The sequence below is a fragment of the Hyla sarda genome, chromosome 11 (genome assembly GCF_029499605.1).
Source record: "Hyla sarda isolate aHylSar1 chromosome 11, aHylSar1.hap1, whole genome shotgun sequence".
NCBI classification, from domain to species: Eukaryota; Metazoa; Chordata; class Amphibia; order Anura; family Hylidae; genus Hyla; species Hyla sarda.
Genome location: NC_079199.1, coordinates 86,264,449 through 86,841,164, shown reverse-complemented (window position 1 = coordinate 86,841,164; position 576,716 = coordinate 86,264,449). Strand labels below are relative to the sequence as shown.

The 576,716-nt window shown below is 44.3% G+C and overlaps 4 protein-coding genes and 2 pseudogenes across 20 annotated transcripts; 3 read left to right on the top strand and 3 right to left on the bottom strand.

Annotated features, from left to right (window-relative positions):
• Positions 1-130,905: 130,905 nt before the first annotated feature.
• Positions 130,906-206,224, top strand: SETDB1 (SET domain bifurcated histone lysine methyltransferase 1). 5 transcript variants are annotated; one of them, XM_056545572.1, is made up of 23 exons: positions 131,069-131,117; positions 140,715-140,846; positions 149,959-150,172; positions 151,650-151,804; positions 152,746-152,783; positions 156,096-156,174; positions 160,091-160,282; positions 160,819-161,020; positions 161,852-161,925; positions 170,780-170,970; positions 172,313-172,442; positions 172,536-172,662; positions 181,795-182,394; positions 182,687-183,265; positions 186,369-186,485; positions 190,296-190,465; positions 192,547-193,085; positions 196,471-196,496; positions 196,598-196,724; positions 197,040-197,190; positions 198,742-198,953; positions 202,868-202,956; positions 205,855-206,224. In XM_056545572.1, the coding sequence occupies exons 1-23, from the start codon at positions 131,084-131,086 to the stop codon at positions 205,970-205,972; spliced, it is 4,296 nt and encodes a 1,431-aa protein (XP_056401547.1). In that variant the 5' UTR covers positions 131,069-131,083; the 3' UTR covers positions 205,973-206,224. The 5 variants fall into 5 exon arrangements, with proteins under 5 accessions (XP_056401550.1, XP_056401549.1, XP_056401548.1 ...); XM_056545575.1 differs by lacking the exons at positions 131,069-131,117; positions 140,715-140,846 and adding an exon at positions 130,906-131,060; XM_056545574.1 differs by lacking the exons at positions 131,069-131,117; positions 140,715-140,846 and adding an exon at positions 130,909-131,066.
• Positions 206,225-223,775: 17,551 nt separating this feature from the next.
• On the bottom strand, positions 223,776-287,569 carry CERS2 (ceramide synthase 2). Of its 2 annotated transcripts, none has more exons than XM_056545698.1 (11): positions 287,349-287,569; positions 237,813-237,986; positions 236,076-236,193; positions 233,721-233,839; positions 233,331-233,388; positions 232,357-232,407; positions 231,411-231,503; positions 229,227-229,355; positions 228,725-228,831; positions 227,831-227,984; positions 223,776-224,810 (listed from the first exon to the last, which is right to left on the bottom strand). In XM_056545698.1, exons 2-11 carry the CDS (start codon positions 237,983-237,985, stop codon positions 224,679-224,681), a joined length of 1,134 nt encoding a protein of 377 aa, XP_056401673.1. In that variant the 5' UTR covers position 237,986; positions 287,349-287,569; the 3' UTR covers positions 223,776-224,678. The 2 variants fall into 2 exon arrangements, with proteins under 2 accessions (XP_056401673.1, XP_056401674.1); XM_056545699.1 differs by lacking the exon at positions 287,349-287,569 and adding an exon at positions 243,456-243,516.
• Positions 246,486-246,577, top strand: LOC130296067 (U2 spliceosomal RNA; annotated as a pseudogene).
• On the top strand, positions 287,178-400,216 carry ANXA9 (annexin A9). Of its 12 annotated transcripts, XM_056545701.1 has the most exons (15): positions 287,213-287,309; positions 307,890-307,989; positions 328,461-328,596; positions 347,282-347,386; positions 377,950-378,046; positions 378,377-378,468; positions 380,557-380,670; positions 390,470-390,560; positions 392,907-392,986; positions 393,065-393,124; positions 393,260-393,350; positions 395,043-395,138; positions 396,280-396,338; positions 398,188-398,310; positions 399,984-400,216. In XM_056545701.1, exons 4-15 carry the CDS (start codon positions 347,300-347,302, stop codon positions 400,044-400,046), a joined length of 1,053 nt encoding a protein of 350 aa, XP_056401676.1. In that variant the 5' UTR covers positions 287,213-287,309; positions 307,890-307,989; positions 328,461-328,596; positions 347,282-347,299; the 3' UTR covers positions 400,047-400,216. The 12 variants fall into 12 exon arrangements, with proteins under 12 accessions (XP_056401675.1, XP_056401676.1, XP_056401681.1 ...); XM_056545700.1 differs by lacking the exon at positions 307,890-307,989 and having other exon boundaries at positions 287,178-287,309; XM_056545706.1 differs by lacking the exons at positions 328,461-328,596; positions 347,282-347,386 and adding an exon at positions 368,822-368,887.
• On the bottom strand, positions 325,179-325,289 carry LOC130296059 (U2 spliceosomal RNA; annotated as a pseudogene).
• Positions 400,217-401,849: 1,633 nt separating the features above from the next.
• On the bottom strand, positions 401,850-430,294 carry LOC130294903 (phospholipase A2 inhibitor and Ly6/PLAUR domain-containing protein-like). Its single transcript, XM_056545051.1, has 5 exons — positions 430,243-430,294; positions 419,655-419,762; positions 408,615-408,755; positions 407,191-407,316; positions 401,850-402,181 (listed from the first exon to the last, which is right to left on the bottom strand). Exons 1-5 carry the CDS (start codon positions 430,292-430,294, stop codon positions 401,982-401,984), a joined length of 627 nt encoding a protein of 208 aa, XP_056401026.1. The 3' UTR covers positions 401,850-401,981.
• Between the last annotated feature and the right edge of the window lie 146,422 nt (positions 430,295-576,716).

Genomic DNA, 576,716 nt, shown 5'->3' with positions numbered 1-576,716 from the left:
TTGGGTATCCTTGTGACCGTATGGACCTACAGAAGATAAGGTGTCCTTTTTACCAAAAAGTAACTGCGAAGAAACGGAAGCCTCCAGAATTTACAAAATGGTGTTATACTTTTAATTTCACCCCACAAATAAGATTTTTTTTTGTTTCGCCACAGATTATGTTATAAAATAAGTGATGTCATTACAAAGTACAATTGGTGACGCAAAACACAAGCCCATGTGGGTCTGTAGGTGCGTTATGATTTTTAGATGGGGAGGAGGAAAAAACAAATGTGCAAAAACTAAAATTGGCCTGGTCCTTAACCCCTTAAGGACATAGGGCGTATCCATACGCCCCCGTTTCCAAGTCCTTAAGGACCGAGGGCGTATGGATACGCCCTGAGCATTTCCGGCCCCCACCGCTAGCCGGAGGGGAGTCAGAGCCGGATGCCTGCTGAAATCGTAAGTATCGTAGGATTAAAGTAAGTATCCGGCTGCAAGTTTGAGCTGCGGCAAATTTTCTGCTGCAGCTCAAGCTGCCAGCGAGAAACTACTGTGAACCCCCGCCCGTGTGACTGTACCCTAAAAACACTACACTACACTACCACAAAATAAAATAAAAAGTAAAAAACACTACATATACACATACCCCTACACAGCCCCCCTCTGTGCTTCAAATTTTGTGGGGTATTTTCTGCTATTACCCTTTTTAAAAATGTAAAATTTTTGGGAAAACAAGCATTTTAGGTAAAAAAAAAAATTTTTTTTTTTACATATACAAAAGTCATGAAACACCTGTGGGGTATAAAGGTTCACTTAACCCCTTGTTACGTTCCCCGAGGGGTCTAGTTTCCAAAATGGTATGCCTTGTGTTTTTTTTTTTGCTGTCCTGGCACCATAGGGGCTTCCTAAATGCGGCATGCCCCCAGAGCAAAATTTGCTTTCAAAAGCCAAATGTGACTCCTTCTCTTCTGAGACCTGTAGTGCGACAGCAGAGCACTTTTCACCCCCATATGGGTTTTTTTCTGAATCGGGAGAAATTGGGCTTCAAATTTTGGGGGGTGTTTTCTGCTATTACCCTTTTTAAAAATGGAAATATTTTGGGAAACCAAGCATTTTAGGTAAAAAAAAATAAAAAATGTTCACATATGCAAAAGTCGTGAAACACCTGTAGGGTATTAAGGTTCACATTACCCCTTGTTACGTTCCCCGAGGGGTCTAGTTTCCAAAATGGTATGCCATGTGTTTTTTTTTTGCTGTTCTGGCACCATAGGGGCTTCCTAAATGCGGCATGCCCAAAGAGCAAAATTTGCTTTCAAAAAGCCAAATGTGACTCCTTCTCTTCTGAGACCTGTAGTGCGCCAGCAGAGCACTTTTCACTCCCATATGGGGTGTTTTCTGAATCGGGAGAAATTGGGCTTCAAATTTTGGGGGGTATTTTCTGCTATTACCCTTTTTAAAAATGTAAAAATTTTGGGAAACCAAGCATATTAGGTAGAAAAAAATAATTTTTTTTTACATATGCAAAAGTCGTGAAACACCTGTGGGGTATTAAGGTTCACATTACCCCTTGTTACGTTCCCCGAGGGGTCTAGTTTCCAAAATGGTATGCCATGTGTTTTTTTTTTGCTGTTCTGGCACCATAGGGGCTTCCTAAATGCGGCATGCCCCCAGAGCAAAATTTGCTTTCAAAAAGCCAAATGTGACTCCTTCTCTTCTGAGACCTGTAGTGCGCCAGCAGAGCAATTTTCACCCCCATATGGGGTGTTTTCTGAATCGGGAGAAATTGGGTTTCAAATTTTGGGGGGTATTTTCTGCTATTACACTTTTTAAAAATGTAAAATTTATGGGAAACCAAGCATTTTAGGTAAAAAAAAATTATTATTTTTTTACATATGCAAAAGTCGTGAAACACCTGTGGGGTATTAAGGTTCACTTTACCCCTTGTTACGTTCCCTGAGGGGTCTAGTTTCCAAAATGGTATGCCATGTGTGTTTTTTTGCTGTTCTGGCACCATAGGGGCTTCCTAAAGGTGACATGCCCCCCAAAAACCATTTGACGCTCCTTCCCTTCTGAGCCCTCTACTGCGCCCGCTGAACAATTAACATAGATATATGAGGTATGTGCTTACTCGAGAGAAATTGGGTTTCAAATACAAGTAAAAATTTTCTCCTTTTTACCCCTTGCAAAAATTCAAAAATTGGGTCTACAAGAACATGCGAGTGTAAAAAATGAAGATTTTGAATTTTCTCCTTCACTTTGCTGCTATTCCTGTGAAACACCTAAAGGGTTAATACACTTACTGAATGTCATTTTGAATACTTTGGGGGGTGTAGTTTTTATAATGTGGTCTTTTATGGGGCATTTCTAATATGAAGGCCCTTCAAATCCACTTCAAACCTGAACTGGTCCAAGAAAAATAGCGAGTCTGAAAATTTTGTGAAAAATTTCAAAATTGCTGCTGAACTTTGAAGCCCTCTGGTGTCTTCCAAAAGTAAAAACTCATAAATTTTATGATGCAAACATAAAGTAGACATATTGTATATGTGAACCCAAAAAAAAAAATATTTTGAATATCCATTTTCCTTACAAGCAGAGAGCTTCAAAGTTAGAAAAATGCAAAATTTTCATTTTTTTCATCAAATTTGGTGATTTTTCACCAAGAAAGGATGCAAGTTACCATAAAATTTTACCACTAAGTTAAAGTAGAATATGTCACGAAAAAACAATCTCGGAATCAGAATGATAACTAAAAGCATTCCAGAGTTATTAATGTTTAAAGTGACAGTGGTCAGAATTGCAAAAAACGCTCCGGTCCTTAAGGTGAAAAAGGGCTCGGTCCTTAAGGGGTTAAGGTCAAAATGGGCCTTAATGGGTTAAAATTAGATGTAAAAATAAATAAATAAAATAAACAGCCTTGGCCTGACAGGCCACAGAGGTAAGGCTAAGTTTCCACTTGTTATTATTTTTTTTTTTTTACACCTGAAACATCAGAAAAACTGCCAGTGTGTTACGGGCGGCTCTGGTACTTGCTGTGCGGGACGCGCCCGCATGCGAGTCCCGGGCATTTCGTTACCCCATACTTCCCCTGGCTCCTCTCTGTATGCGCATCACCGGAACGCGCCTCCCCGTCCCTTAGGGTGTGCGTGCGTCAGCACTATGCTATTTACAGGGCCAGTGTGCTCTTAATTGGTCTGCTGTTGGGCGGACCTTATATAAGTCCTGTACTTCCCTATTCTTGTGCCAGATATTTGTGCCTTGAGCCTCTGAGAAAGCGTTAATTGTGTTTTGCCAACCATTTTCCTGATCTCCTTGCTAGTGACCTGACTAGGCTTCGTGACTCAAGCTTGAACTTCATGCAGATCAGTTTCCTACAGTGCAAGTGCAAGTGGCTTTTACTTCATTGTACCTCTGAACTTCTTCTTGGTCTGCCTTGGCTTCAGCGTCACTGTCCGCAACTTAACTGGAACACTGGAGAGGTTTCTCCTTGGGGAACTTTCTGTCAAGGTCACTGTCTGGAGTCCACTCAGCCTAAGACTGTCCCTTCACCTCCTATCAAGTCGGGCCTGCCTCCCCCTTATCAATATTTTTCTGATGTTTTCTGCAAGAAACAGGCAGAGACTCTTCCACCACATTGTCCTTATGATTGCCTCATTGATCTCCAACCTGGTACTACACCTCCCCGGGGAAGAATTTACACGCTTTCTGTACCTGAGATCCAAGCTATGGCTAAATATATCCAGGAAAATTTACAAAAGGGTTTCATCCAGAAGTCCACCTATCCAGCCGGGGCTCGATTCTTCTTTGTAGGAAAGAAGGATGGATTTCTCCATCCCTGTATTGACTACTGGGGTCTAAACAAGATTACGATCAAAAACCGCTACCCACTGCCTTTGATTTCTGAACTTTTTGATCGTTTACGGGGAGCCAGAATCTTCACTAAATTGGATCTGTTGGGGGCATACAATCTTGTTCAAATTCTTGTTTGATAGCCCAGGCTAAAGCTGTTGTATACCTGTGTGGTAGTCTATTTGGATGGCCATGTCCTTCTGGTCTTTGGGCTATTCAACAATTTTTGGGGTTTGCCAATTACTACTGTGAATTCATTCCACATTTTTCTTCCTTGGTTGCTCCAATTGTAGCCCTTACCAAGAAGAACTGTAACCCCAAGAAGTGGTCACCTGAGGCTGAAGAGGCTTTTTCTCAGTTTAATTTGGCTTTCGCTTCTGCACCTCTTCTCTCTAGACCTGACCCAGAAAAGCCATTCTATTTGGAGGTAGATGCATCATCAATATGATCTGGCGCAGTTTTAACTCAGAAAACCCCCAAGGGCAAGAATATTACTTTAGGCTTTTTCTCCAAAACCTTTTCATCTGCGGAGAGGAATTACTCTATTGGCGACCGGGAACTCCTCGCTATAAAACTTGCCTTTGAAGAGTGGCGTCATCTTTTGGAGGGTTCCACTCATCCTGTCAGCATCTTTACGGATCACAAGAACCTTCTGTATCTTCAGTCCACGCAACATCTGAATCTCCGCCAGGCTAGATGGACGCTCTTCTTCTCCCGGTTCAATTTCTTAATTCATTTCCGTCCTGCCGATAAGAACATCAGAGCTGATGCACTTTCCAGGTCTTCAAATGCGGTTGGGCAAGATGCTGATCCCCGTCATATTATTCCTCCTGAGTGTTTGGTTCTAGTAGCACCTGCAGTCCTCCAGCAAGCTCCTTCTGGGAGATCTTTCGTACCACCCCAATTGAGACACAGAGTGCTGAGCTGGGGACATTCCTCTCTGGTGGTAGGCCATTCTGGTGTACAGAAATCTTTTCAATTAATTACTCGGCTTTACTGGTGGCCATCGCTCAAAGGGGATGTCCTTGACTTGGTCCTCCTTGTTTACAAATTGCTTTAGATTTTATCACCGATCTGGCCCCATCCAATAACAATACGGTCATCTGGGTGGTTGTTGATCGGTTTTCCAAAATGGCTCATTTAATTCCTTTGCCCGGTTTACCATCTGCTCCGCAACTGGCCAAACACTTTCTTCAGCATATCTTCCGCTTACATGGCCTTCCATCTAACATTGTCTCGTGGGGTGCAATTTGTTTCTAGGTTCTGGCGAGCTTTATGCACTTGTTTAAAGATCAAGTTGGATTTCTCATCCTCTTATCACCAGCAATCTAATGGGCAAGTGGAGAGAGTAAATCAAGTTTTGGGAGAATATCTTCGTCATTTCGTCTCGGCCCGAAAGGACGACTGGGTCGATCTTTTACCTTGGGCGGAGTTCTCCTACAACCAGAGAGACTCTGAGGCCACAAAGTCTTCTCCATTATTTGTTGTATAGAGTCTCCATCCTCGTCCCCTCTTCCTCTTCCAGTCTCCTGGGGCGTGCCAGCCATTGACGAAAAAGTTCGGGACTTCACCTCCATCTGGCAACAGACTAAACATTCTCTGCTTCAAGCCTCCTCTCGTATGAAATCTCAGGCGGATAAGAAGAGAAGACCTCCTCCGTCCTTCTCTCCCGGTGATAAGGTATGGTTATCCTCCAAATATATCCGTTTCAAGATTCCCAGTTACAATCGGAGCCCTCATTTCCTGGGACTATTTGAAGTGTTGCAAAGGATTAATCTGGTCTCCTATAAACTTCATCTGCGTTCTTCGCTTCGCATTTCTAATTCTTTCCATGTCTCACTTCTCAAGCCTGTTGCGATCAATCGGTTTTCGCAAAAGAATGTTGTTTCCACTCCTGTTTCTGGTTCTGCTGACATCTTCGAGGTCAAAGAGATCTGAGCTATGCAAACCATGAGAGGGAGACGCTATTTTTTGGTAGTCTTTAGAGGATTCGGTCCAGAGGAGAGATCTTGGGAGCCGGAGGAGAATATCCTGGACCGAGACTTGCTTTGGAACTTTTTTACACCCCAAAAGAGGGGGAGACCCAAGGGTGGGGGGGGTACTGTTACAGGCAGCTCCGGGACTCGCTGTGTGGGACGCGCCTGCATGTGAGTTCTTGGCGTTGCTATGGGCTACACTCCGGCCGTGAGCGCTCCTCTCCTCTTGTCTCTGGCGGCTTCGGGAATCACTCTGTGGGACACGCCCGCATGCGAGTCCCGGGCATCTTGTTACCCCACGCTGCCCCTGGCTCCTCTCTGTATGTACATTGCTGACACACGCAACCCCATCCCTTAGGGTGCATGTGTGATGGTGCTATGTTATTTAAAGGGCCAATGCGCTCTTAATTAGTCTGCTGCTGGGCGGACCTTATATTAGTCCTGTACCTCCCTATTCTTGTGCCGGATCTTTGTGCCTTGAGCCTCTGAGAAAGCGTTACTTGTGTTTTGCCTACCGTGTTCCTGACCTCTTTGCTAGTGACCTGACCTTGCTCCTTTGCCACCCGCCTTCTGACCTTTGCTATGTCCTGACTACGTCTATTACCTTCGGTGCCAAATTACATGTGCCGAATTACATATGGGCAACCTGTGTGGACGGATCGTGCCATGGGTAGCGACCTGGGTGCCGCCTGCTGCAGCAAGACCATCCTGTTTTGCGGCGGGCTCTGGTGAAAACCAGCCACACCTTAGACTCTGCTCCCTGGTAGGGTTAAGTCATTGTCTACATAGGCCAGCGGATCTACTACCATCTGCCACTTACAGCCACATTACACAGTGATTTTCTCTGAGGTTTTTACCTTTGTGTGAATATTGCATTTTTTGCCCCTTTGGCAGTTTCGCTGTGGGCGTTTAAAAAAAAAAAAAATGATGCAGTAGGGATAGAAAAAATTGTAGGGAACGAAATTTATATTTTTAGAAGGAAATTTTTGTTAATTTTCAGTCAGGGGCAATTTATGTAAGCAGACATGGACATAAAAATGTAGCTGACAATATAAAAAATGGATAAAGGAGCCATGTAATTGTAAAAATAATATATTATTTAAAAAAAATTTGTGAAACGTTTTATTAATTATGTATTTTAATAATGTGTGTTTATTTTTACTACTTTTTTCTTTTTTACTTCTCTCTATTTTCGACATTATGTAGGTACTACTACTACTACTTCAAGCATGGAACAGACTTTTCCATGCTAGGAGCTGTAGTACCTGCAGTAAGGGGCAGATTGCAGCAAATGTCACTCCTGACACCCTTTGCGATACTCCTTTATATTCCTGAGATGCGGAGCGGCTCTCAGCAGCGCTCCACATCTCAGCTATGAACTCCGGCATGTGATGTGAATACAAATTCACTGATTCATATTTGCCACTCAGATCGGTGATTGGCCAGATGGTGCCGGCCAATCACCGCTCTGAGCAGCATATAGGAATCAGTGATGTAAATTTCTATTCACATCACTGGCGGGAGTACAGAACAGAGATGCGGAGCGCAGAAGAGAGGTGTTTCGCATCTCAGCAATATAAAAGATGATCACAACGGGTGTCACTTCTGACACCTGTTGCGATTGTCCTTTTTAATCTGGAGAACTGGGCGGCCAGCCGCACTTCTCTGCTCCCCTGCCCGGCACTGTACTGCGCTGTGATGTAAAGTTCTTTTCACATCACAGATTTATATATGCCACTGAGAGTTGTAATTGGCCGGCACCTGGTTAAGCAGTTGCATGGTACTACAACTTCCAAAATGCATTGTTTTCCCTCAGCTCTTCATCACAGTCCTTCCACCCTGCCTACTCCCCTCCCACAGCAATCCTGCAAGTTCCCCACCAAGAGCGCTTGCAGAAAGTATCATTTCACTGCAGATTATTGCAAAATCAGTGCTAAAGCACCTGCTGGTTTTATTCTCTGTCTGCTCCTCTGCCTGTGGCATTGCTCATCACAAGGCACCATACTGTAACCACACCTCATTCTTCCCTGAATGTCACAATAAAGATATATATATGTATACGTGTATGTGACAGTGAAATACAGGCTGTAGAAAGGATGGGGTTAGATCTCCTAGACAAGATCAAGCCAAGTCTTCTAAAACAATAGAGGATGATGTGTCATCTCAGGAGATAGGGATAGGGCTTTTATTAAGGCAATAAGGGCCCAGTCATTTCTGGGGGGGCCAAGCAGCTCCAACTTGATCTTCTGATAAAACTTCTGTTGCTGTGTAGAGCAGACAGATAGAGTTGGAACACACTGCTGGAGAGTGCCATGTTCTCCGGGATGCTTCACTCCCTTTCCATGCAGGGTCCTCCCCACTCTCCCCAGGCCCTTCCTCTCTGGCTGCTTCCTCTCTTCTGCTGTGGAACACAGGAGTAGGGGGGAGGGTGGAGAGAGGCTGCAGAGGGGTGGCTGTGAGGAGGACCTGCCATGTGCTTAACGCTTTATGTGACCTTTGAAGGTTTTGTTCATTAAAAGTAAATATAAATATATATATATATATATATATATACATATAAATATGTGATGTGCCAATATAGTGAGTAGTGACAGGGTCATGGGTGTTGCAGTGAGTGGTGGGATCAGATGTTATTAACCCCGGGGGTCAGATGGTATTAACCCCTATGTGTGCGTGACGCCAGTGTGGTTTTCGGGTTCCAGAACACCACACGCCCGGATTCTCCGCTATCCCACGGGCTAGTAGTGAATAAAGAGTTCACAACCAGTTGCAGGTAAACGGTGGCTTTACTGAATAGAAGACAGGTGTAATTATCTTCACAGCTATGGCCAGATTGTCCCAGAGAGGTGACCAGTTCCCAGAGGACCTTGCAGCTTGCTGGACCAATACTTGGAATAAACTTGACTTGGGCTTGAAATTTAGACTTGACTGTTATTAGACTGGACTTGACTAGATGCAGTGACCGCAGACATAGACTTGAGACTTACTGGAGAGTTGTAGCTTTGTGGTACTCCAGACGCTGAACACTTGTCCTGAGATTCTCTGGTGGCTGCTTCAGCAAAGACTTTGATGTTGTAGCTATGAGCACATAACTCAAAGAGACTGAATTAAAGATGGCTGTCCCTTATATAATGAGGGGGCTGGACTAAAGCCCATTGGTCAAGCTGTGGGTCATAGGTTAAAGCTGGTGCTCTCTGGGAGCACATGTTGCAACAAATCATATAACTGTATGACATAACATGTGACAGGATTACTCACACAGGTCCTTGAGTCCCCCAAAGGTCCTGTATACTATCTATACTTTAGAATCCTATCTATGGTCTTAAGGTAACATACACCACATTTAATAAACCAGCAAGATAACACAAGGAGTCCCAGCAGGGGAGCCCCCAGGTCACCGAGGGACTCAACCTGACAGGGCCTACAGGTAATGCAGGACGATGTACCTGTAGTGGGACATCACATATATATATATACATATATATATATATATATATATATATATATATATTTTTATATATATATATATATATATATATATATATATATATATATATACAGTGGTCCCTCAACATACGAAGGTAATCCGTTCCAAATGAACCATCGTTTGTTGAAACCATCGTATGTTGAGGGATCCGTGCAATGGAAAGAATGGGAAGTTATACTCACCTTTCCCCGCTGCTCCGGACCTGTCACCGCTTGTCACCGCTGCCCTGGATGTCGCCCTTCATCGCTGTCGCCGCGTCCCGGGGTGTCCCCAACGCTCCGGACGTCTCTGCTTCCCCGGGATCCTCGCTCTCCGTGATGATGACGAAGGAGAGCGCCGGCGATGCAGGGGATCCCGAAGAGGACGCTCCGGAGCCCCGGGGACATGTAAGTGGTCGTCACTGCAGCACACTGGGTACCGTAAACGGCTATCCGGCTACCCGACATACAAAAGCACCATATGATGATGCTGCCTTCAACATGCGATGGTCTCTGAGAGGCCATCGCATGTTGAAATTATCGTAGGTCGGGGGTCACTGTGTATATATATATATATATATATATATATATATATATGTGTATATATATATAGTTGTGGCTGTAAATGTTGGCACTCCTGAAATTTTTATAGAGAATTAAGTATTTCTCACAGAAAAGGATTGCAGTAACACATGTTTTGCTATACACATGTTTATTCCCTTTGTGTGTATTGGAACTAAACCAAAAAAGGGAGGAAACAAAGCAAATTGGACATAATGTCACACCAAACTCCAAAAATGGGCTAGACAAAATTATTGGCACCCTTAAAGGGGTTATCCACCATAAGGTGATTTTAGTATGTACCTGGCAGGCAGTAATGGACATGCTTTGGAAGGATCTGCGCTGGTCTTGGGGCTAAATGGCTATGTTGGGAGATTACCATAGCACAGTGGCTAGCTTTTTGTGAACTAGTATTTCCTGTTTGACTTTTCTTTTTTGACTACAAATCCCACAATTCCATTTCCCTCCCTCCCACACATCAGCCACCTCACCCATTGAAACATAAATGAGCTGCATCCATCAAAAGACCTGTGGTTTTCAATCAGGGTGCCTACAGTTGTTGCATTAGTTGCAGATTGATCTCTCTCCCACCAAGCGATCGCTCCACCCATTGAAGCAGACAGGCTCCCTGTCATCAGCTGACTAGTGAATCAGGTCTCGGCCGCATTTCAAGCTGGGAACAATCTGAGACAACAGTCATTTTGTATGCTGATAAATATGAAAATTGAAGTGAAAATCACAGAAGAATTGTGAGAAAACCATCAAACACAGGTACAGACACTATATTATGAACTACACTAACTTTACAGCCCCTGTAGCATAGTCAAATAAAAAAAAATTCCTGGAATACCCCTTTAACTCAATATTTGGTTGCACACCCTTTAGAAAAAAAAACTAAAATCAGTTGCTTCCTATAACTATCAATAAGCTTCTTACACCTCTCAGCCGGAATGTTGGACCACTCTTCCTTTGCAAACTGCTCCAGGTCTCTTATTGGAAGGCGCCTTTTCCCAACAGCAATTTTAAGATATCTCCACCGGTGTTCAATGAGATTTAGATCTGGACTCATTGCTGGTCACTTCAGAACTCTCCAGCACTTTGTTGCCATCCATTTCTGGGGGCTTTTTGATGTATGATATGTATATACTCTTTATATACTGTGTGTATACCCTGTGTGTGTGTGTGTGTGTGTGTATATATATATATATATATATATATATATATATATATATATATACAAAAAAAAAGAGGATTGCAGCAGCACACATTGGTCAAAAAAATTGAGGCTCTTAGCGCACTTTTTGATCAAAACGTGTCCCCCATCCACCACGGGGAGGTGGCCTCATTTAGGATGGGAACCTAGCACAAATTCTGAGCCTAACACTCAACTATCCACTCACCTCTGCTGGGCATATAGCCTCTGACTGGGTGACATGCTGGATCCATTTAAAACTCCACCTGTGAGAAAGGGGGAGGGGTGCACAGCTAAACAGGGTGCCATTACCCCCTGAATTGTACATACAAGAAAAAAGAAAGATAGCCGGCACAACAGGGGGACACGTTTTGGATGGGGGACACGTTTTGATCAAAAAGTGCGCTAAGAGCCTCAATTTTTTTGACCAATGTGTGCTGCTGCAATCCTCTTTTTTTGTATACTCTGATGCCATGGCAGTGTGCACCCGTGTATTAGGCTGTTGTGCCGGCTATCTTTCTTTTTTCTTGTGTGTATATATATATATATATGTGTGTATATATATTCTCCCTGTGTATACTGTGTGTGTGGCTATGTAGATATTAAACTGTCTGGTACATTGCACACACATAGGTCCAGATATATACACTGCACAGCTAGAGTATAGTGCACGCAGGGCGGTGAGATGTGCAGGTAGTGATTGGTCCCTTAAGCAGCCACTTCAGAACTATAGAACCATATTTGTTATTTTACTATTAATATTTTTTTATATTTTTTAAATATGCCTATAGAACTTGCTAACCTATTTCTATTTAAAACTAGAGGGATTAAAACTCAGATTTATTAATACAAATCCAATTTATATTTGTTAATTTGTCTGATTTTTAATCCCTCTTATTTAGATATAAATTAGGAAGTTCTAAAGGAATATTTTAAAAATATTTATAGTCAAAGAACAAACGTTATCCTGGCACTATAGTCCTGAAGTGTCTGCTTAGGTGACCAAACACAGATTCACTGTAAAAAGATCATTTTACTGAGACAAAACCACACCGAAGATGAAAGAATTACACAACTTCCTGTCAGGGGAAAAACTTGAAAAAGCACACTGAATACAGTACAATTCGTGATCATTGGGAGTGATACAATTTCTGATACAATTTTCTGATATTGGAATGCCCCTTTTACTCCTACTTGTTGATGGATTCCATGTATCAACACTTTAATATTTTTTTTTTTTTTACACACTTAAGCTAGGTTTACACTGTGGAATTTCTGGGCAGAATTTCTGCCGGAGATCGAGCTGATGGCAGTAGGACCAAGCAGACTACATTGCCGTCTCCATAGATGGCAATGCATTTCTGAGCAGATCTCCCAAAAGATCCACGCAGAAATGCATTGCAGTCTATGGGGGCAGCAATGAAGTCTGCTCGGTCCTAGCGCCGCCAGCTTGATCTACGGCAGAAATTCTGCCCAGAAATTCCGTAGTGTGAACCCAGCCTTAGGGTCAATTCACACAGCAGAATTTCCACCTAAAATTAAAGCCCATAGACTTCTATGGGATTCTGCATTTCCATTCACACTTGTGAATGGGAGTGCGGAATCCCATAGAAGTCTATGAGCTTTAAAAGGGTACTCCGGTGGAAAACTATTTTTTTTAAATCATCTGGTGCCAGAAAATTAAACAGATTTGTAAATTACTTTCATTACTTTGAAACTGAAAATAAATCGGCTTTGGAGGCAGAAATTACTCTACAAAACTTTTGCAAGCAGACAGGTGGAATTTCAGTAGAGTGAACCTAGCCTAAGGTTCTATTCACATAGGCGGAATTTCCGTTTGTGGAATTCCGCCTCAAATGGAAGCACAACACAAAATCCACACAAGCCAGAAACCACCCAAGGAAAGAATTGCGGAATTTCAGAAGTGCGAATGGGAGTGCGGAATCCCATAGAAGTCTATGGGCTTTAATTTGAGGCGGAATTCCACAAGCGGAAATTCCGCTGTGTGAATAGACCCTAAGGCTAGGTTCACACTGTGGAATCTCCATGCAGAAAAATCCACCCAGAGATTCCGAGTGCAGCCAGCGCCGACTGAATCAGTAGGTGCTAGGACCGCGCGGACACTGCAGTCTCCAATAGACTGCAATGTGTTCCGTGAGTATTTTCGCCTGAAGAATGAGCAATGCCTTTCTTCATGCGTAAATTTTCAAGCGGATTTTACGTTCACAAATTCCGCTTCACAAATTCCGAATTGTGAATATGTGAATGGAAACCCATTCACTACACTATACATTTTAGTGAGTGGAATTTCTGTCTGCAATTTCAGAGTGGAATTCCAGGCAGAAATTCCGTAGTGGGAACCTAGCCTAACACTGTGTTAGGCTGCATTCACACCATGTTTTTGCAATACAGTTCCCGCATCAGGTTTTTGATGAAAAACGGATTCCTCAAAACCGGACCAAACCGTATCAAAACGTGTGTACAAATTTTAACCCGTATACGATTAAAAACCGTAGATGGTTTGAAAATTGATGTCCGGTTGCATCCGTCTCTTAAAGAAAAAAACGTATACGTTTTTAACTTTTCACTCCATTATGAATAAAGTTTCACTAGTTTGATTGAAATTCCAAGAAAAAAAACTGTGCAAAGTCAAAAACCATATGGTGCAAACCGGATGGAACCGCACACACATACGGTTCTGTACGGTTCCTATTGACTCCATTAAACGTATGCGGTTTAATAAGTTTTTTGGTAGGTTATGGTTTTGGGTACAGGAAAAAAAATTTACAAAACCGTATAAGACGCAAAACAGATGCAACCGGATGCATCGTTAAAAACCACAATCCACCTCCAAAAATGGAGGCGCTGAGGGACTAGATAGAGGTAAAGGCAAATAGCTTTATTCCCAGCATGCAACGCATTTCGCGCATCTGCGTTTCATCAGGCATAAGGGCAAGAGAACAGGAAACACATATATATACTCCAGGGGATTAACCCCTTGCTGTTAATCCCCTGGAGTATATATATATATATATATATATATATATATATATGTGTGTGTTTCCTGTTCCCTTGCCCTTATGCCTGATGAAACGCAGATGCGCGAAACGCGTTGCATGCTGGGAATAAAGCTATTTGCCTTTACCTCTATCTAGTCCCTCAGCGCCTGAAGTTACATTTTTGGAGGTGGATTGTGGTTTTTCTGGTTACTTGTGGAATGGCAGCAGTGGGCTATTGACATATACCCTTCTCCATGTTACACAACACTTTATGGTAAGCGCTCATTCACCTTTGGCGTTTGTCATTATTGGCGATATTACACTATGGAGCGCTCCTTCTCTCCCTTTTTCTGGATGCATCGTTAGGCATACGGTTTTCAATGGAGAGTCAATGCATACGGTTTTCAATACGGTTCCGTACGGTTTTCACATTGAAAACGTATACGGGAATTGTACTGCAAAAACGTGGTGTGAATGCACGCTTAACATCGAACTGAAAACCACTACATAAAGGCGCAGATCCACTTGAATACACAGCATAAAAAGACGACCTTCGGGCCCCGGACCATCCCATTAGGATAACTGCTGATTATTTGATGAAAAGCCACCCTGTGTCATGTGCTGTTGTGACTGATTTACTACCGCTACATACAGTGTGTCTCTCCTTGTCCTGTGCAGCCTGCAGGGAGAGAGCGCTCTTTTTGTTCCCCCCTGTAACCTTACTCTGGTGCATTCCCAGCTTAAAGATTCATGAAACGGTCCGGAGAAGACAGTCTGCAACACAGACAGCTCCGGGGAGCACTGCAGAACAAGCACAGTCAGGATTTCCCTCCGTTCATGGAAATTAGTTACCAGGACTGCAGGCACAAATGACAGGATTGGCAGGTAAATTCCTCTCCTCCTTATTTTCTAGCATCACAGTACCATGGCACTGCCACACACATTGTACCGTATGCCCTGCCCCCTCCATCTACATGTACTACACACTACATTTAACACCTTGCACACCACACTGTGACGAGAAACATTTGACTTCCATCGAACGTAAATCAATGTACGGAAAAATATTGGATTTCTATCGCTATATATGTATATTTTTTCATGTCGCATGTGGTTACACTGTAATTTCATAATTACCCAGCAGATTAAGGGGAATCCGGTAAATTATAGCGTCGGATCAGGTAATTACAGGCGATTAGGAGCCCAACACAATAAAACCTATCATTACACAATGGCAATTCTTCTTCTTGCTAGAATTTAACCGTATGCTTGCCTGAAGGGATTTTGGGACGGTTTAAGGTGTTTATGTTCCAAGCTGAGGTGTAAAGACGTCCAACTTCAAGTTGCAAGGAGTTTTCGGAGATTATCAGAGTAAGGCTAAGTTTACACTTGTTTTTTTTCTGGCAGTTTTTGGAATACAGCCACTGCAGTTTTTGAGCCAAAGCCAGAAGTGCATTAAAGGGGTACTCCACCCCTAGACATCTTATCCCCTATCCAAAGGATAGGGGATATGATGTCTGATCGCGGGGGTCCCGCCGTCGAGGACCCCCACAATATAGCATGCGGCACCCACCTGTTACTGCTCCGGAAGCAATGGAGGGTCTGGCTCCCGACCACGTGGACGGAAGATCGTGACATCACGACTCCGCCCCTGTGTGATATAATTCCCCGCCCCCTCAATGCAAGTCTATGGGAGGGGGCGTGTCACGCCCCCTCCCATAGACTTGCATTGAGGGGGCGGGGAGTGACATCCCACGGGGGCGGAGTCGTGATGTCACAATCTTCCGTCCCCGTGGTCAGGAGCCAGACCCTCCATTGCTTCCGGAGCAGAAACAGGTGGGTGCCGCATGCTATATTGCGGGGGTCCCCAGTGGCGGGACCCCCGCAATCAGACATCTTATCCCCTATCCTTTGGATAGGGGATAAGATGTCTAGGGGTGGAGTACCCCTTTAAAAAGGAATAGAACATATAAAGGAAGGATTTACACTTCTCCTCCCTTATGGATCCACTTCTGACTTTGGCTCAAAAACTGCAGTGGTCGTATTCCAAAAACTGCCAGAACAAAAATCAAGTGGAATCCTAGCCTAAGGCTGCTTGTTTTACCACGAATCCATGCAATTTAGCAATGCTCGGTTATGCTGTGTGTTTATTTATTTATTTTACCCTTGAAACACCTGAAAAAACCTCAAGGGCAAAGGAACAGTGCAAAACTAAGGTTGTGGTTGTGCAGCCACTCATGCTTTTTTTTCCCCCTTAGGCCATATTCATACACTGGTTTTAGGCAGTTTTTTTTTTTGTAGTCATTACAATTTTTTTTATACAAATTAGTTTAAAAAAATCGACCAGGTTTTTTAAGGTTTTACAGGCTTTTTTTCTCTTTAAGACGCTTTTTTTTTTTTTCACCACAAATTGGCGCAAAATAAAAGACTTGCGAATTCATTTAACAGCCCTTGAAATAACCGAAGATTTTCCTCCTCGTGTGCACTAATAGGTGATTTTTCATTGACATCAATAAAACATATTTTTGTTAGAAAATCTGTGTATATATTTATAAATATATATATATATATATATATATATATATATATATATACACTCTAGCTTTAGACCTTGTTCACACAGCAGAATTTCTGAGCGGAATCTGGCAAACAACATCTGCCACAGAATTCAATTCTTTTTGCTGAATCTGCTGGGAAATACATTGTCGTCTATGAAATAGCGCATTTCCAAGCGGTCCCAGTGCCGGCACGTTTTGGCCGCTGTCTGCAAAATTTCCGGTGGGCCTTTTGCCATGTGAACATACCCTTAGTGCAAACTTTGTGATAGAAATCTATAAGCAGCTTTGAAGCCGAATAGATGCATTTGATTTCACATGTGACTGAATTTCTCCCCTGCAGTTCCCTCAGCAATTTTGTAATTCTACAGAAAATGAAAAACCTACATGTGATTGCAAAACAAAACACTAAACAAAATAGTCAAATCCCCATAAGGCTAAGTTTCTACTTGGTTTTCTGGTTTGAAAAAAAAAACGCAAGAAAAAAAGCCTGAAAAATGGCAGTGCAATTTCCTGCGTCTGGCGTTTTATCATTTGTGTGGAAATTGCACCTTGGCAGTTTTTTTTGGTACCCAAAAAAAAAAAAAGGATGCAATAGTGATGGAAAAATTTTTATTTAACGAAATTTATATATTTTATAACAACATTTAAATACATTTTTAATAAAGTGTGTGTGTTTCACTATTTTTCTCAATGTTTTTAATTTTTTTTAGGTAGTACTACTACTCCCAGCATGGAAAAGACTGTTCCATGATGGGAGTAGTAGTACCTGTACTAATAGACATATCGCCCCGGGTGTCAGTCGTGACACCCGATGCGATCGTCCATAATATAGCAGAGATGTGGAGTGGCTCTATACAGCGCTCGCATCTCTGCTCTGTACTCCGGCCAGTGATGTGAATAGAACATCACTCATTCATATTTTTCGCCCAGAGTGGGGATTGGCCGGATTGTTGCAGCCAATCACCGCTCTCAGAGGGAAATATGAATGAGTAAGTGGCTGGCCGGAGTATAGTGCAGAGAAAGCTGCTCTGCATCTCTGCAATAGACAGGACGATCGCAGCGGATGTCAGTAGTAATACCCGCTGTGATCTGTTCTTACCTGCAGGTACTACTACATTAATAGACAGATTGCAGCGAGTGTAACTTCTGACACCCGCTGCGATCTGTCTATTAATGCAGGTACTACAGCTCCCAGCATGGAGCAGAGTGTGCTCCATGTTGGGAGTAGTACCTGCAAGTAAGAGCAGATCACAGTGGATGTCACTCGTGACACCCGCTGTGATCCTCCTGTATATTGTATAGATGCTGGTGGCCGCTCTTCTATGGTCCCCTGCACTGACATATATATACACATATTCATATATCCCACAGAGAGTTGTAATTGGCTGGAACCTAAAAAAATTTAAATAATAAAGAAAAAAAGTGAAAAACACACACACCACATTTTTATTATTGTCGGCTACATTTTTAGGTCCCCGCCTGCACACATAAATTGATCCCTGTTTTAAAATTTAATAAAAATTTTGTTATAAAAAAGATATATTTCGTTAGATACAATTTTTTCCTTCACTACTGTAACTTTTTTATTTAAATTTTTTAATGGTACCATATGAAATTTTATTAAAAAAGGTATCTCCATCACTTTTTTGAATCGCTAAAAAAAGTCCAAAAAAAGAATGAAAACCACCAACAAAAACGCCACATATCGCCAAGTTAAAACCCACATATCGTTTTTCTTGGCGTTTTTTCACTCTCATAGACTTCTATATGATTTTGACAAAAAAAATCACCAGTGTTTTAACATACTGCGATTTTGGAAAACCACCAAGGAGCTGAAAAACGCCAAAAAAGAGTGAAAAAAGCCAAAAGGATTTAAAAAACGTCAAAGTGAAAATAAGAATGGAATAAGAATTTTGTGATTTCTCATTGATTTACAGCTAACATCTGGCCGCAGCGTTTTTTGGCCGAAAAAACGCCATGCGGCAGAATTGGTGTTTTTCTTGGCGTTTTTCCCAAAAACAAGTAGAAACTTAGCCTTACACACTGAACCTTAAAGGGGTACTCCACAACTGAACATCTTATCCCCTATCCAAAGATGTCTGATTGTGGGGGTCCCGCTGCTGGGCCTCGCAGCCCCCCCCCCCCGCGGTCTCTCGTACCACCTGGCTTTCTAAAAAAACACTGGGTTCCTGCGGCAGTGGTCATGATGTCACGCCCACGCCCCTTGTGATGTTATGCCACACCCCCTCAATTCATGTCTCCCATAGACATTATTGGAAGGGGTGTGGTGTGACATCACGAGGGGCGTGGCCATGATGTCATGATCATATCCTCTGGCTCCAAGCGTTCTGGACGAAATATTCAGAACGCTGGAGCAGCAGAGTACCACTTTAAACCTACCAGCATTCTGAAAATGTACAGGTTGTTGGATTTTTTTTTTTAAGGGACATACATTGCAGATCCTAACCGAATGTTTATTGCAGCTCATGCATTTTCTTTAGGCTAGGTTCACACTTCGGAATTTGTGAAGCGGAATTTGTGAACGGAAAATCCACTTGAAAATTTCCGCCTGAAGAATGGCGTTGCTCATTCTTCAGGCGGAAATACTCGCGGTACACATTGCAGTCTATTGGAGACTGCAAAGTCTGCACGGTCCTAGAGCGGACTGATTCAGTCAGCGCTGGTCGCACTTGGAATCTCCGAATCTCCTTAATTACACTGTCACAGTTGTAGGAGCTGCCTCTCAGGACAGAATGGTATCCTGATGAGAAGTTGATCACCTGGTGCCCTGCTGCCTTGTTCTTACTGATGAACTGTATAACCTGTGGGAAAACATGCAGAAGCAGGAAATATAAAGGAAATCTGTCATCAGTTTCACCTACATTATTGTCAGTAGAGACAGGTATTGCAGGTGACACTGATGACACTGATACTTACCTGATCCCGCTCCGTGCTCTGGTTCTCTTCTTCCTCCATGTATTCCTTTCTGGAGCTGACTTGGAGCATGGTGGGACCTTCCTGATGTCACCGCTGCTGTTTGCTAGAAGCAGAGAAGCAGCAGTGGTGACGTCAGGAAGCTCCACCCATGCTTCATGTCGGCCCCGGAACAGAGTGTTTTTTTCTGTCGGACTATGCTAGGAGATGAAACTGGATGAACTCAATGTACACATGTCAAATTTGCTTTGGATAAGGTGTGAATTTTGCAGCACAAATTCAAAGCAAATTCATAGACATGTGTGGTGAGGGTGTGATGAGTGCATATGTTATGACCCTAGGGGCAGATGGCATTAACCCCTTGTATTCGTGAAGCTAGGGCGTGCTTCACCAGGGCGAAGGTATACATCTGGCTCCTGGGCTAGGCAGCTTTACTGAGGTAGACAGGTGTAATAGTCTTGACAGCTCAGTTAGTTCCAAGAAGGTGACCAGTAACTTCAGAGACCTTAGGGCTCGCTGGGACTTGTAGTGGGTTTGGACAATTTGAAGGGGCGTAGTACCCCTTTAAGGGGTCCAGGACAAATCTGCAAATGCTCTACTACTATTGCTGATTTGCTGTGGACCCATTAAAGTCAATTGGGAGCAATATATGCAGATGATTATGTAAACGTGAATGTACCCTAGAGGCAAATAAAATAAAAAAAATATATACCTCCAAATTACATCAAATGATACTGAAACCCAACACTAGAACTACTGTATAATAAAATGTATTGTCCAAAATAAACGTGTTGTCAGAGATCACAGGTCTCCTACGTCAGATACTGTAAATGGACTTACATAATGATTAATGAACCCCAATAAATATATACACATACATTACCAAACAACCTTGGTACCCTTCCTCTCCGCATAGTGGGACTGATACTCCCATATTGGTGTTGTGGCTTCTCCACAACCCTTCCAGGTGAGCACCCTGTTACTATCAAGATTTGTGGCTGCTTTTACAGTATTGGTTGGGATGCTCCATATTTACTTAAAGGGATATTCTAGCCAGCAGCAATTGTCACCTATCCACTGTATTGGTAAGGGCTGTGCTTGTCTATGTTTGCCAGTGCTTATTGGCATAGACTGGCAGCTCACATGCACAACTGTTAATGTTTGAACTCATCTTAGCCATGATCTGGCAGCTCGGGGGCAGGAGATAGGGTCCCCTGTTTTGGTGATCGATAGGGGTCCCAATGGATAATCTTTTTTTTAGAAAATATCCCAGTCTATTAAAACCTTCAACCTGGCCAAAGACATGTTTATTTTGCCAGAGCACCCAGTCACTATAATGTCTGTGACAATGGCGCGACTTTTCCCTGACATCCAAGAAATGCATAAGATAAACAAAGCGACTTCAGGAGTTATCAAAAAATCAGCGGCACTATACAGGACTCAGTTCACGGGAACCAATGATGAGTGTTAAAATTCTTTAATGAACTAGCATGCAAAGCGTTTAGCTGTGCATGCGCAGCTTCCTCAGGCATGAGGAAGCCACGCATGTGCAGTGGAAACGCGTTGCATGCCAATTTATTAAAGAATTCTAACACTCTTCATTGCGTCCCCTGAACTGAGTCCTGTATAGCCCCGCTGAATTCCTAACAACTCCTGAAGTCGCTCCGTTTATCTTTTACCAAAACCCAGGAAGGCTGCAGACAGGCTGGATTCCCTTTATTCACGCTCACCATTGTTGTGTATGTGTGTATACAACTTGCTTTGGTAAGTTGCTGACCACCTTTCCCCACCCGTGTTACTTGAGAAGCCTACACTTTGGAGCGCCTTTGTTCTATATCCAAGAAATGCAGGCATTGATAGGATAGGTTGCAGTGGTATTTTTCCAGAAAACTAAAAAGAAGAAAAAAAACTGTGTTAGGCTGGGTTCACACTACATTTTCTCCCATACAGGAGCGCATACGGCAGGGGGGAGCTAAAAGCTCGCGCTCCCGTATGCCACCGTATGCGCTCCCGTATGTCATTCATTTCAATGAGCCGACCGGAGTGAAACGTTCGGTCCGGTCGGCTCATTTTTGCGCCGTATGCGCTTTTACAACCGGACCTCAAACCGTGGTTGACCACAGTTTTAGGTCCGGTTGTAAAAGCGCATACGGCGCAAAAATGAGCCGACCGGACCGAACGTTTCACTCCGGTCGGCTCATTGAAATGAATGACATACGGGAGCGCATACGGTGACATACGGGAGCGCGAGCTTTTAGCGCCCCCCTGCCGTATGCGCTCCCGTATGGGAGAAAACGTAGTGTGAACCCAGCCTTAACCTAGCCTTACTCCTTCCCCACATTAACATGGCATTTCAGTGGAGCCTCTTCATAATGGAACCAAGGGAGATATCTCTGTGTCCAGCAAGGATGTAACTATAGGAAAGAAGACTTTAAATGGGTTCTGCCATTAAAAAAAATTTTGCTATTACACTCATGGTAACTAAAAAAAAATCCTTCTAATGTACTTTGTTAAAAAAAAAAGTTTTAACAAAAGTTTTCTGTTTTATTTGTGTCTAAAAAAGTTGCCACTAGGTGTCTCCCTACTTGTCCAGAGCACATGTCCCCCCATCTTCTGGCCTGGCAGAAGTCCAAAATCAGGAAATGCAGTCAGGAGTGCTGTACGGGGGTGGGGGGTGGGGGAGGGGTGCAGCCTTAGCCAATCATAGCTCATCTCACACACTGAACTGCTCTGGGCTGTGTGTAGCAGAGTGAGGGAGGAAGTTCTCCCCTGTATGGCTTCAGATGATGTCACGCCTGCTGGGGAACACCCCTTCCCAGTCTGTGAATCTGACTGAGAAGTCTGGCAGAAGTCCAAAATCAGGAAATGCAATCAGGAGTTCTGTGGGGGTGGGGGGTGGGGGGGGTGCAGCCTCAGCCAATCATAGCTCATCTCACACACTGAACTGCTCTGGGCTGTGTGTAGCAGAGTGAGGGAGGAAGTTCTCCCCTGTATGGCTTCAGATGATGTCACGCCTGCTGGGGAACGACCCTTCCCAGTCTGCGAATCTGACGGAGACTGAGCAGGAAATACAGATCGATATCAAGGTAGAAAACTAAAAAAGTAATAAAAATAAAGGCAGAGGGTGGTTTATCATGATGGGGGCAGTGAACTGGGAGGATTATAACATTTTACAAGATCATGAGAGGTACTCTTTAAGCCAAAGAAATACCGTAAATGATGTATCATGATCATGGTCCATGTTACAGATATTGCATTGTTGCCGAAGAGCTTTAGGTTACCTTTCTGATGTTCAGGAAAGACCTATGTTACATTTTTAGCCTGCCTTACACACTGGAAGTGTCTTAAAAGGGGTACACTGCCCCTAAACATGTTATTTTGGATAGGGGATAAGATCTCTGATCACGGGGGTCCTGCTGCAGCATCCGGCGTTAATTTAGAGTGTCGGGTGCAGCGCCAGAGGCTCGTGACGTCATGGTAACGCCCCACTCGTGACATCATGGCCACGCCCCCTCAATGCAAGTCTATGGGAGGGGGCGTGACTGCCGTCACGCCCCCACCCATAGACTTGCATTGAGGGTGTGTGGCCGCGATGTCAAAAGTGGGGGCGTGACGGGACCCCTGCGATTAGACATCTTATCCCCTATTCCCCCCCTGAGTACCCCTTTAAGGGATTTTGTTAAAAAACTAATGTGTACTAGGGTCACCCAACTGTTCCCCGTTACCATAACCTGTCACGTTCTATTTCCCCCCTGTAAGAAGTGGCGCCTAGTGAATGGCAGCTGCTCATTTCTCTTTCCTTTTTTGGAATAAACATGCACGCTCATCCAAATATACCTGTTTATGAGCGAGTCAGGCGACATAGCTGTCAGCTGTTGACTGTGTGTGGTCGGCATACGGCCAGCTTTATACAAGGCTTCAGTCAACCTGCTGCGGAAAACAATGGCGCACTGCATTGTAAGGTGACACTTTAATTTGCTAAGTAAAGTTAATTACTACAGATAGAAGAGATAGGATGTCACGGTCTGTCCCCATAAGTGCAAAGCTGATTTTACCCGCACTCACCTAAAGATGTAGCCATGGTTATCTTAAATACGTTACCCAACACAGCGATATCTAATGCACCAGAGATCAAGATAAGACCAGTAATTGAGGAGTAATGTAAAACTCTGCTTTTGTATAATGAGTTCCGGTAACTTACCTCAGTATTAAGAGTGCAGTCCAATATCTTAATGTGCTGGTGATCAAGATGTCACTGGCTACATGCTTACATTATGTGCAATTTGTAGATGGGAATAATGGAAATTGTTATAGTTCCGGTCATGTCCTCCTATAACAACCGTGTGCAAATGGAAATAAACTGCGATAACAGAATGGGACGTGATAAAGTTGTCAGATTTGAGAATTCTTCCAGCTATATAGGCCTATCTTCTTGCCCATAGGGGGCAGTATCAGCCTCGGTGTTATAAATTCAGACCAATAAAAATGGACTCTTCGGTTAGCTAATGTCCTGTAAAGTTGTCATATTGTCGCGCGTATAAAGAACAGTGCCCAGTTATAAACTCCTTACAGTATGGTGACCAAATAGTAGTGCCATACCGCTGGCCAAATAACACTTCCATACAGTTGCCTAAATATTTTTGTTTTTACTCAATGGGGGAGATTTACCAAAACCTGTGCAGAGGAAGAGTGGTGCAGTTGCCCATAGCAACCAATCAGATTGCTTCTTTCATTTTCCACAGGCCTCTAAATTATACAGATTATAGGGGTACAATGTAGACGAGCCCTGGGGACGTGCAGGGACTCAAGCTGATAGGACTGTGAGATGCATATCCGGTACTGGGACATCACATATATGCTATTATGCTATAGCTATATAGCTATTCCTTCTCTATGACATGATGCTGGTGAACTGGACTATATTTACATGATGACAGGATTTATATTGGGTTAAAAATGGCTGTCCACACTGGAGTGAAAGCAGCTAAGGCTACGTTCACAGGAGCAGCAGAGATCATGCCCGCTGTCTGGAGCCCTGGACGTCTTATATGCCTTCATTCAGGAGTAATGGCACTTTGAAAATATTTGGCGTACTTCCTAGAGCAACCCGCCAGGTCTCTATAATGAGATCTACAGTTTAAGTTTATATGCAAAGATAGCTTTAGTGTAGCAGCCAATTACTCCTAATGTCAATGGACAGATCCAAGTTTACACAGCTTTTGTCATTGGAAATTACTGTCCCTCTTATTTTGCATATGTTTTTTTTCTAGATATGATGGGAGTTGTAGTTATTTGTTGTCCTCAGAGACAATGCAACCCATAAAGAAATGGAAGCACCTGACCAATAACAAAATGTCTTTAGAAACAGTACCTAATGCAGCATCTAAGTGTAAGGGTACTACAGAGGGGAAAAAGACGTTTTTAAATCAACCCGGTACCAGAAATTTGGTACTCCGCCCATAGACATCTTATCCCCTATCCAAAGTACAGGGGATAAGATGTCTGGGGACCCCCGCAATCTTGGCTGCGGCACCCCAGATGCGTGACGTCATGGTCACGCCCCACTTGTGATGTCACGGCCATGCACCCTCAATGCAAGTCTATGGGAGGGGGCGTCACGCCCCCTCCCATAGACTTGCATTGAGGGGGCATGGCCATGATGTCCTGAGCAGCGCGTGACCATGACGTCACAAGCTTCCAGCGCTGCATCCGGCACTCTAAATGAATGCCGGGTGCAGCAGGGCGATCGCGGGGGTCCCCAGCAGCAAGACCCCTGCGATCAGACATCTTATCCCCTATCCTTTGGGGATAAGATGTCTAGGGGGGGGTACCCCTTTAAGCTTTAGGTAGTTCCTGACAAAGGTGGCAGCAGAGAGCACTGTGGTCAGACTTGAAAGAGCTAAACAACTTCCTCTGGAGCATACAGCAGCTGATAAATACTAGAGGGCGTACAAATATTTTAATAGAATTTACAAATCTCTATAACTTGCTGGCACCAGTTAGTTTGATAACAACACTTTTTTCCCTGCGGAGTACCCGTTTAATTTCAATGTAAGCGACTCTCCTATGTAATTTCATTCTCTTATTTAATTTAATAAAAAAGGAATCAGTTCTGCGTCTCTATTGTGCCTGTTGAAAGACAACTTGATTTTAGCAGTAGCACTACATAAGACAATGGCTCAATGTGCAATTCCTCGAAATATGATTTCAAGTAACTCCAAATATTTATAAAATCTATAGAAATAATAATCATGTCATTTTTCTGAGCACTGAGTTCAGGATATAGTACATTCATGCATTTTTCATTTCTTTTCACGTGTCCGCTTCTATTGTGTTTTGTACCTTTTGAAGCCCCCGTCTCTACTGCCATTGGATGTATATGTCCCTGGAAGTCTTTTTCCTTCATTCTTGATGCACGATCTCCAGCTGTTTCAGCCACGCTGTAAATATACATACACTGATCTCTCCCATCAACACTATACTGTCCTAAATTTTCAGATCGTCTATAGCATAGCATTGTGCGAGATGTAGCGAAAAATTTCACAGAAATCACCAATGTCCAATTACTACGTGTTAAAGGAAAACGGTCATCTGTTCACCCACACTAAACCTAATACACTGGTTAATGGGTTAAATACGTACCTGCACTCCGGAGATCTGTCCCTCCGAGGATCTTCTTCCATCTTCGGTGAATTGCGCGCTGGAGGTGGGCCCGCCGGCTCAATTTGAATATTCACTGTCGCGGGTCACGTGAGCACTCAGTCGCCACAGCGCTCACATGACTCGCGGCAATGAATATTCATATTGAGCCGGCGGGCCCACCTGTAGCGCGCAATTCACCGATGATGGAAGAAGATCCTCGGAGGGACAGATCTCCGGAGTGCAGGTACATATTTAAAGGACATCTGCAGCCTAAATACACTTATCCCCTATCCTGTGGATAGGGGATAAGTGTTTGATCACGGGGGGTCCGACCGCTGGGACACCCATGATCTCCTGCACAGGGCCATGGCTCTGCAGTGGCTCTCCCATGCAGGAGGCATGAGGTCGACGCTACGCGCATTAGCCGCAGCACAGCGCGGCAATGCCGTGGCCCCTTTTCGGGAGATTGCGGGGGTCCCAGCGTTATGCTGACAATAGGGGATAACTGTATTTAAGTTCCAGATGTCCTTTAACCCATTAAAGGAGTAGTCCGGCGTGCACTTTTCTCATTTTATCCCGTCCGGGCTGCAAAATAAAAGAAAACACACTTTCTCTTACCTGCCAACGAGCCCCCGGAGCTCCGGTACACTCCGGTACAGGTGGTCCGTCCTCGGGCTGTATTCTTCTTACTTCCTGTTAGCCCGGCACGTCACACGGAGCTTCAGCCTATCACTGGTCGAGGCGGGACATCGCTGCGGCCGGTGATAGGCTGAAGCTCTGTGTGACGTGCCGGGCTAACAGGAAGTAAGAAGAATACAGCCCGAGGACGGACCACCTGTACCGGAGTGTACCGGAGCTCCGGGGGCTCATAGGCAGGTAAGAGAAAGTTTTTCTTTTATTTTGCAGCCTGGATGGGATAAAATGAGAAAAGTGCGCGCCGGACATGTCCTTTAAAGGGGTATTCCAGGCCAAAACTTTTTTTATATATATATCAACTGGCCCCGGAAAGTTAAACAGATTTGTAAATTACTTCTATTAAAAAATCTTAATCCTTCCAATAGTTATTAGCTTCTGAAGTTGAGTTGTTGTTTTCTGTCTAACTGCTCTCTGATGACTCACGTCCCGGGAGCTGTGCAGGTCCTATGGGGATATTCTCCCATCATGCACAGCTCCTGGGACGTGAGTCATCAGAGAGCAGTTAGACAGAAAACTTCAGAAGCTAATAACTATTGGAAGGATTAAGATTTTTTTATAGAAGTAATTTACAAATCTGTTTAGCTTTCCAGAGCCAGTTGATATATATAAAAAAAGGTTTTGCCTGGAATACCCCTTTAACTTCTCATTGGTCTCCTGTTCACCACACACTATAACCCAGTGTATTGGATGAACAGATGACCGTTTTCCTTTCATGCAAATAGAACAATATCACAGAAGCATAAAACACTTAAAACCTAATAATATATTAATTAAAATAATCTATAAATATATAAGGAATAGTACCAAATTATGGTAGAAAATGATAGTAAATTTGGACAAATATATTAGTCCACCAACATAACACACAAACCCCAGAAATATAACATAGTTGTGGACCTCAGATAAAGAAAAGGAACCAACAGTCCAGTACCCTCGTCCCTAAAACACAGTGAAGCCACTGACCGCGCAGGAATATAATAGTCATGCCCAACGTTATTTTCAGCAGACTCCACTGTAAACTTGCTATGCAGAGATAAGCGGCATCCAGATGCTTTGCTTATCTCTGGGGAAAATGGGATTGGTCATATTAATATCCAACTTGTCTGAACCCTGTTTCCTCCAACAACAGAAATTGAGGGATTACGGCCTTCTGGGTCATCCACATGTAATATACTAGGAAGGTAGCAACAGGAACACATACAAAATATATCGGTCTTAGAGACCAGTGCTTCATATGGGCCGGTCCTGGGCCACATGGTACCCTGTGCAAAGTTGCCCTTTAGTGCCCCCACTCTATTTTTGATTGTGACACCTCTCTCCGAAAGCTGTGATGCAGGGGCGCTGTGATGCTGGGCCCCATAGTAAACTATTGAATTGAGCCGCTGAATCAGCCAATAATGTAACAAAGCCATAAGCCCTGTTATGTTACAGGCCGAAAATTGTCAGAACCTAGACCAGATCTCTAAGGGCTCTTTTAGTTGGGCTGACAGGAAATATGTATCTGTAATGTCCCAGTATGTCCCTTTCAGGTTGAGTCCCTCATTGTCCTAGGGGCTCTCCTGCAGCATCTCCCCCATAGTAGTAAGTCTAATGTTATGTATAGTGTTGTAAATATAGTGCATAATGTCATGTATAGGTATATAAAGTATAAAGGACCTTTGGATGTATCACCTGTTATGTTCACATGATGTGTTATGTTACCCAGAGAGCACCAGTTGACCACCTGACCTGCAGCTTGACCTATGGGCTTCTTGCTCAGCCCCCCTTATAGGAGGGGGAGCCATTACAATCTCTCTCTTACACCATCACTCCTGCTGAGGACAGCAAAGCACAGACATCCCAGATTCTGTGTCCAGTACACCTGGAGGCCATAAAGCCTCCACACCAGCCACATTGTCAGTAATTCGACTCATCTATGTCTGCTGTCTCTACCAAAGTCGAGTCACTAGTCAAGTCAATTATAGTCAGAGTGGCTGTATTGAAGTCTGACCCAAAAGTACTGCAAGTCCCAGCAAGCTGCAAAGCCCTTTCCGTGTTACTGGTCGACGCTCTGGGATTCTAGCCTAGCTGTAAAGACTTTAACAACTGTCTAACCTCAGTAAAGCTACCATTTACCCTTACCTGGTCTTGGACTATTATTGCCCTGCCGAACCTTGGGATAGCGGTGCTACCTTTGGGTGGTTCCCGGAAAAAAAACACTCTGGCGTCACGGACATTAGGGGTTAATAACACCTTGCCCCTGGGCTATACCATCTGCCCCATCCACCTACACCCTTCACACCCCGTGGTCACAACACAACTTTAGCATCACCACACATCGAACGCTGATAGACACCCGCTTGCTGAGCCTTCTCAAGGATCAATCGTGTGGCCGGGTGTACACAGGGTATTGTGTTAATAACAATAACTTAATCAGCCACTTAAGATCCAGTCAGCTGCTCTTTTATTGGCTGATTGTTGGCCCATTTACATGCGCCAATTAACGGGAAGAAGCATTCCTAGGAATACTTATTTGCCCGATAATAGGCCCATATAAAAGGGCCTTAAATTTATTCAGATCCCAGATCAGACCCCTAGATGATCAGATCCCTGACCCTAATTAACTAGCAGCAGGGCCCCACATCATCCAGGCAGACATTATTAAAGGGGTACTCCGGTGAAAACCTTTTTTTCTTTCAAATCAACTGGTGGCAGAAAGTTAAACATATTTGTAAACTACTTCTATTAAAAAATCTTAATCCTTCCTGTACTTATTAGCTGCTGAATACTACAGAGGAAATTCTTTTCTTTTTGGAATACTCTCTGATGACATCACGAGCACAGTTCTCTCTGCTGACGTTATTATTATAATAATAACGCTTTATTTATTTATTTATTGTTGTCCTTAGTGGGATTTGAACCCAAGTCCCCAGCACTGCAAGGCAGCAGTGCTAACCACTGAGCCACCATGCTGCCCTTAGCATACATCTGCTATGCACGGTTGCTAAAATGGACAGAGATGTCAGCAGAGAGCACTGTGCTCGTGATGTCATCAGTGTTCCAAAAAGAAAGGAATTTCCTCTGTAGCATTCAGCAGCTATTAAGTACTGGAAGGATTAAGATTTTTTTAATAGAAGTAATTTACAAATATGTTTAACTTTCTGCCACCAGTTGATTTAAAAGAAAAAAGGTTTTCACCGGAGTACAACATAAAGCTGTAGTGCAGTAAAGGTTAATGCCAGCATCCCTAGTGGTCTGGAATAGATAAGAGGTAACGCCAACATCTCTAGTAATTTAGGACAATGTTAGATAATGTTAATGGCTGTTCTATGGTTGTCTAGGGCAGTAAAAGTGTTTCGGTGCATATCCCTTTTGGTCTAGGCAGTAGAAGGTTAATGTCTGAATCCCTGGTGGTCTAGGACAGTAAGATGTTAATGCCTGGTTTACTGGTGGTCTGGTACAGTAAAGGGTTTAATGCCAGTGTCCTTGGGGTCTATGAAGTAAAGCGGTTGACTTCTAGTGGGATCCATCAGATTCAGTGTCCATTGTTTTGACAGGAAGAAAAACACTGCATGTTAAGCTATGTTTCTTGTCAAGTAGAACAATCCATGAGAGAGGCCCATGACGGTAGTGTGAACAGACCCTTAATATGACACTAAAAAAGCAAGATATAGTAGACCCGGCACTGGCATAGAGGAGAGGGAGCGTGGCCGTTTGGCTAACAGGTATAGTCTCTCAAGTGGTGCTGCCACGTTTAGCACAAATAACAAAAGTGCAATGAATTGCAAAGGAGAAATGAAGTGTACAGTGGTCCCTCAAGTTACAATATTAATTGGTTCCAGGACGACCATTGTATGTTGAAATTATTGTATGTTGAGACCATAACTCTATGGAAACCTGGTAATTGGTTCTAAACCCCAAAATGTCATCCAAAAATAGGAAAAAGTGAGAACTAAAGAAAAATAAGTGGATAATTAATATATATAAAGCAAGTTCTTACATATAAAAGTAAGAAAGGTCTGCTGGGAGCTGTAATCACTGTCTATGTCAGTGTTTTCCAAGCAGGGAGCATCCAGCTGTTGCGAAACTTCAACTCCCAGCATGCCCGGACAGCCAAAGGCTGTCCGGGCATGCTAGGAGTTGTAGTTTCGCAACAGCTGGGGGCACCCTGCTTGGGAAACACTGGTCTATGTAGAGGACAGGAGCTTCTTCAGGGTTCTGTACAGTACACAGTGTCCTAAAAAAAGTAACATGGAGCCGCCCTCACCTGGTGTCCAAAGGAGCAGGTAATCCTGGTACAGGTAAAGAGTAGTACAGAACATGTAATACCTCCCTGTACTGTAGGGGGCGCTAGCAGACACCAGTCAGTGCATACGCTTCAGTAATACAGGTAAAGTGTACAGAACATGTAATACCTCCCTGTACTGTAGGGGGCGCTACCAGACACCAGTCAGTGCATACGCTTCAGTAATACAGGTGTTTTACCAGTGAATGCCCATTCTGATTGGTCAGTTTTTCCGGCCATTGACACGTTTCGCAAATCTGGACTGTCTGTACATTGTATGTTGAGTCTGGTTTACACTTACAATGGTCCAGAAAAGACCATTGTATGTTGAAACTATTGTAAGTTGAGGCCATTGTAAGTTGAGGGATCACTGTACGGAGCACTCACCAGGGACCAAGGTAGTAGTAAAGCTGAAAGATAACTTTATTCAGGCTTCATGTGAGGCACACGGGGAGGGAGAAGATGGATCCAAGTGGGGGAGTAGACGCTAATGGGCCATGGACCGTAGCACTCTTCATAAGAGCTTCGTCAGCATTTGCTGTTTATTGCCCCTTTAGCACCCTTATGGCATTAGCAATAGACAGCAATTGTGCAAAAGGAGGCACCGAACAAAAGAATACTAATGCTAATACTGAATTCTGGGCCCATTTGCCATTTAATGCCCTCTTTAGGTTTTTTCAGTGCATATGCGCCTATGTTTAAAAGCGCATTCCCTTCTCCAAAAGTTGTCTCCTAGTCACAGGATAGGGGATAACAAACCGGTCCGACCACTGAGACCCTACTGATCCAATGAACAGAGAAAAATTGCATCCTGAATAAATGTAATGCAGTACGTGTGAGCTCTCAGTTCTCCATTCATTCTCTATGGGGCTTTCCTAGATGTCTCCTGACTCCTAAATGCTGATGCTGGAAGGGTGATGATGTTATCGTGGTGGTCATTATCCATATTAAAGCAGTGGATCTGAAGTCAACAGCAGCTGCAGGGCAGAAAGGGCAGTGCAAATAGTAAGCTGCACCCAAATTGTGGTTGCCCCATGATTGACTGCACAGGTCACACATAGGGAAGGCTGGCCATGTGTTTTAGAGCTTCATTTGCTCAATGTGGATATAATGTACAAACCACGCGTTTTATGACATCCTGTATTCTGATAACAGATCTTAAAATTTCTTGCAGTTAAAAAAAATTATCAGAGCCAAAACTTCCCAAAGTTTAAGTTATTTTTGTTTAGTTTTTGTTTGTTTTTCCCCCCATAATTGACATATATCACATATCCACCGAATAGGTGATTTGTTTTTGACTGGCAGGACCCCCGCTATCATGGGCTCCACATGCCCCGATTAACCCCACCGCTCAGCTGCAGTGAGGAGGAGACTGAATGCTGCTCGTGTCAAAGTTTATGGGACTGAAGAAGATACCTCAGCACTCCACTCGACTGCCCCCGTCAGCCACTAGGACTTTGAATGCCAGACATGTTTGCCATTCAAACTCCTCCTTACCATGGTTGTGATCAGTAGGGGCTGATAGGTAATACATGTCCATTCTGGGAGGACCCATATATAGTGTTAGTCTTAAAAAATCCCCTTAGCTGTTATCTTAGGCAACTACTATTTAGAAATTATCTTAACACAGTTTTTAATCCAATAAGCTGATGTATGTGTTGTATCTTTAAGAGTTATGTCATGTGATTGTTACCCAGGAGGTACCAGTGACCAGGTGATCCCAAGAGTGACCTATGGGCTCCCTGCTAGTCTCCCCCATATAAGCCCTGGGTGGAGCTAGCTTCTTTCTTCTTTTCTCTTTCCTTACAAGTCTTTGCTGAGGTCAGTCGTGTCGAGTGTTGGAGACCTCAAAGTCCAGTCCTGCAGCCGCCATCAATTCAAGTAAGATAAGTCAGAGCTTTATGAGTCAAGTCAAGTCAGTCCCTGTCATCTGTCAAGTCAACGTGGTCTGCATTCAATTGTCCAGTCCTACTGCAGGTCCCAGCAAGCCCTTAAAGGGGTACTCCAGTGGTCAACGTGTTTTTCCGTTTTTGACTTACCCTATTTGTTTTGTTTCATTTCTATTCTTGTTGTTTAGGCTACTCTATTTCACGTTCTTTGTTGTCTTTTTATCCCCCACTTTGTTTTCCTATCTTTGCTTCTATTTCCTGTTTCTTGCTGTGCTGAAAACTACAAATCCCAGCATGCCACATGCCTTGCTGGTTTGGGGCGGCTCCTTTTTTTTTTTTGTTCCGCCCTTTACCCACCCTACTATTTTCCCGGGGCGGCTCCCTTATACACAGCACATTAATATAATCAGCCCTGGTTGGGATACACTGGCATACACACATAAAAGGGACTACAACTCCCAGCATGTGTCATTCAGGAGTCTTCAGTCTGTGGTATAACACCAGCATGCTGCCTCTGTAGTCTCCTCGGGGTTGTAGTTCACCACACCTCTATAGGGTGCCTCCAGGTGTTGCAAAACTACTACTACCAGCATTCCTGGACAGCCAAAAGCTCTCCTGGCATGCTGGGAGTTGTAGTTTTGATACAGCTCTAGACACCCTGGTTGGCAAACAACGGTGTAATATACTGAATAGGCTAGGCCAGTGTTTCCCATTCAATGTGCCTCCAGCTGTTGCAAAACTACAACTCCCAGCATGCCCAAAGGCTGTCAGGTCATGCTGGGAGTTGTAGTTTTACAACAGCTGGAGGCACACTGGTTTGGAAACACTGGTGTAACATGATGTGTATGCTGAATAGGCTAGGACAGTGTTTTCCAACCAGTGTGCCTCCAGCTGTTTCAAAACTTTAACTTCCAGCATGCCCAAAGTCTGTCCAGGCATGCTGGGAGTTGTAGTTTTGCAACAGCTGGAAGCACACTGGTTTGTAAACACTAGCATACACACACATAACAGGGACTACAACTCCCAGCATGTGTCATTCAGAAGTCCCCCCCCACCCCCATCACACATAACACTCTTCTCTTCTCTGTGTTCTTTCAGTGCAGACCTATGTCCTCAGAAGACAGAGCAGGGGGAGGGGAGATGAAGAGCTGTGTACGTCCTCTCTCCCCCTGCTCTGGCTTCTTTCTCTCATGCACACCTGTGTCCTCCAGGAGGGGGAGATGAGGGGGCGTGACTTATTTCTATCATGCATTTCTGAAATAACAGAGAAAAAAAAGCCATGACACGTTGTCCACAGCCTAATCCTTACATGGCTGACGTTGTGGACAACAGTAATAGATCCAACACAGAACTACAGAACTTCCTGGCCCACAAACAGGTAAGAAAAAAGACACATGCTGCACAAACATATAATACATGTAAATTGCAAAAAACATGAACATTAAAAGAAGATGCAATATAGCCAAAAATCTTAACACCACTGGAGTACCCCTTTAAGGTCTCTGTGTCACTGGTCACCTTCTTGGGCCCTGGCTGAACTGTATAGAATTTACCAACTGTCTACCCTCAATAAAGCTACCGTTGTCCGTAAGTTGGCGTCGGAGTCTTTATTGCCCCCGTGCCTAGCCCAGGATCCAGCGGTATACCTTCGGGTGGTTTTAGGCTAAACCACACCCTGGCATCACAAATACAAGGGGTTAATGCCATCTGCCCCTAGGGGAACAACATCTGCCCTCATCACACCCCGCTACCTCATATGTCACACCATAGAGTTACAGTACTTAAAGGGGTACTCTGCCCCTAAACATCTTATCCTCAATCCAAAGGATAGGGGATAAGATGTCTGATCCTGGGGTTCCTGTCGATGGGGACCTCCGCAATCTCCCAGCTGCACCCGGCATTTGTTTAGAGTGTGGGGTGCAGTGTCAGAGGCTTGTTACATCACAGCCGCACCCTGCTAATGACATCCTGGCCACGCCCCCTCAATGCAAGTCTATGGAAGGGGGCATGACGGCCGTCATGCCCCCTCCCATAGCCTTGCATTGAGGGAGCATGGCAGTGACATCACGAGCGGGGCATGACCGTTACGTCATGAGCCTCCGCCCTGCATCGCCAGTCATCCAGCAAGGAGTGAAGTTCTGCAGCCGAGATCGCGGGGTCTCCTGTTTCGGGGCGGAGTACCCTGTTAACTGGTTAACGACCAAGGACGTGTATACACATCCTTGTGCCATTAACTGGGTATGGCGCGCAATACTGGATGGCCCACAGCTGATTCTTGTGGCTGAGGGCCAGCATTAATAGCCGGACTGTTGAGACCCAATTAGCTCCTAGCAGGCTATAACTACCCCTCCCCCTTACTACAATAATTAACTAAATAATAACTGACACAACAACAATTCAACTTTTCCGTGGGTGGGGATCGGCCACAGCTTTATTTATAAAATGACTTATATAAATAACAATTTAACTGTAACAAAGACACCGATTGGCTTCTTGCCAATCGGGTTGGCTTCTTGCCTCCCCGGGTTGACCCCGCTTTCACCGTCTTCTTACCGCCAAGCTGTGACTTACAATAAACAGAGATACAAAAAGGGAGGGAGGGAGGGCAAAACTCCGGGTCCTGGGCAGATTGAGGGGGGAAGGGAGGCACCACAGCTATAAATACCCAGGGGAGGGCCCCTGAAAGCCCGGGAAACTATTAGACCCCTGATTGGTGCACTCCTTTCCCCCCACCCATGGGACATACCACTATAGTTACCAACAAGTTTTTACAGGCGGGGGAGGGGGCTAAAGAACATTGCCTGTATATTTCTTAACCCCTTAACTGCTCACCAGTCAGGGGGCAAGCTAGTTATGCACAGCTTGCCTCTCCAAAATGCGGCAATCGCTGCAGCCGGCTATTAACCCTTTAGAGCTTTGACAGCGGCTTCTACAGAACCCTGTAAACACTCCCTGGTGGTCCAGTGGAGTGTATCCCCCCCCCCCCCCACATTCAGCGCGATCACGGGGGCCGATCCACTGTGGAGGTAGCCGGAGGGCTTACCTCTGCTTCCTTGCTGCTCTCGGCTGTCGCATTGATAAAGCCTGGCAGGGCTTTATCAATGGAGCGCAGATCACACAGATCAATGGAACCTCATTGATCTTTATGAGGAATCTAATGATTCCTCCTAAAATTCCCTTAAGGGGACTAATAAAGTGTAAAAACAAAAAGGTTAATACAAGTTTATAAAAACACACATTACCCCCTTCCTTATTAAAAGTTTAATTTTTTTTTTTAAAGTAGTAAAATAAAGAAAAACCTATATAAATTGGTAATCATTGTAACCGTATAGACCTGCAGAATAAATATATGGTGTCATTTTTACCGAAAAGTGCACTTTGTAGAATCGGAAGCCCCCAAAAGTTACAAAATTTTATTTTTTTTCCAATTTTGCCCCACAAATATTTTTTTTCTCGGTTCGCCATAATTTTTATGGTGAAATGATTGATGTCATTACAAAGTACAATTGGTGGCGCAAAAAAGAAGCCCTCATGCGGTTCTGTAGGTGGAAAATTTTAAGCGTTATGATTTTTAGAAGGTTATGAGGAAAAAACGAAAGGGCATAAATGGAAAAACTCGTGGTCCTTAAGGGGTTAAGCTGTCCTTATAAAATACTCCTCAAATCTGATTTCCTTTTATTTTCCAAATATTTTTGGAAGTACCCACATCCACACAAGCTGTGCCCAAGGAGCCTTGTAGATATTTGGGCAAAATGGTACAAAAATTTAGCAATGCTCTTTTCACTATCTCTCAAGGACATAAGAAAACAAAAAAGCAAAAACAGCTGAGGCTGCAGATTTTTAGCTGAATTCTGCATATTGACATTTCGGTCCTGTATGTTTGTAGCAAGGGCACCACTTAATAGGACTGTGTAATCGTGAACCATGAAGGTCATTAGAAAGTCACTTCTCCATTCTGTGCCAGTAAAGGTTATTAATCTGATGGCTGCCTCTTTTATCTAAGCCATAGTTGCCTAGTGATATTTATACACACGAGACCTTAATAGTACTGCTGGGAGATGCCTTAATACACGGAAGATAATGTACCTTACAACATTCAGCCTTCCGCTGCAATATTTATATAATAATCTATACGTATTCCAGACTTAAATCATGAAATTCTATAACACTCTGACTTCTAAGACCCCCAAAATGTAGAAGCAGAAGCCTCTTTGCCTTTTTCCTTTCACTGCAGCACTTGTCACCCCGTTAATAGAATCCCATCACCAAGAGATGGCATAGCCATAATAGTTAAAGAGTACCCCTCATGATCTTACATTTTATAATCCTCCCAGTTCACTGCCCCCATCATGATAAACCACCCCCTGCCTTTATTTTTATAATTTTTTAGTTTTCTACCTTGATATTGCTAAGTATTTTCTGCTCAGTATCATCTGAAGCCATAGAGGGGAGAACCTTCTCCCTCACTCTGCCACACACAGCCACAGCAGTTCAGTGTGAGATGAGCTATGATTGGCTAAGGATGCATACACAAAGCCCTCAGCACTCCTGACTGTATTTCCTGATTTTGGACTTAGTCTGTGCAAAAGATGGGGGAAATGTGCTCTGGACAAGTAGGGAGACACCTAGCGGCAGCTTTTTTTAAACACAAATAAATCATAGAAAACTTTATTCTTTTTAAACAAAAGTAAATTAGAAAGATTTTTTTCTTTACCATAAGGAGTGCAAAAGCAAAAATTCGTTTTAATGAAAGTGCCCATTTAAAAAAAATAAATAAAAAAAATAAAAGGAGGTTTTCCATAGATTAAAGCATATTAATACTTTTGCAATCATTTGTATAATGCACCTATGTATTTGAAAAAAACTACAAAAAACATCTGTTTTGTCTATACAACTCCGCTGCAGACCTGTGTGTTCCTAGGTTACCAAGTACAAACAAATATGTAGTCTTGGGCTTGTGCATATAAGTAATATTGAACCATAAAGCTTTGTTAATGGAGACAAAATGGCATGTTTATCAGCTTTTAAAGGGAGAGTAGGACGTCATCTGATGATATTTTGCACCCACAAATGGATTATTATTGTTATTATGATTTGCCATCAGTACCAAGTTATGAACCATCTTCAAAAAAATGCTGCCGAGATAACATATCAATGTATATTTTTCAATTAAACGTTCAATAAAGGAAAATTCCAATGGTAAAAAAAACTTGTGAAAATCCTGTGATCCCCTACAACCAATTTACAGTAAGGAAAGTATAAAGGGGCTTCCCCAAAGTATAAGCCTAAAGGAGAACTCCGTAATAGAAAAATTGTCCTCCATACTGCTGGCAGTAAAAAAATAAATAGATACATACCTTCCTTCGCTCCCCCGGTGCCTCTGGTAACCCCCTCCGGTCTCCGCCGTGATCCTCTTCCTCGTTGTGGGTGGTCGGCGAGTCATACTGCACTCAGCCAATCACCGGCAACAGTGAAGTCCCGACTCGGCCGGCGATAGGCTTAGCAGCAGTTTGACATTTTCGAAAACTTCACACTGCCGCTCAGACTATCGCCAGCCGAGAGTCGGGACTTCACTGCAGCTGGTGATTGGTTGAGTGCAGTATAACTCACCGACCACCGACAACCAGGAAGAGGATCGCGGCGGAGACCAGAGTCGGTTACCGGAGGCACTGGGGGAGCGAAGGAAGGTATGTATCTATTTATTTTTTTACTGCCGGCAGTATGGAGGACAATTTTTCTATTCTGGAGTTCTCCTTTAAAGGGGTACTCCGGTGCACCAGCGTTCTGAACATTTTTTTAGAACGCTCGGAGCCGGAGGCCGTGATCGTGACGTCACGGTCACACCCCCTCCATTCATGTCTATGGGAGGGGGCGTGTCGGTAGACACGCCCCCTCCCATTGACATGAATAGAGGGGGCGTGCTGTGATGTCACAAGGGCATGGTGGTGACATCACGACCACTGCCACAGGAACCCAGCGTTTGTTAAGAACGCCGGGTGCTGCAGGAGTTTGCAGGGAGCCCCAGCAGTGGGACCCCGCGATCAGACATCTTATCCCCCGTCCTTTGACTAGGGAATAAGATGACTAGTATGAATGATTATGCAACCAGATCTTCTAGCTGGACAGACGTTCCACTCAGTCTAGGAATATTTTTTTTTTTGTCCCGTTGATAAATTCCATTATAGATGTAGATTGCAGACTCATCTGAGACAATGACGGTAGCTCCCTATTGTTCTTTATATACATGGATGCTATCCACCAGCTGAGTGTCTGTAGTAATGTATTGTGCGGAAATTCTAGCTCTTCTTTGAGATCAATGGCAGGCTGACAGAGGTCAACCATCGCATAGCTTACATGATTGAGTCAATGCCATATGAAAGGATTGTACACATAGCACAGGCATGATAGATTCTATGGCCTGAGCCAAGCGTCCTGGCAGGACATCAATCAAACGTATAGGCCCTGTTTACATTCTAAATATTGTCCTCTACAGAATAGATGAACTTTCCACATTCACTCAGCATCAAGGAGCAGCTGTGGCTCAGGGCAATAGTAACACTGGACATAATTGTCTTTAAAGGGATCTTCACGTATGTTTTTGCTTTTTGTATATATTGTAGGATGGCTAAGTATAAATTTACATAACTTTGATCTTGTTTCATAGACGTATAGCCTGGTATAATTTAGACCTTCTGATTACCAATGCAAAATGTATTATAGAGACCCCTAACTATTATGCATCTTTAGCAGTACTTGTCTTATTATATGGGGCAGAGGTATCTTTTTGGGCCCCCACAAGCTCCAGGGCTTGTACTCAACTGCAACTCCTATAGACTGCCCCACCTATACATGTACAGGGCACCGTTAACCTACATGGTCCGAGGATACAACAGCTTCTCCTGGGCCAGGCACGGAATAAATAACACACCGATGCCAGATTACTGATAACTGTCTCTTTACTTTGCTGGAGGTAACAGAACTTAAACAATACAGACTTTGTTTGCAGACGGACGGGCACAGTGGAACCCGGGGAGCCTAACGCATTGCTGGGAGTTGTAGTTGCTGTTGAATGCAGCTTTAAGCTTAGTAGGTTATGCTGTCTTAAAAGACTTAACTTGACTGACTGGCTGAAGTAGAGATTTTCCCCAAGAGCTTTGCTTACCGCCAGGCTTCAATTCACCTGAGCACCTGACTAGAACTGAACTCTCCTCCCCCTATACTACATTAAGGGCTATGTTTTGGGGTCTCCCATTGGGTGTCAGGATCACCTGGTCCCTCTGCCACAATCCCTTAATTCCTTAAGGACGCAGGGTTTTTCCGTTTTTGCATTTTCATTTTTTCCTCATCACCTTCTACAAATCATAATGCTTTAAATTTTGATTAAAAAAATAACCATACGATGGCTTATTTTTTGCGCCACCAATTCTAATTTGCAGTGACATTAGTCATTTTTACCGAAAAAAATCCACGGCTAAACGGAAAAAAAATTCATTGTGCGACAAAATTGAAGAAAAAATGCCATTTTGTAACTTTTGGGGGCTTCCGTTTCTACGTAGTGCATTTTTTTTGGTAAAAATTACACATTATCTTTATTCTGTAGGTCCATACGATTAAAATGATACCCTACTTATATAGGTTTGATTTTGTCTTACTTCTGAAAAAATCATAACTACATGCTTTTTTGTGCCGTGATCTGAAGTTTTTAGCGGTACCATTTTTGTATTGATTGGACTTTTTGATCGCTTTTTATTCATTTTTTCATGATATAAAAAAGTGAATTTTTTGCGCGTACGCCATTGACCGTGCGGTTTAATTTACGATATATTTTTAGAATTCGGACATTTCCGCAAGCAGCGATACCATATATGTTTATTTTTATTTACACAGTTTTTTTTTTATGGGAAAAGGGGGGTGATTTAAACTTTTATTAGGGAAGGGGTTAAATGACCTTTATAAAAAAAATGTTCCCACTTTTTTTTTGCAGTGTTATAGCTCCCATAGGGGGCTATAACACAGCACACACTGATCTTTTACACTGATCCCTGCAAAGCCATAGGTTTGCATTCATCAGTGTTATAGGCGGTCGATTGCTCAAGCCTGTATCCCAGCCGACAGGTGAGGGGACCTCCGCTCGTGTGCCAGCTGATCGGGACATCGCGATTTTAATCACGATGGTCCCTATCAGCCTGACTGAGCTGCTGGGAAGCTTTCACTTTCATTTTAGACGCGGCGATCAACTTTGATCACCGCGTCTAAAGGGTTAATAGCGTGCGGCACAACGATCGGTGCCGCACCCTATTAGCCCAGGGTCCCGGCCATCATTAGCCGCTGGGACTGACTCGGTATGCTGTGGGGTCCCATTTTATTTACCAGGACTGGGTGCAGGGCGTACAGGTACGCCCTGCATCCTTAAGAGGTTAAAGGTACAGGGCATAAATTAACACATGACACAGCAATAAATCACATTATTACAGGTTAGCCCCTTAGGGACTCAGTCCATTTTCACCTTAAACTGTTGGGGACAGAGGGCATACCTTTACGCCCTCTGCCCACTCCCCATCCTAGCGGGTCGGGCCTGGCACCTAGCAACGGCTGGGACCCGTGGCTAATAGCGCGCTGCACTGATCGCGGTGCCTCGCGCTATTAACCCTTTAGACGTGGCATTCAAAGTTGAATGCAGTGTCTAAAGTGAAAATAAACCATTGCCGGATAGCTCAGGGGGCTGTTCGGGATCGCTGTGATGAAATCGCGGCATCCCGAACAGCTTACAGGACAGCAGGAGGGTCCCTACCTTCCTCCTTGCTGTCTGATCGCCGAATGACTGAGATCTAGGCGTGAGTAGTCAAGCGTCAGAATCAATGATTAATGGTTTCCTATGAGAAACCATTAATCAATGTAAAAGATCAGTGTGTGCAGTGTTATAGGTCCCTATGGGCGCTATAACACTGCAAAAAAAAAGGGAATGAAGATCATTTAACCCCTTCCCTAATAAAAGTTGGAATCACCCCCTTTTCCCATTTAAAGAAAAACTGTGTAAATAAAAATAAACATATGTGGTATTGCTGAGTGCGGAAATGTCTCAATTATAAAAATATATCGTAAATTAAACCGCACGGTCAATGGCGTACGCGCAAAAAAATTCCAAAGTCCAAAATAGTATATTTTTTGGTCACTTTTTATATTATGAAAAAATTATTAAAAAGCGATCAAAAAGTCCAATCAATACATAAATGTTCCAGCTTAAAACATCAGATCATGGTGCCAAAAAAGAGCCCTCATACCGCCCTGTATGCTGAAAAATTAAAAAGTTATAGGGGTCAGAAGATGACAATTTTAAATGTATACATTTTCCTGCATGGAGCTATGATTTTTTCCAGAAGTGCGACAATATCCAACCTATATAAGTAGGGTATCATTTTCATCGTATGGACCTACAGAATAAAGATAAGGTGTCATTTTTACCGAAAAATGTACTGCGTAGAAACGGAAGCCCCCAAAATTTACAAAATGGCATTTTTTCTTCAATTTTGTCGCACAATGATTTTGTTTTCCGTTTCGCCGTCGATTTTTGGGTAAAATGACTGATGTCATTACATAGAAGAATTGGTGGAACAAAAAATAAGCCATCATATGGATTTTTAGGTGCAAAATTGAAAGGGTTATGATTTTTAAATGGTAAGGCGGAAAAAACGAAAGTGCAAAAACGGAAAAACCCTCCATCCCCAAGGGGTTAAAGGAGTACACCAGAATAAAAAAAATTGTCCTCCATACTGCCGTCAGTAAAAAAATGAAGAGGTACATACCTTCCTTCGCTTCCCCTCAATCCTCTTCCTAGTTGCCGGTGATCGGCGTGTCATACTGCACTCAGCCAATCACCGGCCCCAGCAAAGGCGATAGGCTGAGCGGCAGTGTGACGTTTTTGGCCCCGGCAGCAGGTTCCCCGGCAGAATTTTTTTTCTATTCTGGAGGTTTCCTTTAAGGACGCAGCCCTTTTTTGCACATCTGACCACTGTCACTTTATGCATTAATAACTCTGAGATGCTTTTACCTTTTATTCTGATTCCGAGATAGTTTTTTTTTTTTTTGTGACATAATTTACTTTAACATAGTGGTAATTTTTTTTTTTTGTTACTTGCATCCTTTCTTGGTGAAAAATCCCAAAATTTTATGAAAATTTTGAAAATGTTGCATTTTTCTAACTTTGAAAATGGACATTGCAAATGAATTATATATTGATTCACAAATACAATATGTCTACTTTATGTTGGCATCATAAAGTTGACATGTTTTTTCTTTTTTAAGACATTGGAGGGCTTCAAAATATAGCAGCAATGTTAAAAAAATGTCACAAAAAATTCAAAATCGGAATTCTTTTAGGGACCAGTTAAGTTTGAAGTGGATTTGAGGGGCCTTTCTGTGAGAAATACCCCATAAATGACCCCATTATATAAACTGCACCCCTCAAAGTATTCAAAATGACATTCAGAAAGTTTGTTAACCCTTTAGGTGTTTCACAGGAATAGCAGCAAAGTGAAGAACATTTTTTACATGCGCATGTTCTTGTTGAGCCATTTTTTTTTATTTTTACAAGGAGTAAAAGGAGAGAAATCCCCCCCCCCCCCCCCCAGAAAAAAAAAATTTGTAACCCGATTTCTCTCGAGTAAGGAAATACCTCATATGTGGATGTAAAGTGCTCTGCGGGCGCAGTAGAGGGCTCAGAAGGGAAGGAGCGACAATGGGATTTTGGAGAGTGAATTTTGCTGAAATGGTTTTTGGGGGGCATGTCACATTTAGAAAGCCCGAACAGTAAAAAAAAAAAATGGTGCCAGAACAGTAAAAGACTAACAAACAAACACATGGCATACTATTTTGGAAACTACACCCCTCAAAGAACATAACAAGGGGTACAGTGAGCCTTAACACCCCACAGGTGTTTAGTGACTTTTCGTTAAAGTCGGATGTGTAAATGAATTAAAATTTTCCCCAAAAGGCAGTATTTTCACCCAATTTATACATTTTTACAAGGGGTAATAGGAGAAAATGCCCCCCAAAATTTGTAACCCCATTTCCTCTGAGTATGGAAATACCCCATGTGTGGATGTCAAGTGCTCTGCTGGCAAACTACAATGCTCAGAAGAGAAGGAGTCACAATTGGCTTTTGGAATGCAAATTTTGCCGAAATGGTTTTTGGGGGCATGTCAAATTTAGAAAGCCCCTAGAACAGCAAAAAAAAACAAAAAAAAAAACACATGGCATACTATTTTTGAAACTACACCACTCAAGGAACGTAACAAGGGGTACAGTGAGCATTTACACCCCACAGGAGTTTGACAACTTTTCATTAAATTCAGATGTGTAAATGAAAATGTTATAAATTTTTTCACTAAAATGCAGTTTTTTCCTCAAATTTTACATTTTTACAAAGGGTAATAGGAGGAAATGGCCCCCCAAATTTGTAACCCAATTTCTCCTGAGTATGGAAATACCCCAAATGTGGATGTTAAGTGCTCTGCAGGCGAACTACAATGCTCAGGAGCGCCATTGAGCTTTTGGAGAGAGAATTTGTTTGGAATGGAAGTCAGGGGCCATGTGCATTCACAAAGCCCCCATGGTGCCAGAACAGTGAAAACTACAAAACTACACCCCTCACAGAATTTAATAAGGTGTGCAGTGAGCATTTTCACCCCACTGGCATTTGACAGATCTTTGGAACAGTGGGCTATGCAAATGAAAAGTTGCATTACAGGACACCCCCACAAATTACAGGACATCCCCACAGCAGGAGTCCTGATTCCTTTGCCGGTAGTGGCCGACGAATCAGGACGATCGTCTCGGACGGCACCTATCATCCTTTTTTCTGGGTCACCAGGGACCTGATTGACCTGGAATTGCTGCAAATCACTGATCTGAACTGGATCCCCCCCAGGCGTTGTCACGGGATGCCTGCTGAATGATTTCTGGTCCCTGCCTGGCGAGCGGCGGAGACCGGAATTCTCACGGGCATACAGGTATGCCCTGTGTCCTTAAGGATCGGAGATGCAGGGCATACCTGTACGCTCTGCGTCCCCAAGTGGTTAGGCAACGGAGCAATGGGCCCAACAGATAGACAGCAGGGATGCCTGAGGCAATCTTTAGCCCACAGGACGGCATTTGCTCCTGGGACACCACAAGTGTGCGGTCACTTTTCTCCCTCCCACATATCAGCCACCCCACCCATTTAAACACACCTATGATCCTTCCCATGCAATAGACCAGTGTTTTCTGACAAGGGTGCTTCCAGCTGTTACAAAACTACAATTCTTGCAGAATAATCTCCCTCCCACCCAGCGGTCGCTACACCCATTGAAGCAAAGACAGGCTCTCTCTGAACACCTGACTAGTGATGTAATGTCTCGGGAAAAACCTGAGCCGACAGTAATTCAAGCAAAGTCAAATAAAAAAAATCCTCGAATATTCCCTTTAAAACATACAAATCTCTGGGTCCAGATGGCTTCTATCCAAGAGTTATGCAGGAATTATGTACCCTGCTAGACAGACACTTATATTTAACCCCTTCCCTCTTGGCGAGTTTTTCATTTTTGCACTTTTGTTTTTTCTCTTCACCTTCTAAAAATCATAACACTTTCAATTTTCCACCTAAAAATCCATATGAGGGCTAGTTCTTTGAACCAATTTTGCTTTGTAATATTAATACTTTGTAATACTTTTAATAATTTCACCACAAAATGTACGGCGAAATAAGAAAAAAAATTATTTGGGAGACAAAATAAAGTTAAAAAAAGCCATTTTGCAATTTTTAGCGGCTTCCGTTTCTACGCAGTGCAGTTTTCGGTTAAAAGTTATATTTATTCTGTAGGTCCATACGATCGCAAGGATACCCAATTTATATAGGTTTCATTTTATTTTACTACTAAATAAAATCATAACTACATGCACCAAAATGAATACGTTGAAAAATATCCTCTTCTGAGGAGTGAGGTGGCACTGGTGCCACCTATAACTTTAACATTTTTTCCGTATAAGGGGCGGTATGAGGGCTCATGTTTTGCACTGTGATCTGAAGTTTTTATTGGTACCATTTTTGTTTTGATCACTTTTTATAAATTTTTTATGGTATAAAAAGTGATCAAAAACCCTGATCAAAACAAAAATGGTACCAATAAATACGCTATTTTGGAATTGATTTACGTGTATGCCATTGACTGTGTGGTTTAATTAATTATATATATTTTTATTTCGGACATTTACGCACGTGGAGATACCACATGTGTTTATTTTTATTTACACAGTTTTTTTTAATGGGAAAAGGGGGGTGATTTGAACTTTTATTAGGGAAGGGGTTAAATCACATTTATTAACTTTTTTTTTTTACACTTTTATTTTGCAATGTTATAGCCCCCATGCAATAGCATGGCATTGATCAGTGTTATCGCCGCTCGCTGTCGATCGGATGCTGAGGAGGCAGGTAGGGATCCTCCTCGTGTCCTGCAAGCTGTTGGGGATGCTGCAATTTCACAGCGGCAGTCCCGAACAGCACCACTGAGTTAATCGGCAATTTTTACTTTCGTTTTAGAAGCATTGATCAAGTTTGATCACCACATCTAAAGGGTTAATGCCAGACATCAGCACGATCGGTGATGCCCAGCATTAGCCGTGGGTCCTGGTTGCTTATAGCTCACCTGCTGAGCGCGCGTCATACCTCAGGAGCCGCAAATGGACATGAATGTATGTCCCTTTGCAGCAAGGGGTTAAAAAAATTCTATAATTACAGGACTGGCGCTTAGCAAATGTGGTACCAATATTAACCCCTTAAGGACTGAGCCCTTTTTCGCAATTCTGACCACCGTCACTTTAAGCGTTAATAACTCTAAAACGCTTTTACCGAATATTCTGATTCTGAGATTTTTTCATGACATATTCTACTTTATTTTGGTGGTAAATTTTCTGCGTTACTTGAATCCTTTCTTGGTGAAAAATCCCAAAATTTCATGAAAATTTAGAAAATTTAGCATTTTTCTAAATTTGAAGCTCTCTACTTGTAAGGAAAATGGATATTTGAAGCTCTCTACTTGTAAGGAAAATGGATATTCCAAATAAATTTTATTTTTATTCACAAATACAATATGTCTACTTTATGTTGGCATCATAAAATGGACATATTTTTGCTTTTTGAAAAAATTAGGGGGCTTCAAAGTAGAGCAGCAATTTTCAAAAATGTCATGAAAATTGCTAAATCTGAAGGGACAGATGTTACAGAACTACAACTCCTAGCATGCCTGGGCGGTCTAGGCATGCTGAGAGTTGTAGTTTGGCAACATCTGGAGGGCTACCGTTTGGGCACCACTGTAACAATGGTCACCAAACTGTGACCCTCCAGATGTTGCAAATCTACAACTCCCAGCATGCCCAGTCTGGGCATGCTGGGAGTTGCAGTCCGGCCTTCCTAGTGGTTGCCACAGTAAAGATCACTTTACTTTCACTTTCATTTCTCCCCCCCCCCCCCCCACCGCCGATTCCCTACCTGAGCCGTGATCTCCGGTGGATCGCCTGGCCCCACGCATCTGGTCCTCAGGTAAAGGCCTTCATCTTCTCCCCCCCGTTCTGCCCGACATCCAGGGGTGGGCAGAAGGGGGGGTTTCCATGGCAACCCCCTGTCCTGCGCTGCCATTGGTCAGAACTCAGTTCTGACTAATGGCAGGGGATGGGAGGAGATCGCAGCACCTCACTTCTATCCCTTAGGATGATTGGGGTTGTCATTGACAACTCCGATTATCCCTATTTTCCGGGCGATCGGGTCACCAGAGACCCGATCAGCCCGAAATTGGAGAAAATTGCATGTCTGAATTGACGACATGGGGGGGTCTCAGGACCCCCCTCGGCGATGTGCCAGGATGCCTGCTGAATGATTTCAGCAGGCATCCTGATCTGGTCCCCAACCGGCTAGCGGCGGGGACCGGAATACCCACAGGCGTATCCATACGCCCTCAGTCCTTAAGGACTTTAAAACGGGGGCGTATGGATACGCCCGCCGTCCTTAACAGGTTAAAAAACGGATCAAAAATGGATCCTGGAAAATATAGGCCTGTAAGTTTAACATCTGTTGTGGATAAGATTTTTGAGGGTTTTCTGAAAGATGCTGTTCTGGAGTATCCTAATGAAAATAACCTTCTACACAGCACCAACACGGGTTTATGCAGGATCAGTCCTGTCAGACTAATCTGATCAGCTTCTATGAGGAGGTCAGTTATAGATTACATCAGGGTGAAGCTGTGGAAATTGTATATCTGGACTTTTCTAAGGCGTTTGATATCGTCCCACATAAAAGATTATTACATATAATGAGGATGCTGGGACGGGGGAGGATATATATAAATGGGTTAGAACTGGCTCAGTGATAGGAAGCAGAGGGTGGGGAACTTACTCCGGTTGGGTGGCAGTTACAAATGCGGTAATGAAGGGGTTATTACTGGCCAGTAGAGTCTTTTCAGTATGTTTATTAATGACCTTGTAGAGGGAATACAGAGTATAATTTCTATATTTGCAGATGACACAAAACTAAGGAAGGTGAACATCACAGAGGAGGATAATATAATATTACAGAGGGATCTGGGGAAGCTGGAGGCTTAGGCATAGACATGGCAAATTAAGTTTAATGTGAATAAATGTAAGGTTATGAACTTGAGACATAAAAACAAATAGTACAATTGTGTGCTAAATAATAAGACATTAGGTAATACTTCTACCAAAAAGGGCTTAGAGGAACTGGTGGACAGTAAACTCTACTTTGGTGATCAGTGCCAGGCAGCTGCTGCCAAGGCTAAAAAAGTCATGGGATGTATCAGGAGAGGGATAGAGGCTCATGACAAGGACATAGTTTTGCCTCTGTATAAATCATTAGTCAGACCACATATGGAGTATTGTGTACAATTTTGGGCCCCTGTATATAAGAAGGACATGGCCGAACTCGAGAGGGTGCAGAGGAGGGCGACAGAGATAATTAATGGTATGGGAGGATTACAGGGCCAAGACAGGTTATCAAGCATGGGGGTATTTAGTTTGGAGAAAAGACGTTTTAGGGGACAGTACAGAGATTTTTCTAGTGATCTTTGTATACTCAAGCCGGTAACCATGACATGGAGGCATACTCTACATCTAGAGGAAAGAAGGTTTCACCATCATCACAGTCGGGGATTCTTTACTGTAAGAGCAGTGAGACTATGGAACTCAATGCCGTGCCACACCTGGTGGAGGAGCAGCAGGGGAGGAGAGAAGAGGAAGCACCCGGGACAGCAACTCCGGGTCAGCCAGCACCCGCTCCCGGAACGCCAACCAAGCCGCCTCGTCGCAAACCTGAGCAACGGTACAGACGTTCCTCTCGCTGGTGAGGTAAGAGGAGGAACAGGAAGAGGGGGGTGACATATATCCCCTATGGGCGTACCTACACCTCCCCCAAACTCCACCCCGACCTGTGGGAGGGCCTGTTCCCGTTTTCCATATTAACCCCTCGTGTCCCTGCAGTCAGGGGTACCTAATCCTATACGGCCAGGTACCCTGCAAACTTTGAATACAGGAAGTTTTGGTGAAGTTTATATTAGAAAGGTCGGACACTTGGCTACTGACTAGAGAGGACGGAAATGAAAGCACCTATAGAGAACATGACAATAGTGAGGTCAAATCTGTCATTTCTATGTGCACCAGAATGGACACAGAGCGGATGCCCTGAAGACAAGACAAGCCTGACTGCTGGAAGATGATAGTAGAGCCTCAAAGATGGATAAGACACATCACAGATCAGTAACTTATCAGACGGCTATGATACCAGTCACCCAGCGATGATGGCTGCCACCAAATACTGAATGGACATGGATCTGACCTCGGGATACAGTCACCATGACTCCACATAAAGAGTGGAAGAGATGATTGATGTCCCAGGTCCTACAGACTTGATGCATCGTATAGCGAAGGAATTCAGAATCTGGGATGAAGAATAAAAACCAGAAGAACCTGGAGCTGAACCTATTTTTCCCGAACTTACAATAAAGAAAATATTTCTGTTTACTGACTACAAGCAGCTGTGTCCTCTGTATATATAATCCAGTACACATATAGTAACCATCACATACAACACCATATAGAAGGAGGTGCCAGAACAATACACAGGCTAGTATTAAATTGGGTGTTGTCACGATGCCGGCTGGCAGGAGGTGGATCCTCTGTGCCAGAGAGAGATTGGCGTGGACCGTGCTAATGGATCGGTTCTAAGTCACTACTGGTATTCACCAGAGCCCGCCGCAAAGCGGGATGGTCTTGCTGCGGCGGTAGTGACCAGGTCGTATCCACTAGCAACGGCTCAACCTCTCTGACTGCTGAAGATAGGCGCGGTACAAGGGAGTAGACAGAAGCAAGGTCGGACGTAGCAGAAGGTCGGGGCAGGCAGCAAGGATCGTAGTCAGGGGCAACGGCAGGAGGTCTGGAACACAGGCTAAGAACACACAAGGGAACGCTTTCACTAGGCACAAGGGCAACAAGATCCGGCGAGGGAGTGCAGGGGAAGTGAGGTATATATATGGAGTGCACAGGTGAACACACTAATTAGAACCACTGCGCCAATCAGCGGCGCAGTGGCCCTTTAAATCGCAGAGACCCGGCGCGCGCGCGCCCTAGGGAGCGGGGCCGCGCGCGCCGGGACAGGACCGACGGAGAGCGAGTCAGGTACGGGAGCCGGGGTGCGCATCGCGAGCGGGCGCCACCCGCATCGCGAATCGCATCCCGGCTGGAGGCGGTATCGCAGCGCACCCGGTCAGTAGATCTGACCGGGGCGCTGCGGGAGCGAGAGTGTAGCGAGCGCTCCGGGGAGGAGCGGGAACCCGGAGCGCTCGGCGTAACAGTACCCCCCCCCTTGGGTCTCCCCCTCTTCTTGGAGCCTGAGAACCTGAGGACCAGATTTTTATCTAGGATATTGTCCTCAGGTTCCCAGGATCTCTCTTCAGGACCACAGCCCTCCCAGTCAACCAAAAAGAAGGTTTTTCCTCTGACCTTTTTGGAGGCCAGTATCTCCTTTACGGGAAAGATGTCTGAAGAACCGGAGACAGGAGTGGGAGAGATAAGTTTAGGAGAGAAACGGTTGATGATGAGTGGTTTAAGAAGAGAAACGTGAAAGGCATTAGGAATACGAAGAGAAGGAGGGAGAAGAAGTTTATAAGAGACAGGATTAATCTGGCACAAAATTTTGAAAGGACCAAGATAGCGTGGTCCCAATTTGTAGCTGGGAACACGGAAGCGGACATATTTAGCGGAGAGCCATACCTTGTCTCCGGGAGAAAAAATGGGGGGAGCTCTTCTTTTCTTATCAGCAAACTTCTTCATGCGTGATGAAGCCTGTAAGAGAGAATTTTGGGTCTCTTTCCATATGGTGGAAAGATCACGAGATATTTCATCCACAGCGGGTACACCAGAGGGCAAGGGAGTAGGGAGGGGGGGAAGAGGGTGACGGCCGTACACCACGAAAAATGGGGATTTGGAAGAAGATTCAGAAACTCTGAAGTTATACGAGAATTCGGCCCATGGTAGAAGATCTGCCCAGTCATCCTGGCGGGAGGAAACAAAATGCCGTAAATAATCACCCAGGACCTGGTTAATTCTTTCTACTTGCCCATTGGATTGAGGATGATAAGCAGAAGAAAAGTTTAATTTAATCTTGAGTTGTTTACAGAGAGCCCTCCAGAATTTAGACACGAATTGGACGCCTCTATCCGAGACGATCTGCGTGGGCAACCCGTGAAGACGAAAAATGTGTACAAAAAATTGTTTTGCCAACTGAGGCGCAGAAGGAAGACCAGGAAGAGGGATGAAATGTGCCATCTTGGAGAATCGATCAACGACCACCCAAACAACAGTGTTGCCACGGGATGAGGGTAAGTCTGTAATAAAGTCCATACCAATCAGAGACCAAGGCCGTTCGGGAACAGGCAGAGGATGAAGAAGACCAGCGGGCTTCTGGCGAGGAGTCTTATCCCGGGCACAGACAGTGCAGGCTCGCACAAAATCCACAACATCCGTCTCCAGAGTCGGCCACCAATAGAAACGAGAGATGAGTTGCACGGATTTCTTGATGCCCGCATGACCTGCGAGATGGGAGGAGTGACCCCATTTGAGGATTCCGAGGCGTTGGCGTGGAGAGACGAAGGTCTTCCCTGGAGGAGTTTGCCTGATGGAGGCTGGAGAAGTGGAGATCAGGCAGTCAGGAGGAATGATGTGTTGCGGAGAGAGCTCTACTTCCGAGGCATCCGAGGAACGAGAGAGAGCATCGGCCCTAATGTTCTTATCGGCAGGCCGAAAGTGAATTTCAAAATTAAATCGGGCAAAGAACAGAGACCACCTGGCCTGGCGAGGATTCAGCCGTTGGGCAGACTGGAGATAGGAGAGGTTCTTGTGATCGGTGTAAATAATAACTGGAAATCTTGATCCCTCCAGCAGATGCCTCCATTCCTCAAGTGCTAATTTAATGGCTAGTAGCTCTCGATCCCCGATGGAGTAGTTCCTCTCCGCCGGAGAGAAGGTCTTAGAAAAAAACCCACAAGTAACAGCATGCCCGGAAGAATTTTTTTGTAGAAGGACCGCTCCAGCTCCTACTGAGGAGGCATCAACCTCCAATAGGAAGGGTTTAGATGGGTCAGGTCTGGAGAGCACGGGAGCTGAAGAAAAGGCAGACTTGAGCTGTTTAAAGGCGTCTTCCGCTTGAGGAGGCCATGACTTAGGATTGGCATTCTTTTTGGTTAAAGCCACGATAGGAGCCACAATGGTGGAAAAATGTGGAATAAATTGTCTGTAATAATTGGCGAACCCCAAAAAACGTTGGATAGCACGGAGTCCGGAGGGGCGTGGCCAATCTAAGATGGCAGAGAGTTTGTCTGGATCCATTTGTAGTCCCTGGCCAGAGACCAAGTATCCTAGGAAAGGAAGAGATTGACATTCAAACAGACATTTCTCCATTTTGGCATAAAGTTGATTATCACGAAGTCTCTGAAGAACCATGCGGACATGCTGGCGGTGTTCTTCTAGGTTGGCAGAAAAAATCAGGATATCGTCCAGATACACAACAACACAGGAATATAAGAGATCACGAAAAATTTCATTAACAAAGTCTTGGAAGACGGCAGGGGCGTTGCACAGGCCAAAGGGCATGACCAGATACTCAAAGTGTCCATCTCTAGTGTTAAATGCCGTTTTCCATTCATCCCCCTCTCTGATGCGGATGAGATTATAAGCACCTCTTAAGTCCAGTTTGGTAAAGATGTGGGCACCTTGGAGGCGATCAAAGAGTTCAGAGATGAGAGGTAGAGGGTAGCGGTTCTTTACCGTGATTTTATTAAGACCGCGGTAGTCAATGCAAGGACGTAGGGAGCCATCTTTTTTGGACACAAAGAAAAATCCGGCTCCGGCAGGAGAGGAGGATTTGCGGATAAAGCCCTTTTTTAAATTTTCCTGGATGTACTCAGACATAGCAAGAGTCTCTGGGGCAGAGAGAGGATAAATTCTGCCCCGGGGTGGAGTAGTGCCCGGAAGGAGGTCAATAGGACAGTCATAAGGCCTGTGAGGAGGTAGAGTCTCAGCTTGTTTTTTGCAAAAAACATCCGCAAAGTCCATTTAGGCCTTAGGGAGACCGGTTACAGGGGGAACCACAGGGTCACGGCAAGGAGTACTGGTAACCGGTTTAAGGCAGTCCTTGAAACAAGAGGGACCCCAACTCTTGATCTCCCCTGTGGACCAATCCAGGGTTGGGGAATGGTGTTGAAGCCAGGGTAGTCCAAGGAGAATTTCGGAAGTGCAATTGGAGAGGACCAAAAACTAAATTTTTTCGTGGTGAGGTCCGATGCACATTAGGAGGGGTTCCGTGCGGTAACGCACGGCACAGTCCAATCTTTCATTGTTAACGCAATTGATGTAGAGAGGTCTGGCGAGACTGGTCACTGGGATGTTGAACCTGTTGATGAGAGAGGCCAAAATAAAGTTTCCTGCAGATCCGGAGTCCAAGAAGGCCTTAGTGGAGAAGGAGAAGGTAGAGGCAGACATCCGCACAGGCACAGTAAGACGTGGAGAAGCAGAGTTGACATCAAGGACTGTTTCACCTTTGTGCGGAGTCAGCGTACGTCTTTCCAGGCGGGGAGGACGGATAGGACAATCCTTCAGGAAGTGTTCGGTACCGGCACAGTACAGGCAGAGATTCTCCATGCGGCGTCGTGTCCTCTCTTGAGGTGTCAGGCGAGACCGGTCAACTTGCATAGCCTCCACGGCGGAAGGCACAGGAACGGATTGCAGAGGACCAGAGGAGAGAGGAGCCGGGGAGAAAAAACGCCTCGTGCGAACAAAGTCCATATCCTGGCGGAGCTCCTGACGCCTTTCGGAAAAACGCATGTCAATGCGAGTGGCTAGATGAATGAGTTCATGTAGGTTAGTAGGGATTTCTCGTGCGGCCAGAACATCTTTAATGTTGCTGGATAGGCCTTTTTTAAAGGTCGCGCAGAGGGCCTCATTATTCCAGGAAAGTTCTGAAGCAAGAGTACGGAATTGCACGGCGTACTCGCCAACGGAAGAATTACCCTGGACCAGGTTCAGCAGGGCAGTCTCAGCAGAAGAGGCTCGGGCAGGTTCCTCAAAGACACTTCGAATTTCCGAGAAGAAGGAGTGTACAGAGGCAGTGACGGGGTCATTGCGGTCCCAGAGCGGTGTGGCCCATGACAGAGCTTTTCCAGACAGAAGGCTGACTACGAAAGCCACCTTAGACCTTTCAGTAGGAAACTGGTCCGACATCATCTCCAAGTGCAGGGAACATTGTGAAAGAAAGCCACGGCAAAACTTAGAGTCCCCATCAAATTTATCCGGCAAGGATAGTCGTAGGCCTGAGGCGGCCACTCGCTGCGGAGGAGGTGCAGGAGCTGGCGGAGGAGATGATTGCTGAAGCTGTGGTAGTAGCTGCTGTAGCATCACGGTCAGTTGAGACAGCTTGTGGCCTTGTTGCGCTATCTGTTGTGACTGCTGGGCGACCACCGTGGTGAGGTCGGCGACAACTGGCAGAGGAACTTCAGCGGGATCCATGGCCGGATCTACTGTCACGATGCCGGCTGGCAGGAGGTGGATCCTCTGTGCCAGAGAGGGATTGGCGTGGACCGTGCTAGTGGACCGGTTCTAAGTCACTACTGGTATTCACCAGAGCCCGCCGCAAAGCGGGATGGTCTTGCTGCGGCGGTAGTGACCAGGTCGTATCCACTAGCAACGGCTCAACCTCTCTGACTGCTGAAGATAGGCGCGGTACAAGGGAGTAGACAGAAGCAAGGTCGGACGTAGCAGAAGGTCGGGGCAGGCAGCAAGGATCGTAGTCAGGGGCAACGGCAGGAGGTCTGGAACACAGGCTAGGAACACACAAGGGAACGCTTTCACTGGCACAATGGCAACAAGATCCGGCGAGGGAGTGCAGGGGAAGTGAGGTATACATAGGGAGTGCACAGGTGAACACACTGATTAGCAATTTTAGCAATAATTGTCTTAATCAACCCTTATGGGGGGGGGGGGGGACTTCTCATAATTATTTATTTAAATGCCCACATAATGGTGCCAGAATCCTCAGCGCTGCCCAGTAGACCCCAGTAAGCTATCAGACATATAGTTGAGCAACTGGCACTATCGTTTCTACTACTAAATAAAGGCATGTATTAGAAGGATATTTAGCTATAGCCCTCCGAAAGTGACTACCCCTTTAAGTAAGTGTTGATCCATACAGTGTATACGCAGCCGGTCACCAGGGGAGCACACTGAATTTAATCATAGGTTGGGGTTTAGAAACATAAAATAATACCTCCACACCAGTACTACCTAATACTACCGCAGTGACTACATAATACGATCATACTGTTAGGAAATAAAAACCATTATACAGAGATCAATATCACCAATAACCTGAATAAGAAAAACTATACACAGACTGAAATCACTAATAACATCACTTAATAAAAGCCACTGTACACAGACTAATATCCTCCATATAATGGTGACTCCGGCCCTATACAGACACTGCAGACCGTACAAAAGGGTTAAATAAAGGGTATTAAAGGGGTACTCCCATGGAAAACTTTTTTTTTTAAAATCAACTGGTGCCAGAAAGTTAAGCAGATTTGTAAATCACTTCTATTAATAAATCTTAATCCTTCCGGTACTTTTTAGGAGCTGTATACTAAAGAGAAATCCAAAAAGAAATGCATTTCCTGTGATGTCCTGACCACAGTGATCTCTGCTGACCTCTGCTGTCCATTTTAGGAACTGTCAAGAGAAGCATATGCTTTCAATGGGGGAAGATTTTCTTCTTCTCTGGACAGTACCTAAAATGGGCAGCAGAGGTCAGCAGAGAGCACTGTGGTCAGGACATCACAGGAAATGCATTGCTTTTTGGATTTTTCTTTAGTATACAGCCCCTAAAAAGTACTGGAAGGATTAAGATTTATTTATTTATTTATTATTATTAATAGAAGTGATTTAAAAATCTGTTTAACTTTCTGGCACCAGTTGATTTAAAAAAAAAATTTCCACGGGAGTACCCCTTTAACCCCTTAAGGACTCAGCCCATTTTGGCCTTAAGGACTCAGACAATTTAATTTTTACGTTTTCATTTTTTCCTCCTCGCCTTCTAAAAATCATAACTCTTTTATATTTTCATCCACAGACTAGTATGAGGGCTTGTTTTTTGCGCGACCAGTTGTCCTTTGTAATGACATCACTCATTATATCATAAAATGTATGGCGCAACCAAAAAACACTATTTTTGTGGGGAAATTAAAACGAAAAACGCAATTTTGCTAATTTTGGAAGGTTTTGTTTTCACGCCGTACAATTTATGGAAAAAATGACATGTGTTCTTTATTCTGAGGGTCAATACGATTAAAATGAAACCCATTATTATATACTTTTATATTATTGTTGCGCTTAAAAAAAATCACAAACTTTTTAACCAAATGAGTACATTTATAATCCCTTTATTTTGAGGACCTCTAACTTTTTTATTTTTCCGTATAAGTTGCGGTATGGGGGCTCATTTTTTGCGCCATGATCTGTACTTTTTTTTGATACCACATTTGCATATAAAAAACTTTTAATACATTTTTTATAATTTTTTTTTAAATAAAATGTATTAAAAAAGTAGGAATTTTGGACTTTTTTATTTTTTTTTCGTTCACGCTGTTCACCGTACGGATCATTAACATTTTATTTTAATAGTTCGGACATTTACGCACGCGGCGATACCAAATATGTCTATAAAAAATGTTTTTTACGCTTTTTGGGGGTAAAATAGGAAAAAACGGACGTTTTACTTTTTTATTGGGGGAGGGGATTTTTCACTTTTTTTTTACTTTAACATTTTTTTACATTTTTTTTTACACTTGAATAGTCCCCATAGGGGACTATTCATAGCAATACCATGATTGCTAATACTGATCTGTTCTATGTATAGGACATAGAACAGATCAGTATTATCGGTCATCTCCTGCTCTGGTCTGCTCGATCACAGACCAGAGCAGGAGACGCCGGGAGCCGCACGGAGGAAGGAGAGGGGACCTCCGTGCGGCGTTATGAATGATCGGATCCCCGCAGCAGCGCTGCGGGCGATCCGATCGTTCATTTAAATCGCGAACTGCCGCAGATGCCGGGATCTGTATTGATCCCGGCACCTGAGGGGTTAATGGCGGACGCCCGCGAGATCGCGGGCGTCGGCCATTGCCGGCGGGTCCCTGGCTGCGATCAGCAGCCGGGATCAGCCGCGCATGACACGGGCATTGCTCCGATGCCCGCGGTTATGCTTAGGACGTAAATGTACGTCCTGGTGCGTTAAGTACCACCTCACCAGGACGTACATTTACGTCCTGCGTCCTTAAGGGGTTAAATAACACTTCCAAAAAATAATAAAAAATCCACTTAATCTCCCACCGATCTGCCCTGAGGTTGGCAATCTGCATCCTCAGTTCTGTCACCTGGAGGAGCTCACCATCTCCTGCAGACTGTACCTGATGACATAATGTCAGTGCACATGGCCTGAAGTGTAAGCCTGCACCACTGTGCTACAGCATAGGAGCAGGAAGTCCTGTTACAGCTGGAGCCCCTGCTCCTGTACAATACTGATTGGTAATGTGTATTCTGTATGCATCAATATTGGTTTTGAATTGTTGGGGGGGCAAGTTAAAATCTCTGTGCGTGCACTCACACCTGCACTTAAGGCTAGTGCCTCACTTGCCACACCCTAGCTACAGCCCTTCCATGCACTTATACCCAAGTAGACCACACCGTGACCCCTTCCATAGACACACATATGCATGTTTAAATGGGCACTGTCAGATACAAAAAATTTAGATATGTTGTTAAGCGTGTATAAGCAATAGGTTTTGCAATTGCTTTTATTAGAATATTTTCAGTATTTCACATGAAAAAGCCAGTCAAACAACTGCCCCCCCCCCCTGCCTGCTTAGACACATACTAGTCCTGCTGTGTCCATGCGTCATCACCTATGTCATGGACACACTTCCTTGATTGACAGCTGTGAGTTCAGGGCTCACAGCTGGAGGAAAATTCCTCCCACTGTCAGCTTGTGTCCCGCTACTGTCAGTGAGGACAAGCTGGGAGTTGTAGTTTTGCTAACGCTAGGGGAGATGGGATCAGACAGCATACTGAGGGAGGGGGCGGAGACCTGCACATTTAGGCCACGCCTCCTCCCTTTGAGAGGAATTCAGACTAGTGAGCTAAATTAAAAGTGTAATAAAAAAATTAAAGATGCTAGGCACATAAAAATTAGATGCACATGGTCAGGATTATGTACTGAGTGATATATTTAACAAAAATGTTTAGTTTTTTATGTTGGATCTGACGGGTACGCTTTAAGACACATGGACACACAATCACCAATTAGTCACACATACAACCCACAATTACCACATAATCACACATAAAACACACCATAACCACAGTCACACATACAACACACAATCACCACATAGTCACACATACAACACACAATCACCACAGTCACATATACACCACACAATCACTGCATAGTCAAATATACAACACACAATCCTCTGCATCTCCTGAGGGTAATCACAGTTGTTTCCACTGCACATGTAAGCAAGGGGGGTTGTGGGAAAGTGTGTGCTCTGTTGCCTGACAACTGCAGGGTCACAGTTCAGAGAGGAAACCAGGAAGTGATCAGATCCATAGGGGAGAAGTACAGTACAGGGCTGGAGGCCATTTTACTTAATAACAGCACATGTGTCTTCTTTCCTATATATGTATAGGGTAATGTGATATTACCAACTTTACTTTGTTGGACAACTCCTTTAATCATAGTTTTCTTTTATCTCCAGGTCTTTTCTCCTTGAAGCAAATGAAAAGAAGACAAAGGCCCTTAAGATGGATAATCCCACCTTATTACCCCTTGTGGATGTGGATAAAGGATTTGCCATTGCCCTGTTCCTGCTCCTGTGTGTCTTCCTCGCCATGATGATTGTCCGTTGTGCCAGACTTATAATGGATCCCTACAAGGACATCCCAAACTCTATGTGGGAGGATCAGTAGGATGTGATGGTCAAGCACATTGGTGTGACATTCTTCTTTTAGAAACTTGGCCTACAGCCTTTCAGGTCCAGAATGCTGAAGGCTACAAAAGTAATACCTGTCAATGGTCCTCAGGAGGAACAACAGATTACTAACCTCCTAAATCACTGCCCTTACCTGCCTAACGTATTGGACTATGAGAAGCAAAACTACCAGTTCAGCATTGACTTGACACGTCAATATTCCCATTTATTTTCATTAGCTAAATGGGATGGAATCCAGGGTTCTTGTGTTGGCATCAATCTTCTATAGGATTGCAGTTTCTGTCAGACAGTTAATGAAATGCTCAAGGCCAGAGTAGTGGTTGGCTTCATTCATCTCAAAACCCAATACAATTCAGTTCTCAGTAATAGTCAATCTAGATTATCATCAGAATTAGAAATCTTACAGACTTTTAAAGGGGTACTCCGGCCCTAAGACATCTTATCCCCTATCCACACGTGGGCGGAGCCGTGAGGTCACGATATCCCGCGATCGTGATTCATCAGACCCGGAGCGATGATGGGACCCCCGCGATCAGGCTTCTTATCCCCTATCTTTTGGATAGGGGATAAGATGTCTCAGGGCCGGAGTACCCCTTTTAAAGATCCATTTTTCTTCACAATAGCTTGCAATGAAGATATTTTGAACATTGCTTCCCCAAACCTTGATGACCATTACATGTCAATGGAAATCAAGTTAGAGTCAATCTCTCACCCTCCACAGTCTTGCAATTTCCCTGCAATAATGAGATCTTGAGTCCTCCTAGCCTTCTTAGATCAAGTCATTACACCATTGAGGATTTGTTAAATTTGAGGGGGAACAGGCCTAGCAAACCTTTGTGATTCCTGCAGCATAGAACTCCAGTAAATAAACCTGACCAAAGACATGAGATGTATGAGAAAAATCTTAAGTCTGTATGAGAAAAACCACTCCCCGTCTGTCTCCAGGTTGGATGTGGTTCGGCAGCCCAGTTCCATTAAAGTAAATGGAGCCAAGTTGTAATACCACACCCAACTTGTTTTTTAAAAGAAATTAGCTCTGTTTTTATATTCCTGGATAACCCCTTTAAAGGGGTTATCCAGGCCAAAACTTTTTTTTATATATCAACTGGCTCCGGAAAGTTAAACAGATTTGTAAATTACTTCTATTAAAAAATCTTAATCCTTCCAATAGTTATTAGCTTCTGAAGTTTTCTGTCTAACTGCTCAATGATGATGTCACGTCCCGGGAGCTATGCATGATGGGAAAATATCCCCATAGGAACTGCACAGCTCCCGGGACGTGAGTCATCAGAGAGCAGTTAGACAGAAAACAACAACTCAACTTCAGAAGCTAATAACTATTGGAAGGATTAAGATTTTTTAATAGTAGTAATTTACAAATCTGTTTAACTTTCCGGAGCCAGTTGATATATAAAAAAAAGTTTTGGCCTGGAATACCCCTTTAAGGTGGCCATACTCTGGGATGGCTATCCCTTGTGATCCCCCAAATACATGCACATGCATTTGTTTTCATTCAAGAGAGGGAACTAAGCCACTACTGGACCCCTCTGCTATTGAGGGGGCGTTATAAGCGACTATATACCTAAGATTGTTGGCCGATCGCTAGGTTTGGCCAACGGAATTCTAGCATGTAGGGGAACCTTTAGTTTGTCCCTAAATGTCTTCTATCAAGAGAGTTGTACAGGTTAGATTTTACCTATCCACCATATAGGTCTAGCAGACACCCAACAGACCCATTTAATTTTTTATGTGGATGGACAAGATAGCTGTCAATCAAAAATATTATTCAGTGGCAGAATCTTTTCCCATCACTCTTGATGACTGCCATGGGTTCGGCCATGTGGGTTTTATACAGTAGGGGTTTTGCTGTGTCAGGGCCGAAATGGGTAGGGCATAACACAGGCATTCTCTTTGTAGTTTTGCATCTTTTGTCAAGTACCACATTGTCAGGTCCTGTACTAGGACTAACACAGTTATGTCCACAGTGTTAGCAGAAGGTCTTAAAGTGTTCCTGTCATTTGCAAAAACTTTTGACAGGCCACAGAGACATGTCAAACATTTTGATCGGTCAGGGTATGAGTGTTCAGACCCCCACCGATCATTAGAATAAATGTGGAGCAGTGCACAACTGTGCACTTCACTCCCTGGCTCACTGTGATCTCTGTCTCACTGCAAGAGATGGTCTTCATGGTAAGTCTATGTCTCTGTTTTTGCAAATGACAGGCAAGCTGGCCAGATACATAAGACAGCTGGTGGGTAAACACTAATTCAGTCAACAGTTACATCTCCCAGTCCACCATATACATCCATATAACCATCCAAAAATTCGTACTCTGGTCAGTTGACCGTTTACAAGTTGTGAATGAAAAGTGGAGGTAAGCTGCTGCCAGACTCCTCTGGAGATAAGCTATCTTCATAAGAATCAAAGGATTGAGCAGTTTAAACCAAACAAATCGAAAAGCAACTATACATGTCAGATGGTCGGCTGGGGTGGGGGTGGGGGTGTCTCTGAAACCAGCAGGTTTGGTCACTGCATGTGTTATGTGTACACATGTCTGGCGTATATGGCCAGCTTAAAGGGGTACTCCGCCCCTAGACTTCTTATCCCCTATCTAAAGAATAGGGGTTTAAAGGGGTACTCCGGTGGAAAACTTTTTTTTTTTTAATCAACTGGTGCCAGAAAGTTAAACAGATTTGTAAATTACTTCCATTAAAAATTCTTAATCCTTCCAGTACTTATTAGCGGCTGTATACTACAGAGGAAATTTTTTTCTTTTGGGATTTCATTTCTGTCACGGCCACAGTGCTCTCTGCTGACACCTCTGTCCATTTTAGGAACTGTCCAGAGCAGCATATGTTTGCTATGGGGATTTTCTCCTACTCTGAACAGTTCTTGATATGGACAGAGGTGTCAGCAGAGAGCACTGTGGTCGTGACAGAAAATAAATCCAAAAGAAAATAATTTCCTCTGTAGTATACAGCCGCTAATTAGTACTGGATGGATTACGTTTTTAGTTTTTTTTTATAGAATTATTTTACAAATCTGTTTAACTTTCTGGCATCAGTTGATTTAAATAAAAAAAAGTTTTCCACCGGAGTATCCCTTTAAGTGTCTGATCACGGGGGGTCCCACCACTGGGGATCCCCGCGATCTCCGTTGTGCCACCCCAGACATCCGGTGCACGGAGTGAACTTCGCTCCATGCCGGATGACTGGCGATGCGGGGCAGAGGCTCGTGACGTCACGGCCACGCCCCCTCAATGCAAGTCTTTGGGAGGGGCGTGACAGCAGTCACGCCCCTCCCAAAGACTTGCATTGAAGGGGCGTGGCCGTGACATCACAAGCGGGGCACGGCCGTGAGGTCACAAGTCTCCAACACTGCACCCGACGCTCTAAATAAATGCTGGGTGCAGCAGGGAGATCGAGGGGGTCCTCAGCGGCGGGACCCCCGCGATCAAACATCAGGCGGAGTACCCCTTTAAGAACTTGGTTGGTGAAACATCTCCTGATCCTGAAATGCCCTACTGATGCCACAGTGGAGACCAATAGGAATAGGTTATTTTCAAACATATAGGAAAAACTCATTGTGGTTTATAGCTTTTATGTGTTTAAAGGGATTATCCAGGAAAAAAACTGAAAGTTAAATAGATTTGTAAATTACTTCTATTAAAACATCTTAATCCTTTCAGTACTTATGAGCTTCTGAAGTTAAGGTTGTTCTTTTCTGTCTAAGTGCTCTCTGATGACACGTGTCTCGGGAACCGCCCAGTTTAGAAGAGGTTTGCTATGGGGATTTGCTTCTAAACTGGGCGTTTCCCGAGACAGGTGTCATCAGAGAGCACTTAGACAGAAAAGAACAACCTTAACTTCAGAAGCTCATAAGTACTGAAAGGATTAAGATGTTTTAATAGAAGTAATTTACAAATCTATTTAACTTTTTGGAGCCAGTTGATATATAAAAAAAAGTTTTTTTTCCTGGATAACCCCTTTAATATTGCCCCCATATAAGATGACTGTTCATATATGAACCTGCATAGCAAGATTGGTCATGTCCAGCTTTAGATGACCTTTGACTATTTAGCTATAAATATCAATGACTAACTGGAAGTTCTCTTCTATCATCTGATCTTTTATATCAATGTCTTTTAGAATGTAATCTACATATAGCACACATTTTGTCAACCAATGAGCCTCCAGGCAATGTTGGACCAATGAAGGCAAATAATGGAGGTGCAGTGACACAGCCTCACATCATCTGCACCATTGTTGTAAATGACAGAACACCATGGCACAGCATTGTCAAAAGCACAAAATGCAAAAGCAACACCAATGTGCATTCAACTACTATGCTGAAAAAGGTATCTGAAAGGAATCCTAATTTTAATGCAGCTTTAAATCTTTGGATATTTTTTTCTTAGAACGTTTTTAATGCATGAGATAATAAGGGGATAGAACCATTTAATTTAAAGTACTTTAAAGAATGTAACTGCTGAGTGCTGCACCTTGTCACCCTGCAGGTCAAGATATTTACTTTAAATGCAAATGGAACTGGTAGGAACTGCACAAACTTACATTTTCTAACAGATCTATCTATATATATATATATATATATATATATATATATATATATATATATATATAGTTGGCAAAAAATTTGGTGGAATGGACCAATATTCATTAAATATTCAATAAAACTTGTACTTTATTAAATATGTACATGAAGAGTAGCACTATTTCTGGTCATTATAGAATCTTGTACTGTATATGGCATTTTTCACCAGTTTTATCCCCTCTACAGGCTTCATTTCTATTTGTTTTTTGCCCCTGACATAGTGGAGTGGAACCTAGCTTCTTTGATGTCTCTTTTAGCCTGCACACACCCAGAAAATGGGATCCTGCTCCCCTATATTTATATAGCAAAGGTGCATAAGCAGCAGCATGAAGGACATCATAAAGCAGTACTATGCAGTGAATGCTGTAAACTCATCACTGGGGTTAGATATAACACTCACTATAAGCTGCTCAAGCTTCTTCTACTTAGTTTACTTTTTTTTTTACTGTGGACAAAACCATTTTTACTGTGAATAATACCATTTTTGGACCACCCTCTGTACCATCTGTCACCCCATTGATCAGATAATTGGAGCTCCAGGACCAGGTCCTTTAAATGTCTATGTGTAGCATTGAGTACATATTTTATTTTGCACCTTTTCTGCCCAAAAGATGAATCTGTCCACTATGTCCAGTTAGCCTTTTGTAGGCCCATAGTGAACAGTTTACCTTAATATCAGTATAAGGTAACTTCTAAAGTCAATATCGACCAAGAATCTAAAATCTGTTATAGCTATCCACTTTCGTTTGCCTACCCAAAGTCTTACTGAAAGTCCAGTTAAGACGGTCTGTGGTTCAAGCAGGACTTTTTTTTTAGTTGGGTGCCACAGTCACACCTCCTCAAGAAGCTTTGATTGATCATTTAGGACAAATCTATATATTCGCTTTTCTCTGATGATAGATGTAGGAGTTAGAATAAGAAGTACCGATTCCCAATACAATAAACACTAACAAGAGAAAACAAGTCCAACCAGCTCACCCTGTCCGTACAGATGGAGCACGGACTCCGGCACTGGACAACGCCACGGAGAACAGAGAATGTAGGAGATGGAGTCCAGCTCAATGTGCAAATAAAATCCAATTTATTAGCAGACAAGTGCAGGAACACAAGGGTTACGCGTTTCAGGTGCCAAAGCGCTCTTAGTCATAAGAGCACTTTGGCGCTTGAAACGCGTAACCCTTGTGTTCCTGCACTTGTCTGCTAATGAATTGGATTTTATTTGCACATTGAGCTGGACTCCATCTCCTACATTCTCGATAAACACTAACATACTTGGCTGGGCCCCTATTATCTTCAATATGAGATGTCCTACTTTTTCTGCTAGAAAGGTGCAATGGTACATTTTGTAGACAGGGAAAAAACTGCAATATATATTAGTAATGTTTGATTTTGGGCTAAGCTACACTGCATGCAGAAATGAAATGAACGGATATGATCATCACTGAGCACCGTGTCATGGTGTAAAGTATATAAAGAATAATGCTACATAAAAAGTTCAGTTACTTTGTAGGTAAGTTACAATACTTATAGTGGACTGATCCTGTTTCAGTTGCTGGAATGAAATTTTGTTTTCTACAGCCATCTGCTTTTACAATTCTGAAAACCTCAGAGCTGAAATCTCCCAGGATTCCATAGTAGTTTGATCTGAGAAGTGTCATTTTTTTTTTAGGTACTGTACAATGATCTGATAGTAAATACTAACTGCCCCGTGCGTTATCGGAACTAGTCTAAGCTGCTGTGGATGCAGGTCCGACCCAAGACATTGTGCTGCCTGGGTCCAGGAGTAAAATGCTGCCCCTAACCCCCCCCCCCCAAAAAAAAAAAATTGCATATCAGGAGGACATGGTAAAAAATAAAAAATAAATCTGAGTTTTTTTTTTTTTACTTTTATGCCATCATATGGGCTTAATATTGTTACTGTATATTTTAATAGTTTGGACAATTACGCTCACGGCGATACTAAATATGTTTAGTTTTATTATGTTTACATGTTTTTTTTATGCAAAATGGGAGAAGAGGGTCATTTCAACTTTTAATATGAAATGGGTTAATATATATATATATATTTTTACACTTAATTTATCCCTTAGGGGACAACAAGGCTCTATCAAATGAAAAGCAAACAGACAGTAGAGGAAGAGAGGTAAACCCTCCAGCTACCTGTGCAGTGGATCACTCCCCCGCAATCCTGGGCTTGGGCGATCCACCCCACTGGACCACCAGTGAGCATTTAAAGGTCCCTTTAGACACTCCTGTCAGCTTTGACTGTGGTGATCTAAAGGGTTAATAGCCATCTGTGGAGATCGCTGCCATTCGCAGTGGCCTCTGGCAACAGGAATCAGGGGCCCGCTCCATACACCCTGAGTGGCACCATGACGAACTAGGTCTGTCATGGTTTGCAAAGGGGTCAAAAATCATTGTAGGGCCGACCCTGTCTGGATGGATCTGATCACATGCTTCTAAACTATTCCTAGAAACTAGCAGACTTGTGATTGCAGCTCTGGAGTATAATACAGGCTGTAACTCAGGATCAGTACAGGATAAGTAATGTCATGTGTTTAAAGGAGTATTCCAGGAATTAAAAATAGGCCTCTTTTCTTTCAAAGACAGCGCCCTCCTTGTCTCCACTTTGGGTGTGGTATCACAACTTGGCTTCATTCGCTTCAATGGAACTGAGCTGTAGAACCACACCCAACCTAGAGACAAGGAGGATATTTCTTTGAAAGAAAAATGGCCTGTTTTTTGATTCCTGGAATACCCCTTTAAAGAGTGACTCAACGGCTAATGCACAGTATATTGCAACTATATCTATAAACTGCAATATGGTTTTTAAAGGTAACATACACTTTAAGGGTTGGGTCACATGTTCTGTATTTCGCTGTATATCTTCTGCAGCTGATTTTGCTACCCATTGACTTCAATTGGTAGGAAAATCCACTGCAAAATATGGCACGTGTGACTCTACCCTAAGGTACATTCACATCTGTGTCCATCAGGAGCCTCTGTAAGTCAGGGAAATCTGTCATCATGCAACAGATCCGAAACCACATTCTGATTTCCATTATAATCCATGACACAGATGTGGACAGTGCCTATTTTCTGTAGGAGGACTTTCATGTTTTTTCCTATGGAAATGATCCATAAGATTTGCTGTGTAGCGTAGAACATCTTATACCAATAGAAACGACTGTTACATGATCAATAACTATGCATTATATGATGTCGATGATAATAAATATATATAATGTAAATGGAATAAAAGCACAACTAGATTTCTATGGAAATAATTTGTTACTTTACTCATTTTTTTCTGTTCTTAAGCTCTAACTAATCTGCAGCTTAAAAGGCTGTCACTTGGTCCTATAGCTTCTTAGCTTCCCGGGTGCCACTCACAAGGGAGGTGCCAGGGATGTCCCGATACCATTTTTTTAAGACCGAGTACAGGTAACGATACTTTAATTCTAGTACTCGCCGATACCAAGTACGAGTATTTTAACGGGAATCTGACACCAGGGTGACCCGGTTTCTGGCCCTGCTTACTGTGGGTTCCTTGTTGTGCGCAATGGAGGCGGCTGCTGTAGTATAAGCCAAGATTTCTCTCTTCTCCATTGGACAGAACAGGGAATTTGCATTGGCGGTGAGACCGATGACCACATGGTGAGCAGCGGTAGAAACCGGGTCACCTGCACTGTCTACCTATAAATTCAAGTTAGTGCAGGTGACTCTGCTGTAAGATTGCCTTTAATATTAGGTAGTATCCCCTTGCAGACACTAGCAGCAGCCCCCTGTAGACATTAGTAGCAGCCCCCCTGTAGACCACAGCTCCCCTTGTAGACAGTAAGCCCCTTTAGACAGCAGCCCCCCTGCAGATGTTAGTAACAGCCCCCCTGTAGACCGTAGCCCCCCTTGTAGACAGCAGCCCCCTGCAGATGTTAGTAGCAGCCTTCCTGTAGACCGCAGCCCCCTTGTAAACAGCAGGGCCCCCCCTTTAGACATTAGTAGCAGGCCCCCTCTAGACCGCAGCCCCCACCCTTGTAAACAGCTCACCTGCGGCTGTCCTCTGATGGGTACTGCTGCCCCATTCTACCATCCTCCCATCCGCATAATGGCATTTCCTCCGTGGCATTATGCTGGGTGCAGTGGAGGAGGTGGAGTGACGTGTGTGTCCCATGCTCCTCCATGGAACGCCATGATGCGGACGGGAGGATGGGAGAACGGGGCAGCGGAGCGTCAGCAGGTATCGGATTTGGTATCGGGGACATTGAACGAGTCCCCGATACCAGGGAGATGGCTAGCATTGGCCCCGATACCGATACTAGTATCGGTGTTGGGACATCCCTAATATTTTATTTTAAAAAAATGTATATTTATATGTGTGATTTCATTTTGTAAAACCCACCACAAAGTGGTCTCTCTACATAAACCGGCCACTAGTTTTCAGACTCATGCTGGCCTGGCACGAGTCCGAAATCTCAGACTTCAACTGGTGTAGTGAAGAAAATGGTCAGCACACTCAGCGGGATTGGCAGAGCCGCGCAGACCCTCTCACTGCTGCACCTCAGCTGTGAAGCCTGAAGTGAGGGCGGAAGTGGTCCCCCAGCAGGCTTCAGTGACGAAACGCCTGCTGGGGCATGCCCACATCCTCCTGCTGGTAGCTCCTGCCACATCCTCCTGCAATGCAAGTCTATGGGAGGGGGCATGGTGTGACATCATGAGGGGCGTGGTAGTGACATCACGACCCCCCCGCCGCCAACTCCAAGCTTTCGGTACAAAATGTTCCAAACGATGGGGCAGCAGAGTACCCCAAAAGATGAATCAGCCCTATTAGGGTACATGTTAAGCAAAGATCCCATCTCTTGAATGCTCAACAGCATCCTTTGCACCACCATATCGAGATTGTAAGGCTGTTCTCCAGTAAGATAGGTGCACAAAATTGTAGCAGAGAAACCTCCACAAGGAAACACTCGTGCTTGTATTTACATAGACCCAAAAATTTGCAGCTGTTTTCACAAAATAGTCAGCATGCACCAGGTCTCCTGACAGCCACAGTAATTTGGGTGTGAAGCTACCCAGAGGCAGTGGCCGAGATAAGAAAGGGCTGGTTCTTTTCTGCCACCATAAGACACTAGTGATGAGCGGCATATGGCATATTCGAATTCGCAATATTTCGCGAATATGAGGACGAATATTCGTCCCATATTTGTGAAATTCGAATATTCGTTATATTCGTGAAGTTTTTTGAATTGCGAAATTTCGCTATTGCGAATGCAAAATTAATAGCGAAATTTCGCTCATCTGCGCATGCGCGCTATAACATCATGCGAGGGACGTTGCTAGGGACGTTGCTAAGCTCTGACAACTGTGCTTGCAGAACTCTCATTGGCTCACAGGCATAAGTAGGGCGGAATTTCCACGAATGCATAAACCTTTCGCCTCACAGTCTCATCCCTGGGTCTTTAATGAAATGATACAAGCATTGCATTTATCAGTCAAAGAAGATCCCTACAATGTGCTCAGTTTTAAAAACAGTTTGAAAAAAATACAAATATTCGTAATAGCGAATTTTAATCGCGAAATTCGTAATATTCGCGAATTCGCGAATATGCGATATTTGCAACGAATATTCGAATTGCGAATATTTGTGAGCAACACTATAAGACACAACCCAACATCAGCAGCTTTTACCCCCCAACCAATCTCTGGGGCCAACAAAATGTGTCTGCAAAATTCTTTATCAAAATACCACCAAGCAGAAGCACCATGAGGTTTATAGCTGTTATACACAGTGTCCATGTATATAAAAAGCTTGATGCACCTGTCTAGGTGCTGCGGCCCCATAACACACCGCAGAGAACTGCAAAGGCTTGTAACCAATTGTTAGCCACTGAGTGTTGGCCCAGAGTTATGAGAGACCAGATATCAATGTATTTGATCCCCCTATTCTACAGGAGCACCCAGTGGGCTAACCCCAGAAAAATATGACTTCTCATGGATACCGGAGTAACCAGAGGCAAAAGAGGTACATGATATAAGAGGTAAATGAAAGAAGGCGCAACTGAGGCTATGCCTTCGAAATTGTCATGGATGCTGACATGATCAGAATGAAGCAAAGAGGGACATGAGTCCCCATTTTGAACCTGGAAGCCATGTTTAAGCGGATGCATTCAAAAATTAACCCTAAATACCAAAATGATAAATGTTATTTAATTGAATATGAAATGGTGTATTACACAAACATATATTTTTTATTCACACTCTGTATATAATTAGCTGTACACCGTATCAGCCATAACACATTTTATTCTAACAATTAATAGAGTTGCATATGTGGTGACCCACGGTGATGGTGGGACCACGGGGTGTAGCCATGTAGGTGGATGGGGCAAGATGGTATTAACCCCTGGGGCAAGGTGTTGTTAACCCCTAATGCTCGTGACATCACAGTGGTTTTTGGGTACCATAACCACACGAACGGTATCTCCGCTATTCCAATGGCTAGGCAGTGAAAGGAGAGTCCCCAACCAAGTTATGGTTTAACAGAGGTTTTACTGAGTTAAGAAAGGTGTTACTATCTTCACAGCTAGGCCAGAATCCCAGAGATGTGGCCAGGAACACAGAAGGACCTCGCAGCTTGCTGGGACCAATTAGACTTGTAATAGACTTTAGAGTCTTGACTTTAGGCTGGACTTGACTATAGGTAGTAGTGACAGCAGACATAGACTTGGACTTTCTGGAATGACTGCAGATTTGAGACCTTCCAGGTGCTGACAAAGCCCACTGGTCAAGCTGCGGGTCATGTGTTAAACTGGTGCCCTCAGATAACATAAACATAACATGTGACATCACACAGGTCCTTTATACTAACTATACATTAATACACTGACTACAATTCTATGACAATAAATGACATTATAGTAACAGCAGGGGAGACACTGCAGAAGAGCCCCAGGTCACTGAGGGACTCCACCTGACAGGGCTTAAGTGTAGTGCAGGACCATGTCCTGTACTGGGACATCACACATAATTGCACATAGTTTTGGTTATTCTATTGTTCCTCATAAGTATTCCACTTTGTCAGGCCTAACATGGCATATTCTTAAAGGGGTACTCCACTGCTCTGCGTTTGGAACAAACTGTTCCAAACGTTGGAGCCGGCGCCGGGAGCTCGTGACTTAATAGTACAAAATACAACAAATGCAATAAACTCTGGAGAACCCAGAGACCAGATCCAGCATGGGATATACAGGGAATTGCTCAGGAAAACATAACCGCATACCTGAGACCCAACCGGAGAAAGCCCAACACATACTAACACACTCACATACACACAAACACACATTCCGGTAACCCTAATACCCCCACCCCCCTACTTAGCCCCCCCCCATATGAACCACAGTCCACCGACATATCAAGCAGAAGCCAGGGGGTCCATACCTTTGTCGAATTTCTTTGGACACCTACAACTCACATAAAGAGTCATGTATAACAGGACATACTTGTTGACCAGAGCCAGCCAACGAGACAACGGGGGAGGTATCCTTCCAGGTCATCACAACCACTTTACGGGCACAGAACAGCAGAAAGCGAATCAATAGGTGTCTATGAGAACTAGAAACCACCTCATTTATGACTCCCAGCAGGCATACCATAGGATTGAGTAAAAAAGGAAAGTCCAGATTATTATCTAGAAAGACCATCACCTCCCTCCAGGAGAGAGCAATGACTGGACACTCCCACACAGCATGCAAAAAAAGTACCTACTGCACCCAAACAGCAGAAACACAAATCAGACTGCGAAACACCAATACGCTTCAGATGAGCAGGGGTATAATACAACCGTAAAACATACCTAGATTGGATCAGCATATCTCTACCACTGACCACTGTAGAATAATAAGAGCCTTCAACCTCCTTCCACTGATCCTCAGACAGATCCAGTATATCAGACATCCATTTAGAAAATGCTTGTGAGAAAAGGCTAGGCCCCAGTGTCTGCAGTAGAGCATAGGCCGGAGTCAAGGGTTTAGAGAGATCCGTGGTGCCCAGGAGAAGCTCCACTTCTGAAAAAACAGGGGTAAACGTCAAGGAGAAAAACTGCACCAGAACCGCATGCCTGAGCTGAAGATACCTAAAGAAGGCATTTCCATGAAGGCTATAACGTTCCTTCATGTCTGAAAAGGACCTTAAAACTTGATCCTCTCCAAGCAAGTGGCTCACATATTTGACACAATGAGAACCCCAGAACCTGGCATCCTGTAACCCATGCAGGTGAGGTAAATGAGCGTTCCCCCAAAAGGGTGCTCTAGGAGATACCAAAGGCTGTAGAAAGTTATTAGACACCATGGACCACACTTTAGCAACAGACTGAAGGGGAATAGTAAAGGAAGATCTGGAATGATACCTGTAGAGAGTGTTAGTAAGGGCTTCATAGGAACCCATAATCGCTCCAGCCAAGGCCATCGCTGAGTTGGACAAATCCAGATCGATCCACCACGCTGCATTTACCAACTGGGAGGCAAGAAAGTAGTTATAAACATCAGGCAGTTAAGCCGCTGTGCATCTTGGGAGCCGGGAGAAGGGCCCAATCAAGTCTGGGAGACCTTCCCTGCCAGTAGAAGCATCCCAGAACACCACACAGTGTGTTTAAAAACTTTTTAGGGGAAATCATGGTAGCTAAATGAAACAGGTAGAGCAATTTAAGGAGGTAAATCATTAAAAAAATATTGATCCTGCCGGCTAGGGAGAGGGGGAGTGAGTACCTGGCCGTAAGCCATTCCACAGTGGAGCGTAGAAGTGGCTCCAAGTTTAGGGGCACATAATCTATCAGGGACTCAGTTACTTCCACCCCCAAGTACCCAAAGCGAGAAACCACCTGCACCCCAGTCGGGAGGGAGGTTGGGAGGGGGACTCCAGAGGAAAGTGCCATTAGGGATGATTTAGCCCAGTTGACCCGTAAGTCTGAAATCGAACTAAACCAGTCAAGCAGATCAATAAGGGACAAGAGCGAACCCTCTACAATGGATCCCCTGGGTATACCACAGATAGCAGGGTCCCTTCGTATGGCTGCCGCTAAAGGCTCCATCGCCAGGGAGATAGCGGGCACCCCTTCCTCATCGCACAGCCAAGGAGAAAGGGAGCAGAAACATCTAAGTTAGTGCGAATACGGGCCCTAGGACCATCATATAGCAAGCGTACCCAAGTACAAAATCGGGGACCAAACCCAAACGTACCTAGAACTTCCCACAGATAAGGCCACAACACAGAGTCAAAGGCTTTGTAAATATCCAGACTAACCACCACTCCAGTAGGAAAGCCCCCCCCCACCGCAACTATGTTAAGTTGCAGGTGCTTTACATTAACATCAGTAGCCCTACCTGGCATAAACCCAGTTTGGTCGGGATGAATGATAGCGTTAATGACCCCATATAGGCGAGTAGCCAACACTCTAGCCAAGATCTTAATATCAACATTCAACAGGGAAATGGGTCTATAAGAATCAGGCAGCAACGAGTCCTTCCCAGGCTTAGGGAGCACCACAATCAACGCCTCCCGCATAGAGTCCAGAAGAGCATCGGCCGCAGCTATCGAGTGAAACAAGTTAAGTAGAATAGTGGCCAGTCACTCCTCATTCATCCTATACCAATCCCCTATCATCGCACCTAAACCAGGGGTCCCATGGGGAAGATCACGTATAGCCTGTTCCACCTCAGCACGACTAAGTGTGGGAAGGGATAAGTCACTTAAGAAAAACAACATTTCCCCTTGGCAGGGCAAAGAAGGGGCAGCATACAAAAAGGAGTAAAAGTCCCTAAAAACAGAGTTGATCAGCTGAGGGTCTACCACCATTGCACCGTCACTGCCCTTAATACAGAGGATAGAGGCAGCAGGATCACTAGCCCTCCCCATTTTTACCATTTTTATACCAGAATTCAAAGAGGGCAGCCTCCCTATCTGCTAACCGCAACTGGACCCTATCCTTCTGAACAACTAACAGGGATCTTTGAGCTTTGGCCCACGCCCTCTTAGTCGTAGGAGAGGGGTTCCTAACATACTCTGTCTCCAGAACACCAACCTCCTGCACCAGCCTACCCTCCATATCAGACTGAAGTTTCCGCTGGCCCACAACTCCCGCTATAAAGGCCCCTCTAATCGTGGTTTTGTATGCATCCCATTGAACTAAGGGGCCAGGATAAGCGGCATTATACTCCCAGTAATCAGCATGAGCAACCCCCAGAGCCTCTACAACTGCCCCGGCCTGTAGCCACCTAGTGCATGCGCCTGATACGGGAAGGGGAAGTAGGGCCTAAGTATAGGCTTACCAACACAGCAGAGTGGTCTGAGATCCCCCTAGTGATGTAAGAAACATCTCTTAGCGCAGGAAGGAGATCCTCGGATGCCAGTGCGAGACCTATTCGAGAGAACGACCTATTGGCCGCAGAATAAAAGCAAAAGGAAGAAGCTATCGGATATTTCCACCTCCAGAAGTCGGTCAGGCCCAACGCCGAACGCCAAGTGTTAAAGTAGGAGGAGCCAGGGTCAGCAGCAGTGTTGCGGTTGAGCTTAGGATAAGGAGCCACATTGAAATCACCTATGAAAAGGAAAGGATCAGAGGGAAGACAGGAGTTTGTTAGTAATTAGCTCCAGGACAGAGACCTCAAAAGGAGGAGGTGCATATACAGAGACAAGAACAAAGGAGAAAGGGAACAAAGCAAAAGCACAACTCTCCCAAAGTGGTCACAGGCACCCTGTGAAACGGTCAGTAGTAGGGACTTAGTGATTAACACCCAGACACCCCCAGAATAGGTGGAATAGGATGTATGGTAGCCCCTCGCAATCCAAGCCCTTTTCAGAGAAATAACTTTCTGATCCATAATATGAGTCTCCTGTAGACAAATAATGTGAGGAGACTGATGTTTCACAAAATCAAGGCATAAGGCCCTTTTAAATTTGGAATTAAGCCCCGGATATTACAGCTAACCACCTTCAGGGTCCCCAACATAAAAGATAACACTAAAGATGCCCAGGAGAGACTGCGGGAGGACCAAGACAAAGAAGAGCAGAGCACAGGGACTATATAAACCACATTAAACCAACAAAAAGACAAACAGGGCACAGACACATAAAACAAAAGCAATCAGGCATAACAAAAACATCCCCAAGAACTCCCTGTCTAACACTTAACGGGACGTAAAACAGCTAGTCCCTAACACAGTGCAGACGTAGACCCTAGATACAACTGCTACAGAGTGTTAAAAGAACGCAGAGAAATTCTAAATGCACAACTACCAAAGTTCCCTCCCGCCACCCCACAATAAACTAAAACGGACGGTAACTGAAGAAACAACCCAGAGAGACAGTAACCTGTGGAGGCCCTAAACAGGAACTAACTCCCTAACCACTACCTAAAAGCAAACAAGTACGAAGAGCAGTCCTTGGCGAGATAGTCCAGCGTAGCCCAATCCGGAGGCCTGTCCAGGGTGGGGTGCATCCACCCAGTGAAGAGCTTCAGTCAAGGAAGAAAATAAATTAGAAGAGACCCCATCCACCACTCAGAGATGAGCAGGATACAACATTGAGTAGCAGTAGCCCTTGGCGCGCAGCTTTGTCCGGACCTCCGTGAACTGCACCCGCTGCTTGCGAAGTTCCACAGAAAAATCAGGATAAAAGGACACTCTGCTTCTCTCACAGATGACCTTGCCCTTGATCCGCACCGCCCAGAGAATAGCATCTCTGCCCCTGAAGTGAAGAAGTTTGGCCAGGAAAAGACGTGTAGGGCCACCAGGAGGAGAGGGGCGAGCCGGAACACGATGAGCCTGCTCAACAGAGAAATAAGGAGAGAAGGTGTCCACAGGAAGAATCTCCTTCAGCCAGTTTTCCAAGAACAGCACAGGATCATTCCCCTCCACCTTCTCAGAGAGGCCCACCAGGCGTATGTTGTTGCGCCTCAAGCGGTTCTCCATTTCCTCTATCTGACTCAGGACTCTGGTAACCTGACACTGTAGAGAATCAACCCACTCCGGCAAGGGATGTAAGGTGTCTTCCACCGTAGAGATTCTGCGCGCCACTTCTTCAGTGGGCTCTTTTGAGTCTCATGACGCAGAATAACAAACTCCTGCCACAACTCATCCACTTTAGTCACCATAATAGATTGGCAGGAGGTAAAGGACACCAAGAGCTCAGAGAACCGATGGTCCATAGCTGTAACGTCATAGACTGGCCATTCAGAGTGCAGCTACTGAGGAGTCGGAGATCCCTTGAACAGTGACAGAGGCGGCTCAGGAGAATCACCTCTAGGACGGTTCTGAACTCTGGAGAACTGGCTGAACGCTTTCACTGCCTGCACAGAAGCAAACTGGGTCTGAGCATTAGGATCTCGCCTAGAAGGGCCACCAGAGCGGGATGACCCATCATCAGAGGAAGCCTTCTCATCAGAAGTCGGCCAAGAGGCCTCAGCATACACTTTGAATTTCTTATTCTTGACCCATGACCAACAGGGCCATACAGAGAGCGGGCAGAAAGTCACCAGACATGTAGTCCCAGGATTGCAGGTGAAGAAGCAATCAGGACAGGAGCAGGGCCCACAGCTTATAGAAAAGGTCGCAGGCTGACCACCAAGCACCACATGTCCCAGCAAGACTGCAGCCACCCTCCAATGTACTCACAGTCCCAGAGAAGCGTGCAGGATCAAGCAGTGGAGAGCCCCCTGAAGCCTGGCAGGGTAGAGACATGCAGGAGGTGGCTCAGCATCAGCAGGCACACCAGTAGGAGAAGGCAGTCCAGCTGTATAGGAGGCAATAAGGCACCCTCCTTTATGGTAGGGCAGAAGACAGCAGGAGCACAGATGTAAGACTGCAGGGAGTCCAACCAGAACTGCAGCTGCGTATTTAGGCAGGAGCTGCAGGGAACTAGTTCTTATTTGATTGTGATCCTTTTACAATGTGGATGAAAATTATACCAATTAGTACCTCTCCCTTCTTCTGTAGAGAACGAGACGTGTTCTATGCGTATTAATGCATATAATGCACATTGCATAGCCTTATCTTTCACCATCTAATTGACATAATACAAATATATCCACAAGGAAACTTAAGTAGTCCTCCAAATTTATTAAAAGTAGTAAGAAAATTAACATGTTAATGTACCTAAAGATGTACACCAGTAATTGCTCCAAATTTAGTAATACAGATTTTATATCTGTACTTAAATATGTCCTACCAGATATGTATGGTTTGTTAGGAGCTGAAGGGTTCATGCAAGTCACTTCAATTTAATAGATCCAGAGATTCGATATTGAACTAACCATTGTTGTAAAATGAAAATATTTTCTGTAATGTAATTGCACCTACTAAGGGTGCATGCACACCACGTTTTCACTCTACGGCTGGGGGAGAAAACCGTGGGGGAGAAAACCGTGCGCTCCCGTACCCCAGCCGGACCGATGCCCTAATCCATTGACTTTAATGAGCCGACCGGAGTCACTGTTTTACTCTGGTCGGCTCATTTTTCACCTATATATATATGTATACTACGTTTTGAGGTTCGGTCAGAAAACCGGATACGGGTGAAAAATGGTCTGTTAAGTCTTCATATGACATATGGTACTTCATGACTTTTCTCTTACTGAAAATGGTTTGGAGAAAAATATCCTGGTATGCAAGATGACACCAAAGACATAACAGTCTATGAGAGTCCATGTATTTCAGGAGCACCATTCCCAGAGGTGTCTAGGCTTTGGATGTCATAATGAGCTATTCCAAAATCGTGATACCAAAAGCAGAAAGTTATCAAGTTTTATGTCCTGGTGAACAAGTCCATTGGTATTCAGGAATTGATTTCTGCTCTAATAAATTATATGGTGTACGTGCTGAGCTGGTTATCACTTTCTCGTTGTAGTTAATCCCCTCCAATAGCTAGTTCTATGGAGAGGAGCAAATAGATACCGGAGCCAGAAAGTGATAGGGAAGTCCGGAGATAAAAGCCAAAATCAAAAACCAGAGAGCTGAATATTAATAGGAACGCTAGTTACTGGAGCTGAGTATATCACTGGCAGATCCTAGAGGCCACAGAAAGTCTTATATAGCTAGCAACACAGGTGAGGACTCAGCAGGTAAAACAAATTAACCCTATGCACTATTAACCCTTTAGACGCCGTGTCTAAAGTGAAAGCAAACATATGTCGGCTAGCTCAGTCAGCTGTTCGGGACCGCTGTGGTGAAATCACGGCGTCCCGATCAGCTGGAACACACAAGGAGGGCCCCAACCTTCCTCCTGTGTGTCCGATTGCCAAATGACTGCTCAGTGCCTGAGATCTAGTGTTGCTCGCGAATATTCGCAATTCGAATTTTATTCGCGAATATCGCATATTCGCGAATTCGCGAATATTCGCGAATATAGCACTATATATTCGTAATAACGAATATTCATTTTATTTATTTTTTTATTTTTTTATTTTTTCACAGTACACATCACAGTGATCATCCCTCTCTGCTTCCAGCTTGTGTGGTGTAAAGAAGGCTCTAATACTACTGTGTGATACTGGTGTGTGAATTTTCGCATATGCGAAAATATGCATATGCAAATTTTCGCATTTGCGAATTTTCGCTTACACCAATTTTTGTATATGCAAATTTCAGCATATGTAGATTTTCGCATACGCGAAGTTTCGCATGTGCGAAAATAAAACGAGAATATTGCGAATATTCGCCAATATATTACGAATATTCGTCCATATATTCGCGAATATTCGCGAATTCGAATATGGCCTATGCCGCTCAACACTACTGAGATCCAGGCATGAGCAGTCAAGCAGCAGAATCATTGTTCAATGTTATCCTATGGGATAACAATGATCAAAGTAAAAGATCAGTGTGTGCAGTGTTATAGCCCCCGATAAAGGGTTATAACATTGCAAAAAAATATATAAAGATCATTTAAAGGGGTACTCTGGTGGAAAACTTTTTTTTTTTTTTTTTTTATCAACTGGTGCCAGACAGTTAAACAGATTTGTAAATTACTTCTATTAGAAAATCTTAATCCTTCCAGTACTTATTAGCTGCTGAATACTACAGAGGAAATTATTTTCTTTTTGGAACACAGTGCTCAATGCTGACATATCTGTCCATTTTAGCAACTGTCCAGAGCAGCATATGTTTTCTATGGGGATTTTCTCCTACTCTGGCCAGTTCTTAAAATGGACAGAGATGTCAGCAGAGATTACTGTGGTCATGATGTCAGCAGAGAGCTCTGTGTTCCAAAAAGAAAAGAATCTCCTCTGTAGTATTCAGCAGCTAATAAGTACTGGAAGGATTAAGATTTTTTGATAGAAGTAATTTACAAATCTCTTTCTGGCACCAGTTGATTAAAAAAAAAAAGTGTTCCACCGGAGTACCCCTTTAACCCCTTCCCTAATAAAAGTTTGAAACACACACCTTTTCCCATTTAAAAAAACCTGTGTAAATAAAAATAAAAATAAACATATGTGGCATCACACGTGCGGAATTGTCTGAATTATAAAAAATATATCATTAATGAAATCACACAACGAAAGAAAAAAAAAAGAATAAAAAGCGATCAAAAAGTTCAAACAATACAAAAATTGTACCGCTAAAAACTTCAGATCATGGTGCAAAAAATGAGTCCTCATACCACCCTGTACGCGGAACAATAAAAAAGTTATAGGGATCAGAAGATGAGAACTTTAAATGTATTAATTTCCATGCATAATAATCGTATGGACCTACAGAATATAGAGAAGGTGTCATTTTTACCGAAAAATTTACTGCGTAGAAACGGAAGCCCCCAAAAATTACAAAATGGCATTTTTTCTTCAATTTTGTCACACAATGATTTTTTCTCTGTTTTGCCGTAGATTTTTGGGTAAAATGATTGACGTCATTACAAAGTAGAATTGATGGTGTAAAAAAAAAGCCATCATATGGATTTTAAGATGCAAAATTTAAAGAATTATGATTAAATTATGAGGAAAAACATGATGAGGAAAAAACGAAAGTGCAAAAATGGAAAAACCCTTAAGGGGTTAAAAAGCTGAGACTAGGTGTCTCCCTACTTGTCCAGAGCACATTTCCCCCTATCTTTTGTACAGACTTTCGATTCCTGATGTCCTGGCAGAAGTCCAAAATAAGGAAGGGGGGGGGGGGGGGGGTTGAGTGAGAGTAGAGTGAGGGAGGAAGTTCTCCCCTGTATGGCTTCAGATGATGTCACTCCTGCTGGGGAACGCCCCTTCCCAGTCTGTGACTCTGACTGAGACTGAGCATAAAATACAGAGCAATATCAAGGTAGAAAACTAACAAACAATAAAAATAAAGGCAGGGGGGTGGTTTATCATGATGGGGGCAGTGAATGGAGGATTATAAAATTAACAAGATCATGACAGGTACACTTTAGGGAAACCAAGGCTGATGGCTTATTGCCACTGACAGTCCTGTCTATTTCTTTACTAGTTGCCCAACTGTTTTATTGTTACAGGTATATCTATAAAAATCTATTGTGTTGTCACAGATTTATCTTGTATTTCCATGTCTTATCATTTTGGGTTCTACTGATTGAAATCCATCTATGATCTTCATAGAACACAATGAAGGACTGAACATTGTACTGTAGTATAATTGTGTAACATGCCCTCTAGCGGTAAAAATAGTGCAGTGAACATTCTTCGAATGTAAATGTAATGCTAAAATATGTCAAAGTCTAGAACCGTGTTTTCCAACCAGGGTGCCTCCAGCTCTTGCAAACCTACAATTCCCAGCATGCCTGGACAGACTGGTAGCTTTGCAACACTGGTCTAAAATGTGACTGATGCGGTCTAGAGTTAAACCTATGAAATCTAAGACTAAACATAGGCTATGTTCACACACCATTTGTTACCTCATTTTGAGCCATAAATGGCTGGAAAAACCCTCCGGCCAAAAGCAGAAAATGGCCAAAAGTTGTGTGTCAAAAAATGGATGATGGTGGACAGAGAGGAGGCGGACGATCTGGAGATCTGGAAAGGACACATAGGACTTAGGCTACATTCAACTCCTCAATAGTAAAGAACTTACTAAGGCTACATTCACACTACGATTGTGTGATACAGTTGCCGTAAAAAATGTCTGCTGCCGTATCATTACCGGACCCGCGCCGCATACCATTTATTTGAATGAGCCGGCCGGAGTCAGAAAGTGACTCTGGTTTACTCATTTTTGCACCGTATTCGGTTTCGTTGCCGGATTGAAAACCATGGTCTGCTGCAATTTTTAGTCTGGCAATAAAACTGTGCAAAATGAGTTGACCACTATCTGACTCCATGTGGTTATTAAATGAATGGGATGTGGCGCAGGTCCATCGACTACAAATCCCACAATTCCATCTTCCTCCCTCCCACACATCAGCCACCCAACCCATTGAAACAGAAATGAGCTGCATCCATTCAAATCTGTGTGGTTTTCAATCAGAGTGCCTACAGCTGTTGCAGATTGATCTCTCTCCCACCAAGTGATTCCTCCACCCATTGAAGCAGACAGGCTCCCTGTCATCAGCTGACTAGTGAGTCAGGTCTCGGCCGCATTACAACCTGGGAAAAATCTGAGACAACAGTCATTCAGCAAAAATCACAGGAGAATTGTGAGAAAACCGTCACACACTGGTACATACATTATATTATGAACTACACTAACTTTACAGCCCCTGCAGCACAGTCAAATAAAAAATAAAAAATCCTGGAATACCCCTTTAACTTTAAGCGACAATACCCCAACCACTCAGGCCTGTTATTTACGGGACTGTCCCAACCCCTCCCAATGCAATCTCATCTATGGCTTGTATGTTTACTATACGTCCTGTCTATTTTTGACTATATATTGGTTTTTAATTTTATTATTTTTTTAACCTATTAAGGACATCGGGCATACAAGTAAACCTTTGGGGGGACATTTATTAATGTTGGCTGTAGGATGCGGTTTTCCCTGGCAGAATTTTTGGGTCTTTTATTGGCCATCTTCTGCCCAATTTACTATAAAGATGCATATCCTAAATAAATATTGCGCCTGCCAGGAACAGGATAGGTTTGCTATGGAGATTTGCTCCTCCTCTGGACAGTTCCTGAGACAGAAGTGTCAGCAGAGAGCACTGTGGTCAGACAGAAAAGAACTCCAGGAAGAAATACCTGTACAACTTCCTCTGGAGCATTCAGCAGCTAATAAGTACTGGAAGGATTAAGATTTTTAAATAGCAGTAATTTGTTTAGTGTTCTGGCACCAATTGATTTAAATAAAAAAACATTTCACCAGAGAACCCCTGTAACGCACCAAGGAGTACATATACGCCCTGGAGTGTTAAGTGACTTTGAAGCGAGCAAAGGAGCTGCGCTTGCTTCATGGTGGTGAGTGTTGGCTACTATCAGTAGCTGGACACTCCCTGCTAATGACGGGGAGCGCTGATCCATGTCATTAACCCTTTAGATCAGGGATCTTAAACTCCTAGCCCGTGAAATGAAATTTTGTGACCCGCACCAGGGATCTGGAATTTGTATCACACGACGCCCGGGACATGCAGTTCCAGGCGCCGGGAAGGTGATTTCTTCAGGCATCAAGTCCTGCTTCGGGCAAGGAAGGCTAAATGCCAGAAGACTTCACACACTTCCGCAAACACTGCTACATGGGACCCGATGCACATATGACAGGCCAACCAGTCTTGCCCCGTCACTAAACTGCTACTTACATCTGCCTGCGGGGACTTCCTGGCGAAGGTGCGCGCGGTGAGTGATGTCATCACAAGCGCCGCTCAGAGATGCCGACGTCCTTTGCAGAAATTGCGATGATGTCACTTATAGCATGCACCTCAACCAGGAAGTCCCCGCAGGCAGATGTAAGTAGCGCTGTCCAGGTGGTGAAACTGTGCTGCGCTATCTAATGTGGGGAAACTGTACTGCACTACCTAATGTGAGGAATCTGTATTAAGGCTACCTAATGTGGGGAATCTGTGCTAAGGCTACCTAATGTGTGGAATCTGTGCTGCGCTACCTAAAGTGGGAAATCTGTGCTAAGGCTACCTAATGTGGGGAATCTGTGCTGCGCTACCTAATGTGGGGAATCTATTCTAAGGCTACCTAATGTGGGAAATCTGTGCTGTGCTATCTAATGTCGGGAAACTGTGCTGCGCTACCTAATGTGGGGAATCTGTGCTATGGCTACCTAATGTGGGGAATCTGTGCTGCCCTACCTAATGTGGGAAATCTGTGCTGAGGCTACCTAATGTGAGGAATCTATTCTAAGGCTACCTAATGTGGGGAATCTGTGCTGTGCTATCTAATCTGGGGAAACTGTGCTGCGCTACCTAATGTGGGGAAACTGTGCTGCGCTAACTAATGTGGGGAATCTGTGCTATGGCTACCTAATGTGGGGAATCTGTGCTGCGCTACCTAATGTGGGAAATCTGTGCTGAGGCTACCTAATGTGAGGAATCTATTCTAAGGCTACCTAATGTGGAGAATCTGTGCTGCTCTACATAATGTGGGGAAATGGTGCTGCGCTACCTAATGTGGGGAAACTGTGCTGCGCTACTTAATGTGGGGAATCTATGCTACGGCTACCTAATGTGGGGAATCTGTGCTGCGCTACCTAATGTGGGGAATCTGTGTTAAGGTTACTTAATGTAGGGAAACTGTGCTGCACTACCTAATGTGGGAAATCTGTGCTAAAGCTACCTAATGGGGGGAGTCTGTGCTGCGCTACCTAATGTGGGGAAACTGTGCTGCACTACCTAATGTGGGGAATCTGTGCTAAGGGTACCTATTATGGGAAATCTGTGCTATGGGTACCTAATGTGGGGAATCTGTGCTAAGGGTACCTAATGTGGAGAATCTGTGCTGCGCTACCTAATGTGGGAAATCTGTGCTGAGGCTACCTAATGTGGGGAATCTGTGCTAAGGGTACCTAATGTGGGAAATCTGTACTATGGGTACCTAATGTGGGGTATCTGTGCTAAGGGTACCTAATGTGGGGAAACTGTGCTGTGCTAGCTAATGTGGGGAAACTGTGTTGCGCTAGCTAATGTGGGGAAACTGTGTTGCGCTAGCTAATGTGGGGAAACTGTGTTGCGCTAGCTAATGTGGGGAAACTGTGTTGCGCTACCTAATGTGGGGAAACGGTGTTGCGCTACCTAATGTGGGGAAACCGTGTGGCGAAACCTAATGTGGGGAAACTGTGCTGCGGCTACCTAATGTGGGGAATCTATTCTAAGGCTACCTTATATGGGGAAACTGTGCTGCGCTACCTAATGTGGGGAATCTGTGCTGCGGCTACCTAATGTGGGGATTTTATGCTAAGGCTACCTAATGTGGGGATTTTATGCTAAGGCTACCTAACGTGGGGAAATTATGCTACCTAATGTGGGGAAGCTGCAACCTTCCTAATACTCCCCCCTAGCAGTAGCACCCCCATCATCCGTCAGCTCATGCTATTACCACAGGGGGTAGGGGGAATGGGGAGGGGGTGTTGCTGGTGGATGATGGGGGTGCTACTGCTGGTGGGGGTGTTGCTGGTGGATGATGCGGGTGCTACTGCTGGTGGGAGATGTTGCAGGTGGATGATGGGGGTGTTGCTGGTGGATGATGAGGGGCGCATGATGGGGTCATTATATGTGGGGGGCACATGCGGCCCAGCCTCACGCAGCCGCTACCTCCAGTGGCCCCCAGATAATTTGAGTTTGAGACCACTGCTTTAGATGCTGTGATCAATGCCATTCTAAAGTATTAAATCATAAATTCTAGCTAGCTCGGGGCTCTTCAGACCCCCGTGACAAGGGGGTCCGATGAGCTGAAATGGTGGCGAAGGACCCCCTTACCTGCCTCCAGCCTGCAGATTGCCGATTCACTGATGCATCCTGGAGTGCCAATCAAACTGTATAATGTTATGCAATTGCATACAGTGAGTGCCATCTAATGATTTCATGTAAAAGTCACCTTAAAGGGGTACTCTGGTGGAAATTTTTTTCTTTTAAACCAACTGGTGCCAGAAAGTAAAACAGATTTGTAAATTACTTCTATTAAAAAATCTTAATCCTTCCAGTACTTAGCGGAGGAAATTCTTTTTTTTTTTCTTTTTTTTTTCCCTTTCTGTCACGACCACAGTGCTCTCTGCTGACACCTCTGTCCGTGTCAGGAACTGTCCAGAGAAGCATATGTTTGCTATGGGGATTTTCTCCTGCTCTGGACAGTTCCTGACATGGACAGAGGTGTCAGCAGAGAGCACTGTGGTCGTGACAGAAAAGAAATCCAAAAAGAAAATAATTTACTCTGTAGTATACAGCCGCTAATAAGTATTGGAAGGATTAAAGTTTTTTTAATAGAAGTAATTTACAAATCTGTTTCACTTTCTGGCATCAGTTGATTTGAAAAAAAAGTTTTCCACCGGAGTACCCCTTTCACCCCTTAACGACCACGGACTCAAATGTTTATCCTGGTGGTGCGGTACTTAGCACACCAGGACGTACATATACATCCTGTGTATGACCGTGAGCATCGGAGCGGTGCTCGCGTCATACTCGGCAGGTTCCGGCTCCTAGCAGTAGACCCGCCAGTAATGGCCGACATCCTCGATTGCGCGGATGTCCGCCATTAACCCCTTAGATGCCGTGATCAGTACAGATCACGGCATCTGCGGCAGTGCGCATGTTAAAATAGATGATCGGTTTGCCCTCAGCACTGCCGCAGGGATCCGATCATCTGTAATGGCGGACGGAGGTCCCCTCACCTGCCTCCGTCTGTCTCCTGCTCTGGTCTGAGATCGAGCAGACCAGAGCAGGAGATAGCCGATAATACCGATCAGTGCTATGCCCTATGCATAGCACTGAACAGTTTAGCAATAAAATGATTGCTATAGATAGTCCCCTATGAGGACATAAAAAGTGCAAAAAGAAAAAAGTTTAAAAATGTAAAAATAAAAAGTAAAAAAAATGTGAAAATTCCCCTCCCCCAATAAAAATGAAAATTGTCAGTTTTTCCCATTTTACCCCCAAAAAGTGTAAAAAAAAATGTATAAACATATTTGGTATCGCCACGTGGGTAAATGTCCAAACTATCAAAATATAATGTTAATGACCCTGTAAGGTGAACGGCATAAACATAAAAAAGTCCAAATATGCTGCTTATTAGTCCAATTTTAATCTCCAGCCCTGCCATAGAAATGAATGGAGGGGGCGTGTTGGCTGCATCTTCGGCTGTGGTCAAAAACGCTTGGCTCCTGCATTGAGCAGGAGCGAGCCGGGTCCCCGTACAGGAGATTGTGGGGGGCCCCAGTTGTCGGACCCCCCGCGATCTAACACTTATCCCCTATACTTAGGATAGGGGATAAGTTATTTTTTCCCACCCATACCGGAGTTCTCCTTTAAGGGGTTCAAAATTTAAAATAAAAAAATAAACAAAAATAAATAAAATCACCCTACTTTTCCCATTTTACTCCCAACCCCCAAATAAAATACATAAAAGTTATATCAATTATTATCAAAAATTCCCACCAATACAAAAATGGTACCGATAAAAACTACAGACCACAGCTTAAAAAAAATGAGCCCTCATAAACAGAAAAATTACAAAAAAAGTTATATGGGTCATAAAAGGCCAATTTTCGGTATACCGATTTTGTTAAATAAAAACAAGGTTCCCTTTTAGTGTAGTACAATAATAGAAACACTTTATAAATTAAGTATTGTTTTAATCACATTGACCTATAGAATAAACAGAAAAGTTCAGTTCTTATCAATTTTTCTCCAGAAATAATACATTTTGGTTTCCCCATACATTTTATGGTAAAAAGAAAGGTGTCATTAAAAAGTACAATTTGGTTGTGCAAAAAACAAGCCCTCATATGGGTATGTGGATGCAAAAATAAGAAAGTTATTTCTCTTAAACGACGAGTGTAACACTCACGTTTCTGAAGACAGGAACCCCGGTGGATGTGGATCCGCTGGACCTGTGTGGCAGATAACTCGGACTGTACCAGAGCCTGCCGCAAAGCAGGATAGACTTGCTGCGGCAGGCGGCACCAAGGTCGCTACCCCTGGCATGGCTCGACCACACAGGCGGCTGAGGAGATGCGAGGCACAGGATGGATAAGGCATCTCGTAGTCTGGATAGCAGAAGGTCAGGGCAGGTGGCACAGTAGCGTAGTCAATGCGAAGCAGGAGGTCAGTAGGCAGGCGGCAGAGGAGCAAGGTCAAAGTCACAAAGCAAGGGATCAGATACACGGCAAGGCAATACTGAGGAACGCTTTCTCAAAGGCACAAGGCAACAAAGATCCGTCAGGGAACTGAGAAGGGTGGAGGAATTTATGAGCCACAGGTGGATTACACAAATGAGCATACTGGCCTTTAAATCTTAAAGCTCTGGCGCGCGCGCCGTAGGGGACGGGGACGCACATGCCTGAGCAGAGAGGCAGAGGCAGGAGAAACACCCGGAGAGTGACGGACTGGGGCTCGCATGCGGGCGCGTCCCGCGATGCGAGTCTCAGCCCCTTCGGCAGCAGAAGGTAAGGGGACCATGCGCTCACAGCCAGCGTGTGTGGCCAGAGCACATAACATAACAACAAGGAGGAAAAAAAGAAAATTAAAAAATGTAAATTAGCTGGTCTGTGTCCTTTAAAAGTACTCCCAACTACTACTCCCAACACTCCTTCCACCCTTCCAAAAAATGTCAGAGCTTTCCAAAGCTCTGTATCTAACCTTTCTTCTTGCTCACATTGCAATCTCCCAGCGGGAGAAATTGGCCGTTTCCCAGCAAGCATGACATCACTGAAGCCTGCTGGGGGACCACTTCTGCCCTCATTTGGTTGCAGTGCTGTGATGAAAAGAAGACCTCAGGCTCTGTGCATCTTTCAATGATGCACTTTGCAGCTTTCAATGAAGCTCTTTGCAGCTTTCAGCTAGGCTCTGTGCAGCTGTCAATCAAGCTTAGTGCAGAGAAGCAGGAGGAGACTAAACTAACTGTATTAATTGTGGCAGGGAACAGAACAGAGCCACTTAGTGGACGTTTTTTCTATTACATTATAAACATATTGTCACATGCTGTGCTCCGGCCGCTAGCTCCGGCCGTGAGCGCAGTGTTCTGGGGTCCCTGTCTGTCGGCGGGGCTGGGATTCGCATCGCGGGACGCATCAGCATGCGAATCCCAGCCCGTCACTTACCGCGCTCTGCTGCTTCTGGAACTCAGCTCCGCCGCGCTCGTCCCGTCTCCTAGGGCGCACGCGTGGCGGAGCTCTGTAATTTAAAGGGCCAGTGCGCACTTAATTAGTATGTGCACCTGACAACACATTATAAGTTCCTGCACCTCCCACATCCCCCTGCCGGATCTTCAGTGCCAATTGCCTGAGAGAAAGCGTTTCCTTTTGCCTGTTTGCCATACCTGTGTTCCCAGACCTTCCTGCTAATTTCTTGACTACGAACCTTTGCTGCCTGCCTTGATCTTCTGCTACATTGACTACTCCTCTGCCTCATTGTCACGATGCCGGCTGGCAGGTAGTGGATCCTCTGTGCCAGAGAGGGATTGGCGTGGACCGTGCTAGTGGACCGGTTCTAAGCCACTACTGGTTTTCACCAGAGCCCGCCGCAAAGCGGGATGGTCTTGCTGCGGCGGTAGTGACCAGGTCGTATCCACTAGCAACGGCTCACCTCTCTGGCAGCTGAAGATAGGCGCGGTACAAGGGAGTAGGCAGAAGCAAGGTCGGACGTAGCAGAAGGTCGGGGCAGGCAGCAAGGATCGTAGTCAGGGGCAACGGCAGAAGGTCTGGAAACACAGGCAAGGAACACACAAGGAACGCTTTCACTGGCACTAAGGCAACAAGATCCGGCAAGGGAGTGCAGGGGAAGTGAGGTGATATAGGGAAGTGCACAGGTGAACACACTAATTGGAACCACTGCGCCAATCAGCGGCGCAGTGGCCCTTTAAATCGCAGAGACCCGGCGCGCGCGCGCCCTAGGGAGCGGGGCCGCGCGCGCCGGGACAGAACAGACGGAGAGCGAGTCAGGTAGGGGAGCCGGGGTGCGCATCGCGAGCGGGCGCTACCCGCATCGCGAATCGCATCCCGGCTGGCAGCGGAATCGCAGCGCCCCGGGTCAGAGGACGAGACCGGAGCGCTGCAGCGGAGAGAGTGAAGCGAGCGCTCCGGGGAGGAGCGGGGACCCGGAGCGCTCGGCGTAACAGTACCCCCCCCCTTGGGTCTCCCCCTCTTCTTGGAGCCTGAGAACCTGAGGAGCAGACTTTTGTCAAGGATGTTGTCCTCAGGTTCCCAGGATCTCTCTTCAGGACCACAACCCTCCCAGTCTACTAAAAAAAAATTTTTCCCTCTGACCTTTTTGGCAGCCAAAATTTCCTTGACCGAGAAGACGTCCGAGGAGCCGGAAACAGGAGTGGGAGGAACAGATTTGGGAGAAAAACGGTTGAGGATGAGTGGTTTGAGAAGAGAGACGTGAAAGGCATTAGGGATACGAAGAGAAGGAGGAAGAAGAAGTTTATAAGAGACAGGATTAATTTGACACAAAATTTTGAAAGGACCAAGATAGCGTGGTCCCAACTTGTAGCTAGGGACACGGAAGCGGACATATTTAGCGGAGAGCCATACCTTGTCTCCAGGGGAAAAAACGGGGGGAGCTCTTCTTTTCTTATCCGCGAACCTCTTCATGCGTGAAGAAGCCTGTAAGAGAGAATTTTGGGTCTCTCTCCATATAATGGAAAGGTCACGAGAAATTTCATCCACAGCGGGCAGACCAGAGGGCAAGGGGGTAGGGAGGGGGGGAAGAGGGTGACGGCCGTACACCACGAAAAATGGGGATTTGGAGGAAGATTCAGAGACCCTGAAGTTATACGAGAATTCGGCCCATGGAAGGAGATCTGCCCAGTCATCCTGGCGGGAGGAAACAAAATGTCGCAAATAATCACCCAAGATCTGGTTAATTCTTTCTACTTGTCCATTGGACTGGGGATGATATGCAGAGGAAAAATTTAATTTAATCTTGAGTTGTTTACAGAGAGCCCTCCAGAATTTAGACACGAATTGGACACCTCTATCCGAGACAATCTGCGTAGGCAACCCGTGAAGACGAAAAATGTGTACAAAAAATTGTTTAGCCAACTGAGGCGCAGAAGGAAGACCAGGAAGAGGGATGAAATGTGCCATTTTGGAGAATCGATCAACGACCACCCAAATAACAGTGTTGCCACGGGAAGGGGGTAAATCAGTAATAAAATCCATACCAATCAGAGACCAAGGCTGTTCGGGGACAGGCAGAGGATGAAGAAAACCAGCGGGCTTCTGGCGAGGAGTCTTATCCCGGGCACAGATAGTGCAGGCTCGCACAAAGTCCCCAACATCCGTCTCCAGAGTCGGCCACCAATAGAAGCGGGAGATGAGTTGCACAGATTTCTTGATGCCCGCATGACCTGCGAGATGGGAGGAGTGACCCCATTTGAGGATTCCGAGGCGTTGGCGTGGAGAAACAAAGGTCTTTCCTGGAGGAGTCTGCCTGATGGAGGCAGGAGAAGTGGAGATCAGGCAGTCAGGTGGAATGATGTGTTGCGGAGGGAGATCAACTTCTGAGGCATCCGAGGAACGAGAGAGAGCATCGGCCCTAATGTTCTTATCGGCAGGACGAAAGTGAATCTCAAAATTAAATCGGGCAAAGAACAGAGACCACCGGGCCTGGCGAGGATTCAGCCGTTGGGCAGACTGGAGGTAGGAGAGGTTCTTGTGGTCGGTGTAGATAATAACAGGAAATCTTGATCCCTCCAGCAGATGCCTCCATTCCTCAAGTGCTAATTTAATGGCTAGAAGCTCTCGATCCCCGATGGAGTAGTTCCTCTCCGCTGGAGAGAAGGTCCTAGAGAAAAAACCACAAGTGACAGCATGCCCGGAAGAATTTTTTTGTAGAAGAACAGCTCCAGCTCCCACTGAGGAGGCATCAACCTCCAATAGGAAGGGTTTGGAAGGGTCAGGTCTGGAGAGCACGGGAGCCGAAGAAAAGGCAGACTTGAGTCGTTTAAAGGCGTCTTCTGCTTGAGGAGGCCAGGACTTGGGATCAGTATTTTTTTTGGTTAAAGCCACGATAGGAGCCACAATGGTAGAAAAATGTGGAATAAATTGCCTGTAATAATTGGCGAACCCCAAAAAGCGTTGGATAGCACGGAGTCCGGAGGGGCGAGGCCAATCTAAGACGGCAGAGAGTTTGTCTGGATCCATCTGTAGTCCCTGGCCAGAGACCAAATATCCTAGAAAAGGAAGAGATTGGCATTCAAACAGACATTTCTCAATTTTGGCATAGAGTTGGTTGTCACGAAGTCTCTGAAGAACCATACGGACATGCTGGCGGTGTTCTTCTAGATTGGCAGAAAAAATTAGGATATCGTCCAGATATACAACAACACAGGAGTATAACAGATCACGAAAAATTTCATTGACAAAGTCTTGGAAGACGGCAGGGGCATTGCACAGTCCAAAGGGCATGACCAGATACTCAAAGTGTCCATCTCTGGTGTTAAATGCCGTTTTCCACTCGTCCCCCTCTCTGATGCGGATGAGGTTATAGGCGCCTCTTAAGTCCAATTTAGTGAAGATGTGGGCACCTTGGAGGCGATCAAAGAGTTCAGAGATGAGGGGTAAGGGGTAGCGGTTCTTAACCGTGATTTTATTAAGACCGCGGTAGTCAATGCAAGGACGTAGGGAGCCATCTTTTTTGGACACAAAGAAAAATCCGGCTCCGGCAGGAGAGGAGGATTTACGGATAAAGCCCTTTTTTAGATTCTCCTGGACGTATTCGGACATGGCAAGAGTCTCTGGGGCAGAGAGAGGATAAATTCTGCCCCGGGGTGGAGTAGTGCCCGGGAGGAGGTCGATAGGGCAATCATAAGGCCTGTGAGGAGGTAGAGTCTCAGCTTGTTTTTTGCAGAAAACATCCGCGAAGTCCATATAGGCCTTAGGGAGACCGGTTACTGGAGGAACCACAGAGTTACGGCAAGGGTTACTGGGAACCGGTTTTAGACAGTTCTTGGAACAAGAGGACCCCCAACTCTTGATCTCCCCAGTGGACCAATCCAGGGTTGGGGAATGAAGTTGAAGCCAGGGAAGTCCAAGGAGAATTTCCGAGGTGCAATTGGGGAGGACCAAAAGTTCAATCCTCTCATGATGAGATCCGATGCTCACAAGAAGGGGCTCCGTGCGGAAACGTATGGTACAGTCCAATCTTTCATTATTTACACAATTGATGTAGAGGGGTCTGGCGAGACTGGTCACCGGGATGTTGAACCTGTTGACGAGAGAGGCCAAAATAAAATTTCCTGCAGATCCAGAGTCCAAGAAGGCCACAGCAGGGAAGGAGAAGGCAGAGGCAGACATCCGCACAGGCACTGTAAGACGTGGAGAAGCAGAGTAGACATCAAGGACTGTCTCACCTTTGTGCGGAGTCAGCGTACGTCTTTCCAGGCGGGGAGGACGGATAGGACAATCCCTCAGGAAGTGTTCGGTACTAGCACAGTACAGGCAGAGGTTCTCCATACGGCGTCGTGTCCTCTCTTGAGGTGTCAGGCGAGACCGGTCGACCTGCATAGCCTCCACGGCGGAAGGCACAAGAACAGATTGCAGGGGACCAGAGGAGAGAGGAGCCGAGGAGGAGAAACGCCTCGTGCGAACAGAGTCCATATCTTGGCGGAGTTCCTGACGCCTTTCGGAAAAACGCATGTCAATGCGAGTGGCTAGGTGAATAAGTTCATGTAGATTAGCAGGAATTTCTCGTGCGGCCAGAACATCTTTAATGTTGCTGGATAGGCCTTTTTTGAAGGTCGCGCAGAGGGCCTCATTATTCCAGGACAATTCTGAAGCAAGAGTACGGAATTGTACGGCATACTCGCCAACGGAAGAATTGTTACGCCTAGCGCTCCGGGTCCCCGCTCCTCCCCGGAGCGCTCGCGGCGTCTCTTTCCCTGCAGCTCCCCGGTCAGTCCCGCTGACCGGGAGCGCTGCTCTGTTATGGCCGTTGGGGATGCGATTCGCACAGCGGGACGCGCCCGCTCGCGAGTCGCATCCCAGGTCACTTACCCGTTCCCGTCCCCTGCTGTCATGTGCTGGCGCGCGCGGCTCCGCTCTCTAGGGCGCGCGCGCGCCAGCTCCCTGAGACTTAAAGGGCCAGTGCACCAATGATTGGTGCCTGGCCCAATTAGCTTAATTGGTTCCCACCTGTTCCCTGGCTATATCTAGTCTCCTCCCTTGCACTCCCTTGCCGGATCTTGTTGCCTTAGTGCCAGTGAAAGCGTTCCTTGTGTGTTTAATAGCCTGTGTACCAGTACCTTGCTATCTCCCCTGACTACGAACCTTGCCGCCTGCCCCCGACCTTCTGCTACGTCCGACCTTGCTACTGCCTACTCCCTTGTACCTCGCCTTTCTTCAGTATCTTCAGCAGCCAGAGAGGTGAGCCGTTGCTAGTGGATACGACCTGGTCACTACCGCCGCAGCAAGACCATCCCGCTTTGCGGCGGGCTCTGGTGAAAACCAGTAGTGGCTTAGAACCGGTCCACTAGCACGGTCCACGCCAATCCCTCTCTGGCACAGAGGATCCACTACCTGCCAGCCGGCATCGTGACAGTAGATCCGGCCATGGATCCCGCTGAAGTTCCTCTGCCAGCTGCCGCCGACCTCCCTACATTGGTCGCCCGACAAGAGCACCAGCTGTCGTACTTGACCACCATGACACAGCAACTCCAGTCGCAGCTACAGCAGCTCCAGTCACAGCAACAGCAGCAACAGTCACAGCTACAGCAAGTTCAGTCTCAGCTACAGCAGCAACAACCATCTCCTCCGCCAGCTCCTGCACCCCTTCCGCAGCGACTGGCCACTCCTAGCCTCCGCCTGTCTTTGCCGGACAAATTTAATGGGGACTCTAAGTTTTGCCGTGGCTTCCTTTCGCAATGTTCTCTGCACTTGGAGATGATGTCGGACCTGTTTCCTACTGAAAGGTCTAAGGTGGCTTTCGTAGTCAGCCTTCTGTCTGGAAAAGCCCTGTCATGGGCCACACCGCTCTGGGACCGCAATGACCCCGTCACTGCCTCTGTTCACTCCTTCTTCTCAGAAATTCGAAGTGTCTTTGAGGAACCTGCCCGAGCCTCTTCTGCTGAGACTGCCCTGCTGAACCTGGTCCAGGGTAATTCCTCCGTTGGCGAGTACGCCATACAATTCCGTACTCTTGCTTCTGAACTATCCTGGAATAATGAGGCTCTCTGCGCGACCTTTAAAAAAGGCCTATCCAGCAACATTAAAGATGTTCTGGCCGCACGAGAGACTCCTGCTAGCCTGCATGAACTCATTCATCTAGCCACTCGCATTGACATGCGTTTTTCTGAGAGGCATCAAGAGCTCCGCCAGGAAAAAGACTTAGATCTCTGGCCACCTCTCCCACAGTCTCCACTGCAATCTGCGCCTAGGCCTCCCGCCGAGGAGGCCATGCAAGTGGACCGGTCTCGCCTGACCCTGGAAGAGAGGAATCGCCGTAAGGAAGAGAATCTTTGTCTGTACTGTGCCAGTACTGAACATTTTCTGGTGGATTGCCCAATCCGTCCTCCACGTCTGGGAAACGCACGCTCGCACTCAGCTCTCGTGGGTGTGGCGTCTCTTGATGCCAAGTCGGCTTCTCCACGTCTCACGGTACCTGTTCGGATTTCCACTTCAGCCAGCTCTCCCCTCTCAGCCGTGGCCTGCCTGGACTCTGGAGCTTCTGGGAATTTTATTCGGGACTCCTTTGTGAATAAATTCCGTATTCCGGTGACCCGTCTTGTCAAGCCTCTCCACATTTCCGCGGTCAACGGAGCCAGGTTGGACTGTACCATACGTTTCCGCACGGAGCCCCTTCTTATGAGCATCGGATCTCATCACGAGAGGATTGAACTTTTGGTCCTCCCCAATTGCACCTCGGAAATTCTCCTTGGACTTCCCTGGCTTCAACTTCATTCCCCAACCCTGGATTGGTCCACTGGGGAGATCAAGAGTTGGGGGTCCTCTTGTTCCAAGAACTGTCTAAAACCGGTTCCCAGTAACCCTTGCCGTAACTCTGTGGTTCCTCCTGTGTCCGGTCCCCCTAAGGTCATTAAGGACTCTGCCTGCCACAGGAAATGCCCCTCCCCCCCTCCCAGTTCCATCAGGCAAGCTTCTGTGTCCCCTCATGGCCCTCGTCCTGGTGTCACACTGCCCCGTGCCAGGTCCCGCCCTCTGCCCTCTCTCCCCATTCCTACTCCTGCGGTTCTGCCTGCCGTTGAGGAATCCCTCCATCCTTTCCCGGTGTCCTCATCCCAGGGGAGGCAGTTACCCGATAAAGAGAAGGGGAGACCTAAGGGGGGGGGTACTGTTACGCCTAGCGCTCCGGGTCCCCGCTCCTCCCCGGAGCGCTCGCGGCGTCTCTTTCCCTGCAGCTCCCCGGTCAGTCCCGCTGACCGGGAGCGCTGCTCTGTTATGGCCGTTGGGGATGCGATTCGCACAGCGGGACGCGCCCGCTCGCGAGTCGCATCCCAGGTCACTTACCCGTTCCCGTCCCCTGCTGTCATGTGCTGGCGCGCGCGGCTCCGCTCTCTAGGGCGCGCGCGCGCCAGCTCCCTGAGACTTAAAGGGCCAGTGCACCAATGATTGGTGCCTGGCCCAATTAGCTTAATTGGTTCCCACCTGTTCCCTGGCTATATCTAGTCTCCTCCCTTGCACTCCCTTGCCGGATCTTGTTGCCTTAGTGCCAGTGAAAGCGTTCCTTGTGTGTTTAATAGCCTGTGTACCAGTACCTTGCTATCTCCCCTGACTACGAACCTTGCCGCCTGCCCCCGACCTTCTGCTACGTCCGACCTTGCTACTGCCTACTCCCTTGTACCTCGCCTTTCTTCAGTATCTTCAGCAGCCAGAGAGGTGAGCCGTTGCTAGTGGATACGACCTGGTCACTACCGCCGCAGCAAGACCATCCCGCTTTGCGGCGGGCTCTGGTGAAAACCAGTAGTGGCTTAGAACCGGTCCACTAGCACGGTCCACGCCAATCCCTCTCTGGCACAGAGGATCCACTACCTGCCAGCCGGCATCGTGACAAGAATTACCCTGGACCAGGTTCAACAGGGCAGTCTCAGCAGAAGAGGCTCGGGCAGGTTCCTCAAAGACACTTCGGATTTCCGAGAAGAAGGAGTGTACAGAGGCAGTGACGGGGTCATTGCGGTCCCAGAGCGGTGTGGCCCATGACAGGGCTTTTCCGGACAGAAGGCTGACTACGAAAGCCACCTTAGACCTTTCCGTGGGAAACAGGTCCGACATCATCTCCAGATGCAGGGAACATTGGGAAAGAAAGCCACGGCAAAACTTAGAGTCCCCATCAAATTTATCCGGCAAGGATAGGCGTAGCCCAGGAGCGGCCACTCGCTGCGGAGGAGGTGCAGGAGCTGGCGGCGGAGATGACTGCTGAAGCTGTGGTAGTAACTGTTGTAGCATAACGGTCAGTTGAGACAGCTGTTGGCCTTGTTGCGCTATCTGTTGTGACTGCTGGGCGACCACCGTGGTGAGGTCAGCGACAACTGGCAGAGGAACTTCAGCGGGATCCATGGCCGGATCTACTGTCACGATGCCGGCTGGCAGGTAGTGGATCCTCTGTGCCAGAGAGGGATTGGCGTGGACCGTGCTAGTGGACCGGTTCTAAGCCACTACTGGTTTTCACCAGAGCCCGCCGCAAAGCGGGATGGTCTTGCTGCGGCGGTAGTGACCAGGTCGTATCCACTAGCAACGGCTCACCTCTCTGGCAGCTGAAGATAGGCGCGGTACAAGGGAGTAGGCAGAAGCAAGGTCGGACATAGCAGAAGGTCGGGGCAGGCAGCAAGGATCGTAGTCAGGGGCAACGGCAGAAGGTCTGGAAACACAGGCAAGGAACACACAAGGAACGCTTTCACTGGCACTAAGGCAACAAGATCCGGCAAGGGAGTGCAGGGGAAGTGAGGTGATGTAGGGAAGTGCACAGGTGAACACACTAATTGGAACCACTGCGCCAATCAGCGGCGCAGTGGCCCTTTAAATCGCAGAGACCCGGCGCGCGCGCGCCCTAGGGAGCGGGGCCGCGCGCGCCGGGACAGAACAGACGGAGAGCGAGTCAGGTAGGGGAGCCGGGGTGCGCATCGCGAGCGGGCGCTACCCGCATCGCGAATCGCATCCCGGCTGGCAGCGGAATCGCAGCGCCCCGGGTCAGAGGACGAGACCGGAGCGCTGCAGCGGAGAGAGTGAAGCGAGCGCTCCGGGGAGGAGCGGGGACCCGGAGCGCTCGGCGTAACACTCATCCTCTGGTACCTCGCCTTGCCCAGTTACCTGTGTGGTCGAGCCGTATTGGGGTAGCGACCGGGGTGTCGCCTGCCGCAGCAAATCCATCCTGCTTTGCGTCTGGCTCTGGTGAAGACCAGCGGCACCTTACACTCCGCTCCCCGATATGGTCCGAGTCATCAGCCACACAGGTAGAGGATCCACATCCTCTTCGTGACTGCCTTCATCCAGGTTCATGACAACTGTACCGAGCTATACCGCACTGAACTCGTTAATGCAGGTTGGAGTCTCACACAGAGAGAACTTGTCCTTCTATGTGCTTCCACACTGTACTTCTCCCCTCTTACTGGGTCTACATTGGTTGCAGCTCCATGCCCCACTGCTGGATTGGAAGACCGGAGGAGTCCTTCGCTGGGGTCCGCACTGCAACAATCATTGCATTCACGTACGGGTGACCAAGTTGGAACCATCTTCTCATCCACTGCCCGGTTTGCCTTCCTTTCTACTGAATTTTGCTGGTGTCTTCAGTGAAAAGCAAGCCAAAGTGTTACCTCCACATCGCCCCTACGATTGTCCCATTGACCTTCTGCCGGCACCACACCTCCCAGGGGCAGAATCTATCCCCTATCTGTTCCCGAAACTCAGGCCATGTCTAATTATATACAAGAAAACCTACAAAAGGGATTCATCTGCCGTAGCCGGTTTCTTCTTCGTAGAAAAGAAGGACGGATCTTTACCACCTTGCATTGACTACCGTGGCCTGAATAAAATCACTGTTAAGAACCGCTACCCGTTTCCTTTGATCACTGAGTTATTTGATCATCTGCGAGGGGCCAAAATCTTTTCCAAGTTGGACCTTCGTGGGGCCTACAATTTAATTTGTATATGAAAAGGGGACGAATGGAAGACTGCATTTAATACTCGTGACGGTCATTTTGAATATCTGGTTATGCCATTTGGACTCTGTAATGCTCCAGTGGTCTTCCAGGAGTTTGTCAATGACAATTTTCGTGATCTCCTATACTCCTGTGTTGTTGTCTACTTAGATAACATTCTCATCTACTCGCCTGATCTCCAAACTCATCTTTCTCACCTCCGCCAAGTTTTACAGCCCCTCCGAGACAATAATCTCTATGCTAAACTTGAAAAATGTACTTTTGAGGAGACCAGTCTTCCATTCCTGGGGTATATTGTCACCAGTCAAGGCCTGCAAATGGATCCTAACAAGTTGTCCGCAGTACTGGATTGGCCTCGACCTTCTGGCTTGAAAGCGATTCAGCGCTTCCTCGGCTTTGCCAATTACTATAAGCAATTTATTCCGCATTATTCCACCTTGGTAGCCCCCATCGTCTCTCTTACAAAGAAAGCGGCTAATCCGAAGGTCTGGACACCTGAGGCCAAAGAATTCTTTAAACAGTTAAAATCTGCCTTCACTTCTGCTCCTGTGTTGTCGAGACCAGATTCAGCCAAGCCATTTATATTGGAAGTGGACGCTTCTTCGGTCGGTGCAGGCGCTGTTTTGACACAAAAATCTTCCAAAAGGAAAAACTGTAACCTGCGGTTTCTTCTCTAAAATCTTCTCACCTACAGAGAGAAACTATACAATAGGAGATCATGAGCATTTGGCTATTAAAGGGGTTATCCAGGAAAAAACTTTTTTATATATATATCAACTGGCTCCAGAAAGTTAAACAGATTTGTAAATTACTTCTATTAAAATTTTTTATTCCTTTCAGTACTTATGAGCATCTGAAGTTAAGGTTGTTCTTTTCTGTCTAAGTGCTCTCTGATGACACATGTCTCGGAAACCGCCCAGTTTAGAAGCAAATCCCCATAGCAAACCTCTTCTAAACTGGGCAATTCCCGAGACACGTGTCATCATAGAGCACTTAGACAGAAAAGAACAACCTTAAAGGGGTAGTCCATTGATGAAAAACTTATCCCCTATCCTAAGGATAGGGGATATGTTTGAGATTGCGGGGGGTCCGACCGCTGGGGCCCCCTGCGATCTCTCTGTATGGGAGCCAGGCTCTCCGGCCAGATAGCGGGTGTCGACCACCACACGAAGCGGCGGCCGACCTGCCCCATCAATGCATCGCTATGGCAGAGCCGGAGATTGCCGAAGGCAGCGCTCCGGCTCTGCCATAGAGTTGTATTGAGGGGCGTGTCGGCCGCCGCTTCATGCGGAGGTCGACACGCCCCCTTCCCGCGGGCTGCCAGGGCCCCGTACAGGAGATCGCGGGGGGCCCCAGCATTCTGACCCCCCGCGATCTGCAACTCATCCCCTATGCTTAGGATAGGGGATAAGTTGTCCACCACTGGACTACTCCTTTAACTTCAGAAGTTCATAAGTACTGAAAGGATTAAGATTTTTTAATAGAAGTAATTTACAAATCTAAAAATATCAAAGAAGGGTGAACTTGCACTCACCAACCATGTAGAAGACTTTAATCCACGGGACCTCCGTGCGGCAGGGAGACTTTGGGATGAGAGCGCTCAGAGGCTAACAGCCGCTTTCGCACACATCTGTGTGCTTCTTCCGGCCTTACTGTCACGTCACTGCACTTCACCTGATATATCCGGTCTCGGAGCGATCATCATCCAGGTGAGTGAAGGAAAAATTTGAAAAAACTTTATTAAACGTACAAAAACTCATCTATTGTAAAATCTATATAAAAAATGTGATTTTATATATACATATATATATATATATATATATATATATATATATGTCTATTCAAAAACTGGAATTGGGAGGATTATAAAAAGGGCATAAGATCTATTCTGTCATTCAGTCCCGCTGGTCCTTGTGCGTCTGTTTGTAAAATCCAGCGTGCTTCTCTTTCTAATAGGAGACTATGTCTATCACCCCTCAGAGGTATTTTAACCTTAAGGACCATGGACGTACGCGTATGTCTAAGCATCCTGGTAGTAAAGGACGTACGCGTACGTCCGTGGGAATTTCGGTCGCCGCCGCACGCCGGGCGGGGACCGAATGGGGGTGACTGCTGATATCGATCAGCAGTGACCCCACGCAAATGCCCAGGGGGGTCATCAGACCCCCCCATGTCGGCGATCGCAGAAAATTGCAAGTGAATTCACGATTTACTGCGATTCCGGTGACGCGGGTCACGGGTGACCCGCTGACCCGGAGATGCAAGGCGATCACCTCGTGTATCTATGGGGAGGTGGCGATTTCGTCACCCCCCCCCCCCCCCCCCAGGATCGCTGCTATTGGCTGGACGATCGTCCAGCCAATAGCAGCCGGCACGGGAGGGGTTAACAGCATCCTCCTGCAGCTCCCGCGGCTGGCTGAGTTCAGTCAGCGGTCAGAGCTGCAGGAGGAAGCCAGGGACCCCCCTTCGGCTGAGATCGGAGCCCCCTCAGGAGATCAGAAGCCCCCATAGAACAGGGAAAGAATCCAGCCCAGGGAAAGGTAGGAAAAGTAAAGGGAAAGTAAAAAAAAAGTTAAAAATAAAAAATCCCCCCCCCTCTGACCCCCTAATAGGTCCCCAAGGGTCCTCTGCAGTTTTTTCAGTGTGACCCGGGCCCTATTAGGGGTTCAGGGCGCTGCGATTTGCCCCCCTTTTTTTTGGCCGCAGCAGCTTTCTTTTTTTACCCCATATAACGGTGTGTGATTTTTAATCACACACCGTTATATAATACAGTCACACCAAACGCACACTACATACTCCCCTGCCCCCCCCCCCCACACACACACCCTACCCCCGCCACCTCCCCCCCCACCACCGTAGAAAAAAGGCAATTACTCGCCAGGCATTTTCGGCAGCGGAGGCATACGCTTTTCTTGCCTCCGACTCCGAATCTGCCAGTGAGGACGATGAAGATCCTACATTCCTGTGTTCTTCATCGTCCTCCTCATCATCTAGTACTGATGATGAGTCACCTGTACGGCGGCGGAGACGCCGCCAGGCGAGGTCACGCACCCCCCATAAAAGTGGCTCAGTGGCCGGCACTAGTGCGAGTGGTGATGCCGCTCGTACTAAGAGTCCGACCACCCAGACAAGTTTACCGGAGCCCCCTTCCGGTGAACCTGTCTGGAGACCCCAGAGGGTTATCAGCCACGGGTTCCGGAGTTTGTTGGCGACTCCGGAATCCGGATTGACAATTCTGGATTCACTGAAATTGACTATTTCAGTTATTTTTTCAGTGACAGTTTTGTCAATCACATGGTGGAGCAGACGAATCTGTACACCAGGCAGTTCATCGCCCACCACCCTGATTCTGTTTTGGCCAGGTCCAGTGAATGGTACACCATTGATGCAGCAGAAATGAGGACATTTTGGGGCCTCTTGCTGCATATGGGCCTGGTCAAAAATCCAAGTGTCAGACAGTACTGGAGCGGGGACATCTTCTACCAGACCCCGCTTTACAGTATGATCATGGCATGGAGGCGGTTCGAGGCCATTCGGAAATGCCTCCATTATGAAGATAATGAGGCAAGTCCACCCCGAGGTGATCCCACCTATGACCGGCTTTAGTAAGTGAGGCCGGTCATCGATCACTTTGAGGGCAAATTTTTGGAGGCCTACGTACCCCTCAGGGAGCTCTCGGTTGATGAGTCTCTTATCAGTTTTAAGGGGAGACTCATCTTCCGCCAGTATATTCCCTCGAAGCGGGCGCGGTATGGCGTGAAGCTTTATAAACTTTGTGAGAGTACCTCCGGGTACACTTACAAGTTTAGAGTGTATGAGGGACGAGATTCCTGTATTGAACCCCCAGATTGTTCCCCCACTCTGAGTGTTGGCGGGAAAATAGTTTGGGAGCTTGTGCACCCATTGCTGGATAAGGGTTACCACGTGTACGTGGACAACTTTTATACCAGCATCCCTCTCTTCCCATCCCTTGCCGCCAGATCCACGTCCGCTTGTGGGACCGTGGGGAAGAATCAGAGAGGCCTCCCTCTAAATGTTCTGCAGACACCTATGCCCAAGGGTGAGTCCCGTGTCCTTACCAATGAAAACCTGTTGCTGGTCAGGTGTAAGGATAAGAGGGATGTCCTTATGCTGACCACTATTCATGGTAACGGCAGCTCACCTGTCCCTGTGCGAGGTACCACAACAACGGTACTCAAGCCCGATTGTATTCTGGACTACAATTGGTATATGGGGGGAGTTGATCTTTCTGATCAAGTCCTTAAGCCATACATGGCCATGCGTAAAACTCGTGTATGGTACAAAAAAGTTGCGGTCTACTTGGTACAGGTTGCCATGTACAACTCTTTTGTACTGTACCAGAACGCTGGCAACACAGGGACATACCTTCAGTTCCAAGAAGAAGTCCTAAAGGTCCTGATCTTTGGCGACCGGGAAAGAGCAGGCTGGACTTCCCAAGGAACTGAAGTTATAGGTGCCAGGATCGTCCCAGGCCAAGACTTTCCAGGTGAAGTCCCCCACACTGGAAAGAAGGAACGAACCCAGAAAAGATGCAGAGTGTGTTACAAGAGGGGGATTCGGAAGGACACCACCACTCTGTGACACTTGCCCTGATCATCCAGGCCTCTGCATTAAAAACTGCTTCAAGGAGTATCACACTTCCATGCAGTACTAAATTTTCCCTTTTCATGTAATTTTCCATAATTTGACCCCAATGTACCTGTTACGCCTAGCGCTCCGGGTCCCCGCTCCTCCCCGGAGCGCTCACGGCGTCTCTCTCCCCGCAGCGCCCCGGTCGGTCCCGCTGACCGGGAGCGCTGCACTGTCATGGCCGTCGGGGATGCGATTCGCACAGCGGGACGCGCCCGCTCGCGAATCGCATCCCAGGTCACTTACCCGTCCCGGTCCCCTGCTGTCATGTGCTGGCGCGCGCGGCTCCGCTCTCTAGGGCGCGCGCGCCAGCTCTCTGAGACTTAAAGGGCCAGTGCACCAATGATTGGTGCCTGGCCCAATTAGCTTAATTGGCTCCCACCTGCTCCCAGACTATATCTGATCACTGCCCCTGCACTCCCCTGCCGGATCTTGTTGCCTTGTGCCAGTGAAAGCGTTTAGTGTGTCCAAAGCCTGTGTTACCTGAACCCTTGCTATCCATCTTGACTACGAACCTTGCCGCCTGCCCCCGACCTTCTGCTACGTCTGACCTTGCCTCTGCCTAGTCCTTCTGTCCCACGCCTTCTCAGCAGTCAGCGAGGTAGAGCCGTTGCTAGTGGATACGACCTGGTTGCTACTGCCGCAGCAAGACCATCCCGCTTTGCGGCGGGCTCTGGTGAACACCAGTAGCCTCTTAGAACCGGTCCACTAGCACGGTCCACGCCAATCCCTCGCTGACACAGAGGATCCACTACCTGGAAGCCGAATCGTGACAGTAGATCCGGCCATGGATCCCGCTGAGGTGCCGCTGCCAAGTCTCGCTGACCTTACCACGGTGGTCGCTCAGCAATCGCAGCAAATTGCCCAACAAGGACAGCAGCTGTCGCAGTTGACCGCCACGTTACAGCAACTTCTGCCTCTGCTACAGCAGCAACCATCTCCTCCGCCAGCTCCTGCACCTCCTCCGCAGCGAGTGGCCGCTCCTAGCCTCCGCTTGTCCCTGCCGGACAAATTTGATGGGGACTCTAAACTCTGCCGTGGATTTTTGTCTCAGTGTTCCCTGCATATGGAGATGTTGTCGGACTTGTTTCCTACAGAACGGTCTAAGGTGGCGTTCGTAGTAAGCCTTCTTTCAGGAAAGGCCTTGTCTTGGGCCACACCGCTCTGGGACCGCAATGATCCTGCCACAGCCACAGTCCAGTCCTTCTTCGCTGAAGTCCGGAGTGTCTTCGAGGAGCCAGCCCGAGCTTCTTCTGCCGAGACTGCCCTGTTGAACCTGGTCCTGGGTAATTCTTCATTGGGCGAGTACGCCATCCAATTTCGTACTCTTGCTTCCGAGTTATCATGGAATAACGAGGCTCTCTGCGCGACCTTTAAAAAAGGCCTATCCAGTCGCATCAAGGATGTGCTGGCCGCACGAGAGATTCCTGCCAACCTGCAAGAACTCATCCATTTGGCTACCCGCATTGACATGCGTTTTTCTGAGCGACACCAAGAGCTCCGCCAGGAAAAAGACTTAGATCTCTGGGCACCTCTCCCACAGTATCCGTTGCAATCTACGCCTGGGCCTCCCGCCGAGGAGGCCATGCAAGTGGATCGGTCTCGCCTGACCCAGGAAGAGAGGAATCGCCGTAGGGAAGAAAATCTCTGTCTTTACTGTGCCAGTACCGAGCATTTCTTGGTGGATTGCCCTATCCGTCCTCCACGTCTGGGAAACGCACGCACGCACCCAGCTCACGTGGGTGGCGTCTCTTGGTTCTAAGTCTGCTTCTCCACGTCTCACGGTGCCCGTGCGGATTTCTCCTTCAGCCAACTCCTCCCTCTCAGCCGTGGCCTGCTTGGACTCTGGTGCCTCTGGGAATTTTATTTTGGAGTCGTTTGTGAATAAATTCAGCATCCCGGTGACCCGTATCGTCAAGCCGCTCTACATTTCCGCGGTCAACGGAGTCAGATTGGATTGCACCGTGCGTTACCGCACAGAACCCCTCCTGATGTCTATTGGACCCCACCACGAAAGGATTGAGTTATTCGTCCTTCCCAACTGTACCTCTGAGGTCCTCCTCGGTCTGCCATGCCATTGGACCACCGCGGAGATCAAGAACTGGTACTCTGCCTGCCATAGGAAGTGCCTCTCCCCCCTTCCAGTCCCGTCAGGCAAGCCTCAGTGCCTTCTCATGGCCCCCGTCCTGGTGTCACACTGCCCCGTGCCAGGCTTCGCCCTCTGCCCTCCCTCCCCATTCCCACTCCTGCTGTGCTGCCTGCCGTTGAGGAAACCCTCCATTCTTTCCCGGTGTCCTCATCCCAGGGGAGGCAGTTACCGGACAAAGAAAAGGGGAGACCTAAGGGGGGGGGGGGTACTGTTACGCCTAGCGCTCCGGGTCCCCGCTCCTCCCCGGAGCGCTCACGGCGTCTCTCTCCCCGCAGCGCCCCGGTCGGTCCCGCTGACCGGGAGCGCTGCACTGTCATGGCCGTCGGGGATGCGATTCGCACAGCGGGACGCGCCCGCTCGCGAATCGCATCCCAGGTCACTTACCCGTCCCGGTCCCCTGCTGTCATGTGCTGGCGCGCGCGGCTCCGCTCTCTAGGGCGCGCGCGCCAGCTCTCTGAGACTTAAAGGGCCAGTGCACCAATGATTGGTGCCTGGCCCAATTAGCTTAATTGGCTCCCACCTGCTCCCAGACTATATCTGATCACTGCCCCTGCACTCCCCTGCCGGATCTTGTTGCCTTGTGCCAGTGAAAGCGTTTAGTGTGTCCAAAGCCTGTGTTACCTGAACCCTTGCTATCCATCTTGACTACGAACCTTGCCGCCTGCCCCCGACCTTCTGCTACGTCTGACCTTGCCTCTGCCTAGTCCTTCTGTCCCACGCCTTCTCAGCAGTCAGCGAGGTAGAGCCGTTGCTAGTGGATACGACCTGGTTGCTACTGCCGCAGCAAGACCATCCCGCTTTGCGGCGGGCTCTGGTGAACACCAGTAGCCTCTTAGAACCGGTCCACTAGCACGGTCCACGCCAATCCCTCGCTGACACAGAGGATCCACTACCTGGAAGCCGAATCGTGACAGTACCAAGTCCAGAGTACATTGCAAATTTCAACCCCATAAAGCCACTAAATTGTCCAAAGACCTCTGGGGGTATTTTTTCCAAAAATGGGTCATGGTTCACTGAGTCCCTATCATCGGGGACTTTTTATGTTGCCTCAAATGCACAGCGCTCTCTCTCCACCTGAGCGGGGTGCGCATTTGAGGCAACAGGTTAGGGACGGCCACACACATCACATTCCCAGAATGATGATTCAGAGCATAGGGTTTGGGGTGGGCATATTTTTTTGTTTTGGCTATGCTCTGGGTCATCATTCTGGGAACATAATCTGTTTTATAATTTTATGTCCCACTGTAACCCATTTTAGTTATTTAGTGTACCCCAGTTATTTACCCCATGTAATGCCCCTTGAGGGGGGGTCCCACTGTTCTGGCTCCATAGGCAGCAATACAAAAGCTCAAGGACCCTGACTGCCCTCTTGCTCCTCCAAAACCTGGTGTGCCCCCCTAGAGCTGCTTACATCAAGATATGAGGTATGTCCTTACTCCAAATAAATGTATCTACAAATTTACGATGACATTTTCTCCTTTTACCACTTTAGTGTAAAAAAATCTAATTTTTCCTTTTCACATCCCACTTAATGAACATTTATCAAACACCTGTGGGGTGTTAAGATTCACTGTACCCCTTGTTATGTTCCTTGAGGGGTGTTGTTTCCAAAATAGTATGCCATGTGGGGGGTTTTGCTGTTCTGGCACCATAGGGGCTTCCTAAATGCAACATGCCCCCCCCCCCCCCCCCCATTTCAGCAAAATTTGCAAATCTGACTCCTTCTCTTCTGGGCCCTGTAGTGCGCCCGCAGTGCACGTGACGTCCACACATGGGGTATTTCCATACTCAGAAGAGATGGGGTTACAAATTTTGGGGGGCATTTTCTCCTATTACCCCTTGTAAAAAAAGTAAAATTTGGGGGGGAAACCAGCATTTTAGTTAAAAAAAAATTTCATTACACATCCAACTTTAACGAAAAGTCGTCAAACATCTGTGGGGCGTTAAAGCTCACTGTACGCCTTGTTACGTTCCTTAAGGGGTGTAGTTTCCAAAATAGTATGCCATGTGGGGGGGGGGGGGGGTTTCCTGTCCTGGCACCATAGAGGCTTCCTAAATGTGACATGCCCCCAAAAACTATTTCAGAAAAATTTGCTTTCATAAATCCAAATGTGACTCCTTCTCTTCTGGGCCCTGTAGTGCACCCGCAGAGCACTTGACGTCCACACATGGAGTATTTCCATACTCAGAAGAGATGGGGTTACAAATTTTGGGGGGCATTTTCTCCTATTACCCCTTGTAAAAAAGTAAAATTTTGGGGGAAACCAGCATTTTAGTGAAAAAAAAAAATGTAATTTACACATCCAACTTTAACGAAAAGTCGTCAAACACCTGTGGGACGTTTAAGCTCACTGTATGCCTTGTTACGTTCCTTGAGAGGTGTAGTTTCCAAAATAGTATGCCATGTGGGGAGTTTTTTGCTGTCTTGGCACCATAGGGGCTTCCTAAATGTGACATGCCCCCCAAAAACCATTTCAGAAAAACTCACTCTCCAAAATCCCATTGTTGCTCCTTCCCTTCTGAGCCCTCTACTGCGCCCGCCGAACACTTGACATACACATATGAGGTATTTCCTTACTCGAGAGAAATTGGGTTAAAAATTTTGAGACAATTTTTTTTCTTTTAACCCTTGTAAAAATTCAAAAACTGAGTCTACAAGAAAATGCGAGTGTAAAAAATGAAGATTTTGAATTTTCTCCTTCACTTTGCTGCTATTCCTGTGAAACACCTAAAGGGTTAACACACTTACTGAATGTCATTTTGAATACTTTGAGGGGTGCAGTTTTTATAATGGGGTCATTTGTGGGGTATTTCTAATATGAAGGCCCCTCGAATCCACTTCAAACCTGAACTGGTCCCTGAAAAATTCTGATTTTGAAAATTTTGTGAAAAATTGGAAAATTGCTGCTGAACTTTGAAGCCCTCTGATGTCTTCCAAAAGTAAAAACATGTCAACTTTATGATGCAAACATAAAGTACACATATTGTGTTTGTTAATCAAAATATAATTTATTTGGAATATCTATTTTCCTTACAAGCAGAGAGCTTCAAAGTTAGAAAAATGCAAAAATGTAAATTTTTTAATAAAATTTTGGAATTTTTCACCAAGAAATGATGCAAGTATCGACACAATTTTACCACTAACATAAAGCAGAATATGTCACAAAAAAAAATCTCGGAATCAGAATGAAAGATAAAAGCATCCCAGAGTTATTAATGCTTAAAGTGAAAGTGGTCAGATGTGCAAAAAATGCTCTGGTCCTACAGTGGAAATTGGCCTGGTCCTTAAGGGGTTAACTCTTTCCAATCCGCCAAATTTCAGAACTTCTGCATTGTTACCATGTTCATTAAGTATATGGTCAATAAGTCTTATTGCCCCGATGCCTGTCTTGATAGAATATATATGTTCTCTGAATCTTGTTGCTAACTGTCTTCGTCTTCCCTATATAATACTTTTGGCAAGAACAAATTATGTAAAATTATGTAATATACGACATAAGTCGATTTACATGTAATTAATTCACGGATCTCGTGCTGATAGCCACCTAAGGTACATTTATTATCATTGACGTTATAGCCACAGTATTTGCAATGGCCACACTTTTTATTTCCTTTGGGGGAACTTTGTGTTAACCAGTTTTCTTTCAGATTTTTCTTGCTGTAGAACTTCTTTTTTTTATTTAAATAATCTTTTATAGTTTTGTTTTTCCTATAAGTGATTATTGGTTTCCTATCCGCAACTTCCTTCAGATCTAAATCTTGTTTCAGCATGTACCAATATTTATTTATAGTTGCATTTACATAGGTATTTTTGAAAGAGAAAATAAATCTTTTTTCGGACTTCTTCTTCTTGGGGCCTTTTAGTAATTGTGTCCTGGAAATTTTTTCCACTTTATTATCAGCAATTTCTATTACGTTTTGTGGGTAGCCTTTTCACTCATTGCTGCGCTGATCCTACGGATGGGAAAATCTGCTCTCTGCACAAGAGGAATGGGGTGGGGAGAGCAGACACTCAGCACTAGAGGCACTAGAGCAGGGTTCGGGAGAGCGCTGCCCCTGCTGCTCAGCACTAGAGGCTGGGGGGGGGGAGTGGGAGCGGAATAGCACTGCTGCGCTAACAAAGTTATTGTTTTCACCACAGGGTGCCTCCAGCTGTTTCACCACTACAACTCCCAGAATGCCCTGACAGCCAATAGATGTCAGGGCAAGCTGGGAGTTGTAGTGGTGAAACAGCTGGAGGCACCCTGTATAGTGAACTAAGGGCGGAAGTGTCGGCCCCAGCAGGCATCAGTGACGTCACGCCTGCTGGGGAAGTCTGCCTGGTAGTGAGCACACTACCAGGCAGACAAAAAGCCATTTTAATATAGTAAAAAAAAATTAAAAGGCAGGGAGGGGGTTAGGGATAGATGGGAAATAGGCAGGAACAGAAAGAAAAAAAAATGGATGGTGGGAGCTACCCTTTAAGACGAATGAATTTTCTGAGGGGTATTCCATTACGGACATGAGCTGGATGTGAGCTAGAGTAGTGAAGCAATGAATGTTTGTTACGCCGAGCGCTCCGGGTCCCCGCTCCTCCCCGTAGCGCTCGCAACATCCTCGCATTTGCAGCGCCCCGGTCAGACCTGCTGACCGGGTGCGCTGCAATATCTCTCTCAGCCGGGATGCGATTCGCGATGCGGGAGGCGCCCGCTCCCGATGCGCATCCCGGCTCCCGTACCTGACTCGCTCCCCGTCGGTCTTGTCCCGGCGCGCGCGGCCCCGCTCCTTAGGGCGCGCGCGCGCCGGGTCTCTGCAATTTAAAGGGCCACTGCGCCACTGATTGGCGCAGCAGGCTTAATTAGTGTGTTCACCTGTGCACTCCCTATTTATACCTCACTTCCCCTGCACTCCCTCGCCGGATCTTGTTGCCATTGTGCCAGTGAAAGTGTTTCCTTGTGTGTTCCTAGCCTGTGTTCCAGACCTCCTGCCGTTGCCCCTGACTACGATCCTTGCTGCCTGCCCTGACCTTCTGCTACGTCCAACCTTGCTCTTGTCTACTCCCTTGTACCGCGCCTATCTTCAGCAGTCAGAGAGGTTGAGCCGTTGCTGGTGGATACGACCTGGTTGCTACCGCCGCTGCAAGACCATCCCGCTTTGCGGCGGGCTCTGGTGAATACCAGTAGCAACTTAGAACCGGTCCACCAACACGGTCCACGCCAATCCCTCTCTGGCACAGAGGATCCACCTCCAGCCAGCCGAATCGTGACAGTAGATCCGGCCATGGATCCCGCTGAAGTCCAACTGCCAGTTGTCGCCGACCTCACCACGGTGGTCGCCCAGCAGTCGCAACAGATAGCGCAACAAGGCCACCAGCTGTCTCAACTGACCGTGATGCTACAGCAGCTATTACCACAACTCCAGCAACAATCTCCTCCGCCAGCTCCTGCACCTCCTCCGCAGCGAGTGGCCGCTTCCAGCCTACGATTATCCTTGCCGGATAAATTTGATGGGGACTCTAAGTTTTGCCGTGGCTTTCTTTCACAATGTTCCTGCACTTGGAGATGATGTTGGACCAGTTTCCTACTGAAAGGTCTAAGGTGGCTTTTGTAGTCAGCCTTCTGTCTGGGAAAGCTCTGTCATGGGCCACACCGCTCTGGGACCGCAATGACCCTGTCACTGTCTCTGTACACTCCTTCTTCACGGAGATTCGAAGTGTCTTTGAGGAACCTGCTCGAGCCTCTTCTGCTGAGACTGCCCTGCTGAACCTGGTCCAGGGTAATTCTTCTGTTGGCGAGTACGCCATCCAATTCCGTACTCTTGCCTCCGAATTATCCTGGAATAATGAGGCCCTCTGCGCAACCTTTAAAAAAGGCCTATCCAGCAACATTAAAGATGTGCTGGCCGCACGAGAAATTCCTGCTAACCTGCATGAACTTATTCATCTGGCCACCCGCATTGACATGCGTTTTTCCGAAAGGCGTCAGGAGCTCCGCCAGGATATGGACTTTGTTCGCACGAGGCGGTTTCTCTCCCCGGCTCCTCTCTCCTCTGGTCCTCTGCAATCCGTTCCTGTGCCTCCCGCCGTGGAGGCTATGCAAGTTGACCGGTCTCGCTTGACACCTCAAGAGAGGACACGACGCCGCATGGAGAATCTGTGCCTGTACTGTGCTGGTACCGAACACTTCTTGAAGGATTGTCCTATCCGTCCTCCCCGCCTGGAAAGACGTACGCTGACTCCGCACAAAGGTGAGACAGTTCTGGATGTCAACTCTGCTTCTCCACGCCTTACTGTGCCTGTGCCGATATCTTCCTCTACCTCCTCCTTCTCTGCTAAGGCCTTCTTGGATTCCGGATCTGCAGGAGATTTTATTTTGGCCTCTCTCGTCAACAGGTTCAACATCCCGGTGACCAGTCTCGCCAGACCCTTCTACATCAATTCTGTTAACAATGAAAGATTGGACTGTACCGTGCGTTATCGCACGGAACCTCTCCTAATGTGCATCGGACCTCATCACAAAAAAATTGAATTTTTGGTCCTCTCCAACTGCACTTCTGAAATTCTTCTTGGATTACCGTGGCTTCAACGCCATTCCCCAACCCTTGATTGGTCCACAGGAGAAATCAAGAACTGGGGTACTTCTTGTCTCAAGGACTGTCTTAAACCGGTTCCCAGTACTCCCTGCCGTGACCCTGTGGTTCCCCCTGTATCCGGTCTTCCTAAGGCTTATATGGACTATGCTGACGTCTTTTGCAAAAAGCAAGCTGAGACTTTACCCCCTCACAGGCCTTATGACTGTCCTATTGACCTCCTCCCGGGTACTACTCCACCCCGGGGCAGAATCTATCCTCTGTCCGCTCCAGAGACTCTTGCCATGTCAGAGTACATCCAGGAAAATTTAAAAAAGGGGTTTATCCGCAAATCCTCCTCTCCTGCCGGAGCTGGATTTTTTTTTGTGTCCAAAAAAGATGGCTCCCTACGTCCTTGCATTGATTACCGCGGACTTAATAAAATCACGGTAAAAACCCGCTACCCCTTACCTCTTATCTCGGAACTCTTTGATCGCCTACAAGGTGCCCACATCTTTACGAAACTGGACTTAAGAGGGGCTTATAATCTCATCCGCATCAGGGAGAGGGACGAATGGAAGACTGCATTTAACACCAGAGATGGACACTTTGAGTATCTGGTCATGCCCTTTGGCCTGTGCAACGCCCCTGCCGTCTTCCAAGACTTTGTTAATGAAATTTTTCGTGATCTCTTATATTCCTGTGTTGTGGTTTATCTGGACGATATTCTGATTTTTTCTGCCAACTTAGAAGAACACCGCCAGCATGTCCGCATGGTTCTTCAGAGACTTCGGGACAATCAACTTTATGCCAAAATGGAGAAATGTCTCTTTGAATGTCAATCTCTTCCTTTCCTAGGATACTTGGTCTCTGGCCACGGACTACAAATGGACCCAGATAAACTCTCTGGCGTCTTAGATTGGCCACGCCCCTCCGGACTGTGTGCTATCCAACGTTTTTTTGGGGTTCGCCAATTATTACAGACAATTTATTCCACACTTTTCCACTATTGTGGCTCCTATCGTGGCTTTAACCAAGAAAAATGCCAATCCCAAGTCCTGGTCTCTAGTGTTGCTCGCGAATATTCGCAATTCGAATTTTATTCGCGAATATCGCATATTCGCGAATTTGCGAATATTCGCGAATATAGCGCTATATATTCGTAATTACGAATATTCATTTTGGTTTTGTTTTTTTTTCACAATACACATCACAGTGATCACCCCTCTCTGCTTCCAGTTTATGTGGTGTAAGAAGGCTCTAATACTACTGTGTGAGACTGGCGTGCGAATTTCCGCTTATGTTAATTTATTGTATATGCAAATTTTCGCATATGTTAATTTTCGCACCCGCGAATATTCGCATATGCGAAAATAAAATGAGAATATTACGAATATGCGAATATTCGCGAATATGACGAATATTCGTCCATATATTCGCGAATATTCACGAATTCGAATATGGCCTATGCCGCTCAACACTACTGGTCTCCCCAAGCGGAAGACGCATTTAAACATCTCAAGTCTGCCTTTTCTTCTGCTCCCGTGCTCTCCAGACCTGACCCATCTAAACCCTTCCTATTGGAGGTAGATGCCTCCTCAGTGGGAGCTGGAGCTGTCCTTCTGCAAAAAAAATTCTTCCGGGCATGCTGTTACTTGTGGTTTTTTTTCTAGGACCTTCTCTCCGGCGGAGAGAAACTACTCCATCGGCGATCGAGAACTACTGGCCATTAAATTGGCGCTTGAGGAATGGAGACATCTGCTGGAGGGATCAAAATTTCCAGTTATCATATACACTGATCACAAGAATCTCTCCTATCTCCAGTCTGCCCAACGACTGAACCCTCGCCAGGCCAGGTGGTCGTTGTTCTTTGCCCGTTTTAACTTTGAAATTCATTTTCGCCCTGCCGACAAGAACATTAGGGCCGATGCCCTCTCTCGTTCTTCGGACGCCTCTGAAGTAGAGGTCTCTCCGCAACACATTATTCCTCCTGACTGTCTGATCTCCACTTCTCCAGCCTCCATCAGGCAAACTCCTCCAGGGAAGACCTTCGTTTCTCCACGCCAGCGTCTCGGGATTCTCAAATGGGGACACTCCTCCCACCTCGCAGGCCATGCGGGCATCAAAAAATCCTTGCAACTCATCTCTCGTTTTTATTGGTGGCCGACTCTGGAGACGGATGTTGTTGATTTTGTGCGGGCCTGTACTGTCTGTGCCCGGGATAAGACTCCTCGCCAGAAGCCTGCTGGCCTCCTTCATCCTCTGCCTGTCCCCGAACAGCCTTGGTCACAGATTGGTATGGACTTTATTACAGACTTGCCCTCATCCCGTGGCAACACAGTTGTTTGGGTGGTCGTTGATCGATTTTCCAAGATGGCACATTTTATTCCTCTTCCTGGTCTTCCTTCAGCGCCTCAGTTGGCAAAGCAATTTTTTGTACACATTTTTTGCCTTCACGGTTTGCCCACGCATATCGTCTCGGATAGAGGCGTCCAATTCGTGTCTAAATTCTGGAGGGCCCTCTGTAAACAGCTCAAGATTAAATTAAACTTCTCTTCTTCTTATCATCCCCAATCCAATGGGCAAGTAGAAAGAATTAATCAGGTCCTGGGTGACTATTTACGGCATTTTGTTTCCTCCCGCCAGGATGACTGGGCAGATCTTCTACCATGGGCCGAATTCTCATACAACTTCAGAGTCTCCGAATCTTCTGCTAAGTCCCCATTTTTCGTGGTGTACGGCCGTCACCCTCTTCGCCCCCCTCCCTACTCCCTTGCCCTCTGGTTTGCCCGCTGTGGATGAAGTGACTCGTGATCTTTCCACCATATGGAAAGAGACCCAAAATTCTCTTTTACAGGCTTCATCCCGGATGAAAAGATTTGCCGATAAGAAAAGAAGAACTCCCCCCATTTTTGCTCCCGGAGACAAGGTATGGCTCTCCGCTAAATATGTCCGCTTTCGTGTCCCCAGTTACAAACTGGGACCACGCTATCTTGGTCCTTTCAAAGTATTGTGCCAGATTAACCCTGTCTCTTACAAACTCCTTCTTCCTCCTTCTCTTCGTATTCCCAATGCCTTCCATGTCTCTCTCCTTAAACCACTCATCATTAACCGCTTCTCTCCCAAACTTGTTTCCCCCACTCCTGTTTCCGGTTCTTCTGACGTCTTCTCCGTGAAAGAGATTCTGGCCTCCAAGACGGTCAGGGGAAAAAAAAATTTTTGGGTGGATTGGGAAGGCTGTGGTCCAGAAGAAAGATCCTGGGAACCTGAGGACAACATCCTAGACAAAAGTCTTATCCTCAGGTTCTCAGGCTCTAAGAAGAGGGGGAGACCCAAGGGGGGGGGTACTGTTACGCCGAACGCTCCGGGTCCCCGCTCCTCCCCGGAGCGCTCGCAACATCCTCGCATTTGCAGCGCCCCGGTCAGACCTGCTGACCGGGTGCGCTGCAATATCTCTCTCAGCCGGGATGCGATTCGCGATGCGGGAGGCGCCCGCTCGCGATGCGCATCCCGGCTCCCGTACCTGACTCGCTCCCCGTCGGTCTTGTCCCGGCGCGCGCGGCCCCGCTCCTTAGGGCGCGCGCGCGCCGGGTCTCTGCAATTTAAAGGGCCACTGCGCCACTGATTGGCGCAGCAGGCTTAATTAGTGTGTTCACCTGTGCACTCCCTATTTATACCTCACTTCCCCTGCACTCCCTCGCCGGATCTTGTTGCCATTGTGCCAGTGAAAGCGTTTCCTTGTGTGTTCCTAGTCTGTGTTCCAGACCAACTGCCGTTGCCCCTGACTACGATCCTTGCTGCCTGCCCTGACCTTCTGCTACGTCCGACCTTGCTCTTGTCTACTCCCTTGTACCGCGCCTATCTTCAGCAGTCAGAGAGGTTGAGCCGTTGCTGGTGGATACGACCTGGTTGCTACCGCCGCTGCAAGACCATCCCGCTTTGCGGCGGGCTCTGGTGAATACCAGTAGCAACTTAGAACCGGTCCACCAACACGGTCCACGCCAATCCCTCTCTGGCACAGAGGATCCACCTCCAGCCAGCCGAATCGTGACAATGTTTAACTATTGATTTTCTAGAACCTTGTATTTCTAGGCTGTCATTTCTGCTCTCAATTTCAGATCCAGAAATTCTAATTCTTTGTCACCGTAAGCATATGTAAAGCCCATGTTCACTTTATTCTCAGCATTGAGGTAATCCAGGAAAAGGAGAAAATCTTCCTGTATTCCTTCCCATATAATCAATATGTCATCAATATAGCGATTATAAGTATTTATTTTTCATATTTTTTAATATAGTTTTTACAATAGATGAGTTTTTGTACGTTTAATAAAGTTTTTCACATTTTTCCTCCACTCACCTGGATGATAATCGTTCCGAGACCAGATATATCAGGTGAAGCACAGTGACGTGACAGCGAGGTCGGAAGAGCCTCTGAGCGCTCTCATCCCAAAGTCTCCCTGCCGCACGGAGGTCCCGTGGATTAAAGTCTACTACATGGTTGGTGAGTGCAAGTTCAACCTTCTTTGATATTTTTGGATTGCTTGCTATTTTTTCTAAAAACCTAGCACCACACCAGTATATTCACTACCAGCTACGGCCACTGGACACTTATCAGACTGTGTGAATATACTATTACTACAGACAGAATATAGTAAGACTGTGCCGTCTGTCACCTTCTCAGATGTTATAATTTAGAAATCTGTTTAACTTTCTGGAGCCAGTTGATATAAAAAAAAAAAAAAATCCTGGATAACCCCTTTAAGTTGGCCTTGGAACAATGGCGCCATCTCTTGCAAGGCTCTGTATATCCACTTACCATTTTTAGTGACCACAAGAACTTGCTATATCTACAGACTGCTCATCGCCTCAATCCTCGTCAGGCCTGTTGGTCTCTGTTTTTCTCCAGATTTGACTTTTTTATTCATTTTCAGCCAGCAGAGAAGAATCGTCAGGCTGACGCGCTATCCAGATCCTCTGAGGTACAAGACCAAGAATCACTTCCTCAGCATATTATACCTCCTGATTGTCTCATTTCTGCTGCACCAGCAACTCTTCAGCACTTGCTTCCAGGGAAAACCTACATTACTCCCCGCCTAAGACTCCGAGTCTTGAAATGGGGTCAATCCTCTCTTTTGGCCGGCCATGCCGAAATATGTAAGTCCTTGCAACTCATCTCCCGACAGTATTGGTGGCCAACTCTGAGAAAAGATGTCTTTGGCTTTGTCCGCTCTTGTTCGGTCTGTGCCTGGGACAAGACCCCTCGTGCCAAGCCTGCTGGTTTTCTACAACCTTTGCCAGTTCCTGAGCTGCCCTGGACCAACATAGCAATGGACTTTATCACCGACCTTCAATCTTCCAGTGGCAACACGGCCATTTGTGTTATGGCAGACCGGTTTTCTAAAATGGTTCATTTTGTGCTCTTGCCAGGGTTGCCATCAGCACCGCATCTAGCCAAGCTATTCTTCGTTCACATATTTCGTCTCCATGGACTACCTACCTATATTGTCTCCGATCGGGGGGTCCAGTTCGTCTCCAAGTTCTGGAGAGCCCTCTGTTCCAGCCTCCAAGTTAAATTGGACTTCTCCTCGGCTTATCACCCTCAATCCAATGGTCAAGTCGAAAGGGTGAATCAAGTCCTAGGGGACTATCTTCGTCATTTTGTCTCCGCTCGTCAAGATGACTGGACCGATTTACTACCCTGGGCCAAATTTTCTTATAACCATAGGAATTCTAAGTCCACGGGAACTTCCCCCTCTTGTCCACCTCTTGTCTTCCTCTTCTTCTGGAGTACCTATGGCTGACGAACTGGTTCGGAATTTCGCCTCCACCTGGCAGAAGCCTCGCCATTCTCTTCTTCTTACTACGGACCGTATGAAGTCACAAGCGGACAGGAAAAGATGTCCTCCTCCCAAGTTCTCTCCTGGGAACAAGGTGAGGTTGTCCTCCAAGTACATCCGCTTTAAGGTACCCTCTTATAAACTAGGTCCACGTTTTTTGGGTCCCTGTAAAGTCAAAAAACAACTTAATCACGTGGCCTATTCTTTCCGGATCCCGAATTCCTTCCATGTCTCCCTCTTGAAGCCAGGGGAGTTTTCATCTATAACCGTTTTTCTCGAGAAGACATCACGCCCTCCTTCATCTCTGGTACTTCTGATGTTTTTGCTGTAAAAGAATTCTTGCTTCCAAGTTGGTCAGAGGAAAACGCTACTTCCTTGTGGATTGGGAAGGATTCGGTCCTGAGGAGAGGTCTTGGGAGCCTCAGGACAATATTCTGGACCAAGATCTTCTTAAAAGGTTTCTGAGCCGTAAGAAGAGGGGAGCTCCGCTAGCTCAGGCCGTGAGTGCAGTGTCTCGGGGGCCCAGTCTGTCGACGTAGCTGGGATTCACATCGCGGGACGCGCCCGCATGCGAATCCCAGCCCGTCACTTACCCTGCTCTGCTGCTTCTAGAACTCAGCTCCGCCGCACTCCTCCTCATCTCCTAGGGTGCGCATGCGGCGGAGCTCTGTTATTTAAAGGGCCAGTGCGCTCTTAATTAGTATATGCACCTGACAACACATTATAAGTTCCTGCACCTCCCACATTCCCCTGCTGGATCTTCAGTGCCTATTGCCTGAGAGAAAGCGTTTCCTTTTGCCTGTTTGCCATACCTTTGTTTCCAGACCTTCCTGCTACGTTTCTTGACTACGAACCTTTGCCGCCTGCCTTGACCTTCTGCTACGTTGACTACGCCTCTGCCTCATCCTCTGGTACCTCGCCTTGCCCAGTTACCTGTGTAGTCGAGCCGTATTGGGGGTAGCGACCTGGGTGTCGCCTGCCGCAGCAAATCTATCCTGCTTTGCGGTGGGCTCTGGTGAAGACCAGCGGCACCTTAGACTCCGCTCCCCGATACGGTCCGAGTCATCAGCCACACAGGTAGAGATCCACATCCTCTTTGTGACTGCCTTCATCCAGGTGCGTGACCCATATTTATGTTGATAATTTTAAAAGCAAGTGAATGGGAAAGTGTCTGCTAATTACACAAGGAACACTATATTAAAAGTTTTATTTGGTGACAGGTACTCTTTAATGAAGATATCCAGTGCTAAGAAATATATCAAATATCTGCAGGATAGAGATAAATGTCTTATTGCGGGGGGGGGGGGGGGGGGGGGGTCTGACCACTGGGAACCATGCAATCTCCTGTACGGGGCCCTGGCTCGGCCTTGACTCTGCGCTGCTAGAGTGCGTTGTAACCCCCTCCTCTCTGATTTCATGCTGCAGTCTTACAAAACAGGAGTGAGCACAGGGCAGTGCTAGTCCCACCGTCACTTTCTGGACCTTGTTTCAGTCTGTGCTTCAGCTGGGACAAATATGATGCTGTAGCCGGGCAGGATTATGTTCTGGATGGTATGGGGACCCCTAGTGGCCTTTTTTATGATTGTACAAAATAGAAAACATTTTTGAATATGACAGTGCCCATTTAAGGGTAGGATCACACAAAGCACATCCACAGCAGGCTTCCCACATGTGACATTTCGCTTGCAGGTTCAAAGGCTAAATATGTTGCTACCTATTAAAGTCAATGAGTTCCATTTGTGGATTTTTTGCAAGCAGAATTTCAGTTACGGGAAATGTGCTAGGTGTGACCCTACCCTTAATCCATTTTTTTCCTGTAACACAGCAGGTATTAAAGGGGTACTCCGGTGGAAAACAAATGTTTTAAATCACCTGGTCCCAGAAAGTTATACAGATTTGGAAATGACTTCTATTAAAAAATCTTAATCCTTTCAGTTCGTATCAGAAGCTGTTTTCTCTAGAGGAAGTTGTGTAGTTCTTTCCAGTCTGACCACAGTGCTCTCTGCTGCAAACCTGTGTCCTTGTCAAGAACTATCCAGAGCAGGAGCAAATTTTCATAGCAAACCTCTCCTGCTCCAGACAGTTCCTGACATGGACAGAGCTGGCAGCAGAGAGCACTGTGTTCAGACTGGAAAGAACTACACAACTTCCTTTAGAGCATACAGCTTTTGAAGAGTTTTAAATAAGTAATTTACTGATCTGTTTAACTTTCTGGCACCAGTTAATTTAAAAACACTTGTTTTCCATAGGAGTACTACTTTAACAGAAGATTCAACCCAATGCTTATCGCCCAAATTCTCCAGTTTTCAAAAATATCCCATGTGTGGTCCTAGTGCGCTGCTTGACTAGCACACAGGCCTCAGAAAAAAATGGGCACCTTGTGGATTTTGTCAGTACAACACCAATTGGCCCATAGGGCCACAAACACCCCAGTAAGTAAATAACCCCCCTGTTAAAACGTAGCATTTATTATGGGCAACTAAAAATAGACAGACAAAGTAAAGATGTGTTATGCACACGTTTGTACATTTACAACTTTACTTTCTACCTCTATTTTTTGTTAAGAAGGAAAACTATAGTGTAGCTCATCACAGCAAAAAAAATAAAGGATAAAAGCGTGCCCGAGGTTACTGTTGTTGCCTACGCCCGCATAATAGGCCAAAAATATTTAACAGTCCTCTAGGGTGCTTTTATGAGAGAAGAATGGGTAAAGATAGAAAAAGACTATATAACAAATATGGTCTCCAGTAAATGATTATTCACATTTATTTTGTAATTAAAACACAAAGGTCTGCCACAGGGCCCTTGCGGTAGCCTAAAGTAAAATATAATAAAACTATGTAGATAAAAGTTATAATATAGTTATGACCACCTCTAGAAATGTGTTATTTCTCAATAGTAATGGAACAGTATTCACACTTATGTAAAGTTTGTTTCTGTCCGACACATATGAAAATGTTCCTTTCAAGAAAATCACGTTTCACAAGTTTGTGCAATAAATGCTCGAAGTGCTTGGCAGTGTTCCTTACAAGGATGTCAAAATGTGCAACACAGTTTAAACAGGGGTCAAGTCGTGGGAAAAAAAAAGTGTGGGAACTCACCCAAGATTTCCACTTAACCCCTTAAGGACCCAAAAATGCACGGCAAAACGGAAAAAAAATCATTGTGCGACAAAATCGAAGAAAAAACGCCATTTTGTAACTTTTGGGGGCTTCCGTTTCTACGCAGTGCATATTTCGGTAAAAATTACACCTTATCATTATTCTGTAGGTCCATACGGTTAAAATGATACCCTACTTATATAGGTTTGATTTTGTCGCACTTCTGGAAAAAATCATAACTACATGCAGGAAAATGTATACGTTTAAAAATGTCATCTTCTGACCCCTATAACTTTTTTATTTTTCCACATACAGGGCGGTATGAGGACTCATTTTTTGCGCCGTGATCTGAAGTTTTTATCGGTATGATTTTTGTTTTGATCGGACTTTTTGATCACTTTTTATTCATTTTTAATGGTATAAAAAGCGTACGCCATTGACCGTGCAGTTTAATTAATGATATATTTTTATAGTTCGGACATTTACGCACGCGGCGATACCACATATGTTTATTTTTATTTTCACAGTTTTATTTTTTTTATAGGAAAAGGGGGGTGATTCAAACTTTTATTAGGGAAGGGGTTAAATGACCTTTATTAACACTTTTTTTTTACTTTTTTTTTTGCAGTGTTATAGGTCCCATAGGGACCTATAACACTGCACACACTGATCTTTTACACAGATCACAGGCGTGTATTAACACGCCTGTGATCAGTGTTATCGGCGCTTGACTGCTCCTGCCTGGATCTCAGGCACGGAGCAGTCATTCGCCGATCGGACACCGAGGAGGCAGGTAAGGGCCCTCCCGGTGTCCTGTAAGCTTTTTGGGATGCCGCGATTTCACCGCGGTGGTCCCGAACAGCCCGACTGAGCAGCCGGGTCACTTTCACTTTCACTTTAGAAGCGGCGGTCAGCTTTGACCGCCGCTTCTAAAGGGTTAATACCGCACATCGCCGCGATCGGCGATGTGTGCTATTAGCCGCGGGTCCCGGCCGTTGATGAGCGCCAGGACCGACGCGATATGATGCGGGATCGCGGCGCGATTCAGCTTCATATCGCGGGAGCCGGCGCAGGACGTAAATATACGTCCTGCGTCATTAAGGGGTTAAAGGGCACTAGACATCTTATCCGAAGGATAGGGGATAAGATGTCTGATCCCGGGGTCCCGCCGCTGGGGACCCCCACGTTCTCCCTGTTGCACCCGGCGTTCGGTTAGAGCGTTGGGTTCAACGCCGGAGGCTTGTGACGTCACGGCCCCTCAATGCAAGTCTATTGGAGGGGGCGTGACGGCCGTCATGCCCCCTTCCATAGACTTGTATTGAGGGGGCATTACTGTGACATCACGAGCCTTTGCCCCGCATCACCAGTCATCCGGCACGGAGCAAAGCTCGCTCCATGCACCGGATGTCTGGGGTGCCGCAGCCTAGATCGCGGGGGTCCCCAGCAGCAGGACATCTTATCCCCTATACTTTGGATAGGGGATAAGGTGTCTAGGGGCGGAGTACCCCTTTAAGGGCTGGTCCTGCAGGACTCCTGCTAATGGGAATTGCGTTCCTGCTGTGGAAAAAGTGCAGGAACTCCGATCCCATGAGTTCCTGCAGGACTTGAGCCCTGAGTTTAAAGTAAGATGTTCAAAGATCCATCTAATACAAAATAGCAAATGTAAGGTGCAAAGCACGGCTCACCACTCCTTGCGCCTGTATTCATGTCCACTATGATACCTCTGACTGTAAGTCAGTTGTGCAGCTCCCGGTGTGTGGCTGGCTGGCTATGCAGGCTTGCTGCTTGAGATGTGCTGGAGATGTCAGCGGGGTCTGCACTTCTGTGGCATGGTCGTGCCCTTCTCAGAAGTTGAGCGTGCTTGATCTCAGCATGCGATCAGACATCTTATCCACTATCCTTAAGATAGAGGATAAGATGTCTAGGGGCAGAGTACCTTTTTAAATCCACTTCAAGTATGAAAAATTTAATTTTGGAAATTTCCATGAAAATTTACTTAAATTGTAACCCGTGTGCTACTTTGCTGCATATTTCCTGCAACTGATTTTGCCACCCAGTGACTTCAATGGGTAGGAAAATATGCAGCAGCAAAATTTGTAGCAAAATAAAGCACTTCTAGCCTCAAAAGTAACATGAAATTAAACAAATGATCAAAGAAATGATAACATAGCACTCCACTTGCGGTGAAAATAAGGGTAAATTTTATTCTTGCAATCCAAAATTATGTGACGTTTCGGTCAACAATGACCTTCCTCAAACCTATGTAAGACAGCGTAACATCAGTATACAGCATGATATATACAAATAAATTGTCCATGACAATAGTTGATCTACAGCAAAATACACAAAACTCAGAACAAGGGGTAGATCTGATCATTTCAAACAAAAACTGGTTCAAATCAATATAAGAGATGAGGTATAATAATAAAGTAAATCATATCAATCATATCACAGCGAATACATGGTGATAAATAGGGAGCAAAATGCTCACCAACAGGACTCTAGCGTTAATAAGAAAAAATTAATTATTCTATGGACACTGCGCCAAACAGAGATGCACTATGGTGATACTGTGCATGACAATCAATATACAATGTAAAGGAAAAAACATAATAATAAATCCGGAGGAACTGTTATATGAAGATGGCTGGGTGACTGACCGGATTGCTGCGGGGAAAGAAGTAATTAAGGAAGAAACGGTATCCAAAAACCGGGTAACAGGTAGGTAGGTGAGGCGACAGTAGTCGCATGTGGCTGAAGAGGAGTGAAGTGTGTGGAGTTATGAAGTGGTGTTGGCGTACACCTCCGGTCCTGTATGCCGGAAGTGATATCACTAATGTGTGGCATCCCGGAATATGGGCAGTATACTCTAACTGTGGACGAAGTATGCATGACTAGGGTGTGGAGAAAGAGGTATGACATGGGGAGCGACTGAAAGGAGTATACAAGGGTTATGACTGACCTGGAGAGGTGAAGTGTCGCTCCCTGCGCTCTGGCTGGCGCTTGCGGTCACATGACCGGAAGTTCGGCATTTGGAACGCATCTATGCGTTCCACAGAGCGGAAATGGCTGTGTGTGCAGCGTTAGTAATGAAGGGAAGCCTGTGAACTGTGACAGAGAGTGAGAAATGAATAGAGAGTGAATAAATGAAACATAGATAGGTAGAAAATTTATGGATAATGGAGGGAATGAGGAAAAAGAAAAAATTGTGAATTTCAACTTACATACATCATAACAATTTTTCAACATATCTCTCTCCCCTCTCTAACCTATATACTTCATACCCTCTATCCCATATTTTTCCCCCTTTTTATTCCTCTCCACACTCAGATATCTAACATTCACAATTTTTTCTTTTTCCTCATTCCCTCCATTATCCATACATTTTCTACCTATCTATGTTTCATTTATTCACTCTCTATTCATTTCTCACTCTCTGTCACAGTTCACAGGCTTCCCTTCATTACTAACGCTGCACACACAGCCATTTCCGCTCTGTGGAACGCATAGATGCGTTCCAAATGCCGAACTTCCGGTCATGTGACCGCAAGCGCCAGCCAGAGTGCAGGGAGCGACACTTCACCTCTCCAGGTCAGTCATAACCCTTGTATACTCCTTTCAGTCGCTCCCCATGTCATACCTCTTTCTCCACACCCTAGTCATGCATACTTCGTCCACAGTTAGAGTATACTGCCCATATTCCGGGATGCCACACATTAGTGATATCACTTCCGGCATACAGGACCGGAGGTGTACGCCAACACCACTTCATAACTCCACACACTTCACTCCTCTTCAGCCACATGCGACTACTGTCGCCTCACCTACCTACCTGTTACCCGGTTTTTGGATACCGTTTCTTCCTTAATTACTTCTTTCCCCGCAGCAATCTGTTGAGTCACCCAGCCATTTTCATATAACAGTTCGTCCGGATTTATTATTATGCTTTTTCCTTTACATTGTATATTGATTGTCATGCACAGTTCCTGTTGGTGAGCATTTTGCTCCCTATTTATCACCATGTATTCGCTGTGATATGATTTACTTTATTATTATACCTCATCTCTTATATTGATTTGAACCAGTTTTTGTTTGATATGATCAGATCTACCCCTTGTACTGAGTTTTGTGTATTTTGCTGTAGATCAACTATTGTCATGGACAATTTATTTGTATATATCATGCTGTATACTGATGTTACGCTGTCTTACATAGGTTTGTGGAAGGTCATTGTTGACCGAAACGTCACATAATTTTGGATTGCAAGAATAAAATTTACCCTTATTTTCACCGCAAGTGGAGTGCTATGTTATCATTTCTTTGATTACTACATGGGTTGGGACCCTAACTGTGCACCCGCGTCTTGACAGAGAGTGCTGTATCATTAAACAAATGATGTCATCATAAAATAGACATATTGTACATTTAAATTATTAACTAAGTTATGTGGCATGACTATTTTTCTTAAAAGCAAAGAATTAGAAATTTCGATAAAAGCGATTAGCCAAATATATTGATCATTATTTACCAGTATCCAGATATCACAGACATATCTTATTTTATTATGATTTTTGCCTTTTTGGACGGTCTTATGGGTTTTCGTACAAAGGGGTATTTTGAAGATGAAAAATAATGTATAAAATAATAGGTGACTTTAACTAAGTGTCAGAACCTATAGGGTTAGAAGGTTCTGACAGGTTCCTTGTTGTTTTTTTTTTGTTGTTGCTGGGTTATGTCCGGCTGTCTGGACTGGTCATCTGACCTTGATTGGAGCACCTGTTCTGGCTCCATATAAGCTGCCAGTCTACTCCCAGTCTGTGCCTGCTAAAGAGCTCAGTTTGTACTCCTAGCTAGCTTTATACTGTTTCTGTTATATCTGGCATTCTGACCCTTGGCTCTGCTCTCAGACTCTTCTCTGGTATTAGCGGTATTAGGTATTAGTACTTTGACAACTCCTGGTTTTGACACGGATAGTGGACTTTGAGTTTTTGTGTGTGTTTGTTAGTTTTGCTTCTGTTAGTCTGTCTGCTCCCTACTGTACTTTGACCTGTGTGTCTATTTTTGTATTTTATTATTTTGACAGTTGACTCCCCTCACTTGTCTAGGGAGGGACTGTCACCTTGGTTACAGACCCGTTGCCTAGGGCGGGTACGTAAGTAGGCAGGGATTGGGGAGAGAATAGTGTGCCCTCCTTCCCTGCCCAGACGTGACATAAGGGTACATTTACACCACATTTTGGGGATACTGCAGCCAGATCTGGCAGGAGAATTTAAAAACCAGCCACTGCTGTATCCCGTCTGGACACGCCCTGCACCCCATTTATATGAAAGAGCTGGACGGAGTCAAATAGTGACCCTGGTTGGCTCATTTTTGAACAGTATCAGTTTTATTGCCGGACTAAAACCTGTGGCTGACCACGGTTTTCAGTCCAACAACCAAACCAGATACAGTCCAAAAATTAGCCGACCGGAAGTTTTGTTCAATGTAATTTTACTTTTGTTATCTGAATGCTGGTAAATTATAGAAATAAATGTACTTCATGAGTTATTTTGTTGATATATGATGTACACGTATTGTCCAAAACATAATGCACAAAGAAGGAGTTGTTGTAATTGAAATAGGAAAAATAAACTTTATGTGTGAATATAATAATGATATATAGAAGTGATTACAATATTCGAGTGAAAGGATAAGTTAATTGGGGAAAAATGTACGAAAAAAAGTAACATCTAGTACCCTGTTGAGATATAGTGTGACATGAGGGATACAGGTTCCATATGGCATTATGCAGCACATTTGCCCAGCGATGTTACAGCTGGGCCTGTAGACCATTCACCCAGGTAGGCTGGCATCCCAGCTTGTCCCAGGAAGTGTTGCAATCTGGTGGAGACATTCCTGGGAAACCCTTGTGTGCAGGGACGTTTTGGGGGGCAGGGGCTGAACTGAAAAAAAGGGCACTTTCTATATTTATATAAATGTCCACATAATGATGCCAAACTACCCAGCACTGCCCAGGGCACTTTTAGGAGTATTGTCAAAAGGGCAGGGCTCAAGCCCCCTTTTTAGTCAACCTGTGCACGTCCCTGCTTGTGTGTGTATGTGTGTGTGTGTGGCAGGGCCGGACTGGCCATCAGGCACGCCGGGCAATTGCCCAGTGGGCCGGGCAGTCCATTGGCCAGCTTGTTCTCGGCGCTTTAACCCCTTAACGACGCAGGACGTAAATGTACGTCCTGGTAAGCTGGTACTTAACGCACCAGGACGTACATTTACGTCCTAAGCATAACCACGAGCATCGGAGCGATGCCCGGATCATGCACGGCAGGTCCAGGCTGCTGATCGCAGCCAGGGACCCGCCGGTAATGGCGGACATACACGATCCCGCGGATGTCCGCCATTAACCCCTCAGATGCCGTGATCAATACAGATCATGGCATCTGCAGCATCGCGGTTACTGAAATGGATAAACGGATCGCCCGCAGCGCTACCGTGACGATCCGATCATCCAGCATGGCAGCCGGAGGTCCCCTCACCTGGCTCCGCTGCCTTCCCGGCGTCTTCTGCTCTGATCTGCTTTCCCACAGACCAGAGCAGAAGATGACCAATAACACTGATCAGTGCTATGTCCTATACATAGCACTGAACAGTATTAGCAATCGAATGATTGCTATCAATAGTCCCCTATGGGGACTATTAAAGTGTAAAAATAAAAGTAAAAAAATAAAGTAAAAAAATTTGAAAAACCTCCTCCCCCAATAAAAACGTAAATTGTCCCATTTTCCCTATTTCACCACCAAAAAGTGCTAAAAAAATATTTTATATACATATTTGGTATCGCTGTGTGCGTAAATATCTGAACTATTAAAATAAAATGTGAATGATACCGTACGGTGAACGGCGTGAACGTTAAAAAAAAAAGTCCAAAATAACTGCTTTTTTTATAACATTTTATTCCCCCAAAAATTTATAAAAAATGGATTAAAACTTTTATATAAGCAAATATCAATAAATGGTAATGGTATCAATAAAAAGTACAGATCACAGCGCAAAAAATTTGCCCTCATACTGCCACTTATACGGAAAAATGAAAAAAGTTATAGGTCTTCAAAATAGGGGGATTTTAAACATACTCATTTGGTTAAAAGAAAATTTTAAGCGCAACAGTAATAGAAAAGTACGTTATCATGGGTATCATTTTAATCGTATTGACCCAAAGAATAAAGAACACATGGCATTTTTACCGTAAATTGTACGGCGTGAAAACGAAACCTTCCAAAATTAGAAAAATTTAGATTTTCTTTTTAATTTCCCCACACAAATAGTATTTTTTTTTTGGTTGCGTCATACAATTTATGGTAAAGTGAGTGATGGCATTACAACGGACAACTGGCCGCGCAAAAAACAAGCCCTCCTACTAGTCTGTGGAAAAAATATAAAAGAGTTATGATTTTTTGAAGGCGAGGAGGAAAAAACGAAAACGTTAAAATAAAATTGTCCGCGTCCTTAAGGCCCAAATGGGCTGAGTACTTAAGGGGTTAAGAACAGCGGTCCCCATTTTAAAATCTCTCTTAAAGCAGGGACCGCCGGCTGCCGCACTTAAAGCGTACCCGTCAGATCCAAGAAAAAAAACATTTTTAAAAATATCACTCAGTACCTAATCCTGACCATGTACATCTAATTTTTATGTGTCTAGCACCTTTATATTTTTTTTTATTACACTTTTAATTTAGCTCACTAGTCTGAATTGCTCTCAAAGGGAGGGGGCGTGGCCTCACTGTACAGGTCTCCGCCCCCTCCCTCAGTATGCAGTCTGTTCACATCTCCCCTAGCATTAGCAAAACTACAACTCCCAGCTTGTCCTCACTGACAGTAGCCGGACACAAGCTGAGAGTGGGAGGATTTTTCCTCCAGCTATGAGTCCTGCGCTCACAGCTGTCAATCAAGGAAGTGTGTCCATGACGTAGGTGATGACGCATGGACAAAACAGGACTAGTATGTGTCCAAGCAGGCAGGGGGGGTAGTTGTTTGACTGGATTTTTCAGTATGAAATACAGAAAATGTTCTTATGAAAGCAATTGCAAAACCTATTGGTTATACATGCTTAACAACATTTCAAAAGTGTTTGTATCTGACAGCGCCCATTTAAAGCAACCACAGGTGGCTGCAACTCTTAAAGCTGCGACTGCTGCTTTAAGATCTGCAGCCGCCTGTCGCCGCTTTTAGTGCCGTGGCCGGCGCTCCCTGCTTTAAAAGCTGCGTTTGGCGTTCCCTGCTTTAAGCAAGGCGGCCGGCGGTCCCTGCTTTAAGTACGGCAACCGGCGGTCCCTGCTTTAAGAGCTACAGCTGCCTGTCGCCGCTACAAGTGCTGCGGCCGGCGCTCCCTGCTTTAAAAGCTGCAGCTGGCCGTCCCTGCTTTAAAAGCTGTGCCGCGCAGGCACGTCTCATTACTCACGCCCCTGACATCGGCCATTGAGGAGCTGAGCAGAAGCGCCACTACTGGTAATTTAGGGCATTGGGATCAAGAGGGTGCACAAGGCTTTGGAATCCTAAGGGATCTGAAGAATGATAGAGTGGAGGGGGGGGGGGGTTGTAAAGGGATCCTGTGGGGTCTAAAAGAATCACAGAGTGGTCTAAGGGGGATAGGGATCCTGAGGGGTCTGGAGGAGGATGGCAGAGGGGTCTAGGGGGATAGGGATCCTGAGAGGTCTGGAGGATGGATGAGGGGTGTGGGGGGAATAGGAATCCTGAGGGGTGTGGGGATAATAGGGATCCTGAGGGGTCTGGAGGAGGATGGCAGAGGGGTCTAGGGGGATAGGGATCCTGAGAGGACTGGAGGATGGATGAGGGGTGCGGGGGGGAATAGGAATCCTGAGGGGTGTGGGGATAATAGGGATCCTGAGGGGTCTGGAGGAGGATGGCAGAGGGGTCTAGGGGGATAGGGATCCTGAGAGGACTGGAGGATGGATGAGGGGTGCGGGGGGGAATAGGAATCCTGAGGGGTGTGGGGATAATAGGGATCCTGAGGGGTCTGGAGGAGGATGGCAGAGGGGTCTAGGGGGATAGGGATCCTGAGGGGTCTGGAGGATGGATGAGGGGTGCGGGGGGGATAGGGATCCTGAGAGGTCTGGAGGATGGATGAGGGGTGAGGGGGAATAGGAATCCTGAGGGGTGTGGGGATAATAGGGATCCTGAGGGGTCTGGAGGATGGATGAGGGGTGCGGGGGGGATAGGAATCCTGAGGGGTGTGGGGATAATAGGGATCCTGAGGGGTCTGAAGGAGGATGGCAGAGGGGTCCTGGGGGGAGCGATAGTGATCAGGGGGGGGGGGGGATCCTTCGTGGTCTGCAGGTGGATGGCAGAGAGGTCGGGGGGAGGGGATAGGGATCCTGAGGGATCTGAAGGAGGATGGCAGAGGGGTCTGGGGGGATAGGGATCCTGAGGGGTCTGGAGGAGGATGAAAGAGGGGTGCGGGGGGGGGGGGGGATGTCATAGGTATCTGAGGAGAATAGGGATCCTGAGGGGTCTGGAGGAGGATGAAAGAGGGGTACAGGGGGGGGAAAGGAATCCTGAGGGGTCTGGGGGTGGATGGCAGATGGTTCTGGGTGGGGGAGGGATATCGATCCGGGGGGGGGGGGATGATGGGTAGGGATCCTGAGGGGCCTGGAGGGTGGAAAAGGGGTGCAGGTGGTTATAGGAATCCTGAGGAGTCTGGGAGAGGATGCCAGGGGGAGAATAGACATCCTGAGGGTTCAAGAGGATGGCAGGGGGGCCAGGGGGGGGGGGTGTAATGTGAACCAGAGGGGTCCAGAAAAGGAGGCATACATGATAACACTGCTTGAGAGTGACGTAATGAGAAGTGCACCTAAAAAGTATAATAAAACTAGCCAGCACCGGTAACACCGCCCATAGACAATAAAGCGTGTATCACTTTCATTTTTTTTTTTTTTATGAATAAGCTTTATTTATAAAAACAAAAGAAACATTCAAAACATTGGCCGTACTGACAAGCACGCCTCTTCTCCATTCACAGGTTGTATGAGGGCGTGACTGGCTTGTCAATCAATAGTGACCCCGCCCCTCTTTAGTCACAGCACGTTCTACCTGCCTGATTAGCTCCTCCCTCCCATGAAAAGCGCGGACTTTTCTCCTTCCTCGCCCCGCCCACACTCGTAGACCCCCGCCTTCTCGCTGTGTTCGCGCTGCACACTGACGTCACTTCCTTCGTTAGCCTGTGAGAAGGTTCGGTTCCGGAGAGAGACTTCCGGCCCGTCACCCCGGCAACCGGCGATAGGAGAAGAAGAAAACGGAACCCAGAGGCGGACTACAGAGCGGAACTGTGCAGGTGCCGGTACGGTGACCGCTCGTATGACCGAATGCAGACACACGTGCCCGTCATTCAGTCAGTATTGTTAGGGGGGCTGCTGTACCTCATGGGCCGTGTGTCCTGCACTTATACAGTCACTCCTCATAGGAATACATTATACCGCATTAAGGAAAATGGGATGAGTTTAAAGCTATAATTAATCATTCAGGTTATTATTTATTGGCTGGATGAAGGGAAAATAATTTTGTGGGAACCTGTAATGAACAAGAAGCCTTTGTTATATATTCTCTATTATATTCCTCGCCATAAGTGTTTTGTATAGGGCTGGGATCATGCACAGGTACATATATATATAAAATGTGTGTGTGTATATATATATATATATATATATTATAATGTGTGTGTGTGTGTATATATATAAATATATATTATAATGTGTGTGTGTGTGTATATATATAAATATATATTATAATGTGTGTGTGTGTGTGTGTATATATATATATATATATATATATATATATATATTTATTGTGTGTTTATAGCTCATTATATTTTTGACAGTGTATTTATGATACGGCACAGTATGGTTTTGGTGTCCTGGCTGTTTGCATGCTGCACCTATTCCTACATATAAGAAATAAATGCCAAAAAAATTAGTTTTAAAAGTGTTTTCCCAAACAGTGTGCCTCCAGCTGTTGCAAATCTACATCTCCCAGCATGCCTGGACAGCCTTCGGCTGTCCAGGCATGCTGGGAGATGTAGATTTGCAACAGCTGGAGGCACACTGTTTGGGAAAACACTGGCTTAAAGTACATACAAAAAATCCCTTTTGGATTTACTGTGTCTGGTTTTGCACCATAGTATGAGTATCCAGCTTGTGGTGACCACTACATCCAATGGCTTCTGCTGGATGTTATGTCATTTTATAGCCTGTGGCTCTAAAGTCATTGTGAAACTTAAAGTGGTACTCCGGCAAAAAAAAAAATCTGAAGGGTAGGGGATAAGATGTCTGATCGTGGGGGGTCCTGCCGCTGGGGATCCCCGCGTTCCCTCACGGCACCCCAATCATCCGTGCACGGAGTGAACTCTGCTCCGTGCCAGATGACTGGCGACTATAGCTAACTCGCCCCCTCCATTCATGTCTATGGGAGGAGGTCTGACGGCTACGTACAAGCCGTCATAACCCCCTCCCCAGAGCTGGGCGGTATGACCAAAAATGTGTATCATGGTATTTTTGTAAGTTGTGGTGGTTCCACAGTATTTAACGGTTCCCCCCTCCCCCCCATATGTCACCCGCGAACGCTGCTTCTCTCCCCCCAAATAATTATTAGCTGCTGGGCTGTACTGTACTATCCTGTACCCGGGCTGCAAAAATAAACCTTATCTCACCTTCCTACGTTCCCGGCCTCATGGTCCCTCCGCTGCGGTCCTGGGGATGGAAACATCACAGAGCCGTCAGCCTATCACCAGCCGGCTCCATACATGTCAGTGGTACATGACAAGGTGAGTTAAAGTTTTATTTTGTAGCCCGGGCACAGGATAGTATAGTACAGCACAGCGGCTGATAATTATTTGGGGGTGGGGGTGGGGTAGAGAAGCAGCACTCACGGGTGACATATGTTTAGTTCCCCGATGTGGGGGACAGCGCAGCACTGGGCTGATAATTCATTGGGGGGGGGGGGGGGGTGGAGAGAAGCAGAACAGCGCCTGCGGGTCACATATGATTAGTTCCCTGATGTGGGGACAGCCGCTGCGGCAGATTGGCTGATAATCCATTCATTTGAGGAGGGGGGGGGGGGGGGGTCACCAATGTTATTGTGGTATGGGAAAAATTCATATCGTGCAGGGGAAAAAAATTCCGTATTCGGTATGAACCAGTATACCGCCCAGCACAACCCCCCCAATAGACCTGAATGGAGGGGTGTGACTTCACAAACACTGAAACCTCCAAGCTTCCGTGTTCCAGATGCTGCCGGTCCGGAGATCGCAGATGACCTCTTATCCCCTATCCTTTGGATTTGCTGGAGTACCCCTTTAATGCAGTCGACTTTGCTGGCATGCTGGGAGTTGTAGTTTTGCAACAGCTGGAGAGCCACACTTTGAGAACTCCATGCTAGAGAAACCATTGCACAACGTTGTCATGTGACATTATGCCATGAATACAAAAACTAACTGTATAGGGGCACAAAACTCGCTAGCCCGGATTTGCTCATAACTATGACAAAAAAAAGAGACAAACACCAAAAATGGCGCACATCTAGGTATGATATTTAATAAAGATTTATCAAAACCTTTGTAAAAGAAGAGTGGTGCAGTTGCCCATTGCTTATTCAAAAAGGCCTGTGAAACATGAAAGAAGCAATCTGGTTGCTATGGGCAACCATCACTCTTCCTCTACCCAGGTTTTGATAAATCTCCACCCTACTGGTATAAACGGAAATGAATACCACCCCTGCCTTGCCTTAGAAAAATGATATCCTACAGAAAGTTCTAAGGTGCTTTTTCTTTATTTGTGCAAAATTTCGCAGTCTGTGCCCCATTTTGATAAATTTAGCGCATATAAGCCAAAAACACCACACATAAAGGCGGTGAAGTGGCTGCACAGACACCTATTGAAAAATCTCCCCCAATGTTAATACTGTATAAGCCTTTTGCTTCATGTGGACTTGCCAGGTCACGCGTGTCATATTATGGCATGGATGAAGCCGTACTGACGGCTCATTGCTGTTGTACTACATGGTGAGTAGGGCTGGGCGGTATGACCAAATATGTGTATCACAGTATTTTTGTAACTTATGCCGGTTCCACCGTACATAACGGTATTTCTTTCACCCCCCTAAATCATGTTACCCGCCAGCACTGTTCTGCTCCCCCCCCAAATCATGTTACCTGCCAGCACTGTTCTGCTCCCCCCAAATCATGTTACCCGCCAGCGCTGTTCTGCTCCCCCCAAATCATGTTACCCGCCAGCACTGTTCTGCTCCCTCAAATCATGTTACCTGCCAGCGCTGTTCTGCTCCCCCCAAATCATGTTACCCGCCAGCGCTGTTCTGCTCCCCCCAAATCATGTTACCCGCCAGCACTGTTCTGCTCCCTCAAATCATGTTACCTGCCAGCGCTGTTCTGCTCCCTCAAATCATGTTACCTGCCAGCGCTGTTCTGCTCCCCCCAAATCATGTTACCCGCCAGCACTGTTCTGCTCCCCCAAATCATGTTGACTGCCAGCGCTGTTCTGCTCCCCCCAAATCATATTACCTGCCAGCACTGTTCTGCTCCTCCTAAATCATGTTACCTGCCAGCGCTGTTCCGCTCCCCCCCAAATCATGTTACCCGCCAGCACTGTTCTGCTCCCCCTAAATCATGTGACCCGCCAGCGCTGTTCTGCTCCCCCCCCAATTAATTATCAGCCCAGCGGGGTACTATTCACATATGTCACCCGCAAGCACTTCCCTCCTCCTCCTCCTCGTTGTTGTGGGCCGCCGGTGCTGGAACTCTATACTGTATGCCAGTGGTCTCCAACCTGCGGACCTCCAGCTGTTGCAAAACTACAACTCCCAGCCGTTGGCTGTCCGGGCATGCTGGGAGTTGTAGTTTTGCAACAGCTGGAGGTCTGCAGGTTGGAGACCACTGGTGTACCACCCGCAACAAAGAGGAAGAGGGCAGTGCTTGCGGGTGACATATGTGAGTAGTACCCTGCTGGGCTGATAATTAATTGGGGGGGAGCAGAACAGCCCTGGCGGGTAACATATGATTAGTTCTCCGATGTGGGGACAGCGCTGCGCTGGGCTGATAATTCATTCATTCCCAATGGGGAGGGGCCCAACCGGTATTGCGGTATGGGAAAAAATTCATATCGTGCCGCACAAAAATTTCGGTATTCGGTATGAACCGGTATACCGCCCAGCCCTAATGGTGAGCACCAGGGAAAGTCTTGCAGGGGGCCAAACATCTTCCAAAATCAAATGTGTGTGTAATACATGTTCACACTGAGCGAACTGGAGGGAAAGGTTCTCTCTACAAAATGTTTCCTGAGCGGACAGACATGTTCGTTGTCTACAAGGAACAACTCCTCTAAACACACCTTTACCCCCTACTGCTATATATTGTTCTAGTCTGTACTTAGGAAGGCCTTGGACATGGCTGTGCTCTTGTACTGTCTAGTGCAGCATTTTCCAAACAGTGTGTCTTCAGCTGTTGCTAAACTACAACTCCAAGCATGCCCATACAAAGGCTGTCTGGGCATGCTGGGAGTTGTAGTTTTGCCACAGCTTGAGGCACCCTGGTTGAAAAACACTGTTCTATAATGTCAGATCATGTAACGATAGTGACAGCAAGCTCTTGTAATATAAGCCATACCTGGGGATCTGCTAACAATGTAATGGATATTTGGCGGCTGTAGAGATGCTTATGTCCTCCCATATGGGCAATCTATATCTACAATGATGACCTAGCAACACTCATCACTGTTAGGACTAGAGATGAGCGAACTTACAGTGAATTCGATTCCTCACGAACTTCTCGGCTCGGCAGTTGATGACTTTTCCTGCATAAATTAGTTCAGCTTTCAGGTGCTCCCGTGGGCTGGAAAAGGTGGATACAGTCCTAGGAAAGAGTCTCCTAGGACTGTATCCACCTTTTCCAGCCCACGGGAGCACCTGAAAGCTGAACTAATTTATGCAGGAAAAGTAATCAACTGCTGAACCGAGAAGTTTGTGACTAATCGAATTTACTGTAAGTTTACTGTTCGGACTAGAGCACTGTCAGATATAAAAAATAAAATCATATGTTGTGCATCTTGGCAAAGCAATAGTTTTTCTAAAATACTTCTTTAAAAAAAAATTCACATTTTATTAAAGAAAACTGCCTTCGAAAATCCCGCCACTTGGGGTCCCCACCCTCCTGGGACACTGAGTCCCACAGCAGCATGAGTGTGTCCAAGGGTCATGGACATGAGATGGCTGCAGGAGGAACACAGCCTGCAGCACCACTGCTGTAGCAGAGTTTTACCAATCATGTGCCTCCAGCTGTTGCAAAACTGGACAGCCAAAGGATGTCTGGGCATGCTGGGAGTTGAAGTTTTGCAAAAGCTCTTGGCACACAGCTGAAGGGAACACTGGTGTAAAAAAAAAAGTTATCCAAAGTTATTACTGTACCTCCAACTATTCCAAAACTACAGGATTGCCAAAGGTTAACACCCATTAATGACATATGAACATATAAACCAGATAAGGTCTAGGACAGGGGTCTCAAATTCAAATTATCTGGGGGCCACTGGAGGTAGAGGCTGGATGAGACTGGGCCGCATGCGCCCCTCACACACACACAATGCCCCCATCAGGCGCCCCTCACACACACAATGCCCCCATCAGGCGCCCCTCACACACACAATGCCCCCATCAGGCGCCCCTCACACACACAATGCCCCCATCAGGCGCCCCTCACACACACAATGCCCCCATCAGGCGCCCCTCACACACACAATGCCCCCATCAGGCGCCCCTCACACACACAATGCCCCCATCAGGCGCCCCTCACACACACAATGCCCCCATCAGGCGCCCCTCACACACACAATGCCCCCATCAGGCGCCCCTCACACACACAATGCCCCCATCAGGCGCCCCTCACACACACAATGCCCCCATCAGGCGCCCCTCACACACACAATGCCCCCATCAGGCGCCCCTCACACACACAATGCCCCCATCAGGCGCCCCTCACACACACAATGCCCCCATCAGGCGCCCCTCACACACACAATGCCCCCATCAGGCGCCCCTCACACACACAATGCCCCCATCAGGCGCCCCTCACACACACAATGCCCCCATCAGGCGCCCCTCACACACACAATGCCCCCATCAGGCGCCCCTCACACACACACAATGCCCCCATCAGGCGCCCCTCACACACACACAATGCCCCCATCAGGCGCCCCTCACACACACACAATGCCCCCATCAGGCGCCCCTCACACACACAATGCCCCCATCAGGCGCCCCTCACACACACAATGCCCCCATCAGGCGCCCCTCACACACACAATGCCCCCATCAGGCGCCCCTCACACACACAATGCCCCCATCAGGCGCCCCTCACACACACAATGCCCCCATCAGGCGCCCCTCACACACACAATGCCCCCATCAGGCGCCCCTCACACACACAATGCCCCCATCAGGCGCCCCTCACACACACAATGCCCCCATCAGGCGCCCCTCACACACACAATGCCCCCATCAGGCGCCCCTCACACACACAATGCCCCCATCAGGCGCCCCTCACACACACAATGCCCCCATCAGGCGCCCCTCACACACACAATGCCCCCATCAGGCGCCCCTCACACACACAATGCCCCCATCAGGCGCCCCTAAAACACACACAATGACCCCATCATGCCTCCAGATAGATATGACTCACATCAGGTAGGGTATAGAGGCCCCAGATATGATCCCCATTACTGATGTGGGTAATATCTATCTGGGGGGCCTGTCTACCTACTGGGGAGCCCTACCTGATGATCAGGTAGGGGTTCCCAATAGGTGTACAGGCCCCCAAATAGATATTACCCCCGGCAGGTCAGGCTCCTAGTTAAACAATTATGCCCCCTGGTGATAAGCAGGTCCTCCCTTATTTGGCAAGTTAAGTTTCATAGCCACAGTACTTACATCTCCCTTCTGCAGCCTAAAACGAGCCTTCTTTGCGGGGATGCATGTTTTAGGTGACATCATCACATGCGCCTCACAGGACGTCAACATCTCATCGTCCTGCGCTGTGGATGGGATGACGTTGCCAATCGCGCGCATCCCTCAAGTAGGCTCATTATAGCAGCAGTAGGGAGATATAGGTACAGTAGCAGTGTGTTCGTTCTGCTGGCCACGAGTTTGAGACCCCTGGTCTAGGAAGATGTAAGTTACACACTCACCATATTGTCTTTGGTGGTAGAGAACAGGCAATCTTCAATAATAATTCCTCCTTTGTGTAACATGTACAGCACAAAATCTGAGAGGAAAGGGTTACAGAGGAGAGCAGTGAGTCAGCAGAGTGAGGTTGGGGGGGATGAGTCATGCACAGTGCAGGCAAGGGTCACACCCCCTCCCTCTGAGAGGATTGAAAAGACAGTGAGGAGTTTTAATATGCTATATTTTTAATGAGATATCGGTGATAGAGACATAAAAAATATATGTACATGATCAGGATTAGTTACATTTACCAGTTTATTTTATTTTTTTCTGGAATCTGAGAGGTATACTTTAAAAATAAAGCATACTTACCCTGCCCCAACCACCCCCCGTTACAGTTTTTACACTTTATTTCATATGCTGACCCTTCAGAAAATGTCCGTGACACTCAGCCAACCCGCCTCAGATAGTGATCGAGTTGGCATTTCCTGCAGTGTTGACGTGAACAATAAGCAGTAGGGACCAGGAGCCGTCAAAACAGAAGCTGTGGGTGTTTTTATTTTGATCAATTTGCTGTTACTGGACTATCCCTTTTAATGTTTAAATGTCTCCCGAATCCCCCACCACAGATGATATTGGTTTAAAGAAGAATAAAGCATGTTGACTTCATGTATACTCTTCTCTTACCATTGAAAACACATTAGTGCTTGGCCAAGTGCCTATGGGAGGAATTAGACAATGGTTGACAATCGGCCATTATCACTGTGAGATACAGTATTATACGGTGCCCATTAAAATAAATAGGTAACCATGTAATATATAGTTGGGTCAGGAGCTCTGTAGCTCAGAAGGGTCTCGCTCCGGTCTGATGTTCTTATGCCCTAGAGCTTGTGGATAGGGTCTGCACGGGCTGCAATACCAGATTCTTATCATAAAGCATTTAACAGTACTGTGATCTAATGCTAAATAAATGTAACAGTCTGATCCCCCCCCCCCAATGTTCTTACAACATTTTGTCACTGTTTCCTGTTCTTTTAAAGTAGAACTCCTGTGATTTTTTTTTTTTATTAATTAATTCTTGTGCTGCTGAAAAAAATAAATAAAACCTTCTTACCTTTAGCTCCTCCCCCGGGGCCACCGTTCTCGCTGCTCCGTCCTCTGGCTCCAGGGCTTCTTCTGGATTTTGGTGCCTGACACATAAACCGCGGCTCCAGCTGATCGTCAGCCACTTGGTCGGTGATAGGCTAAGCGTCAGTGTCATGTAATGGCCCAGCCTTCTTCCCCCTACCCAGGACTGTTCTGACACGGCCCTGACCACTGCCATCACCAGCCAAGGTGGGACATAGTGGCTGATGACTAGCTGAGCCGCAGTGTGACGTGTCGGACGCTAAAAGCCAGTAGAGAACAGAGCCGGAGGACAGGATGGCGAAATCGGGGGAGCAGGGGAAGGGAAGTTAATGTTTATTTTTATTGCGGGGAATCAGATCAGCCAAGATAGCGGACGGAGGTCCTCTCACATGTCTCTATCCGTCCTCCCAGCGTCGTCTTCTCTGGTCTGCTTTCCAGCAGAGAATAAAGTGTGTAAACATAGGTATCATTTTAATGGTATTCACCCACACAATAAATAGAACATGTTATTTTACCTGCACTGCGTAAAAATGAAACCCTCCAAAAGTTGCAAAATTGTGTTTTCACTTTCCCCACAAAATAATATTTTTTTGGATATGCTGTACATTTTATGGTAAAATAAGGTGTTACAAGTACAATTGGTCACACAAAAAACAAGCCCTCATATGGGTCTGTGGATGGAAAAATAAAAGTTATGAATTTTAGAAGGCGAGGAGGAAAAAACGAAAACGCAAAAATGAAACTGGCTTTGTCGTTAAAGGGGTACTCCTCTGCTCAGTGTTTGGAACGCTGGACCCGACGCCGGGAGCTTGTGACGTCATAGCCTCGCCCCATCATTAAGTCACGGAACTTGCATTGAGGGGCAGGGTGTGACGTCATGAGGGGGCGGGGCTATGATATCATATGCTCCAGCGTTCAGAATAGTTTTGTTCCAAACGCTGAGCAGCGGAGTACCTCTTTAAAGGGGTACTCCGCTGCCCTGTGTCGGAAGCTCCGCTCCCCAGCGTCCGGAAGTTTATTGTTCCGGGAGCTGTGTGCGGGCTTCCGTGTTCAGGGCTGCCCCTCGTGACGCCACGCCCGCCCCCTTCGCGACATCACGCCCGCCCCCTCAGCGAAGGGGGCGTGATGGGGGCGGGCGTGGCGTCACGAGGGGCAGCCCTGAACACGGAAGCCCGCACACAGTGTCCGGAACAATAAACTTCCGGACGCTGGGGAGTGGAGCTTCTGACACAGGGCAGCGGAGTACCCCTTTAAGGCCAAAATGGGCTTGGTCCTTAAGGGGTTAAATGGAAAGAAAAACATGTGAAGCTGGCCTCCGTGGTGATTTTCTCCATAGCACTTTTGCCTGAGAACAGTCAGCATTTGTATGTAAAATACATAGAAAAAGATGCCCCTGAATGCAGTTTTCATAGGTCTGTAATCCAGCGCCATGATACTTTGCAGCAGATGACACTTTCCAGCATCTTTCAGATGGGGTGTGTCTCTTTACTAGATTAGAAAAGCTCCATTGTGCCTTCCTTCTATGTAGGGGAAAAGGAACAATTCCCCTCCCCCATTTGTCAAAATTGTATCATAAGATATTTGGAGAAGAGAGATTTTTTGTGATAAGTCTTTTTAGCTGCTTTGTATTTGCCCACAGGATTTCAGTTGACGGGAAACCGAATGCAGGCAAGAGAGCGAACAGGATGGGGGATGGGGAGGATTGAAGAGGAGGAGCTGGGGAAGCAAAGCAGCCAAGAGCAGCTTCATATTACTGCAGCTGCTACAAGAGGTGGGGCTGGAGCAGGCCGGCAGTTCTATAGCCAGCAGACCAGTAATCTGCTTACCCTGTACACACCCTGCACTAGCCCAGAATGCTGGAAATTGTGGTGCATATCCTAAGTATCTCTATGGATGGTTTCACACTAGCGCGTTACATGCATGTTTTTACATGTGTATTATGGGCACAAGCCTCAGGCTGATGACCTGAACTGACAGACTTCAGAAAGGCAGCTAGGTCAGGACCTGTGTTTAACCCCTTAAGGACTCAGCCCATTTTGACCTTAAGGACTAAAACTATTTTATTTTTACGTTTGTTTTTTCCTCCTCCCCTCTAAAAAATCATAACTCTTTTATATTTTCATCCACAGACTAGTAGGAGGGATTGTTTTTTGCGCGACCAGTTGTCCGTTGTAATGCCATGACTCACTTTACCATAAAATGTATGGCGCAACCAAAAAAAATACTATTGTGTGGGGAAATTAAAAAGAAAACCGCAATTTTGCAAATTTTGGAAGGTTTTGTTTTCACGCCGTACAATTTATGGTAAAAATGACGTGTTTTTTATTCTCTGGGTCAATACGATTAAAATGATACCCATGATTATACACTTTTCTATTACTGTTGCGCTTAAAAAAATCGCAAACTTTTTAACCAAATTAGTACGTTTAAAATCCCCCTATTTTGAAGACCTATAACTTTTTCATTTTTCCGTATAAGCGGTGGTATGAGGGCTCATTTTTTGCTCCGTGATCTGTACTTTTTTATTAATACCATATTTGCTTATACAAAACTTTTATTACATTTTTTATTAATTTTTTTTGGGAATAAAATGTTATAAAAAAGCAGCTATTTTGGACTTTTTATTTTTTACGTTCACGCCGTTCACCGTACGGGATTATTTACATTTTATTTTAATAGTTTGGATATTTACACACGCGGCGATACCAAATTTGTATATAAAATTTTTTTTACACTTTTTGGGGGTAAAATAGGGAAAATGGGCCAATTTACGTTTTTATTGGGGTAGGGGGTTTTTCACATTTTTTTTACTTTTACTTTTTATTTTCACACTCTTATAGTCCCCATAGGGAACTATTTATAGCAATCATTTGATTGCAAATCCTGTACAGTGCTATGTATAGGACATAGCACTGATCAGTATTATCTTCTGCGGGAAGGCAGATCAGAGCAGAAGACTCCCGGGAGGCAGTGGAGCCAGGTGAGGGGACCTCCGTCTGCCGTGCAGGATGATCGGATCGCCGCGGCAGCGCTGCAGGCGATCCGATCATCCTGTTAAGTGACCGCGATGCTGCAGATGCCGTGATCTGTATTGATCACGGCATCTGAGGGGTTAATGGCGGACATCCGCGGGATCACGGGTGTCCGCTATTACCGGCAGGTCCCTGGCTGCGATCCACAGCCGGGACCTGCCGCGCATGATGCCGGCATCGCTCCGATGCCCGCGGTTATGCTCCGGACGTAAATGTACCACATCACCAGGACGTACAGTTACGTCCTGCGTCGTTAAGGGGTTAAAGTACAAACATGACAATATACATGTAACCCGCTTGTTTGAAGGGGTACTCCAGTGGAAAACATTTTTTTAAATCAACAGGTGCCAGAAATTTTAACATCTTTATAAATTATTTCTATTTAAAAATCTTAATCTTTCCAATACTTAGCTGCTGTATGCTCCAGAGGAAGTTCTTTACTTTTTGAATTTCCTTTCTGTCTGACCACAGTGCTCTCTGCTGACACCTCTGTTTATTTTAGGAACGGTCCAGAGTACAAGCAAATCCCCATAGAAAACCTCTCCTGCTCTGGACAGTTCCTGACATGGACAGAGGTGTCAGCAGAGAGCACTGTGGTTAGACAGAAAGGAAATCCAAAAGAAAAGAACTTCCTCTCGAGCATACAGCAGCTCATAAGTACTGGAAGGATTAAGATTTTTTAATAGAAGTGATTTACAAATCTTATAAACAAAATGGAGAGGCTCCTGTCTATCTGGCAATCACCAAGGACCCGAGCAACCCAACACACACCTATACCCACGGTGTATAAAAATAGGAACAATATGGAAGAAATAAATGGGGCTCAAGGGTCAAAGATATCTGGTTTAAGTTGATTGGTATTTATTAATATAGAGTACAAAAAGAACTAAATAGGGATGTACAGGGCCCTTGTACCTCCCTACTAGATTGAATAATACAAAATAAAATAAGATAATCCCAATATAAAAACTATAAAATTAATAACAACTATAAAATGCAATTTGAGCCTGTATAACAATATCAATATGTGGATCTTCTGATCTTGAGGAACAGCACAGTATAAAAGTTCATTCCACAACTCTTGTTTCCAAAGATCTTCAATAAAAAAGATAAAATGTATCCGCTACAAATAATCAATTGATGCGGTAGTGCTGTATCCATCCAAACCTTGGCAACTAGATCTCACCAACAGAGTGATACAATGTGGCACTTTGTGAGCAGTGAACAGTCACTCAAAATCACTCTTTAAGCATTTCTGCGTATGTCATACATCATAGAAGCCAGTTAGCAATATTTTTCATATAATGCTCACCACTCCGAGATATCACGGATCTCCCTTCAGTATAATTGTGGGGGCCGGCTGTATGACGTCTTGTGGCCGGTGCCTTGCCTCTGTCCGGGATCGTGCTGCTGGAGTCTCGGCCAACTCCTATAATCGCGGCACTTGGTGGTGGGCACCGTTTGGGGGACTGCAGCGCTGTCAAGCGGAGACCCTTAGTCTGACCAACTTGGAATGATGGTGGTCCGAAGACCTCAAGTCTTTGTTGCAGATGGCCCGATTGGCTTCTCGCTAGTGGTTGTTGCAAGCGATAGGCAGAGTGAGTAAATCGGCGGCGTTCCTCGTGCAAAGGTCGCGCGCTCAGAAGATGGTTCACTGTGATGGATGCCTTAGGTCTGGCAAATGATTATTATTCTCTCAGAAGAATATTCTTTGATGACAGGCTCAATATCGCAATGTCTAAATCGCTGGACGCGTTTCAAAACCTTCCTCGGTTTTTTCTTCAGCAGCGGAACGTGATCGTTCCGCTGCTGAAGAAAAAACCGAGGAAGGTTTTGAAACGCGTCCAGCGATTTAGACATTGCGATATTGAGCCTGTCATCAAAGAATATTCTTCTGAGAGAATAATAATCATTTGCCAGACCTAAGGCATCCATCACAGTGAACCATCTTCTGAGCGCGCGACCTTTGCACGAGGAACGCCGCCGATTTACTCACTCTGCCTATCGCTTGCAACAACCACTAGCGAGAAGCCAATCGGGCCATCTGCAACAAAGACTTGAGGTCTTCGGACCACCATCATTCCAAGTTGGTCAGACTAAGGGTCTCCGCTTGACAGCGCTGCAGTCCCCCAAACGGTGCCCACCACCAAGTGCCGCGATTATAGGAGTTGGCCGAGACTCCAGCAGCACGATCCCGGACAGAGGCAAGGCACCGGCCACAAGACGTCATACAGCCGGCCCCCACAATTATACTGAAGGGAGATCCGTGATATCTCGGAGTGGTGAGCATTATATGAAAAATATTGCTAACTGGCTTCTATGATGTATGACATACGCAGAAATGCTTAAAGAGTGATTTTGAGTGACTGTTCACTGCTCACAAAGTGCCACATTGTATCACTGTGTTGGTGAGATCTAGTTGCCAAGGTTTGGATGGATACAGCACTACCGCATCAATTGATTATTTGTAGCGGATACATTTTATCTTTTTTATTGAAGATCTTTGGAAACAAGAGTTGTGGAATGAACTTTTATACTGTGCTGTTCCTCAAGATCAGAAGATCCACATATTGATATTGTTATACAGGCTCAAATTGCATTTTATAGTTGTTATTAATTTTATAGTTTTTATATTGGGATTATCTTATTTTATTTTGTATTATTCAATCTAGTAGGGAGGTACAAGGGCCCTGTACATCCCTATTTAGTTCTTTTTGTACTCTATATTAATAAATACCAATCAACTTAAACCAGATATCTTTGACCCTTGAGCCCCATTTATTTCTTCCATATTGATTTACAAATCTGTTCAACTTTCTGAACCAGTTGATTTAAAAAAAAAAAAAAAAAAAAAAATTCCAGAGAAGTACTCCTTTAAACTGGCCTTATTCTGTACTATAGTCTTTGGTTTAAAACTCTTTCGCTGTTGTCCCAAACCAAATATCAGTTTTTATTTACATACCAGTAAACTTCATTAAAGCTGTGTCTGCGCATTGCGGATGTATCAGGCATTTTTCAAAATCTGTGTAAAATCACAGCATTTTTGCTGCAATTTTAGATAATTGCAATGTGTCTGCTGTGTGTGAACCTAGCCTTAGGCTGTGTAATGTGTATGAGAGAGGGGCCCTCGGGACACTTCACACAGATGAAGTTGGAGGAGAGAAGGATCAGGCATGTTGAGTTTGCCCAATCCTTTCTCTTCATTGGAGTCTGGTAGCCGCTTACCCCCCATCTCTCTATTTAAAACACATAAAAACTCAGCTGCGCATTCATGTCTATGGAGAGACTGGAAGATAGAACTGTCGGCTGAAAAAATGTTTAGCCAACGGCGATGAAAGGTGTATAGCCAGCTGTGTACCTTCTGGTTAAAGATGTTTTTTAAAAGCCTAAACCAAGAGTGTACTGGAAAAAAATAAAAAAAAGTACAGATTGCCTTATCACGTGCCTGGTAATTTGTCTCCCAATATGATGAACACCTGATTTTTTTACTTTGTCAGTTGTGTCGCAAAGCCGAAAGTGTGAGGGGACCTTTGAGACTGGGTACAATAACATCAGCCGCTGTACAACTTTTTTTTTTTTTTGGTCAGTGTTTATAGCAAAATAATCCCAGGTGTATACACACACACACACACACACATATATTTATATATTAGGGATCGACCGATTATCGGTTTGGCCGATATTCACGATTTTCTAAGTTATCGGTATCGGCAATTACCTTGCCGATAATGCCGGCGCTTTAAATCAATGAACTGCAGTGGCTTTTGCGGGACTAGAGACCGCCGCCTGCTTCTCTCCCCCTGCCTGTCCTGAGTCCAACCACCGTCGCTGCCAGAGACCGCCGCTGCCCCATTGCCTCCCCCATCCCCAGTTTTATAATTACCTGTTCCCGGGGTCCGCGCTACTTCTGGCTCCTGCGGCGTCCTGAGCTGTCACTGTGTGCCGGGCCACTAACGGTGACGTCGCGTTGAGGACGTCACTCGTCATTGCGCAACGCACATCAACAGTGCACGACTCCGCAGGAGCCAGAAGTAGCGCAGACCCCGGGAACAGGTAATTATAAAACTGGGGATGGGGGAGGCAATGGGGCAGCGGCGGTGGTTGGACTCAGGACCCCAGGACAGGCAGGGGGAGAGAAGCGGGTGGTGGCGGTGGTCTCTGGCCCCGCAAAAGCCGCTGCAGTTCATTGATTTAAAGCGCCTGCAGAAACAGTTTATCAGGATATACCTGCACACACACACGCACCCTCATTTTACCAAGGATATTTGGGGGGGATTAAAATGCACGGAATATCGGTATAAGTTATCGGCTATCGGTCTGAAAGTTCACAGGTTATCGGTATTGGCTCTAAATAAATCAATATCGGTCGATCCCTAAAAAAATTGTGTGTGTATGTAATATATATATATATATATATATATATATATATATATATATATATTACTCATTATAGGTGTAACAAATGGACATGCGCCATAAGTGTACGGCACTGCATAGCGTAATTTCGCGCACAACGCCGTACATTTTTGGCGCGGCTGTGACACACCTCTCCATTACCGTCAGCTGTCAGCAGTAATGGCGGTCATCGTGCTGATGTCTGCCATTAACCCCCCAGATGCCGTGATAAATACAGATTGCGGCAGTGTGTCACTTAAAATGCTGTGCTGATCACCCGCGGTACTGCCTTGGGGATCAGATCAGTCAAGATGGCGGGCGGAGGTCCTCACCTGCCTCTGTCCGTCTCCCGCGGTCTTCTGCACTGATCTGCCTTCCAACAGACCAGAGCAGTAGATCACCTATACATAGCACTGAACAGTATTAGCAATCAAATGATTGCTATAAATAGTTCCCTATGGGGACTAAAAAAAAGTTTAAAAAAATTTGAAAAAGCCCCTCCCCCAATAAAGTTTTTTCCCTGTATTAATACAAAAAAGCTTTAAAAAAGATAGGTATACGATAAATATATTTGGTATCGTTGCGTGTGTTGTTGTCCGAACTATAAAAATATAAGGTTAATGATCCCCTACGGCGACAAGCATAAACGTAAAAAAAGGGTCCAAAATGTCAGCTTTTTTGTCACATCAAACTGCATATAGGCAAACGTGGTGGAAAAATGAGCCCTCGCACATCCCTGAATACGGAAAAAAAAAGAAAGTTAGAGGTGGTAAAAATAGGGCAATTTTAAATGTACTGATTTTGTAAAATAAAAAAAGATTGGGATTTTTTAAAAGCAGTTACCGTATATACTCGAGTATAAGCCGAGACCCCTAATTTCAACCCAAAATCCCAGGAAAAGTTATTGACTCGAGTATAAGCCTAGGGTGGGAAATACCTCATCCCCCCCCTGTCATCATCCAGACCCGTCATTAACATCCTCATCATCCCCTTGTCATCATCCCACACATCCCCCCTTCATCATCCCCTTGTCATCATCCCACACATCCCCTTATCATCCCACACATCCCCCCTTCATCATCCCCTTGTCATCATCCCACACATCCCCCCTTCATCATCCCCTTGTCATCATCCCACACATCCCCCCTTCATCATCCCCTTGTCATCATCCCACACATCCCCTTATCCCACACATCCCCCCTTCATCATCCCCTTGTCATCATCCCACACATCCCCTTATCATCCCACACATCCCCCCTTCATCATCCCCTTGTCATCATCCCACACATCCCCCCTTCATCATCCCCTTGTCATCATCCCACACATCCCCTTATCATCCCACACATCCCCCCTTCATCATCCCCTTGTAATCATCCCACACCCCCCCCCTTCATCATCCCCACACCCCCCCCCCCCCTTCATCATCCTCTTCTCATCATTCGCCCTCAGTGGTCTTCAACCTGCGGACCTCCAGAGGTTTCAAAACTACAACTCCCAGCAAGCCCGGGCAGCCATCGGCTGTCCGGGCTTGCTGGGAGTTGTAGTTTTGAAACCTCCGGAGGTCCGCAGGTTGAAGACCACTGCGGCCTTCAACCTGCGGACCTCCAGAGGTTTCAAAACTACAACTCCCAGCAAGCCCGGGCAGCCATCGGCTGTCCGGGCTTGCTGGGAGTTGTAGTTTTGAAACCTCCGGAGGTCCGCAGGTTGAAGACCACTGCGGCCTTCAACCTGCGGACCTCCAGAGGTTTCAAAACTACAACTCCCAGCAAGCCCGGGCAGCCATCGGCTGTCCGGGCTTGCTGGGAGTTGTAGTTTTGAAACCTCCGGAGGTCCGCAGGTTGAAGACCACTGCGGCCTTCAACATCATCCAGCCCCCTCTCACCCCCTTTAGTTCTGAGTACTCACCTCCGCTCGGCGCTGGTCCGGTCCTGCAGGGCTGTCCGGTAAGGAGGTGGTCCGGTGAGGAGGTGGTCCGGGCTGCTATCTTCACCGGGGGCGCCTCTTCTCCGCGCTTCCGGCCCGGAATAGAGCCGTTGCCTTGACAGCGACGTATCTGCGTCGTTGTCAAGGCAACGTGACTATTCTGAGGCCGGGCCCGAAGCGCTTAGAAGAGGCCTCCCCGGTGAAGATAGCAGCCCGGACCACCTCCTCACCGGACCACCTCCTTACCGGACAGCCCTGCAGGACCGGACCAGCGCCGAGCGGAGGTGAGTACTCAGAACTAAAGGGGGTGAGAGGGGGCTGGATGATGTTGAAGGCCGCAGTTGTCTTCAACCTGCGGACCTCCGGAGGTTTCAAAACTACAACTCCCAGCAAGCCCGGACAGCCGATGGCTGCCCGGGCTTGCTGGGAGTTGTAGTTTTGAAACCTCTGGAGGTCCGCAGGTTGAAGACCACTGCGGGTGGGGGAGTTCACTCGAGTATAAGCCGAGGGGGGTGTTTTCAGCACGAAAAATCGTGCTGAAAAACTCGGCCTATACTCGAGTATATACGGTAATAATAGAAATGTGTGTAACCATGGGTATCATTTTAATCGTTTTGACCCACAGAATAAAGAAAACATGTAATTGTTACTGTAAAGTGTACAACACGAAAATGATCCAAAATTATGAGCAAAATTATGATTTTAGTTTAAATTTCCTTACACAAAAAATATTTTTGGGGGTTTACCTTACATTTTAGGCTAAAATGAGTGGTGACATTACAAAGTACAACTGGTCTCGCAAAAAACAAGTCCTCATATGGGTTTGGGGATGGAACGTTGCAACTAGAGATGAGCGAACTTCCAGTAATTCGATTAGTCACAAACTTCTCGGCTCGGCAGTTGCTGACTTTATCCTGCATAAATTAGTTCAGCTTTCAGGTTCTCCGGTGGACAGAAAACTTTCCTAGGACTGTATCCACCTTTTCCAGCCCACAGAAGCACCTGAAAGCTGAACTCATTTATGCAGGAAAAGTCATCAACTGCCGAGCCGAGAAGTTTGTGACGAATCGAATCACTGGAAGTTCGCTCCTCTCTAGTTGCAACGTTTAAGTTATGGCAGCCTTCTATCTCTTGCAATGTTTGTTATGGCAGCTGAAATGAAGCAAGGGGATGCACATTTAGGTTTTGCTGCCTTTGGACCAGGCCTGAAGACATGTACATCTGCCATATTTTTTTATGCTGTGATCAACAGCACAGCATAAAAAATTAAATATGGTGGATGCACGCGTCATCAGGCCTGTTCCAAAGCTCCGCTGCAGGGCCTCCACGTAAAAAGGCAGCACAACCTAAATGTGCGTCCCCTTCTTTAACTTCCTCTAACTTTTGCTCCGACACGGAGTATTAAATGGGCAACACATACTATACTTTGGTATTGTGATCCAACACATTCATATTGTGTATTGCCTTCAGTTATATTGTGCATTTTCTGTATTGTGTGTGGAGATAATTCTGTTTTTCCCCTCTACATTGTAGCCATGGATGACCCAGAGATGGCAGAACTGGAGAGTATGGTGGTGGATGAACTTGGTATATCTATGAAGGAGTTACGTGAATTCATAGACCGAGAGGTGGAAAAGAATGAGTTAGTGAAACAGAAGAAAGCCCAGCTACTAGAACTAGAGGAGCTGGTGAAACAGAAAGAGGAGGAGGTGGCCAGTGTGGACAACCTGTATGACAATGCTTCCAGGTGAACAAACCAGTAGGCTACCTGCATTATTAAGTGATTTTGCTTCTGTACATCCTTTGGCTGTTATGTTTGCCATATATACCACTAGTCTTCCACTCTGTGGCCCAGATTTATCAAACTGTGTGAGAGAAAAAGTGGAGAGATTTTTTTCACGGAAACCAATCACAGCTCAGCTATCGAGCTCTTGTAAAGTGAAAGCTGAGCTGTGATTGGTCGCTGTAGGATAATCTCTCCACTTTTACTCTCACACAGTTTGATAAATCTGGGCCTGTGTCCCTGATTTGGAGCCTCTCAGTAGCCTTATGACTGCTAGGCATGCTCTGCTGCAACTGTCCGAAGTACCACTAGTGTCTGTAGGAGACAGACCTCTTATGCTGCATTCATTATTTTATTTTTTATTTTTGTATCTTCCCTTTCCGTTGGTGATTGAGGTCTATATTCTCACCTTAATTAGAAAGACAGGGGGGTCTTGAGCATGGACTGACAACTGACACACTAGATCAGTGTTTCCAGACCAGGGCGCCTCCAGCTGTTGCAAAACTGCAACTCCCAGCCGTTGGCTGTCCGGGCATGCTGGTGGTATTAACCAGTTAACCATGCTGGTGGTATTAACCAGTTAACCATGCTGGTGGTATTAACCAGTTAACCATGCTGGTGGTATTAACCAGTTAACCATGCTGGTGGTATTAACCATTTAACCATGCTGGTGGTATTAACCAGTTAACCATGCTGGTGGTATACACCAGTTCTGAAACAAAGCAGCTAGAGGAGAAAAGCCTGGAGAGGTAGGGATGAACTGCAGGGAACCTGGAAAAAGATAGATCTGAAAAAGTACAGATCAGCTGTGGGAAGGAAGGATCGCAGTTGTTAGGCAGTCTTGGACACTGTTGAGAATTTAAAACTGTTTAACTTAAAGGGATACTCCGGAGGAAAAAGTTTATTTTTTATTTTTTCAACTGGTGCCAGAAAGTTAAACAGATTTGTAAATGACTACTTTAAAACATCTTTACCCTTCCAGTACTTTTTAGCAGTTGTATGCTACAGAGGAAATTCTTTTCTTTTTGAATTTCTTTTTTTCTGTTGTCCACAGCGCTCACTGCTGACACCTGATGCCCGTATCAGGAACTGTCCGGAGCAGCATAGGTTTTCAATGGGGATTTTCTCCTGCTCTGGACAGTTCCTGATATGGACATTAGGTGTCAGCAGAGAACACTGTGGATAAGACAAAAAAATAAATTCAAAAAGAAAATAATTTCCTCTGTATCATACAGCTGCTAAAAAGAAGTAATTTACAAATCTGTTTAGCTTTCTGGCACCAGTTGATTTAAAAAATTGTTTTCCACCAGAGTACCCCTTTTAAAGAACCATGCAAGAACAAAACCCATCTTTGACATAACAGGGTCTTGTAGTCCTGCAGTTTGCTGGAGCTCAGTATCTCATACTTGGTGTAACATTTGACAAGTATTTCTATTTTCAGGTCTCTTGATGACTGTGAGACGTTGGTGAAGACTCTATATAAAGAGATGGGCATTACATACAAAGAGAGCAGCTCAGATGATGAATTGTCTAAGCCGGTGGAAGTCATTGAAATTCCAGATGAGGATGACGACGATGTTATGAGTGTGGGATCAAGTTAGTAGCCTTTTCTTACAAACAAAGAGGATGCTTTAAATAAATTTGCACTCCACTAGGATATACCATCAGGGTTTTATTAGCATAAATCAGACTGCTGTGACCCCCGTAAATCACTAGAATGGGGTGGCAATATGAAGCCACTGAGGTTGGCATGAAACTCTTCTAGTACTTTTTTTTTTCTATGTATAGTGGCTGGGCTGTGACTGTGGAGCAGGTTGTAACAATAGCATGGAGGCAAAACCAAGTTCACATGTGGTGGCTATGTGTACACGTGATGTTGCTGCACTGTTGTGTAGTCATATGGGGAGATTTATCAAAACCTGTGCAGGTGGAAAGTTTACCATAGTAACCAATCAGATCGCTTCTTTTATTATTCAGAGGCCTATTTAAAAATTAAACAAGCCATCTGATTGGTTACTATTGACCAACTTTTCCTCTGTGCAGGTGTTGATAAATCTCCCCAATAGGCCACCACAGGTGAAGTTTTCTGCATGTGGTTGTCACAACATAGTATCTGCCCCACAGTTTTTATTTTATTTATTTTTTGGGGGCCCTGATAGGATTAAAGAAGGATGTCCCATTTCTGGCTGTCAACTATTATTCACCATAGAATCTAAGCGGCTAAAGGGGTTATTCCTATCTTGGCATATATGTCAGGACATTCCACAGTTAGAGGGTCTCACCACTAATTTGAATCCATATATAGCTTTATACCACCCTATAGTGGTTAGTTTGTTACCGACACAGCCGGCTGGGAAAAAGAGTGATAGCGGAGTTAGCTGCTGATAAGCTCCTCCCAGTGTGACAGTGAATATGGTGTCAACTTTTAAATGGTCTATGTTACATGTTGTAACATCTTTTTGGCAGAACTAGAAGTGTATGCGTTTTTTCTCGACATTTTAGAGATCATTGAAAGTAATTTTTGTTTTTCCTTACAGCTGAAGGTGTTCGCAAGACACCAAAAGAGAAACACCTTGTAAGTACAAAGTAACTTGCTTCTGAGAGACAATTTTTTAAAAGTGAAAAGTCTGTAAAGAAAAATAAAGCTCACACATAGCTATGGGAATTGATTCTGCTTTGTTTTATTTATTATTTTTTTTTGTTTTTATAGTTTTTTTATACGCATAGAGGCTAAAATTTTTGCATAGCACTAAACAGTACTAGAAATCTAATATTTGCTATAAATAGTCCCCTATGAGGACATAAAAATAAAAAAATTAAGGAAGTTATTGGTGGTCAAAATAGGGCAATTTTGAACATACCCGTATTTATCGGGGTATACCACGCACCGGCCTATAACACGCACCCTCATTTTACCAAGGTTGTTTGGGTTAAAAAAAGTTTTTTACCCAAATATCCATGATAAAATGAGGGTGCGTGTGTGCGCGTGTATACCCCGATACACCCCCAGGAAAGGCAGGGAGAGAGAGGCCGTCGCTGCCCGCTTCTCTCCCCCTGCCTTTCCTGGGGTCTAGAGCGCTGCTGTCGGCCCTTTTCACCCCCTGGTTATCGGCGCCGCTGCCCGTTCTGTCCCCCTGACTATCGGTGCCGGCGCCGATAGCCAGGGGGAGAGAAGCGGCGCCGACAGCCAGGGGGAGAGAAGGGGCAGCGGCACCCATTGCCGGCGCCGCTGCCCCGTTGCCTCCCCCCATCCCCGGTGGCATAATTACCTGAGTCGGGTCCGCGCTGCTCCAGGCCTCCGTCGTGCGTCCCCAGCGTCGTTGCTATGCACGGCGCGGCGCTCTGACGTCATGCGCCGCGCCGTTCAGCGCATAGCAATGACGCCGGGGACGCACGACGGAGGCCTGGAGCAGCGCGGACCCGACTCGGGTAATTGTGCCACCGGGGATGGGGGGAGGCAACGGGGCAGCGGCGCCGGCAATGGGTGCCGCTGCCCCTTCTCTCCCCCTGGCTGTCGGCGCCGCTTCTCTCTCCCTGGCTATCGGCGCCGGCACGGATAGTCAGGGGGACAGAACGGGCAGCGGCGCCGATAGCCAGGGGGTGAGAAGGGCCGGCAGCAGGGCTCTAGACCCCAGGAAAGGCAGGGGGAGAGAAGCGGGCGGCGACGGCCTCTCTCCCCCTGCCTTTCCTGGGGGTGTATCGGCGTATAACACGCACACAGACTTTAGGCTAAAAATTTTAGCCTAAAAAGTGCGTGTTATACGCCGATAAATACGGTACGTTTTTGAAAGCAGTGCAATAGAAAAGCATATAAACAGGGGTATCGTTTTAAAATTTTTACCGTAAAGTGTACAGCGTGAAAACAAAACCTCTTAAATTGCAGGCAGAAATTCCGCTTGCTAAAATGTACTGTATAGTGAATGGGTTTCCGTTCACAAATTCACATTTTGGAATTTGTGAACAGAAAATCCCTTTGGAAATTTCCACCTGAAAAATGGCGTTGGAAATACTCGCGGAATACATTGCAGTCTATCGGAGACTGCAGTGTCCACACGGTCCTAGCGCCGACTGATTCAGTCGGCGCTGGCCACACTCTGAATCTCCAGGTGGCAACTTTCTGCCTGGAGATTCCGCAGTGTGAACCGAGCCTAACTCTTAGAATGCGAGGGGGGAAAAAAAAACCTGTGTCCTTAAGGCCAAAAGGGGCTGTATAGGGCTGGGCGGTATACCGGTTCATACCGAATACCGAAATTTTTGTGCTGCACGATATGAATTTTTTCCCATACTGCAATACCGGTTTGGCCCCTCCCCCTTGGGAATGAATTATCAGCCCAGCGCTGTGCTGTCCCCACAACGGGGAACTAATCATACGTGACCCGCCAGCGCTGTTCTACTCCCAGCCCTCCCACCAAATCATGTTACCCGCCAGCGCTGTTCTGCTCCCCCTCCAAGTAATTATCAGCCCAGCGGGGTACTACTCACATATGTCACCCGTAAGCACTGCCCTCCTCCTCTTTGTTGGGGGCCGCCTGCGCTGGAACTCGCTGTACGCCAGTGGTCTCCAACCTGCGGACCCCCAGAAGTTGCAAAACTACAACTCCCAGCATGCCCGGACAGCCAACGGCTGTCTGAGCATGCTGGGAGTTGTAGTTTTGCAACAGCTGGAGGTCCGCAGGTTTGAGACCACTGCTGTAAGATAAAGAAAATAAACTTTAACTCACCTACGTCGGCCTTATGCTGGGGACTGGAACGCCGGACAGCCGTCAGCCTATCATCGGCCGGAGCGATGTCCCACCCCGGCCAGTGATAGGCTGAGCCCACTGTTGCCTTCTTACATGACAGTGGGCTCAGCCTGTCACTGGCCGGGGTTGGAAATCGCTCCGGCCGGTGATAGGCTGACAGCTGTCCGACGTTCCAGTCCCCAGCATAAGGCAGATGTAGGTAAGTTAAAGTTTATTTTCTTTATCTTTTGCAGCCCAGGCATAGGGATACAGCGTACAGCAGTGGTCTCAAACCTGCTGACCTCCAGCTGTTGCAAAACTACAACTCCCAGCATGCCCGACAAGCCAACGGCTGTCCAGGAATGCTGGGAGTTGTAGTTTTGCAACATCTGGGGGTCTGCAGGTTGGAGACCACTGGCGTACAGTGAGTTCCATCGCTGGCGGCCCCCCAACAAAGAGAAGGGCAGTGCTTGCGGGTGACACATGTGAGTAGTACCCTGCTGGGCTGATAATTAATTGGGGGGGGAGCAGAACAGCGCTGGCGGGTAACATGATTTGGTGGGGGGAGCAGAACAGCGCTGGCGGGTAACATGATTTGGGGGGGGAGCAGAAGAACGCTCGCGGGTCACATGATTTGGGGTGTGGGTGCAAGAAATACCGTTCTATAACCGCCATAAGTTACAAAAATACCGTGATACACATATTTGGTTCTACTGCCCAGCTCTAGGGCTGTGTCTTTAAGGGGTTAAAAAAATGGCAGAAATAAAATACTTTCGTTTCATGTTTTGTTTTTTTTCGAGGTGCTGTGGTCAGCTGCAAAGAAATGGTCATTCATTTATTTCATAGGGAGTTTACATCCTTAGGGCCAGTTTTATATGGATGCGTTTTTGCATGGTGGCAAGTCCCTGATGACAGGTGTGATGACCTGACAGTATCATAAATCCTTATAATGCTCTCTGTCCCGGTCATCAGACTCTTGGTTGGGTCGGGATTGTGGCCGGCAAACAGATGCAAATTTGTTAAGTTTGCTCTCATGTGATACTGACACAGCTGACTGTAGCGTTTGCTGCATTTAAAAAGGGTGTGGATGAGTAGGGATAACCCGTTTATGTGAAAGATAAGTAACTATTCCTTCAATTATGTCATGCTTTTTTTCTAAACTTTAGTTAAAAAATGCAATGGCTGCCATGAAGAAGTGCAAGGCGGATGTGCAAAACCTAGTGGATGCAATTCATAAGAAGTCAGGTATGTATCACTCTTAGTTTTAGTTCATTAACCACATAACACACCATGATGTAACTGTATGTCATGGTTCGCCATGGAAGGCACCATGATGTACTTATCCGTTATATGTGGGCACAGAAGCTGTGTCTGTCTAATCAACAGCAGGAGCCTTGATCAATTCTGGTCACTTAAGGACTATTCACACATACAGTATTCTGCGCAGATTTCATGTGCAGGATTTTAATCTGTGTTCAGTTTACATTGAAATCTGAAGCAGAAAATCCTGCACATCAAATATGTGCAGAATACTGTACATGTGAATAGGCCCTTAAACGGAATCTGTCAGCTGCAATTCACATTCCAAACTGCTAGACAGCAGTTAGGGCAAGAAGACACATGGTACCTTTCATACAGCTCTTTGACACTTGCCATTATGAAAGCACAGACATGTATGCAGCTGGATTTCGTGTTTTTTTTTTTAGACATGTATGAAAGGTACCATGGGGGAGATTTATCAAAACCCGTCCAGAGGAAAAGTTGTTGAGTTGCCCATAGCAACCAATCAGATGGCTTCTTTCATTTTGCAGAGGCCTTTTCAGAAATGAAAGAAGCAATCTGATTGGTTGCTATGGGCAACTCAGCAAGTTTTCCTCTAGACAGGTTTGGATAAATCTCCTTGCCTTTAATAGCTTTTTTACATTGTCACTTGTTTAGAATGTGAATTTGTACAGTTTACAAATGCCATTTAATGTCCTGTAAATGCCACAATCTGACAGCAGCATTTAAAGGGAACATGTCACATTTGAAATTATTGTCCAATCTTCAGGTATAATTTTATAGAGCAGGGAGAGCTAAGCAAAATTATATATAGCATTGTGTGTGAAATTCCAGAAAAACTTCTTGCTTTTGTTAGTGTAAGGCTGGGTTCCCATTTTGTTTTCCCCCATACGGGAGCGCATACGGCAGGGGAGAGCTAAAAACCTGCGCTCCCGTATGCTTTTCTATGCGCTCCCTTGTGTAATTAATTTCAATGAGCCGACCGCAGTGAAAGGTTCGGTCCGGTCGGCTCATTGCGCTTTTTCCCCGCACCTAAAACCGTGGTCAACCACGGTTTTAGGTCCGGTTGTAAAAGCACATACGTGGCAAAAATTTGCTGATCGAACATTTCACTGCGGCCGGCTCATTGAAATGAATTACATACGGGAGCGCATAGAAAGGCATACGGGAGTGCAAGTTTTTAGCTCTCCCCTGCCGTATGCGCTCCCGCATGGGGGAAAACGTAACGGGAACCCAGCCTAAGGCTGGATTCACATCACGTTTTTGCCATATCTGTTTTTCTAAAGAAAGCCGTATGGCAAAAAAACGGATGGAACAGTATGGGAAAAACTAAACCGTATGCGTTTTTAAACTGTATACTGTTTTTAAAAGTGCATACGGTTCCGTCCGTTTTTATTGAAAAAAAAAAAAACATACGTTTTTGATAATTTTGTCCATTTTTTATGGGAGGGGTGTTGGGTGGGCACTTAAGGGTGCAAATGCGCATGTGCACAGTAAAAAACGTATACGGTTTCCCGTATGGAACTGTATACATGTGTGTTTCCCATTGACGTCCATGTTAAAAAGAAAGACAAAAACCGTACAGCAACCGCATACGTTGTTTTTTTTTTTTTTAACATGGACATCAATGGGAAACGCACATGTATACAGTTCCATACGGGAAACCGTATACGGTTTTTACTTTGCACATGTGCATTTGCATCCTAAAGTCCCCACCCAACACCCCTCCCATTAAAGATGGACAAAATTATCAAAAACTTATGTTTTTATTTTTTTTCATAAAAACGGACAGAACTGTATGCACTTTTAAAAACAGTATACAGTTTAAATACTCATACGGTTTACTTTTTCCCCATACTGTTCCATCCGTTTTTTTGCCATATGGCTTTCTTTAGGAAAACGGATTGAAAAAAGTATGGCAAAAACGTGATGTGAACCCAGCCTAAATCGGTAAATAGATTTACATGGAAGATTGAAAGCTATTCTGAAATCCTCCCACAAAAGTCAATCTGCTCGGGTCTTCCTGATCTGTTATGTAATGCCTGCGTAACTGACTGCATTTCCATTTTTAGATGTTCCCTAAAGAGTGAGACTAGTTCTTCTTTCTGTGCTTTGTAGCCCTTTGTTGAGATTGCAGAGTACCCAAGGGATACTATGGTAAACAGGGGCCAAGTCCCCAGGTCTGCCACGTGCTACTGCTTCATTTAGAAAAACTTTTGACATGTTGCCCTGACAAGTCAAAGTTTTGATCAAACCATATTTAGTTATAAGCCTGTAAAGTGCATGGCATCACGCTCCACTCACTGGCTGACTGGCAGATTCGACCTTTTCGCTGCTTAGACTTGTATAGCACATAGGTCTGATTTGATTGACTGCTGGGGAAGTGCGTGGTGTGCTGCCTTTTTAATGACAACACTTTTAGATTGTCAGTGAAATGCTGACAAATAATAACGCTAGCTTTTGGTGTATGAAGTATTCCAAAGCATTATATCTGTAAGAAAATTCAGTGGACAAGTTTTGAGTCTTGGAATGTAACAATACAAAAATATTTTTATTGTTGAAAAGTACTATAAAAAAAAAAGTTGAGAAAGTAGAAGGTAGCAGCACACCGTCATAGTCACAAGGGGTGGGTGCAATTCAGTGGAAGTCCCAGGTCATAAGGCTCCAAACGATACAAAAATGCAAAAAACACTGCAGCACTCCGGTTGTTAGGTGAAAAAACTTGTAAAAAGTGTTTTATTCCGTCAAGGTGCAATAGGCAACGTTTCAGCTGCAAGGCTTGAGAAAGGCTGCATGCTTTCTGCTGAAACGCTGCCTATTGCACCTTGATGGAATAAAACACTTTTTACAAGTTTTTTCACCTAACAACCGGAGTGCTGCAGTGTTTTTTTTTTTCTTCATTTAAAAAAAAACAAAAAAAAAAAAACGGATCTATTTGATGTCGCAGCATGTGTACGGGCTAAGGGTGGGTTCACACCACGTTTTTGCAATAGAGTTCCCATGTACGGTTTGAGCGTCAAAACCGTATGGAACCGTATTGCAAACCGTACTCATTGACTTTGTATTGCAAACCTTATGTTAACCGTATCATGCGGTTGCATACGTTTTGTATCCGTTACGGTTAAAAGCGTGTAATTTCCCGTACTTCAAACCGTAGTCTACTACGGTTTGAAGTCCGTTTGAAAAACTGTATCAGTTTTTTATATAATGGTGGTCTGTGAGAACCGTATTCAACCGGATACACTTACGGTTACATCCGGTTTTCACAATACGGTTTACGAATCTGCTCGTGCGCAGTTGGTTCCGAAAGTTCCACCAGCTTCTAGAATCTTCTATCTGGGAGTGTTTTTAGTGTAAAACCGTATGCAACCGTATATACGTTTTTTATTACCATGCGGTTTTTAACCGGAATCCGGCATATACGGTTGCATACGTTTTTTAGCGATACGTTTCCTTAAAAAAAAACGTGACACGGGAGCTGGATTGCAAAAACGTGGTGTGAACCCACCCTAATAGAGTAATGTCAACTTGAAATGTTTGCCACACAGCAAAGGAAGAAATGCAGAAAAACAATGGTGAAGTTACTTTTTTTCACTATTATCTTTCTGAAACACTACAAATTTTTTAAAGCTAACCATAATTTGTTTTGTTGAGAAAGCTTGCTGCTGTTTCATATGCTGCTTGTGGTTTGGACAGCACAAAAGTTTTAACAGGTTCCTTTAATAATACTGCTTTTTATGTAGAAGGACCTTGTTTTCAACAAGCTGGTTACCTTGTTTTATTACTTTTTTTTAATCTTTTTTTTTTTAATGGTTTGACTGCACATATTGATGTCTGAGTTACAGCACAAATTCCAATCTATTTTTCTTTTTACTTGCAGAGGTAATGGGACCACAGACGCGATTCTCCTCTCACCCATCATCGCCCAATAGTTCAATGGGTGGATCCAACCTAGCCAACACAACCAATGATGTAAACAAAGATGGAGACCTTGTTGTGGGTATGCGTATACTGGGAAAGAAGAGGACCAAGACCTGGCATAAAGGAACTCTGATCTCCATCCAGATGGTTGGTGAGTTACAGAGACAGAAAGCAATTTTACAGCTGGTAAACTTGGTTAAGGTTAGGTTCTTTACTAATGCGGAGCTCAGAGCTGAAGCAGGGAATAGGGGAAGGGAAATGTTACATGGGAGCCCCTGCAGTTATACACAGGAAGGCTCTAGGATTATGTCATCTATAGGATATGCTGTGTCGTATGTTCAATTGCCTGATTTACTACAAAGAGAGCATTTAAGGAATGCTTTACTGCACAAGGGCATACAGTCTGCTGTATCTTCATGATCTTATTGTTCAAATTATTTCATACTCAACTATTATGTATTGTAAATTGGCGTGTTCATACATTTGACAGCAAGGAAAGTTGGTACTGAGGTGATAATGGTCATGTTCTACATTGGGATTTTTTAGTGTTATGATGTTGCTGCAGTAAACTTCCTTAGCATTGACACCTTTTAGGTGTTAATATTTAAAGCTGACCGTTTTTTCACATCATGGAACATTATTCTTTTTAAAAGCATTTATCATGTCATTATTTGTTCATCTTTTCAGGACCTGGAAAAAAATACAAAGTCAAATTCGATAACAAGGGAAAGAGCCTTCTGTCTGGGAACCACATAGCCTATGATCACCACCCTTCACCAGACAAACTGTTTGTAGGGAGTAGGGTGGTGGCCAAGTACAAGGATGGAAACCAAGTGTGGCTTTATGCTGGCATTGTAGCTGAGCCCCCCAGCAACAAGAATAAGATGAGGTAACCAGCCCATGTAGTATTTTATACAGCAAAAGCACCTTGTTATTTTCAAGTCATTGACACTTGGACCCAAATGGAAGATTTGTACCAACCACTAACAATTAAATACTTTGAGTTTTGTCAAATAATTTGTCCTGGAGACCAATTATATTTGTTGAAGGACACTCCACAACTTTCTTGAATCCTTCTTGGCTACTTAGCCCAGAGACCCCTGTTCGCACACACCAGGAGTTTTTGGGTGACTGCTTAAATATTTTTGCGAACTTTTTAGTGCATGCAGCAATTAGCTTTGTTGGTTTAGGCCTTACAAATATGTCCCAGTATTACAGGGTTTATCTTCAGGGATTTGGTCATCTTTCTAAGGTTGCCATAAAAATTTGATTAATATTGACCATACTTTCTAATTTTCATGGATCCCACTAACAATCGTATGTGTGTGTTTGTGAGTACCCCATATCTCCGCCTTTATTAGATACTGGCTGAATGAAGGATCAGGAATGTTGCCAACTTTTCCAAAACATTATCCTCATGGGAATTTGGGCATCTCCTTTGGTGTCCTGCAATACCTTATTTCTTCTCCCAATTAAGAAAATATACATGCTCGGCTAAGCATTTACTAGTTGTTGCCCAACAGCTTTCTAAGGTTTATGGTCACCATGAACTGATTTATTCAGATATTCATGCTCCAAGTGGGTTCTCCATCCTATGGCTCTCCAGCTGTTGCCGCTGCCCGGGCATGTTGGGATTATTAGTTTTACAACATTGGGAGGGCCACAAATGTGGGACCACTGCTATTGTTTATGATGCTAACATGATGCTTCTGTTTCTTAGGTTTCTGATATTCTTTGATGATGGCTATGCTTCCTATGTCACACAGTCAGAACTCTACCCTGTCTGCAGACCACGTGAGTCCTAATATTATAAGTCCTGGGTATCAAGCATTAGACATGTCCCAATAAGTCTAAAGACACTTTAAGATAGTGTTAGGGGATTTTTAAAACACAATGGCCCTGATTTACGAAGAGTGAAGTGTAGGTTTTGTTGTGTTTTTTGCTTTTCCAACCTTTTTTTTCCATGGTATTTACTAATTTACTCAGAATTTACACAGAATTTAGGCGCACAACCCGACAAAGAGTCGGACTGCTGTTAGTAAATGAGGGACAATGAGTATAGAATAAATGATATTTATGATCATGGCTTTGATGCAGTTGGAGCTCTATTTGTATTTAAGGCCTTTATAGTTTACACGTAAGTAACTTTGGAAACTGCAGCTCTCGATTAGAAAAACGTATCCCCTATCCTAAGGGATAGCTGTGGTTGACACTCCCTTCTGCAGGGACCCCCGCGATCTTCCAAATGGCACCCCGGCTGTATTCCTGAATGGGGTGTGTCAACCACTACACAGCCTCATCCAACACTCCCCCCTACATGCATCTCTATGGGAGAGTTGGCGCGCTGCACACGGCAATCCCCAGTCTATCGGCCGCAGCTTTGTGCTTTGGTCGACACCACGCTTTTCATGCAGAGAGTGGAGGACGTAGTGTGGGAGATCACCGGGGTTCCCAGCTGTTGGACCCCCTGCGATTTGACACATATCCCCTATATTTAGGAAAGGGGGTAAGTTTTACTACATGGGAATTCTTATTTAATATTTCATAGATGGGTAATGGACATTCAAGACTATGGACACCTTGTTTTTTTTTTCCAACAACAAATTTCTAAGTAGAATTTTTTTTTAAATGAGAACCTGCTCTATATGTGTGCGAAGTTGCTTGAATTAGCAAATGCTGTGTCCATTCACAAAAAAAAGTAGTAGGGAGCAATTGGGCAAATTTAGACCAGTAAGTCTGACATCAATAGTGGAAAAGTTAATGGAAACCATACTAAAAGATGGAATTGTGGAACATCTTAACTCCTTGGGGATGCAGGGCGTACGTGTATGCCCCTGTTCCCGAGTCCTCAAGGACTAAGGTCGTACCTGTATGCCCTGATCCCGTTAACAGGGTTTAAAGCTTTCTCACGAGTGGAGAATTCTTCAAATCCCGTGGGCCCCAACTCCTATCAGCAGCCAGGACCCAGGGTTAATGCCGGGCACGGCCAGCCGGGCCGATGCCCGGCATTAACCCTTTGGAGACCGCGATCAAAGTTGATTGCGGCGTCTAAAACAAAACCAAAAGTATCCCAGCAGCTCAGCAGAGCTGATCGGAACTATCGCGTCATAGCATTGATCAGAATATGCAATCAGAAGATTGCATGTTGTAGCCCCCTATAGGGGCTAAAAAAAAAAAAAAAAGTTAATAAAATAGATTAAAGGGGTAGTCCAGTGGTGAAAAACGTATCCCCTATCCTAAGGATAGGGGATAAGTTTCAGATCGCGGGGGTCCAACCGCTGGGGCCCCACCGCGATCTCCTGTATGGGGCCCCGGCTTGCTGGCCAGAGCGCGTATTGACCACCACAGGAAGCGACACGCCCCCTCAATACAACTATATGCCAGAGCCGTGTGGTGGTCTCTCGCCCTCTTCCCACGGGCTGTCGGGGCCCCGTACATGAGATCGGCTAGGGGATACGTTTTTCACCACTGCATATCTCCTTTAACCCCTACATAAATTGGGTATCCTTGTAACCATATGGACCTACAGAATAAAGATAAGGTGTCATTTTTACTGAAAATTGCAGTTGGTAGAAACGGAAGCCCTAAAAAGTTACAAAATTGTGTTGTTTTTTTTTTCACCCCACAAATATTTTTTTTATATTTCGCCGCAGATTATGCTATAAAATAGGTAATTTTTCATTACAACGTACAATTGGTGATGCAAAAGCAAGCCCTCATATGGGTCTGTAGGTGCAAAATTGAACGTGTTATAATTTTTTGAAGGTGAGGAGGAAAAAACGGAAGTGCAAAAACGAAAATTTGCTGAGTCCTTAAGGGGTTAAATCCCATGGATTGCAAGATTAGAAACAAGATGGGTTTACGTCAGAGAGATCATGTCACTTATCTTATTATTTTGATTGAGTGACTAAAATAATAGATGGTGGAAGTGTAATAGGCATTGCTTATTTAGATTTAATGAAAGCTTCTGATGCTGTCCTATATAGAAGATTTAGTAATGGGTATAAAAATGGTATTAAAAAAAATGAAAACCATATGAATTTTATGCTCAATGTGTTTTGTGTTGACTGCAATGTGATAAAGACCATATACAGGTGATATGATGTTATTACAGAATAATATAGAGTTTCTTCTGTATGCCTTGGGCTTACCTGTTTAAGCTTATGTGGCAGGCATGGGTTTTCAGCCATATTGATCTGTATTTATTCACTGAAATGATTTCCTAATCCTTCCTACATTTCCTCTTGCTGTGCAGAGAGATGGGATAGTATCTCGTCACTGCAGTTTATCTAATTAGGCTGCTGGGGCTGGGAGTTCATCCAGGTGAACTGATAACTCACAAGTGAGTTTGGGTCCATTCACATTATGCACAATTTTGATGCATTTTCTTTTGTGTGTTTTTAAGGGATTTGACCTGTAATACTTTTTTTTCTTTTTTTTATGAAGATTTGAAGTCTTTAGGCTTCGCACGTTTTTACTGCATTATGCAAAGTTTTTTGAAAAATTTGTTTCATTGTGGTAAAACGTATTTTCACAATGATTTAGATAATTGTGGTAAAATTGCACAGATTTTGCAGCAATTCTGAAAGTCACTACAAACGCAGCCAAAAAATGCAGTGTACAAACACAACTTCAGGGAGGTTTATATCTGCTAAATTTTCTGATCCCATAGAGGTAGCAGCATACAGCTAGAGCTAGGAAGGTGGGTCTGAAAATTGCCAAGAGGGACGATGATGTTGTCCTGTAGTTCACAGGAATTCAGCTGAACCCAGTACAGATAACTTCCTCTGACAAATTAACCACTGAATTCTTGTTTGGCTCCATTGGGGGACACGGGAACCGTGGGTATATATTGCTACCACTAGGAGGCTTACATTAGGCTTTAATAAAAAAAAAGTTGGCCCCTCCTGGTAGGATAAACCCCGCCCACTGACTCTGGGCTAATCAGTTTTAGCTTAGTGTCAGTAGGAGGCAGGTGCTCTCCAGACCTGGTCTTCTTTTTATTATTTTCTGGTTTTATTAGTTAGTTTTTTCTCTCCTTTGTTATTTTTTCTAGGTTGGGGAGACAGGAGCATGGCGCTGCCTGAACCCCCAATTGCGAGCAAAGGGCACGGTCCTTAAGATATGCACCGTTAACCCTTTCTCACCACGACCAGCGCTATGGGATGTGCCCTGGGTCAGGGTCCCCTCTTGCCCCTGCTCGCCCCGATTTTGCAGCCTGGTATGATGCAGGTGGCACCAATCTGGTTGAAAACTTCAAAGGTGAGTATAAGGGGATATATTCTAGGTAAGTATCCCTACCCCCTCTCCCTTTCCCCTTGGGTTGCTGGGGATTCCTTATCTTTCTTTATTGTTACTTCTGGAGGAGGGAGGCTGATTGGGAGCCCAGTCTCCCCTCTTATACTTCTTTTTCAGACTTGCCGGCATTCCTCTCCGGAGACTGACCAGTGGCGCTCACTTTCTGGTGTGACAATCTTCTGACTGTCGCACGAGCCGGTTCTCCATTCATCTGCGGCGTTCTATGCGCATGCGGCCCTGTTCCGGTCCCTACTGCTGCGCATTTTACTTCAGAGACCGCAGCTGGTCTCTGTATTATTACCGGCTGCGCCTATGTCCGGGAGCGGTGGCCGCTGCCAGCAGGCATATGTAAATTTAGCCCTTGGCTTCGACCCTGCTTCTCTGTGGGTAGCTCCGCCCTCTATTTTCGTGCATCATTTGCCTATCCAATCCCCTGCTAGCGCGCTCATGGGAGGTCAGTGTCGGCCTCTCCTGATCTAGCACACTGTAGGGGTCACAGGTCTCCTCCCTCTGGTCCCTCTACCTATGGGAGGCCATGAACATCTGGGGGCGGGGGCTTTCGTTCCCCATCTCCTTCTAGGCAGCGTCCTTGCTACTGCGGTCGCTCCTCTAGGGGCCTTTCCCGATCCCCGGCCCACCAGGCCAGATCTATGTCAACTAGATCTAGAGCCGCCACTGCTCGTTCCTGGGGAACTGGTGGACACAGAATCTGATCCGCACTCAGTCTGAAGAGCTGTCATCCATGTCAGACATAGTGGACAGTTTGGTGTTTGCTGTCAGGGACACCTTTCACCTTCAGGACCCTGGATATTTGGAGTTTGATGACCAGCTGGAGACTGCCTTGGCAGCACCTGGAGAAGCGCTTCCAAGGGTCTAAATGGCTGAAGGCTATGTTTCTATTTACCAAGACCTGGTCTCCAAATAGAACGCCCAGCCTACTGTGGGCCCTCCCAGTCTCTCGCTTATCCAAATCCACCACTCTTTCCCTGGCTGATGCGGCTTCCTTCAAGGACCCCGTGGACAAGCGAATTGAGAATTTGGCGAAATTCGCCTTTGAGGCGGCTGGTTCGTCCTTACTTCCGGCTGGGTATCCAAAGCTCTATCGGCCTGGGCCTCTCAACTTTGCCAAGGCGTTTTATCCGGGCCTCCTCCAGATGATCTGGCTGAGGGTGGGTTCACATTACGTTTTCCCCCATATGGGAGCACATGCGGCAGGGGGGAGCTAAAAACTTGCGCTCCCGTATGCCTGCGTATGCGCTCCCGTAAGTAATTCATTTAAATGAGCCGACCGGAGTGAAACGTTCAGTCGGCTCATTTTTGCCCCGTATGCGCTTTTACAACCGGACCCAAAACCGTGGTCGACCACGGCTTTAGGTCCAGGGAAAAAGCGCATACAGAGCAAAAGTGAGCCGACCGAACCTTTCACTCCGTTCGGCTCATTGAAATGAATTACATAGGGGAGCGTATACGGGAGCGCAAGTTTTTAGCTCCCCCTGCCGTATGCGCTCCCATATGGGGGAAAACGTAATGTGAACCCACCCTGACTTAGCTCTCCAGATATCCAACGCTGGTGGCTATTTATGCTCAGCGTCCTTGGAATCCCCACACTGTGCGGCCTTTGCTTCTGGCAACATGGTGGTTATCCGGCGCTCCATGTGGTTGAAGGCCTGGAATGCCGACGCGGATTCCTAAAAATCCCTTAGCGAGATGCCCTTTACTGGCAGCCGTCTTTTTGGCAAACTCCTGGATGACATGCTCTCCGAGGCTACAGGCGGTAAGAGCTCTCTGCTCCCTCAGTCCTCAATTCCTCTTCGTTTCGGTCCTTTGACTCAGGCCGCCAGGACAAACCAGTGTCTTAGCAGTCTCGGAAGGCTCCTACCTTCAAAGCACTCCCCTCCTTGAAGCAGGACAGCCGTTCTGGACGTTTCCCCACCACATCAGGTACTCGCAAGCCTACCTCTGCCTGAAGGGGTCTTCCCCTCGTGTGGGCGGTCGCCTGTCCCTCTTTAGGGACGTTTGGTTGGCGCAGGTCCAGGATTCCTGAGTTCGGGACATCGTTTCAGACTGCTACCGAATCGAGTTTGGTTCTTTTATATCGGGGTCGTTTTTTCCGGTACCGGCCTCCCTGCTCTCCGGCCCTTGCTGCAGCCTTTCAGTTTGCGCTCCACAACCTCCTTGCGCAAGGGATCGTTGTGCCTGTTCCACCCCAGGAACATTTTTTGGGCTTCTATTCGAATCTGTTCGTCGTTCCCAAAAAAGGGGGACCGGTTCGTCCGATTCCTGATCTGAAGCTCCTCAATCAGCATTTGTGTCTGCAGCAATTCCGAAAGGAATCTCTCCGTTCTGTTGCGTCCATGGACAAGGGCGAATTCCTTTTTTCGGTGGATATCCGGGATGCACATCCCTATTTTTCTGGCACACCAATGTTTTCTGCAGTTTACAGTTACGGCAGGTCAATTTCAGTTTCTGGCCCTGCCTTTCTGGCCCTTACTAATGTTCTGGAGGCGGTGATCGCCATCCTCCGCTCTCGGGGGGTGTCGGTGCTTCCTATCTGGACAACCTGTTGATCAAAGCTCTGTCCTTGGCCCAAAATCAGGAGAGTCTCCACATCACTCTTCAAACCCTGACCAGTTTTGGGTGGTTGATCAACCGGGAGAAATCCAACCTTTCTCCCTCCCAGTCCCTGGTTTTCCTGGGGCTTCGATTTGACACAAAGAAGGCTCGGGTGCTTCTTCCATCAGACAAGTGGAGTGCTCTTCTGTCCAGCATCCGCCTATTGTACCGCCCAAATCTGGTGTCCATCCGTTCGTGCATGGATGTGTTGGGCAGGATGGTGTGGTGGCCATGGAAGCCCTTCCTTTTGCTCAGTTCCGTTACTGCCCTCTTCAGTGTGCCATCCAGTCTCTGTGGGACAAGTCTCCTCTGTCCCTGCACCGCCAGATCAGTCTGCCCCTCACGGCTCGCCGGTCGCACCTTTGGTGGCTCCGCTCTCCACTTCTTCGGGCGGGACGCTCGTTTCTCCCACTGCGTTGTCAGGTCTTAACGACCGATGCGAGTCTCCTCTGCGCGCGCGCGGGGGAGGGGGGGGGGGTGGAGGGGGTTCTGGACCGGACAATTCAGGGCTGCTGGTCTCCACAAGAAGCTTGTCTTCCCCATCAACGTCTTGGAGCTTCAGGAAATCTTTCTATTGTCTACTTCACTGGGAATCGTTTCTCCGGGGCCGTCCGGTTTGGGTCCAAATGGACAGTGCCCTCAAAGCCTCCCTGCAATGGCAGAGGTGTCAAAGATTCTTGTCTGGGTGGAACACCAGGCTCCCTCCATATCGGCGATCCACATTCCGGGGGTGGACAATTGGGAGGCGTACTTTCTAAGTCGCTCCTCTCCTGACCCCGGGGATTGCGAACTTGTGCACGTAGGGGGACCCCGGACGTGGACCTTTTTGCGTCCCGCCTAAACCGGCAGGGTCCTTCCTTCGTGGCAGGGAACCGCGATCCTCTGGCTCTGGGCTCTTTTGGTAGTTCCTTGGTCTGTTTTCCCTTCCTTACCTCTTCCCTCCGCTTCCCCTCCTGCCCAGGGTGATGAGAAAGCTCAAGGCGGAGGTCATCTCGGCAATTCTGGTGGCGCCGGATAGGCCCCAACGCTCGTGGTTTGCCGACGGGGTTCGTCTTGTGGCGAATGTTCCCATGCGGCTCCCAGATCAGCCCAACCTCCTCTTTCAAGGTCCTCTATGCCATCCCAATTCAATGGCGCTGCTTTTGACGGCGTGGCGGTTGAAACCACACGTGCTGAGGGCTTGCAGTTTTTCTCTCTGGGCCATTCGCATCATTCTTCGGGCATGTAAACTGTCCTCTGCCAGGATTTATCATAGGACCTGGCATGCCTATTTTCGGTGGTGCGAGGCCCGCTACTTGTCTCCCGTTGTTTTTTTTCCTCGCTGAACCTGCTTTCCTTTGTGCAGTCGGGGCTGGGAACACGTTTGGCACTTAGTTCCCTCTAGGGGCAGGTGTCGGCACTTTCCATTCTTTTTCAGCACCCCCTTGCGCACATAAGACTCCTCCTTACAGGTCTCCCACTCCTCCCTGGGATCTGAATTTGGTTCTCAGCGCTTTGCAAGTCACCCCATTTTAACCCCTTCGGGAGATCTTCTCTCCGCTTCCTTTCTTAGAAGGTGTCATTTCTCATTGACGTGACTTCGGTTTAACCCTAAGGAGCGCTCTCTCCACAACTTGGAAGTGGTCAGAGCTCTGCATGTTTATCTCTCCGCCACCTCTTCCTTTTAGGCGCTCTGATTCGCTGTTAGTAATTCCAGAAGGCCAGCGCAAGGGGCTTCCAGCTTTTAAGGCGACCATATCCCGGTGGATCCGGTCTGCCATATCGGAGGCCTATCGTTCTAAGAGCAAGGCTCCATTCCGGGTTACGGCTCACTCTACCCACTCTGTTGGGGCCCTTGGGCGGTATTCAACAGGGCTGCAGCCCTGCAGGTGTGTAAGGCGGCCACGTGGTCATTCGTGCACATGTTCACCAAGTTCTACAAGGTGCACACTTCTGCATCTGCTGACGCCGGTTTTGGGCGTAAAGTGTTGCAGGTGGCGGCGTTGCCATCCGCCTGATTCTCTGGCTGGGTTCTGTTTTCCTACCCCAGGGACTGCTTTGGTACGTCCCATGGTTCCTGTGTCCCCAATAGAGCCGAACGAGAAAAGGAGATATTTTTTTTTTATACTTTCACTTTCTTGGAGGATCCATTGGGGCACACAGCACCCACCCGTTGATTATTAGTTTGTTGCCCTAAGAGCCAATTTCCTGTCTGTGGGCTGGTTCGGTTGACTTTTTTTTTTGTCTTGGCCTTCTTCGGCCTCTCTGTAATTATTTGTCGGTTTCCCCCTACTGCTTTGGGACTAAACTGATTAGCTCAGAGTCAGTGGGCGGGGTACATCCTACCAGGAGGGGCAGACTTGTTTTTTTTTTTTTTTTTTTTTTATTAAAACCTAGTGTCAGCCTCCTAGTGTCAGCAAGATATACCCATTGTTCCTGTATCCCCCAGTGGATCCTCCGAGAAATAAATTTTACAGTAAGTATTAAAAAAAATCTCCTTTTTCTGTGATACAGACTGGTAATCCAGTTACATTTATAAAACTCATAGGTGCAGCTGTGCTGGTATAAATTGAATTGCGCTGTAGGAATAGTGATGGTGAGTGTTAATGATATGGGCGAAAAATGCAGCACTTTTTTAAACTAGACAGACCAGTAGATATCATTAATTGGGTTGTCCCACATGCTTTTGTGAATATTAGTGTTGCAAAGACCACATCATTTATGTAAAATAAAACTGTTCTTCTGTACACCTTTTAAGTTACCAAATCCTGGGAGGACATTGAAGATGTGTCATGTCGAGACTTCATTGAAGAATATGTCACTGCCTATCCCAATCGCCCTATGGTTCTTCTCAAAAGTGGTCAGGCGATCAAGACAGAGTGGGAGGGGACCTGGTGGAAATCCAGGGTGGAGGAAGTGGATGGCAGTCTGGTGAAAATTTTGTTTCTGGTGAGAAAATGCGTTGTTTCAAACTAGTCACACTACTATATCTTTGTACTCTTATCTAGTCACAGTACTTGTATGATATATGATCCTTCTTTTTTACATTACTTTTTCTCTGTTGAAGAGGTACTCCAGCATTTAAAAATGTGTTCCCTAAGGCTAAATTCTCACAGAAGAATTTCCGCACATTTGCACCAATTCCGTGTCCGCATTCATTTGGGTGGTTTCTGGGTTGTGCGGAATCGGTGTGGATTTTGTGCAGAATCTGCATGTGGAAATCCTGAGGTGTGAATGGGAGTGTGTAATTCCATTGAAGTCTGTTGGTCTTTAATTTGATGTGGAATCCGTGCGGAATTCTGCATGCAGAAATTCTGCCGTCTAAATATTGCCTAAGGCCATGTTCACACGTCAGGAATCTCAGTGCGATATTCCGCATTGGAATTCTGGCGGAGATTCTAGCACAGCAGAGTCCCATCGATTTCAACCGGATTCTGCTGTACTGTGCACACGGCCGAAATTTTGGTGCTAAATGTTTCTGGCACGGAAATTCCATTTTCCGTGTCCACACAAAGAATGAACACCGCAAAGAATGCATAGCCGTATATGAGACTGCGCATTCCCGTGCAGTCTTGGAGATTTTCCGTGCCCACATTCTGGAAGGGTGAACATAGCCTAAGTGTCTGATCAGGATGGGGTGGTCTAATCTCTGGCACTCCCATTTACAGAAGTTAACAGTGCCAACTTTTTATTTGGTCCTCTCTACTGGTAATTTACATGTGTCGACATTATATACACACACAGAAGCAAACCCCTTTTCCTTAAAATACATCAATCTTTATTGAAAAATCTACAATACATAAAACAGTTACTGTATATCTTTTAGACAAGGATGACTCTTGGGGAGAGTCCGAGCACAGTGGAGGAACTAAAATCATGTATGCATGGTAGCCAAAGCACAATTAATGTTGTTATCCCATACAGTGCTGAAAACAACCGATGTGCAACCTGCTATACAACTCTGGCTATATATACTATTCTGCCAACTTTGGGTCCACTAGTCCTGTGTTGAAATGAATGTTTTTTTTTTTTTGTTTTTTTTTTTTTACATGGCTCAGTATAGTCCTCGGTACTTTACAAGCAGGAACATGACCCACAAATTAAGTGACAAGTGATAGGAGCAAATAAACATACAATTATAAAATATAAATATCTGTTTTGTATGCACTTACAATCTATAGGAGAACTATATCTGTCATAAGAGTTTGCACTTTTCTGGAGAGCGATCCCTGCTTATAGGAGCCTATAAACTTTATATTATAAATTTTCCCCATTTTATTTATTATGTCAGGATGATAAGCGATGTGAGTGGATCTATAGAGGATCCACTCGTCTGGAGCCCATGTTTAGCATGAAGACTTCCACGGCTACTACTCAAGAGAAAAAACAAGCAGGACAACAAAGAACGCGCCCCAATGTGGGTGGGTATCTCCCTGATTTTTTTTAATTTTATTTATTTATTTTTGACAACTTATTATGTCTCTCCATTCCATTTTTGTTGTTTATGTATCCAGGTGCTGTAAGAAGTAGAGGGCCTGTAGTACAGTACACACATGACCTAACTGGTAGCGAGTCTCCATTTAAGCCTGTGGAGCCCTCCTCTCCTCAGTCTATACCATCACCGCAACTTATCGACACAGAGTAAGTCTGGCTACTTCTGAATCTTTCTTATAAGACTAATAAATTCTTACACTTACAGATTTGATCTACATGTTTGTGCTGTATTAGAACTTTCCATTTCTCGATCGGCTCCATTGGGGCACACAGAAACCGTGGGGTATATGCTTCTGCCACTAGGAGCCTTGACACTAGGCAACAAGAAATGTCTGCCCCTCCCAGCAGGATATACCCACCCACAGGCACCTGAGCTAATCCGTTTTAGCTTAGTGTCAGTAGGAGGTAGACACAGGTCTGGAGCTCTCCAGACCTGGTCTTCTCTTTTATTTTATAGTTAGGGCCTGTTTTAGGTTCTCTTCTCCTTTTTTATTTTCTTGTTTTTTAGGTGGGGGTTCAGGAGCATGGCACTACCTGTTCCCCATATGCGGCTAAGGGGCATGGGGCATAAAGTATGTACCGTTAACCTCCCTCCCGCCAACAGCCAGCACCTGGGGTTGCAGGATCCCCTATCTTCCCGGCTCATCCCACTGTCTCAGCCTGACGTGATGCAGGGGACTAGCTGGCTGAAGACATCTTAGGTGAGTATGGCTGTTTACATGGTGAGTTTATCCCTCCTCCCCCCTCTTCACTTTCCCACCACCGCTTTCTATCTATTATGCCTAGGTCCTTGCTTGGGGAGACCCTTATCTTTGGGGCCTCATGTGTAGGAATTTTCGTCTCTATCTGGATTCTCAACCTCTGTAGTTAACCCCCCCCCCCCCCCACACAGTTTTGGGCCCACTCCTCTTTATTCATTCTGGGGACAGGTCCTGCTCTACCATCCTGATGGAGGGGACATAATCAGTGGTGAAGGCTTTGTGTCACATTATTCAGGGGCATTTTTACAGCCCTACAGTTTTGGTGCTGCGCTATGTGCATGCCACCGGCATTTTACTTTCGCTTTGGCTGCCTCCACGCGTGAGGTGACCGGAGCGCCGGGGATGCTGTCAGCTGTGGCAGCTTTTTACTCTCACCCAGCCGCACTTCATTTGAAGTTGCCGAAGCACAGGGTGCTTTCATAATCGGTGCGGTCCTCTCACTGCACTTAGTTCCACCCACTCCCATCGGCTGGTGGGAGGTGTAATTTTGCGACCCATGCAAACGTGCGACCCTCAGCTCTCCAAAGTTTTGCCAAGCTAGAGCTGGGAGGAGCCAAGTCAGAGCCCGGAGGTCGCACGTCTGCATGAGAGAAATAATCCCCCTCCCGGAGGATGAAGAACACTGGTCTGCACGGGATAAGAAGCCAGAGCAGCGGGAGAGAGAGGACGTAGACAGCTCCCTCAGCTCCCCTCCCCTGCTCTGTCTTCGGAGGACGCAAGTTTCCACGGGGAAAATAAGACAGAGCAGGGGAAATAGAACGTACAGACTGGGGATGATTTCTATGTGTGAAGAGGACATACTGCACGGGCTGGGGATAAGTGGGGGGGGGGGCATCACAGATTGGGGATGATTTCTATGTGTGAAGGGGGACATACTGCACAGGCTGGGGATAAGGGGGGGGGTCATCACAGACGGGATGATTTCTATGTGCGAAGGGGGACATACTGCTGGGGATGGGGGGTGGGGGGGGGACATCACAGACTGGGGATGATTTCTGTGTGTGAAGGGGACAATACTGCACGGGCTGGGGATAAGGGACTGGGGATGATTTCTGTTTGTGAAGGGGACATACTGCACGGGCTGGGGATAAGGGGGGGGGGATGTCATCACAGACATGAGGTGATTTCGATGTGTGAAAGGGGAGGGGGGGGCAGGACTCCTGAATGACACATGCTGGGAGTTGTAGTCCCTTTTGTGTGTGTATGCTAGTGTTTCCCAACCAGATAATGCTGGGAGTTATAGTTCTGGAACACCTGGAGGCACCCTGGTTGGGAAACACTGGTGTATGCCCTGTAGAGGTGTTGTGAACTAAAACCACCAGGAGACTACTGAGAGACAATAGAGGTGTTGTGAACTACAATCACCAGGAGACTGAGAGACAATAGAGGTGTTGGTGAACTACAACCCCCAGGAGACTATAGAGGCAGCATGCTGGTGTTATACCACAGACTGAAGACTCATGACACATGCTGGGATTTGTAGTCCCTGTTGTGTATGCCTTGTAGAGTTGTGGTGAACTACAACCCCCAGGAGACTACAGAGGCAGCATGCTTGTGTTATACCACAGACTGAAGACTCCTGAATGACACATGCTGTAAGTTGTAGTCCCTTTTGTGTGTGTATGCCAGTGTATCCCAACCAGGGCTGAGTTATATTGGTGTGCTGTGTATAACACAGGTTTCCTCGGGCTGCAAAGGTGAGGACGAACTGCATGGGCTGGTTTCAGTTTTTTCATGGGGTGTTCATTAGCCCCATAAAGAGGACATAGAAATGCATGGGATTTATACAGGACACGAACATCACTGTGTGAACCCTGTGCATTTCTATGTCCGCGTTCATACAGGGACGTAAAAATGCACGGGGTCCATACAGGGAAGCAGAAATGCACGGGGTCCATACAGGGAAGCAGAAATCCACGGGGTCCATACAGGGAAGCAGAAATGCACGGGGTCCATACAGGGAAGCAGAAATGCACGGGGTCCATACAGGGAAGCAGAAATGCACGGGGTCCATACAGGGAAGCAGAAATGCGCGGGGTCCATACAGGGAAGCAGAAATGCACGGGGTCCATACAGGGAAGCAGAAATGCACGGGGTCCATACAGGGAAGCAGAAATGCACGGGGTCCATACAGGGAAGTAGAGATGCACCGGGGTCTATACAGGAAAGCAGAGATGCACCGGGTTCATACAGTGAAGCAGAAATGCACCGGGGTCTATACAGGGAAGCAGAAATGCACGGGGGTTTTACAGAGTCGTTCATGTCAGCGTTCATTGCACAACCGCTTTGAGAGAAAATCATGTCAGGAGGGACGTACAGGAGAAATAACACTGTAGCATGTACAGCTTCATCCCGGGGAAATTGAGAAGGAGGGGAAAACAGATTTTGGCGCCGGCCGCCAATTGAAATCTACACTTGCAGATTTCAAGTGGAGTTTTAGATTAAATCGTTAAGCTCTCTAGGACCAAGGGAGTACGCCCTCAGCGCTTCCGTTCACCACCTGTAACCGAGGGGGGGGGGGGGGGGAGTGTAACGGGATGTTAGCGGCCGTGGAGGTCCCTTACCGATTGTGGGCGGCGATCCTCCTCTAGGTGTGGCATGTGGCTATCGTGTTGTTGACGGGAACAAGGAGGTCCTGGAGGCCCACAGTTTGGTGATCACTGTACATTGGGCTATAAATTGTGGCCATCCACATCTTGCATAACTACAACTCCCAGCATGCACAAACAGCAAATGGCTGTCTGGGCATGCTGAGAGATGTATTTGTGTGCCTCCAGCTGTTGCATATCTGCAACTTCCAGCATGCCCTTTGGCAGTTGTAGTTTTGCCACAGCTGGAGGCACGCTGGTGAGGAAACACCCAGTTAGGTAACAGAACCTAACTCATTGCTTCCCCACCAGTGTGCCTCCAGCTGTTGAAAAACTACAACTCCTAGCATGTACTGTTTGTCAGTGCATGCTGGGAGTTGTAGTTATGCCAGATCTGGATGGCCACAATTTAGAGACCACTGCACAGTGATCTCCAAACTGTGGCCCTCCAGATGTTGCTAGGCAACTACTCATCTCCTGACTCCCGTCAACAGCACGATTTCCACCCGCCCGCAATCGGTAAGGGACCTCCACCGCTGTTCACATCACAGTTCTCCGTTCGGCCCGGACTACCGTGGGTGGGCAGAGCGGGGAAACTGAGCTTTAACCCTCGCGCCACCTCCCCGATCTGCTATTGATATCCCATTCCGTTCACCGCCCGGTGAATGGAAACTCTGAGGGCGTACAGGTATGCCCTTGGTCCTAGACAGGTTATTGATTTAATCTAAAACGCCACTTGCAGAATTCTGCAAGTGTAGATTTCAATTGGCCACCGCCACCAAAATCAGTTTTCCCCTCCTTCTCAATTTCCCCTGGATGAAGCTGTACATGCTACAGTGTTATTTCTCCCTTACGTCCCTCCTGACGTGATTTTCTCTCAAAGCTGGTGTGTAATGAGCGCTGACATGAAGGCCTCTGTGAAAACCTTGTGCATCTCCTCTTCCCTGTATGAACCCCGTGCATCTCTGCTTCCCTGTATGAACTCCGTGCATCTCTGCTTCCCTGTATGAACTCCGTGCATCTCTGCTTCCCTGTATGAACTCTGTGCATCTCTGCTTCCCTGTATGAACCCCGTTCATTTGTTGCTTCCCTGTATGAACCCCGTGCATTTCTACGTCCCTATATGAACCCGGTGCATTTCTGCTTGCCTGTATGAAAGCTGACATAGAAATGCACAGGGTTCATACAGTGATGTTCGTGTCCTGTACAAATCCCATGCATTTCTATGTCCTCTTTATGGGGCTAATGAACACCCCAAGAAAAAACAGAATCCAACCCATGCAGTTCGTCCTCACCTTTGCAGCCCGAGGAAACCTGTGTTATACACAGCACACCAATATAACTCAGCCCTGGTTGGGATACACTGGCATACACACACAAAAGGGACTACAACTTACAGCATGTGTCATTCAGGAGTCTTCAGTCTGTGGTATAACACCAGCATGCTGCCTCTGTAGTCTCCTGGGGGTTGTAGTTCGCCAACACCTCTATTGTCTCTCAGTAGTCTCCTGGTGGTTGTAGTTCTCATCACCTCTATTGTCTCTCAGTAGTCTCCTGGGGGTTGTAGTTCACAACACCTCTACAGGACATACACCAGTGTTTCTCAACCAGGGTCCCTCCAGGTGTTGTAGAACTAAAACTCCCAGAATTCCCTGGTTGGGAAACCATAGCATACACGCACATAACAGGGACTACAACTCCCAGCATGTGTCACTCAGGAGTCCTTTCCCCCCTTCACACATAGAAATCATCCCCAGTCTCCGACTTCGCTCCTCCCAGCTCTAGCTTCGGAAAACTTCTGAGAGCTGACTGTTGCACGTTTGCATGGGTCGCAAAATTCCACCTCACACCAGCATTTCGGCAGGGATCCTTGCACTATGGCTTTTCAGCACGTGCACTGCGGGGGGGGGGGGGGGGGTGTCGCTGTCTTTCTATCAGTGTGGTGCGCTGCAGGGGAGGTCAACTTTCGCCAATGAGGTTCAGTTTGGTGCTGGCCTAGCCTCTCTTCTCCTTGGGTTAGCCGTCCCCCCCTCTCTCTCTCTTTGTCTCTCTCTCTATCTCTTTGTCTCTTTGTCTCTCTCTCTCTCTTTGTCTCTCTCTCTCTCTTTGTCTCTCTCTCTCTTTGTCTCTCTCTCTCTGTCTCTCTCTCTCTCTGTCTCTCTCTCTCTTTGTGTCTCTCTCTCTCTTTGTCTCTCTCTCTCTCCCTCTGTCTGTCTGTCTGCCTGTCTCTGTCTGTCTGTCTCTGTCTGTCTCTTTGTCTCTGTCTGTCTCTTTCTCTCTGCGTCTCTTTCTCTCTGCGTCTCTTTCTCTCTGCGTCTCTTTCTCTCTGCGTCTCTTTCTCTCTGCGTCTTTCTCTCTGCGTCTCTTTCTCTCTGCGTCTCTTTCTCTCTGCGTCTCTTTCTCTCTGCGTCTCTTTCTCTCTGCGTCTCTTTCTCTCTGCGTCTCTTTCTCTCTGGGTCTCTTTCTCTCTGGGTCTCTCTTTCTCTCTGGGTCTCTCTTTCTCTCTGCTCTGATGGACACAGGCACCGGGTGAGACTTCTCCATTTTCTCTTGGTCTTACAATGTCCGAACAAAGACCCGAAACCCCCCGCCCCACCCTGCCAGACAGGTCACTGCAGCCCTGGTCACTTATTATGCTTATGTGGGTTGCAAAAATGCCTGGTGGTTCGGAACCCACCCATTCTGCCTACGGCACTGCATCGTCATCCCCCTGCCTCGGTCCTTCTTGCCAGGATGTTCCGCCAGAACATGCGGGCTCTGCTCTCCCCCCAGAATGGGTTTCCTCCCTCTCTGTCATTTTCTGTGGTGAATGCATTGGAGAGGTGGTCTTTACTGCAGACCTTCAGAGAGGCTCGCTCCCACTACCCTTATCATACGTTTTGTCGATCTCTAAAGCGCCCTAGGGTGGCCTCCTCGGGTTCCTCCACGGTATCCGGAACGTGGGACAGGCACTCCCTTCATAGGTCTCGCTCCTCTTTTCTGGTTTTCCGGAAGCGCACCTTATCTCAGGCTCTCTCTCCTGGGTCTCCAGATCTGGGTACCAGATCTGTTTCGTCTTCATCCAAGGCTGCCTCCACCCGCTCCCACTCTCCTGGGGGAACTGGAAGAAGATGAGTTGTCAGGTTCTGCCTCTGACTGAGGACCGAACCGGCATGTCCTACATGGTAGACAACTTAGTCTTGGCCATCAGAGACACCTTTCACCTAGAGGAGCCAGGAACTACAGACCCAGCTCCAGAAGTTTCCTTTCACCGCTCCTGTCCCTCTCCTAAGGTTTTCAGCTCTCCTGCTGAATTTGACACCTTACTGGAAACCGCATGGAAGCATCCTGACAAGCGCTTCCTTTTACTGGGTCTCAACTTTTTGGGAAACGCCTGGATGAGATTATCTCAGAGGCGTACTGGAGGTAAGAGCTCCTTATTACCACAGAATATGTCTCGCCGTACAGACTCCCGTAGGAAGTAGACCTGCTTCCGATCCTTTCAGTCCTATGGCTCGAGTAGGGCGAACGGACCGTCACCCTCATAGGAAAAGAAGGCTCCTTCCTTCAAGACCCGTTCTTCCGGGAAATCTGATAACCATTCCAGTTGTTTCGCGGCCAAGTCGGGCATCCGTAAGCTTCCCTCTGCCTGAAGATTCTTCTCACGTGGGAGGGCGTTTGTCCCTTATCCGGGATGTTTGGTCCGCCCACATGCAGGACTCTTGGGTCCGAGATGTTGTTTTCAACGGCTATCGGATAGAGTTTACTTCTTTTCCATGGGATCGCTTTTTTCGTTCCCACCCAATAACCCCACCCCCCACCACGTTCCAGTTCCTTTGCAGCGGCCTTTCGAGTCGCGCTTCGGACCCTTCTCGCTCAGGGAGTGATCGTCCCAGTTCCTCCCAAGGAGCGGTTCCCAAGAAAGGGGGTTCCGTCCGCTCGATCCTGTATCTGAAGCTCCTCAACAGTCACCTTCTCCTCATTCATTTCCGTATGCAGTCTCTCAGTTCGGTAGTGGTATCCATGGATCAAGGGGAGTTTCTGCCCTCGGTGGATATCAGAGACCCCTACCTCCACATCCCCATTTTTCTTTGCTTCGCCGTTCCAGTATGCCATATTCAGTTTGTGTCCCTTCCCTTTGGTCTGGCCACGGCTCCAAGGGTCTTCACCAAGGTCCTGGCGGCAGTGATCACCATCCTGCGGCTTGGGGTCTGTCCGTAATCCTCTTTCAGCGTCCCCTGGCGTCCGATCCTCACATCCGGACTTTTCTGCAGAGTGTTGCTAATGCGGCTCCGCCTTACAGATCCCCTACTCCACTTTGGGATCTAAATTTGCTTGTCAGTGTCCTACAGGGTACTTCCTTCGAACCTCTCCGGGAGGTTCCTCTTCGTATCCTTTCCTGGAAGGTGGCCTTCCTCATTGCGGTCACTTCCATTAGGAGAGTTTCGGAGCTGATCAATACCAATAACACAAGCAAAGGTGCCCAATCTGTAAAGGGGGGGGGGGATTCTATTTTCTATATTCTGCCACAGTTTTTTCTATTTTTGATATTTGAGTTTTGGAGCTGGCAGCTCTCTCCTGCCGTTCTCCCTACCTAGTCTTACACTAGGACAAGGTTTTTTTTGGTCCGGTCCCGTACTTTTTGCCTAAGGTGGTCTCCGCCTCTCCATTAATGAGGACATCGTCCTTCCGTCCTTTCGTCCTCCTCAATCTCATTCCAGGGAACGTTTGCTTCGTGGTCTTGATGCGGTATGGGCTGTTCAGATTTACACTTCAGTCACTGCTTCCTTTTGCCAGAGTGACTCCTTCTTTGTGCTTACGGAGGGTCGTCATAAGGGGCTTCCTGCTTCGAAGGCGACCTTTTCACAGCGGATCCGTTCTGCCATTTCGGAAGCTTACCGCTGCAAGGGGAAGACTCCTCCTTTCAGGGTCTCATCTCATTCCACTTGTTCTGCCGGGGCCTCCTGGGCTCTCCAACAGGGCTTTGGCCTTGCAAATTTGTAAGCAGGCCACCTGGTCATCCTTACACACGTTTACGAAGTTTTACCAGGTACATACCTTTGCATCTGCTGATGCTGGGTTTGGGCTGAAATGCCTAGGCTGTTGTCCAGCGTTCCACCTAAGTTGCTTACATTTTTTTCCCCACCTCAGGGACTGCTTTGGTACGTCCCACGGTTTCTGTGTCCCCCAATGGAGCTGATCGAGAAAAGTAGATTTTTATGCTTACCGTAAAATCTCTTTCTCTGAGAATCCATTGGGGGACACAGCACCCACCCATTTGTTCTGGTGTATCTGGTTTGGTTACCTATCCGAGAGTGGTTTCAGTTAATTTTTATTCTGTGTTTTCCGCAGACAGTTACTGTTTTTCCTTCACCTGTCGGTCCTCTCCTACTGCTCTGGGACTTAATTGATTAGCTCAGGTGCCTGTGGGCGGGTAATTCCTGCTGGGAGGGGTCGACTTTCTTTTGTTGCCTAGTGTCAAGCCTCCTAGTGGCAGCAGCATATACCCCACGGTTTCTGTGTCCCACAATGGATCCTCCGAGAAAGAGATTTTACGGTAAGCATAGAAATCTACTTTTCTCTTACGTGATCTGCTTAAAGGGGGTACTCCTAAGACATCCTATACAAATGATAAGGGATAAGATGCCTGATCGCGGGGGTCCTGCTGCTCAGGACCCACCTGTCTTAGCTGCATGAAGCGATGATCGCTCCGTGTCTGAAGACTCACGACCACATGGCCGGAGTATCGTGATGTCACAACTTTGCCCCTTTGTGATGTTACACACTGCAGGACTATGGGTGGGGGCAGGTCTATATGCAGGTCTATGGGAGGGGGCGTCACGCCCCGCCCCCTCAATGCAAGTCTATGGGAGGGGGCAAGTCTATACTGTGTGCTACCTGTTTATGTAGTTTTAGCCAATTGTTTAAATTGTGTTTGTGTCTTCCTTCAGCTCTGACAGCCAACAAGCACAGTCTAAGAAGCAAGTGGCCAAGAAGAGTACATCGTTCCGTCCTGGATCTACAGGCTCTGGGCCGTCCTCTCCAATAACTGTTGAGCCCACCACTGGATTAAGCCCTATTGTTCCAAACCAACCCAAACAAACGTCTCAACCCAATCAAACGTCTCAACCCAATCAAACGTCTCAGCCCAGCCAAACGTTTCAGCCCAGCCAAACGTTTCAGCCCAGCCAAACGTTTCAACCCAACCAAACGTTTCAGCCCAGCCAAACGTTTCAGCCCAGCCAAACGTTTCAGCCCAGCCAAACGTTTCAGCCCAGCCAAACGTTTCAGCCCAGCCAAACGTTTCAGCCCAGCCAAACGTTTCAGCCCAACCAAACGTTTCAGCCCAACCAAACGTTTCAGTCCAACCAAACGTTTCAATCCAACCAAACGTTTCAATCCAACCAAACGTTTCAGTCCAACCAAACGTTCCAGCCCATCCAAACAATTCAGACGATCCAAGCAATTCAGACTTTTCCGACAATACAGACTATTCAAGCTATTCAACCTAATCAAACCATCCAGACCATACAAGTAGCACAGCCTAATAGGTGAGTCTCTCTTTACTACCAGACCACAAATATTGTTCCTTAGCATAACTTGAAATGTGCTGCATGGTAACAAAACATGAGCCCTTACCTAGGGGTTGTGTCTAGTCTGAAGTTTGTGAGGGGCATAGGTCTGCATTATAAGTCTGCTGTTTACATGAAGCTGTTGGATCTTTTAAATCAAGACTATGTGTATACCTGCACGTACCATTTTCAGATCTGATATAGGAGGCTAACATTGTTTTTAGAAAAACATTAGTTTTCTTTCATATGTATTTCTCCCCTCTCTGTACAGGTTTGTTACCACGAATATCCCATTCCAGATTATCCACACCAATCAAATGCCGACAGAGATAAACTACAGGGCCCCTGCGGACAAACTCTTCTACCTACCTCATACATGTAACCACAATTGCTTGTCACGTGTTCGTGCCATCTCCCATAGGGGCAAAAATCCCCTACTAGTCCCACTGCTCTATGATTTCCGGCGTATGACTGCTCGGAGGCGCGTCAACCGCAAGATGGGATTCCACGTCATATACAAAACACCATGTGGGCTGAGTCTCCGTACCATGCCAGAAATAGAGCGATACCTCTTTGAGTCAAACTGTGACAAACTGTTTTTAGAAATGTTCTGCCTTGACCCTTATGTGTTGGTTGACCGCAAGTTTCAGCCTCAGAAACCTTTTTATTACATACCAGACATCACCAATGGCAGGGAGGATGTGCCACTTTCCTGCGTTAATGAGATTGACAGGACACCCCCTCCACAGGTAGATTACAGCAAGGAGCGTATTCCCGGCAGAGGAGTCTTTATTAACACTGGCTTGGACTACCTGGTGGGATGTGATTGCACGGATGGATGTCGAGACAGGTAGGAAGTGCTGGTTGTTTATAGACCTTTGTTGCTGCATTTACAATTTCCTTACCACCTGTTTCCGGTAACAAGAGTAGGTGGTGTCCTGCGTGTTTATATAGATTTATATATTTGGGTTCTTGATTTACTGCATGCTGTCGACTATGTGTATTACTTAAAGCTCATTTCCACCTTAAAGAGTACCTCTCATGATCTTATTATATTTTATAATCCTACCAGTTCACTGCCCCATCATGATAAACCACCCCCTGCCTTTATTTTTATTATTTGTTAGTTTTCTACCTTGATATTGCTCTGTGTTTTCTGCTCAGTCTTAGTCAGATTCAGACTGGGAATGGACGTTCCCCAGCAGGCGTGACATCATCTGAAGCCATACAGGGGAGAACGTCCTCCCCCCCCCCCCCCCTCCTCTGCTACACACAGCCCAGAGCAGTTTAGTGTGTCAGATGAGCTATGATTGGCTAAGGCTGCAAGTATGTGTAAACTTGGGTGTTCTGTAGAGAATACTGGCTATATAGATGATTACCCTAGGAGGAGAGTAGTGTTTTGTAGGATCTGTCTGGATTATATTGGGGGGAGCAATCTGGATGTTTTTAGTCAATTGATAATGGCAGATGAGGGCACTAAATGTGATCATAGGGGGGTGCATTATAACAGCAATTTTCAAGCAAGTTGTTGTTTTTTGTACTTTTGTAGTTTTTCTGCAGAGTTTGCTGCCCATTGAAGTCAAAATTGTAACAAAATTAGATGCAGAAAATAAGCTGCAAAATATGCACATGCGTCGTAAATTCTGCAGATTCTCTGTAGAGGGAAAATCTGCATTATTTCTGCATGTAAATAACAAAGAAGAAATCATTCCTTGTTACTTTGAAATCTGTATAGTTTGTGCAGCAAATACTACAACGATAACATTATGACATCCCCATTAAAGTCTACAGGGACATAAGCAGCTCATTTCATTGCAGACTTACAAATGTAGTGTTCTACAGTTCGAGCTCATGTATGCCACAAACATCAGGGGAATCAATCCTTAGACTGTTTTTAAAGACCGACCCCACTTCGATTTTTTGTGCTGAAAATGCCCCCCCTCGGCTTATACTCGAGTGAACTCTCCGCCTGTCAATCCCTTCTCAGTGGTCTTCAACATGCAGACCTCCAGACGTTGCAAAACTACAACTCCCAGCATGCCCGGACAGCCATCGGCTGTCCGGGCATGCTGGGAGTTGTAGTTTTGAAACCACTGGAGGGTCCGCATGTTGAAGACCACTGCGGCCTTCGTCATCATCCAGACCCCCCCCCCCTTTTGTTTTCTATTCCCCTCGGTGGGAAGGAAGGGTGCACTGGTCCGGGCCATCTATGCTGCTGGGACCGTCCGGTGGGGAGGGTTAGTAGTTCCGCGCTGTCCATTTTCACCGGACTAGTGATGTTGCCTTGACGACGACGCACAGGGACCTGCATAAACGTCCCTGTGCGTCGTCTTCAAAGCAACGTCACTAGTCCGGAGCGCGGAGAAGAGGGGCACCCCCTGGTGAAAATGGACAGCCCGGAACGTCCAACCCTCCCCACCGGACTGTCCCTGCAGCATAGATGGTCCGGACCAGCTCACCCTTCCTTCTGACCGAGGGGAGGTGAGTAGAAAACAAAAGAGGGGGGGGGGGTCTGGATGATGACGAAGGCCGCAGTGGCATGCTGGGAGTAGTAGTTTTGCAACATCTGGAAGTCCACAGGTTGAAGACCACTGATGGAGGGATTGACAGGCGGTGAGGATGAAGGGGGGGGGGGGGGAGGATGACGGGGGGGTCTGGATGATGACATGGGGGGGATGATGTATTTCCCACCCTAGGCTTATATTCGAGTCAATAACTTTTCCTGGGGTTTTGGGGTGAAATGAGTGATTGGTGGGGGTTTAAACACCCTGACCCCAACTGATCAAAACTTTTAACTTAACTTGTCAAAAACATTTTTTATGGCAATGACACTTTGAAAAAAACTTACATGGCGTTCCAAGGGACCTAACAGACTAGCAATATATTTAATACATTGTTACCAAAATTAACATTGCTTGTTTTTATTTGTCGGTTGATTACTTATAGGATAGTAGCCATTGTTACATAGTTACATAGTTAGTATGGTTGAAAAATGACATACGTCCATCAAGTCCAACCAGGGAATTGAAGGGAAGGGTGTAAGGGGATAAGGGAAAGGGATGTTACTATTAGAGATGAGCGAATTTACAGTAAATTCGATTCGTCACAAACTTCTCGGCTCGGCAGTTGATGGCTTATCCTGCATAAATTAGTTCAGCTTTCAGGTGCTCCTGTGGGCTGGAAAAGGTGGATACAGTCCTAGGAGACTCTTTCCTAGGACTGTATCCATCTTTTCCAGCCCACCGGAGCACTTGAAGGCTGAACTAATTTATGCAGGAAAAGTCATCAACTGCCGAGCCGAGAAGTTCGTGACGAATCGAATTTACTGTAAGTTCGCTCATCTCTAGTTACTATACAAGACCATATATTTCCCAGAATACGGTCTGATTATCATTTTGTATGGAGTGAACTGTGTGTTTTTGTGTACACCCCTTTTAAACTCCTGTTCATATGCCCTATCAGAGCTGCAGCATAGAGCAGCTTAACTACTGTAGCTCTCTCTGGGGGTCTTGAGTTGAGGACAGCTATTGATCTAAATGTCCACCTTGTGATCCAGAGTTTCCCAACCAGGGTGCCTTCAACTGTTGCGAAACTACAACTCCCAGCATGCCCGGACAGCCGAAGGCTGTCCGGTCATGCTGGAGTTGTAGTTTAGAAACAGCTGGAGGCACCCTAGTTGGGAAACACTGTTGTGATTGTAGGTTTCCCCAGTAGTGACTACTGTAGGGAAAATGAGCGGCAGACTGCTCTCATATTTGTTACGGTCTGTGACATCTCAATCCCTTTAGTCCTTTTTTTACACTTACATAATTGTGTGTTAATTTTTTCAATTCATATAGTTTTAAAGAGCAGGATTTAGTGTTTATTTTGAATAAATGGAAGTTGACAGATTATATGGTGCTTCGCTCGCCCTGAACAATTTACATTAAAATATACATTTTTGTTTGTTTCAGGTCCAAATGTGCTTGTCATCAGTTGACGATTGAGGCCACTGGCTGCACACCCGGGGCACAGATTAACCCAGCAGCAGGTTATACTCACAAGAGACTGGAAGAATGTCTGCCGACTGGGTAAGAAGTGTGTTCAGTGCATTAAGGGGTTATCCAGGAATAGGAAAAAAAAAAAAATAGAACTAATTTCTTTTAAAAACGCTCCCCATCTGTCTCCATGTTGGGTGTGGTTCTGCAGCTCAGTTCCATTGACGTGAATGAAGCCAAGTTGAAACGTGGAGCTGTTCAAAAAAATTAGCTCTGTTTTTCTAATCCTGGATAACTCCTTTTAAAGGGGTACTCCACTGAAAACTTTAAAGGAGTAGTCCAGAGGTGAACAACTTATCCCCTATCCTAAGGATAGGGATAAGTATCGCGGGGGGTCCGACCACTGGGGCCCCCCGTGATCTCCTGTACGAGGCCCCGACAGCCCGCGGGAAGGGGGCATGTCGACCTCCGCACGAAGCGGCGGCTGACACGCCCCCTCAATACAACTGTATGGCAGAGCCGGAGTGCTGCCTTTGGCAATCTCCGGCACTTCCATAGAGATGTATTGAGGGGGCGTGTTGTCCGCCGCTTCGTGCGGTGGTCAACACCCGCTATCTGGCCGGAGAGTCGGGGCCCCGTACAGAGAGATCGATGGGGGCCCCAGCGGTCGGACCCCCCGCGATCTCAAACTTATCCCCTATCCTTAAACCATAAGATTCTACCAGACTGATGGTCCCCACAGTCAAGTCAATGGGGGACATTTATCAAACTGTTTAGATGGTCTATAATGCTGTCTTTTTAGCTGAGACTTTTGCTTTAGAGCCAGTCTCCGCAGAAATAGTATAATGCTCTACAATAGAGCTTTAAGGAAAACTCTACTAACTAGAGGTACTGGCTGGTAGTGCAGGGGGATACTGATTAATATGCTGCCTACCATGGCTGGATCCGCCCTGCCGTTTGCCCGTTATCGTCATTCTTCTGGATATGCAAATGAGCTCCTAACTGGCACGGGCGGGGTTACAAGGCTCCTTCTGGCACTCTGATGTAAGCGCTGCTCGTCCGCAGCGCCGCCTGGCTTATGAATATTCATCCCCTCCCTCTGACTGTTCCTCCCCTCCCCACTCTGTACTGGACTCCACTAAGGAGGGAGGGGATGAATAGCCATAAGCCGGATGTCAGAGTGCCTGAAGTGCGGGGGAATTTACTGACAGTTTTCCTTTAAAATGCAGTGGTCAGGAATTTATCAACTGAGACTTTTATTATAAAGTCTCAAAAAATGTCAACAGAAAATACACAAATGTCAGACCGTGTCAGACCTGGCAGAAATCCAATCTAAATAGATAGTAGGAAGCCTTTTATCAGTTTTTTAGGATGTACAATGCCACACAGTGCTGTTTACATTTAAAATGTCATTTTAGAATTGAATTTCGGGACCATTGGGGGGCATTTATCAATTTTGCCTGTTGACAGTTTCTTGTTTTTTGCGGATGTGCGCCAGATTTATCATTTGGTGCACGTCGTTAGTAATTTTGGCACACACGCCGAAATCAGCTGTTCACAGCGCCTTTTACACAGAACTTACTGTCACAGAGGACAGCGTATTTTGTCCTGTAGAGCAGCCATTTTGGAGTCCCTCCTGCAGTATATCAGCAAGCGACGTGAGTTTTTTTTTTTTCTTTCGTGGAGTTTATAGACATTTTTTTTTTTTGGTTACCTTTTAGTGTTTACCTTTCCTGAACCAGTGTGGCCATGTCCAATGCTGGCTCAACGGAGGGTGAAGGTCCCTCAGAGACATCAGTCATGCAGGATAGTAGTGCGCAGCCCTGGAGGTGTCGATGCTTTCAAAAAAATGTTTTTTATGTACAGGGTGGGCAATTTATATGGATATACCTTAATAGAATGGGAATGGTTGGTGATATTAACTTCCTGTTTGTGGCACATTAGTATATGTGAGGGGGGAAATTTTTCAATATGGGTGGTGACCATGGTGGCCATTTTGAAGTCGGCCATTTTGAATCCAACTTTTGTTTTTTCAATAGGAAGAGGGTCATGTGACACATCAAACGTATTGAGAATTTCACAAGAAAAACAATGATGTGCTTGGTTTTAACGTAACTTTATTCTTTCATGAGTTATTTACAAGTTTCTGACCACTTATAAAATGTGTTCAATGTGCTGCCCATTGTGTTGGATTGTCAATGCAACCCTCTTCTCCCACTCTTCACACACTGATAGCAACACCGCAGGAGAAATGCTAGCACAGGCTTCCAGTATCCGTATACACTGCTATATACTACTATATACACTGCAGGAGAAATGCTAGCACAGGCTTCCAGTATCCGTATATACTACTATATACACCGCAGGAGAAATGCTAGCACAGGCTTCCAGTATCCGTATACACTGCTATATACTGCTATATACACCGGAGGAGAAATGCTAACACAGGCTTCCAGTATCCGTATACACTGCTATATACTACTATATACACCGCAGGAGAAATGCTAGTACAGGCTTCCAGTATCCGTATACACTGCTATATACTGCTATATACACCGGAGGAGAAATGCTAGTACAGGCTTCCAGTATCCGTATATACTGCTATATACTACTATATACACCGCAGGAGAAATGCTAGCACAGGCTTCCAGTATCCATATACACTGCTATATAGTACTATATACACTGCAGGAGAAATGCTAGCACAGGATTCCAGTATCCGTATACACTGCTATATACTACTATATACACCGCAGGAGAAATGCTAGCACAGGCTTCCAGTATCCGTATACACTGCTATATAGTACTATATACACTGCAGGAGAAATGCTAGCACAGGATTCCAGTATCCGTATACACTGCTATATACTACTATATACACCGCAGGAGAAATGCTAGCACAGGCTTCCAGTATCCGTATACACTGCTATATACCTCTATATACACCGCAGGAGAAATGCTAGCACAGGCTTCCAGTATCCGTAGTTTCAGGTGCTGCACATCTCGTATCTTCATAGCATAGACAATTGCCTTCAGATGACCCCAAAGATAAAAGTCTAAGGGGGTCAGATCGGGAGACCCCTGGGGCCATTCAACTGGCCCACGACGACCAATCCACTTTCCAGGAAACTGTTCATCTAGGAATGCTCGGACCTGACACCCATAATGTGGTGGTCACCATCTTGCTGGAAAAACCTCAGGGAACGTGCAGCTTCAGTGCATAAAGAGGGAAACACATCATCATGTAGCAATTTCACATATCCAGTGGCCAACATGATGATGTGTTTCCCTCTTTATGCACTGAAGCTGGCCTGTTCCCTAAATAGCTCATGAAAGAATAAAGTTACTTTAAAACCAAGCACATCATTGTTTTTCTTGTGAAATTCCCAATAAGTTTGATGTCACATGACCCTCTTCCTATTGAAAAAACAAAAGTTGGATTCAAAATGGCCGCCATCACATATACTAATGTGCCACAAACAGTAAGTTAATATCACCAACCATTCCCATTTTATTAAGGTGTATCCATATAAATGGCCCACCATGTATTTTGACTCCTGTACATTTTTTGACATTGCTATGTGTGTTTTCCATGTACAAAATTTCTTGGTGGTGAATTGCACCCAAAAAAAACCCCTGAAGGTGCAAAATTGCGCCAAATTGGTTGGCGCAAATGATGAATTACTGACCAAAGCAAAAATCACACTCAGGACTGTGTGATTTTGAGCAAGTTTAAAAAATTACATTTGAGAGAATGCACCAAACTTTGGCACAATTCTTTGGTGCAATGTCTTTTTGCACCAAAGTTACGGAAAAAAAAAAACATGAATCCATTGATAAATACTTCCCATTGAGTGTGTATCTGGTGAAGTTACCAGTCTAAATGTTTGTTCTCCCTTACAGGGTGTACGAATGCAACAGGAGATGTAAATGCAATCTCAATATGTGCAATAATCGTCTAGTACAGCATGGCCTCCAAGTGCGTCTCCAGCTCTTTAAAACCCAGAACAAGGGCTGGGGGATTCGCTGTCTGGATGATATAGCGAAGGGTTCCTTCGTATGTATATATGCAGGTATGTATATTAAGTTCTAAATCAGACTGATAACTAGGTAGGATCAATAAATCCAGCAGCAAAATAAAGTCCTAGGGGGAGATTTATCAAAACCTGTCCAGAGGAAAAGTTGCTGAGTTGCCCATAGCAACCAATCAGATCGCTTCTTTCATTTTTCAGAGACCTTTGCAAAAATGAAAGAAGTGATCTGATTGGTTGCTATGGGCAACTCAGCAATTTTTCCTCTGGACAGGATTTGATAAATCAACCCCATAGTTGTTAAAAGGCGGATATGAAGAAGTCCCAAATAAATTGTTGTATCCTTAAGTCCATAATAGGCCATAACCTCTGCTGATGTCTTGTCGCTCTAAGGCTGCATTCACACGTTTATGCAGTACAATTCCCGTATACGTTTTCAATGTGAAAACCGTATTGAAAACCGTATGCATTGACTCTCCATTGAAAACAGTATGCCAGAAGATGCATCAGGTTGTGTCCGTTTTGCATCCTGTACGGTTTTCAGTTTTTTTTTACCCGTACCCAAAACTGTAGTCTACCACATTTTTTGGTTTGGGTGAAAAACTGTATTAAACAGTATACTTTTTTATAAACATGGGAGTCAATGGGAACCGTATGTGCATACGTTTCCATACGGTTTTCACTATACGGTTTTTGACTTTGCACGTTTTTTTTTTCTTGGAATTTCAATCAAACAAGTGAAACTTTATTCAAAATGAAAACAACCACAGAATATGTTCAGCTTTCACCCCTAGCCCGCAGCGCCCGGACTGGCATGGGCAGCACCTAGTATGCAGGAATCAAGAACAAAGGGATGTCCAGCGCAGGTAAATGGCAACAGGATGCTTTATTACGGAACTTCCGCACATAGGTGACAGTGATACAGGTGACGCGTTTCGGCCCTGGAGTTGGGCCTTAGTCAGTCAGTTTTTTTCAAAATGGAGTGAAAAGTTAAGAACGTATATGTTTTTTTCCGTACAAAACGGATGCAACCGTATAGGGGTTTAATTGGTACACACGTTTTGATATAGTTTAGTCAGGTTTTGAGGAATCCGTTTTTAATCAAAAACCTGATACGGGAACTGAATTGCAAAAACGGGGTGTGAATGCAGCCTTAACCAGTTGCATCAGTGTAGCGTCATCACCATACATCAATCGTACAGAAACAGACTTTTGCAATAAACATTGCTAGACCTGATTGATCTATAAGCCAGTGGTGGCTTGAAGAATCTCAAGAAAAGTGCCAAATAGGCAAAGGTGGTGGTTTGATCACTGACTTTACCAGCTGAAGTTTCTAGGCCAGTGTTTCCCAACAAGGGAGCCTCCAGCTTTTGCAAAAACTACAACTCCCCGCATGCCCGGACAGCCAACGGCTGTCCGGGCATGCTGGGAATTGTAGTTTTGCAACAGCCGGAGGAACCCTGGTTGAGAAACACTGTTCAAGGTTGTACCTATGACCTATCAGAACATCATTTTCCCAGTTCCCATTAATTTTTTTACATTAAGGGCTTTCTCTTTTGTTGGGGTTATTAAAGGAGAACTCCGGTATGGGTGGGAAAAAACAACTTATCCCCTATCCTAAGCATAGGGGATAAGTGTTAGATCGCCGGGGGTCCAACAACTGGGGCCCCCCGCGATCTCCTGTACGGGGACCCGGCTCGCTTCTGCTCAATGCAGGAGCCGAGCGTTTTCGACCACAGCCGAAGCTGCGGCCGACACGCCCCCTCCATACACTTCTATGGCAGGGCCGGAGATTGCCGAAGGCAGCACTCCAGCCCTGCCATAGAAGTGTATGGAGGGGGCGTGTCAGCCGCAGCTTCGGCTGTGGTCGAAAACGCTCGTCTCCTGAATTGAGCAGGAGCGAGCCGGGTCACCGTACAGGAGATCGCGGGGGCACCAGCTGTCGGACCCCCCGCGATCTAACACTTATCCCCTATGCTTAGGATAGGGGATAAGTTGTTTTTTCCCACCCATACCGGAATTCTCCTTTAATGCTGAGATGTCTTACTGTATATGTACTGGTTTTATGTATTGGAGGGTGTCATTGGAGTCCATTGTCACTCACCCAATGTGTTTCCATGCAGGTAAAATCCTGACAGATGACTTTGCGGACAAGGAAGGTCTAGAGATGGGTGATGAATACTTTGCTAACTTGGACCACATTGAAAGTGTGGAAAACTATAAAGACGGATATGAAAGTGACGTCAAGTCGTCCTCTGACAGTAGTGGTGTAGACCTCAAGGGGGATGGAGAAGAAAACAGTGTTAGTGATGACCAGGAGGAGTCCAACGATGATAGCTCCGATGACAACTTTGGTAAGAATGAGGAGATTAACACCAGCTCTGTGTGGCGGAGCTATGCTACACGCCGACAAACCAGAGGACAGAAGGAAAATGGCACTTCAGAGACTGCCTCGAAGGACTCTGCTTTAGTAAGACAAACCAGCCAAGAGGAGAACACGGACTGCAAACTACCGGAGGAGACCTCCAAAAATAAGGTGGCTTCTTGGCTGAGCTCGAACACTATGACAGACACATGCATGGACTCTGATAGCAGGTCGTCACTCAAAATGGGAGATGCTTCTGATGCAGACAAACTGCCAAAGAAGGAGGAACATGGGAAGGTGAGGAGGATCTCTTCTTATATGGACCTTTTATCAAAATGGACCTTGTTTCCCATAGCCAAGCAAAGTTTCGTTTGTTGCTTTATCATTTAGAGCAGGCATAGACAACCTTCAGCACTGCAGATGTTTTGGACTACATCTCCCATGATGCTCTTACAGCCAAAATGCTGGCAAAGCATCATGGGAGATGTAGTCCGAAACATCTGCAGTGCTGAAAGTCGCCTATGCCTGATTTAGAGAATGGAAGTTGAACACTGGTTTGGGTGGGTGGCATATAACTTCTTGTTAAAGATTCATTGATGTGTTTTATACTTCAACTTTAAAGGGGTACTCTGCTGGAAAACATTTTTTTTTTTTTTAAATCAACTGGTGACAGAAAGTTAAACAGATTTGTAAATTACTTCCAGCAACCCTTCCAGTACTTATCAGCTGCTGTATAATCCACAGGAAGTGCTTTACTTTTTGAATTTCCCTTTTTTCTGACCACAGTGCTCTCTATTTACTCCTCTGTCCATATCAGGAACTGTCCAGAGCAGGAGAGGTTTTCTATGGGCATTTGCTTGTATTCTGGACAGTTCCTAAAATGGACAGACGTGTCAGCAGAGAGCACTGTGTTCAGATTGAAAAGCAATTCAAAAAGAAAAGAACTTCCTGTGAAGCATACAGCAGCTGATAAGTACTGGAAGGATTAAGTTTTTTTTTTTAAATAGAAGTTATTTACAGATCTGTTTAACTTTCTGGCACCAGTTGATTTAAAAAAAAAAATATATAAATTCCAGCGGAGTACCCCTCCTGCAGTTGCACATTTATGATCAGTGAAAGCATTCAATGAGACCGAATTTTTCCTGCAGGGACTATTGAAATGAATAGGCCACCATTGTAATCCACAGAGATGCCACATCCTACTGAGCAAAGGCTATAAAGTACATGGAGCAAACTCCATATAAATACAGGTGCTGCTGCCTTGGGCAGACTTGAACTATGACCTATTCCTTTAAAGGGGTACTCCGCCCCTAGACATCTTATCCCCTAGCCAAAGGATAGGGGATAAGATGTCAGATCGCCGCTGTCCCGCTGCTGGCGACCCCCGAGTTCGCTCTGCACGTAATGACGGGTAATACAGGGGCCGGAGCATCGTTAAGTTATGGCTCCGCCCTTCGTAACATCACAGCCCGCCCCTTTCAATACAAGTCTATGGGAGGGGGCGTGGCGGTTGTCACGCCCCCTGCCATAGACTTGCATTAAGGGGACGGGCCGTGATGTCATGAGGGGCGGAGCCATGACATCACGCTGCTCCGTCCCCTGTATCACCCGTCATTACGCACAGAGCGAACAGAGCGCAGTGCCGCAGCGGCGATCCCCGGGGTCCCCAGCAGCGGGACCGCGGCGATCTGACATCTTATCCCCTATCCTTTGGATAGGGGATAAGATGTCTAGGGGCGGAGTACCCCTTTAAGGCACCTGAAATCAAAATGGTCCTCCCCAGTACCAGAGAATTCTCCATTGTGCGCCTACATAAGTTTTAATACTACCTCTGCAGGAGTTATTGTCTCAATCAGTTCAATCTATCTTGTACATATTTTTCTCTCATGTATAAATTGCCTCATTTAGTCAGCCAAAGTTTAACCCCTTAAGGACCGGGGGGTTTTCCGTTTTTGCATTTTCGTTTTTTGCTCCTTTCCTTTAAAAAATCATAACTCTTTCAATTTTGCACCTAAAAATCCATATGATGGCTTATTTTTTGCGCCACCAATTCTACTTTGTAATGACGTCAGTCATTTTGCCCAAAAATCTATGGTGAAACGGAAAAAAAAATCATTGTGCGACAAAATTGAAAAAAAACAAAACGCTGTTTTGTAAGTTTTGGGGGCTTCCGTTTCTATGTAGTACATTTTTCGGTTAAAATGACACCTTCTCTTTATTCTGTAGGTCCAAAATGCTACCCTACTTATATAGGTTTGATTTTGTCGGACTTCTGGAAAAAATCATAACTACATGCAGGAAAATTAATAAGTTTAAAATTGTCATCTTCTGACCCCTATAACTTTTTTTCATTTTCCATGTATGGGGCGGTATGAGGGCTCATTTTTTGCGCCGTCATCTAAACTTTTTAACGGTATCATTTTTGCATTGATAGGACTTATTGATCGCTTTTTATTCATTTTTAAATGCACCAAAAATGCACTATTTTGGACTTTGAATTTTTTTTGCGCGTACGCCATTGACCGTGCGGTTTAATTAAAGATATATTTTTATAATTCGAACATTTCGAATTTGAACGCGGCCATACCATATGTTTATTTTTATTTTTATTTACACAGTTTTTTTTTTTTTTTTATTGGAAAAGGGGGGTGATTCAAACTTTTAATAGGGGAGGAGTTAAATGATCTTTATTCACTTTTTTTTTCCACTTTTTTTTTGCAGTGTTATAGGTCCCATAGGGACCTATAACATGGCACACACTGATCATTGTTATCCCATAGGGACCTATAACACTGCACACACTGATCTTTATCATTGATCACTGGTTTCTCATAGGAAACCAGTGATCGATGATTCTTCCGCTTGACTGCTCATGCCTGGATCTCAGGCACTGAGCAGTCATTCGGCGATCGGACAGTGAGGAGGCAGGTAGGGACCCTCCGGCTGTCCTGCAAGCTGTTCGGGATGCCGCGATTTCGGCGCAGCTATCACGAACAGCCCACTGAGCTAATCGGCAGTTTTTACTTTCACTTTTAGCCGCGTGGCTCAGCTCTGAGCGCGCAGCTAAAGGGTTAATAGCGCGCAGCGCTGCGCGCTATTAGCGGCGGGTCCCGGTGTAACCCCGCGTTATATCATGGGAGCAGGACCAAGGATGTACCGGTACGTCCTTGGTCCTTAAGGGGATAACATCCTTATGATGACCACGGATCCTTTGTTCAACCCGTGAATCTAATCCCATTGTAGTCCATGTAGTTCACCTGTTAGCTCAGGTCAGTGTTTCCCTACCAGGGTGCCCTAAGCTGCTGCAAAACTACAACTCCCAGCATGCCTGGACAGCCTTTGGCTGTCCGGGCATGCTGGGAGTTATAGTTTTGCAACAGCTGAAGGCACCCTGGCGGAAACACTGGCTCAGGTCATTAGACCACTAGAATAGGTGTTTTATGGCCATCCGGATAAGGGCTCCCTCCCTCTCGTGTGTTTTTATACAGAAGAAAACCATGTGCTGTAAACAATGCAGCATTTCCAATGCAACTTATTAAAGGGGTATTCCAGAATCTTTTTTTTATTTGACTATGCTACAGGGGCTGTACAGTTAGTGTTAAACTTATTTATACATTATACTTCTGTTTTTCTTGTGTACGTCCCTAGTTTTAACATTTACTTTTTTTCTATTTTCACACAGGACACTGATGAAGCTGCCAAGCCTGGGTATGTACAGATAGCAGCACTGAACGGTCAAAAATTAGTGAAGAGCAATGTTTCTCATACTTGATACCATATTCCTATTATACAATTTCTTTGGTTGACAGGCATGGAGAAAGTAACAGATTATATGGTTACAACCCAACCCCAGCAAAGCCTCAGGGTATCAAGAGACCGGTCAGCAAAACCTCTATGCACCAGAGCAGGCGACAGTCCAACAAACAGACCACTGAGGTAAGTTACATACAAGAACCAACATTTAGCACAATGATACCCTACGCCAGTGTTTCCCAACCAAGCTGCCTCTAGCTGTTGAAAAACTACAACTCCCAGCATGCCTGGACAGCCATCAGCTGTCCAGGCATGCTGGGAGTTGTAGTTTTGCAACAGCTGGAGGCACCCTGGTTGGGAAACATTGCTCTACGCTACCATTGCTTTTCATGCCAGAAATGGTAGCGGGTTTTCCTGGTTAACATCATCCAGTATCAAGCCTCCAACCTTTCTTATAGAAATCTTCTGTCTTTGGCTGATTTTATTTCTGCTTTTTAGGAGGTCTTGACATTATCCAGCAGCTCAGAAAGTTTAGATGGAACCAAGAAGCCTGCTGCCCAGACAAATGCTAATGATAGCGATGACATTCAGACCATCTCCTCCGGCTCTGATGTAGATGAGGACAAGAAGAATGTCGCCTTCAACAAAGGTAGACCTACCGGTCTGGTGCAGCCATTGAAGTTGATAGGTGGGGAGGGGGCATTACTGTTTGTCTTCAAATATAAAAGCGGACATCAGACATCCTGGGACATGAATGCTCCCATTCTGGGTTTTGCTGATCGGCAGCTTTTGAAGATCAGGTTTTGTGGGGATACAAGCAGTCGTGACCCAATCAGATAGTTATCCTCTATCCATGGAGATATAGGGGATAACCTCTTTTTAAAAGTACTTTGTTGCCCTGAAAATAAGACACTGTCTTATATTTATTTTCAGGGGATGTCTTTTTAATTTTTTTTTTTTTTACGGTAAGTATGGTACAACAGGGATGTCTTGTTTTTATTACAGTAAGTACGGTATGGTACAACAATCTACATTTCTCCTCCATTTCATGAACCATACCCACCTGGCCTGCTATACAGTACTTGCCTTCTCATGTGGCTGCACCATAGAGTACTGGGAGGAAGTGACTTTAAAGGGGAATTCCAGGCAAAAACATTTTTTTTATATATCAACTGGCTCCAGAAAATTAAACAGATTTGTAAATTACTTCTATTAAAAAATCATAATCCTTCCAATAGTTATTAGCTTCTGAAGTTGAGTTGCTGTTTTCTGTCTAACTGCTTTCTGATGACTCACGTCCCGGGAGCTGTCCACCTCCTATGGGGATATTCTCCCATCATGCACAGCTCCCGTGATGTGACATCATCATTGAGCAGTTAGACAGAAAACTTCAGATGCTAATAACTATTGGAAGGATTAAGATTTTTTAATAGAAGTAATTTACAAATCTGTTTAACTTTCCGGAGCCAGTTGATATATAAAAAAAAAGTTTTTGCCTGGAATACCCCTTTAACCTCCTCCCAGTGCTAGGCAACCGCAGGGACTTGGGAGCCACCGCAGCACAGAAGTCTGGATCAGCTGGGACACAGGACCCGCTGCTCGGTATCGTACCTGTCAAGATTGGGCAGATGAGAAGGGCTGACAGTCTTCATTACCTTCAATAAGCCACGCCTACCACTATGGCTTATTTTCGGGGGGGCATGGCTTATTTTGAGCAAATACATAGAACTCCTGGTATGGCTTATTTTATGGGTATGTCTTATTTTCGGGGAAACACTGTATCTTTCTAGCTTTGAAACCGTTGAGCTCCTCCATCTATGGAAAGCTGTCAAAGGGTGGTAGACCTCTTTTTTTTAGCCATTTAATCAGCTTTTATCGGTAAGTAAAGCAGCCAGTGAACCTCTTTCTTTAGCCTCATTATATTACACAGCCGCCAATGAAACCAATGATATTTCCGTTAATACACAATGCGTCAAGCTCTTCAGGGTTCCTGTCTGTGGCAGCTCTCCCTAATAATACAGTATTTAAATCCTCACAAGCCTATTCTAGGTGACTATTTTGTCCAATGAAGGGGTTTTCTATCAAGATAGCCAATACAGTTTCATAAACCTTTTTTTTTTTTTTTTTTTTTTTTTTTTTTTAAATGTGTTTTGTTTTTTTATTTTTTTTATTAAAAGACCTGTAACTTATGTTTATCCAGGTGGACCGGCGGTAAAGAGACAAGTAGCTGTAAAGTCCACCCGAGGATTTGCCTTAAAGTCCACCTATGGCATCACAGTTAAACCAAACATGGCAGCTGACAGGGGAGAAGGAGGACCCGGGCGTAGGACGACCCGTCAGTTTTATGATGGAGAGGAATCCTGTTACATCATTGATGCCAAGTTGGAAGGAAACTTGGGACGATACTTGAACGTAAGTTGCTAATTTGTTGTGGTCATGTGACGGACAAAGCAGTAGGAAGATATATATACAAAAGAGTAGGTAGATGTCAATTGTCCTAGTCCTAAATGTATTCCGTACTGTTCTCCATTATCAGAGTAGCCCAATGTTTCCCAACCAGGGTGCCTCCGGCTGTTGCGAAACTACAACTCCCAGCATGCCCGGACAGCCTTTGGCTGTCCGGGCATGCTGGGAGTTATAGTTTCGTAACAGCCGGAGGCACCCTGGTTGGGAAACCCTGCAATAGCCCACTTGTGAAAGAGATTCCAAAATTAGAAGTAGATTAGGGAGTTTTAGAGCAGGATTCCAAAAGGAAGCTAATGGAGACCAGACTCGTGGACTTCTAAATGCTCAATGCAGATAGGTGATAGAGATTTGGGGCACCATTTGCTCCCTACTGCCAATATTTAAAAGGCAACTAATATTCTGTAAAACCTTATTTCTCAAACCTGACCCCTAGGAACCCCAGCAGGCCATGTCTTTAGGATTTTCAATACAGAACATGTGCTGTTTTAAATCGTAAGGGAATTTTTTCTACATGACTTGCTGGAGTTCCTTTAAGACTGGATTGAGAAACACTTTTGTGGAGCTGTGGTGAGAGTTGTTGTTTTACAGTACCTGGAGAGCCACAAGTATTAAGACCCTTGATACTAAAGGGGTTATAGAAAAAACAGCGCTAATTTCTTCTTATAACAGCATCCCACCTGTCCTTAAGTTCTGTGGGATATTACAACTTGGCTCCAGTCACTTCAATGGAACTAAGCTGCATTACCACATACAACCCAAAGACAGGTGTCGTGCTGTGATTGAAGAAATCGGCTCTGTTTTCTAAATTCTGAGTAACCCCTTTAATATGTAGCCTATTGTAGACTTGTGTTTAACTAACCCCTAGAGAACTCAGGGTGTACATGTATGCCTTGGATCCGCTCCTGGTCCGTCCTGGACCTATGGCTGATCCTGGTGTCTAAAAGTATTAAAATCAGTTGCTGTTTAGCTCTGAGAAGCTGATCGGGATTAGCGTAGCAAAAGTGAGGACTGGCAAAGGTCCCTTACCATGTTCCCATCCATCCGATTGCTCATGGGCTCCTCCATATCTCTGTATGTTGCAGTGGCTCTCCCCATTTCTGTGTTTCTTTTTTCTTTGCCTGCTGCTCATGCAGCCAGGACGCTCTCCTCTGTTGGTGGAGTTAAAGGGGTACTCCGGTGGAAAACTTTTTTTTTTAGTTTTAAATGAAATGGTGCCTGAAAGTTAAACAGATTTATAAATTACTTATATTTAAAAATCTTAATCCTTCCAGCACTTATTAGCAGCTGTATGCTACAGAGGAAATTCTTTTTGAATTTCTTTGTCTTATCCACAGTGCTCTCTGCTGACCACCTCTGTCCGTGTCAGGAACTGTCCAGAACAGCATAGGTTTGCTATGGAGATTTTCTCCTGCTCTGGACAGTTCATGATACAGGCATCAGGTGTCAGCAGAGAGCACTGTGGACAAGACAAAAAAGAAATTCAAAAAGAAAAGAATTTCCTCTGTAGCATACAGCTGCTAATCACTACTGGAAGGACAAATGTTTTTTAATAGAAGTAATTTACAAATCTGTTTAACTTTCTGGCACCAGTTGATTTAAAAAAATAAATAAATAAAAATAAATGTTTTCCACCGGAATACCCCTTTAAAGAAATCATGTATGGCTCAGCGAAAGCCAGTCTGGCCAACGTCTTTTGTTTAGGCCCTGCCATTGCTCTCCTTCCTTGGCACAATCTCCTGGGAGGGGTGTGTTCATCCTTCCATTTGACAGTGTCAGTTGCTCTACTGTGACACAACAGCCCAGATCTTGAGAGTCCTGACTGGGTTCCCTCTCCATCCCCCCCCCCCCCCCCCCCTCTGTTCCCGTCCTGACGGGATGTTGCTTCGGAATACTCTGGTCCGCTCTGACCAAGTGGGTTCAAGGCTGGTTTTCCGTGCCCATTCCCTCTTTTCTGGCTTATGCGAGTACTGGGGAGTGTCCTTGTATTGGGCGACCTCCTAGGCTGCTGTGGCTGGCCTTATTATCTAGCTTGGCCATTCTAGTTCTTTGGGCCTTAGTGATGGTTGCTGACTCGGGCATGGTAGCATTCCTGCCCAGACTTCTCCGCAATCCATTTGTGGGGCGGTCTTTCTGTACTGCACCTTTTTCTTGTCCCGACATAGAAGTATGTCTCCCAGAGCGTTTTGCGGTGCTGGGTTTGCAAGTCTTCTAGAACACTCTGGAACCTCCGTTCCCATGACGGCCGCTCTGGTATTCCGGGATGCTCCTTCTCAGAGCGTTCTGTTCCTTTCTTTTTTTTGGGGGGGGGGGGGGCGTTTGTTACCTTCCGTCTCCTCCTTCGGGGTCCATGTATTCCTGGGACAGAAGTTGTTACAATCAGCGGGATTACGCCAGTTGGGCCAATTCGGCATCTATGTGGACGTGCTTTTCTCTTGTTTTTTTACCACTGTTCTGGCACTGTCAGACTCTGTCCGTTTCCGCCTGGGTGCTCGTGGCGTTCCCCTGGGACTTTGGTTTTGGAGCCTGCAGCTTTTCAAGTTCAGATAATTGATCTTATGCCATGTGCCTTTCTAGAGCTGATTTCTGTTTCTCTTCCTTTTTTTTCCTGAGACTCTGGTCTCCACCTTGACTGTGCTTGAATCTGGTGATTCTCTGGCTGGGGTTCTCTTGTCGGACGCTTTCTATTTTTGTGTTCCACTGGGCTGGCCCTCTGTCCAGTTCTGGGTGTCTGTTTTCTACCTCTTTCCAAGATTGTTACGGCCGTAGTGCTTCCTAGGCAGCCCTTTTTTGTCTCTATGTTGACAATAGGTTTGAGTCTCTTCAACGGACGATCCCTTCCTTGGCATCCTAGTCAATCTCTTTGGACAGTGGGACCTTCCGGACACTCAGTTTCTGGGTCTCGGTTGCCTATTGGCCCGGGTTTCGTCTGCGAGCCTTAATAATGAATAGGGTTCAGTTTCCGGACTGTGTCCCTTTCTCTGGTGGTTGTTATTCCCACCCTAGGGGACTGCTTTGGTACGTCCCATCAGTATAGGTGTCCCCCAATGAAGAGTGACCGAGATAAGATTTTTTTTTTTTTTTTGTACTCACCGTAAAATTGTTCTCATAGCCTTCATTGGGGGACACCACACCCACCCGTTTCTTAATTTTTGGTCCGGATTTTGTTTTTTTTTCTCTGGGATTCTTTTCTGGAGTCCTTCGGACATATTTCTTTGTTGGCTTGTACTGCTTTGTGACAAAACTGACAACCTCAATTCGAGTGGGCGATTATATCCTGCCAGGGAGGAGCTGGCTTTTTTTTTCCTAGTGTCAGCGCCTCCTAGTGGCAAGAGCATATACCCATCAGTATAGGTGTCCCCCAATGAAGGCTACGAGAGAGAGATTTTATGGTGAGTATAAAAATATCTACTTTTTTTTCAGTTACTTTTTTTTTTTTTCCCTTTTTAGCTGTAGATTTTGTGGTAAAATAAGTCATAATAATGTCATTAAAAAGTTCAATCGGTGGAGTAAAAAACAAGCCCTCATTGGGTCTGTAGGTGAAAAAAAAACGCTATAGCTATTAGAAGGCGAGGAGGAAAAATTAAAATCCAAAAATGAAAAATTGCTGTGTCCTTAAGGGGTTAACAGACTTAAATATTACTGTCAAAGGTAATAGAAATTTCTGGTAATGTCTATTAAAAGTGCATCCAGCAGGGCACTAGATACATTAGGTACTGTTTTGGTTGTGTTGGGTCGAAGGCCAAAGGTATCGGTCATGTGTGACTATGGAGTCAAATTTGCATTGAGTGAAAAGTGAAATGTTGTCTGTCCTATATCTGTATCAGAATCTCTCTTACCCAGCACTTTATGTCCCATTTCAGCACAGCTGCAGTCCTAACCTGTTTGTCCAGAACGTGTTTGTGGATACTCATGACCTGCGCTTCCCCTGGGTAGCTTTCTTTGCCAGCAAGTAAGTAATCTGCTTAACATTCCACCACTTTCCCACTGTAATCGTGGTCATATTCTTTTGTGTATACGCTGACAACCTTATGGTACAGTATGTTGAAATAACTATATACTGTATGTACATATGTGTTTATGTAATATATGCAAGCATTGCACATGTGGTCATGTTCATGGTTAGATGTCACTATAGGTTTCTTGCCCTCGTGTATTATGCTTCTCTCCATTTTATTTGTCGGCATGTGTTTTAATCTGGCACCAAGCTGCTTAACTGCTCTGTTGGGAACATCCTGTGCCCCATTTTTTTACACTGATGGAGATTGTGACTTTCCAGTTAATTCACACATGGGATGTTGAAATGTTGCAGAATGGCTTTGGTTCACTGGTGTTTTAGGGCTATTAATTTACTTAGGCTTTTTTTCAGCCGTTTCCTGCCTGTTAGCAGCAGCCAGTGGTCATCGGGAAAGTCAAAAGCAGTCCAAGTGGGGGAAGTAAGGCAATTGCATTACTACCATTGACTTTAATGGCAGTTACGCAAATGTCATGGCACCATTGCTTATATAACTACTGACGTTACTTCAACAGTGTAGCCTGCAATGCTACGCTATTTGCACAGCTCCCATTAAAGTCAACGAGAGTTAAGCAAATTGCATAACTTCTCTGCTTCGACTGCCTTTGGCTTTCCCGACAACCCCTGGCCCATGGAAACAGGCAGGAGATGGAACAACCCCTGCATGAAACCGGCCCAAGGGGCAGTTTGGGAATGAATGCTTAGTTGCCATAATTCTCTAAGTTAGTTTTTTATGCCCAAATAATGCAAACTCGCCATCACTAGTCCTATACGCCATCTGTTTTATTCCAGCACAGCTGCCTCGTGCGTTTCATTGCTGTTGTCCGATCCACAGAAATTTAGTGTTAAATGTATCAGAGGAAGCGGTCAATCCTGGTCTTCCTGTAAACTACAATATGACATCACCTATCAGATTGCTCCTTCTATCTCTGACTCCTCCTCACCCATCTCTAGCTGTATGTTGCTGCTTTTTTGTAGACTCAAGATATGTAGTAGTTATATACCTTTCCTGAGGCTGTGTTGACATTGAATTATTTGTTGCAATTTTGACTTGATTTTCCCAAAATCCCTGCAAAAATTGTGCTATTATATTACAATTGTGCAAATCATGGTAAAACAGGCATTTTTACAGCAATTTTGAAAAATGACAAAAACAAAATTTTTTTTTTTTTTTCAGAGCTTCACTTTCCTTAGCTGTGTACTGCAGATTGTAAAGCTCCTTAAGTTTTGCTTATTGTGCAGGCAATAATTTTGTTTTCACTGTGTACACCAGTGTGCCTCCAGCTGTTGCAAAACTACAACTCCCAGCATGCCCGGACAGCCTTTGGAGGCACACTGGTTGGGAAACACTGGTGGTACAGTAAGACTTATGAGCTCTGCTACATCTAAAGATAAGGCATCTGTCGTGTAACCGGTCATTGTATTGTGTCCACTCAGGAATCAACACTGATTGACAATCAATGTCACATTCTATTGTGCAAATGGAACAGACAACAGGTGGAAATTATAGGCAATTAGCAAGACACCCCCAATAAAGGAGTGGTTCTGTAGGTGGTGACCAGACCACTTCTCAGTTCCTATGCTTTCTGGCTGATGTTTTGGTCACTTTTGAATGCTGGCGGTGCTTTCACTCTAATGGTAACATGAGACGGAGTCTACAACCCACACAAGTGGCTCAGGTTGTGCAGCTCATCCAGGATGGCACATTAATGCGAGCTGTGGCAAGAAGGTTTGCTGTGTCTGTCAGCGTAGTGTCCAGAGCATTGAGGCGCTACCAGGAGACAGGCCAGTACATCAGGAGATGTGGAGAAGGCCGTAGGAGGGCAGCAACCCAGCAGCAGGACCGCTACCTCCGCCTTTGTGCAAGGAGGAGCATGAGGCGCAATGCCAGAGCCCTGCAAAATGACCTCCAGCAGGCCACAAATGTGCATGTGTCCACTTAAACGGTCAGAAACAGACTCCATGATAGTGGTATGAGGGCTCGATGTAGCCAAACACCGTGCAGGACGTTTGGCATTTGCCAGAGAACACAAAGATTGGCAAATTCACTACTGGCGCCCTGTGCGCTTCACAGATGAAAGCAGGGTCACACATGACAGAGTCTGGAGACACCGTGGAGAATGTTCTGTTGCCTGCAACATCCTCCGGCATGACCGGTTTGGCGGTGTCAGTAATGGTGTGGGGTGGCATTTCTTTGGGGGGGCCGCACAGTCCTTCATGTGCTTGCCAGAGGTAGCCTGACTGCCATTAGGAACCAAGATGAGATCCTCAGACCCCTTGTGAGACCATATGCGGTTGGCCTTGGATTCCTCCTAGTGCAAGACAATGTTAGACCTCATGTCGCTGGAGTGTGTCAGCAGTTCCTGCAAGAGGAAGGAATTGATGCTATGGACTGGCCCGCCTGTCCCCTAGACCTCAATCCGATTGAGCAAATCTGAGACACCATGTCTTTAGTCCAGGTCTGGGAGGACATCCCTCTGGAGACCATCCGCCTTCTCATCAGGAGCATGCCCATGCATTGTAGGGAGGTCATACGGGCACGTGGAGGCCAGACACACGCTAATGAGCCTTGTTTTAAGGACATTACATCAAAGTTGGATCAGCCTGTAGTGTGGTTTTACTTTGATTTTGAGTGTGACTCCATATCCAGACCTCCATGGGTTGATAAATTTGATTTCCATTGATAGTTTGTGTGATTTTGTTGTCAGCACATTCAACTATGTAAAGACAAAAGTATTTTATACGATTAGTTCATTCAGATCTAGGATGTGTTATCTTAGTGTTCGCTTTATTTTTTTTGAGCAGTGTATATAACTCTTATTTTTCTTCTGTCAGGAGGATACGAGCTGGCACCGAGCTGACCTGGGATTATAACTACGAGGTGGGGAGCGTGGAGGGCAAGAAGCTTTTGTGTTGCTGTGGATCCACAGAATGCAGAGGGCGTCTGCTGTAATTCCATTTTGCCAAATATCAAATCCTGGTGCTGAAATCAGATTTCCACGTCATGGCAGTTTTTCACATAAGTGTTTCCCCCTGTTCCATTTTCACCCCTAAAGGCATGTCCCCATTACTGCTTTCCCATCCCAGCAATGGTGGTTTCTGGGGATGAGGAGAGATCAGTTTCTTTATTTGTAGAGTTATGTATGGTATATTTTTTTTCATGTCCAAATAATAAAAGCTGGAGTTTAATAAAAGTATCATCTTAAGTCTATAGAGGAAAATCCTACATGCTTGACCCAGTCTCACTCAGAAAGACCTAGCACGTCTCTTCACAAGGAGATTTTTTTTTTTTTTTGTACTCACTGTAAAATCTTTCTCGTAGGCTTCATTGGGGAACACAGAGACCATGAGTATTATGCTGCTGTCCACTAGGAGGCTGACACTAGGAAAAAAAAAAAAAAAGTGAGCTCCTCCCAATAGGATATACCCACCCACAGGCACAGAGCTAATCAGTTGTGTCACAAAGCAGTAGTAGCCAAACAACAAAAGAGGCATGTCCGAAGGACACCAGAAAGTAACAACAGGTAACAAACAACCTGACCAGGAAATCTAAATGGGTGGGTGCTGTGTTCCTCAATGAAGGCTATGGAAAAGAGATTTTACAAGGATTACAAAAAAAATCAAATTTTCTCGGTCGCCTCATTGGGGAACACAGAGATGTGGGATGGGATGTACCAAAGCAGTCCCTGGGGTGGAAAAAAATCCACCAGAAAAAGGAAGGTCAGGCCAGAGACCGAAGAATATCCATGTGCCCAGGATCATGGACGAGGCCCAGGAGGGAACCGGAAGCTAGAAACTAGCCACCGCAGAACCCACAAAACCTGAGGGGCTAGGACCCGAATGGAATGAACCTTGTAGAGACAGGGGTCCGACCGCCAACAAAAATGGACAAGACATGGCGCCCCGGAGGCTCCCCGGGCCGAACACCAGTCTGGCTGGAGAGCAGAAACGACCACCGAAGACAAGACAGAAGATGCAGGCCCAACGTGGCCTGGAAAACATGTGGAAGAGAAAGATACGAGAACCCCAGCAGAGACGCGTCCAAGCAAAGCAAGCATGGCAAGAAATGTGCCAAGTTCCAGAACAGAAACGGACCGAAGAGGCTCGAGGAGAGAGAGGGAGGACTCAGAGGGCGGAACCAAGAATAGAACGCACGACCCCTGGTTTACAAGACCAGTGCTGTAACCACTGAGCTATGTAGCCACCTAGAGGCCACTGGAAAAGGATGGAGAGATACAAAACAAGCCCCGCTTAAGGGCTTGAGTGCAAGGGTGGACCGAACAGAACAGGTTCCCAGACACGGAAATAAGGCTCACACCATCAGATGTCAGCAACCCAAGCGGAGCAACACACCTCAGGTGACGTGTTTCCAGGCCGAGACAGGAGGTGGGGAGAGGTCACACACCCCCATAGAAAACAATGGAGAGAACTGGGACAGGAACGCCGCCAAGGCCATTCGTGAAAGAACGAGACATGTAACGGGCACCCGGAAGGTAGCCCAAGCAAGAAGGCACACCAACAGATTTCTCCTGAAAAGGTAAAATCAAGAGGGAGAGGGTCCAGAACAAGACTGGCACCACAAGGGAAGGGTCATATACCCTAGGGGAGAACAGCTGACATAGTAACAAGCCCTGCCCAGCGCTCGCTGACTCCATAGATGAGAGGACAGACAAGGCTGAACAGGTACTGGATCCCAATGGTCATAACTGACCAGATTACTCCGGGAGGGAACAGCCCAGAGAAAAGTAATAGAAAGTGAGACAAAGTGACCCAGCTGAGGTGTTAGTCTAGCCCAAGCTTAAAGGTGCAGGAACAGAAAGCATGTGCTGGGAGCGGGAGGTCGCCCTCCAAGCACGCAACACCCGACAGTCACTAAGAAGGATTGACGCGCTGCAATCGTAACTTGCGGAACTTCTTGGAGCCAAAGGCAGCTCGAAACATAAGAGACACAGGAGGAAGCCCTGGAGACACTCATAGAGCCTGCTGGGGAGAAGAGCAGAGGTAAAACAGAGCACCCTTCAAATGGAAAGGAAGAGATGAGATCGATAGAAGCCAAGACAGAAACTGCAGGAGAACTGTCAGGATGACTCCTATGCAAGCGCTACCCCGAGAGAGAGCACAACTGAGAGCTGGGGTGGCCAGACTAGGAACTGCACAAGGATTGTTGGTACCCCACCCAAAAAGAGGGAAGGGCAAGGCAGGAACCGCCCCAGCAGCGCCAACCGGTGTTGGCTGTCCGGGCAGCTGGAGGTTTGCAGGTTTGAGACCACTGCTGTATGCTGTATCCCTTATCCCTATGCCTGGGCTGCAAAAGATAAATAAAAAAACTTTAACTTACCTACGTTGGCCTCACGCTGTTCCTGGGGATGGGAACGTCGGACAGCCATCAGCCTATCACCGGCCGCAACGATGTTCTGCCCCGGCCAGTGATAGGTTAAACGCACTGTCATGTAAGAAGCCGGCCAGAGCTCCTTACATGACAGTGGGCTCAGCCTATCACTGGCTGGGGCGGAACACTGTTGCGGCCGGTGATAGCCTGACGGTTGTCTGACGTTCCCATCCCCAGGAACAGCGTGAGGCCAACGTAGGTAAGTTAAAGTTTATTTTGTTTTGCAGCCTGGGAGTGCATGCTGGGAGTTGTAGTTTTGCAACAGCTAAAGGTCCGCAGGTTGGAGATCACTGGCGTACAGTATAGAGTTCCAGCGCCGGCGGCCCCCAACAAAGAGGAGGGGGGCAGTCCTTGCGGGTGACATATGCATGTAGTACCCCGCTGGGGGGAGCAGAACCTCACTGGCTGGCGGGTAACATGATTAGTTCCTCGATGTGGGGACAGTGCTGCGCTGGGCTGATAATTCATTCCCAAGGGGGAGGGGCCAAACTGGTTCTGCGTTATGGGAAAAATTCATATCATGCAGCACAAAATTTCGGTATGAACCGGTATACCGCCCAGCACTAGGTATATCCTGCTTTTTTTTTTTTTTTTTGCCTAGTGTCAGCCTCCTAGTGGACAGCAGCATGGTCTCTGTGTTCCCCAATGAGGGGACCGAGAAATTGTAATTCCTCAATCCTCACAGTGATGGCGCTGCAGGGAAGATGAAGACTTGCTGCTGAATTCCCTCATCGGTTACAGCTTAATTCTAATCCGCACAGGAAACAGAAGCCAAATATTATGTATATTAAGAAGTAGCATCCTTTATGTGTAATTTATGGAACTGCAGGATCTCTTTTAATCAGTGTTCTTAAACTGTGGCCCTCCAGATGTTTTAAAACATCTGGAGGGCCACAGTTTAAGAACACTGATTTAAATTATGTCTTAACACTAGTCCAGTCAATATGTGCTTGGCATTACAAACTAAAACAGCATAGAATCCAGACATTTCCCCTGCAAGAGCTTTTATATGAACTGTGTTCTGAAATTAAGGTGGCACTTTTAAGGTGTCTCTACACATTGGTCAAAACCTGTCAGATGATGTCAGGGAGAGAATGATCACATGTTGGATTTCAGCTGCCCGACCCCCTGCACCCAGAGGAGTGTTTGTGACTTCAGCCTCCCCTCTTGGCCAAGCTGAATGGTCGTGTGTGGCGGGATCGGTGGTGATATTGGTTGTTTCGCTACCTTTACTCTGACAACGTGAACAGGATGTGCTTGAGACTAAGTTATAAGCATGCAGCCAACTCTATTAGCAAGTTTATTTTATTTTTTATTTACACTTACTAGTATGGGGAAGGTATAAACACACACATTGTAGTGCCAGGCCCTGGGATCTCCACTTAGGAATTCTAATTAAAATGCAATCCCCAACATAGTAACTGCACATTTAGCACTGAGGCTAGGCTCAGATGTAGCATATCTTTTCTGCAAAGAAAATCAAATTCAATTAACATGTGTGTGAAAATAGGGCTGGAGTACCCCTTTAATTAATCCATAATACATACTATCCCCTATCCAAAGGATAGGGGATAAGATGTCTGATCGTGGGGATCCCACCCTCTGTCATTGCGCACCCACTTTTTTGAGCTCTCTGCAGTGCTGGGGGCTCCAAGTGTGAAGACCACGGGGCCAGAGTATCATGCTGTCATGCCCCACCCCCCTCAATGCAAGTCTAATAGGGGGCAGGACTGCCATCACGCCCCCTCCCATAGACTTGCATTGAGGGGGGCGGGGTGTGACATCACGATTCTCCGCACCCGTGGTAGTTACGCTGCACACTCAGAGCCTCCAGCACTGTGGAGAGCTCACTAAATGAGATTGTGGGGGTCTCCAGCGGCAAGACCCCCCTGCAATCAGACATCTTATCCCCTATCCTTTGGAATGGGCATAAGATGTATTAGGGCTGGAGTATCCCTTTAACCCCTTAAGGACTCAGCCCATTTTGGCCTTAAGGACTCAGACAATTTAATTTTTACGTTTTAATTTTTTCCTCCTCGCCTTCTAAAAATCATAACTCTTTTATATTTTCATCCACAGACTATTATGAGGGCTTGTTTTTTGCGCGACCAGTTGTCCTTTGTAATGACATAACTCATTATACCATAAAATGTATGGCGCAACCAAAAAACACTTTTTGTGGGGAAATTAAAACGAAAAACGCAATTTTGCTAATTTTGGAAGGTTTCGTTTTCACGCCGTACAATTTATGGTAAAAATGACGTGTGTTCTTTATTCTGAGGGTCAATACGATTAAAATGATACCCATTATTATATACTTTTATATTATTGTTGCGCTTAAAAAAAATCACAAACTTTTTAACCAAATTAGTACATTTATAATCCCTTTATTTTGATGACCCCTAACTTTTTTTTTTTCCCCTATAAGCGGCGGTATGGGGGCTAATTTTTTGCGCCATGATCTGTACTTTTTTTTGATACCACATTTGCATATAAAAAACTTTTAATACATTTTTTATAATTTTTTTTTAAATAAAATGTATTAAAAAAAAGTAGGAATTTTGGACTTTTTTTTTTTTTTTCGTTCACGCCGTTAACCGTACGGGATCATTAACATTCTATTTTAATAGTTCAGACATTTACGCACGCGGCGATACCAAATATGTCTATAAAAAAATTTTTTTACGCTTTTTGGGGGTAAAATAGGAAAAAACGGACGTTTAACTTTTTTATTGGGGGAGGGGATTTTTCACTTTTTTTTTAACTTTTACATTTTTTTACATTTTTTTTTTTTACACTTGAATAGTCCCCATAGGGGACTATTCATAGCAATACCATGATTGCTAATACTGATCTCTTCTATGTATAGGACATAGAACAGATCAGTATTATCGGCGATCTTCTGCTCTGGTCTGCTCGATCACAGACCAGAGCAGGAGACGCCGGGAGCCGCACGGAGGAAGGAGAGGGGACCTCCGTGCGGCGTTATGAATGATCGGATCCCCGCAGCAGCGCTGCGGGCGATCCGATCATTCATTCAAATCGCGCACTGCCGCAGATGCCGGGATCTGTATTGATCCCGGCACCTGAGGGGTTAATGGCGGACGCCCGCGAGATCGCGGGCGTCGGCCATTGCCAGCGGGTCCCTGGCTGCGATCAGCAGCCAGGATCAGCCGCGCATGACACGGGCATCGCTCCGATGCCCGCGGTTATGCTTAGGACGTAAATGTACGTCCTGGTGCGTCAAGTACCACCGCACCAGGACGTACATTTACGTCCTGCGTCCTTAAGGGGTTAAAGGGGTTATCAGAGAAGTGGAAAATGTATTACCTTTCCATTTTAGCCAGGTAGCATACTTCAGTCTTGACCCTTTTCTAGAACTTCGTCACCGCATGATGCAGGTACTATATGGTAATGATCGCACACAGGCAAAACAACACCCAGAATTTTAATTGTTGGAATATTCTCATTCATTCCACAAACAAATATTTGCTAGAACCAAGTGCACCTGTTTGTTTTCTCTCAAAAAGATTATGGGGGTGGGACCAGAGCTGGGCAGTTGGCTAGTAGTGTTCACAGATACTTCCTTACATCTCTGGCCAATCAACTGCGAAGCTAAAGGGAAAAGGTAAATGTACTACAGTGGTCCCTCAACATACGATGGTAATTCGTTCCAAATGAGCCATCGTTTCGTGCAATGTAAAGTATAGGAAGCTGTACTCGCCTGTCCCCGCCGCTCGAGATGGTGTCCCCGGGCCTCCGCTGGGCTCTCCGCTGTCTTCTCCGGTCCTCCGCTGTCTTCTCCGGTCCTCTGCTTTCTTCCGCAAGGCCTTACTGGGCCTGCGTAGCGACGTCATTACGCTGCTGCGTACGCCATTCCTATTGGATGACGTGCGCAGCAGCGTATTGACGTCATCGGAGAGGGCCGAGAAGACACTGGAAGACCAGCGCTGGACCCAGAGGACACCACACGGGGAACATTAAGCTGCTATCCGGCAGCAGCTTAAGCATTTTGCGCTGCCGGATAGCACTTAATGCGATGGCCCCGACATAAAAAAGCACCGTATGTCGATGCTGACATCAACATGCGATGGTCTCTGAGAGGCCATCGTATGTCGATTTCATCATATGTCGGGGCCATCGTAGGTCGGGGGGGTCACTGTATTTACACAGACTGCTGCCCTGAGCTTTATGGATAAGAGGAAAGCCTTTATATACTTTTTTAGAAACTGAATAGCTCACCTTGAGCGTACAGGTACACAGCCCATGCTTTTCTTTCTCCACCGAGCGAGCGCTCACACACAGTCCCACCCCACTTACTGTAATTTTTCCTCATGTAGCTTTTACTAGAGACCTATTCCCCTGGTAACAGCAGGCCTGTGTGCTTGTTGTGAAAACTTAAAGGGGAACGCCAGTGGATTTTTTTTTTTTAATGAACTGATGCCAGAAAGTTAAACAGATGTGTAAATTACTTCTATTAAAAAATAATCTTTACCCTTCCAGTACTTTTTAGCAGTTGTATGCTACAGAGGAAATTATTTTCTTTTTGAATTTTTTTTTTTTTTTTGTCTTGTCCACAGTGCTCTCTGCTGACACCTCTGTCCGTGTCAGGAACTGTCAATAGCAGCATAGGTTTGCTATGGGGATTTTCTCCTGCTCTGGACAGTTCCTGATACGGGCATCAGGTGTCAGTAGAGAGCACTGTGGACAAGACAAAAAAGAAATTAAAAAAGAAAATAATTTCCTCTGTAGCATACAGCTGCTAAAAAGTACTGGAAGGGTAAAGATTTTTTAATAGAAATCCTTTACAAATCTGTTTAACTTTCTGGCACCAGTTGATAAAAAAAAAAAAAAAGTTTTCCACCAGCGTATCAGAAATGTTTCTGGTGTAAAGGAGTCATTTTTAATTTAAGTAAAACTGATCACATTCTGGCTACACGATCTGTTTCGATCTCCCAGCAGCTTCTTCATCAGAGACTATAGGATATGGATTTGCCTGAAGTCTCATGCTGTAGTCTTAGGCTACAAAGTTGCCAAGAGATTTAAACTTTTTAGCTGTCAGAGCAGAGTCAAAGTTATTTACAAGTATATTAGGCATCACATAGGTTATCAAATGGAGAGAAGTTGTTTCAAATGACCAAATAAAAACCACACGGACACACATCTAGCATAAAATGGTGCTGTACTGAGCTGCTGTATGCTCCACAGGAAGAAATGTTATATTTTATTTCTTTTTTTCTGTCTGACCATAGTGCTCTCTGCTGACACCTCTGTCCATGTCAGGAACTGTCCAGAGCAGGATAGGTTTGCTATGGGGATTTGTTCCTGAAATGGACAGAGGTGTCAGCAGAGAGCACTGTGCTCAGACAGAAAATAAATTCTAAAGAACTTCTGTAGTATACAGCAGCAGAAGATTTTGAAATAGAAGTAATTTACAAATATGGACATGCTTAGTAAGGATCTGCGCTTGTCTTGGGGCTAAATGGCTATGGTGTGAGTCCACCATAACATTGTGGCTAGCTATTTGCGAACTAGTGTTTCCTGTTTGAGTTTTTTTTTCCTCTGCCTACAAATCCCAGAATTCTCCTCCCTCCCACACATCAGCCACCCCACCCATTGAAACATAAATGAGCTGCATCCATTCAAAAGACTTGTGGTTTTCAAGTCAGTGTGCCTACAGCTGTTGCAGATTTATTTCTCTCCCACCAATCGATTACTGCTCTAGAAGATGCACCTTTAACCCGTCTGGGACAAATGTCGTATAGGTACTCTGGAGGAAAACCTTTTTTTTAAATGAACTGGTGCCAGAAAGTTAAACCGATTTGTAAGTGACTTCTATTTAAAAATCTTAATCCTTCCAGTACTTATTAGCAGCTGTATACTTGTCCACAGTGCTCTCTGCTGACACCTCTGTCTGTGTCAGGAACTGTCCAGAGCAGCATAGTTTTGCTATGGGGATTTTCTCCTGCTCTCGACAGTTCCTGATACGGCCATCAGGTGTCAGCAGAGAACACCTTGGACAAGACAAAAAGGAATTTCCTTTGTAGCATACAACTGCTAATATGTCTTGGAATTACTTTTTTTTTTTAATAGAAGTAATTTACATATCTGTTTAACTTTCTGGCACTAGTTGATTTAAAAAAAAAAAGTTTTCCACCAGAGTACCTCTTTAACCTGTTAAAGGACCAAGGGCGTATCTGTATCGATCAGCAGGCACCCCGCGCAAATGTCCAAGTGAATTCACACTTGCGATTTGCGCGATTACGGGTCTATGTTGACCTGGAAAATAGGGGGGGATCGCGGTTGTCTAAGACACCCACGATCCCCCTGAAGGGATAAGTGTGAGGTGGGGCAGAACGGGGAAACCGAATGGGACCGGGTGCTGAAGTCCACTTACCAGTTTGTTGTCTGGGCATACTGGGATTTGTAACATCTGGAGGGTCACAGTTTGGAGATCACTGTGCAGGGGTTTCTAAACTGTAGCCCTCCAGATGTTGCAAAACTGCAAATTCCAGCATGCCCAAACAGCAAAGACTGCTCACCCAGATCAGGATTAACACCTGTGCAGGGACCCACCTGACCCGCCTACGGCTTCACAAGCAACAGATTCCAAGAAGCGTCCAGCATCCAGGTGAATCCAATCAGGGTATATCTTTACTCTATGACTAAGCGAGAAAGCGTGAAACGGGTCAGAGTGTTTATTGAGTATCTTGCATATACACATTAAAAGATATACCCTGATTGGATTCACCTGGATGCTGGATGCTTTTTTCTTCTTGGAATCACCCAAACAGGAAACAGCTGTCTCAGCATGCTGGGAGTTGTAGTTATGCAACAGCTGGAGGTACGCAACTACATCTCCCAGCATGCACTTCACCGATCAGTACATGCTGGGAGTGGTAGTTCTGAAACAGCTGGAGGCACACTGGTAGGAAAATACTGAGTTAGGTAACTGAATTTGATTTTCCAACCAGTGTGCCTCCAGCTGTTGCAAAAGTACAACTCCCAGCATGCACGGTCTGTCAGTACATGCTGGGAGTTGTAGTTTTGAAACAGCTGGAGGTTTGCCCCCCCCCCCCCCCATGTGAATGTACAGGGTACATTCACACGGGCAGGTTTACAGTAAGTTTCCTAGCGATAAGCTCACTGTAAACTGCCGCCAGTGTGAATGTACCCTAAAAACACTACACTAGCACATAATAAAGGGTAAAACACAACATATACACCCCCTTACACTGTCTCCCCCCAAATTAAAACGAAACACGTATTGTACAGCAGTGTTTCCAAAACGGAGCCTCCAGCTGTTGCAAAACAACTCCTCCCAGCATTTCCTGACAGCCACTGACTGTCCAGGCTGGGAGTTTAGCAACAGCTGGAGGCACCCTGTTTGGGAATCACTGGTGTAGAATACCCCTATGTCCACCCCTGTGCAATCCCAAATTTAGTCCTCAAATGCGCATGGTGCTCTCTCACTTCGGAGCTCTGTCGTATTTCAAGGAAACAGTTTAGTGCCACATATGGGTATTTCCATATTCGGAAGAAATTGCACTACAAATTTTGGGGGGCTTTTTCTCCTTTTACCCCTTATGAAAAGGAAAAGTTGGGGTCTACACGAGCCTGTTAGTTTAAAAAAAAAAAGTTTTACTCCAACATGCTTGTGTTGCCCTTTTTATTTTCACAAGAGGTAAAAGGAAAAAAAGACCCCCAAAATTTGTAACACAATTTCTCCTGAATACAGAAATACCCCATATGTGGGCGCAAAATGCTCTGCGGGCGCACAACAAGGCTCAGAAGTGAGAGCGCACATGTTCATTTGAGGCCTAAATTGGTGATTTGCACAGGGGTGGCTGATTATACAGCGGTTCTGACATAAACGCCAAAAAATAAATACCCACATGTGACCCCATTTTGGAAACTACACCCCTCATGGAACGTAAGAAGGGTTATAGTGAACTTTAACACCCCACAGGTGTTTTACAAATTTTCATTAACCCCTTAAGGACCAAGGGCGTACAGGTACGCCCTTGGACCTGCTCTCCTGATATAACGCGGGGTTACACAGTAACCCCGCGTCATATCACGGCGGGCCCGGCGTCATAGTGAAGCCGGGACCCGCCTCTAATAGCGCGCAGTGCCGATCGCGGCACCGCGCGCTATTAACCCTTTAGCCGCGCGCTCAGAGCTGAGCCGCGCGGCTAAAAGTGAAACCGAAAGTGGCCGGCTAGCTCAGTCGGGCTGTTCGGGATAGCCGCGGCTAATCGCGGCATCCCGAACAGCTGACAGGACAGCAGGAGGGCCCCTACCTGCCTCCTCGCTGTCCGATCGCCGAATGACTGCTCAGTGCCTGAGATCCAGGTATGAGCAATCATGCGGCAGAATCGTTGATCACTGGTTTCTTATGAGAAACCAGTGATCAATAATGAAGATCAGTGTGTGCAGTGTTATAGGTCCCTATGGGACCTATAACACTGCAAAAAAAAAGTGAATAAAGATCATTTAACTCCTCCCCTATTAAAAGTTTGAATCACCCCCCTTTTCCAATAAAAAAAAAAAAAATGTAAAGTGTAAATAAAAAGAAAAATGAACATATATGGTATCACCGCGTGCGGAAATGTCTGAATTATAAAAATATATCATTAATTAAACCGCTCGGTCAATGGCGTCCGCGCAAAAAAATTCCAAAGTTCAAAATAGTGCATTTTTGGTCACTTTTTATATCATTTAAAAATGAATAAAAAGCGATCAATAAGTCCTATCAATGCAAAAATGGTACCGTTAAAAACTTCAGATCACGGCGCAAAAAATGAGCCCTCATACCGCCCCATACACGGAAAAATAAAAAGTTATAGGGGTCAGAAGATGACAATTTTAAACGTATTAATTTTCCTGCATGTAGTTAGGATTTTTTCCAGAAGTCCGAAAAAATCAAATCTATATAAGTAGGGGATCATTTTAATCGTATGGACCTACAGAATAAAGATAAGGTGTCATTTTTACCGAAAAATGTACTACGTAGAAACGGAAGCCCCCAAAAGTTACAAAACTGTGTTTTTTTTCCAATTTTGTCGCACAGTGATTTTTTTTTCCGTTTCACGTAGATTTTTGGGCAAAAGGACTGACGTCATTACAAATTAGAATTGGTGGCACAAAAAATAAGCCATCATATGGATTTTTAGGTGCAAAATTGAAAGAGTTATGATTTTTTAAAGGCAAGGAGCAAAAAACGAAAATACAAAAAACAGAAAAAACCCCGGTCCTTAAGGGGTTAAAGTTGGATGGGAAAAAAATATATAAAAATTCACTAAAATGCTGGCGGTACCCTAAATTTTTTCATTTTCACAAGGGAAAATAGGAAAAAAAAAGCCCCCCAAAATTCGTAACCCCATTTCTCGAGTATATAAATACCCCATATGTGGATGTAAAGTTCTCTGCGGGCGCACTACAATGCTCAGAAGAGAAAGAGCGCCATTGGGATTTGAAGAGTAAATTTGTCCGGAATTGAAGGCCACGTGTGTTTACAAAGCCCCTATAGTGCCAGAACAATGGACCCCCGACACATGTGACCCCATTTTGGAAATTAAACCCCTCATGTAATGAAATAAGGGGTACAGTGAGCATTTATGCCCCACAGGTGTCTGACAGATTTTTGGAACAGTGGTCCGTGAAAATGAAAAATTAAATTTTTTATTTGCTCAGCCCACTGTTCCAAAGATCTGTCAAACGCCAGTGGAGTGTAAATACTCACTGCACTCCTTAATAAATTCTGTGAGGGGTCTAGTTTCCAAAATGGGGTCACATGTGGGGGGGGGGGGGGCACTGTTCTGGCATCACGGGGGGGGGGGCTTTGTAAACGCACTTGGCCCCTGACTTCCATTCCAAACAAATTCCCTTTCCAAAAGCTCAATGGTACTCTTTCTCTTCTGAGCATTGTAGTTCGCCAGCAGAGCACTTGACGTCCACACATGGGATATTTCCATACTCAGAAGAAATGGGGTTACAAATTTTGGGGGTAATTTTCTCCTATTACCCCGTGTAAAAATGTAAAATTTGGGGAAAAAACAGCATTTTAGTGAGAAGTAATTTTTTTTTTCCATTTACACATCCAACTTTAACAAAAAGTCGCGAAATACCTGTGAGGTGTTAAGGCTCAGTGTACCCCTTATTACGTTCCTTGAGGGGGTGTAGTTTCCAAAATAGTATGCGATGTGTTTTTTTTTTTTTTTTTTTTTTTTGCTGTTCTGGCACCATAGGGGCTTCCTAAATGCGACATGCCCCCCAAAAACCATTTCAGCAAAATTTGCTTTCAAAAATCCAAATGTGACTCCTCTTTTGAGCATTGTAGTTCGCCTGCAGAGCATTTTACATCAACATGGGGTATTTCCAGACATGGGGTTGCAAATTTTGGGGGGCATTTTCTCCCATTACCCTTTATAAAAATGGTAAATTTGGGGGGGCGGGGGGGGGAAACCACTATTTATTTTTTCATTTACACATCCAACTAACGAAAAGTCATCAAACACCTCTGTGGGGTGTTAAGGCTCACTGGACCCCTTGTTACATGCCTTGAGGGGTGTAGTTTCCAAAATAGTATGCCATGTGTTTTTTTTTTTTTTGCTGTTCTGGCACCATAGGGGCTTCCTAAATGTGACATGCTCCCCAAAAACCATTTCAGAAAAACTCACTCTCCAAAATCCCATTGTCGCTCCTTCCCTTCTGAGCCCTCTACAGCGCCTGCCGAACACTTGCCATAAACATATGAGGTATTTCCTTACTCGAGAGGAATTGGGTTACAAATTTTGAGAGGATTTGTCTCCTTTTACCTCTTGTAAAAATTGGGTCTACAAGAACATGCGAGTGTAAAAAATGAAGATGTTGAAATTTCCCCTTTTTTTTCTGTTATTCCTGTAAAACACCTAAAGGGTTAACAAACACTTACTGAATATCATTTTGAATACTTTGAGGGGTGCAGTTTTTATAATTGGGTCATTTGTGGGGTAATTCTAATAGGAAGGCCCTTCAAATCCACTTCAAACCTGAACTGGTCCATGAAAAATTCAGATTTTGAAAATTTTGGGGAAAATTGCTGCTGAACTTTGAAGCCCTCTGATGTCTTCCAAAAGTAAAAACATGTCAACTTTATGATGCAAACAAAGTAGACATATTGGCCCAGATTTATCAAACTGTGTGAGAAAAAGTGGAGTGATTTCCCCACAGCAACCAATCAGTTCAGGTTTCACTTTATTTCAGATCATTAGTTGAGCTGTGATTTGTTGCTGTGGGAAAATCACTCCACTTTTTCTCTCACACAGTTTGATAAATCTGGGCCATTGTATTTGTGAATCAAAATATAATTTGGAAGGTCTATTTTCCTTACAAGCAGAGAGCTTCAAAGTTAGAAAAATTTTCAAATTTTTTTCATCATATTTTGGAATTTTTCACCAAGAAATTATACAAGTATCGACAAAATTTTACCACTAACAAAGTAGAATATGTCACAAAAAAAAAATCTCGGAATCAGAATGAAAGGTAAAAGCATCCCAGAGTTATTAATGCTTAAAGTGAAAGTGGTCAGATGTGCAAAAAACGCTCTGGTCCTACAGTAAAAATTGGCCTGGTCCTTAAGGGGTTAAGGACCGAGGGCGCACCTGTACACCCTGGTTCTGTTTACCAGGGTTTAAACCGTTCTCACGAGCAGAGAATGCTTCAAACCCAGTCAGTCCCAGTTGCTATGAGCAGCCAGAACCCATGGTTAGGGCCAAGCACCACCGTTCAGGCCAATGCACGGCCATAACCCTTTAGACACCACGATCAAAGTTGTTCGTGGCGTCTAAAATTTTGGGTTAAGGGTGCCAATTAGCTCAGTGGAGCCAATCGGGACATCCGCAGCGTGTCCCTATCAGCTGAGTGGACGGAGGGAGAGCCCTTACCTGCCTCTTTGCCATCCCATGCAGGCTGGAGCAGTAGAGCTGGCATAGCATTAAACAGTGTATGCAATCAAAAGATTACACGGTATAGTCCCCCTATGGGGACAAAAAAAATAAAAAAGTGAATTAACCCCTTCCTAATAAATTTGAATCACCCCTCATCCCATTTTTTAAATAAAATAATGTAATAAAAAACAATCATGTGGTAACGCCGCGTGCGTAAATGTTCGAACTATTAAAATAAAAGGTTATCAATGGCGTACACAAAAAAATTCAAAATAATAAACAAAGTTCAAAACTGCATTTTTGATCACTTCATATAACAAAAAAAAAAAAAACTAATTAAAAACGATCAAAAAGTCCTATCAAAATAAAAATGGTACTAATAAAAACTACAGATCACGGTGCAAAAAATTTTTTAAAAAAATTTGCCATAACAGCCCAATATACAGAAAAATAAAAAAAGTTTTTCAATTTCCCCCCAACAAATTTTTTGGGTTTTGCGATAGATTTTCTTATTAAATGATTGATTGTCATTACAAAGTACAATTGGTGACGCAAAAACAACCCTCATATAGGGGTGTTAGTAAGCAGTAAGAAGGTGGCGTCTGAGGCAGCGGTGGCAACTTTAGCGGAAACTTGTCAAACACCTGTGGGGTGTAAAGGCTCACTGTACATCTTGTTACGTGCCTTGAGGGGTGTGGTTTCCCAAATAGTAGGCCATTTGGTTTTTTCTTTTGCTGTCCTGGCACCATAGGGCCTTCCTAAATGCGACATGCCCCCCAAAAACCATTTCAGCAAAATGTGCTTTCCAAAATGCAAAATGTGGCTCCTTCTGAGCATTGTAGTTCGCCAGCAGAGCACTTGACGTCCACACATGGGGTATTTCCATACTCAGAAGAAATGGGGTTACAAATTTTGGGGGGCATTTTCTCCTATTACCTCTTAAATTGTAAGTTTGGGTAAAAAAAAAACCAGCATTTTAGTGAAAAAATTTTTCATTTACACATCCGACTACCGAAAAGTCATCAAAGACCTGTGCGGTGTTAAAGGGGTACTCCGGTGAAAAACTTTTTTCTTTTAAATCAACTGGTGCCAGAAAGTTAAACATATTTGTAAATTACTTCTATAAAAAAAAAATCTTAATCCTTCCAGTACTTATTAGCTGATGAATGCTACAGATGAAATTCCTTTCTTTTTGGAACACTGATGGCATCACGACCACAGTGCTCTCTGCTGACATCTCTGTCCATTTTAGCAACCATGTATAGCAGATGTATGCTAAGGGCAGCATGGTGGCTCAGTGGTTAGCACTACTGCCTTGCAGTGCTGGGCACTTGGGTTCAAATCCCACTAAGGACAACAAATATAGAGTTTATTATTATTATTATAATGACGTCAGCAAAGAGCACTGTGCTCGTGATGTAATCAGAGAGAATTTCAAAAAGAAAAGAATTTCCTCTGTAGTATTCAGCAGCTAATAAGTACAGGAAGGATTAAGATTTTTTAATAAAAGTAATTTACAAATCTGTTTAACTTTCTGGCACCAGTTGATTTAAAAGAAAAAAGGTTTTCACCGGAGTACCCCTTTAAGGCTCACTGGACCCCTTGTTATGTGCCATGAGGGGTGTAGTTTCCAAATAGTTATGGCACCATAGGGGCTTCCTAAATACGACATCCCCGCAAAAAAAACATTTCAACAAAATTCACTTTCCAAAATCCCATTGTCGGTCCTTCCCTTCTGAGCCCTCTAGTGCACCCACAGAACACTTTACATCCCCATATGAGGTATTTCCTTACACCAAAGAAATTGGGTTACACATTTTGGGGAGCCTTTTTACCTTTTACCCCTTGTAAAAATTTTAAAAAACAAGAACATGCTAGTGTAAAAATTGAGATTTTGAATTTTCTCCACTTTGCTGCTATTCCTGTTAAACATCTAAAAGGGTTAAACTTTCTGAATGTCATTTTGAATACTTTGAGGGGTGCAGTTTTTAGAATGGGGTATTTCTAATATGAAGGCCCTTCAGTTTTGAAAAGGGATTTGAACTGGTCCATGAAAAATTCAGATTGAAAATTGTGAAAAATTTGAAAATTTCTGCTGAGGTTTGAAGCCCTCTGATGTCTTCCAAAAGTAAAAACATGGCAACTTTATGATGCAATTATAAAGTAGACCTATTGCATATGTGAATCAATATATCATTTATTTTGAATGTCTATTTCCCTTACAAGCAGAGAGCTTCAAAGTTAGAAACATGCAACATTTTCAAATTTTTCATGAAATTTTTGAATCATTCAAGAAATGATGCAAGTATCGACCAAAATTTACCATTATGATAAAGTGGAATTTGTCAAGAAAAAACAGTCTCAGAATCAAATGTCTCAGAATCAAGTAAAAGGATCCCAGAGTTATTAATGCTTGAAGTGAAAGTGGTCAGATGTGCAAAAAATCGGGTCTCTGTTCCTTAAAGGAGTAGTCCAGTGATGACCCAGTGGTGAACAACTTATCCCCTATCCTAAGGATAGGGGATAAGTTGCAGATCGCGGCGGGGTCCGACCGCTGGGGCCCCCTGCGATCTACTGTACGGAGCCCCGACAGACCGTGGGAAGGGGGCGTGTCGACCTCCGCACGAAGCTGCGGCCGACACGCTCCCTCAATACAACTCTATGGCAGAGCCGAAGCGCTGCCTTCTGCAATCTCCGGCTCTGCCATAGAGATATATTGAGGGGGCGTGTCAGCCGCCGCTTTGTGCGGGGGTCGACACCCGCTATCTGGCCGGAGAGCCTGGCTCCCGTACAGAGCGATCGCAGGGGGCCCCAGCGGTCGGACCCCCCGCGATCTCAAACTTATCCCCTATCCTTAGGATAGGGGATAAGTTTTTCACCGCTGGACTACCCCTTTAAGGTGAAAATGGGCTTGGTCCCCAAGTGGTTGAAGGGGTACTTTACTGGAATTTTTTTTTTTAATCAACTGGTGCCAGAAAGTTAAACAGATTTGTATTCACTTCTATTAAAAAAAAAAAAAAAAAATATTAATCCTCCCAGTACTTATCAGCTGTTATATGATCCACAGGAAGTTCTTTTCCTTTTGAATTTCTTTCCAGTCTGAGCACAGTGCTCTGTTGACACCTCTGTCCATATCAGGAACGGTCCAGAGCAGGAGAGGTTTTCTATGGGGATTTGCTTCTACACTGGACAATTCCTAAAATGGACAAATGTGCCAGCAGAGAGCACTGTGGTCAGACAGAAAAGACATTCAAAAAGAAAAGAAATTCCTGGAAGGATTAAGATTTTTTAATAGAAGTTAATTACAAATTTGTTTAATGTTCTGGCACCAGTTGATTTAGAAATAAATAGAAATTTTACACCCAAGCCTGTAAATCATGTCACACATTATATTTGCACTATGGTATTGCAGCCTCGTCATAGATCACAATGGGGAGACAATCACCAAGATATTTTCTATACAAATATTTATTACGTTACAGTTTATTAGTTCACAAGAAAGATGGCCGCCCTCACTGTAACAAGGCCGGCCAATAGTAAAACGTAATGGAAGCATGATCTACCTCAAGGTTTAAAAAGAACATCTGTATCATGAGTGTGGAATTGGACTGAATCCAGTTATCCGCATGGGAAAATACATAATCAAAATTACTATAATAAATACATCTATTAAATCATCTATTGAGAAATTACAGAGTCAATGACAAGGAATTACAGACAATGGTTGGCGATCACCCAACAAGTAGGACGTGCAGTATTCACATTGATTGTCGTCAGTCTAACAGTTGTGTCCAACATGGCAAATCACGAGTCTGAGGTGCTTAAGGTTACGAAGCGCATTGTTCTTACAAAACTAAAATCAGGGAACATCCAATGGACAGTGGTTCAACCCATGGAACTGGGTATCAAAACTCAGCATGACCAATGCAATCAGGTGGGCGCCTTCATCGCCCCTATCCAGGTCATACAACTCTCGTTCTCCAGTTCAAATGCAAAGAAACAAAAGTCATCTCTGGAACGTACATAAGCGTCTGCAACACCGGAAGATGAGCAGAAACCTCCTCTCCTGTCCAATAAGCAGCAGGCACTTTTGGCTAATAGGTCAATCGATATGAAGGCTTCATATTCTTGTAGGGAGGGAGATGTAGAGAGATTAAGTTTATTGTTTTATTAAGGTAAAAAAAAAAACAAAAAAAAAAAAACAGCCTGTGGAGAAGCTTCAGTCATCACCCTCCACAGCTTTTTGAGAAGGTCTTTGAGATGTTGCCAAGGTTTCAGTAGTGTGAAGTAAGGAGCCAGTACTATTTGGAGGATGAAGCAGCTACAGGTCTATTCCAGGGTCAGTCTGCCTTGTGGTGGTTATTATTCTGCACTGTATGACCATTGGACACTGACCCATTCTTGGTGGGTTCCTCGTCGTCTTCATCCGGAATGTCAGTTTCATCTTTGTCACTTCGGTCATCTTGCTCCAGCTGGAAGAGTTTAAGCCATTAGAAACCAACTAGAGAACAGCCAATGTGTCTTCATATAAAACAAAAAGCCAAGCCAAGTGTCAGCCCCTACATGCTACAAGGTCCTTAAAGGGGTACTCCACTGGAAAACTTTTTTATTTCAGGTGCCAGAATGTTAAACAGATTTGTAAATTACTTCTATTAAAAAAAAATCTTAATCCTTCCAGTACTTATCAGCAGCTGTTTACTATAGAGGAAGTTCTTTTCACAGTGTTCTCTGCCGACACCTCTGTCCATGGCAGGAACTGTCCAGAGTAGGAGCAAATCCCCATAGAAAACCTATCCTGCTCTGACCTGGACAGAGGTGTCAGAGAGCACTGGTCAGGCAGAAAGGAAATTCAAAAAGAAAATAAATTCCTGTGGATCATACAGAAGCTGATAAGTACTGGAAGGATTTAGTTTTTTTTTTTTTATAGAAGAAATTTACAAATCTGTTTAACGTTCTGGCACCAGTTGATTTAAAAAAATATGTTTTCTAGTGGAGAACCCCTTTAACCTCTTAAGGACTCAGGGCACACCTGCACACCCTGGATAGCGGGTCGGTCCCAGCGGCTAATGAAAGCCGGGACCCTGGGCTAATCGCGTATGGCACTAGTTGTTGTGCCGCGTGCTATTAACCCTTTAGACGCGGCAATCAAAGTTGACGGCAGTGTCTAAAGTTGAAAAAAAAAAAAAAAAAATGCATCCCGGCAGCTCAGTTGGGCTGATCGGGAACACCGCGGTGTCCCGATCAGCTAGGATGCTGAAGGAAGGTCCCCTACATGCTTCTTCAGCGTTCGATCAGCGATTGACTTCACCGTGCCTGAGATTCAGGCAGGAGAAGTCAAGCCCCGATAACACTGATCATCCGCATGTAGTTCTGATGCCGATGATCAGTGTTAGGAATCAATGTAATGCATGTCATTGCCCCTAGAGGGGGCTATAACATAGCAAAAAAAAAAAAAAAAAAAAAAATTTTTTAAAGTTACTAATGATGAAAAAATGTAAACTGTAAATAAAAATAAACATATGGCATATCGCTGCATTTGGAAATGTCAGAACTATAAAAATATATTGTTAATTAAACTGCACAGTCAATGGCGTACACGCAAAAAAATTCCAAAGTCCAAAATTGCTTATTTTTGGTCACTTTTTATAGCACAAAAATAAAAAAAATTATCAAAAGTCCAATCAAAACAAAAATGGTGCCAATAAAAACTTCATATCACGGCGCAAAAAAATGAGCTCTCATACCAGCCCGTACACGGAAAAATTATAGGGGTCAAAAGAGGACAATTTTAAGCATTAATTTTCGTGCATGTAGTTATGATTTTTTTTCTAGAGGTACGACAAAATTAAACCTATATAAGTTGGGTATCATTTTAACTGTATGGACCTACAGAATAAAGATAGGGTGTCATTTTTACTGAAAAAATGTACTGCGTAGAAACGGAAGAAATTATTTTTCTCAGTTTCGCTGTGGATTTTTTGGTAAAATGACTGATGTCATTACAAAGTAGAATTGGTGGCGCAAAAAATAAGCCCTCATATGGAATTTTAGGTGCAAAATTTAAAGGGTTATGATTTTTAAAGGGTAAGGAGGAAAAAACGAAAGGGCAAAAACAGAAAAACCCTGCGTCCTTAAGGGGTTAAAGGTTGTACATGGTATTATATTAATATATGACCGCTTTCTTCAGACACATCACCACTCTCGTCTATTGGCTGTGGTGTTACAGCTGAACACTTCAAGTGAATACTAGACACAGCTAGTCACATTTTTCCAACTCTCCTAAAAACACTTTTAAGGGTGCGTTCACACATGCATATTTTTGGACTTCAATGGGCAGCAAAATCTGCTGAAGAAAATCTGCAGCAGAAAATATGCATGTGTGAACGAGCCCTAAAAGATCATCAGACATGTGGAACCATGACTGCATACTGAGCCAAGGAAGTAAACCGTGCTGCCGTATGCTTTATCTGGCTCTATCTAGAGATCAGAGGGTGTATCAGCATCGAGACCCTAACCGATCTAAATTTGTGACATGTCACAAGTTTTTATAAGAGTAATGTTTTAAAGGGGTTATCCAGGATTAAAAAATCTATTATTTCTTCAAAAACTAGCGCCACACCTGTCCTCAGGTTGTGTGTGGTACTGCAGCTTAGTTCCACTGAAGTGAATGGACCAAAGTTGGAATATCCCACACAACCTGAGGAACGGTTTGGTGCTGTTTTTGGAAGAAATTAGCTTTTTTTTTATTATTATTGCCGAATATCCCCTTTGAGATTGCTTAGTGACTGTCAAGAACTCGATCCATTTAAGGGTCTATTCACCCGGCACAATTTCCGCTTGCGGAATTACGCCTCAAATTAAAGCCCATAGACTTCTATGGGATTCCAAACTCCCATTCACACTTCTGAGTTTCCGCTTGCGGAATTTGACAAGCGGAAACTCAGAAGTGTGAATGGGAGTGCGGAATCCCATAGAAGTCTATGGGCTTTAATTTGAGGCGTAATTCCGTAAGCGGAAATTGTGCCGTGTGAATAGACCCCAACACTGCTGCTGGATGTTCACATGGCGGATTTTCCACCTTGAGATTCTCGGACTGCACAGATCTGCGTCATCACCATTAATGGCAGTGGTGCCCGTGAGTAATTCCGGCAAAAGGATAAACATGTAAATTTTTTTGGGGGAGTGCATTTCCACAGCAGAGTTTCCCGCCGCTGAAATTCTGCGTGAATGGGTCAGTGGAAGACCCATTCTCACCAATTCTAGATTAGTGCAGCGAAAGTAGTTTGTCTCAGAAGGTGGGGGCTGGAGCACTCCAAGATAACCGATGGTCCATGGAGACTGCAATCAGACACTTCTCCCCTATCAACAGCATAGGGGGTAAAGGTTTTATTGGCTGAATAACCCCTTTAAATTGGGGTCAGAACAGAGGAGTATCAGCTCCATGCTGAAACATTTAATCTCAAGTTAAAGGGTTCTCTCATCAATGACTTACCTTGCCTGTAAGAAATTTATGGGCCATGCCAAGGATAAGGTAAGCCCAGAATATGTGTAGACATTGTAGTACCCACAGCATGACATTAAAAAAGTAATAACCAAAGAAAGGTGGGTAAATCTCCAGAGGGTACACCCAGGTACAATGAAGAATCCTGCAAAAGATGAAAAAATAAATAAATAAAAAAAATCATATAAGCATCTAGCAATAACCCTAATAGAAATTAAAGAGGACCTGTCACCAAATAAAACTTTTAATATAGTGTTCCTCATATAATTAGCAGACACTTACTTGCTTTTAAAATTATCAACATAAATATGTTTAAAATGTAATAGAAAAAAATGGCCACTAGGTGGCTCTGTTCTGTTCCCTGCCACAATTAATACAGTGAATTCGGTCTCCTCCTGGCCTGCCAGGAGTCCAAACTCAGGAAGCGTTTCTCTGCACTGAGCTTGATTGACAGCTGCATAGAGCCTCACTGAAAGATACACAGAACCTGAGGTCTTCTATTCATCACAGCACTGCATCCATGTGAGGGCGGAAATGGTCCCCCAGCAGGCTTCAGTGATGTCATGCCTGCTGGCAAACGCCCACTTGCACTATGTGAGCAAGAAGAATGGTAAGATACACAGCTTTTTAAAGCTCTGAAATTGTTTTTAAAGGGTTGGAGAAGTGTTAGGGAACATAGCCTGAGTTTGTTTAGAAAAGTTTATTTGGTGACAGGTACTTTTTAAAGGTGGAGCCACAATGCCTGTGACCAGCTTTAGGAGCATTCTGGTTAAGAAAAATATAAAAATAGCTAATTTTGCTTCTTGGCTACTACGGTGGAAACAAGGAACGTTCCTTTCAACCCTAGAGAGCCCAGCCGCATCCATAACTTCCGCCACTACTCACCAGAACGGAAAGATAATAATCCTTGTGATGATGAAGACTAAAGCAAATACTACAAACAAGTTGTTGCAGGTCTCCTTCCAGCCGGCGTAGTTAAACATCTTTGCAGACTGTAAAGGGGATAGAAGAAATTCTCATTGAGTCTCACATCAGCAGGAAGCCAACAACGGCGCTACTCCAGGTCAAGGCTGGGATTACCGCTAGTGTTTAATGGACCATGCCATACACTGTATGGCTGGAGGCTATATGCCTGTGGGGGAACATACTGCCAGCCTAATGTGGGGGGGGGGGGGGGGGGGGGGTAGTCCACTAAAGATATATAAGTGTGAATAGGAATTTGTTCATGTTTTTTAAATTTTGTTTTTTATTTAACTATAGTCTGGCCCTCCAACGGTCTGAGGGACAGTGAACTGGCACCCTGTTTAAAAAGTTTGAGGACCCCTGGACTAGACTCTAGTGGATTTACCCTTCAGACAAGGCCATAGAAAGATTATAAAGAGCTCACCTCTAGCAAGAAGTCAGAGGCATCGTGAATGATCAGTACCAAGGTACCCACACGTATGTAATTGGCACACCACGAGAAGCTGATCAGTACAATAGTGGCCACATGGTGTATGATCTGCTCTTGAAAGTCCTGGATGTGCCAAAAGGGGAAAAAAAAATATATTAAAAAGTAACTCAAAACCTACATAAAGGACTGAGTAACTTAAACAGTGATCTTCAGTGCAGAGATTATAATTATTTTGCATCCAGAGCTGTACTCAAAATTCTGCTAGCTACCTGTTGACTGTCAAGCTTTAGGACACATATGTCACCGCTGTGCCAGCAGAATTTTTAAGTGTACCTGTCGGCAACAAAACTTTTTATATAATGTAGATAATACCATTATATGTATATTTGCAATATGCATTGGTTAACCCCTTAAGGACCAAGGGCGTACAGGTACGCCCTTGGACCCGCTCTCCTGATATAACGCGGGGTTACACAGTAACCCCGCGTCATATGACGGCGGGCCCGGCGTCATAGTGAAGCCGGGACCCGCCTCTAATAGCGCGCAGTGCCGATCGCGGCACCGCGCGCTATTAACCCTTTAGCCGCGCGCTCAGAGCTGAGCCGCGCGGCTAAAAGTGAAACCGAAAGTGGCCGGCTAGCTCAGTCGGGCTGTTCGGTATAGCCGCGGCTAATCGCGGCATCCCGAACAGCTGACAGGACAGCGGGAGGGCCCCTACCTGCCTCCTCGCTGTCCGATCGCCGAATGACTGCTCAGTGCCTGAGATCCAGGCATGAGCAGTCATGCGGCAGAATCGTTGATCACTGGTTTCTTATGAGAAACCAGTGATCAATAATGAAGATCAGTGTGTGCAGTGTTATAGGTCCCTATGGGATAACAATGATCAGTGTGTGCAGTGTTATAGGTCCCTATGGGACCTATAACACTGCAAAAAAAAAGTGAAAAAAAATAAGTGAATAAAGATCATTTAACTCCTCCCCTATTAAAAGTTTGAATCACCCCCCTTTTCCAATAAAAAAAAAAAAAAACAGTGTAAATAAAAAGAAAAATGAACATATATGGTATCACCGCGTGCGGAAATGTCCGAATTATAAAAATATATAATTAATTAAACCGCTCGGTCAATGGCGTGCGCGCACGCAAAAAAATTCCAAAGTCCAAAATAGTGCATTTTTGGTCACTTTTTATATCATTTAAAAATGAATCAATAATCAATAAGTCCTATCAATGCAAAAATTGTACTGTTAAAAACTTCAGATCACGGCGCAAAAAAGGAGCCCTCATACCGCCCCATACACGGAAAAATAAAAAAGTTATAGGGGTCAGAAGATGACAATTTTAAACGTATAAATTTTCCTGCATGTAGTTATGATTTTTTCCAGAAGTCCGAAAAAATCAAACCTGTATAAGTAGGGTATCATTTTAATCGTATGGACCTACAGAATAAAGATAAGGTGTCATTTTTACCGAAAAATGTACTACGTAGAAACGGAAGCCCCCAAAATTTACAAAACTGCGTTTTTTCTTCAATTTTGTCGCACAATGATTTTTTTTTCCGTTTCACCGTAGATTTTTGGGCAAAATGACTGACGTCATTACAAATTAGAATTGGTGGCGCAAAAAATAAGCCATCATATGGATTTTTAGGTGCAAAATTGAAAGAGTTATGATTTTTTAAAGGCAAGGAGCAAAAAACGAAAATGCAAAAACGGAAAAACCCCCGGTCCTTAAGGGGTTAAAATATGTGTATATTTTTGGGTGAAAAAGTGCTATCCCTGCAGCTATTGTCTGTGTGTCTCTATGAGGAGTCCAAATACAGGAAGTGAGGGTGGGACAAGGAGGGCTCTGTGCAGGCTCCTGGCTTGTCAATCATCCTGATGTTTGAGCCGGGAGCCCCGCTTGCCCTCCGTGCGCAGAGCCCCTCTTGCCCTCAGTGCGCAGAGCCCCGCTTGCCCTCAGCGCGCAGAGCCCTGTTTGTCCACCCACACTTCCTGTATTTGGACTCCTCATGGAGACACACAGGCAATAGCTGCAGGAACAACAATATATATATTTTTTTAACCAATCTATATTACAAATATACATATAATTGTATTATCTACAGTATATAAAAAGTTTTTGTTGATGACAGGTACACTTTAAATGCAGCCTCCAAAAAGGAGAAGTATCAGTACCCACCTTCCGCTTGACGTCAAATGCCACTCTGAAGAGTAGAGACCAGTAGAATCCCAGTGAAATCATATAATACCAATACTGGGACGGCAGCATAGTCTGAAGGAGAAGCGAGGAAGAGATGTAATCAGTACATGATAGCCCCTATATTCTCTCTTTTGGTACAATTTTCACTGGGAATCCACACCACATATCAACAGGGTATACACATTGATCTTGTGCACTGATGTTGTGTTTTTAAAGAAACCTGTTGCATACCCCCCCCCCCCCCCCCAAAAGGTTGGCCTTTTTATTAATTATCTTTGGGGTGCCCTGGTCACACACCATTACAGTTTCTTGATCTGTTTTTCCTTTCCCGAGATATGTGGGATTATAGTTTGACAATTCGGGGAATCAGATTAATTTTCATTTTCAAATCGTAGGGGAGTTGGCCACAGGTCCTCTTTTATAGGAGAAGCATGGTCGCAGCCTTAGAGGTGCTTTATAAGGGGTATTCCGGCTTTAGACATCTTATCTCCTATCCAAAGGATAGGGGGATAAGATGTCTGACTGCAGGGGTCCCGCAATCTCCATCCAGCACCCGGCATTCTGTGCCGGGCGCTGCTGCTCCAGAGAAGTCACACCACGCCCCCTCCATTCACATCACGACCCTCCCATAGACATAAATGGAGGGGGTGTGATGTGACGTCGTGAGGGGCCGTGGTGTGACTTCTCTGGAGCAGCGCCCGGCGCAGAATGGCGGGTGCTGCACAGAGATCCCGGGGGTCTCAGCGGCAGGACCCCTGCGATTAGACATCTTATCCCCTATCCCTTTAAAGTAATTTGTTTGACTATAGTTTTAGAATGATATCTATTTGTGTTATATAAAAGGCACCTGGCTGATTCTTGTCACATCCCTTGGGCTGCTGTATGATTGTGTATATACTGAACCCATTCACTATTTGGGAATTACCTGTTTAGGAAATTCTTTCCAAACCTCTCGGAGATCATGAAACCAGGGTTTCTGCATAAAAAAATAAAATACAAAAAATAAAAACAATTATACATGTCACACATAACATCATGAGCAGATTATACCTAATTCTATCTCCACGTAGAAACAGAATGTGTCGGCAGAGAAGAACAATTCAGCCCATCTAGTCTGCCCATACATGTTTAAACTCCTTCACTGTATTTGCAGCGACCATCTCTGCAGGAAGGCTATTTCATGCATCCACTACTCTCTCAATAAAGTAATACTTCCTGATATTACTGCAGAAACATTTGCCCCTCTAATATAAAACTGTCCTCTTGTGGTAGTTTTTCCATCTTTTGAATATAGTCTTTTCCTTTACTGTGTTGATTCCCTTTATGTATTTAAAAGTCTCTATCATATCCCTTCTGTCTCTTCTTTCTTCTTTACATGTTAAGGTCCTTTAACCTTTCCTGATAAGTTTTGTCCTGCAACCAATGTACTAGTTTAGTATCTTCTCTGTACCTTCTCCATAATATCTATATCCTTCTGGAGATACGGCCTCCAGTACTGCGCACAATACTCTGAGGTGTCACCTGTGCTTTGTACAACGGCATGGGCACTTCCCTCTTTACTGCTAATACCTCTCCCTATACACCCATGAGCACTTCCCTCATTCTACTGCTTATACCTCTCTCCCTATACACCCATGAGCACTTCCCTCTTTACTGATAATACCTCTCCCTATACACCCATGAGCACTTCCCTCATTCTACTGCTTATACCTCTCTCCCTATACACCCATGAACACTTCCCTCTCTACTTCTAATACCTCTCCCTATACACCCAAGCATTCTGATAGCATTTCCTGCTGCTCTATTACATTACATGGCATTAAAGCAAACATGTTGTACTCTAAAACTGCTACAATCTGGAAATGCTTTATTATCAAAGCTCATAAAAGGACTACTTACGTCCATAAGGACTGCCAGCCCACCAATGAATGCAAGAAGATAGTAGGCGAACCTCCAACTGAAAGAAAAGCAGACGTCTGATTGGCTAACACCATAACTAACGCAGTAAATCACTTAAAAAGGGGAAACCTACTTTTTTCTATGGTCTGACAAAAATCGGCAATATATTCCCCACAATACATCTGGGGATTGCCATACTTGGGTACCACCCAAGACTTTTTTTTTTTTAAGTGACCAGCAAAGTGGAACCGGACCTTTTGCTATAGGAGTTACAGCGTATTTCAACATATCTTGTCTGCTAGAGGCAATTTATGTAATAACCCTGTATAAAGTTATAGGGTGAGCTATAGAATAGTAATTATCATTATTTAGTGCAATCACTTCTCGTACCTGGCTTCCCGGAACTTCTTTTGTAAACTTGGCCTGTCCTGGTTTCTCCTCCGCCGAAACCATCTTTCCACCTGGCGAACTGTAAACTTACTTGCCCTAGACATGCTCTCTAGGTCACCCTGTCGGGAGATTTACAACAATGGCGTTATAGAATTATTGTACTGTACAAATGCAACAAAACCCTATACATTTTCGGAGATATCATTCACAACTTCCTATGACAACAATTCCTGTCTGGGCTTCACTGAGGTCACAGGGAATCTTGTGGCGCCACCTCACACTGACATTCATACATTATTTGTCACTGCTAAAGCCACAATGGATGCGCTGATTTAACGCCACATAAAGGCCCTATGATTAACAGAGCACAACACTCGAGGTGTCTTTATGGGGAAAAGTAAAACTGGGTCTAGAAATTTCAGCCAACATCTTTACACAGTAAGAAAAAAAGAAATTATTCCTACCGCTAATTCATTTTCATTTGTATTAATCCTTTATAATGACCCCATGTAAGGACGATGCTCCCACATCAATGTAACGACAGGAAACAGAGGTTGAGAAGAACCCCCTCCGCATCACCCTCAGTGCTTACCGTCACAGGGAGTTAAATATAAATCTATCACCAATTTATAGTCAGGGAATATATGGTGGTGCCGTCATGAAGGACTGGTGGAAACCTACCCCAGCATCCCCGGTCATGATGGCACCATGTAAGGATCCATACTAGAAAAGTAGCTCAGGGTGGGATTACTGCTTATGTCTTTATGTTCTAAAGGAGCGGAGACATCCAATCTGTGGTGACCGGCAAACTTATGTAGAGAAGACCAAATGGTCAGACCATAAGGAGGATACTGCCTTAGTAAAATGAGCTTTATTCTTCAGAGGACAACCCTTTCCTTTATCCAGCCAGCTACAGAATCTTTTGAGGCTTTTTTGCCTCAGTTTTTTGCCTTCAAACTGTAAAGATTTGGGATATTAAGGTACTAAAAGGATTTCACGTCTAGAGTGTGGAGTTTTACTTGTTTCTCGTTTTAAGGCTTTTGGGAGAAAGGAGGAGGCTTGGTTACTGTGAACTTAATTCTGGACTGTCTCAGAATAATTTTTTTCCATTTGAAATCTTGAAAAATTGGAGTCCTAACAGAGAGAGCCTGGATTTCTCCTATCCTATGTGCAGTGGCTATGACCTACTCACTTCCCTAAGGACTTGAGACTGCCGCCAATTGACAATATTTTGTTGACAGATATCGATATATCCTTGACAGGATCATGGACTGTAGGGTTCTGTTAGGGGCTTGACTCTAAGCTACTGCTTAGATCATTAGGTCAAACTTCATGCACAAATGGATGGCGGGGTGTTTTTTTTTTTTTTTTTTAACTATCAACTATTTTTACTAGTTATTTTTTTTATTTGGCTCTAGAAGCCTTAAAAAGGGGTACTCCGCTGCTCAGCGTTTGGAACAAATGGTTCCAAACGCTGGAGCCGGGAGCTCATAGCCCCGCCCCCTCATACTGTCTCGCCCCACCACCTCAACCCAAGTCTATGGGAGGGGCTATGACGTCACGAGCTCCCGTCACCGGCTCAAGCGCTTGGAACAGTTTGTTCCAAACGCTGAGCAGCGAAGTACCCCTTTGATGTCTGTGACTAGACCTGGAACACTGAGTATCTGGACTAGGTCAGGTTTCTCCATATTTATACACCAGTCCAACTGTTAGAGGAGACAGAGTTTGGAATAAGAAATGGCCTTGAATTCCTAGTTTCCCGGGGTGGTCAATCATTTCAATCACAATCGCGAGGGGCATAGAAAATTCAGAAGGGAAGACCCTAGAAGTGGTAGTGGAAGATTTTCCCCTTTATTTTTATGTCAAATTTACTCATCTTACACACACATAAGAAAAGGGTCAACAATATGACAGCAGAATGGGACGGAGGCAGGAATATACCGGTTTATGTATGCCGACTTCTGCCTCCATTGAGCAGGTGCATTAAGCAATGGTAATTATGTACAGTCTGGAACTAAACCACCGATCCGGGGGAGTTATACCCATTTATAATCAGGTTCACCCGCACTATAACCCTGTGTATTGGATTTGGTGCAGGTAATCAAGGTGTCAGATTCGCTTTACCCCATTTCCAGTCCCTTCAGTGATGTGGGGGCATCCTTATTACTTGGTGCCGTTATGAAGGTGGATGCTGTGGAAAGTGTGGACATAAACCCAACTATACTGAACAGTCCTGAATTAGGGAAAAACTTAAATAGTATTTCCAAAAAAAGATGGATTTAGGTTAGGTTGTCCAGCCCAGTAACATGAAGACTTCTGGTGATGCCATGACCTCTGATGGGGACACAATCGTACCTGTTTGGGATGTTTAGAGCGGCTTTTATAAAATGTCTCCAACACTGGATTATGCACCGCTCGCAGCTTCACCTTGTCTTTAACACCCAGTACCTTGGCAAGCGGGGTGGCCACATGACTGCAAGACACATGACAGAAGAAAGGTCACATATAAACAACAGACAGGGTTATCTAAGACAATATCTGCATAGCGGATTGAGTGGGCCATGACAAGCCACCAGATGGTATTGCATTTATATACAGTCATGGCTGTAAATGTTGGCACCCCTGAAATTCTTCTAGAAAATGAAGCATTTTTCACAGAAAAGGATTGCAGTAACACATGTTTTGCTATACACCTGTATATTCCCTTTGTGTGTATTAGAACTAAACCAAAAAACGGAGGAAAAAAAAGCTAATTGTACAGAATGTTACACTAAACTCCAAAAATGGTCTGGACAAAATTATTGGCACCCTTAACTTAAAATTTGGTTGGGCACCCTTTGGAAGAAATAACTGAAATCAGTTGCTTCCTATAACAATCAATAAGCTTCTTACACCTTTTCCCAACAGCAATTTTAAGATCTCTCCACAGGTGTTCAATGGGATTTAGATCTGGACTCATTGCTGCCACTTCAGAACTCTCCAGCACTTTGTTGCCATCCATTTCTGGGAGCTTTTTGACATATGTTTTGGGTCATTGTCCTGCTGGAAGACCCAAGATCTCGCAAACCCAGCTTTCTAACACTGGGCTTCACAGTGCGACCCAAAATCTGATGGTAATCCTTCATGATGCCTTGCACACATTCAAGGCACCCAGGGCCAGAGGCAGCCAATCCACCCCAAAATATCATTAAACCTCCACCATATTTCACTGTAGGTACTGTGTTCTTTTCTTTTTAGGCCTCATTCAATTTGTGGTAAAAAGTAGAATGATGCGTTTTACCAAAAAGCTCTATCTTGGTCTCATCTGTCCACAAGATGTTTTCCCAGAAGGATTTTGGCTTACTCAAGTTCATTTTGGCAAAATGTAGTCTTGCTTTTTGTCAGCAGTGGGGTCCTCCTGGGTCTCCTGCCATAGTATTTCATTGCATTTAAATGTTGACAGATCATGCTGATGCTCCCTAAGCCTGCAGGATGAATATCTTGAATATCTTTGGAACTTGTGTGGGGCTGCTTATCCACCATCCGAACTTTCATCAATTTTTCTCTTCCGTCCACGCCCAGGGAGATTAGCTACAGTGCCATGGGTTGCAAATTTCTTGACAATGTTGCACATTGTGAACAAAGGCAAATCTAGATCTCTCGAGATGGACTTGTAACCTTGAGATGGTTGATATTTTTCAAAACATTTTGTCCTCAAGTCCTCAGACAGTTCTCTTCTCCTCTTTCTGTTGTCCATGCTTAGTGTGGCACACACAGACACACAATGCAAAGGCTAAGTGAACTTCTTTCCATTTCAGGTGTGATTTTTAATATTGCCCACACCTGCTACTTGCCCCAGGTGACTTTAAAGGAGCATCAATCTTATTTTTCCACAATTTTGAAAGGGTGCCAATAATTTTGTCCAGACCATTTTTTCCTCCCTTTTTTTTTTGTTAAGTTCCAATACACACAACGGGAATAAACGTGTATAGAAAGACATGTGTTCCTGCAATCCTTTTCTGTGAGAAATACTTCTTTTTCTTGAAAAATTTCAGGGCCATGACTGTAGAACAGGGCCATCTGAAGATTTATAATAGGTACCAATTTACTTACATTTCATAGATGTACCGTACTATAAGGAAGAGAAAAGCAAGTGGGAGGGAGATGTACAGGTCAGAAGCTTTGGCGTATACACGACCATCCTGGTCTTCAAGGTCGGCCCAGGTCAGGTTCACAGGAAGCCAGAGCCTGTGCCACCAGAAGTAGTCGTAAGCAGTCTGCAGCATCCTGCGGGGAAGAGACACAGACATTAATAAAAGCCATAAGAACCACAAATTGTTATTTGCATCTTCAAATGATCTTTCGATTTGCATTATTAAAAACAGATAACTCCATTCTGGTGTAAAATGATGGTGTCCAAGGAGATTCTTAGTCAGCCATATGAAGGCTCTAGAATGGGGTAAAATAAGGTCAATAAGAATGAAACAGCACCACTCTTGCTCATCTGTTTGGAGAAAGAAGACCGATACTGGCGCCTAGTGCATTACCCTTGGTAGGAGGAGCAGTAGGTCAGGGGATTGGCCCAGGGACCATATAGATGGCTGCTCACCTTAGGTACGATATAAACAAGCCTATCACCCCAGTGAAAATGGGGGTACTAGTAGAGATGTAGCCGCTGCTTGCCTCTAGGGTTGCAGGGTCCGGCAGTGATGCTGGCCTGGATGCAGAGAAGGAGAAACCGGAGAAAAAAAAAAAACCTTTGGTGATGGCGCTGCGGCTCCCTCAAATGAAGAGGATGACAAGGAAATATATTTAAAAGGAAGGAGGGCACCTCCCGAAACGCGTCATCACCTGTTTTTTAATTTTCTATTCAATAAAGGTGGCTCCACTGTGAACCTTTTAAATATATTAACTTGTCCATCCTCTTCATTTGAGGGAGCCGCAGCACCATCACCAAAGGTTTTTTTTCTCTGGTTTCTCCTTCACTCTTGCTCATGGGCTATGTCAGGTACTGCAGCTTGGCCAAAATTACTCAAATGTGTATTGATATTTTATTAAGTGGTGGCATATCCTGCCACCAACCTTTGGCTCCCACCAGGGTGACCATGTAGGTTTTCAGCAGGATTGGCTAGTCAGATCGGCAAACTAAGGGGGCCTTGTACAGTTAAAGGGGTACTTCCCTGGCCGGCATTCAGAACTATATGTTCTGAACGCTGTTTTCGCGCTGCAAGGGTCGACCACGCCCGTGACTTCATGGTCACGCCCCCTCAATGCAAGTCTATGGGAGGGGGCGTGACTGAAAAAAATACTGTGTAGAAACGGAAGCCCCACAAAATGATTTTTCTTTGCGTTCCGCTGTAGATTTTGTGGGTAAAATAACTGATGTCATTACAAAGTAGAATTGGTGGCGCCAAAAATACGCCATAATATGGATCTTTCGAAAATTCGTGCAAAATTGAAAGTATTATGATTTTTTTAAAAAGGAGGAAAGAACGAAAGTGCAAAAATGGAAAAAAAAAAAACCGGGTCCTTAAGGGGTTAATGGAACAGAGCTGCAATACAACACAACCTGAGGAGAGGTGTGGTGCTTTTTTGTTGTTGTAACTTATCAGGTGTTTTTTGAATCCTATATAACCCCTTTAATACATTAACCCAGCAAACTAATGCAATCATTGTCGTAAGTATAAGACAATCCACACTCAACATGGGATCTTATAAAAACGTTTATGTTCTGCATTTGCCTTGTGTGACCGAAGCCTAAGAATCCATTGTGCCCCGGTATAGAGCACGGCCGGTGTCTTTTTGTGTTTATGGTTGACACCCTTAGAAAGCGTTGGCTGGCAGCCACTGGAGAGATGTCTGCACATGTACTAGTGACCCGACAGGTTGGATATTGGAAGACGGAAGAATCAATTTTTGGAGAGGTCTTCATCGGTAAATCTATGCAAATTCTCCGGCAATTGTATAAGTAGGATCAGAGAGGCCTCAACAAGAATGGATCACTGCAAAAACAAATCTGCTTTCTAGGGATGTGACTCCTGTGTAAAGACTGGAATTAAAGTGGTATTCCCATTTATAACACATACATTTATGACAGGGCCCATGTCTCAAACAGCCACTAGAGGCCGCCACCACCATCCTTATTATTACTAAGAGATAGATAGATGATAGATAGATAGATAGATATTATATATACACACACACAAATTTAGAAATGGAGCAGCACAACCAATACAGAGGAGATAGATGTGGGTGCCAGCGGTCCGTTGTCCCAGATGACGGGCCAAAAATAGACAGCAACTAAAGAAGTAACTAAAGAACCACAGCACTCCAAAGAAAGGTGCAAAAAAGTGATTGATTTATTAGCCTGGCGGCATAGCGACGTTTCGGCTGCCCACTTGCAGCCTTTCTCAAGCTCAGCAACAGTGAAACTGACAAAGTATTTATACATAGTTGTACAGTAGTGTAAATAGTTAAATAGAATTAATTAACAATATTAACAAAATTCATTACATTACAAAGTGCATAAGGGTCATAAACATATATAAAAAAAAAAAAACATGTTTATATAAAGTGCATAGATTAGTGAAATGCCCCGATTTAAGGTGCCATATATATTACATAAAAAAAATGATTAGTGAATAAGCAGTTATAATGAGGTAGGCGGAACATACGTGTAATCTTTGCGGGAAGGACAGGTTACTGTAATGGCGTGTGATGCCGCTGTTTGTTCCCCGGCGTGCACGCCGTTCTGTGCGTCAGTGCGCAGGGGTGTGGAAATTTAAAAAAAAAATACTTGTCCGAGGGACTAAAGCGGAACACAATCTACTTGTCCCTCAAGAAAATCCACTTGTCCTGGTAGATAAAATAATTTTCACCAAAATAGTCTGATCTCCCCCCCCCCCACTAGACCACCAGGGATGGATATAAGATCCTTTAGACACTGCTGACAGCGGTGATCTAATGGTTTAATAGGTGATCGCAGTATGTCAGGCTATTAGCGGCCGGAGAGCTGTAGATCCTCTTACATCCGAGCCCAGAAAAGTCTAGATATAACTTTTTGATCACCTTATAAAAAATTTCTCATATGAAGTGACCAAAAATGAACAATTCTGGACTATTATTTACATTTACACCGTTCACCATACGGTTTAATTAACATTATATTTTAATAGTCTGGACATTTCCACATGCAGCGATACCACTTATGTTTATTTTTGTACATTATTTTTATTTAAAGAAAATTGGAAACTTTTATTAGGAAAGGGGCTTATTCACATGTATACGCACTTTTTAAAATATTTTAATCACTTTTTTTCAGTCTCAATAGGGACTTGTGTTACTGGGGGGGGGGGGGGGGGGGGTTCTGCTTCTCCAGTTTATATGGTGCATTTTGTGTCAGAAAATGCTGGAAGTTGCATTTAGTTACTAGATAACTACAACACCCAGCATGCCCTGATACAGCCTATAGCTCTGCAGCTGACCCGAACCAAAACTACAACTCCCAGCATGTTACACTTTATAGTTCTACAGTTTAGGTTATGGTCCAACATTGCTGGGAGTTGTAGTTTTGGTTCGGGGGTGTTTGTGTGCATCCGTGGGGCTCTTGGTTGCCGGGTGAGTATGAAGGGGGCGGGATTCTGGGGGTGCAATTTAGTGCGGGGGCCACTAAAAATAAATAAAATTAGATGGCACAACTGCCCTAATTCCTGACGTGACAGTCCGCTCCTATACAAAACATTCATGCATACACATATACATACACCAGCCACTGCCCCCATATCATACATATACACCCCCCCCGCCACTGCCCCCCCCCCCACATCATACATTACATACACACATACACTCACACCATACATACACACCATACATATACACCATACATATGCACACATCATACATACACCTGCCGCTGCCCACCCCACATCATATATTACATACACAGACATTACACTTAGACATTATACACACATTATACATTATAACACATCATATAATGTATTGAACTGGCTTAATGTAGAGATGGTACAAGGTAAGTTAAGTAAAGTAAATGTAAGCAAATCTCCAGGGCCGGATGGATTGCACCCAAGAGTTCTTAGAGAGGTAGGTTCAGTAATATCTGTACCCCTGTTCATGATATTTAGAGATTCTCTGGTGTCTGGTATTGTGCCAAGGGACTGGCACAAGGCAAATGTGGTGCCAATCTTCAAGAAGGGCTCTAGGTCTTCGCCAGGCAATTATAGACCGGTAAGTCTAACGTGCATTGTGGGTAAATTGTTTGAAGGACTTATAAGGGATTACATACAGGAATACATAGGGGATAATAGTATTATAAGTGATAGCCAGCATGGGTTTACTAAGGATAGAAGTTGTCAAACCAATCTAATTTGCTTTTATGAAGAGGTGAGTAGAAGCCTTGACAGAGGAATGGCTGTGGATATAGCGTTTCTGGATTTTGCCAAAGCGTTTGATACTGTCCCTCACAGACGTCTGACAGGTAAGTTAAGGTCTTTGGGTTTGGAAACTTTAGTTTGTAACTGGATTGAACACTGGCTCATGGATCGTACCCAGAGAGTGGTGGTCAATGATTCGTACTCTGATTGGTCCCCGGTAATTAGTGGTGCACCCCAAGGTTCAGTACTGGGCCCGCTGTTTAATTTATTTATCAATGATATAGAGGATGGTATTAACAGCTCTGTTTCTATCTTTGCAGATGACACCAAGCTTTGTAGCACGGTACAGTCTATAGAGGATGTGCATAGGTTACAAGATGACTTGGATAGACTAAGTGTCTGGGCATCCACTTGGCAAATGAGGTTCAATGTGGATAAATGTAAAGTTATGCATCTGGGTACTAATAACCTGCATGTGTCGTATGTCTTAGGGGGGATTAAACTGGCAGAGTCACTGGTAGAGAAGGATCTGGGTGTACTTGTAGATCACAGACTACAAAATAACATGCAATGTCAGGCTGCTGCTTCCAAAGCCGGCAGGATATTGTCATGTATCAAAAGAGGCATGGACTCAAGGGACAGGGACATAATACTCCCCCTTTATAAAGCATTGGTACGGCCTCACCTGGAATATGGTGTTCAGTTTTGGTCACCTGTCCATAAAAGGGACACGGAACATTTAGCTATGAGGAGCGATTAAAGGAGTTACAATTGTTTAGTCTTGAGAAGAGACGTTTAAGGGGGGATATGATAAACGTATATAAGTATATTAATGGCCCATACAAAAAATATGGAGAAAAACTGTTCCAGGTTAAACCCCCCCAAAGGACGAGGGGGCACTCCCTCCATCTGGAGAAGAAAAGGTTTAGTCTAAAGGGGCGGCACGCCTTCTTTACCGTGAGGACTGTGAATTTATGGAACGGTCTACCTCAGGAACTGGTCACAGCAGGAACAATTAACAGCTTTAAAACAGGGTTAGATACATTCCTGGAACAAAATAACATTAAAGCTTATGCAGAATTATAAAACTACATCCCTTTCCCTTATCCCCTTACACCCTTCCCTTCAATCCCCTGGTTGGACTTGATGGACGTATGTCCATGGCATGCTGGGAGTTGTAGTTTTGCAACAGCTGGAGGCACCCTGGTTGGGAAACACTGATATACACCATACATATGCACACATCATACATACACCTGCCGCTGCCCCCCATCATACATTACATACACACATCACACATACACTCACACCATACATATACAACCACCCTTCCTGTCGCCTGTATTCTCTGCCTCCTCACCTGATCCGCCATGAGTGGACATCAGAGCTGTAGTCCCGGCCGGTGTGAGGTGAGATTTCCGTCCTCTCCTCTCTCCCCTCCCCCCTGATCTGTGTTTTCCCCGTGCAAACTAGCAACCTCCCCGTGGTGGATTAGGTCCTGTCTAGACAGATCAGGGGAGGGGTAGAGCTATGTGCGGGGGATGGAGCTGTGCACGGAGCTGTCTACATCCTCTCTCTCACCCTGCTGTGTCTTCTGAGCTCCGTCCATCCTCCGGGAGGGGAGATAAGGGGTCTCTGCAGTCAGCTGGAGGCCGCCCCCCCCCTCCATACACTGAGCGCCAGTGTGAGGTGGAGACTTCCATCGGCTCCTGCGCCTCACACCGACATTAAAGAAAAATAAGGGGGAAGTCTGTCTGTCCCTGCCCGATACAGGGCTAAATCTATAAACAATTCACCTGCCCGGCGCCCAAAACTACTTGTCCCGGGCGTCGGGCTATAGGATTTCCACATCCCTGGTGCGTCTGACTGTGTCAGTAATGCTGACATGAGATATTAAGTCACACTGTTTTTTGGAGTGCTGCGCCTGTCTCTGGTTTCTATCTATGAATGGACTTTGATCAAGTCTTTTTTTAGACGCTGGCACCATCACTGTGGGAATGGTTGGTGAGATTAACTTCCTGTTTGTGGCACATTAGTATAAGTGAGTGGGAAACTTTACAAGATGGGTGGTGACCATGGCGGCCATTTTGAAGTCGGCCATTTTGAATCCAATTTTTTTTTTTTTTTTTTTTTTTTTTTTTTAGGTGACAAACTTATTGGGAATTCACAAGAAAAACAATGATGTGCTTGGTTTTAACGTAACTTTATTCTTTCATGAGTTATTTACAAGTTTACTGACCACTTATAAAATGTGTTCAATGTGCTGCCCATTGTGTTGGATTGTCAATGCAACCCTCTTCTCTATATACTGCTATATACTACTATATACACCGCAGGAGAAATGCTAGCACAGGCTTCCAGTATCCGTATACACTGCTATATACTACTATATACACCGCAGGAGAAATGCTAGCACAGGCTTCCAGTATCCGTATACACTGCTATATACTACTATATACACCGCAGGAGAAATGCTAGCACAGGCTTCCAGTATCCGTATACACTGCTATATACTACTATATACACCGCAGGAGAAATGCTAGCACAGGCTTCCAGTATCCGTAGTTTCAGGTGCTGCACATCTCGTATCTTCACAGCATAGACAATTGCCTTCAGATGACCCCAAAGATAAAAGTCTAAGGGGGTCAGATCGGGAGACCCCTGGGGCCATTCAACTGGCCCACGACGACCAATCCACTTTCCAGGAAACTGTTCATCTAGGAATGCTCGGACCTGAAACCCATAATGTGGTGGTCACCATCTTGCTGGAAAAACTTAGGGAACGTGCCACCTTCAGTGCATAAAGAGGGAAACACATCATCATGTAGCAATTTTGCATATCCAGTGGCCTTGCGGTTTCCATTGATGAAGAATGGCCCCACTATCTTTGTACCCCATATACCACACCATACCATCAATTTTTGTGTTCCAACAGTCTTGGAGGGATCTATCCAATGTGGGTTAGTGTCAGACCAATAGCGGTGATTTTGTTTGTTAACTTCACCATTCACATAAAAGTTTCCTCATCACTGAACAAAATCTTCTGCGTAAACTGAGGGTCCTGTTCCAATGTTTGTTTTTCCCATTCGGCAGCACCTGAAACTACGGATACTGGAAGCCTGTGCTAGCATTTCTCCTGCAGTGTATATAGTAGTATATAGCAGGGTATACGGATACTGGAAGCCTGTGCTAGCATTTCTCCTGCGGTGTATATAGTAGTATATAGCAGTGTATACGGATACTGGAAGCCTGTGCTAGCATTTCTCCTGCGGTGTATATAGTAGTATATAGCAGTGTATACGGATACTGGAAGCCTGTGCTAGCATTTCTCCTGCGGTGTATATAGTAGTATATAGCAGTGTATACGGATACTGGAAGCCTGTGCTAGCATTTCTCCTGCGGTGTATATAGTAGTATATAGTAGTGTATACGGATACTGGAAGCCTGTGCTAGCATTTCTCCTGCGGTGTATATAGTAGTATATAGCAGTATATACGGATACTGGAAGCCTGTGCTAGCATTTCTCCTGCAGTGTATATAGTAGTATATAGCAGTGTATACGGATACTGGAAGCCTGTGCTAGCATTTCTCCTGCGGTGTATATAGTAGTATATAGCAGTATATACGGATACTGGAAGCCTGTGCTAGCATTTCTCCTGCAGTGTATATAGTAGTATATAGCAGTGTATACGGATACTGGAAGCCTGTGCTAGCATTTCTCCTCCGGTGTATATAGTAGTATATATCAGTGTATACGGATACTGGAAGCCTGTGCTAGCATTTCTCCTGCGGTGTATATAGTAGTATATATCAGTGTATACGGATACTGGAAGCCTGTGCTAGCATTTCTCCTGCGGTGTTGCTATCAGTGTGTGAAGAGTGGGAGAAGAGGGTTGCATTGACAATCCAACACATTGAACACATTTTATAAGTGGTCAGAAACTTGTAAATATCACATGAAAGAATAAAGTTACATTAAAACCAAGCACATCATTGTTTTTCTTGTGAAATTTCCAATAGGTTTGATGTGTCACATGACCCTCTTCCTATTGAAAAAACAAAAGTTGGATTCAAAATGTCTGACTTCAAAATGGCCACCATGGTCACCACCCATCTTGAAAAGCCCCCCCCCCCCCCCCAAAGGCTGTCCGGGCATGCTGGGAGTTGTAGTTTTGCAACAGCTGGAGGCACACTGGTTGGGAAACAATGCTCTTACAGGGTCTTTATGGAATTATTATTTTTTAGTTTTTTTGCACTTAATGTAACTTAGCAATTCTGCTGTCTCTTTAATGCAAATAACATAACAGGCGCAGGGTGTTACCTAGACCTAGCCCCACCAAAGCTAAGAAAATAGATTGGAATGGGTTAAACACCGAGCAGGAAAGTAAGAATCCCTTCTCGGCCTTTTGGCTAAGATCAAGTGTAGAATCTGTTCTTAGCAGTGGTTTAGTCTTTGCCATTGATGTAGGATGGGTGCTGCATGGAGGGGGCAGGTGTACCGGGGCGTATCGGGACTGGTGCCGCATAACCAGCTACCCTGATGTGACCTGTTTCCTCCGGGTCTCGCCATGAGGTTGGGGGGTGTAGAGCTGAGGTACTCTTGTGCCTCGGGGAGTGGTGACCCTGAGGTGCCGAAACTCACCTGGTGTTATAGCTCACTGAGTGAACGCACTGCACCATATACTCTTCACCTTTGGCACTCACCCTTGGTATCCCGGTCTTCTGGCTAGGATCAGGGAAATTTTTATAGATCCGGCCGGACGACCGGGCAGTATATCTGCACTCACTTATTTTTGTATGTCACTGTGCCACGTTGCGTGTTTTGTTTGTAAACAGGATTTGTCAGGGTTCGGTAGCCCTTCTGGGTGTCCCTCCTGGCGGTCTAGGGGAGGTGTGTGTGGCCATTTGGTTCCTCACCTCCCTGCAACCCCTGGGAATCTTGGCTTCGGTCAAGATGCCATCAGTATACGGCTCCTCGGCTGATACCTTGGTTAACGCCTAGGTTGAAGCCAGGTGCATTTGTGGCCCCTTAGTAGCTTCGGCAAAAAGGGGCTTCGAACCTGGATCCTTGCAGGTGCCTTTTAGCCCCTAGATGAAAGGTAGGTTAGTTGGGGGGCCTCTCTCCTGTAGGAAAAGGGCTTAGCGATAGACCGCATCCTTTGTGAGTGTTTTTTTAGTGGGACACGTTTGCACTTTTTCTTGCACTTTGGGTGATATAGAGCACTTGCCTCGCCTCTTAAAGAAAAAAAAAAGGTAAGGAAGAATCCCTGTAGCTCAGGACACTGGATTAGCTTATCGGGGTTATCCAGGATAGCTCAGTGGTCTGCATAATGTGGACCTCGCAGTTCCAAAATGTCAAGCCAAAGGCAGGCTGGGAGTTGTAGTTTGGCAACATCTGGGGGTCCCCTGACAGCTCAATTTGTGTGATATTGCAGCTCAGTCCAATTTAAATAAATATGGCAGAGTTGTAATACCACACACCACCTGAGGACAGGTGTGGCACAGTTTTGGGGGTTTCTTTTGGACTGAAGCAGCTATGTTTTTTCTAACCTTGGATATCCCCTTTAACAGCAAGGCCTTAAAGGGGTATTTCAGTGGAAATATTATTATTTATTTATTTTTTTTTATCAACTGGTGCCAGAAAGTTAAACAGATTTGTAAATTACTTGTATTTAAAAATCTTAATCCTTCCAGTACTTATCAGCTGCTGTATGCTCCAGAGGAATCAATTTTCTTTTTAAAATTTCTTTTCTGTCTGACCACAGTGCTCTCTGCTGACACCTGTCTGTCTCGGGAACTGTCCAGAGCAGGAGCAAATCCCCATAGCAAACCTCTCATGCTCTGGACACTTCATGACATGGACAGAGGTGTCAGCAGAGAGCCATGTGGTCAGACAGAAAGGAAATCCAAACAGAAAAACTTCCTGTGGTGCATTCAGCAACTAATAAGTACTGGAAGGATTAAGATTTTTAAAATAGAAGTAATTTACAAATCTGTTTAACGTTCTGGCACCAGCTGATTCAACCCCTTAACAATGCATGACGTATATTTACGTCCCCGCATCACATCGCGTCGGTCCCAGCGCTCATCAACGGCCGGGACCCGCGGCTAATACCACACATCGCCGATCGCGGCAATGTGCAGTATTAACCCTTTAGAAGCAGCGGTCAAAGCTGACCGCCGCTTCTAAAGAGAAAGTGAAACTATACCGGCTAGTCAGTCGGGCTGTTCGGGACCGCCGCGGTGAAATCGCAGCATCCCGAACAGCTTACAGGACACTGGGAGGGCCCTTACCTGCCTCATCAGTGTCCGATCGACGAATGACTGCTCCGTGCCTGAGATCCAGGCAGGAGCAGTCAAGCACCGATAACACTGATCACAGGCGTGTTAATACACGCCAATGATCAGCATAGGAGGAGATCAGTGTGTGCAGTGTTATAGGTGTTAATAAAGGTCATTTAACCCCTTCCCTAATATAAGTTTGAATCACCCCCCTTTTCCTATAAAAAAAATTAAATAAAACAGTGTAAATAAAAAAATAAAACAAACATATGTGGTATCGCTGCGTACGTAAATGTCCGAACTATAAAAATATATCATTAATTAAACCGCATGGTCAATGGCGTATGCGTAAAAAAATTCAAAAGTCCAGAAAAAGCGTATTTTTGGTCACTTTTTATACCATGAAAAAATGAATAAAAAGTGATCAAAAAGTCCGAGCAAAACAAAAATCGTACCGAAAAAATTCAGATCACGGCGCAAAAAGCGAGTCCTCAAACCGCCCTGTACATGGAAAAATAAAGTTATAGGGGTCAGAAGATGACAATTTTAAACGTATACATTTTCCTGCATGTAGTTATGATTTTTTCCAGAAGTACGACAAAATCAAACCTATATAAGTAGGGTATCATTTTAACCGTATGGACCTACAGAATAATGATAAGGTGTCATTTTTACAGAAATATGCACTGCGTAGAAACGGAAGCCCCCAAAAGTTACAAAATTGCGTTTTTTCTTCGATTTTGTCGCACAATGATTTTTTTTTTCCTTTTAGTCGTGAATTTTTGGGTAAATTACTAATATCACTGCAAAGTAGAATTGGTGATGCAAAACATAAGCCATAATATGGATTTTTAGGTGGGAAATTGAAAGGGTTATGATTTTTAAAAGGTAAGGAGGAAAAAACCAAAGTGCAAAAACTGAAAAACCCGGAGTCCTTAAGGGGTTAAAGAAAGAAAAAAATATATATATATTGTTTCACCAGAGTACCCTTTTAATGGGAAAGCTGAGAAGATGGAGCTGAGCCTCATGAGAAGACGTGTTAGGAGCGCAGAGAAGTTCGTTGCTGGCTATAGATGTTACCTGGAGATTTTCAGCACAACAACGCCACCAAATCACATGCTCAACGCTTAAGACTCCGCTGTGTAACCTTATATGTGTCTCACGCATTAGCAAACATATACGTTGCGAGAAGATTTGCTGGGCCTGAGTGTTGCCATACAGCTGGCTCTGTGTTCTGAAGAGGGAGTGTATTGTGGGATAAACGGTTACCTGGTGACAATGGCTCCGGGGCCCCAACCCGTAATTGTGCGAGTGACCTATTCATCTCTACTAAATGTATCCAGTTCTAAGTGACAACCACTTAAGGCCCCCATGACAATGCATATAGGGTTGTCACCATGGACCCTATAGTTCTAGTTACCACCTCCCGCCCTTTAGCTTAGACTGAAATTAACCCCTTCAGGATGCAGCCATTTTCTGCACATCTGACCACTGTCCCTTTAAGCATCAATAACTGGGATGCTTTAACCTTTCATTCTGATTCAGAGATTGTTTTTTCGTGACATATTCTACTTTAACATGGTGGTAAATTTTCATCGTTACTTGCATCCTTCCTTGTGAAAAATCCCAAAATTTCATGTAAATTTAGAAAATTTAGCATTTTTCTAACTTTGAAGCTCTCTGCTTGTAAGGAAAATGGATATTCCAAATAAATTCTATATTGATTTACAAATACAATATGTCTACTTTATGATGACATCATAAAGTTGATAGGTTTTTACTTTTTGAAGACATTATAGGGCTTCGAAAGTATAGAAGCAATTTTCAAAATTTTCACAAAAATTTCAATATCTTAATCTTCAGGGACCAGTTATGTTTGAAGTGGATTTGAGGGGCCTTTCTGTGAGAAATACCCCATAAATGACCCCATTATAGAAACTGCACCGCTCAAAGTATTCAATATGACATTCAGAAAGTTTGTTAACTCTTTAGGTGTTTCACAAGAATAAAAGCAAAGTGGAGGAGAAAAAGCAAAATCTGCATTTTTTACACTAACATGTTCTTGTAGCCCCATGTTTAAAAGTGGTATAAGGAGAAAAGGCCCCCCAAAATTTGTAGCCCAATTTCTCTCGAGTATGGAAATACCTCATATGTTGACTGACAGTGCTCTGCGGGCTCACAACATGGCTCAAGAGGGAAAGAGCAACTGTGGGATTTTTGAAAGAATTTTGCTGTCATGGTTTTTGGAGGCCACGTTGCATTTAAGAAGTCCCCAGGGAGCCAGAACAGCAATAAAAACCCCACAGGGCATACTATTTTGGAAACTACACCCCTCAAGGAACGTAACAAGGGGTATAGTGAGCCATAACACCTCACAGGTGTTTGACGACTTTGCGTTGAAGTTGGACATGAAAAAGGAAAATTCGATTTTTAACACTAAAATTATGGAGTTACCCCACATTTTTTATTTTCTCAAGGGGTAATAGGAGAAAATGGACCCTAAAATTTGAAGCCCAATTTCTCCCAATTAAGAAAACGTCCCATATTTGGACGTTAAGTGCTCTGCTTGCGCACTACAGGTCTCAGAACAGAAGGAGCGCCATTGGACTTTTGGAGAGAGAATTTTGCAGAAATTGAAGTCGGGGGCCATGTGCATTTACAAACCTCCCATGGAGCCAGAACAGCAGAACCCCCCCCCCCCCCCCCCAATGTGACAACATTTTGGAAACAGTGTTACAGTGAGTACTTACAACTCACAGGTTTTTTTTGAACAGTGGGCCGTAAAAGTGAAAAATTTTATTTTCACACTATATTGATTATGTTACCCCAAAGGTTTCATTTTCACATGGGGTAATAGGGCAAAAGGCCCCCAAAATAAGTAGTGCAATTTCGCAGGAGAAAATACCCCATATGTGGATGTAAAGTGCTCTGCAGGTGCACTGCAATGCTCAGAATAGAAGGAGTGTCATTTGGCTTTTGGAGTGAAAAGTTTGTTGGAATTGAAGTCGGGGGCCTTATGCATTTACAAAGCCCCCATTGTGCAAGAACAGCAGTAACCCCTGTGACACCATATAAGAAACTACACCCCTCAAGGAACGTAACAAGGGTTATAGTGAGTACTTACACCTCACATGTTTTTTCAACAGTGGGCCGTAAAAGTGAAAGCATTTTTAACACTGAATTGCTGGTATTAACCCAAAATTTTTTTAGTTTCACAAGTAGTAAGAGAGAAAAAAAGCTCCACAAAATTTGTAGCCCAATTTCTCCAGAATAAGGAAATGTGCAAAACAGGGCTTAGGAGTGAGACCGGACCGATGAGATTTGAGGCCTGCAATGGTTGAGGTTCTGACATTAAAAGGAGAACTCCGGAATATAAAAATTGTCCCCCATACTGACGGCAGTAAAAAAAATAAAGATGTACATACCTTCCTCTGCTCCCCCGGAGCCTTCGGTAACCGGCTCCGGCCTCCGCCGTGATCCACTTCCTGGTTGTCGTTGGTCGGAGAGTCTTACTGCGCTCAGCCAATCACCAGCCGCAGCGAAGTCCGACTCGGCCGGCGATAGGCTGAGTGGCAGGGTGATGTTTTCGGCCCCGGCCGCAGGTGTCGGTGTAGTGAAGAATTTTGTGCCCTGAAGCGTTCTCACACTGCCGCTCAGCCTATCGCCAGCCGAGTCGGACTTCGCTGCGGCTGGTGATTGGCTGAGCGCAGTATGATTCATCCGACCACCGGCAACCAGGAAGTGGATCGCGGAGGAGACCGGAGCCGATTACCGGAGGCCCCAGGGGAGCGGAGGAAGGTATGTACATCTTTATTTTTTTTTTTACTGTCAGCACTATGGGCGACAATTTTTATATTCCTTTAAATAAAAAAATTTAAAAAACGACAGCAAGTGACCTCAATTTTTAAACTACACCCCTCAAAGAAGGTAACAAGAGGTACAGTGAGTACTTACACCTGACAGTTTTTTTTTTTAAAAGTGGGCCATAAATAGAAAAAATTTTTTTTTTTTTTTTTTTTTTTTTTTAACACTACAATGCTGGGGTTACCCAATTTTTTTTACATTTGCACAAGGGGTAATGGGAGAAATTGGGTTACAAATTTTGGAGGGCTTTTTCCCCTGACTATGGAAATACAACCATATATGGGGTAACGTGCTGGGCGGGCGCACAACAAGGCTCAGAAGTCAGAGGTCTGTTTGCATTTGAGGCCTATGGCAGAGCAGTAGCTGACGGTTACATACATTCAGAAGAAGATACAAAAATGAAACACCCACATGTGACACCATTACAGAAAGTACCCCCCCTGAGGAATGGATATAGGGGTAAAGAGGACATTTTGAATGCATGGGTGTTTCCTAAATTTATTTTCCAGGAATGGATGAAGAGTAGCTTTTGAAAATTGCAATTTTCATCCTGTACTCTGCTTCATCATTCTGTGAACAACTAACATGTGACTCCGAATTGTCGCCTGGAAATACGACAGAGCTCATGAGCGAGAACGCTTCGCATTTGAGGCCGATGTTTCTTATGGACCTAACAATTACATACATTCAGAGGAAAATACAAGAAAGGAACACCCACATGTGAGCCTATTGCAAACCCTAGGGAAGGTGTATAGGGGTGAAGTGGAGAATTGGAACAGACGAGTGTTCCCTAAATTTATTTTCCAGGAATGGATGAAGTGTACTATTTTTAATACTGATATGCCAATTCCCAGAATGATGACCCAGAGTATAGCCGAAAGTAAGAATTAAGCCCGCCTCAAACCTTATGCTCTGAATCATCTTTCTGGGAATGTGATGTGTCTGGCCGTCCCTAACCGGTTACAGTACCAAAAAAAAAAAAAAAAGTTATACATTGCAACCTGTACCATGTAGACCATTACAACTTTTTTGTACCATACCCGTGTTTTCCACATTGCATTATATGGCTTGAGGACTTGATCAGAAAGATCAACTCCCCCCCCATATACCGATTGTAGTCCAGAATACAAATCAGGCTTAAGGACCAGTCCCACGGTACATCGCACATGGACAGGAGTACTGCCGTTCCCATGAACTGTGGACAGCATAAGGACATCCCTCTTGTCCTTATATCTGACCAGCAACAGGTTTTCATGGGAAAGGGCACGGGACTCACCCCGGGGGATAGGAATTTGGAGGGGATAGGAAAGAGGGCCTCTTTGATTCTTCCGGACTGTCCCAAAAGCAAGCATGGATCTGGCAGCGAGGGATGTGAAGAGAGGGATACTAGTATAAATGTTATCCACGCAATGGGTCAAAAGGCCCCAAACGATTTTCCCGCTAAAACCCAGAGTGGGGGGACATTCTGGGGGGTTCAATACAGGAATCTCGTGCCTCAAACACCATAAAATTGCAAGCATATACATCTTCACGCCATACCGCGCTCGCTTGGTTGGGATGTATTGCCGGAAGTGGAGTCTCCCCTTAGAGCTGAAGAGAGACTCATCAATAGCGACCTCCCTTCCAGGGACATAGGCCTCCCAAAATTTGGCCCCGAATAGATTGATGACCGGCCTGATTTTATACAGCGGTAAAACGTGGGATAAGTTCAGGTGGGACATGCCACATTATCAGCATAATGCAAACATTACTCAATGGCCTTGAACCGGGGACATGCCATGGCCATATTGTAGAGTAGTGCCTGGTAAAGGACGTCCCCACTCCAATACTGCCTGACACTGGGTTTTTTGACCAGGCCCATATGCAGAAAGAGGCCCCAAAATGTCCTCATTTTGGCTGCATCGACTGGGAACCAGCCACCGGGCCTAGCCAAAAGTGAGCCTGGGTTTGGCTCAACCATCAGATTGACAAAGAAGTCACTGAAAAGAAAAAAAGAAAAAAATAAATAAAACTGAAATAGTCCATTTCAGTGAACCAGACGATGTCAATCTTGATTCCTGATTCGCCAACAAACTCAGGAATCACAGGCTTGTGGTCCGCTGGCTCAGTCCAGACAAGTTGTCCGGTACTGGGCACCAGTGAACTTGGCTGGGGTGCTTGACTAGTATGAGCACCAGGGGGACTCATACTAGCATGGGCCACAGGGTCAGGAGCAGAGGAGGTTTGCGGTCCCGCAGGGCGGCGCCTACGCCGCCTTGGTGGCTCATCATCAGAACTCTGTGGTGCTTTCAGTGTCGGAGGCAAGCATGGCCTATGCCTCCTCCACTGAAAACACCCTGCGGGCCATTTCCCTACTCTAATGGGGATGGGGGGGGGGGGGGTGTATTGTGTGGGGAAAACTTTGTGTATGTGCTGTGTGTGGTGAGAGACTACCTCCCTAACCTAACTAACTAAACCCACCCTAACAGAAAAAAATCTAAGCTAAAAAAAAAGGGAAAAAATAAAATACATAAAATAAATGGACATTTAGTGTAAGAAAATCCCTGCGTCCAAAAAAAGCGTGTACCTAATCAGTGGTGTTTAGCGCTTGGTGGCAGCAGGGGGTTTCCACCGGCATACCCCTTTAATGGGAAAACTGAGAAGATGGAGCTGAGCCTTAAGAGAAGTCATGAAACAGGGTACACAATGTATGAGGCCCATGGGGTTGGTAGGAGATTCAGAATATAATGTGAGCCCCCCCCCCCCCCCCCCCCGCACCCCCGCCATCCTTGTCAGCTTTCACATCACATAGCACATGTGTGGCAAGGACAGGAAACATTCCCTGCTCCATGTGGGAGGAAATATGTTAGACATTTGCCATATATGCCATTTCAGCATTAGTAGCCGCTTTGATGCTTGATCCGCAGTTTATTTTGGTAGGTTCCCCAGGCAATGGTAGGGGGTGATGTGTACGCCTCTTTTCTATCTGTAGTGGTAGACGGCGAATCTGGGCTCTGTGCTGAAGGTTCAACAGAGTTTAATGGGTTAATCATTAAATCCTAAAATGACGGCAATAAGCTACAGTGCACACAGGAGCGCAGACAGACAACACTGTTTACGGAAGGAGGAGAGGTCTTTATATAAAAATTTATTATAAATATATATATATATATATATATATATATATATATATATATATATATATATATATATATATATATATATATATATATATATATATATATATATATATATATATATATATATATATATATATATATAGTGGGAAGCCTAATTAGGCTGAATTTGTGGGAGTGGTGAGGGCTTTAAATACCTCCCTCTTTCAGTCCAAGGGGCGTATGGTGCGTTTGGCGGCGTTTTGTTTGAACGCTGCTCTGAGCTCATACGTCGTCAGGAGTGGTGGTGATTATCGGTCGGTTCCAGGTTACAGGCAGTGTCGCGGAGAAGCAGGTAAGCCCGGGTTATCCCGGTTCATGGCACTCACCCACGTCCTCATGCCCCCCTCACCCGAGCGTCTCCTTGCGCCATGCTCCCGGTGTACTGCCGGGGAACTTGCCCATCTTTCATCACTCCCTCAAGCGGCTCCACTCCCTTGCCACAGCGGCGTTCGCAGCCGCCCGTGCGGTGCTTGGTGCCCCGGCCGGCTTCCAGCGGTCCACGGCCTGGCCGGTTTCTCTGCGACGCTGCACTTTTCTCTGCCGGAACTTCCCATCACTCCCACGGCATGTTCCCGCGTCTGGTTGCCGGGGCGACGCGCGGGGTCACGTGGAGAACGCCAGTGTACTCGGAACAGCGCAGCCTGCTGGCGTACTTCGATACTTGCCAGGCCGGCTGTCGCTGGTCATGCAAGCAGGACATGGACAGTGTTCTCACTAGTGAGGCCTGTCGGTGCCCTGCTTAAGGCATGTATCGAGGGAAGGGCTGCCTGGCATGCGAGGGTAGAACCCATGAACCCATCCAGAGGCAGAACCCATGAAAAAAAAATAAAAAAAAATGTGTAAGAAATGTGTAAGTTCTATATCTGTACGCATGTGGGTATGTGCTTAATAAATTATAGTGGTAGGGGGTTGTTGTGTAGGGGGGGGGTTCTACAGTCACGCAGTAGAGGGTTCACCGCCGGCGAGGCGCTCATAGCACCCGGCGCCATAGTGATGCTTATACAGGCTGTAACTATTTACGCTGGCTGTTTCTACAATCCTATTTATTCCTTGCAGGTGTGGTTCGGTTGTGTCTGTTTTCTTCCAAGTCAATTCAGAAGTTGTTAGTTCCTTAGGTAATTGTGGTTGGTTATGTCTTACGGTATCAACAGTATTTGTTTCACTTGGTTGGTTAAACTCTTGTTCGGGAGTACCTTGCTACTGACTCCTCTTCAGAGCGAGAGAAAAAAACACACGGTGACTACTGACTCGTCTTCAGAGCACTTCATAGTCATAATATGTTCGTGTGTGTGTGGGCATGTGTGGCAGTCTGCGGGCGGGCGTGGGCGCGCCATGGTCGGGCGGTGGCGCTCACGTGCGCCCGCAGGCGTCCTCCTGTCACAATGCGGGTACACGCGAACATGTTCCAGTGAGGTTAACCAGTTATCTGACTCTTCTTCAGATGGGGCCTACTGCACTTCTTACTGACTCATCTTCAGGACAATACCACGATTCGTGAATTGCATAAGGCCACCGCCGTGTCTGACTCATCTTCAGATGGTGCCTGTTTGCATGTGTTGTTCTCACTCGTCTTCAGCGCAACACCACAATTTGGCTGACCCTTGTCTCAGCTTGCATTGATAACCCAGAATTCGTGTCTAGATGTGGGTTAAGCAATTTGGTAATTCACTGTTAAAAGAGGGTGGCTGGTTTGTGTGTTCAGGGGGTTTTCGGTTTCAGCAGCAGCGTACGCCCAGTTCAATTTCCCACTGTTTTACAGGTTTCAGGCTTCGTTTGCTACACCAGACGTTAAGTGGTTCAACTCCGAGTCTAGGTCATGTCTGTCACAGGTCAGTAGCTTCATCCTAGGCTAGGTCCCGTAGGCTTTCCTGGTATTTATATTTATCTCATCTTCCCAACGGCACCCTTTTTTGGCCCGGACAGGTCCAGCTAACGTGTCCAATCCTCCTGATATCGAGGAGGCGCCTTCGGTCCCGGATACCCCGGCGAGGGCTTTCGACCAGGGAAGTCTACCATCATATCGGTGTTGGACCATCGCCAAGCTAATGGAGGAGCTGAGGAGGAAAGGAATTGCCTTCCCGGCATCTGCCAGAAAAGGGGAGCTGTATAATCTCCTGAATTCCGATGCTGTCCCAGGCGGCAGTCAGGAGTCTTGCAGACCATGAACACTTCCCTGACCCAACTTAATTCTATGATGAACACTATGATGACCTCTATGACAGCATTCAGCTCCAGGTTGGAGGAGGTGGAACGTGACAGGGACCCAACGCGCCCCCCCCCTGCTCCTCCTATGCCACCAACTGTACAGGCTGTCAACTCAGGTACGCCTCTACGTCCCCCCAACGTCACACCAGCACACTTCATCCCGGCTGTCATCAAAAAGGACATCTTGGAGGGGAAAGATGTGAACTTGGCCTCATTGTTGATCGTGACTAACGATCTCACTGAGACTGTGGCTTGTGGCGAGCTCTCGGTGGTGTTTAAAAGTAAAGATGCGCGACTCAACAGGAAGTTGAGCATCGTAGAGTTCATCATAGCTTTCGGATTGTACAGGGATGTGGTGTGTTCAGCAAAACCTGAGCGCAGGGAGGAGCTCGATTTATACCTGCACAAGATTTCTGAGCTGGCGTATAAATATGGGGGTACAGCTTTCTATGAGTATCACAAGTCTTTCGCTGCTAAGGCAGCAGCAGTGTACGCCCAGTTCAATTTTATCACGAATTGGGGGGCAGTGGACACAGCTGTTTTGTGACCATTCTGCCAGGATAAAAAGCCAGTCCTGCAGCCTTTGCAATGCAAATACGCACACGGCTGCGTGGTGCTCCCAGGTAAACGAGCAGAGCGAGGCTAGCACAAGTAAAGCCCCTACTGTTGCCAATGCACCAACGCAGAAGTCCTCTTCTGCGGTAGACAGATTGGGCCGTCCAGTAAGATACCTGGGTAAGGGTTATTTAGGATTAGTAAAACTGAGCAGATTTCTTCACACGTACTCCGGCTGTGTGTGGCATTGCAGTTTAGTTCCACTGCAGTGAATAGAGCTACATTGTAATACCCCACACCACCTGAGGGCAGATGTGGTGCCGTTTTGTAAGAAAGCAGATCTGTTTCTTATCCTTGATAACACCTATAAGATGATGAAGGGTTTTAGTCTCCTATCTCCGCTATCAAGGTAACTGTTTATACAAAAACACTAAACTAGATACTAGGTATATGGGGGCTCATGGAAATGTAGCTCTTTCACATACCAGAGATATATATTCATAAAAACGATGTGTGTGGAAGGAACAGGATATATGCACCAGAACCAGCAAAAGGCAGAACACACTGGCAGGTATCAGCTGGTCGGGCATGACAGGGGTACAAACACCAAAGAGATCAACCCTGTGTCTTACCTGGCACTAGACTTTTTTTTTTTTTTTTTTTTTTTAAATCAACTGGTGCCAGAAAGTTAAACAGATTTGTAAATTAATTCTATATAAAAATCTTAATCCTTCCAGTACTTATCAGCAGCTGTGTGCTCCACAGGAAGTTCTTTTCTTTTTTAAATTTCCTTTCTCTCTGACCACAGTGCTCTCTACTGACACCTCTGTCCATTTTAGGAACTATCCAGAGTAGGAGCAAATCCCCATAGAAAACCTATCCTGCTCTGGACAGTTCCTAAAATGGACAGAGGTGTCAGCTGAGAGCACTATGGTCAAACAGAAAGGAAATTCAAAAAGAAAAAGAACTTAATGTGGTTCATAACAGCAGCTGATAAGTACTGGAAGGATTACGATTTTTACATAGAAGTCATTTACAAATCTGTAACTTTCTGGCACCAGTTTAAAAAAAAAAAAAAAAAAATTAGGAGTACCTAAGGATAGGGGATAAGATGTCTGACCGCGGGGGGTCCCGCCGCTGGGGACCCCTGCAATCTTGCTTTCAGCACCCAACTCAGGGAGATGCACGCCGCACTGCCAGCTCAGAATCTTCCATGTGACGACCACGGGGCCGTCACGCCCCCTCCCATAGACTTGCATAGCAGGGGTGGGGTATGATGTCACACAGGGGCGGAGTCGTCACATCACGATACTCCAGCCCCGTGGTCGTCACACGGCAGATTCTGAGCTGGCAGCGCGGCGTGCAACTCCCCGAGGTGGGTGCTGAATGCAAGATTGCGGGGGTCCCCAGCGGCGGGACCCCCGCGGTCAGACATCCTATCTGATGTCTTAAGATGTCTTAGGCCCGGAATACCATTAAAAAAAAAGGTATCACTTACCAGCATCCACAGTTTGATTCCAGAGATACAGGGTGTATTAATCTGAAAATGGCCAGCTTTACAGAATGGAGGAAGGACCTGTCATACCCAGCACCCCCATCTCTATTGCACAAAGCCGGCAATTTACATATTAACAATGAAGGCTAATACAACGGGTAACTCTGGAACCAGAACGCGGGTAAGGGATACCTCATTGTAACCTGCTTCACCCACACTATAACCTTGTGTATTGGGTTTAGTGTGCGTAAACTTGCTGTCAGTTCCCTTTAAAAGAGGACTAGCCACAAAGTAACTAGCTGATCAGCAGGAGTCTGACCACTAGGACTCCCAAGGGTCATGAGACCAGAGCGGAGTGAAAGGAGCGGCATTATGTACGCTCAGACACTACTTCATTCACCAGCGATGGGTTAAAAGGAATAACAACTACTTTTAAAATGGCCGCCTTCAGCCTAGTAAGCAGTATTCTATTACTAACCTGCTGACAGGAAGTCCCTGGACGATAGGGGGTAAATTAATTGATGATGGGAGGATTAAGACAGGTCCCTATAGACCTACCTAATGGTTCTGTAGGATGCAGCAGGTGCGGTGAGTTAATTATCACAGGGGGGGGGCGCCACACAAAATTCTGACGCCCGGGGACACAATTAATTACATCAGTGCTGAATACTGTAATACACTAGCACTCTGATGCTTAGGAATACCCAGAGGCCTTTGCGCCATTTACACCCCAACGGTGCAGCTCACACAACATTCACTGGCGATGCTGTGACTAAGCAACATGGCTGCCATCACTGCTCCCGGAGGAGCTTTTACATAATAAACACATGAATGTATAGTCAGATGACAGAAAGGGTTAGGCTGGGTTCACACCACGTTTTTGCAATACAGTTCCTGTATCAGGTTTTTGATTAAAAAAAACAAAAAAAAAAAAAACTGATTCCTCAAAACCTGGTAGGAAGGACACGGTTTTCTGTCCGAAAAAAAAAGTTAACAAAAAATGTATGGTTTGAAAAACGGAGACAACCGTATACATTATGGCGCATACGGTTTTGAATGGGAAGTCTATGGGCATGGTTTTCTGTATGGTTGCATGGCTGTCCTGGCATGCTGTGAGTTGTAGTTTTTCAACAGCTGGAGGCACCCCAGTTGGGAAACACTAATAAACACATGCACTTATATTCAGATGACAAAGGGTTAATAAGACAAACCCATACTGTGACACGCGTGTAGCATAGAGTTATATCAATGTATGACAAGCAGCTCCCTAGGATTCATTGGCATTTCCTCAATAGTGAGGCAGCTCTGACGTCATGGCAGCCGGGTGACCTGTCTTTCAGTCAGAGAGTGTCACAGTCAGAGAGTGTCAGAGAGAGTGTCAAAGAGAGTGTCAGAGAGAGTGTCAGAGAGAGTGTCAGAGAGAGTGTCAGAGAGAGCGTCAGAGTGTCAGAGAGAGCGTCAGAGTGTCAGAGAGAGCGTCAGAGTGTCAGAGAGAGCGTCAGAGTGTCAGAGAGAGCGTCAGAGTGTCAGAGAGAGCGTCAGAGTGTCAGAGAGAGCGTCAGAGTCAGAGAGAGCGGCAGAGTCAGAGAGAGCGTCAGAGTCAGAGAGAGCGTCAGAGTCAGAGAGAGCGTCAGAGTCAGAGAGAGCGTCAGAGTCAGAGAGAGCGTCAGAGTCAGAGAGCGCGTCAGAGTCAGAGAGCGCGTCAGAGTCAGAGAGCGCGTCAGAGTCAGAGAGCGCGTCAGAGTCAGAGAGCGCGTCAGAGTCAGAGAGCGCGTCAGAGTCAGAGAGAGCGTCAGAGTCAGAGAGAGCGTCAGAGTCAGAGAGAGCGTCAGAGTCAGAGAGAGCGTCAGAGTCAGAGAGAGCGTCAGAGTCAGAGAGAGCGTCAGAGTCAGAGAGAGCGTCAGAGTCAGAGAGAGCGTCAGAGTCAGAGAGAGCGTCAGAGTCAGAGAGAGCGTCAGAGTCAGAGAGAGCGTCAGAGTCAGAGAGAGCGTCAGAGTCAGAGAGAGCGTCAGAGTCAGAGAGAGCGTCAGAGTCAGAGAGAGCGTCAGTCAGAGAGAGCGTCAGAGTCAGAGAGAGCGTCAGAGTCAGAGAGAGCGTCAGCCACAGCGTCAGCCACAGCGTCAGCCACAGCGTCAGCCACAGCGTCAGCCACAGCGTCAGCCACAGCGTCAGCCACAGCGTCAGCCACAGCGTCAGCCACAGCGTCAGCCACAGCGTCAGCCAGCCAGCCAGTGTCAGTGTCAGCCAGCCAGTGTCAGTGTCAGCCAGCCAGTGTCAGTGTCAGCCAGCCAGTGTCAGTGTCAGCCAGCCAGCGTCAGTGTCAGCCAGCCAGCGTCAGTGTCAGCCAGCCAGCGTCAGTGTCAGCCAGCCAGCGTCAGTGTCAGCCAGCCAGCGTCAGTGTCAGCCAGCCTCTGCCAGCCAGCCAGCCTCTGCCAGCCAGCCAGCCTCTGCCAGCCAGCCAGCCTCTGCCAGCCAGCCAGCCTCTGCCAGCCAGCCAGCCTCTGCCAGCCAGCCAGCCTCTGCCAGCCAGCCAGCCTCTGCCAGCCAGCCAGCCTCTGCCAGCCAGCCAGCCTCTGCCAGCCAGCCAGTCTCTGCCAGCCAGCCAGTCTCTGCCAGCCAGCCAGTCTCTGCCAGCCAGCCAGTCTCTGCCAGCCAGCCAGTCTCTGCCTTTCTATATATATACACGTACGGTTCCATACGGTTTGCACCATACGGTTTTTGACTGCACAGTTCTTTTTCTTGGAATTTCAATCAAACAAGTAAAACTTTATTCATAGTGCAATGAAAAAAAAGTTAAAAACGTATACTTTTTTTCTCTTTAAAAAAAAAAAATTAGTAAAAAAATAAAAAAGATGCAACCGGACATCAGGTTAAAGTTTGTACACACGTTTTGATACATCCGTTTTTTTGTTTTTTTTATTAAAAACCTGATACGGGTACTGTAAAAACGTGGTGTGAACCCAGCCTAAAGGGGGAGATTTATCAAAACCTGTCCAGAGGAAAAGTATCTGTCATTTTTAACAAGGCCTCTGCAAAATTAAAGAAACTATTTGGTTGCTATGGGCAACCCTGCAATTTTTTCCTCTGGACGGGTTTTAATAAATCTTCCCCTAAGTTTGTATTCTACCCCTAATACCAGAGACCTGGCACATAGTGAAAAGTGCCACCCTTTATGGGCATCTTTACGCAACGCTGAACCAAAGCATTACATTTCAAAAGAAACGTGAAATCCATGCCTGTGGCCAACTCAAGCAGACCCTGAGGTGTACAAAACCAACTTAACCTGTTATTGGCCAGACCTATATCACCTGTTCATGACCATGCACATTTTTCTTCTTGTTTAAGCCGGTTTGAAAGCTGCCAATTTTTTTTTGCCTTATTCAGTACCCCAAATAATTTTTGAATCTTTATCTTATGCACCAAGCTTTATTTATAGGTATTTTTTAAGTGGAAAAATGTATAAAAATAAAAAAAATTTAATCTATTTTTACATTTCTCTTATTTAAATAGCAAAAAAGTACCATTAAGTTATTTTTGCTAGTGTATTTTTGTCCCTCTCCATAAAGGGGTACTCCACTGCCCCAGCATTCGGAACATTTTGTTCAGAAAGCTGGGTGCAGGGGACGAGATGTCGCAGCCACGCGCCACATTACCAAACTGGAGAAAGACTAAACGGAATGTTTACACAACGGAATTACCACGCGTGGCATTGCGACCTGTAATTCCGCTGTGTATTGGCCTTTTGCGGACCTATTCCCATTGCGGTATGTCAGTGGCGGAGAATTCAGCAGCCACCGGCAGACGGACTCGCGCGCGCCCAAAGATTCCTTAGTATGAATGTACCCTAAAAAGAGGAGACATGCAAAGGGCATTAAAAGGGGTATTCCGGGTTTATACATCTTATTCCCTATCCAAAGGATAGGGGATAAGATGTATGATCGCAGGGGTCCCGCCGCTGGGGACCCCACGATCTTGGTGCAGCCCCCGGCATTCTGTGCTGGGCGCTGCCTCCGAGAAGGGGTTAGTGACATCACCGCCACGCCCCCTAGTGACATCACGCCACACCCCCTCCATTCGTGTCTATGGGAGGGGATGTGACGGCTGTCACACCCCCTCCCATAGACATGAATGGAGGAGGCGTGGCCTGACGTCACTAGGGGCCATGGTCATGACATCATAACTGAGATCGCGGGGGTCCCCAGCGATCATACATCTTTTCCCTTGGATAGGGGATAAGACGTATTAACCCGGAATACCCCTTTAATAAGAGCTGGCAGCATTGTGCCGCATCACTTTGGCTAATGCCATGTTCCTCTCCTCCATGCAAAAACTATTGCACACGTTTAATTTGAAGCAGATTTCAAGCAAGATTTCCATGCGGAAATTCTGCTTGGAATTTGCTTTATATTACTTGTGTGCCATAGTTTTTGCTTGGATAAGGAGAGGATATTCAGTGTGGAAATTCTGCTGTGTGAACATTGTCCAACCAGGAGGAGGAGCGTTACTAGCGCCTGCGAGAGTCATTGTGCCATCACTATGGCAGGCAAAGCCCTTTTACTGAATGGGTACAGGTGACATTTGGAGCTCCAGCTCATCTCAATGTTGTCTTACAGCTTTTAGCTAGAAGTGTGAGCGCTCATTGTCCAAGGTATAAGAACAGCCCCATTGTTCTGACAATCCCCAGAGAAGCCCTTTCCAGTGCAACCCACAACGGATCTTAAAAGGGGTACTCCGATGGAAATTTTTTTTTTCCAATCAACTGGTGCCAGAAGGTTAAACATTTGTAATTTACTTCTATTAAAAATTCTTAATCCTTCCAGTACTTATTAGCGGCTGTATACTACAGAGGAAATTCTTTTATTTTTATTTATTTTCTGTCACAGCCACAGTGCTCTCTGCTGACACCTCTGTCCATTTAAGGAACTGTCTAGAGCAGCATATGTTTGCTATGGGGATTTTCTCCTACTCTGGACAGTTCCTGACCTGGACAGAGGTGTCAGCAGAGAGCACTGTGGTCGTGACAGAAAATAAATTCTAAATTAAAAAGAATTTCCTCTGTAGTATACAGCTGCTAATAAGTACTGGAAGGATTAAGATTTTTTTTTTTTTTTTTTTTTTTTAAATAGAAGTAATTTACAAATCTGTTTTACTTTTTTGAATCAGTTGATTTAAAAAAAAAATAAATAAAAAAAAGTTTTCCACCGGAGTACCCCTTTAAATGGGACACTAATCTAAAAGTAGCTGTGCAGAGATATTCAGCTCACCTCTGTGTCCCGCAGCGTGCAGACTAGTACGGACCGTACCAAGGTAAATGCAAAGAAGAAAATTACGTCCAGCGCTGCTACCGTATAAAATTCCTTTTATTGATTCATTGGTGAACAGGGTGGGCTTCTAGTTCAGGAATTTATCGGCGCTGACCGGGAGAAGGACATCAGACAGGTAGGATACCTTGACAGAGGATTTTATTGTGGATAATGTAACGCGTTTCACCACGCATGCGTGGCTTCATCAGGATGCCTGATGAAGCCACGCATGCGTGGTGAAACGCGTTGCATTATCCACAATAAAATCCTCTGTCAAGGTGTTCTACCTGTCTGATGTCCTTCTCCCGGTCAGTGCCGATTAATTCCTGAACTAGAAGCCCGCCCTGTTCACCATTGTCTCATATCAGGAAGGCTGCAGACCCAGATCAATTTCTACGCGATCACCATTGTTGTGTATGGGCTACACAACTATGTCGGGTGAGCGGTGATTTTTCCCCCTACCCTCCCCCTACATTGTAGTGATTTTACTCCACAAGGAGCGCCTCCGTCTTTATTTTTTTATTGATTCATATACACCATAGGTACAAAAGACAGGGTAGTCACAGGTGACGCGTTTCAGCCCGTCAAAAGGCCTTAATCATGATTAAGGCCTTTTGACAGGCTGAAACGCGTCACCTGTGACTACCCTGTCTTTTGCACCTATGGTGTATATGAATCAATAAAAAGGAATTGTATACGGGAGCAGCGCTGGACGTCATTTTCGTCTTTGCACTAATCTAAAGTCTATCGTATCCCCATATGCTGCGCAGTTGAATGTATCCTATTATGGCTTCTTATCAGCCATGTCAGGCTGGGGTGAGGCCGACTATACTCACAAAAAGTCCCTGCTCACGATAAGCACCTTATCTCGTGTGCTTCCAGTGCACAGAACCTCCAGAATTATCTACAAATATAAGAGCCCTATTACGAAGGACAATGCGTCATGTAAAGGAGCGCCAATCCTGTAAATCACCACTAATTTAAACAGCATATCACAAGGCTAGACTTTTGCGGGGGAAAAGCTGCACAAGAAGCCCCCTGCTTCTTTAATTTTGTCACCCGCACTTCACCTGTTACACAGGGAGATGTATGACAGACATTCGTTTTTAAGCAGGGTTAAAGTAGTCCCCCACTTGTTGCAAAAAGTGCCTATTCTATCATATCTTTTTAGCCTACAGGGGCCACCTAAGGCTATGTTTTTGCCTAATTCCGCCTTGAATTAAAGTTCCATTGACTTTAATGGTCTTTCCGCAGCCCTGTCACACTGAGGAATTTCCAACATATTAAAAATGGTGGAAGCCACTGGTAACAGCCTATAGAAGACATCTTTATTTTTTCCTGACGAAATGAGTTTCAAGCGTAAGTGACACGAGGATGAAACCCCAAGATGGCTGACCTTCCTTCACTGCATTTCCTGATCCACCTATTGAATTCCACTTTAACCCTTTAAGGACATAGGGTTTTTTCAGTTTTTTGCACTTTCATTTTTCCTCTAAAAATCATAACACATTCAGTTTCCACCTACAGACCTATATGAGGGCTCGTTTATGTGCTAACAATTTTACTTCGTAATGACGGCTAAAAAAAACTGTTTTGTCGTTTTCATACGTTTCTATGCATTTTACTTAAAAAAAAATTATAACTACATGCACCAAAATTAGTATGTTTAACCCCTTAAGGATGCAGGGTTTTTCCCTTTTTTTGCACTCATTTTTTCATCATCACCTTCTAAAAATCATAATGCTTTAAATTTTGCACCTAAAGACCCATACGAGGGCTTATTTTTTGCGCCACCAATTGTACTTTGTAATGACATCAATCATTTCACCACAAAAGTTACGGTAAAACCAGAAAAAAAATATTTGTGGGGCAAAAAATAAAAAAAAAATGCCATTTTGTAACTTTGGAGGCTTCAGACTCTATGCAGTGCACTTTTCGGCAGGGAGAAGTGCTGAGCTTGTCTGTGTCTCAGCTGCAGTCTAAGATTTAGGACTCCAGCATGAGTCTGAACTCCATTTAAAAAAAAAAAATAAATAAAAAATAAAAAAGCTTGCTGCCCCTAGTGGTCATTTTTACAAAGTGGAAAATTAAATAGAAAGAAGCATATATTTTTTTTAACAACATGCTACTGGAAAGTTATTGTGCATACATTAATCTTTAATATATCAAAAGTTTTTTTTGATGAAAGGTACCCTTTAACTTTCTGTCACCAGTTGATTTGAAATTTTTTTTTTCCCCCACCTGAGTTTCCCTCTAACACCATTTTTTTAGTTCCCACAGGGGACTATTACATGCCATCTTCTGATTGCACACACTGTTCAATGCTATGCTATAGCACTGATCAGTGTTATCTGCGCTCAATTCCTCCAGGCTGCCTGGAGCATTGCAGAAGAGATCAAACGGCGAGGAGGCAGGTAAGGGCCCTCCTGCCGTTCTCTAAGCAGATCGGGACACCATGGTTTCATCGCAGTGACCGTGATCATCCTGACTGAGCTGCCAAGAATACTTCTTTCTTCTTTTCATTTTAGACACGGCAAGATCGGTCCAGAATTAGACACGGCTCCCGGCTGTTGATAGCTGCCGGTGCCACCCCGCTATGACGCGGGTCAGCTCGTGAGCCCGCGTCATAGCAGGGAAGTGGGCACAGGGCGTACAGGTCATAGGTTAAATTTCATACCGGCAGAGGATGGCAGATTTGCAGAATATCCTAACCAAAATGATTCCTTGTCAATTCCTCAGTGTGAACATAATGTAACACAGTGCTTTCAAACTGGGTGTCGTGACTCAGCGGTGTGTTGGTGTCGCAGGACCGTCCTGCCCTGCAGCAGGAGTCGTCACTGTTCTTAAGTGGCTATGGCCAATGCTGCCTGATCTTGAACTGACAGTCAACACCAGGGCCACTATAAAATCGGTGGTGTTCCAACAGAGGAGTGGAGCAGGAAGACATCACTCATCAGATGCCAGTGGGAGCCGCCGAGCCTGCACCTGGGCCTGTGGTGGAGCCAGAAGTCTGCAGATTGAAGACCACTGCATAGGAGGTAATACATGTCCCCGCCGCTCCAGACCCGTCACCACTGCCCTGGATGTCGCTCCATCGCTGTCGCCGTGTCCCCGTCGCTCCGGAACATCTCTGCTGCCGGCCAGGTATCCTCGCTCTCAGTCGCCGCCATCACGTTGTTACGCACGCAGACGCACGTACGCGACGACGTGATGACGAGGAAGGAGAGCGCCAGCCATACAGGAGATCCCTGAACGGAGAAGACACCGAGGAGGCAGGTAAGGTCCCTCCCGGTGTCCTGCAAGCACTAACCCGGCTATTCAGTCGGGCTGTTCGGGACCACCGCGGTGAAATCGCGGCGGTCCCGAACAGCCCGACTGAACAGCCGGGTTAGTGTCACTTTCCCTTCAGACGCGGTAGTCAGCTTTGATCGCCACGTCTGAAGGGTTAATACAGGGCATCACCGCGATCGGTGATGTCTTGTATTAGCCACGGGTCCTGGCCGTTGATGGCCGCAGGGACCGCCGCGATAGGGGTGTATTCGCCGTATAAGACGCACCGACTTTCCCCCCCCAGTTTTGGGGAAGAAAAAGTGCGTCTTATACGGCGAAAAATACGGGTATGTAGTCAACTTCTGTGTTAATCCCTCCCCAGGACAACATAAGAAGCACCACGAGATACGTGCAATTGGCGGTACGGCAAGGAGCGTGTCACAGAACTATGCTGGTGTAAAAAGGGTGTCACCAAAATGAAAAGCTTGCAAAGCGCAGCCCTAACAGAATGATCTGAAGAGTACAAAGATCTTCATAATGGACTGCTTCAAATCCGAATCAAGTGGTGTTCCCCTTTAAGCAGACAAGTGTTTACTGATACACAGACCTGCGAACCAGTGTAGTCCGGTGGAAATTTCCAGCTGCTGCATTGTCACACACAGGTTGGGCGCAGCGGGAGGCACTTTAGAAAAAGATACAGTGGCATTTGTATTTGCCTATGAATACGGGACCGCATGTAAATGCCGGGCCGTGTACAGAACATACTTCCCTACATCCCCTTATGCCTATTTACCTAACCGGCACCATCAATCCAAGCAATGCAAATGTTTGCCATGTCTCGTAACTTTCACCTGCAGCATTAACTCCTCGATGACTGAACAGCATGTGAAAGCAGAATCTGAATCTGGACATCCAGAGGCAACATGGTGCAGACGGGTACTATTTCTATACAATGAAACCCACACTAACGTGACAAAAAGTATATGAAGATTGGGAAACTCTATGCTGAAGACAGGAGTTGCAATACATACTATTTTACCATTTCTGGAATAAATGGTGTTTGAAACTTAAATGGGCACAGTCAGAAGCAAAAACTTTTTATATGTTATTACTGATGAAAACTATTTAAAAAGGGGTGCTCCGCCCCTAGACATCTTATCCCATATCCAAAGAATAGGGTATAAGATGTCTGATAACGGGGGATCCCCGCAATCTCCGGCATTTGTTTTGAGCGTCAGATGCAGCGACGGAGGCTGGTGACGTAACGGCCATGCCCCCCTCAATGCAAGTCTATGGGAGGGTGGCATGACGGACGCCACACCCCCTCCCAGAGACTTGCATTAAGGGGGTGTGGCGACGTCACAAGCCTCCACCCTGCATCGCCATTCATCTGGCACGGAGCAAAGTTCACTCTGTGCACCGGATGTCTGGGGTGCCACAGCCAAGATTGCGGGGGGTACACAGCGGCAGGACCCCCGCGATCAGACATCTTATCCCCTATGCTTTGGATAGAGGCTAAGATGTCTAGGGGCAGAGTACCCCTTTAAATTCGACTGCTGGGACTCGTGATATCCTGCCCGGTACCCCAGCTCTGTGGATACGGGATAAGTACTTATGTACCAGAGTTCCCTTTTACACATAGGCTGTAGCTGTGGTTACCTTACAGGGATTTACAGGTTTGCCCTTTTTTAAAACATGCAGGGGGACAGGAGAACGGCAAGTGAGAAAATCCTCAGAGCCGACCTCTTTGTAATGACTAACACTGTGAGAGAGACATTAGATGTTTATTACTAGGGCTTAAAAGGGTACTCCAGTGGAAATAAAAAACAAAAAAAAAAAAAAATTTATATCAACTGGTGCCAGAAAGTTAAACAGATTTGTAAATTATTTCTATTTAAAAATCTTAAATCCTCATAGTACTTATCAGCTGCTGTATGCTCCAGAGGAAGTGCTTTTCATTCTGGAGTTTTTTTCTGTCTGACCACAGTGCTCTCTGCCAATACCTTTGTCCATGTCAGGAACTGTCCAGAGCGGAAGCAAATCCCCATACCTGCTCTGGACAGTTCCTGACATAGACAGAGGTGTCAGCAGAGAGCACTGTGGTCAGACAGAAAAGAACTCCATAAAGAAATACAACTTCCTGTGGCACATACAGCAGCTGATAAGTACTGGAAGGGTTAAGATTTTTAAATAGAAGCAATTTACGAATCTGTTTAACTTTCTGGCTCCAGTTGATTTAAAAAAATAAAATAAAAAATGTTTGCCACCGGGCGTACCCTTTAATGGGGTCCTCCGACGCTAAGACATCTTATCCCTTATCCAAAGGATAGGGAATAAGATGCCTGATCGCGGGGGTCCCGCCACTGGGGACCCCCATGATCTTGCACGCCGCATCCCAGTTAAAATCAGTCCCCGGAGCATGTTCGCTACGGGTCTGATTACCGGCAGCCACAGGGCCGACGGCGTGTGACGTCACACTCCGCCCCTCAATGACAGCCTATGGGAGGGGGTGTGATAGCGCCGGAGAACCCCTTTAAGGCACCAGGACCACCACTTTCCATAATAGTCTATGGCAGTGGTCTTCAACCTGGGGCCTCCAAATGTTGGCTGTCCGGGCATGCCGGGAGTTGTAGTTTTGCAACATCTGGAGGTCCGCAGGTTGGAGACCACTGGTCTATGGGCTGCCACAGTGTCCGGAGTAAAGCTGCTTGAGTATCAGAATTGGTGACAAGTTCCTTTAAAGACAGACCTAAATGTAACAGAGGTGTTCTCCATATCACCAGAATGCAGACACCGTTCCAAATCAGCACCTCTTGTTTTCTAAAGGAAGACGTGGGGGACATCACAATCCACCAGAGAAAACAATGGATAGAGAGGAAGCAATGTGTTAAACAGGCATGAAAAGCCAGCTCTGCTCTACATCCTGCCATTGACACATACGCCTGCAATCTACAGTTATCACCGCCCTGTCATTACCTGGAACAGTAGTCAGACCATCCCTAGAGGCCAAAGTGCAAATGCTGCACCTGACATGCAGGAATCTGGTTACTGACATTCCACAGGTAACAGACAGGTGTAACCGGGGCCTGGGAAACAAGCACGTCTCCTCCAGCTTCATGATATGCCGAGGTGAACCTGCACGAACAGTGTACGATGCCCTGCCATGGTAGAAGGACTCCTTGTAAATCATCGTAACATAACTTCTTCCCTCATTGTCCTGCAGATCAGTCAGAGGGAACATGATTGGAATCAGAATTCCTGGAACTGCCTCGTTTTCTTATCAGATCGCTCCCGCTCGCACGGGAAGCATTTCAAATACTAAGACTACAGTGCCTTGCACAAGTATTCACCTCCCTTGACTTTTTTCGTATTTTGGTACATTACAGCCTTAACCCCTTAAGGACCCGGGCTTTTTCCGTTTTTTCATTTTCAATTTTTCCTCCTTAACTTTAAAAAATCATAACTCTTAAAAATTTTCACCTAAAATTCTATATGATGGCTTATTTTTTGCGTCACTAATTCTACTTTGTAATGACAGTCATTTTACCCAAAAATCTACGGTGAAACGGGGAAAAAAAAATCAATGTGCGACAAAATTGATGAAAAAACACTATTTTGTAAGTTTTGGGGGCTTCCGTTTTTACGCAGTGCATTTTTCAGCAAAAATGATACCTTTTCTTTATTCTGTAAGTCCATACCGTTAAAATGATACCCTACTTGTATAGGTTTGATTTGTATCACTTCAGAAAAAAATCATGAATACATGCAGGAAAATGTATACGTTTAAAATGGTAATCTTTTGACCCCTATAACTTTTTTATTTTTCTGTGTTCAGGGCGCTATGAGGGCTCATTTTTTGCGCCGTCATCTGAAGTTTTTAGCAGTACCATTTTTGTTCTGATCAGACTTTTTGATCACTTTTTAGTGGTATAAAAAGTGATAAAAAATGCGCTATTTTGGACTTTGGAAATTTTTTGGCGCGTACGCCATTGAACGAGCGGTTTAAAAAGCAGTATATTTTTATAATTCGGACATTTCCGCACGCGGCGATACCACATATGTTTATTTTTATTATTATTTACATAATGTTTTTTTTATTCTTGGAAATGCCGGGTGATTCAAACTTTTATTAGGGGAAGGGATAATTGAAAGGGTTAATGATTTTTTTTTTACACTTTTCTTATGCAATATTATAGCTCCTATAGGGGGGGGCTATAACATTGCATTAACTGATCGTTTACACTGATTGATCCATTCCTATGGAGATGGATTAATCAGTGTTTTCGGCGATTGAATGCTCAAGCCTGGATCTCAGGCTTGAAGCATTCATTCGGCGATCGGACTGCAGGAAGGAAGGTAAGAAGACCTCCTCCTGTGCTACAGCTGTTCGGGATGCCGCGATTATACCGCAGCGATCTCGAACAGCTCCCTGAGCTAGCCGGGCACTTTTACTTTCGTTTTTAGCCGCGCGGCTCAGCTTTGAGCACGCGGCTAAAGGGTTAATAGCGCGCGGTACAGCGATCAGTGCCGCGCGCTATTAGAGGCGGGTCCCGGCTTCACTATGACGCCGGGCCCGCCGCGATATGATGCGGGGTATGTGCTGACATACGATCATTTCAACATACGATGGTCTCTCAGAGGCAGCATCAACACACGATGCTTTTGTATGTCGGGGCCATCGCATAAACGGCTATCCTACAGCGCAGACTGCTTCAGCTGCCACCGGATAGCCGTTTACGGTGCCCCGTGTGGTCCGCTGACGATCACTTACCTGTCCTCGGGGCTCCGGCGCGTCCTCTTCGGCATCCTCTGCATCGTCGGCATCACGTCGCTGCGCACGCCGTCCCGTCATCCAATAGGAGTGAAGTGCGTAGCGACGTGATGGCGGCGACGGAGAGCGAGGATGCCGGGGAAGCAGAGGCCTTGCCGGAGCGTCGGCAACATCCAGAGAAGCGGTGACGGTCCGGAGCGGCGGGGACAGGAGAGTACAACTTCCTCTACCAGTGGTCTATAACCCTCGGACCTCCAGATGTTGCAAAACTACAACTCCCAGCATGCCCGGACAGCCAACGGCTGTCCGGGCATGCTGGGTGTTGTAGTTTTGCAACATCTGGAGGTCCGAGGGTTGAAGACCACTGTCCTATACTTTACATTGCACGGATCCCTCAACATACGATGGTTTCAACAAACGATGGTCCATTTGGAACGGATTACCATCGTATGTTGAGGAACCACTAGACACACAGGGGGAGATTTATCAAAACCTGTCCAGAGGAAAACTTGCCCAGTTGCCCATAGCAACCAATCAGATCGTTTCTTTCATTTTTAACAAGGCCTCTGAAAAATGAAAGAAGCGATCTGATTGGTTGCTATGGGCAACTGGACAACGTTTGCTCTGCGCAGGTTTTGATAAATCTCCCCAACAGTGTGGAAAGTCTTCAGACCCCTTTTATTTAGCAGCCTTGCGCCAAAATAAACCAAAAAAAAAATAAAAATAAATGATATACCTCCAGCAATCTGCACTCAATACCTCAATAATGAGAACGATTAAAAGTGAAAAAACTAAACTTTGGCAAGGACAGCCCCTTGGCTATGACTTTTAGCTCTGGCTCCTCCCATTTCTCTTGATCATCTCTAAAGATGTTCCTACACCTTGACTGGAGTCACCTGTGGCGAATTCAGGTGATTGGACAAGATTTGGAAAGACACCGCTCTGTCTATATAAAGGTCTTACAGCTGACAATGTATATCAGGGAACCAACCAAGTCATGAGGTGGAAAGAACTACCTGTAGAGTTCAGAGACAGGATTGTGAGGAGGCAGAGATCTGAAACTTCCAGAAGGTCAACCATCAATGCAGCATTCCACCAATCTGACCTTTATGGCAGTATTGTCATGAATAAGCCTCTCTTCATAGGAGACATATGAAAGTCTGGAGTTTAAAAAAAAAAAAAGTGTGAGTAAGGCTGGGTTCACACCACGTTTTTGCCTGCGGTCGGGAAACCGCATACGGCCGAAAACGAAGCCGACCGGAGACTGCGGTTCACTCCGTTCGGCTCATAGACACACATTAAATACAGTTCCCGAATACGGCTGAGTGCGGGCGCCGCGAGTAAGCCCCGCCCCCCCTCCTCCCAGCCGTATATGGGAGCCGTATTTAACAAAACGTGGTGTGAACCCAGCCTAAGAAGGTTCTCTAAAAATTTACTTTTTAGCCTCATTTCTAAGTGTCATGTCTGGAGGAAACCAGACACTACTCATCTACTGCTCAATACCACGGCCAGAAGCATGGCGGCAGCAGCATCATGCTTGTTTTTTCAGTGGCTGGGACAGGGTTAAAGGAAAGATAAATGGAGCAAAGTACAGATATTCTTGATGAAAACCTGATCCAGAGCGCTCTGGACTTCAGACTGGGCAAACAGGTTCACCTTCCAACAATAAAAAACTAAATAAAGTAAAGACCTTAAAAGGGGTACTCCGGTGGCAAACTTTTTTTTTTAAATCAACTGGTGCCAGAAAGTTAAAACAGATTTGTAAATAACTTCTAAATAAAAAAATTAAAAAAACTTAACCCTTCCAGTACTTATAAGCTGCTTAATACTACGGAGTAAATTCTTTTCTTTTTGGAAAACTGAGCTCTCTGCTGACATCACAAGCACAGTGCTCTCTGCTAACCTCTGCTGTCCATTTTAAGAACAGTCCAGAGTAGGCGAAAATCCCCATAGCAAACATATGCTGCTCTGGTCAGTTCCTAAAATGGACAGAGATGTCAGCAGAGAGCACTGGGCTGGTGATGTCAGCAGAGAGCACTGGGCTGGTGATGTCAGCAGAGAGCACTGGGCTGGTGATGTCAGCAGAGAGCACTGGGCTGGTGATGTCAGCAGAGAGCACTGGGCTGGTGATGTCAGCAGAGAGCACTGGGCTGGTGATGTCAGCAGAGAGCACTGGGCTGGTGATGTCAGCAGAGAGCACTGGGCTGGTGATGTCAGCAGAGAGCACTGGGCTGGTGATGTCAGCAGAGAGCACTGGGCTGGTGATGTCAGCAGAGAGCACTGGGCTGGTGATGTCAGCAGACAGCACTGGGCTGGTGATGTCAGCAGACAGCACTGGGCTGGTGATGTCAGCAGACAGCACTGGGCTGGTGATGTCAGCAGACAGCACTGGGCTGGTGATGTCAGCAGACAGCACTGTGCTGGTGATGTCAGCAGACAGCACTGTGCTGGTGATGTCAGCAGACAGCACTGTGCTGGTGATGTCAGCAGACAGCACTGTGCTGGTGATGTCAGCAGACAGTTCTGTGTTCCAATCCGCCGGAATACCCCTTTAACCCCCATTTTTTCCTCATCACCTTCTAAACATCATAACGCTTTCAATTTTGCACATAAAATTCCATATGATGGCTTATTTTTTGCGCCACCAATTCTACTTTGCAGTGACATCAGTAATTTTACCAAAAAATGCACGGCGAAAAGGAAAAAAAATTAAATGTGCGACAAAATTGAAGAAAAAATGTCATTTTGTAACACTTGGGGGCTTCCGTTTCTACGCAGTACATTTTTCGGTAAAAATAACACCTTATCTTTATTCTGTAGGTCCATACGGTTAAAATGATCCCCTACTTATATAGGTTTGAGTTTGTCGTACTTCTGGAAAAAAATCATAACTACATGCAGGAAAATTTATTTGTTAAAAATTCTCATCTTCTAACCCCTATAACTTTTTTATTTTTCCGCGTCTGGGCTGGTATGAGGGATCATTTTTTTGCGCCGTGTTCTGAAGTTTTTATCGGTACCATTTTTGTATTGATCGGACTTTTTTTATCGCTTTTTATTCATTTTTTCATGATCTAAAAAGTGACCAAAAATACGCAATTTTGGACTTTGGAATTTTTTTTGGGCATACGCCATTGACCGTGCGGTTTAATTAACAATATATTTTTATAGTTCCGAAATTTCCGCACGCGTTGATACCACGTTTATTTTTATTTACACAGTTTTTTTTTTATGGTAAAACGGGGGATGATTCAAACTTTTATTAGGGAAGGGGTTAAATGACCTTTGTTAACTTTTTTTTTTTTTTTTTTGCAGTGTTCTAGCTCCCATAGGGACCTATAACACTGCACACACTGATCTCTTATACTGATCCCTGCAAAGCCATAGCTTTGCATGGATCAGCGAGATAGGGCTCGATTGCTCAAGCCTGTAGCTCAGACTTGGAGCAATCAAATGCCGATTTGACGCGACGGAGCAAGGTAAGGGGGTCTCCGCTCGCGTCCTAGCTAATCGGGACATCGCGATTTTATCGCGATGTCCCGATCACCCCGACTGAGCTGCCGGGAAGCACTTACGTTCATTTTTACACGCGTCTAAAGGGTTAATAGCGTGCAGCACAGCAATTAGCCCAGGGTCCCGGCTATAGTTAGCAGCCGGGACCGACCCGGTGTGATGCGGGGTCACAGTCACCATGCGAGGGGCGCACAGGTATGCCCTTCGTCCTGAAGGAGTTAATCACACAGCCAAGACAACATAGGAGCGGCTTAGGGGGAAAACCTCTTTGAACGTCCTTGAGTGGCCCAGAGAAACCCCTAACTTGAAGCAAATGGAACATCTCTGGAGCGTCCACCAACAGTCAGAACTTGAGTGGCAGAAAATACCCAAAGGCTATGTTCACACAATGGAATTTCCGTGCGGAATTACGCATTGGAATTCTGAACGGAGATTTAGCAGCAGCAACATTTCAATGGGCTTCTGCTGCAATGTTTACACAGTAACAACTGGCACGGATATTCGAATTCCGATGTCCGCAGAAAGACAGAATGCATTGCCGTCTATGAGACGGCACTTTCCAGTGTGGGGGAGATCAAAATTTGTGTTTCGCAACCAATCAGATTGTTTCTTTCATTTTTAAAGAGCCCTCTGAACAATAAAAGAAGCAGTGTGATTGGTTGCTATGGGCAACTGCACAACTCTTCCTTTACACAGGTTTTGATAAATCTCCCCCAATGTCCTTTTTTTTTTTTAATACATTCAGGGGTGAAAATATTGTGGCCTCTACCCAAGAAGACTGGAGGCTGTAACTAGAGATGAGCGAACTTACAGTAAATTTGATTCGTCACGAACTTCTCGGCTCGGCAGTTGACTTTTCCTGCATAAATTAGTTCAGCTTTCCGGTGCTCCCGTGGGCTGGAAAAGGTGGATACACAGTCCTAGGAGACTCTTCCCTAGGAATGTAACCACCTATTCCAGCCCACGGGAGCACCTGAAGGCTGAACTAATTTACGAAGGAAAAGTCATCAACTGCCGAGCCGAGAAGTTTGTGACGAATCGAATTTACTGTAAGTTCGCTCATCTCTAGCTGTAATCACTGCCAAACGGGCTTCAACTAAGTTCTGAGAAAAGGGTCTGAATACTTCAATGTAATATTTTACTTTTTCTTATATTTAAACTTTTTTTCCTCATCTTTCACAAAGCATTACAAATAAAGAAAGACACAAATCATTATTCCTTCCCTGTATCCAAGTAAATAGCTATCCCTGTTTTACACAAAGCACAAGATCCAAGCGCAACGTCAGAGGTAGCAGTATAAACTTCTCTGGGTTTCCATTGATTTCAATTAGAGATGAGCGAACTTACAGTAAATTTGATTCGTCATGAACTTCTCGGCTCGGCAGTTGATGACTTTTCCTGCATAAATTAGTTCAGCTTTCCAGTGCTCCGGTGGGCTGGAAAAGGTGGATACAGTCCTAGGAAAGAGTCTCCTAGGACTGTATCCACCTTTTCCAGCCCACGGGAGCACCTGAAAGCTGAACTAATTTATGCAGGAAAAGTCATCAACTGCCGAGCCGAGAAGTTCGTGACAAATCGAATTTACTGTAAGTTCGCTCATCTCTAATTTCAATGAAGAGAATTAATAACCTGAACATTAGATTAGAGAAGAAAGGCTCCTCTGTATCATGGTACCATTACAACACTTCCACTATAGACACATATGCACCATGGTTCCCCCCCCCCCCCCCCCCCCCCATAAGAGAACAATGAATCCACAGAGTGATTCGGATTTTATATAACCTGTGGGCGATGTATTGTGTGTATACGGAACAATAGTGGAAAGCTGGGGCTGAGATCATACGGCGTGGCCACGTGTATTTGAAAAAAATAAAATAAATTATACCTGCAATATGACTCTCATACAAGATGTGAGGGCGAGCTATAACTAAACAAGTCAGTTGGAGTTTCGTCACGGACCGATCACGATTGCCGCAGCAGGCAAGTGTGAACAGGCCATCTATGGGACTCTTCTGCTGACGAATCTCCGTGCGGAATTCCGCACGGAGATTCTGCAGCAGAAGAGTCCCATAGATGGCCTGTTCACATCTGCCTGCTGCCGTAAATTCCAATGTGTGAACGTACAGGCGGATTACCTGTTGCGGAAAATCCACAGCAGATTTTGCTACCATTAACTTCAATGGGTGAGCAAAAAAAAATCTGCAGTAGAGGCAGATTAGCAGATTCTGCTTCGGACCCATTGAAGTCAATGGTAGTAAAATACGCTGCGTATTTTACGCAGCAGAAAATCCGCAGGTAATCCGCCTGTGTGAATGTACCCTAAAAAGGGGTTTTCCAGCCTGTAGAAACTGATCGCCTATTCTTCTGACTCCTGCCGATCAGCTCTTTGAATGGTCTGGCAGTGCAAGGAACTACAGCGTTGCCCATTCACTTGAAACAACATTTAGTAAAAAAAAAGTTTGGCGACTGCAAGGACTAGTGCAAATAAACATTGAAGAGGCCCCTTCAGACGGCAGATCAGCGGGGGTGCAAGGAGTTCAATCCCTCCAAACCAATTTAATATTGATGGTCTATCCTCCCGATAAAGCCATCAGTTTCTACAGGGGTATTGGTAGATGAATAGAGGGCAGATTTTTAGGGCTTAAAGGGGTACTACCGTGCTGACAACTTATCCCCTATCTAAAGGATAGGGGATAAGTTGCCTGATCGCGCGGGGTCCTGCCGCTGGGGACCTCCGCGATCTTGCACGCAGCACTCCGCTCTCATCAGGCCCCAGAGGGAACATCCGCTCCGGGTCTGATGACGGGGCCGGTGATCGTGACGTCACAGCTCCACCCCCGTGTGATGTCACGCTCCGCCCCTCAATGCAAGTCTATGGCAGGGGGCGAGACAGCTGTCTCGCTTCCTGCCATAGACTTACATTGAGGGGGTGGAGCGATGTTCGCTCTGGGGCCTGATGAGAGCGGGGTGCTGCGTGCGAGATCGCAGGGGTCCCCAGCGGCGGGACCCCGCGCGATCAGGCAACTTATACCCTAGCCTTTAGATAGGGGATAAGTTGTCAGCACGGTAGTACCCCTTTAAGCCCTAAAAATCTGCCCTCTATTCATCTATCCTTGATGCCGCTTTAAAGGGGTACTCCGGTTAAATCAACTGGTGCCAGAAATTTTTACAGATTTGTAAATTACTTCTGTTTAAAAATCTTAATCCTTCCAGTACATATTAACAGCTGTATACTACAGAGGAAAGGCTTTTCTTTTTGGACTTCTCTTCTGTCACAACCACAGTGCTCTCTGCTGACCTCTGTTGTCCATTTTAGGAACTGTTCAGAGCAGAATAGGTTTGCTATGGGGGACTTTCTCCTGCTCTGGACAGTTCCTAAAATGGACAGCAGAGGTCGGCAAAGTGCACTGTGGTCGTGACAGAAGAGAAATCCAAAAAGAAAAAAGAAATTCCTCCGTTGTATACAGCTGCTAATAAGTACTGGAAGGATTAAGATTTATTAATTGAGGTAATTTACAAATCTGTTTAACTTTCTGGCAAAAAAAATAAAAATAAAAAAATGACCATGATGGAAGACCCAGTGAGAACATATGGATCAGTGGATCCATTATATATCTATACAAATGAAACATTAGTAATAACAGGACAAACATGATGAGAACAGGAATACAATAGTGGAACTTTAATTTAAGGAGAAATTCACAGGTGGCTTCTACAGAAAACTATGCTGAACCCGTTTGCAGTCTTGCAGTATAATCGCACACGGAAGATTTGTTGAAGAAATTTCCAAGGGAAACAAATATTCTTTACTCGCAGCTTCTGTATGAGGGTGTAAGGAAAGGTTGTTTAAAGAAGATAAAATATATAAGGCATCTATTTCAGCAAATGCACTCCAGATCTGAAAGACATTCTTCTAGTAACTATCGGCTGCAGGGATCTTCATTAGATCAATACTGCCCTATGGGATTACTACAACGCATTAAAGAAGCACAGTTTTGTTTTTTTTGCACATTCACCACCACTAGTACTAAAAAAAAAACCACCTGATTTATTCCAGCAGAGCTGAATCTATGCATTTTATCACTGTAACTGGGCCATGTGATCACTAGTCTGGCCCACAGAAAATTATTGTTTAAAAGGATACTCCGGCCTAAGACATCTTATCCCCTATCCAAAGGATAGGGGATAAGATGTATGACCGCGGGGGTCCTGACGCAGGGGACCCCCGCAATCCTGCATTCGCGCTGCCAGCTCACAAACTGCCGGGTGCCGACCACGCCCCGCCCCCGCTATGCAGGTCTTTGGGAGGGGCCCCTCCCATAGACTTGCATAGCGGGGGCGGGGCGTGACGTCACGATACTCCGGCCCCGTGGTCGGCACCCGGCAGTTTGTGAGCTGGCAAGAGCTCAAAGAGGTGGGTGCCGAATGCAAGATTGCGGGGGTCCCCAGCGGCGGGACCCCTGCGGTCAGACATCTTATCCCCTATGCTTTGGATAGGGGATAAGATGTCTTAGGGCCGGAGTACCCCTTTATAATGTGTCAGAGAAGTGGTCAGTCCCGGACACCGCCCCTGATGCCATGTTCACACATTTTTTTTTTGTAAAAATTTTTGTTTTGTTGCAATCGCTGCAAAAAAATTGGATATTTTACTATGCGAATCACAGAGAAAAACGTAGTTTTACTGCAATTTACTGAAAATTGCAACAGTAAATCTGCAGCATAATCCACAGCACCTGCGGATGTATAACATACTGGCCCTGATTTACTATGAGTGTTGTGGAGGTTTCTTTGTGGGTTTCAATTCCATACAATTTTTTTCCCCCGTATTAACAAAATAAAATAAAAAAAAATTATATATATATATATATATATATATATATATATATATATATATTATATTTATTACACACACCTTCTCTGATCTATGGGGTTTTTGCCCCTTTTCTGTGATCACGCCCTTTTTCGGGTTCTCTCAGTAAAATGGAGAGTTGGTCGGGTTTTTCTCATTTCTGGTGCAATGAGACAGAATTTCTGGCGCAGACAAAACATGTCGGGTTTTCAATAGTAAGTCAGGGACACGGTGACGTTCCTATTACAGTGAATGGGGGAAAATCCCCCAAAAAAATATTTCAGGAGGTCCGACATAACTGACAAGCTGCAGATTTAGAAGTCACTCCGCAGGTCAGTTAATGTACAGATCTTTTTTTGCAGTTTGGGGACATTGCTTCCACTTTGCTTCAAATGTAAACACTGGAATTTTAACTGGAATCCACTGCAAATACATCTTGTAAATTTCGGATTTCCTGACGCTGAAGGTGGTCGTGAAGCCAAAGGCAGTCAAAACAGAGAAGTTATGCAAAACTGGGCAAAGGTTGTTAAAAGGGGTATTCCAGGAAAATGTTAGATATACATCTCTCTATCTATATCTATCTCAACTGGCTCCAGAAAGTTAAACAGATTTGTCATTTACTTCAATTAAAAAATCTTCATCCTTTCAATAATTATCAGCTGCTGAAGTTGAGTTGTTGTTTTCTGTCTGGCAACAGTGCTCTCTGCTGACATCTCTGCTTGTCTCGGGAACTGCACAGACTAGAAGAGGTAGAAAAAGTTTTCCCCTGGATAACCTCTTTAACCTGATCACAGCTCAAGCATATAGAAATATAATAAACTGATGAGATGAAATCAACCTCCCATCTAGTACAGACCCCGGCCACGTTTAACTGAAAAGAAACCCAACCAAAACCCAAACATTCCTAAAGGATCTCCCCCTCAGTAGTGACATACCTTACCAGCCCCCACAGATTCCTCACCTCTCCAAAACATCCATTTCAAGATAGCTATAGAAGGAATTTTTTTTTTTTTACCTAAAAGTCCTAATTCTTTATTATTTTGTTGCCTGACAACCAGGACTGGCCCCTCATTCAGCAGCTTTCCAATGCTGAATAAGGCTGGGTTCACACCACGTTTTTCAAATACGGTTACCATATACTGTTTTCCGCTAAAAAACATATGGCAAAAACCGTATGCAACCTTATACAACCGTCTGACTCCAAATTAAAACGTATACGTTTTTTTCCCCGTACGGTTCTATCCGTTTGCATCAGTTTTTGCCAACGGTTTTGCTATTTTGTTGGAATTAGTTTTCCAGCAATTTAATAAAATGACTATTGTTCTATTGAAATTCCATTCTGCGCATGTGTCAACTCCAAAAACGGATTAGAAAAACCGTGTGCAACCGTATTCTGAAATTCTGTGTACGGTTCTCATAGACAACAATGTTAAAAGAACTGCATACGGTTCGCATATGGTTTTCCAACCGGAGGCAAAAACGTGGTCGACAGCATTTTTGCCTACGGTTGAAAAATCGGCAAAGCCGTATCCGAGGCAAAACGGATGCAACCGTACACAACATTTGGAATATGGTTTACAATGCATTCTCTATGCATACGGTCGTATACTTTTTTTTGCGGAAAACCGTATACGGTTACCGTATTTGAAAAACATGGTGTGAACCCAGCCTAACAGGGGTCTGACTCCTTGGACCCTAGTAATAAGGCTAGGGCTACACTATACCGTGACTTCAGGCAACATGAAGATCACTAGGGATGTCAATACCTAATAATTAAGATATACTCCCAGTAGTTAGGGATTCCCCCTACCCCCCCCCCCCAATTAGATAGAAGCCCCCAGTAGGTGAGTAGGGAACCTTCTGTTAGGTCAGTGTTTCCCAAACAGGGTGTCTACAGCTGTTGCAAGACTACAACTCCCAGCATGCCCGTACAGCCTTTGGCTGTCCGAGCATGCTGGGAGTTGTAGTTTTGCAACAGCTGGAGGCATACTGGTTGGGAAACACTGTGTTAGGTAGATTACCCTACCAATAAGGCCCCTCCAAAAGAAAATAATAAAAATCCCACTAAGGCTGGGTTCACACCACGTTTTGTTAACTACGGTTCCCGTATACGGCTGGGAGGAGGGGGGGCGGGGCTTAATCGCGGCGCCCGCACTCAACCGTATTCGGGAACCGTATTTAATGCATGTCTATGAGCCGACCGGAGTGAACCGCAGCCTCCGGTCGGCTGCATTTTCGGCCGTATGCGGTTTCCCGACCGCAGGCAAAAACGTGGTCGACCGCATTTTTGCCTGCAGTCGGGTAACCGCATACGGCCGAAAACGCAGCCGACCGGAGGCTGCGGTTCACTCTGGTCGGCTCATAGGCATGCATTAAATACGGTTCCCGAATACGGCTGAGTCCGGGCGCTCATGAGCTGAGGCATCTACATCCTTCACCCTTTTAGTGGTGCAGGACCTTCTCTTGCAAGCCAGAGCAGTGCAGGACCTGCCACTTGTATAATCATGCAGAAGGTCCTGCACTACTCCAGATAATGGATCGTACGGTGAAGAGGCCTCAGCACAGGAGCATAAGAAAGGTGAGAGGGATTTTTCTTTAGAGGAAACTACATATCTCTGGCTACTGATTGTGCGTCTGTCTAATCTGCAGGTGCCAAAGTGTACAAGTGCTCGTGTAACTGTCCACCAGTACTTGTACACTCTTTTAGCTTGCTGTTGCAGTTTCCAGTGGTCTCCAAACTGTGGCCTCCAGCTGTTGCAAAACTACAACTCCCAGCATGGTGCGGGTTGTAGTTTTACAACACTTGGGTGAATGGTGTATGGTTCCCAAGACCAGCTTGATAAAGTGTCCCTTGGTAAATAAATATAAAATATAATTGAAAATCCACTTGATATAGTAAAAGTTAAAATGGTACTACGGTGGAATTTTTTTTTTCTTTTTAAATCAACTGGTGCCAGAAAGTTTAACAGATTTGTAAATTACTTATATTAAGAAATCTTAATCCTTCCAGTACTTATTAGCTGCTGAATACTACAGAGGAAATTATTTCTTTTTGGATTGGAACACAGAGCTCTCTGCTGAATCACAAGCACAGTGCTCTACACTGACATCTCTGTCCATTTTAGGAACTGTCCAGAGCAGCATATGTTCGCTATGGGGATTTTCTCCTACTCTGAACAGTTCTTAAAATGGACAGCAGAGAGCTCTGTGGTCATGATGTCAGCAGAGAGCTCTGTGTTCCAAAAATAAAAGAATTTTCTATGTAGTATTCAGCAACTAATAAGTACTAGAAGGATTAAGATTTTTTAATAAAAGTAATTTACAAATCTGTCTAACTTTCTAGCACCAGTTGATTAAAAAATAAAAAATAAAGTTTTCCACCAGAGTACCCCTTTAACTTTTACTTGAAAAATATAAGATGATACAAAATTAATAGTGTACCATAATGAAGTGCTGGGATAGGGAGAAGGATACAGGTGAGTATCTATGCTATATGCCCTGCCTAAAATAAGAGAAGAACCTCTAAAACTAAGTGTGGAATGGGGATAGGGAATTCAGTACAATAAACTTAGGCTGGGTTCACACTGCAGAATTTCTGCCAAAGATTGAGCCGGCGTCGCTAGGACTGAGCAGACTGCATTGCTGCCCCCATAGAATGCAATACATTTCTGGGTGGATCTTTTAGGAGATCTGCTCAGAAATACATTGCCATCTATGGGGACGGCAATGTAGTCCACGCGGTCCTAGTGCCGCAGGCTTGATCTCCGGCAGAAACCCAGCCTTAAAGGGGTACTCCGCCCCTAGACATCTTATCCCCTATCCAAAGGATAGGGGATAAGATGTCAGATCGACGTGGTCCCGCTGCTGGGGAGCCCTGGGATCCCCGCTGCGGCACTGCGCTATCATTACAGCACAGAGCGAGTCTATGGCAGGGGGAGTGACGACCGCCGCGCCCCCTCCCATAAGCTTGTATTGAAAGGGGCGGGCCGTGACATAACGAGGGGCGGAGCCGTGACGTAACGATGCTCCGGCCCCTGTATTGCGAGTCATTACGTGCAGAGCGAACTCGCTCTGTGCTGTAATGATAGCGGGGTGCTGCAGCAGCGATCCCCGGGGTCCCCAGCAGTGGCACCGCGGCGATCTGACATCTTATCCCCTATCCTTTGGATAGGGGATAAGATGTCTAGGGGCGGAGTACCCCTTTAATGATACACATACACAGTGAAGTGAGGAACCCCTCTTGCGGTTCACCACTTCACTGTGTATATGTGCCAATAAGTTTATTGTATTGAATTTCCTATCCCCGTTCCTCCCTAATTTTAGGCAGGGCATATAGCATAGCTACTCACCTGTATCATTCTCCCTATCCCAGTACTTTATTATGGTACACTATTAATTTTGTATCATCTTATATTTTTCAAATAAAAAAAGTAAAGTTTTACTATATCAAGAGCCTAATTGGTGATTTTCTACGTGGATTTGGAGAGCCACACATTGGAGACCATCAAATTAAAGGAACAGGTGTTTATTGGGCACTTTGCTGTGTAAGAATAGTGGAATTTTAGGGATGCAGCAAGAATCTGTTACTATCCAGGAGACCTGCACTATGAAAGGGGTCCTAACATGGGTCCACCACCAGTACACCGCAGGCGAACTATCATTTCCAACCAGTTGACTTACTTTTCTGCTCCATAGGCACAACAATGATGTACTGGGGGGCATCATCAGCCATATAGGACCATGTCACTGTGTTAAATCATTGTGAGGAGCCAGGCAGTGAAAGCGACCAAACCCTAGTGACAGCGCAGTAACCAAGTGACCACAGGCACCAACACACTGCTGCGCGGGCACCAACACGCTGCTGCGCGGGCACCAATTTCCCAACCAGGGTGCCTTTAGCTGTTGCAAAACTACAACTCCCAGCATGCCCGGACAGCCAACGGCTGTCCGGGCATGCTGGGAGTTGTAGTTTTGCAACAGCTAAAGGCACCCTGGTTGGGAAACACTAAGCTAAACAATAGAGTTGGGAACGAATATTCACATTTCTAATTTTTATCACAAATATCGCGAATTCGTTAATATTGCGAATATATTCGCTATATATTCGAAATTGTGAATATTCGCTTATTCCTTCTTTTCACTTGTGGGCCAATTAAAATGATGCAAATACACTTGTCAGAGGTTATCAACAACATCCCTAGCAACCAATAGTAAAGTTGTCCACCCCCTCACTGTCTTCGTCCTCGAATACGCGAAATTCGCAAATATAGGACGAATATTCGTCTATATATTCGCAAAATATCGCAAATTCGAATATGGGCAATGCCGCTCATCACTACTAAATACCGCATTTGCCCATGTAGCTTCCAAAGCCCTTTCAGAAACCTAAGAGCTGGAATCTGATTGGTCACTGTGCAAACAGCAACCAATTAACTCACTGCTTATAAGTGGGGGGGGGGAATTTATCAAACTTGTCAAGAGGAAAAGTTGCTGAGTTGCCCATAGCAACCAATCAGATCGCTTCTTTCCTTTTAAATAAGGCCTTTGCAAAATGAAAGAAGCAATCTGATTGGTTGCTATGGGCAACTCAGCAACTTTTCATAAATCTCCCCCATATAGTCTCCAAATCATAAAAATGAGAACTTTGGTTGCTATGAGCAACAACACTTTCTAAGGTCTTGGGAAAAAAATTAATAAATAATAATAATAATGATATAAATAAATAAATGCCCACAGCAACCAATCAGGTCACAGCTCGTATCCTCCAGGCAGCCAATCACAGATCAGCTCTTTATTCCCTCGCGCAGGTTGGGAAGTAAAAGGAGCGCGCTCATTGGTTGTTAGCGGTAACTATAAAAGAGTAGTTATAGTAGAATGTAACAGACCGCGGCGGCACTACAAGTACCAGCATGTCCGGGGGTCGTAGTGTGAACAACTAAAGAGACACAGGTTGGAGTCCTGAGTGAAGTTATAAGCGGAGACACTTACTTGTGCGGGGACTGTGTGCCGGGTCACGGTGTGGGGGAGATGGGAGCGCTACCACCGCTCTCCCCGGGAGTTCACTTCTTCTGACGTCGCCTCTCACCCCCTCCTCTGGCTGAAACTATGAGAGGAAGGGCCGGCGACTCCTCTTCCTCTGAGCGAGTCCACTCCCTCCTTCCCGGGCCCACTCCTCCTCCTCCTCCCGCGTTCACTCACCCTCAGCAAAGGTGAGATAGAGGGACCCTCACACTCCAACCTCCCTCCCCTCATACAAGGGACCCCGGGTCATTATTCTTTACCTATTAACCCCTGCAGCACTAACCGCCCATATACAGGACCCAATATACATGTCCGAAAAAAAGACCACGTGGGTTTCAGTGACTATAACTTTATTTTATTTTTATCATTTTTTTTAGGCTTCTCAAAAACCTGAACACACAAAAAATGAGCCCTCATACAGCCCCGTATAAGGAAAAATGAGAACATTAGAGATGGTCAAAATAGGGCAGTTTTTAACATACTTATTTTTTAAACGCAGTACAATAATAGAAAAGTATCTAAACATGGGGATCATTTTAATCGAATTGACCCACAGAACAAAGAAAACGTGTCCTTTTTATTGTAAAGTGTACAGCGCGAAAACACAACTTTCCATTCATTTCTATGAAAGCGCTAGAGACTCTCTGTAAAAGCCGTAGCCCAATACTTGAGCTCTGGAGTGGTCCCAACGGTCGCACTCCACGTGATCAGTGGTCTGGAGTGGTCCCAGCGGTCGCACTCCACGTGATTAGTGGTCTGGAGTGGTCCCAGCGGTCGCACTCCACGTGATCAGTGGTCAGGAGTGGTCCCAGCGGTCGCACTCCACGTGATCAGTGGTCTGGCGTGGTCCCAGCGGTCGCACTCCACGTGATCAGTGGTCTGGCGTGGTCCCAGCGGTCGCACTCCACATGATCAGTGGTCTGGCGTGGTCCCAGCGGTCGCACTCCACATGATCAGTGGTCCCAGCGGTCGCACTCCACGTGATCAGTGGTCTGGAGTGGTCCCAGCGGTCGCCCTCCACGTGATCAGACACTTATTCCCTCTCCTGTGGATAGAGAATAAGTTGTTTTTCATGGGACTACCCCTTTAAATGATACCTGTCATAAAAAAAAAAAACTTTTGATATGTCATAGATGACTGATGATTAAAACTTTTGATATGTCTCTAAGTGTTTAGACTTTGACAGACTTGGGGTCTATTCACACAGGCGGAATTTATGTTTCCTTGGGTGGTTTCTGGCTTGTGCAGATTTTGTGTGGAATTGGTGCGGGATTCGAGTGGAAATTCGGAAGTGTGGAATCCCATAGAAGTCTATAAGGCTAGGTTTACACTGTGGAATTTCTGGGCAGAACTTCTGCTGGAGATCGAGCCGGCGGCACTAGGACCGCGTGGACTACATTGCCTTCCCCATAGATGGCAATGCATTTCTGAGCAGATCTCCCATAAGATCCACCAAGAAATGCATTGCAGTCTATGGGGGCAGCAATGTAGGCTGCTCGGTCCTAGCACTGCCGGCTCGATCTCCTGCAGAAATTCTGCAGTGTGAACCTGGCCTAAGGGTACGTTCAGATGAGCGGATCCACAGCGTATTTTATGCTGCAGATCCGCCGCTGAAGGACCCCTACAGGCTGCCTTTAGATATGCCGTCTCGGAGCGGCAATACGCCGATGTGCAAGTTGCCATGCGTGCGTGGTGATTCGCACATCATAGTGTGGCTGCTCGTAGCCTTGTATTGCGTATTTGAGGCGGAATTCCGCAAGCGGAAATTCTGCCCTGGTAAATAGACCCTTAGGCGCTATTCACACGGCAGAGTTTCCGCTCATCCGCCCCAATTCCGCTTTTGAGGATTTTGTGCTGAATTGGTGTGGAATCCAAGCGGAAATTCTTCAGAAGTGTGAATGGGAGTGTGGACTCCTATAGAAGTCTATTGGGCTTTCATTTGAGGAGAAATTCCACTTGAGGAAATTCTGCCGTGTGAATAGACCCTTAGGCTGGATTCACACTGAAGAGACCCGAGTGCTGTACAGAGAGCCGGGGCCCATGCAGGAGATCGCGGGGGTCTCAGCAGTTGGATCCCTGGGATTATACAGTATGTCCCCTTTAATAGACAGGTATGCTCCGAAGGTACTTACATTTTTGGTGGCACAAAGTATGCCCACAATGCAGTATGGTGTCTATGTGATGTACAGTATTCCCCATGCCTCCAGTATTTGGCATGCAATGAAATGTGCACCAATGTTTTGGCATGTAATAACCCTTCATAAGGACATGCAGTATATAGTGGAACTGTCCTTTTACCTTGAAGGTAAACAGGATGGCTTATTGGTGAAAGGATTATTGTATACCTGGTATTGATAAGCACACCCTTTATAAACACATACTGTGTGAAGTGCAATTAAAAAATATATTGTCTCTAACCTAAAACTTGGCACTGCTCTTGGGCGTACAGTGCCAATGGATTAACTAAGGGAGGTAAAATGAATGTAAGCAGGTGATTCATTTGATTCCCGGTATATATATCACCCAGTATGGTATTAGTATAGGAAGATGACTTCAGGTCATACACACATGCGTCATGATGCAATTTAGTGACTTAGCTGTAGGCTGTGCAGCAGAAAATCTGTAGCAGAAAATCTACATGAATCAAACCATTTTTTTTGTAAGCTTAAATAGTACCTATCATAAACGAATCTGTCCCTAAATCCCTCCAGCATCTTTCCCTGACTCATCCTAAAACTAATGCTGCCTTTTATTATTTTAACCCCTCCCCTTTTTTTTTTTTAACCTTTTAACAGGCTCCTCAGCCCGCTCAGTCATAGGTGTTCCAGTGAGGGAGGAAGTGGGAGTGGCCCGGCAGGCACAACGTCATCTGATGCCTGCCAACGTCATCTTAAACCGCAAGGTCAATGGCGTACTCCTAAAATATCAAAGTCCAAAATTGTGTATTTTTGGTCACTTTATATACCATAAAAGAATGTATTAAAAGCTATCAAAAAGTCCCATCAATACAACAATGGTACCAATAAAAACTTCAGATCACGGCGCAAAAAATGAGCCCTCATACCGCCCTGTATGCAGAAAGATAAAGTTATAGGAGTCAGAAGATGACAATTTTACGCATACTAATTTTGGTGCAGGTAGTCATAATTTTTTTTAAAGTAGTAAAATAAAGTAAAACCTATATAAATTAGGTATCCTTGTAACCATATGGACCTACAGAATAAAGATAAGGTCTCATTTTTACCAAAAAGTGCATTGTATAAAATCGTAATCCCCCAAAATTTACAAAATGGTGTTTTGTTTCCAATTTTGCCCCACAAATATTTTTTTCTGGTTTCGCCATAAATTTTGTGGTGAAATGATTGATGTCATTACAAAGTACAATTGGTGGCACAAAAAATAAGCCCTCATACAGTTCTGTAGGTGCAAAATTTTGTTATGATTTTTAGAAGGTGAGGAGGAAAAAACGAAAGTGTAAAAATAAAAAATGGCCTGGTCTTTAAGGGGTTAAGATCTGTTTGGTTTCGTTTTTTTAACGAGAGAAAGTGAAGACTGTCTCTTTTTTTGTCCTGTTAAAAAACAGTCCTGTTACAATCCTGACGGACCTGTTTTTTGTCTACAATGAAAATCTATGGCAACAGGAAACTACAGGATAAGTCCTATCCACATCTGTGTTGGAGGTTCAGTGAGGAGCGTCCATGGCAGATTCCAGCAAATATACCAGATTAAATAACAAAAGCATACAACACTAGTTTGTCCACTTAAATGCTGGACACACACTATCCTGTTTGACTTGTTTGACATGTATTCTATTTACTTTAATACCTTTATAAAAGGCAATTAAATAAATGGAAATGTGTCTGCCAAAAATTTGAGAGTTGATCTTAAAAAAATAAAAAAAGAACCTTTTTTTTTTTTTTAGCTAAAAAAGAACTCCTTTTTTAAGGGTACATTCAAATGTGCGTACTTTGCTTCAGATTTTCTACAGCTGATTGTTCTACCTATAGAAGTCAAGCAGAATGTAGGGATGCGGGGGATGTTGGCAGTAGGTTTGCGTGAACGTGTGCTGGCAATGGAGTCTGGCAACAAGTTACATAGTTAGTAAGTTTGAAAAAAAGACATATGACCATTAAAGAGTACCTGTCACCAAATAAAACTTTTAATATAGTGTTCCTTGTGTAATTAGCAGACACTTTCCCATTCACTTGCTTTTAAAATTATCAACATAAATATGTTTAAAATGTAATAGAAAAAACGGCCACTGGGTGACTTTGTTCTGTTCCACAATTAATACAGTGAGTTTGGTCTCCTCCCGGCCAAGCAGGAGACCAAACTCAGGAAGAGTTTATTTGGTGACAGGTACTTTTTAAGTTCAAGGAGGTGATAGGAACCGGTATGGGTGAATAAAAGGGAGGGTATGCTATATTTTTGTATATACATTAATGTTATTTTGTTCTACTGTTCCTGCTGTGACCAGTTCCTGAGGTAGACTGTTCCATATATTCACACTTCTTAGGCCATGTTCACACAATGGAATTTCCCTGCGGAACTCCGCATCAGAATTCCGCACCGAAATTCCACAGCAGCAGAGTCCCACTGATATCAATGGGATTCTGCTGCACTGTTTACACAGCAGATGTTTCTGGTATGGAAATTCTAATTCCGATGTCCGCAGAAAAAATAGACGTGTTTTCTTTCTGCAGAGTCCACATGGAAATTCATTGCTGTCTATGAGACGGTGCGGTCTTAGCTGTCGGGTGAATGTCCCGTGCGGATATTTGCCCGTGTGAACATAGCCATATGCTAAAGAAGACTTGTCACTCCTGGAGACTAAACCTTTTTTTCTCCAAACAGAACGGAGGGGGTTTTGCCTTTTTCTCCATATTTTTTGTATGGGTCATTTATATACTTAACCCCTTAATGACAATTGACCTAAATGTACGTCATGGTGCGATGGTACTTACCGCACCATGTCGTACATTTACGCCCTGTAATGACTGCTATCAGCAGCCAGGGATCCGCCAGTAATGGCGGACATCAGCGATCGCGCTGTTGTCCGCCAATAACCCCTCAGATGCCGTGATCCATACAGATCACGGCATCTGCGGCAGTGCAGTACTTAAAATGGATGATCGATCATCCGACATGGCAGCTGGAGGTCGTCTCCAGGGGTCTTCTGCTCTGGTCTGAGATCGAGCAGACCAGAGCAGAAGATCGCCCTATGCATTGCACTGAACAGTATTAACAATCAAATGATTGCTATAAATAGTCCCCTATGGGGACGTGAAAAGTGTAATAAAAGAAATAAATAAAATAAATGTAATAAAAAAAATTATAATTTGGAAAAATCACGTCCCCCAATAAAAATGTAAATCGTCCATTCTTCCCCATTTTACCCCCAAAAAGCGTAAAAAGAATTAATAAACTTATTTAGTATTGCCGCGTGCATAAAAGTCTGAACTATCAAAATATATTGTTAATTATTCCATACGGTGAACAGCGTAAACGTTAAAAAATAAATAAAAAAAAGGCCAAAATTGCTGCTTTTTTGTCACATTTTATTTAAAAAAATTATAATTTAAAAAAAAAAAGTTAAATATAAGCAAAAGTGGTACTGATAAAAACTACAGATCACAGCGCAGAAAATTAGCCGTCATACCGTCCCATATACGGAAAACTTTTCAGCATACTAATTTTGTTAAAATAGTTTGAGATTTTTTTAAAGCGGTACAGTTATGAAAAAAAAAAAAAAGGAATATTGACGTCACCAAGCCCCTCCTGCTCTCTGCTGGGTCTCGCAGCAGCGTTGACATTTGAAGCTCAGCCCGTGCCCCAAGCCGGGTGCTGGGAGCGGAGCTAACGGAGAAGATTACCGAAGATCTTCGCCACAGAACGCGACAAGGTGAGTACCGTTGCCATCAGTGTCACCTGCACTATCTGCTGGTACCGACAGGTTAGTGCAGGTGACACTGGTGATGGTGACAGATTTCCTTTAAGAACCAGGCTAATTTTATTTTTGCATTTTTGTTTTTTCCTCCTTACCTTCTAAAAATCACAAATTTTCAGAAAACAACAAATCAGCAAATTTTGGAAGGTTTTGTTTTCACGCTGTACACTTTACTGTAAAAATGACATTTTTTCTTTATTCTGTGGGTCAATATGATTAAAATGATACTCATGTTATATGCTTTTTTTTTTTTTTATAATTGTACCGCTTTAAAAAAAAAAAAACTCAAACTATTTTAACAAAATTAGTATGCTTAAAATTGCCCTATTTTGACCACCTATCTAATTTTTCCGTATATGGGAAGGGGTTAAATAACATTTATGAACTCTTTTTTTCCCTTTTTTTTTTTTTTTTTTTTACACATTCATAGCCCTCATAGGGGACTATAACATGCAATCTTCTGATTTCATATACTCATCAATGCTATGCCATAGCATAGCATTGATCAGTGTTATAGGCGCTCCATTGCTCCAGCCTTGATCTCAGCGACGATCGGACGCCAAGTAGGAAGGTAAGGACCCTCCTTGTGTGTTTTACCGTGGTAATCCTGATCAGCCTGACTGAGCTGCTGGGAAGCATTTTTTATTTACATTTTAGATGCAGCAATCAACTCTGATCGCCGCGTCTAAAGAGATATTGCCGGATATTGGCTAGAATGGTGATGTCCGGCATTAGCCACGGGTCCTGGCCGCTGATAGCAGGCGGAACCATGCGGGTATGATGTGAGCTCAGCTCCTGAGCTCACGTCATAAACCTGCCGTGCCTCAGCGCCATTTATAAACTGCATTCTGCAGCAAGGGGTTAATAGAAAGTTGACAGAGACAAAAGGAGACTTCTAACCATGAGAGGAGCTCCACTAAAATTGTATGGATCCATTGCCAGATCTGCTTGAAAAAAAAAATTGTGGGCTACATTGCCTGTATATTTTGGTTTACAGGTATTCTGACATATATCGCTGTTGTACCCACAGCAGGTCCAATGAATACATTCAGTATATTTCCCGAGTATCAAGCGCTGACTAATCACTTGGACAATGTTGAGAACAGGAGCTGCCAGAATAACATCCGCATTTGCTGGCTTCCAGAGGCCACCCCTGCACCCCTGATCTCCTACCAACAGTGACGGGGATCTTCAATATGCTATTCAACAGGCCCTCTGACACTCACATCTAAATCGACCGAGTGCATCGTGCCCTGAGGGCAAAGAGCTCTGATCCTGCTCATCCGAGAGATGTCATTTGTCAAATTCATCGCTACACTCTGAAAGAACAGATTATGCAGTCCGTGGGACAACTGGGCGACATAGGTTTTGATGGGGCTACCCTGCAACTCTACCCAGACTTGTCGAGGAGGACACTTCGCCAGAGGGCGCTGCTGAAACCCCTCCTGCGCCTTCTACAGGAATCTCACATGCCCTATAGATGGGGCTTCCCCTTCGCCCTTCATGTCACAGCTGGCACCATGATGGCCTTTCTCCGTACCCCTGAGGACTTACCATCCTTGCTTACTTCTCTTCACCTCCCCCCGCTACTGCTACCGGACTGGCTGACTTTCCGGATTGATCCATATGCCCCTCCACCGCCTAACATAGCCTCCCAGCAACCGCATACTGGGTGCCAGGACAGGCTATGGCTGGGAGGCTATGGAAGGCGGCGAAGGGGCATATGGATCAATCCAGAAAGTCAGCCAGGACACGGCTGGCCCACTTCCTCGACGCCAAAGGTGAACTCCTCCCCGCTGACTGCTTTTGGGGACCCTGTCTATCCACCATTGCTGACTGACTCGGCTTGAAGCTTTCCATCTGACATGGTCCACCTCTACTCGAAACCTGTCTGGAACTGTGAACATACTGAGTATACTGGTTTTGCTTGGGGTTTACCCTACTGTGCTACCTCCTATACCCTACCTCCTATACATTCGCACGAAGGTTTTTTTTTATTGGTATTCACCAGGACCTACCCTTCTGCGTACAGGAGGCTCGGGCAGACCCTGGATCAGATAGTGACAGAAGCGACCATCTATGCAATTGTAATTGTTATCGGGTCTCTTCTCACCCACACACTAGAAGAACTGGCAAGTTTCTCCCAAGGCATGCTGCTCTTAACAGGCGACTTCAACCTCCCTCTCCAACCATTGCTGGATGCTTCCACGCGGCGCTCAGCTGTCTCCTACTGCCAGCTGAGCCGCCTTAGACGCCCACTGCACTCTCTCCAGCTGTGTGACGTGTGGCGCCTTCAGCATTCGAGGGAACGGGACTACACCTATTACTCTAGCCCCCATGACACTTACAGCAGAATAGATCACATCTTCCTGCCCCATTATCACTTGGCTTGCCTTTCCTCCTCCCAAATAGGGAACATCTTCCTTTCGTACAATGCTCTGGTCCACTGCACGATCTGGATGCCCTTTTTGAGCACCCTGCAGTTCTCGTGGCGACTTAATGAGACTCTGCTTGTCGGACTTGAAATCCACAATTGCTAACTTTCAGTCTGACCATGCTAATGACTTGACCCCCCTACCTGGGCGGTGGGAAGCTCTAAAATGCGTACTACGTGGGGTCCTGATCAGTCATGGCTCTCGCCTTAAAAAAGTGAAGGCAGCAAAATTACGGAAGCTGCTTAAGACGCTGAGCACTTTAGAGGCCCAGTACAAGAGGTCTCAACCGGAATCTGCCTTGAGGGATCTCATTAAGGTGCGCCACGACATCTGTACTCTCCTGAATGACAAATACAAGCAGTTCAGGCAGAGATGCTCCAAGACCTTCTATGAGTGGGATAACAGACCAGGGAGATACCTAGCCAGGGCCCTCCAAGACCAGTGTATGTCCCAATACATCCCCTCCATTTGTACACCAGTGGGAGGGAAATTCTTCCTTACCTCAGACATTTTAGCAGCATTTGAGCGTTACTATACTGACCTCTATAATCTACCCCCCCCCAACACTGTCTCGCATTTCCTTATCAGACTACATCCAACAGACTGCACTCCCCCGCCTATCTGACAGTGACTTAGACTCCCTAGAAGCACCCTTTACGGAGGAAGAAATAGCAATGGCCATCACTAGTCTACCTTCGGGCAAGAGCCCAGGCCCGGATGGCTATATGGCTACATTTTTCAAATTCCTGAAATCCGAGATCTTTCCTATCAGACTTTTAACTGTATATCCCAGGAAGTAGGTTTTCCCGAGGCTACCCTTAGCGCCCATATAGCAGTCCTACCTAAAGAGGGACGGGACCCCAATCTCTGTGCTAGCTACTGTCCCATATCTTTGCTCATCACGGATACAAAGCTATTATATAGCGACCTTGTAGAGTGATCTGACGAAGTGGTCCGCTGGCACTTTTTCTTGGGTGGGCAGGACCAACATACTCAAAATGAATGTTCTTCCCAGACTGCTGTACCTCTTTCTGACAGTCCCTGTGGCCATCCCCCTTCGTACTTTTATAAGCTTGCCATACTGTTCAGGAAATTTGTTTGGGTGGGGCTGCCGTCGAGAATCTCCAGAGAGATCTTACTTAGACGAAAGCAAGCAGGAGGGCTTGCGGTCCTGGACTGCAAGGGCTACTACCTCACTGGCCAGGTTTCTGGACTTCTTCCACGGCCGCTCAGCCAAGCGATGGGTTTGGATCGAATTAGCTGGCACCAGGTCTGAGATACTCTCTCTCCTCTGGCTACCCCAGGAACACTCACAACTGCGACCCATGCCGCTCTACCATGGGTTACCAGGGAAATGCACAAGACACTTAAGCGATACCTGACTCGCACCACGATCCTAACACCGGACTGTCCGCTAGTACCCGTCCTGACTAACCCACGCTTTCCTCCCGGAGGTAACTGTTCATCTTTTCTGGGTCTATCTGATCCTCTGACCCTTCCCCTAAGTTGCTTTATGACAGGTTCCCTGCTTTGAGCATATGAGGACCTGGTGCCGGAACACCTCCGCACACCAACCAGGTACATGCAATACTTACAACTCCAACATTTTGAGCTGAAGGCAGGAATCTAAGGCTAGACAGACCTCTCCTCCCCTTTGAGGAATTGTGCACTTCCTCCTCCCTGGTCACCAAAGTGGTCTCCAGAATCTACGGCCTCCTCCTTGACGAGGTGAACTGCACCCTCCGAAATTTGTGAGGTCCTGGGAGGAGGAACTGGGCACAACCTTCGCCCCGACTGATTGGACTGCGGCCTTCCAGTTGTGCCATAAACTGTCTGTCTATCTCCTGTAGGGAACAAGAGACCACCTGTGGTCCTCCACAAGATGTATCCGAATGTCTTCGATTTGTGCTGGTGATGTGGGGGGGCCCGAGGCACCATGTCCATCTTTCTTGGACCACCGTACTGTCCCACATCTTTACCATCACGGGGGTGCAATATAATATACCAAGGACCCGAAGGTGCTCCTACTGACGATTCTACCTAGAACGAGAAACTCTCCATCCAAAGCATTGGCCCACTTCCTTTTGATGGCGGCTAGCACCGTGATACCTAGACGCAGGAAGGAGACCAGCCCTCCATCAATCTCCGACTGGCATAAGGAGGTTCACTTCCTCAGCCGAATGGAGGAACTGATGGCAGATTCCTGTGTTGCCTCCGCTAGGTACACTGCAGTGTGGTGAACATGGTTTGCCTTCACTGAAACTACTCTCTACCACTCAGATTAGGCATCTTCACATCTATGGGACCTCTTCTCTGGCTTCACTGTCTATACTCCGGTAACGATGCACAGAGGCTGTGGCAAAGGACGAGTTGACTGCTGGCGCTCAGGTTTGTGGTTTCCGTTATTTATAACCTGTTTCTCTCCTAACCCCCACCCCCCTCCCTCCCCCTTCCTCCACTACCCATGCTACCCTTCTCTTTCCTGTTTAGTCCCATCTCCTTGCCTCTCTCCTTACCCCTGACCCTGTACCTGTGTTTCCTTGCCTTCCCATGATTCATCTAGTGTCTACCAGTACGGCTGTAGTATGCTTTTTACCCTGCGGACCTTGGCACTAGCCCACGGATGTCATCATGGTAATGCCTTTGATGATGCACTGCCCTCCCCTCGGTATGGCGTACAAAACATTAATGCTATTGACGTCTGTCTAATACTCCATTGCATTGGAGACATTGTGATCCTGCTTTGTTTTTTTCCTGTTTCAATATAATAAAAACTATTTTTGAATGAGAAAAAAAATAAAATAAAAGGACTTGTCATGGGTACATAACGGTATATTTTGGAATACTTTTTCCTGGTACTGTGACATACAGTATTCTGGCAATATAGCCCATGCGCAAGATGTATATGGCGTCCAAATAAATTAAATGTGGTTTCTGTTTTTCACTAATCCTATTGTTATAGTCACTGTAAACCGCTCCTGTAGAATAGCTCTGGTGTCTGGAAGCCGATTCAGTAAAGCAAATGTCGATTAGATTTAGTTATGGGCTGACAACTCAAGGTCAGGATCAAGAAATGCAGGCAACCCAGGAGAAGAGATCAGGAACACAACAGTAAAGCAACACAAAATCAGGGCCTGGGGTTTCAGTAAAGATTTGAAAGAAAGTAGTAGATCAGACTGCAGGGAAGCAAGAGCTCAGGACTGCTTTAGATAGTGGCAAGGCCCGAGGAGAAGCCAAAAGTCTCCAAGAGTAATGTAGGAAGAAGATAGAAGCATGGTTGTCATCTGACAGCTGTTTCCTAATATCTTATGTCAGCCACAGATTTCTTGCTTATTGCCCATACTCTAGACAGCGGTAAAGAGAATAAAAATCTAAAGATTTAAGAGTACCTTCCATCCAAATAACTGTAAACTAATTGAAAAAAACAACCACTAGGTGGCTCTGTTCTGTTTCCTGTGCAAGTCAAACAGTTAGTTTGGTCTTCTTCTGGCCTGGCAGGAGTTCAAACTCATGAAGTGCGTGTGGGGCATGTTGAGGCACAGCTTTCTCCTGCCGGGAGCTCACACGATGTAAGCAAGGTATGAAACACTGCTTTTTAAAGCTTGGAAAATTTGTATCAGGGGGGGGGGGGGGGGGGGTGTAGGGAGTAGTTAGGGAATATAATCTGAGTTTAGAAAATATGGTCTGATGACAGGTACTCTTTAACAGTCAAGGTAAAGACATTATGGACCAAGAACATGCAGGATGAAGCAAATAACATCTGTGGTGACTCTTGACTAAACATCAACAGGGGTTTTTGCGTGTATAATTTAGTTTTAAGACTGAAAAAAAGTGTCTATTTCTGGCACTAAACACATAAAAGATGTCATTTTATTTCTGACATCATAAAGAATTTTTAGAAGGGTACAGTAACACGGGCAGATCAGAAGTGAGTTTCCCCTTGCAGGTTTTTTTTTTTTGCTGCAGCGGGGAAAAAATCTGCCCTTGTGAATGTACCCTAAGGCTAAGTTTCTACACAACACAAACTGCATCTTCAGAGTGCACAATAAGTAGGCATTTTTTTTCTTTTGAAGAATTGTGGAAAAAATGCCAGAAAAATGCTAATGTTTAACTCACATTGCGTATTTTTGGCTTTGTTTTTTACTTCCATAGAAGTGTACCAATTAAACACTTCCTAAATGTAGGCTCTTATAACAAGATGATTATAAGGGGTTAGAAAAGAAACAATATATACACCTATAACCGCACTAAGCGCAAAAACACATAACCCTTAAAAAATAATAATGCGTAAATTGGTTAAAAAATATATTTTATTTGGGTCAGAAAAAAGTATATATATATAAAAAAAATGCACACACAGACAGAATAAAACAATAATGAACGTATGTATATGTGTGTGTGTGTGTATATATATATATATATATATACATACATACAGTAGTGTTCAGCAAGAATATTTTTAATGCAAATTTTTAACGTGAATATCAGCACTTTGCAATTTTGTTAAAATTAAGAATATAGTGTTATATATTCGTAATGACGAATATTCCTTTTTTTCGCATGGAAAAAAAAGTGAATGAACATAGCGAATATGTGAATTTTGCAAACATAGGACGAATAATCGTCAATATATTCACGAAATATCGTGAATTCAAATATGGCCCCTGTCGCTCATAACTAATCAACAGTAGTCCCATTAGACCTTTGCTTTGTATATTAATATATACTCGCATTATAGCAGGTCTAAACTTATACAAATTCCTCCTGCACTATGGAGGGCTCTATACATTTAGACCGAAAAAGGAGAAAAACAGACAGACTCCAATATTTATAAAAATTACAAATGTTTATTAATCTTATTTTCTAAAGTATAATGAAAGGTATTACAGACAATGACACAATAAAAAACCAACCAGGGGGATGCTGGATAATATGCTCAAACTGCAATACAGACTGTATTAGTCATAATGACGTGTACACAGGAAATTAACTTGCATACAAGGTTAACGACAGGCAGTAACATGTAAACCGTGGGTAATGTCCATCCCTACACTATTTGCCATTAACCTCATACTACTCTGTATCATTTCCTGAATGCCTATATTATGCTGCCAAGGTGTTGACCAGCAACCTATAATCCTATGTGCACCCATATTCTGTTGCTCCTAGCACACCTCTGGACCCCTACAGCTGCTGTTTCGCTCCCTCCGTGAGAGGAAGGAGGATCAGCTCTGTTATGTCCGCGAAAGGGTGAAATTGTACCGGTTGCTGGATCAGGATTGTCGGACGTTATTAGTGAGCACTGTGGGTGAAGTAATTTTTGTACTTTGAAAAAGTGGAGAATTCTCCTATTTTGTATGAAGAGATTGAAACTACTAAAGCATTTTCTTAAAACGCATTCAATTGTAAAGTGTGAGTTGTTTCTTATGCTGAATACTATAGGAGACGGAGTGGAGCCTCTGTGTACTCACACGAGTGACCCCCAGTGCCATAAAATAAGGTTTATTGCTTTATCTATATATGAAGTCACACAGGGGCCCTGGTGCCTAAGGGGGCCCCAAAGCACATCTGCCCCATAAGAGACCAGTATTATATTTGGCACATGGGGCACTGTTGCAGATTTTACATCGGAGCCCTGGAGCTACAAGTTACACCTCTGCTTACACAAGTGATTGCCACTTGTTAGGCTCATTCAGTCATTGGCCTATTGAAGTAGATGCTACAATACCACTCTCCAAACACAAATTTAGACATAAATAAGTAGAAGGGTTTCTATACCTGACTTCTAGTTGTGGCCCCCTGAAAATGTAAAATGCATTAAAGGGGTATTCCGCTGCTCAGTGTTTGGAACAAACTGTTCCGAACGCTGGAGCCGGCACCAGCAGCTTGTGATGTCATAACCCCGCCCCCTCGTGACGTCACATCCGGCCCCCTCAATGCAAGTCTATGGGATTGGGAGTGACAGCCCATAGACTTATATTGAGGGGACATGACAAGCTCCCAGTGCCAGTTTGTTCCAAGCGCTGAGCAGAGGAGTACCCCTTTAACCAGATACACTAATACCTCTAAGCCATGTCCTGGGCAGGATACATGTTCTAATAGCAGTACTTTGCATACACTTATACAGCATTAAATCTACACAGTGATTATATGAGCAGACACATGATATTATCTGTAGAACATGGTGACAATATCTTTCCTTGTCATACTTTTCGGGACCCCAGGCAGTTGTTGCAGAAATTCTGATAAGCAGATTACACAGTTATTACACATGCTTAAGAACTGGAATATGTCAGGGAAAAGTTTTTTTTTCTTCAGAATAACTTTACCCGTAATCTTCCAGCACAGTTCTTGCAATGCAGTATAGGCGGCATGTACAAAGCCAACTATATCATACAGTAGACATGGGATCAGTTATTGCTATTTACAGCTTCTCCATTCATTCACAAAGATATCATTCCGGTGTTCACAGTCAATATAGAAAGCGTCCATATAAGGCAGTGGTTCCCAACCTTTTTTGGCTCGGGGCACCCCTCGCCAAAAATGTTTTTCGCGGGTCACACCTACCGAATAATATTCAACACGCGACAAAAAATGGCTAAATAGAAGCAATACACATCACCTATATATCTGTTAGCTATGTAGATTACAGTGCTGCTATATGCAGTACACACAGGAGATGTCTTCTCTGATTGGAGTCATTCTCTTTTCTTTTTCTTCTCCATCTGGCCCAGACCGTCATGATGGTTTCTTCCAGTCATAACTCTTCACCACAGAACAATAAAAATAAACATATTAGGCTCCATACTTTTCCAGCATCATCCTATCTTTTTTTCACAAATACCTTCAGTCTAACACACACAGTGCCTCCAGCAGCCTCACACACACACACACACACAGTGCCTCCAGTCTCACACACACACAATGCCTCCAGTCTCACACACACACACAATGCCTCCAGTCTCACACACACAGTGCCTCCAGTCTCACACACACAATGCCTCCAGTCTCACACACACACACAATGCCCCCCCAGCAGCCTCACACATGCACAGTGCCAACAGCAGCCAGAGTGCCCCCAGCAGCCTCACACATGCATACAATGCCCCAGCAGCCTCACACATGCACACAATGCCCCCAGCAGCATCACACATGCACACGGTTCCCTCAGCAGCCTTACACATGCACACAATGCCCCCAGCAGCCTCCCACATGCACGCAATGCCCCCCCAGCAGCCTCACACAGTGCCTCCAGCAGCCTCACACACACACACAATGCCTCTAGTCTCACACTCACAATGCCCCCCAGCAGCCTCACACATGCACACAATGCCCCCAGCAGCCTTACACATGCACACAATGCCTCCAGCAGCCTCACACATGCACACAATGCCCCCAGCAGCCTCAAACATGCACACAATGGCCCCAGCAGCCTCACACTTGCACACAATGGCCCCAGCAGCCTCATACATGCACACAGTGCCTTCAGCAGCCGTACACAATGCCTTCAGCAGCCTCACACAATTCCCCCAGCAGCCTCACAAATGCACACACAATGGCCCCAGCAGCCTCACACATGCACAAAATGCCCCCCCCAGCAGCCTCACACAGTGCCTCCAGCAGCCTCAAACACACACAATGCCTCCAGTCTCACACTCACAATGCCCCCCAGCAGTCTTACACATGCACACAATGCCCCCAGCAGCCTCACACATACACACACAATGCCCCCAGCAGCCTCACACATGCACACAATGGCCCCAGCAGCCTCACACATACACACAATGGCCCCAGCAGCCTCACACATGCACACAATGCCCCCCCCCCCAGCAGCCTCACTCAGTGCCTCCAGCAGCCTCACACACACAATGCCTCCAGTCTCACACTCACAATGCCCCCCCAGCAGCCTAACACATACACACAGTGCCCCCAGAAGCCTCACACACACACAATGCAGCCTCACACATGCACACACAATGCCCCCAGCAGCCTCACACATGCACACAACGCCCCCAGCAGCTTCACACATGCACACAACGCCCCCAGCAGCTTCACACACACAATGCCCCCAGCAGCTTCACACATGCACACAATGCCCCCAGCAGCCTCACACACACAATGCCTCCAGCAGCCTCACGCATGCACACAACGCCCCCAGCAGCTTTACACACACACAATGCCCCCAGCAGCTTCACACATGCACACAATGCCCCCAGCAGCCTCACACACACAATGCCTCCAGCAGCCTCACACATGCAGACAATGCCTCCAGCAGCCTCACACATGCATACCGTGCCTTCACTGTGTGTATGTGTGAGGCTGCTGGGGGCATTGTGTGCATGTGTAAGGCTGCTGGGGGCATTGTGTGCATGTGCGAGGCTGCTGGGGGGGCATTGTGTGTGTGTGAGGCTGCTGGAGGCACTGTGTGAGGCTGCTGGGGGGGGCATTGTGTGCATGTGGGAGGCTGCTGGGGGCATTGTGTGCATGTGTAAGGCTGCTGAGCGAACCGTGTGCATGTGTGATGCTGTTGGGGGCATTGTGTGCATGTGTGAGGCTGCTGGGGGCAATTGTGTGCATGTGTGAGGCTGCTGTGGGCACTGTGTGCATGTGTGAGGCTGCTGGGGGCATTGTGTGCTTGTGTGAGGCTGCTGGGGGCACTCTGGCTGCTGTGGGCACTGTGCATGTGTGAGGCTGCTGGGGGGGGGGGGGGGCATTGTGTATGTGTGTGAGACTGGAGGCATTGTGTGTGTGTGAGACTGGAGGCATTGTGTGTGTGTGAGACTGGAGGCACTGTGTGTGTGTGTGTGTGAGGCTGCTCGAGGCAATGTGTGTGTTAGACTGAAGGTGTTTATGAAAAAAAGATAGGAGGATGCTGGAAAAGTATGGAGCCTAATATGTTTCTTTTTATTTTTAAGGTTCTGTGGTGAAGAGTTATGACTGGAAGAAACCATCATGATGGTCTGGGCCACATGCACACAATGTCTCCCACAGCCTCACACAATGCTCCCAGCAGCCTCACACACACACACACACACAATGCCCCAGCAGCCTCACACATGCACACAGTGTCCCCAGCAGCCTCACACATGCACAGTGTCCCCAGCAGCCTCCTGCTTCCTTTCACCCCACCGCTCCTGTCCCTGCTTCCATTCACCCCGCCGCTCCTGCCCCTGCTTTCATTCAACCCCCCTGATTTCATTCAAACCCCCCCCCCCCCCCTTTGCTTCTGCCTCTAATTTTATTTGTGGTGAGCTTGAGGGAGAGGATGGTGTCTGGGGTGTTGCAGAGTGGTAGAGTAGGGTATAGGATTAACCCTTAATTGTTGTGACGCCAGGATGAGGTTTTCTTTAGAGTAATGATCCTACCGCCAACCGCCCCAGAAACGGTAGGGAGAAATAATTGGATGTCCACAGCAGAAGATGATGAAAAACCGGAATAAACTTTACTGTATATTTTATGCAACTGCAGGTAACATAACAGTCTTTTAGCAGAGGACCGTGGTACAGGCTCCTCACAGGTTTGCTGGGACTTCTGAGGTTAATGAGCTTAGGTTTGCTAGCCACTGTGCTACTGAATTTAGGGTATTTTGGAGTTGCAGCAGTCACACAGGATTTGTAGTTTTGAGCTGGATAACTCACGGTTTAGTGGCTGCAGCAGATTTAGGTTTCAGGTCTAGCTGAAATTGATGATTGTGCTGAGATGTGCTTTCTCTGATAATCCGGAACTAAGAGAGATGTTACTGCTTTTAAGTTCAGCAGGAAGAGCGAGAATTTATTGGCAGCAGCCCCTTATATACTAAGCGGGCAGGGACAAAGCTCATTGGTTCTGCAAACCTGTCAGTCCTGACGTAAGGAACTATGGGTATGTCACATGACCCAAAGGTCCTTGAACCTTAAAATAACATAATTATTTAAAGGCACGTGACCTCTAAGGTCCTATAAAGAGGTTAACTATAATTAAATATATAAATATATACACCGATTTACGTTAATACACATTTATATGAGGCGACTAGGGGTTAGCCCCCCAGGAGAGCCCTACCAGCATGGAGGGACTCTGGCTGAGGGGACTGTACTGGGATACCACACATTCAACCCCCCCCCCCCCCCCCCGCTTCTGCCCCAGTTTTTATTAAACCCCCCCCCCTCTGCTTCTGCCCCTGTTTTAATTCAAACCTCCTCCCTGCTTCATCCCCTGCTTTCTTTCAAACCCCCTCCCTGCTTCTGCCCCTGCCTTTAAACACCCCGGTGCCCCACTTCTGTCCCTGCTCCTGCTTACATGCAATCCCCTTCCCTTGTGCCATTTTTATCATAAATCCCTGCTCCCCAAGCCCTCACCTGTCCGTTGGACTGTGCGTTGTTCTGTTTGCGGGATGCCGGAGAAGCACATGGGCGCTTCCCCGCCCGGTGTCCCGATGCAGGATCCTCTCTGGCGGAAGCGTTCAGCGCATGACGCTAATGCTTCAGCCAGGAGGGAAATTCAAATTAAAAAAATGTAAAAAAAAAAAAAAGAGTTTTCCCTTCCGGAGCCCGCGGCACCCCGGGCACTGCTCAACGGCACCCTAGTGTGTCGGGGCACCCCGGTTGGGAATCACTGATATAAGGGTTAGAATAGTCCCTAATAATTTACATCCTGGCAATATTCATGGCTCATGCACAGTTCTCTATCAAGTGCCACATGTCTTCATTAGGTGGGAAGATCTGGTTCCCTTCTGTTTTAAGAAAAAAGACTGACAAGCCCCATTGGCGCCATAGAGTCTTTAGTGTTTACGTAAATCATGATATAAATTACACCTAACCCATCTTGGCCACATTCATCTATAGGAAATGGAGACGAGCCCATGAGTCACGCAGTGCTGCTGGAACAGGTCCTAACGCTAACTTATCAGGTCCTGACCCTGCAGTCGGCTGCACCCAAAGCAATAACCCTCAGGGCAAACAGGGAACATTAAATATGATGGCCATGTCCAGCTGTTGAGAAACTACAATATCCAGCATGCCCAGAGAGACATGGTGGGAGTAGCTGGATAGTCTCGACCCCTGATATACAGCACATGATTCTGGCGCCCAACTAGACTCACCGCCACGGCCCCCAAGCTCCTCTGCTCCCCCCTGGACCCAGAACACAGTCACTCGCTCCGTGCGACAACGGGTGCCGGATACCAGGACCGCAACAACCGGTGTAGGCACCGCTGGGTGCTGGAGTGCTGAGAATTAGCGGGAAATTCAAACGCCCGCCGCGGAACACAGGCACCGAGCGAAAAAACCTGTGTGACCGGCAGACACATCCCCAATTGTAACCCAGCAGCACCCAGCTGCATACCTGAACGCCGGAGACCGGCTCTTACCCCCTGGATGCCCTCATCCGCACATGGAGAAGCACCACTTCCTGTTTCCACAAACATCACGAACGCCCCTCCAGTAGGAGGCAGGGGCGTTATATACCCCTGCAACCACCCACAACCCCTGACGGCCCGCCTAGACGTGCAGGGGGTGGAGATACCTCCGCCACTCTCACAAATACAGCCTAAACAGGCTTTAAACTTATAAATTTTCTCATGCCAAGTAGAGGAAATAAAAAAAAATTCCAGAGCTGTATTAAAGGGGTACTCCAGTGGAAAACATTTTTTTTTTTTAAATCAATCAGATTTGTAAATAACTTCTATTAAAAAAATAAAATAAAAATCCTTCCAGTACTTATCCACTGCTGTATACTACAGAGGATGTTTTTCTTTCTGAATTTATTTTCTGTCTGACTACAGTGCTCTCTGCTGACACCTCTGTCCATATCAGGAACTGTCTAGAGTAGAAGCAAATCCCCATAGCAAACCTCTCCTGCTCTGGACAGTTCCTGATACAGACAGAGGTGTCAGCAGAGAGTACTGTGGTCAGAAAAAAGAACATCAGAAAGAAATACAACTTTCTCTGTAGTATACAGCAGCTGATAAGTACTGTAAGGATTAAGATTTTTAAATAGAAGTAATTTACAAATCTGTTTTAACTTTGTGGCACCAGTTGATTGAAAAAAAAAATGTTTTTCACCAGAGTACCCCTCTAATGTTAATTTCCTTGGGTAAAAAAACAAAGTGCCATTGCCTATCTACTAATGACAAGGTTTCTGCCCCAGGTTTTAGATTCCGGTGACATAATGATGGCAACAATGAACAAGGAGAAAATACTCCATGCCCTTAGAACAGCCGTGAACTATTGTCATATTATAGCTGCGGGTAGGTAGTTGTTGGTGTATGCAAATATAGATTGTATAAAATTAACCACGTTAATCATCTAAAGAGAATCTGTAGTCTAGACACAACTGCCTCAAGAATATTTTCCTTAACAAGTGTAGGAGTTTCTATTGTCTAGTTTTATAAATGTTACAGGCAATGTGTTATCCATTATCCATAATACAATTGTGGTTAATGGCAGGTGAGAAAACCACATGTAAATACGTGAAGATTTTGCAATGGTTGTAGTTCACTTTAACAAAACAAAAAGGTAGTGTTTACATTCTCTATGTCACTGACTCCCAACCAGGAACCCCGGGGTACCGTGACGCTTTTATTTTTAATCTCCCGCCCTGACCTGTGTGCCTGTGAATCACGGTGGCACAGGGGGGAAGGGAAGCCTGCATGCACATGGCGTGTACGTGTGCACACAGCGTCTCCCTCCCCCTGCAGCACCGTGAGTGAGTCACAGGCGCGCAGGCCGGGAAGGGGATAAATGTGAATGGGGATGGTGCACTGGCCCCCTGATCAGCTTCCCGGCCCCCAGGATCAGCTTCCCGGCCCCCAGGACCTCTGACCACCCCCCAGTCTACCCCCTATCACCAATATCCAACCCCCACTATTCACCCCTTTGTCACCCCTTTCCACCTCTCTGTTACCACCTTGTTACTCCTGTCCACCCGTCTTTCACCCCGTCACCCTTGTACAATCTTCTACAACCATCTGTCACCCATGTACACCCCCTGTCACCCCCTATACCCCCCTGTCACCCATGCACACTACTCTACACCATTCTTTCACCCATGTACATCCCCCAACACCGCTCTGTTACCTATGTACACCCCTCTGTCACCCCCTGGAGATGGAGAAGAGAAGGGAACGACGCAGATTTGATAAGATGTCACTTGTGAGTTGCTGTATAAAGCAGCACTGTAATATACACACCCACAGATAAGTAGATATTGTGCATTGCGGTTGTTTCCCTTTTTTTTTTTGCACGTCAAGTTCGGTAGGGGTTCCCCGCGAAAATTTATTTTTTTGAGGGGTTTCCCGAGCTGAAAAATTTTGGGAAACACTGCTCTATGTAAATGAGCCCTCAGAATTGGGTTTGTTGAAATCTGTTCTTCTAGCCACCAAAGACCTAAGCATATACCCTCACCACCCTTAGAAACTCCACCATCTAACATTCGGAATCTACCATTCCTAGTAAACACCAGCTACCTAGTTCTTTATGTGTGACATATTTATAAGTGTTATGGCAGAGGTGAGCTGATACGACTCGTCCACACAGGCAGCCGAGGTGTAACATGGCACAGGAAAGATGAGGCAACACAAAGTCAGAACAGGCAGAAGGTCAGGGCTGGCAGCACAGTGGCAAGGTCCGGTCACTTAGCTAGAGGTCAGAAGGCAGGCAGCACAGGAGCAAGGTCAGGATACGTAGCAATGGGGTCAGATTCACGGCAAGGCAAGACACAAACTGAACGCTTTATCTAAGGCAATAATGGCACAAAGATCCGGCAAGGGTCAAAAGGAAGTGCTTATACTTATAGGGTGATGGAGCAGCATAAACCAATTAAGTGAGTACTGGCCCTTTAAATTTCAGGAGGCAGGGACACGCGCGCCGTCAAGCAGGCAGAACAGAGGAGACACGGGGACGACGCGGGAGGTAAGGAGCAGTGGGCTGAATGCGATTGCATCGCGAGATGTGAATTGCAGTGCGGACTGCGCCGTGGTGTGGAGAAGGAGTGCATCCTCGGCCAGCATGTCTGACTGCGGCACGGCTCCTAACAATAAATCTATGAGTCAGCACAGCTGAGCTCTAAGCCAAGACATGAAGCTTATTGCCGCATGCTTCTCCCAGCTATATATACAGATTGCTGAGACCCCGACCAATTAAAACTCTTGATGTGTCTGTGTGACACATCAAGAGTTGTTAAAAATTACAGTAAAGCTGGGTTTCCACTTGTCATGTTTTTGTCGTTGTTGTTGTTGTTGTTGTTTTTTTTTTTTTTTTTTAAACTGGCAATCCAGTTTTTAAGACCAGAAAGCAAAAAGCATTTTCCTGTACAAACCTGGCAGAAAATCGTTTTTTTACATTTTGGCTTACCCCGTATTTCAACTAGTGCATTGGTAGGGGTGGGGGCTTAGTAAAGAGGAAGGGCTTAGCTCTGCTTGTTAGAGGATTATAAAAAGGTTCCTACTGTCCACCAGCCAAAAAACAAAGTGGTCTATGGCCTGGCCAGTTTCTCAGACCTATTGCTCTCAGTCTAAGCTAAGGATGAGAGAGAACAAGGAGCTCCTAAAATATTTCCAAAATATGTAGGATCATATATTAGAATGTTTTGCTTTTTGGATTAAAATTAAACTCAAAAGCATAAAAGAAGAGCAGGATATCACGGTGTTGTTTGTATTTTTTGGTAATATAATAAGTGACCTCTTTAAATAACACCTAGGTGCTCAATTCACCTTTAGGAATGACTACCAAATCTGTAAGATATTTCACACAATATTAAAATTCTCTGCAGTGTCCCGGCTACAATTACACTGTGGTAATTACAATACACGTTACGGTTCTGTGTACACATTCATGTGTAGTGTTAATTACAACCAGCATTAGGGTGCATTCACATCACGTTTTTGCAATACAGTTCCCATATCAGGTTTCTGATGAAAAACGGATTCCTCAAAACCGTACTAAACTGTATCAAAACTTGTGTACAAATTTTAACCCGTATACAGTTAAAAACCGTATACGGTTTGAAAATGATGTCCGGTTGCATCCGTTTTTAAGAAAAAAACGTATATGTTTTTAACTTTTTACTCTATTACGAATAAAGTTTCACTTGTTTGATTGAAATTGCAAGAAAAAGCCTGTGCAAAGTTAAAAACCGTATGGTGCAAACCCGGATGGAACCGTTTGCACATACGATTCTCTACGGTTCCCATTGACTCCCATGTAAAAAAAAAAAAAACGTATACGGTTTCAATATGGTTTTTCACCTGGACCAAAAATCGTGGTAGGCCACGGTTTTGGCTTTGGGGAAAAAACGGACAAAACCATACAAGATGCAAAACGGATGCAACGGGATGCATTATTTGGCATACGGTTTTCAATAGAGAGTCAATGTATACGGTTTTCAATACGGTTCCAAACGGTTTTCAAATTGAAGATGTTTACGGTAACTGTACTGCAAAAACGTGGTGTGAACCCGGCCTTACAATTCCCTGCAGCTCGGGCTGTGTTATTAGGTGAAAGCCACAGTAAATACTTTACAAGTGCTATCTGTAATTAGATCACACTACGTACTACAGAAGCATTGAGGTCAGAACACTAGGACAGTCTTGGACTGAGCCCCACACACACCCTTAGCAACCTATCACTAAATTATAATAGACTACTTGTGAAATAATCCTCTTAGCACATGGGAGTGTCCTCTGCTGAACTTCAGATGCCCTATTGTGTGAGAACCTGGGCTCAATGGTAGATCTGGTGCTTCAGACCAAACCTTAAAGGGGTACTCTGGTGCAATTTTTTTTATTTTTTTTAAATGAACTGATGCCAGGAAGTTTAACAGATTTGTAAATTAAAAACTAAAAAATGGTGCAGCTCACAACCAAAAATCTGAGGATAGTGTGATTAAGTACCGGAACCCACCGGCCAAAATAGTTTCAAAATAGAATAAAGTATAATCCCTCCTCAAAGATTTCACCTACAAAGGTGCATAATGATACTTCAAGAATTACAGAAAAGTGTTTTATATTTATATATTTATTTTACATAAAATAACAGTATAAAATATCCTGCCACTAAATATAGGAATATACCACCACTGGGCCCTAGTGGGGATAATTCACACAATATCTGCAAATTAGAACATTAATAATAATTATAAAAAATACAAAAATAGCATCAATCCAATATTCCGGTAACCTAGTGGTTCAGCAACTGACAGTTCAGTGTACCTGCAAACAATAGGTGGTATGTCCAAAAGAAATTTAGTATAGATGTATATGTGGTCCGGTCTCAGCTAAAATCAAACGACTGCTGTAATTCCAATATATAACAATATGTCAGTCTGTGTACCAAACTGTCACTGATTTCAACAAATGTATCACTGACGTTAATGTTGCGATCTCACCAAATCCTGGGACTGCCAGATGAATGATGCTGTGATGGTTTGCTGTAATAGTGCGGGCAGCGATGTTAGGGCTGTCACTAATTCAGGGGTGCGCTTGGCATAGCGTGTTTATGTACCAGCCGTACTCCCCCTCTGCGGTGAACAGGCAGGTACAGTGTTGGTATATTGTGGCGTCCCTCGTGGTGGATGAAATCCTGGCGGGGATAGTTCGCTCTGACCAGGTCAGTGAGGCAGTTCAAAGACTCGGACTGGACCAATGGTACAAGAGACAGGTATCCAAGTTGATTTGTCTGAACCAGCAAATACCGCTGTAACATATTCACATTAGGTGTAAGTCCAAGTGATGCTATAGTGCCTTATAGGATTAAAATCAATAGCCTAGACGTGTTTCAGGGTGCTATAGCCAGTATTAGCTCGACCCTTTCTTCAGTAGGGATAAACAATATTTTTTTATCCCTACTGAAGAAAGGGTCGAGCTAATACTGGCTATAGCACCCTGAAACGTGTCTAGGCTATTGATTTTAATCCTATAAGGCACTATAGCATCACTTGGAATTACACCTAATGTGAATATGTCACAGCGGTATTTGCTGGTTCAGACAAATCAACTTGGATACCTGTTTTTTGTACCATCGGTCTGGTCCGAGTCTTTGAACTGCCTCACTGACCTGCTGAGAGCGAACTATCCCCGCCAGGATTTCATCCACCACAAGGGACACCACGATATACCAACATTGTACCTGCCTGTTCACCGCAGAGGGGGAGTACAGCTGGTACATAAACGTGCTATGCCAAGCGCACCCCTGAATTAGTGACAGCCCTAACATCGCTGCCCGCACTATTACAGCAAACCATCACAGCATCATTCATCTGGCAGTCCCAGGATTTGGTGAGATCGCAACATTAAGGTCAGTGATACATTTGTTGAAATCAGTGACAGTTTGATACACAGACTGACATTTTGTTATATATTGGAATTACAGCAGTCTTTTGATTTCAGCTGAGACCGGACCACATATACATCTATACTAAATTTCTTTTGGACATACCACCTATTGTTTGCAGGTACACTGAACTGTCAGTTGCTGAACCACTAGGTTGCCGGAATATTGGGTTGATGCTATTTTTGTATTTTTTTATAATTATTACTAGCTGAGTACTCGGCGTTGCCCGGTTTTTCCTTCCTAATCCTTGTTGGGGAGGAAAATAAACAAAGGAGGAAGTTTTTGACTTCATATCCAGTCCTCATATATTCTTGTCATATCCCATTCCCAACCTCCTATCCTGACCTCCTATCCCGTCCTCCTATCTCGACCTCCTATCCCGACCTCCTGTCCTGACCTCCTATACCGTCCTCCTATCCCATCCTCCTATCCCGTCCTCCTATCTCGACCTCCTATCCCTATCTCCTATCTCGACCTCCTATCCCGACCTCCTATCCCGTCTTCCTATCCCGTCCTCCTATCCCGTCCTCCTATTCCGTCCTCCTATTCCATCCTCCTATCTCGACCTCCTATCTCAACCTCCTATCCTGATCTCCTATCCTGTCCTCCTATCCCGTCCTCATATCCAGTCCTCCTACCTCGACCTTCTATCCCGACCTCCTATCCCGTCATCATATCTCGAGCTCCTATCCCGACCTCCTATCCCGACCTCGTTTCCCATCATCATATCCCGACCTCCTATCCCGACCTCCTATCCCGTCCTCCAATCTCGACCTCCTATCCCGTCCTCCTATCCCGTCCTCCTATCCCGACCTCCTATCCTGACCTCCTATCCTGACCTCCTATCCCGTCCTCATATGTCGACCTCCTATCTCGACCTCCTATCTTGACCTCCTATCCCATCCTCCTATCTCTACTTCCTATCCCGACCTCCTATCCCATCCTCCTATCCCGACCTCCTTCCTGTCCTCATAACTCGACTTCCTATCCCGTCCTCCTATCTTGTCCTCCTATCCCATCCTCCTATCCCGACCTGCTATCCCGACCTCATATCCCGTCCTCATATCCCGTCCTCCTATCTCGACCTCCTATCCCGACCTCCCATCCCGTCCTCATATCCCGACCCGTAATATGTGTACCAGGTATTGAAATATCTCCAGCCGTACGGAAGTTATGTAGGAGCATACATTTCCCATTAATTTGCATGGGACTTTAACCTCTTAAGGACCCAGCCATTTTACACCTTAGGACCCGGCCATTTTTTGAACATCTGACCACTGTCACTTTAAACATTAATAACTCTGGAATGCTTTTAGTTATCATTCTGATTCCGAGATTGTTTTTTCGTGACATATTCTACTTTAACATAGTGGTAAAAAAAATTGTAACTTGCATCCTTTCTTGGTGAAAAATTTGAAAATTTTATGAAAAATTTGAAAATTTAGCATTTTTCTAACTTTGAAGCTCTCTGTTTGTAAGGAAAATGGATATTCAAAATATTTTAAAAATTTTTTCACATATACAATATGTCTACTTTATGTGTGCAACATAAAATTGACGAGTTTTTACTTTTGGAAGACACCAGAGGGCTTCAAAGTTCAGCAGCAATTTTCCAATTTTTCACAAAATTTCCAAACTCACTATTTTTCAGGGACCAGTTCAGGTTTGAAGTGGATTTGAAGGGTCTTCATCTTAGAAATACCCCATAAATGACCCCATTATAAAAACTGCACCCCCTAAAGTATTCATAATGACATTCAGTCAGCATTTTAACCCTTTACGTATGTCACAGGAATAGCAGGAAAGTGAAGGAGAAAATTCACAATGTTCATTTTTTATACTCGCATGTTCTTGTAGACCCAATTTTTGAATTTTTACGAGGGGTAAAGGGAGAAAGTATATACTTATATTTGTAGCCCAATTTCTCTCGAGTAAGCACATACCTCATATGTCTATGTAAAGTGTTCGGTGGGCGCAATAGAGGGCTCAGAACCGAAGGCGTGACAAGGGGATTTTGGAGGGTATGTTTTTCTGAAATGGTTTTTGGGGGGCATGTTGCATTTAGGAAGCCCCTATGGTGCCAGAACAGCAAAAAAAAAACACATGCCATACCATTTTGGAAACAAGACCCCTTGAGGAACGTAACAAGGAATTAAGTGAGCCTTAATACCCCACATGTGTTTCACGACTTTTGCATATGTAAAAAAATAAAAATAAAATTTCACTAAAATGTGTGTTTCCCCCCAAATTTCACATTTTTGCAAGGGTTAATAGCAGAAAATACCCCCCAAAATTTGTAACCCCATCTCTTCTGAGTATGGCGGTACCCCATAAGTTGACCTGAAGTGCACTACGGGCGAACTACAATGCTCAGAAGAGAAGGAGTCATATTTGGCTTTTTGAGAGCAAATTTTGCTTGGGGGCATGTCCCATATAGGAAGCCCCTATGGTGCCAGGACAGCAAAAAATACCCACATGGCATACCATTTTGGAAACTAGACCCCTTGAGGAACGTAACAAGGAATAAAGTGAGCCTTAATACCCCACACGGGTTTCACGACTTTTGCATACGTTAAAAAAAAAAAAAATTCATTAAAATGGGTGTTTCCCCCCAAATTTCACATTTTTGCAAGGGTTAATAGCAAAAAATATCCCCCAAAATTTGTAACCCCATCTCTTCTGAGTATGGAGGTACCCCATAAGTTGACCTGAAGTGCACTACGAGCAAACTACAATGCTCAGAAGAGAAGAAGTCATATTTGGCTTTTTGAGAGCAAATTTTGCTCGGGGGCATGTCGCATTTAGGAAGCCCCTATGGTGCCAGAACCGCAAAATAACCCCCACATGGCATACCATTTTGGAAACTAGACCCCTTGAGGAACGTAACAAGGGGTACAGTGAGCATTTACCCCCATTGGTGTCTGTCAGATCTTTGGAAGAATGGTCTGTACAACATTTTTAATTTGCACAGCCCACTTTTCCAAAGATCTGTCAGACACCTGTGGGGTGTAAATTCTCACTGCCCCCCTCATTACATTCCGTGAGGGGTGTAGTTTCCGAAATGGGGTCACATGTGGGGTTTAGTTTTTTTTGCGTTTGTCAAAACCGCTGTAACAATCAGCCACCCCTGTGCAAATCACCTCAAATGTACATGGCGCACTCTCCCTTCTGGGCCTTGTTGTGCGCCCCCAGAGCACTTTGCGCCCACATATGGGGTATTTCCGTAGTCGGGTGAAGTTGCATTACAAATTTTGGGGGGCTTTTTTCCCTTTTACCTCTTGTCAAAATGAAAAGTATAGGGCAACAGCAGCATGTTAGTGTGAAAAAATTATTTTTTTACACTAACATGCTGGTGTAGACCCTAACTTCACATTTTCATAAGGGGTGAAAGGAGAAAAAGCCCCCCAAAATTTGTTAGGCAATTTCTCCCCAGTACGGAGATACCCCATATGTGACCCTAAACTGTTGCCCTGAAATACGACAGGGCTCCAAAGTGAGAGAGCGCCATGCGCATTTGAGGCCTAAATTAGGGATTTGCATAGGGGTGGACATAGGGGTATTCTACGCCAGTGATTCCCAAACAGGGTGCCTCCAGCTGTTGCAAAACTCCCAGCATGCTTGGACAGTCAACGGCTGTCCAGCAATACTGGGAGTTGTTGTTTTGCAACAGCTGGAGGCGCCATTTTGAAAACAGTGGCGTACCAGACGTTTTTCATTTTTATTTGGGAGGGGAGGGGGGCTGTGTAGGGGTATGTGTATATGTAGTGTTTTTTACTTTTTATTTTATTTTGTGTTAGTGTAGTGTAGTGTTTTTAGGGTACAGTCACACGGGCGGGGGATTACAGCGAGTTTGAGCTGCCGCGCAAAATTTGCTGCATCGCAAACTTGCAGCCTGATACTCACTGTAAGCCCCCTGTCCATGTGAATGTATACTGCACATTCACAGGGGGGGGACCTCCAGCTGTTGCAAAACTACAACTCCCAGCATGCGCAGTCTATCAGTGCATGCTGGTAGTTATAGTTTTGCCACAGCTGGAGGCACACGGGTTGGGAAACACTGAGTAAGGAAAAAGACAATGTTTCCCAACCAGTGTGCCTCCAGTTGTTGCAAAACCACAACTCTCAGCATTCTCAAGCATGCTGGGAGTAGTAGTTCGGCAACATCTTTAGAGACAGATGTTGCCGAACTACAACTCCCAGCATGCTGGGAGTTGTAGTTTTGCAACATCTGGAGGACTAGTTTGTAGACCACTAATACAGTGGTTCCCAATCTGTGCCCTTCCAGATGTTGCAAAACTACAACTCCCAGTATGCCAAAACTGTCCAGGCATGCTGGGAGTTGTAGTTATGCAACATCTGAAGGGCCAGATGTTACAGAACTACAACTCCCAGCATGCCTGGACAGAAAGGGCATGCTGAGGATGTGTAGTTTTGCAACATCTGGAAGGGCACAGTGGTCCCAAACTGTGGACCTCCAGATGTTGCAAAACTGCAACTCCCAGCATGCCCAGACGCCAAGGGCTGTCTGGGCATGCTGGGAGTTGTAGTTTACAGGGTCCCATTACAGCAATGCATGTCGCTTTACGGCGACGTGCATTGCTGTAAAGGGCCCGACCGCGGCTGAAGATCTACTCACCTGTCGCCGCCGCCGCCATCTTCCTCGCCGGGATCCGGGTCTTCAGGGACGAGGTAAGTACCGGGGCCGGTCCCCAGCACTCCCCCGTCCCCCGCAGCGTCCTCCGGTCTTCCTCCCGTCCTCTCCGGACTTTCAGGGGCCGGGCAGGACGGGAGGAAGTAACCGCCCCCCCTCCTGCGATTGGTCGGTTAACTAACCGACAGATCGCAGGGGGATCGGAGGAGGTGGCAGGCTTGCCACCTCGCTCCTATACTCCAGCATGGTCCTGGCTGTCTGTGACAGCCGGGATCATGCGAAATTACCGGGCGGTCGGATCCCAGAGACCCGATCAGCCCGGTATCGCCGCAGATCGCAAGGGCGATTTCCCTTGCAATTTGCGGCGATCGCCGACATGGGGGGCCTACATGGCCCCCCTCGGCGTTTGCCCTGGATGCCTGCTGAAGGATTTCAGCAGGCATCCAGTTCCGATCTCTGCCCGGCGCGCGGCAGAGACCGGAAAACGCCAGGGCGTATGGATACGCCCTGGGTCCTTAAGGCCCAGGGTGTGAGGGCGTATCCATGCGCCCTGGGTCCTTAAGAGGTTAAACAAAAACCCCGACCCTCACAAATGGGGGTAGTTAAGGGTTAAATTAACTGTCCTATATTTTAAGTGGACATATAAGTAACATGTGACCAAGTATTATCGAAATATCTTCAGCCGTTTGGAAGTTATGCAGTAACATATATTTCCATTGACTTGTATGGGACTTTAAACATAAACCCCGCCCCTGGCAAATGGGGGTGAGTAAGGGTTAAATCACCTATCCTATGTTTGTTGTTGACATATAAGTAACATGTGTGCCAAGTTTCATGTTAATATCTTTAGCCGTTTGGAAGTTTTTGTGGAACATACATACACACACACACACACACGTTGAGTTTTTATATATATATATATATATATATATATATATATATATATATATATATATATAGATTAATGTTCTAATGTTCTAATTTGCAGATATTGTGTGAATATCCCCACTATGGCCCAGTGGTGGTATATTCCTATATTTAGTGCCAGGATATTTTATACTGTTATTTTATGTAAAATAAATAGATAAATATAAAACACTTTTCTGTAATTCTTGAAGTATCATTATGCACCTTTGTAGGTGAAATCTTTGAGGAGGGATTATACTTTATTCTATTTTGAAACTATTTTGGCCGGTGGGTTCCGGTACTTAATCACACTATCCTCAGATTTTTGGTTGTGAGCTGCACAGCGATTATACTTTATTCTAGATTTGTAAATTACTTCTATTAAAAAATCTTTACCCTTCCAGTACTTTTTAGCAGCTGCATGCAACAGAAAAAAATTGATTATTTTTTAATTTCTTTTTTGTCTTGTCCACAATGCTCTCTGCTGACACCTCTGTCCGTGTCAGGAACTGTCCAGAGCAGCATAGATTTGCTACGGGGATTTTCTCCTGCTCTGGACAGTTCCTGATACGGGCATCAGGTGTCCGCAGAGAGCACTGTGGACAAGACTAAAAAAGAAATTCAAAAAGAAAATAATTTCCTCTGTAGCATACAGCTGCTAAAAAGTACTGGAAGAGTAAAGATTTTTTAATAGAATTAATTTACAAATCTGTTTAACTTTCTGGCACCAGTTGATTTAAAAAAAATATATATATATTTTCCACCGGAGTACCCCTTTAAGTCAGAAACTTAGGATAGGGGATAAGTTGTTCACCACTGGGTTCACCACTGGACTACTCCTTTAAGGTAAGACTACTGATTGTTGGATTAAACAGTAAAAAGTGTCCCAAATTTATCAAACAACATGAGCTGGGTGTTGTAGTTTTGCAACATCTGGAGGTTTCAGTTTAGAGAATACTGTAATACATTATCTAAGAATCAAACAGTTTTAGTAAGTCTGAGCCTTTACATCAGCTTGTTTCTAATGAAACTTACACTATTCTGCAAGTCTGCAACTGAGGTTTTACAAAATAGATGCTAAAGTCACCAGACATGTTCAGCATACAGGCTACTGACATGTACAATAATATCCTTGTGGCTGCCAGACACCACTTACTGTGTCCCCCAAGATAACTCATTCACACTATGGAATCTCCGCCCGAATTCCAAATTCCATCTGCAAGGGGGTGTTAGAACTGCTCGCAAATACGCCCTCTGCATAGATTCATCATTCATGATGCATTTCATAGCAGATTACTCTTAATGAATGCACATGTTTATTCTTTCGGTGGAGTCTGGGGTCCACAATTTCTACAACAGAACATCCACCACGTAAATTCCATAGTGTGAATGGTGCAGCAGAAGAATCATATTTTCCAAGTGGGATTCCTCCCTGAAAATCCGTAGTGTGAATGGACTCTTAGGCCTAGGCAAATTGTCTCCTAGGCAAATCATTTCCAACCTTTTTATCCCCTCTGTTGTAAACATAAAGGCAATGGCCCTGATTTACTATTGTAAACCCGACATGTTTTGTCGGGTTGTGCATCTGATTCTCAGATTTTACTGAGAATACCCGAAAAAGGGTCGTGGCTGTAGGGAAAAGTGGGCATGGCCACCAAAAAGGGGCATGTCCCCAACATTTTCACAAAAACCTAGCATATTTACTAAGGTTTCCACATAAATTGTAGTGAATTGGAGCTGAGGAAAACCCTACAGATCAGAGCATATGTAAAAAAGCTAAATGTCCGAAAAAGTTCAAAATGTAGGGAAACCTTAGTAAATACTGTGGTGTCCCGGCACCGTATTTCATATTGTGCCTTAGTTATTAGTCCCCAAAGTCAGAGTCCCCAGGACTGTCGGGGTTCGCTTCCCTAATTAACCCCTAGTCGCCCCTTAGTAACTTGATATTTATAAATATTATCTATGTAAATATGTATATGGTGTTACTCACTTGTTTTAGCATCGCAGGACCTGCGGGTCATGTGACACAGTTCAGAACTCTATGGTATGTTGAAGGACCTTAGGTGGTTCTTGAGTCACGTGTTTCCCACAATGCCGTGTAACGGTGAGTGACAGTTGTTTCGGACCAATCCAAAACGGCCCGCCCCTGCCCATATAAGGGAGCTGCGGCCATTGATCGCTCTCTTGGGTTGCTGTCACTGAATGAGGTAGGACCTCCGTAACTTTCAAGTACGTTTACCAGGCCAAAGCCTTGCGGCCTCGGCCTATACCACAGCGGTTATATATATATAATTCCCCGCTACTCTCCGCAAGATCACTGGACCTAAACACACCCCTAAATCCAGCGGATCTATGCAACGGAATCTCCCTAAAGCTGAATTAAGCTTATCTGATCTCAACAAACTGTCAATCGCTGCTCAACTACAAATAGACTTTGTTCATGGACTGTTATTGCTATTGTCTGCTTCAGAAAATCTTCAGTAAAAGTTCCTGCAAGTTTCAGTTGACAGTGGTTGTGGACAATCCATTTATTACGCATTCACCTATCGTTCTTGGGAAGGGTGGCGATAGGCCCAGCACCATTACAGTATTTAACCCTCACCCTGGCGTCACGAGTGACAAGGGTTAACAACGCCCTTTATAATTCAAGAAAAGCAACACCCCAACTACCCTATATCCCCTACAAGGTCACCACAATACCGTGGAAAAAAATTGTAGGGAATTAAAACCCACAAAGAAAACTCCACTCTAATGTAAATCAGGGCCAATGTCTGGCAATCACCATTGTTGGAATACCAGTAGATCCAACAACAGCAATTACGTATTTCAGGGCTCAAGTCCTGCAGGAATGCATGGGAACTAAATTCCTGCTTTTTTTTCATAGCCGAAACACCGCTCCAATTAGAAGGACCAGCCCTTGAGTGAAAATCTTGGGTGAGTTCCCATTCTTTTTTTCCCCCAGGATTTGACTCCTGATGTATCTGTATGACTGTCATTTATTGTCACTGAGGGGTAGAGTTCCTCTGTTTATATATCTTGTCAGTGATCCAGACATGTGATGACTCAATCATCTCCCTCTCCAGGATCATCTGATGACGTGACTCAGACGCAGGTTACTCTCTATGTTGTGGTTCTGAAGAAAATTATATGGCACCGTACTGTGTTAGGCTGGGTCCACACTACGTTTTGTCCCATACGGGAGCGCATACGGCCGGAGGGAGCTAAAAGCTCGCGCTCCCGTAAGTAACCGTATGCGCTCCCGTATGTCATTCATTTCAATGAGCCGACCGGAGTGAAACGTTCGGTCCGGTCGGCTCATTTTTGCGCCGTATGCGCTTTTACAACCGGACCTAAAACCGTGGTCAACCACGGTTTTAGGTCCGGTTGTAAAAGCGCATACGGCGCAAAAATGAGCCGACCGGACCAAACGTTTCACTCCGGTCGGCTCATTGAAATGAATTACATACGGGAGCGCATACGGTGACATACGGGAGCGTGAGCTTTTAGCTCCCTCCTGCCGTATGCGCTCCCGTATGGGACAAAACGTAGTGTGGACCCAGCCTTATTATGTGAAGAGTGACAGTGAAGAAAATAGAAAAGACTAAAAACGAAATATTACTTAATTGCTTAAATAAAACTTTACTCATTGAGACTTATTAGTACTGAACCTAAAAATTAAGGAAGGAAATGTTTGCCATTACAGTATTTCTGACTCACATTAAATTCTAAATTAACCGCTTAAGGAACAGGTCTATTTTGATTTTACTGGGCAATTCTCATGACAGAAATCAATTGCATATCCACATGTATAGCTGTTTACATAACTCTGAAGTTACACATGCACAACTTTAGAGCCCATGCTATCATCCTATAGTATGTGTTTGGCATAAGGCAATATATGATATACAAAACTGCGTTTTTTTTTTACCAAATGCAGTATACTGGAAATGCATTAAAATAAATATGTCATCCATCTTGTATGTATGTTGTTCCATCCAGTCTGCTAGACAAGGGGCTGTCATTCCACTAAAGAGGTTGTCCGGGATTAGAAAAATGCTTTTTCTTGCAAAAACAGCACCACTCCTGTACACAGTGTATGTCTGGTATTGCAGCTCGGCAGAAATGGTGCTGTTTTTGCAAAAAAAGAAATAGTGGTTTTCTAATCCTGGACAAACCCCCTAAAGGGGTACTTAGCCCCTAGACATTTTAACCCCTATCCAAAGCATAGGGGATAAGATGTCTGGTCCCCCGCGATCTCGGATGCGGCACCCCAGATGCACAGAGCACACTTCGCCCCGCGTCGGATGACTGGTGATGCAGGGCGGAGGCTCGTGACATCACAGCCATGCCCCTTCAATGCAAGTCTATGGGAGGGGGCGTGACAGCCATCAGGCCCCCGCCCATCGACTTGCATTGAGGGGGCGTGGCTGTGACATCAGGAGCCTCCGGCGCTGCACCCGACGCTCTAAACGAACACAAGGTGCAGCAGGGAGATCGCAGGGGTCCTCAGCATCGGGACCCTGCAATCAGACATCTTATCCCTTATCCTTTGGATAGGGGATAAGATGTCTAGGGGTGGAGTACCCCTTTAAAGAGAAAATGTGGTAACCCCTAAAAAAATAAGATCACATTATCATGAAATAGCTTAGAGTTAGATCACACACCTTTGTGGCATGTGGGGGTGCAATGCAGGGCAGATGTTGTAACCCTGGAGGTGGATGTTATTATCCCCTTAACGACCATGGACGTAAATGTACGTCCTAGTTTGGCGATTGCGCGGATGTCTGCCATTAACCCCTCAGATGCCGTGATCAATACAGATCAAGACATCTGCGGCATTGCGGTACTTTGATTGGATGATCGGATCGCCCGCTGCACTGCCGTGGCGATCCGATCATCCAGCATGGCGGCCGGCGGTCCCCTCACCTGGCTCCGGCCGTCTCCCGGGGTCTTCTGCTCTGGTCTGCGATCGAGCAGACCAGAGCAGAAGATCACCGATAATACTGAGCAGCGCTGTGTCCTATGCATAGCACTGCACAGTATTAGCAATCAAAGGATTGCTATAGATAGTCCCCTATGGAGACATAAAAAGTGTAAAAAAAAAAAAAATAGTTAAAATAAAAAGTAAAAAAAAAGTGAAAAATCCCCTCCCCCAATAAAAATGAAAATTGTCCGTTTTTCCCATTTTACCCCCAAAAAGCGTAATTTTTTAAAATAAACATATTTGGTATCGGCGCATGCGTAAATGTCCGAACTATCAAAATATAATGTTAGTGATCCCGTACGGTGAATGTAAAAAATTGAAAAATGCTCCTTTTTTGTCACATTTTATTAAAAAAAATGTATTTAGATTTTTTTTTAAGCGGGACAAAAATATAAAAGTATCTAGCCATGGGTATCATTTTAATCGTATTGACCCACAGAATAAAGAACACGTGTCATTTTTACCGTAAAGTGTATAATGTGAAAACAAAACCCTCCAAAATGTGCAAAATTTTGGTTCTCATTGAAATTTCCTCCCTAAATTTTTTTGGGGGGGGGTTCACCGTACATTTTATGGTAAAATGAGGGGTTTCATTACAAAGTACAATTGGTCGCGCAAAAAACAAGCCCTTATATGGGTCTGTAGATGGAAATATAAAAGAGTTATGGATTTTACAAGGCGAGGAGGAAAAAACGAAAACACAAAAATAAAATTGGCCTGGTCCTTAAAGGGGTACCCTGCTGCCCTGTGTCGGAAGCTCCGCTCCCCAGCGTCCGGAAGTTTATTGTTCCGAATGCTGTGTGCGGGCTTCCGTGTTCAGGGCCGCCCCTCGTGACGCCACGCCCGCCCGTTCGTGACGTCATGCCCGCCCCCTCAACGAAAGTCTATGGGAAGGGGGCGTTTGTAAAATTACAAACGTGTTACACTAAAAAAAAAACGTGCACAAAGGATGCGGTCTATAGCAAGCCCTTCTCCGACAGGAGAGAGGCCCCCCAACAAACCTTACCCTTCACCTCTGGACTAAAAGGTACCTGCGAGGTTCCAGGTTCGATGTCCCTTTTAGCAGAAGCTACTAAGGAACCACAAATGCTCCTGGAATCCCCCTTGTCGTTAGCCAAGGTATCTGCCTGCAGAGCTGTAAACTGTCGGTACCTTTCCCATGCAGGAGTACCTGGGGTTTTTGCAGGTTGGTGAGGAACCTGATGACCACACACACCTCCCCAAGACCTCTAGGAGGGACACCCAGAAGAGCTACCGCATCCTAACAATCCTGTGGACACACAACACGCAAAAAGTGACACAGTGACAAAAAAGAAATAAATAAGTGAATGTGCGCAGATATACTGCCCGGACTGCCCGGAAGTCAGAAGACCGGGAATCAAGAGGTGAGTGCCACAAGGTGCAGAGTTCATAGTGCCAGTGCTTCCACTCAGTGTGCCAATACTCCGAGTGGGTTTCGGCACCTCGGGGGCTCTAGACTCTCTCAGTCTTATGTCAAGACCCGGAGGTAAACAGGTCCAATTGGGGCAGCCGTTGAGCTGATTCCTCAGAACCAGCCCCGAATGCCCTGGTACTCCTGCCCCCTCCATGCAGCATCCATCCTACATCAGTGGCACAGACTAGACCACTGATAAGAACAGATACTACACTTGATCTTAGCAAAAAGGCCGAGAAGCGATTCTCATATCTCGGGAATGGAAGGGCATATCAAGTCTGTCATGACAGTACAGTCCTAATTTTTGTTTGGAGGTTGGCCACAGGTCCTCTTTACAGTAGTTGTCCAGGATTACATTAAAGAATCCACTTTTATCCAAACCAATGCCACTCTGGTCAACAGGTTGTATCTGGTATTGCATTTTATTTCCATTCACATTTACTCAATCGGTGTTAACCTCTGCTTTACATTCCTAACAGATCGGGGACCCTTGCAGCCATTAGTCAGAAATATTTGCTGTTTTTCAGTCTCAGCTGAAAGTCATGTAACTGGCTTTACCTGTTTCAGATAAACATCAAGCTCGAGGAGACTGAACAGCCACCCAGCACCCACTCATGTGTGGTCGTATGATACTTGCAATCTCCTTGCCATAATCCATGTTTTTATATGAAATATTTATACAGATATCACACATGTTGCATAAGAAAGTAACTCGATTTACAAAACAAGGACACTTGGCATGAGTACAAAGTGCAATATTTTGCCAAAGATGGTTTACTATTACCTTTGATCTCATTAGTGCCGGATTGTAAAACAGTCTGGATTATCAATTCAAAGACTTAATCTTAATCTTATATTTTATTTGTCCTTAAAGTATTAGGTTAAAATCCACTCAGTCAAATCCTAGTATCAACAGGAAACTAAACACTGGTCCTTACAACATCAGATTTGGAGCAGACTGGGTGCAGCATGAATTGCCTGCTCAGTTGCACTGAGCATTTAGTTTTAGTTATTTAGCATTTAGTTAATAATAGAATAGAGCATAAGTGTCCGATCGTTGGGGGGGGTCTGGTCCGACCGCTGGGACTCCGCATCATCTTTCATATGGGACCCCGGCTTGGCCTCGGCTCTGCTCCTTGAAATGACATTTGTTACCCAGCACGTCAGCTGGTCAAAACATGCCCCCTTTATTCATCTCTATGGGAGAGGCAGAGACGCAGCTTTCGTGTGTCTCCGCCGCTGTCATAAAGATGAATGGAGGGGGCGTCTTTCGACCAGCTGATGTGCTGGGTACGAAACACGCATTAGCAGAGCCGGGGGCCCCTTACGGAAGATCAGACACTTGTACTGCTGATAGGGGATACATTTTTTTCCGATGGACATGTTCTTCAATATCATGTGTGGTTAAAAATCCATTTAACCACTTCTCATGGCAGATTTAAGGAGGTATGGAGAAGGCTCCAAAAGCCCCTCCCTCCCCTCTGTGGTGTAACTGCAAGGAGCTGTCATGTTGCCATGACAGCCTGTTGCCATCTTTTGGCTTCAATGGCTGCTGTGACAGATCTACTATTACAGCCTGCAGTACTAGTAAATTGCTTAGTTAACAGATCCTTGCAATACATAGGTATTGCGTTGATCTTTATAAGAAATACAATTATTGCCTATATTTCTGTGAAGATCTAAAAAAAAAATATTTTTTTTATATACCCCTGAAAAATTCAAACCAAAAAAATATAAAATAAAAAATTAATTAAGATGCAAAAAAGCATACTTAGTATCACCGCAGAAGTGGTACTGTTAAAGGAGAACTTAGGTGCAAATCTTTTAACTTTTCCTGTGCCCGGCTGCAAATACAAAAAAAACTAAAAACTTTAGCTCACTTTCTATGTTCCCCCATTGTGTCGATATCAGCATCCTGTTCCTCTGCTGCTGCTTGGCTCCCTGCTTCTTAGGCTCGGAACGTCCCATTGCAGTCAGCATTATCACCAGCCGCAGCGATGTCCCGCCTCGGCCGGTGATAGGCTGAACGCACTGTCAAGTGAGGGGCCCGGGCAGCAGGGAGAAGGCGGTTCCCAAGCTCCTTACATGACAGTGCGCTCAGGTTATCACCGACATCGATATCGGTGGAACAGAGGAACGTAGGAAGGTGAGTTAAAGTTTGTTTTTTTAGATTTTGAAGCCCAGGCACAGGGAAAGTTAAAAGATTTGTGCCGCAGTTCTTTAAAAACTACACATCGTGTCCTACATACAGCCCGGTATATGGAAAATAAGAAAGTTATAGGGGGTAAGCAGAGGGTCAGCAATGCACTATAGCAACACGCAGCACTTAAAGGGGTTCTCCACCATAAGGTGATTTTAGTAAGTACCTGGCAGACAGTAATGGACATGTTAGGAAGGGTCATCGCTTGTCTTGGGGCTAAATGGCTATGTTGGGAGATTACCATAGCACTGTGGCTAGCTTTTTGTGAACTGGTATTTCCTGTTTTACTTTTATTTTTTCACTACAAATCCCAGAATTCCATTTTCCTCCCTCCCACACATCAGCCACCTCACCCATTGAAACATAAATGAGCTGCATCCATTCAAAAGACCTGAGGTTTTCAATCAGGGTGCCTACAGCTGTTGCATTAGTTGCAGATTGATCTCTCTCCCACCAAGTTGAAGCAGACAGGTACCTGTCATCAGCTGACTAGTGAGTCAAGTCTCGGCCACATTGCAACCTGGGAAAAATCTGAGACAACAGTCATTTTGTATGCTGTTAAAAATAAATATTGGGGTGAAAATCACAGAAGAATTGTGAGAAAACAGTCACACACAGATACAGACACTATATTATGAACTACACTAACTTTACAGCCCCTGTAGCATAGTCAAATAAAAAAAATTCCTGGAATACCCCTTAAACACAGACACTTTTCATTTCAATTATTTCAGCCCCATGAAAGATTGATGATACAGAATTCTGAGCCATTAACGCAGAGATAAAAGTGGAGAAGGTATCAATTTAGGCAGTGTTTCCCAACCAGGGTGCCCCCAGCTGTTGCAAAACTACAAATCCCAGCATGCCCGGACAGCCAAAGGCTGTCCGGGCATGCTGAAGTTGTTGTTTTGCAACAGCTGGAGGCACCCTGCTTGGTAAAAACTGGCATGAGGAGAATGGGATTGATAGATTTAAAAATAAATATTATAGAAATCATAATTTCTATACATTTTCAGGTAAAGTTCTTCAATTACTTCCATAATGGATCTCTTTTGGGCTCTGTTCTGAGTCAGTGGTTCCCATGCAGATTCAGTCTTATTTGATGGGAAAAACAGCTGTGTCAGGGGCAGGTGGTATCCTCTATACTAGATCCAGGACTGAGCCAAATTACATTATAAATAGAAAAAAACAATGCTGATGTTGCTTTTTCTGTAGAATTTCAGTGTGCAGCATGGCGGTGTTGTTACTACTGCAGTCTGATGGTGTCGTGCCTATGTAGATGTGACCATCCCAGCCAGTTGTTGACCACAGAAATGACATGTCATTCATGATGAGGACCTCCATATAAATAGTGAGTATATTACATTTCATGAAACATTTGGCTTCTATTTTAAGGGGGCAGAAAACCTCCCTTATTTTTACATGTATGTTAAATCAGGAAATTTCTCCTTCTTCTAATGGAGCTTAATATCCACGATATGTATAATACATGAGAATGTATAATACATGAGAATGAAGCCACAGAACATTTCCTGTGTAATACCTATTATGTGTAATTATTACAATGTACAGATCTTAGCGGTGTACTAGCAAAACTGTTACCAGATATATTTAACCAATCACTGGTAACGAGAGTCATCCTAGAAGATTGGAAATTAGCAAATGTGGTGCCCATTCACCAATAGGTAATAGGGATGATTCGGACGACTATAGGCCAGTAAGCCTGACATCAATAAGGGGGGGGGGGGGGGGAATTAACCCCTTAAGGACCAGGCCAATTTTCACTGTAGGACCAGAGCGTTTTTTGCACATCTGACCACTGTCACTTTAAGCATTAATAACTCTAGGATGCTTTTACCTTTCATTCTGATTTCGAGAAAAATAAACATTCTAAATAAATAATATTTTGATTCACATATACAATATGTCTACTTTATATTTGCATCATAAAGTTGACATGTTTTTACTTTTGGAAGACATCAGAGGGCTTCAAAGTTCAGCAGCAATTTTCCAATTTTTCACCAAATTTTCAAAATTGGAATTTTTCATGGACCAGTTCAGATTTGAAGTGGATTTGAAGGGCCTTCAGTAAGTGTGTTAACCCTTTAGGTGTTTCACAGGAATAGCAGCAAAGTGAAGGAGAAAATTCAAAATCTTCATTTTTTACACTAGCATGTTCTTGTAGACCCAATTTATGAATTTTTACAAGAGGTAACAGGAAAAAAATCCTCTCAAAATTTGTAACCCATTTTCTCTTGAGTAAGAAAATACCTCATATGTGTATGTCAAGTGTTCGGCGGGCGCTGTAGAGGGCTCAGAAGGGAGGAAGCGACAATGGGATTTTAGAGAGTGAGTTTTTCTGAAATGGTTTTTGGGGGGCATGTCACATTTAGGAAGCCCCTATGGTGCCAGAACAGCAAACGAAAACCACATGGCATACTGTTTTGGAAACTACACCCCTCAAGGAATGTAACGAGGGGTACAGGGAGCCTTAACACCTCACAGGTATTTCACGACTTTTTTTTATTAAAGTCGGATGTGTAAATGAAAAAAAAAAAAAATGTCACTAAAATTTAGTTTTTCCCCCAAATTTTACATTTTTACAAGGGGTAATAGGAGAAAATTACCCCCAAAATTTGTAACCCCATTTCTTCTGAGTATGGGAATACCCCATGTGTGGACGTCAAGTGCTCTGCTGGCGCACTACAATGCTCAGAAGAGAAGGAGCGCCATTAAGCTTTTGAAAAGAGATTTTGTTTGGAATGGAAGTCAGGGGCCATGTGCGTTTACAAAGCCCCCCATGGTGCCAGAACAGTGGACCCCCCCCACATGTGACCCCATTTTAGAAACTACTCCCTCACAGAATTTAATAAGGGGTGCAGTGAGCATTTACACCCCACTGGCTTTTGACAGATTTTTTTGAACAGTGGGCTGAGCAAATGAAAAATTACAATTTTCATTTTCACGGACCACTGTTCCAAAAATCTGTCAGACCCCTGTGGGGCGTAAATGCTCACTGTACCCCTTATTACATTACATGAGAGTTGTAGTTTCCAAAATGGGGTCACATGTGGGTATTTATTGTTTTGCGTTTATGTCAGAACCGCTGTAAAATCAGCCACCCCTGTGCAAATAACCAATTTAGGCCTCAAATGTACATAGTGCGCTCTCACTCCTGAGCCTTGTTGTGCGTCCACAGAGCATTTTACGCCCACATATGGGGTATTTCTGTACTTCTGAAATTGCGTTACAAATTTTGGGGGTCTTTTTTTCCTTTTACCTCTTGTGAAACTAAAAAATAAAGGACAACACCAGCATGTTAGTGTAAAAAAATTTTTTTTTTACACTAACAGGCTGGTGTAGACCCCAACTTTTCTTTTTTCATAAGGGGTAAAAGGAGAAAAATCCCCCCAAAATTTGTAGTGCAATTTCTCCCGAGTACGGAAATGCCCCATATGTGGCCCTAAACTGCTTCCTTGAAATCCGACAGGGCTTTGAAGTGAGAGAGCGCCATGCGCATTTGAGGACTAAATTAGGGATTGCATAGGGGTGGACATAGGGGTATTCTATGCCTGTGATTCCCAAACAGGGTGCCTCCAGCTGTTGCTAAACTCCCAGCATGCCTGGACAGTCAGTGGCTGTCCGGAAATGCTGGGAGTTGTTGTTTTGCTACAGATGGAGGCTCCGTTTTGGAAACACTGCTGTACAATACGTTTTTCATTTTTATTGGGGGGGGGGACAGTGTAAGGGGGTGTATATGTTGTGTTTTACCCTTTATTTTGTGTTAGTGTAGTGTAGTATTTTTAGGGTACATTCCCACTGGCGGCGGTTTACAGTGAGCTTACCGCTAGGAGTATGCGCTGCGGCGAAAAATTTTCCGCAGCTCATACTTGAAGCAGGAAACTTACTGTAAACCTGCCCGTGTGAATGTACCCTGCACATTCACATGGGGGGGGGGGGGGGGGGGGGCAAACCTCCAGCTGTTTCAAAACTACAACTCCCAGCATGTACTGACAGACCGTGCATGCTGGGAGTTGTACTTTTGCAATAGCTGGAGGCACACTGGTTGGAAAACTTCAGTTAGGTTCTGTTATGTAACTCAGTATTTACCAACCAGTGTGCCTCCAGCTGTTGCAAAACTACAACTCCCAGCATGTACTGATCGCCGAAGGGCATGCTGGGAGATGTAGTTATGCAACAGCAGGAGGTACACAACTACAACTCCCAGCATACCGAGACAGCTGTTTGCTGTTAGGGCATGCAGGGATTTGCAATTTTGCAACATCTGGAGGGCTACAATTTAGAGATCTCCAAACTGGGGACCTCCAGCTGTTGCAAAACTACAAATCCCAGGATGCCCTGACAGCAAACTGCTGTTTAGGCATGCTAGGAGTTGTAGTTTTGCAATATCTGGAGGGCCACAGTTAGAGATCACTGCCAGTGATCTCCAAACTGGGGCCCTCCAGCTGATGCAAAACTACAAATCCCTGCATGCCCTAACAGCTGTCTGGGCATGCTGGGAGTTGTAGTTTTGCAACATCTGGAGGGTTACAGTTTAGAGACCACTGTATAGTGGTCTCAAACTGTACCCTCCAGATGTTGCTAGGCAACCTACCGGCTTCCGTTGGATCCAGGGAGCCAGCCGCAAGACATTGCCGGACTTCGATCTCCTCCGGTGGTCGCCCGCAGCCTCGCCCGCGGGGTAAGTGGACGTTGGCGCCGATCCTCTGTCGGTTCCACGTTCTGCCACGCCTATTGTGGGTGGGCAGAACGGGGAAACCGAAAGTAAAGCCCCCCACCCCCGATCTGCTATTGGTGGTCGCGTCTAGACCACCAATAGCAGAGATAGGAGGGGTGGCACCTCTGCCACCTCACTCCTATGCCTTCAGGGGGATCGTGGGTGTCTTGGACAACCGCGATCCCCGTTATATTCTGGGTCACCGGGTCACCATAGACCCGTATGACCCGGAATAGCCACAAATCGCAAGTGTAAATTCACTTGCGATTTGCGGCGATCGCCGACATGGGGGGGTCTGATGATATGGGGGGGGTCTGATAGATATCAGCAGTCACCCCCGTCCGGTCCCCGCCCGGCGCGCGGCAGGGACCGAAATTCCCACGGACTTGTAATTGTAATTGACTTGACTGAGGCAGCCACGCTTGAATTAAGTAATTGACAGACTTGACTATCTTGACTGCACTTGGACTTCTGTAGTTTCCCCACTGGTTTAGTTCCTACCTTGCAGCTTTGATTTTCACTACGGGTGCAGGGGTTAATTTGCAATAGAAGCGTGGTTGCAGGACTAGGCCTCAGGCCTCCTTCTGGATCACACAGACTCCTCAGATCCTCACTTCGCTGTACCTCAGCATGCACCTGGACAAGAACTAGAACTGACTAGCTTAACTCTGACCACGCTATATAAGGGGACAGTTTAGAGAGATCCCATTGGTCACCGACAAGCCACCTGTTCACCTTGCATACTCCCCTTGACAACAAAGGTCCTTAGTAACACAGATTTAACAGTGCATATAAAATACATTATATTAAATCTGGTATAACAATACATTAATAATACTTTCTTTAATGTAATAAAGAGAGTTCTAGGGAGAGGGGACCCATGATGGACATTAAGCTGGATCTACCATACAGGATGGGCAGAAGTACAGAGGAATACATGACTCCTGTATTGGGTCACCACAAACTCCCCATCTAGAAGAAAGCTGTCCTCAGCATAACATCCTGGATGCAGATATAGTGGAATGGTCTAATGGGCCTGGATTAGAACACACAATAGTTCCTGGGGCATTTTGAGGAATGTCCTTCTCAGGGTAATAAACAAGGGTGTTAGAGTTCATGTGGCACTTGTACAAATGTCCTGACATACTCCATTGAACCGGATGAATAATAGGAGGAAATTAACTGTTGTTGTAGCGGTTTTGTTGTGTGTACCTTTTGTACTGACACTTAACCCTTTAATACTGTACCAACATTTTAAGTATATGAACATGTTTATTTACTGACTATACATAAACATTTATGAAACTTTATACATATTAGACACATTATATGACATGACACATTTCGGATCGGGCTGCCAGAGGCTTTTTACCCAGATGCCTTTGCTAACGGAGCCCATCAGTTTGTTTGCTACTTCTCCCCGTAACATAATATTGTTTGAACATACTGACAATATACTAGACAATGACATATGTGCAATAACATTACACCTTACGTTCTATTTCCAGGTTATCAGGTTCTTTCTGTGGCCACTGAGAAAAGTCCTGCGCACAGTGGACTGGAAAACAGTTAGTGTTGACATGGACTGAGTACAGTGGTCCCTCAACATATGATGGTAATCCGTTCCAAATGAATCATCGTTTGTTGAAACCATCGTATGTTGAGGGATCCGTGCAATGGAAAGAATAAGAAGTTATACTCACCTGTCCCCGCCGTTCCAAACCCGTCACCGCTCGTCACCGCTGCCCTGGATGTCGCCCTCCATTGCTGTCGCCGCGTCCCCGGGGTGTCCCCGACGCTCCGGATGTCTCTGCTTCCCCGGGATCCTCGCTCTCCGTCGCCGCCATCACGTCACTATGCACGCCGCTCCTATTGGATGACGGGACGGCGTGTGGGACGACGTGATGACGACGAAGGAGAATGCCGGCGATGCAGGGGATCCCGAAGAGGATGCTCCGGAGCCCCGAGGACATGTAAGTGTTCATCACCGCAGCACATGGGGCACAGTAAACAGCTATCCGGCGGCAGCTGAAGCAGTCTGTGTCATGAACTCTGGGTGCTATAACCTACACAAAGCCTTTGTACTGTGTGCAGATGGTGTGTACAGCATTGTTTTTACCTTATTTCTGCCGGCTTTATCACCCCAAAAATGCTTTTGATCACAGCCACACACAGTCGGATAGGCGTGGCGGCGGCGGGGCATAGCGTACCCTGTGTAAGCGCTGGGACCGCTGTGTGATTGAGGGAAAGTGCACAATGAGGAGCTGTGTAGGATTTTTGCGCCTGGTTACAGCTGCCGCCCATTCCCCTCGTGCACACTGGACCGGTGTGTATTCTACAACCTCTCCACTCTCTATGGAGTGTAGAGGGTTAAGAAGATAGCCCCTCTTGACCGCTCGTCTGTGCACCAAGATAGTACCAACGTGGTGGCAGTCCATTAGCGTGCCGAACCCTCTGACTTTATCAAATTTCAACACAGTGGCTCTTCGACTTTCTAGGGGGGGCTCTCTGGGCTGTGGGTGATCCAGCATCTGGATGTACATGTTTTCTAGATGCTTTGTGTGGAAGTTCTTTTGGGCCATATTCCCTTCTTCTCTGCCCCCTCATCTCTGCCAGTATGGCAAACATACGGGCCTCTCTTTCAGTCCTCTCTGACAGGGCCGCAAGGACTAAGGGATGCTCTTTTCCGGGCAGGGGCAGTAGGTACTGGTGCATTTACAGATTAGTTGCGGCTCATCGCCGAATACCCAGTCTGGGAGTGGGGGTGACTTGGGGTGTACTGTTGGCTGCTGGACCTGAGGGACAGACCCAGGGCTGGAGCTGGGCGAGGCAGTGGAAAAGGCGGCCTTCGCCAGGGTACTCACTCCAGATTCCTCGGTATAGATCTCTGTTCAGGATCACCAGGTCCGATAGTGGAGTGGAAGCCTCACCAGCAATGCTTCACAGGATGATGGGGGCGTTCTGCCCTCAGGAGTCGCTGGCCACTACTTGTCCTCCTTCATCAGCGGGGCCTTCAGACATGCTTCTTCTCCTTCCAGCGACAGCTTCTGCAGCCGGTCCGCAAGCTCTTGGAAGACTTAAGCTTTGGCCGCTGCTACTTTTTGGGCGCTAGGCGCCATCTTGGGATTCACGGGCCTCGTGATCTCTCGTGCCTCCACCATCTTACTCCGTCCGCTGACTTCCGGCAAACTGAAGAGGTCTGGCTGCACTCCGCTTCTTATACCGGTCTTCGGCAAGATGGCTGCCAGCTGGAAGTTCATCATCAGAATGACTCGGCGGTGCCTCCTCTACAGTCGGTCCTCCTGCAACAGGAGGTGGACCCTTTTGGTTCCACTTTGGATTGGGAACCGAAGCTTGACTTTCACGGCCAGGAGCGGGAGCTGATTTTCACAGGACTTCTTTGTGCACTTCTCCTCCAGCAGTTTAACCCTTTCAAGTATGGTGTCAGACATCTTGGTACGCAACATGGCCTCAGTACAAATCTTGCACGTGATGAACACAAACTTCTTGCAGGCACAATAACCAGAATAAACTTCTTCTTCTTCTTCTCCCCCTCTTTCCACAAGCACCTTTCCACATATGACTTTTAAACAGAGACAGTCCCGAACTAAATTTGTCGCAATTCTGTTGCACTGATGTGCGTTTTTTTCTGCAGAACTGGACACAGTTTAGACTGGGGGGTACTTTTGTATAAGGCACACACTTGTATCCTGTTCGTAAGATGCCAAAAGTTGTGGTGATGGGTATGGAAGGGCATATGTTATTTACCTTTTGTGATCGTGATGCCAGGGCGTGTGTCAGGATCCGGAGTGGTATGCGGGTAGGCACAGGTAGTGGATCCTCTATGTCAGTGAGGTGATGGCGTGGGCCGTACCAGGGGAACGGAATCTAAGGGGTTACTGGTTTTCACCAGAGCCCGCCGCAAAGCGGGATGGACTTGCAGGGGCAGGTAACCCCCAGGTCGTTCCACCCGATAGCGACTCAACCTCACTGACTGCTGAGTCAGGCGCGGTACAGAAGGACTAGGCAAAAGGCAAGGTCAGACGTAGCAGAAGGTCAGGGCAGGCAGCAACGGTTCGTAGTCAAGGGCAACGGCAACGGTCTGGATACACAGGCAAAGGACACACGGGAACGCTTTCACTGGCACAAGGCAACAAGATCCGGCAGGGACAGGAAGGGGAAGTGGGTTTTTATAGTGTTGGGAGTGCTTGCAACTAATTGGGCCAGGCACCAATTAATGGTGCACTGGCCCTTTAAATCTGAGAGACCCGGCGCGCGCGCCCTAGAGAGCGGGGCCGCACGCGCCGGGACTGAGAAGGAGGACGGGGCAGGTGAGAGACATGGGGCGCGATCCGAGAGCGGGCACATCCCGTGCCTCGGATCGCGTCCCCCCCAGTGACACGGGAGCAGCGCTCGCGGTGCCGACCGGAGCGCTGCATGTAGAGGCACATCGTGAGCGCTCCGGGTCCCGCTGCCGCTCTGGCGTGACAGCGTGGTTTACCTATTTCACCACCCAAGGTATAGCCGATTATTCCTGGGCCAGGCACGGGGCAAATAATCACTCCGACGCAAGGTTACAGAACAATGGCTCTTTACTGAGGCAGACAAGGGGTTACACTCTATACAGTTCAGTTCAGCACCAAGGAGATGCAGGGTGAACTTAGGGAAGCTTATCAGCTTGCTGGGACTTGTTGTTGTAATTGACTTGACTGAGGAAGCCACACTTGAATTAAGTAATTGATAGACTTGACTATCTTGACTGAACTAGGACTTCTGTAGTTTCCCCACTCGTTTAGTTGCTACCTTGCAGCTTTAGAGAAAAAGAGAAGAAAAACACAAAAGTGCTCCTATGTGCAGAACCGATTACTAAGTAAATGCTGTTGTGCAGTTGTTGTATATGCTAACCTTCTTAGGTTGTGCAAGGAAAGGCACAACACTCATCAAAGCAGATCACAATGGTAGTAATTTCGGCTGCTGCAGACTTCCCACACTAACTTGGCATACAACTGATGGGAGAAATCACACAACGGATATTGGAAGTAAATATCCGTGCTGCCAGTGTAGTGATAAATTCAGACTTGACCAGGAATGGTAAGAGTAACTGTTTTATTAACACACAATGCGTTTCTGGGCTGAGATGGCCATTTCATCAGGTGTGCACAAAAACAATAAAATGGTCATTTTATAAAAGATCAATGGGGTACGTCATTAAGCGGAAATGACATCTCCAAAGGTACTCCCATCACTAAAAAAATATATAACTTGGTACACATATAACATAAAAAAGCATTTGGCGTAAAAACAAGAGAATAGAGAAAGATGTACCCATCGTGTCATTATAGCAATCATAAAGATATATTGCACACAAAAAAGTATAAACCACATGAGTTACATTATATAATTGTTTTTTCAATAGTTTCATTTAACCCCTCAGGGTATAATGAGTTAATTTTAAATATCCAAAAGGACTCTCTATTAATAAGTTGTTAAAACGGTTTGGGCAGTTTGCAGAAATGGATTCAATTACACATACCGAGAGACCTAGATATGAGATAAGGTAATGTGTCGAGAGACACTATGAAGCATAAATTTTGTATTTAAATTATGTCGGTGTTTATTTAATCAGGCACGTAGGGTCTGTGCTGTTCGCCCCACATACTGTAGCCCGCAGTGACAAGTTAATAAGTATATTACATAAACAGAAGCACAGTTATTATATGTTTTCAATGTGAAAATTTCACCTGCAGACCAAGAGCAAAAAGTTTTTATTCCCTCTGCAGGTATCATTGCACAACAGAAGATTCTAGGTTTATTGCACCTGTGTGTCCCTAATTGTAGATGTAATTGGGTCTTGTGTACAATGTCTAGTGTTGAGCGGCATAGGCCATATTCGAATTCGCGAATATTCGCGAATATATGGACGAATATTCGTCATATATTCGCGAATATTCGCATATTCGCGAATATTCGCGTATGCGAAAATTTACATATGTGATAATTCGCATATGTGAAAATTAGCATATGCAAATGTTCGCATATGCGAAATTCGCCCGCCAGTCTCACACAGTAGTATTAGAGCCTTCTTTACACCACACAAGCTGGAAGCAGAGAGGGATGATCACTGTGATGTGTACTGTGAAAAAAAAAAACAACGAATATTCGTAATTACGAATATATAGCGCTATATTCGCGAATTCGCGAATATGCGATATTCGCGAATAATATTCGAATTGCGAATATTCGCGAGCAACACTAACAATGTCATCCATTTCATAAAGATTTTTTATTCTGCTATGGGCCAAATGGTTCTGGAGTGTTTTAGCTCTACGGAGCAGGATTTTTAGGTATAATATCCTTTAGGATGGGATCCAGTAATAAGACTGGTCAATGTTTACATAAAATCTTCCTGATATTTGAAGTCCCCGTATTGTAATTAGTGATAAAATAACATTTCCTTTTTCAGAGTAATATTGATCTTACTTTCATTTTTTCTTTACTTTTATTTCTATTTTTATTCACTAATTCTTTCTGTGGTAACTTGCTTACTTTTTGGAAAACATCCATTAGAACCTTTTTAGGGTACCCCTTCTCAATAAAACGATCACGTAAAATATTGGCTTGGGATGTAAAATCAATATCTGGACTACAATTTTTTTCTTACCCTTTGGTATTGTCCATAGGGTATATTCTTTACCCATTTTGGGTAATGGCAACTTGAATAATCTAAAAAACTATTGACATCCACTTTTTTAAAATGGGGTTTTGTTTGTACTGTGCCCTTAAAATCTTACAAAATTTCCAGATCCAGAAACACCATTTTGTCACATGAAAAACTGTGAGTAAAAACCAGCCCCCAATCATTATTGTTAACATGTTATACAACTTCTAGTGCCTCAGGTTCACTCCCCCTCCTTATAATGAAGAGGTCATCGATAAATCGTTTTATCGTTTTTTTTGTGTGTGCAATGTATCTTTGTGATTGTTATAATGACATGATGGGTACATCTTTCTCTATTTTCTTGTTTTTATGCCATATGCTTTTTTTTATGTGATATGTGTACCAAGTTATATATTTTTTTAGTGATGGGCATATCTTTGGAGATGTCATTTCGGGTTAATGACGTACTCCATTGATTTTGTGCACGCCTGATGAAAGGGCCATCTCGGCCCAGTTGTGTGTTAATAAAACAAGTACTCTTACCGTTCCTACACTACACTGGCAGTGCGGACATCTCCTTCCAATATCTGTTGTGTGATTTATCATACCTTGCAGCTTTGACTTTCACTACAGGTGCAGGGGTTAATTTGCAGTAGAAGCGTAGCCTCCTTCTGGATCACACAGACTCCTCAGATCCTCACTTCGCTGTGCCTCAGCATGCACCTGGACTAGAACTAGAACTGGCTAACTGAACCCTGACCACGCTATATAAGGGGGACAGTTTAGAGAGATCCCATTGGTCACCGACAAGCCACCTGTTCACCTTGCATACTCCCCTTGACAACAAAGGTCCTTAGTAACACAGATTTAAGGTAACAGTGCATCTAAAATACATCATATTAACTCTGGTATAACAATACATTATTAATACTTTCCTTAATGTAATAAAGAGAGTTCTAGGGAGAGGGGACCCATGATGGACATTGAGCACGATCCTCCAGACAGGATGGGCAGAAGTACAGAGGAATACATGACTCCTGTACTGGGTCAACACAGGTTTACTTCAGGGAGATCATGTCAAACTAATCTTATTGATTTTTTGACTGAGTGACTAAAATAACAGATAGCGGAGGTGCAATAGGCATCGCTTATCTAGATTTTAGTAAGGCTTCTGACAGAGGGTTGTAGTCAATGGAGAATATTCAGAGCAAGGTCTTGTTACCAGTGGGGACCTCAGGCATCTGTACTGGGACCCATTTTGTTTAATATTTTCATCAGTGATATTGCAGAAGGTCTTGATCGTAAGGTGTTGGTCTTTTTGCTGATGACACAAAGATATGTAACAGGGTTGATGTTCATGGAGGGATATGCCAAATGGAAAAGGATATGGGTAAACTAGAGGAATGGTCAGAACTCTGGCAACTAAAATTTTATGTGGATAAGTGCAAGATAATGCACCTGGGGTGTGATAACCCAAGGGCAGAGTATATAATATGTGATGCAGTCCTAACCTCAGTATCTGAGGAAAGGGATTATGAGGTCATTATTATTTTATACTTAAAGGAGATCTGTAGTGAAAAATGTTCTTAATCCCCTGTGTTCGGGCTTCAAAAAGTGACAAAACAAACTTTAACTCACCTTCTGAGGTTCCCCTGTTGCGCCGATATCGGTGTCCCGGTCCTCCAGTGCCGGTCTTCTTCCTGCTTTCTGTGGATGATCAGTCATACTGCGCTTAGCGTATTGCCAGCCGCAGCAATGTCCGGCCTCGGCCAGTGATATGATGAGCACACTGTCATGTAATGAGCCAGGAGAAGGTGGGGCCCAGGCTCGTTACCTAACAGTGCGCTCAGCCTATCACCAGCCAAGGCGAGACATCGCTGCGGCCGGCGATATGCTGAGCGCAGTATGACTCATCGTCCCCAGGAAGCAGGAAGAAGTTCGCCACCGGAGGACGAGGACACCAATATCGGCGCAACGGGGGAACATCAGAAGATGAGTTAAAGTATGTTATGTTACCGGTCACAGGGGATTATGAAACATTTACACTACAGATCTCCTTTAAAGTAGGTAGGCAGAGCAGCAAGAAATGTTTGCAGACTGCTTGGGTGTAAAGGGAGAGGTACAGTATTAGCAGTAGAAAGAGGGAAGTGCTCATGGGTGTATAGGTAGAGGTATTAGCAGTAGTGGGAAGTGCTCATGGGTGTATATTGAGATATTGGCAGTAGAAAGAGGGTGCTCATGTCACTGTACAGAACACTGATGAGACCTCACTTGGAGTACTTTGGCAAGTACTGGATACTAGATCTCCAGAATTATATGGATACAGTACATTGGAGAAAGTTTAGAGAATAGCTCCTAAACTAGTACATAGATTGCAGGATAAAAAACTTACCAGGAAAGGTTAAAAAGGTACTCCAGTACTAGTGGACTAGTGGTCATCACGCCCCCTTCCATTAATGTCTATTGGAAAGAAGGAGATGCAGCATTTGCTTATCTCTGAAACTCCCGTAGAGATATATGGAAGGGGCGTGTCATCCATAGCTTGGAAGAAATACGTATCAACAAGGTAAAGGAGGAGAGTAGATATAAAAGAAATAAAACTACCACAAGAGGACGTAGTTTTACATCCCGCCCCCTCCCATAGACTTAAATTGAGTGGGCGGGACGTGACATCACACGGGGGCGGAGTCGTGACGTCACGATACTCCGGCCCTGTGGTCGTCACGCTTCACACTCGGAGCCTCCAGCGCTGCGGAGAGCTCACAAAGGTGGATGCGGAATGACAGATTGTGGGGGTCCCCAACGGCGGGACCCCCACGATCATTCATCTTATCCCTATCCTTTGTATAGGGGATAAGATGTATTAGGGCTGGAGTACCCCTTTAAGTATTACTTTACTAAGAGAGAAGTGGATACATGGAATAGCCTTTCTACAGATGTGGTAGCTGCAAATACAGTGAAAGAGTTTAAGCATGCATGGGATAGGTATAAAGCTATCCTTCATATAAAGTAGGGCCAGGGACTATTCACAGTATTCAGAATATTGAGCAAACTAGATAAGCTGAATGTTTCTTATCTGCCAACACATTCTATGCTTCTATGTTATAATCTAATGCTGCAGGAATGGTTCTTAACCCCCCTGGCGGTATGATTATGTCAGGAAATTTGTACCAAAAGCGGTACAATTTTTTGCATGGAAATTTGGCGTTATGTATTGTAGGCCTACAATTCTTAGTAATTACTTACTTAAACCTGACCAAACAAGACTCTAGTAGACGTGATAAAGTTTGAAACACAAAATCATGAATTTTAATCTAATAAATTTTTTTCAATAATATAATGAAAAATAATGAAATTTGTCAAACAAAGAAAATTCAATAAACATCCTGAGTGTGTTAAATTTTAAAACATGGGACTGCACAAAGTCTGACGTCACAATCAGGACAATGAAACCTGGTTTCTTTTTTGGACTTTCTTTCCATTGCTATGTCTCTTTGAGCAGCAAACTACGCACATCCTGGTAGGTGCTGCCTTTTTTGCGGTTGGCGGGATGTAGTCCATAAAGTGACGACCAGTTCTGGGTTGACAACGTCAACAGCACGACGTCCAGGTCTGTTCTCAACTACTGATGGCGTCTGGTGGTTGACAAAAATCCTCTCAGCCACCTTCCAGATGAACTCGGAATGAACAAGAGGCTTGTCACTCTTTGCTTTGTGCAGGATATATGCATTCCAAAGGCATTGTTCCAGAAGATGTCTGAAGATCTTCTTATAATATTTTTTTTTTCTGTTTGTGCATAGCCGGATAAAATGTCATTGCCTGATCGGCTCTGTTGACACCTCCCATGTTTTTGTCATAGTCTATCACGACTTGCGGCTTCAGCACATCTTCCCACCTTTTGTGTGGACCATGGCAGTGGAGGTATTGGAGGCCATCCCAAAACCGGGCTTGAACTTTGTGCCTTTACTGGTGTAAATGACCGAATTCCAGATGTATCCAGCGGATGACTCGCAGAGCATGTAGGATTTGATGCCAAACCGCTCTCTTTTGGATGCAATTTATTGTATCCAGCTTAGGCGTCCCTTGTAGGCCATCAAACTTTCATCCACGCTGACGTCCCTTTCTGGCACGTAGGTCCGCTGGAAATTGGTCACAATAATTTGCCATACCTCCCAGATTTTTTTTAGTTTGGGTGCAGGATGCGTGGCCTCATCAAAGTCTTCATTGTTTGTGAAGTGAAAATACTTCATGATGAGGGAAAACCAGTATTCCGACATCACGGTGCCAAAAAACGGAGTGGCCAGCAGCTTGTTGGTGGTCCAGTACCATTTCTGGAACGGTTTCCCCACCAGCCCCTGAAGAATGATGAGTCCCAGAAACTGCCAGATATCCTCTTTGGTCACCGGTTCCCACTTTCTGCTTCTAGAAAACCTGGCATGCGGCGTAGCGGATTGCTACTCTTGGTAGCGATTTGTCTCTCTAACAATTATTTCAATTACCTCCTCAGTGAGGAATAATTGCAGATATGCCAGAGGGCTGTCACGCTCAACATCTACCTTCATCCCAGGTGATCCAGTGAACGGGAATCTTGGGGGCGCTACCTGGTCCGTATCGCAGTTGATAGAGTGCCAAGTGCGCACATCGCTGAGGTCAGGTATAGGATCATCGCCGTTGTCACTTGACATATCAGTGTCGGTGTCAGATGACAAATCTCCCCACGACTCACTATCGCTCAGTTCTGCGAGCACCTCCGTGTCGCTGTCGCTGTCACTCAACTGGTCCAAGATAGATTTTGATGTAAAGTGGCGCGTTTTTGATGCCATTTTATAAATATTTTTGGGGCACAAATGACAGTAATATGTCAGGCAAGGTGCACTGTACAGTGATCAAGTGTCAGATCTGAAGTAATACAGTGTAATCCCCTCAGATTGCAATGTATGAACTCTTTATGACCTCTTTTTATATGTGTGTGTATGTTTACATTTTTGAATTTCCCGCCCAGTTCCGTTCTCATGCGCCGCTGCTGCTCGCAGAGAATGGAACCAGGAGGTCTGTCGGAGACTGATCACAGCGGAGAACACCGCTGATCACAGCGGAGAACATCGCTGGATCGCAAGTGGAAGGTAAGTGGGCTCCGCTCGCAACTCTGCAATGCTACCCCGCAATGATACCCCGCTACCTCGCAACCCTGCAATACCGCAATGATACCCCGCAACGCCGCAATGATACCCTGCAACGCCGCAATGATACCCCACAACGCCGCAATGATACCCCGCTACCCCGCAACGCTACCCCGCAACACCGCAATAATACCCCGCAATGCCACAATGATCCCCCGCAATCATCCCCTGCAACGCTGAAATTCTACCCCGAGCTTGACTCGGGGTTACCGCTCCTGGCAGGGGAAATTAACCCTGAGTCACGCTCGGGATAACCGCTAAGAAGGTTAATGATCTGTGATGACATTAAATGGGCACTGTCAGATCCAAAAACCTTTTAAATGTTGTTATTGAATAAAATTAAAGACATTTTGTAATATGGATGTTAAAAAATGTTTTTAATATTATATGAAGAAAACTGCTCCCTAAAATCCCACCACTAGGGGTCTCCATTCCTATTAGAACACAAATCAGTCCTACAGCAGCATCAGGCTTGTCCATGAGTCATAGACAAGAGATGACTGATGGACAAGGCTGCATGAGCAGACACCTCAATCATCTCCCACCACCACAAGGGAGGGACACGCTCCCTTCCCCAGAGAAGATTTATAGCACTGTGAGATAATGAAAAAAGGGATTTTTAAAAAAATAAGTAATAAAGGTGATAGAGGCATAAAAATCAGATGTACATTGTCAGGATTAGGTACTGAGTAACATTTTCTTTCCCCGTGAGATCTGACAGGTACGCTTTAAAGCGTAAAACAAGCCTCAAAGCTTATTCCCTACAAGGTCCCAACCACCTGTGAGGAGCCTACGTACCGGTCCTCTGTATAGACTGTTTGCTGATTTCATCTTGCATAGAGTCTGCAGTAAAGTTAATTCCAGTTTACTACAATCCTGGTTGCGGACAATTCTTTATTCCTACCTATCGTTCCTGGGACGGGTGGCGGTAGGATATATATATATATGAGGAGGAACCCGCACCCTGGTGTCACGACAGTTAAGGGTTAATGCTACACCCTTTCATCACTACACAGCTACACCCTATTCACCCTACACCCCCCAAGCCACCACATATAATAATGTAGATCCAGTGAGTTAGATTGAATTAAAACATTTTATTAATACAACAATAGTGATATTTCTTGTGGTGTCCTTTGTAGGGCCCTTACATTGGACTTACCACGATAAGACTGGTAGTAGATGTACATAAAATAGAAAATACAATAGGCATAAAATGTATAAGTAATAGGTGCTGGTATCCCAGTTAGGCAAATAATAGGTAGCGCTATAGGTGCATGCGCGGGGATCGTGCTATGCCTGGTGGAATGCAATGTCTTATGATCTGAGCAGCGAAGTCTCTGTGTGGCTAGTATCTGATAGAGATATTGCGCTTGGCAGCATGCCAGTAAGTGAGTGAATTCAGTGTGCTCTGCGGCACTGGAGATTCCCTATATGTGTCCCACTCTACCCTGACGGCACAGGGATAGAGATTAGTGAGTGGGATATAGATAGTCTGTTATTTGTAATCCTGTGGGTGCATGAAGCTGTGCTCTGCAGCGCTGGAGACCCCTCAAATGTGGACCTCTCTACCCTGGCGGCTGAGTGGGTTTAGGGGTTTGGCATTGCTATTAAAAAAGAGGTAGATGAGTACCTTGAAATACGTCTAGCCTCCACCACCTGTACCCCAGTATTGGCAAACTCGACATCATCCATTGGACTGCAAAAACTATATCAGAGCGCACTCCCCAGATTGCACGTATCCCGCCTGCCAGCGGACGTCTCCACGGTGAAAACCTATGCCCGGTAACCTCTCTCTAGGACATTGCTGGTAAGAGGCACAGTGTGCCAAACCCCTAGACCCACTCAAGCTTTCCCCATGCCGCTGGGGTAGAGTGGTCCACATTTGAGGGGTCTCCAGCGCTGCAAAGCACAGCTTCATGCACCCACGGGCTTACAAATAACAGACTATCTATATCCCACTCACTAATCTCTATCCCTGTGCCGTCAAGGTAGAGTGGGACATATATAAGGAATCTCCAGCGCCGCAGAGCACACTGAATTCACTCACTTACCGGCACGCTGCCACGCGCAATATCTCTATCAGATACGAGCCACACAGAGACATCGCTGCTCAGATCATTGCATTCCACCCGACATAGCACGATCCCCGTGCATGCACCTATAGCGCTACCTATTATTTGCCTAACTGGGATACCAGCACCTATTACTTATACATTTTTATGCCTATTTTATTTTTATTTTCTATTTTATGTACATCTACCAGTCTTATCGTGGTAAGTCCGATGTAAGGGCCCTACAAAAGACACCACAAGAAATATCACTATTGTTGTATTAATACATTGTTTTAATTTAATCTAACTCACTGGATCTACATTATTTATATATAATCATATATATTTTTTATACACCTATACATTAGTTTTAATGAAGCCCAGACTCTAGGAAAGTGTACCCCCACTAAGGCATCATGCTCGAGGGGGCCTGTTATTGCTACTGTTATTAATAACTAGAGGGGGCTGGTGCTGTTTTTACCATCTAAAGGGGGGCTATTGCTGTTTTTACTATCTAAAGAGGGCTGCTGCTGTTTTACTACCTAAAGGGGGTTGCTGAGGTTTTTACCACCCAAAGGGGCTGCTGCTGTTTTACTACCTAAAGGGAGTTGCTGCTTTTACCACCTAAAGGGGCCTGCTGCTGTTTTACTACCTAAAGGGGGCTGCTGCTGCTTTACTATCTAAAGTTGCTGCTGCTGTTTTACTACCTAAAGGGAGCTGCTGCTGTTTGTACCACCTAAAGGGGCTGATGCTGCTGTTCTTACTACCTAAAGGGGGCTGATGCTGCTGTTCTTACTACCTGGAGGGGGCTGCTGCTGTTTTTATTACCTAGAGGGGGCTGCTGATGTCTTTAGTACCTAAAAGGGTCTGCTGCTGCTTTTGCTACATAAAGGGGGCTGCTGCTGCCTATACTACCTATATAGGGCTATTACTACCACTTAAAGGGGTTTCCTATTACTACTACTACCTAAAAGAGGGTTACTATTACTACCATCTAAATGGGGCTACTATTACTACCACCTAAAAGGAGTCTGCTATTACTACCTAAAGGAGGCTGCTATTACCTAAACTTTGTTGCTTCCACTACTATCTAAAGGGGGTCGATGCTACTACCTAAAGGGGGCCGCTGCTACCACTATATATGGGGGGCTGCAGCTATCTACAGGGGGACCTATCTACAGGTGGCACATACCTACTCGGGGCACCTGTGTTATGGGGGAAACAAAGTTAAGGGACCTGTCTACTTGCTTAAGCGACCTAACAAAATAATGTGAGGGCCCTACCTCTTCCCAAACGCACTTATCTACCCACTCTACTGTGTGAGACACTAAGGGGGTTGTTATTATTACTGTTTAGATTGCTATAGTTGCTGGAAAAGTACACAGCCTAAAATGTTTTTCCGGCAGGTTCTGTGGAGACGAGTTATGGCTGGAAGAAATCTTCATGACAGCCTGGGCCAGATGGAGAAGAAAAAGGAAAGTTACCAACTCCAGACGTCACCTGATGTAACTGTATGTACTCAATTATAGGTCTTTAGAACCTGTGTAAAGCCGGGGCCACCACTGTATGCCTACAGAGGTTTTTATTCAGCATTAGTGGCATTATCCAGTCACTATATGATGGTAATATGAAGTCATGATGTGGCAGTATAATTTGTCCCTTGGATAGTGGTGTTATTGGTGATACTGGTCTCTGTACAGTGGTTTTATTTTGTATCAGTATTGTGGTATTATCTTGTTATTAAATGGTAGTGGCAATGCGGTGGCAGTATTATTTATCCCTTGTATTGTGGTTTTATTAGTGATACTGGTCTATGTATAGTGGTGTATAGTGGTGTCCCTTTGTTCCCTGCCGGATCTTTGTTGCCTTTGTGCGCTAAAGAAAGCTACTGTGTTTCTGTGTTCCTGATTTCTGTGTACCAGATCCTTGTTCTGTTATCTGACCCTGCACCTGTGCCGCCTGCCTTGACCTACTGCTACCTAGACCACGTCTTGCCAGTTTCCTTTGTGCCACACCACATCACATCCCAGATCCAGTCATGGATCCCGCTGGGGTGCCTCTGCCAGATGTCTCTGATCTTTCCACCATCATGGCTCAGCAGTTGCAGTAGGTAGCCCATCAGGCGCAACAACCGAATGAACTCTCAGCCTTGGTGCAACAACTTCTTGCCGCTCAGCAGCAACAACAGCAAAAGCAGCAGCCACCTGTTCCTGAGCCTCCTCCTGTGTATGCAGCTTATCCCGGGACCAAGCTTTGTTTGTCCTTGTCCAAAGTATGACGGGGATCCCAAGCTGTGTAGAGGCTTTGTGACACAGTGTTCTATCCATCTAGAACTCATGGCGGATCTGTTTCCGACAGAGCGTGCTAAAGTGGCGTTTGTGGTCAGTCTACTGTCTAGAAAAGCTTTAGCCTGGGCTACTCCTCTCTGGGATCATAGAGATCCAGTCTTCTTGAACCTGTCAGCCTTCCTTGCAGAATTACGCAATGCATTTGAAGAACTCGCGCAAGCCTCCTCTGCCAAGGCAACTCCTCTGTTGGTGACTACGCGGTTCAGTCCCGCATCTTGTCTCTGAACTTGCTTGGAACGATGAGGCCTTGTGTGCTACCTTTAAAAAAGGACTTTCCTCTAGAATCAAGGATGCTCTCGCTGCATGAGATTTTCCGATTAACCTGAGTGAACTTATCCAATTAGCCACTCGTATTGATGTGCGTTTTGCTGAGAGGCAGGAAGAACTTCCTTTGGAAAAAGAACCTGCCCGAATACAGCGAGTACCTCATCTGGCACCTCTATTGTCTTCTTTGCCTCCTGCCGAAGAGGCTATGGAGATGGACCATTTTCGCTTACCGCAGCAGGAAAGATCCCATCGAGGCAATGAGAATTTGTGCCTATATTGTGCCAGTCCGGGGCACTTTCTCAAAGACTGTTCTGTACGCCCTCCGTTCTCATCTTGGTCAAGTAGGAGTGGCATCCCTTGATGTGAATATTACCTCTCCTCGCTTGACCACCCTGATTCAATTGTTTACCTCTGCCAAGACTCCTTTCATCGCTACTGCTTTTTTGGACTCCGGTTCCACTGGCAACTTCATTGGTGCCTCCCAGGTCCATAAACACCGTCTTCCAGTGAGGCATCTTATCAAGCTATTCTACATTTCTTTTGTTAATGGACAAAATCTCAACTGTAAGGTGCAATTCTGCACTGAACCCCTCATCATGCAAGTGGGGGATTTGCATAAGGAAAAGATTGAGTTTTATGTGCTAACACATTGTACTTCAGAGCTTCTGCTTGGTCTTCCTTGGCTTCAATGTCATTCTCCACAACCGGACTGAAAATCTGGTGAAATCACTTGTTAGGGACAATATTGCCAAGATCACTGTCTCGTGCCTCCTCTTAGGCCTGCTAATAAAAGCTTCAGAGCCGACGCTTTTTCCAGATCATCTGATGTAGCAGGATTGGACTCCACACCAAGGCATAATTTTCCTCCTGTGGTACCTTCTGTGCTTGTTAAACTCAGACTTAAAGTCTTGAATTGGGGACATTCTTCTTTGCCAGTTGGTCACCTTAGAAGACGGAAGACTCCACGACAGAAACCTGCAAGTCCCTTACAGCCTTTGACCATTCCAGAAACCCCTTGGTCTCATGTAGTGGGGAACTTTCTGAGTTCTAAAGAAGAGGGGGAGACCAAAGGGGGGTACTGTAACATCTGCGCTTCGGCTAGACACGCTGGCCGTGAGCGCTCTCTTGTCATGTCCCCGTGGCCGGCGGGGCTGGGATTCGCATCGCGGGACATGCCCGCATGTGAATCCCACCTGTCACTCACCTCCCTGGGCTTCCTGTCCTCGCAGCCCTGGCCTCCTAGGGCGCACGCCGGGGGCTCTTACATTTAAAGGGCCAGTACTTTATTAATTAAGTGTCTACACCTGCACCCTGTCCTTAAGTATCAGCTCCTCCTTTTGTTCCCTTCAGGATCTTTGTTGCCTTTGTGCCCTAGAGAAAGCTACTGTGTTTCTGTGTACAAGATCCTTGTTCCGTTATCTGACCCTGCACCTGTACCGCCTGCCCTGACCTACTGCTACCTTGACTACATCTTGCCAGTTTCCTTTGTGCCACACCACATCCCAGCCACTTGTGTGGACGAGTCGTGCCAGGGGTAGTGTAACCGAGGTGCCTGTCGCAGCAAGACCATCCTGCTTTGCGGCAGGCTCTGGTGAAAACCAGCGGCACCTTAGACTCCGCTCCCTGGCAAGGCTCATGTCATCATCCACACAGGACCAGAGGATCCACCACCTGCCATGACTCGTTACAATCATGAAGTCTGGATCCGCCTCTGACGCAGTGTGAACGGGTCAATGGAAAACACTTTCACACCAATGTTATGTTCATGCATCTAAGTGGGATTTCTGTATGAAATACTACAGAATATACTACTGGATAAATTTTCGGCGGTCATTTTGTGCGAAGCAGGCACCACCTGAATCAGCTGGCACAAGGACTGCTCAGACATTAACCACAATGCATTTCCAAGCAGATTCCACAGAAAGAATTAACTACTATGGGCAGTCCAGGAAACTGATAGTCTGAAGTTATGGCATCACCTGTTGTCATGACTGCAATATCATTGTGATAAGACTTATTAGTTAATGGCATGATGACTGAATTTATCTATACTGTAGTGATATTGGCCCTTTCCCTCATATCCTTTTAAATTACACTAGTATGACCGGTTTGGATTGACTATTCTTCGAAAATAAATTATGATTGTAACCTATAATTAAGGACATACTATAGTCCCCTGCAGAGAAGGTCCTGTGCTCTGCCATTATGTCATCTGGTGACGTGTGATGTTGTGTTCTCAGCACTGCACACTGAACGCCTGTTATCGCTGCTATCTATGACAGAAAACATACAGACCTTTGCCCTTTTCCTGGTTAATGTTCTTTATTTTATCTACTTAAAACACAACCTTCAGCAGTGTATTAATGACGCGTATTAGGTGTTCAGATATGTCTGCTCTATGCTGCCACCTAGTAGTAAGTAATACAGATAAAAACATTTAATGAAGCTGTCACAGGAATATATATGGAAACTGATGGGGATTTCCCCCACTCTCCTGGCAGAACAGGCAAGTCATCTGCATGTCTAGCAGAAGTTGTGTCCTAACCATTAACCAAAAGGAAAGGATGCAATGTTATGTGAATAGGTTGTAGCCAATATATATATATATATATATATATATATATATATATACACAGTACAGACCAAAAGTTTGGACACACCTTCTCATTCAGAGTTTTCTTTATTTTCTCAATTTTATGAAAATTGTAGATTCACATTGAAGGCATCAAAACTATGAATTAACACATGTGGGATTATATACATAACAAAAAAGTGTGTAACAACTGAAAATATGTCATATTCTAGGTTCTTCAAAGTAGCCACCTTTTGCTTTGATTACTGCTTTGCACACTCCTGGCATGCTCTTGTTGAGATTCAAGAGGTAGTCACCTGAAATGGTTTTCACTTCACAGGTGTGCTGGGGTGGAGGAGGAGGCGTGTGTGTGTGTGGGGGGGGGGGGGGGGGAGGGCTTTACTGGTGACACTGTTGGGGATTTATTCAAAATTGAAGGCATACTGAACCAGCATGGCTACCACAGAATCTTGCTATTCCATCTGGTTTGCGTTTAGTTGGACCATCATTTATTTTTCAACAGGACAATGACCCCAAACACCTCCAGGCTGTGTAAGGGCTATTTGACCAAGAAGGAGAGTGATGGGGTGCTGCGCCAGATGACCTGGCCTCCACAGTCACCGGACCTGAACCCAATCGAGATGATTTGGGGTGAGCTGGACCGCAGAGTGAAGGCAAAATGGGCCAACAAGTGCTAAGCATCTCTGGGAACTCCTTCAAGACTGTTGGAAGACCATTTCAGGTGACTACCTCTTGAAGCTCATCAAGAGAATGAGTGTGCAAAGCAGTAATCAAAGCAACAGGTGGCTAGAACCTAGAATATGACATATTTTCACACTTTTTTGTTATGTCTATAATTCCACATGTGTTAATTCATAGTTTTGATGCTTTCAGTGTGAATCTACAATTTTCATAGTCATGAAAATAAAGAAAACTCTGAATAAGAAGGTGTGTCCAAACTTTTGGTCTGTACTGTATATATATGTATATATATGTATATATATATATATATATATATATATATATATATATATATATATATTGGGGAATCTGTTTCTGATACAGTTTTATGAGGGCTTCTGCAAGTGTTACCGCTATGAAGGCATAATGGCTTCCACTGTTATGGGGACACTGTATTAGGGGGCTGTAGCTGTCCTGGGGTACTGAGGTGTCACTGTTACAGAGCACTGTACATATTCTTATTGCACTTACTGTTAAAATGGTAAAGCCACACTCTGCGGATTAGCTGCAGATCTTCTACACAGAATTTTCCATAGAAAATACACATAATATCACAATATCAGCTACAGATAAATTCTCTGCACAAAAATTAATGTGGGTTGCAGATTTTTCCATCGACAGCATATTATTTTATGTTGTGGTTTCTTTGTTGCAGATTTTCTAAGCTGAAATCAAAGAAGAAGGAGAAATCATTTTCTGCATTATTTTTCAAATTCACCAAGGGGGAGATTTATCAAAACCTGTCCAGAGGAAAAGTTGCTGAGTTGCCCATAGCAACCAATCAGATCGCTGCTTTCATTTTTCAGGTGCCTTGTTAAAAATGAAGCGATCTGATTGGTTGCTATGGGCAACTCAGCAACTTTTCCTCTGGACAGAATCCCAAAATCCTCATGCTATTCTAGTATAATTTGGCTTCTCATACAGTATGTGGTCTAATAGGAGAGAATAAGAATAGTGAAGATGTGGTCAGAATATTTTCTGGTGAGGAATATAATATATCTCTCATATCTTTTTACCCCCCCCCCCCCCCCCCCCCACAGCCTAATGCATTCAGTAAAGTCACATCATGATTTCTGCCTCCAAGACACAGCTACTTCAGTAAAATCTCAAATTGGATGCCAACATATCCGTGCTTGGATAGGCACGGGCCCCATTCAATGACCTGATAGTAGTCAGCTAGTGACTACGTTTGGGTCATTTTCCAAGCATATACGAATTTTTGCTCAGACCGAAAAGCGCAAATTGCCTTGGAGGCTCAAATTATGATGTGAATTAACTCTATACAGTAAAGACAATATTGAATGTGTGAATAAACCTGGGGCGTCCAGATCCCACCCAAGCATTTTTATTTGTGTTGAAGTTTTCCCAGTAAGTAGTAGAAATAAAAATAGTTATTTTTCCCATGGACAACAAGTAGAGTTGCCACCTTTCTTGCAAAGAAAAACCAGCCATGCTAATTTGCATAATGAGTTATGTATGCGTAACATCAAAAGATACACAAATGCTGGGGAAATTTGGTCTTATTCTGACTCCTATAACTTTTTTTTATTTCTCATTATACAGGCCTGTATTAGGGCTCATTTTTTTGTGCCCCGATCTTAAGTTTTTAACAGTACCTTTTTGGTTTTGATGTGACCTTTTGATGTTTTGATTTTTATTTTTTATTAATTCGGGAGTTGCAGTTAGTTACTCACTACAACTCCCAGCATGCCCTGATTCAGCCTGTGGCTCATCAGCTGCCCCAAACGAAAACTACAACTCCAAGCATGATGGACTATATAGTAGTATATGGTATAGGTCAGAGTTTTCCAACCAGGGGCGTCTCCAGCTGTTGCATAACTACAACTCCCAGCATGTTGGACTATATAGTAGCATATAGTGTAGGTCAGTGTTTCCTGACCAGGGGTGCCTCCAGCTGTTGCAAAACTACAACTCCCAGCATGTTGGACTATATAGTAGTATATAGTATAGGTCAGAGTTTCCCAACCAGGGGTACCTCCAGCTGTTGCAAAACTACAACTCCCAGCATGTTGGACTATATAGTAGTATATAGTATAGGTCAGAGTTTCCCAACCAGGGGGCCTCCAGTTGTTGCAAAACTACAACTCCCAGCATGTTGGACTATATAGTAGCATATAGTATAGGTCAGTGTTTCCCGACCAGGGGTGCCTCCAGCTGTTGCAAAACTACAACTCCCAGCATGTTGGACTATATAGCAGTATATAGTATAGGTCAGAGTTTCCCAACCAGGGGCGCCTCCAGCTGCTGCAAAACTACAACTCCCAGCATGTTGGACTATATAGTAGTATATAGTATAGGTCAGAGTTTCCCAAGCAGGGGTGCCTCCAGTTGTTGCAAAACTACAACTCCCAGCATGTTGGACTATATAGTAGTATATAGTATAGGTCAGAGTTTCCCGACCAGGGGTGCCTCCAGCTGTTGCAAAACTACAACTCCCAGCATGTTGGACTATATAGTAGTATATAGTACAGGTCAGAGTTTCCCGACCAGGGGTGCCTCCAGCTGTTGCAAAACTACAACTCCCAGCATGTTGCACTATATAGTAGTATATAGTATAGGTCATGCTGGGAGTTGTAGTTTTGCAACAGCTGGAGGCGCTCTGGTTGGGAAACACTGGTATAGTATATGGTGTAACATTCTAGTATATGGTGTAACATTCTGGGAGTTGGAGGATTGGTTGGATAAATACCATTCCATTGTCGGTATTGTCGGTATTTCTAATATAAAAATATCATCAGGGTGGCCAAAATACCGACTGTGCTGGTAAAATACCGGCCAGGTGGCAATCCTAACAAGTGGTGTCATATCTGACATGTTACTGTGCACTACTCATATAGTACCATATATGTATAGGCTTCTCCTTCCACAGCAGGTGGCCTTAAAAGTTTTTCAACAATTAAAGAAAGCAGTGACACCTAGTGTTTATATGTCAGATCACATGTCTAGTTTTACAAATAGGGTAACAACAACACAGAGCGTATTCTGGGCAGCCATAATGGCCCTCATTTACTTAGAAAATCGGGTTGTAAGTCTATCTTGCTTTCTTACCCGATTGCTTTTTCCCCCTGGTATTTATTATTATGTCGCATCCTGTTTGTCGCACGTGGGTTTTGTTGGTTTTGGTTTCCAACTCCTCTGAGCTGTCGGGAAAAAATCCACAACAATTCAACAAATTCGGGTTGGAAACCTTTATAAATACGTGGGAAAGCTCAGAAATGTCGGGTTACGCCCCTTTTTCGGGTTTGGGAGAATCCACATCGGGTCGCATCGTGTCGCAGACTGGCGCACACAAAGATGCGCCAAAAAAACCCGACAAAAGAAGTCGGGTTTAGAATAGTAAATGAGGGCCAGAGTGTCCAAAATTCCATCATACAGCAAGTGGCCATGACTTGCCAACTGATTGTCTATGGCCATGTGGTTTGACTTGTTACCTTTATTTTTATTTCTCCCACTACAACATATTAACATGTTTTGATACTAGAATACCCCTTTAATAAATAGATCCTATTGGCTGCACAATTTTTAATGTGAACATCAGTTTTGTCCAGAAAGCCAGGTATTTTCCTATGTAGCATACAGCTGCTAAAAGTACTGGAAGGATTAAGATTTTTTTTAATAGAAGTAATTTACAAATCTGTTTAACTTTCTGGCACCAGTTCATTAAAAAAAAAATAAGTTTTCCACCGCAGTACCCCTTTAACAATTTGCAAATCAAATTTACATGCTGTTTTGAGCAATTTCCATCCACACTGCGGCTGTCCAGAGGTTGCACCACGTGGCCTTATTCATAGTGAGGATGTAAGAAAAATGTATTGTGTGCTACCCAAATTTTCAGGTGGAAATATTCATTATGAATTCACTGTATAAGTACTTAAAGGGGTGGTCCAGTGAAAAACAACTTATCCCCTGTTCACAGGATAGGGGGTGAGTGTCTGATCGCGACCCTAATCGATCTCCTAAACAGGACCCAGCAAGGATAGGGAATAAGTGTCTGATCACGAGGGGTTCAACCATTGGGACCCCCGTGATCTCCTGAACAGAACTCGGTATTCTGAGAGGAACATGTTCTGCTGTCAGCACGCAGTCCATTCATTCTCTATGGGAGCGCCAAAGTACTGTACCCAGCATCTCTGGCGCTTCAATAGAAATAAATGGGAAGTGTGCATCCGCAGCATACGCTCCTCTCAGGATGCCGGGTTCTGTTCAGGAGATCGCGGGGGGTCCCAATGGTCGGACCCCTCCGTGATCAGACACTTATTGACTATCTTGTGGATAGGGAATAAGTTGTTTTTCACTGGTCCACCCCTTTAACACCTTAACCCCTTAAGGACCAAGCCCATTTTAACCTTAAGGACCAGGCCAATTTTATTTTTGCGTTTTCATTTTTTCCTCCTCGCCTTCTAAAATACATAACTCTTTTTATTTCCATCTACAGACCCATATATGGGCTTGTTTTTTGCATGACCAATTGTACTTTGTAATGAAACCTCTCATTTTCCCATAACATGTACGGTGAAGCCCCCAAAAAATTTTTTAGGGAGGAAATTTTTATGAAAATCACAATTTTGCACATTGTGGAGGGTTTAGTTTTCACACTGTACACTGACATGTGTTCTATATTCTGTGGGTCAATACGATTAAAATGATACCCACGGCTAGATATGTTTATATTTTTGTACCGCTTAAAAAACATCTAAAACTTTTTGTACAAAATCAGTAATCTAAAATGTTGACCACCTATCACTTTTTCATTTTTCCGTATATAGGGTGGTATGAGGGCTCATTTTTTGTGCCATCATCTGTTCTTTTTATTGATACCACATTTGCATATATAAAACTTTTAGATAATTTTTTATAAATTTTTCTGGTTATAAAATGTGACAAAAAGCAGCATTTTTTTTGACTTTTTTAATTTTTTACGTTTACGCCGTTCACCGTATGAAATCATTAACATTATATTTTGATATTTCGGACATTTATGCATGCGGCGATACCAAATATGTTTATTAAAAAAATTACGCTTTTTGGGGTGTAAAATGGGAAAAACCGACAATTTTAATTTTTATTGGGGGAGGAGAATTTTCCCTATTTTTTACTTTTTATGTTTACATTTTTCTACTTTTTTTCTTTACACTTTTTATGTCCCCATAGGGGACTATCTATAGCAATCCTTTGATTGCTAATACTGTTCAGTGCTATGCATAGAGCATAGAACTGATCAGTATTATCGGTTATCTCCTGCTCTGGTCTGCTCGATCTAAGACCAGAGCAGGAGACGGACGGAGGCAGGTGAGGGGACTTACGTCCGCCATTACAGATGACCATTGCTCCATACAAACTCAACCTTACAATAGTTATACAGTTGTGGGGAATTGGTGGGGGTCCCAGCGGACAGATCCCCACAATCTGATAATTATCCTCTAGCTCATTTAATGCAAGTAAAATAGCTGTATGTGTCAGTGGCTGTCAGTGAATGACAACATTTTTGTTTACATCCAGAAGCTGATACCGTATATACTCGAGTATAAGCCGAGTTTTTTGTGCTGAAAACACCCCCCTCGGCTTATACTCGAGTGAACTCTCCACCCGCAGTGGTCTTCAACCTGCGGACCTCCAGAGGTTTCAAAACTACAACTCCCAGCAAGCCCGGGCAGCCATTGGCTGTCCGGGCTTGCTGGGAGTTGTAGTTTTGAAACCTCCGGAGATCCGCAGGTTGAAGACCACTGCGGCCTTCGACATCATCCAGCCCCCTCTCACCCCCTTTAGTTCTGTACAGTACTCGCCTCCGCTCGGCCCTGGTCCGGTGCTGCAGGACTGTCCGGAGAGGAGGTGGTCCGGTGGGATAGTGGTTCCGGGCTGCTATCTTCACCGGGGAGGCCTCTTCTAAGCGCTTCGGGCCCGGCCCCAGAATAGTCACGTTGCCTTGACAACGACGCAGAGGTACGTTCATTGCCAACGTACTTCTGCGTCATTGTCAAGGCAACGCCTCTATTCCGGGCCCGCAGCGCGGAGAAGAGGCGCCCCCAGTGAAGATAGCAGCCCGGAACCACTATCCCACTGGACCACCTCCTCTCCGGACAGTCCTGCAGCACCGGACCAGCGCCGAGCGGAGGTGAGTACTGTACAGAACTAAAGGGGGGTGAGAGGGGACTGGATGATGTCGAAGGCCGCAGTGGTCTTCAACCTGCGGACCTCCGGAGGTTTCAAAACTACAACTCCCAGGAGTTGTAGTTTTGAAACCTCTGGAGGTCCGCAGGTTGAAGACCACTGAGGGCGGATGATGACAAGAGGATGATGAAGGGGGGGTGTGGGATGATGACAAGGGGATGATGAAGGGGGGATGTGTGGGATGATGACAAGGGGATGATGACAGGTGATGATGATGAGGGTCTGGATGATGACAGGGTGATGATGATGAGGATGTTAATGACGGGTCTGGATGATGACAGGGGGGATGATGTATTTCCCACCCTAGGCTTATACTCGAGTCAATAACTTTTCCTGGGATTTTGGGTTGAAATTAGGGGTCTCGGCTTATACTCGGGTCGGCTTATACTTGAGTATATACGGTAACCATATCGCATAACTCCCAAGTGTCTCTCTTTTGGGGACAGTCAATACCCAGGTCTCTCTGTCCCTCTTACCTTCTTAAATGTCCCCGTACTGTATATTAGACCCCAAACTTGCTTATTATTACATCATCTGGTACAATTTAAACCTTAAAAATTGTTATATTCAGATGAATTATGTGATAATATCTAAAATAAAAAGTATTGAGGCCTATAGAAATCCATGTACAAATGAAACGTTCATACAATGTTCAAAGTGTCCCTCTTTGGCTGCCCAAAAAGTTGGGTGATATGCATATAGTATTAAAGGGGTATTCTGGCTTTAGACATCTTATCCTCTATTCAAAGGATAGGGGATAAGATGTATGATCGCAGGGGTCCTGCCGCAGGGGCGGCACCAAGATCACGGGGGCCCCCAACGGCAGGTCATACATCTTATCCCTTATCCTTTGGATAGAGGATAAGATGTATAAAGCCAGAATACCCCTTTAATACTTTTCTCTAGAGCTTGCTATGATTTATTCAAACTAGATATTGTAACAAACTGTAAGGACTGCCTAGAGATTTGTACTGCTGATGTATTTAGCTTGCACTAAAATATTATTATGAGTATTTAGCCTCTGAATGTAAACAAGTTCTCAGTCACTGACAACAAGCAGAGATCTTGAAAATAGTGAGTGCTTGAAACAGAATTATTATTATCATTATTATTATGTTGTTATATATTAGGCCAACTTGAACTGTCTCTGGACAACTCCTTCAAGTCAATTGCTGTTTGGTCCGTTTTCTACATTATGCTGAAGACATGCATGTTACGTTATGCGCTCCGGCCTCACATGCTGGCCGTGAGGTCCCCCCACCTGCTGTAGCCCCAGTCCGTCACTCTCCGGGTGTTTCTCCTGCCACCGCCTCTGCTTCTCTGCTCACCTAGGGCGCAGGCACGCCGGAGCTTTAAGATTTAAAGGGCCCTGACCTTCTGCTATCCAGACTACGAGCTGCCTTATTCCTCCTGTGCCTCACATCTCCTCAGCCGCCTGTGTGGTCGAGCCGTGCCAGGGGTAGCGACCTGGGTTTTGCCTGCAGCAAGTCCATCCCGCTTTGCGGCAGGCTCTGGTGAAAACCAGCAGCACCTTAGACTCCGCTCCCTAGTACGGTCCGAGTCATCTGCCACACAGGTCCAGCGGATCCACATCCACCGGGGTTCCTGTCTTTAGAAACGTGAGTGTTACAATACATATATAGAGATATAAGATCACATAGCTTTAATAAGTCAGATGGAAGAAGGGGTTAAAGGGGTACTCTTGTGGAATTATATATATATATATATTTTTTTAGCTCAGCTGGTACCAGCAAGTTAAACAGATTTGCAAATGACTTCCAGTAAAAAATCTTAATCCTTCCAGTACTTATCAGCAGTTGTATGCTACAGAGGAAATTCTTTTGTTTTTGAATTTCTTTCTGTCTGAATACAGTGCTCTCTGCTGACACATCTGTCCATGTCAGGAACTGTCCAGAGCAGGAAAGGTTTGTTATGGAGATCTTCTCCTGCTCTGGACAGTTCCTGTCATGGACAGAGATGTCAGCAGAGAGCACTGTGGTCAGACAGAAAATAAATTCGATAAGAAAGGAACTTCCTGTGGGGCATACAGCAATTGATAAGTACTGGAAGGATTAAGATTTTTAAATAGAAGTAATTTACATATTTGTTTAACTTTCTGGCACCAGTTGATTTGAAAAAAAAAAATATGTTTTCCATTGGAGTACCCCTTTAATTAACAGGTAGATTATCACTGTTAGGGTCAAGCTCGTGTGAGCTGCCTGCAGCAAGTTGTTGAACCAGTCCGGCCATGTTCTCTACCCTGGAGGCATGGCTCGTGGAATGCTGTGGCATTGTGCCCATAATAGCCTACCTCCCGGCTCTCAATGAATAGAAGTTGTACTGTGGGACATGTGTGTGATGGGTGTAGCCTGAAGCGTAGTCAGCAGCGCACAACATAATATCGCCGCCAGCCAGAGGTTTACAAATGTAGACATGAAAATTTGCACCCACAGCAACCACTGCGATCATCCTGACCTATATCTGTATTGTGCTGAGTGAGGCCCCTGAACAGCATTTATATCCACATTGTAATGCACTTATTTCCTTCTTCTGGAGTCCCTATGTCTCAGTTTACACTACAGATTTGTCATTCTACTCATAAAAAGGTGCTACAAGGGGAACCGTGCTCTGGGTCCATCCTACACCAAGGCATACAAATAAGATTAGTGAAGCATTGTGAATGCTTAAAAAGTACATTACAGTGTATTGAGTCATATAGATAGGCTTCATAGGGGGTTCCTCCACATGGTACCATCCATATAAGCCAGTGTTTCCCAACCAGGGGGGCACCAGCTGTTGCAAAACTACAACTCCCAGCATGTTGGACTATATAGTAGTATATAGTATAGGTCAGTGTTTCCCAACCAGGGGGGCACCAGCTGTTGCAAAACTACAACTCCCAGCATATTGGACTATATAGTAGGAAATAGCATAGGTCAGTGTTTTCCGACCAGGGGTGCCTCCAGCTGTTGCAAAACTACAACTCCCAGCATGTTGGACTATATAGTAGTATATAGTATAGGTCAGTGTTTCCCAACCAGGGGGCCTCCAGCTGTTGCAAAACTACAACTCCCAGCATGTTGAACTATATAGTAGTATGTAGCATAGGTCAGTGTTTTCCAACCAGGGGTGCCTCCAGCTGTTGCAAAACTACAACTCCCAGCATGTTGAACTATATAGTAGTATGTAGCATAGGTCAGTGTTTCCCAACCAGGGGGCCTCCAGATGTTGCAAAACTACAACTCCCAGCATGTTGGACTATATAGTAGAATATATAATAGGTCAGTGTTTTCCGACCAGGGGGTGCCTTCAGCTGCTGCAAAACTACAACTCTCAGCATGCCCGGACAGCCATTGGCTGTCCGGGCATGCTTGGAGATGTAGTTTTGCAGCAGCTGGAGGTGCTCTGGTTGGGAAACACTGGTATAGTATAAGGTGTAACATTCTGGGAGTTGGAGGATTGTTTGGATAAATACCAACCATTGCATTGCAGGTATCTCTAATATAAAAATACCGTCAGGGTGGCCAAAATACCGGCTGTGCGTTGTTGGGAGTTGTAGTTCTGCAACAACTGGAGGCACCCTGGTTGGTAAACACTGCTATAAGCCAAGGCAAAGAGCATCTGTTTCATTGGTAGAAAAGATGCATTGATGCATTATATCAATCTCCCAATGATTTCAGTTTGTGCCATATATTGATGAATTTCCATTAAAATAAGAAAAGAAAATAGAATGAGGACCGTCTGTATAGTCAGCAACCACACCAGCTATACAAATAATCTATCTACAGTGTCTAACCTGCAACCATAGTTTCAACCAAAGTTATGTTAATGTTCAGTAAAAGTTTTTGTGACTGTCCCATTTCTCTGAATGGGATTTGCAGGTCTTATGTCTTCTCCTGACCTGTAGAGATGAGCGGATTTACAGTAAATTCGATTCGTCACGAACTTCTCGGCTTGGCAGTTGATGACTTTTCCTGCATAAATTAGTTCAACTTTCAGGTGCTCCGGTGGGCTGGAAAAGGTGGATACAGTCCTAGGAGACTCTTTCCTAGGAATGTATCCACCTTTTCCAGCCCACCGGAGCACCTGAAGGCTGAACTAATGTACGCAGGATAAGTTATCAACTGCCGAGCCGAGAAGTTCGTGACGAATCGAATTTACTGTAGTTAGCTCATCTCTACTGACCTGTATAGCCAAGTGGGTGTTACCAGGTGGGGGACATGTGACATAGTCCAATAACTATATGTCATCTGCTGAGGCAGTATTTCCCAACCAGGGTGCCTCCAGCTGTTGCAAAACTACAGCTCCCAGCAAAGCCCAGACAGCCACATGCTGGGAGTTGCTGTTTTGCAACAGCTGGAGAGCCACAAGTTGGGGAACACCGGTGGATGGAAATCATTTCCAGCCTGTGGTTCTCCAGCGGTAGCTAAACTACAACTTCCAGTATGCACCGACAGCCTTTGGCTGTCGGTGCATGCTGGGAGTTGTGGTTTTCCAACAGCTGGAGAACCACAGGCTGGAAATGATGGGACATTCTGGGAGTCATAGTTTTGCAACAGCTGGAGTCACCCTGGGAAGCTCTGTGCTGAGGGTACTACATATGTATATTATCTAGAGAATATGGAGAACAGCCTGGTATGTATATATGTATGTATAGGTATATAATTTGCCCCCGTCACATATCCATAAAGTATAAGAAGTTTTCCTGTATAAAGCTAATGATAGTATAATGCTAAACTATTCCATCACTTTCTAGCCCTGAGAATAAAGGAGGCAAAGCACTGGTTTAGTACTGTACCCTCTATACTGGTTGTGTAGGGATACGCAGCACTGCTCAAAGGGCTTATCCAGGAAAACTTTTTTTTATCGATCAACTGGCTCCAGAAAGTTAAACAGATTTGTAAATTACTTGTATTAAAAAATCTTAATCCTTTCAGTACTTATGAGCTACTGAAGTTGAGTTGTTCTTTTCTGTCAATGTGCTCTCTGATGACACCTGTCTTGGGAACTGTCCAGAGTAGAAGCAAATCCCCATAGCAAACCTCTTCTACTCTATGCAGTTCCCGAGACAAGCAGAGATGTCAGCAGAGAGCACTGTTGCCAGACAGAAAATAATAACTCAACTTCAGCAGCTGATAATTATTGGAAGGATAAAGATTTTTAATAGAAGTAATTTACAAATCTGTTTAACTTTCTGGAGCCAGTTGATATATATATATATATATATATATATATATATAAAAAGGTATTTTTCCTGGACTACCCCTTTAATTCACTTGAATGGTAAAATGGGCTGCAACTCCCTGCAAACCCAGTGTCCCTGTGAATGAGAAAACAGGGGACACAACACTAAAAAGCACCATACCCCTTCATTCACAGGATAGGTGGGGGTTCCCAGCAGTTGGTGCCCATTGATCAGAAAGTAATCGTATCGACATGCCATTACTGTTTAAAGGGGTACTCCTGTGGAAACCAATTTTTATTTATTTTTTTAAATCAACTGGTGCCAGAAAGTTAAACAGATTTGTATATAACTTCTATTTAAAATGTTATAGGGGTTATCCAGCATAAGGTCATTTTAGTATGTACCTGGCAGACAGTAATGGACATACTTAGGAAGGATCTGCCCTTGTCTTGGGGCTAAATGGCTATGTTTGAGATTACCATAATACTGTGGCTAGCTTTCTGTGAACTTGTATTTCCTGTTTTCAGTTTTCTTGTTTGCCTACAAATCCCATGATACAATTTTCCTCCTTCCCACACATCAGCTACCCCACCCATTGAAACATAAATGAGCTGCAGACCTGTGGTTTTCAATCAGAGGGCCTCCAGCTGTTGCATTACTTGCAGATTGCTCTCTTCACCCATTGAAGCAGACAGGCTTCCTGTCATCAGCTGACTAGTGAGTCAGGTCTCGACCACATTGCAAGCTGGGAAAAATACGAAACAGCAGTCATTTTGTATGCTGTTAAAAATAAATATTGGGATGAAAATCACAGAAGAATTGTGAGAAAACTGTCACACACAGGTAAAGACACTATATTATGAACTACACTAACTTTACAGCCCCTGTAGCATAGTCAAATAAAAAAATTCCCGAAATACCCCTTTAATCCTACCAGTACTTATCAGCTGCTGTATACTACAGAGGAAGTTCTTTCCTTTTTAAATTTCCTTTCTTTCTGACCACAGTGCTCTCTGCTGACACCTCTGTCCATGTCAGGAACTGTCCAGAGCAGGAACATTTCCCCATAGCAAATCTATCCTGCTCTGGAAAGTTCCTGACATGGACAGAGGTGTCAGCAGAGAGCATTGTGGTCAGACAGAAAATAAGTTCCTCTGTAGTATACAGCAGCTGATAAGTACTGGAAGGATTAAGATTTTTAAATAGAAGTAATTTACAAATCTGTTTAACTTTCTGGCACCAGTTGATTTGAAAAAAAAATTTTAAATAATAAACCTTAAAGAGTGCCCCTTTAAGACAACTCATATGGTTTTGGCTTCTCTTAGCCACCACTAGAGGGAGCTTAGAAGATTACTGTATACAGGTTCAATAAAGCTGTCACAGTACACTGCCCCTTGTGGCGGCTGCAGAATTTTGGATCTATTGAGAATAAATACAGTGACAAGTACACTTTAGCATATTGTGTGGTGTGAAAAGAAAAAGTAAATAGATTTCTCCTATGAAGCTCAGTGTATCTCAACCAGTGTCCCTTTAGCTATTGCAACACTACAACTCCCAGCACGCCTAGATAAACAAAGACTTTCAGGGCATGCTTAAAGGGGTTCTCCGGTGCTTACACATGTTATCCCCGATCCAAAGGATAGGGGATAAGATGCCTGATCGCGGGAGTCCCGCCGCTCCCGTAGGCTCGCAGTGAGAGGCGGAGCGTGACATCACACGGGCAGAGGCGTGACATCACACGTCGCCGGCCATGTGGTCGTCGGTAATCAGACCCGGAGCGAACACGCTCCGGGGACTGATTACAAACAGGGTGCCGCGTGCAAGATCCCGGTGGTCCCCAGCGGTGGGACTCACGCGATCAGGCTTCTTATCCCCTATCCTTTGGATAGGGGATAAGATGTGTAAGCACCGGAGAACCCCTTTAAGTTGTGGTTTTTTAACAGTTTGAGCACACTGGTTGGAGAACACTGCTTTAAGCAGACAAAGGTTGCAGAACAATTACAATGCTAAGCAGGTTACAGTATTACTGACCCTATTCTCTGCTTGTAATGGGAGGGGGGAAATTCATCACTAGCAGGAAAGGGTGGATAACAATGCAGTGAGGGCAGCCAGTCACCTGATTCACCAATTCCGCCCTTGTGCCACTGAATAGATCAGTGCCACCCAGATCCTATTCATCAGCGCTGCTCCATGTAAGTACTATACGTGTCCTCTCTGACATATAGAGTTCTCTGCAGGTGACGGCATCTCCTGAACTTTACTTCTCAGGATTACGTAACATTTTCTGATACACATTCCTGATCTCCGCACCCTGAGTGTAATTCCTTTATCTCTACACACTGCTGTCCATGTACAGATCCTGCTTTTACTTAATAATCATTGAGAAAGACATTGAGATTTACTCCTCTTGGTCTTCTATGGAGGTGGTCTTCTCAAAGAAAATGGTCACTATACAAAATGTATGTGTAAATCTGTAACAAAAAATCTGGTCTGGGAGGAGGTAATGCATTCCAAGATTGTTTACTAAATGAGAAACCACTGGGTAAAACTGACTTAGGGGTCTCAGTAAATTTAGCTGTAGTGACCAGTGTCGGGCAGCTGCTGCCAAGGCAAATAAAATCATGGGGTGCATCAATAGGGGCCTAAATGCCCACGACAAGGAAATAATTCTACCACTGTACAAATCACTAGTCAGACCACACATAGAATACTGTGTACAGTACTGGGCACCAGTGTACAAGAAAGATACAGTGGTCCCTCAAGTTAAAATATTAATTGGTTCCAGGACGACCATTGTATGTTGAAACCATTGTATGTTGAGCCCATAACCTTGTAATTGGTTCTGAAACTACCAAAATGTCATCAAAAATAGGAAAAGGGGAGGATTAAAGAAAAATAAGTGTATAACTAATAGAAATAAAGCAAGTCCTTACATATAAAAGTAAGAAAGAGCTGCTGGGAGCTGTATATAAAGCAAAGCCTTACATATAAAAGTAAGAAAGAGCTGCTGGGAGCTGTATATCACTGTCTATGTCAGTGTTTCCCAACCAGGGTGCCTCCAGCTGTTGCAAAACTACAACTCTCAGCATGCCCGGACAGCCGTTGGCTGTCCGGGCATGCTGGGAGTTGTAGCTTTGCAACAGCTGGAGGCACCCTGGTTGGAAAGCAATGGTTTATGTAGAGGACAGGAGCTTATAGGGTCCTATATGGAACACGCAGTGTCCCAATTGGAGCCGCCCTTACTTAGTACAGAACTTGTAGTTCCTCCGTGTACTGTAGGGGGCGCTACCAGACACCAGTCAGTGCATGCACTTCAGTAATACAGGGGTTTTACCAGTAAAATGCCCATTCTGATTGGTCAGTTCTTCCAGCCATTGAGATGTTTCGCAGATCTGGACTGTCCGTAGCATTGTATGTTGAGTCTGGTTTCAAGTTACAATGGTCCAGAAAATACCATTGTATGTTGAAACTATTGTATGTTGAGGCCATTGTAAGTTGAGGGATCAGTGTATAGTGGAGCTGGAGAGGGTTCAAAGATGGCAACCAGAGTAATACGGGGAATGGGAGGACTACAGTACTCAGAAAGATTATCAGAATTAGGGTTATTTAGTTTAGAAAAAAGAAGGTTTAGGGGCGACCTAATAACTATGTATAAATATATCAGGGAGCAGTACAGAGGTCTCTCCCATGATCTAGTCATTGACAAAAATGTTGGATTGCTACAAAAACCTTAAAGGGGTACTACGCTGCTCAGGGTTTGGAACAATCTGTATCAACGTTCTATCCCCCCAAATCTAGTATCCATAACCTGTAATATTATATTTTCCAGAAAACATCACAACATTATAGTCTCACTGCTCTTACAGTAAAGAATCTCTGTCTGTGTTGATGGTGAAACCTTCTTTCCTCTAGATGTAATGAGCCTCTATGTCTCTTCTGATACATCCCATGACTTTATTAGCCTTGGCAGCAGCTGCTTGGTACTGATTAGTGTTGAGCGGCATAGGCCATATTCGAATTCGCGAATATTCGCGAATATATGGACGAATATTCGTCATATATTCGCGAATATTCGCATATTCGTAACATTCTCGTTTTATTTTCGCGAATGCGAAAAATTTGCGTGTGCGAAAATGTACATATGCGAAAATTAGCATATACGGAAATTAACATAAGCGAAAATTCGCATATGCGAAAATTAGCATGTGCAAAATGTTCGCATATGCGAAAATGTGCGCGCCAGTCTCACACAGTAGTATTAGAGCCTTCTTTACACCACACAAGCTGGAAGCAGAGAGGGATGATCACTGTGATGTGTACTGTGAAAAAAAAACAAAAAAAAAAACGAATATTCGTAATTACGAATATATAGCGCTATATTCGTGAAATTCGCGAATTCACAAATATGCGATATTCGCGAATAATATTCGAATTGCGAATATTCGCGAGCAACACTAGTACTGATCACTAAAGTTGAGCTTACTGTCCACCAGCACCCCCAAGTCCCCAAGAAGTTTTACTTAATGTCTTATTATTTAGCAAATAATTGTTTTTATGGCCCAAGTGCATAACCTTATATTTATACACGCTAAACTTCATGACAGTCCTTACAAAGAATATGGGTAATTTTACTGTCCATCTCTACTACCAGAATTACAGTAATTTAGTGAGGTGCTCATAGTGCAATTTCATAGCTCCTAAAAAAAATTATGTTGAAAAATAAACATCAACTTGGGGGCCTTTTCCAAAAATTATCCATGACTAAAGCAGTCGACCTCACAAGTAAGGCATCAAATGTATGAACATTTTGCACTGATATATATTTCTAATATGGAAGCTATGATGTCCTTTCTGGTCCTATTTAAATGTGTGTGGGGACAAGTGTATACGTGCCTGATGAAGAAGTCAGATTGACATTGAAATGTGTTGTACATGTAGTATTTTATGTAAATAAAGGGACTTTTTATTAAATTGCACCCTTTGATTATATATGCCTGGATCTGGAAGCACTAGTGAATACCTGTGTTAACAGAGTTTGGAATACCCATAGTTACCCAGTCAGACTATTATACTCAGCAATTCCTGGGTGGAGGAAACTTTTCCTCTATCATGTATGGAACTCTTCTATCACATCCATAGTAATCAGAACTACATTCCTTCTACCTTCAGTAGTTGCCAAGTTCCATCACACCCCTGATAAATCAATACACAGTGAGACATCAAGGGCAAAAGTCAGCCCATGTTTTCCTTCTTATAAGAGATGATCTGCATGCACAGCCATAATTGTATCTGGAGTGTTTTTACTGTTGGGAGAGTGCAATGAGGTTCAGCAGAAAGAAGTAAAAGCAGTAAAGTCTCTACAATATTTGTATAATGTATAACTCTATACAAAGATATGTGTGTCATTCCAGACATGGCATGCCACCAAGCTGCTCAGTTACTGCTACATTCTTTGACATTTTTCCATTTGAGAGCAAAGCATTGTCCACTCCCCTCGTTCCTTGCAATGGGACAGGCTCTGTGCTTGCTTAAGAACAGCCAAAACCAGTTATTCATTGTCAATTGAAGTCTGATCTTGGACTGCTGTCTTCCCGAAATCACCAGGAATCTATAGTAACTTCAGCACAAATTGTATATATTTCAGATAGACCCTTGAGGAGCAATGACGTTGACTCAAGAAATCTTGAGCTCTCTCTACTTGGCAGATAAGGTGAGTTGTATCCTATTAATGTTGTAGAATGAGCCTTTCTCTTTTGAAGAGGTGTTCATGCTGCAGAAGCACTCTACTCAACTTCTAAGGGTCATGAGAGGTTAAGGTGTAAATTTCCAATTCTGATATTGACACTGTGAAAATGGATTTCAGCACCAGGTCCTATTCTGCCTTCATGCACCAATCTGCAGTCTTGCCAAGCTCTACATGTAGAGTATTGTTGGGTTGGCCAACCGATGAAGAGGAGATCTATTTAGATTTTGCCTTTGCTTCTCTCTCCTCATTGCTCACCCTTGGGACACATTAAAACATAGGTTAATGTATTTGGTTGTCAATTTTACATAAAGTAGCACTTTCTTCATAAATAAGTGGTCATATCCAATACAAGTTTTTATCTTTTAGTATATGGTAACAGAGTGATTGAAGCAGGTCTGATCTAGAAAAGAAATGCTTATTGGTATGAGAAATGGGTTGTCAGTCTTGTTAAGTGACAAGTAGTCAACCACATTGGCATTTGAATGTACTGCTCTCTGATGGTGGGGGGCAGGTTCGATTGAGTGTCTGCCTTCTATATGAGATATAATGCAAATACTATACTTTGGTTTATTAACTAAAAGCAATGTTTTGCTGATGTGTTCATTGGGACTTGGACCTCCAGAATACAAAGACAGACTAACTTTGTGCTCCAACCAGTTAAAAAAACACAACATTCTGGAAAAAGCTGTTTTATTTGCTCTGCATAGATCTGTCGGAGGCCACTCTTCAGAAGGGAAAAAAGAGTAGAACATTTTTATATTATTTGGGCGAGTTACACTATTGTTTTACCCTCCCTTATTCAAACTATCATTTCCAGTACATCACCTGGTACCTTGAACAGAACTTTTGGGACAACCTCCCATCCAAGGACATTTCCCCTCCCCATCTTTCCTACATGTATTTCTTTTGCCTTTCTTTATCATTCTAAAACAGTGTCACTGCACCTAGCTTGGACGTTGTCTTTGTCTATTATTAATAAGTGATGTCTGCTTATTCTTGTGTAGTCTGTTTATTTTAGTTTTTTTACTTCTACCATGCCGCTACCACTTAGTGCTTCCTGCATTTCTTTCTTGAACCTTATCGTTGTGATTGGTTTGTTTTCGTATAATTGCTGACTGGGGAAGTTATTTATTGGTTACTTTTTTTTTAAATTGTTGAATGAAAACTTTACCTAAAAGAACACAACATTGATTTAGTATGATGTAATGGTCTGCTCAACATTACTAAGCATTAAAGAGAAAGGGTTAGAGGAACATTTTTAAAGGACTTCTTCCATGATAAAAAGATTGGAAATAACTAGTCTAAAGGTAAGATGAGGTTTCATGCATTACAACATGCAATTTTCATAGATCACATTAATTTGAATCAAGGCGGATGGTACATGTATGGCCTGCGCTCCTCTAGTATACGGCATGTCCTCAGGTCCCTTCAATTAGAACAGCACCTATGACATTTATTTTATTTTATGTTAATCACAGCTGCTTGGATACACAAGACTGTGCTCCTTTGTGGTGTTTTCCGTATTTTATACACATAGCAGATCCTTTTGGTCACACTGCTGCAATCTGTCTTCTCAAGATCATGCAGCTTGATATTTACATGACTGGAGCTGCAAGCTCTTTTGGAGATCCAGTTGTATCACACCATACAGTGAAAGGGTTGGGGGTGCATATTAATATTTCTGCAAATAACACTTCCAGTCCCAACTGTCATGGTGAGGAGCTGGTGGAAAAGACACAGCACTGACTGGACTGTGGATTTTTCATTATATACTTAACCTTATTACAAGGTTTTTGGAGGAAAAGAAGAAGGGGGTAACATTTTCTATGCTTTAGACAGGATGTCTAATGAAAGAACAGACTGCAGCAGGGGGACCAGGATGCTCTATTGTTATGGTCACGGCAGGTGGTGGATCCTCTGGGCCTGTGTGGATGATGACATGAGCCGTGCCAGGGAGCGGAGTCTAAGGTGCCGCTGGTTTTCAACAGAGCCCGCCACAAAGCAGGATGGTCATGCGGTGGCAGGCGGCACCCAGGTCGCTACCCCTGGCACGATTCATCCACAGAGGAAGGTGGCATGGCATGGGAGGTGGCATGGCACAGAAGGAGACTGGCAGGACGTGGCAAGAAAGACGGCAGTAGGTCAGGGCAGGAACACAGATGCAGGGTAGGACGAGAACAAGGGACAGGCGTACAGAAGCTAAGACACAGGACTAAGCAATGGCAATGGGACTTCACAATGGCAAAGACTACCAAAGATCCGGCAGGGAAACCAGGGAGGAGCAGATATTTATGGACCAGGGGACAGGTGCAGGCACTTTAATTAATTGGGTACTGGCCCTCTAATAGTAAGAGCTCCAGCGCGAATGCCCTAGAAGGCGGAGGCAAGCACGCCGGGGCTGCAGGGATACCAGGAAGCAGACACAGAGAACGGTGAGTGACCGACTGAGACTCAAATGCGGGCACGTCCCGCGATGCGAATCTCAGCCCCGCCGACAATGGTGACAGAAATCGCTTACGGCCGGCGAGTCAGGCCGGAGCGAAGGTGTAACATCTATCTCATGAATGAAGAATGTTGCATGGAAGTATATGGAAGTCTTGTTACAGATACTAAGATCTACTTTATTTTAATGTGTTACTGTAGTTTCAAAAACTTTTGACATGTCACACATAGATGACAAAAGTTGTATTCAGTCGGGGCCTCAGTGTTGAAACCACCACCAATCTCTAAATGTAGCTGGGAGAAGTTCAGGGCTCTGTGCTTCTCGTCATGCTTCATCACTCAATCCGACATCATAAGTTTATGGAACCTGTCTCCTGTAATGAGTCGGTTCAGGTGGCGAGCAGGGAGTGAAGCACATAAACGCACACTTCTCCCAGCTATATCTGAAGATCTTAAAATTAAGACCCCAACCTAGCAAAACATTTGACATGCCTGACAAGTTTTTTAAATGTTAGGAATGCTTTAAAATATTTCTCAATGGACAGGTAATATTTAACTTTACTCACATAGGCAGGAATGTATTGACCATTCTGCTTTTCTAGCAACAAGGCATTTGTCTGTTTCTTGTCTGTCCTGTTGTACTTGTTTTGTAGATGTACTGTAAATAACGCTGGTCATAGGCAAACTTCCCTGTTCCAGACAGCAATCTCATATAAATTCTTTTCTAGGCCTCTTTGATGATTTCATGCAATATTCATACTTAACCTATAAGTATAACTATAGCCATGGCAGTAATAGCAGCCCAGGGGTTCAGGGGACCTAATCAAGAAAATTGTACATTTTGGTAGATTATAACAAGTTTGTGGCTTTCTGCTTTCTTAGCACTGCAATGTGTGTTCTCTCATACATCTACTTTCCATTCCTTTCACTTTCCTGTCATTAGGTGGTAGGGCCTTTTTATTTTGCTATGGGACCCTATTAATTCTGACTATAATGACAAAACACAATGATGCCAAAACTTAGGCTGCCACTACTGGCCCCAGTAAGGTACCAAATATTCAATAAAATGTTTGATTAAGGTAACGTGTCTGTTCTTTGGTTCATTCTGCTTACTTATTTTTCACCTCAACCCCCCGGAAAATCCACATGTGTAACATACTATAAATTTGTGACATTATTTTACATTGTAAAAAATATTTTTTTAAAGGCTCTATTGTAGAGCCGAAATGTAGCGGTTTTTTTGTCAGATGGGTGAATAAATCTACATTATTTTAGACATGTGCAGTGCTGCTTTGTCTTTGTAACTACCATGTATAACATATACATTTTATAGCGGATTCTACACCTATACATTGAAAAGAGTGAAATCTGCTACAAAAATGTACACGTTGACATACTGTGGATTTATGAATCCAGAATTCTTAAATCTCATCTATATAGCGGTAAATTTGTTTTGTGCGCAGATCTGCAAGGAACATCTGTTCATTTACCATTAGTAGGAAGCTGAAAATTCAGATGTGAATACAATTTACCTCAATATTCTACATAACATTCACATGGGTCCAAGAAGCTGAGATATGACAATCTGCTTGGTGTTGTACCTTTACTGTTGCAATGGAGGTGTTCCTGTGTTCTTCTCCCAGTCCGGTGGGGCACATTTAATTGTTTTAAAAAAAAACACATCTGGTAACTCATAAACCCAGGATGGGTGATAGGCCGCCTTTGGCACCAGTGCCCTGCAGTATGCAGAGCACCTCAGCAGGACCACACATCTCTCTCTCACACACTTTGCAAAGAAGGCTGTTCTCTCTATATCCATTTTGCCTTGACTGTCAAGTTCAGGGTCCATGATGATCGTCCAGCCTGGGTACATGTCACACTAATCTCTTATTTTTCCATCCATAACTCAGAAGCAATAACCAGTATATGGACATATATACATGTAATAACAGCCTGTACATAGGTATACACAATGAAAATAAAGGACAAAGGTGGCACTAGGCCAATATACCTAGTCCCCATAAAACATATATATATATATATATATATATATATATATATATATGTATATATATCTGCAAAACATCCACCTTACATAAGCATCCAGTAGGTAGGTCCCTACTCTCACGTAAAACAGGAGGGTTCCCACAAAGTTGTTGTTGGAAGTTAAGTGACAAGTAAAGGTTCCTGGCCTATGGTAGAAGCCACCACTGATACAGTGTTGTTTTGTATAGACAGCCAAGACTTTACCCAAGACTTTAGCTGGGCCAGTGAGATGATGACTAGTGAGTGATGACTATTTTGAAGAGACAGCTAAGCCAGAAGACCTCATATAATGGAGTGGACCATCAATGCCATCCATGTGAGTAGTGCTGATACAGCACACAAAATGCTGTGCCCTGAGACAGGCTCTGCAAACTTTTCTTATATTGAAATCAGATCAATATATATTTAAAGTTTTTCATTGTTATCTACATAACATAACAAAAAAACAAAACAATATAACAATTAAAAGACAGTCAGCCCCCCCCCTCCAAACTGTCCAAAAGTAGAAAACATTGTGTGCACAATACAAAAGCATTGTTACAAACAGTACATCATAAAGAACAGAACAATATAGTATTGATTGTGCAGTAAGAAGAAATCTGCAAGGGATAAACATTGGCCCCAAAGGAAAGCCAATGCTAATAGAACAGGCACAGAGATCCATTTATCATGTGTTCTGCGATGGAGCACAGAGCAACCTCTGCTAATATGTCTTCCATGCATTTCCGTAAGAAGAACAAATGCTTCAAGAGGAGTATACAATAGTGGCGTAAAGGAAGGACAATAGAGGAAGGACCCCAAATAGATTCAAAATTACAGTCGGCTTTCCTTTTCTTATTTATACCATTCTCTAACTTAATTTCATTAATTCTAGAAATAAGCTTGGCAACAGTAGGAGGAGACAGGTTGATCCAATATCTAGATATGAGTTTGCGTGCTTGAAAAAGTATTCTTCCCATCCCAAGCAGTAAACCCTTGGTATGTTCATCCTCATCAATAACACCTAGAATGCAGGTCTTAAGGGTATGTTCACATGTCCGAATTTCCACACGGATTTCGGTATGGAAATCCACATGGGAATTCTGCATGTGTTTACAGCCTTATGAACTTCAATGGGATTCCGCAGTCCCATTCACAATACAGAATTTCCACATCAGTCTTTCCGCTGTAGAAATTCCGCATTCTGCATAAAAAAGCTCCTGTCCTAAAATTTAGCAGAATTCATATGAGGAAGCTTATTGAAGTGAATGGGGCTTTTTTTCTCCGCAAAATGCGCATTTGATGCACATTTTGTGCGGAATTCGCGCAGAATTTGTGAGGATTCTGCACAAAAATTTACCAATAGCAATAAATGAAAAACACCTTTTTCTGTGCATGGAGAATTCATGCAAAATTCATGTGGAATTCCACATGAACTGTGCAGTAATTTTGCATATATGCAGAAAGATACAGAATTCCAGTCCGCATCATTTGGCCGTAATTCTGCATCTTTCTGCAGAAATTCCGACATGTGAACATAGCCTTAGCAATTTCAGGAAGTTTCATAGACTCATCTAACCAGATTCAGAACCTCTCTCCAGGACTGACCAGGAGCGGGACAATCCCATATAAGATGGAGTCACAATGTGAATAGTCAAATCTTATGTAGAAATCTGAGAGTTCTATAAACCCTGTGAAGGAGAAATACCTGTGATAAAAGATGTGACTCTACCAGCAAGGAGTCAACACGAACATATCTGCACATTAAGTATCCGTAATGGAGCCCCACCTCCGCCTCCCTTCTCTTAATGGTCAGGGGGTAAGATTGGTGATAGGAGGACGGTAGATCCCTGTACAGATCAGGAATTCAATCATGGGTGTCCATGGTGGTAAATATCCATTATAATACGTCATGAGAAGGGATTGTTGGGTGGTTGTACGAGTCTGTGTGTCCACTATATGTCAAAGCTGTAGATATTTATAAAATGCCAGAATACCCCTGAAAAGTCATAATGAGATTCATTATGGGTGGCAAAGACCTTTCTATGTCCCCAAGATACAAAAACATGAAGTCCGTGTAGCGATTCCCTCCTCCAATGCATCATATTTTAACCCCGTGATCATGTCCGAAGCCCTTATCCATCTGGCCAAGGGCTCTATGGCCAGAAAAAAATTAAAAATGTTAGAGAGGACACCCTTCACAGATGCTCCTCTCAAGAGGAAATACATTCGATAACAGGTTAATAATCTGAATCCCAGCTGAGAGAATGGAATATAGCATCTTAAAAACATCTCATCCCCTATCCAAAGGAAAGAGGATAAGATGTCTAATCTGATCTCTGGGCCGGCAGCGTCGGCGTCTGGAACACGGAAGCTTGGAGCTTCCGCGTCTATGGAAGGGGGCGTGGCGGGCGTGTCTGCCAGTCATTGGGCATGAAGCGGAGTTTGCTCCATGCACCGAATGACAGGGGTGCCACAGCGGAGATTGCGGGGATCCCCAGTGGCCCTTTAAGGCCAGCTTCCCCTGTCAGTTCGTCATCAGACTCGTGGTCAGGCCAGAATCTGTGGTCATAATACTTCGGTGTAGAGACAGGCAACTATGTTTATTATGCCCATGAACAAACGGATAGAGACTAAATTGATAATGTGTTTGTTAAGTGAAAGCACAAGGTTGCAATATACTACACAGCTACTACAATGTGTACAGCTACAGGTGAATGTAAACAAAGGAGAGGTGGTGGACCATACTTGCGCGCACACACAGTCCCAACAACAGCTGATCATAGGGTCCCGTGAATTAGGTCCCCATAGAGCTGATATTGATGGTTGATATTCTTATCTCTTAAAATCCACTTCTGCTTGTCTTTCCCAGTACAAATATGTTAGAAACCAGGTTTTAGACTTTGTTTTGCAAATATCTGAGGCAGGGGACATGGATCTTTGTTATGGGGCTTCTTTGTCTGTATAGATCACAATGTATGAGGAATATTTAGCAGACACTGGTATTTTTCCAATCCCCATGAGATGCTCAGGCTGTCACATCTATGTGCTGTGCATAAGTCCTTTATATATTATTCACAGTGTCCTGCGGCAGAGCATAACGTTAGGCACCTGACTCTTATCCCTGTTTCACATTGAGAATATATTTATTTTATTCATATCCGTAAAAATTGTATTATCCAATACAAAACAGCATTAAGCAATGAGACGGTTAGTGACAAAGGCTGCTAATTTTTGTGGCACCAAAAAACAGAGTGGCCTTATAATGCAGAGTGCACATGGTTATAAGAGCACAGTGTTATCAACACAGACATCATTGTGTAGCCGATGCCTGGAGAGTGGAGAATTTCCTCTGTATTGTTTGTATCATACTCTACAATACCTTATTATGTAGTAGTCATTGTTATTTATTTCCACATCTGGCTCCGAGCAGGGACAATTCCATTCAATTCAACATGTTCTTGTGTTATAGGCCTACTACTCATTGTGTCCTCATGGCAACGCTTCAACCATACCTCTCTTTCGGCTGTTTACTAAAGGTGCCATTAAGAGCTCATGGCAAAATGCACATTCCATCTATTCTTCTGAACTGTTCCCTACACATGCATGCTTAACTTAGGAAGAGCATCTCTGGTGGTAGCCTATCTTTCTTCACTTGATCTTAGACAAAGGCCAAGAAGCGATGTGGCTATCTTTATTAAGAAAAAAGAATCGTGCTAATGTGGTAGCCACGGGGTGTTAGGAGAAATACTTTATCACTTTGTAATGCCAGGGCACCGTTATCCTGTACATGGTCCGAGTTTGGAGACAGCTTCTCCTGGGCCAGACACGGGGAGTAAAGGAACACACCGACATCAGGTTACGGATAACTGTCTTTACTGAGCTGGGTGCAGATGGTATTACACAGACAGTTGGTTTTGGGTGAGAGAATGCAGCATAACCCCTTGGGAGCCCTGTTGCCTTGCTGGGACTTGTGGCTCTTTCACCAAACAGATTAACACTGACTTGTAAGACGGGTAGATGAATCCTGGTAGGTAGGGTTCTGTCAAGGTATTGTAGCCTTCTCTGCCGGGGCATGAACTTCCATTGTACGGGAGATCCTTGCAGAGTGACCAGATGAAGTAGATTTGAGCTAGGCCTTCCCTCAGAGCACACAACACACCTTAAACAAACTGCACTTAGACTGGGGCAACTCCTCCCCCCACTACACTATATGGGTGAGAATTTAGGGGTTCCCATTGGCAGGCAGGGTCACATGGGGTTTACACAACTCCTTTCTTAAGAGTAACACATGAATAACATATAACAGATAAAAACAGAATTAATAAGGAACATATTTTACTGCTCAATAAAGTGCAAACATATTTAATGGTACAATAAGTCTTTTGGTGGGTCCAACACCTTGTGCTGCAAAGCTGCCCAAAGCAGTCCAAAGCCACAGGACAGCCATTGGTGATGGGACACCACACTAACTATGTTGAGCACCTTTTCATTAAGTAGCCATTGGTGTATCCATTTCTGCAACACAAGAACTATTTGATTTTCCTTATTTTCACTAGGTTGCTGCTTGGGGAACACTAGGCACCATCAAACCTCTTAAGAATTTTGAACCAGAAGCTGATGTGGACAGGATTACTGAAATACTGACAAACAAAGGTATGACTCACAGTACAAAACTTTTTTTCCCATTAGTGTGAAATAATAAATACCAAAGACATGAAAAGGGAAGACAGGTATATTTGGCATGCTGTTTGCGCCATGACAAATCTTTCAAGATGACCTGTGTCCCTATAGCCGGCCAAAGTGACTTTCACAGTGACCCCTTAACAGTCACAGATAAGATGCTGACAATCACAGTAACCCTTGACCAATGGTGGTCACAGTACCCCTTTATAAGTTAAACTACCTCTCTAGCAGTGATAGCCATGGTGTCCCACTTGGCTCTTCTATATGTATACGACTAATTTCCATCATGTTTATTGACAGGCAATGTGCAAACCATCGTTGACATTGTTACTAACCTCAACAATGATCAAAGACAAGATCTGGCTCGACTGTACAAGGCAGAACTTCAGAAGGTACAGCGCAGAGAATGTGCAACATTAATATACTTAAATGGACACTGTTATTAGGAATTACTTTTGACATGTACTAGCTACGTTAAAAGTTTTGACTGGCGGGGGGGTCTGAATGTTCAGACCTCCGCCAGTCATGAGAACGAGACGGGAGAATTTGCGTTCAATGTGTTTTCTCCCGGACCTGTGTCACATGATCGAGACAAAAGGTCCATGAGAGTGATCACATGACACAGGCAAGAAGGGGAGGCAGGGAGAGGAGCGCATGGCAGCGCTGTCTTCTCCACTCAGACCTCCGCTAACAAAAACTTTTGACGTGTCGCTAGGACATGTAAAAAGTTTTTCCTAATGACAGGTACTCTTTAAAGTTCTTTCAAAAGTTCTTTGGAAAACTGCACAATTGTGGGGCGCACCATACAAGTGCTCTTTGGGGCTTAAAGCATTACTGTCATTAAGAACAACTTTTGACATGTTGATCAAAAAGTTGTTAATCACATTGGGTCTCCGGGCACTTCCTGTCCGGCCGAGAGATCCATCCATTTCTCTGCTAGAAGTCTATGCAGAGAAATGTACTGATCTCTCAGCTAGCCATGCAGCGGAGCACAATGCCGACAGCTTCACTGCAAATAACTCACGATTGCCGTGGGTCTCAGGAGTGTCATGTATGATCAACATGTATTTTTCATGACAGTAACAATATAACTAATGAACTACCAGACAGAAGTATGAAAACATTAAAGGGTTGTCTAAAGAATTATTTTTATGTTTAAATGCCCTAAGGGTGGGATGAAAAAAACTGTACCCGCCTGCCGATGATCCCCCACTGGTCCGGTGCCAGTAGCCTCAGTCCCCACTGCCTGAGGCTTTCTGGTTATTTTATCATCCTACCCCAATCACAGTTTAGTATGAGTAAATTCTCTGGACAACCACCTTAATTCTGCGGGCACCACAGACAAAAGCACTAAGGTAATTTGCATCAGGAACTGGGGCACTACACCATTGAACACCAGGGACTGAGGCAGTACACCATTGAACATAAGGATCTGGGGCACTAAACTATGGAACACCAGAGACTGCGGTACTATACAATTTGATGCTGAGAACATGGCACTAAACCATTCAGAACCAAGGCCTGGGGCAATATGACACCACACATTAGTAACTAAGGCTTTAACCCAACACCAGACACTGGGACATACTAAACCACTTAACACCTGGCTCAGGGACACCATCTTATCACACATTATAAAATAGAACTTCCACTACCATTACACCTCCAATAGCCTGATCTGTTTACATAAGAAAAAACGGACCCATAGGTTCATATGGTTGACGTACAGTAGTGTTTGGAAAATGAGCATCTCTCTATACAGGAGACATAATGGTGGAAAGTCTGCCTATTGTTCAAAATGTGCAGAATGGAGATATTGAGAATGTTTAGGGAATGGAGAAATCTTTAGTGACATTTTTTGTTTGTGGAGCACCTTGAAATGATGTGTACTTTGTGATAGGGTGCACTGTGATAGGGTGCACTGCAACTGTTACATCACCAGCAGCCTAACCTTATTTTACAGGAAATGATGCATGGGGTGGACATCAACATCTCACTCATCTCAATCATTTGCCTGATGGATCAGAAATCAACAATCATCTGACCAAGTGGCATTTTCCATACTGTCCAGCTGTGCATTTTACTGAGTGTATGCTCACTATAGCCACAGGTTCTAGATTGGAGCCTGATAGTCTTCAGATTCTACTGTATATCCCCTCCACCTCAAGGTTCAATGTCAGCTGTGTTCGGTAATGCTCTTTAAACACTGTTGTCATGGTTATTTGATTATTGGTTGGAACCATTCTGGCTATTCTAATGGATGTTTTCCTTTTGCAAGCCATTGTCTGTAATCGTTTGAGATCATTGTATTGTATGAGACAATTTTTGAAGCCGACAGCAGATTTTGGGAGTAGAGGTTCTCAGGGAAGGTAAGCCACTGCCCGAGAATGTCCTTATTTAACTGACAAGATGTCTGTTTCATTTCCTGATGATTCATTAAATCAATGTATGATGTACATATGCAAATATCCTTATGGTAGGACTTGGAGGAGGACATCAAGAAAGTTGTCTCAGGTGACCTCGAGAAGGTCATTGTTGGGTTGCTGAAGGCTCCTGCTGCATTTGATGCCCAAGAACTAAAATCAGCAATGAAGGTGAGAATATTTATTATAAATGATGAGTTCTGTCAGCAAGTTTTGGCTTACAATCGCTTAAAAACATGTTTCTTTTATGCTCCAAAAAGCTGAAAGGTTTCTTCACAGTTGGTTCTTTTCCAGTGCCACCTCTGCTCCAGTGCCTACTGTGATGACCTACATCAGTGTTTTCAAACCAGGGTGCTTCCAGCTGTTGCGAAACTACCACTACCAGCATGCCCGGACAGCCTTCGGCTGTCTGGGCATGCTGGGAGTTGTAGTTTCGCAACAGCTGGAGGTACCCTGATTGGGAAACCTACATACATTGTTCACAACCTGCTGTAACTGGTTACTGACTTCAAAGGTTTCTGCTTGCATGGACAGCATATGACCACAGTGTATATAACATCATCACTGTAGGAGGCCCGGCAGGGAACACTGGAGAGGTGTCAGATCATAATGTAACTGAGGAAAGAGAAAGAAGCACCCCCTGGACCAAGACCTTTTCAAAATACAAAGGCCACAGTAATTGTCATTGTGACAATAAAGCATGAATATGAATAATGAATGGAATTGTTCTTTAAAGTGTACCTGTCACATCAACAAAAACTTTTTATATAATGTAGATAGCACCATTATATGTATATTTGTAATATACATTGGTTAAAAAATGTGTATATTTTTGTCCCCACAGCTATTGTTTGTGTGTCTGAGGAGTCCAAATACAGGAAGTGAGGTGGACAAGCAGGGCTCTTTACACTGAGGACAAGCAGGGCTCTGTACACCGAGGACAAGCAGGGCTCTGTACACTGAGGGCAAGCAGGGCTCTGTACACTGAGGACAAGCAGGGCTCTGTACACTGAGGACAAGCAGGGCTCTGTACACTGAGGACAAGCAAGGTTCTGTACACTGAGGACAAGCAGGGCTCTGTACACTGAGGACAATCAGAGCTCTGTACACTGAGGACAAGCAGGGCTCTGTACACTGAGGACAAGCAGGGCTCTGTACACTGAGGACAAGCAGGGCTCTGTACACTGAGGACAAGCAAGGTTCTGTTCACTGAGGACAAGCAGGGCTCTGTACACTGAGGACAATCAGAGCTCTGTACACTGAGGACAACCAGGGCTCTGTACACTGAGGACAAGCAGGAATCTGTACACTGAGGACAAGCAGGGCTCTGTACAATGAGGACAAGCAGGGCTCTGCACACTGAGGACACACAGGGCTCTGTACACTAAGGACAAGCAGGGATCTGTACACTAAGGACAAGCAGGGCTCTGTACACCGAGGACAAGCAGGGCTCTGTACACTGAGGACAAGCAGGGCCCTGTACACTGAGGACAAGCAGGGCCCTGTACACTGAGGACAAGCAGGGCTCTGTACACTGAGGACAGGCCGGGCTCTTTACACTGAGGACAAGCAGGGCCCTGTACACTGAGGACAAGCAGGGCTCTGTACACTGAGGACAGGCAGGGCTCTGTACACTGATGACAAGCAGGGCTCTGTGCAGTGAGGCTCTGTTAAATGCTCCTGGCTCACACAGCAGGATGATTGACAGGCCAGGAGCCTGCACAGAGCCCTGCTTCTCCTGCCCTCACTTCCTGTATTTGGTCTCCTCATACACACACACAGGCAATAGCTGCAGGGACAGCATTTTTCACCCAAAAATTTTACATTTTTTAATCAATGTATACTACAAATATACATATAATGGTATTATCTACATTATGTCAAAAGTTTTTGTTGATGACAGGTACACTTTAAGGACTTAGTAAGTTAGATTTGTCAGAATTGTTAAAGCCGAGACCAGCACAGGGCCCACAGTTTATTTTTCTTAATGCAGTTCAATGAAATGTTCTTCAGATTGTTACTTTTGGAAATTGCACTGGGTACAGCATACAAAAAATTCGTTTTCTCCAGTATTTTTTTTTCCACCATTGAAGCCATTGGTGAATGCTAGTTTAGTTTGTACATATGTAATCTCTGCAACAACAACTCCAACTTCTGTAACCATGGCCTAATACTGATTATACATGGGACAAGAGGAAATACCCTCTGCCTGCTGCCAGTTGAGCAAAATATGGCTTCCTAACATAAGATTTCTATAAGTTAAAACTAATAGGTATGGAAACATAAAAGACAGGTGATAACAAGTAGATGGGTGATGGTTCGACCGCTCGGACAACCTTTGGTCCCAGCTCTTGTAAATGTTCAGCAGTCCATAGACAATACATAGAGTAATGTGTGGTAGCCCAGAACGGGATGGTGTCTTCCCGTACAAAGGGACAAGAGTCCCTCAAAGTCATCTTCATGTCAATTGTCAAGTCAGTCAAGTCTTCTATATAGTCACCGTGGCCTTCACTAAAGTGTCTCTACATACTGCAAGTCCCAGCAAGCCTGCGAGGTCCCCCTGTGTCACTGGTCACCTTCTTGGGATATTGGCTGTACTGAATTGGTAATAGGTATCACCTGTCTACCCTCAGTAAAGCAACCGTTGTCGGTAACTTGGCGTTGGTGTCTTCATTGCCCCTGTGCCTAGCCCAGGACGAGTGGTATTACCTTCGTGTGGTTAAGGCTAAACCACTCCCTGGCATCACGACAAGAAGGGGTTAATAGCATCTGCCCCCAGGGTTGCAACATCTGCCCTGCATTGCACCCCGCTATACCACAAATGGTATGTACCATTCATTCCGGGGACAATTATATCCCTGTTCTCAGGATCGGTGGGGGGTCCCAACAGTCTGACTCCCACTGATCTACTTCCTATTCCCTATCATGTGGGAAAACCCCTATGAGATGGGGAAAACCCATTTAAGGCTGCATTCACATCACGGTTACAGCCTCCGGCTGCCAGATATGGCTGGGGGGAGGGGAAAACCAGGCGCTGCCATACCCCAGCCGCACCGGCGCCAAAACCCATTCACTTTAATGAGATAACCGGAGTCAAACAGTGACTCTGGTCAGCTCATTTTTGCCCCGTATGCGGTTTTGTGACTAGACCAAAAACTGTAGTATACTACGATTTTAGGTCCGGTCACAAAACCGGATACGGAGCAGAAATGAGCCATTCACTTTAATGAGACGACCGGAGTCAAACAGTGACTCCGGTCGTCTCATTAAAGTGAATGGGTTTTGGCGCCGGTCCGGCTGGGGTATGGCAGCGCCTGGTTTTCCCCTCCCCCAGCCGGATCCGGCAGCCGTAGGCTGCAACCGTGATGTGAATGCAGCCTAAGCCATACACATGTAATAGTTGTCGTTCGGCCAACAGCTCAGCGTTCATGTGTTCTCAATAGAGAGAGAAGCGGTAAACCACTGTCTCACTCCTCTTGCAGCTTATCTTTCTAGGAATAAAAGGATATTTTGTTGAATTCCAACATGTTTGATCCATCTCTCTGCCGACATCATCTGTCTGGATATAGATGGACGGCCCCCCATACACATTAAACAGTTTTCTGATCCCACCCTCTTTTTCTTAATGTGTATGCCTTTAGAGTGTACTCCCCTTTATGCCGCCAAAACAGCTCTGACCCATCGAGACATGGACACCACAAGACCTCTGACCTTGTTCTGTGGTGTCTGGCCCTAAGACATTAGCAATATGAAAAAAACCTCTAAATAAATATAAGGTGTGAGGGAAGTGCTATTTAAGACATAACTTTTAATATATGCTTACTAAAACACACCAATATGTGCCAAGTGATTATACCCACATAGGAATAAAATCATGCGACACAGGATCTGTTAGGATCACCACCCATCTGGTGGATTTATCATGAATCTAATGTGTAGATACACATATTCAGATATGCATCTCTAATAGAAAATATAATTCTCAACGCGTTTCTACTCCAATCCAGAGTGTCCTCAGGAGAATATCAGGATAATAGAGATAATAAAAGTATCACATTTAAATAAACATGGTATTACTGAGTATTACATGGTATTACAGCCTAAGACATTAGCAGCAGATTTATTTTTAGTCCAATAAGTTGTGAGATGCAGACTCCATGGATCAGACTTGTTTTTCCAGCAAATCTCACAGATACTCAAATTAGATTGAGATCTAAAAATTGGGAGGTGTAGTCAACACCTTGACAGTAGGAAAAGAAGAAGAAAAGGTGCGCTCCTAGTGGGATAATGTCAGGGAGGACCCTCACTTATGTTTTCTGGAAGGTTTACTGCAGTGTTTCCCAACCAGGGTACCTCCAGCTGTTGCAAAACTACAACTCCCAGCATGCTCGGACAGCCTTTGGCTGTCTGAGCATGCTGGGAGTTGTAGTTTTGCAATAGCTGGAGGCACCCTGGTTGGGAAACACTGGCTTACCGGATGATGTAGTGCTGAGAGCACAGCACCATAAATCGCCCGTAGACTCGCAATGAAGTCGGGATGCAGATCAGCTGCCATGACGTCCTCTTGAGGTCTGGCTGGTTTCTCGGTAATAGCCAATACGCATAGACGGGAACGAAGAACAGTCCACACTTAAAAATGTACTATGTCCACAGGTGCTGAATGGACGATGTACACAGGAGCTGAATCTTGGACTTATGAGGAAAAACAAATCTCACCATCGATCTTAATAAAAGAGCTAGATATTTTATTCCATTTATGCTGGTATAAACCACCTACTTCATTTATTAAAGGGGTATTCCAGGAAAAAACTATTTTAAAATATATATATATATATATATATATATATATATATATATCTGGCTCCAGAAAGTTAAACGGATTTGTAAATTACTTCTATTAAAAAATCTTAATCCTTCCGGTACTCATCAGCTAATGAAGTTGAGTTGTTCTTTTTTTTTCTAACTGCTCTCTGATGACACCTGTCTCAGGAGCTGTACAGAGTAGGAACGAATCCCCATACCAAACCTCTTATGCTCCGGACAGGTTCTGATACGGACAGAGGTGTCAGCAGAGAGCACTGTTGTCAGACAGAAAAGAACAACTCAACTTCAGCAGCTGATTAAGGAAGGATTAAGATTATTTAATAGAAGTAAATTAAAAATCTGTTTAACTTTCTGGAGCCAGTTGATGTAAAAAAAAAAAAAAAAAACTTTTAAAGGGGTACTCCTGTGGAAAACTTTTTTTTTTTTTAAATCATCTGGTGCCTATTAAAAAAATCTTAATCCTTCCAGTACTTTTTATGGACTGTATACTAAATGTTACGCCGAGCGCTCCGGGTCCCCGCTCCTCCCCGGAGCGCTCGCTTCACTCTCCCCGCTGCAGCGCTCCGGTCAGATCCACTGACCCGGGGCGCTGCGATTCCGCTGCCAGCCGGGATGCGATTCGCGATGCGGGTAGCGCCCGCTCGCGATGCGCACCCCGGCTCCCGTACCTGACTCGCTCTCCCTCGGTCCTGTCCCGGCGCGCGCGGCCCCGCTCCCTAGGGCGCGCGCGCGCCGGGTCTTTGCGATTTAAAGGGCCACTGCGCCGCTGATTGGCGCAGTGATTCCAATTAGTGTCTTCACCTGTGCACTTCCCTATATCACCTCACTTCCCCTGCACTTCCTTGCCGGATCTTGTTGCCATTGTGCCAGTGAAAGCGTTCCTTGTGTGTTCCTAGCCTGTGTTCCAGACCTCCTGCCGTTGCCCCTGACTACGATCCTTGCTGCCTGCCCCGACCTTCTGCTACGTCCGACCTTGCTTCTGTCTACTCCCTTGTACCGCGCCTATCTTCAGCAGCCAGAGAGGTTGAGCCGTTGCTAGTGGATACGACCTGGTCACTACCGCCGCAGCAAGACCATCCCGCTTTGCGGCGGGCTCTGGTGAAAACCAGTAGTGGCTTAGAACCGATCCACTAGCACGGTCCACGCCAATCCCTCTCTGGCACAGAGGATCCACTACCTGCCAGCCGGCATCGTGACAGTAGATCCGGCAATGGATCCCGCTGAAGTTCCTCTGCCAGTTGTCGCTGACCTTACCACGGTGGTCGCCCAGCAGTCACAACAGATAGCGCAACAAGGCCAACAGCTGTCTCAACTGACCGTTATGCTACAGCAGTTACTACCACAGCTTCAGCAGTCATCTCCTCCACCGGCTCCTGCACCTCCTCCGCAGCGAGTGGCCGCTCCTGGTCTACGCCTATCCTCGCCAGGCCCGGTGGTCTCTGTTCTTTGCCCGATTTAATTTTGAGATTCACTTTCGTCCTGCCGATAAGAACATTAGGGCCGATGCTCTCTCTCGTTCCTCGGATGCCTCAGAAGTTGAACTCTCTCCGCAACACATCATTCCACCTGACTGCCTGATCTCCACTTCTCCTGCCTCCATCAGGCAAACTCCTCCAGGAAAGACCTTTGTTTCTCCACGCCGACGCCTCGGAATCCTCAAATGGGGTCACTCCTCCCATCTCGCAGGTCATGCGGGCATCAAGAAATCTGTGCAACTCATCTCCCGCTTCTATTGGTGGCCGACTCTGGAGACGGATGTTGTGGACTTTGTGCGAGCCTGCACTATCTGTGCCCGGGATAAGACTCCTCGCCAGAAGCCCGCTGGTTTTCTTCATCCCCTGCCTGTCCCCGAACAGCCTTGGTCTCTGATTGGTATGGATTTTATTACTGATTTACCCCCTTCCCGTGGCAACACTGTTATTTGGGTGGTCGTTGATCGATTCTCCAAAATGGCACATTTCATCCCTCTTCCTGGTCTTCCTTCTGCGCCTCAGTTGGCTAAACAATTTTTTGTACACATTTTTCGTCTTCACGGGTTGCCTACGCAGATTGTCTCGGATAGAGGCGTCCAATTCGTGTCTAAATTCTGGAGGGCTCTCTGTAAACAACTCAAGATTAAATTAAATTTTTCTTCTGCATATCATCCCCAGTCCAATGGACAAGTAGAAAGAATTAACCAGATCTTGGGTGATTATTTGCGACATTTTGTTTCCTCCCGCCAGGATGACTGGGCAGATCTCCTTCCATGGGCCGAATTCTCGTATAACTTCAGGGTCTCTGAATCTTCCTCCAAATCCCCATTTTTCGTGGTGTACGGCCGTCACCCTCTTCCCCCCCTCCCTACCCCCTTGCCCTCTGGTCTGCCCGCTGTGGATGAAATTTCTCGTGACCTTTCCATCATATGGAGAGAGACCCAAAATTCTCTCTTACAGGCTTCATCACGCATGAAGAAGTTCGCGGATAAGAAAAGAAGAGCTCCTCCCGTTTTTTCCCCTGGAGACAAGGTATGGCTCTCCGCTAAATATGTCCGCTTCCGTGTCCCGAGCTACAAGTTGGGACCACGCTATCTTGGTCCTTTCAAAATTTTGTGTCAAATTAATCCTGTCTCTTATAAACTTCTTCTTCCTCCTTCTCTTCGTATCCCTAATGCCTTTCACGTCTCTCTTCTCAAACCACTCATCCTCAACCGTTTTTCTCCCAAATCTGTTCCTCCCACTCCTGTTTCCGGCTCCTCGGACATCTTCTCTGTCAAAGAGATCTTAGCTTCCAAAAAGGTCAGAGGGAAAACTTTTTTTTTAGTGGACTGGGAGGGTTGTGGTCCTGAAGAGAGATCCTGGGAACCTGAGGACAACATCCTAGACAAAAGTCTGCTCCTCAGGTTCTCAGGCTCTAAGAAGAGGGGGAGACCCAAGGGGGGGGGTACTGTTACGCCGAGCGCTCCGGGTCCCCGCTCCTCCCCGGAGCGCTCGCTTCACTCTCCCCGCTGCAGCGCTCCGGTCAGATCCACTGACCCGGGGCGCTGCGATTCCGCTGCCAGCCGGGATGCGATTCGCGATGCGGGTAGCGCCCGCTCGCGATGCGCACCCCGGCTCCCGTACCTGACTCGCTCTCCCTCGGTCCTGTCCCGGCGCGCGCGGCCCCGCTCCCTAGGGCGCGCGCGCGCCGGGTCTTTGCGATTTAAAGGGCCACTGCGCCGCTGATTGGCGCAGTGATTCCAATTAGTGTCTTCACCTGTGCACTTCCCTATATCACCTCACTTCCCCTGCACTTCCTTGCCGGATCTTGTTGCCATTGTGCCAGTGAAAGCGTTCCTTGTGTGTTCCTAGCCTGTGTTCCAGACCTCCTGCCGTTGCCCCTGACTACGATCCTTGCTGCCTGCCCCGACCTTCTGCTACGTCCGACCTTGCTTCTGTCTACTCCCTTGTACCGCGCCTATCTTCAGCAGCCAGAGAGGTTGAGCCGTTGCTAGTGGATACGACCTGGTCACTACCGCCGCAGCAAGACCATCCCGCTTTGCGGCGGGCTCTGGTGAAAACCAGTAGTGGCTTAGAACCGATCCACTAGCACGGTCCACGCCAATCCCTCTCTGGCACAGAGGATCCACTACCTGCCAGCCGGCATCGTGACACTAAAGAGAAATCCAAAAAAGAAATGCATTTCTCTGATGTCATGACCACAGGGCTCTCTGCTGACCTCTGCTGTCCATTTTAGGAACTGTCCAGAGCAGCATATGTTTGCTATGGGGATTTTCTCCTGCTCTGGACAGTTCCTAAAATGGACAGCAGAGGTCAGCAGAGAGCACTGTGGTCATGACATCAGAGGAAATGCATTTCTTTTTTGGATTTCTCTTTAGTATACAGCCCTTAAAAAGTACTGGAAGGATTAAGATTTTTTTTATAGAAGTGATTTACAAATCTGTTTAACTTTCTGGAGCCAGTTGATTTAAAAAAAAATAATAATAATGTTTTCCACGGGAGTACCCCTTTAAGGTCTATGGTCAGATTTGTTCTTCCTCTATAAATCTAAGATTCAGCTCCTGTGTACATCGTCCATTTTAAGTGTTCTTTGTTCCCATCTATGTGCAAAGTCCACACTTTGAACACTTTATCATGTTTCTAATCATATTTACAGAGTTTTCCAAGGCATTATCAAGCTGAAAGAGACAAACCACTGCATGACGGGGTATAATGTTGAGGTAAACGATATGTGACAAAGCAACATTCCTCAATACCAGGACCTCAGGTTTCCCAGCAGAGCATTACACTGCATCTGCCATCTTTTCTTACTCCCATAGTGCATCCTGGTGCCATTTCTTCCCAAAGTCCCCTGCCCACCCATATGATGGAAAAAAAAAACAATATCATAGCCAGCCAACATTTTATATTGCTCCATAGTCCAGTTATTATGCTCACGTGCTGCCCATATGTTTTATGTGTATATATATATATATATATATATATATATATATATATATATGCAATGTATCTATTTAGTGCCAGTGTAAAAGTTAGTGCTGTGATTGATTTAGAATCCTGATCCATGTTTCCTTCTGTCGATTATTATGCCTTGTTCCATTTTGGGAAAGCAGTTGGTCAGTGTCAGTCCATGCTTGTGCATGTTTATGTGAATAACACCATATATATATATATATATATATATATATATATATATATATGACTGAAAACACTGCACAACATAGACACATTTGGAGAGGGACAGACATTTGCAGATTTGCCCTATTCAGAAGAATACAACAGGCAGCAATTCATTGTGCATTCTGACACCTTTGTATCATAACAGACCAGACTGGTCTCCACTCCCCATGTCCATCAATGAGTCTTGGGCATCTATGATCCTATTGCTTGATTCACAGATTGTTCTTTCTTGGAGCACTTTTGGTACTGATCACTGTATACTGGGAACGACCCACAAGACCTGCCATGTTGGAGATGCTGTGACCCAGTCATCTAGACATGACAATTTGGCCTTTATAGAAGTTACTCAGATTATTACACTTGCTCATTTTTCCTGCTTCCAGTACATTCACATTAAGAACTGACATCAAACCCTCACCAGGAGCCATTGTCACAAGAAAATTTATTTTATTTGCTTCACCTGTCAAATTGCTATTTATTTTCTAATGTAGGGTTTAGGTACTGATGAAGAAACATTGACGGAGATACTGTCCACCAGATCCAATGATCATCTCAGAGAAATTCAGACATGTTACAGGCAAGGTAAGTAGACAGTATATTTTATTAGACAAAATGCTTCTTTCTCCTGTTATCGAACTTCTTCCCTTTCCCCCTCTCCTGTGAGACTGTATTCCACTCTAAAAACCAGCTCAACATTGTCCTGTGTCTGCAAGACAAGCGAATACAAATCTATGAAGAGGGATGGGGAGCTCATGGAGAACTCTCTAAAAGCTCTAGGAGAAGTGCATTATAGATGAAGCCTGTAGAGCAGGAATCTGCTGATAAATACCATATACAAGTTATATAATGGTCAGAAATAGTGCTGCTCCTCATAGGGCAGCTTATCTAGAAAAGGCACATGAAATGACAGTTACACTTTACCAGGAAATTTCACTTAAATGGAGTTTAAAGGGGTACTCCTCTGCTCCAAATTCTGAACATTTTGTTCCAAACGCATATTTTGTTGTGACATCACGGCCATGCCCCTTGTGACATCACGTCTCGCCCCCTCAATGCAAGTCTATGGAAGGGGGCGCGATGTCACAAGGGGCGTAGTCATGATGTCACGACCCCTGCCGCCGGCACCCAGCATTCTAAACGAACGCTGGGTGCTGCACAGAGATTGCAGGGGTCCCAGTGGTGGCACCCCCGCGATCAGACATCTTATTCTCTATCCTTTGGATAGGGGATAAGATGTCTAGGGGTGGAGTACCCCTTTAACAGCACAAGCATTGTCAGTTATCTAACATTCCCTACACCCAAAAACTAATACTAGCCAAGAACAGTAATAGTAGTCAAACAAGTAAATTCTTTATTAGAAAAATACAGACATTTAAAACATACATAAAGAGATATTGGCACAGTAGGATAACACCATGGAAAGCATATGCCAAACCCCTACATATGTTTCACTCCGTCGAGCTGAGGAAGCTCGACGGAGCAAAACATATGTAGGGGTTTGGCATGTCCCTGGGTAAGGCTTCTTATACCATCTGGTACTGGCTATCACTTATTTTTTATACTCTACTATATTTTCTGATACCTTCTTTACAGTGATCATAGCATGAGGGATTTACTCTATATATGTACTTTTATGTTTAGTTACAGCCTGCCCTGGCATATGCTTTCCATGGTGTTATCCTACTGTGCCAATGTCTTTTTATGTATGTTTTAAATTTCTGTATTTTTCTAATAAATAATTTACTTGTTTGACTACTATTACTGTTCTTGGCTAGTATATGTTTTTTGGTGTAGAGATTTCCTGTTGCATTACTAGCAACTATTTACCTTGTAGTGGTTATTCCCCCCAGATGTTTTGGAGTATATAAAGTTATCTAACATTGTAGTGTGATGTCCCGGTACTGCACGTGTACCGTACCTTGTGTAATAAGTCCCCAAAGTCAGAGTTCCTCTGTACTGATAGGATGCTCTTAGTGGGATAACCCCTAGTCGCCCCTTTAATTTTATGTATATATTTTGTATATTGTATAGTGTAAATGTTGCTTCCAGGACCTTAGGTCACATGATTAATAATTATATTGTTTTGCCAAGGTTAAGGACCTTCCAGGTCAGGTGCTCATGTCACGTGATGTACCACAATGCTTTGTATTAAGACTGACAGGTCTGGGGGACCAATAAGCTTGAAGCCTGCCCCTTTAGATATAAGGGCGCTGTTATCTAATCCTCGCTCTCTTGGGTTCTGGACTAGCAGAGAGAGAGGAGTTCCGTGTATACCTTCAAGACATATTTAGGCCTGAAGCCTGTTAACTTCAGCCGAATACAAAACCGTGAGTTCAATCTAACTCAATCCTAATCCTACGTGACTGCTGGACCTAAACAATACCTCTAAATCCAGTGGAACAGCGTAAAGCAAACTCTTCAAGCTTATTCCCTACAAGGTCCCAACCAAACCTGTGAGGAGCCTAAGGTCCGGTCCTCTGTAAAGACTGTTACTACGTTTAACCTGCAACAAATCTGCAGTAAAGTTATCTTCGGTTTACTAAAACTCCAGTTGTGGACAATCCTTTATTCCTCCCTATCGTTCCTGGGACGGGTGGCGGTAGGATACATATACAGAGAGGAACCCACACCCTGGCGTCACGACAGTTAAGGGTTAATCCAACACCTTCTCATCACTGCACAGCTACTCCCTACACCCCCAAGCTATCACAGTAGCTTAAATAAACTTAAATAAATAAATAAAATTCAGCCCTAATGCACAATTTCGGAAGGCATAGTCAGGAAAGCAAATTGGGGTTGTTTACATTTATTTAGTTCATAGCTTGGAGAAGGAGCTACATCCATTGATATCCATAACCATAGCACTTACACTTCCATTGTTGTCCTCACTAACATCAACCAATAAAGTCAAATTTATCTCCAACACAGAATATAAAGCTGAGCTGGAAAAGGACATTACATCAGACACCAAAGAACCGTACACCGGACTTCTCCTAGCATTGGCCAAGGTAACAAACAGAACAGTTCTTGACTTTTTTTTTATTGTTTATCAGAATAACTTTAATGATATGTATCTTCAATTTCAGGGCAAGAGAGAAAGGGATTCTGGGATAATTGACTACAGCCTCATTGAACAAGATTCAAAGGTTGTATATAAATTGATACGGTTGCATTGCTCTATCTAGTGGTAGAAGGCGGTACAGCGGTAAATAGGCATAAATAACGTTTTAAAAAGAGAATTTCGCCCTTTAATTTTCTGCATTTGATAATTGGAATGGCAGATTCTGAATGATCTGGGACCTAAGAATACCGCCAACAGTGCTCAGTGGATCACAATCCTGACGGAACGAAGCCATGGACACCTTAGGAGAGGTAACTCGCCTACATCTGACCATCTCAGGCAGCAATGTTTTGATTTTATTGTGAATAAATTAATGACTGCAGGGGCCCCTTCTCTTCAGTTTTAGGCTTTCACTGACACAGAAATGAAAGTCATAAGCCAATTGGATTAATGCTCTTTCTAATATTAGCCATACTAAATCACCACATGCCTCTATTAGAGTGCGGCCACAGGTAGCGGAAATGCTTTTAATTTTTTACAGCAGAAAAAGAGCAGCATTTCCATACCTAAATTCACATGGAAAATTTGTAACAAATATGCGTTTCCACTGTTCATTTTTTCAGTGCAGATTATGCACAATGTGGGCAGCTTTTATGTAGAATGACGAAAGTGCCACACTGTACACAATAGTAATTTTTCTTAAAGGTGAACTGTGGTGAAACATTTTTTCATTTCCCTTGTGCCTGGGCTTCAAAAACTAAAAAAAAAAAAAAACTTTAACTCACCTTCCTACGTTCCCCTGTTGCACCGATATCGGCGTCCCGGTCCTCTGGTCTTCTTCCTGCTTCCTGGGCACGGCGACTCATACTCCGCCCGATATGTCATGTCATGTCGGGCCTCGCCTTCTCCCTTCTGCTTGGGCCCCTTACATGACAGCTGAGCGCAGTATGTGTCACTGTGACCAGGAAGCAGGAAGAAGACAAGCACCGGAGGACCGGCACGACGACATCAGCACAACGGTGGAATGTAGGAAGGTGAGTTAAAGTTTGTGTTTTTCGTTTTTGCAGCCCGGGCATAGGGGAAATGAAAAATGTTTCACCACAGTTCTCCTTAAATCACTTTCATTTAGAATTTGGGGGCAGAATACCACCAGAATACCTGTTCTCCCTTGTCTCTACTAATTATAACTGTGCATTAGGAGACGGAGCTTTCTGCTCCATCCCCATAGCACCTGTAGCCGGTGCGAGACGCAGCACCAAGCTCCATCTCTTAATGCACAATTATAAGCCGCAGGAAGAACGGATGCTCGGTGAAGGTATTCTGCCGCCAAAATGTAAATTGAAAGTGATTTAGAAAAATTATTTTTGTGCACAGTGCTTCCATATAGTCATTTTTCATAAAAGTGGCCACAACATTGTAGGTAACACCTTAAATACAAAAAAAATCTGAACTTGGCTGCAGATCTGTAATGTTTCCGCTGCAAAAGCCACATAGTGCATTGTAGTAAGTGATCCTGTCGTTCAGGCAGCATGAAACAGCTGACAAATCAAATCAAATAACAGAAAATCATACAAATGTGAACATTACGCCTTCCAGTACTTATCAGCTGCTGTATGCTCCAAAGGAAGTTGTGTACAGCTTTCCAGACTGACCACAGTACTCTCTGCTGCCTCCACTGTCCGTGTCAGGAACTCTCCAGAGTAGAAGCAAATCCCCACAGCAAACCTCTCCTGCTCTAGACAGTTCCTGACACAGACAGAGGTGTCAGCAGAGAGCACTGTGGTCAGACTGGAAAGAACTACACAACTTCCTCTGGAGCATACAGCAGCTGATAAGTACTGGAAGGATTAAGATTTTTATATAGAAGTAATTTACAAATCTGTATAATTTTCTGGCACCTGTTGATTTGAAAAATGTTTCCCTCCAGAGTACCCCTTTAAAGTAAAATGTTTTATATGATGAAGTATTGGTTACTGACCTTGCTTTTCCATATATGTTCCTAGTATTTGATCATTTCAAGAAATCAACAAAAGGGGAAATAGAGGAATGGATTAAAAAGAATTTTAAAGGCGACTTCCAGAAAGGACTTTTGACGTTAGGTAAGTGTCCAGATTGTTTCACTTATATGTATACTACTATACATATGAGGGAAACTGAATGAAGATTGTAATCCGAATGTGATGTATGGAAAAAAAAGCTTCACCACTGTATATAGAAATGTTCAGCAACCTTATAAGAAACCAGTGGTCTCAAACTGTGGCACTCCAGATGTTGCAAAACTTCAACTTCCAGCATGCCCGGACAGCCAACGGCTGTCCGGGCATGCTGGGAGTTGAAGTTTTGCAACATCTGGAGCACCACAGTTTGAGACTACTGTAATAAACTTTGTATTCCAATTTTAAGATCTCTGCTTGCTCTCAGCAAATGGAAACATTATTTTTTTTTCACATGCAGAGACTGAGTTGGCAGAAAAAGCTATGACAATGTATTTTGTACATACAATCTGCTTACATTGCCTTCAGCACACAGCAATTTTTTTTTTAATCATTGCATTCAGAGAACCATACGTTTTTTTCAGTCCACATAGCTGTACGAGAACTAGTTTTTTCCGGGTCGAGTTCTATTTTTTAATGGTATTAACTGCGGCACAAATAATATTGAAAAACGTTAACAATTTTTTTTGTTGTTGTTGTGAATGTAAAAAATAGCACTTCTGCTATTTTATGCTTGTTTTATTTTTAAGTTAAATTTTAAGTGACATGATAACTTTTTTTGTACGGGTCAGTACTTTGTGCAGGACTGTCCTTAATGCTAAATAGGACTACCAGTAGTTTGAAGATTGTAAAATGTAAATCAGATTTTAACACTTTTTTGTTCCTTTGAAATTTGCATGTCTTCAAAATGTATCTACAATGTAGAAAATTAAACAAAACAAAAAACAAGACAAAAAACATGGTGTATACACACTTTTGACTGGTAATGTATTCTGTTAGGGGTTACTAATAAGTCATTATCATGTTGAAGTGTTTTCTTTTATTTTCCGTAATCACAGCAAAAATGCAGCATGTAGCAGCTTGTGAATAAGCCATTAGGCTGGGTTAACACATAGACACAAAAGTCCCTTTTTCATAACCACCATCAATTACATGAAAGAAAAAACTCAGGGAACTCTACTAACAAAAATATGGTAAAAAGTGGACAACACCTCATAATGACATTTCATGTGTATTCTCCTCCCAGTGGCTGTGATTAAGAACACTCCGCTCTACTTTGCAGACAGACTGTACAATGCAATGAAGGTAAAAACTTTTTATTCTTTTTGTCACATGTCTTATTTTTACTGCTCATGCATTTCCTCTATTAGTGGACAGGGGAGACAGGACTCACAGGCTTCTTCTATTAGTGATGCAAGGTGAAGACTTCCAGAGGGTGATGGTTTCAGCGGCGCTGACCAGGAGTGGACACGTCATGAATGCCTGATGAAGCTGCGCAAGCTCGGTGAAACGCGTTGCATTGTTCAAATAAAACTTAATTTTACTCACCTGACATGTCCACTCCTGGTCAGCGCCGCTGAAACCCATCCCCCTCTGGAAGTCTTCACCATGTATTGATCGTATGATTGGGGAGGCTGCAGACAGGACCTAATACTCACGCTGACCATTGTTGTGTGTGAACTCACATAACCGCCTTCAGTAAGGTTTTTTTTAATCCATTAATTGGACCTTACATTGGCGGTCTTATGCTACGGAGCACTCTTTCATTTTATTTTAGTCCTCTATTAGTGGACAGGGGAGACAGGACTCACAGGCTTCTTCTATTAGTGGACAGGAGAAACAGGACTCACAGGCTTCTTCTATTAGTGGACAGGAGAGACAGAACTCACAGGCTTATTCTATTAGTAGACAGGACTCACAAGCCTCTTCTATTAGTGGACAGGAGAGACAGGACTCACAGGCTTCTTCTATTAGTAGACAGGACTCACAGGCTTCTTCTATTAGTGGACAGGGGAGACAGGACTCACAGGCTTCTTCTATTAGTGGACAGGGGAGACAGGACTTACAGGCTTCTTCTATTAGTGGACAGGAGAGACAGAACTCACAGGCTTCTTCTATTAGTAGACAGGACTCACAAGCCTCTTCTATTACTGGACAGGAGAGACAGGACTCACAGGCTTCTTCTATTAGTTGACAGGACTCACAGGCTTCTTCTATTAGTAGACAGGACTCACAGGCTTCTTCTATTAGTAGACAGGACTCACAGGCTTCTTCTATTAGTAGACAGGACTCACAGGCTTCTTCTATTAGTAGACAGGACTCACAGGCTTCTTCTATTAGTAGACGGGACTCACAGGCTTCTTCTATTAGTAGACAGGAGAGACAGGACTCACAGGCTTCTTCTATTAGTAGACAGGACTCACAGGCTTCTTCTATTAGTAGACAGGACTCACAGGCTTCTTCTACTAGTGGACAGGAGAGACAGGACTCACAGGCTTCCTCTAATAGTGGACTAGAAAAGGCTGTTTGATGCCTTTTTTTAGTGTGCAGAGGAAGCAGGACTCAAAACCTTTCTTTTCTACTCCCCATCCCAACACTGCAGAATATTATCTATTGTTAATGCTACAGGAAAAAACTACTGGTGATCCCCATCCATGCACACTACTTCTGCAGTATATAAGGTGTCAATGATGGTTTGCAGAAGAACATGGAGATCCTGGGTAGTCGCCTATGGGCCCTAATACACTGCCTAGCAATTAGCTGACAAACGGCAAAAGCTTAACTAGACGGCTGATCGGGTCAATTTTACCCACCGGCCATCGGTCACACATTTCCCCATGTAATAGGGAATATGTGGCTGATGGCTAACTGAAGCAAAGGGTCGCAAGATCACAAAGCCATGTAGTAGGCTTGATAAACGAACACCGATCTACAAGGTTGGCCCATGTTTACTAAACAGCTCGTGCCATGTTATACGGCCCTTAAAAAGCTAACTCTATTAGAAACCCCATTTTTTCTGTCTAGTTTGGTCAAATCTTCATTGCTAAAACCGGTGAACATTGATACATTCTAAAAATCAAGATCAAGATTCTAAAAACAAAGATCAAGACGCCTTCAGTTTTTATCCAATAATGTTACTGATCTCCTCCTACAGGGCCTCGGGACTGATGACAGTACTCTTAGACGTATCCTTGTTTCTCGCAGTGAGGTTGATTTATTGAGCATCCGGGTGGCATACAGAAGGAAATATGGAAAATCCCTCTATTCAAGCATTCAGGTAATGCATGTTGTGTACATGAAAAATCCTAAATGATAATCCACTTTAACCCCTTAAGGACACAGCTCATTTTGACCTTGAGGATAAAGCCAATTTTCATTTTTGCACTTTAGTTTTTTCATAGTCACCATAATAATTTAAGAGCCATAACACTTTTGAATTTCCATCCACAGATCCATATGAGGCTTTTTTTTTTTGCCCAACCAATTGTACTTTGTAGTGACACCTTTCATTTTACCTTTCATTTTAAAATGTATGGCGCAACGGAAAAAATATTATTTGTGGAGAGAAATTGTAATCCACAATTTTGCAAATTTTGGGGGGGTTTCATTTTTACGCAGTGCACTTTACAGTAAAACTGACATGTTATCTTTATTCTGTGGATCAATACAATTAAAATTATACTCATGGTTACAACAAAATGTTATGTTAAAATTGCCCTATTCTGACCCCTATAACTGTATTATTGTTTTGTATACAGGGCTGTACGAGGACCCAATTCTTGCTCCCTGATCTGCAGTTTTTATACCACTTTCGTGTATACCTAACCTTTTGATCACTTCTTTTTTAATTATTTATGCTGTTCACCATATTGGATCATTAACATTATATTTTAATAGTTTGGATACTTCCGCACACAGTGATACCAAATATTGGGGGTTTCTTTTCACTTTTTTTTTTTTTTTAGTTGTAAAATTGGAAAAGAGACTGAAGGGTTAATAGCAGGCATCAGCATAATTACTGATGTCTGCCATTACCAGTGGCTCCCTGGCTGCTGACAGCAGCTGGGACTTGTGGTCTATAAAGCGAGTGAAGACTGTGGTCTATAAAGCGAGTTTTTTCTTTAAAAAACCTTTGATTTAAAACACGAATCCTAGAAGTGTCACCAGGCGTCTCAGGCTCCCCTAGGTATGAATTTTCTCAATGTTATTTCAAAGATCTGAGCAGGAGGGGGCACTGTTGTATTGGTTTCCATAGGACTAAGTGCCTGTCAGCCCGAGTGGTAAAAAGTGGTACTTCGATTGGCATGTTGCAGAATTGGGTCCTGGTTAGATGTTCTCACAACAGCAGATCTATTATCATTATCAGCAAGAAGAGCTTTATGAAACATCTACTTTATAAAAGATGTAGAAGAGAGGATATATTCTTTCTAAGCAGAATGTATAAGGGACAGGTCAGTCCGGCACTGACAAGACTAAGGTGAGGTAGCTACTGAAGGAATGCAACAGTGAAATCTGGGTAACAGGTGGCAAAAGGTGGTGCAATGTCCGTATAGGTAAATTAAGAAAATAGATATAGAACACAGGACAGCACTCACCATCCAACTTCAGCTTTTATTCAAGTGGGACGTGCAATGACATCAGGTGTGTGCCAAGGTGGAGGCAGGGAGCACAGCCGGGACAGACTGTTTCACGCTATTCAAGCGCTTCTTCAAGCCGGTGTACACCGGCTTGAAGAAGCGCTTGAATAGCGTGAAACAGTCTGTCCCGGCTGTGCTCCCTGCCTCCACCTTGGCACACATCTGATGTCATCACACGTCCTGCTTGAATAAAAGCTAAAGTTGGATGGTGAGTGCTGTCCTGTGTTCTATATCTATTTTGTTTATATTGTTTCTAAGCATGCTATATGCTTTGTAGCTATATCAATGTACTTTTTGTACATGTCTCTTTCAGAGTGATACCAAGGGGACTCATCGCTCCGCATTGCTCTTGTTGTGCAGAGCAGAAGATATATAAATTGTGTCGTCATAGCGTTTCATGAACATGAGGACTATGTGATCTGACATGAACAGTCAGCAGAAGAGATGGCCGCCATATTTTTCTGACCTGGCTGTCCCCTCCGGCTGAGTGAATGGTCACCCACCATTTTGCTCACATTTATTGGAGGTCTTAATAAAAGTATCTTTTATAAACTTGTTCTTCTCTTATATTCAGTTTTGTTTGGGAATCGTATCAGCAAATATCTTGCCACAATGGCCATAATACGCCTGCAGACACCAAGATACATGCATCTGGCCCTCTCCTCCTATGTGCTGAGGTTTACAGGACCATGAGGACTTACACTTATCAGAGCCCTATGGATTATACACATCACCCATCAACAGTATCAGGCCCACATGTACTGCACCCTATAGTATCAGACCCATACTGCACTTCATTGCTTCTGTTCCTTACGTACTGCACCACCATAGTATGAGCCCCTGGTATACTGCATCACCAAAGTATTAATTTCACATATACAGCACCCCCCCCCCCAAAGTATCAGTTCTTTATATACTGCTCTCCCCATAGTAATAGACCCTAAAAACTGAACTGCCTATTGTATCAGCTACTCATATACTTCACCCCCACTGTATCAGCCTCCTTATATACTGCTCCCCCACAGTATCAGATTCTCATATACTGCATCCCACCAAAGAATTAACCCCCAAGTGTGAGAAACCAGCTTTTCCACCACCCAGATTACCATGACAGCAAGGAATGTGATAAACTCCTCCTAGTGGTAGTCACATTAATTAGTGAATTTTCTTATGTAAGCCCCTTTTAGAAAATAGACCACCACAAATATATTACCCTTTGTACCGTTAACTTTACTAGTTACTATCCCATATTATTTAGGGACACCTACTGATATTAAAGGGGTATTCCGGCCCTAAGACATCTTATCCCCTATCCAAAGGATAAGGGATAAGATGTCTGATCGCGGGGGTCCTGCTGCTGGGGACCCCCCCAATCTCTCATGCAACACCCACCTGTCTCAGCTGCACGGAGCAACAATAGCTCAGTGTCTGAAGACTCACGACCACGGGGCCAGAGTATCGTGACATCACGTCACACCCCACCCCCTAAATGAAAGCCTATGAGAGGGGGCGTGATGGCTGAGACAGGTGGGTGTGGAATGACAGATTGCGGGGGTCAACAGCAGCGGAACCCCCTGCGATCAGACATCTTATCACCTATCCTTAGGATAGGGGATAAGATGTCTTAGGGCCGGAGTACCCCTTTAACAATTGTGCCATTCACATCTACCCATCTCCATAGGAAAACATACAACATGAATCCAATCTATGCTTTGGTATTTCACACCCTAGCTTTTCTGAGGTAAGTAAAACAAATTTTATTTATTTAATTATTATTATTTTATTTTTTTAAATACATTTTTATGAGATTTATTTTCAGGAATATGTGATAAAGATTAAAAGAGGCAGAAGGTAACAAAACAGAAAAAAGGATACACCTTAGGATAATGCAAATGATTTATACAATATAATATTTCCATAATATACATAAGTAAAGAAACACACCAGAGATGTCTGTACACGATCTGAATGGGGAACCCATGATGATGCATTTATATGAAGTACATATAATGGGTAATGGTTACCAGGCAGACCCTAAAAAGTTATAGGCCCAGATTTATCAAACTGTGTGAGAGAAAAAAAAGAGGGATTTTCCCACAGCGACCAATCACAGCTCAGCTAACAAGCTATTAGTTGCTGCATGTCATAAGTCTACACAGCCAACAAAACAGACTGATGGTTCATATAGAATTAGAGTCTTTTAATAGCACAGTACCTAGAAAACAATAATAAAAAAAAATCTTAATAATTGTCATTGCATTATGTTCCTATGCATAATGTAGGCGAGTCCATGTAAATATGGAAGTACTTTTTATAATAATAGTTTAGTCGTGAACATAACAAATCCCAAAGTCAGAAAGAAGGAGCAGTTCTGGAGGACAACAGTAGAGGCACTATTGCAAACAATTCCCAATCTCATGACCACTCCAGCAACATCAAATGTAAGATTTCCAAAATTGCAGACTGAATCTGTTGCACAGCCTTGAAGTTTAGTACCAAGACCTGGTCCCACTGGAAGAAAAAAAAAATGTAAATGTAAAATTTTTTTTTTCCTATTGCAATGCATCATATAGCCATATTGGAAAATGATGGGGTGCCAGTCACATCTCATAATAATGCCGTAAGCATACAGTACATGCATACCTCATAATGACAAATTTTATATTACAGTAAAGAGAAGAAAAGGGATTTTGAGGAAACACATGGATTAATGTACAGTATTATAGGCTACCACGCCACTGCAGCTTTCGGTTGGACAATGGTCATGCACCACTGGGACAAGGATAAGCACCCAGCTAGGACGCCAACTCCTACCAGGCAGCAGGGAAGGGGGCTGTGTTGCAACTTTCTGTCTGTCACAAGCATGGACGGCTTCAGGACACATACACAGGACATGTGCTATATTGCGTCTGCTTCTGCATCCTCAGCATGCCTACTTGTGAGTGAGAACTACAGTGGAGCATAAAGATAATGGCTCTATACCCTGCCATTTACTCTGGCAGGCCATATGGTCCTTTAGGCCTGTAGCCTACAGGAGGCTGGGAACGTCTCAGGATGTGTGAAGCTGGACATCCCCATTCCCATGCAACTTTGCATGGGAATAGGTGGGGGGGTCTACCTATCTTTTAGATGCCTACTATATTGCTCAGATGTTCCTACTAAGTGGGATCTGCAATATAAGGAACTCTACTTACCTACAATATATTTACTCTATGGGAGATTGAGTCTAGCTACCTATCTACAATATACTTACTACATAGGGGTGGTCTACGTACCTACTACATGGGGCACAAAGAAGTCTAATTATTCCTGTATGAAGGCATGTAAGAGGCACAAAACGGCGAACTATTCAAAAAGGGAATATATTTCTGTGTGAGGGTATTAAAGAGGGCCTCTTTTGCTGTGTGAGGCACAAAGTAAGCACTGTTGCTATGTAGGGCACCATTACTGTTTAGGGTACTTTAGACTGGGAGTTTGAACAGAGATGGATAGAAGGTAGGAAACATGGTCTTAGAGGTCTTAGTTATCACATTTTAGTGACCCAGCTGCCGGAGAAATTTAAAAACCGGCTGTATCCCCACTGGACCCATGTTGAATCTCATTCACTTAAATGCGCAGACCGGAGTCAGATAGTGACTCTGTTTGGGTCATTTTTGCACCATATCCGGTTTTGTGGCTGGACTGAAAACCGTGGTATGGTGTCGGTTGCTAAAACGTGGTGTGAATGCTCCCTTATTCTGACAGGCTACAGAGTTCATTTTAATAACAGGGCAGATAATCTGTATTGCCAATGCAGTCCATTGTTGCATTAAGGGCTGATTTTACAAGAGGACTTAAGGGAACAGAGAGTGGATTAAGGCAACATGTCAGACTCTTTCTCTTCCTTGGGCACCAAAATACCTTGTCCTGCCCAGTGGTACTAATCTACCGTATCTATCTTGTTACTTTCATAACTGTGAACAGTACAAAGTTTGTTACTTTCATAAAAGTGAAAAGTACAAAGTTTGTACATGGAAAGATCTGCAAGATACAAGAAGAGCATACACGTACACAAATGACAAATGTTCTCAGGCTGGTGTAGACTGTAGAGAGGTTAAAGATTCTGAATAGTCTAATATTACAAAGAATGGAAAAATATACAACTTTAAGGGGTACTCCTAAATGTTTTCAACTCAACTGGTGCCAGAAAATTATTCAGATTATGCTCCAGAGGAAGTTGTGTAGTTCTTTCCAGTCTGACCACAGTGCTCTCTGCTGCCATCTCTGTCCGTGTCAGGAATTGTTCAGTGCATTAGCAAATCCCCATAGCAAACCTCTCCTGCTCTGGACGGCTGTGGCAGCAGAGAGCACTGTGGTTAGACTTCTGCCTTGGGGTCAAAAATTTGAATGAAAAACTGCCTCTTTGTCTCCTATGTTACATGTAAATCATCTACAATATGCTGATGACAGATCTGTACTTATGAGTCTCTATTTAATATGAGTACATCTAGCCTATGAAAGGGCTAAGGATCTTGTGTGGTCATTAACTTCATGAGGACAGGGACATTTTTCATTTTTGCACTTACATTTTTTCCTCCTCCTCTTCTAAAAATCTACCTACAGACTCATATGAGGGATTGTTTTTTTGCGCCACCAATTTTACTTTGTAATGACATCATTCATTTTACCACAAAATCTATGGCAAAACCATAGAAAATTGAAAAAAAAAAAAGCGCCATTTCATAAATTTTGAGGGCTTTCAATTCCACACAGTGCACTTTTTGGTAAAAAAGACACCTTATATTTATTATGTAGGTCCATACGATTAAAATGATGCCCAACTTATGTAGGTTTGGTTTTGTTTTACTTCTTTTAAAAAAATTATAATTTCTTTTACAAAAATTAGCATGTCTTAAAATGTTCACTTCCGAACCCTATAACCTTAAAATTTTTCCATATATGGGGATGTGTGAGGGCTCATTTTTTGTGCTGTGAAGTATATAAGAAAAACTATTTAACCCCTTTCCTAATAAAAGTTTGAATCACCCCCCTTTTCCCATAAAAAAAAAATGTAAACAAAAATAAACATATGTGGTATGTAAACTATAAAAATGTAATGTTACTTTAACCGCACGGTTAATGGCTTATATGTAAAAAAATACCAGTCCAGAATTGCATATTTTTGTTCACTTTGTATACCCTAAAAAAATGTATAAAAAGTTATCAAAAAATCCCATCAAAACAAAAATGGTACCGATAAAAACTACATTTTATCGGTACCATTTTTGTTTTGATGGGATTTTTTGATAACTTTTTATACATTTTTTTTAGGGTATACAAAGTGAACAAAAATATGCAATTCTGTACTTTGTTTTTTTTTTTTACATATAAGCCATTAACCGTGCGGTTAAAGTAACATTACATTTTTATAGTTTACATACCACATATGTTTATTTTTGTTTACATTTTTTTTATGGGAAAAGGGGGATGATTCAAACTTTTATTGGGAAAAGGGTTAAATAGTTTTTCTTATATACTTCTTTAAAAAAAATTCACATTTCATTAAAGAAACTGCCTTTGAAAATCCTACCCCTAGGGGTCCCCATACCTTATGGGACACTGATGAGCCCCACAGCAGCATGAGCATGTCCAAAGGTCATGGACAGGAGATGGATGATTGACAAGGATGCAGGAGGAACACAGCCTGCAGCACCACTGCTGTTACACTGAGTTTTACCAACCAGGTGCCTCCAGCTAATGAAAACTACAACTCCAAGCATGCCTGAACAGTAAAAAGATATCTAGGCATACTGGGAGCTGTAGGCACATAGCTGAATTCAGCACTGCTGCAAAAAAAAGAGTTACCCAAACACTGTACCTCCAACTATTTCAAAACTACAAGTCCCAGCATTACAGGACTGGCAAAGGATGATACACATGAATGACAAAGGGAAAATATATAAGAAGTATGTATAAAAAGACATTGTACTTTTAGCACTTAATATATTAATAAACTTACACTTAAGTTCATATTTTAAAAAGCAATAAAGTCATGATGAGATCTGTCAACAACAAATTTGCCACTTGTTGACAGTTTCTAGGAGCCACAGAAGATTTTTAAATACCCACTTGTATAGGTATTAACCCCTTAACGACGCAGGACGTATATTTACGTCCTGCGCCGGCTCCCGCGATATGAAGCGGGATCGCGCCGCAATCCTGCATCATATCGCGTCGGTCCCGGCGCTCATCAACGGCCGGGACCCGCGGCTAATACCACACATCGCCGATCGCGGCGATGTGCGGTATTAACCCTTTAGAAGCGGCGGTCAAAGCCGCCGCTTCTAAAGTGAAACTGAAAGTGACCCGGCTGCTCAGTCGGGCTGTTCGGGACCGCCGCGGTGAAATCGCGGCAGCCTGAACAGCTGACCGGACACCGGGAGGGCCCTTACCTGCCTCCTCGGTGTCCAATCGACGAATGACTGCTCCGTGCCTGAGATCCAGGCAGGAGCAGTCAAGCGCCGATAATGCTGATCACAGGCGTGTTAATACACGCCTGTGATCAGGATGAGAGATCAGTGTGTGCAGTGTTATAGGTCCCTATGGGACCTATAACACTGCAAAAAAAAATAAAAAAAAAGTGTTAATAAAGGTCATTTAACCCCTTCCCTAATAAAAGTTTGAATCACCCCCCTTTTCCCATAAAAAAATAAAACAGTGTAAAAAAAAAAATAAATAAACATATGTGGTATCGCCGCGTGCGTAAATGTCCGAACTATAAAAATATATCATTAATTAAACCGCACGGTCAATGGCGTACGCGCAAAAAAATTCCAAAGTCCAAAAAAGCGAATTTTGGTCACTTTTTATACCATTATAAAAATGAATAAAAAGTGATCAAAAAGTCCGATCAAAACAAAAATCATACCGATAAAAACTTCAGATCACGGCGCAAAAAATGAGTCCTCATACCGCCCTGTACATGGAAAAATAAAAAAGTTATAGGGGTCAGAAGATGACATTTTTAAACGTATACATTTTCCTGCATGTAGTTATGATTTTTTCCAGAAGTGCGACAAAATCAAACCTATATAAGTAGGGTATCATTTTAACCGTATGGACCTACAGAATAATGATAAGGTGTAATTTTTACCGAAATATGCACTGCGTAGAAACGGAAGCCCCCAAAAGTTACAAAATGGCGTTTTTTTTCGATTTTGTCGCACAATGATTTTTTTCCGTTTCGCCGTGCATTTTTGAGTAAAATTACTAATGTCACTGCAAAGTAGAATTGGCGACGCAAAAAATAAGCCCTAATATGGATTTTTAGGTGGAAAATTGAAAGGGTTATGATTTTTAAAAGGTAAGGAGGAAAAAACGAAAGTGCAAAAACGGAAAAACCCTGAGTCCTTAAGGGGTTAAGATTTTTCTGATACAAATGAAGGCTCACCAAGAGGAGCCATCACAATATCCTTGTATATTTCACGTTATCCTAAATGTTGACTGTGACTATTTTTGTATTGCTCACACATTTTACTTACACGTGGTTAGCTCCACACTAGCACAGTTTTTCTCATCTCCTGTGCATGCAATATTACATTGGTTCTGAGATGATGAAGCGCACGTCGGACAGGTCACACCATTCTTCAACACGCTACTGGATGGCACTGAAAGTTAAGTCGATAGACTAATAAAATGCATATTTATTAATAGTTAAAGTGATACTCCACTTCTTTGTTAAAGGGGTACTCCGCTGCTCAGCGTTTGGAACAACCTGTTACGAACGCCGGAGACGGGAGCTCGTGACTTCGTAGCCCTGCCCCCTCATGATGTCACGCCACGCCCCCTCAATGCAAGTCTATGGGAGGGGGCGTCACGCCCCCTCCCATAGACTTGCATTGAGGGGTCGGGGTGTGATGTCATTAGGGGCGGGGCTAGGACGTCAAAAGCTCCCGTCGCCGGCTCCAGCGTTCGGAACAGTTTGTTCCAAACGCTGAGCAGTGGAGTACCCCTTTAAAACATCTTCATAAGTGGGTGTTCTTACATTCCGCTATGTTGATTCTGTTCATGAAGACAAAGCTAGGAACTGATCAAAAAATGGAAGACTGGTATAAAGGAAAGACTTCGTCTCTTTTTAAAACTCATTCCTGACTTTGGCTTCAAAAACTGCATAAAAAAGCACCTGGCGGGCAAATGGGTTTGCTGGGTGCTAATGCTGGCCCTATATCAGGGCTAACTGGAGTGAGGTGAGTATGCTTTATATTATTATTTTACACCCCTAGCAGGCTGTAGTTTCTTAACTAAATCCAAATATCAATTTAAAAGGGTACTCCAGTGGAATTTGTTTTATTTTTAATCAACATGTTCCAGAAAATTAAACAGATTTGTAGATTTCTTCGTTTTTAAAAATCTTAATCCTTCTAGTACTTAGCTGCTGTATGCTCCACAAGCAGTTCTTTTCTTTTTGAATTTCTTTTCTGTCTGGCCACAGTGCTCTCTGCTGACACCTCTGTCCATATCAGGAACTGTCCAGAGCAGGAACAAATCCCCATAGCAAACCTATCCTGCTCTGGACAGTTCCTGACATGGACAGAGGTGTCAGCAGAGAGCACTGTGGTCAGACTGAAAATAAATTCAAAAAGAAAAGAACTGCTTGTGCAGCATACAGCAGCTGATACGTACTGGAAGGATTAAAATATTTAAATAGAAGTAATTTACAAATCTGTTTCTTGCATTAGTTGATTAAAAAAAATGTTTTTCCACTAGAGTACCCCTTTAACCTTTTATTGTAGAATAACATTTTAATATATAAATGCCTACTGCAACTCTCTATGCCTATAATTTCATATAATGGTAGACAAAGATTTCCTTTCACAATGTATTTACTGTACGTGCCGCCATGCAGGCTCCATGCAAGTGAGTGTGCATGAGGCCTAATTCTGTGTATAATAAGATATATACATACATTTAAGACCATCTGGCATGCAGCCATCTGTTTTGCAGCAAGATGTAGAGAGCAGAGCCCTTCCAGTTGACGTAATACTCCCAGATATTCCACATGTTGCCTCATTGGGTGCGCATGATCGCCCAAATAGAGCGTAATCTCCTGTGTTTTGATATGGACAAAAACATACATCACAAAAGTTGTTAACAAGTGATTTAAGGCCAAGCCTACACAAAACTATTCACAACCAGTTTTCTAATGTTATTCATTGTTAAAGAGTTACTCCGCTATCCAGCATCCGGAACATTGAGTTCCGAACGCTGTGTGCGGGCTTCCGTGTTCACGCCCGCCCCCACGTGATGTCACGTCACGTCCCGCCCACTCAACGCAAGTCAATGAGAGGGGGCACACACCCTTCCCATAGACTTTCATTGAGGGTGCAGGCAGTGACGTCACGAGGGGGCAGGTGTGTACACGGAAGCCCACACACAGCGTTCGGAACTCAATGTTCCAGATGCTGGTGAGCGGAGTAACCCTTTAAGATGGCTGACAGCAGTGTCACATGTTTGTAACCTGCAAATACAACATACTTACCTTCTCTCCTTGGTTTTCTGGAAATCTTCCAAAATAGAGGAGGCCTCCTGGACACCAGGGGAAGCAGGCTAGTCTCCAGCAAGGAGTGCTCACAGATGTCACTAGGGGTGACTGCATATGGACATCTATCCTTTTAGTTGATGTCTATTGGGATCCATATAGCAGTGAATCTGGTTGTCATATTCAGACCTGAGTTTACGGACTCCTCTCCAAGGTAACTTGAGGTTAGTAAGAAACCACAAAACTAAACAATTCCAGTTTCCGGCTGCACAGGTGGGGGACCAAGAGGGTTTGTCCATATTTAGAATATGACTTCCCGTCTTTGGTCCAAACTAAATGTTTGTATTTGTCACTTCTCTTGTTCGATGATTTGTACATATAACATTGGTTTATCATTGTACTTTCTATTTTTCTGTGAAGTTAAAGGGGTTGAGTTTTTTATTCGCTCATTTCCAAACTGCTGCAATTAAAATGATAAACTTTGACTTGTCTTCTGCCACTGGTGTCGCTCTCCTGTCCTCCAGTCTTCTTCCTGCTTATGAGGCCCGACATGTCACACTGCGGCTCATCTTATCGCAAGCGGCACCAATTTTCCAACTCGGATGGTGATTGGCTAAGCAGCGGTGTAATTTATTGGGCTCAAAACATCACACTGCCTCTCAGCCTATCATTGGCCGAGCCGGGACATCACAGGTGAGTATGGGCATAATATTCTTGGCGGAGTTCCTCAGCAGGAAGAGTCTATATCACAAGAACCGTAAACTCTGTGTATCATCCTTTCTCACAGCGCACTGTACTGAATTTTGAGGCAGAGTTTAGAATTTAAGACTATTTTGGTCCTAACAAAATTACTTTATCAGGCATCATGTCTACAGTGAGATCTTGTTTAGCATGCAAGCAACCCGAATTGTATCTAATCTCAAAGACACAGAGTGGGGGCAATAAGGTAGGGGTCTGAACACATGTCCCTATTGACAGGTTGACTTTCATGCTATAGCTGTGGAAGAGACACCATAGTTGCTGAATATGTTTATAAGGGGAACTCTGGGCCATATTGTAAATGGGGGCAGTCGGCTGTCCTTGTTTATTAAGGTTCTTTGCTGGTAGTGTGAGTAGACTCCTTGTGATCAGTTACTACTATGAAGGATCTGATGGTTATATGGGTGCATGATCTTTACATATAGGCTGACTTCATATATATATATATATATATATATATATATATATATATATATATATATATATATATATATATATGGTACAGACCAAAAGTTTGGACACACCTTCTCATCCAAAGAGTTTTCTTTATTTTCATGACTATGAAAATTGTAAATTCACACTGAAGGCATCAAGACTATGAATTAACACATGTGGAATTATATACATAACAAAAAAGTGTGAAACAACTGAAAATATGTCATATTCTAGGTGGAAAGTGTCCCCAAGTGCAGTCACAAAAACCATCAAGAGCTACATAGAAACTGGCTCACATGCGGACCGCCTCAGGAAAGGAAGACCAAGAGTTACCTCTGCTGCGGAGGATAAGTTCATCCGAGTCACCAACCTCAGAAATCGCAGGTTAACAGCAGCTCAGATTAGAGACCAGGTCAATGCCGCACAGAGTTCTAGCAGCAGACACATCTCTAGAACAACTGTTAAGAGGAGACTGTGTGAGGCCTTCAAGGTAGAATATCTGCTAGGAAACCACTGCTAAGGACAGGCAACAAGCAGAAGAGACTTGTTTGGGCTAAAGAACACAAGGAATGGACATTAGACCAGTAGAAATCTGTGCTTTGGTCTGATGAGTCCAAATTTGAGATCTTTGATTCCAACCACCGTGTCTTTGTGCGACGCAGAAAAGGTGAACAGATGGACTCTACATGCCTGGTTCCCAGCGTGAAGCATGGAGGAGGAGGTGTGATGGTGTGGGGGGGCTTTGCTGGTGACACTGTTGGGGATTTATTCAAAATTGAAGGCATACTGAACCAGCATGGCTACCACAGCATCTTGCAGCGGCATGCTATTCCATTTGGTTTGCGTTTAGTTGGACCACCATTTTTCAACAGGACAATGACCCCAAACACACCTCCAGGCTGTGTAAGGGCTATTTGACCAAGAAGGAGAATGATGGGGTGCTGCACCAGATGACCTGGCCTCCACAGTCACCAGACCTGAACCCAATGAAGGCAAAAGGGCCAACAAGTGCTAAGCATCTCTGGGAACTCCTTCAAGACTGTTGGAAGACCATTTCAGGTGACTACCTCTTGAAGCTCATCAAGAGAATGAGTGTGCAAAGCAGTAATCAAAGCAAAAGGTGACTACTTTGAAGAGCCTAGAATATGACATATTTTCAGTTGTTTCACACTTTTTTGTTATGTCTATAATTCCACATGTGTTAATTCATAGTTTTGATGCCTTCAGTGTGAATCTACAATGTTCATAGTCATGAAAATAAAGAAAACTTTGAATGAGAAGGTGTGTCCAAACTTTTGTTCTGTACTGTACATATATATATATATATATATATATATATATACATACACACATATATATATATATATATATATATATATATATATATATACATATCAACCCTTTTGTAACTTTTTACTTTTCCAATTTGAAGCTTTGAAGCTGGATTAAACATTTACCAGGCAAAGCCATACTTATCACATGAATGGTGACCTGTGACCAGGACAGGTACATCTTTAACAGTTTAAAGGGCACACAAGTCCAATATTATTACAAAGTTTATTTCAGGACTATTATCATATTCTTTTATAACTGTACCCGATTATTATCGGGATGGGCTAAACTTTAACTATAGTGTATCCCATGATTATCACTAATGGGAGTATTTAAGTCATATCAATGAGGATCCAGACGATAAAGGTGACAGCCTGTCTTGGGATGAAAGATCTTAAAGGGGTACTCCAGTGCTCCAAAATGTTAAAAATGTTTGGAACCGGAGGCCGTGATCGTGCCGTTGTCCGACACGCCCTCTCCCATAGAAATGAATGGAGGGGGAATGGTGTGATATCACGAGGGGTGTCACCGTGAAGTCATGACCACTGCCACAAGGACCTGATGTTTGTTTAGAACACTGGGTGCTGTTGTAGATTGTGGGCGCCCAGCAGCGGGACCCCTGCGATCAGACATCTTATCCCCTTGTAAATAATCATAATGCTCACTAACGTTATGTTTGCTGGCAATGTTTGTTACTCTACTGGCACACCCTCTTTCCTATATACCCGCAGCATCCCGTTTGTAATCAGTCCCCGGAGCGTGTTCGCTCCGGGACTGATTACCGGCGACTACAGGGCGGGCGGCATGTGACGTCACGCCCCCGTCCCCGTGTGATGTCATGCTCCGCCCCTCAATGCAAGCCTACGGGAGGGGGCGTGATAGCTGTCACGCCCCCTCCCGCAGCCTTGCATTGAGGGGCGGAGTGTGACATCACACGGGGGCGGGGGCGTGACGTCACACGCCGCCCGCCCTGTAGTCGCCGGTAATCAGTCCCGGAGCGAACACGCTCCGGGGACTGATTAAAAACGGGGTGCCGCGTGCATTATCCCGGGGGTCCCCAGCGGCGGGACTCCCGCGATCAGGCATCTTATCCCCTATCCTTTGGATAGGGGATAAGATGTCTAAGCACCGGAGTACCTCTTTAAGGCTGCCTAGAAAAGGATTCAATCCTGTCAGACTAACCTGGTCAGCTTTTATGAGGAGGTGAACTCAAGTCTGGGTGACCACCATTTAAATACACATAGCCACTCTAGTTTAATGTGCTCTACAACAGACTACCTTTGCATGACGGAAGAAGCAAGAGCTGCAAAAGCAGTATGCAATAAGAAAATAAGTAAGACAAGAGGGAAAGGTCCAGAAAAAACAAATGGAAGTGAAAAACTGTGAACTAGTTCAGGAGCAGGAGAAAACCAGGGGCGGACTGACCAGCCGGTCCGATCGGTTGTCGTCCGAGGGCTCGGCTGGGTACAGGGCCCGCCACTCCTGAGGATCCAGGACACTTGTCCCGGATCCCCAGTGGAAAGCGCTGCCTTCTCCTGTATGTGCGATACACGCACAAACAGGAGAAGGCGTCCCCTCTGTGTGAGCCGCATCTGCAACTTACACAGAGGAGACGTGACCTCCGCGCCCACGGTGGGCAGGCACCGATGACGTCACTCATCAGCGCCTGCACTGTGGAGGAAGGAAGACATGGGCCCCTGCTGCGTTCAGGAGAAGATTGCTGCGTTGGACACATACAGGTGAGCATAATTTCTTTTAACCTGGGAAGGGGAGGGGGGGGGGGGGAGAAACTCTGCTGCCTACACCTACTGGGGGAGGGGGACTCTAACTCTGTTTCTTACACCTACTTGTGGGGGGGGTGGACTCTAGCTCTGCTATCTACACCTACTGGGGGAGGGGGGAAACTCTGCTGCCTGCACCTACTGTGGGGGACTCTAACTCTGCTGTCTACACCTACTGGGGGGGGGGGGGGAGTTGGGTACTCTAGCTGCTGCCTGCACATGCTGGGGGGGACTCTAACTCTGCTGCCTACACCTACTGGGGGGACTCTAATTCTGCTGCCTACACCTCCTGGGGGAGGGGGCTCTAACTCTGCTGCCTACACCTAATGGGGGAAGGGGACTCTAACTCTGCTGTCTACACTTACTGTGGGGGGGACCCTGCTGCCTACACCTACTGTGGGGGTACCCTGCTGCCTACACCTACTGTGGGGGGACCCTGCTGCCTACACCTACTGTGGGGGGACCCTGCTGCCTACACCTACTGTCAGGGGACCCTGGGGGGGGGGAAACTGGAAAAATGCAGAGTCTGACATGCTTGTCCTGCAGATGTTAAGAGATCGACATGGCGGTCTGATCCGGACAGAGAAGAAAAGGAAAGAGGACGCCACTGATCAGAAAATATGTAATTGTGAGTTCCTAGATGTAACTATAGTCACTTATATGGTACAGATCTTGTGTACAGCTGATATCTACCACCATATGGTCATGTATATAATCAATTATATGGTATAAAGATCCTGTGTACAGCTGATATCTACCGCTATATGGTCCTGTATATAATCACTTATATTGTATACAGATCTCTGTACAGCTGATATATACGGCCATATGGTCCTGTATATAATCACTTATATTGCATACAGATTCTGTATAGTATACTGGTCTGTGTATAGTGGTTTTATTCAGTACAGTATGGCGGTATTATCCAGTTATTGTGTGGTGGTAAATAGTTACTCCTTATATACTGGTATTATTGGTCATGGATAATTATTTTACCTACCTTAAAGGGGTATTCCGGCCCTAATACATCTTATCCCCTATCCAAAGGATAGGGTATAAAATGTCTGATCGCAGGGGGGGGGGGTCCCGCAGCTGGGGACCCCTGCGATCTGTCATTCCACACCCACAGGGGGGCGGAGTCGTGATGTCACGATATTCCGGCCCGTAGTCGTCATGCTTCACACTTGAAGCCTCCAGCACTGTGGAGCACTCACAAAGGTGGGTGCGGGATGACAGATCGCGGGGGTCCCTAGTGGTGGGACCCCTGCGATCAAACATCTTATCACCTATCCTTTGGATAGGGGATAAGATGTATTAGGGCCAGAGTACCCCTTTAAAGTTAGTTTATATTTGGGTAGAATAGGGGCAAAAGTGTGACCAGCAGCAGAGCATCTCAGGGGGCTTTTACGTTTTTTTGGTCCTGGGGCCCTGAGTGTTTCAGTCCGCCCCTGGAGAAAACCAATGTGGATATATAAAAATTTAAAGGTTGCAATAAATAACAACAAAAAAAGAAAGCATATAAGCTACTGTAACAATAATGCAGTGCAAAAGAATTAAAAAACTATAGAGAGAAAGCTAAATATGTAAAAACATGTAAAGGCAGCGAAGCTGGTGATAGAAAAACAGATTGGTAAAAAGGTGAAAACAAAGTGTTGGCACTTTAAAAAGTATAAGGGAGGAATTAGGGAGGGTGATAAGGAGAAAGTGAATGTATTAAAGGGTACCTCTCATCAAAAAAGCTTTTGATATATTATAGATTAATGTATGCAGAATAACTTTACAATTGCATGTTATTAAAAAATATGCTTCTTTCTATTTAATTTTCCACTTTGAAGAAATGACCACTAGGGGTCTCCCTACCAGTCCTGGCAGCAAGCATTTCAGACTCATGCTGGAGTCCTAAACACTACGAGCTGCCAGTCTGCTTTGTTCACAAAGGAGAACACTCAGAGCTGCCAGCCTGCTTTGTTCACAGCCTGTTTGGCTGTGAACAAAGCAGGCTGGCAGCTCTGAGTGTTTAGGACTCCAGCATGAGTCAGAAATGCTTGCTGACAGGACTGATCGGGAAAAATACAATAGAAAGAAGCGTATTTTTCATTAACATGCTATTGGAAAGTTATTCAACATTCATTAATCTAAAATATATCAAAAGTTTATTTGATGAGAGGTCCCCTTTAAACAGATTCTTCTCCACACAGAGGAAAATGAATTGCCAGGAGGAATACAGCAGGATAAGATAAACTCCCCAGTACATGTTACCTGTCTAACCCAGGAAAAAGTACAGTGCCTCGTAAAAAAAATTCAAGATAGTCCAATAGTCCATTTAGGCTGGGTTAACATATGTTTGGCATCTGGCATAGGTGAATTCAGCCTAAATCTCGACGTAACTGATGCCGCAACTGATGACAACGTGCATCAGTTGTCATCAGTTGTATGGCATCTGACGTCCATCGTTTCTGGCACCAGAGAGGGTAATGCAGCAAGCTGCGTTCCCCTGTCCGGTGCTGTCTGGCCTGTCCAATCATCCGGCGTCAAAAATAGGATGCTGGATGATTGTGAACTGTCCCATTCAAATGACAACTGATGTATGTGAACCCAGCCTACAAGGTCCAGATGGTTTTCACCTCTGCGCCCTTAGGGGGTTAAGTAATGTAATAGATAGACACTTATTTGTAAGTGTCGGGAATAGCAGTCATAAGCATACCATAAAGAAAGTAGTTAGAACTGCAATCCCCAAAAATAGACAGTTAGACAGATAAAATAGATAGTTTTTCAGGCACTTCTCTTGGACAAGGAACATTAACTGTTCGAAGAATTAAAGGGGTATTCCAGGAAAAAACATATTTTTTTTTTTAGATCAACTGGCTCCAGAAAGATAAACAGATTTGTAAATTACTTCTTTTAAAAAATCTTAATCCTTCCAATAAAAATCAGCTACTGAAGTTGAGTTGTTCTTATCTGTCTGGAAACAGTGCTCTCTGCTGACATCTCTGCTTGTCTCAGGAACTGCACAGAGCAGAATAGGTTTGCTATGGGAATGTGCTTCTACTCTGGACAGCTCCCGAGACACGTGTCATCAGAGAGCACTTAGACAGAAAAGAACAACTCAACTTCAGCAGCTCATAAGTACTGAAATGATTAAGATTTTGTTTAATAGTAATTTAAAAATCTGTTTAACTTTCTGGAGCCAGTTGATATGTAATCAATATATTGATTATATATCAACTGGGAGATTTATTTAATCTCTATTGTGAGAAAATTAAAGGTTTTCTAAGAGATGCTTTATTGGAATATTTCAATTAAATGACTCCATATCACATGGGTTTACGAGGGATCGGTCCTGTCAGACTAACCTGATCAGTTTTAATGAGGAGGTGAATTATTGGATTTATATATTTTAGTTTTTCCAAAACATTCGATACGGTGCCACAGAAACGGACGGTACATAAAATGAAAATTATTGGAAACATTTCTAAAGTGAAATAATAGTATGGGTTATAGTTACTAGATTCTGGGGAAAGGTTGTTACTCCAGGGAGTTATATTAATTGCCAGATTTAGAGTTGGAAAAAGAGAAAAATTGGCCCCTCATTAATTTTTTTTGCCTTCCTCTGGATCAACACTGTAAGGTAATAAACTGAACTGGATGGACGTTTGTCTCTTTTCAGTCTTACAAACTATGTTACTAGGAGGGAGTCTTGGGCAGACATTATTGTGTGCGGGGCTGGTCTTAGGGGTGTGTGAGATGTCAAGTTGCAGGTACATTTGCCACCCTTCCCAAGGCTATGTCCACACGACAGAAATTCTGCTGTTTGTCTCAAATTCCATTCTGCAAAGCTGGGTGCTGTCTGCTGAAAACACAGAATTCTGCCAAAATTCAAAGTCCCATTGAGTTCAGTGGGATTTTGCTGTGGAATTCTGCAAAACTTGAAGAAATGTTCAATGTTTTTGTGAAACCTAGAGTTCGGAAATTTTCGCAGGGGAAATTCTGCCATAAAATGGGACAGCAGAATCCTCATTGACTATAATAGGGGAGATTTATCAAAACCTTTGCAGGGGAATAGTTGCCCAGTTTCCCATAGTAACCAATCAGATTGCTTCTTTCCTTTAACAAGCCTCTGCAAAAATGAAAGAAGCGATCTGATTGGTTACTATGGGCAACTGGGCAACTTTTAGAGGAAGTTCTCCCCTGTATGGCTTCAGATGATGTCATGCCTGCTGGGGAACGCCCCCTTCCCAGTCTGTGAATCTGACTGAGAATGAGCAGAAAATACAGAGCAATATCAAGGTAGAAAACTAAAAAATAATAAAAATAAAGACAGGGGGAGGTTTATCATGATGTGGGCAGTGAACTGGGAGGATTATAAAATGTAACAAGACCATGACAGGTACTCTTTTAACAGCAACAGCACAGAATAAAACTTAAAGGGGTACTCCAGTGAAAACCTTTTTTCTTTTAAATCAACTGGTGCCAGAAAGTTAAACATATTTGTAAATTACTTCTATTAAAAAATATTAATCCTTCCAGTACTTATTAGCTTCTGAATGCTACAGAGGAAATTCCTTTCTTTTTGGAACACTGATGACATCACAAGCACAGTGCTCTCTGCTGACATCTCTGTCCATTTTAGCAACCGTGCATAGCAGATGTATGCTAAGGGCAGCATGGTGGTTCAGTGGTTAGCACTGCTGCCTTGCAGTGCTGGGGCCTTGGGTTCAAATTCCGCTAAGAACAACAATAAATAAAGAGTTATTATTATTATAATGACATCAGCAAAGAGCACTGTGCTCATGATGTCATCAGAGAGAATTCCAAAAAGAAAAGAATTTCCTCTGTAGTATTCAGCAGCTAATAAGTACAGGAAGGATTAAGATTTTTTAATAGAAGTATTTTACAAATCTGTTTAACTTTCTGGCACCAGTTGATTTAAAAGAAAAAAGGTTTTCACCGGAGTACCCCTTTAATCCCCTTTAATATATTGACTGGGCAGTGTTACTTGGTCATTTTATGGAAAACATTATTTGGGCACTGTATTTTTACATTATTTGAGCATTATATATATGACACTATTGTGGGGTGGGTGTCAATAAAAGGTATGGCTTAGTGCGCCATCCAACTATCCAACGCTGATTCTGCTGTTTCCATTTCTGCAATACTGCTTAATAGGGGGTGACCATAGCCATTTTTTCTCCTGAAACAAATACTGACCTGCCACATTCCCAAAAAATCAGCAGGTGTTCAAGGGGTCAGCCCATTATGGCGAGTCTTGTTTTTCTCGTTTTTCGGCTATTATCAGTAAAGGGTCAGGTGTTAAATTTCTTTTATCTCCGTAGCACTGCAGGAGAGTGGGGTATATAAAGTCTTAGGTGCATATGACCGCATGAACAACCTAGAACATTTTTGACTGTGTGTTTTCATTTAAATGTTTCATTTAGGTACATATGATGTTCCCTACAGGTATAACATGAGATCCAATATGTTTTCTGCTTTAAAACCACCAATTTGGATGAAAAAAATTGGTCGTCAAATGGAGGCTTATAGGGGCAGCATCCATTGATGAGGGGAGGGGGGGAGACCTATATGGCATCCAGTGAATGGTATGGATTAATACAGTAGACCAGTGTTTCTCAACCAGTATGCCTCCAGCTGTTGCAAGACTACAACTCCCAGCATGCCCGGACAGCCAACGGCTGTCCGGGCATGCTGGGAGTTGTAGTTTTGCAACAGCTGGAGGCACACCGGTTGGGAAACACTGCAGTACACCACAGAGTACTTATGGTATCGAAGCCGGCCTAGCAGGGCTGTTGCACGGATTTTTGGCACCCTAGGCAAAAGCCAATTTTGCCGCCCCCTTGACTCCTCCCATTGATACGTCCCACCTTACTACTGAGATGACACTCTCCTTACTTCTGGGGTCACACTGTAACAAACCCCCTCCTCATGTAATCACCTTACTACTGGGTAACAGCTTAGTGGCTGTCAGGACCTGCTTAGTAGCTGCGGAGGGCAGAACAGCGCCCCCATCAAGAGGGCGCTCTAGGCAGCTGCCTTTACTACCTATGGGTGGAGCCGGACCTGCTGCCTAGGATTATGTTACCGCTAAATTACAACTTTTGCAGCTTGTACATTGCCGTCATATGGTAAGCAATGATTGACATACCAAGTGAAATGAGTCCAGACATACAGATACCGACATCGCAATCCTTTGTTGGTCCAGTGCATTGAGGTGCAGTGATGTTGTAGCATTCAACGCATTTCAAAGAGTAGCCTATAAAAAAAAAAGAAATATGAAAAAAGAAAGGTTATTCCAGTAGCACACCTTAGGTTCCCCTGTCACAATACAGATATAATAATTGGTAATAATAGTTATCAGCAATATAATCATGATACACCAATAAATACTTTAGTTTAAAGGGGGACTCTGGTACAAAAGTTATTATTCTCTATCCACAGGATAGGGGATAAGTGTCTTAACTGCTGGGACCCCCGAAATGTCCTGAACAGGCCCCAGCTCTCCTCATGCACAAAGCAACCTCCGCGCACGGCTTAGCGTTTGTGTATCTCTGGCTCTCCCATAGAGATACATGGGGGGATGGGGTGTCGGCCACCCTTCGTGGAGAGCCGGGCAGGAGATTGCAGGGGGTCCCAGCAGTCATACCTCCTGTGAGCAGACGCTTATCCCCGTTCTGTGGATAGGGGATACAAACCTATGCACTGTAGTTCCCCTTTAAAGGGGTACTCCGGCAAAAAACATCATATCCCCTATCAAAAGGATAGGGGATAAGATGTCTGATCGCGGGGATCCGGCCACTGGGGACCCCCGCGATCGCCGATGCGGCACACTGGTCATCCATGCACGCAGCGAAATCAACGTACTAGCCGTCATGGAGCGAAATCTATGTACTAGCCGTCATGGAACGAAATCTATGTACTAGCCGTCATGGAACGAAATCTATGTACTAGCCGTCATGGAGCGAAATCTATGTACTAGCCGTCATGCCCCCTCCCATAGACATGAATGGAGGGGGTGTGGCGTAACATCACGAACACGAAAGCTCCACGCTTCCGTGTTCTGGACGGCGCTGCTGCCGGCCTGGATATCGCAGGGGTCCCCAGCAGTGGGACCCCCGCCATCCAACATCCTTTCCCCTATCTTTTTGATAGGGTATAAGATGTTTATCGCTGGAGTACCCCTTTAAGGCTCATGCATTCTGATGTATTACAGGCTCTGAGTTATATTGGTATACGGTAATATATTTAGGCTGGGTTCACAGATAGCAATTTGCTCAGTATTTTGATTATTCACTATTTTTACCCAAAACCGGGAGTTGGTTCAAAACACAAAAAAAGGCATAAATCTTTCAATGATAGTTTCTTTCAATGTTGGTCCAGTCCTGATTTGGGTAAAAATACTGAACATATTATAAGCTCTTTCTATTCTACTTCCCAGCCTGTGTCCATGTCTGCACCACAACTCTGGCATTGTATTCAACAAAACGTTCATGCTACAACCAGACACTGTCCACATGGAGATATTATGCTCTATTGCATAATTCTCTCCTATAATTAACCAACTAACTAACTAACTATTAAGGGAATCATTTAAAAACAACAATTATGAGGAAATTGCAAATGTTAATTATTGTTGTTAGCAAATAATGATTACATAATAACAGTAGCTATAATCTGTTTAGTCATCTACGTCTCATTTATCTATCCACTTATCTTATATCTATCTCTCATATCTATTAGAGATGAGCGAACTTACAGTAAATTCGATTCGTCACGAACTTCTCAGCTCGGCAGTTGATGACTTATCCTGCATAAATTAGTTCAGCTTTCAGGTGCTCCGGTGGGCTGGAAAAGGTGGATACAGTCCTAGGAAAGAGTCTCCTAGGACTGTATCCACCTTTTCCAGCCCAGGGGAGCACCGGAAAGCTGAACTAATTTATGCAGGAAAAGACATCAACTGCCGAGCCGAGAAGTTCGTGACAAATCGAATTTACTGTAAGTTCGCTCATCTCTAATATCTATCTATCTATCTTATATATATCTATAGCATATCTATCTATCTATCTATCTATCTATCTCATACCTATCTATCTATCTATCTATCTATCTATCTATCTCATAACTATCTATTTATCTCATATCTATCTATCTATCTCTCTATCGATGTCATATCTATCTATATCTCATATCTATCTATCTATGTCATATCTATCTATATCTCATATCTATCTCATATCTATCTATCTATCTATCTATCTATCTATTTAGCAAGCAATTGGAAGAGCAGCACATCAAGTTTCAGGAGTAGGGTGGTGCACACAGTCCAGATGGCCCTGGTCAAAGGCCCAAATGCAGATCCAAAAACAAAGGCAGCTGCAGGACTTAGATAAATGCAAAAAAAGGTGGTTTTATTGCAACGTTTCAGCTGCCATGCAGCCTTTTTCAAGCATATTTGAAAAAGGCTGCACAGGCAGCTGAAAGTTCCATGTTGTATTTGTTGTATTATTTATCTGTCTACAGTCATGGCCGTAATTGTTGGCACCCCTGAAATTTTTCAAGAAAATGAAGTATTTCTCACAGAAAAGGATTGCAGTAAGGCTGGGTCCACACTACGTTTTGTCCCATACGGGAGCGCATACGGCAGGGGGGAGCTAAAACCTCGCGCTCCCGTATGTGACCGTATGCGCTCCCGTATGTAATTCATTTCAATGAGCCGACCGGAGTGAAACGTTCGGTCCGGTCGGCTCATTTTTGCGCCGTATGCGCTTTTACAACCGGACCTAAAACCGTAGTTGACCACGGTTTTAGGTCCGGTTGTAAAAGCGCATACGGCGCAAAAATGAGCCGACCGGACCGAACGTTTCACTCCGGTCGGCTCATTGAAGTGAATGACATACGGGAGCGCATACGGTCACATACGGGAGCATGAGGTTTTAGCTCCCTCCTGCCGTATGCGCTCCCGTATGGGACAAAACGTAGTGTGGACCCAGCCTAACACATGTTTTGCTATACACATGTTTATTCCCTTTGTGTGTATTGGAACTAAACCAAAAAAGGGAGGAAAAAAAGCAAATTGGACATAATGTCATCAAACTCCAAAAATGGGCTGGTCAAAATTATTGGCATCCTTAAAGGGGGTACTCCGGCGCTTAGACATCTTATCCCCTATCCAAAGGATAGGGGATAAGATGCCTGATCGCGGGGGTCCAGTCGCTGGGGATCCCCGTGATCTTGCACCCCAGTTAAAATCAGTCCCCGGAGCATGTTCGCTCCGGGTCTGATTACCGGCCTCCGCCCCCGTGTGACGTCTCGCTCCGCCCCTCAATGCAAGCCTATGAGAGAACCCCTTTAACTTAATATTTGGTTGCACACCCTATGGAAAAAAAATAACTGAAATCAGTCGCTTCCTATAACCATCAATAAGCTTCTTACACCTCTCAGCCGGAATGTTGGACCATTCTTCCTTTGTAAACTGCTCCAGGTCTCTCTTATTGGAAGGCGCCTTTTCCCAACAGCAATTTTAAGATCTCTCCACAGGTGATCAATGGGATTTAGATCTGGACTCATTGCTGCCACTTCAGAACTCTCCAGCGCTTTGTTGCCATCCATTTCTGGGAGCTTTTTGTTGTATATTTGGGGTCATTGTCCTGCTGGAAGACCCAAGATCTCAGAGGCAAACCCAGCTTTCTGACACTGGGCTTTACAGTGCGACCCAAAATCCATTGGTAATACTCAGATTTCATGATGCCTTGTACACATTCAAGGCACCCAGTGCCAGAGGCAGCAAAACAACCCCAAAACATCATTGACCTTCACCATATTTCACTGTAGGTACTGTGTTCTTTTCTTTGTAGGCCTCATTCTGTTTTCGGTAAACAGTAGAATGATGTGCTTTACCCAAAAAACTCTATCTTAGTCTCATCTATCCACAAGATGTTTTCCCAGAAGAATTTTGGCTTACTCAAGTTTATTTTGGCAAAATGTAGTCTTCTTTTTTATGTCTCTGTGTCAGCAATGGGGTCCTCCTGGGTCTCCTGCCATAGCGTTTCATTTAATTTAAATGTCGATGGATAGTTCGCGCTTACACTGATGCTCCCTGAACCTGCAGGACAACTTGAATATCTTTGGAACTTGTTTGGGGCTGCTTATCCACCATCCGGACTATTCTGCGATGACACCTTTCATAAATTTTTCTCTTCCGTCCCCGTCCAGGGAGATTATCAAGAAGTTTGCAACCCCTGGAACTGTAGCTAATGTTGCGCACTGTAGACAAAGGCAAATCTAGATCTCTGGAGATGGACTTGTAACCTTGAGATTGTTGATATTTTTCCACAATTTTGGTTCTCAAGTCCTCAGACAGTTGTCTTATCCTCTATATGTTGTCCAAGCTTAGTGTGGCACACACAGACACAAATGCAAAAACTAAGTGAACTTCTCTCCATTTTATCTGCTTTCAGGTGTGATTTTTATATTGCCCACACCTGTTACTTGCCCCAGGTGAGTTTAAATTTTTACACAATTTTGAAAGGGTGACAATAATTTTTTCCAGACCTTTTTTTGGTTTAGTTCCAATACACACAATGGTAATAAACATGTGTATAGAAAAACATGTTACTGCAATCCTTTTCTGTGATTGATGAAGCTATCTAACCTTTAGTTTCTAGCTCCTTGGACATTTTTATAGCTCTCTATACACAGGCAAACTAGACATTAGTACAGCTCTCTATACCTTTAGTTTTAAGCTGACTAAAACATTTTTGAAATCTCACCACATTTATTTTTGTTTTGCCAAAATGAGTCACCTGTTAGTACACAAAAGGTTATATTGGCTTGCCTGAGGCTCTCTACCAATAAGGTTAGCTACTAGGGTCTATCGGCTACGCGCTACTTAACCCTAGAACACAACAGTATAACCTACCTAGGTTACGTTTAGAAATACGTGTTTCATTTTAAGCTTGCAAGAGCACCTACTGGCCAGGTAGAGCATCTCACACATGTAATAAAGAGAAGAGAGAAGATTAGTGTACCTAACAGTGGCAGGAATTGCATATCAATAGGCTACAATTCCTAAGTGTTTCTTAAATGTGAGATGTATTTTTATTTTTGTGTATGTACTGAAGAAGACTGAGGTAGTACATTTAAGTGAGCAATTTAAGGTACTATGTGTGCAAGTACTGCTTAATAGTTAGTCTTGATATCTTAAGGGTAGTTTTGTTTGATGAAAGGTGCTAGTGATTGGCGACTGGAATGCTACTCTCGGAGGAGCCAGGAGAGTCACCTATTTAGCAACTACTAAAACACCTTTTTAGTATTCTTATACATTTGTATGTACATGTATACAAGAATTATTTTTGTTTTTTGTTTTTAGTGTACACGTGCATCTAGGGGACATTTTTTCGTGTACAGTTACTTACTTTTTATGTACACAGACACAAAGCTATTTTTTTCTGTGTACAAGAGCCATATACATTTTTATTATACAAGTCTACATATTTATCAACACTCCAACAAGGTTCAGGCGCATACACCTGATAAGTGCAATTTTTAGCAAGAGAGTCTGATAAATATAGAGGTATATACACAAAACTGGGTGTAAGGATCTGCAGTCCACCTACACTAGGAGTCTATGTTTCACGGCTGCCACAAATCAAACGGGCACAAAACTTACGAATCTCCTACTGGCTAGGAGTCTCTTGACCTGACGGTCAGGCACAAAGCTTAGTGGTTACGTTGCTGAACTTGGAACTGGAACAATCTTAGCATAGTCCTGCTAGGCGCAATTTCTTGAACTGTGTTACTGAAAAACAAAAGTGGTTAGCACAGACAACAATAGACATTACTTTACAGTCCTTCAGAAAATATTCCTCCGAACTCTTCTTGTGCCTCTTGTAGTTCCTCTATACCTTCCAACATCTGGAGCAGACGAGGAGTTAATGTAACTCTCCCACACCACATTGGTGAGAGTAGAATGGGCAACAGTAGGATTCAAAGTGACCAGAGGTTTACTGGTCGGGATCAAGGTTGGTGCATAAGGTTTTAGCCTCATCTCCATATCAGGAGTGGACCAAAGCACTTTCGTCGGAACCCTGGAAGCAGGCAAACTCTCCACGTCGGAAGAGGGCCTTGGTACATACGTTGGTACCTGTGCAGGAGGCAAACTCTCATTGCTCCGAGAGGGCCTAAGTACGTACGTTGGTACCTCTGGAACAGACAAACTCTCATTGCTCTGAGAGGGTCTAGGTACGGTCTTTGGTGCCTGCAATTTGGGCAAACTTTCTTGGTCTTGAGCAGGTCTTGGCACTTTGCTGTATGAAGAAGATGACTGATGCTGTAGAGGCTCCTCCTCCTTGAGTACGGTGGTGGAGGCATCAGGAGCAGATCATTTCGGCCTCAGGTTGAAGGGATCCGATTCCCAATCTGTAGACGGAAAGTATTTGAAGGGAAGCTGTGTTAGGGCTGTTGGTCTGGTGACCGCAGCAGTCCACTCTCCGCGCAGGCTCTGGACGGGGGTGTACTCCACTATTTCACCCACCTCCAGAGAGTAGAACTTTTTGTGAAGATATGGCCTCTGTACTGCTTGCCGGTTTACGAGAATAGTTTGCCCTGTATGGCAATCTAGGAGTGTCCCATAACCTCTGACCTTGTCGAACTTGGCCACAGTTGCTCTTGTTCGTTCTAGAGGCTCCTCCCCTTCTCGGGGGTGATCCCACTTGCGGATGTAGAGTGCTTCCATTTCTTTAGTATTCTCCTGATAACAAATTCTTTTCTCAGGAGGCAAATGCACATGCTTTGGGGCGTACAGTTCTCTGTGTCGGGCCTTTAATTTGTCCATTAACTCAGCCAGCTCGGCTTCCTGATGGGCCCTTTCTCTTTGTGCGGTTGGAATTGGTGGGAGTGGCTTCCCAGGTATAGGTTGTAGAACCGCGTGCATATACTCGATGAGTCCCGGCTCGTCCCCAAAAATCCGCTGGGGCAAATCTGGTGAACACGGCCGTGCACTTATTTTATATTGGGCTTCCCCAAAATGGCGGCTGGCAGGAAGGACATCATCGGTGCAACGACTCCTCTGTTTCCAAGTTCCCTTTCGGCTGCGATACAGCAACTTTTTCGCGCGCTTCTCTGGTAGCAGGTTAACTCTTTCTGTGCTGACCAGACCAGAAGATCGTGGCTTGTATTCATTTAGCAGTTTACACATTCTTGCTGCGCATAAATTTTCGCCTCCCCCCTTACTTTTCGCGTGGCCCCCTTGTAACGTGCACCACAAGCACCGCTCTCATGCACAATAATGCGGTTTACAGCACATGAATAAAGTCCGTTATATTGGGGGGAGTACAATTTCACTAGTGGCAACAGCAGCAGGCACACACCCGAATCCTGTTCGTCAGACGCCAAAAAGGCTTTGTGGTAAACTTGGGGAATAAAGCCTTGTGGGGGTGCAGGGTAGTTGGGGTGTTGCTGTTCAATATAATAAAGGCCGCTGTTAACCCTTGTCACTCGTTACGCCAGGGTGAGGGTTAAAACTCTGTATTGATGCTGGGCCTATCGCCACCCTTCCCAAGAGCGATAGGTGAGTGTGAAATAAATAGATTGTCCACAGCAGTGCTGAACTTAAAACTTGCGGAATCTTTACTGAAGATTTTCTGTATTTGCAATAACGGTAACAGTCCAGATAACAGAGTCTATTTAAACAGCACAGCAGTGATTGACAGATGCTTAGGACCGGAAAGTTCTCTTTAGCTTTATAGGATTGTATTTGCATAGATCCGCCGGATTTAGGGGTTTGATTAGGTCCGGAGATCATGCGGTGATAGCGGGGAATTGTATGAACCATCCGTCTCTAGCGCAGGCTTAGGCCACAAGGCTTAGGCCTAGTAATTTGTCTTGTAAGCTGCGGAGGTAATACCTCGTCCAGAATCAGAAACCCAAGAGAGCGATCACGATGGCGCAGCTCCCATATATGGGCAGGGGCTGGCTGTTTTGGATTGGTGCAATCAGCTGTCACTCACCGTTACAATGGATTGTGGGTGATCACATGTCCAAAACCACCAAAGGTCCTTTAGCAAAAACCATACAGTTCTGCAACTCGGTCACATGACCCGCAGGTCCTGCGATGCAAACAAGGTAGGAATATTAAATACACATCTTTACAGTTATATCTACATTAATTATAGCTAACTGAGGGGTGATGAGGGGTTAACTAAGGAAGAGGACCCCCACTGTTCCTAGGGACTCTGACTTTGGGGACCTCACCACAAGGTAACATATGTAATACGGTACCGGGACACCACACTTCATTTTCTAGAAAAATTTCAGGGGTGCCAACATTTACGGTCATAACTGTATCTCATTCCTATCTATACCATGTCTATCTAGACACCTACATAAGAGCCTATACCTCAAAGAGGTAAGTAATGTGCATGATAGAAAGCACCACCAATAACAAAAGAAAAAATGATGCACACATGGACAGCGTATAGAAGAAAAGTTAACAAAATCTTTATTAAATGTATCATCAATTAAAAACAACAATACATATACATAATAAAAACAAGGCACCGAAAGAAACTACAGATAGGTAGGTAAGGACTGGAACTCAGCATAGAAATGATAATAAACATAAGTATGAGGTCAAAGGGCAATGGGATATAGGTATCAAATGAGATCACACCAGAATAATGCTAAACACAAGCAAGAGGGCATGGAGAAAATAAGTGTGAGAGCCAAACCCAGAGACCAAAAAGAATAAGTATGCCAGACCTTACCTACCAACCCCAACGATCGTTTCACCACTGAATGACTTCCTCAGGGGGTGTGGCTATCCTACCTTCTCACCAGCCTAAAATACCAAGCTCCAGCCACTTACATCTCATCACAATTAAACTGACATTAATCACCCCCAATCAGAACATCCTGAGAAATATCACCGCCCACAGGACTTAGCTGTATCCAATGGTGTTCCGAATTTACCTAGAGATGGTGTCCGCCAGAACTCCTGATGTCCGGGACACCGTCGGCGTACTTCCGGTAAGCAAGCCAGGTCACATGACTATTGTAATCACATGACCGGGCTATGAGAACGCGCGCGCACGCGCGCTGCGTCTCCCGCGAGTGGGGTGCGGTCATGTGGTACATAGATCACATGACCGGACTCTCAAGCAGGAGTATGCAGGCGCAGTATGAGTCGAGAAGCGCTAGCATTAATAAAAGTAAGCGCAAGCCATGTCTATCTATCTATCTCATATCTATCCATCCTTCTATTATCCTATCTATCTATTTATTATCTATCAATATATCTCATACCTATCTAAACCATGTCTATCTATCTATCTATCTATCTATCTCATATAGATAGATATGAGATAGATAGATAAGAGATAGATAAATATGAGATAGATATGAGATACATAGATAGATAGATAGATAGATAAGAGATAGATAGATAGATAGATAGATAGATAGATAGATAGATATGAGATAGATTGATAGATAGATAGATAAGAGATAGATAGATAGATATGAGATAGACATATATGGGATAGATAGATATGAGATAGATGGATAGATATGAGATAGATATGAGATAGATAGATATTAGATCGATTAGAGGGATAGATAGATAGATAAATAGATATATGAGATAGATATATACAGTCTTTATCTTGATCTTCCAATTTCACAGTACATAAATGAACAGCAGCACTCTGGTAAAGTGAAAAAAGTTTTGGTCTTTGACAGACTTCTGTGAATAAAGGCCAATACTATTTTCACTTTACCAGAGTGCTGCTGTTCATTTGTGTACTGTGAAATTGGAAGATCCAGATAAAGACTGTATATATCTATCTCATATATCTATTTATCTATCTATCTATCTATCTATCTCTTATCTATCTATGTCATATCTATCTATCTCATATCTATCTCATATCTATCTATCTATCTATCTATCTATCTATCTATCTATCTATCTATCTATCTCTTATCTATCTATGTCATATCTATCTATCTATCTATCTCTTATCTATCTCTCTATCGATCTCTCATTTATCTCTCATATCTATCTACATAGGTCTTAAATGACATACCCCCTATTGTTCCCTCATTTTTAATATTCTGCATGTGTAAAAACACCCATAGATATTAAAAGACCCAACAAACAAGCAGCTATCAATGCCATCTTTCCCAATAATGGTGTACGGAAATAGACTGCCAGACAGCTCCGGGGCCATATATATCTCAAGAAAAAAATAAAATCTGAAAAGGTAAAATTGACTCCATCCCATCCATGTTTCCCCGTAAAAATAGACAGATATTAAGATGGTGACCACAATTTAAGGGATTCACTGAGAAAAAGGAATACTGTGACCAGTTTGTCAGCATTTATTCTAGTTCTGCAATTCTATCCTTAAATCAGAAAGCTCAAGGTGAACAAATGTGGGTCGACAAATAATGAAAAAAAAAACAAAAAAAACATAAAATGAATAAAAAAGCAAACATGAAAGAATAGTCATAAGGTAATGTTGTTCTTGTAGCGGCAAACTACAGGGGCCTCCTTGGAAAGTTCTTGCAGTGTGCCAGGAACTTTCATATAAAAAAGTGATCTAGCTCCAGAAAACAGGCATAGAAAAGCGGACGGCTGCATAAAAAACACAGACAAAAAAAGGCCCAAAAGAGCAAAAAACAAAGTCAACACTTAATAGCTTACTAATAAAATAATAAAGATACGATGTGTCCCTTACCAGGAGTGACAAGAACTAGGAGAACGCAGAGAGATAGCAGCACTGAGATCATGGTTACTACTAAGACTGTGCGTTCTTCTGCAGCAGACTTAATGCAGCCTATAGGAGGGGCCAGATGTGACCGCCCCATGTGACACTTCTATGTGTTCATTCACTGCCAAAAGACATGGATACAATTACCGTAAAAATTTCCATAAATCCGAAAACTTCCAGAAGAAGCAGCCATGAAATCTTCAAAGTACAGTGATCCCTCAACTTACAATGGCCTCAACATACAATAGTTTCATCATACAATGGTCTTTTCTCGACCATTGTAACTTGAAACCAGACTCAACATACAATGCTGTGGAATCTGCGAAATGTGTCAATGGCTGGAAGAACCGACCAATCAGAATGGACGTTTCACTGGTAAAACCCCTGTATTACTGAAGTGCATGCACTGACTGGTGTCTGGTAGCGCCCCCTACAGTACAGGGAGGTATTACATGTTCTGTATTCTTAACCTGTGCCAGGGTTACCTGCTCCTTTGGACATCAGGTGAGGGCGGCTACATTTTCCTTCTTTTTTAGGACATTGCATGTTCTGTACCGGACCATGAAGAAGCTCCTGTCCTCTACATAGACCAGTGTTTCCCAAAGAGGGTGCCTCCAGCTGTTGCAAAACTATAACTCCCAGCATGCCCGGGCAGCCGAAGGCTGTCCGGGCATGCTGGGAGTTGTAGTTTTGCAACATCTGGAGGCACCCTGGTTGGGAAACACTGACATAGACAGTGATTTACAGCTCCCAGCAGATCTTTCTTACTTTTATATGTAAGGATTTGCTTTATCTGTATTAGTTATCTACTTATTTATCTTTAATCCTCACTTTTTCGGTGACATTTTGGTGGCTTCAGAACCAATTACCAGGTTTCCATAGAGTTATGGTCTCAACATACAATGGTTTCAACATACAATGGTCGTCTTGGAACCAATCAATATTGTAACTTGAGGGACCACTGTATAGATATATAAAAAAAAAAGACCTATAGTTCTGTCTATGGGAAAGGGAGAAAACATTTAGGAGGGTGTTCACATTTACATATATGAAGTGTACTCATTGCATAATATTATGCTTTGTGTTAAAATTTTTTAACCTTTTTCAAGATCTCTGTTTGCTGTCACTGCGTGAAAATATTCATTGTTCTAGTCTTGGCTGCATAGATGAAATTATCTACAAAGTATTAGTGAAGGCCAGTGTTTCCCAACCAGTATGCCTCCAGCTGTTGCAAAACTACAACTCCCAGCATGCTGGGAGTTGTAGTTTTGCAACAGCTGGAGGCATGCTGGTTGGGAAACACTGGTGTAGGCATTTCTCTGTGTCTGTGTCCTAAACCCCAAGCTGGTTGTTCATACTTAGGCTGTGTTCACAAGGGCGGACACTACGCAAATTTGAATAATAATACGGCAGGCGCTAGAAACACTCGGAAATGCGACGTCTCATAGACGGCAATGCATTTCCAAGCGGAATCAGCAGAAAGAACAGACATGTCTGTTCTTTCTGCGAAGGCAGGAATCGAGATTTCCCCTGCAGATGTTTCTTTCGCAGCGTGCACAGTGTAGTAGAGTCCCGTTTAAATCGATTGGACTCTGCTGCAGCGGAATATAACCACGGAATTCCGCTCGGAAATTCCGCAGTGTGAACATAGCCCTAGGCTGATGCATAGTAACAAATGACCAGGACTGGTATGAGTAAACAATTAGGATAGGTTTCTGAGCAGAATCCAGATTCGAGATTCTGCTGCACCATGCACACGGCAGATTTCCACGGCGGAAATATCTGCTGCGGAAATTCGGATTCAAGCTTCCGCAGAAAGAAATTACATGTCCATTCTTTTTTTCTATGAAGATGGCGCATTTCCGAGCGGTCCTAGCATTAGCATGTTCTGCAGCACCTGCGGTCTGCGGACTGTCCTAGCCATGGGCTGGATTGACACTATGGAATTTTCACATGAAATTCCACTCGGAAATTCCGATGCAGCAGATTGCTGCACGTTGCCGATTTTTTGCCACTGAAATTCCACCTCCAAAAGAATGACCTTGGTCATTCTCTCAGCAGAAACTGCCTGGATTACATTGCCGTCTATAGGGACGGCTATGTACTTGAGGTCCTATCATCGACTGATTCAGCTGGTTGCACTCAGTATCTCCTCCCAGAGTTTCCACAGTGTGAACCTAGCCATGCTCCAGGGAAGTATATATTGTGACGATCAGTCTTGGGGATTAGCTCTGGGATCGTCCTGGACTACGCCACAGGATGCGTTTCTTCTCAATAAACCAGCAAACAAACGCTTATAATGCAAATCTGGCACCTTGCCAGTTTTATTAGACAGGTTGCAGGGTAAGAAATAAACAAAAAGCAGGAACAAAACAAAATCCTAGACCGTCTGGTCACTGACTAAAACAGATCAGCTTGTCCTGACTAACAACCGCTGAGCTTCCCTCAGCCGGTTAAACATATGTCCCCTGCAACCTTCTACTCACAATTCATGGCAGTCTCTTTGAGCCACTCAGCTCGGGCTGTGTACTCCTCAGCAGCCTCTGTCTCTTCCCTACAGCCCACATGCTGTCTCCTAGGAAGAGCCCCCATTAGACTGAGTCTCCATCTCATATACACTTCCCTTCCTTCCTGCCTCATTACTTAAGAAGCAGGTGAGAGCTTCTGCAGGGTGAGCCAAGGAAATACACCCTTTCCTTGCCACACTGCCACATATCCCCCCCCTTTGCTCAGACCACCGGGAAGGAGCACATGTATTTGAAAGGCAGAAACCATCTGCCTTTCCTTTCTCTTGGACAATTTTTGTCCCACAGTCTCTGAAGTCCTTGACTTTTTTCTTCCGGACTTTTACCAGCCACCAATTGCAAGTCTCTCGTTCACACCTCTCCAGTAAAAGGTTCTTCACCCCGGTGCGGGCAGGATTCTTTAATTTAAGGAGTGAGAGGACCGATGCTTCTAACCTTTGTCTTCTTCTGGCTTGCCGGACCTCTGCCTCTGCTTCAGAGAATCTTTCGGCCTCAGTGGCTTCACCAACCACTGTCTTGTTCTCTGTACCGTCAGAGGACCTCTGACACGGGTCCATCTCAGTTTCAACTTTAGAGGACTTCCCACCTGGTTTCACCTCAGTCTTGACTTCAGTGGATTTCTCACATGGTTTCACCTCATCCCTTCCAGCTTTCTCTTCAGGGGCACCAGCTTCCTCAGGTTTGGCTTGAGTCTTTGGCTCCTTCAGATTCTTGTGTAGAATCAGCTTCTACTACTGCAGCTTCTTCAGGCTTACTCTTCTCTTCACCTGTAGCTTCAGTTGTGCGATTCTCTTTACTCACAGCTTTTGAGGTTGACTCTGGTTTAGCTTCTGCTTCAGAGGATTTCTCTGCCTCAGCATTACCTTCAGAATTTTTGGTCTGCTCAGGTTCAGAGGATTTCCCACCTCTCTTCTCCTTAGTCTTCACTTCAGAGGATTTCCCACCAGGTTTCAGCTCAGTCCTAGCTTCAGGAGACTTCTTACAGGACTTCACCTCAATCTTAGCTTTAGAGGACTTTTTCACAATCAGAGAAAGCATAACTGTATCCTGTAACTTTGGCCCCAGAAGCTTTTCTTGAGCCAATTCCGCCATATCTTGGTCTCTGCTCTCTTTTAGGACTTCCTGGTCCTCTTCCTTTTTCTCACATTTTCGCAGCTTACACTGGAGCTTAGCGGACTTCATCCTCTCACTGTCAAGTAACTCTGTCAAGTCCCTGACAGTATCTTCCGAAGACAGCAATTGTTTCCTCAATTGTTCATTGTCCGCCAGCACAGCCACCTGCTCGTAGAGTTGCGCTCCCAGCAAAACCAAGGCAGCTACGTGGGACCTTCTGCGCTTCCAGGCTCTCTTTTAAGATCTTCATGTCATCTTCCAGCTTTATATATCTCAGCTGCTCACTCTTGAGTTGTGCGGAGATCACCTTCTCACTGTCCAGCAACTGTTTCTTGGACTTCACTAAGTCATTGATAGATTTTCCACTCTCACCAATCTGTTCAGATAAATCTGAGATCTCCTGTTGCAAGTTCTTGTTTTCATGTTTCAGAGTCTCAACTTGTTCCAGGGCCTCCTCATACTGCTCACGGAGCAAGTCATTGTCAAGACGAGCAGATTGAAGAGTATGTGCAAGGGTACTCTTCGCCTTGACTTCCTCCTCAAGTTGTCTCTTAGCTTTAGAGACACTCTCCAGATTGCTGGCAAGAGCTTCAGCTTCCATCTTCATTTCATTCTTCTCTTTTTCTATTTTTTCCATGGCTACCAGGCTAGCCTTGTGATCACTCTGCAGAGCCTGATAAGCACCATGTAGAAGACTCACTTCTTCTTCATGGAATGACATCCGCTTGGCCAGACTCTGCACTTCACTCTCCTTGCTGGTCACAAGACCCTGGGATCGGGACAGTTCATCCTGCAGAGCCACAAACTCACTTCTGTGGTGCTCCATGACTTTTTCCAGCTGAAGCCTTGCTTCTTGCTCTTTCTTAAAGTCAGCAAGTGATTTGTCCTTCTCCTCTGTCAAGCGATGTACCTCTTTTTCTTTCTCCATCAACTTCACAGAAGCCATCTGCAGGGATTCTTCCAGATTCTGGATCTGCTCCAGTTTTTTCCCAAGGCCAGCTCGTCTTTTCCGAGACCTTTTACTGACAGCGGTCTCCTCACTCTCGCTGTTAGACCTTGAGACATCCTCTGGTCCTCTGTCAGACACTCGACCCAGCTCTTCATCTCTAGATGAGGTCTCCCCCTTTTCCAGGGTTGCGGCCACTTGTGCCTCATTATTATCATCCACAACAGGTGCCACTGACACCTGGCACTCTTCCTCTCCCACCACATTAGCAACTCTGGAGACTCTCGCTAAACACTCCCGTCGGACCGGCAATCCCTTGGCGGTAAGTTTGTTGCCCCTAGCAACAACTTCAATGCATCTTAGCACCAGCGAGTCAGGGAGATTCCTGATCAGTTCCTCTGAACTGTCTCTCGGCTTCTTGGCAGACTTTTCTTTTGTCTTGTCACAGTCTCCTTCACTTAGGAGCTCCACTGGTACTCTTTTCTGGAGTTTTGGTTTTTCCACAGCCATCTCTGGAGCTTCTATTCCAGTCACCACTTTAACTTGACTCGCGGACTGTTCTTCAGCTCCCCTAGTGGTCTGGCACACTCCCACCTGACATATACCTAGGGTCTGCTGACACTCCCTGTCCTCAGCTGAGTTACTGTCCCCTGCTATGTGGTGAAAACCAAGTGTTGTGAGCCTATCAGGTGTTCCTGCTCTACTCACCTGACTATCTTCCCACAAATGCTGAAAAAACGGGAAATCCTTCCCCAGCACTACTTCATACTCTAAGGTAGGCTCTATTGCAACCTTGTGACTTATGGTACCATAGGGAGTAGAAATACACACATTAACAGTTTTATAACCCCAAATACCGGCTTGTATAGACATTATAGCGGGGTCCGGCTTTCTGCAACTGGTCTTTACCAGACTTATTATACATTTTGGATCTAACAAAACAGTCATCTTTTTACCTTCTATTTCCAGCTCACACAGGTTTTCTTTTGTCCTGCGAGAGGTGGGAATAGAACTCTTTACATCAGAACACATTAACATAAGTGTTTCAAGAAAAACATTATCAGCCTGCATGGGTTCACAATATACAGCACCATTCACACAGTCCAGTAGAGACCCCCCAGTCCTCACTCCTTCCGGAACCTTTGTGTGCGAACTCTCAGGTGCACTCTCAGCATCCCACAGCTGCCAGAAATACGGAAAGTCTCTGCCCAGTACAATTTCCACTGTAAGTTTCGCACATACCTCCATCATATGGCTCACTGTCCCAAAACATGTATCAAAGGTAATTTGAACAGTCTTACCGGGCTCCGGGCGGGACTTCACAAATGGAATTATTTCTGGCATAATCCGAGATACAGTCTGGCAACAATCCAAGTCCACCCACAGTGGGATTCCGCCCACCGACAACTCACGGGACCTCGGCTTCGTCTTGGCGACCACAGCTTGTGGCCCACGTCGGTTGCTCCCAGCAACGGCCTTTCGAGGTTGTCCCATTTTCTTGAATTTTTTTTTTTCGATCCGTTGCCCCTAGCAACGCTCCTCCACAGACACCAAACTGTGCTTGAACTCCTCTGCTGGGCTCCTTTGACTTGCAATCTTGCAGGGGGTTGCTCCTAGCAACAGCTCCTCTCCAACTCGCTTGTTGGTTGCCCTTGGCAACGGTTGCCCTTAGCAACGGCGTGCCCGCATCCTCCACCAAAATGCGACGATCAGTCTTGGGGATTAGCTCTGGGATCGTCCTGGACCACACCACAGGATGCGTTTCTTCTCAATAAACCAGCAAACAAACGCTTATAATGCAAATCTGGCACCTTGCCAGTTTTATTAGACAGGTTGCAGGGTAAGAAATAAACAAAAAGCAGGAACAAAACAAAATCCTAGACCGTCTGGTCACTGACTAAAACAGATCAGCTTGTCCTGACTAACAACCGCTGAGCTTCCCTCAGCTGGTTAAACAGATGTCCCCTGCAACCTTCTATTCACACTTCATGTCACTCTCTTTGAGCCACTCAGCTCGGGCTGTGTACTCCTCAGCAGCCTCTGTCTCTTCCCTACAGCCCACATGCTGTCTCCTAGGAAGAGCCCCCATTAGACTGAGTCTCCATCTCATATACACTTCCCTTCCTTCCTGCCTCATTACTTAAGAAGCAGGTGAGAGCTTCTGCAGGGTGAGCCAAGGAAATACACCCTTTCCTTGCCACACTGCCACAATATATATATATATATATATATAGCTCCTAAAGCCGCCACCCTACTTTGATATGTTCCCTGTAAACCATCCTGCCTTCTATGCATGGTTCCTGTGGCCCCTGTTGTCTTCTCAGGCTGCTTGATATTCTTTGCCATCTCTCCCTCCTCATGCCTTGATGTTTTTCAGGAAATATATAATATTACAAGTTATGGATACTAGATTTATGGGGATAGAATGTTGGAATTGGGAAGGAATTTTTCCTTTGTTATGGGGCAATTGGCATCAGCCTCATGGGGTTTTTTGACTTCCTTTGGATCAACACAGTAGGGTTTTAAGTTAAGCTTGACGCATGTAACTTTTAAAAGTAAAACTGATAGCCAGTTCACTATAACGTGTATTGGGTTTAGTGCTGGTGAACCGGTTAACAGTTACGCTTTAAAAGAAATCTGTCATCAGTATCACCCACACTAACCTGTCATCCAAGCTTGTAGTGCGGGTGATACTGATCATAACGACACTTACTATGTCCCCCCAAATCATCCAGCCGTTCCGCCATTATTTAGCTTTTCCTTCATATGTAAATAAGGTCCTTGGGGCATGGGCAGAGCTACGACTGGAGCTCTGGGCACCAATACGTCATCTCCGGCCGGGTGGGCCCTCCGCCCGACTCATCTATATACATAATCCCCCTCCTTCCTTACGTAGCAGGTTTACTCTACTGCGCATGCGCCGCTTCCAGGGTGAAGCGGTGCATGCGTCGTAGAGGAAATCTTATTAACCAATGAGAGGTATCTACCGATCCAGGATCAAAAGCCCTAAACAGTCATGCCCTTGCTCATTTTACTTTAAAAAACAAAAACAAAAACAAATTGTAAATGACCTTAAAAGCTGTATGTGACCCAAAACAGTAGTAATGATGACAACAGCTCACTCTGCAGAAATGAAAAGACGCTGCAGCACTCGTATCTAGTCCAGCTTCTTTTATTAAATGCAGATGTAACGCTAAGGCAGTGGTTCTCAACCTTTTTTGTCTGAGTACCCCTTGAGAGCCCATTCCCAAAAAATTGTAGCCCCATATTAGAGACATTTTGTAATGAATATAGTATAATTCATATGCTTTACTTTCCTCTATAACTCCCTCTCCCTATCTCCCCAGTCCCCCGATTTACAGGTGATGTCTTCTCTAAGGCTGGGTTCACACTACGTTTTCTCCCATACGGGGTTCACACCACGTTTTCTCCCATACGTTTTCTCCCATACGGGTCAACCACGGTTTTAGGTCCGGTTGTAAAAGCGCATACGGTGCAAAAATGAGCCGACCGGACCGAACGTTTCACTCCGGTCGGCTCATTGAAATGAATGACATACGGGAGCGCATACGGTGACATACAGAAGAGCGAGCTTTTAGCTCCCCCCTGCCGTATGCGCTCCCGTATGGGAGAAAACGTAGTGTGAACCCAGCCTAACCGGAATTGTTTACTTTTCTTTTCTTCACTATTTGGCCTAGACCGCCATTAAGATTTCTCCCATACAAGACTTCTCCACAGAACCAGCCCAACAAACATTTCAGGCTCCTTTCTGCAGTACAATACCCACCTATTTACAAACTCCCCATGTTTATTGTCACGCACAGTAATACCTGCTTTGCATCCCCATCCCCTCTGTGCCCACAAATATAGCTGTAGGCCCCCAAACTGCCCCCATATATAGTTGTAGGCCACCATACTGTCTCGCTTTGGTGCTCCACTGCTCCTCTGGTCTGGGGACCTATTACTATGGCTCATAGCAGTAGGTCCCCAGTCTTCAGGGGCAGTGGAGCAACAAAGCTGATGGTAGTTACTGCCCACAGCAGCCCAGTGCCCGCGCTTCACCTTTGATGTCCTCCTGCTCCGCTCCTCGGTGCAGTGACGTCAGCCTACCATTTCTTTCAAAGTGGTCCAGACCAGTAACCAGTGGCTGCCATTACTGATTTTTTTTTTTCAAGTACCCCCTGGAGAACTGCTAAGTACCCCTGGGGGCAGGCCTGTCGCTAAAGGCCAGGCAAACCAAGCAATTGCTTGGGGCCCCAAGCTGGCCCTGGGCCCCAAGCTATAAGTCTGCAGCCGCCTGAGTGCTCTATTTCCTTTGGGCCCCCAAATTCCTTCAAATGGCCCTGCATCGGGGTACTTGTACCCCAGGTTGAGAACCACTTCGCTAAGGCCTGTGCATTAATCTACCTTCAATTGCATGAGATACTAGTGCTGCAGTGTCTTTTCACCTCTACTGGTTACTATTTTGGATTGTGTGACTAATACCAAGCTGATATCTGCACCGGATACATCCTGTAGGATACATCCCGTGTGGGTTACTCAAGCAGTGCCAGCTGAACTTCTTTGCTGCTAGTGATAGCAAAAACTATATAAACTTGGTATCACTGCAATCCTACTGGCTGCCCTATGATAGCATGTCATTGTTACTGCAAAGTAAATGGCATAAAACCAATTAAAGCAAAATAAAACTTTGCTGCATCCTTAAAGTGGTACTCCGTTGGAAAACATTTCTTTTTTTTTTTTTTTTGACTGGTGCCAGGCGGGAACCCCTAGACGTCTTATCCTCTATCCAAATGATAGGGGATAAGATGTATGATCCCGGGGGTCCCGCCGCTGGGGACCCCCGGGATCTCGGCCGCAGCACCCAGCTGTCTTTACTGCACAGAGCAAACTTGCTCTGTGCGTAATTACAGGCGATACAGGGGCCGGAGCATTGTGATGTCATGGCTCAGCCCTTTGTGACGTCACGGTCCGCCCCTTTAATGCAAGTCTATGGGAGGGGGCGTGACGGCCAATTTATTTTTTTGAGTTTTTGTTTTTTCCCCCTCGCCTTCTAAAATCTATAACTCTTTTATATTTCCACCCCCAGACCCAAATGAGGGCTTGATTTTTGCATCACTAATTGTACTTTGTAATGACTCCTCTCATTTTACCATAAAATGTGCTGTGAACTGAAAAATATTTTTGTAGTGAGGAAATTTATATGAAAACCACAATTTAGCAAATTTTGGAGGTTTTCGTTTTCACACTGTACATGTTACGGTAAAAATGACATGTTTTCTTTATTCTGTGGGTCAATACAATTAAATAGATACCCATCTTTACATACATGCATTTAAAAAATATTAAAGTTTCTGTACAAAACCAGTATGTTTAAAATCGCACTATTTTGACCACCCATAACTTTTCACTTTTCCATATATGGTGCAGTATGAGGGCTCATTTTTTGCGCTGTGATCTGTACTTTTTATCAATACCACATTTGCTTATATGAAACTTTTAAATCCCTTTTATTAAAAAAAATTTCATTAACTGTGACAAAAAAGCAGCAATTTTGGACTTCTTATTTTTTACGTTTACGCCGTACGGGATCATTAACATTATATTTTGATAGTTTGGACATTTGTGCACGCGGCAATACCAAATATGTTTATTCATAATTTTTTTTCACGCTTTTTGGGGGTAAAATGGGGAAAAAGGGATAATTGAAATTTTTATTGGGGGAGAGGATTTAAAAAAAAATGTGGAAGTTTTTATTCCCATTAATCTCTATTGATTTTTATTTTTTTAGAAAATATTTATTCTCATTTATTCTATCCATAGGTCCATTAAAAAAATAAAAAAAATTAAATAAAAAAAGCATATATATATCTCACCACACACCCACAAAAAAATATAAAAAATGAAAACAAACAAAAAACTAAGTACCGCATATACTCTAGTATAAGCCGACCCGAATATAAGACGAGGCCCCTAATTTCACCCCAAAAACCCTTGAAAAGTTATTGACTCGACTATAAGCCTAGGGTGGGAAATACATCATCCCCCCCCCTCCCGGCATGCTGGGAGTTGTAGCTTTGAAACCTCTGGAGGTCCGCAGGTTTAAGACCACTGCGACCTTCATCATCAAACCCCTCCCCCCCTTCATCATCACCGCCTGTCAATCCCTTCATCAGTGGTCTTCAACCTGCGGACCTCCAGATGTTGCAAAACTACAACTCCCAGCATGCCCGGACAACTCCCAGCATATTACCGGTATTTAGGAAACTCCTTTGTTGTTATAACATTTTAACCTCTTATGGTGTTTTCATTTTTACACTTTTGTTTTTTCCTCCTTACATTCAAAAATTCATAATCCTTTCAATTTTGCACCTACAGACCTGTATGAGGGCTTGTTTATTGTGCCACTAATTTTACATCAATCATTTCACTACAAAATTGACACATTGGGGCTTATTTACTAACGTGATCCCGACTCTTTTTTGTCGGGTTTTGCGCCCAAATTGTGTCGCACGTCCCTTGCGACACAATTTGCGACCAAAAAAACCAAAACCCTCCATTTTACAAGAAAAAACGAAAAGGGGGCGTGGCCACGGGATAAAAATCCCACAGAAAATGTGGTCGATTGGAGCTGAGGAAAACCCGACAAATCAGAACAGTTGTAAAAAAAGCAAAACGTAGGAAAAAGTGCAAAATGTTGGGAAACCTTAGTAAATACCTTGGGAAAATACCAGTCTGAAATCAAAACCCACAAAGAAACCTCCACTCCACTCTTAGTAAATAAACCCCATTATCTTTATTCTGTAGGTCCTTGTGGTTATAACAATACCCAAATTATATGTTTTATTTTGTTTTTATTTAACTTTTTGTACAAAAATTTGTATGTTTAAAATTCTGATTCCTCTTAAGACCCCTATAACTTTTTTTTTTCTGTATACGGGGATGTAGCCGTCTCGCCTCCTTCCATAGACATTTATGGAATGACTGGGGTGTGAATGGGACTGCAGAGTCCCATTAAAGGGGTTATCCAGGAAAAAACTTTTTTTTTATATATATCAACTGGCTCCAGAAATTTGAACAGATTTGTAAATTACTTCCATTAAAAAATCTTAATCCTTTCAGTACTTATGAGCTTCTGAAGTTAAGGTTGTTCTTTTCTGTCCAAGTGCCCTCTGATGACACGTGTCTAGGGAACCGCCCAGTTTAGAAGCAAATCCCCATAGCAAACCTCTTCTAAACTGGGCGGTTCCCGAGACACGTGTCAACAGAGAGCACTTAGACAGAAAAGAACAACCTTAACTTCAGAAGCTCATAAGTACTGAAAGGATTAAGATTTTTTAATAGAAGTAATTTACAAATCTGTTTAACTTTCTGGAGCCAGTTGATATATATATATATATATATATATATATAAAGTTTTTTCCTGGATAACCCCTTTAACTTTTTTACCGGAGTAAAAAAGCAATGGCGGCAATGGAGTAGGGGATAAGATGTCTGATCACAGGGCCGGTGCTGTGGCATTCTGAACACTGAAGCGTGCAGCTTTTTTAGTCATGTTTTAGAGCTTTGACCTGCCCTGACAAAATGTTTCTCTATCGTTTAGACCTGACAAAAAAAGACAGGTGCATATATATTCAGACCTGACAGATAGTGACAAAACATTGCTTAGGGCATTGATAGACAGGACCAGTGACATTCTAATGCTAATAGGAATCATCCAACCAAACTTTTTAAGATGCCCCAGGACAATCCACTCTATCCATGCAAACCAGGTGACTTAAAGGGGTACTCCGCTGGGCCACTGTTTTTTGGGCCCCTTCTGTTGTGACCTGGGCTGTACACACTGCTGTGTAGCTCTCCCATTGTGTTATTGTTACGCCTAGCGCTCCGGGTCCCTGCTCCTCCCCGGAGCGCGTACGGCGTCTCTCTCTCCGCAGCGCCCCGATCGGTCCCGCTGACCGGGAGCGCTGCACTGTCATGGCCGTCGGGGATGCGATTCGCACAGCGGGACGCGCCCGCTCGCGAATCGCGTCCCAGGTCACTTACCCGTTCCCGTCCCCTGCTGTCATGTGCTGGCGCGCGCGGCTCCGCTCTCTAGGGCGCGCGCGCGCCAGCTCCCTGAGACTTAAAGGGCCAGTGCACCAATGATTGGTGCCTGGCCCAATTAGCTTAATTGGCTTCCACCTGGTCCCTGACTATATCTGACCTCCTCCCATGCACTCCCTTGCCGGATCTTGTTGCCTTGTGCCAGTGAAAGCGTTTTGTGTGTCCAAAGCCTGTGTACCAGAACTTCTGCTATCCACCCTGACTACGAACCTTGCCGCCTGCCCCCGACCTTCTGCTACGTCCAACCTTGCTTCTGTCTACTCCCTTGTACCGCGCCTATCTTCAGCAGCCAGAGAGGTTGAGCCGTTGCTAGTGGATACGACCTGGTCACTACCGCCGCAGCAAGACCATCCCGCTTTGCGGCGGGCTCTGGTGAAAACCAGTAGTGACTTAGAACCGGTCCACTAGCACGGTCCACGCCAATCCCTCTCTGGCACAGAGGATCCACCTCCTGCCAGCCGGCATCGTGACAGTAGATCCGGCCATGGATCCCGCTGACGTCCCTCTGCCTTATATCTCTGATATCACCACGGTGGTCGCCCAGCAATCCCGACAGATCGCCCATCTAACCCACCAGCTGTCGGAAGTGTTCACCATTGTGCAGCAACTTCAGTCGCAACTTCAGCAGCAATCATCTCCTCCGCCAGCTCCTGCACCCCTTCCGCAGCGAGTGGCCACTCCTAGCCTCCGCCTGTCTTTGCCGGACAAATTTAATGGGGACTCTAAGTTTTGCCGTGGCTTTCTTTCGCAATGTTCCCTGCACTTGGAGATGATGTCGGACCAGTTTCCTACTGAAAGGTCTAAGGTGGCTTTCGTAGTCAGCCTTCTGTCTGGAAAAGCCCTGTCATGGGCCACACCGCTCTGGGACCGCAATGACCCCGTCACTGCCTCTGTACACTCCTTCTTCTCGGAAATTCGAAGTGTCTTTGAGGAACCTGCCCGAGCCTCTTCTGCTGAGACTGCCCTGCTGAACCTGGTCCAGGGTAATTCTTCCGTTGGCGAGTACGCCATACAATTCCGTACTCTTGCTTCTGAACTTTCCTGGAATAATGAAGCCCTCTGCGCGACCTTTAAAAAAGGCCTATCCAGCAACATTAAAGATGTTCTGGCCGCACGAGAAACTCCTGCTAACCTGCATGAACTCATTCATCTAGCCACTCGCATTGACATGCGTTTTTCTGAGAGGCATCAAGAGCTCCGCCAGGAAAAAGACTTAGATCTCTGGACACCTCTCCCACAGTCTCCATTGCAATCTGCGCCTAGGCCTCCCGCCGAGGAGGCCATGCAAGTGGATCGGTCTCGCCTGACCCTGGAAGAGAGGAATCGCCGTAAGGAAGAGAATCTTTGTCTGTACTGTGCCAGTACCGAACATTTTTTGGTGGATTGCCCTATCCGTCCTCCACGTCTGGGAAACGCACGCTCGCACCCAGCTCTCGTGGGTGTGGCGTCTCTTGATGCTAAGTCGGCTTCTCCTCGTCTCACGGTGCCTGTACGGATTTCTTCTTCAGCCAGCTCTTCCCTCTCAGCCGTGGCCTGCCTGGACTCTGGTGCCTCTGGGAATTTTATTCGGGAGTCCTTGGTGAATAAATTCCGCATCCCGGTGACCCGTCTTGTCAAGCCACTCCACATTTCCGCGGTCAACGGAGCCAGGTTGGATTGCACCGTGCGTTTCCGCACGGAGCCCCTCCTAATGTGCATCGGACCCCATCATGAGAAAATTGAGTTTTTGGTCCTCTCCAATTGCACTTCTGAAATTCTCCTTGGACTACCCTGGCTTCAACACCATTCCCCAACCCTGGATTGGTCCTCAGGGGATATCAAGAGCTGGGGTACCTCTTGCTTCAAGGACTGCCTTAAACCGGTTCCCAATACTCCCTGCCGTGACCCTGTGGTTCCTCCTGTATCCGGTCTCCCTAAGGTCGTTATGGACTCTGCCCACCTTAAGAAGTGCCTCTCCCCCCCTCCCAGTCCAGTCAGGCAAGCCTCGGTGCCTCCTCGTGGCCCTCGTCCTGGTGTCACACTGCCCCGTGCCAGGCCTCGCCCTCTGCCCTCCCTCCCCATTCCCACTCCTGCTGTACTGCCTGCCGTTGAGGAATCCCTCCATCCTTTTCCGGTGTCCTCATCCCAGGGGGGGCAGTTACCGGACAAAGAGAAGGGGAGACCTAAGGGGGGGGGTACTGTTACGCCTAGCGCTCCGGGTCCCCGCTCCTCCCCGGAGCGCGTACGGCGTCTCTCTCTCCGCAGCGCCCCGGTCGGTCCCGCTGACCGGGAGCGCTGCACTGTCATGGCCGTCGGGGATGCGATTCGCACAGCGGGACGCGCCCGCTCGCGAATCGCGTCCCAGGTCACTTACCCGTTCCCGTCCCCTGCTGTCATGTGCTGGCGCGCGCGGCTCCGCTCTCTAGGGCGCGCGCGCGCCAGCTCCCTGAGACTTAAAGGGCCAGTGCACCAATGATTGGTGCCTGGCCCAATTAGCTTAATTGGCTTCCACCTGGTCCCTGACTATATCTGACCTCCTCCCATGCACTCCCTTGCCGGATCTTGTTGCCTTGTGCCAGTGAAAGCGTTTTGTGTGTCCAAAGCCTGTGTACCAGAACTTCTGCTATCCACCCTGACTACGAACCTTGCCGCCTGCCCCCGACCTTCTGCTACGTCCAACCTTGCTTCTGTCTACTCCCTTGTACCGCGCCTATCTTCAGCAGCCAGAGAGGTTGAGCCGTTGCTAGTGGATACGACCTGGTCACTACCGCCGCAGCAAGACCATCCCGCTTTGCGGCGGGCTCTGGTGAAAACCAGTAGTGACTTAGAACCGGTCCACTAGCACGGTCCACGCCAATCCCTCTCTGGCACAGAGGATCCACCTCCTGCCAGCCGGCATCGTGACAGTTATGCTCCTTTGTGCTTTCTGCTCTGACTTCCTGTCTTCCTTTCTGGAACTACATTTCCCAGCAGTCTTTGCGCCCGTGGTCTTTGTAAAATCCGCCCCTTTGCTAGTTGTTTTCTGTCCTCTGTTTCTCTTTTTCTACCCCCTAAACACCCTTTCTCATTTGTGTAACCTTGCCTCCTTTGCTTATTTCAATATCATTAGCGACGTCTGCCATTTTTTCCCTCTGGCTCAGGCATTCTACAGGTTAATTGCAGTCTAACCTGCTAGCACTGAAGTCTGTGAAGCATGGGCCAATAAGGGATTGTTAAGGCTGTGTCATCCTGCTGACTCATCATCCTGCTATTGTGTGCGCACCTACCGGCAGGAACGCACTGTACATGAAGCCGAGGAACATGGTGTGCGCACCTACCGGCAGGAACGCACTGTACATGAAGCCGAGGAACATGGAGTGCGCACCTACCGGCAGGAACGTACTGTACATGAAGCCGAGGAACATGGTGTGCGCATGCGCACACTAAACCAATCACTTCTGCAGGATCGTGGCGAGAACACTCAGGCCAACTTAACTACACAGGAAGAAAAGACACTGAGGTGCAGACGTGCGCACCTGATTGGATGAGAAGCAACCAATAAGAACAGACACAGGGTAGTGACTGGGAAAAGAAAGGAGGAGATAAGTGTAATAACAAATGAATATTCAAGAAGGGACAGAGCAGAATTAATCACACGGTGGGATGGCGCAATGCACGTCACAAACCAGGAAAACCACGTCACGAGCGCAACAAGGAGGACAAGCCTAAAAAAAAAGTGGTCGTCAGTAAAGAGGTCTAAACAGAACTACCCAACATCGGGCCAAATAAAAGGTAGGATTCTCGCTAAACCCTCAGCAGTAATGAAACCAAACACAGGCTAACACATAGCTAGGAGAAACAAGGGAACATGGTCAAAAAACAACACAGGCAGCGGACTACCCCTTTAATAAATGAGGATCCACTGAAGTTTTTCTTGTTCTGTTCTTTTAGAGTTATATGGCTATGTGGTGAGCTTGAGGGAGAGGATGGTGTCTGGGGTGTTGCGGAGTGGTAGAGTAGGGTATAGGATTAACCCTTAATTGTCGTGACGCCAGGATGAGGTTTTCTTTAGGGTAATGATCCTACCGCCAACCGTCCCAGAAATGGTAGGGAGAAATAATTGAATGTCCGCAGCAGAAGATGATGAAAAACCGGAATAAGCGTTACTGTATATTTTATGCAACTGCAGGTAACATAACAGTCTTTTAGCAGAGGACCGTGGTACAGGCTCCTCACAGGTTTGCTGGGACTTCTGAGGTTAATGAGCTTAGGTTTGCTAGCCACTGTGCTACTGAATTTAGGGTATTTTGGAGTTGCAGCAGTCACACAGGATTTGTAGTTTTGAGCTGGATATCTCACGGTTTAGTGGCTGCGGAAGATTTAGGTTTCAGGTCTAGCTGGAATTGATGATTGTGCTGAGATGTGCTTTCTCTGATAATCCGGAACTAAGAGAGATGTTACTGCTTTTAAGTTCAGCAGGAAGAGCGAAAATTTTGTGGCAGCAGCCCCTTATATATTAAGGGAGCAGGTACAAAGCTCATTGGTTCTGCAAACCTGTCAGTCCTGACCTAAGGAACTATGTGTCTGTCACAAAGGTCCTTGAACCTTAACATAACGTATTTAAAGGCATGTGACCTCTAAGGTCCTATACAGAGGTTTACTATGATTAAATATATAAATATATACACCAATATACGTTAATACACATTTATATGAGGCGACTAGGGATTAGCCCTCCAGGAGAGCCCTACTAGCATGGAGGGACTCTCGCTGAGGGGACTTCAGACAAAGGGACAGGACCAAGTCCTGTACCGGGACACCACAGTACCTGTTACTCTTTAGGCAAATGTTACACCAGGGACACCTACAGGTTACCAGAAACTTGACATGAAAACATTACAGCCAAGGGGTCCTTCCATTGAAATATTGAGCAATTGTCTAGGATTCTTTGGTCTATTGGGTGCAACATGGAGTAGGGTCTGTATAAAAATGTAAATTCATCATAACTTTTCTACTACAATTCGCCACAGAACACAAAATACAGGAACAAAGCCGATTAAACCTGAATGGTATATGACAAAACTCTTAATGACAAAGAAGTAAAATGTAGCTCAAAATAAAAATGCATTTGCATTTTTACTTTTTTAAAGAAATACCCCTTGACATCGTATCTCACTATCCAAAGGGTATCACCCCGGCATTCTGTACATTTATGTTCAGAGCGCTAGCTTCGGGAGGCCGTGGTCATGACGTCACGCCCCCTCCATTCATGTCTATTGGAAGAGGCGTGATGACTGTGGTCGCTCATCACGCCCCCTCCCATAGACATTAATGGAGGGGGCGTAGTGTGATGTGACGACCACGGCCTCCCGAAGCCAGTGTTCTGCCCCTAGAAATCTTTTTCTTTGATATGGGATAAGATATCTGACTATGTGGGGTCCGGCCTCTGGGACCTGCCGCAATCATATATCTTATCCCTTAGGGGCAGAGTACCCCTTTAAGACAAAAACTGATTTGTCACAAAATAATATTCTAATACAAATATACTCAAGGCCGACACCCCGGTGTTCCGAACCTTACTCTGTAAAGCATAATATTTTTGTGATGCAGAATACGATTATAGTGCATTTATGTCCAGAGCGCTAGCTTCGGGAGGCTGTGGTCATGACGCCCCCTCCATTCATGCCTATGAGAGGAGGCGTGATGGCTGTGGTCGCTCGTCCAGTAATGCCATTTTGTTTTTAGGATGCCTCCAAGTTTAAGCCTCTGTTATTTTATTATTCTGTTAAGGGCATAGAATAGTGCAACTCTATGAGACATCAGTAGCTGCAAGGAGATTTAAAGAGGTTATCCATGAAAAAAAAAACTTTTGTTTTTATATATATCAACTGGCTCCAGAAAGTTAAACAGATTTGTAAATTAGTAAAAAGGAAAAAAATGTGTGCAGCTCACAAATCTACAATCCGAGGATATAGTTGGTTATATGCCGAAACCCCAACGGGCGGAAATAGATAACATAAAGAGAAAATATATAACCAATGCTTCTAGGATTTTACCCCAAAGGGTACACAATGAATGCAAATATAGTATAGAGAAATTTCAATTGATATAGATACATTAACATGTATAAAACAATTAATAAAATTGTATAAAATTAATCTAATCCTGGCACAGATATATAAAGGTGAACAATCCACTGGGCCCTAGTGGTATTGATCACCAAAATGGGAAGACTTGATTCTAACAATCATATATGATGGAAAAAATTTGTAAAAAAATATTTGTAAAAAAATATTAAAAATGATTGAAGAATATATACCGGTCTGAAAAAAGGGTATTGATTCCTTCTCTGGTGCAGCTGATAAAATATCTTAGTGATGAATAGATGGACCAGTAGTGTATCCACTTATACAGTTGATTTTATCAGTCTATTGACTAGTACAGGCTTACTAGTCTGTGTTGGATACTGCTGTCACAGTGTGTCTCACCCACTCCTGGCGCTTGTTGTTGTCTCCGTCCACCATACGCCGGCTGCGCTGGCACAGGGCTGTCACTCGTGCAAAGTTCGGATTATGCAGGGGTACGTTTGGCACAACGTCCCCAGTGGCCTCCGTGCTGCTCCTGTGATGGTATTGCAGGGCGGGCGCAGCGCTGGCGTCCCTCGTGGTGGATGATGATGGAGAATGGTGTTTTCTCAGGGCGGGTGGAGAATGGATATTTCCCAGCAGATTCAGGTTAGTGAGAAATCGCGGTATGAGTCCAGATCGGACTACAGCTGCAATGGTAGATATTTCCAATGTGTAGCAAGTCTCTGTGCCAGGTTCACACCAACGATGTGTAACAAGGTGCGGCAATTTAACCTAGATGCGTTTCAGGGTTCTTTTGCTGAATAGCATGACCCTTTCTTCAGTAGGAAAAAATACAGAATATATTGAAGCTTCTCATATGGATCATTTATATATGGTGGTTCACATTTGGAGCTAATTTGTGAACAGAACAGAAATAATATCTGGCCTGGATTACACAACTGAGTCTAGTAACTATTAGTCCAAGTTCAGACTAAATGATAGCGTTTTTATTCACATATATATGTGTTATATTGCAGGAGAGGAGTTAAACAGCAACATGAATCTTACTACTATAAACACAAGGATAACCTATAAAATCGCATCCAACTTATTGGATGCAGAAAAGAACTACATCTTTACAATAAGACAATATTATCTATAAATTCATATTACTTATTCATATAATATTAACATAAAATAAAGAACAATATATTTGAAGGTGCATAGAATGTAAAAAACAGAAGAAAATAAATAAAATAAAATAAAAAATAATAATAAAAATAAAAATAAAAACGAATGTAAAGCATAAATGATATTATGTGGTATGATAAAATAGAAAATATAAATGAGAATGAAAATGAAAATAAAAATAAAAATAATGAGTAAAGAAATAAAAAATAAACTAAAAATGAAATAAAAATAAAAATAAAATAAAATTAAAATAATAATAATAATAATAATAATAAATAATAATAATAATAAAAATAAATATAAAAATAAAAATTAAAAATAATAATAAATATAAAAATACAAATTAAAAATAAAAAGTATAAAATACAAACAAAATACAATAAATATAAATGAATAATATTTTTAATACAAAGTAGCAAAATGGACATTGTATATCATATTGGGGATGGAGATGCCTTTCTTGATGAGGTCGAGGGGGTTTGTATCATCTCCAGTGGGCGCCTCCTGTTGATTAAATAGAGGGGCACAATGGTAGAGGAGCAAACCCCCTCAAAGGAAACCGAATAGTTCCAGACTTGAATTGAGACCATTGGGTTCCAAAGTACCAAACTCAAATATCTTTTTGCTTTCAGCTTTTGACATCTGGATCATATAACTTCCACCCCTCCAGTTTGGCTTAACAGTTTGAAAACCTATGAAAGTGAGACTTGATGGATCTTTTTTATGAAACTTAGTGAAATGTAATGATAGGGGGTGTTTTTGTTCACCTTTTTTAATATTATTAATGTGTTCTGCAATCCTCATTTTTAAAGGTCTTTTAGTTCTGCCCACATATTGTTTATTGCAACCACATTTAAGTATATATAATACACCTTTTGTGGTGCATGTGATGTATTCATTTATAACCCATTTAAAATTATTACTTGAAGATGTTAGTTCAGAGTTTTTTTTTTAGGTCCTGAAGTGTTTTTACAGTTGTTACAATGTCCACAACGAAAAAACCTTTTGTGGCCATCCATGTCTCACTTTCTTTATGTTTGGCAGGGGGTTTTATGGAAGGTGCTATTAATATCCCTAAATTGGGAGCTTTTTTTTTATATATTATTGATGGATGTTCTGATACAAGAGTTCCAATTGTTTTATCCTCTTTAATGATATCCCAGTGTTTAGAAATGATGTTTTCTACCTGTTTGTAATGTCCGTTAAAGGGTAAAATCATTTTCATAGTTGAAAGCAGATTGTTGTCTTTTTGTGGTTGAGGTTCAAAAAATTTACTTCTATCCATTTGTTTCACTTTTTCCAAAGATGTTTCTAATGTTTTGTCAGAATAACCCTTTTCTTTCAATTGGGTTGTTAAAAAATTAGCCTCCTCAAGAAATTTTCCGTCTTCTGTACAATTGCGTTTTAAGCGACGATACTGTCCAGTTGGTATATTAAGTAACCAATGGGGCAAATGACAACTAGTATAGTTAATGTAGCTATTTTTCGCGGTTGGTTTTTTATAAGTACTACAGAGTAATGTTTGATTGGATGCTCTTATTTCCAAATCTAAAAAATCTATATGGGTGTTGCTGATTGTGGACGTGAAAACTAAATTGTGCTCGTTAATATTTAAGTTGTGAATAAAGGATTGTAAATCATTATAAGACCCATCCCAAATTAAAAAAATATCATCAATATACCTTCGACAGAGCACCAGACCCGCGCCAAGTTTGGGGATAATGGTGTCCTCTTCCCATGCCGCCATAAATAGGTTGGCATAACTTGGCGCGAATCAGGTGCCCATAGCGGTAACCGTGGTCTGTAAATAATAATCACCCTCAAAATAAAAATAATTGTGCGTGAGAATAAATGTGATTATTATTATTTATATTTATTATTATTATTTTTATTTTATTTTTATTTTTTATTTTTATTTCATTTTTATTTTATTTTTTATTTCTTTACTCATTATTTTTATTTTTATTTTCATTTTCATTCTCATTTATATTTTCTATTTTATCATACCACATAATATCATTTATGCTTTACATTCGTTTTTATTTTTATTTTCATTATTATTTTTTATTTTATTTTATTTATTTTCTTCTGTTTTTTACATTCTATGCACCTTCAAATATATTATTCTTTATTTTATGTTAATATTATATGAATATGTCTTTAAGTAATATGTATTTATAGATAATATTGTCTTATTGTAAAGATGTAGTTCTTTTCTGCATCCAATAAGTTGGATGCGATTTTATAGGTTATCCTTGTGTTTATAGTAGTAAGATTCATGTTGCTGTTTAACTCCTCTCCTGCAATATAACACATATATATGTGAATAAAAACGCTATCATTTAGTCTGAACTTGGACTAATAGTTACTAGACTCAGTTGTGCAATCCAGGCCAGATATTATTTCTGTTCTGTTCACAAATTAGCTCCAAATGTGAACCACCATATATAAATGATCCATATGAGAAGCTTCAATATATTCTGTATTTTTTCCTACTGAAGAAAGGGTCATGCTATTCAGCAAAAGAACCCTGAAACGCATCTAGGTTAAATTGCCGCACCTTGTTACACATCGTTGGTGTGAACCTGGCACAGAGACTTGCTACACATTGGAAATATCTACCATTGCAGCTGTAGTCCGATCTGGACTCATACCGCGATTTCTCACTAACCTGAATCTGCTGGGAAATATCCATTCTCCACCTGCCCTGAGAAAACACCATTCTCCATCATCATCCACCACGAGGGACGCCAGCGCTGCACCCCCCCTGCAATACCATCACAGGAGCAGCATGGAGGCCACTGGGGACGTTGTGCCAAACGTACCCCTGCATAATCCGAACTTTGCACGAGTGACAGCCCTGTGCCAGCGCAGCCGGCGTATGGTGGACGGAGACAACCACAACGAGGCCCCCAGGCTGGAAACACACTAGGCCCAGAAATTGGACTCCTGGAAGAACACCCGTCCAAGGAGATGGAGTAGAACGCCAAGGAAAAGGCCATACCTGTAGAGACCCAAGACAGCCGGATCACATAGAGAGACAAAAAAAAAAACACAGGAAAAAAGAAAGATGGAAAACAAACGTGCACGAAAAATTCTCTGGGCGACAAACATCCGTGAAGTAGTGAAGGAGTGCCGAACAGAAAAAATACGCCTCAAACTAATGGGATCGCGGAGGAGTCTTGACAGGAACAGTCCACATGCCCAAAGCCTGAACCATCACCCAGGCCCGAGGAACCGGAAAAGCCGTCGAAAAGAAAGGTACGCCCCCGCATCCTAGGACAGAGTCCAAGCGAAAGAGACCAACCAGTCCTAGACCCCGGAGGTATAAGCAGACAAGTGCACACTAAAGAAACATCCCGCCAGAATGGGAACGGAGGGAGAAACAAATGAGAACCCAGTTGCACAGGATCTTTGCACAGGAAGGATAACTCCAGAAGACTTCGGTGTCCGTGCAGTACAACTGACACCGACAAAAGGGAAAGAAAAACACACCCCTTCCAGGGAGATTGTACAAACTTCTCCAACAGAGGAGAGAGCCAAACTGCGAGAGCAGCAGTAGCCAATCAAAAAAACAGAGAGGGAGCCAAGCTGTGATAGTGGACCGCAAGCCCATAAGCCTAGACAGGAAAAGGCTCTGTTGAATGCCTTAGCAAAAAAACCAAGGGTCCTGCCAGCTATTCCACCTGTACAGCAGGAAACGGCGAGACGGAAACATCCCGGCGGCGGCAGAAAAAATTAAACAAAGTGGACCCTCCAGAGGAGGGAAAACAAGGGTGGTTGAGAGGAAAAAACTCAAGTACAGACCCCCGCCTAGCACACTGATCCCTGTACCCCCTGTGGAAGAGGAAATGGCAAAGTGCCCCAGGCGCAGGAGGAGCCGGGTACAACTGCCCCACAGCATAGGACAAGCACTGGGAGGACAGGGCCCCCCCTGTCCTGACGGCAACCCATCGCTGTCTGGAGGAACCACCTTGTGCCCCAGGAGGGGTCGGAATCCTTTACACTGGTGCTGGCAAAAAACTACAAGATGTGTTGAAAGCCAACCCAGAAAGTGACGTATAGGTGCCTGAGCCACCCCAGACCGAAACCCGGGAAAATACGCCTGGAGGCATAGGGAGGAGCTGAGCTGACTGTCGTAACAGCAGGTCCCATGTCACAAAAAAGTGCTCAACCGCCGCAGAACTTGCGGAAACAAAATCACCGAAAACCCCGAGGTACACCCCACCGAACAAGGGGAAGGTGGGCTCCGCACCTACAGCACATTTAGGAACACAGACGTAGATACCCCACAACAGCAGTGGGATACTAAATCTGCGGACCCGAAGAAAACCGCAGATATCCACAAGATCAGCAGGAAGGGAGGTTTGCCTCTAGCAGACCAACAGTGCAACCTAAGAAAAGAGAACAGAGTGTTTCTGCTGTTTCTGAGAAATTCCCGGGACCTGTAGAAAAAAAGGGGCCCACCTCTCATCTACTAATGACGTCAGACACCAAGGCTGCGGACGCAGACTCGGGAAATTCAGAATGAATGTGGAGCAGTGCAGACACAACGTGACCAACTGGTAGAAAGGGTCGCAAGAACCCACCAGTACACACTCTACATAACTACACCTGGAAGAGAGCCGTCGGATTGCAGCCGCGGAAACAACGTAAACTAGGGAGGTGACCAGGCGGATTAGAACACCATGTAGACACAGTCTGGCTATGTGGCAAAGGGACCATTGCCCCGCCGAATTCTGCATATGAAAACACACAGTAAAGTGAGACAGAGTAGACAGAGTAGCAGGCAGCAGAGAGGGGCCTGACCTGTAAACCAGTATGTGGTGCCTTGTATAAGGCCCAAGGTGCAACCCGGGGAGACCCACTCCAAACAACACCATAGTAGTGTGTAACCTGGACTACCGTCCACGGTGTGAAAGTGTATGGTAGTTGAGTCGACATTGTAAGCCATGCGGAAACCCGTCCGGTCGGCAGTAGTAGGATTCCTGAGCACCATGGTCACTCCAATCAACCTCCCTCAAAACTGGGGTACTGGAGTGCGGCCTAACCAACAGGCGCCCCAGTGGAGTAGAAACCAACAGATAAAGGATTGCTTAACTAAAAGAAACCCTGAAAAAACTTGCAGGGACCCTACTACCGATCCCGCCCCCAGCAGTGAGGTACAGGAAAACTGACTATATCAGCCCAGAGGTCAGAGACAGATGGTGGCGGAAACACAGCCGATAATTATGCCCCTATGTCATAGGTGGAAGGGCGGGGAGGCTGAGAAACCCAACCCCCTGGGAAATAGAGGGCGGCAGGGGAGCCGTAAAAAGCAGCCCTGACCTCTCGTATAGTGTCCATGGGACACGTTGGTCAGTTCTACGTACAGCAGTGGAGTATCGGAACATCAGCCACTGAGATGAGGGACAGGCAGTGTAGTAAACTATGCAGACCGCTGTGTGGCTTACTGTATGGAGCCATAGCGAACAGCGAGTCATTCCGAGGGAAACCCCGCACAATAGAGAGGTACCAGAAGACCAGTCACAGATACATCAGCCGTGTGATGTTCGACAGATGGAGTAGGAAACCTGCAGACCACTGACTGGCTCAGTGGTATGGGTCCATAGAAAAAATCACAAGTCATGTCATCGGCACCTCGCATAGCAGTGAGGTACCGGAACTCCAACCACAGAAACATCAGCCATTTGATGTGCGACAGGCGGCGTAGGCGACCATACAGACCACTGTCTGGCTTACTGGAAAGGTCCATAGAATGGCAACGGGACACTCCGTCGGACGTCTCACAAATAGTGAGGTACCGGAAATCCGGTTGCAGATACATCCGCCATTTGATGTAGAACAGGCGGTGTAAACCATGCAGACTAATGTCTGGCTTACTGGTATGAGTCCATCACAGACAATGAGTCATCTAGTCGGCACCTCGCACAGCAGAGAGGTACCAGAACACCAGTCGCAGATCTAAAGCCGTCTGATGTAGGGCAGGCAATGTAGGCAACCATGCAGACCAGTGTCTGGTATGGGTCCATAGTAGATTTCGATCCATCCCGTTGGCACCTCACACAGTAGTGAGGTGCTGGAACTCCAGCAGCAGATACATCAGATGTTTGATGTAGGACAGGCGGTGTAGGAAAAACCCTGCAGACTACTGGTATGGGTCCATAGAAGACCATGGGACAGCCCGTCGGACACCTCCTACAGTAGTGAGGAATCGGGATACCAGCCGCAGATGCCTCAGCCTTTTGATATATGACCGGCGGTGAAGGTAACTACGTAGACCACTGTCTGGCCTTCTGGTAAGGTTACTGGTAGACAACGGGACACCCCATCGGGCACCCCGCAAGTAATGGGATACCAAGTGTGAGCTGTGGACGAAGCAGCCGTGAATTGAGAAACAGGCAAGACTACTGTCTGGCATAATAATATCAGGGCTAATCCCTGCCCGCAGGAATATTCCCCTGCAGACCGTGTGCTGTATAAGAGGACCTGTAGTACTAACCCCGGATGCGATAGCCTGTGGAGAAGGAAATCCCATAGCATGACATACCAAGAACCGCCCTAGGATGGATGGCTAGTAGACCTGACAGATGAGGAAACTTAAAAGAAACCTGAGCGACTGCCAGGAACGCCAAATAACTCGCCCACTGTATGGGAATCAGTGGTAGAAGGGAAGACAATGATGGAATATGAACTCCCGATTTAAAGGGGACTAGAGTCCCTGGTAACAACCCGCCATGGCGGATATCATGTGCTCCATGGAGTGAGCAACCATAAAAAAAGAAACTATAATACAAGTGTTGGCCACAAGAGGGCGACAAACACCAAAAAATGGTCTAAGTGACCAAGAATTATGTAAATTTATGTATACATTTTTTTTTCTATTTACAGAAAAAATTTAAGTGTGGACTTAGCCGTTCATAACTACAGGAAGGGGAATTGCCCAAGTGGAGTTTATAAATTATCACTCCTCTAATTTATTTCCCATATGTCCTGGGATCTGAACCCAGGACCCCAGCACTACAATGGAACAGTGCTAAACAGTGAAACACTGTGCTGCTCTTCCATAAGCGTCAGCAGAAAGTCCCTGAGGAGCGACAGCTCATAACAGTTCTACAAGAGTCTGCCAAGTCGCCGCACCGGACTGGGACAGCAGCGGGCCGGACCGCTAGCTCTCGATGGCGACTGCCGCGGGAGTCGAATCTGCTGCCCACGCCGACCCCGGCCACGGGGAAGGAGGGCGGGCTAAAAAAACTCCCTTTGCAGCGCGCGAGCCAGAGAGGAGGATCTCTGAACTCCCGGCTTCGCGCGCTGAGGCGGGGAGGAAGAAGGGTGGAGTTATACCGCCGTAGTGAAGGGGAAAGAAGAGAGGCGGCCATGCGTCATCAGGACCCTGCACTCCCGGCAGCTGAGTTATACATATGCCGCCACAGATTGCAGACACCGAGAGAAATTCTCGGCGAGAAGGAACAGCGAGGCTGTTTCCGAGGTGAGCCGGCAAAGGCTCCTGTTTAGGGAGCCGCCACAATGTCGGTGGCTGTCCTCCCCAGGACTCAGTATACATAATACACAACCTCCCCAGGGAACCTGAGGGAGCCCCATATGAACCCCCAATAAAGGATAGAGTCCCTATGAACCCCCAATAACCCACAGGGAGGGAGGGAGAGGGGAATATATATACATATATATATATACTCACCTGTCTTCCTATACTTACCTGAAGATGTCTTCAGCCAGCTTTTTAGTCACCTGCATCACGTCATGCTGTTTTCTCAGACCAGGACGAGCAGGGAAATAGGGGGCCCTGGACCCTAAGTGCAACCCCAGGCGCTGGCCATTGGCGGGAAGGGGTTAATGGTGCATTTTGCTTTATGTCCTGTGCCCCTTAGCCGCATATGGGGGAACAGGTAGCGCCATGCTCCTGAACCCCCACCTGAAAAAAGGAAACAAAAGGGAATAAAGAATCTAACTAAACAACCCTTACTAAAAAATAATGAAAAAAAGACAAGGTCTGGAGAGCTCCAGACCTGTGTCTGACCTCCTAGATGACACTACTTAAAACTGATTACCTCATTGCAGGTGGGCGGGTATATCCTGCCAGGGAGGAGCTGACTTTTTTTTCCTAGTGTCAGCGCCTCCTAGTGGCAAGAGCATATACCCATCAGTTAGGTGTCCCCCAATGAAGAACGACCGAGAAAAATTGTTTTTCCCCGGAATACCCCTTTAATTCTAGAAGATCAGGAGGTGGGAGCCCTGAAAGGGAACATAATGGCCCTCATTTATCAAAAAAGTCGGGTTGTTTTTTTTTGGGGGGCTTTTAACCCGACCATCTTTTTCCCTATCAATTTATTAATTTGTTCCAAGTGTTGTCGCTGTCGGATTTTTGTGGGCGCAGTCGGATTTTTTGTTGCAGCTGTCCGATTTTTAAAATGTCGTTTTTTTTTTTCAATTATTTAGCAAATTTTAAAAAAAACAACAAAAATTATGAAGATTCCAAAATTAGGGAAATGGCAAACACTTTTTCCCACTGCTTGAAGCAGTGGGGAAAAAAGGACACTGAAACCCTAAAATTCGGGTCGGGTTTCTTAATAAATCAGTGGAAAACCAAGGTTTTGGTCGGGAAACGCCCCTTTTTAGGCTTTCAAAATCCGTGAGTCGGGTTCGTAGGGAAGGCTTGTCGCAGTTTGTCGCACGATGTCTGCACCTTGTCGCAGACGTCTTGCGGCAAAAAAAAAAATAAAACAGACAAAAACTGTCGGGTTTCCAATGATAAATGAGGGCCAATATGGCAGATTGTACATGATTCTCAAATCTCCCTTGAACAACATAAAGTGCAAAAAACACGAAACCCTGGTCCCTAATTTCTGTAATGAATCTGCTAACTGTTCCATTTTAGAGATGTAGAGTCAGACAGCCAAAAGGAAATACGTGACCCAATTTCATCTCCCATGCTTAGAGAAATACTGGCAGAGGTTCAAAAGTGCAACAAATCCCTTATAGATTTAACATCGCAGATGGGAATTGCTTATTAGTGAAATTAATTATCTTAATAAAATAAGAGTTACTGGAATTAAACATAGAGTCCCTCAGATGGAGAAAAAAATATGTTCGGTACTAAGATAAATAGATTTGGTGGTTAAGACTAATGAGTCTATGAAAAATAAGGATCTTGGGGATAGAGCCAGGAGATGTATCATTAGATTTATTGGATTCTCTGAGGGAATGTTTACACACCAGAAATTCCGCCATAATTTACTGCCTACTAATTTGAATTGGATTCCGCAGTCCCATTCTGCATTCCTCTTCTCAAAAATATAACACCAGTCTTATATTTTTCAGAATTTTGCTGCGTAATCCTATTGAAGTCAAAGGGGCTTGAATTTCAGCAGAATTCTGTGTTCTGAGAACACAGAAATTCTGCCGCAAATTTCACCAGAATTCCGCAATTTTGTTCAGCATGCTCTGCTGAACAGAATTTGTGCGGAATTGCAGAATTTTTAATACCGCTGCAGTTTCAACCCAAAGCCAGAAGTGGATCCAGCAGGAGGATTAATTATAAGTCCTTCATTTATATTTCCTGTTCCTTTTGAATCATCCTGGTTTTGGCTTAAAGACTGCAGTGCACTGCTAAGTAGAAATCCAGCCACAGGGTCTATTTACACGGACAGAATTTCCTGACCAATTCCGCTTCCACTTCCTTGGGGGGTTTCTGGCTTGTGCGGATTTTGTGTTGAATTGGTGCAGAAATTCTACATTTGCAAATTCAAAAGTGTGAAATCCCATAGAAGTCTATGGGCTTTAATTTGAGGCTGAAATAGACCCTAAGGCTAGGTTTCCACTTGTTTTTTTTGTACACCTAAAAAAAACGCCAGCAAAAACGCCAAAAAAACTGCCACAGGTTTTGCCTGCATTTTGGCAGTTTTTCTGGTGTTTTTTCTGGCGTTTTCCCTGGTGTGTGGAGACAGCCAAATTTGTCCCCTGTGGCAGTTTTCTCACTGCGTTCAGGTACCACTCTGTGGGTCGGATGCTGAGCGCCCGGTCCACAGAGTGTAAGGAGATGAGGAGTGATGTATAGCATCACTACTCACCTCCCCCAGCCGTATAGTATACAGGGGTGCATAGTGTACCTGTGTATACTATACAGGAGCCGGGAATCCTGTCACCAGACTGATAGGACTCCCTGCCCCTATAGCCCCTTTGTGCGGTATACAGTATATACAGCTATCTATAGATAGCTGTATATAGTGTATACAGAGCAGGAGGTCCACTTACCTCCCTCACTTCTGTCCCCCGGGTCTGTGTAGCTCCACCCCCAAGTGATGACATCATTAGGGGCGGCGCTACAGACGGGAGTCAGGCTAGTGAGGCTCTGTTCACATTGTCCGTTTTGTATAATATGAACAGACCCTTCTGGCAGTGTCTTCCCAGATAGGGAGACTCCAGCTGTTGCTAAGCTACAACTCCCAGCATGGAAAAGGGTTCCCCGTATTTTTATTCTCAGCACAATATCAACCAAACAGCAACAGCCTGACGTTACCAGGGTGGGCGAGGACCATTGTTACTGGCCCTCCCCAGCCTAGATAACGCCAGCCTGTAATGGCCCAGGAGAGCCATTTTTGACGCTCCGGGCTTGTTGGCACCGGCTCTTCCTGGCACCCCTGTGGTGGTGGGTATCGGGGTAATAATTGGGGGTTAGCGCTAGCTGTTTTTGGGGCTAACGCTAAGCCCTGGCTTAGTAATGGATTCCGTCAATAAGACCGGCTTCCACTACTGAGCCTGAAAATTCAATAAAAAAAAATAAAAAACACAACACATCGGAAAAATTATTTAATTTTTAAAAACACTCCCCCACAGCCCTCGGTAACCATTTTATTAAAATAAAAAAATCCAGTTCATCCGTTGTAATCCATCGAATCCGCCGTAATCCTCTGCATACACGCATCTGAAAAGAGAAGAAGAAAAAAAACACAAAAAAATGGATTAGGACAAATTTTTTGCGCTCTCCGCAGGGGAGAGCACCCATAATGCAATGTCTTCCCAAACAGGGAGCCTCCAATTGGTGCAAAACTACAACTCCCAGCATGCCCAGACAGCCAAAGGCTGTCTGGGCATGCTGGGAGTTGTAGTTTAGCAACAGCTGGAGTCTCCCTATCTGGTAAGACACTGGCAGAAGGGTCTGCTCACATCATCCGAAACGGACAATGTTAACATAGCCTTATACCGTTACCAGCCTGGATCCTGTCTGTAGCTCCCCTTATTTCCCCTTACCTCCCTCCAGTCCCCTGGACCTGCGGGGACTGGAGGGAGGTAAGGGGACTTCTTCATTTTCTGTATACACTATATACAGCTATCTATAGATAGCTGTATATAGTGTATACCGCCCAAAGGGTTAACCTACACTGTCCAGCAGTGTAAGTTAACTCTTTCCTTGCCGGGCTTGAGCATAGCGCACAGCTCAGCAAGGGTTTAAGTGAGCCAGCAATTTGTATACTCTATATAAATTGCAGGCTCACTGTAAGTTCTTGCTGGGCAGTAGATATACGATGTATATATACTGCTCAGAATCAGCTGTTCTCTGTAGCCTTGAGAACAGCTGATCCTGACATTCACATCAGGAAGATCGCAGCGGGTGTCAGGAGGAGTGACATCCTCTGTGATCTATCCCTTACTGCAGGTACTACTGCTCCCAACATGGAGCACACTCTGCTGGGAGCTGTAGTATCTGCATTAATAGACAGATCGCAGCGAGTGTAACTCCTGACACCCGCTGTGATCCTCCTGTATAATGTATAGATGGTCCCCTGCACTGATGTATATATACACATATTCATATATCCCACTGGAACCATCTGGCCAACCACAGCTCTCTGGGGGAAATATGAATATATGTGTATATATATATACGGCAGTGCAGGGGACCATAGAAGAGCAGCCGGCCGCATCTATACATTATACAGGAGGATCGCAATGGGCGATCTGTCTATTAGTACAGGTACTCAGGGGCGTACCTAGAGCATTTGGCACCCGGGGCGGACCCTTTGTTTGGCATCCCCCCCCCCTTAATTACACCCCCTCCCTCCCCTCGCCCCAGGGGCGGACTGACAACACTCGGGGCCCCCGGACTAAAAAAAAGGCAAGGGCCCCTGCAGCTCGTCAATCTTCTGCCATGCTCCTTTTCCACCCAAGTCCCACACACAATAAATTTAAATTTATATACTGTATTTATCGGCTTATAACACGCACTGGCGTATAACACGCACCCCCATTTTAACAGGGAAATTTAAGTAAAAAAATTAAATGTAAAATAAATGACTTGGACTAAATGCCACATCATCCCCCCCCAACTTCGTTTTCTTCTGCACCTGTTTGGTCCCGTCCCCTCCAGTGCCACATCATTCCTTCCCTTTTATCAGTCCCTGTGCCACATTTAACCCTCTCATCGCCACCCCCCCATGTCTCATCATCCCCCCATGTCTCATCATTTCCCCCTGTCATAGACCACCACTAGCCATACAGACATTAAGCATTTAGTGCCTCCCCACCATCATTTCCCCCTGTCTCATCATCCCCCACCCTGTCTCATCATGTCCCTCATCATTCCCCCCTCATCATCCCCCCACCCTGTCTCATCATCCCCCACCCTGTCTCATCATGTCCCCCATGATTCCCCCCTCATCCTCCCCCCACCCTGTCTCATCATCCCCCACCCTGTCTCATCATGTCCCTCATCATTCCCCCCTCATCATCCCCCCCACCCTGTCTCATCATGTCCCCCATCATTCCTCCTCATCATCCCCCACCCTGTCTCATTATCCCCCTACCCAGTCTCATCATTCCCCCCTCAGCAACCCCCCACCCTGTCTCATCATGTCCCTCATCATTCCCCCCTCATCATCCCCCCCTGTCTCATCATGTCCCTCATCATTCCCCACTCATCATCCCCCCACCCTGTCTCATCATGTCCCCCATCATTCCCCCTCATCATCCCCCCCCACCCTGTCTCATCATGTCCCTCAGGTAGGGCAGATCCGGACAGGGTAGGGCTCATTTTAATCAGTGTCTCCCGCACTATCCACCACACCAGTACCTATGGATAGTGCGGGAGAAAACAAGTGACAGTGAGGGGAAGAGACGCCGCTGGTCACTGCTGCGGCCGCTTTAAATCAGTGACCAGAAGACTTATCGGCGTATAACATGCAGGCAGACTTTTTGCCTTAAATTTAAGTTTTAAAAGTGCGTGTTATACGCCGATAAATACAGTATGTAAGAAACACTTTAAAGTAGGTACATTTCAATGACCAATAATACTGGTATACAAGGAGTAAATATATACCACCACACAATAACTGAATAATACCACCATACTGTACTGAATAAAACCACTATACACAGACCAGTATACTATAAAGAATCTGTATACAATATAAGTGATTATATACAGGACCGTATGGCGGTAGATATCGGCTATTCACGGGATGTGTATACCATATAAGCGATTACAGTTACATTTTGGGACTCACAATTACATCTTTTCTGATCAGCGGCGTCCTCTTTCCTTTTCTTCTCCATTCGGATAAGACCGCCATGTGGATCTCTTAACATCTGCAGGAAAAACATGTCAGACTCTGCATTTTTTAGTGCCCTCCTCTCCTATACACAATCTTCCCATCTTTAGGCTCACAAACTGTAATAATGCCCTCCTTGGTGTCCTGCACAGTAAAAGGGCAGGTAGGTAGGTAGCCAGGTAACCCCCTCTTTCTCATAGGTATATGCAGAGTTACACCCCCCCTTTCTCATAGGTATATGCTGAGTTGCACCCCCCTCTCTTTCCCATAGGTATATGCAAAGCTACGCTACACCCCCCCTCTTTCCCATAGGTATATGCAGAGTTACACCCCCCTCTTTCCCATAGGTATATACAGAGCATCCCCCTCTCTCCCTCCCTTTCCCATAGGTATATACAGAGCACCCCCCCTCCCTCCCTTTCCCATAGGTATATACAGAGCACCCCCTCTCCCTCCCTTTCCCATAGGTATATGCAGAGCACCCCCCTCCCTCCCTTTCCCATAGGTATATACAAAGCACCCCCCCTCTCCCTCCCTTTCCCATAGGTATATGCAGAGCAGCCCCACCTCTCCCTCCCTTTCCCATAGGTATATGCAGAGCACTCCCCCTCTCTCTCCCTTTCCCATAGGTATATGCAGAGCACCCCCCCTCTCCCTCCCTTTCCCATAGGTATATGCAGAGCCCCCCCTCTCCCTCCCTTTCCCATAGGTATATACAGAGCACCCCCTCTCCCTCCCGTTCCCATAGGTATATACAGAGCACCCCCTCTCTCCCTCCCTTTCCCATAGGTATATACAGAGCACCCCCTCTCCCTCCCTTTCCCATAGGTATATGCAGAGCACCCCCCTCTCCCTCCCTTTCCCATAGGTATATACAGAGCACCCACCCTCTCCCTCCCTTTCCCATAGGTATATGCAGAGCACCCCCTCCCTCCCTTTCCCATAGGTATATACAGAGCACCCCCCTCTCCCTCCGTTTCCCATAGGTATATACAGAGCACCCCCCTCCTTCCCTTCCCCATAGGTATATACAAAGCATACCCCCCCTCCCTCCCTTCCCCATAGGTATATACAGAGCACCCCCCCCTCCCCCATAGGTATATACAAAGCACCCCCCCTTCCCTAGGCAGGGTTAAAAAATAAATAAAAAGGATGCTCACCTGATGTCCCACGCAGCGATCTCCTCAGCTGCAGGGCCCGCGTCTTCTCCCCTCCACAGTACAGGTGCCGGATGAGTGACGTCACCGGCGCTTGTACTGCGTGCTGCATGGGGGCGGAGGTCACGTCTCCTCTGTGTGAGCTTCAGATGCGGCTCACACAGAGGGGACGCCTTCTCCTGTATGTGCGTGTATCGCGCATACAGGAGAATGTAGCACTGTCTTCTGGGGATCTGGGACGAGTGTAGTTGTGGCGGCGGGTCAGTCCGCCCCTGGCACCCCCCTTGAGAGTGGCACCCGGGGCGGGCCGCCCCCCCACCCCCCCCTTAGTACGCCACTGCAGGTACTACTACTCCCATCATGGAACAGTGTGTTCCATGCTGTGAGTAGTAGTACTACCTAAAAAATGTAAAAGTAAAGTTCAAAATACACACACACTACATTTTTTTATTGTCGGCTACATTGTTAGGTCCCCACCCGCCCACATAAATTGATCCCTGTTTAAAAATTAATAAAACTTTAGTTCTAAAAAAGATAAATTTCGTTAAATACAATTTTTTCCATCACTACTATATCTTTTTTATTATAATTTTTTAATGATACCCCATGACATTTTTATAAAAAAGGTATCTCCATCACTTTTTGGGATCCCTAAAGTCCAAAAAGAATAAAAACCGCATGAAAAAAGTGGTAACCTAGCCTAATTTAATGCTTATTGAAGTAGAGAGGGCCCATCGTGCCCTGGCAAAAAAAACCTTCTCCAAGAGCACTTCCTAGAAAAATGCTGGTGAGAGTCTAAAGAACTATTCTACAATGGGACCAACATTTTTTCTCTTAATTTTACCAGGGAGAATCAGGGCATCTTTTAAGAAGAGACTTGGCAGTACGGGGATTCAATTTCCGCTATTGCTTCCAGACAAACATAGAGTTATTTACAAAAATCTATAACAGAAAGACAGTGTATTCCTGAGTACTCTCTGGAATGTCCGCACGAAGATTTTCTGTGATTTTCGTTGTTTCAGATGTGTGAACATAGCCTTAGGCTATATTCACACCTCGGATTCCATGCAGAATTCTGCATGGAAATTCCACTGCAGCATTGAATGAATTCAACGGGATTCTGCTGCGCTGTGCACGCGGCAGAATTTCCATGCAAGATGTTTCCATCATGGATATTTGCCAATTCCGTGTTCGCAGAAAGAATGAACCTGTCTATGAGATGCACCATGCCGAGGTCTGAACATAGCCTTTTGATGCGTGCATTACCACATTACCCAGGTCCCGATAGGTGAAACACATAAGGCTCCGGGGTGCTCAGCATCTCTGCTCCTCTGTTTTTAATATGACACTGTACCAGAGGCGTAGGAACTCTCAGAAATCTGGAGGGGATAGCATTCTAAATGGGTGTGGCTTTGGAAGGGCGGAGACACAAAGGGGGTGGAGTTGCAAAAGGGGAGGAACCTTTCAATGTTGCATCATGCTACAAAATCAAACTTCAGGCTCCTCAGCACAGGTACCTTCAGGGTGCAATGAATTCAGGAGACAGGGATCTATCAGGACTGTGGGAGGCAGGCTGTGTGTGAGGTAAGGGCGGGTGTGTGCACCTAAAAATACATATGATGGCTTATTTTTTGCGCCACCAATTCTACTTTGTAATGATGTCAATAATTTTACCCAAAAATCTACGGCGAAACAGAAAAAAATCATTGTGCGCCAAAATTGGAAAAAAAAACGCCATTTTGTAACTTTTGGGGGCTTCCATTTACGTACGCGGCGATAGCACATATGTTTATATTTATTTACATGTCTTTTTTTATGGGAAAAGGGGGGTGATTTAAACTTTTATTGGGGAAAGGGTTAAATGACATTTATTAACTTTTTTTTTTGCAGTGTTATAGCTCCCATAGGGACCTATAACACTGCACACACTGATCTTATACCCTGTTCACTGCAAAGCCATAGCTTCGCATTGATCAGTGTTATCGGCGTTATCTCAGGCTTGGAGCAATCAATTGCCGAAGGGACACGCCGGAGGAAGGTAAGAGGACCTCCGCTCGTGTCCCACTGATCGGGACACCACATTTTCACTGAGGTGGTCCTGATCAGCCCCACTGAGCAGCTGGGCAGCTTTCACTTTCGTTTTAGGGTTAATAGCACGCGGCACCCACATGCCGGGACCCACCCGATATGACGCGTTATATCGCGGGAGCCGGCCAAGGACGTAAATATACGTCCCTGGTCGTTAAGGGGTTAAAATTGTCATCTTCTGACCCCTATAACTTTTTTATTTTTCCACGTATGGGGTGGTATGAGGGCTCATTTTTTGCGCCGTGATCTGAAGTTTTTATCGGTACCATTTTTGTATTGATCGGACTTTTTGATCACTTTTTATTCATTTTTTCATGATGTAAAAGTGACCAAAAATACGCTATTTTGGACTTTTTTGCGCGAGTGTGGTTTAATTAACAATATATTTTTATAATTTGGAAATTTCCGCACGCTGCGATACCACATGTTTATTCTTATTTACACTGGTTTTTTTTTATGGGAAAAGGGGGGGGGGGATTCAAACTTTTATTAGGGAAGGGGTTAAATGATCTTTATTCACTTTTTTTTTGCAGTGTTATAGCTCCCATAGGGGGCTATAACACTGCACACACTGATCTTTTACACTGATCAATGGTTTCTCATAGGAAACCATTGATCAATGATTCTGCCTCTTGACTGCTCATGCCTGGATCTCAGGCACTGAGCAGTCATTCGGCGATCGGACACCAGGAGGCAAATAAGGGGACCCTCCTGCTGTCCTGCAGCTGTTCAGGATGCCGCAATTTCGCCACAGTGATCCTGAACAGCCCCCTGAGCTAACTGGCAACATTTTACTTTCACTTTAGACGCGGCGTTCAACTTTGAACGCCGCTTCTAAAGAGCTAATAGCACGCGGCACTGTGATCAATGCCGCGTGCTATTAGCCACGGGCCTCGCTACTACTGAGCGGACTCAGGACGTACAGGTACGCCCTGAGTCCTTAAGGGGTTAAAGGCGTACTCCGGTGGAAACTTTTTTTTTAAATCTACAACCTAAAGTTAAACAGATTTGTAAATGACTTCTATTTATAAATCATAATCCCTCCAGTACTTATCAGCTGCTGTATGCTCCAGAGGAAGTTGTGTAGGTTTTTCCAGTCTGACCACAGCATATGTGTGAAAGGGAGCAGAAAAATAACGGCACTCTCTAAGTGCAGTAGTTTCCCAATTAATAAAGCAAAAAAGTACATAAGTATAAAAGTATATAAAGAACACAGGTGAGATTGCTCACTCACCTTTCAGTGTTGCGCAGCAGGCACAACACTGTGAAGTACATGTATGAGTATATATACTCAAAAAGGGTCCTTGCAGCAGCCTTGCGTCCTGGTCCCGATCATCAGGGATGGCGGTCGTGCAGATTCAAGTAATGGAGAGGTATGCACCTTTCCTTGGTGGGGATCGCACAGTGGCGCTAGTAGGAGGCTGTCTGTCAATTATGCAAAGGAGCAGCAGTGATAAAACCAAGAAGGTTTATTGGTTTGCATAAAACAAAACAAAACAAAATAAAATACAGGTACAGATGCAGAGACAACGCGTTTCGCCAGGATCCCCTTGCTTCGTCAGGCACAGAATTCCCAGAAATACAGCGTCTGAGGCTCAGCCCCTCGCAGCTAGGCCACACGGACTCCTTCACCAAAGCTGGACCGGGGATAAAAACCATCCCTAGAAATCTTTGTATACCAGCCCCACAGCATTGCGTCATTGTGGCAGCCGCAGGTCACAGGGAAGGGACAATGCCAAATCAAATGCCAGGCTTCTGTTTCCTCATATTGCAGGCTTGATGCTATGCCGTTTGACTCAAGCTTTGAGTCAAGGGGCACTGTATCAAGTGCGCATCATGACAGACTCCAAGGGAACCTGTCATCAGTGCCATCCCTACCATTACCTACCCCAGATCCGTGATCCCGTTCGTCTGTTATCTTCCTTATTCTGGCGACTACCAACAGGTGACACTGATGACAGATTCCCTAACATAATAATAATAATAATAATAATATATATATATATATATATATATATATATATATATATATATATACACACAAAACAAACAATAGCAGCAGCACATTTAAGGTAGAAACCACAAAGCAAAAGCGGTTTCAGGCGGTCTGTGAGAGACCAAGTAACAATAATTATACAAAAGCAAGTCCACAGCACTCCAGGTAAAACCAGGAAACAAGGCATATACATATTTCATCAACGTGTACAGGGTTTCAGCTCTCCCCAGGACTTTTCTCCAGGAGAAACGTTGCCTGTACACATATGATGTAATAAAGTACATTTTCCATGCACAATTATACTGTATAGCTTAAAATAAGTCATACAGTTACTAAATAAAACAGCACATAAGGTATATAAGAAGGAATATTGGGGGAGATTCATCAAAATTCATGCAGAGGAAAAGTCCACCAGTTGCCCATAGCAACCAATCAGATCGCTTCTTTAATTTTTCAGAGGCCTTTTAAAAAATGAAAGAAGTAATCTGATTGGTTGCTATGGGCAACTGTTCGACCTTTCCTCTGCACAAGTTTTGATGAATCTTATCCATTATCACCAAATACAGTGGGGATCAAAAGTTTGGGCACCCCAGGTAAAAATTTGTATTAATGTGCATAAAGAAGCCAAAGAAAGATGGAAACATCTCCAAAAGGCATCAAATTACAGATAAGACATTCTCATAATATGTCAACAAAAGTTAGATTTTATTTTCATTTCATTTACACTTTCAAAATAACAGAAAACAAAAAAATGGCGTCTGCAAAAGTTTTAGATCCCTGCAGAGTTAATATCTTGTACTGCCCCCTTTAGCAAGTATCACAGCTTGTAAACGCTTTTTGTAGCCAGCCAAGAGTCTTTCAATTCTTGTTTGAGGTATCTTTGCCCATTCTTCCTTAAAAAAGTCTTCCAGTTCTTTGAGATTTCTGGACTGTCTGTCACGTACTGCTCTTTTAAGGTCTATCCATAGATTTTCAATTATGTTGAGGTCAGGAGATTGGGAAGGCCATGGCAAAACCTTCAGTTTACGCCTCTTGATGTAATCCCCCGTGGATTTCGAGGTGTGTTTAGGATCATTATCCATTTGTAGAAGCCATCCTCTCTTTAACTTCAGCCTTTTCACAGATGACATCAAGTTAGCATCCAAAATTTGCTGAAATTTTGTTGAATCCATTTTTACTTCTACTCGTGAGTTGCTCCCTGTGCCACTGGCTGCAATACAACCCCAAAGCATGATTGATCCACCCCCATGCTTAACCTCTTCAGGACATAGGGCGTATGGATACGCCCTGCATTCCGAGTCCTTAAGGACCGAAATCGTTCAGCAGGCATCCCGGCATATCGCCCAGGGGGCTCATTATGCCCCCCCATGTCGGCGATGGCCGCAGATCGCTGGACAATTCAGTCAATTCCGGGTCAATCGGGTGTCCAGTGACCCGGTGACCTGGAATTACTGGCTGATCGGGGCCGTCAGAGACGGCCCCGAACAGCCAGAGCCAGCAGAGCTGGTGCCACCTCAGATCGCCCTGATTCGTCGGCCGGATTACCAGCCGACCAATCAGGGCGCCTGCTGCGGGTGTCACTCCCGCAACCCGCTCCGCCCCTCTTCCGGAGGACGTGAGCGGGTGCGGGATGTGCACCCCGGCATCAATATTGGGATCGGGGCCCCAGGAGCAGTGGCGGCGGCGACGACGAGGGACTGACCTGCGCGGCGTGGATCGTTGGAGGTGAGTGACAGCCTCCTGCTGTTGCTTAGCAACAGCTCCCAGCATGCAAAAAGGGCATGCTGGGAGCTGTAGTTATGCAACAGCAGGAGGCAGACCACCACAACTCCCAGCATTCCCTTATGGGCATGCTGGGACTTATGGTTTTGCAACAGCTGGAGGCACATTTTTTCTATGGAAAAGTGTTCCTTCAGCTGTTGTATAACTACAACTCCCAGCTTGCACAAACAGCTAAAGTGCATGCTAGGAGTTGTAATGGTGCATCTGCTGGTTGCATAACTACAACTCCCAGCATGCCGGTTGTAGTTTTGCAACAGCTGAAGGCACACTGGTTGTGAAACTTAGAGTTTTTTTTTTAACCTAACTCAGTGTTTCACGACCGGTGTGCCTCCAGCTGTTGCAAACTCCAACTCTCAGCAGTCAATGTACACCATAGAAGGAAGGATTGTCCGGCACCAGGTATGCTCTAAAAGATTTCTTTTATTCAAGCCATAGCAAGGAAATAGACATCACAGGACTGTAGTAATCTGACGCGTTTCGCTCTCTCTTGAGCTTAAACGTAGAGTCTACGTTTAAGCTCAAGAGAGAGCGAAACGCGTCAGATTACTACAGTCCTGTGATGTCTGTTTCCTTGCTATGGCTTGAATAAAAGAAATCTTTTAGAGCATACCTGGTGCCGGACAATCCTTCCTTCTATACGCTGTTGAAGCCGGGGCGGGACCGGCGGGTCCGTGACAGCACAGGTGTGCCGGAGATTCGGCTCCGGAGGTGAGCGGACATCATTGCATTTGGACGTTCAATGTACACCATGCACCGTACATGCTGGGAGTTGTAGTTTTGCAACAGCTGGAGGCACACTGGTTGTGAAACACCGAGTTAGGTCACAAATTCAGTGATACATAACCAGTGTGCCTACAGCTGTTGCAAAACTAAAACTCTCAGCATGTACAGTCTGTCAGCGCATGCTGGGAGTTGTAGTTTTGCAACAGCTGGATGTTCCCCCCTCCAATGTGAATGTACAGGGTATACTCACATGGGCGGAGGTTTACAGCAAGTATCTGGCTGCAAGTTTGAGCTGCGGCAAATTTTCTGCCCCAGCTCAAACTGCCAGCGAGAAACTACTGTGAACCCCCGCCCGTGCGACTGTACCCTAAAAACACTACACTACGCTAACAAAAAATAAAATAAAAAGTAAAAAACACTACATATACACATACCCCCACACAGCCCCCCTCCCCTCCCCAATAAAAATGAAAGCATCTGGTACGCCACTGTTTCCAAAATGAAGCCTCCAGCTGTTGAAAAACAACAACTCCCAGTATTGTCGGACAGCCGTTGACTGTCCAGGCATGCTGGGAGTTTTGCAACAGCTGGAGGCACCCTGTTTGGGAATCACTGGCGTAGAATTCCCCTATGTCCACCCCTATGCAAGTCCCTAATTTAGGCCTCAAATGCGCATGGCGCTCTCACTTTGGAGCCCTGTCGTATTTCAAGGCAACAGTTAAGGGTCACATATGGGGTATCGCCGTACTCGGGAGAAATTGTGTTACAAAATTTTGGGGGTATTTTCTGCTTTTACCCTTTTTAAAAATTTTAACTTTTTGGGAAAACAAGCATTTTAGGTAAAAAAAAATTTTTTTTTATATATGCAAAAGTCGTGAAACACCTGTGGGGTATAAAGGTTCACTTAACCCCTTGTTATGTTCCCCGAGGGGTCTAGTTTCCAAAATGGTATGCCATGTGTTTTTTTTTTTTTTTTGCTGTCCTGGCACCATAGGGGCTTCCTAAATGCGGCATGCCCCCAGAGCAAAATTTGGTCTCAAAAAGCCAAATGTGACTCCTTCTCTTCCGAGACCTGTAGTGCACCAGCAGAGCACTTTTCACCCCCATATGGCATGTTTTCTGAATCGGGAGAAATTGGGCTTCAAATTTTTAGGGGTATTTTCTGCTATTACCCTTTTTAAAAATGTTAAATTTTTGGGAAAACAAGCATTTTAGGTAAAAATTATTATTATTTTTTTTACATTTGCAAAAGTCGTGAAACACCTGTGGGGTATAAAGGCTCACTTTATCCCATGTTACATTCCACGAGGGGTCTAGTTTCCAAAATGGTATGCCATGTGTTTTTTTTTTGCTGTTCTGGCACCATAAGGGCTTCCTAAATGCAACATGCCCCCCAAAAACCATTTCAGAAAAACGTACTCTCCAAAATCCCCTTGTCGCTCCTTCCATTCTGAGCCCTCTACTGCGCCTGCTGAACACTTTACATAGACATATGAGGTATGTGCTTACTCGAGAGAAATTGGGCTACAAATCCAAGTAAAATTTTTCTCCTTTTACCCCTTGTAAAAATAAAAAAATTGGGTCTACAAGAACATGTGAGTGTAAAAAATGAAGATTGTGAATTTTCTCATTCACTTTGCTGCTATTCGTGTGAAACACCTAAAGGGTTAAAACGCTGACTGAATGTCATTTTGAATACTTTGGAGGGTGTAGTTTTTATAATGGGGTCATTTATGGGGTATTTCTAATATGAAGACCCTTCAAATCCACTTCAAACCTGAACTGGTCCCTGAAAAATATCGAGTTTGAAAATTTTGTGAAAAATCGGAAAATTGCTGCTAAACTTTGAAGCCCTCTGGTGTCTTCCAAAAGTAAAAACACGTCAATTTTATGATGCAAACATAAAGTAGACATATTGTATATGTGAACAAAAAAAATTTATTCGTAATATCCATTTTCCTTACAAGCAGAGAGCTTCAAAGTTAGAAAAATGCAAAAATTTTCTAATTTTTCTTCAAATTTACGGATTTTTGACCAAAAAAGGATGCAAGTATCGACAAAAATGTACCACTATGTTAAAGTAGAATTTTTCACGAAAAAACAATCTCAGAATCAGAATGATAACTAAAAGCATTCCAGAGTTATTAATGTTTAAAGTGACAGTGGTCAGATGTGCAAAAAACGCCCCGGTCCTTAAGGCCAAAATGGGCTTGGTCCTGAAGGGGTTAACAGTTGGACAGAGGTTCTTTTCATTAAATTCTGTTCCCCTTCTTCTCCAAACATACCTTTGCTCATTCCGGCCAAAAAGTTCAATTTTAACCTCATCGGTCCACAGAACTTGTTTCCAAAATGCACCAGGCTTGTCTATATGTTCACTTGCAAAGTTCAAACGCAGATTTTTGTGGTGAGGACATAGAAGAGGTTTTCTTCTGAGGACTCTTCCATGAAGACCATATTTGTACAAGTATCTCTTTATAGTGGAATAGTGTACCACAACTCCAGTGTCCGGCAGATCTTTCTGGAGGGATTGTGCAGTCAAATGTGGGTTTTGAATAGTTTTTCTCACAATCCTGCAAGCTGTTCTGTCTGATATTTTTCTTGGTCTTCCAGATCTTGCTTTAACTTCCACTGTTCCTGATGACTGCCATTTCTTAATTACATTCAGAACAGAGGATATTGACATCTAAAAACGTTTTGCTATCTTCTTATAGCCTTCTTCAGCTTTGTGAGTGCCAACTATTTTCAGTTTCAGATTTCTAGACAACTGCTTAGAAGAACCCATGGTGCAGATTGTTGGGGCAAGGTCAGATGAGTCTGGGCATTTAAAACCTTTGAGATTGACATCACCTGGTCTTCCCAGATGATGATTGAGAACAATCCATGATACTGGCAGGTCTCAGCTTTACAAAGGGGGCCGTGCATGCTATAAATTCTGCAGGGTGCCCAAACTTTTGCAGACGCCATTTTTTTGTTTTCTGTTATTTTGAAAGTGTAAATGATGGAAATTAAATCTAACTTTTGTTGACATATTATAAGAATGTCTAATCTGTAATTTGATGCCTTTTGGAGATGTTTCCATCTTTCCTTGGCTTCTTTATGCACATTAATAAAATTTTTTACCTTGGGTGCCCACACTTTTGATCCCCACTGTATTTGGTGATAATGGGTAAGATTCGTCAAAACTTGTGCAGAGGAAAGGTCGAACAGTTGCCCATAGCAAGCAATCAAATTACTTCTTTCATTTTTGAAAAGGCCTCTGAAGAATTAAAGAAGCGATCTGACTGGTTGATATGGGCAACTGGTGGACTTTTCCTCTGCATGAATTTTGATGAATCTCCCCCAATATTCCTCCTTATATAGCTTATGTGCTGTTTTATTTAGTAAATGTATGACTTATTTAAGGTATAGAGTATAACTGTGCATGAATGATGGAAATTAAATCTAACTTTTGTTGACATATTATAAGAATGTGGTATCTGTAATTTGATGCTATTTGGAGATTTTTCCATCTTTCCTTGGCTTCTTTATGCACATTAATACAAATTTTTACCTGGGGGTGCCCAAACTTTTGATCCCCACTGTATATGTAAATGCGCTGGCGGGGGTCATGTCTTTTATAATGCACCGGCAGGGGTATTTATATAAATGCGCTGGCGGGGGTCATATCTTTATTAAGGTGCTTTGGGGGGCATATTATAAATGTGCTGGGGGGCAAGATATATAGGCTATCTATTCGTCTGCCCCCCCTGCAGCACTATATATCTTGCCCCCACAGTGCTTTTAATATACATATGGCCCCCGCTGCCACTCACAATATTCATTTTAAAAACTCCACTGGGAGCCCTGAATGGCGCCTCTGTACCAGCCAAAGTTAAAACACACAATACATCACAGGGTTGTGGACCATGCCGCCTGCTTCCCTGCGTAATAACTTCTGATTGCATGGGTCTCAGAAGTGAGACCCGGTGCCATCAATCCCTCAGCCCCTGTACTACAACCCCCATCATGGAACAGACTATGTTCCATGATGGGGGTAGTAGTACAAACACTAATGTAACCTCCCCAGCTGTCTGCAGACTCCCGCAGCCAGGGAATTACTATTCCCATCATGGAAACAAGTCTGTTCCATGATAGGAGCAGTAGTAGTCCCTCAGTACTGCAGGAGTCTGCTGATGTTACCTCTTCTAAGATTTTATAAACCAGGTGCAAACGGATGACATAAAGGTTCATCTGTTTGCCATAGACTTCAATGTTAAAAATAACGGCCGTTAATTTACCAATTTCTTGAGACGAAAGAAAATTTAGTGCATGTGCCATTTTTTCTTCCGTCACAAATAACGTCCGTTATTCATGACGGGCCATAACAGGTAATAACGGATTATCAAAAAATACCCTAGACTTAAATGGGATTTTGTAACGGACGTTTAAAATCTGTTATTAAGGCTTTTCTAACGGATGTCTGAACAACTTTATAGTGTGAAAGGGGCCTACACAGTACAGTTTCCATGTACTGCTATCCTTTCATCCATTCGTCCTTCAAAACCTTTTTTTTCCCAAACCATCCTACACTCATACTGTTCTCATGTCACCATGTTATTGGACTACCTGGCCCAAAAATTATGGATTATAAATGGGTAGCAGCATACTGGAAAATTACACATTTTGGACCCAAAAACTAATTTGAGTTTTTAAGTTCAAAATACAGGTCTGCCTCCTCCCCTTCAGCCTGCTTGTCCATCTCCAAAAATAGCCTTTCTATCAATTATACACTCTTCCTTTGCTTTGAAAAAAGCAAACAGTAAAGCTGCCATATGCTGCCATCATTTCATCCATTTGTCCTTCTATACGTATTTTCCCAAACCATCCTACACTCATACTGTTCCCGTGTCGCCAAGTTATCGGACTACCTGGCCCAAAAATTACACATTTTGAACCCAAAAACCCATGAGGGTTTTCATGTTCAAAATATAGGCCTCCTCCTCTGCTTCAGCCTTCCTATCCATCTCCAAAATTGGCCTTTTTACCAATTTTACACTCGTTTGCTTTGAAAAAAGCAAACAGTACAGTTTCCATATGTTGCCATCTTTTCATCCATTTGTCCTTCTACACCAATTTTCCCAAATCGTCTTACACTTATACTTCATGTCCCCAAGTTATCGGAATACCCGTCCCAACAATTATGGATTATAAAAGGGTAGCAGCTTACAGGAAAATTACACATTTTGAACCCTAAAACCCATGAGGGTTTTCGGGTTCAAAATGTAGGCATCCCCTTCAGCCTTCCTATCCATGTCAAAAAATAGCCGTTTCCCAAACCATCCTACACTCATACTGTTGTTGTTTCGCCAAGCTATCGGACTACCTGGCCCAAAAATTATGGATTATAAAATGGTAGCAGCATATGGGAAAATAACACATGCGGCAAGGTTCGTAGTCAATGGTAATAGCAGGAGGTCAGGAACACAGTAATGGTAAACACAGAAGAAGCTTTCTCTAGGCACTAAGGCAACAAGATCTGGCAAGGAAGTGCAGGGGAAGTGAGGTAATATAGCCAGGGAGCAGGTGGAAACTAATTAGGGTGATTGGGCCAGGCACCAATCATTGGTGCACTGGCCCTTTAAATCTCAGAGAGCTGGCGCCCTAGAGAGCGGAGCCGCGCGTGCCAGAGCATGACAGCCGGGGACCGGGACAGGTGAGTGACTTGGGATGCGATTCGCGAGCGGGCGCGTCCCGCTATGCGAATCGCTTCCCCGCTGGCAATGTCAGTGCAGCGCTCCCGGTCAGTGGGTCTGACCGGGGCGCTGCAGGGAGAGAAACGCCGCGAGCGCTTCGGGGAGGAGCAGGGACCCGGAGCGCTCGGCGTAACAGTACCCCCCCCTTAGGTCTCCCCCTCTTTTTGTCGGGATGTCGCTCCACATGGGACGAGGACATTGGGAGCGATTGTAGAGTCTCCTTCTGGGGGACAGTGAAGTCCTGGGTATACTCATGAATGGCAGACAGTTCAGAAGGAGTGGGAATGGGGAGGGGGGCAGAGGGTGAGGCTTGGCACGGGGCAGAGTGTCACCAGGACGGGGGCTATGAGGAGGCATGGCACAGTCCTGATAAGCCTTGGGGGAACCAGGCACCGGAGGAAACACTGAGGCTCGACAGACGGGGCTGGGAGCAGATGTGAGGCATTTCTTGCGGCAAGCAGGACCCCAATTCTTGATCTCCCCGGTGGTCCAGTCAAGGGTGGGAGAATGATGCTGGAGCCATGGCAGACCGAGGAGGACTTCAGAGGTGCAGTTGGGCAGAACCAAAAATTCAATTTTCTCGAGATGCAGTCCAATGTTCATAAACAGGGGCTCTGTGCGGTAACGCACAGTGCAGTGCAACTTGACTCCGTTGACCGAGGAAATGTAGAGCGGCTTGATGAGACAGGTCACCGGGATGCAGTACCTATCAAGCAAGGAGGCCAGAATAAAATTTCCAGAAGAACCAGAGTCCAAGACGGCCACGGCAGAGAAGGAGGAGTTGGCAGAAGGAGAAATCCGCACGGGCACAGTGAGACATGGAGAGGCAGACTCCGTACCCAGAGACGCCAGACCCACGTGAGCTGGTTGCGTGCGCGCATTTTCCAGACGTGGAGGACGAATAGGGCAATCCACCAAGAAATGTTCGGTACTAGCACAGTACAGACATAGATTTTTATCCCTATGGCGAGACCTCTCTTCAAGAGTCAGGCGAGACCGATCCACTTGCATAGCCTCCTCGGCGGGAGGCACAGGGGTAGATTGCAAGGGATACCGTGAGAGAGGTGCCCAGGGATTAAGGTCTTTTTCCTGGCGGAGTTCTTGGTGTCTTTCAGAAAAACGCATGTCAATGCGGGTGGCCAAATGGATAAGTTCATGCAGGTTGGCAGGAATTTCTTGTGCGGCCAGCACATCTTTGATGTTACTGGATAGGCCTTTTTTAAAGGTCGCGCAGAGAGCCTCGTTGTTCCAAGATAATTCGGAAGCGAGAGTACGAAATCGGATGGCGTACTCGCCTACTGAAGTATTACCCTGGACCAGGTTCAGCAGGGCAGTCTCGGCAGAAGAAGCTCGGGCTGGTTCCTCGAAGACACTGCGAACCTCAGAGAAGAAGGAGTGTACAGTGGCGGTGACAGGATCATTGCAGTCCCAGAGCGTTGTGGCCCAAGACAAAGCCTTCCCAGACAGGAGACTAACCACGAAAGCCACCTTTGACCGTTCTGTAGGAAATTGGTCCGACAACATCTCCAAATGTAGGGAACATTGTGACAGGAAACCACGGCAGAGTCTAGAGTCCCCATCAAATTTGTCCGGCAGGGACAAGCGGAGGTTAGGAGCGGCCACTCGCTGCGGAGGAGGTGCAGCAGATGGTGGCTGCTGTTGCAGCTGCTGTAGCTGCGACTGAAGTTGCTGTAACATGGTGGACACTTGCGACAGCTTGTGACTTAGATGGGCGATCTGTCGGGATTGCTGGGCGACCACCGTGGTGAGGTCAGCGACAACTGGCAGGGGGACCTCAGCAGGATCCATGGCCGGATCTACTGTCACGATTCGGCAGGCTGGAGGTGGATCCTCTGTGCCAAAGAGGGATTGGCGTGGACCGTGTCGATGGACCGTGTCGGTGGACCGGTTCTAAGTTGCTACTGGTATTCACCAGATCCCGCCGCAAAGCGGGATGGTCTTTCAGCGGCGGTAGCAACCAGGTCGTATCCACTGGCAACGTCTCAACCTCTCTGACTGCTGAGATAGGCGCGGTACAAGGGAGTAGACAAGAGCAAGGTCAGACATAGCAGAAGGTCGGGGCAGGCGGCAAGGTTCGTAGTCAATGGTAATAGCAGGAGGTCAGGAACACAGTAATGGTAAACACAGAAGAAGCTTTCTCTAGGCACTAAGGCAACAAGATCCGGCAAGGAAGTGCAGGGGAAGTGAGGTAATATAGCCAGGGAGCAGGTGGAAACTAATTAGGGTAATTGGGCCAGGCACCAATCATTGGTGCACTGGCCCTTTAAATCTCAGAGAGCTGGCGCGCGCGCGCCTTAGATAGCGGAGCCGCGCGCGCCAGAGCATGACAGCCGGGGACGGGGACAGGTGAGTGACTTGGGATGCGATTCGCGAGCGGGCGCGTCCCGCTATGCGAATCGCATCCCCGCCAGCAATGTCAGTGCAGCGCTCCTGGTCAGTGGGTCTGACCGGGGCGCTGCAGGGAGAGAAACGCCGCGAGCTCTTCGGGGAGGAGCAGGGACCCGGAGCGCTCAGCGTAACACCGATCCATCTCCAAAATTGGCCTTTTTACCAATTTTACACTCCTTTGCTTTGAAAAAAGCAGACAGTACAGTTTCTATATGTTGCCATCGTTTCATCCATTCATCCTTCGACACCTATTTTCCCAAACCATCCTACACTCATACTGTTCTCACGTCACCAAGGTATCGGAATACCTGGCCCAAAAATTATGGATTATAAATGGAGGGACACAGTTGACACGACACCTGTTGAGCCAAGACAATGGGGGACACGTATCATTAGTTGTCTATTGTAGACTCAGTTCTACCCTTGTGAATAATATCGCTGGAACAGAAATTACAGTAGGTTTTGACAATCTCCCCCAGAATTTCTGGGTTTAAAAAATATGTAATTTTGCTGAACAATCTGTCCCATTACCTCTATATCAGTGTTTACCAACCAGAATGCCTCCAAGTGTTGCAAAACTTGGCATGCTGGGAGTTGAAGTTTTGCAAAAGCTGGAGGCACCTGGTAGCAGAAATTAGTGTGCAACATGGGTATGCAGCAGAGCTGAATGTGTGATTATGTGTAAGCATGACCACGCACACACTCAACTCTGCTACATACACCTGATCACACACTCAGCTCTGCTAAATACACCTGATCACACACTCAGCTATGCTACGTACACACACTCAGCTCTGCTACATATACACACTCACACACTCAGCTCTGTTACATATACACACACTCAGCTCTGCTACATACACACAATCACACACTCAACTCTGCTACATACACACTTACACACTTAGCTCTGCTACATACACACACTTACACATTGAGCTCTGCTACATACACACACTCACACACTCAACTCTGCTACATAAACACACTTCCACACTCAACTCTGCTACATACACACACTCACCTCTGCTACATACACACACTAACCTCTGCTACATACACACACTCAACTTTGCTACATAAACACACTCAGCTCTGCTACATACACACATTCACACCCTCAACTCTGCTACATACACTTTCACACCCTCAACTCTGCGACATACACACTCACACACTCAACTCTGCTACATACACACTCACACACTCAATTCTACTCCATATACACACTCAGCTCTGCTACATACATACATTCACACACTCAGCTTTGCTACATATACACACACTCACACACTCAACTCTGCTACATACACATACTCAAAAACTCATTTCTGCTACATACACACACTCAGCTCTGCTACATACACACATTAACACACTCCGCTCTGCTACATACACACAATCACACACTCAATACTGCTACATACACACACACACACTCAACTCTGCTACATACACACACACACTAACACACTCAACTCTGCTACATACACATACTCACACACTCATTTCTGCTACATACACACACACTCACACACTCAACTCTCTACATACACACACTCAACTCTGCTACATACAAACTCACACACTCAACTCTGCTACATACACACTCACACACTCAACTCTGCTACATACACACACTTACAATCTCAACTCTGCTACATACACACACACACACACACACACACACACTTACACACTCAATTCTTCTACATACACATACTCACACACTCATTTCTGCTACATACACACACACACTCACACACTCAACTCTGCTACATACAACCATACTAAATTCTGCTACATACACACACTCAACTCTGCTACATACACACATTCACACTCAACTTTTCTACATATACACACTCAGCTTTGCTACATACACACATTCACACACTCAACTCTGCTACATACACACATTCACACTCAACTCTGCTACATACACACACTCAGCTTTGCTATATACACACATTCACACACTCAACTCTACTACATACATACATTCACACACTCAGCTCTGCAACATACACACACTCAACTCTGCTACATATACACACTCAGCTCTGCTACTTACTCACATTCACACACTCAGCTCTGCTACATACACACACTTACACACTCAGCTCTGCTACATACACACACTCACACACTCACCTCTGCTACATACACACTCACACATATACGTAAACCCAACAGCCATATCTTCTTCTCCCTCCCTGCACATACAGTGATATATTCTTAGCTGTGTTCACCATGGTTACACTACACAGGTTCAATCTCCTGCACTAATCAAGAGCAGCTGGGAGTTTGAATTTTACACTGCCTGTCTATCTCCAAAAATAGACTTTTCCCAAATCAACCTACACTCATACTGCTTTAGAGTCGCCAAGTTATCAGAATACCTCGCTAAAAAACTATGGAATATAAAAGGGTAGCAGTATATGGGAAAATTATTAATTTTGAACCCGAAAACCCATGAGGGTTTTCGGGTTCAAAATGTAGGCCTCCTCCTCCCCTTCAGCCTTCCTATCCATCTCCAAAATTGGTCTTTCTACCAAGTTTACACTCCTTTGCTTTGAAAAAAGCAAACAGCACAGTTTCCATAAGTTGCTATCCTTTCATCCATTTGTCCTTCTACACCGATTTTCGAAAACCATCCTACACTCATACTGTTCTCATGTCACCAAGTTATCAGAATACCTGGCCCAAAAAATTATGGATCATGAAAGGGTAGCAGCATAAGGGAAAATTACATATTTTGAACCCAAAAACCCATTTGAGTTTTTAAGTTCAAAATACAGGCCTGAAGGAGAGGAACATTCAGCCGGCCTGTCCATCTCCAAAAATAGACTTTTCCCAAATCATCCTACACTCATACTGTTTTCGATTCGCCAAGTTATCGGAATACCTGGCCCAAAAATTATGGATTATAAAAGGGTAACAGTATAATGAAAATTACATATTTTGAACCCAAAATCCAATGAGGGTTTCCAGGTTCAAAATGAAATCTAGAGAAAGGAAGGAAGGCGCCTCATGTGCGGGATCAGTAGATCTTGCAGGTGGGGGTAGGGGACGGTGATTCCCAAGCCGCTTACCAAAGTTGGTTGTGCGCCCACACACAACAAGGTTAAGAGCAGAAGAGATATGGCAGAAGGTCCACTGCAGCCCTCCTGGGTAAGAGTAAAATCAAAACCGAATGACCAGGGAGTCAGGAGTTTGTCTGGCGCAGAGAGGAACCATCAGGCAGCCAAGTAAAATCAATGGATTTATTAGATGCAACGCGTTTCGCTGCGCATGCGCAGCTTCATCAGGCATGACAAGGGAAGGCTGGTAACAGATATATATACCTCCAGGAATGAACCATTAGAGTGCTTTTTGAAAGAGTTGTTACATAGAATTACATATCCACATATAAATGTGACAATGTATGAAAAATATATAAATAGATATAAATAAATATAAATAGGCAAACAAAAGTCACAAAAATAATAATAAAACAGCAATATAAAAGCACAATGCAATCTTATAAACATATATATATATATATATATATATATAATATAATTATCGCATGTGGTGTGAATATAACACCACAAGCGACTCAAGGAGTCACACCGCTTAGTCACCGGTGCGGCATTCAACAACGCAAGTTGGATATTATTTAAAAAAATGTATATGATATAAAGAGTCATGTATGTTAATTCAAAGGATAATTTTTTTTTTTATTGTATATCGCTGCCTTATTAAAATAAAATAAATTAATATAAAATAAAAAATAAATAATAAACAGTGCGGTAAACCAAATCGCAACTGACCAGAAGGGGATGTATGAACACTACTTGGAGAAAAGTGAAAAAGATGAACTAGAATGACTAGTGCGGTATTGAATACAGCACCCGGCGAAAACGCAGGGTGTGAATATTCGTAAAGAGATCCAAATTTACAAACAATAAATAATTAAATAAAAAATACAGAAGTATCTATATGCAGAAAGGAAGGGAAGAACAAAAAACGAAACTTAGATAATAAAACATAAGGAAAAATAAATACACAGTGGGGCGCTCCAGGGTGAACAGCACAGAAGGAACGAAGAAAAAAATAGATCAAGGTATAATATTTTGGAGATTAATCCATAGAAAAAATGGAAAATTTTTAAACCCTAAATTATCAGATTATTTAACTGTATCGATACATTCATTAAAACCTTGAGGGTGCAAAGTATGTAGTTTGTGAATCCAGAAGGATTCATGATTATTTAATCTTTGTATTCTGTTAGGTAAATGAATGGGGATAGTTTCTAGAATAATTAATTTCAAAGTTTCTGTATTTTTTTGATGATGAAGAGTGAAGTGTCGGGACAAACTATGCAACAAAAAACCATGTTTTATGTTCCATCTGTGTTTGTTCATCCTGGAGCGCACCGTTTGTGTGGTACGGCCAACGTATTGGCGGTCGCAACCACAGGTTAGTAGATAGATAGCAAAAGTGGTGTCGCAATTTAGTGAATCTTTTATTTTAAATGTTTGTTGTGTGAAAAAGGAAGAAAAAGTATCAGTTTGGATGATCCATTCACAACAAAGGCAGCAACTTTTTTTTTACAAGGGAAACAATATGGTTTAATGGAACAGGAATTCTGTGGTGTAAGATGTTCGGAAAATCTACTGGGGGCTAATAAATTGCTGAGATTTTTGGAACGTCTGTAGGTGACAGGAACTGGGGGAATTATTTGGTTTAGAATTTTATCATTTTGAATAATGGGCCAGTTTTTAGTTAGTATTTTTCTAATATTAGATGCCTCAATATTGAAATTCGTAACAAAATTATATCTAAAGGGGTTATGAGGCTGATTGGAACTGGATTTTTTGGAAATAGATGTAACCAAATCAGATTATTTTTTATCTTTCACCTTCATATATGCCTTGGTTAGGAGCGATTTAGGATACCCCTTCTGTATGAAGCGTTGTTTTAAAACCTCAGCTTGAGAAATAAAATCTGAATCAGAAGTACAATTTCTGTGAATTCGTAAATACTGGCCAAATGGCACCCCTCTTAGCCAGCTTGGATAATGTGCACTATCAAACTGTAAAAAACTGTTAATATCGACAGATTTGAAAAAAGTCTTCGTGGAAATAGTGCCATCGACTGTTTTATGGATATCAAGGTCTAAAAATTGGATGGAGTTTTCTGCATAATGCATAGTAAATTGTATGCCCCATGTATTAGTATTCAACTCATGTACAAAGAGGTCAGCTTCATGTTTGGTACCTACCCAGATCAAGAAGAGGTCGTCTATATAACGACAAAAGAAAAAAACAGACTTAAAATACAGGGACTGTGCCATAACTAGGGACTCGAATCGCCCCATAAACAAATTAGCGTAACTGGGGGCGAATCGAGTCCCCATGGCACAGCCCCTGTTCTGCCGATAGATCTACCGCACTGTTTATTATTTATTTTTTATTTTACATTCATTTATTTTATTTTAATAAGGCAGCGATATACAATAAAAAAAAATTATCCTTTGAATTAACATACATAACTCTTTATATCATATACATTTTTTGAAATAATATCCAATTTGCATTGTTGAATGCCGCACCGGTGACTAAGCGGTGTGACTCCTTGAGTCGCTTGTGGTGTTATATTCACACCACATGCGATAATTATATTATATATATATATATATATATATATATATATATATATATGTTTATAAGATTGCATTGTGCTTTTATATTGCTGTTTTATTATTATTTTTGTGACTTTTGTTTGCCTATTTATATTTATTTATATCTATTTATATATTTTTCATACATTGTCACATTTATATGTGGATATGTAATTCTATGTAACAACTCTTTCAAAAAGCACTCTAATGGTTCATTCCTGGAGGTATATATATCTGTTACCAGCCTTCCCTTGTCATGCCTGATGAAGCTGCGCATGCGCAGCGAAACGCGTTGCATCTAATAAATCCATTGATTTTACTTGGCTGCCTGATAGTTCCTCTCTGCGCCAGACAAACTCCTGACTCCCTGGTCATTAGGTTCAAAATGAAGGCCACCCACTCCCCTTCAGCCTTCCTATCCATCTCCAAAAATAGCCTTTTCCAAAACCATCCTATACTTATACTTTTCATGTGTCGCTAAGTTATCGGAATACCTGGCCCAAAAATTGTGGATTATAAAATGGTAGCAGCCTTTTGGGAAAATTACACATTTTGAACCCAAAAACCCATTTGAGTTTATAAGTTCAAAATACAGGCCTACCTCCTCTTCTTCAGCCTGCCTGTCCATTTCCAAAAATAGACTTTTCCCAAATAATCCTACACTCATACTGTTTTTGTGTCGCCAAGTTATCAGAATACCTGGCCCAAAAAATTGTGGATCATGAATGGGTAGCAGCCTAAGGGAAAATGACATATTTTGAACCCAAAAACCCATGAGGCTTTTCAGGTTCAAAATGTAGTCCTCCTCCTCCCCTTTCAGCCTTCCTATCCATCTCCAAAATTGGACTTTGTACCAATTTTACATGCCTTTGCTTTGAAAAATGCAAACAGTACAGTTTCCATATGTTGGCATCCTTTCATCCATTTGTCCTTCTACACAGATTTTCCCAAACCATCCTACACTCATACTGTTCTCATGTCACCAAGGTATCAGAATAACTGTCCCAAAAATTATGGATTATAAAAGGAGGGACTCAGTTGACACAACACTTGTTGAGCCAAGTCAATGGAGGGCATGTGTCATTAGGTGTCTATTGTAGACACAGTTCTACCCTTGTGAATAATATCGCTGGAACAGAAATTACAGTAGGTTTTGAGAATCTCCCTCAGAATTTCTGGGTTTAAAAAATATGTAATTTTGCTGAACAATCTGTCCCGTTACCTCTATATCAGTGTTTACCAACCAGAATGCCTCCAAGTGTTGCAAAACTTAGCATGCTGGGAGTTGAAGTTTTGCAAAAGCCGGAGGCACCTGGTAGCAGAAATTAGTGTGCAACATGGGTATGCAGCAGAGCTGAATGTGTGATTATGTGTAAGTATGACCACGCACACACTCAACTCTGCTACATACACCTGATCACACACTCAGCTCTGCTAAAAACACCTGATCACACACTCAGCTATGCTGCATACACACACTCAGCTTTACTACATATACACACTCACACACTAAGCTCTGCTACATATACACACACTCAGCTCTGCTACATACACACAATCACACACTCAACTCTGCTACATACACACACTAACACACTCAGCTCTGCTACATACACTCACTCACACACTCAGCTCTGCTACATACTCACTCACATACTTAGCTCTGCTACAAACACACACTTACACATCGAGCTCTGCTACATACACACATTCACACACTCAATTCTGCTACATACAAACACTTACACACTCAACTCTGCTACATACACAAACTCACACACTCAACTCTGCTACATACACACACTAACTTCTGCTACATACACTCACACACTCAACTCTGCTACATAAACACACTCAGCTCTGCTACATACACACATTCACACCCTCATCTCTGCTACATACACACACTCAACTTTGCTACATACACACACACACTCAGCTCTGCTACATACACACATTAACACACTCTGCTCTGCTACATACACACACTTACACTCTCAGTTTTGCCACACACACACACACACACACACACTCAGCTCTGTACATACACACGCACTCAACTCTGCTACACACACTTACACACTCAACTCTGCTACATACACACTCAACTCTGCCACTTACACACACACTCAACTCTGCTACATACACACTCACACACTCAACTCTGTACATACACACACACTCAACTCTGCTACATACACACACACTCAACTCTGCTACATACACACATTCACACTCAACTCTGCTACATATACACACTCAGCTTTGCTACATACACACATTCACACACTCAACTTTGCTACATACACACATTTACACACTCAGCTCTGCTACATACACACACTCACACACTCAACTCCGCTACATATACACATTCAGCTCTGCTACATACACACTTTTACACAATCAACTCTGCTACATACACACATTCACACACTCAGCTCTGCTACATACACACACTCACACACTCACCTCTGCTACATACACACTCACACATATACATAAACCCAACAGCCATATCTTCTTCTCCCTCCCTGCACATACAGTGGTATATTCTTTGCTGTGGTAACCATGGTTACACTACACAGGTTCAATCTCCTGCACTCATCAAGAGCAGCTGGGAGTTTGAATTTTACACTGCCTATCTATCTCCAAAAATAGACTTCCCAAATCATCCTACACTCATACTGCTTTAGTGTCGCCAAGTTATCAGAATACCTGGCTAAAAAACTATGGATTATAAAAGGGTAGCAGCATATGGGAAAATTACTAATTTTGAACTCGAAAACCCATGAGGGTTTTTAGGTTCAAAATGTAGGCCTCCTCCTCCCCTTTCAGCCTTCCTATCCATCTCCAAAATTGGTCTTTCTACCAAGTTTACACTCCTTTGCTTTGAAAAAAGCAAACAGTACAGTTTCCATATGTTGCCATCATTTCATCCATTTGTCCCTCTACACCGATTTTCCCAAACCATCCTACACTCATACTGTTCTCATGTCACCTAGTTATCAGAAAACCTGGCCCAAAAAATTATGGATCATGAAAGGGTAGCAGCATAAGGGAAAATTACATATTTTGAACCCAAAAACCCATTAGAGTTTTTAAGTAAAAAATACAGGCCTACCTCCTCCTCTTCAGACTGCCTGTCCATCTCCAAAAATAGACTTTTCCCAAATCATCCTACACTCATACTGTTTTCGATTCGCCAAGTTATCGAAATACCTGGCCAAAAATTATGGATTATAAAAGGGTAGCGGCATAATGAAAATTACGTGTATTGAACCCAAAATCCAACGAGGGTTTTCAGGTTCAAAATGAAGGCCACCCTCTCCCCTTCAGCCTTCCTATCCATCTCCAAAAATAGCCTTTTCCCAAACCATCCTATGCTCATACTTTTCTCATGTCGCCAAGTTACCAGACTACCTGGTCCAAAAATTGAGGATTATAAAATGGTAGCAGCATAAGGGAAAATTACATATTTTGAATCCAAAAACCCATTTGAGTTTATAAATTCAAAATACAGGCCTATCTCCTCCCCTTCAGCCTGCCTGTCCATCTCCAAAAATAGCCTTTTCCCAAACCATCCTACACTCATACTGTTTTCGTGTCGCCAGGTTATCGGAATGCCTGGCCCAAAAATAATGGATTATGAAAGGGTAGCAGCTTACGGTAAAATTACACATTTTGAACCCAAAAACCCATGAGGCTTTTATGGTTTAAAATGTAGGCCTCCTCCTCCCCTTCAGCCTTCCTATCCATCTCCAAAAATAGCCTTTCCCCAAACCATCCTACATTCATACTGTTTTCGTGTCGCCAAGTTATTGGAATGCCTGGCCCAAAAATAATGGATTATGAAAGGGTAGCAGCATACGGTAAAATTACACATTTTGAACCCAAAAACCCATGAGGCTTTTATGGTTCAAAATGTAGGCCTCCTCCCCTTCAGCCTTCCTATCCATCTCCAAAATTGGACTTTGTACCAATTTTACACGCCTTTGCTTTGAAAAAAGTAAACAGTCCAGTTTCCAGATGTTGCCATCCTTTCATCCATTTGTCCTTCTACACCGAATTTCCCAAACCATCCTACACTCATACTGTTCTCATGTCACCAAGGTATCGGAATACCTGGCCCAAAAGTTATGGATTATAAAAGGAGGGACACAGTTGACACGACACCTGTTGAGCCAAGACAATGAGGGACATGTATCATTAGGTGTCTATTGTAGACACAGTTCTACCCTTGTGAATAATATCGCTGGAACAGAAATTACAGTAGGTTTTGAGAATCTCCCTCAGAATTTCTGGGTTTAAAAAATATGTAATTTTGCTGAACAATCTGACCCGTTACCTCTATATCAGTGTTTACCAACCAGAATGCCTCCAAGAGTTGCAAAACTTGGCATGCTGGGAGTTGAAGTTTTGCAAAAGCCGGAGGCACCTGGTAGCAGAAATTAGTGTGCAACATTGGTATGCAGCAGAGCTGAATGTGTGATTATGTGTAAGCATGACCACGCACACACTCAACTCTGCTACATACACCTGATCACACACTCAGCTCTGCTAAAAACACCTGATCACACACTCAGCTATGCTACATATACACACTCACACACTCAGCTCTGCTACATACACCTGATCACACACTCAGCTCTGCTAAAAACACCTGATCACACACTCAGCTATGCTACATATACACACTCACACACTCAGCTCTGCTACATATACACACACTCAGCTTGGCTACATACACACAATCACACACTCAACTCTGCTACATACACACACTAACACACTCAGCTCTACTACATACACTCACTCACACACTCAGCTCTGCTACATACTCACTCACACACTTAGCTCTGCTACATACACACACTCACACACTCAACTCTGCTTCATACACACACTCACACGCTCAACTCTGCTACATACACACACTAACCTCTGCTACATACACACACTCACACACTCAACTCTGCTACATAAACACACTCAGCTCTGCTACATACACACATTCACACCCTCAACTCTGCTACATACACACTCACACACTCAACTCTGCTACATACACACTCACACGCTCAATTCTGCTCCATATACACACTCAGCTCTGCTACATACATACATTCAAACACTCAGCTCTGCTACATATACACACACTCACACAGTTAGCTCTGCTACATACACATATTCACATACTCATTTCTGCTACATACACACACTCAGCTCTGCTACATACACACATTAACACACTCAGCTCTCCTACATACACACACTAACACACTCAGCTCTGCTACATACACTCACTCACACACTCAGCTATGCTACATACTCACTCACATACTTAGCTCTGCTACAAACACACACTTACACATCGAGCTCTGCTACATACACACATTCACACACTCAATTCTGCTACATACAAAGACTTACACACTCAACTCTGCTACATACACTAACTCACACACTCGACTCTGCTACATACACACACTAACCTCTGCTACATACACACACTCACACACTCAACTCTGCTACATACACACATTCACACCCTCAACTCTGCTACATACACACTCACACATTCAGCTCTGCTACATATACACACACTCACACACATAGTTCTGCTACATACACATATTCACATACTCATTTCTGCTACATACACACACTCAACTTTGCTACATATACACACACACTCAGCTCTGCTACATACACACATTAACACACTCTGCTCTGCTACATACACACACTTACACTCTCAGCTTTGCTACATACACACACACACTCAGCTCTGTACATACACACGCACTCAACTCTGCTACACACACTTACACACTCAACTCTGCTACATACACACACTCAACTCTGCCACTTACACACACACTCAACTCTGCTACTATGGATTATAAAAGGGTAGCAGCATATGGGAAAATTACTAATTTTGAACCCGAAAACCCATGAGGGTTTTTAGGTTCAAAATAGAGGCCTCCTCCTCCCCTTCAGCCTTCCTATCCATCTCCAAATGTGGTCTTTCCACCAAGTTTACACTCCTTTGCTTTGAAAAAAGCAAACAGTACAGTTTCCATATGTTGCCATCCTTTCATCCATTTGTCCTTCTACACCAATTTTCGCAAACCATCCTGCACTCATACTGTTCTCATGTCACCAAGTTATAAGAATACCTGGCCCAAAAAATTATGGATCATGAAAGGGTAGCAGCATAAGGGAAAATTATATATTTTGAACCCAAAAACCCATTAGAATTTTTAAGTTCAAAATACAGGCCTACCTCCTCCTCTTCAGCCTGCCTGTCCATCTCCAAAAATAGATTTTTCCCAAATCATCCTACACTCATACTGTTTTTGTGTCGCCAAGTTATCAGAATACCTGGCCCAAAAAATTATGGATCATAAAAGTGTAGCAGCCTAAGGGACAATTACATATTTTGAACCCAAAAACCCATTTGAGTTTTTAAGTTCAAAATACAGGCCTACCTCCTCCTCTTCAGCCTGCCTGACCATTTCCAAAAATAGACTTTTCCCAAATCATCCTACACTCATACTGTTTTTGTGTCGCCAAGTTATCAGAATACCTGGCCCAAAAAATATTATGGATCATGAAAGGGTAGCAGCCTAAGGGAAAATTACATATTTTGAACCCAAAAACCCATTTGAGTTTTTAAGTTAAAAATACAGGCCTTCCTCCTCCTCTTCAGCCTGCCTGTCCATCTCCAAAAATAGACTTTTCCGAAATCATCCTACACTCATACTGTTTTCGTGTCGCAAAAATATCGGAATACCGGGCCCAAAAATTATGGATTATAAAACGGTAGCAGCATACGGGAAAATTTCTAATTTTGAATTCAAAAACCCATGAGGGTTTTTAGGTTCAAAATGTAGGCCTCCTCCTCCCCTTTCAACCTTCCTATCCATCTCCAAAATTGGCCTTTCTACCAATTTTACACTCGTTTGCTTTGTAAAAAGCAAACAGTAGTTTCCATATGTTGCCATCCTTTCATGCATTTGTCCTTCTACACCGATTTTCCCAAACCATCCTACACTCATACTGTTCTCATGTCACCAAGTTATCAGAAGCTGGCCCAAAAAATTATGAATCATGAAAGGGTAGAAGCATAAGGGAAAATGTAATATTTTGAATCCAAAAACCCATTTGAGTTTTTAAGTTCAAAATACAGGCCTACCTCCTCCCCATCAGCCTGCCTGTCCATCTCCAAAAATAGACTTTTCCCAAATCATCCTACACTCATACTGTTTTCGTTTTGCCAAGTTATCGAATTATCTGGCCAAATAATTATGGATTATAAAAGGATAGCGGCATAATGAAAATTATGTGTTTTGAACCCAAAATCCAACTAGGGTTTCCAGGTTCAAAATGAAGGCCATCCACTCCCCTTCAGCCTTCCTATCCATCTCCAAAAATAGCCTTTTCCCAAACCATCCTGCACTCATACTTTTCTCGTGTAACCAAGTTATCGGACTACCTGGCCCAAAAATTGTGGATTATAAAATGGTAGCAGCATTTGGGAAAATTACACATTTTGAATCCAAAAGCCCATTTGAGTTTATAAGTTCAAAATACCGGCCTATCTCCTCCCCTTCAGACTGCCTGTCCATCTCCAAAAATAGCCTTTTCCCAAACCATCCTACACTCATACTGTTTTCGTGTCGCCAAGTTATCGGAATACCGGGCCCAAAAATTATGGATTATAAAACGGTAGCAGCATACGGGAAAATTTCTAATTTTGAACCCAAAAACCCATGAGGGTTTTTAGGTTCAAAATGTAGGCCTCCTCCTCCCCTTTCAGCCTTCCTATCCATCTCCAAAATTGGCCTTTCTACCAATTTTACACTCGTTTGCTTTGAAAAAAGCAAACAGTCGTTTCCATATGTTGCCATCCTTTCATCCATTTGTCCTTCAACACCGATTTTCCCAAACCATCCTGCACTCATACTGTTCTCATGTCACCAAGTTATCAGAATAGCTGGCCCAAAAAATTATGAATCATGAAAGGGTAGAAGCATAAGGGAAAATGTAATATTTTGAATCCAAAAACCCATTTGAGTTTTTAAGTTCAAAATACAGGCCTACCTCCTCCCCATCAGCCTGCCTGTCCATCTCCAAAAATAGACTTTTCCCAAATCATCCTACACTCATACTGTTTTCGTTTTGCCAAATTATCGAATTATCTGGCCAAAAAATTATGGATTATAAAAGGGTAGCGGCATAATGAAAATTACGTGTTTTGAACCCAAAATCCAACGAGGGTTTCCAGGTTCAAAATGAAGGCCACGCACTCCCCTTCAGCCTTCCTATCCATCTCCAAAAATAGCCTTTTCCCAAACCATCCTATACTCATACTTTTCTCGTGTAACCAAGTTATCGGACTACCTGGCCCAAAAATTGTGGATTATAAAATGGTAGCAGCATTTGGGAAAATTACACATTTTGAATCCAAAAACCCATTTGAGTTTATAAGTTCAAAATACTGGCCTATCTCCTCCCCTTCAGACTGCCTGTCCATCGCCAAAAATAACCTTTTCCCAAACCATCCTACACTCATACTGTTTTCGCGTCGCCAAGTTATCGGAATACCTGGCCAAAAAATTATGGATTATAAAAGGGTAGCAGCATACCGGAAAATTACACATTTTGAACCCAAAAACCCATGAGGCTTTTATGGTTTAAAATGTAGGCCTCCTCCTCCCCTTCAGCCTTCCTATTCATCTCCAAAATTGGACTTTGTACCAATTTTACACGCCTTTGCTTTGAAAAAAGCAAACGGTACAGTTTCCATATGTTGCTATCCTTTCATCCATTCGTCCTTCTACACCGAATTTCCCAAACCATCCTACACTCATACTGTTCTCACGTCACCAAGGTATCGGAATACCTGGCCCAAAAATTATGGATTATAAAAGGAGGGACACAGTTGACACGACACCTGTTGAGCCGAGACAATGGGGGACATGTATCATTAGGTGTCTATTGTAGACACAGTTCTACCCTTGTGAATAATATCGCTTGAACAGAAATTACAGTAGGTTTTGAGAATCTCCCTCAGAATTTCTGGGTTTAAAAAATATGTAATTTTGCTGAACAATCTGACCCGTTACCTCTATATCAGTGTTTACCAACCAGAATGCCTCCAAGTGTTGCAAAACTTGGCATGCTGGGAGTTGAAGTTTTGCAAAAGCCGGAGGCACCTGGTAGCAGAAATTAGTGTGCAACATGGGTATGCAGCAGAGCTGAATGTGTGGTTATGTGTAAGCCTGACCACACACACTTAACTCTGCTACATACACCTGATCACACACTCAGCTCTGCTAAAAACACCTGATCACACACTCAGCTATGCTACATACACACACTCAGCTCTACTACATATACACACAATCACACATTCAACTCTGCTACATACACACATGAACACACTCAGCTCTGCTACATACACACACTCACACACTCAGTTCTGCTACATACACACTCACACACTTAGCTCTGCTACATACACACACTTACACATTGAGCTCTGCTACATACACACACACACACTCACACACTCAACTCTGCTACATACACACACTTACACACTCAACTCTGCTACATACACACACTCACACACTCAACTCTGCTACATAAACACACTCAGCTCTGCTACATACAAACATTCACACCCTCAACTCTCCAACACACACAATCACACACTCAACTCTGCTACATACACACTCACACACTCAATTCTGCTCCATATACACACTCAGCTCTGCTACATACATACATTCACACACTCAGCTCTGCTACATATACACACACTCACACACTTAGCTCTGCTACATACACATAATCACATACTCATTACTGCTACATACACACACTCAACTCTGCTACATATACACACACTCAGCTCTGCTACTAACACACTTACAAACTCAGTTCTGCTACATACACACTCAGCTCTGTACATACACACTCACGCACTCATCTCTGCTACACACACTTACACACTCAACTCTGCTACATACACACACTCACACAATCAACTCTGCCACATACACACTCAACTCTGTAACATACACACTCACACACTCAACTCTGTACATACACACACAAACACACTCAACTCTGCTACATACACACACTCAACTCTGCTACATACACACATTCACACTCAACTCTGCTACATATACACACTCAGCTTTGCTACATACACACATTCACACACTCAACTCTGCTACATACACACATTCACACTCAACTCTGTAACACACACTCACACACTCAACTCAATACATACACCACACAAACACACTCAACTCTGCTACATACACACACTCAACTCTGCTACATACACACATTCACACTCAACTCTGCTACATATACACACTCAGCTTTGATACATACACACATTTATACACTCAATTCTGCTACATACACACATTTACACACTCAGCTCTGCTACATACACACATTTACACACTCAGCTCTGCTACATACACACACTTACACACTCAGCTCTGCTACATACACACACTTACACACTCAGCTCTGCTACATACAAACTCACACACTCAGCTCTCTACATACACACTCACGCACTCAACTCTGCTACACACACTTACACACTCAACTCTGCTACATACACACACACTCACACACTCAACTCTTTCACATACACACACACACTCAACTCTGCTACATACACACTCACACACTCAACTCTGCACATACACACACAAACACACTCAACTCTGCTACATACACACACTCAACTCTGCTACATATACACACTTAGCTTTGCTACATGCACACATTCACACACTCAACTCTGCTACATACACACATTCACACTCAACTCTGCTACATACACACACTCAACTCTGCTACATACACACATTCACACACTCAACTCTGCTACATACACACATTCACACTCAACTCTGTAACATACACACACACACTCAACTCTGTACATACACCACACAAACACACTCAACTCTGCTACATACACACACTCAACTCTGCTACATACACACATTTACACTCAACTCTGCTACATATACACACTCAGCTTTGCTACATACACACATTTACACACTCAATTCTGCTACATACACACATTTACACACTCAGCTCTGCTACATACACACACTTACACACTCAGCTCTGCTACATACAAACTCACACACTCAGCTCTGTACATACACACTCACGCACTCAACTCTGCTACACACACTTACACACTCAACTCTGCTACATACACACACACTCACACACTCAACTCTGCCACATACACACACACTCAACTCTGCTACATACACACTCACACACTCAACTCTGCACATACACACACAAACACACTCAACTCTGCTACATACACACACTCAACTCTGCTACATATACACACTTAGCTTTGCTACATACACACATTCTCACACTCAACTCTGCTACATACACACATTCACACTCAACTCTGCTACATATACACACTCAGCTTTGCTACATACACACATTCTCACACTCAACTCTGCTACATACACACATTTACACACTCAGCTCTGCTACATACACACTCACACACTCAACTCTGCTACATATACACATTCAGCTCTGCTACATACACACATTCACACACTCAACTCTGCTACACACACTCACCTCTACTACATACACACTCGCACATATACATAGACCCAATAGCCATATCTTCTTCTCCCTCCCTGCACATACAGTGGTATATTCTTAGCTGTGGTCCCCATGGTTACACTACACAGGTTCAATCTCCTGCACTCATCAAGAGCGGCTGGGAGTTTGAATTTTACACTGCCTGTCTATCTCCAAAAATAGACTTTCCCCAAATCATCCTACACTCACACTGCTTTAGTGTCGCCAAGTTATCAGAATACCAGGCTAAAAAAACTATGGATTATAAAAGGGTAGCAGCATATGGGAAAATTACAAATTTTGAACCCGAAAACCCATGAGGGTTTTTAGGTTCAAAATAGAGGCCTCCTCCTCCCCTTTAGCCTTCCTATCCATCTCCAAAATTGGTCTTTCTACCAAGTTTACACTCCTTTGCTTTGAAAAAAGCAAACAGTACAGTTTCCATATGTTGCCATCCTTTCATCCATTTGTACTTCTACATTGATTTTTGCAAACCATCCTGCACTCATACTGTACTCATGTCACCAAGTTATCAGAATACCTGGCCCAAAAAATTATGGATCATGAAAGGGTAGCAGCATAAGGGAAAATTATATATTTTGAACCCAAAAACCCATTTGAATTTTTAAGTTCAAAATACAGGCCTACCTCCTCCCCATCAGCCTGCCTGTCCATCTCCAAAAATAGACTTTTCCCAAATCATCCTACACTCATACTGTTTTCGTTTTGCCAAGTTATCGAATTATCTGGCCAAAAAATTATGGATTATAAAAGGGTAGCGGCATAATGAAAATTATGTGTTTTGAACCCAAAATCCAACTAGGGTTTCCAGGTTCAAAATGAAGGCCATCCACTCCCCTTCAGCCTTCCTATCCATCTCCAAAAATAGCCTTTTCCCAAACCATCCTGCACTCATACTTTTCTCGTGTAACCAAGTTATCGGACTACCTGGCCCAAAAATTGTGGATTATAAAATGGTAGCAGCATTTGGGAAAATTACACATTTTGAATCCAAAAGCCCATTTGAGTTTATAAGTTCAAAATACCGGCCTATCTCCTCCCCTTCAGACTGCCGGTCCATCTCCAAAAATAGCCTTTTCCCAAACCATCCTACACTCATACTGTGTTCGTGTCGCCAAGTTATCGGAATACCGGGCCCAAAAATTATGGATTATAAAACGGTAGCAGCATACAGGAAAATTTCTAATTTTGAACCCAAAAACCCATGAGGGTTTTTAGGTTCAAAATGTAGGCCTCCTCCTTCCCTTTCAGCCTTCCTATCCATCTCCAAAATTGGCCTTTCTACCAATTTTACACTCGTTTGCTTTGAAAAAAGCAAACAGTAGTTTCCATATGTTGCCATCCTTTCATCCATTTGTCCTTCAACACCGATTTTCCCAAACCATCCTACACTCATACTGTTCTCATGTCACCAAGTTATCAGAATAGCTGGCCCAAAAAATTGTGAATCATGAAAGGGTAGAAGCATAAGGGAAAATGTAATATTTTGAATCCAAAAACCCATTTGAGTTTTTAAGTTCAAAATACAGGCCTACCTCCTCCCCATCAGCCTGCCTGTCCATCTCCAAAAATAGACTTTTCCCAAATCATCCTACACTCATACTGTTTTCGTTTTGCCAAGTTATCGAATTATCTGGCCAAAAAATTATGGATTATAAAAGGGTAGCGGCATAATGAAAATTATGTGTTTTGAACCCAAAATCCAATTAGGGTTTCCAGGTTCAAAATGAAGGCCACCCACTCCCCTTCAGCCTTCTTATCCATCTCCAAAAATAGCCTTTTCCCAAACCATCCTGCACTCATACTTTTCTCGTGTAACCAAGTTATCGGACTACCTGGCCCAAAAATTGTGGATTATGAAATGGTAGCAGCATTTGGGAAAATTACACATTTTGAATCCAAAAGCCCATTTGAGTCTATAAGTTCAAAATACCGGCCTATCTCCTCCCCTTCAGACTGCCGGTCCATCTCAAAAATAGCCTTTTCCCAAACCGTCCTACACTCATACTGTTTTCGTGTCGCCAAGTTATCAGAATACCGGGCCCAAAAATTATGGATTATAAAACGGTAGCAGCATACGGGAAAATTTCTAATTTTGAACCCAAAAACCCATGAGGGTTTTTAGGTTCAAAATGTAGGCCTCCTCCTCCCCTTTCAGCCTTCCTATCCATCTCCAAAATTGGCCTTTCTACCAATTTTACACTCGTTTGCTTTGAAAAAAGCAAACAGTCGTTTCCATATGTTGCCATCCTTTCATCCATTTGTCCTTCCACACCGATTTTCCCAAACCATCCTACACTCATACTGTTCTCATGTCACCAAGTTATCAGAATAGCTGGCCCAAAAAATTATGAATCATGAAAGGGTAGAAGCATAAGGGAAAATGTAATATTTTGAATCCAAAAATCCATTTGAGTTTTTAAGTTCAAAATACAGGCCTACCTCCTCCCCATCAGCCTGCCTGTCCATCTCCAAAAATAGACTTTTCCCAAATCATCCTACACTCATACTGTTTTCGTTTTGCCAAATTATCGAATTATCTGGCCAAAAAATTATGGATTATAAAAGGGTAGCGGCATAATGAAAATTACGTGTTTTGAACCCAAAATCCAACGAGGATTTCCAGGTTCAAAATGAAGGCCACGCACTCCACCCATCCTATACTCATACTTTTCTCGTGTAACCAAGTTATCGGACTACCTGGCCCAAAAATTGTGGATTATAAAATGGTAGCAGCATTTGGGAAAATTACACATTTTGAATCCAAAAACCCATTTGAGTTTATAAGTTCAAAATACTGGCCTATCTCCTCCCCTTCAGACTGCCTGTCCATCGCCAAAAATAACCTTTTCCCAAACCATCCTACACTCATACTTTTTTCGTGTCGCCAAGTTATCGGAATACCTGGCCAAAAAATTATGGATTATAAAAGGGTAGCAGCATACGGGAAAATTACACATTTTGAACCCAAAAACCCATGAGGCTTTTATGGTTCAAAATGTAGGCCTCCTCCTCCCCTTCAGCCTTCCTATTCATCTCCAAAATTGGACTTTGTACCAATTTTACACGCCTTTGCTTTGAAAAAAGCAAACGGTACAGTTTCCATATGTTGCTATCCTTTCATCCATTCGTCCTTCTACACCGAATTTCCCAAACCATCCTACACTCATACTGTTCTCACGTCACCAAGGTATCGGAATACCTGGCCCAAAAATTATGGATTATAAAAGGAGGGACACAGTTGACACGACACCTGTTGAGCCGAGACAATGGGGGACATGTATCATTAGGTGTCTATTGTAGACACAGTTCTACCCTTGTGAATAATATCGCTTGAACAGAAATTACAGTAGGTTTTGAGAATCTCCCTCAGAATTTCTGGGTTTAAAAAATATGTGATTTTGCTGAACAATCTGACCCGTTACCTCTATATCAGTGTTTACCAACCAGAATGCCTCCAAGTGTTGTAAAACTTGGCATGCTGGGAGTTGAAGTTTTGCAAAAGCCGGAGGCACCTGGTAGCAGAAATTAGTGTGCAACATGGGTATGCAGCAGAGCTGAATGTGTGGTTATGTGTAAGCCTGACCACACACACTTAACTCTGCTACATACACCTGATCACACACTCAGCTCTGCTAAAAACACCTGATCACACACTCAGCTATGCTACATACACACACTCAGCTCTACTACATATACACACAATCACACATTCAACTCTGCTACATACACACATGAACACACTCAGCTCTGCTACATACACACTCACACACTTAGCTCTGCTACATACACACACTTACACATTGAGCTCTGCTACATACACACACACACTCACACACTCAACTCTGCTACATACACACACTTACACACTCAACTCTGCTACATACACACACTCACACACTCAACTCTGCTACATACACACACTCACACACTCAACTCTGCTACATAAACACACTCAGCTCTGCTACATACAAACATTCACACCCTCAACTCTCCAACACACACAATCACACACTCAACTCTGCTACATACACACTCACACACTCAATTCTGCTCCATATACACACTCAGCTCTGCTACATACATACATTCACACACTCAGCTCTGCTAAATATACACACACTCACACACTTAGCTCTGCTACATACACATAATCACATACTCATTACTGCTTCATACACACACTCAACTCTGCTACATATACACACACTCAGCTCTGCTACTAACACACACTTACAAACTCAGTTCTGCTACATACACACTCAGCTCTGTACATACACACTCACGCACTCATCTCTGCTACACACACTTACACACTCAACTCTGCTACATACACACACACTCACACAATCAACTCTGCCACATACACACACTCAACTCTGTAACATACACACTCACACACTCAACTCTGTACATACACCACACAAACACACTCAACTCTGCTACATACACACACTCAACTCTGCTACATACACACATTTACACTCAACTCTGCTACATATACACACTCAGCTTTGCTACATACACACATTCACACACTCAACTCTGCTACATACACACATTCACACTCAACTCTGTAACATACACACTCACACACTCAACTCTGTACATACACCACACAAACACACTCAACTCTGCTACATACACACACTCAACTCTGCTACATACACACATTTACACTCAACTCTGCTACATATACACACTCAGCTTTGCTACATACACACATTTACACACTCAATTCTGCTACATACACACATTTACACACTCAGCTCTGCTACATACACACACTTACACACTCAGCTCTGCTACATACAAACTCACACACTCAGCTCTGTACATACACACTCACGCACTCAACTCTGCTACACACACTTACACACTCAACTCTGCTACATACACACACACTCACACACTCAACTCTGCCACATACACACACACTCAACTCTGCTACATACACACTCACACACTCAACTCTGCACATACACACACAAACACACTCAACTCTGCTACATATACACACTCACACACTCAACTCTCCACATATACATACATACACACACTCAACTCTGCTACATATACACACTTAGCTTTGCTACATACACACATTCACACACTCAACTCTCCTACATACACACATTCACACTCAACTCTGCTACATATACACACTCAGCTTTGCTACATACACACATTCTCACACTCAACTCTGCTACATACACACATTTACACACTCAGCTCTGCTACATACACACTCACACACTCAACTCTGCTACATATACACATTCAGCTCTGCTACATACACACATTCACACACTCAACTCTGCTACACACACTCACCTCTACTACATACACACTCGCACATATACATAGACCCAATAGCCATATCTTCTTCTCCCTCCCTGCACATACAGTGGTATATTCTTAGCTGTGGTCCCCATGGTTACACTACACAGGTTCAATCTCCTGCACTCATCAAGAGCGGCTGGGAGTTTGAATTTTACACTGCCTGTCTATCTCCAAAAATAGACTTTCCCCAAATCATCCTACACTCACACTGCTTTAGTGTCGCCAAGTTATCAGAATACCAGGCTAAAAAAACTATGGATTATAAAAGGGTAGCAGCATATGGGAAAATTACAAATTTTGAACCCGAAAACCCATGAGGGTTTTTAGGTTCAAAATAGAGGCCTCCTCCTCCCCTTTAGCCTTCCTATCCATCTCCAAAATTGGTCTTTCTACCAAGTTTACACTCCTTTGCTTTGAAAAAAGCAAACAGTACAGTTTCCATATGTTGCCATCCTTTCATCCATTTGTACTTCTACATTGATTTTTGCAAACCATCCTGCACTCATACTGTACTCATGTCACCAAGTTATCAGAATACCTGGCCCAAAAAATTATGGATCATGAAAGGGTAGCAGCATAAGGGAAAATTAAATATTTTGAACCCAAAAACCCATTTGAATTTTTAAGTTCAAAATACAGGCCTACCTCCTCCCCATCAGCCTGCCTGTCCATCTCCAAAAATAGACTTTTCCCAAATCATCCTACACTCATACTGTTTTCGTTTTGCCAAGTTATCGAATTATCTGGCCAAAAAATTATGGATTATAAAAGGGTAGCGGCATAATGAAAATTATGTGTTTTGAACCCAAAATCCAACTAGGGTTTCCAGGTTCAAAATGAAGGCCACCCACTCCCCTTCAGCCTTCTTATCCATCTCCAAAAATAGCCTTTTCCCAAACCATCCTGCACTCATACTTTTCTCGTGTAACCAAGTTATCGGACTACCTGGCCCAAAAATTGTGGATTATGAAATGGTAGCAGCATTTGGGAAAATTACACATTTTGAATCCAAAAGCCCATTTGAGTCTATAAGTTCAAAATACCGGCCTATCTCCTCCCCTTCAGACTGCCGGTCCATCTCAAAAATAGCCTTTTCCCAAACCGTCCTACACTCATACTGTTTTCGTGTCGCCAAGTTATCAGAATACCGGGCCCAAAAATTATGGATTATAAAACGGTAGCAGCATACGGGAAAATTTCTAATTTTGAACCCAAAAACCCATGAGGGTTTTTAGGTTCAAAATGTAGGCCTCCTCCTCCCCTTTCAGCCTTCCTATCCATCTCCAAAATTGGCCTTTCTACCAATTTTACACTCGTTTGCTTTGAAAAAAGCAAACAGTCGTTTCCATATGTTGCCATCCTTTCATCCATTTGTCCTTCCACACCGATTTTCCCAAACCATCCTACACTCATACTGTTCTCATGTCACCAAGTTATCAGAATAGCTGGCCCAAAAAATTATGAATCATGAAAGGGTAGAAGCATAAGGGAAAATGTAATATTTTGAATCCAAAAATCCATTTGAGTTTTTAAGTTCAAAATACAGGCCTACCTCCTCCCCATCAGCCTGCCTGTCCATCTCCAAAAATAGACTTTTCCCAAATCATCCTACACTCATACTGTTTTCGTTTTGCCAAATTATCGAATTATCTGGCCAAAAAATTATGGATTATAAAAGGGTAGCGGCATAATGAAAATTACGTGTTTTGAACCCAAAATCCAACGAGGATTTCCAGGTTCAAAATGAAGGCCACGCACTCCACCCATCCTATACTCATACTTTTCTCGTGTAACCAAGTTATCGGACTACCTGGCCCAAAAATTGTGGATTATAAAATGGTAGCAGCATTTGGGAAAATTACACATTTTGAATCCAAAAACCCATTTGAGTTTATAAGTTCAAAATACTGGCCTATCTCCTCCCCTTCAGACTGCCTGTCCATCGCCAAAAATAACCTTTTCCCAAACCATCCTACACTCATACTTTTTTCGTGTCGCCAAGTTATCGGAATACCTGGCCAAAAAATTATGGATTATAAAAGGGTAGCAGCATACGGGAAAATTACACATTTTGAACCCAAAAACCCATGAGGCTTTTATGGTTCAAAATGTAGGCCTCCTCCTCCCCTTCAGCCTTCCTATTCATCTCCAAAATTGGACTTTGTACCAATTTTACACGCCTTTGCTTTGAAAAAAGCAAACGGTACAGTTTCCATATGTTGCTATCCTTTCATCCATTCGTCCTTCTACACCGAATTTCCCAAACCATCCTACACTCATACTGTTCTCACGTCACCAAGGTATCGGAATACCTGGCCCAAAAATTATGGATTATAAAAGGAGGGACACAGTTGACACGACACCTGTTGAGCCGAGACAATGGGGGACATGTATCATTAGGTGTCTATTGTAGACACAGTTCTACCCTTGTGAATAATATCGCTTGAACAGAAATTACAGTAGGTTTTGAGAATCTCCCTCAGAATTTCTGGGTTTAAAAAATATGTGATTTTGCTGAACAATCTGACCCGTTACCTCTATATCAGTGTTTACCAACCAGAATGCCTCCAAGTGTTGCAAAACTTGGCATGCTGGGAGTTGAAGTTTTGCAAAAGCCGGAGGCACCTGGTAGCAGAAATTAGTGTGCAACATGGGTATGCAGCAGAGCTGAATGTGTGGTTATGTGTAAGCCTGACCACACACACTTAACTCTGCTACATACACCTGATCACACACTCAGCTCTGCTAAAAACACCTGATCACACACTCAGCTATGCTACATACACACACTCAGCTCTACTACATATACACACAATCACACATTCAACTCTGCTACATACACACATGAACACACTCAGCTCTGCTACATACACACTCACACACTTAGCTCTGCTACATACACACACTTACACATTGAGCTCTGCTACATACACACACACCCTTACACACTCAACTCTGCTACATACACACACTCACACACTCAACTCTGCTACATAAACACACTCAGCTCTGCTACATACAAACATTCACACCCTCAACTCTCCAACACACACAATCACACACTCAACTCTGCTACATACACACTCACACACTCAATTCTGCTCCATATACACACTCAGCTCTGCTACATACATACATTCACACACTCAGCTCTGCTACATATACACACACTCACACACTTAGCTCTGCTACATACACATAATCACATACTCATTACTGCTTCATACACACACTCAACTCTGCTACATATACACACACTCAGCTCTGCTACTAACACACACTTACAAACTCAGTTCTGCTACATACACACTCAGCTCTGTACATACACACTCACGCACTCATCTCTGCTACACACACTTACACACTCAACTCTGCTACATACACACACACTCACACAATCAACTCTGCCACATACACACACTCAACTCTGTAACATACACACCCACACAATCAACTCTGTACATACACACACAAACACACTCAACTATGCTACATACACACACTCAACTCTGCTACATACACACATTCACACTCAACTCTGCTACATATACACACTCAGCTTTGCTACATACACACATTCACACACTCAACTCTGCTACATACACACATTCACACTCAACTCTGTAACATACACACTCACACACTCAACTCTGTACATACACCACACAAACACACTCAACTCTGCTACATACACACACTCAACTCTGCTACATACACACATTCACACTCAACTCTGCTACATATACACACTCAGCTTTGCTACATACACACATTTACACACTCAGTTCTGCAACATACACACTCACACACTTAGCTCTGCTACATACACACACTTACACATTGAGCTCTGCTACATACACACACACACACTCACACTCACACACTCAACTCTGCTACATACACACACTTACACACTCAACTCTGCTACATACACACACTCACACACTCAACTCTGCTACATACACACCCTTACCTCTGCTTCATACACACACTTACACACTCAACTCTGCTACATAAACACACTCAGCTCTGCTACATACAAACATTCACACCCTCAACTCTCCAACACACACAATCACACACTCAACTCTGCTACATACACACTCACACACTCAATTCTGCTCCATATACACACTCAGCACTGCTACATACATACATTCACACACTCAGCTCTGCTACATATCCACACACTCACACACTTAGCTCTGCTACATACACATAATCACATACTCATTACTGCTACATACACACACTCAACTCTGCTACATATACACACACTCAGCTCTGCTACTAACACACACTTACAAACTCAGTTCTGCTACATACACACTCAGCTCTGTACATACACACTCACACACTCATTTCTGCTACACACACTTACACACTCAACTCTGCTACATACACACACACTCACACAATCAACTCTGCCACATACACACACTCAACTCTGTAACATACACACCCACACAATCAACTCTGTACATACACACACAAACACACTCAACTCTGCTACATACACACACTCAACTCTACTACATATACACACAATCACACATTCAACTCTGCTACATACACACATGAACACACTTAGCTCTGCTACATACACACTCACACACTTAGCTCTGCTACATACACACACTTACACATTGAGCTCTGCTACATACACACACACACACTCAACTCTGCTACATACACACACTTACACACTCAACTCTGCTACATACACACACTCACACACTCAACTCTGCTACATACACACCCTTACACACTCAACTCTGCTACATACACACACTCACACACTCAACTCTGCTACATAAACACACTCAGCTCTGCTACATACAAACATTCACACCCTCAACTCTCCAACACACACAATCACACACTCAACTCTGCTACATACACACTCACACACTTAATTCTGCTCCATATACACACTCAGCTCTGCTACATACATACATTCACACACTCAGCTCTGCTATATATACACACACTCACACACTTAGCTCTGCTACATACACATAATCACATACTCATTACTGCTACATACACACACTCAACTCTGCTACATATACACACACTCAGCTCTGCTACTAACACACACTTACAAACTCAGTTCTGCTACATACACACTCAGCTCTGTACATACACACTCACGCACTCATTTCTGCTACACACACTTACACACTCAACTCTGCTACATACACACACACTCACACAATCAACTCTGCCACATACACACACTCAACTCTGTAACATACACTCCCACACAATCAACTCTGTACATACACACACAAACACACTCAACTCTGCTACATACACACACTCAACTCTGCTACATACACACATTCACACTCAACTCTGCTACATATACACACTCAGCTTTGCTACATACACACATTCACACACTCAACTCTGCTACATACACACATTCACACTCAACTCTGTAACATACACACTCACACACTCAACTCTGTACATACACCACACAAACACACTCAACTCTGCTACATACACACACTCAACTCTGCTACATACACACATTCACACTCAACTCTGCTACATATACACACTCAGCTTTGCTACATACACACATTTACACACTCAGTTCTGCAACATACACACTTAGCTCTGCTACATACACACACTTACACATTGAGCTCTGCTACATACACACACACACACACACACACTCACACTCACACACTCAACTCTGCTACATACACACACTTACACACTCAACTCTGCTACATACACACACTCACACACTCAACTCTGCTACATACACACCCTTACCTCTGCTTCATACACACACTTACACACTCAACTCTGCTACATAAACACACTCAGCTCTGCTACATACAAACATTCACACCCTCAACTCTCCAACACACACAATCACACACTCAACTCTGCTACATACACACTCACACACTCAATTCTGCTCCATATACACACTCAGCTCTGCTACATACATACATTCACACACTCAGCTCTGCTACATATACACACACTCACACACTTAGCTCTGCTACATACACATAATCACATACTCATTACTGCTACATACACACACTCAACTCTGCTACATATACACACACTCAGCTCTGCTACTAACACACACTTACAAACTCAGTTCTGCTACATACACACTCAGCTCTGTACATACACACTCACACACTCATTTCTGCTACACACACTTACACACTCAACTCTGCTACATACACACACACTCACACAATCAACTCTGCCACATACACACACTCAACTCTGTAACATACACACCCACACAATCAACTCTGTACATACACACACAAACACACTCAACTCTGCTACATACACACACTCAACTCTACTACATATACACACAATCACACATTCAACTCTGCTACATACACACATGAACACACTTAGCTCTGCTACATACACACTCACACACTTAGCTCTGCTACATACACACACTTACACATTGAGCTCTGCTACATACACACACACACACTCAACTCTGCTACATACACACACTTACACACTCAACTCTGCTACATACACACACTCACACACTCAACTCTGCTACATACACACCCTTACACACTCAACTCTGCTACATACACACACTCACACACTCAACTCTGCTACATAAACACACTCAGCTCTGCTACATACAAACATTCACACCCTCAACTCTCCAACACACACAATCACACACTCAACTCTGCTACATACACACTCACACACTTAATTCTGCTCCATATACACACTCAGCTCTGCTACATACATACATTCACACACTCAGCTCTGCTATATATACACACACTCACACACTTAGCTCTGCTACATACACATAATCACATACTCATTACTGCTACATACACACACTCAACTCTGCTACATATACACACACTCAGCTCTGCTACTAACACACACTTACAAACTCAGTTCTGCTACATACACACTCAGCTCTGTACATACACACTCACGCACTCATTTCTGCTACACACACTTACACACTCAACTCTGCTACATACACACACACTCACACAATCAACTCTGCCACATACACACACTCAACTCTGTAACATACACTCCCACACAATCAACTCTGTACATACACACACAAACACACTCAACTCTGCTACATACACACACTCAACTCTGCTACATACACACATTCACACTCAACTCTGCTACATATACACACTCAGCTTTGCTACATACACACATTCACACACTCAACTCTGCTACATACACACATTCACACTCAACTCTGTAACATACACACTCACACACTCAACTCTGTACATACACCACACAAACACACTCAACTCTGCTACATACACACACTCAACTCTGCTACATACACACATTCACACTCAACTCTGCTACATATACACACTCAGCTTTGCTACATACACACATTTACACACTCAGTTCTGCAACATACACACTTAGCTCTGCTACATACACACACTTACACATTGAGCTCTGCTACATACACACACACACACACACACACTCACACTCACACACTCAACTCTGCTACATACACACACTTACACACTCAACTCTGCTACATACACACACTCACACACTCAACTCTGCTACATACACACCCTTACCTCTGCTTCATACACACACTTACACACTCAACTCTGCTACATAAACACACTCAGCTCTGCTACATACAAACATTCACACCCTCAACTCTCCAACACACACAATCACACACTCAACTCTGCTACATACACACTCACACACTCAATTCTGCTCCATATACACACTCAGCTCTGCTACATACATACATTCACACACTCAGCTCTGCTACATATACACACACTCACACACTTAGCTCTGCTACATACACATAATCACATACTCATTACTGCTACATACACACACTCAACTCTGCTACATATACACACACTCAGCTCTGCTACTAACACACACTTACAAACTCAGTTCTGCTACATACTCACTCAGCTCTGTAAATACACACTCACGCACTCATCTCTGCTACACACACTTACACACTCAACTCTGCTACATACACACACACTCACACAATCAACTCTGCCACATACACACACTCAACTCTGTAGCATACACACTCACACACTCAGCTCTGTACATACACACATAAACACACTCAACTCTGCTACATACACACATTCACACTCAACTCTGCTACATATACACACTCAGCTTTGCTACATACACACATTCACACACTCAACTCTGCTACATACACACATTCACACTCAACTCTGTAACATACACACTCACATACTCAACTCTGTACATACACACATTTACACACTCAGCTCTGCTACATACACACACTTACACACTCAGCTCTGCTACATACACACTCACACACTCAGCTCTGTACATACACACTCACGCACTCAACTCTGCTACACACACTTACACACTCAACTCTGCTACATACACTCACACACTCAACTCTGCCACATACACACACACTCAACTCTGCTACATACACACTCACACACTAAACTCTGCACATACACACACAAACACACTCAACTCTGCTACATACACACACTCAACTCTGCTACATATACACACTTAGCTTTGCTACATACACACATTCACACACTCAACTCTCCTACATACACACATTCATACTCAACTCTGCTACATATACACACTCAGCTTTGCTACATACACACATTCTCACACTCAACTCTGCTACATACACACATTTACACACTCAGCTCTGCTACATACACACTCACACACTCAACTCTGCTACATATACACATTCAGCTCTGCTACATACACACATTCACACACTCAACTCTGCTACACACACTCACCTCTACTACATACACACTCACACATATACATAGACCCAATAGCCATATCTTCTTCTCCCTCCCTGCACATACATTGGTATATTCTTAGCTGTGGTCACCATGGTTACACTACACAGGTTCAATCTCCTGCACTCATCAAGAGCGGCTGGGAGTTTGAATTTTACACTGCCTGTCTATCTCCAAAAATAGACTTTCCCCAAATCATCCTACACTCACACTGCTTTAGTGTCGCCAAGTTATCAGAATACCAGGCTAAAAAAACTAAGGATTATAAAAGGGTAGCAGCCTATGGGAAAATTACAAATTTTGAACCCGAAAACCCATGAGGGTTTTTAGGTTCAAAATAGAGGCCTCCTCCTCCCCTTCAGCCTTCCTATCCATCTCCAAAATTGGTCTTTCTACCAAGTTTACACTCCTTTGCTTTGAAAAAAGCAAACAGTACAGTTTCCATATGTTGCCATCCTTTCATCCATTTGTAATTTTACATCGATTTTCGCAAACCATCCTGCACTCATACTGTTCTCATGTCACCAAGTTATCAGAATACCTGGCCCAAAAAATTATGGATCATGAAAGGGTAGCAGCATAAGGGAAAATTATATATTTTGAACCCAAAAACCCAATTGAATTTTTAAGTTCAAAATACAGGCCTACCTCCTCCTCTTCAGCCTGCCTGTCCATTTCCAAAAATAGACTTTTCCCAAATCATCCTACACTCATACTGTTTTTGTGTCGCCAAGTTATCAGAATACCTGGCCAAAAAATATTATGGATCATGAAAGGGTAGCAGCCTAAGGGAAAATTACATATTTTGAACCCAAAAACCCATTTGAGTTTTTAAGTTAAAAATACAGGCCTTCCTCCTCCTCTTCAGCCTGCCTGTCCATCTCCAAAAATAGACTTTTCCTAAATCAACCTACACTCATACTGTTTTTGTGTCGCCAAGTTATCGGAATACCGGGCCCAAAAATTATGGATTATAAAACGGTAGCAGCATACGGGAAAATTTCTAATTTTGAACCCAAAAACCCATGAGGGTTTTTAGGTTCAAAATGTAGGCCTCCTCCTCCCCTTTCAGCCTTCCTATCCATCTCCAAAATTGGCCTTTCTACCAATTTTACACTCGTTTGCTTTGAAAAAAGCAAACGGTAGTTTCCATATGTTGCCATCCTTTCATCCATTTGTCCTTCTACACCGATTTTCCCAAACCATCCTACACTCATACTGTTCTCATGTCACCAAGTTATCAGAATAGCTTGCCCAAAAAATTATGAATCATGAAGGGGTAGAAGCATAAGGGAAAATGTAATATTTTGAATCCAAAAACCCATTTGAGTTTTTAAGTTCAAAATACAGGCCTACCTCCTCCCCATCAGCCTGCCTGTCCATCTCCAAAAATAGACTTTTCCCAAATCATCCTACACTCATACTGTTTTCATTTTGCCAAGTTATCGAATTATCTGGCCAAAAAATTATGGATTATAAAAGGGTAGCGGCACAATGAAAATTATGTGTTTTGAACCCAAAATCCAACTAGGGTTTCCAGGTTCAAAATGAAGGCCATCCACTCCCCTTCAGCCTTCTTATCCATCTCCAAAAATAGCCTTTTCCCAAACCATCCTGCACTCCTACTTTTCTCGTGTAACCAAGTTATCGGACTACCTGGCCCAAAAATTGTGGATTATAAAATGGTAGCAGCATTTGGGAAAATTACACATTTTGAATCCAAAAGCCATTTGAGTTTATAAGTTCAAAATACCGGCCTATCTCCTCCACTTCAGACTGCCGGTCCATCTCCAAAAATAGCCTTTTCCCAAACCATCCTACACTCATACTGTTTTCGTGTCGCCAAGTTATCGGAATACCGGGCCCAAAAATTATGGATTATAAAACGGTAGCAGCATACGGGAAAATTTCTAATTTTGAACCCAAAAACCCGTGAGGGTTTTTAGGTTCAAAATGTAGGCCTCCTCCTCCCCTTTCAGCCTTCCTATCCATCTCCAAAATTGGCCTTTCTACCAATTTTACACTCGTTTGCTTTGAAAAAAGCAAACAGTCGTTTCCATATGTTGCCATCCTTTCATCCATTTGTCCTTCTACACCGATTTTCCCAAACCATCCTACACTCATACTGTTCTCATGTCACCAAGTTATCAGAATAGCTGGGCCAAAAAATTATGAATCATGAAAGGGTAGAAGCATAAGGGAAAATGTAATATTTTGAATCCAAAAACCCATTTGAGTTTTTAAGTTCAAAATACAGGCCTACCTCCTCCCCATCAGCCTGCCTGTCCATCTCCAAAAATAGACTTTTCCCAAATCATCCTACACTCATACTGTTTTCGTTTTGCCAAGTTATCGAATTATCTGGCCAAAAAATTATGGATTATAAAAGGGTAGCGGCATAATGAAAATTACGTGTTTTGAACCCAAAATCCAACAAGGGTTTCCAGATTCAAAATGAAGGCCACGCACTCCCATTCAGCCTTCCTATCCATCTCCAAAAATAGCCTTTTCCCAAACTATCCTATACTCATACTTTTCTCGTGTAACCAAGTTATCGGACTACCTGGCCCCAAAAATGTGAATTATAAAATGGTAGCAGCATTTTGGAAAATTACACATTTTGAATCCAAAAACCCATTTGAGATTATAAGTTCAAAATACCGGCCTATCTCCTCCTCTTCAGCTTGCCTGTCCATTTCAAAAAATAGACTTTTCCCAAACCATCCTGCACTCATACTGTTCTCATGTCACCAAGTTATCAGAATACCTGGCCCAAAAAATTATGGATCATGAAAGGGTAGCAGCATAAGGGAAAATTATATATTTTGAACCCAAAAACCCATTTGAGTTTTTAAGTTAAAAATACAGGTCTACCTTCTCCTCTTCAGCCTGCCTGTCCATCTCCAAAAATAGACTTTTCCCAAATCATCCTACACTCATACTGTTTTCGTGTCGCCAAGTTATCGGAATACCGGGCCCAAAAATTATGGATTATAAAACGTTAGCAGCATGCGGGAAAATTTCTAATTTTGAACCCAAAAACCCATGAGGGTTTTTAGGTTCAAAATGTAGGCCTCCTCCTCCCCTTTCAGCCTTCCTATCCATCTCCAAAATTGGCCTTTCTACCAATTTAACACTCGTTTGCTTTGAAAAAAGCAAACAGTACTTTCCATATGTTGCCATCCTTTCATCCATTTGTTCTTCTACACCGATTTTCCCAAACCATCCTACACTCATACTGTTCTCATTTCACCAAGTTATCAGAATAGCTGGCCCAAAAAATTATGAATCATGAAAGGGTAGAAGCATAAGGGAAAATGTAATATTTTGAATCCAAAAACCCATTTGAGTTTTTAAGTTCAAAATACAGGCCTACCTCCTCCCCATCAGCCTGCCTGTCCATCTCCAAAAATAGACTTTTCCCAAATCATCCTACACTCATACTGTTTTCGTGTCGCCAGAGTTATCGGAATACCGGGCCCAAAAATTATGGATTATAAAACGTTAGCAGCATGCGGGAAAATTTCTAATTTTGAACCCAAAAACCCATGAGGGTTTTTAGGTTCAAAATGTAGGCCTCCTCCTCCCCTTTCAGCCTTCCTATCCATCTCCAAAATTGGCCTTTCTACCAATTTTACACTCGTTTGCTTTGAAAAAAGCAAACAGTCGTTTCCATATGTTGCCATCCTTTCATCCATTTGTCCTTCTACACCGATTTTCCCAAACCATCCTACACTCATACTGTTCTCATGTCACCAAGTTATCAGAATAGCTGGCCCAAAAAATTATGAATCATGAAAGGGTAGAAGCATAAGGGAAAATGTAATGGTAGCAGCATTTGGGAAAATTACACATTTTGAATCCAAAAACGCATTTGAGTTTATAAGTTCAAAATACTGGCCTATCTCCTCCCCTTCAGACTGCCTGTCCATCGCCAAAAATAACCTTTTCCTAAACCATCCTACACTCATACTGTTTTCGTGTCGCCAAGTTATTGGAATACCTGGCCAAAAAATTATGGATTATAAAAGAGTAGCAGCATAACGGAAAATTACACATTTTGAACCCAAAAACCCATGAGGCTTTTATGGTTAAAAATGTAGGCCTCCTCCTCCCCTTCAGCCTTCCTATCCATCTCCAAAATTGGACTTTGTACCAATTTTACACGCCTTTGCTTTGAAAAAAGCAAACGGTACAGTTTCCATATGTTGCTATCCTTTCATCCATTCGTCCTTCTACACCGAATTTCCCAAACCATCCTACACTCATACTGTTCTCACGTCACCAAGGTATCGGAATACCTGGCCCAAAAATTATGGATTATAAAAGGAGGGACACAGTTGACACGACACCTGTTGAGCCGAGACAATGGGGGACATGTATCATTAGGTGTCTATTGTAGACACAGTTCTACCCTTGTGAATAATATCGCTTGAACAGAAATTACAGTAGGTTTTGAGAATCTCCCTCAGAATTTCTGGGTTTAAAAAATATGTAATTTTGCTGAACAATCTGACCCGTTACCTCTATATCAGTGTTTACCAACCAGAATGCCTCCAAGTGTTGCAAAACTTGGCATGCTGGGAGTTGAAGTTTTGCAAAAGCCGGAGGCACCTGGTAGCAGAAATTAGTGTGCAACATGGGTATGCAGCAGAGCTGAATGTGTGGTTATGTGTAAGCCTGACCACACACACTTAACTCTGCTACATACACCTGATCACACACTCAGCTCTGCTAAAAACACCTGATCACACACTCAGCTATGCTACATACACACACTCAGCTCTACTACATATACACACAATCACACATTCAACTCTGCTACATACACACACTCACACACTCAGCTCTCCTACATACACACACTCACACACTCAGTTCTGCTACATACACACTCACACACTTAGCTCTGCTACATACACACACTTACACATTGAGCTCTGCTACATACACACACACACACACACACACACACACTCACACACTCAACTCTGCTACATACACACAATTACACACTCAACTCTGCTACATACACACACTCACATACTCAACTCTGCTACATACACACCCTTACCTCTGCTACATACACACACTCACACACTCAACTCTGCTACATAAACACACTCAGCTCTGCTACATACAAACATTCACACCCTCAACTCTCCAACACACACAATCACACACTCAACTCTGCTACATACACACTCACACACTCAATTCTGCTCCATATACACACTCAGCTCTGCTACATACATACATTCACACACTCAGCTCTGCTACATATACACACACTCACACACTTAGCTCTGCTACATACACATAATCACATACTCATTACTGCTACATACACACACTCAACTCTGCTACATATACACACACTCAGCTCTGCTACTAACACACACTTACAAACTCAGTTCTGCTACATACACACTCAGCTCTGTACATACACACTCACGCACTAATCTCTGCTACACACACACACACTCACACAATCATACACACACTCAACTCTGTAACATACACACTCACACACTCAACTCTGTACATACACACACAAACACACTCAACTCTGCTACATGCACACACTCAACTCTGCTACATACACACATTCACACTCAACTCTGCTACATATACACACTCAGCTTTGCTACATACACACATTCACACACTCAACTCTGCTACATACACACATTCACACTCAACTCTGTAACATACACACTCACACACTCAACTCTGTACATACACCACACAAACACACTCAACTGTGCTACATACACACACTCAACTCTGCTACATACACACATTCACACTCAACTCTGCTACATATACACACTCAGCTTTGCTACATACACACATTTACACACTCAATTCTGCTACATACACACATTTACACACTCAGCTCTGCTACATACACACACTTACACACTCAGCTCTGTTACATACACACTCACACACTCAGCTCTGTACATACACACTCACGCACTCAACTCTACTACACACACACTCAACTCTGCTACATACACACACACTCACACACTCAACTCTGCCACATACACACACACACTCAACTCTGCTACATACACACTCACACACTCAACTCTGCACATACACACATAAACACACTCAACTCTGCTACATACACACACTCAACTCTGCTACATATACACACTTAGCTTTGCTACATACACACATTCACACACTCAACTCTCCTACATACACACATTCACACTCAACTCTGCTACATATGCACACTCAGCTTTGCTACATACACATATTCTCACACTCAACTCTGCTACATACACACATTTACACACTCAGCTCTGCTACATACACACTCACACACTCAACTCTGCTACATAAACACACTCAGCTCTGCTACATACAAACATTCACACCCTCAACTCTCCAACACACACAATCACACACTCAACTCTGCTACATACACACTCACACACTCAATTCTGCTCCATATACACACTCAGCTCTGCTACATACATACATTCACACACTCAGCTCTGCTACATATACACACACTCACACACTTAGCTCTGCTACATACACATAATCACATACTCATTACTGCTACATACACACACTCAACTCTGCTACATATACACACACACTCAGCTCTGCTACTAACACACACTTACAAACTCAGTTCTGCTACATACACACTCAGCTCTGTACATACACACTCATGCTCTCTGCTACACACACTTACACACTCAACTCTGCTACATACACACACTCACACAATCAACTCTGCCACATACACACACTCAACTCTGTAACATACACACTCACACACTCAACTCTGTACATACACACACAAACACACTGAACTATGCTACATACACACACTCAACTCTGCTACATACACACATTCACACTCAACTCTGCTACATATACACACTCAGCTTTGCTACATACACACATTCACACACTCAACTCTGCTACATACACACATTCACACTCAACTCTGTAACATACACACTCACACACTCAACTCTGTACATACACCACACAAACACACTCAACTCTGCTACATGCACACACTCAACTCTGCTACATACACACATTCACACTCAACTCTGCTACATATACACACTCAGCTTTGCTACATACACACATTTACACACTCAATTCTGCTACATACACACATTTACACACTCAGCTCTGCTACATACACACACTTACACACTCAGCTCTGCTACATACACACTCACACACTCAGCTCTGTACATACACACTCACGCACTCAACTCTGCTACACACACTTACACACTCAACTCTGCTACATACACACACACACTCACACACTCAACTCTGCCACATACACACACACTCAACTCTGCTACATACACACTCACACACTCAACTCTGCACATACACAAACACACTCAACTCTGCTACATACACACACTCAACTCTGCTACATATACACACTTAGCTTTGCTACATACACACATTCACACACTCAACTCTCCTACATACACACATTCACACTCAACTCTGCTACATATACACACTCAGCTTTGCTACATACACACATTTTCACACTCAACTCTGCTACATACACACATTTACACACTCAGCTCTGCTACATACACACTCACACACTCAACTCTGCTACATATACACATTCAGCTCTGCTACATACACACATTCACACACTCAACTCTGCTACACACACTCACCTCTACTACATACACACTCACACATATACATAGACCCAATAGCCATATCTTCTTCTCCCTCCCTGCACATACAGTGGTATATTCTTAGCTGTGGTCACCATGGTTACACTACACAGGTTCAATCTCCTGCACTCATCAAGAGAGGCTGGGAGTTTGAATTTTACACTGCCTGTCTATCTCCAAAAATAGACTTTCCCCAAATCATCCTACACTCACACTGCTTTAGTGTCGCCAAGTTATCAGAATACCAGGCTAAAAAAAACTATGGATTATAAAAGGGTAGCAGCATATGGGAAAATTACAAATTTTGAACCCGAAAACCCATGAGGGTTTTTAGGTTCAAAATAAAGGCCTCCTCCTCCCCTTCAGCCTTCCTATCCATCTCCAAAATTGGTCTTTCTACCAAGTTTACACTCCTTTGCTTTGAAAAAAGCAAACAGTACAGTTTCCATATGTTGCCATCCTTTCATCCATTTGTACTTCTACATCGATTTTCGCAAACCATCCTGCACTCATACTGTTCTCATGTCACCAAGTTATCAGAATACCTGGCCCAAAAAATTATGGATCATGAAAGGGTAGCAGCATAAGGGAAAATTATATATTTTGAACCCAAAAACCCATTTGAATTTTTAAGTTCAAAATACAGGCCTACCTCCACCTCTTCAGCCTGCCTGTCCATTTCCAAAAATAGACTTTTCCCAAATCATCCTACACTCATACTGTTTTTGTGTCGCCAAGTTATCAGAATACCTGGCCCAAAAAATATTATGGATCATGAAAGGGTAGCAGCCTAAGGGAAAATTACATATTTTGAACCCAAAAACCCATTTGAGTTTTTAAGTTCAAAATACCGGCCTTCCTCCTCCTCTTCAGCCTGCCTGTCCATCTCCAAAAATAGACTTTTCCTAAATCATCCTACACTCATACTGTTTTCGTGTCGCCAAGTTATCGGAATACCGGGCCCAAAAATTATGGATTATAAAACGGTAGCAGCATACGGGAAAATTTCTAATTTTGAACCCAAAAACCCATGAGGGTTTTTAGGTTCAAAATGTAGGCCTCCTCCTCCCCTTTCAGCCTTCCTATCCATCTCCAAAATTGGCCTTTCTACCAATTTTACACTCGTTTGCTTTGAAAAAAGCAAACAGTAGTTTCCATATGTTGCCATCCTTTCATCCATTTGTCCTTCTACACCGATTTTCCCAAACCATCCTACACTCATACTGTTCTCATGTCACCAAGTTATCAGAATAGCTGGCCCAAAAAATTATGAATCATGAAAGGGTAGAAGCATAAGGGAAAATGTAATATTTTGAATCCAAAAACCCATTTGAGTTTTTAAGTTCAAAATACAGGCCTACCTCCTCCCCATCAGCCTGCCTGTCCATCTCCAAAAATAGACTTTTCCCAAATCATCCTACACTCATACTGTTTTCGTTTTGCCAAGTTATCGAATTATCTGGCCAAAAAATTATGGATTATAAAAGGGTAGCGGCATAATGAAAATTATGTGTTTTGAACCCAAAATCCAACTAGGGTTTCCAGGTTCAAAATGAAGGCCATCCACTCCCCTTCAGCCTTCCTATCCATCTCCAAAAATAGCCTTTTTCCAAACCATCCTGCACTCATACTTTTCTCGTGTAACCAAGTTATCGGACTACCTGGCCCAAAAATTGTGGATTATAAAATGGTAGCAGCATTTGGGAAAATTACACATTTTGAATCCAAAAGCCCATTTGAGTTTATAAGTTCAAAATACCGGCCTATCTCCTCCCCTTCAGACTGCCGGTCCATCTCCAAAAATAGCCTTTTCCCAAATCATCCTACACTTATACTGTTTTCGTGTCGCCAAGTTATCGGAATACCGGGCCCAAAAATTATGGATTATAAAACGGTAGCAGCATACGGGAAAATTTCTAATTTTGAACCCAAAAACCCATGAGGGTTTTTAGGTTCAAAATGTAGGCCTCCTCCTCCCCTTTCAGCCTTCCTATCCATCTCCAAAATTGGCCTTTCTACCAATTTTACACTCGTTTGCTTTGAAAAAAGCAAAAAGTAGTTTCCATATGTTGCCATCCTTTCATCCATTTGTCCTTCAACACCGATTTTCCCAAACCATCCTACACTCATACTGTTCTCATGTCACCAAGTTATCAGAATAGCTGGCCTAAAAAATTATGAATCATGAAAGGGTAGAAGCATAAGGGAAAATGTAATATTTTGAATCCAAAAACCCATTTGAGTTTTTAAGTTCAAAATACAGGCCTACCTCCTCCCCATCAGCCTGCCTGTCCATCTCCAAAAATAGACTTTTCCCAAATCATCCTACACTCATACTGTTTTCGTTTTGCCAAATTATCGAATTATCTGGCCAAAAAATTATGGATTATAAAAGGGTAGCGGCATAATGAAAATTACGTGTTTTGAACCCAAAATCCAACGAGGGTTTCCAGGTTCAAAATGAAGGCCACGCACTCCCCTTCAGCCTTCCTATCCATCTCCAAAAATAGCCTTTTCCCAAACCATCCTATACTCATACTTTTCTCGTGTAACCAAGTTATCGGACTACCTGGCCCAAAAATTGTGGATTATAAAATGGTAGCAGCATTTGGGAAAATTACACATTTTGAATCCAAAAACCCATTTGAGTTTATAAGTTCAAAATACTGGCCTATCTCCTCCCCTTCAGACTGCCTGTCCATCGCCAAAAATAACCTTTTCCCAAACCATCCTACACTCATACTGTTTTCGTGTCGCCAAGTTATCGGAATACCTGGCCAAAAATTTTTGGATTATAAAAGGGTAGCAGCATACGGGAAAATTACACATTTTGAACCCAAAAACCCATGAGGCTTTTATGGTTAAAAATGTAGGCCTCCTCCTCCCCTTCAGCCTTCCTATCCATCTCCAAAATTGGACTTTGTACCAATTTTACACGCCTTTGCTTTGAAAAAAGCAAACGGTACAGTTTCCATATGTTGCTATCCTTTCATCCATTCGTCCTTCTACACCGAATTTCCCAAACCATCCTACACTCATACTGTTCTCACGTCACCAAGGTATCGGAATACCTGGCCCAAAAATTATGGATTATAAAAGGAGGGACACAGTTGACACGACACCTGTTGAGCCGAGACAATGGGGGACATGTATCATTAGGTGTCTATTGTAGACACAGTTCTACCCTTGTGGATAATATAGCTTGAACAGAAATTACAGTAGGTTTTGAGAATCTCCCTCAGAATTTCTGGGTTTAAAAAATATGTAATTTTGCTGAACAATCTGACCCGTTACCTCTATATCAGTGTTTACCAACCAGAATGCCTCCAAGTGTTGCAAAACTTGGCATGCTGGGAGTTGAAGTTTTGCAAAAGCCGGAGGCACCTGGTAGCAGAAATTAGTGTGCAACATGGGTATGCAGCAGAGCTGAATGTGTGGTTATGTGTAAGCCTGACCACACACACTTAACTCTGCTACATACACCTGATCACACACTCAGCTCTGCTAAAAACACCTGATCACACACTCAGCTATGCTACATACACACACTCAGCTCTACTACATATACACACAATCACACATTTAACTCTGCTACATACACACATGAACACACTCAGCTCTGCTACATACACACACTCACACACTCATTTCTGCTACATACACACTCACACACTTAGCTCTGCTACATACACACACTTACACATTGAGCTCTGCTACATACACACACACTCACACACTCAACCCTGCTACATACACACACTTACACACTCAACTCTGCTACATACACACACTCACACACTCAACTCTGCTACACACACACCCTTACCTCTGCTACATACACACACTCACACACTCAACTCTGCTACATAAACACACTCAGCTCTGCTACATACAAACATTCACACCCTCAACTCTCCAACACACACAATCACACACTCAACTCTGCTACATACACACTCACACACTCAATTCTGCTCCATATACACACTCAGCTCTGCTACATACATACATTCACACACTCAGCTCTGCTACATATACACACACTCACACACTTAGCTCTGCTACATACACATAATCACATACTCATTACTGCTACATACACACACTCAACTCTGCTACATATACACACACTCAGCTCTGCTACTAACACACACTTACAAACTCAGTTCTGCTACATACACACTCAGCTCTGTACATACACACTCACGCACTCATCTCTGCTACACACACTTACACACTCAACTCTGCTACATACACACACACTCACACAATCAACTCTGCCACATACACACACTCAACTCTGTAACATACACACTCACACACTCAACTCTGTACATACACACACAAACACACTCAACTATGCTACATACACACACTCAACTCTGCTACATACACACATTCACACTCAACTCTGCTACATATACACACTCAGCTTTGCTACATACACACATTCACACACTCAACTCTGCTACATACACACATTCACACTCAACTCTGTAACATACACACTCACACACTCAACTCTGTACATACACCACACAAACACACTCAACTCTGCTACATGCACACACTCAACTCTGCTACATACACACATTCACACTCAACTCTGCTACATATACACACTCAGCTTTGCTACATACACACATTTACACACTCAATTCTGCTACATACACACATTTACACACTCAGCTCTGCTACATACACACACTTACACACTCAGCTCTGCTACAGACACACTCACACACTCAGCTCTTTACATACACACTCACGCACTCAACTCTGCTACACACACTTACACACTCAACTCTGCTACATACACACACACACTCACACACTCAACTCTGCCACATACACACACACTCAACTCTGCTACATACACACTCACACACTCAACTCTGCACATACACACACAAACACACTCAACTCTGCTACATACACACACTCAACTCTGCTACATATACACACTTAGCTTTGCTACATACACACATTCACACACTCAACTCTCCTACATACACACATTCACACTCAACTCTGCTACATATACACACTCAGCTTTGCTACATACACACATTCTCACACTCAACTCTGCTACATACACACATTTACACACTCAGCTCTGCTACATACACACTCACACACTCAACTCTGCTACATATACACATTCAGCTCTGCTACATACACACATTCACACACTCAACTCTGCTACACACACTCACCTCTACTACATACACACTCACACATATACATAGACCCAATAGCCATATCTTCTTCTCCCTCCCTGCACATACAGTGGTATATTCTTAGCTGTGGTCACCATGGTTACACTACACAGGTTCAATCTCCTGCACTCATCAAGAGAGGCTGGGAGTTTGAATTTTACACTGCCTGTCTATCTCCAAAAATAGACTTTCCCCAAATCATCCTACACTCACACTGCTTTAGTGTCGCCAAGTTATCAGAATACCAGGCTAAAAAAAACTATGGATTATAAAAGGGTAGCAGCATATGGGAAAATTACAAATTTTGAACCCGAAAACCCATGAGGGTTTTTAGGTTCAAAATAAAGGCCTCCTCCTCCCCTTCAACCTTCCTATCCATCTCCAAAATTGGTCTTTCTACCAAGTTTGCACTCCTTTGCTTTGAAAAAAGCAAACAGTACAGTTTCCATATGTTGCCATCCTTTCATCCATTTGTACTTCTACATCGATTTTCGCAAACCATCCTGCACTCATACTGTTCTCATGTCACCAAGTTATCAGAATACCTGGCCCAAAAAATTATGGATCATGAAAGGGTAGCAGCATAAGGGAAAATTATATATTTTGAACCCAAAAACCCATTTGAATTTTTAAGTTCAAAATACAGGCCTACCTCCACCTCTTCAGCCTGCCTGTCCATTTCCAAAAATAGACTTTTCCCAAATCATCCTACACTCATACTGTTTTTGTGTCGCCAAGTTATCAGAATACCTGGCCCAAAAAATATTATGGATCATGAAAGGGTAGCAGCCTAAGGGAAAATTACATATTTTGAACCCAAAAACCCATTTGAGTTTTTAAGTTCAAAATACAGGCCTTCCTCCTCCTCTTCAGCCTGCCTGTCCATCTCCAAAAATAGACTTTTCCTAAATCATCCTACACTCATACTGTTTTCGTGTCGCCAAGTTATCGGAATACCGGGCCCAAAAATTATGGATTATAAAACGGTAGCAGCATACGGGAAAATTTCTAATTTTGAACCCAAAAACCCATGAGGGTTTTTAGGTTCAAAATGTAGGCCTCCTCCTCCCCTTTCAGCCTTCCTATCCATCTCCAAAATTGGCCTTTCTACCAATTTTACACTCGTTTGCTTTGAAAAAAGCAAACAGTAGTTTCCATATGTTGCCATCCTTTCATCCATTTTCCCAAACCATCCTACACTCATACTGTTCTCATGTCACCAAGTTATCAGAATAGCTGGCCCAAAAAATTATGAATCATGAAAGGGTAGAAGCATAAGGGAAAATGTAATATTTTGAATCCAAAAACCCATTTGAGTTTTTAAGTTCAAAATACAGGCCTACCTCCTCCCCATCAGCCTGCCTGTCCATCTCCAAAAATAGACTTTTCCCAAATCATCCTACACTCATACTGTTTTCGTTTTGCCAAGTTATCGAATTATCTGGCCAAAAAATTATGGATTATAAAAGGGTAGCGGCATAATGAAAATTATGTGTTTTGAACCCAAAATCCAACTAGGGTTTCCAGGTTCAAAATGAAGGCCATCCACTCCCCTTCAGCCTTCCTATCCATCTCCAAAAATAGCCTTTTTCCAAACCATCCTGCACTCATACTTTTCTCGTGTAACCAAGTTATCGGACTACCTGGCCCAAAAATTGTGGATTATAAAATGGTAGCAGCATTTGGGAAAATTACACATTTTGAATCCAAAAGCCCATTTGAGTTTATAAGTTCAAAATATCGGCCTATCTCCTCCCCTTCAGACTGCCGGTCCATCTCCAAAAATAGCCTTTTCCCAAACCATCCTACACTCATACTGTTTTCGTGTCGCCAAGTTATCGGAATACCGGGCCCAAAAATTATGGATTATAAAACGGTAGCAGCATACGGGAAAATTTCTAATTTTGAACCCAAAAACCCATGAGGGTTTTTAGGTTCAAAATGTAGGCCTCCTCCTCCCCTTTCAGCCTTCCTATCCATCTCCAAAATTGGCCTTTCTACCAATTTTACACTCGTTTGCTTTGAAAAAAGCAAAAAGTAGTTTCCATATGTTGCCATCCTTTCATCCATTTGTCCTTCAACACCGATTTTCCCAAACCATCCTACACTCATACTGTTCTCATGTCACCAAGTTATCAGAATAGCTGGCCTAAAAAATTATGAATCATGAAAGGGTAGAAGCATAAGGGAAAATGTAATATTTTGAATCCAAAAACCCATTTGAGTTTTTAAGTTCAAAATACAGGCCTACCTCCTCCCCATCAGCCTGCCTGTCCATCTCCAAAAATAGACTTTTCCCAAATCATCCTACACTCATACTGTTTTCGTTTTGCCAAATTATCGAATTATCTGGCCAAAAAATTATGGATTATAAAAGGGTAGCGGCATAATGAAAATTACGTGTTTTGAACCCAAAATCCAACGAGGGTTTCCAGGTTCAAAATGAAGGCCACGCACTCCCCTTCAGCCTTCCTATCCATCTCCAAAAATAGCCTTTTCCCAAACCATCCTATACTCATACTTTTCTCGTGTAACCAAGTTATCGGACTACCTGGCCCAAAAATTGTGGATTATAAAATGGTAGCAGCATTTGGGAAAATTACACATTTTGAATCCAAAAACCCATTTGAGTTTATAAGTTCAAAATACTGGCCTATCTCCTCCCCTTCAGACTGCCTGTCCATCGCCAAAAATAACCTTTTCCCAAACCATCCTACACTCATACTGTTTTCGTGTCGCCAAGTTATCGGAATACCTGGCCAAAAAATTTTGGATTATAAAAGGGTAGCAGCATACGGGAAAATTACACATTTTGAACCCAAAAACCCATGAGGCTTTTATGGTTAAAAATGTAGGCCTCCTCCTCCCCTTCAGCCTTCCTATCCATCTCCAAAATTGGACTTTGTACCAATTTTACACGCCTTTGCTTTGAAAAAAGCAAACGGTACAGTTTCCATATGTTGCTATCCTTTCATCCATTCGTCCTTCTACACCGAATTTCCCAAACCATCCTACACTCATACTGTTCTCACGTCACCAAGGTATCGGAATACCTGGCCCAAAAATTATGGATTATAAAAGGAGGGACACAGTTGACACGACACCTGTTGAGCCGAGACAATGGGGGACATGTATCATTAGGTGTCTATTGTAGACACAGTTCTACCCTTGTGGATAATATAGCTTGAACAGAAATTACAGTAGGTTTTGAGAATCTCCCTCAGAATTTCTGGGTTTAAAAAATATGTAATTTTGCTGAACAATCTGACCCGTTACCTCTATATCAGTGTTTACCAACCAGAATGCCTCCAAGTGTTGCAAAACTTGGCATGCTGGGAGTTGAAGTTTTGCAAAAGCCGGAGGCACCTGGTAGCAGAAATTAGTGTGCAACATGGGTATGCAGCAGAGCTGAATGTGTGGTTATGTGTAAGCCTGACCACACACACTTAACTCTGCTACATACACCTGATCACACACTCAGCTCTGCTAAAAACACCTGATCACACACTCAGCTATGCTACATACACACACTCAGCTCTACTACATATACACACAATCACACATTTAACTCTACTACATACACACATGAACACACTCAGCTCTGCTACATACACACACTCACACACTCAGTTCTGCTACATACATACTCACACACTTAGCTCTGCTACATACACACACTTACACATTGAGCTCTGCTACATACACACACACACTCAACCCTGCTACATACACACACTTACACACTCAACTCTGCTACATACACACACTCACACACTCAACTCTGCTACACACACACCCTTACCTCTGCTACATACACACACTCACACACTCAACTCTGCTACATAAACACACTCAGCTCTGCTACATACAAACATTCACACCCTCAACTCTCCAACACACACAATCACACACTCAACTCTGCTACATACACACTCACACACTCAATTCTGCTCCATATACACACTCAGCTCTGCTACATACATACATTCACACACTCAGCTCTGCTACATATACACACACTCACACACTTAGCTCTGCTACATACACATAATCACATACTCATTACTGCTACATACACACACTCAACTCTGCAACATATACACACACTCAGCTCTGCTACTAACACACACTTACAAACTCAGTTCTGCTACATACACACTCAGCTCTGTACATACACACTCACGCACTCATCTCTGCTACACACACTTACACACTCAACTCTGCTACATACACACACACTCACACAATCAACTCTGCCACATACACACACTCAACTCTGTAACATACACACTCACACACTCAACTCTGTACATACACACACAAACACACTCAACTATGCTACATACACACACTCAACTCTGCTACATACACACATTCACACTCAACTCTGCTACATATACACACTCAGCTTTGCTACATACACACATTCACACACTCAACTCTGCTACATACACACATTCACACTCAACTCTGTAACATACACACTCACACACTCAACTCTGTACATACACCACACAAACACACTCAACTCTGCTACATGCACACACTCAACTCTGCTACATACACACATTCACACTCAACTCTGCTACATATACACACTCAGCTTTGCTACATACACACATTTACACACTCAATTCTGCTACATACACACATTTACACACTCAGCTCTGCTACATACACACACTTACACACTCAGCTCTGCTACATACACACTCACACACTCAGCTCTGTACATACACACTCACGCACTCAACTCTGCTACACACACTTACACACTCAACTCTGCTACATACACACACACACTCACACACTCAACTCTGCCACATACACACACACTCAACTCTGCTACATACACACTCACACACTCAACTCTGCACATACACAAACACACTCAACTCTGCTACATACACACACTCAACTCTGCTACATATACACACTTAGCTTTGCTACATACACACATTCACACACTCAACTCTCCTACATACACACATTCACACTCAACTCTGCTACATATACACACTCAGCTTTGCTACATACACACATTCTCACACTCAACTCTGCTACATACACACATTTACACACTCAGCTCTGCTACATACACACTCACACACTCAACTCTGCTACATATACACATTCAGCTCTGCTACATACACACATTCACACACTCAACTCTGCTACACACACTCACCTCTACTACATACACACTCACACATATACATAGACCCAATAGCCATATCTTCTTCTCCCTCCCTGCACATACAGTGGTATATTCTTAGCTGTGGTCACCATGGTTACACTACACAGGTTCAATCTCCTGCACTCATCAAGAGAGGCTGGGAGTTTGAATTTTACACTGCCTGTCTATCTCCAAAAATAGACTTTCCCCAAATCATCCTACACTCACACTGCTTTAGTGTCGCCAAGTTATCAGAATACCAGGCTAAAAAAAACTATGGATTATAAAAGGGTAGCAGCATATGGGAAAATTACAAATTTTGAACCCGAAAACCCATGAGGGTTTTTAGGTTCAAAATAAAGGCCTCCTCCTCCCCTTCAGCCTTCCTATCCATCTCCAAAATTGGTCTTTCTACCAAGTTTACACTCCTTTGCTTTGAAAAAAGCAAACAGTACAGTTTCCATATGTTGCGATCCTTTCATCCATTTGTACTTCTACATCGATTTTCGCAAACCATCCTGCACTCATACTGTTCTCATGTCACCAAGTTATCAGAATACCTGGCCCAAAAAATTATGGATCATGAAAGGGTAGCAGCATAAGGGAAAATTATATATTTTGAACCCAAAAACCCATTTGAATTTTTAAGTTCAAAATACAGGCCTACCTCCACCTCTTCAGCCTGCCTGTCCATTTCCAAAAATAGACTTTTCCCAAATCATCCTACACTCATACTGTTTTTGTGTCGCCAAGTTATCAGAATACCTGGCCCAAAAAATATTATGGATCATGAAAGGGTAGCAGCCTAAGGGAAAATTACATATTTTGAACCCAAAAACCCATTTGAGTTTTTAAGTTCAAAATACCGGCCTTCCTCCTCCTCTTCAGCCTGCCTGTCCATCTCCAAAAATAGACTTTTCCTAAATCATCCTACACCCATACTGTTTTCGTGTCGCCAAGTTATCGGAATACCGGGCCCAAAAATTATGGATTATAAAACGGTAGCAGCATACGGGAAAATTTCTAATTTTGAACCCAAAAACCCATGAGGGTTTTTAGGTTCAAAATGTAGGCCTCCTCCTCCCCTTTCAGCCTTCCTATCCATCTCCAAAATTGGCCTTTCTACCAATTTTACACTCGTTTGCTTTGAAAAAAGCAAAAAGTAGTTTCCATATGTTGCCATCCTTTCATCCATTTGTCCTTCAACACCGATTTTCCCAAACCATCCTACACTCATACTGTTCTCATGTCACCAAGTTATCAGAATAGCTGGCCTAAAAAATTATGAATCATGAAAGGGTAGAAGCATAAGGGAAAATGTAATATTTTGAATCCAAAAACCCATTTGAGTTTTTAAGTTCAAAATACAGGCCTACCTCCTCCCCATCAGCCTGCCTGTCCATCTCCAAAAATAGACTTTTCCCAAATCATCCTACACTCATACTGTTTTCGTTTTGCCAAATTATCGAATTATCTGGCCAAAAAATTATGGATTATAAAAGGGTAGCGGCATAATGAAAATTACGTGTTTTGAACCCAAAATCCAACGAGGGTTTCCAGGTTCAAAATGAAGGCCACGCACTCCCCTTCAGTCTTCCTATCCATCTCCAAAAATAGCCGTTTCCCAAACCATCCTATACTCATACTTTTCTCGTGTAACCAAGTTATCGGACTACCTGGCCCAAAAATTGTGGATTATAAAATGGTAGCAGCATTTGGGAAAATTACACATTTTGAATCCAAAAACCCATTTGAGTTTATAAGTTCAAAATACTGGCCTATCTCCTCCCCTTCAGACTGCCTGTCCATCGCCAAAAATAACCTTTTCCCAAACCATCCTACACTCATACTGTTTTCGTGTCGCCAAGTTATCGGAATACCTGGCCAAAAAATTTTGGATTATAAAAGGGTAGCAGCATACGGGAAAATTACACATTTTGAACCCAAAAACCCATGAGGCTTTTATGGTTAAAAATGTAGGCCTCCTCCTCCCCTTCAGCCTTCCTATCCATCTCCAAAATTGGACTTTGTACCAATTTTACACGCCTTTGCTTTGAAAAAAGCAAACAGTACAGTTTCCATATGTTGCTATCCTTTCATCCATTCGTCCTTCTACACCGAATTTCCCAAACCATCCTACACTCATACTGTTCTCACGTCACCAAGGTATCGGAATACCTGGCCCAAAAATTATGGATTATAAAAGGAGGGACACAGTTGACACGACACCTGTTGAGCCGAGACAATGGGGGACATGTATCATTAGGTGTCTATTGTAGACACAGTTCTACCCTTGTGAATAATATCGCTTGAACAGAAATTACAGTAGGTTTTGAGAATCTCCCTCAGAATTTCTGGGTTTAAAAAATATGTAATTTTGCTGAACAATCTGACCCGTTACCTCTATATCAGTGTTTACCAACCAGAATGCCTCCAAGTGTTGCAAAACTTGGCATGCTGGGAGTTGAAGTTTTGCAAAAGCCGGAGGCACCTGGTAGCAGAAATTAGTGTGCAACATGGGTATGCAGCAGAGCTGAATGTGTGGTTATGTGTAAGCCTGACCACACACACTTAACTCTGCTACATACACCTGATCACACACTCAGCTCTGCTAAAAACACCTGATCACACACTCAGCTATGCTACATACACACACTCAGCTCTACTACATATACACACAATCACACATTTAACTCTACTACATACACACATGAACACACTCAGCTCTGCTACATACACACACTCACACACTCAGTTCTGCTACATACACACTCACACACTTAGCTCTGCTACATACACACACTTACACATTGAGCTCTGCTACATACACACACACACACTCACACACTCAACCCTGCTACATACACACACTTACACACTCAACTCTGCTACATACACACACTCACACACTCAACTCTGCTACACACACACCCTTACCTCTGCTACATACACACACTCACACACTCAACTCTGCTACATAAACACACTCAGCTCTGCTACATACAAACATTCACACCCTCAACTCTCCAACACACACAATCACACACTCAACTCTGCTACATACACACTCACACACTCAATTCTGCTCCATATACACACTCAGCTCTGCTACATACATACATTCACACACTCAGCTCTGCTACATATACACACACTCACACACTTAGCTCTGCTACATACACATAATCACATACTCATTACTGCTACATACACACACTCAACTCTGCTACATATACACACACTCAGCTCTGCTACTAACACACACTTACAAACTCAGTTCTGCTACATACACACTCAGCTCTGTACATACACACTCACGCACTCATCTCTGCTACACACACTTACACACTCAACTCTGCTACATACACACACACTCACACAATCAACTCTGCCACATACACACACTCAACTCTGTAACATACACACTCACACACTCAACTCTGTACATACACACACAAACACACTCAACTATGCTACATACACACACTCAACTCTGCTACATACACACATTCACACTCAACTCTGCTACATATACACACTCAGCTTTGCTACATACACACATTCACACACTCAACTCTGCTACATACACACATTCACACTCAACTCTGTAACATACACACTCACACACTCAACTCTGTACATACACCACACAAACACACTCAACTCTGCTACATGCACACACTCAACTCTGCTACATACACACATTCACACTCAACTCTGCTACATATACACACTCAGCTTTGCTACATACACACATTTACACACTCAATTCTGCTACATACACACATTTACACACTCAGCTCTGCTACATACACACACTTACACACTCAGCTCTGCTACATACACACTCACACACTCAGCTCTGTACATACACACTCACGCACTCAACTCTGCTACACACACTTACACACTCAACTCTGCTACATACACACACACACTCACACACTCAACTCTGCCACATACACACACACTCAACTCTGCTACATACACACTCACACACTCAACTCTGCACATACACACACAAACACACTCAACTCTGCTACATACACACACTCAACTCTGCTACATATACACACTTAGCTTTGCTACATACACACATTCACACACTCAACTCTCCTACATACACACATTCACACTCAACTCTGCTACATATACACACTCAGCTTTCCTACATACACACATTCTCACACTCAACTCTGCTACATACACACATTTACACACTCAGCTCTGCTACATACACACTCACACACTCAACTCTGCTACATATACACATTCAGCTCTGCTACATACACACATTCACACACTCAACTCTGCTACACACACTCACCTCTACTACATACACACTCACACATATACATAGACCCAATAGCCATATCTTCTTCTCCCTCCCTGCACATACAGTGGTATATTCTTAGCTGTGGTCACCATGGTTACACTACACAGGTTCAATCTCCTGCACTCATCAAGAGAGGCTGGGAGTTTGAATTTTACACTGCCTGTCTATCTCCAAAAATAGACTTTCCCCAAATCATCCTACACTCACACTGCTTTAGTGTCGCCAAGTTATCAGAATACCAGGCTAAAAAAAACTATGGATTATAAAAGGGTAGCAGCATATGGGAAAATTACAAATTTTGAACCCGAAAACCCATGAGGGTTTTTAGGTTCAAAATAAAGGCCTCCTCCTCCCCTTCAGCCTTCCTATCCATCTCCAAAATTGGTCTTTCTACCAAGTTTACACTCCTTTGCTTTGAAAAAAGCAAACAGTACAGTTTCCATATGTTGCCATCCTTTCATCCATTTGTACTTCTACATCGATTTTCGCAAACCATCCTGCACTCATACTGTTCTCATGTCACCAAGTTATCAGAATACCTGGCCCAAAAAATTATGGATCATGAAAGGGTAGCAGCATAAGGGAAAATTATATATTTTGAACCCAAAAACCCATTTGAATTTTTAAGTTCAAAATACAGGCCTACCTCCACCTCTTCAGCCTGCCTGTCCATTTCCAAAAATAGACTTTTCCCAAATCATCCTACACTCATACTGTTTTTGTGTCGCCAAGTTATCAGAATACCTGGCCCAAAAAATATTATGGATCATGAAAGGGTAGCAGCCTAAGGGAAAATTACATATTTTGAACCCAAAAACCCATTTGAGTTTTTAAGTTCAAAATACCGGCCTTCCTCCTCCTCTTCAGCCTGCCTGTCCATCTCCAAAAATAGACTTTTCCTAAATCATCCTACACTCATACTGTTTTCGTGTCGCCAAGTTATCGGAATACCGGGCCCAAAAATTATGGATTATAAAACGGTAGCAGCATACGGGAAAATTTCTAATTTTGAACCCAAAAACCCATGAGGGTTTTTAGGTTCAAAATGTAGGCCTCCTCCTCCCCTTTCAGCCTTCCTATCCATCTCCAAAATTGGCCTTTCTACCAATTTTACACTCGTTTGCTTTGAAAAAAGCAAACAGTAGTTTCCATATGTTGCCATCCTTTCATCCATTTGTCCTTCTACACCGATTTTCCCAAACCATCCTACACTCATACTGTTCTCATGTCACCAAGTTATCAGAATAGCTGGCCCAAAAAATTATGAATCATGAAAGGGTAGAAGCATAAGGGAAAATGTAATATTTTGAATCCAAAAACCCATTTGAGTTTTTAAGTTCAAAATACAGGCCTACCTCCTCCCCATCAGCCTGCCTGTCCATCTCCAAAAATAGACTTTTCCCAAATCATCCTACACTCATACTGTTTTCGTTTTGCCAAGTTATCGAATTATCTGGCCAAAAAATTATGGATTATAAAAGGGTAGCGGCATAATGAAAATTATGTGTTTTGAACCCAAAATCCAACTAGGGTTTCCAGGTTCAAAATGAAGGCCATCCACTCCCCTTCAGCCTTCCTATCCATCTCCAAAAATAGCCTTTTTCCAAACCATCCTGCACTCATACTTTTCTCGTGTAACCAAGTTATCGGACTACCTGGCCCAAAAATTGTGGATTATAAAATGGTAGCAGCATTTGGGAAAATTACACATTTTGAATCCAAAAGCCCATTTGAGTTTATAAGTTCAAAATACTGGCCTATCTCCTCCCCTTCAGACTGCCGGTCCATCTCCAAAAATAGCCTTTTCCCAAACCATCCTACACTCATACTGTTTTCGTGTCGCCAAGTTATCGGAATACCGGGCCCAAAAATTATGGATTATAAAACGGTAGCAGCATACGGGAAAATTTCTAATTTTGAACCCAAAAACCCATGAGGGTTTTTAGGTTCAAAATGTAGGCCTCCTCCTCCCCTTTCAGCCTTCCTATCCATCTCCAAAATTGGCCTTTCTACCAATTTTACACTCGTTTGCTTTGAAAAAAGCAAAAAGTAGTTTCCATATGTTGCCATCCTTTCATCCATTTGTCCTTCAACACCGATTTTCCCAAACCATCCTACACTCATACTGTTCTCATGTCACCAAGTTATCAGAATAGCTGGCCTAAAAAATTATGAATCATGAAAGGGTAGAAGCATAAGGGAAAATGTAATATTTTGAATCCAAAAACCCATTTGAGTTTTTAAGTTCAAAATACAGGCCTACCTCCTCCCCATCAGCCTGCCTGTCCATCTCCAAAAATAGACTTTTCCCAAATCATCCTACACTCATACTGTTTTCGTTTTGCCAAATTATCGAATTATCTGGCCAAAAAATTATGGATTATAAAAGGGTAGCGGCATAATGAAAATTACGTGTTTTGAACCCAAAATCCAACGAGGGTTTCCAGGTTCAAAATGAAGGCCACGCACTCCCCTTCAGCCTTCCTATCCATCTCCAAAAATAGCCTTTTCCCAAACCATCCTATACTCATTCTTTTCTCGTGTAACCAAGTTATCGGACTACCTGGCCCAAAAATTGTGGATTATAAAATGGTAGCAGCATTTGGGAAAATTACACATTTTGAATCCAAAAACCCATTTGAGTTTATAAGTTCAAAATACTGGCCTATCTCCTCCCCTTCAGACTGCCTGTCCATCGCCAAAAATAACCTTTTCCCAAACCATCCTACACTCATACTGTTTTCGTGTCGCCAAGTTATCGGAATACCTGGCCAAAAAATTTTGGATTATAAAAGGGTAGCAGCATACGGGAAAATTACACATTTTGAACCCAAAAACCCATGAGGCTTTTATGGTTAAAAATGTAGGCCTCCTCCTCCCCTTCAGCCTTCCTATCCATCTCCAAAATTGGACTTTGTACCAATTTTACACGCCTTTGCTTTGAAAAAAGCAAACGGTACAGTTTCCATATGTTGCTATCCTTTCATCCATTCGTCCTTCTACACCGAATTTCCCAAACCATCCTACACTCATACTGTTCTCACGTCACCAAGGTATCGGAATACCTGGCCCAAAAATTATGGATTATAAAAGGAGGGACACAGTTGACACGACACCTGTTGAGCCGAGACAATGGGGGACATGTATCATTAGGTGTCTATTGTAGACACAGTTCTACCCTTGTGGATAATATAGCTTGAACAGAAATTACAGTAGGTTTTGAGAATCTCCCTCAGAATTTCTGGGTTTAAAAAATATGTAATTTTGCTGAACAATCTGACCCGTTACCTCTATATCAGTGTTTACCAACCAGAATGCCTCCAAGTGTTGCAAAACTTGGCATGCTGGGAGTTAAAGTTTTGCAAAAGCCGGAGGCACCTGGTAGCAGAAATTAGTGTGCAACATGGGTATGCAGCAGAGCTGAATGTGTGGTTATGTGTAAGCCTGACCACACACACTTAACTCTGCTACATACACCTGATCACACACTCAGCTCTGCTAAAAACACCTGATCACACACTCAGCTATGCTACATACACACACTCAGCTCTACTACATATACACACAATCACACATTTAACTCTACTACATACACACATGAACACACTCAGCTCTGCTACATACACACACTCACACACTCAGTTCTGCTACATACACACTCACACACTTAGCTCTGCTACATACACACACTTACACATTGAGCTCTGCTACATACACACACACACACTCACACACTCAACCCTGCTACATACACACACTTACACACTCAACTCTGCTACATACACACACTCACACACTCAACTCTGCTACACACACACCCTTACCTCTGCTACATACACACACTCACACACTCAACTCTGCTACATAAACACACTCAGCTCTGCTACATACAAACATTCACACCCTCAACTCTCCAACACACACAATCACACACTCAACTCTGCTACATACACACTCACACACTCAATTCTGCTCCATATACACACTCAGCTCTGCTACATACATACATTCACACACTCAGCTCTGCTACATATACACACACTCACACACTTAGCTCTGCTACATACACATAATCACATACTCATTACTGCTACATACACACACTCAACTCTGCAACATATACACACACTCAGCTCTGCTACTAACACACACTTACAAACTCAGTTCTGCTACATACACACTCAGCTCTGTACATACACACTCACGCACTCATCTCTGCTACACACACTTACACACTCAACTCTGCTACATACACACACACTCACACAATCAACTCTGCCACATACACACACTCAACTCTGTAACATACACACTCACACACTCAACTCTGTACATACACACACAAACACACTCAACTATGCTACATACACACACTCAACTCTGCTACATACACACATTCACACTCAACTCTGCTACATATACACACTCAGCTTTGCTACATACACACATTCACACACTCAACTCTGCTACATACACACATTCACACTCAACTCTGTAACATACACACTCACACACTCAACTCTGTACATACACCACACAAACACACTCAACTCTGCTACATGCACACACTCAACTCTGCTACATACACACATTCACACTCAACTCTGCTACATATACACACTCAGCTTTGCTACATACACACATTTACACACTCAATTCTGCTACATACACACATTTACACACTCAGCTCTGCTACATACACACACTTACACACTCAGCTCTGCTACATACACACTCACACACTCAGCTCTGTACATACACACTCACGCACTCAACTCTGCTACACACACTTACACACTCAACTCTGCTACATACACACACACACTCACACACTCAACTCTGCCACATGCACACACACTCAACTCTGCTACATACACACTCACACACTCAACTCTGCACATACACACACAAACACACTCAACTCTGCTACATACACACACTCAACTCTGCTACATATACACACTTAGCTTTGCTACATACACACATTCACACACTCAACTCTCCTACATACACACATTCACACTCAACTCTGCTACATATACACACTCAGCTTTGCTACATACACACATTCTCACACTCAACTCTGCTACATACACACATTTACACACTCAGCTCTGCTACATACACACTCACACACTCAACTCTGCTACATATACACATTCAGCTCTGCTACATACACACATTCACACACTCAACTCTGCTACACACACTCACCTCTACTACATACACACTCACACATATACATAGACCCAATAGCCATATCTTCTTCTCCCTCCCTGCACATACAGTGGTATATTCTTAGCTGTGGTCACCATGGTTACACTACACAGGTTCAATCTCCTGCACTCATCAAGAGAGGCTGGGAGTTTGAATTTTACACTGCCTGTCTATCTCCAAAAATAGACTTTCCCCAAATCATCCTACACTCACACTGCTTTAGTGTCGCCAAGTTATCAGAATACCAGGCTAAAAAAAACTATGGATTATAAAAGGGTAGCAGCATATGGGAAAATTACAAATTTTGAACCCGAAAACCCATGAGGGTTTTTAGGTTCAAAATAAAGGCCTCCTCCTCCCCTTCAGCCTTCCTATCCATCTCCAAAATTGGTCTTTCTACCAAGTTTACACTCCTTTGCTTTGAAAAAAGCAAACAGTACAGTTTCCATATGTTGCCATCCTTTCATCCATTTGTACTTCTACATCGATTTTCGCAAACCATCCTGCACTCATACTGTTCTCATGTCACCAAGTTATCAGAATACCTGGCCCAAAAAATTATGGATCATGAAAGGGTAGCAGCATAAGGGAAAATTATATATTTTGAACCCAAAAACCCATTTGAATTTTTAAGTTCAAAATACAGGCCTACCTCCACCTCTTCAGCCTGCCTGTCCATTTCCAAAAATAGACTTTTCCCAAATCATCCTACACTCATACTGTTTTTGTGTCGCCAAGTTATCAGAATACCTGGCCCAAAAAATATTATGGATCATGAAAGGGTAGCAGCCTAAGGGAAAATTACATATTTTGAACCCAAAAACCCATTTGAGTTTTTAAGTTCAAAATACAGGCCTTCCTCCTCCTCTTCAGCCTGCCTGTCCATCTCCAAAAATAGACTTTTCCTAAATCATCCTACACTCATACTGTTTTCGTGTCGCCAAGTTATCGGAATACCGGGCCCAAAAATTATGGATTATAAAACGGTAGCAGCATACGGGAAAATTTCTAATTTTGAACCCAAAAACCCATGAGGGTTTTTAGGTTCAAAATGTAGGCCTCCTCCTCCCCTTTCAGCCTTCCTATCCATCTCCAAAATTGGCCTTTCTACCAATTTTACACTCGTTTGCTTTGAAAAAAGCAAAAAGTAGTTTCCATATGTTGCCATCCTTTCATCCATTTGTCCTTCAACACCGATTTTCCCAAACCATCCTACACTCATACTGTTCTCATGTCACCAAGTTATCAGAATAGCTGGCCTAAAAAATTATGAATCATGAAAGGGTAGAAGCATAAGGGAAAATGTAATATTTTGAATCCAAAAACCCATTTGAGTTTTTAAGTTCAAAATACAGGCCTACCTCCTCCCCATCAGCCTGCCTGTCCATCTCCAAAAATAGACTTTTCCCAAATCATCCTACACTCATACTGTTTTCGTTTTGCCAAATTATCGAATTATCTGGCCAAAAAATTATGGATTATAAAAGGGTAGCGGCATAATGAAAATTACGTGTTTTGAACCCAAAATCCAACGAGGGTTTCCAGGTTCAAAATGAAGGCCACGCACTCCCCTTCAGTCTTCCTATCCATCTCCAAAAATAGCCGTTTCCCAAACCATCCTATACTCATACTTTTCTCGTGTAACCAAGTTATCGGACTACCTGGCCCAAAAATTGTGGATTATAAAATGGTAGCAGCATTTGGGAAAATTACACATTTTGAATCCAAAAACCCATTTGAGTTTATAAGTTAAAAATACTGGCCTATCTCCTCCCCTTCAGACTGCCTGTCCATCGCCAAAAATAACCTTTTCCCAAACCATCCTACACTCATACTGTTTTCGTGTCGCCAAGTTATCGGAATACCTGGCCAAAAAATTTTGGATTATAAAAGGGTAGCAGCATACGGGAAAATTACACATTTTGAACCCAAAAACCCATGAGGCTTTTATGGTTAAAAATGTAGGCCTCCTCCTCCCCTTCAGCCTTCCTATCCATCTCCAAAATTGGACTTTGTACCAATTTTACACGCCTTTGCTTTGAAAAAAGCAAACAGTACAGTTTCCATATGTTGCTATCCTTTCATCCATTCGTCCTTCTACACCGAATTTCCCAAACCATCCTACACTCATACTGTTCTCACGTCACCAAGGTATCGGAATACCTGGCCCAAAAATTATGGATTATAAAAGGAGGGACACAGTTGACACGACACCTGTTGAGCCGAGACAATGGGGGACATGTATCATTAGGTGTCTATTGTAGACACAGTTCTACCCTTGTGAATAATATCGCTTGAACAGAAATTACAGTAGGTTTTGAGAATCTCCCTCAGAATTTCTGGGTTTAAAAAATATGTAATTTTGCTGAACAATCTGACCCGTTACCTCTATATCAGTGTTTACCAACCAGAATGCCTCCAAGTGTTGCAAAACTTGGCATGCTGGGAGTTCAAGTTTTGCAAAAGCCGGAGGCACCTGGTAGCAGAAATTAGTTTGCAACATGGGTATGCAGCAGAGCTGAATGTGTGGTTATGTGTAAGCCTGACCACACACACTTAACTCTGCTACATACACCTGATCACACACTCAGCTCTGCTAAAAACACCTGATCACACACTCAGCTATGCTACATACACACACTCAGCTCTACTACATATACACACAATCACACATTCAACTCTGCTACATACACACATGAACACACTCAGCTCTGCTACATACACACACTCACACACTCAGTTCTGCTACATACACACTCACACACTTAGCTCTGCTACATACACACACTTACACATTGAGCTCTGCTACATACACACACACTCACACACTCAACCCTGCTACATACACACACTTACACACTCAACTCTGCTACATACACACACTCACATACTCAACTCTGCTACATACACACCCTTACCTCTGCTACATACACACACTCACACACTCAACTCTGCTACATAAACACACTCAGCTCTGCTACATACAAACATTCACACCCTCAACTCTCCAACACACACAATCACACACTCAACTCTGCTACATACACACTCACACACTCAATTCTGCTCCATATACACACTCAGCTCTGCTACATACATACATTCACACACTCAGCTCTGCTACATATACACACACTCACACACTTAGCTCTGCTACATACACATAATCACATACTCATTACTGCTACATACACACACTCAACTCTGCTACATATACACACACTCAGCTCTGCTACTAACACACACTTACAAACTCAGTTCTGCTACATACACACTCAGCTCTGTACATACACACTCACGCACTCATCTCTGCTACACACACTTACACACTCAACTCTGCTACATACACACACACTCACACAATCAACTCTGCCACATACACACACTCAACTCTGTAACATACACACTCACACACTCAACTCTGTACATACACACACAAACACACTCAACTATGCTACATACACACACTCAACTCTGCTACATACACACATTCACACTCAACTCTGCTACATATACACACTCAGCTTTGCTACATACACACATTCACACACTCAACTCTGCTACATACACACATTCACACTCAACTCTGTAACATACACACTCACACACTCAACTCTGTACATACACCACACAAACACACTCAACTCTGCTACATGCACACACTCAACTCTGCTACATACACACATTCACACTCAACTCTGCTACATATACACACTCAGCTTTGCTACATACACACATTTACACACTCAATTCTGCTACATACACACATTTACACACTCAGCTCTGCTACATACACACACTTACACACTCAGCTCTGCTACATACACACTCACACACTCAGCTCTGTACATACACACTCACGCACTCAACTCTGCTACACACACTTACACACTCAACTCTGCTACATACACACACACACTCACACACTCAACTCTGCCACATACACACACACTCAACTCTGCTACATACACACTCACACACTCAACTCTGCACATACACACACAAACACACTCAACTCTGCTACATACACACACTCAACTCTGCTACATATACACACTTAGCTTTGCTACATACACACATTCACACACTCAACTCTCCTACATACACACATTCACACTCAACTCTGCTACATATACACACTCAGCTTTGCTACATACACACATTCTCACACTCAACTCTGCTACATACACACATTTACACACTCAGCTCTGCTACATACACACTCACACACTCAACTCTGCTACATATACACATTCAGCTCTGCTACATACACACATTCACACACTCAACTCTGCTACACACACTCACCTCTACTACATACACACTCACACATATACATAGACCCAATAGCCATATCTTCTTCTCCCTCCCTGCACATACAGTGGTATATTCTTAGCTGTGGTCACCATGGTTACACTACACAGGTTCAATCTCCTGCACTCATCAAGAGAGGCTGGGAGTTTGAATTTTACACTGCCTGTCTATCTCCAAAAATAGACTTTCCCCAAATCATCCTACACTCACACTGCTTTAGTGTCGCCAAGTTATCAGAATACCAGGCTAAAAAAAACTATGGATTATAAAAGGGTAGCAGCATATGGGAAAATTACAAATTTTGAACCCGAAAACCCATGAGGGTTTTTAGGTTCAAAATAAAGGCCTCCTCCTCCCCTTCAGCCTTCCTATCCATCTCCAAAATTGGTCTTTCTACCAAGTTTACACTCCTTTGCTTTGAAAAAAGCAAACAGTACAGTTTCCATATGTTGCCATCCTTTCATCCATTTGTACTTCTACATCGATTTTCGCAAACCATCCTGCACTCATACTGTTCTCATGTCACCAAGTTATCAGAATACCTGGCCCAAAAAATTATGGATCATGAAAGGGTAGCAGCATAAGGGAAAATTATATATTTTGAACCCAAAAACCCATTTGAATTTTTAAGTTCAAAATACAGGCCTACCTCCACCTCTTCAGCCTGCCTGTCCATTTCCAAAAATAGACTTTTCCCAAATCATCCTACACTCATACTGTTTTTGTGTCGCCAAGTTATCAGAATACCTGGCCCAAAAAATATTATGGATCATGAAAGGGTAGCAGCCTAAGGGAAAATTACATATTTTGAACCCAAAAACCCATTTGAGTTTTTAAGTTCAAAATACAGGCCTTCCTCCTCCTCTTCAGCCTGCCTGTCCATCTCCAAAAATAGACTTTTCCTAAATCATCCTACACTCATACTGTTTTCGTGTCGCCAAGTTATCGGAATACCGGGCCCAAAAATTATGGATTATAAAACGGTAGCAGCATACGGGAAAATTTCTAATTTTGAACCCAAAAACCCATGAGGGTTTTTAGGTTCAAAATGTAGGCCTCCTCCTCCCCTTTCAGCCTTCCTATCCATCTCCAAAATTGGCCTTTCTACCAATTTTACACTCGTTTGCTTTGAAAAAAGCAAAAAGTAGTTTCCATATGTTGCCATCCTTTCATCCATTTGTCCTTCAACACCGATTTTCCCAAACCATCCTACACTCATACTGTTCTCATGTCACCAAGTTATCAGAATAGCTGGCCTAAAAAATTATGAATCATGAAAGGGTAGAAGCATAAGGGAAAATGTAATATTTTGAATCCAAAAACCCATTTGAGTTTTTAAGTTCAAAATACAGGCCTACCTCCTCCCCATCAGCCTGCCTGTCCATCTCCAAAAATAGACTTTTCCCAAATCATCCTACACTCATACTGTTTTCGTTTTGCCAAATTATCGAATTATCTGGCCAAAAAATTATGGATTATAAAAGGGTAGCGGCATAATGAAAATTACGTGTTTTGAACCCAAAATCCAACGAGGGTTTCCAGGTTCAAAATGAAGGCCACGCACTCCCCTTCAGTCTTCCTATCCATCTCCAAAAATAGCCGTTTCCCAAACCATCCTATACTCATACTTTTCTCGTGTAACCAAGTTATCGGACTACCTGGCCCAAAAATTGTGGATTATAAAATGGTAGCAGCATTTGGGAAAATTACACATTTTGAATCCAAAAACCCATTTGAGTTTATAAGTTAAAAATACTGGCCTATCTCCTCCCCTTCAGACTGCCTGTCCATCGCCAAAAATAACCTTTTCCCAAACCATCCTAAACTCATACTGTTTTCGTGTCGCCAAGTTATCGGAATACCTGGCCAAAAAATTTTGGATTATAAAAGGGTAGCAGCATACGGGAAAATTACACATTTTGAACCCAAAAACCCATGAGGCTTTTATGGTTAAAAATGTAGGCCTCCTCCTCCCCTTCAGCCTTCCTATCCATCTCCAAAATTGGACTTTGTACCAATTTTACACGCCTTTGCTTTGAAAAAAGCAAACAGTACAGTTTCCATATGTTGCTATCCTTTCATCCATTCGTCCTTCTACACCGAATTTCCCAAACCATCCTACACTCATACTGTTCTCACGTCACCAAGGTATCGGAATACCTGGCCCAAAAATTATGGATTATAAAAGGAGGGACACAGTTGACACGACACCTGTTGAGCCGAGACAATGGGGGACATGTATCATTAGGTGTCTATTGTAGACACAGTTCTACCCTTGTGAATAATATCGCTTGAACAGAAATTACAGTAGGTTTTGAGAATCTCCCTCAGAATTTCTGGGTTTAAAAAATATGTAATTTTGCTGAACAATCTGACCCGTTACCTCTATATCAGTGTTTACCAACCAGAATGCCTCCAAGTGTTGCAAAACTTGGCATGCTGGGAGTTCAAGTTTTGCAAAAGCCGGAGGCACCTGGTAGCAGAAATTAGTTTGCAACATGGGTATGCAGCAGAGCTGAATGTGTGGTTATGTGTAAGCCTGACCACACACACTTAACTCTGCTACATACACCTGATCACACACTCAGCTCTGCTAAAAACACCTGATCACACACTCAGCTATGCTACATACACACACTCAGCTCTACTACATATACACACAATCACACATTCAACTCTGCTACATACACACATGAACACACTCAGCTCTGCTACATACACACACTCACACACTCAGTTCTGCTACATACACACTCACACACTTAGCTCTGCTACATACACACACTTACACATTGAGCTCTGCTACATACACACACACTCACACACTCAACCCTGCTACATACACACACTTACACACTCAACTCTGCTACATACACACACTCACATACTCAACTCTGCTACATACACACCCTTACCTCTGCTACATACACACACTCACACACTCAACTCTGCTACATAAACACACTCAGCTCTGCTACATACAAACATTCACACCCTCAACTCTCCAACACACACAATCACACACTCAACTCTGCTACATACACACTCACACACTCAATTCTGCTCCATATACACACTCAGCTCTGCTACATACATACATTCACACACTCAGCTCTGCTACATATACACACACTCACACACTTAGCTCTGCTACATACACATAATCACATACTCATTACTGCTACATACACACACTCAACTCTGCTACATATACACACACTCAGCTCTGCTACTAACACACACTTACAAACTCAGTTCTGCTACATACACACTCAGCTCTGTACATACACACTCACGCACTCATCTCTGCTACACACACTTACACACTCAACTCTGCTACATACACACACACTCACACAATCAACTCTGCCACATACACACACTCAACTCTGTAACATACACACTCACACACTCAACTCTGTACATACACACACAAACACACTCAACTATGCTACATACACACACTCAACTCTGCTACATACACACATTCACACTCAACTCTGCTACATATACACACTCAGCTTTGCTACATACACACATTCACACACTCAACTCTGCTACATACACACATTCACACTCAACTCTGTAACATACACACTCACACACTCAACTCTGTACATACACCACACAAACACACTCAACTCTGCTACATGCACACACTCAACTCTGCTACATACACACATTCACACTCAACTCTGCTACATATACACACTCAGCTTTGCTACATACACACATTTACACACTCAATTCTGCTACATACACACATTTACACACTCAGCTCTGCTACATACACACACTTACACACTCAGCTCTGCTACAGACACACTCACACACTCAGCTCTTTACATACACACTCACGCACTCAACTCTGCTACACACACTTACACACTCAACTCTGCTACATACACACACACACTCACACACTCAACTCTGCCACATACACACACACTCAACTCTGCTACATACACACTCACACACTCAACTCTGCACATACACACACAAACACACTCAACTCTGCTACATACACACACTCAACTCTGCTACATATACACACTTAGCTTTGCTACATACACACATTCACACACTCAACTCTCCTACATACACACATTCACACTCAACTCTGCTACATATACACACTCAGCTTTGCTACATACACACATTCTCACACTCAACTCTGCTACATACACACATTTACACACTCAGCTCTGCTACATACACACTCACACACTCAACTCTGCTACATATACACATTCAGCTCTGCTACATACACACATTCACACACTCAACTCTGCTACACACACTCACCTCTACTACATACACACTCACACATATACATAGACCCAATAGCCATATCTTCTTCTCCCTCCCTGCACATACAGTGGTATATTCTTAGCTGTGGTCACCATGGTTACACTACACAGGTTCAATCTCCTGCACTCATCAAGAGAGGCTGGGAGTTTGAATTTTACACTGCCTGTCTATCTCCAAAAATAGACTTTCCCCAAATCATCCTACACTCACACTGCTTTAGTGTCGCCAAGTTATCAGAATACCAGGCTAAAAAAAACTATGGATTATAAAAGGGTAGCAGCATATGGGAAAATTACAAATTTTGAACCCGAAAACCCATGAGGGTTTTTAGGTTCAAAATAAAGGCCTCCTCCTCCCCTTCAACCTTCCTATCCATCTCCAAAATTGGTCTTTCTACCAAGTTTGCACTCCTTTGCTTTGAAAAAAGCAAACAGTACAGTTTCCATATGTTGCCATCCTTTCATCCATTTGTACTTCTACATCGATTTTCGCAAACCATCCTGCACTCATACTGTTCTCATGTCACCAAGTTATCAGAATACCTGGCCCAAAAAATTATGGATCATGAAAGGGTAGCAGCATAAGGGAAAATTATATATTTTGAACCCAAAAACCCATTTGAATTTTTAAGTTCAAAATACAGGCCTACCTCCACCTCTTCAGCCTGCCTGTCCATTTCCAAAAATAGACTTTTCCCAAATCATCCTACACTCATACTGTTTTTGTGTCGCCAAGTTATCAGAATACCTGGCCCAAAAAATATTATGGATCATGAAAGGGTAGCAGCCTAAGGGAAAATTACATATTTTGAACCCAAAAACCCATTTGAGTTTTTAAGTTCAAAATACAGGCCTTCCTCCTCCTCTTCAGCCTGCCTGTCCATCTCCAAAAATAGACTTTTCCTAAATCATCCTACACTCATACTGTTTTCGTGTCGCCAAGTTATCGGAATACCGGGCCCAAAAATTATGGATTATAAAACGGTAGCAGCATACGGGAAAATTTCTAATTTTGAACCCAAAAACCCATGAGGGTTTTTAGGTTCAAAATGTAGGCCTCCTCCTCCCCTTTCAGCCTTCCTATCCATCTCCAAAATTGGCCTTTCTACCAATTTTACACTCGTTTGCTTTGAAAAAAGCAAACAGTAGTTTCCATATGTTGCCATCCTTTCATCCATTTTCCCAAACCATCCTACACTCATACTGTTCTCATGTCACCAAGTTATCAGAATAGCTGGCCCAAAAAATTATGAATCATGAAAGGGTAGAAGCATAAGGGAAAATGTAATATTTTGAATCCAAAAACCCATTTGAGTTTTTAAGTTCAAAATACAGGCCTACCTCCTCCCCATCAGCCTGCCTGTCCATCTCCAAAAATAGACTTTTCCCAAATCATCCTACACTCATACTGTTTTCGTTTTGCCAAGTTATCGAATTATCTGGCCAAAAAATTATGGATTATAAAAGGGTAGCGGCATAATGAAAATTATGTGTTTTGAACCCAAAATCCAACTAGGGTTTCCAGGTTCAAAATGAAGGCCATCCACTCCCCTTCAGCCTTCCTATCCATCTCCAAAAATAGCCTTTTTCCAAACCATCCTGCACTCATACTTTTCTCGTGTAACCAAGTTATCGGACTACCTGGCCCAAAAATTGTGGATTATAAAATGGTAGCAGCATTTGGGAAAATTACACATTTTGAATCCAAAAGCCCATTTGAGTTTATAAGTTCAAAATATCGGCCTATCTCCTCCCCTTCAGACTGCCGGTCCATCTCCAAAAATAGCCTTTTCCCAAACCATCCTACACTCATACTGTTTTCGTGTCGCCAAGTTATCGGAATACCGGGCCCAAAAATTATGGATTATAAAACGGTAGCAGCATACGGGAAAATTTCTAATTTTGAACCCAAAAACCCATGAGGGTTTTTAGGTTCAAAATGTAGGCCTCCTCCTCCCCTTTCAGCCTTCCTATCCATCTCCAAAATTGGCCTTTCTACCAATTTTACACTCGTTTGCTTTGAAAAAAGCAAAAAGTAGTTTCCATATGTTGCCATCCTTTCATCCATTTGTCCTTCAACACCGATTTTCCCAAACCATCCTACACTCATACTGTTCTCATGTCACCAAGTTATCAGAATAGCTGGCCTAAAAAATTATGAATCATGAAAGGGTAGAAGCATAAGGGAAAATGTAATATTTTGAATCCAAAAACCCATTTGAGTTTTTAAGTTCAAAATACAGGCCTACCTCCTCCCCATCAGCCTGCCTGTCCATCTCCAAAAATAGACTTTTCCCAAATCATCCTACACTCATACTGTTTTCGTTTTGCCAAATTATCGAATTATCTGGCCAAAAAATTATGGATTATAAAAGGGTAGCGGCATAATGAAAATTACGTGTTTTGAACCCAAAATCCAACGAGGGTTTCCAGGTTCAAAATGAAGGCCACGCACTCCCCTTCAGCCTTCCTATCCATCTCCAAAAATAGCCTTTTCCCAAACCATCCTATACTCATACTTTTCTCGTGTAACCAAGTTATCGGACTACCTGGCCCAAAAATTGTGGATTATAAAATGGTAGCAGCATTTGGGAAAATTACACATTTTGAATCCAAAAACCCATTTGAGTTTATAAGTTCAAAATACTGGCCTATCTCCTCCCCTTCAGACTGCCTGTCCATCGCCAAAAATAACCTTTTCCCAAACCATCCTACACTCATACTGTTTTCGTGTCGCCAAGTTATCGGAATACCTGGCCAAAAAATTTTGGATTATAAAAGGGTAGCAGCATACGGGAAAATTACACATTTTGAACCCAAAAACCCATGAGGCTTTTATGGTTAAAAATGTAGGCCTCCTCCTCCCCTTCAGCCTTCCTATCCATCTCCAAAATTGGACTTTGTACCAATTTTACACGCCTTTGCTTTGAAAAAAGCAAACGGTACAGTTTCCATATGTTGCTATCCTTTCATCCATTCGTCCTTCTACACCGAATTTCCCAAACCATCCTACACTCATACTGTTCTCACGTCACCAAGGTATCGGAATACCTGGCCCAAAAATTATGGATTATAAAAGGAGGGACACAGTTGACACGACACCTGTTGAGCCGAGACAATGGGGGACATGTATCATTAGGTGTCTATTGTAGACACAGTTCTACCCTTGTGGATAATATAGCTTGAACAGAAATTACAGTAGGTTTTGAGAATCTCCCTCAGAATTTCTGGGTTTAAAAAATATGTAATTTTGCTGAACAATCTGACCCGTTACCTCTATATCAGTGTTTACCAACCAGAATGCCTCCAAGTGTTGCAAAACTTGGCATGCTGGGAGTTGAAGTTTTGCAAAAGCCGGAGGCACCTGGTAGCAGAAATTAGTGTGCAACATGGGTATGCAGCAGAGCTGAATGTGTGGTTATGTGTAAGCCTGACCACACACACTTAACTCTGCTACATACACCTGATCACACACTCAGCTCTGCTAAAAACACCTGATCACACACTCAGCTATGCTACATACACACACTCAGCTCTACTACATATACACACAATCACACATTTAACTCTACTACATACACACATGAACACACTCAGCTCTGCTACATACACACACTCACACACTCAGTTCTGCTACATACATACTCACACACTTAGCTCTGCTACATACACACACTTACACATTGAGCTCTGCTACATACACACACACACTCAACCCTGCTACATACACACACTTACACACTCAACTCTGCTACATACACACACTCACACACTCAACTCTGCTACACACACACCCTTACCTCTGCTACATACACACACTCACACACTCAACTCTGCTACATAAACACACTCAGCTCTGCTACATACAAACATTCACACCCTCAACTCTCCAACACACACAATCACACACTCAACTCTGCTACATACACACTCACACACTCAATTCTGCTCCATATACACACTCAGCTCTGCTACATACATACATTCACACACTCAGCTCTGCTACATATACACACACTCACACACTTAGCTCTGCTACATACACATAATCACATACTCATTACTGCTACATACACACACTCAACTCTGCAACATATACACACACTCAGCTCTGCTACTAACACACACTTACAAACTCAGTTCTGCTACATACACACTCAGCTCTGTACATACACACTCACGCACTCATCTCTGCTACACACACTTACACACTCAACTCTGCTACATACACACACACTCACACAATCAACTCTGCCACATACACACACTCAACTCTGTAACATACACACTCACACACTCAACTCTGTACATACACACACAAACACACTCAACTATGCTACATACACACACTCAACTCTGCTACATACACACATTCACACTCAACTCTGCTACATATACACACTCAGCTTTGCTACATACACACATTCACACACTCAACTCTGCTACATACACACATTCACACTCAACTCTGTAACATACACACTCACACACTCAACTCTGTACATACACCACACAAACACACTCAACTCTGCTACATGCACACACTCAACTCTGCTACATACACACATTCACACTCAACTCTGCTACATATACACACTCAGCTTTGCTACATACACACATTTACACACTCAATTCTGCTACATACACACATTTACACACTCAGCTCTGCTACATACACACACTTACACACTCAGCTCTGCTACATACACACTCACACACTCAGCTCTGTACATACACACTCACGCACTCAACTCTGCTACACACACTTACACACTCAACTCTGCTACATACACACACACACTCACACACTCAACTCTGCCACATACACACACACTCAACTCTGCTACATACACACTCACACACTCAACTCTGCACATACACAAACACACTCAACTCTGCTACATACACACACTCAACTCTGCTACATATACACACTTAGCTTTGCTACATACACACATTCACACACTCAACTCTCCTACATACACACATTCACACTCAACTCTGCTACATATACACACTCAGCTTTGCTACATACACACATTCTCACACTCAACTCTGCTACATACACACATTTACACACTCAGCTCTGCTACATACACACTCACACACTCAACTCTGCTACATATACACATTCAGCTCTGCTACATACACACATTCACACACTCAACTCTGCTACACACACTCACCTCTACTACATACACACTCACACATATACATAGACCCAATAGCCATATCTTCTTCTCCCTCCCTGCACATACAGTGGTATATTCTTAGCTGTGGTCACCATGGTTACACTACACAGGTTCAATCTCCTGCACTCATCAAGAGAGGCTGGGAGTTTGAATTTTACACTGCCTGTCTATCTCCAAAAATAGACTTTCCCCAAATCATCCTACACTCACACTGCTTTAGTGTTGCCAAGTTATCAGAATACCAGGCTAAAAAAAACTATGGATTATAAAAGGGTAGCAGCATATGGGAAAATTACAAATTTTGAACCCGAAAACCCATGAGGGTTTTTAGGTTCAAAATAAAGGCCTCCTCCTCCCCTTCAGCCTTCCTATCCATCTCCAAAATTGGTCTTTCTACCAAGTTTACACTCCTTTGCTTTGAAAAAAGCAAACAGTACAGTTTCCATATGTTGCCATCCTTTCATCCATTTGTACTTCTACATCGATTTTCGCAAACCATCCTGCACTCATACTGTTCTCATGTCACCAAGTTATCAGAATACCTGGCCCAAAAAATTATGGATCATGAAAGGGTAGCAGCATAAGGGAAAATTATATATTTTGAACCCAAAAACCCATTTGAATTTTTAAGTTCAAAATACAGGCCTACCTCCACCTCTTCAGCCTGCCTGTCCATTTCCAAAAATAGACTTTTCCCAAATCATCCTACACTCATACTGTTTTTGTGTCGCCAAGTTATCAGAATACCTGGCCCAAAAAATATTATGGATCATGAAAGGGTAGCAGCCTAAGGGAAAATTACATATTTTGAACCCAAAAACCCATTTGAGTTTTTAAGTTCAAAATACCGGCCTTCCTCCTCCTCTTCAGCCTGCCTGTCCATCTCCAAAAATAGACTTTTCCTAAATCATCCTACACCCATACTGTTTTCGTGTCGCCAAGTTATCGGAATACCGGGCCCAAAAATTATGGATTATAAAACGGTAGCAGCATACGGGAAAATTTCTAATTTTGAACCCAAAAACCCATGAGGGTTTTTAGGTTCAAAATGTAGGCCTCCTCCTCCCCTTTCAGCCTTCCTATCCATCTCCAAAATTGGCCTTTCTACCAATTTTACACTCGTTTGCTTTGAAAAAAGCAAAAAGTAGTTTCCATATGTTGCCATCCTTTCATCCATTTGTCCTTCAACACCGATTTTCCCAAACCATCCTACACTCATACTGTTCTCATGTCACCAAGTTATCAGAATAGCTGGCCTAAAAAATTATGAATCATGAAAGGGTAGAAGCATAAGGGAAAATGTAATATTTTGAATCCAAAAACCCATTTGAGTTTTTAAGTTCAAAATACAGGCCTACCTCCTCCCCATCAGCCTGCCTGTCCATCTCCAAAAATAGACTTTTCCCAAATCATCCTACACTCATACTGTTTTCGTTTTGCCAAATTATCGAATTATCTGGCCAAAAAATTATGGATTATAAAAGGGTAGCGGCATAATGAAAATTACGTGTTTTGAACCCAAAATCCAACGAGGGTTTCCAGGTTCAAAATGAAGGCCACGCACTCCCCTTCAGTCTTCCTATCCATCTCCAAAAATAGCCGTTTCCCAAACCATCCTATACTCATACTTTTCTCGTGTAACCAAGTTATCGGACTACCTGGCCCAAAAATTGTGGATTATAAAATGGTAGCAGCATTTGGGAAAATTACACATTTTGAATCCAAAAACCCATTTGAGTTTATAAGTTCAAAATACTGGCCTATCTCCTCCCCTTCAGACTGCCTGTCCATCGCCAAAAATAACCTTTTCCCAAACCATCCTACACTCATACTGTTTTCGTGTCGCCAAGTTATCGGAATACCTGGCCAAAAAATTTTGGATTATAAAAGGGTAGCAGCATACGGGAAAATTACACATTTTGAACCCAAAAACCCATGAGGCTTTTATGGTTAAAAATGTAGGCCTCCTCCTCCCCTTCAGCCTTCCTATCCATCTCCAAAATTGGACTTTGTACCAATTTTACACGCCTTTGCTTTGAAAAAAGCAAACAGTACAGTTTCCATATGTTGCTATCCTTTCATCCATTCGTCCTTCTACACCGAATTTCCCAAACCATCCTACACTCATACTGTTCTCACGTCACCAAGGTATCGGAATACCTGGCCCAAAAATTATGGATTATAAAAGGAGGGACACAGTTGACACGACACCTGTTGAGCCGAGACAATGGGGGACATGTATCATTAGGTGTCTATTGTAGACACAGTTCTACCCTTGTGAATAATATCGCTTGAACAGAAATTACAGTAGGTTTTGAGAATCTCCCTCAGAATTTCTGGGTTTAAAAAATATGTAATTTTGCTGAACAATCTGACCCGTTACCTCTATATCAGTGTTTACCAACCAGAATGCCTCCAAGTGTTGCAAAACTTGGCATGCTGGGAGTTGAAGTTTTGCAAAAGCCGGAGGCACCTGGTAGCAGAAATTAGTGTGCAACATGGGTATGCAGCAGAGCTGAATGTGTGGTTATGTGTAAGCCTGACCACACACACTTAACTCTGCTACATACACCTGATCACACACTCAGCTCTGCTAAAAACACCTGATCACACACTCAGCTATGCTACATACACACACTCAGCTCTACTACATATACACACAATCACACATTTAACTCTACTACATACACACATGAACACACTCAGCTCTGCTACATACACACACTCACACACTCAGTTCTGCTACATACACACTCACACACTTAGCTCTGCTACATACACACACTTACACATTGAGCTCTGCTACATACACACACACACACTCACACACTCAACCCTGCTACATACACACACTTACACACTCAACTCTGCTACATACACACACTCACACACTCAACTCTGCTACACACACACCCTTACCTCTGCTACATACACACACTCACACACTCAACTCTGCTACATAAACACACTCAGCTCTGCTACATACAAACATTCACACCCTCAACTCTCCAACACACACAATCACACACTCAACTCTGCTACATACACACTCACACACTCAATTCTGCTCCATATACACACTCAGCTCTGCTACATACATACATTCACACACTCAGCTCTGCTACATATACACACACTCACACACTTAGCTCTGCTACATACACATAATCACATACTCATTACTGCTACATACACACACTCAACTCTGCTACATATACACACACTCAGCTCTGCTACTAACACACACTTACAAACTCAGTTCTGCTACATACACACTCAGCTCTGTACATACACACTCACGCACTCATCTCTGCTACACACACTTACACACTCAACTCTGCTACATACACACACACTCACACAATCAACTCTGCCACATACACACACTCAACTCTGTAACATACACACTCACACACTCAACTCTGTACATACACACACAAACACACTCAACTATGCTACATACACACACTCAACTCTGCTACATACACACATTCACACTCAACTCTGCTACATATACACACTCAGCTTTGCTACATACACACATTCACACACTCAACTCTGCTACATACACACATTCACACTCAACTCTGTAACATACACACTCACACACTCAACTCTGTACATACACCACACAAACACACTCAACTCTGCTACATGCACACACTCAACTCTGCTACATACACACATTCACACTCAACTCTGCTACATATACACACTCAGCTTTGCTACATACACACATTTACACACTCAATTCTGCTACATACACACATTTACACACTCAGCTCTGCTACATACACACACTTACACACTCAGCTCTGCTACATACACACTCACACACTCAGCTCTGTACATACACACTCACGCACTCAACTCTGCTACACACACTTACACACTCAACTCTGCTACATACACACACACACTCACACACTCAACTCTGCCACATACACACACACTCAACTCTGCTACATACACACTCACACACTCAACTCTGCACATACACACACAAACACACTCAACTCTGCTACATACACACACTCAACTCTGCTACATATACACACTTAGCTTTGCTACATACACACATTCACACACTCAACTCTCCTACATACACACATTCACACTCAACTCTGCTACATATACACACTCAGCTTTCCTACATACACACATTCTCACACTCAACTCTGCTACATACACACATTTACACACTCAGCTCTGCTACATACACACTCACACACTCAACTCTGCTACATATACACATTCAGCTCTGCTACATACACACATTCACACACTCAACTCTGCTACACACACTCACCTCTACTACATACACACTCACACATATACATAGACCCAATAGCCATATCTTCTTCTCCCTCCCTGCACATACAGTGGTATATTCTTAGCTGTGGTCACCATGGTTACACTACACAGGTTCAATCTCCTGCACTCATCAAGAGAGGCTGGGAGTTTGAATTTTACACTGCCTGTCTATCTCCAAAAATAGACTTTCCCCAAATCATCCTACACTCACACTGCTTTAGTGTCGCCAAGTTATCAGAATACCAGGCTAAAAAAAACTATGGATTATAAAAGGGTAGCAGCATATGGGAAAATTACAAATTTTGAACCCGAAAACCCATGAGGGTTTTTAGGTTCAAAATAAAGGCCTCCTCCTCCCCTTCAGCCTTCCTATCCATCTCCAAAATTGGTCTTTCTACCAAGTTTACACTCCTTTGCTTTGAAAAAAGCAAACAGTACAGTTTCCATATGTTGCCATCCTTTCATCCATTTGTACTTCTACATCGATTTTCGCAAACCATCCTGCACTCATACTGTTCTCATGTCACCAAGTTATCAGAATACCTGGCCCAAAAAATTATGGATCATGAAAGGGTAGCAGCATAAGGGAAAATTATATATTTTGAACCCAAAAACCCATTTGAATTTTTAAGTTCAAAATACAGGCCTACCTCCACCTCTTCAGCCTGCCTGTCCATTTCCAAAAATAGACTTTTCCCAAATCATCCTACACTCATACTGTTTTTGTGTCGCCAAGTTATCAGAATACCTGGCCCAAAAAATATTATGGATCATGAAAGGGTAGCAGCCTAAGGGAAAATTACATATTTTGAACCCAAAAACCCATTTGAGTTTTTAAGTTCAAAATACCGGCCTTCCTCCTCCTCTTCAGCCTGCCTGTCCATCTCCAAAAATAGACTTTTCCTAAATCATCCTACACTCATACTGTTTTCGTGTCGCCAAGTTATCGGAATACCGGGCCCAAAAATTATGGATTATAAAACGGTAGCAGCATACGGGAAAATTTCTAATTTTGAACCCAAAAACCCATGAGGGTTTTTAGGTTCAAAATGTAGGCCTCCTCCTCCCCTTTCAGCCTTCCTATCCATCTCCAAAATTGGCCTTTCTACCAATTTTACACTCGTTTGCTTTGAAAAAAGCAAACAGTAGTTTCCATATGTTGCCATCCTTTCATCCATTTGTCCTTCTACACCGATTTTCCCAAACCATCCTACACTCATACTGTTCTCATGTCACCAAGTTATCAGAATAGCTGGCCCAAAAAATTATGAATCATGAAAGGGTAGAAGCATAAGGGAAAATGTAATATTTTGAATCCAAAAACCCATTTGAGTTTTTAAGTTCAAAATACAGGCCTACCTCCTCCCCATCAGCCTGCCTGTCCATCTCCAAAAATAGACTTTTCCCAAATCATCCTACACTCATACTGTTTTCGTTTTGCCAAGTTATCGAATTATCTGGCCAAAAAATTATGGATTATAAAAGGGTAGCGGCATAATGAAAATTATGTGTTTTGAACCCAAAATCCAACTAGGGTTTCCAGGTTCAAAATGAAGGCCATCCACTCCCCTTCAGCCTTCCTATCCATCTCCAAAAATAGCCTTTTTCCAAACCATCCTGCACTCATACTTTTCTCGTGTAACCAAGTTATCGGACTACCTGGCCCAAAAATTGTGGATTATAAAATGGTAGCAGCATTTGGGAAAATTACACATTTTGAATCCAAAAGCCCATTTGAGTTTATAAGTTCAAAATACTGGCCTATCTCCTCCCCTTCAGACTGCCGGTCCATCTCCAAAAATAGCCTTTTCCCAAACCATCCTACACTCATACTGTTTTCGTGTCGCCAAGTTATCGGAATACCGGGCCCAAAAATTATGGATTATAAAACGGTAGCAGCATACGGGAAAATTTCTAATTTTGAACCCAAAAACCCATGAGGGTTTTTAGGTTCAAAATGTAGGCCTCCTCCTCCCCTTTCAGCCTTCCTATCCATCTCCAAAATTGGCCTTTCTACCAATTTTACACTCGTTTGCTTTGAAAAAAGCAAAAAGTAGTTTCCATATGTTGCCATCCTTTCATCCATTTGTCCTTCAACACCGATTTTCCCAAACCATCCTACACTCATACTGTTCTCATGTCACCAAGTTATCAGAATAGCTGGCCTAAAAAATTATGAATCATGAAAGGGTAGAAGCATAAGGGAAAATGTAATATTTTGAATCCAAAAACCCATTTGAGTTTTTAAGTTCAAAATACAGGCCTACCTCCTCCCCATCAGCCTGCCTGTCCATCTCCAAAAATAGACTTTTCCCAAATCATCCTACACTCATACTGTTTTCGTTTTGCCAAATTATCGAATTATCTGGCCAAAAAATTATGGATTATAAAAGGGTAGCGGCATAATGAAAATTACGTGTTTTGAACCCAAAATCCAACGAGGGTTTCCAGGTTCAAAATGAAGGCCACGCACTCCCCTTCAGCCTTCCTATCCATCTCCAAAAATAGCCTTTTCCCAAACCATCCTATACTCATTCTTTTCTCGTGTAACCAAGTTATCGGACTACCTGGCCCAAAAATTGTGGATTATAAAATGGTAGCAGCATTTGGGAAAATTACACATTTTGAATCCAAAAACCCATTTGAGTTTATAAGTTCAAAATACTGGCCTATCTCCTCCCCTTCAGACTGCCTGTCCATCGCCAAAAATAACCTTTTCCCAAACCATCCTACACTCATACTGTTTTCGTGTCGCCAAGTTATCGGAATACCTGGCCAAAAAATTTTGGATTATAAAAGGGTAGCAGCATACGGGAAAATTACACATTTTGAACCCAAAAACCCATGAGGCTTTTATGGTTAAAAATGTAGGCCTCCTCCTCCCCTTCAGCCTTCCTATCCATCTCCAAAATTGGACTTTGTACCAATTTTACACGCCTTTGCTTTGAAAAAAGCAAACGGTACAGTTTCCATATGTTGCTATCCTTTCATCCATTCGTCCTTCTACACCGAATTTCCCAAACCATCCTACACTCATACTGTTCTCACGTCACCAAGGTATCGGAATACCTGGCCCAAAAATTATGGATTATAAAAGGAGGGACACAGTTGACACGACACCTGTTGAGCCGAGACAATGGGGGACATGTATCATTAGGTGTCTATTGTAGACACAGTTCTACCCTTGTGGATAATATAGCTTGAACAGAAATTACAGTAGGTTTTGAGAATCTCCCTCAGAATTTCTGGGTTTAAAAAATATGTAATTTTGCTGAACAATCTGACCCGTTACCTCTATATCAGTGTTTACCAACCAGAATGCCTCCAAGTGTTGCAAAACTTGGCATGCTGGGAGTTAAAGTTTTGCAAAAGCCGGAGGCACCTGGTAGCAGAAATTAGTGTGCAACATGGGTATGCAGCAGAGCTGAATGTGTGGTTATGTGTAAGCCTGACCACACACACTTAACTCTGCTACATACACCTGATCACACACTCAGCTCTGCTAAAAACACCTGATCACACACTCAGCTATGCTACATACACACACTCAGCTCTACTACATATACACACAATCACACATTTAACTCTACTACATACACACATGAACACACTCAGCTCTGCTACATACACACACTCACACACTCAGTTCTGCTACATACACACTCACACACTTAGCTCTGCTACATACACACACTTACACATTGAGCTCTGCTACATACACACACACACACTCACACACTCAACCCTGCTACATACACACACTTACACACTCAACTCTGCTACATACACACACTCACACACTCAACTCTGCTACACACACACCCTTACCTCTGCTACATACACACACTCACACACTCAACTCTGCTACATAAACACACTCAGCTCTGCTACATACAAACATTCACACCCTCAACTCTCCAACACACACAATCACACACTCAACTCTGCTACATACACACTCACACACTCAATTCTGCTCCATATACACACTCAGCTCTGCTACATACATACATTCACACACTCAGCTCTGCTACATATACACACACTCACACACTTAGCTCTGCTACATACACATAATCACATACTCATTACTGCTACATACACACACTCAACTCTGCAACATATACACACACTCAGCTCTGCTACTAACACACACTTACAAACTCAGTTCTGCTACATACACACTCAGCTCTGTACATACACACTCACGCACTCATCTCTGCTACACACACTTACACACTCAACTCTGCTACATACACACACACTCACACAATCAACTCTGCCACATACACACACTCAACTCTGTAACATACACACTCACACACTCAACTCTGTACATACACACACAAACACACTCAACTATGCTACATACACACACTCAACTCTGCTACATACACACATTCACACTCAACTCTGCTACATATACACACTCAGCTTTGCTACATACACACATTCACACACTCAACTCTGCTACATACACACATTCACACTCAACTCTGTAACATACACACTCACACACTCAACTCTGTACATACACCACACAAACACACTCAACTCTGCTACATGCACACACTCAACTCTGCTACATACACACATTCACACTCAACTCTGCTACATATACACACTCAGCTTTGCTACATACACACATTTACACACTCAATTCTGCTACATACACACATTTACACACTCAGCTCTGCTACATACACACACTTACACACTCAGCTCTGCTACATACACACTCACACACTCAGCTCTGTACATACACACTCACGCACTCAACTCTGCTACACACACTTACACACTCAACTCTGCTACATACACACACACACTCACACACTCAACTCTGCCACATGCACACACACTCAACTCTGCTACATACACACTCACACACTCAACTCTGCACATACACACACAAACACACTCAACTCTGCTACATACACACACTCAACTCTGCTACATATACACACTTAGCTTTGCTACATACACACATTCACACACTCAACTCTCCTACATACACACATTCACACTCAACTCTGCTACATATACACACTCAGCTTTGCTACATACACACATTCTCACGCTCAACTCTGCTACATACACACATTTACACACTCAGCTCTGCTACATACACACTCACACACTCAACTCTGCTACATATACACATTCAGCTCTGCTACATACACACATTCACACACTCAACTCTGCTACACACACTCACCTCTACTACATACACACTCACACATATACATAGACCCAATAGCCATATCTTCTTCTCCCTCCCTGCACATACAGTGGTATATTCTTAGCTGTGGTCACCATGGTTACACTACACAGGTTCAATCTCCTGCACTCATCAAGAGAGGCTGGGAGTTTGAATTTTACACTGCCTGTCTATCTCCAAAAATAGACTTTCCCCAAATCATCCTACACTCACACTGCTTTAGTGTCGCCAAGTTATCAGAATACCAGGCTAAAAAAAACTATGGATTATAAAAGGGTAGCAGCATATGGGAAAATTACAAATTTTGAACCCGAAAACCCATGAGGGTTTTTAGGTTCAAAATAAAGGCCTCCTCCTCCCCTTCAGCCTTCCTATCCATCTCCAAAATTGGTCTTTCTACCAAGTTTACACTCCTTTGCTTTGAAAAAAGCAAACAGTACAGTTTCCATATGTTGCCATCCTTTCATCCATTTGTACTTCTACATCGATTTTCGCAAACCATCCTGCACTCATACTGTTCTCATGTCACCAAGTTATCAGAATACCTGGCCCAAAAAATTATGGATCATGAAAGGGTAGCAGCATAAGGGAAAATTATATATTTTGAACCCAAAAACCCATTTGAATTTTTAAGTTCAAAATACAGGCCTACCTCCACCTCTTCAGCCTGCCTGTCCATTTCCAAAAATAGACTTTTCCCAAATCATCCTACACTCATACTGTTTTTGTGTCGCCAAGTTATCAGAATACCTGGCCCAAAAAATATTATGGATCATGAAAGGGTAGCAGCCTAAGGGAAAATTACATATTTTGAACCCAAAAACCCATTTGAGTTTTTAAGTTCAAAATACAGGCCTTCCTCCTCCTCTTCAGCCTGCCTGTCCATCTCCAAAAATAGACTTTTCCTAAATCATCCTACACTCATACTGTTTTCGTGTCGCCAAGTTATCGGAATACCGGGCCCAAAAATTATGGATTATAAAACGGTAGCAGCATACGGGAAAATTTCTAATTTTGAACCCAAAAACCCATGAGGGTTTTTAGGTTCAAAATGTAGGCCTCCTCCTCCCCTTTCAGCCTTCCTATCCATCTCCAAAATTGGCCTTTCTACCAATTTTACACTCGTTTGCTTTGAAAAAAGCAAAAAGTAGTTTCCATATGTTGCCATCCTTTCATCCATTTGTCCTTCAACACCGATTTTCCCAAACCATCCTACACTCATACTGTTCTCATGTCACCAAGTTATCAGAATAGCTGGCCTAAAAAATTATGAATCATGAAAGGGTAGAAGCATAAGGGAAAATGTAATATTTTGAATCCAAAAACCCATTTGAGTTTTTAAGTTCAAAATACAGGCCTACCTCCTCCCCATCAGCCTGCCTGTCCATCTCCAAAAATAGACTTTTCCCAAATCATCCTACACTCATACTGTTTTCGTTTTGCCAAATTATCGAATTATCTGGCCAAAAAATTATGGATTATAAAAGGGTAGCGGCATAATGAAAATTACGTGTTTTGAACCCAAAATCCAACGAGGGTTTCCAGGTTCAAAATGAAGGCCACGCACTCCCCTTCAGTCTTCCTATCCATCTCCAAAAATAGCCGTTTCCCAAACCATCCTATACTCATACTTTTCTCGTGTAACCAAGTTATCGGACTACCTGGCCCAAAAATTGTGGATTATAAAATGGTAGCAGCATTTGGGAAAATTACACATTTTGAATCCAAAAACCCATTTGAGTTTATAAGTTAAAAATACTGGCCTATCTCCTCCCCTTCAGACTGCCTGTCCATCGCCAAAAATAACCTTTTCCCAAACCATCCTACACTCATACTGTTTTCGTGTCGCCAAGTTATCGGAATACCTGGCCAAAAAATTTTGGATTATAAAAGGGTAGCAGCATACGGGAAAATTACACATTTTGAACCCAAAAACCCATGAGGCTTTTATGGTTAAAAATGTAGGCCTCCTCCTCCCCTTCAGCCTTCCTATCCATCTCCAAAATTGGACTTTGTACCAATTTTACACGCCTTTGCTTTGAAAAAAGCAAACAGTACAGTTTCCATATGTTGCTATCCTTTCATCCATTCGTCCTTCTACACCGAATTTCCCAAACCATCCTACACTCATACTGTTCTCACGTCACCAAGGTATCGGAATACCTGGCCCAAAAATTATGGATTATAAAAGGAGGGACACAGTTGACACGACACCTGTTGAGCCGAGACAATGGGGGACATGTATCATTAGGTGTCTATTGTAGACACAGTTCTACCCTTGTGAATAATATCGCTTGAACAGAAATTACAGTAGGTTTTGAGAATCTCCCTCAGAATTTCTGGGTTTAAAAAATATGTAATTTTGCTGAACAATCTGACCCGTTACCTCTATATCAGTGTTTACCAACCAGAATGCCTCCAAGTGTTGCAAAACTTGGCATGCTGGGAGTTCAAGTTTTGCAAAAGCCGGAGGCACCTGGTAGCAGAAATTAGTTTGCAACATGGGTATGCAGCAGAGCTGAATGTGTGGTTATGTGTAAGCCTGACCACACACACTTAACTCTGCTACATACACCTGATCACACACTCAGCTCTGCTAAAAACACCTGATCACACACTCAGCTATGCTACATACACACACTCAGCTCTACTACATATACACACAATCACACATTCAACTCTGCTACATACACACATGAACACACTCAGCTCTGCTACATACACACACTCACACACTCAGTTCTGCTACATACACACTCACACACTTAGCTCTGCTACATACACACACTTACACATTGAGCTCTGCTACATACACACACACTCACACACTCAACCCTGCTACATACACACACTTACACACTCAACTCTGCTACATACACACACTCACATACTCAACTCTGCTACATACACACCCTTACCTCTGCTACATACACACACTCACACACTCAACTCTGCTACATAAACACACTCAGCTCTGCTACATACAAACATTCACACCCTCAACTCTCCAACACACACAATCACACACTCAACTCTGCTACATACACACTCACACACTCAATTCTGCTCCATATACACACTCAGCTCTGCTACATACATACATTCACACACTCAGCTCTGCTACATATACACACACTCACACACTTAGCTCTGCTACATACACATAATCACATACTCATTACTGCTACATACACACACTCAACTCTGCTACATATACACACACTCAGCTCTGCTACTAACACACACTTACAAACTCAGTTCTGCTACATACACACTCAGCTCTGTACATACACACTCACGCACTCATCTCTGCTACACACACTTACACACTCAACTCTGCTACATACACACACACTCACACAATCAACTCTGCCACATACACACACTCAACTCTGTAACATACACACTCACACACTCAACTCTGTACATACACACACAAACACACTCAACTATGCTACATACACACACTCAACTCTGCTACATACACACATTCACACTCAACTCTGCTACATATACACACTCAGCTTTGCTACATACACACATTCACACACTCAACTCTGCTACATACACACATTCACACTCAACTCTGTAACATACACACTCACACACTCAACTCTGTACATACACCACACAAACACACTCAACTCTGCTACATGCACACACTCAACTCTGCTACATACACACATTCACACTCAACTCTGCTACATATACACACTCAGCTTTGCTACATACACACATTTACACACTCAATTCTGCTACATACACACATTTACACACTCAGCTCTGCTACATACACACACTTACACACTCAGCTCTGCTACATACACACTCACACACTCAGCTCTGTACATACACACTCACGCACTCAACTCTGCTACACACACTTACACACTCAACTCTGCTACATACACACACACACTCACACACTCAACTCTGCCACATACACACACACTCAACTCTGCTACATACACACTCACACACTCAACTCTGCACATACACACACAAACACACTCAACTCTGCTACATACACACACTCAACTCTGCTACATATACACACTTAGCTTTGCTACATACACACATTCACACACTCAACTCTCCTACATACACACATTCACACTCAACTCTGCTACATATACACACTCAGCTTTGCTACATACACACATTCTCACACTCAACTCTGCTACATACACACATTTACACACTCAGCTCTGCTACATACACACTCACACACTCAACTCTGCTACATATACACATTCAGCTCTGCTACATACACACATTCACACACTCAACTCTGCTACACACACTCACCTCTACTACATACACACTCACACATATACATAGACCCAATAGCCATATCTTCTTCTCCCTCCCTGCACATACAGTGGTATATTCTTAGCTGTGGTCACCATGGTTACACTACACAGGTTCAATCTCCTGCACTCATCAAGAGAGGCTGGGAGTTTGAATTTTACACTGCCTGTCTATCTCCAAAAATAGACTTTCCCCAAATCATCCTACACTCACACTGCTTTAGTGTCGCCAAGTTATCAGAATACCAGGCTAAAAAAAACTATGGATTATAAAAGGGTAGCAGCATATGGGAAAATTACAAATTTTGAACCCGAAAACCCATGAGGGTTTTTAGGTTCAAAATAAAGGCCTCCTCCTCCCCTTCAGCCTTCCTATCCATCTCCAAAATTGGTCTTTCTACCAAGTTTACACTCCTTTGCTTTGAAAAAAGCAAACAGTACAGTTTCCATATGTTGCCATCCTTTCATCCATTTGTACTTCTACATCGATTTTCGCAAACCATCCTGCACTCATACTGTTCTCATGTCACCAAGTTATCAGAATACCTGGCCCAAAAAATTATGGATCATGAAAGGGTAGCAGCATAAGGGAAAATTATATATTTTGAACCCAAAAACCCATTTGAATTTTTAAGTTCAAAATACAGGCCTACCTCCACCTCTTCAGCCTGCCTGTCCATTTCCAAAAATAGACTTTTCCCAAATCATCCTACACTCATACTGTTTTTGTGTCGCCAAGTTATCAGAATACCTGGCCCAAAAAATATTATGGATCATGAAAGGGTAGCAGCCTAAGGGAAAATTACATATTTTGAACCCAAAAACCCATTTGAGTTTTTAAGTTCAAAATACAGGCCTTCCTCCTCCTCTTCAGCCTGCCTGTCCATCTCCAAAAATAGACTTTTCCTAAATCATCCTACACTCATACTGTTTTCGTGTCGCCAAGTTATCGGAATACCGGGCCCAAAAATTATGGATTATAAAACGGTAGCAGCATACGGGAAAATTTCTAATTTTGAACCCAAAAACCCATGAGGGTTTTTAGGTTCAAAATGTAGGCCTCCTCCTCCCCTTTCAGCCTTCCTATCCATCTCCAAAATTGGCCTTTCTACCAATTTTACACTCGTTTGCTTTGAAAAAAGCAAAAAGTAGTTTCCATATGTTGCCATCCTTTCATCCATTTGTCCTTCAACACCGATTTTCCCAAACCATCCTACACTCATACTGTTCTCATGTCACCAAGTTATCAGAATAGCTGGCCTAAAAAATTATGAATCATGAAAGGGTAGAAGCATAAGGGAAAATGTAATATTTTGAATCCAAAAACCCATTTGAGTTTTTAAGTTCAAAATACAGGCCTACCTCCTCCCCATCAGCCTGCCTGTCCATCTCCAAAAATAGACTTTTCCCAAATCATCCTACACTCATACTGTTTTCGTTTTGCCAAATTATCGAATTATCTGGCCAAAAAATTATGGATTATAAAAGGGTAGCGGCATAATGAAAATTACGTGTTTTGAACCCAAAATCCAACGAGGGTTTCCAGGTTCAAAATGAAGGCCACGCACTCCCCTTCAGTCTTCCTATCCATCTCCAAAAATAGCCGTTTCCCAAACCATCCTATACTCATACTTTTCTCGTGTAACCAAGTTATCGGACTACCTGGCCCAAAAATTGTGGATTATAAAATGGTAGCAGCATTTGGGAAAATTACACATTTTGAATCCAAAAACCCATTTGAGTTTATAAGTTAAAAATACTGGCCTATCTCCTCCCCTTCAGACTGCCTGTCCATCGCCAAAAATAACCTTTTCCCAAACCATCCTACACTCATACTGTTTTCGTGTCGCCAAGTTATCGGAATACCTGGCCAAAAAATTTTGGATTATAAAAGGGTAGCAGCATACGGGAAAATTACACATTTTGAACCCAAAAACCCATGAGGCTTTTATGGTTAAAAATGTAGGCCTCCTCCTCCCCTTCAGCCTTCCTATCCATCTCCAAAATTGGACTTTGTACCAATTTTACACGCCTTTGCTTTGAAAAAAGCAAACAGTACAGTTTCCATATGTTGCTATCCTTTCATCCATTCGTCCTTCTACACCGAATTTCCCAAACCATCCTACACTCATACTGTTCTCACGTCACCAAGGTATCGGAATACCTGGCCCAAAAATTATGGATTATAAAAGGAGGGACACAGTTGACACGACACCTGTTGAGCCGAGACAATGGGGGACATGTATCATTAGGTGTCTATTGTAGACACAGTTCTACCCTTGTGAATAATATCGCTTGAACAGAAATTACAGTAGGTTTTGAGAATCTCCCTCAGAATTTCTGGGTTTAAAAAATATGTAATTTTGCTGAACAATCTGACCCGTTACCTCTATATCAGTGTTTACCAACCAGAATGCCTCCAAGTGTTGCAAAACTTGGCATGCTGGGAGTTCAAGTTTTGCAAAAGCCGGAGGCACCTGGTAGCAGAAATTAGTTTGCAACATGGGTATGCAGCAGAGCTGAATGTGTGGTTATGTGTAAGCCTGACCACACACACTTAACTCTGCTACATACACCTGATCACACACTCAGCTCTGCTAAAAACACCTGATCACACACTCAGCTATGCTACATACACACACTCAGCTCTACTACATATACACACAATCACACATTCAACTCTGCTACATACACACATGAACACACTCAGCTCTGCTACATACACACACTCACACACTCAGTTCTGCTACATACACACTCACACACTTAGCTCTGCTACATACACACACTTACACATTGAGCTCTGCTACATACACACACACTCACACACTCAACCCTGCTACATACACACACTTACACACTCAACTCTGCTACATACACACACTCACATACTCAACTCTGCTACATACACACCCTTACCTCTGCTACATACACACACTCACACACTCAACTCTGCTACATAAACACACTCAGCTCTGCTACATACAAACATTCACACCCTCAACTCTCCAACACACACAATCACACACTCAACTCTGCTACATACACACTCACACACTCAATTCTGCTCCATATACACACTCAGCTCTGCTACATACATACATTCACACACTCAGCTCTGCTACATATACACACACTCACACACTTAGCTCTGCTACATACACATAATCACATACTCATTACTGCTACATACACACACTCAACTCTGCTACATATACACACACTCAGCTCTGCTACTAACACACACTTACAAACTCAGTTCTGCTACATACACACTCAGCTCTGTACATACACACTCACGCACTCATCTCTGCTACACACACTTACACACTCAACTCTGCTACATACACACACACTCACACAATCAACTCTGCCACATACACACACTCAACTCTGTAACATACACACTCACACACTCAACTCTGTACATACACACACAAACACACTCAACTATGCTACATACACACACTCAACTCTGCTACATACACACATTCACACTCAACTCTGCTACATATACACACTCAGCTTTGCTACATACACACATTCACACACTCAACTCTGCTACATACACACATTCACACTCAACTCTGTAACATACACACTCACACACTCAACTCTGTACATACACCACACAAACACACTCAACTCTGCTACATGCACACACTCAACTCTGCTACATACACACATTCACACTCAACTCTGCTACATATACACACTCAGCTTTGCTACATACACACATTTACACACTCAATTCTGCTACATACACACATTTACACACTCAGCTCTGCTACATACACACACTTACACACTCAGCTCTGCTACATACACACTCACACACTCAGCTCTGTACATACACACTCACGCACTCAACTCTGCTACACACACTTACACACTCAACTCTGCTACATACACACACACACTCACACACTCAACTCTGCCACATACACACACACTCAACTCTGCTACATACACACTCACACACTCAACTCTGCACATACACACACAAACACACTCAACTCTGCTACATACACACACTCAACTCTGCTACATATACACACTTAGCTTTGCTACATACACACATTCACACACTCAACTCTCCTACATACACACATTCACACTCAACTCTGCTACATATACACACTCAGCTTTGCTACATACACACATTCTCACACTCAACTCTGCTACATACACACATTTACACACTCAGCTCTGCTACATACACACTCACACACTCAACTCTGCTACATATACACATTCAGCTCTGCTACATACACACATTCACACACTCAACTCTGCTACACACACTCACCTCTACTACATACACACTCACACATATACATAGACCCAATAGCCATATCTTCTTCTCCCTCCCTGCACATACAGTGGTATATTCTTAGCTGTGGTCACCATGGTTACACTACACAGGTTCAATCTCCTGCACTCATCAAGAGAGGCTGGGAGTTTGAATTTTACACTGCCTGTCTATCTCCAAAAATAGACTTTCCCCAAATCATCCTACACTCACACTGCTTTAGTGTCGCCAAGTTATCAGAATACCAGGCTAAAAAAAACTATGGATTATAAAAGGGTAGCAGCATATGGGAAAATTACAAATTTTGAACCCGAAAACCCATGAGGGTTTTTAGGTTCAAAATAAAGGCCTCCTCCTCCCCTTCAGCCTTCCTATCCATCTCCAAAATTGGTCTTTCTACCAAGTTTACACTCCTTTGCTTTGAAAAAAGCAAACAGTACAGTTTCCATATGTTGCCATCCTTTCATCCATTTGTACTTCTACATCGATTTTCGCAAACCATCCTGCACTCATACTGTTCTCATGTCACCAAGTTATCAGAATACCTGGCCCAAAAAATTATGGATCATGAAAGGGTAGCAGCATAAGGGAAAATTATATATTTTGAACCCAAAAACCCATTTGAATTTTTAAGTTCAAAATACAGGCCTACCTCCACCTCTTCAGCCTGCCTGTCCATTTCCAAAAATAGACTTTTCCCAAATCATCCTACACTCATACTGTTTTTGTGTCGCCAAGTTATCAGAATACCTGGCCCAAAAAATATTATGGATCATGAAAGGGTAGCAGCCTAAGGGAAAATTACATATTTTGAACCCAAAAACCCATTTGAGTTTTTAAGTTCAAAATACAGGCCTTCCTCCTCCTCTTCAGCCTGCCTGTCCATCTCCAAAAATAGACTTTTCCTAAATCATCCTACACTCATACTGTTTTCGTGTCGCCAAGTTATCGGAATACCGGGCCCAAAAATTATGGATTATAAAACGGTAGCAGCATACGGGAAAATTTCTAATTTTGAACCCAAAAACCCATGAGGGTTTTTAGGTTCAAAATGTAGGCCTCCTCCTCCCCTTTCAGCCTTCCTATCCATCTCCAAAATTGGCCTTTCTACCAATTTTACACTCGTTTGCTTTGAAAAAAGCAAACAGTAGTTTCCATATGTTGCCATCCTTTCATCCATTTGTCCTTCTACACCGATTTTCCCAAACCATCCTACACTCATACTGTTCTCATGTCACCAAGTTATCAGAATAGCTGGCCCAAAAAATTATGAATCATGAAAGGGTAGAAGCATAAGGGAAAATGTAATATTTTGAATCCAAAAACCCATTTGAGTTTTTAAGTTCAAAATACAGGCCTACCTCCTCCCCATCAGCCTGCCTGTCCATCTCCAAAAATAGACTTTTCCCAAATCATCCTACACTCATACTGTTTTCGTTTTGCCAAGTTATCGAATTATCTGGCCAAAAAATTATGGATTATAAAAGGGTAGCGGCATAATGAAAATTATGTGTTTTGAACCCAAAATCCAACTAGGGTTTCCAGGTTCAAAATGAAGGCCATCCACTCCCCTTCAGCCTTCCTATCCATCTCCAAAAATAGCCTTTTTCCAAACCATCCTGCACTCATACTTTTCTCGTGTAACCAAGTTATCGGACTACCTGGCCCAAAAATTGTGGATTATAAAATGGTAGCAGCATTTGGGAAAATTACACATTTTGAATCCAAAAACCCATTTGAGTTTATAAGTTAAAAATACTGGCCTATCTCCTCCCCTTCAGACTGCCTGTCCATCGCCAAAAATAACCTTTTCCCAAACCATCCTACACTCATACTGTTTTCGTGTCGCCAAGTTATCGGAATACCTGGCCAAAAAATTTTGGATTATAAAAGGGTAGCAGCATACGGGAAAATTACACATTTTGAACCCAAAAACCCATGAGGCTTTTATGGTTAAAAATGTAGGCCTCCTCCTCCCCTTCAGCCTTCCTATCCATCTCCAAAATTGGACTTTGTACCAATTTTACACGCCTTTGCTTTGAAAAAAGCAAACGGTACAGTTTCCATATGTTGCTATCCTTTCATCCATTCGTCCTTCTACACCGAATTTCCCAAACCATCCTACACTCATACTGTTCTCACGTCACCAAGGTATCGGAATACCTGGCCCAAAAATTATGGATTATAAAAGGAGGGACACAGTTGACACGACACCTGTTGAGCCGAGACAATGGGGGACATGTATCATTAGGTGTCTATTGTAGACACAGTTCTACCCTTGTGAATAATATAGCTTGAACAGAAATTACAGTAGGTTTTGAGAATCTCCCTCAGAATTTCTGGGTTTAAAAAATATGTAATTTTGCTGAACAATCTGACCCGTTACCTCTATATCAGTGTTTACCAACCAGAATGCCTCCAAGTGTTGCAAAACTTGGCATGCTGGGAGTTGAAGTTTTGCAAAAGCCGGAGGCACCTGGTAGCAGAAATTAGTGTGCAACATGGGTATGCAGCAGAGCTGAATGTGTGGTTATGTGTAAGCCTTACCACACACACTTAACTCTGCTACATACACCTGATCACACACTCAGCTCTGCTAAAAACACCTGATCACACACTCAGCTATGCTACATACACACACTCAGCTCTACTACATATACACACAATCACACATTCAACTCTGCTACATACACACATGAACACACTCAGCTCTGCTACATACACACACTCACACACTCAGTTCTGCTACATACACACTCACACACTTAGCTCTGCTACATACACACACTTACACATTGAGCTCTGCTACATACACACAAACACACTCACACACTCAACCCTGCTACATACACACACTTACACACTCAACTCTGCTACATACACACACTCACACACTCAACTCTGCTACACACACACCCTTACCTCTGCTACATACACACACTCACACACTCAACTCTGCTACATAAACACACTCAGCTCTGCTACATACAAACATTCACACCCTCAACTCTCCAACACACACAATCACACACTCAACTCTGCTACATACACACTCACACACTCAATTCTGCTCCATATACACACTCAGCTCTGCTACATACATACATTCACACACTCAGCTCTGCTACATATACACACACTCACACACTTAGCTCTGCTACATACACATAATCACATACTCATTACTGCTACATACACACACTCAACTCTGCTACATATACACACACTCAGCTCTGCTACTAACACACACTTACAAACTCAGTTCTGCTACATACACACTCAGCTCTGTACATACACACTCACGCACTCATCTCTGCTACACACACTTACACACTCAACTCTGCTACATACACACACACTCACACAATCAACTCTGCCACATACACACACTCAACTCTGTAACATACACACTCACACACTCAACTCTGTACATACACACACAAACACACTCAACTATGCTACATACACACACTCAACTCTGCTACATACACACATTCACACTCAACTCTGCTACATATACACACTCAGCTTTGCTACATACACACATTCACACACTCAACTCTGCTACATACACACATTCATACTCAACTCTGTAACATACACACTCACACACTCAACTCTGTACATACACCACACAAACACACTCAACTCTGCTACATGCACACACTCAACTCTGCTACATACACACATTCACACTCAACTCTGCTACATATACACACTCAGCTTTGCTACATACACACATTTACACACTCAATTCTGCTACATACACACATTTACACACTCAGCTCTGCTACATACACACACTTACACACTCAGCTCTGCTACATACACACTCACACACTCAGCTCTGTACATACACACTCACGCACTCAACTCTGCTACACACACTTACACACTCAACTCTGCTACATACACACACACACTCACACACTCAACTCTGCCACATACACACACACTCAACTCTGCTACATACACACTCACACACTCAACTCTGCACATACACACACAAACACACTCAACTCTGCTACATACACACACTCAACTCTGCTACATATACACACTTAGCTTTGCTACATACACACATTCACACACTCAACTCTCCTACATACACACATTCACACTCAACTCTGCTACATATACACACTCAGCTTTGCTACATACACACATTCTCACACTCAACTCTGCTACATACACACATTTACACACTCAGCTCTGCTACATACACACTCACACACTCAACTCTGCTACATATACACATTCAGCTCTGCTACATACACACATTCACACACTCAACTCTGCTACACACACTCACCTCTACTACATACACACTCACACATATACATAGACCCAATAGCCATATCTTCTTCTCCCTCCCTGCACATACAGTGGTATATTCTTAGCTGTGGTCACCATGGTTACACTACACAGGTTCAATCTCCTGCACTCATCAAGAGAGGCTGGGAGTTTGAATTTTACACTGCCTGTCTATCTCCAAAAATAGACTTTCCCCAAATCATCCTACACTCACATTGCTTTAGTGTCGCCAAGTTATCAGAATACCAGGCTAAAAAAAACTATGGATTATAAAAGGGTAGCAGCATATGGGAAAATTACAAATTTTGAACCCGAAAACCCATGAGGGTTTTTAGGTTCAAAATAAAGGCCTCCTCCTCCCCTTCAGCCTTCCTATCCATCTCCAAAATTGGTCTTTCTACCAAGTTTACACTCCTTTGCTTTGAAAAAAGCAAACAGTACAGTTTCCATATGTTGCCATCCTTTCATCCATTTGTACTTCTACATCGATTTTCGCAAACCATCCTGCACTCATACTGTTCTCATGTCACCAAGTTATCAGAATACCTGGCCCAAAAAATTATGGATCATGAAAGGGTAGCAGCATAAGGGAAAATTATATATTTTGAACCCAAAAACCCATTTGAATTTTTAAGTTCAAAATACAGGCCTACCTCCACCTCTTCAGCCTGCCTGTCCATTTCCAAAAATAGACTTTTCCCAAATCATCCTACACTCATACTGTTTTTGTGTCGCCAAGTTATCAGAATACCTGGCCCAAAAAATATTATGGATCATGAAAGGGTAGCAGCCTAAGGGAAAATTACATATTTTGAACCCAAAAACCCATTTGAGTTTTTAAGTTCAAAATACAGGCCTTCCTCCTCCTCTTCAGCCTGCCTGTCCATCTCCAAAAATAGACTTTTCCCAAATCATCCTACACTCATACTGTTTTCGTGTCGCCAAGTTATCGGAATACCGGGCCCAAAAATTATGGATTATAAAATGGTAGCAGCATACGGGAAAATTTCTAATTTTGAACCCAAAAACCCATGAGGGTTTTTAGGTTCAAAATGTAGGCCTCCTCCTCCCCTTTCAGCCTTCCTATCCATCTCCAAAATTGGCCTTTCTACCAATTTTACACTCGTTTGCTTTGAAAAAAGCAAACAGTAGTTTCCATATGTTGCCATCCTTTCATCCATTTGTCCTTCTACACCGATTTTCCCAAACCATCCTACACTCATACTGTTCTCATGTCACCAAGTTATCAGAATAGCTGGCCCAAAAAATTATGAATCATGAAAGGGTAGAAGCATAAGGGAAAATGTAATATTTTGAATCCAAAAACCCATTTGAGTTTTTAAGTTCAAAATACAGGCCTACCTCCTCCCCATCAGCCTGCCTGTCCATCTCCAAAAATAGACTTTTCCCAAATCATCCTACACTCATACTGTTTTCGTTTTGCCAAGTTATCGAATTATCTGGCCAAAAAATTATGGATTATAAAAGGGTAGCGGCATAATGAAAATTATGTGTTTTGAACCCAAAATCCAACTAGGGTTTCCAGGTTCAAAATGAAGGCCATCCACTCCCCTTCAGCCTTCCTATCCATCT

Bases quoted from the DNA above. Each gene is read 5' to 3' on its own strand.
- ANXA9 (XM_056545700.1), top strand. From the start codon at position 347,300: ATGGCTGGAAGAAATCTTCATGACAGCCTGGGCCAGATGGAGAAGAAA. The intron at 380,671-390,469 runs GTGAGAATATTT...TTTCTAATGTAG, and splicing joins AACTAAAATCAGCAATGAAG to GGTTTAGGTACTGATGAAGA. The intron at 395,139-396,279 runs GTAAGTGTCCAG...TTCTCCTCCCAG, and splicing joins GAAAGGACTTTTGACGTTAG to TGGCTGTGATTAAGAACACT.
- SETDB1 (XM_056545572.1), top strand. From the start codon at position 131,084: ATGACCGAATGCAGACACACGTGCCCGTCATTCA. The intron at 152,784-156,095 runs GTAAGTACAAAG...TCTAAACTTTAG, and splicing joins CACCAAAAGAGAAACACCTT to TTAAAAAATGCAATGGCTGC. The intron at 160,283-160,818 runs GTGAGTTACAGA...TCATCTTTTCAG, and splicing joins GATCTCCATCCAGATGGTTG to GACCTGGAAAAAAATACAAA.
- LOC130294903 (XM_056545051.1), bottom strand. From the start codon at position 430,294: ATGATCTCAGTGCTGCTATCTCTCTGCGTTCTCCTAGTTCTTGTCACT. The intron at 408,756-419,654 runs GTATGTCAATCA...ATCAAAACACAG, and splicing joins GTCTGGACTCATTTCACTTG to GAGATTACGCTCTATTTGGG. The intron at 402,182-407,190 runs GTAAGTAAAATG...TTTTTCTTCCAG, and splicing joins TAGTGTGGAGCTAACCACGT to TGGGACCAGGTCTTGGTACT.
- CERS2 (XM_056545698.1), bottom strand. From the start codon at position 237,985: ATGCTGCAGACTGCTTACGACTACTTCTGGTGGCACAGGCTCTGGCTT. The intron at 231,504-232,356 runs GTAATTCCCAAA...CTTCTCCTTCAG, and splicing joins GGAAAGAATTTCCTAAACAG to ACTATGCTGCCGTCCCAGTA. The intron at 229,356-231,410 runs GTGGGTACTGAT...TGGCACATCCAG, and splicing joins CATTTGACGTCAAGCGGAAG to GACTTTCAAGAGCAGATCAT.